This window comes from Pleurodeles waltl, chromosome 12 (assembly GCF_031143425.1).
Source record: "Pleurodeles waltl isolate 20211129_DDA chromosome 12, aPleWal1.hap1.20221129, whole genome shotgun sequence".
In the NCBI taxonomy this organism is placed as follows: domain Eukaryota; kingdom Metazoa; phylum Chordata; class Amphibia; order Caudata; family Salamandridae; genus Pleurodeles; species Pleurodeles waltl.
The window spans coordinates 544,026,412-544,560,600 of NC_090451.1; the positions used below are offsets into that span (position 1 = coordinate 544,026,412).

At 46.2% G+C, this 534,189-nt stretch overlaps 1 protein-coding gene across 1 annotated transcript; it reads right to left on the minus strand.

Annotated features, from left to right (window-relative positions):
• Positions 1-63,965: 63,965 nt before the first annotated feature.
• Positions 63,966-487,296, minus strand: NRN1L (neuritin 1 like). The gene is made up of 3 exons (XM_069217584.1): positions 486,674-487,296; positions 146,462-146,636; positions 63,966-65,250 (listed from the first exon to the last, which is right to left on the minus strand). The coding sequence occupies exons 1-3, from the start codon at positions 486,735-486,737 to the stop codon at positions 64,968-64,970; spliced, it is 522 nt and encodes a 173-aa protein (XP_069073685.1). The 5' UTR covers positions 486,738-487,296; the 3' UTR covers positions 63,966-64,967.
• Positions 487,297-534,189: the final 46,893 nt, after the last annotated feature.

The window sequence follows — 534,189 nt, forward strand, 5'->3', positions numbered from 1 at the left end:
ATGTGTATGAGTTTCCATACAAATAAGTAACCGTGCTGAACACTGTAACAAATGATATGTGTGAGTTATGTATACCATACTACATGAGAGCATACTACCACTCACCTTATAAGGATTTGCTTGGACATCAGGCTGCAGGCAGACTTAACACAGTGTCCCCAATACCAATTCTGTTAGCAAAGTATGTGACATTGAAAACATACATCACAAAATAACCACACTTTGGGATCCATAGTAACCGTGAGTGGTGGGTGCAATGGATGCCCGAATCTTAGCTAAGTAGCTTTGGTGTAGCTGCCAATGTAACAGCTCAGTTGGGATATGGTTGCAACATGGGACACAAAAGCTGATACAAAAGAGGCACTGTACACTCGTGGGAAGGCCCTTATCTACAAGCATTTGACACATACTGTAACGGGTTACCTAGATATTTATTAAACAGTAAAAACAGAAGCTAAAACCAGGGGAAACACCTTACCTAACCTAATCTACTCTAACTACACATTACCCACAACTGTCCCTAACTAACCTAAGCTAAACTTACTTATCACATTTAACGAAACGATCTAAGCATCAACCCCCCACCCCTTTTATAAGACGGGACACATGGAGGACAACAGGTACTAACCTAAACACATACTATCTTATACTAAACAAATATATATTTTTTTGTATTTTTTATTCTTTTTTTTAAAACCCCAAAACCCCAACATTGTCAACACACATAAGAAAAAATAGTTGAAAAAAGTATGAAACCCCCACCTCCCACCCACTACTACTAACTAAACTAACAGCCGATACTAACCTAACACTAAGCCCTCTAAACCCACTAAGTTAAAGAACCAGGAAAGAAGAGGGAGGGGAGGGAATCAAGGCTGAGTATAAGCCTACAAGTTGGCCCTCCTCAGGGTCTTTTTGATGGCACGCACCCTCCAGTTTACTTGTGCCACCTCCTGCGGCAGTCTGGTCATTTTACGTAGGACACGGTCCAAGTTCCTTTGCATCTGGCCAAAAGCTCCAGGGTCTATGGCTGCAGCAGTGGTGGTCTGGGTGCCAGTGGATGAAGTATGGGCCCTTGTCGGTGCCATGTCTGTAGACTGAGGTGCAGGTGGTGCTGTGACAGGTCCTGGAGCTGTTGCTGTTGATGGTCCAGCAAAGGTCCCTGCTGCTGTTGGTGCCACCTGGGTGGTAGCGGTGGTGCTGGTGGTGGTGGCTGTGGTGGACACGCAAGGGCCCCCTTGGGCAAATGCCCTCCACACTCCGGAGGCTCTTTCATGGCGATATCGTCTTGCCATGTTGCGGTACCCAGACTCCACATCCAGAATGTGGTGGGAATGCATTGCCCTGCGCTGAAACTCTCGAATCTGGATGGGAGTCATATTGGCAGCTGTTAAGACAAATAGAAAAACAAACATTAGGTACTTCATTGTGTGAAATGGCTCAAGAAGTAAATCAGACAATACATCTAATGTACCTGTAACAGCCCAAACCATCATACAGATCACTGATTGTCCCTGAGGAAGTACATGGCAAGCCAGCCTACACATGTCCTATCATCAAACAGCACATTTAAACCCTACAAGATGGGTAACAACTGGAATGACTTTGGCATCATTGTTCTGCCACTTGTCAGGTAAAAATCATGCTGCAAATCCTCCACCACTGACAGGCCAACAAATTTCTATGTTCTTGATGGCAATCTAGGGCCACAAGATCTGCGAGTTGTAAATGGAATTGCCAGTATAGAATGCAGGTGCTAATCATGAGTGGGTATCCTAGGTTTGGACAAGTGATTTACAGATTTACATATCTGTGTACCAAACTTGGATCATCAGTCCTAGGTACACTATTCACAACCCTACGCCTGTGCCTGAGGGGGTGGGGGGTGGACAAGCAACTAATAAATTCTAACAACAAGGACACTCAGGAAGCTTTGGAAAGCTGTACATGGGTTTGGCCAGCACGCCACAGGTAAGGAGGAACTCCAAATAGGATACACCCAAACCTTGGACAATCCCATCAACACTTATCTTTGGAAATGCAGACCATTGTCAACATAATTTCCTACCAGTAACCCATTACTTACAACAAACTTAGAGAGATGCAAGCCCACCTCTGGCCATGAGCTGCATGAACACCTAGGCCGTTGTACTCAAGTGCCTCATACTCATAGCACAACATGTGGAGCTACAAGCTACTAGGAAGTTAAACATACAGTCAAACATGTTCATTAGTGAACAGGGAAGCTGAAGTCTGTGGGTAAGACTTTGGCATCCCTATTCTGGGAGAATCAGGGTCTGACTGGCTGACTAATTCACTAATATGGTCCACTGCTACATTTTCTGATTTAAAGTTTTATCCACATAACTCATCCCTATTCACATTGCCATGCCTACAGGACTGACCTAGAATCCCAAATTATGACAATACTATAAGGATTGGCCAACTCGAAGATGGGGAAAAAATGATACTCCACTCGAGGAACAAAACAGATCATTGACCAGTGCATCACACCTTGCTATGTGTCCAACACATAGGAGTCAATCACACATCATCAGCAAACACAACACAGAACAGAAATATCAACACTTATTGGAGATGTCTGGGTCCGCAAATCGAGCCACCTCTCCAATAGTATAGTGTGCAGGTCCACCTGTAAGGCATCGAAGGGAGAAATGTTATCAATGTCTGTGCACTGTACAGCACTTCTAAATACAAATACTATGTGTAATATTAACTCAGAAAGTAAAGCCTCTCAGACATGATGAAACAGCATCCTACATACCACTGCAAACATGTACAGACCCGGGGACTCCAGTGAGTGATATACACATATCTGCACACATGCAGTGGCCCTAACTATCATGTGGTGGCAAACATGCTCCATCATTAGTGAGCAGACAAGATCATGGAGTGTATCCCTCTCATCATGTGTATCCATGAGAGACATGCAAGGCCACTTTCCGTGAGGACTGCAATACCAGTCACGCAGACATTGTGACTAAGACCAATTTTAGACACACAGGTACAATGTCAAGAGGGCCAGGGACAGTTGCTAGCCCTCAATTTGTATCATTTACTTCATTTGATGTGCCACAGCTATGGTGAGTTGCACCAACCATAGAGATATGAACCCGTGTGCATACCTTTTGCCAGCCATCCCTAATTGAAATGTGGAGCTACAAACTGAAAATATCAGTCTAAGATGTTACCTGAGGTAAGCTATAACTTGTTACGTATGTGTCAGAATCCAGTTCAGACATGTATCCGAAGACAATTGAGGGACACAATATTTCTGGAAAATTTCTGGAAGTCCAAGATATGTTTCCTGATACACTCACTGACCACACATGAAACATATGTTTGAGCCACATTGCCATCATCAATTGACGTGAAGCCAGCACTAATTTTCAGACTCCTGTTGTGTTTAGAAAGTTAGTCTAGCTGTTGCGTCGTCAAATGATGGTAATGTGTAGGAAATTTGTATACCTGCAGGCAACTGTGGCCCATATCTATACATATTTTACACCGCATTTGTGTTGCTGTTTGACACAAAGGCGGCACAAACTTACAAAATACAATTGTATATTGTAAGGTTGCGGCACTCTTGCTTCAAAACAGGTCGCAATTGCGGTGCTAACAAAGTAGAAATATGGCCCTTTTTGTTTCACTAGAATTTCACATGTTCAAAAACATTGCCGGCAGAATATGAACAAATCAGCTACTGTCACTATAGATCATTTAAACGTGCACATTACTCTGATTTGTACTGACCAACAGGGCCACCAATCACAATCCCCAGGTGGTCCAGCAGGTCTTGCTCCCTGGCAACAAGGACAGCCTAGCGGTTCTTCAGCTGGTGGTCATTTTGCAGTGTGTTGTATATTCTCTGCAGATGGTACAACACCTTTGCCCACCGGAGCCTCCTTGCCTCTGTGTGATAGCATTGGATCACACAACCACCTGCCTCTATCATTAAGGGTAGGAAGTGACACACCAGCCAAATAAACCCACCCAGCTCCTCCTCTCCCATCCTGCCAAGACGAGGCTTACCCAACATCATTGAACCAAAAATAACGAAGGGATAAAGGGGTACAAAGGAAAATAGAGGGAAAGTAGGACAGGAACATGCAAAATAACTAAGAACACAGCCCAACTATACCCATACTACCACTACCCACAACAGACTCCCAACACAACAAAGACAAATGTTGACAACACAAATGACCAAAACAAACACTCAGACAGGATACCACAGACAGCTATTATACACAAAAAGACAATTTAAAGACCACACTGGAGACAAAATCACAAAATGCACAAAGAGACAAGTCTAAACACAGCCACACAGTCAGGAAATATCACAGACGAAAGTGAAAGTACATCCACTGTACCAAATCTGTAAACAGGATATCCTATTACATCACTTCCTGCCTCAAATGCGGTGCGTTTTTCTTGTTATGCGTCAAAATATTATGACGCTTACAGTCTGTGCGTCATTTTATTTTGACGCACATGATTAGAGATAACCCTGCATCCATAAAGTTAAATATGTTTCATACTTAACCAATTTCCGGGGGTACAGTGTGGGAATTACTGCTCAGGGCCAATGGATGTTTCATGGCATTGTGCGTCATATTTCAACGCATATGCGTCATTTTTAGACGCATGTGCGTCTTTTTTTTACGCATATGCGTCAACATTTCTGTCATTAACTGGGTTTGGGTCATTTCTCATTTGTAATGGGACATGACAGTTGTGGCAATACAGAGATAGGATGATTGCTCCCACATTGGGCATTACGGTGTATGGGCACATGTGACAGATCATACTACTGAGGACCATGATCCTCTACTTGGTGTACCAGATTTTCACTCTTCACTGACGTAATAGATGGCCAACGGTGTGGGATACAATTATGTATTACCCAGTTTGGCCATGTTTTGCGTCAAGAGAGGATAGCAAGGCGACGCAACTCACTACAATAACTCAATGCCTATGGGTCAATGTGTGTGATTTAGCTACTACTATTGTTGTTGACCCACTGTGTGAGCATCACAAGATGCATTTTTGCTAATCTGCTTGTATGCATGTGGAGTCAATGTGTTCAACCCCCAGATCAAGTCAGTGTGGAAATGAGAGAGGACATGTGTTAGTCATACGCATAGCAACAACTGCTGTGTGCACTTCCTAGGTTTTTTTGGAACATAAACACCACCAATGACAAAGCATGCACTCGATAGATAGCAGACGGTTGTTCATGTCAATGTTCCAAAACTTAGCCATCGCATGTCCTGGAATGTTGGATACTACTTCCTAGGCACTTGTTTGTTAACCCACCATGAGTCAGGCATGGGATCATACTATGTGGGTACCGTGTTTGTGACACGGAATCCCAAATATAATACACAATTGTAATGTTACGCCACAGTTGGAGTCATATAACTGAGCCATGTCTCTCCTGTGGCAGTGGAGGACCAGCAGAGCAAGCAGCACATGTTCACATATTTCCAGTGGTAAAATGCACAGAGGAGTCTGGTTCATGTGTGTGGGCCAATGTTTAGACTGCATATTTATTGGGGTCTATGTTGTCACAGTTACGTGCAGGTCTAGTCATGAGTCTGTGGAGCCATTTCCTGTATCTACAAAGTATCCTTTGCAGATAAATAGAAGGAAAGCCAATGAGGATTTGAGAACACACATGGGGATGGTTCAACCCTGTCACTGCAGATGTGTTATGAGGCTGTCAACAGGGTAACCTTGCTGTGCTGACAAAGTTAATGTCTCAGGATTCTTATACCGGCAGGTGTCCTCACAACATTTGTACACAGGTTGGCCTCTAAAATTCCCACTGCATCTGGGAACATCAGTGCCTCTGTGCTGATTAATCTCACAGCTATTCACCACAAAAGCCCCATCAATTTGTTGGGAGCAATGTGAATCAGCGTGTGGACTGTCTGGGTCCTAACGTACATTATCTGATGTTGTTTGTTGTGCTGGAGGCACCATACCCAATCCATGCATACAGCCATGGTACATTGTCACAATTTGTCACTCATGCATACATGAAACCCAGACAAGGGATAGGCCATGATTCGGCTATTTGGAGACAAGTTCACCCCCCGGTACAATAAATAAACTGATTATGCTATACAATGTTTTTGAGTATGCATTGTAGACCCACCTGACACAATACCCCAGGAGGAATATGAGGGTTGGGAAAGCAACTATGATACAAATGTAGGCCCAAGGAACCTTTAGGGTAACACAAAGACAGGAGCCAGTCAGGCTAACAGGATGCAGGGTCAATCAGGATCCAAACATTTCACAAGGTAAATACACAGTGGTCAGACTGAGACAGGTCAAAGGTGGAACAAGACTGTGGAAACGGAAAACTGTGTTTGTCCTGTGTGTTGGAACGTAACAGATTAACCCAAGGGCTGTGTTACACAGCTGATTTATACAGCAATGCATAACAGTGTTATAGATAAAATGGCTGCTTCTATGCTGTTCCAAGCAGCTGCAACGACAGTACATGTTCAAATGGCTGGTCCCCATGGAGGTGCTCACAGGTGTGTGCAGCATGAGTCTCTCACAAGTCCTGTAGGTGAGATTCAAGTTCAAAGGGCCAACAGTACCTTTCACATGTGAAGCAATGTACAGGTAATTACAGGTCCTACAGACTACAAGCCAGTGCATTATTTAACCTGACGTCCATGCAGACAGAAGTACAATGACTATGGCATACCATACTAAAGAGGGAAGCACACTGGATTTACATTGTGAGTCTGGAGTGTGTAGAGGAGGCAATATCTGGGGACACATATTCCCATCCCAGGGACCTCTGAAGAAGGGTGGGGTGAGACAGTGAACATGGATGTGTCTGTAGGAAATGGGCTGCCATGTGCAGGGGATGTCCTGTGAGCAATGCTAGTCCTACCTGGGGCACTTGTGCTATGAATTTGCTGCTTATATGGAAATCTAGTCACACATAGTCCTTGCAAAGATAGGTGATGTAAGACTTACTGCTGTCAAGGGTCTGGTCATACATTCCTGTTACCAATGCAATAGCACATCCACTGCCTCATGTATGAGCCATTTTTTTACCTTATTGACTGATGGTGTCTTAGTTGAGTGCCATATGCTGCGATGAACCATGTTGCCAACATGTATGTGTGAAATAGGTGTGGTCCTCTGCTATTGCCCTTCAAATGTGAAATGTACAGGATATATGTCATTTACAGTGTGAGTGAATGTGGCTGTACATTCATACGCATCAAACTAGTTTAGGAATGTTCTGTGTCCTAATCGGTATTTCAGCGATGCTCCACGAGGCTACACTCTGATTCTGATAGTTAGAGATAATGTTATGCAAAAATGATTATCCAGATCATGATATAGTGACTAGTATAGGTGTTTATTTACATATGGTAAGACAGTGGTGATGGGTGAGTAGAGTTAAAAGAAACTTTGGACAATATGTTGTCTCCGACGCAATCCTGCAGCTGTGTCTGGATGGTACTCCTCATGTTGATGGACAGCATCCTCCTCTTCCTCCTCTTCAGGCATTTGTGGCTCGGGTTCATATAGGGAAATGTTCTTTCTTACACATATGTTGTGCAAGATGGCACAGGTCAAAAATATTTTGCACACCATTTCTGGTGAGTATAGGAGGCTGCCTCCGGTGATGTCAGGATGCCAAAGGTCCTCTCAACTATGGTGCGTGTCCTCCTATGTGCCTCATTATAGGCACACTATGCTGCAGTGCTTGGGTTTGCAAATGGGGTCATGATCCATGGCTGGATCCCATACCCCTGATCAGCTAAAAGAGAAAATGAGTGAGGAGATGTTGATGTACCTTGCACCATAAATATCACTTTGCATGGCAGTTGTTCTCTTGTGTTGTCTGTGACTCATTGGTGTTTGTGTTATTGTGCGGAACCCTAGGCTTCTAGGATGTACCATCAGCATTGGGTTGTTTCCTTATCTGAACGGGTGTTTGGCTGTTGACCGGATGTCAGCAGTATTTTTGTAGAGCTGCGGTACAGTGTGTACCCTTGCATTGTGACTTCTGAAATAGGTGTCCCTGTGTCTTAACTGGGGGTGAGATGATACTTCCATACACAGAATCAATTTGACAGTGGTGGTAACATGGTTACATCTATTTACCCTGGACATCCCATACAATTTCACATATGCAATAGAATTATTTAACCATCAGTGAGACCCTTATATTTTGCAAGGTGACAACGTGCAAGACATCTCCGTACATTGTGAGCACTGACGTGTTAACAATTGACTATGCACTAATTTCACATGTGTGACAAGTTCACTGCAGACCTATTTCTCTGCCCTTGCCAAGTCGACTCAGATTGTAACGTGTACCTATACTACTGAACATGTTCTAGTTCAGATGGCTAACTTGGTTGTGAGGTTGTCTTTTAGAGTTTCAGAAGGTCCGTATGCCAGTACATCTGTTGTGTGTGTGTTAATTTGTCTCAATGCGTATGTGTAGGAATGTGCACTTTCAATATTGTCCCATCAATATGTGTTCTTCGCACAGTCCACTTGCTTATTGGTAGTGGGCAATGTGAGAGCAGGAGTGATGTGAGTTATTGGTACAGCCTCAATGATTGCACGTCACCTTCATTGGAGTCATCATCATGCTATGTGTGTCATGGTGTTTGACCTGCAGCAAAAAACATTACACACCCCTTACACAGTATGTATTGGTTTGAAGGGTGTTGGATTGAGTGTTATTGATGTGATATTAAAGGATTGATCCTCCCAAATGTACTGCCAGTTGGGGCCATGTTTTTGTCATTGTGTTGTTTTAAATTTTTCCCTTGTATCTGTGGAATGGCATCTGTTGTTAGTTGGAACTGTCATTTGTCCCTAGGTGTGGCTCCCATTGGGTGAGGATATCAAACATGCCTAGCGGTGTCACAACCTCAGTGTATTCCTGTCCACGTGTCGATGTCGTGGTGTATGTGTTGTGTGTCCTAGAGGGTTGCTGTGCAGGTTTCTGTACTTACCAACAAGTAGGCCATTTCCATATCGTCCATCCTGGAAGTGTTGATTGATAGTGCAGTGACAGAAGATGAATGAATCATGTACACTCCCAGCATACTTTGCCACGATTTTGGTGATCAAACCCCGGTGATCGACAATGGCCTGCACATTAATGGAGTGTGTGTGCTTCCTGTTGCGGTATAGATGTTCGGTTGCAGCAGGTGGCACAATGCGTACATGTGTGCAGTCAATGGCACCAAGGACGTGTGGGAAGCCATTAATATGGTAAAACCCCTATTTTTTCTCCTGCTGCTTCTGCTGTGTGTTGGGGAAGCTGATGTGGCGGGTTGTGAGGGAGATGATGGCATCCAGTACCTTGGGTAGGAAGGCGGAGAATGATGGCTGTGAGATCCCAGCAACCAGGGTGCCAGTGGTTTGAAAGGAGCCACTTGCCAACACGTGTAGTACAGCTAGCAGCTTGGTTTCTGGTGAAATGGTGCGGGGTGTCTGCAAGCTGGGTGCCAACTGTGGCTCAATGTTGTGAAGCAGCTGCTGAACGGCTTGCCAGTTAAGCCTGAACCTCTGCGTGATGTCTTGTTGTTGGAGTCCCAGAAGGGTTGTCCTGGTGCGGAATATCCTCTCCTGGCTTCTGCGTTGCCTTTGTGGTCCCTGCTGGTGTTGTGGAATCTGCTGTTGTTGGTCCTGTGCTCTGCGTATGCGTGCATGCTGGATGTCTTCCTTTTGTAGCTCTGCTGTTGCTTCTGTGTGTTTTCATTAAGTACAGGTGTGTTTGCCCCATTGTAACGCCTGCCTTGACCCAGGCATTATTTTTTTACGCAAATCGGGCTGTGCGTCATTTTACGACTCCGCCTCCCAGCCGAGCATCATTATTGCGCAGTAGCATAAATAATGCGCACGGGCATTTAAGTCATTTTTTGGGGGATGCCTACCTTGCATGTCATTAACGCAAGGCGGTTTCCCGCATCCATAAAATGACGCACACAGTGGAAATTTGGCATTTGCGGGCTCGGGCGTCAAAGTTTAAATATGGTGCACGGTTTGTGCCGAATGTGCGTCCAAATTTTGGACGCACCTTCGGCACAAACAGAGTATAAATATGCCCCTAATAGTCCTATGATGTAATTTTCTGTGATCTCACTTCTTGTGCCATCACATGCAAATTAGACCGACCTCAGATCTTCCCTTTCCCCTGGGGCCACAAAAGTCCTAGGACTGGGCATGCTTAGGTGGAATACAGCCATCAAGTCTCTCATTGAGTTATACTGTAGTATTTGTAAAGCACTTTTCTACTCATAATGCATTCTCAAAACACTTTCTGGGTGATCAAATTAGAAGCTACTCAGTTGTGCAGGTTTGCAAATTCTCTGTTTCACAGTGTTTGTGTGTTTCTGTGTGGGCAGTATTTTGATGCTGTGTGTGAGGCTCTGAGGTGTACTCCAATCATGTTGTGGTGGACGTGTAGCTGCGCTTGTGCATAGCATGAAACGGAAAGTTATGGGAGAAACAGAGTCACTTTTGGTTATGCTTACCATATTTATCTTCCCATATTTATCATAATAATTTGTATTTACTCTGTGGGAGATTATGGCCCTCATTCCAACCCTGGCGGTTTGAAACCGCCAGGGCGGAGGGCAGCGGAAGCACCGCCAACAGGCTGGCAGTGCTTCCTGGGCTATTCTGACCGCGGCGGTAAAGACGCGGTCAGAAAAGGGGAACCGGCAGTTTCCCGCCGGTTTTCCCCTGGCCCAGGGAATCCTCCATGGCGGCGCTGCTTGCAGCGCCGCCATGGGGATTCCGACCCCCTTCCCGCCAGCCTGTTTCTGGCGGGATGGAAGGAACGGGTGTCGTGGGGCCCCTGGGGGCCCCTGCACTGCCCATGCCACTGGCATGGGCAGTGCAGGGGTCCCCTAACAGGGCCCCACAAAGATTTTCACTGTCTGGTTAGCAGACAGTGAAAATCGCGACGGGTGCCACTGCACCCGTCGCACCCCTGCAACTCCGCCGGCTCCATTCGGGACCGGCTTCATGGTTGCAGGGGCTTTCCCGCTGGGCCGGCGGCGCTCTTTTGGAGGGCGCCCGCCGGCCCAGCGGGAAAGTTGGAATGGCCGCCGCGGTCTTTTGACCGCGGTGCGGTCATTCGGCAGTGACCGCATGGCGGGCGACGCGGTCAGAATGACCGCCTATATCTGCTAATGTATGTGATGGACAGATTACAAATTGTAGCTTAGTCTAAGGAAGGCAGGCAGTGCCCAACGTAACTGTCAAACACCATTCAACATGGGCCCAAGGGGTCTGTCCAGAAAGGGATATGATCTGACTTTGGCAAGCAGCAGACACCACTTGTAATAAGAGTCTACTGAGATTACCCAGGGGCGGGCTTTAGGGCCCTGGGAAAGAGGACTTCATTCATAAATGAGTCAAATAGGTTCCACTCGAGAACAGAGGTACAATGGCCCAGGAATAATGAATAGATACAATTCATATGTGGGGCTGCGGGGGCCACCAAGCAATGGAAATACTAAGGCCCAGGCAAGTCAATAGACACAATTCATACAGAGGTATGTGGGTCTATAGAGTTTATTGAGGAGTAGTGATGTATTGCCCCAGAAAAATCTATAGCCAATATTCATATATGGGTCTTTGTATTTACTCAAGAGAAAAGATGTTATAATTCCCGCTGATATACTTCTGTAAAAAAATTGTTGTCCAGAAATTTTCATTTTCGGTTTGTGTTTTTGGATCATTAGAGAAGTAATTTAGCTTGGGTAGACATTACTGATCCGGGTTGAATTTTTCAGGATGACATTTTTAAAAAAGGTGGATGTGTTGCAGTGATGATGTAATATTTCAGGAACCATGAGACCTATACACTTCTTTTTGGTGTCAAAACATAGGTTTTGGGGGTCAAGCAGTCTTATGGAGACAGAAAATAAGTCTTCAGAGAAACCGTTCCACCATTTTCCAAAATGGCGGCTATAATAGAGGAAGAAGAGACATATATAGAAATGAAACAAAAAATAGTGGTTTCTTATCCTTTTATGTATACCTCAAACAATGTTTATGTTCTGAATATGAAAAAAGAATTTTTATTACTCCTGTTTTAGACACATTTTCATAGTTCACTTTATTTACTTGTTTCAGCAATCGCATGTGGTACATTTGCAGAATGTTGAACATTTGAAGAAACCGTGCTGCCTGGCCTGGAGGTCCTCCCTCCAGGCAGGTCTTGGTTATTCAACAAATCATCATGGATGCACTGCACCTCCACATCCCCAGAAACATTCTCCTCCTCTGTGAGCCCATTAGCCTCCTTTGCTGCCAGCCAGGCCCTCAGTGCCTTTTGCAGCTCCACCTTCTGAGTGAGTTTTTTTTAATAGAGCACTTGAATTCCCTGCAGAACTTTTTGAGCTAAGGCACTATATAGGTCTTCAGCCTCTCCTGCTCAAACACTACTTCTGCAGCTCCAACTGATGGTTCGCCAGACTGAAACAAGATTGTGAGTAAGGCTTAACAAAGGTGCGGAGTTTGAGAAGGCAAGGGAAATCCAAAAGGAAAAAATCCAAGAGAAAAAACAGTATGTGGTTATGTAATGGTCTGCAATAAAACAGCAGTGTACACTAATCATTGTATGTCAAGTCCAAATACAAGTTCTATTCTCACAGCTGATCACTAAATGTTAGAAATGGGGTCTCTAGTTGGCAGCCAGCTTACACCCTGTCCAAGTAGGGACCCTCAATCTAGTCAGATAATGGAGGTACACAGCTCAGATAACCCCTGCTCATTCCCTTGGTAGCCTGGCACAAGCAGTCAGGCTTATTTATCTGAGAGGTAATGTGTAAATCATTTGTACCAACACACACAGTAACATAGTGAAAACACCACAAAACACTCCACACCAGTATACAAAACTAGCCAATATTTATCTAAAGCCTACATACACAAGTAAAGATATTAATTTTTAAAGTAAACGGAGTCTTAATCCATAGAAATCAATGGATGCGTTGTTTTAGCACAAAGTACCTGGTATGCATCAAAAATAACATTGCATGGGCGAGTGTGCATCGAAAAAACAAGCATTGCGTAGATTCCTTACTCGCAAGTGAGGCCGTGCATTGATTCTTTCCTAGCAGGGAAGAGATGCATTGGTTTCTGGACCAGCAGCCTCTAGTCGGTGCTGTGATATTGCAGGTTTTGACGCCCAGGAATGATGCGTTGAAAGTCTGGACGCACAGCAGCAATGAATCTGCACTGAGCTGGCGATGTGTTGATTTTACAGTTGATACGTTGATTTTTCAGACGCGGGGCAGGCGCTGGTTTGATTTTTCGGCTGCTCAGCTCCGGTGCAGTGTGTGGATTTTCACCTTGGGTTCACCAGCTTCCCCTTTCAAGGGTCCAAGGACTGGATGTGGCACCACTTGGCAGGGTAGGGGTCTCAGCAAGAGAGCCCAGGTGATGGGAGATGACGTCTTTGATGTCCCTGAGACTTCAGAACAGGGGACAAGCTCAGTGCAAGCCCTTGGAGAACCTTCACAAGCAGGTTTTCAGAAAGCAAAGTCCAGTTATTTCCCTCTTCAGGCAGAAGCAGCAGCAGCAGGCCAGCACAGCCAAGCACCAGGCAGAGTGGCAGGTCCTCCTCAAACATCAAGCTCTTCTCCTTGGCAGAGGTTCCTCTTGATCCCGAAGTAATCTAAAAATCTGGGGGTTTGGGTCTACTACTTATGCTCATTTCTGCTTTTGAAGTAGGCAAACTTCGAAGGAAAGTCTCTGTTGTTCAGAAGATCCTGCCTTGCCCAGACCTGGCCCCAGGCACACACCATGGGGTTGGAGACTGTATTGTGTGAGGACAGGCACAGCCCTTTCAGGTGTAATTCAGGTGTAATTGTCAGCTCCTCCCTCCCCATTCTAGTCCGGGAGACTCATCAGGATATGAAGGACATTTCCTCAGCTCCCTTTGTATCTCTGTCTAGAGGGGATTGACAACCAGCTCAACTGTCAGTTTGACACAGACGTGGATTTCACAGGAAGGCAGATGAACAGAATGGTTAAGCAAGAAAATGCCCACTTTATAAGAGTGGCATTTTCAAACAGACAATCTAAAAACCAATTCTACCAAAGGATGTATTTTCAAATTTTGAGTTCAGAGACCCCAAACTCTGGATCTCCATCTGCTCTTAATGGGAAACTGCACTTAAAAAATATTTAAAGGCAGTCCCCATGTTAACCTATGGGATAGATAGGCCTTGCAATAGTGAAAAATGAATTTAGCAGTATTTCACTATTAGGACATATAACACACCAGTATATGCCCTATCTTTAAAATACACTGCAACCTGCACATGGGCCTACATATGGCCTACCTCAGGGGTGGCTTACATGTAGTGCAAGGGAAGGTTTGGCCCTCGAAAGTGGGTACACTTGCCAGGTCAAATTGGCAGTGCAATGCTGCACACATAGACATTGCAGTGGCAGGTCCGAGGCATGTTTATAGGGCTACGCAGGTGGGTGGCACAATCAGTGCTGCAAGCCGAACAAGGGCATTTGGGGCCGTATTTATACTCTGGTTGCGCCGAATTTGCGTCGTTTTTTTCGACGCAAATTTGACGCTAAACTAACGCCAACTAACGCCATATTTATACTATGGCGTTAGACGGTTCGGGCGCCAAAGTGCCCGGAGTGGGCGTCATTTTTTAGCGTGACCCCCTTCCTTGCGTTAATGATATGCAAGGGAGGCGTTCCCGTCTTAAAAAATGACTCCCAGGCCTTTACGTGGTATTTATACTCCCGGGCAAAAGAGACGCCCGGGAGTGGGCGTGGCTAAAAACGGCGCATTTGCGCCGCTTTTTAACGCCTGGGTCAGGCATGGCGTTAAGGGACAAGTGGGCTCAAAATGAGCCCAGAGTGCCCTCCCCTGCCCCCAGGGACCCCCCCTGCCACCCTTGCCCACCCCAGGAGGACACCCAAGGCTGGAGGGACCCACCCCAGGGACATTCAGGTAAGTTCAGGTAAGTATTTTTTTTTATTTTTTTTATTATTTTTTTGGGCATAGGGGGGCCTGATTTGTGCCCCCCTACATGCCACTATGCCCAATGACCATGCCCAGGGGACAGAAGTCCCCTGGGCATGGCCATTGGGCAAGGGGGCATGACTCCTATCTTTACAATGATAGGAGTCATGTTGATGGGGGATGGGCGTCGAAAAAAAATGGCGCAAGTCGGGTTAAGACGATTTTTTAGCGTCAACCGGACTTGCGCCATTTTAAGACGCCCTAACGTCATTTTTTCCCAACGCTGGAGTTGCCTGGTCTACGTGGTTTTTTTCCACGCACACCAGGCAGCGCCGGTCTGATTGCGCCGTCTAATGCCATTCCATAAATACGGCGCCCGCATGGCGCTTCAGAATGGCGTTAGACGGCGCAAAATTTTTTGACGCTAAACTGCGTTAGCGCAGTTTAGCGTCAAAAAGTATAAATATGGGCCTTGATTTACAGACTCTGGGCACACACAGTGCGCTTTACTAGGGATTTACCAATAAATGAAATGTGCCAATTAGGGAAATCCAATTGCCAATACCTTTTAGACAGAGAGCACTTGCACTTTAGCACTGGTTAGCAGTGGTAAAGTGCCCAGAGTACCAAAATCAGCAAAAACGAATTACAACACAGGATCCAAAAACAGGGGGTCAGAAGCAAAAAAAGTACAGGAACTGCACGCCAAGAGCTGCCAGGTCTCATAGCATGGATGAAATCTTCACCATTCGCAATTGTGACATGTAGTACACAACAACAGCAGTTTTCAATGAGGACACCTTTTCAAATTGAAATTCATCAGATGAAAGTTCTTGCATGAGTTTGTGTTTCACTGGTTTGGTTGCAGCATCTCCATCAAATAGTATGTTTGTTGGAAGAAGATCATGCACAGAATGTCCTTGATAAATTCACCCCTTTCGATTGCTACATTCATCTCTCTACATGCTTGTGAAAGTTGTCTTTTTTGTAGCATGTTTTGTAGATGGCTGGTTGGACGAAACTCCTACTATGGCAATTAAAGCGTAGAATTGTAGCTTTCGTTTTGATGTCAAACAGCTTTTTCTCTTTCAATACAAACCTCTACTGCTCCAGTTCTGCATATAGTTTTGATCCATGTTCTAGGATATCTAGTAGATGTGTCTTTTTATCATTATCCGCATATTGTTTGGTCATGAAGTTGTGTAGTTGCATAGGCTCAGTAATTTCAAAGGGGTTTCCTTGTTGCTGCATGAAATGAAAAATGCTGTCAACATGTTTATTAAAACATTCCCCTCTCTTTCCCAAAAGTTTGTGTTGAGGAACAGTTTCACAATGGTCCATTAAGGACGTCATGGTAAACTAGCTGCCATTTAGCAACATACTTACTTTTACGTGTCTGACCAACAATTTCTTTGGAGCAGCATTGAACCTTCTCTCTCTGTCCTTCACCACAAAATGTCTTTGGATGAAATTTCTTTAGAAGTATGGTTTTCCCACCTCTAGCTTCTTCGCTCTTTCCAAATACCAGGATCCATATCTCCGGTAGTTTATGTAAACAAATTCACAAGACACAGTAATCAGTGACTCTGCAAACTTAACATGCAGCTCCCAATGACCTTCCATATCAGCATGTACCAAGTTTTTTTCTGAGCTATCATGTGTAAAACATTTCCCCAGCACTTGCAGAGTTCTGATTTTTCTTCACATTCTTTGGCAAACTCTGCAAACTCAGTTTTCAGGTTTTCTGAATTTGAACTGAGTGTATTGAACATTGCCTGGCCTTGCATTATGTCTTTTGAATAAAGTTAACCCTGTGCCTTGTTCACTTCTGAGATAAGATAAGCAAAAGATAGTTTGTCATTCTTGTTCCAGAAAGCATTCCAACACAATGTTTCTATAGCCTCAGATATGATGAGCATAACTTGTAATGAACAAAGCTGTGCATACTGTTGCATAGTTTGTGACTGGAGTTAGTAATAGTAGCAAATACCCAACCTTCTTCAGTGGGATAGTTTTCTGGGATGTCAGAGCACGAATTCCAGCCCACGGCGGGACTGGCTTTTCTTCATTCTTCAGTCCACACCGAATAGGCAATATGATAAATTCCGTTAAGTCAGCTTTACCACAGCATCAGGTAGAAGAAGTTTCATGTCCTCAGCTCCTTTGAAACTTTCCGGTAGACAGGGACGTGTTGATGGCCTGTAGTGATTTTGCACACTTTGGCAAGGCAGTTGGGTTATAAGTTTGCAGCTTCATTTATTTATGCCTACAGCTGACGCAGTTTGTTTTCTAGCAGCTACTTCACTGGTACAGTCTTGAAAAAGCACCATGGCAGTATCATGTGTGCTGGATGTTCCAGACAAAGAAAAGCTGTCTTCAAAATCAAAATTAGAGCAGCAATTGTAAATCCTTTACTGGTAAAGTGACTTGGAAGTGGTGTGCTGTCGGATTCTCAAGATGTTACAGCATGAATTGCTAACATGGTCTTGCTCCATAATATGTCATTATAACCTGTCTATACACCAACCCTATTCACTGAAGTAATTAGCTTTCTACTTTTGTACTTGTCACTGACAGCGTGAGCAGTCATGAAGTGTAGCAGAGTTGTCTTTTTGCCGTGAAGTAATTAATAAAACATGATTTGGAAAAGACAATACATTTGCACAGCATAAGCCTATCGGTTCATGGGACTGTCTTCCACTCCTTCGATTATATCTTCAAAGCCATCATGAATGTTGTTGGCTTCTGTTCCAAACTCAAGAACTTTAATGTGTAACAGTTTTGCTTTGCTGATATTAAACAATTATGTAAAAAATGTTAAGACAACACCAGGCATTTTTCCTGACTCTCATGATTTGTGGAGCTCTGGGGCATCACAAAATTTGTCATTTGGTCCAAAATCTAAATCTTGCAGGAAGTATCTTAAAATGGTTCCTTCTGATTGTACTGCATCTTGTGATCTTATTTTGGCAGTAAGAACTTCAGGAGTCAAATCAGCTGAGAACACCATAAGTGGATCATTCTTTTTTGTTAGACTGGCAAAAACGAGTTCTGTCATCGCACATTCTCAACAGAAATATTTTAATTTCATTATTATGAATCAATCATCAGTACTGACCATTATTTCTCTGATCTCTCTGAGTATGAACCCATAGCCAGCACTCAAAAGTGGCTTTAAAACTTAATTTGCTTTTTCAAAGAATCCAAACTTAACTGAAGGCTACGTTGCTGCTGGGAGATCATTGTACATTCTTTTTTTCCTATGTATGCACGTATACACTTCATTTGGGCATACAAATCCATTGCAAATACATTCACGTCGCTGTTTAGATCAGCTACTCGGCTGAACACTTCATCTTGGAAGAAACTAGCTACAGATAAAAACATGTTTACCCTTTAAGACTTACATGCTCTGTACTTTATTCTTTCATCAATCTCTTTGGCCCTTGTTCTGGCTAAACCACAGAAAACACATTGAAGATCCTCTGCTTTCTGATCAGTTGTTGGAGGTGGACGAGAGATAGCCATCGATCTTCTAAGTAGATGGGCATTGGGTTTGGTTGTCGTTGCTTTCTCAGAAGACTTGGATTTGTGTGGTGATTCATTGGTTTCTGCTGTTTTTTTACTATTGTTTTTCCAGGTTTTTTTCCCATTGTATACAACTTGTAGCACTTGTTACAATGATAAAATATTTGATCCTCTTCACTCATCAGTTTCACTCTTTTGTGAACTTTGTCTTGCTGTATACCTGCAGCATCTCAAACTCTCTTATATCCAGCCACAGTTGATGTTAGCTTTTCTTTCAGATTAGTTTGGCATATGACACATTTTTCTATGTTGAAGGAGTCCTCAGATTTTGTAGCTAGCAACACTCTGTCAGGAGGTAAAGATCCTCTGCTACCACCTCATGTTTACGAATTTGAATCAACAAAAAACACAAAAACAATGGCAATTACCAATATGATGGCTAAAACACACCATTATTGAACCGCCATTTTGGGAAATGGTGAAAGGGTTGCTATGAGGAGTTATTTTCTGTCTTTATAAGATTTCTTGACCCCCAAAGCCTATGTTTTGACACCAAAATGAAGTATATAGGTGGTCATTACAAACCTGGCGGACGGTGTTAAAGTGGCGGTAAGACAGCCAACAGGCCGGTGGTAAAAAAATTGGAATTACGACCGACAACAAAGACAGCCACTTTAACACTCCGACTGCCACGGCGGTACAAACAAACAGCATGGCGGTCACTGGCAAAAGACAGGCAGAGGACAAAGTACCGCCCTCAGTATCACAACCTACCAATCCGCCACCTTTTCTGTGGCGGATTCACCGTGGACAAAAACACGGCGGAAACAGGACCTCAAAGGGAAAACGCTCACCTCTACACACCCCACGAGGAAGCAGGTCACCATGGAACCAGAGCTGCAGATCCTGCCAGCCCTTATCTTCTTGCTCCTCTACCAGGAGCACGAACGCCAGCGGGGAAGACCACGGTGAGTACTGCACCTACAACACAGGGGAGGGGAGAGGGAAAAAACAGGGACACACACACGCAACACCCCCACCCTCACCCACTACAACACACACATTAATACATCATGATACATTATAGTTACACCCCCCAACCCCCCCGGAAGAATGCAAAGACCAAAGAAAATGAGTGTAACCATTGTAATATATTAAAATCCAGTACGCAAAAAATATATATACACCATAAACAAATATATACACAAAGAATAGTAGTCCAGGTAGTGCTCCATTGAAGTCTGTGGAACACTGGGCCCACATGGTATGGGCGAGGCCCACACAAGATCCCCGACCATGACAGAGAGAACACTGCAGGGGCATCAGATAGCAATAAAACAGTCACCTCAGGGGGAGGGAAAGGGGGGCACCTCAGCCGGTTGAGTGCACGACGCCAAGTCCACAAGGGGGCCACATGCCCACTGTTCAATCCTGGGGAGTGCAAAGCCACAGTCTCTCAAGTCTCTACAGTGGGTGGGTTGCCCACTGTTCAATCCTGGGGAGTGCAAAGCCACAGTCTCTCAAGTCTCTACAGTGGGTGGGTTGCCCACTGTTCAATCCTGGGGAGTGCAAAGCCACAGTCTCTCAAGTCTCTACAGTGGGTGGGTTGCCCACTCTTCATTCCTGGGGAGTGCAAAGCCACAGTCTCTCAAGTCTCTACAGTGGGTGGGTTGTCCACTGCTGCATCCTGGGGAGTGCAAAGCCACAGTCTCTCAAGTGGATGACAGTCTCCACTGGTTCTGGAGGGGGCCTTGTGCCCAGAGTGCTTCATCCTGCCAAGGACTGAGGTAGTGGATGGATCTCTCCACTGGTTCTGGAGGGGGCTTAGTGCCCAGAGTGCCTCATCCTGCTCGTGATGGACTCAGTAGTGTCAGTGCCCTTGGCGCTCATGGGCCAGCGGTGTTTGTGGCGGCGGTGCCCTGTTCAGCGGTGCATGTGGCGGCGGTGCCCTGTTCAGCGGTGCTTGTGGCGGCGGTGTCCTTTGCAGTGACTCAGTTGCTGGTGGTCCTTCATGGCCCAGCTGGGCTGGTGCTGGCGGTCCTCTCTGGCCCAGCGGGGCTGGTGCTAGCGGTCCTCTCTGGCTCATCGCGGCTGGTGCTGGCGGTTCTCTCTGGCCCAGCAGGGCTGGTGCTGGCGGTCCTCTCTGACCCAGCGGGGCTGGTGCTGGTGGTCCTCTCTGGCTCAGCGGGGCTGGTGCTGGCGGTCCTTTCTGGCCCAGCGGGGCTGGTGGTGGCGGTCCTCTCTGGCCCAGCGCGGCTGGTGCTGGCGGTACTCTCTGGGCCAGCGGGGCTGGTGCTGGTGGTGGCCACTTGGGCAGCAGGGCAGGTGCTGGCGGTGGCCTCTTGGTCAGCAGGACAGGTGCTGGCGGTGGCCTCTTGGGCAGCAGGGCAGGTACTGGCAGTGGCCTCTTGGGAAGCAGGGCAGGTGCTGGCGGTGGCCTCTTGGGCAGCAGGGCAGGTACTGACGGTGGCCTCGTGGGCAGCGGGGATGATGGCGGTGGGCTCCTGGGCAGCGGGGATGATGGAGGTCTTCTCCGCCGTGCTGCTCTTCCCAGACCTTCTGACTTTCTTGTGGCCCTTCCCCACCTTGGAAGGTGTCGCAGCTGACTCCACATTCCCACCTGTACCCCTGGGAGCGGCTTTGGTGGCTGGAGTCTTCCCCCTCTCCCGCCGGGCACTGGCCAACTTTTGATGCTTCACAGGTGGGGGACTGTCTGTGCTGTGGCTCCGTGCCACACTGGCTGCCCACCGTGGCCGGTGCACTCCAGATTCCGGTGACTACAGGCACCACTGGTCCCGGAGTTGTTGTGGCTGAGGTGCTAGGTTGGGACCTGGAGAGTCGGGCCTTAGGAGACGGACGGGGTGGGGGAGGTGTGGAAAAGAGGTCAAGGTTGGACAGGAAAGGTTTTTTGGAAACACTGGGAGGGGTACCTGGAGGGGGTTTGGGAGTGGAGGAAGAGGTTGTGGTTGTAGGAGGTATTCGTTTGGTGACTTTGGGTGAATGTTCATGCGCTGGAGGCTGTCGTGAGGTGGATGGCTGTTGGGTGGGTGTGTGCCTGCGTTTGTGTATCTTGGGAGGTGGCGTCACAGACACACTGGGAGAGGACACAGGGGACGTGTGAATGGCAGTGGGGGAGGTGACTGCACGTGAGCTGGGTGTGGTGGTGTGTGTGCTGGTGATGGCAGTAGTGGCTGTAGATGTAGTGCATGCAGGTGTGAGTGTAGACGAGACTGGGAGGGAGGAGGGGGACACAGTGGAGGCAGTGGATGTTGGTGTGTCTGCATGTGTGTGATGCTTGCGTGAGTGCCTGTGGGATGTGTGGTGCTTATGTTTGCCTGAGCTTCCCTTGTGAGTTGACATGTGTGCATGCTGGTCTGAAGGTGTGCTTGGGATAGGCTGAGGTAGAGGGGATTGGGTCTGGGTGGAGGAAGTTGGAGGGGGGAGGCTAGACACAGGGACAATGGCTGCCATCAGTGCTGAGGCCAGAGTCTGAAAAACTCGCTGAAGGGCCGCCTGACCAGAATGAATGCCCACCAGGAATGCATTTGTTTGTTGCAACTGCCTTTCTACACCCTTGATGGCATTCAAAATGGTAGACTTCCCAACAGTGAGGGACCTGAGGAGGTCAATGGCCTCCTCACTGAGGGCCGCAGGGGTGACTCGGGCAGGGGCTGAGGTGCCTGGGGCGAAGGTGATGCCCACCCTCCTGGGTGAGTGGGCACGGGGCAAAGGCTGAGGGGCTGCTGGGAGGGCGGTGCTGGTAGTGGGGGTGGTGGCTGTACCTGAGGATGCGGGGGCACAGATGTTGCCGCCACCACAAGGGACCTCCCATCAGAGGACGAGTCCGTGTCACTGGTGTCAGCTCCTGTCCCCGCCATGGAGCTCTCCTCACCCTCCGTCCCACTGGTGAACTCCGAGTCCGTTGTCTCGCCCTCCAGGGCCATGTGGGATGCAGCTCCCTCCTGCTCCATTGCCACTGGTCCTCCGCCTGATGATGCTATTGTACACAAGAACAGGGAGACCACAAAAAGGGGGGGATGACAGAAAAAAGACATGTTGAGTGCATGCCTTCCCGCTACCGTTGGCGGACACGACAGACACAGAAGCCCCCTGCACTACGCCGCACACTTGGCCTCCACTGTTCAATCCCTGGGACATGGCCTACAAGGCTATGGACGACATCTGCGCACATGGATGACACAGGAGCCTGACTAGGTGAACTTGGCACTGTACACAGGTGGGGGTGGGGTGCTACAGGCTCTGCCAGAACAAGGGGACCTTGCCTCCTAAACTCACCCTGGCCTAGGGAAACCCACAGCCCACCTCCCCCACCCAGACACCTCCACTGTGCGCAAAATCAGCAGAATGAGAGTGTACTCACCCCCTTGTGGCTGCTGTGATGCCCCCAAGCGCCCATCCAACTCTGGGTACACCTCCACCAGGATCCTGAATATCAGGGGGGTCATGGTGCAACGGGCACCCCTCCCACGTTGGGAGGCCATCCCCAGCTGGGCCTCCGTCGTCTTCTTGCTCCAGCGGCGAATGTCCTCCCATCTTTTCCGGCAGTGGGTGCTCCGTCTGTGGTAGATCCCCAGGGTCCGGACTTCCTTGGCGATGGCACGCCAAATATCTTTTTTCTGGTGGGCACTGACCTACATGAATTTTACAGGGGGAAAAGAAAAGTTATTACCAAATGCACCGTCACAGTCATTGGCCCCCATCCCTACCCTTGCCATGATGCACATGCACTCACCGTCGTTTCATGCACGCCTCAATCTCCCCCCCCCATCTTTCATCCACCCCACTCCACACAGGCATAGCCCATACAGCATCCTCTAAGTGTATTTATCTGTTTGCCTGGAGGACCGTAGAGTAGCTTGTACTGGGCGAGGACCCCATCCACGAGTTTCTCCAACTCCTCTGATGTGAAGGAAGGGGCCCTTTCCCCAGTCGCACGAGCCATTGTCTCTTCCAGACCGAGGTCACAGCAGCACTTGCAGTGTAGGTCCTCTCCTGTCGAAGATCAGGTATCGAGTGATTGAACAGATAGAAAATGGCAGTCACGTCCGCTGTGGTGCATACCGTCACAGCCGGCGTACATCGTCATCGGCTCCTGGGACCCATAGGGTCCAATGTTAACCAATGCAGCATTGCGCTGCGGTCTTCGACCGCCTACCGCGACGGTGTACAACGCCAGCGCAGTTACCTCACATCCCATTGTCCCACTTTACAGGTCAGGCAGCCGCCGTTTCAGGGGCCCACATGGCTTAAATTTTAACTGCGTCACACATACCTAGGCCTAGCCTCAACACACATACAGGCCAAATTTCGGATTATGATTTCTGTTGTGCAAGCTGTGGGTACGTACCTCTGAGTTGTTTGACTCTGTGCTCGCTGTTGTCCTTCATAGGCATAGTCCGCTGGGACATGTGAGGAGATGGCGGCATCCTCCGGTGTACAGACAGCTGGTGGACCTGTCGACAATGGAGGAAAGACGTGATCATCACCTACAGGCTTGACCATGCCACAATCCAGGAACTGTGTGCCCAGCTGGAGCCAGCCCTGATGTCAGCAATCCGCCATCCCACAGGAATCCCCCCTCAAGTGCAGGTTCTGTCAGTACTCCATTTCCTTGCAAATGGGTCTTTTCAAACAACAGTGGCCCTAGCATCAGGGATGTCCCAGCCTATGTTTTCCAACGTATTGTCCAGAGTGTTGTCTGTCCTGCTGAAACACATGCGGAGCTACATCGTTTTCCCTCAGGTGGAGGATTTTCCAACAGTGAAAGGAGACTTCTATGCCCTGGGACATATCCCTAACATCATAGGTGCCATTGATGGGACCCATGTGGCTTTGGTACCCCCCGCAGGAGTGAACAGGTGTACAGAAACCGGAAGAGTTATCATTCCATGAATGTGCAGATGGTGTGTTTGGCAGACCAGTACATCTCCCATGTGAATGCCAAGTTCCCTGGCTCAGTGCATGATGCCTACATCCTGCGGAATAGTTGCATCCCTTATGTGATGGGTCAACTCCAGAGGCACCGTGTGTGGCTAATAGGTGAGCACCTGGAAGCAAGTCAGTGGGAATGGTTTTCTGGGTCTGGGGATATCCCTCCAGGTTAGTGTGTGTCTAACAGTTGTCCCTCAGCATTTGCAGGTTACCCCAACCTGTCATGGCTACTTACCCCAGTGAGGAATCCCAGGACAAGGGCAGAGGAATACACAATGAGGCCCATGGGCCAACGCGGCGGATAATAGAGCGGACCTTCGGCCTCGTGAAGGCCAGGTTCAGGTGCCTCCATATGACAGGTGGATCCCTATTCTACCCACCAAAGAAGGTGTGCCAGATCATTGTGGCCTGCTGTACGCTTCGCAACTTAGCTTTGCGACGACAGGTGCCTTTTCTACAGGAGGATGGTCCAGATGGCAGTGTTGTTGCAGCTGTGGAGCCTGTGGACAGTTAAGACGAAGAAGCAGAAGAAGAGGACATGGACAACAGGAACTTGGTGATCCTGCAATATTTCCAGTGAGACACAGGTAAGAATACAAAACCTGCCTACTACATGTACTTTAACACTACTACCTCTCTACTGTCTGTCGTTTTCGCCCAGTGTATGGTCACTGAGTTGTCACTTTACCTTACGATTTCACAGATGTGTGTCCCACAGTGTGACATCTGCTTTGTTTCCTCATGGACTAGAGCTGTGAGACATAGGTATGTTGACATTACAATTGAAAGAGCATTTTGCCACAGTAATTGCTAATACACTATTCCGAAATCACAGACTGACTCCAGATTGTTTTGTGCTTCAAGGGTGTTTATTTAAGTGCTCAATATTGGAGGGGGTTGTAAAATGGTGTAAAAGGGTGATGGTGGAGGAATGTCCATTGCAGAGTCCAGTCTATTAGTCTCACAGGTGCATTACCCAAATGGGCATAGGAAGTGGAGCTAGGGTAGTTTGAGGATGGACAGGGTGACAAAGTTGGACAGAAGGATGACATTCAGGGTGGTCTCATTTCTTGGCGGTGGTCTTGGCATCGTTCTCTGTCTTTGTCCTGGATCTCAGGGACCGTTTGCGGGGTGGTTCTCCTTCTGCAGGGGGTGGGGTGCTGGTGTGGTGGTCCTGTGGCGGTGCCTCCTGTCCACTAGCGCCGGCGGAGGTGGTGGGCAGTTCATCGTCCATGCTAGTGTCAGGGGCTCCTTGTTGTGCCACAGTGTCCCTCCTGGTGTTGAGTACTTCCTTCAGCACCCCACGATGGTGCCCAAGGTGGAATTGATGGCTTTGAGTTCCTCCGTGAAACCCAATACTGTTCCTCCTGCAGGCGCTGGGTCTCCTGAAACTTGGCCAGTACCGTTGCCATCGTCTCCTGGGAGTGGTGGTAGGCTCCCATGATGGAGGAGAGGGCCTCATGGAGAGTGGGTTCCCTTGGCCTGTCCTCCCCCTGTCGCACAGCAGCCCTCCCAGGTCCTCTGTGTTCCTGGGCCTCCGTCCCCTGGACCGTGTGCCCACTACCTCTGCCCCCAGGTCCCTGTTGTTGTTGGGGTGGTGGGTTAACCTTGGTTCCCTGTAGTGGTGGACACACTGCTGATTGACATGTGCTGGGGACAGAGGTATGGGCCCGCTGGGTGGGTGTTGTGCTGGTGTTTCCAGAGGGGGGAAGGTCTGTAGTGGCCTGTAGTGGCCTGTGACTGTGTCATCTAGATCCAGTTGGACAGAGCTGCTGTCATCACTGTGGGTCTCTTCTGTTGGTGGTGTGGACATGTGTGGACCCTCCTGTCCGGTGACGTTGGGTAGGGGTCCTGCAGGGGTATAAAAGGATGATTATAACATCTGTGTGTGCCATGGTGTGCAATGGGTGGGTGTCCGTGTACCCCAGTGCTTGCATTCCTGTGTAGGACCTTGTGTGATGATGGTTTAGGGGGGTGTATGGGTATGTGCAGTGGGCATGCTTTGGTGATGGGTGTCCATGCTTTGTTGTTGCATGCAGGGCTTGGTGTTGGGATGGGAGGGTTGTGATAGAGGGACATTTGTGAGGAGTAGGAGTGATGGTGGTGAGGGTGGGGGTATGTGATGGCATGCAGGTAGGGTGGGGGATGTAATAGTTACGATTTGACTAACCAGAGTCCATTCCTCCATCTACTCCTGCGAGGCCCTCAGGATGCAGAATCGCCAAGACCTGCTCCTCCCATGTTGTTAGTTGTGGAGGAGGAGGTGGGGGTCCGCCGCCAGTCCACTGAACCACAAGGTGGTGTCTTGAGACCACGGAACGCACCTTCCCCCGTAGGTCGTTCCACCTCTTCCTGATGTCATCCCAATTTCTTGGGTGCTGTCCCACTGCGTTTACCCTGTCCACTATTCTGCGCCATAGTTCCATCTTCCTAGCTATGGAGGTGTGCTGCACCTGTGATCCGAATAGCTGTGGCTCTACCCGGACGATTTCCTCCACCATGACCCTGAGCTCCTCCTCAGAGAACCTGGGGTGTCTTTGCCGTGCCGTAGGGTGGTGTGGGTGATGTGTGGGGTGGTGTGTGTAGTGGTAAGTGGGGTGATATTTAGTGGTGTGTTGTGTGAGGTGCGTGGAAATTCTGTGGATGATGGTATTGTGTGCCTGTGGATGCTTGGTAGTTGTTTGTGGTGTCTCTCTCTGGCCTTTGTTCGGGATTTTGGTTGTAGGGGTTTGTGGGTGATGTGGGTGTGTGTTTTATATTGTATTGGGTGTATGGGTGTGGTGTGTGTATGTGTATCAGGTGTGTGTGTTTCAAATTGTCCAATGTGGCTGTGTTTTGTAAATGTGTGTGTATTTTGAGCACGGCGGTGTGTACCGCCAATGGAATACCGCGGTTGAAAGACCGCCGCGTGGATTCGTGTGTCGTGATAGTGTGGGCGTATTTCTGTTGGCGTGACGGTGGAGGTTTTGTATTTGCCAGTTTATCACTGACCTTTGGTGTGGCGGACCTGTGTGGGTGTCTGAATTTTGGCGGATTCCATGCTGTGGGTCATAATAGCTGTGGCGGAATTCCGTGGCCGCAGTGGTGTGTTGGCGGTCTTCTGCACGGCGGTAAGCAGCTTTTACTGCCAATGATGTAATGACCCCCATAGTTCTCATGGCTCCTGAAATATTACATCATCACTGCAACACATCTGACATTTTTAGAAATGTTGTCCAGAAAAATCGGCCCAGATTAGCAATGTCTACCCAAGCTAAATTACATCTCTAATGATACAAAAACATAAAAAATTAAAATCTCTCGACAACAATTTTTAATGGAGGTATATCAAGGGACCAGGACTATTATAACCCTTTCAAACATGGGCATATGGTTTCCTCCCAGAAGCACAGATGTAATTACTCCTAATTATAGAGGACTATAGACATCAATCAAACATGAATCTAAGAGGTTCATCCAGGAGCAAAAATGCCATGACCCAGGAAAAGAGAATACCACCCGTTCAGGGGCTTATGGGGTCGACCCAAAAGCAGAGATATCATTACTCAGGAAGGCCAATAGACACTATTAAACCATGGATCTATGAGGTTTATACAGGAGCTGGGATTAGTTAGCATAGAGGCTCAGGGACAAAGCTAGAGAAACACAGATTGTAAAACGGTCCCCAGGATCTATCCAGTAGGAGCAATGTTATGACCCAGTTAAAGTCAGGGACCTTTTTTGTGATGTTGCTGCATCCCGGGAGATATACAGGTGCACAGAAAGGTCAATGTGTCTAACCTTGTGAGGTGCAAAGGGGTGAGTGAAACTGGATTGAGTTTTGGGAAAGATGTTCAGGCTAGAAGAGTCACAAGGCGTAATGGCCAGGGAAGGTCTTGCCATTTGGTACCTTGGACAATAACAGGCCTGAACAGGAAAGATGTAACCAGATGTTCTTATTGTCACTACCATGTATGAGAAATTCTGAGCTGGATGCCCTAGGTAAGATGTTAATTATGACAGTGAGGAATGGTCCCATTTGACCAGTGTGAGGAAGGCAAAGGAAACCTCAAATAAATTGGCAAGGCAGCGCAAACTGGCACTACAGTGCTCTCAACAGTGCCTGCTGGGTACACACATTTTTCGGAACATTTTGGGCACATTGCACTTGAAGCTAGGGCTACCAGGGAAGGCCAATGGGAGCCCAAAATTTCTCTTCTCTGAACAATCTCTCTACCTGAAGATAGTGAGGAGAAAGCGGTGCAGAAAGAAGTATTAGGAAGAGAAAAAGACTAGCATAACATGACTGGTGAGACCTGTTTGGTCTATCAAGCTCCATAGCCTGAGTAAAATACATTTTTATTTGAACATACTGAGATTTGGGAACTCTTTTAACAGGCTCATAGCAACTGGTCAACAAATGATTACTCATAAAACAATGCATGATGTGTGGGTTGGATAGTGGGAAAGCAGATATGCAGCTGCAACAAGATCATGTAATACAGAGTTAAGTCTAAAATAGGTAAGCTAAAAATGTTATATTTACAAATGCTCAAGGGTAGAGGTTGTGACATTAGTCAAAGGGGAATGAAAGCAGAGTTTTGGTATTGATAGAGCAAGCTTTTCAGTTCCAAAAAGTGAGCTTTCAGTGATGTTGGTCCTGGCCCTTTTTGCAGGGATATTCCCAGACTTTTTGCTTTCTTCCTCCCATTTTGTCTTACCTGTTTTGCTGGTTTTAGGACTCATGGCACTTTATCACTGCTGACCAGTGCTAAAATGCAAATGCTCCCTGTCTAAATTGTACTGATGCCTGGTTTATCTATGATTGGCATATTTGATTTACCAGTAAGTCCCTAGTCAAGTGCACCAGGTATGCCCAGAGCCTGTAAATCAAATGCTACTAGTGGGACTGTAGCACCGATTCTACCACCCACATGGGTAGACATTGCAGTGTCTGTGTTTGCAGTTTTAAACTGCCATGGTATGTGCATCCATTGCCAGGCCCAAACCTTCCCTTTTATTACCTGTAAGTCACTCCTAAGGCAGGCCCAAGGCAGCCTCCTGGGCAGAGTGCAGTGTGTTTAAAAGGTGGGACATGTACTGGTGTGTTTTACATGTCCTAATAGTAAAATACTACTAATTTTGGTTTTCACTATTGCAAGACCTATCTCTCCCATAGGGTAACATGGGGATTGCCTTGAGATATCATTTAAGTGTAATTTCCTATTTGGAGCAGATGGAGATATGGAGTTTGGGATCTCTGAACTCACAATTTAAAAATAAATCTTTTGGTGAAGTTGTTTTTTAAATTGTAAGTTTGAAAATGCCACATTTACAAACTGGGCATTTTTTTGCTTATCCATTCTGTGCCTCTGCCTGTCTGATGAATACAAGTCTGGGTTAGGATTACAGTTGGGCTGTTTTTCATTCACTCTAGACAGTCATACAAAGGGAGCTGAGCTATGTTCTGTATAGCCTGATGGCACATCACCAGGAGGATAGGTCTTCCTGAGTTAGAGTAGAGGGAGGAGCTGACACATGCACCTGCATAGGGCTGTGCCTGTCCTCACACAAAGCAGTCTGCAAACCCCTGGAGTATGTCTGGGGCCAGAGCAGGGAAACGGAGGGTCTTATGCACTACAAAGACTTCTTTTTGAAGCTTGTCTACTTCAAAGACAGACATGAGTATACGTACTGGACCTGTGACACGATATAGTTAGAACACTTCTGGACTGAGGATATTCTGCTGGGAAGAAGTGCTGGATGCTGTAGGATGGACCACCACTCTGCCTGTTGCTTTGTTGTGCTGACCTGCTGCTTGCTGCTTCTGGCCTGGCAGTGAAAGGACTGGACTTTGTTTTGTACATCCTGCTTCTCCAGGTTCTCCAAGGGATTGAACTGAGCTTGCCTCTTGTTAAAAAGTCCCAGTGCCATCAAAGACTTCCCTTGCCAGCACCTGGGCTCTCTTGCTGAGAGTCCTTACTTGCCAAGTGGTGCCAAACTCAGTCACTGAGCCCTTGGAAGTTAGTTCTGGTGACCTTAAGGAGAAAATCCATGCATTGACTCCCAGTGCAGCTATGAATCGACACATTGCTGGAAGGAGCTGACGCAGGACCTGCACCACTGCTGTAGAATCAATGCAGACCAACACAGAACATCTTGGTTTTTGACGCATCGTTCCTGGGTGCCAATTTCTTCATTGACACTGCAGTGAGGAACTGAGGCTGCATGTCCGGGAACCAATGCATCACTTCCCCTGACAGTAAGGAACCGATGTATCACCTCCTTGAGAGAGTAAGGAACCAACGCATCACCTCTCCTGGCAGTAAGGAACAGATGCATAGCTTGCTTTTCCAGCACCTAACCTCCCCTGCGCCTGTTCTTGTCTTTGATTTTTGATGCATCTATGGGTACCCTAAAACAAATGCATCTATTGATTTCTATGTAATAAACTTGCGCAAACTTTTAAAAGTGATATCTTGACTTGCGTATGTTCGATTTTTGTCGTTTTGGTCTTGTTTTACTCAGATTAATATTGGCTATTTTTCTAAACTGATGTGGAGTCCTTTCGTAGTGTTTTCACTGTGTTACTGTGTGTGTGTGTATGTGTACATATACTTTACACATTACCTCTGAGATGCTCGTGCTAGGCTACCAAGGGGGTGAGCAGGGGTTATCTTAGCTGTGTGACTCCCTTACCCTGACTAGAGTGAGGGTCCCTACTTGGACAAGGTGCAAACCACTGCCAACTAGAGACCCCATGTCTAACAGGTGAATAGCTGAATGCAGGATGGGAGTGGGACTCTCTTACCTGGATGAAGTGAGGTCATTCTAGAATAGTGGTTGAAGCATCTGAAAAAATCTAAGAGGTGTAAGAGGACCAGGGAGCTGGGTGCAGCAAGTAGATGGCAGTTGGCAGACTGTAACAGTCAACGAGGATTGTGCTTTGTAATTAGAGCAGCCACAATTTCATGAGCATACCTATGCATAATTATTTTATGCAAGCACAATCTTGCAAAAATCACACTTATTGGGATACACTCATCGAGCACAATGCCGTGTTTTTCCCTTACTAAGTTTGCAGATCTTGTAACTGAAGACTTGGTGTGAGTAGAAAAACTCTTGTGGGAACTGTAAAAGAGGATGTGGGCTGCATGTGCCACACTAGCAACGTTTATTGTCTGACTTACAAAAGTGGGTTAAGTATAAGTTGTTTTTTTTGCAACTATTATTTAGTGAAAATCATTTTCAAGTGGATTGATAGCCACTCAGGTACAGGAAAATTCATCATAGTTTCCTATGTTTTAGCCACTCAAGTTCAGGGAATTGTATCACACAATTTTTCTCAATGGAAGAGCCCTAAAGATGCACCTCATGCGCTGGCAACTTCCCCTTTTTGTCCTCCGAATTCTACTCCGGTGTTTCTTGACTCCTAACTCATTATGGATTCTGATAATGAGGGAAGCCATTGTACCTTCTTTTCTGCATCATCCCTTGCTTTATTTCAGAAAGATTATTCTGTCACGAATGTGATGGAGTACATTGTCCGCCAAACTCTCGGTCCTCCCATGCCATTTAGAGATGGATATGCTGTAAACTTTCCACTCTCCTAATTCATCCCACATTTACTACTAAGTAGTTAAATAACATGTGCAGAGATCTCCCCATAGAAAATACATGACAGGTTGAGTTGCAAATTCCCACCTGAAGGTTTGTGAATTGTGTTTGTACTAAGTAGTACTACTGTAGTATTATATTATGTATCACAAAATGCAGTTTGTGAATCAAGCCCTTTATATCCATGTATTAGGGTGATGGACAGGAAGACACATGTAATAAGTTGATTAATTCTATTTAACGTATGGTGTCTGAAGCAAGAAGGGAACTGATGTAGTTATGCAAAGATTACTGCTTCTTCAAAGTTGCTCCATGGTAACGTGTTTAGAAATTTCATGGTTTGCTTATATATCCAGATGTCCGTAAGAAACAACGTAGATCTTTGTGGGTGGAGTGTGCGTTACATTGTACAGGCACTTTTGTATTCCATAGGTGGAGAAATAATTTCTAGCTTCCACAAAGTAGCCATGTTGGGAATGTGTAGGACACCGTTTCGTCAGTTGACAGAAAGTTTATTGGAAGAAAGGAATATGGGCCAGATTTATAGAGCTTTTTTCTGTGCACAAACAGCCTGAATCTCAGAATCAGGCCGTTTGCACACAGAAAAAAGCATTTTGGTATGTACAAATGCTGTTTTGCGATTCAGTAATCTATTTACTGAATCGCAAAATAGGTTTGCGAGTTACAATTAGGAAGGGGTGTGCCAAGTGCGTCCCTTGCTAATTGCGAGACACAGTGGTATGTATGATTGTTTTGTAACTGTGAATGCGGTTGCAAAATAATCACACTTAACACCAATTTCAAACTGGTGTTAACCCATTCGCAAATGGAAAGGGGTCTGAAAGAGACCCTTTCCCCTTTGTGAATCAGAGTGCAAACACTTTTTCCCATGGACCACTGCCTACTCTGAAAAAATGAAACTGAAAGGTTTCTTTTTTATTTTTGAAATGCATCCTGTTTTCCTTTAAGGAAAACGGACTGCATTTTAAAAAAAAAATGCTTTATTTAAAAAGGAGTCACAGACATGGTGGTTGCATGAATAATAATGAGGCAGGTCCCTTACGACCCATTTGTGAATCGCAAACAGTGCAGTTAATACTGTTGCACATTTTGTTTTGCAACTCGCAATTTGCGATCCACAAACAAATCACAATTTGCGAGTCACAAAACAAAAGGAGGTACATCTGGCGCTAAGTACTCTTTCATTTGACAGACATGCATCCAATGGTAGAAAACGTTCTGGTGAAATACTGAGTGTAAGTGTTCAGAAGTAGGTTTGTGAGGTTCCCTCTGTTGCAGTCCTTGGCAATGTTAACAGAGAAAGATGTAAGAGTGTGTACACGTTTTTCCGTATAAATGCTTAGAAATATTTAAGGAGAAAGGAAGCAGGTGGAGGTTTGGATGCAATAATAGGGACATAATGTTCCTTGTAGAAATGATTATGGTAAACATGCATACCTCAATTACCGGTCAAACATTTATTTTCGTACCCTAGAGTTATAGGATCACAAAATGTGTTACAGTGACCTCCTTTGCAGGAGTAAACCTCACGCACATGGGTCACTAGCATGGTTTTCTTTTAGTCTAGGTACGTATTCAGGGCAAATAGATTCTTGGTATGTGCAGGGGGTGCATGTTTTGTGCGCTGGACTCTCTTAGGCGGATGTTGTGTATAAATGTCCTGAATATGGGGTGTAAGTCTAAATTTTGTGTTATATATACCGCTGTGAAAGTGACATACGAACAACACAGACTGGATGGAATATGACCAACAGGTGTAATGAAGTGGAATAACAAAAACCCTCAAGAATATAAAAAAACTATAAATGTAATTTTCATATATCAAAAAAGTAACATAACAGGGCGAATATGCATGTAACATCTAGCTACATTAAGACAAGTACAGCATTTCTCAATTACATTACAACAATATTTTGAGGGTCTGGGGGACTGGGGGAGCGACACACTGAGTCAGAGAGAAGTGTGAGTAGCTGCAGCCTGCAATGGAGCTGAAACCCAGTTCCCCTAATCAGCCTTTATAGATGTGACTTCCACTGTAGTTTTTTTACTTAAAAAACCTATGCGGATCCTCTCACTTATACATGCGTAAGAGGTCTCACGCAAGATTCAGGTATATCATCCCCTTTAATTAAATCAGTACCCCTGTAGTACTCTTTTACGTACTCTTACATGCCCTTATTAATTGGCCCCATAACATTGAAAAATTATTTAAAAAATGGAAATATTCATATACAATTAGTACAAACAGAAAGGACTCTGCCTACTCATGTAGTACTACTTCACATATAAATGATTTGGTGAATTGGCCTCTATATTTCTCGGACAGTGACTTTTGCTTTTAAGTATCCCTTTTCTGTAATAGAGCATATAGACTGCTGTTTTGAAAGCAGTTTTTAACCCTCCGACGCGCTAGATGCTACGAGGGGAACTACATATCCCAGACTGCTCCTTGGCCCAAGGAGGCGGCCACTTTCTGCCACAGCTGCTCCTACTTGCCACACCAACAAGAGCTATAAAGCTCTAGGGAGCACACCGCAGCAAGGGCAGGGCTAGACACTACGAGGGAGACTACATATCCCAGACTGCTCTTTGGCCCCAGGAGGCAGCAATTTTTTGCCACAGCTGCTCCTACTTGCCACACCAAGCGCTATTAATCGCTAGGGAGCACACCGCAGCGTGGGACATGCTAGATGCTACGAGGCAGACTACATATCCCAGATTGCTCTTTGGCCCCAGAAGGTGGTCATTTTCGGCCCCAGCTGCTCCTACTTGCCACACCAACGAGCGCTAGGGAGCACACCACGGGACGTGCTAGATGCAACGAGGGGGACTACGTATCCCAGACTGCTTTTTGGCCCCAGGAGGCAGCCATTTTCTGCCATAGCCGCTCCTACTTGCCACACCAACGAGCACTATAAAGCGCTAGGGAGCACACCGGAGTGCGGGATGCACTTGGGATGTGCCCTGGCCTCGCCCGCGCAAAACCCGGGCCAAGGACGGGGCATTACCGTCTGAAATAGAGTGTGGGCTGGACATCTGTCAAAAGCAGGGTGAGTGCTAACTTCAAATATCCGGCTGAATGGGTGCCTGGTTATCGCCCAAATGGGGGTTTAGTCACCCTGGTTAGTATCTCCAAGATTGCTAGAGCATATCAGATTAATTTTAGTCATCGGGGTCTCCTCATCATTTGGGTGGTACTCCCAAATAAGTATAACAACCTTTTGGTAAACTTCTACAGTGCAGTATGGGATTCTGGTTGCCAAATCAGGACCCTTTTCTCAGCATTGCAGATATTGAAGGGAAGGTTGGAGGCCTGTGGTATGGAATTTCATGCAATTGTATCTAAAGACTTTAATGCAAAGGCAAGGGGCTATTATACTGCTGAAAACCCTTTTTAGCAGGATCATACCCTGCCTGCACTTGAGGGTGTATAGGATGCGAGGGGAAGGTCCCTTATTAAGGGGCTACAGAGCCTGGGTTTGCTGAATATTTTCAACCTGGAATCTGCTTGTGAAAATTTGGTACCAACGTTTGTGGGGAGAGGGGCTGTGTCGATAATTGATTATATTTTTGTGTCCCCTTCAGTGAGAAATTTGGTCCAACATGGAGAGGTGCAAAGGCAGTACTTTAGTGATCACAATCCCCTTAGGAGCCTTAAATTGGCGGAACAGTGTAAATTCTTTTTAATTATTAATTATTTTTATCTTTCGAATTTTGACTGTAAATGAAATTAGAAGCTTTTACAATTTTAAATTTGTGAGTTTTTATTCTTTTTTAAATGTTTTGTATATTATGTGTTATGTATTTATGGTTAATATTATATAACCGAATAAAGAATTTGATGATGATGATGACCCTGGCATCTCAAAAGCTTTTAATGGAACTGAACAAAGCTGATCTTGTAGACATGGGGACATTTTGGATTTCACTTAGAATGAACTATCTCTTGTTTTGTATTTCCTTCATATGGCTCACGTTAAGCTTGCATGACTGAGAGGAATTCCCCTAACATCTGTGGATAGCAAACAGTCCTGAAAGAAGACATTAACGGATAACACCCAACCGTCTCAGGCTAAACCAATAGGGAAATACACTCTCCCCTCGATGTGGACCCAAGCTGCACAAAAGGACCAATAATGTGCAAACAAGTCTTTCACAAATACTATAACCTGATGCAGTCCATTAATGCTAATCATGAGGGTGTTAGAGAGTAAGATATGCATAGCATTAACTTTTTGCACCCAGCCCTACCACACATGTGCTGCAGTAAATGCACAAAATCATTAACAGACATGCTCTCCGTGGTAAACTCATTGTTTATTAGAGTAAAGACCTTGGAATCAACCATTATAGACAGTCACTCATTACAAGCAAAAGGGAATGTACCACAAGATGAATCTTAAAGCCTAGTGAAACATCCTCGATGGTAATAACCAAAATCTAGATCTGTGTTCCGAGACATATAGGGCCACCCTGGATCCAATACTGTCAGTAATTAAAGCCTGTTCCACTTCTAAGCCCTCTGCACCAGGGTGAAAAATGGGAGTAATAAAGCAACTTCACTGTGAAAGAGGAACATTTCCGTTGGTGGTCCATGTTTTATTCATGCACAGCAGAGCTGAACTTTCTTATTAAACCTAGAAGCTCCTGCGCTAGCAATGCTCAATGCCCTTCCACCTTCTTGGTGGGAAATACTTAAAGTAAAATATAAAATGAAGGCAAGAAATCACACAAAGTGTGAATTCATAGCTAAACAAGACATTGTAGCATGGATATTTAAGTTGTACCACTGATGCCATTTCGAATCCCAACGGTCGTCTATCAGGTTTGCTAACAATCTGAATAAAAAACACTTACACTGTCAAGTTCTGAATAGCCCAGTTATTGAGATTTTAATGTAAACAAGGTGAAAGGTAGATTTAATTAACATATTTGATAGAGGTCTTAAATAGAACATTGTCTTATCAACTTGGTTGACAACCTACTGTGCATTCTCTATTGAGATGGGTCCTATATTGTAGGAAAGTACCATATTTTGTGTAGTTCCCCCCAATGGCTGCCTTTTTTTCTGGATTTAGAACTTTGTGCATTTCATCACTGCTAAACAGGAGTAAAGTTCTTGTGCTCACTCTTTAAACATGGTTAAATTGGCTTACCTCTTAAGACAGAAAATGTACCTAAGGCTTGTAAGTTAAATACTGCCTGTCGGCTGTGGCACCAATTGTTCTATCCTCAGAGTGGGCCTGGAAACCATTGCTGTAGGTCTACACTGTTTAGCCTGACTGCAGCAGCATTAACCCTGCTGTGCAGGCCTGTGAAAGTAATCCTCTTCAAGGCAGGAAACCCTGCTTTTAATTATTAATAAATCACCTACAAAGTAGGGTGCCTGATATTTAAAAGTGAAACCCGCTAAATTAACACAGGCATGTTTCTCCAGTGACTAGGGTCCAAAAGCTGTTTTCACTTGCAAGGCTGTTGCTGAACCCTAGAACATGTCAAAGTACAGATTAAAAACTTTACTCTGGAACGTTTAACAAGAAATAGCTACAAAAGGTGTTGAAATAAACGTTTAATCATTAGTAAAAAACAAATTAAAGAAAAGTCAGATGTGTGATAAATATTTAAGAAAAGTAACTTTTAAAAAGTTACCTTTTACTTGCCTGAAACTCTAGTCGGCTAATTACTGAGTGGTGGGCTGCCAGTTCTTGGCCCAAATGCAGTGTGAAACTGCTCCTACAGCAGGAACAATGGCCTTGATGTGGGGGGGGCGTTTTTTTCTTCCCCATGCATGAAGACCAGTTAGGGTGGTCCAATGAACTTCATTAACTTGTAAATGGTCTTTACCTTTCACAAGTAAATCTAAGGTGAGACTCGAGAAGGCTACCCTTTGCCCCACCAGCCAGGCTGGCATCAAACCCAATGGGACTGGGGCTATACTTAAGACCAGTTGTGAGTGACTACAGAGAAAGGGATTGCTCATTTTCCTTTCCACACCCCTGGTTAATCACACAGGCTCTGCACAAGAAAGGAAGGATTTCTCTATCTAGTGTTTAATTTTAGGAGTAAGGTTGCAAAGGTGGGTTGGGTTGCCATTGGGTCCTTTTATCCCATTGGTTAGGGAGGAGCCAGGTGACATCCCAACCCACTAGTTAGTGCCAACCATAAAAGTGGCACTTCAATGCATCCTCCTCAGAACACTTTTTGGACCCCTAGAAGATCAGAAGAGGACGAGAATCTGCTTGATGTAATGTGAGAGGACCCCTGAAGGACTGGACCAGCCCCTTTTCTATCTAGGACAAAAGAAGTGGACACCAAGGGTCAGATGGGTACAGTCACAAAACAAGCTGCAAAAGACATTTTTCCTGAAGTGACAAATTGCAGTGGAAACTGGACTTGGACTGGACCTTGCTTGTGGTCTCTGCTAGTCATGGCCCATAAGGGCTGTCCTTGAGGTCTTGGGTCCATGAGGTCCTGGGAGTCTTAGAAGTGACTAAGAGGAGCTGCTCCAGAAAATGGGACTTAGAATTTTTTGGGACTTCCAAGACCTCAGGAGCTGTCAGGGGGACCTTGCAGCAAAGGTGTTGGATTCAAATGCACCTTCCTTGTATATAGATTCAGGCTTGTCCTGCTGGAGGATTTTCACATCATAAAAAAGACTAAGGGCCTGATTTAATTTTTGGCAGACGGAGTAGTCCCAATCGGCCTGGCAGAGAACTTTACGTCTGCCAGGTCATGACTATTTGGCCTGTCAAATTTATAAATGACCACCTAGCAGGTGGTCATCATAAAGGCATTTACAGGAAGCACTGTTAAGTTTGTTCCTGTCAAAGCATTTTACTGTTTGTTGCAGGGCTGCATCAGAAGGACGGTAACCATTTTGCCTTTTCAAAAAGAAGATCATGAAACAGGACTTTGCTTTTGTAAAGAAAACAGTAATGCTCCCCTTGTCATAGGAGGCTTCTTTCACGGTGGAGAAGCATATTAAAATGTTTTTACTGTTCCTTATTACCAGGTTTTACCTGGCAATAAGAAACAGTAAAAAATTGCTACATGTCTGCCTAGCAAAATTGGGTGGGCAGCCATGTATAGATTTGTCTGACAGCCCTTGCTACCCAGGGCCGTTGGAGGGGGTTAATCATGAGGGATAAAAACTAGACTAACCATGATTAACCTGAAGGTCCATCTGTATCGAAATACAGCAGGTGGACCGCATTCTTGAAGGTGAGGATACTCCCAAGAATTAAATCTGTCCCTAAGCCAGAAGGTAATATCTTTGACCAGGACAAAGCCTCTTGGTGTATCTGACTCATGCTCCAGCGTGGTTGCCATGAAATCCACCCCTAGGTCCCGGACTATAATTTCTATCATTGTCACATATTGCTTTTTGGCACTATTGTTATGTATAACTGTAAATATTAATATCTCTGGTTCTCCCTATCAGATTTTAATTGTTTTGGTGTTGTTTTGTTGATTAAAGTTTACTCTATGTTCTAGTGTGGTTGATGGTTTTTTAGTATTTTGACTTTATTACCAATTAGGTTATGCATAAATACTTTAAACATTGCCCTAAGTTTAGCCTGCCTGCTTTGTGCCATAGCTACCAGTTGGTTGGGCGTAGGTCAATTTAGTGACTTTGGGCTGTACCCTAACAGGTTACTATCATTATTCATTAAGGTGGCCAAATTCCCAACCAATTAATACCACCTTTTCTTACGTAGACATAGCGTGATCTACTCTAACTGTATTTTTGAATCAAACAAATCAGGGATGAAGAAGATTAGTCTAGGGGATCACACAACTAACATTTCCTTGAAATGAAAAAGATATTGTTTGAGTTTAAAAACTGTCAAAAGTAGCTGACTATCTGACCAGTCTGAGACGGATGGTGTACCCACAGTGGCAAATGTTCTGATACATTACTTTGATATCATGACCAAATTCACATAAATGTTTTGTTTATTAAATCATGTAGATTGACATTTGGTATTAGAAATGGAAGTGCTAAATTGACCAGAGAATAACCCTGAGTCCTTAATTCTTTCAGGAGAATTGAAAGCCTCTGTCACTAGAATAGATTCCTGTACTGCTCACATTGTTGTGCTTGAATTAAGGGTAGCAAATAACAGATGACCTTATTGGGCTACAATTGTTTGTAGTAATATAATTCCAGCGATTTATAACCATGCTCTTCATGTATAAAAGCACTTTTTCACACCTCGTAGCGTCTCTCTAAATAGTGTATCATTGTATGAGGCTCTAGTGGAAAGATTAGTACCATTAATACCAAATCTACTTGTAGTAGGTGTATCAAATGTTTGATCTCACACCAGTGGTATGACAGCATATGAAGAGCTTTTCAGGAAAAAACTTCTTGGTTCAATCACAAAGGAATGGAAAGATATTGTGCTATGGTACCTAAGGAATACTGATAACTTCTAGAAGATAAAACACAGTTGTGAATGGAAATGCAGAGGGGGTGATGCTATAAGTAGCAAAGAGCAGAGACTCCTAAAAAAGTCTGGCAAGTAATTACCTATAGCTATTCAGACATTACAGACTATCATGAGGTCCCTATGACTGAGGATATTTGGGCACTCATTTGTCTGCACTATGTTACAGTAGAAATTGCTACCAGCAAGTTACTAATAGAGAATCCTCTAACACCCCATGTGCAACTAAGATTTCTGCATTGATCCATCCACCTTATGCAAATCTATTCAGCTTAGAGAAGCTCTAAGTGCTGTTCAAAATCAGGGAAGCTCGGAAGACCTGGTAAAATCCAAGTGCATTTATATACATTGTTACTTTCAATCCAGGGAATTTAGATTTTGGGTCTTCCTAAGGCCATTTTGCAAGGAGCCAAAAAAAATGGTTCGTGACTATGTTTTGAAATCATTCCAATGTTTAAAAATGGCTTTCGGAACAATCCAAAAAACTACCACTCTGTTGACCTCATTGATGGCACCTAAAAGAACTTTGTCAAACTAGTTCTTACCAGATTGAAAATCTAGAACTCAGAAACGAATGCGCTGTCACACCTTGTAGCAGCATTCACCAAAAAGTTTGCATAATAGATCAATTTAGGTTCCTTAAGTTGGTGGACATATACATAACCTTCAAGAAAGAAGCCCCGTTTTGTCCATCTCCAAAACCATGTTCAACAGTCCAGATAAAATCCATGAACATATCTTCAGTGACTTTTTGAACCTCTTTGGGTTTGTAAAACTGGATAATAAGGTTTAACATTTTTGCAGATTAAATGGGGCAAAATTGCAAGACAACTATACCATTCTAAGCACCAGGAACGGCTGTGTGTTGGGCTGACCTGCTTCGCTTTTCAGACAATCAGTATTGGGGTAAACTTGGAAAATTGTAACAATTACACTTCTTCTCTGTGTGGTCACACTTAGGGGGTCATTCTGACCTCGGCGGTAAAAGGCGCTTACCGCCGGTCAGAAGACCGCCATAACACCGCTGCGGTCGCGGTAAACCGCCACGGTCATTCTGACCCGCAACTGGCAAACCGCCAAAAACCCGACACCAACAAAAGTCCGCCACACCAAAGGTCAGCGGGAAACTGGCGATGACCAAACCTCCACCGTCACGCCAACAGAAATACGCCCATACCATTCCGACCCACAAATCCCTGCAGCGGTCTTTCAACCGCGGTATTCCATTGGCGGTACACACTGCCGCGGTCAAAATACACACACCTTTACAAAACACAGCCACATTGGACAAATCAAAATATACACACCTGAGACACATACACACACCACTCCCACACACCCATTACAATATAAAACACACACCCACATCACCCACAAACCCTTACGAACACTATTGCGACTGAAGGACAGAGAGAGACAGCACAGCATAGAGTAGACCATCACACAGAGGCAAATTACAACATCACCCACACAATTTCCACGCACAAAACACCATACACCACCACACTCACCACACTCTACAACACATACACCACCCCTCACCTCATCCACACCACCCCATGGCACCCCAGGTTCTCTGACGCAGAACTCAGGGTCATGGTGGAGGAAATAGTTTGTGTAGAGCCCCAGCTCTTCGGGGCACAGGTGCAGCACACCACCATTGCCAGGAAGATGGAGCTATGGTAAAGAATAGTGGACAGGGTCAACGCTGTGGGACAGCATCCACGCAATCGGGACGACATCAGGAAGCGGTGGAACAACCTACGGGGGAAGGTGCGTTCCATGGTATCAAGGCACAACATCGCGGTGCAGAAGACTGGCGGCGGACCCCCACCTACTCCCCCAGAATTCACAGCATGGGAGGAGGAAGTCTTGCACATCCTGCATCCTGAGGGCCTCGCAGGAGTAGGCGGAGGAATGGACTCTGGTAAGGCAAATCTCCACTACTTCATTCCCGCCACCCCACCTGCATGGCAAATCATACCCCCACCCTCACCCCCACCCCATCACACCAACTCCTTGCAAATGGCTCACCATCACAACCCACCCATCCCAAAACCTAGCCCTGCATGCGTCCCCAAAGCATGGACACCCATCACCAAAGCATGCCCACTGCACACACCCATCACCCCCACAAGCCACGTCACAAAAGCCCCCACAAGGGAATGCCAGCACTGGGGTACACGGCCACCCACCCATTACACGAAATGCCACACACAGAAGCAATAACCATACTCTTATACCCCTGCAGGACCCGAACGCCACCACACCGCCACGGAGGGTCCAGAGATGTCCATCCCACCCCCAGAAGAGGCCCCCAGTGATGACAGCAGCTCTGTCTCCCTGGACCCAGATGACCAGCCCGGCCCATCGGGGACCTCGGGACAGTCGGTTCCCCACAGACAGCCACAGGCTACACCAGACCTAACCCCCTCTGGGAACACCAGCACGGCTCCCACCCAGCGGGCCCATGCCTCTGTCTCCAGGACACGTCAATCAGCGGTGTGTCCACCACTACAGGGCACCCAGGTTGACCCACCACCCCAACAACAACAGGGACCTGGGGGCAGTGGTAGTGGGCACACCGTCCAGGGGACAGAGGCCCAGGGAAACAGGGGAACTGGGAGGGCTGCTGTGCGACAGGGGGGGGACAGGCCCGGGAACCGACTCTCCAAGAGGCCCTCTCCTCCATCATGGGAGCATACCACCACTCCCAGGAGACGATGGCTACGGTACTGGCCAGGTTCCAGGAGATCCAGGTACTGCAGGAGGAACAGTTTATGGGGTTCAGAGAGGAACTGAGGAACATTAGTTCCGCAATGGGGACCATCGTCGTGGCCCTTAACCAGATAGTCACCACATTGTGGGACCATGTGGCACCACAAAGGGCCCCTGTCACTAGCCTGGACCAGGAACAGCCTACCACCTCCGCCGGCGCTAGTGGACAGGAGGCCCCCACACAACGACAGGCCACCAGAACCCCACCTCCTGCAGAAGAAGAACCACCCCGCAAGCGGAACCTGAGATCTCACAAGAAGACAGAGTAGGATGCCAAGACCCCCGCCAGCAAACGATACCCCCTGATGTCATCCCACTGTCCCACATTGTCACCCTGTCCAACCTTGAACTGCCCCTGCTCCATCCTTCCACAGGCATATGGACAATGCACCTGTGAGACTGAGAACTGGACTCTGCCATGGACATTACTCCACCATCACCCATCACCGTTTTACAATCATGTTCCTAAATTTAGCACTTTAATAAAATCACTTATTGCACTTAAAAATTCTGGAGTCTGCTTGTATTTTTAACAAATGTATTAGACATAACGGTGCAAAAATGTTCTGTTACATTGTGATGTCAACATACCACTGTCACACAGCTGTAGTCCATGGGCAAACAAAGCAGAGGTCACGCAGTGGGGCCCACAGCTCTGAAAACGGAAGGGAAAGTAACAACTCAGTTAACAGGAACTGGGGGGGAACTCAGACAGTAGAGAGGCAGGAGACTTTAAGTAAATGTAAAATGGCGTGGTTGATTCGTACCTGTGTGCTACTGAAAATACTGTTGTATCACTGTGTCCCTGTTGTCTGTGTCGTCCCCGTCGTCTTCCTCCTCTTCACTCTCCACAGGCTCCACAGCTGCTACAACACCACCATCTGGACCATCCTCCTGCAGGAAAGGCACCTGGCGTCGCAAAGCCAGGTTGTGAAGCATACAGCAGGCCACGATGACATGGCACACCTTCTTTGGTGAGTACATTAGGGATCCACCTGTCATATGCAGGCACCTAAACCTGGCCTTCAGGAGGCCGAAGGTTCTTTCTATAATCCTCCTAGTTCGCCCATGGGCCTCATTGTAGCGTTCCTCTGCCCTTGTCCTGTGATTCCTCACTGGGGTAAGTAGCCACGACAGGTTGGGGTAACCAGAGTCACCTATTAGCCACACACGGTGTCTCTGTAGCTGTTCCATCACATAAGGGATGCTGCTATTTCGCATGATGTAGAACCACTGCACTGACCCAGGGAACTTGGCATTTACATGGGAGATGTACTAGTCAGCCAAACAGACCACCTGGACATTCATCGAATGATAACTTTTTCTGTTCCTGTACACCTGCTCACTTCCACTGGGGGGGAACCAAAGCCACATGGGTCCCATCAATGGCACCAATGATGTTGGGGATATGTCCAAGGGCATAGAAATCACCCTTCACTGTAGCCAAATCGCCCACCTCAGGGAAAACAATGTAGCTCCGCATGTATTTCATCAGGGCAGACAACACTCTGGACAAAACCTTAGAAAACATAGGCTGAGACATCCCTGATGATATGGCCACTGTTGTTTGGAATGAACCACTTGCCAAAAAATGGAGTACTGACAGAACCTGCACCAGAGGGGGAATCCCTGTGGGTTGGCGAATGGGGGACATCAGGTCTGGCTCCAGCTGGGCACACAGTTCCTGTATAGTGGCTCGGTCAAGTCTGTATGTAAGTATGATATGTCTTTCTTCCATTGTCGACAGGTCCACCAGCGGTCTGTACACGGGAGGATTCCTCCATCTCCTCGCAAGTCCCAGCGGACGGTGCCTAGGAAGGACAACATGGAGCACAGAGTCAAGCAACCCACAGGTACGTAACCACAGCTTGCACAGAACACGATTCGCTATGCATTGAATGGCTTGTATGAGTGGCAATGCAAGGCCTAGGCCTGTGTGACGCAGTAGAAATTAGGCCATGTGGGCCCTTGAAATGGCGGCTGCCTGACCTGTGAAGTGTGACAATGGGATGTGAGGTCAATGCGCTGGCGTGGCACACCGTGGCGGTAGGCGGTGAAAGACCGCGGCGCAAAGCAGCATTGGTTAACATTGAACCCTATGGGTCTCAGGAGCCAATGACGATGTGCGCCGGCGGTTGCGGTACGCACCGCCACGGTACGCACTGCCGCGGGCGTGACCGCCATTTTCTAACTGCTTAAACAGATGAGAGCATGTGCCACATGGCAAGGTAGGGGAGGGGGGCCACTCACATCGACCATGCAGTAAAGTGATGATATTTCTTGTTCCACCCTGTACATGTCACATAGGTAAGCGCCCATCAGAAGATCGACATTTGGCGTGCCATCGCCAAGGACGTCCGGGTCCTGGGGGTCCACAACAGACGGGGCACCCACTGCCGCAAGAGGTGGGAGGACATCAGCCGCGGGAGCAGAAAGACCGCTGAGGCTCTGCTGGGGATGGCCTCCCAACCTAGGAGGGGTGCCACACGGCAATTGACCCCCCTGATGTCCCGGATCCTGGCGGTGGCCTACCCCGATTTGGATGGGCGCGTGAGGACATCACAGCAGACACAAGGGGGTGAGTATCAGCACATTCTGCTATATTAGTGCACAGTGGATGTGTCTGGGTGGGGGAGGAGGGCTGTGGCTATCTCTAGGCCAGGGCGGTTTCTGTAGGCTATGCCCCTCCGTTAGGCATGGCCCTGTGCCCCCGCCCCCCACCTCTGTAGGGTGCTAAGTACAGCTATCCATGGTCCGGGCTGACCTATGTGTGCATTTGTCGTCCATAGACTTGTAGGCCAAGTCACAACAATTGAGTAGTGTACCCCGAGTGCGCGGCGTAGTGCAGGGGGCTTCTGTGTCTGTCCTCTCCGCCAACGGTGCCGCCAATGCATGCACTCAACATGTCTTTCTTTCTTCCCCCCCCCCTTTTTTTTGGTTTTCCTGTTCATGTGTGCATTAGCATCATCAGGCGGAGGAAAAGTGGCATCGGCGCACGAGGGAGCTGCATCTCACATGGCCCCGGAGGGCCATGCAACCGACTCCGAGTACACCAGTGATACGGAGGGCGAGGGGAGCTCCACAACGGGGACCCGTGGAGACGTCAGCGACACTGACACGTCCTCGGAAGGGAGCTCCCTTGTGGTGGCGGCAACATCCGTGCCCACCGCAACAACAGGTACAGCCGCCACCCAGCGCACCAGCTCCGCCCTCCCAGCAGCCCCTCAGCGTTCGCCCCGTGCCCGCTCAGCCAGGAAGCCGGGCATCTCCTTCGCCCCTGGCACCTCAGGTCCTGCCCCAGTTACCCCTGCTGCCCTCAGTGCGGAGATCATTGACCTCCTGAGGATGCTCATTGTTGGGCAGTCTACCCTTTTGAATGCCATCCAGGGGGTAGAAAGGGAGGTGCATCGGAGCAATGCATACCTGGAGGGCATTCATTCGGGTCAGGCTGCCCATCAGCGATTGTTCAACGCTCTGGCCTCAGCACTGACGGCAGCAATTGTCCCTGTGTCTAGCCTCCCCCCTCCAACTTCCTCAACCCAGTCCCACTCCCCTGTTCCTCTGCCTATCCCAGACACACCTACAGACCAGCCTGCACACACCTCAACACCAAAGGGCAGCTCATCCAGACATAAGCACCACAGATCACACAAGCATTACCCAAGCAACATCCACATGCAGACATGCCAACAGCCACTGCCTCCTCTGTGTCCCCTTCCTCCTCGTCTCCCTCCTCCCTCCCTGTGACATCTCCACTCACACCTGCATGCACACCACCATCAGCCAGTACGTCCATCACCACCACACCCACAAGAACAGTCCGCACACGTGCAGTCACCACCCCCACTGCCATATACACGTCCCCTGTGTCCTCTCCCAGTGTGTCTGTCACCCCCTCTTCCAACCCACTCAAACGCAGGCAGTCACCCACCCAACAGCTATCCACCTCACGACAGCCTCCAGCACAAGCACCTGCACCCAAAGACACCAGACTTGACTCTCCTACAACCACATCCTCTTCCTCCACTCCCATACCCACTACAACTACCCGTCCCTGTCTGTCTAAATTGATTTTCCTTTCCAACCTTGACCTCTTTCCAACAACTGACCCACCCCCTCCATCTCATAAGACTCCAATCTGCACCTCAGCCACCACAAGCCCTGCACCTACTAGGACCATCGTTCAGGGCTATTGGAGTCCACCAGCTCCTAGGGCAGGAACATCGGCCAGCAGCAAGGGGACAGCCAGCCCACCCCCTGGGAAAAGAACCAAAAAAGGGAAGGGCCGGCGCGACAGGCCTGAGACGGCTGCCCCCAAGGACACCACCCTTGCACCGTCACCTGGCCCATCCACAAAGGGAGGCAAGGGCCCCAGAGTTTCTGCCAAGGAGGGCAAGGGCAGCAGGGCGGACAAGTCTGGCAGCAGGCAAGCTGCCCAGGAGGGACCCACCAGCCCCATTTGGGGTGTGACGGAGGACACCCACGGGCCCAGGACTCCAGCACAGGAGGGCCCCGCAAGCGAAAGGTCGGATGGCGACTGAGCGGGAGTTATTGGCCAGATCTGATTCCCTAGGAACACAAGAAAAGCACCGCTGAACAGGGCCCCGCCGTGACAAGCACTGCTGAACAGGGCCCCGCCAAGACAAGCACCGCTGAACAGGGCCCCGCCAAGACAAGCACCGCTGAACAGGGCCCCGCCGTGAGAAGCACTGCTCCGCTGGGCCCTTCCTGTCAAGCACCGCTCCGCTGGGCCCTTCCTGTCAAGCACCGTTCCGTTGGGCACCGCCGTCTCTGCACCGCTCCGCTGGGCCCTACATCTCAAGCACCGCTCCGCTGGGCACCGCCGTCCCTGCATCGCTCCGCTGGGCCCTTCCTGTCAAGCACCGCTCCGCTGGACACTGCCGTCTCTGCACCGCTCCGCTGGGCCCTTCATCTCAAGCACCGTTCCGCTGGGCACCGCCGTCTCTGAACTGCTCCGCTGGGCCCTTCATCTCAAGCACCGCTGGCCCATTGGCAGGGCCGGATCTGTGTCGGGCAGGGCTTCACGAAGCACTCTGGCCAACATGCCTCCTCCATAACCAGTGGAGTTTGTAATCCACCTGATGGACTCTGGCTTTGCACTCCCCCGGATGGTACAGTGGGCAATCCACCCACTGTAGAGACTTGGAAAACTGTGGCTTTGCACTCCCCAGGATGGTACAATGGGCAATCCACCCACTGTAGAGACTTGAGAGACTGTGGCTTTGCACTCCCCAGGATGGTACAGTGGGCAATCCACCCACTGTAGAGACTTGAGAGACTGTGGCTTTGCACTCCCCAGGATGGTACAGTGGGCATGGAGGCCCCTCGTGGATCTGGCGTTGTGGACTCATGTGGCTGAGGTGCCCCCCCTTCCCTTCCCCCTGAGGTGCCTGTGGTTTTATCATCTGAGGCCCCAGCAGTGTTCTCTCCAATGGAAACGGGTCTCGTGTGTGGGCTTTGCCCATGTGTTTATGCACATTGGCCCACGAACAATGGAATGTAGGCAATATGTGCCGGACTTTTGGACTATGGATATATTGTTCATGTTGTAATATATTTATTTGATAAATTTCATTTTTCACTTAAGTTCAAATATGCTTTAATATACTTCAATTTTAATGAACATTTTATTTTGTCTTGGCATTATTCCGGGGGGTTTGGGGGGTGTCACTCTGACTTGTTGCTCTGCATTGGTGTGTAGGGATTGGGGGGGGGGGGGAGGGGGGTGTTGCGTATGTGTGTGCCCGTAACCTTTTCTCCTCCCCCCTCCCCTGTGTCGTAGGTGCAGTACTCACCGTTGTCTTCTGCGCCGGCGTTCGTGCTCCTGGTAGAGGAGCAGGAAGACAATGGCTGGTAGGTGTCACGACTCACGTGCTGCTTGCGCCTGGAATTTGCAGATCTGGTGGCGTGAATCTTCAATGTTCGGCTTTGGCCCAAAAAGGGGCGACTCTTTCTGGTAGCCACGGTGCTGTAGGCAATGGAGACACCAAGAACAGACCGTGCCCTTCAGAAAGTAGCGCCAGAGGGAAAAACCCCTTCCAAAGGGGAAAAACCTCCAAACAGGAAAAGTCCTGGAGAAAAACAAGAACAAACAAACAGGAATCCAAAAGGAGCAAAAATCAGAAAACACAGAATGCTGAGTCCAAAACCAAAAGGCAAGGAAATCAGGAGCGAAGACACCAACTGAGCAGAAAGTGTTGCAGCGCAAAGAAAGAGGAAAAACACAGCCCTTATATACCAAAAAACAGGAAGTGACCCACAGGAAGTAAAAGGACACCATCTTAGATAGGGAAACAATATATAGAACAGAATAGTAGAGGAACCATAGAGAATAGGGAACAAGGAATGCTGGGAAAGCACAGGAATCTGGGAAGGAGGAAAAGACATAAAGAAAGGCACACAACAGACTGCAAAAAGAAGAAAGGACAAAGAAACGAAGAAAAACAGGTAAGAGGGTTCAGAGACCCCTGGGACAGTGAAAGGCAGAAGGAAGAACGAGGCCCCAAGCAAATCTGGGGCCTCGAAACGCGCAGGAGAGGCTGGGGGCGCGCCGCGTCTTAATAACGCGGTGTGCGGCCCGAGCCGAACGCCCGGCAGAAGTCGAGCTCTCGGCTCGCGCCGCACCGCGCGGCGCGACAGTAGGTCCCCCTCCCGAAGGCCCAGGTTTAAGAGGGAATAAACAGTGAAAGCGTTGAGTCAGGAGAGGAGCGTGAACGGAAGAGGCATCTTCCCATGAACATTCACTGAGAGGATAACCCTTCCAATGAATCAGATACTGAAGTCGTTTATGAAAAAGACGAGAGTCACAGATTTCCTGCACTTCATATTCAGGAGCATCATTCACAAGGACAGGAGGTGGACAAGGAAACTGACGTGAGTAAGGATCAGGCACATAAGGTTTAAGCTGAGAAACATGAAAAACCGGATGGATCTTCCATGTATGGGGTAAGTGAAGACGGACAGTGACAGGATTGACCAACTGGAGAATACGGAAAGGCCCATAGTAACGAGGTGTGAACTTGTTTTGAGAGAGACGTGAGGGCAAGAATTTGGAGGAGAGCCAGACTTTATCTTGCAGATGATAATTTGGATTGGTTGTACGTCTCTTGTCTGCAGCCTTCTTCATATACCTCTTGGTATGTAACAAATTAGATCGAATTAGTTTATGGAGTTGGAGAAGGCGTTTGGAGAAATAGTTAATAGCAGGTAGAGGAGAGTTGGATTGTGGAGAAGTAGGGAAAGAGGTAGGATGAAAACCATAGGAACAGAAAAAGGGAGTGACCTTGGAGGCACTATGGACTGAGTTATTGTAGGAAAATTCAGCTAAAGAGAGGTAAGTGCTCCAGTTACTTTGGGTAGAATTGCAAAAGCATCGAAGATATTGCTCTAGTCCTTGGTTCAGACGCTCAGTCTGTCCGTTGGTCTGAGGATGGAACCCTGAAGACAGGGCTCTATTCATATTCAGTGTTTTACAAAAATGCTTCCAAAATCGGGAGATGTACTGAGGTCCTCTATCAGAGATTATGGTATGTGGAAGTCCATGGAGACGGAAGACATGATCTATGAATATTTGACCTAGTTCTTGGGAAGTAGGCAGCTTTTTTAGGCCAGTGAAATGAGCCATCTTTGTGAAAGAATCCACTGTGACCATGATAACCCGGTTTCCTGCTGATGGTGGGAGCGAACACATAAAATCAGTAGAGATAGTATGCCATGGGGCCGATGGAACAGGCAAAGGTTGTAGTAATCCTGCCGGTCTGGTGTGAGGTATTTTGACTTGGGCACATATGGGACAGGCCTGAACGTATCTTTCCACATCCAGTTTCCAGGTAGGCCACCAAAAAAATCGTGAAAGTAGTTCTTGTGTGGCTTTGATGCCTCTGTGACCAGCTACAGGGGAATCATGGCACATTTGTAATGCTTTCTTTTGCACCTTGTTTGTAGGGAGGAATATCAGGTCTTGGTAATAAAAATATCCTTGTTTCTTGTACAATAATGGTCTTAGTTCTTCTATGTCATGGTCCGATAGGTTGGCGTATTCTTGTTGTACTTCTTCCAGGAAAGACTGAGCCACTCCAATGATCTTACTGGGTTCTAGAAGATACTGGGATGAGGAAGGAGAACACTCTGGATATCGGCGAGACAGAGCATCAGCCAGAATGTTTTGAGATCCTGGAATATATGTAATATAAAAATCGTACTGACTGAAGAAAAAGGCCCAGCGGGCCTGACGACTATTCTGGCATACAAAATTTCTTAAACATTGTAAATTACGGTGGTCTGTCCTCACCTCAAATGGTTCCTTGGAACCCATCAGAAACTGCCTCCACTCAAGGCAGGCTGTTTTCAGAGCCAATAATTCCCTTTCAAGTACGGAATAATGTTGTTCAGCTGTGGAAAGGATATGAGACAAATAGAAAACAGGATGTTCAAGGCCATCATCCTCTTGTCGTTGGAGTAAGACAGCTCCGATGGCTCTCTCAGAAGCATCAGTTACTACTATAAATTGCTTGGTGGTATCTGGATGTCTTAAGATGGGGGCTTGGGTGAAGGCTCTCTTTAAGCTTTGAAAGGCTGCTTCAGCAGCCTCAGTCCAGACAAACCCCTTCTTTAAATTGTCCTTCTTTAAGGTGTGAGTTATGTGGCTAGTCTGACTGGCAAAGTCTAGAATGAATTGTCGATAGAAGTTTGCTAAACCTAGGAAACATTGTGTTTCTTTTATGGTAGAAGGAGAAGGCCACTCTAGGATAGCTTGTACCTTTTCTTGATCCATAGCTATTCCGGTGGGACTTAAATGATAGCCCAGATATTTGACTTCCGTTATGTCGAACTCACATTTCTCTGGTTTGCAAAATAGTTGATGATCACGAAGTCTTTGAAGAACTTGTTTCACATGGGAAGTATGGAGTTCAGGATTTCTAGAATAAATAAGAATGTCATCTAGGTAGATCACGACTGTCTGATTAAGTAGGTCTGAAAACACTGAGTCCATAAATCTCTGGAAGATTGCCGGGGCGTTAGTAAGACCAAACGGCATAACCCTATATTCAAAATGGCCAAATGGGGTCCTGAATGCTGTCTTCCATTCGTCGCCTTCTCTTATGCGTAAAAGGTGGTAGGCTCCTCGTAAATCCAATTTAGTAAAACGTTGGGCCCCTCTGATTGCTTCCAGTATGTCCCTGATGAGAGGCAAAGGATAACGATCTTTAATGGTGATTTTATTCAGACCTCGAAAATCCAGGCACGGACGAAGATCCTTAGTCTTCTTGGGCACAAAAAAGAGAGGGGCCCCAGCCGGAGACGACGATGGAACAATAAGACCACTCTGTATATTTTCGTCCAGATACTCCTTTAGAACTTCCCTTTCGGGTTCCGTGAGGGAGTACATCCTCCCAAAAGGAACAATTGTGCCGGGTTCTAATGGAATTGCACAATCATATTCTCGATGTGGAGGTAGCACAGGTTTTGACGGTTTTTGGAAAATATCCTGAAACTCTAAATAGTGGTCTGGGACCCCTTGGACCGTATTAATGGACATACCAGTGGCACCTTCAGTAGCTAAGGATCTTTTCGGAGACCAATACTTGTCGGAAGTAAAACAGTTCTCGTGACAAAATTGCGAAGACAAAGAGACTGTCCGGGTAACCCAATTTATATATGGGTTATGTCTAATGAGCCACGGAATTCCAAGAATGATGGTATGGTTAGGGGACGTAATAAGATCGAAGGAGATGTGTTCTTGATGGTTTCCCACCTGTAGACTTAACATCAGGGTAGTGGTGTCTACAGGACCAGAGGATATCAAAGATCCATCCACAGTGTGTACCTGTTCGGGTACTTCTTTTGCTTGAGTAGGAACTAGGTTAGCAGCAGCCCATGTCTTGTCCATGTATATACCACTAGCACCACAGTCTAGTAATGCCATAGTCTTTTCTTGACGACCGTCAGGAAGATGTAACAGGACAGGAAAGATGAACAAGGCAGTTGTATTGTCATTAAAGGAGCTGATGGAAGGTATAGCTGTAGATCCCGTCCCCTCCCTTCTTACAGAGGACGGGAGGTGGCGTTTCCCGAAGGTCTGGACGGACGTACTGGACAGGTACGGAGTATGTGACCAGCAGAACCACAATACAGGCACAACCCTCTCTTGCGTCTGTCTTCTCGTTCACTAGCAGAGAGCGGACCTCGGGTAGTATCCACCTGCATGGGTTCCCCTTCGATGTCTCTAGCAGGAGTGCGAGGTTCCTCGGAAAGCTGCAGGTATGCACGTGAGCTACTTGGCTGGGTAAACCCTCTACTCCTTTTCTTTTCCGATCTCCGTTCCTGAAGACGATATTCGATGGACAGTGCTTGATCCATCAGGCCACGAAGATCTTCCGCTCTGGTAGAATGCACTAGTTCATCCTTTATTTCTTCTTTGAGTCCTCTACGAAATAATGTTACCAGAGTACGTTCCACCCAAGTGGTCTCTGCCGCCAGCTGATGAAAACGGGTTATATATTGCAGGACGTCTTGGGAGCCTTGTTGGATGTCGCACAAGGCTTCTTCAGCGGAGGCTTCCAATCCAGGACGGCTAAACATTTGTTTGAAGCGACTCACAAAGGCGGAATAGTCTGACAATACAGGGTCGTCGGAGGACACCATCGGGGTTGCCCAGGCCAAGGCTGGACCGGATAAGGCACTGATAAGATAACCCACCTTGGTCCTGTCGTGGGAGAATTGAGTAGGTCGGAAGGCGAAATACACCGTTAAAGCATCCAAGAACTCGCGAAGCTTGGTTGGTTCACCAGAGAAACAAGGGGTAGAAGCGGAGATTGTCGGAACATCACTGGTGCGGAGGGCCAAAGCCTGTCGTAACGCAGCATTTTCATTACGTAGTTGTTGCAACTCCTGGGCTTGTTGCTGAATCGTGGTTAACAGAGATTGCTCCGGATCTGCAGCAGCCGCCACTGTATTATCCATGGCGTTTGAGGACGTCGGAATGGTTAGGCGCTGCAATCTGTCACGACTCACGTGCTGCTTGCGCCTGGAATTTGCAGATCTGGTGGCGTGAATCTTCAATGTTCGGCTTTGGCCCAAAAAGGGGCGACTCTTTCTGGTAGCCACGGTGCTGTAGGCAATGGAGACACCAAGAACAGACCGTGCCCTTCAGAAAGTAGCGCCAGAGGGAAAAACCCCTTCCAAAGGGGAAAAACCTCCAAACAGGAAAAGTCCTGGAGAAAAACAAGAACAAACAAACAGGAATCCAAAAGGAGCAAAAATCAGAAAACACAGAATGCTGAGTCCAAAACCAAAAGGCAAGGAAATCAGGAGCGAAGACACCAACTGAGCAGAAAGTGTTGCAGCGCAAAGAAAGAGGAAAAACACAGCCCTTATATACCAAAAAACAGGAAGTGACCCACAGGAAGTAAAAGGACCCCATCTTAGATAGGGAAACAATATATAGAACAGAATAGTAGAGGAACCATAGAGAATAGGGAACAAGGAATGCTGGGAAAGCACAGGAATCTGGGAAGGAGGAAAAGACATAAAGAAAGGCACACAACAGACTGCAAAAAGAAGAAAGGACAAAGAAACGAAGAAAAACAGGTAAGAGGGTTCAGAGACCCCTGGGACAGTGAAAGGCAGAAGGAAGAACGAGGCCCCAAGCAAATCTGGGGCCTCGAAACGCGCAGGAGAGGCTGGGGGCGCGCCGCGTCTTAATAACGCGGTGTGCGGCCCGAGCCGAACGCCCGGCAGAAGTCGAGCTCTCGGCTCGCGCCGCACCGCGCGGCGCGACAGGTAGGATGTTTAATTCGGGTTCCATGCTGTCCAGATTCCTCGTGGAGTGTGTATAGGTGAGCGTTTTCCCGTTCGTAGTCTGTTTCCGCAGTGTTTTTATCGGCGGGGCTCCCGCCCCGGAGAAGGTGGCAGATTGGTGGGTCGTGATAGTGTGGGCGGTACATTGTCTGCCGCCTGTCTGTTGGCGGTGACCGCCGTGCTGTTTGTTTGTCCCGCCGTGGCGGTCGGAGTGTTAAAGTGGCGGGCTGTGTTGGCGGTTCCAGCCAGGGTCAGAATTCCATTTTTTTGACCGCCTGCCTGTTGGCGGGTTGGCCGCCGCTTTATCACCGACCGCCAGGGTTGGAATGACCCCCTTAGTGTCACATTGTTTGCTAATGTCAATTTATTGGTTTCCTGCATTCATATGGGCACCCAAAACTTGCTAAACTCTTTTACAGAATTTTGTCTTATCTGGATTGGTGAAGAATATGTTGAAAATCAAGTTCATGCCTTTTAGTCCACATAGAAGGTTCAGAAACAAACTGTATCTTAATAATTGCTTGCTTGAACGTGTCCTAAAAATGTATTATTTATGTGTCACTCTTATTTTGGACGCTACTCTGCAAAGCAACCATTGTTCATTCAGCGAGTTGGAGCTACAGCCAGGTTTGTTAGAAAATTCATGGTAAGAACTGTTCTCCTGCCCTAGACGTACTTAAGGCCCATGACCAGTTGGCAGCCTCTTGTGGTTCTTGAGCCATGGGGCCTTTCAAATATTTCCATTGTGAAGAAAACTGAACCCGATTTTTTTAAATATTTACTACTATTACTCTTGGAAACCACTAATATTCTTCCTCTGTTATTGGAAACCAGCAATAGAGATATTGAATCCATTATGGATCTAAAGCCTCTTCTCCATTGAGTAAGATCCTAGGGTGCTGATGAACTGGGCCCTTGCTGAGCAGCTTAGCAAGACCTTTTAGTTATGAAGGTAGCTGGTAAACTGTGATGGTTTAAATATGTTCACAATCTCCTATATGAAATAGAATTATGCTAGGTCTGCTTTTCACTCCATTTGTTTTACACTTAAACGACAAAGAATTTAAATATTACTTTTAATAATTAGGTTGACACAAAGCAATGAATCATCTTATTATTTAGATGTGTATCTCTTGGTTAATCCTTGTTAGATCTGATTGAACCCCAATGTGCTAAGACTGCACATATAAAAATATAGAGATGGAACTCTTATGTTAGCAACTTTTACCCAGTCGTAGAGAATAGTTTCTTCCCATTCTGGTTACTGTCAGAATTGAAAGGATGTTGATAAATTAGCCTTTGAAAGGAGCTAGGGTGAACTAGACTATGCTGATTAAGCTACAAGGAGTAAAATATTTATTTTTCATTAACTACGGTATCTTAACGAATTTTATATTTGCATGACTGCATTAACAGATTCAATATACAAAATTTGATCTGGGTAGATAACTGTGAATGTCCACATCTGCAGACCGTGTCTGAATATGGACATAAGATTACTTGTTTATTAACAACCATACCATACCTTGGGTATCAGCGTTTCTAGAGACACCTTGTATTTGGGGCAGTGCAGGTCCTGGCTTCCACCCACCCCCACCTTTGTGGGTCGTAATATACTCTTTGGAAGTATTTAAATGTTATCCGACATAGGTGGAATGACGATCCCACCCCAGATGCGAGGCCATTGTCAACCTCAGTAAACTCCACCTCATCTAATGGAGCCAAATCTCACTCTCATTTATTTCCTAGGATCAGGGGTATTAGTTACCAAGGACTTCTCTACCCAAGAAACCTTCTATCTCTAAAGGTGTTCAATACTCCCTTTTGCCTCCAGTACATTAAAGTCGGCAGTGTGTTGCGGTCAGCCTTGTGTGTCTGCACTGCATGTCATAAATGAAGATAACGATGATAATGGGAGTTAAGGAAGGCAAACTCCTTGTTTAACTCCTAAATGACGATGTTGTTTCATGAACATATACCTCTAAGTTTAGTCATTTTTTTGGTGAAAAACCTCTTTCTCCCATACCGCCACCCCCACCTGGCTAACGTCATTTTATTTTACACTAGCCCACTCTTTGCACTGACTTGCACCATTACATAAATATAGCGCCCAGCTGGCGCTCAGATATGGCACAATCCGGTGCTAAACTTTTTGATGCAAAACTGCGTTAATGAAGTTTTGCATCAAGGAGTATAAGTATGCCTCTTAGCTTTTTAAAGAAGCCCCAATGGCGCTCATATGGTCATTTTGCCTTTTATATAAGTTTGATGGAACCCAATATCCAAAATAAGCACATTCGAACTAACAGACAGTAGGGCTATGCTGTTATTAGAACATTTCACCCATTGAGGGTAGCATGTTCTAAATTACACCAGGAGAAATAAAGACAGATACTGGAATACTGAAGCAGAAGGCTTATACCTATCATTACTGGCCATGTGATACCCCAGTTTCATCAGTAGAGCTCTCTATTCTGCAATATTCTAATATATAGTTTACTGATCAATAGCCTTAACACATACGCATACGTTCATCCCAGACATAAGAGAGAAAAATAACAGGAGCAACACAATCAAACTGTAAAAGATTTTCTTTATTATAAATATATACATTTTTTGCACTGAAAGTAAAGCAAGAAATGAACTACCTCCAGAGAAGGGATCAGACCCGACAAACACATATTTCTATTTAACATACAGAGGTATGCCACATAATATTTTGTGTCAAATAAAAAAATTCACATCTGGGATAGTGAGAGACTTTTAGGCTGTATATACACATAATCTGCTTGCTCTGAACCTGTGTGTGTGGGTGTGTGTATGTGTGTGTGTGTATATATATATATATATATATATATATATATATATATATATGTATAATGTATATATTCTGTACTTTCTACTCTCTGTTGGGAGAAAATCAGTATTGTGCCTCTCGGGAGGGTGAGAGAAAACTCTGAGTCTGTCCAAACATTACTATTTTTTTTAATTACAGTTCTGTAATTCATTCAGGGAAACTTAATGTGTCCCAGCTTCATAATAAGAGAGACTTGGGCACCGGTCTTGCTCATGTATGTCATGCCCAAGTGAAAATGTGAGGATCTACTCTGCGTATCTGCTATAGGTCTAGGGGGCAGCGTTTGATTAAAAGAATAACAATCCATGGTGAAAATCCTCGAAAAACAACATAAACGTCTTAACTACATTCTTTCAATCAAGTTATAGTTTCAAAGATCAGAGGGTGTTCTGCGTAGTTGTATTTGAACACTCATTTACAATTTACATTGGCTACCAATTGCTATTAGGGTAAAATATAAGATGGTTGCTGTTGCTCAACAGGCAATGTACAGTGGGGCCCAAAATATCTAATGAAGAGAGTCCCGCTGGATGGCCTAATGGAAGTCCCAGATCTGCTAGTCAAGCCTTCCTCTACCCAGGAGGAAGAGGGCTACTGATGTGGTCATAGTTTGGGTGGCCATGACCATAGGATATGGAATCTTCATGAGGAGCCAATGAACATCTTAGGAGCACTTTGAGCTTTATAAGCGCCCTGAAGACCCACATATCCAGGGAGTCACAGCTGCCTAGAAGAAAGGTTGACATCTCATTGAGTCTCGGAGCCAGTGGCCCTGAAGCACGAACCAGCACTTGTGTGTAAAGGAAGTTAAAATAATATAACATTTGAGCACCTTTCATGCCCTGCATGCGAGATAGAGAGATGTGTTTTAGATGTCAGCTACCGAGAAAAATGTAAATCAGTGAGGTTTTATGACCATTCGAAAGAATACGCTGATTGTGACACAGGCTATCTGGTTCATATGTGTTGCACAGCTCTTTGTACTCCTCCCACACCTTGGTTCTGGTGACAATGGCACTGGGGTGTTGTCCAACTCACTGGGCCTGACTCGAAAAAAACTGATGTGGTCATTGTTAGGTCCACCCTGCATTCACCTTGCATTATAACCAATTGGCCTTTCTGGAAGGCCAACTTGGATGTTTTCGAATAGTTCTGTTTATGCAACTATCTTACACTTTTCCAAATAACTGTTGCAACGCTATTGAGAATGATGGAGCGTGAGGCAGATGCTGTTTTTTTAAATTTTTTAAATGAGGCCCATATGCTTCATATCACTCTACAAAATTAGTCCTCTCCTAACTCTCAGCTGAATCAAACTAAAGCCATCTAGCACTCCCTGCATCACACATATTTTTTAGTTTTGTGTTTTGTAGACAAGTTGGAGACAAGCTCGTGTATTCTTTGTAGATGTGTAACATCGTTTGTCTAATGACGTTTTCCACTAGTGATCCCATAATTTAATTTCAAGTCTTGCAGCATCTGAGGCCCAAGAATGACAATTTTGTTACTTGCCTACTAATAGAAAAGATATAGGAATAAATCTGTACTGTACATAAGTGGTGCCACTCACAGTTCAATGTGTTTCGTCATACCTGCTCTAATGTTAGCGTCTATAAAATGGCTGCTGCTCCTTCATGCAAACATCTGCAGACCTCTTTCCTGCATCGTGGATGGACCACAGTGCTCATCTGGCATTGATCTCTTGATGGATTCACAAATTCTAACGGTGGCTCATTCTGCTCTGTCCCTTCAGTTGTACGTCAGTTGCACGTCAGAATATCGTTGTCAGAGATATCATCTGAAATAAACATTATGACCTCAATGTTATTTACAAAAATATCGCCTATTTGGTATAGTTTTTCTATTAGAAGCTCCAATGGGACTATATGTTTACAAATAATGTTTACCAGACAATATTCATGTCAGACTATCGGCCTGATTTAGTTTGGCTGGCAGGGTGCTCATCGCAAACGTACTATATTACCCAGGTACCCAAACTCTCGGTCCACCGACTTAAATAGGGCAATTGGAACGGGGCATCAGCAGACGGGCATCAGACTGCCTGACATATTTAGAGTGGATAGTCGTATGTCCCTTTTTCCTGTCCATTGTTGCCTTGATTTTGGTGTTTGAGACATTAGTATTTGTCTTTTCAGACACAAATTCCGGCTTCAAGAGTTTATTCCTGAAAAACAAAAGTTTGATGTTCGGCACGTCAGGAACACTGCAGAAGTGCACCTTGGTCCCTTCACAGGAGTCACTAATGTGGTGGCTTCTGTGGAGGCCCAGCTGTCAAGCAGGGCTAACAGTGATCCCTAGATATTGCAGACAGGAGTTCTGCCAGGGTGATAGAGGTAGTGATCACTGCCAACCCGACCGGCACTGCCTGCCCACTATACCTTAAATCAGGCTCATATTCTCACAATAACATTCTAGTACCATATCATCCCCACAGCAAGAGATTGAGTTTCCTGCAATTATCCGCCACTTTCTATATTGCTTTTCATGGTCTATATTCCTTCAGATCATCTAGGTTTTGGATTTCTTTTACAACTCCACATAAATTATACTAACCCTTTCTTCTGAGACCATTATGAAAATGCTGAATGCCTTTTATTTAGCTACCAGCAGCCATGCTTGGTGAAGAGAGCCACCCTAAATCACGTGACTGGAAGATTCGTTGGTCACAGAACCACACTGAAATCCCTGTTCCACTGCGTTTTAATGCATACAGTTACCACATCCTATTAGCAGGCGGTGGAAAAATATGTGGGGGGCTGACGAAGGAGCTGGGGGGAGGTGGAAGGTGTTTTTCTGGCGGTGGGCAGCACACAATACTTCCCCAATAAAAACAAAGACTAAGGATTGGCTTTTACTGCAGTAAAACCTTCATAACATTTTTCCAGCCGGAATTACCGGCTTTCAAAATCGAGAATGTTTTCTCCGACACACAGAGAAAATGGGTTTGGAAAACCTATCCATTCCAAATTAGATGCACTGCAATTCCATGCTGCAATTTCGCCAGAAAGGGACCGTGGTTCAGGGAGCAGACTTCAAACTCTTGCAAACTGAAACATGGATTCTCTTTTCTCTCGACTGAAAACCAAAATATTGCGCCTGGATCTCCTTGCACACTAGCTGCTGTGAATGCAAGCGTAGATACCTCCACACTCACTTTTGTAAGAAAGCAAGCAGATTTTAACACCTCAGGTTTAATTTACAAGTGATTAAATTATCATACCCACTTTTTTCTGGAAGAGAAGATCAAACCATTTGTGCTAGCATTCACACTCCATTAAACGCATTAGACTTGCTTATAGTTCAATTGTCTTTTTTGCACCCTTAGTGGTGGAGCAAACTTCCACTATGGCGTCAAAGAATGTTCTACTGGGCCCTTCACTAGGCAATGCCATGCCTCCTAAGTTGTGCATATGCACAAAAGAAAACATACAAGTTTGTTTTCAAAGATAACTTTCACTACTTAATCCAAGTGTTGCAACCGCCTGGAAATTGTATTAACAAATACATCGAGTAGCAAGTGCAAGAAATACATGTGGCTGGATGTGTGCACTGCTTCTGAATAAATAATCAATTCGTAGAATGTTGGTACCCAAATGTACATCAGGTTTCCAAAAACGGTTTTAAACATTGTAGTATATGTTGGAAGGTGTTAGCGCGTCCCATTGAAGTAAGGCCACTTAAGGGGTAAGTCCTACTGGGTGAATTTAAGGTTAAAAAAAAAGGGTAATAGTTTCTGTCTGCTGAGAGGATATCCCAGTGCCATGCAGAAGCTTCAGTCCCATTAGGAAACATGAGTGTTGACACTAGCAGGAACCCCTGTCCATCAGAGGGTGTGCGGGCCTGAATTTCATATGGGAATCCTGATCCAATTAGGTTCTACCTCTTCAGGAATACCACTATTACAAAGTAGGGGTGGGAAGGGCATACACTGATAAACCTGTTCTTGCTGTTGTACCTGTAGATGGTGTATGTAGTGGGTACGGGTGGTCTCCACAATTACTGCTGGCCTTTGATGTAGTCCCAAGACACATCAAGCCCCCTTGTGATGCAGAGACAGAGCTCCTTGCCCCACCGGGAATTGTTACTGTCCACCCCTTCCATCTGGGCATAATAACTTGGCAGGAAAGTGGTTTGCTTGGCTCTTTTCCCTGAAAACTGGCCAAAAAGGGATTGCTTTGCATAGACTGTTTCCAGCAGGCCGAAGCCGCTCAGTAGAAGTAATACACTATCCAAACGGGCACACAACTGGGCTGGCTGTTTCGGTACATCGAAGACTGGGTTGCTTCTTACATAGGACGCTCGTCTAAGTCTCACAATTATTCTTTATTTTATATCTATCTTCTTTCCTGGTTTTATTCTCTGGTATTGAATGACATCCCTCCTGCTGCTTTTCTTCGGCCAAAGGTCTAGTGTTTTTTCGAGTATTTCCATATCTATCTAAGAGTGTCCAAGGGGCAGATTTGATGTTAAAACCTTTAAATGTGTAAAGTACACGATGTTTTCATGCTATGCGAGTCTGTGATCCACACTCCAGTGCTTCTACACATTGACGTTAGCAGAGCACATTTGAGTGGTCACCTAAATTTTCCTGGAATACGCTTAAGGGAACCTTCCATCATGTACCCATTTGATTAGGGGCACAATTACTTTTGATCCCCATCCCACACATTCTTACAAATGGTCCTTTGAGTGTGCAAAGTCAGGGCAGACGTGTTGTCCAATAAATGTAATAACTAAACACTCGCTAGTGTAATAGTAGTCACGTTTACTTTGGAAATACCATTGACAAAACACCTCTTTTAACTTGTTCAGCCTTTAATAAACAGTCTCTTTTCTGATCTGAGTGGAACATTACTTACTGGTGCTTGCAAGTGGCATAGACACTTAATTATAAAGTACTTCAATGGTTACTTTGAGTGTACCTTTTTCTTATTATTACACAATTTTTTGTTCTGTATTATATTCTCGGATGCGTTCAGAGGTTGATGTGGTTCCTTACTATGTCAGGTCTATTGTCACGGGCCCCGTTAGGTAGTCCACCGTAACATCCAGAATATCCTGCTACCAGAATATCGCTGACACAATACTGAAGGCCAAAACATCAACAAGGTACGTGTGTATAGACATGTATAGGTTTACTTTACTTAACTTCACAAATATATCTTTGCAACAGATATAGTCAAGGTAGTAGATGAGTTAAGAATAGTAAATCTATACTTACCTGTATGCACTTACCTTGTCAACATTTCAGCCACAATGTTTTGGTACAGCGATGTGTCTGAAGTGAATACCTCAACACACATCCCTCAATTCACCAAGTGTAGACTTGTGCTGTAATAAGTTTTAAATCAAAATAAATAAAATTATAATTGAAGAAGGATCAATGGGGAGAGCCTAGTATACTAATGCCGTGGGAGACCCTCCTTTTGTAGACTAACTTGACTGCAGGGGTGAATAACTGCAGGGGAGTATGTGGTGGCCTTGTCACTGAAACGCTGTTTACTTCAAGGGTAGTGGGAATGTAGGCTAAATACGGTACCAGGGAGACTACCAAGACTGTGGGGCTCATTATGAACACAGCGGGAAACCCCGCTGTGTTCATGCTGGTGGTCCTTTCATAGACCGCCAGCCCCCATGAGACCCCGCCGGCCGCATAATGGACATTTTGCTGGGCTGGCAGGCAGAAACAGTGTTTCTGCCCGCCAGCCCAGCAGAATGCACGGCCGGGACATTGCTGACGGCTCCACATGGAGCCGTCAATGCCGCTGTGCGGCGGGTGCAGCGGCACCCGTCACGCAGATCAATGCCCGTAATTCAGGCAGTGACCTGGGCAACGGGGCACTGCATAGGGGCCCCTGCACTGCCCATGCACTTGCCAAGTGCATGGGCAGTGCAGGGGCCCGGAGCACCCCTTCTGCCAGCCTTTCGGAAAGCCTGGAGGAAAAAGTAATCATTATCCAGAGGGCAGCGCTGCTTGCAGCACTGCCCTGTCGGATAATGATATCCGCCATTGTTCGGCTGCTTGGCGGTGGTAGCCTGCGGGTGGCAGAGGGCTGCCTGTGGTGGCCCTCCCATGTTCATTATATTGCAGTTCAGACCGCCATGCCGGTGGCGGTATTTTCTGCTGCCGCCGGCATGGTGGTCTGAACTGCCGTGTTCATAATGAGCCCCTGTGTCTGCAGTCTCTGGGATTGCCTCAGAATCCTCTGGAATTGGGCTAGGGAGGTTGACTTTCAGCTACGTGGTGAAGAGAGAATTGCATGGGCCTATGTAACAGAGGTCACAAGTGGGAAAGTAAAGAGAGAGATGATCACAACACAAGACTGAGTATTGACTGTGAGGAATGAACATTCATTTCTAAGAATGCTATTTTGTCAGTCCGGACAGGGTCTATGGAGACAGTGAAAGCATGTGCAGGCGAGGAATAGCTGCAATATTTTAATATGCTGGGGAACGTTTCTGTTTTCTGAAAAACGCAATTATTTTCTATGCACAGTTCCCTTATAGGTAGTAAAGTATAGATTCCCTATGGTACAAATGAGCCTCTTTTAGTAGTAGAGCTCCACAGTGAGAAAATCCACATAGTTTGTGGAGGATTCATAGAAGTGCCCAGACCTAAAATCACTCTAGCAAACACCCACAGAGGTGTTTGCAGAAGGGCTCCCATGCAACAGTGTAACCATGGCCAAAGGGACAAGATAGGAAAACAGACCTATCAGATGAAAAGTGTAGTCTATGCCCTAAATGTGGCAGCTAAATTGAAATGTCTGATGTAATGCTACAAGAACTCTCCTTCAGCAAAGTCTTGTTTCCCTGCGACATAGGCCTGCCTTGTAGTAGTGAATGGCCTGTGGAGATATAACGGATGTCAACAGATTCTAGTGACTCTTTCCTTTTAGTGGACGGGCTATATAGATGACATCAGGAGCACAGCCACAGACAGCATGGTCAGGAAGCCCTCGTACTGCAGAAAGGAAGCAGAGCCCCGTAGGGTTTCCTTGTTCGTCTCAGCGCTGTCTGCCCCTCTCATGCTGTTGGATGGCCGGTTTCTGGCGCTGCACAAGTCATGCAGGTTCCCTTGGTACTGGATTTTCCGTGATTCCTGCCGGAGCGACTCCCAGATATTGGCAGCTTCTTCAGGGCAGTTGGCGAGCACCGCTGTGGCACATGTATGGAAGTCATCCCAAGACCTATAGAGGTAAACAAGGCAGAAAAGGAAAGGGTATCAATTCAGAATTTCACAACATTCCTTCCTTATTTGAAACACAAACTTCAGGTCCCAGCCCTCGTCAGGTCAGTCAGTCCACCCCATTCTTCAGCACCATCAGCATTGTACGGATTGACTCACCTTCCCTGGTGGGCTGCTACCAGCATTTTACACTGTTTGATTTTAATCTACCCATACCAACAACAGTTGCATACATTGATCACAGACCTGAATCATTCACATAGTCTGTGATTATTATGACAATTTGGTCCATATTTGATCCTCACGGATCAGTGGTGACACCCTTGCTCAAGGGGCCTGAAACATGTCTGCCCAAGTCAATTGAGCGCCCACATGCTCCAAGTGATATGGGGTTTCCAGGGCCAGTCCAACGTGAGACACACTGTGTAAGAATGACCATCTTTTACGTAGCTTACCCCCAGATCTTTGTCTTGACTTGTAGCTTGACTTTGGCAACCTAAACACTGCAATTTAACCTGTCCAAATGAACCCATTTGACAAGTCAAAACCTTCCTTTTAAATATTTATAAGTCACTCTTATGTAGGCCTTGTAGTCTGCAGGGGAGGGTGCATGATACTTATAAGTCAGACTTATAGAAATGTAATGTTAACATGTCCTTATAGTCACTAGCACCTAAACATTATTTCTCACTTTTGCAGGCCCAGAATCCTATTTAGAAAACAAGTATGGAGTAAAATCATAATGCTGTATCTCTGGGATGGGACTAGCTAGAAATAAAATTAAACAACTATTTCAATTATTAAAAATCCAATGTAATGGTGGGGTTTAATAAATATTAAGGAAAAGTAACTTTTAGAAAGTTACCTTAGGCCTATCTGAAGTTCCTGAAGGCCAAATCTGGTTTTGCTCTCCTACTTCTGCTAGCCAGTAATTAGCATTTGAACAGATGTGAAAAAAGTGCAAATTGCTTCCCAAAAGCAAACACTAGGCTGGTCGGAATGGGCAGATATGACTCCTCTGAACAAAACCGAATATGCAGGGAGCAGTTGTGAGCATTCTTTTTGATATTACAATGTCAAATCCAACCTGAATGTCAAATCCTGCTTGGCAGGTCTGATGGGTTTACATATAATACTAGGGGCACACTTGAAAGGAAGAGAAACAGAATGCCAAAGCAATTCTTGTGTTGCCACTGTCTGGTTGTGAAAGGACCTACTTCGTTCTACCTGAAGTCTGTCTCTGGGTTTATTGAGGGGACAGTGACTGTCAAGAAACTGGATTTTAGTGTTAGAGGTGGGAGGACACTAGGATTACCATGTTACACTCCCCAATCACAACCTCAGCTGCCAGAGCCCACATTTAGTTAGGTCGAAGACTTATGCCGTCTTGAAAAATACCCAAAGTAGGTAGGGTTGGTCCTGAGAATTTTATATCATGTATTAAGGTATCCCCAGGAGTCATTCCCACCCAGTAGCCCATGCGGGACATAAATGTGGCATCTCCAGACAAACATTTCAGAACACTCAATGGGGAAGATTAGAAGAGATATGAACCTGCTGTCTGTGACCTGGAAGGAGCTCTGATGGACTGGGTCTCTCTTTCTTGTACCCAAGATAAAGAATAGGATGCCAAAGGTCATAAGGCTGATATCCTGTTGAAGGTACAGGGACACAACAAGCTACGATAGGCTTTTTCCTGCAGCTGCCCATCTAACCAGTGACAACTGGACCTAGACTGAACGCTTTTGTTTTGGCCCCCTGCCTTACACTCTGTGAGTCTTCAATTACCATACTTAAGCCCTGGGTGGCTTTAGAAGTGTACTGTTATGGAGGATTCAGACTTAAAGGACTAAAGTCAGAACATAAAATCTTTGACCTGGACAAACCTGGTTGGTATATCCGATTTACGGTACATCAGGGTCAGCGTCAAATTGTGCATTGATCCTGACTACCGTGACCAGTGATTAGCATTGCCACTTTATGGTTCTTAGCACTATCCTTACATAAAACTTAAAAAATGTATATCTCTGTTTCCCTTAATTGTTTTTTTGGTCATTTTTTGTAATTTTGTTTATTAAATTGGAATCTTTATTTTTCTAGTGGGGTTTGGGATTTTTATTCTGTTGCATTTCAAGTTTCTTACTGCTTTGATACTGCAAGAATACTTTACACATTGCCCTAAGTTAAGTCTGCCTGACCTGTTCTGTAGCTACCAGGGGGTTGAGCTCAGGATAATTTAGTGGATTTAACAGTGCACCCCAACAAGGGTTTTGAATATTCCTTCAGGTGGGTAGTCATCCACCTAAAAAAATAGTCAGATTTCTTACACATCACAACGCTTACATCTCAGTAGGGAAGAGGTTAATAAAATCACATAGCCCTCGCCACACTCCAGAAAAGCAAGGAATCAACTCCCCTTAAGCTACACTACTACAGCAGGTCAATTTAGTCTATGTTTGTGTGCAGATCCTTTAATAAATCATTAAATAAAAGGAAGCTTTCAGATTATTGAATTGCTATGGCTTGGGAATACAAGGGGCATAAATGCATTCAGAATTCCAAATGTCACAAGCAGATTAATTTTGCATGAACTGGCTCCTTCAACACCCACCCCCAAGCATTTTCTCCCTGACCTAATAAAATACAGTAGTCACCATTATACAAAACGAGCCCTCGAAGAAAGGGTGCAAACCCAAGTTCTGCAACATAAAAGGTCAGATTCACAAAGCCACTGTCCCTCTTCAGTGATGTAGACTTTGCCCTTCGCAGATGTGCAACAGGGATCCAACAACCTGCAGGTTGCATCTTCATAAAAAGGCGACTCACAGCCAAGTCCTTAAAGAGTAGGAAAGCAATAGTGCATGTGCCACATACTTCCTTATTGCAGTAGCAGCCTGAAGAAGCAACTCAAATATGCATTGGTTTGTTATGACTAAAGTCTCAGTTTTGCCAAAAGAACATTGTTTGACTTGCTGAGACTATATCCCCCTTTAACCTACAGACTGAAAGGAGCTGGCTACTGCCTACATATAAGGTGCGGTAGAAGATACACAGCGAAGTCTAGTCTAGTCCTCAAAGCAATCCACACAATAAACTCCATTCAACATCACGGAATGGCCTCACTTTGCATCATTGACTGTGTCAGCCAACCAGAACTCCACATCACACAAAGGACACCGGGAGCTGCCTCATGGGTCTGTTCTACCTCAATAATAAGACTTCTCATGTAGAAGGCTCTCCAAATCAACATTAATTCATACAAATTCTAAATACCCGTCTCTAAGATCTACTGAGGCCCAATCCCGGTCTTCCACTTTCTTTCCACTCCCTCTGTAGAGACCTGTGAATTCTGCTATCAGTCACAGCATATCAAATGGAATGAAAATGAAAGTATTACTCTACCTGTGTGTGTGTGTGTGTGTGTGTGTGTGTATTTGTGTATAAATGTCTCACTAATTATGCTTCAGTCATTGACAACTCTTGTATATGTGGTTCATCCATTGTTAACCAATGGTTGACAACAGCTGTGTACCACACATCTTTTAGCATGTCCACCCCTCCATAAACAAATACACACCAGTACAAAGGCACTGGCTACCACAATCCATTTGAGTGGAGGACAGGGGCATGCTGACATCATTAGGTTTCAGTACCACCACTCATGGGGTTAAGTAAGCACATTTGTTTGAAAAACCCTTAAAGGGCCCATCCGCGGAAATGACAGAGATTTCAATGTATCCATCATAAAAAGACAAAAATGATTTCATGTACTTCAACACATACCGTACATGGACAAAGGTGTGGATACAACACTGCAGTGCCCATAACGGTCCAGTAGGGAGGAGGCAACAAGGGATTTCCTACCTTTATGAGTGATAACTGAAAACTGAAATGAAATTGAAAAAAAAAAAGAAACACTTAACCCTAACCTTGCGTGCCGCTCCGCTCCTCTATCTCCCTTGCTGCAGGCACAGGCTCCCAGCCTGCCCTGCTACCAATCCTGACGCTGCTCAGAGCAGCGTCAGGATTGGCTGAGAGTGCCCTGGGTGCTCCCAGGCAGACTGAGAGCCTGTGCAGGCTCTCTCTAGCCCGGCAACTGTGTTGCTGGGCTGGAGAGAATCTACTGCGCATGGGTGTTTGGCTGGCCCGACACGGCCAGCGAAACACACGTGCGCTTTGAGGGGGAGTACTGAACACTCCCCCTCACTGCTCATTACCCCCGTTGCCCTGTCCCTTTAAAAGAAAACGATAATAAACAAAGTTTATTATTGTTTTCTTTTAAAGATTTTGCAGCTGCCGCTACTGGCAGGAGGGAGACGCTCCTCCCTAATGGAGGAGCCGCCCATGGACTTGTATACAGTCTTTTGAAACCATTTCTGGATCACCATTTGGTGAGGGGAAAAGAAGTCTCTGTCTCCTATTTGCAATTTGGAAATGGACATGTCAGTGGCGTGTCAACGTAATCGTAGTCAGAAACCATTATTTAGTTACACCTCCCTCCTGAGTTTGGGTTGGTAACTGAATAGAAGAGTAGAGACAGTCCCTGGCACAGCAACCACATTATTAAGAGTAGTGTTGGCAGTCTCGAGGGGAGGCAGCAGTCTAGAGGACCACCTTCCCCGATGTCTTCCTAAATCAGAAATAACAAAAAAGTGATAGCTGGGATGCCTGAATTAATTTCAGGCACTGGTAATTACTATGGCCACAATTGAGTTAATCCTATGCCAACTCAGATTAGATCCAGACATGCTACTCAGCCTCGATCCTGCTCCAATTCGAACACTCCAGCTTAAACTGCTAAATCAGGTCCTCTCTGAACCAGAACACAAGGAACCAAAGACCAGTTTTGCTCTATATGGGGCTCTTCAGTCAGGTGCAGCTTGGTTTGGACTGTTGCAGAGTAGAGTATAGAGGCGTACAGAACAGAGTAGTTGGTGTAGAGTGCAGTGGCATAGAGTGCATTGGTTTTGAGTAAAGTGGTGTTGAGTGCATTAGCGTAGAGTGCAGTGGTTTAGAGTAGAGTGGCGTAGATGGCAGTGGTTTAGAGTACATTGACGTGGGGGGGCAGAGTGCAGTGGCGTAGGACGGAGTGGCACATATTAGAGTAGAGTGCAGTAGGTTGTTTCAGAGTAGACTGAGTGCAGTGTTGCAGAGTGCAGTGTTGCAGAATCGACGGTCATAGAGTGCAGTGGTATGTAGAAAAGTGGTTTAGAGTGCATTGGTGTGGAATGCAGTGGGATAGAGTTGTGCATAGTACAGGTTGTGGAGAGCAGTGTCGTAGAATACAACAGTGCAGAGCAGAATTGAGAGGTTTAGAGTGCAGTGATGTAGAGTACAATGGAGTAGAGTGCAGTGGTATAAAGCGTAGCAAAGTAAAGTATGGTGGCGTAGAGTGCAGTTGTGCAGAGTAGATTGGTAAAGAGTGCAGAGGCATTGGTTTTGAGTACAGTGGTGTAGAGTGTATTGGCGGTGAGTGGAGTGGCGCAGTGTAGGATGAGTGACATAGAGTAGAGTGGCAGGAATCAAATGGAGTGGCACTGAGTGCAGTGGCCTAGTGTAGATCGTGTCAGAGTAGAGTGGAGTGGTTCATGGGAGAGTACAGTGGTGAAGATAGAGTTGCATAGAATGTAGAGTAGATTAGAGTGGCGTAGAGGGGATTGGCATAGAGTGCACTGGCATAGAGTGTAGTGGTACACAATAGAGAGCATTGGTGTAGAGTGCAGTGGCGCAGAGTGCAGTGCGGCAGAGTAGAGTGGCTTAGAGTGGAGTTGTGCAGAGTGGAGTGGTGCAGAGTGCAATGGTGATGAGTGCAATGTTGCATAGTAATTTAGTGTGGGGTCCAATACACTGGCATATGGTAAATTAGAGTAGAGAGGCATAGAGTGAAGCAGTGTGGTGTGGTGCAGGGTAGAGTGCAGTGGCGCAGAGTGGAGTAATGCAGGGTGTATTGGTGTAGAGTGTAGTGATGTAGAATGCAGAGGTGTAGAGTGCAGACGAGTAGAGTGCAGTTTCAGAGAGATCAGTGGCAGAGAGTGCAGTGTTGCAGAGAGAGCAGTGGTGCATTGCAGACTGCTGTAGAGTGCAGTGGTGTACAGTAGAGTGGCGTAGCGTGCACTGGTGTGGCGTGCCGTGGTGCAGAGTAGAGTGCATAGAGAGCAGTACTGTAGAGCACAGTTGTGAACAGTAAAATAGAGAGGCTTAGATTGCAGTGACGTAGAATGCACTGGTGCAGAGTGTTGTGCTGTAAAGTGTTGCAGAGTAGACAATAGAGATGTAGTTTGTAGTGGTACAAAGTAGACTGGTGTAGAGTGCAGTGGGACAGAGTACAATGGTTTTGAGTAAAGTGATGTAGAGTAGGTTGGCATAGAGTGGAGTGGTGCAGAGCGGAAAGGAGTGGCGCACAGTGGAGTGACACAGAGTAGAGTGCAGTGGTGCAGAGTGAAGTGGCACTGAGTGCAGTGGCATAGAGTAGATTGTTTCAGAGTAGAGTCGAGTAGTGCATCATAGACCGTAGTGGCATAAAGAAGGGTGGCGTACAGTGCAGAGTAGATTAGAGTGGTGTAGAGTGTGCTGGCATAGAGAGGAGTGGTACAGAGTAGAGTGCCTTGGTGTAGAGTTTAGTGGCATAAGTGCAGTGTTGCAGAGTAGAGTGGAGTGGGGCAGACTGGAGTGGTGTAGACTGGAGTGGTGTAGAGTGCAGTGGTGAAGAGTGCAGTGTTGCATAGCAGAGTCGTGTGGGGGTGGAGTGCATTGTCATACAGTAGAGTGGTGTAGAGTAGAAAGGTGTACAGTGAAGTAGCACAGAGTGAAGTGGCGCAGAGCAGACTGCATCAACTTGGAGTGGCATAGTGCAGAGTGGTGCAAATGGAGTGGAGTGGGGTAAAGTGGAGTATGGATGTTGTGGCAGCACACACTGCCATTACAGACAACAAATCTTCAATTGAAATGATCATTACATTTTCACAGACGTAAAGATTTACTCATTAAAGTATACAGCACACAAATGATAATGTGTGGAAATGTCATCAATGACTGTATTGATTTGTTTTGACCGTATTAAAATATTTGTTTCCACCACACTTCAGAGTTACCAAAAGATGTGCTTCATTTGTGCTTTTTAAATCTGATATATTCTGAAATATTTGCAAAGTTCTTTTACAGATGTTTAAATTATGTTGTGTGCTAGAAACAAAATAACAGCGTACGGCCTTCCTCAAGTACAACCCCAGTAGCTAGAATGATTGTTACATAAATCCTCTCACTTTGAAGTCAGAGAAAGAAAAGTAAACACCAAGCTCCCTGGAAGACAGAGCTTGACATTTGACATCGGCCTTTGAATGCACAGCAAATGTGACAAGATAAGAACAAGATTTAAATGACTGTTTACAAAAATTCAGTACTGGTGGACTAATGCATTAAATAGGGTTTGGGAAACGGAAGGGACAAACTCAAGTTAGAAAGCCTAAAATAAATAAAGTCAGCAAACAGAAAGCAAGCAAATGTGAGCTGCAAACCACAAAGCCAATGGTAAGCAATGGGTGGGATGTATTCCCAGGAAAGTTTTCTGAAAGTCCCCAAGGTGTGCATAGCAGACCAGCTTCGCTGTCTTGTAGGCTTTGACCTAAACAGTGATGAGTGAGATGCTTGAATTATTCTCAGCTGCTGGTAATTATTCAGGCCACACCTCAGTACATTGTTTCTTTGCCCACAATGCCACCTCAATTAGACCCAGCATCATGCAAATCAACCTTGATCCTGCTCCAGTAGGAACAGCCCAGCCTGAACTACAAAGACAGGTCTTCTCTGAACTGAAACAAAAGCAACCCAAACAGGTTTCGCCCTATCTGGGGCTCTTCAGCCAGGCGCAGCATGGCTCCAGGGGCAAAGTGAAGACGGGACCCAGGTCTTGAGTTGCGTATGTTCCTGATCAAGGTGGACCTGGCCTGGCATTTTGAGCTGGACTGTTCCTATAGAGAAGGGTCAACACTGATTTGCATATTTCTGTGATATGTCCTGAGTAATTACCACTGGCTGAGATTATTTTGAGTATTTCACCCATCACTTTCTATACTTCAGTACCATGCCCTAATTATGACAGGTATGTCCAGGCATGGGTCCCATGCTCATTTTGCCAATGGAACCAAGATACACTCAAATGAAAAGTTACAATCAGGGCAAAACCGGTCTTGGGTTGCTTGTGTTCCAGTTCAGAAATGGTGCCCACTAGTAGTTCGGGCTGGACTGTTCCTATTTTAGGGGAGTCAAGACTGATTTCCATATTGGTGGGACCAAACTGAGGTAGCATGGTGTGCAAAATAACACTGGACTGGGATGCAGCCAAGAGCAATAGCCAGTGGCTGAGATTAATTCAAGCACTGCATCTATCACTTGTTTGTATATGTCAATGCAATTCTCAGATCAGAAGCATTTTTGGAAGGATTTTTTGCCCATTTAATCAATACGGGCTGCTTTAAAAAATGTTTCCTGTTTAGCAAAACAAATGCAGGGATATAGGTCTGGAAGCCCCTTGCAGGCCTCCGTACCTATATTTTCGGCCAATCACAGCATGTTGAAAAATGTAATATACTTAATTAATGTTTATTATGGAGGTTTTTTTGTGACGCCCCGTGAATGAACATTTTGACATGTGACGTCATAATCCATTGATTGCCTCACAAATTGCATTCCCAACTAGTTGATGTGCAAATTTCACGTCCCTGGTTTGCTAAGATAAATAGTACATCTGCCCCAAATTCCTAGTTGTTCAAGGTGGCAAACTTCTACGAATTTCAGAGTGTACTCACACTTATAGTCACTCTAACAAGATTGAATATTTTACCTGTCTTTAGAAAGCTGGTAAGGTTCACATTCCACATTTTCCTTCGCCACATGTCAGTTAGCCTTTCTCGACTGTATTTACTTCTTTCACCCCAAAAGGGGTAGAGCATAAAAACTCACCAGTGAGGTGAGTTCTTTGCACTTAAAAACTCTCAGTGTACAAAATCTGTTTAAACTCCCTAGCCACAGTTAATTCTGGTTAAGAACTGAAGTTTAAATGCTTCTCACGCCATAGAACCCATCAGACTGCTATCGCTTGCTACTGCAGGGGAATGCCTATTTTGAGCCAATGGGAATCACCATCACTCATTTGTGGGGACCAGCACTTATTTTTCCTTGTCAGATATTTACCGAAAGCAAGAGAGAAAAAAACACACAAAGAGGAAAGAAAGAGAAAGACAAAACCCCTCATCAAGGGATAGAGCAGGGACAAAGCAGGAACCTGCAAGAGTGAGATAAAGGGGCAGGGAATGTATGTTTGTGGATTAAAGAGGCATGAGGTGGACTCCAGACTATGCAGCTTTGGTACTAAGCGTGCTGGCATTTAATAGCACTAGTTGCATTCTTCTGAGCAGAGATTTGGGCACTGGCAATTATTATTTTACAAATTAAGCACTGATGCAGGGCATCTGATAATATGTATTTCTTCTTAAACCAATGACATTTACCTATTGTAGGGTTCGAGTGAGTAATACTTAAGCTAACCCTACTCTTATTAAGATACTGAGGGCCACATGTACGAAATTTCGGATTTGCGACCCACAAATTGCAAGTCAGAGCGATTCGCAATTTGTGAGTTGCAAAACCGAATGTAGGATGGTGTCCCTGACACCATCTGCGATTCGCAAAGGGGTCGCAAATGCCCACCTCATGAATAATCATGAGGTGGGTCGCAATTTGCGACCCCCTTGAGAATGGCGGCCCTCACAGGGATGGTGGCCTGCTGCGGACAGCAGACCACCATGTCAGTGACTGCTTTTCAATAAAGCAGTTTTTGTTTTTGTAATGCAGCCTGTTTTCCTTAAAGGAAAATGAGATGCATTACAAAAAAAAAAAAAGAAACGTTTTCGTTTCATTTTTTCAGAGCCGGCAGTGGTCTATAGGACCACTGCCGGCTCTGAAAAAATGTTTACAGTGACATTCACAACGAGTAAGGGGTCCCATGGGGACCCCTTCCCTTTTGCGAATGAGTTAGCACCCATTTGAAATGGGTGCAAACTGTGATTGGTTTGCGACCGCGTTCGCGGTCACAAAACAATCCTACATTGCACTGCGAGTCGCAATTAGGAAGGGAACAACCCTTCCTAATTGCGAGTCGCAAACCCATTTTGCGATTAGGTAACCAGGTTACCAAATCGCAAAACTGGGTTTGTGCATCGCGAAGTTCTTTTTCCACATCGCAAACAGTGAAATTTGCTGTTTGCGACGTGCAAAAAGCTACCTACATGTGGCCCTCAGAGTACAGTACCTATTATCCTATATCGAGTCTTCATTATCCATCTCCCATTAGTCCTCCATGGTCATATTGTCAGCATTAAGGAATTTTCTTTTTTTTTTTTTTTTTTTTAATATCCAAATTGTATTATTTGTTGTTGAAACTTACACACAGCATGTTCCAACATTAGCAACAATGAGTCCGCATTAAGGGATTTTAAGAAGAATGTCTCCTTCCAAATGACTGTCACCTGAGCCGTCAGCAGTAGTGATTGCTCCCACTACAGATATTGCTACCTGTTGTAGGGGGTGATTTTTGTACAGAAGAAACTGTTTTCTAGTTCTTCATTACGTCCTTATTTCAAAAAGACCTTGCTTCACAAGGTTTTGCTAGAGATTTTCCAACTTTTGCCAGCTTTTCCTTTCACTTTTCTGATACGTTGTGGCCTGCGTGACTAGCACAGGTTTAAGAAAAAGACAAATAGTTTTATTCCTGCCAGACATTATTTTCCACAGTCTGACACACTGAATGTTTTAATGGATCTGGCACACAAAAAAGGTTCAGGAGACATTTGCTGCTGAGTGCACGCTGGCGCCAAGAACCTCCATAGACGCCTTGTGTTCAGGAAGATGCCTTCATTCACACTATTTATTCATAGTGTATAACGCCAACACCTAGTGCCTAGCACATTATAAGGGAACAAATGTTACTGGGTATGTGTCCAAATTCATTATAGTACAGGCACTGGGATTGTCTTGGGCCCTCACACAGGTTTAAGTTAATGAGCATAATAAAGAGAGGAGGTGGTGTCTGTGGGCAACCAAGTTGAAAGGACGATCTGGTGATGCATGAGAGCGCAGAGACAAAAGAAAAAAGTTTCGGAGCTCACAAGGGTGGTGAAAAAGAAGGAAGTCATTTAAGGGTCACAAGGATCAAAGCTGCTGCTTTTGGCTTCTCCATTGATATCCCTGGCACAGTCCTTGATATTTCTGATCTCATGGGTCATTAAGATTGTAGAACGAACTGAAAATATACAGGGCCCGTTTCCACGTCTCCTTCCACAGAACGTCAGCATCAATTGGCAATCTGTTGAGGGGCTAAATGTAGGTCAAGGCTGTTAGGATGTCCTTGAATACCACATAACAGTCATGGACGCGTCATGGGTCCCGAAGACCCTCCTGGCCCTCAGAACTAGCAAATCTTGATAGGACCTGGAAATCCTGTTACAAAACATGGAAAAAGTATTCAGTATTTTGATTCATGGGAGCAGCACAGTACACAAAAGGAATCTAGTATGGATGATTGGTGACCTCAACTGAAGCACTGGTATAGATTGACAAAAAGAGAGCATGCATTTGGACCAAAAAAGACAAAAAAAAAAAAAAAAAGTATATGCTGGTGTTAGGCATATTGCTTTGTCTTTTCGAAATAATACTACATTTTGAAATGCATCGACCTTCCGATTACAATTTTGATTTTTGCACGTTCATGTTTGTGAATTATTTCGTATTTGTTTTGCGTACAATTGTTCCTATATTTTTGACTGCCTGGTATGATTCAACTCAATTGTACTTATTCTGTCAACAATGAAAGAATGAAGGGTTAAGACATCCCCACCAAGAATAGAATCTGCGGCTAACATACACAAACACCTTGACTTCATCCTTGAATCATTCATTAGAAGATGCACTATTATAACTTACACTTATCTAGAACATGAATATTGAGGACAAAAATATGGTGTGGCCAAAATATCGAGGTCTCAATACTGAGAACCACACTAACGAGGAGGGAAGTGCACATACATAAGAAGAGAATGTGTATATAAGCTCCTCTTTATGCTGCTTTAATATGCACCACAAGCTATTTAGATATGATAGTACAACAGATGTAATGAGTGAGCCATATATGTCCTTGCTTGTGTCAAAAAGCATGTGACATCACTTCCTGATCTGAAATCACTTCATGTGATGTTTTCAACGGCCTCGTGACTGATAAAAGAATTGCTTACCACTTCAAAAGGTCAGTCACCCATGCTCTAGAAACTTCCTAAGTTAGGCATAAATGCGTACAGAGAGATATACCATGTCATGGGTGTTACAGCTCTGAACTGGATATTTTCCTTAAGTTCTGTCAGGGTGCTAGGTGTAAGTAACTCCAGTCATTCATTACCCATGCCTGAAACGAGCTGTGGCATATATGTGGCATATATCTTCAACAGGCCTTCGATATATTGGGTAATCACAGCATGGCTAACTCAGCAGTTCTCGGCTGGCCCTGCACACAGGCTGCTCTTGCCTGTGAGCTAAGGAGGGAGTTGCAATGACGTGCCTTTCCCACTTCATTCAGATGTGACAGTACTGGAAAAAATGTGTTGTGGTGGAAAAGGCACGCAACTGTAAGATGGCCCGTAACATGGCCTCTCATTGGATGACTGCGCATCTTCTCATTCTCTAGCCATCAGTGATGGTCATGGGAGGGTCTCCCCCCAGCAGCAGACCCAGAACCACACTCTTCCACCCACAACTGACTTGCCAATAGGGGTGTGCTGATTGCACTCCTCAAAGCCAATTGTTTGTGTTGGGGTACAATAATACCTGCTCACACAACTGCATACTCTGTCAGTGCCGTGCCCTGGAACCTCCTGGACCGTGAGTGACTGCTCTTTCATTAATCATCACATCGTCTGGGCGAAAACGAATAGATCCCCAAACACCGGGGCTAACATTGTTGAACACCTTATTATGGTATGATCCCAGTGCTGCATAGGCGCAGACCTACACATATGATTATTGTGCCTGGGTTTATGATTATTGTGCCTGGGTATATAATTGCTGGACTCTGAATCTGAGGCTGCTACTGGGTATTTGAGCATGCTACAGAGAGACATTGCTGGGGTGAGCACGCAAAGCTTTATGGATGTGCAGCCTTATTTAATCTGTGCTCTCAGATCTTCCTCAGAATACCTCAATGTGAAAGCTCTGAACAGTTCTCGCAAGAATGCATGGAATGTGTTTATCGATAATTTCCCACGTATCCATAGTTTGGTTAAACAGCTGGATCACCAAACCGTGACAGTCTGCATTGACGGTTGTTTCAAGTGAGAATGCAAGGCATAATACTCATCATCGTCCCCTGTGATTGTCAGTGTGAGGAAATATCTACGGACACTGACATGAGGTTGGCAAAATACTGGAGCAGATAGTATTTTATGGTACCTTAGTAATTGGAAAGTCTCGATATCCACAGTTACCAGCAGAGGCATTGGTAGCGGAAGCTGTGTGTAGTAGGAACGGTAGGAGTCCCTTATGAGATTCAGGGACATATTTATGAGCTGTGCATCATGGTTGCACCACGCAGTGTGGTACATGTGTGACACAAACCTTTAAGTTATATTTTTTAAGCCACGCATAGCCACTTTGCATTGCTTTGAGTGGCACCAAAAATATGGAGTAAGGCAAAACAAAACAAATTGTTGTGTTGCCTTACTCTGCTCTGGAAAGGTGTTCCATGGGTGATGCATGAGTGTTGCCAGACAACTCCCTGGATTTTGACGCATTCCCAGATTTACAAGAACTTGTAAACCTGGGAATGCGACAAAACCTCACACCTTCCCAGGGGAGGCAAAACAAGGAGAAATATCTTTATTTCTCACATGGATGTCATTTGAGGGTCTCCGGGGGTCGCAACAATGGCGCAAGGGTGCCTGCGAAGGTGCTAGGCAGCCCATTGTGCACCAGCGCACGGAGAAAGGACAGAAATGTGCCAGAGGCCTTAAATTCAACACACTTCTATTGTTTTCCAGTGACACTGGGGCACAGCAAGGTGACATGCTGTACTGCACTGCGCCACTTTGCCATAAATATGGTCCTCAGCGTCAGAGCTGGGAGGGACAGCCACTTCTTCAACCACAGACGTGCAGCAGTGCCACTGACCTTCAGGAAGTACACCTTTGTTCCCATCGTTGCACCTATCTCCTTGACCCTTAAAGTCTAGGCCCAAACACAAATCTGGGGCAGTGCAAGAAAAGGAATCAAACATAACATTCAGGATCAGAATGCAAGATCAAGTGTGCGCAAGTGTGCGTACATTCATGCACTGAGTCAGCGTTATCAAAGCTAGAGTCGGTGGTATGAGGCATGCCAGTTAGGATGTCTCTTCTTAAATGGTGAAAAAGTATATGTCCCTCTGGATACAGCACTCAAGGAGAACAAATACACAAGTGTGTGTTGTAACGACATGAAACGGGAAGGGTGCAAATTAAGACCATTTAATAAACAAATTAGAACAAGCATTGGCAAAGCCAACAAGTCTTGCCTATGAGAGATCTAGTGGCTTTGTCAATTTTTTTAGCCAGATTGCACAGCAGCGCTGGCTTCAGTGCAGCATGACTGAAAGTTTAAAACAAAGTGCTATGATGCGGTCAATGCTGGCTGTGTCATACAGCTTTATTTTCTTTACTTCCAACCATGTTGCAACATGGCTAAGATACACTACAAGGCCAAAAGATTTCACATAGACATGACCTATTGGCTTTGCCTATGCTTGTTCTTCAACAGCATTTGGCCTGCAGGGACTTTTAAACCTACATATATAATTTTAAAAAATAGTCTATCTGCGTTTTGAACAAAATAATCGTCTTTAGCATCAATTTCAATTAATTGATTCTCATGCAATAAATAGTTGTAATGTGATGTGCAAGATAATAAACTGTTTTTTAGGCGATGCCTTGCTTCAACTTGAATGATTTCATTGATGAAATTACTTAATTTCTACCTGCATGAACTGAAAGAAAATAGATGATCTTGTGAGGAGAATGTGATGAAGAAGCAATACTCCAGTCTCAAAGCATGATGCTGACAGCTCAATCAACACACCGGAAATTAACCCTAGGTCATACTGGATGATGCTTTGTACACCGTCCAAAAATATGAGCAAACTGAGGCTGTCTCATTTACACAACTTAAAGAATGGAGCAAACAAACAGTTCCGAAAACACGGTTTCAACATTTGTTTTTCCTTTCCATATACATTCAGCATCATCCATCTGCTAGTTGTGAACAAACTACTAATCTATTCATGGAAACACAAAGTCTGTGGCAGCAGCGGAGTTATGATAAAGAAATGCGAGGTAAACTGTATGGTAAAGGCTTAGGTATGTTTCTGTATGGGTACCATTGAAAACATTTAAAATGTACAACATCTGTTACTTTTCAGGTGCACAAACATAATGCGGTGGACTCTTCTTTGCCTCTGCTTGTTAACACAGATGTACACAGCACCGCTAAGTAAATGTGTCTTTCCAAACAGCAACAGACCATATCACTGCTAGTGCTTCTGCCAGTATCACAATAAGACTAGCCACATAAACATTTGACTTTTTTATATTCTCATGGATAGTCATTTATCCATTCAGTAAAGTGAAATGGAAATATTCACTTATGTATCAAAACAACATCTTTTTTCTCATCATGAGCATGTGGTGATTGCTTTATCATTGGTTAGAAATATAAACAAGCAGCAATGAGGGGGTGGGGGACAGGTCAAGCAGAGAAGTGGGGGAGGGGTTGGGGGAATGGGCAAGCAACACAGATACATTAATTTTAAAAAAATCCTCTCACTTTTAAGTCAGAGAAAGAAAAGTAAACAGGCACCCTCGGAAAACAGCGTCTGACATTTTACCTTGGTCTTTAAATACACAGCAAATGTGATGAGATGAGGACAAGATTTACAGGTTTGTTTACAGAAATGCAGCTCTGAGCAAGTGAAAGCATGAGCGCTTGTGTGAAGTGCTCAAAATCAAAAAAAGTAGTTCCTGAAAAAGTTCCTAAAATGGGAGTAGTGGATGCGTAATAGTAATTGATCCATACTCTCAGGGAGGGATATACACAGGAAGAGGCATGACGCATGCATGCCATGGACAAATGGGGAGAAAGAATATGAGAGCAACGATGGAGCCAGCAATGGGAAGTCTATGAGCGGGCTGAAACCCATATATTGGATACAGCAGTCTCTTCAAGACAGCACATGTGCTGTCTACCTCAGACCTAAAAAAGCAACAGTGGATGGAGAAGAAAGGGGAATTGACAGTAAAGCTGGGGACTAGGGATTTTATTCTTAGTGTGGAAGATGGGATACTCCATCAATACATGGTGATTTGAGGATTCATGCTTCCTATCATACCCTACAGGTATGTGTTTATATGTCTTGGAAATACATGTTTCAGTCAGTAACCTACTTGTTAGGGGGTTATTTTGACACCAACAGTTCAAGATTGTCAGCAGGGTGGCACGGGTTCCATGAACATTAAGCAAGTGTTGGTGTTAGCAGCCTGAGAGTGAAAGCCCATTGACCACCTCATTACAGAGTAATTATGTTTTTCTACACCAGCCTGCGGGCCTTGGCTTGTTTTGAAGCAGTCAGAGACAGCTGCGCTGCTCCTAATTTGTAGATGCCATTGGATTTAGGTTTTAATCTCACTGGTGGTATGATACATAATCAGTAGACTCTATTTCCTTGCGGATAAAAGCAGTACGTTGATTCACAGTCGAATCATTTGTTTCTCTAAGAAATACTTCATGATTAATTGTTCTCTGCAGCAGCATGCTATGAGCCTTTAAGAAACTCGTACAAGGAAGCAAAACTCTGGATGCTCCACAAGCAAATATTTAAGTCACAGGAGAAGCAGGACATACCATGGTTAAAAAACTATGGGCCTGATTACAACTTTGGAAGAGGGTGTTAATCCGTCCCAAATGTGACGGATATCCTGCCCACCGTATTACGAGTTCCATATTGCCAGCGTAAAGACAATACAGACTTCACGAAAAAATAACGCTTCATGTACACTACTCCGCTGTACTTCTGTAGGCTCTGTACTTTGTGTGAGGGACTTATGTTTGGTTTCTGTCTATGTGCGGAACCAGATGTGTGCATCAAGGTAGCATTAAGCACTGCTGTTCATGCTGCACCTGGTCTAGGTGTGACTGAGATTTGCACTTGATGCTTCCAGTTCTTTGTGAGGGATGCCTGAACTCATTGTGCAGCTACTTTACGTCAATGACAAATTCATTGTTGTTGCCCACAATGGTCTTTTATGAGTGCGAAGGGACCTTGTAAACGTCACCATTTCTATGCTTGGCATTTTCTGTATTTGAGTTAAGCTTGAATTGGTGATGCTTTATTTTGAGAGTAGCATTACATTACTCTTGCCTGAAATGTGCAAGAGATGTTTGCTCCACTGTTGTCTGCACTGTGGCCACTCTGCTTTTAAGAAAAGCTTGCAAAGCTGCAAACCTAAAGTGTCTTTTTCATAAAAAGATTGTGTCCAGTATTCCAACAATGCTATAATGTCTCAGTGCCAGTTGCATAAACCCCCAATAAAAGCAACTTGAAACACAGCACCCACCAATGTTATTTCCATTTGAGGTATTTATGAATGTTATGGATATGACCCATTATATTGCAAAAGGGTTTTGCAGACTTTAAAAGCTTTACATCCACAACAGTGTGCCATAATCCAGTCTTCAGCGACAGTAAGTTGTATACAAGTTAAATAATTTATCTCCCATCTGGTTAGATATTTTACATATTAGTATTAGTGTCGGAAATCACACCCGACATATTTGTGTAAAGCATTCCTGCAAGATTCCTCTCCTCTAAGATATGTATAAACATAAGTACAGGTGTCCTGTCTAATGCATGAGCATGTGATATAAGCATAGGATATTGCCTCTGTCTTACTTTGAGACTGTAGCCTGTAAAACATTCACACCTTGAGGTATATATTTGATGTATGAATCCTCTGCATGAGATGTCAATGTAACATGATGTATTTTTTTACATAACCGAAAAGATAGGTTAGCTTGATAGCCCAATGTCTGATCATGTAAGATTTATTTAACTGGAGGTGTGAGCCTATAATATCTGGGTAACCAGAGGGATGTTTTTGCTTTCAGATATTTTAGCATGTGAGGTTGATGTAACTCAAGAGAAGCTTTGCTGTTAGAAGAGTTAGAACCAAATTTCGAGTTTAACAGATGGGATACTCCCTCACAAATGTGGCATATACTCAATCTGCCATATTACCAGTGCCATAAGCTACTAAGACCATGTACTAGGTCAGAAGAGATATTCAGCACGTTTGTCATGGAGTATTCCATCTACCAAAATTTAAATATGGACCTAAGTCTGTGATGTATATGTAATTTGAACTATTGTGTTGCTTTCATATATATAATGGCAGAACTGCTGTCTGTGGTTTGAGTCAGTGAGATCTGTGTAGAGTGTGGAACAGATCGTCTGTTAACAGTCTAGGCTCATACAATTTGTGTCATTTGAGAATCATGTTAGAGGCCCTATTTCAAAAGATGTCTCCAACCCCCAGGAGTTGATACCTGAGTCTTCACACTTTGCACAGGTAACCTTAGTATAGCTTTCCTGTGTGAAGCCTGTGGTAAGATGTGTGTAAAATGAGACCTAGATGAGTAGTCAAAAGCTTAAATGCATGTGATTAAATTTCTATGAACAAAGTTCATTTTTCTAAAGCCTACGACTTCTGTTCTCATCCCTTCTAACTCTAACTCAAAATGTTGTAACATGTTTGGATGTTCAAAAAATATATGCTGATAGCACAAATGATCCTGAAAAGGCTGCAGTACATCCCACAAGTTTCCTAAACGAGTGGCACTGTATTTTGAAAATATCCCTAAAATCTTTCTTTATTTTGAGTTCCGTGGTGTTCAAATCTGTCTTCTATATTTTACAGAGTAGGGCTGCGGTTCCTGTGAGCAAATTGCCTCTTGTAAATGTAGTCTGTCTTACTTACCTAGGAATCCATATGGCGAATTTAATTTTGAAGATGTGTGATCTGTATGACTGATTAAGTATAAATGGGAGTTCCAAATACATGTTGTGCCCAGGGCAACAATAGCTCTTCAGATGAAGCTGCCTCTCAACTGGCCAAAGAGTGTGTGAATGAGCTGAAAGGGTTAATAAATTAAAAGATTTTCTGAACAAGGGCCCTCAAAATATGTTTGGGCCAGGGCCCTCAAAATCCTTAACATGTTCCTGCAAGACTGCCTAGTCTTGGTTCTTCCTTTTGTTTTCTTCTTGCCACATAGGCCAGTTCCTATCGCTTTATCTCTCTGGCAGGAACGTTTCATTCCTGCTTTCTCCCTTTGTCACTGTTTTTTTCCTTTCCCTCCATTTTCTCAATTTTTTTCTTTCACTAGGCATGAGTCACAGTCTGCTGATGAAAAATAAGTCCAAGTCCCATAAATGATTGCTAGGGCCCATCACCTGCACCAATTCCACAGACTACGCACTGGATAATAAATTGCGTTTGTTGTTATTTTAGAGCAAATATCAGGAAGTTAATGTTCATTCTCCTGAGAGTGGACGGATTCAGGTCCTGCAAGGAATAGAATAACTAACGTCCAGTACAAAATTGTCAAACAACTGACAATGTAATCATTGGGATCATTAAGATCGTGGTGGGTGGTCTGTCAGCCATTTAGCTCAGCAGAAGCCATGGCTAGCCCTAGCACAAAACTACCACCGAATTTAGAGATCATTGCCAGGAAGGCAGAGATCTCTGTGCCTTCAGTGAGTCACTGCTATGGCAAAGATTTCGTTTTCTGTCAACAAATTTCTATGTAGAATTTTCTCCCTGCCCGTGGAGGTTATTGTGCAGTTCCCTTATCTGGGACTGCTATGCCTCACTTGGCAGGCCCGTACAGTTAGAATGAGTCATGGTCACTCACCCAAAATAGTGCAGGGAGAACCTCACTATTACGCAGTAGCCAAGTGATGGAAAGACCACCAGGTAAGAGGTTTACACCTGCACAGCCAGTTGAGGCATCACCAGAGTAATCTAAGCACTTTTCTCAAACTCTAAATAGAGGAGGAAAACTGGAAGTTTAGAGGGTGGGAGCACCACTGAAGTACAATTGTGCTCCATCCCCACATTACTCTAAATGATCCACCCTTTATATAGTTCCTACAAGTTTAGAAGGACTGCGTATTGGGTCGACAAGAACTTAACGATATAGAGACTTAGGCCCTCATTATGACATTGGCGGTAAATCCCACTTACCGCCACACTGACTGCCGCCAACTTACCACCGCTGTGGTGGATATCCGTTCACCAAATTATGACACACACACACCAATCTGACAGTATTCAGCCACAGACACAAATCCGCCACACCAAAGGTCAGTGATAAATTGGCGGTATCAAAACCCACACAGTTACGCCAACAGAACAACGCCCACCACATTATGACCCACAAATCACCACGGCAGACATTCAACAGCGGTAAACCATTGGCGGTACATACTGCTGCCCTCAAAATGGACACACACAAACAAAACAACACCACATTGGACAATTCAAACAACATACACCAGACACCCATACATACACCACACCCACACCACTATAAAGCACAAACCCACATTACTCACAACCCTTTACAATTACAAACAATTGCCAGCAGAGAGACATCAAGACCACAGACACAACCAGAGCCACACACTATTCATCCTTATACACCACTCACGCACCCCACATCACACCCCTCAACACTTTACCCAACACACCCCCACCTACACACCTCACACAACAACCATGGCACCACAAAGACACCCCGCTTCACAGATAAGGGTCATGGTGGAGGAAATTATCAGGGTAGAGCCACAGTTATTTGGAGCACAGGTGCAGCAGATATCAATAGCTAGGAAGATGGAGCTATGGCAGAGAATCATGGACAGGGTCAACGCCGTGGGACAGCACCCAAGAACTAGGGAGGACATCAGGAAGAGGTGGAATGACCTACGGGGGAAGGTACGTTCCATTTGCAGAAAGACACCAGCTCGCGATCCAAAGGACTGGCGGTGGACCCCCCACCTCCTCCCCCACAACTCACAGCATGGGAGGAGCAAGTCTTGGCAATCCTGCATCCTGAGGGCCTGGCCGGAGTCGGAGGAGGACTGGACTTTGGTAAGTCAACTCTCTACTACTACTACCCCCCTACCTGCATGCCATCACATACCCCCACCCATTCTCCAATCACTCCACTGTCGCGTAGGCTCTCATTATCCTAATGAGACTACTGGATTTTGAGCAGCAAGATCGTTCACAGTGTGGGGGACTAAGTCTGACCCACAGTGAAGGACCCTTGTCACTCTAAATCCAGGTTTTGCTCCGGCTAACTAGCAGTGCCTCATCTCTCCCAAAGGGAAGAGACAATTGGGCAGCCGAGCGCATGACATCTTAGCACTTCCCAGGGAAGTCGTGGTCACTCAGGTCACAACCGGTTCTCTCATACACAGCACGGTCTCACATAGAAATGAAAAAGGCAGTTTAAGTTTTAAAGATTGGTTTAATAAAACAACTGCATTTTAGATAGCAAAGCGTGAGCTGCAATAGCCAGAACTACACAACACAGTAGGATTAAAATAGTAACGATGAGAGTGAAGCACAAGAATAAAGCTATCATAGTGCCGCTAGATTATGTTGTCTCTAAGATATATTTCGAGCACAGCATGTGAAGCTCTAAGCCTGCCTTTCAGGTTCCCCCGGGAGGACATCAACCCTCATACCTGATCAAAGGCCTGTAATCTGCATCAGCATCTGCAACAGGGCAGTCAGCATCTAGTTGTAGGTTCCAGGCCGGAATCTCCCTCCGACCTGTACTAGGACTAGAAAGTGTTTTTATAACTAACACGCAGATGTTTTAAGAAAATGTCCCTACGTAAGGATGTGTAATTCCTACGAATACTGGAGACTAAACTTCTACCACGTTTACCGGCAATGTACCAGACTGTAGCCTTGACTGAAGCACAGGGAGATCAAGAATGCATTATTTGAGAACACAGTGCTGAACTAAGCTAAACAGTGTGATAGAAGGAAATTAAAACAAGACCGTAAAACTGGTTATTTGTAAAATAACAGTGCAAAGCTGAATAAATTGTATCTAGGACAAAGTGCACAGCGGCCTAGTATGTTAAACTAACGTGCATGAAACTATATTAAAAATGGCTACACTACACCCTCCCCTTGTCGGTAGAAATTGGTTTAAGCCGAAGCTAAAATGCCCTAAGCTCAAATATATTTAAAACCCTATTCAAATTTTAACAAGTTAAGAGGACACACAAGCATACTAATTTGCAAATTTCAAAATGAGCATGCGGCCCAATGCCGAATTCAAAGGAAAATGTCAATTTATGATAGTTCCAAATCAAGCATCAGTCATGGAGAGCAGGAGATTCTTCACCTCGGCAGATGACAAAACCAGTAACTCCACGCCAAAAACTACCAAGGAGCAGGTGTGTTCCAGAGCCCCAGTGTTAACCAAGGCGGCACCACATGCAGTGCCTACGAACAAGTTAATATTAACTTCCTCCAGGAAGGGTAGCTCGTAATCATCCTCTCTAAGCAAACGCAGCCACAGCGCGCATGTCTGGTAATGAACCCTCATCGAGAACATCAACAGATCAGCATCAATCACTGGGGGCGTTGCTGTGAGAGACAAACGTCCAGTGCATGTTCAAAAGAGCACCAACCGCACCGAAACACGGGCTGCACACAATCCAAAACCGGTCTGAACTACAGAGACCAGTCACACTCCAAATATTCCAGGAGTGTTGCTCCAAAGTGCTGCATCATACGTTCACGACACAGCTGTGCTGATGGGAGCGCCCACATTCGTCCTTGTTGCGGCGGGACAGCCACTGCGGAAAAACAACAGCAACAGCAAAATGGCGGTTAGTAAAGCCAAAGTTATCCGAAATCCCGCAAAAATGCTTCCGAAAATTGAATGAATAGCCGAAGGTATTAAACCAAATATAGAGGAAAATGTGTGAACGAAACCAATACCAACAGCTTTGAAAAAATTTGCTAATCCAGCCGTGCTGGACGCATTAAATTTACGTCCCACGAGTTCACCAAAGTGTCTCGGAAAGTTTGTATTTAACAGGGACTGTATTTCCGCCGATGACCTTGCCACCTGAAGTGCGTAGGTCTTGCGTGCAGATGTAAAGGCCACATGCTTCTGAAACAATAAAGCTTTCAGTCTACTTAACCTGTTAAAATTCACCTTGGAAGTAACAATGTGAGGCCAAATATCCGCTACCTCCCTAATTTTAGTGGGGGGAAACAACACGTTCCCGCAGCATGTAACGACCTTAGTGACCGAAACAACGTAAACTATTCTGGCCCGCATGCCACAACAGTCTTCACTATTGAGGAGGACGTAGCTGCCGTTTGAAAGCACCTGGAACATGCGTTTAATCAAGGGAACTGGAACTCCCTTCAGATAGCAAGCCAAGCTCGCAACCGAGGTATTACACGCCCCATGCAAGGACAGCTGTTTACAAATCATCGAATGGCTGACTGAAGTCTCACATTCACTGCCGCTAAGAAAGACCTCTTTCATGCCATTGAGTCATTTGTACGAGAAGGGAAGCTCCCACACCTCATAGATGTAACTATCTCCCAACTTTTCATATCTGCCTACCGGAACATGTTTCAAACAAGAAGTGAATTGTAATGTAGAAATAGGCAGATTAATAACCCTGTGTATCAACCACTCTGCTGAGGGAATCTTGGCCACGGTAAAAGGCAATCTTTCTAACTTTTCAATGTTGAGCATGACATAAGTCGCCTCCTTCTTAGCCATTAGTTGTTGTTGTCGCGTTAAATTAAAGGAAAAAAATATTTCCCTGGCACTGATGTGCTGCCACGGAACGCGACCTGCCTTCAATATCTGAAGCGTCCAACCCAACTGCATAATGGACCTGGTCTGACTCTGTCCATGATATAAAGAAGACATATCAGATTGTATAATGTCTATAGCAGAAGAAACAATGTTGTTAATTGTATATATCCGGTTGGACAAGGTGTGAATTCCATTATCCACAACAGCTAATGCTTTTTTCTGATTTTCCCGATCTATCTGCCTTAACCGGGCCGCAGCCTCTTGTCGGGAAAGTTTCCATATTTCATTGTATACCTCATACAAGAAATGCTTCCTATGTGGCATCTTTGGGCCTGACAAAAAATCTTGTAAGTCAGTGTTATTAGACAGGAGAGTGAGATGTGTCTTAACTGCATCTTGCGAGGATGATTTTAGCTATTGCTGGCACAATTTTCCCACACTATATGTTGTAATTATTTCAGCATGTTCTGGTGATATATAGCGAGGGTCTGACCTACTCGCTCGGAAACCCCCAGAGGAGGTGACAAAACATTGATGACACCCATTGGTATCTATTGGCCACAATAACCACCCGCCTGGACGTGTCAGTGAAGTGTTAAATGTACCATTCTGGACCCATTCATTAAGCTCTCTAAAAGTTGCATTTGTTTACTTTTGCCAGTTATTAAATTTTGCAGGGGCAGGTATGCTGGGCATGTTTAATTCTCAGATTGTAGCTAAGCCTAAGCAACTGGTCTGTTGTACTGTTTCATTTAAAAAAATCATTTGAACGGGGATGAGACATGCTCTAAAGAATGTTTCTCTACCCTTGGTTTGCCAATTTTTTGTTCCCCAAACACTTTTCAAATCAACATTTTTTTACCAATATTCATAACCTTCAATTGATAACCGGGAAACAAAGGAGTCCGAATATATAAATTTCGTGTTGGTCAACAACATTTGTTTATCCCTAGTTGGAGTTATCTTAAAATAATATGACTCAGCATTTTTTTGATGATGCCTAGAAAAATACGTACATTTTTTAAAATAAGTTTTTGAACTCCCTTGCGGGGGAGTTGGGCAATGTTCCCATTGCGTATTATCAAATATCGTTTTTGGACTGCTCGCTTTATGTATGAAGTGGTGCCCATAATAATTATAGCAAAACATGTCACCATAATTGTCTTTAAACTGGTAAACATCCTCATTTTCATAGACAGTATAATATTGCAATTCTGTCATCATTGAGTCAACTGTTTTCACATCCTAATCATCAGATACAATGCCTGGTATGACTATATCATTCATGGATAACTTTAGCACATACGGTATTTGAATTATTTCAGTGGGGCCGTATATAGCAAACAGTACTTTATCCTACACAGTCCCATCTGGAATTGGCACTGCAGAAATGTTCACAAAGGACAAGTCTCTTCGAACCTTATGTGTTGAAAAATGTGGTTTCAATACCTCCTCCACCTGTTCAACCGCTGATCTCTCGGGAAGAAAATGCCCATGTATTAACAGAAAAAAGGTAATAAACCCAATCCAAAGAAAAAATGCTAGGACAGTCAATACAAGCCACAGATAGTTCCATGGAAAAATAAAATATGTATCTTTAAGCCAATGTATCAGCTTACGTGGACCTGACAGGTCAGCAGTCGAAGAGGCAAATGAGTCCGATAGACCATCGTTGTTGTCGGCCAAGTAACGAGAGGCAGTTCGTGCAAAAGGCGTTGCGGTAGTCAATGGAGGAGTCGTGTCTCCCGTGGTGGTACACTGTAGACAGCACCATCCGTCACGTTTGTAGTCATGGTGACTTGATCAAATGTTTCTAAGTTGATCGTTGTTAGTGGAACTAATGCAAGATCATCATCCACCCTCCCCAAGCTCGGAGAGGTAACGATGTTGGTATAGACAACTTGAAGCGGAACTTCTTCTCCAGTAGTGAGAGGGATTCGGGAACTACTGGACTTCCTCTTGGTCGGCTATGTAGAATCGTCCACATGTTGTAATTTGACGTTGTCAATAGAAACAAAGCGATTTTCTTTGGCACCTGGCAACGGGGGTAGAATAACAGTTCTGGTTCCGTGTATCCCCAACACAGGGACTGGTGCACGATAAGAAGGGCCAAATTATTTTTTCACTGTGACCTTTTTACGCACAAGATCCCCAACCCTGGAAATCCAGCCGGTAGGTGTTACTGGCACATCCTTAATTCCTGTGGAGGCAGCACTTTTAGAAGAGCTATCTTCACGGAACTGCTGTAATTCCTGTAAAACAGTGACACGATCATTTATGTCAAAAAGTGTTTATGCCGCCTCCATACCAGGACCATCAAGATCCGGAACAAACATTTGTGTTCCGAACAGGCACTCATATGAAATACGACCCCCCAGGGACCTTCTAGGCAGGTTATTTAGGGCTCTCTGAACTTCATACAGGTGGGTTAGCCAACTACGACCCGTACCTATGACTCTGGCTGTTAAGGATTGCTTTAAATCGTGGTTTAATCGCACCACAACAGAATTTCCCTTGGGATGAAATGGAGACGAGTACTGGAGCTGGACCCCCAACGAAGCCATGGTGTCCCTGAATGCCCTTGAGGCAAAGGCAGGGCCCTGGTCCGAATGGAATGCCGCAAATGCATTTGTACCGACAAGGACTCGCAAATCTTTAATAACAGTCCGAGTGTCAGCCGAGCGTTGTGGCCACACCCACACAAATCTGGAGCAAGAATCAACAGCGACTAGTATATTTTTGTATGCATTATCCGGTGTTAATGGACCGCAATGATCCAGGTACACACATTGTAATGGTCTGTGTGAGATTAAGAGGGGTGTCTGTGGCGGGCGCTTAGCTGTGGAAACTTTAATTTGTTGACAGATGTCACAACAAAGGACATATTGCTTAGTCTCTTTATAGAGACCAGGCCACCAATAACGGGCCTGTAAGAGTGAAATTGTAGCAGCCACGCCAGCATGTGCAGATGCCACCCCCTCATGTGCTGCTTTAATCAATTGTGGTCTTACATCTTTATTGGGGATGTCGCGTACGCCTGGAATTTTAACTTCAGCATTCAGCATACTTCCCATCAAGTATTGATATTTATTAGGAAATCTTTTAGGATAAGGCGAACCATCAACTGTAGCTTTTATGGCAGCCATAATGTCTGTGTCTGGTTTGGAACTCGAACGAGTCACTGCAGCTACAGTGGCAACTGCCACTGCCGACTTTGCGGCTTCATCAGCCAAAGTGTTACCAGCAACGTGTATTCCAACGCGCTGGTGTCCAAGTGTATGCACAACATGGACTTTGGGTAGCGTCTCTTTCAGGTCTGCTACCTTCCCCCACAGTAGTCTGTTTTTTATGGTGTTGCCTTTCGAATCTCTGAACCCATTCAAGCGCCAGTAATGCAGGCATTCATTATTAGACTGGACACAATAATAAGAATCACAAATAATCAGTGTGAACTTTGTCGGATCTGTATGTTCTAGTGCCATTAGTAGAGCTCTTAGCTCAGCCAATTGTGCTGTACGATCCCCTAAGGTCTGTGTATAGGTATGTTGGGGACAGAATTTCTCCCCTCCATATAGCCGCTCACAACCGCACATGCAGCAGAATATTGATGTTTTGTTCCAATTGCTGGTTGCGCAGAGCCATCGGTGTTCATGACTACTTGATATCGCTCAATAGGCAATGTGTCAGCGGGAACTGGATATTCAACTTCATATTGTAAAAATTCCTGAGTTTGTAACTTTGGGTCAAAAATGTAGTCTACATCAGTGACTGTTAAAGATGTAGCCCATTGTATCCATCATGGGTGAAGTGCTTTTGCGTTCGGGACGCTAGCTTTTGTAACAGCCTCAAGGGCCGGAATAGCAGAAACGACAATAATGCGTTTTCCGTGGGCAAGAGGTCTTTCTTTAATAACAGCCATCTGTACAGCAGTGAGGATTTTCTCTGTGGGTGCAAAGCGTTGTTCAGCAGCGGAATACAAGTGTGACTTGTATGCAATCGAGACTGTCTCACCTTCATTAAATGTGACATAAGTAAACCCAATGGCCCCAGCTATCACCCTGATGACCAAATGCGTCTTGTTGTCCCGTGTGTGTAAATGTTTTGCTGCTAGCATATCTGCCTGTAACTCTCGAAGAGTATGTGTATGTTCAATTGTCCAGAATTTGCTTGAAAAATCTGGACGTATTAATTCATATAAAGGTTTTATGCGTGTAGCATAATCAGGAATGTATGTTCTGCCAAAATTTAGAAAGCCCAACAATGATTGTAGTTTTTTAATCGTATTTGGTGGTTGCAATTGTGCACATTTTTCTAAAAATTGTGGCGCTAGGCTCTTCCCTTCATTCGACAGCTCATATCCCAGGAACAGGACGCTGAGGAAGGCAATTTTTTATTTTTTTAAGTTACATTTGTAGCAGAGTTCAGCAAACCCTACAACGATGCGGACTACCCATCTTAAATGTTGTAGTAACTCGTCATCCGTGAGATAGATATCATCCACATATGACAATGCTTCAGGGTCTATCTTGTGTAAGATAGCAGTCACACAAGCTGAAAATAGTCCTGGGCTGTTCTTATACCCTTAAGGCAAATGACAGAATTTTTTCTGGGAGCCTAGTGCGCTAAAGCTTGTTAAATCTCGTTAAATTTCAGGTGCTATATTCTGGCAGAAGAATCCATTCGAGATATCCAAAGTCGTTTTATATTTTTTCCGCACAATGTTGCTCATTAGTGCAGTGCTATGCGAATTTTGTATAGCATATGTACGTGTATGTCCGTTTAAATGTCTGTAGTCTAAAACTATTCTATATGAATGGTCCGGTTTAGCTACAGGGAATAAGGGATTATTCATCGGCGAGACACAGGGTTCAATCACTCCCTGGTATTCTAAGTGTGTAAGTATTTCTCTCACCGGTGCCCTTGCTTCATGTTTTATGAGATACTGCGGTTGTGGCTGCGGTTCACCCTTAATGGGAATTACATGGTATGGAGAATCCCTGTCCCACCCTCCGTGATTTCTATATAACGCAGGTGCCTGTGCAAGAGCCCATTCAATAGAATAGGACTCAGCGAGTTCCTCAGGAACAAGGGGCAAAAAGGAAGTTTTAATAACCTCCTCCCCAGCAGGGCAGGTGCGGACAAAATCAGGCGGCCAATCTTGTTCGGTCAGAAAAATGTCATATATCTTAACTACACGATCCCAGAAGATTGCGTGTATGGTGCGTTCAATGTCACCTTCCAATTGTAGAGTTACTCTATACACCCTATCGGGTTCGGAGACACGCATATCTGCTGTTTCTTCTTGTATGAAGTCATCAGTTGCTTTCACCTCCAGATGCTCTAGAAGATTCCGGCGAACTATTGTGACCTCTGCCGTGCTGTCTAGCAGTGCTAGAGCCCAGTTCTTGTTCTTCAAGAGAACCCTCTTCCTGAGTGGCATGTCTAACTGAGACTGCTGCCACTTTTTTCTTTTTAAACTGTTGTTTTTGTTGTACTGGTTTCTCTTCCTTCTTAACAGAAACCTCAGAAGAGCGTTGTGATTCCTGTCTCGGTTTCACGTACTCTTTTCTCCGCTCTGATCGCCCACCTCTCTCGCTTCTCTTTTCCGATGAGTCCTGAAAGGAACGAGATTGGCGTGTATCAGTATATTGATATCTATCAGGCGTTTTTATATTCTCTCTATTTCTGAGATTATACCTATTCTGTGTGGTCTCCGTGCGTGGAGATTCTCCCCTTTCTTTTTTAGGTGTTTGTTGTTTTTTCTCCCAGCGCTTCTTATTACCCTCAGGTTGTTGCTTAGTATTCTCTTTATTAATTTTACCATGAAATTGAGGTTTTTGTGGTCTAGCCCCAAGGCTATCTCGACCGATACTGGAAAATGTTTCCACTATTATTTTAGGCAGTTCCCACTCCGGATCTTGTTGCAGAACGTCACGAAGACGCATGCGCACTGCAAGTGCAACTGCTCCCCCTTTAAGATTACTTAGGATAATTGAAGAAACCGTGGCAAAGTTGCTCATCAGTTGCATTCCTAAATCTAAGGCCAGGGCAGCCCCGTATTCATCTTGAATTTGTTTAAGAACTTCCGGTAGGTTGGCTAGTGTTGGTGTACCGTGTGCCGTTGTATAGAGCGCGGCAAATACCGTGCCCCATGTATTACAGTGTTCAACTGTAGGAGCCATCCCAAAGGGCAAGCACGTAGTTAATATTCTATGTTTATCCTGAGGTCCCGCATGGGGAAATACCACCTCCAGCGTATTCATTTTTTGTGCCAGCCAAAACGGAGTCTCCTCTCGTTTTGCTGGGACCTTACTCATAAAAGAGCGTACAGTCACCGGATTTTTTTACCTGGTGTTACTGCATGTGGTTGTGCTGGAGCTTGTATTTAGTGTCTGCATCACAAATTGTACTAATCGTCTATATATTGCTATTAATTCAGTATATAAGCGTCGAACCTCAGCCACCGCCATGTTCGCAACCGTAGGATGAGGTGTATATGTGGCCAATAAAGGCCAGGTAGGACCTTCATTACTTAGTGGACCTACCCTGGGGATTAGCCATTATAAAAGCACTAAAGGTTCAGAGAAGGCACACCAAGACAGGGTCTTTTTTCCGTTTAAGGTTCAAGCTTGAACAACCACCCGCTGTAAAATAGGGTTACCTATACGGTGGTGGTGGAAATCCTCAGTACCACGGACGTCTCCATATACGGAACTGAGGGGTCATTATATTATGTGAGACCGAGATATACCGGTGGTCCCGAAAATTAGAGCCTGACCAAACGTTGGCGACGCCATGTCGCGTAGGCTCTCATTATCCTAATGAGACTACTGGATTTTGAGCGGCAAGATCGTTCACAGTGTGGGGGACTAAGTCGGACCCACAGTGAAGGAAACTTGTCACTCTAAATCCGGGTTTTGCTCCGGCTAACTAGCAGTGCCTCATCCCTCCCAAAGGTGAAGAGACAATTGGGCAGCCGAGCGCATGACATCTTAGCACTTCCCAGGGAAGTCGTGGTCACTCAGGTCACAACCGGTTCTCTCATACACAGTACGGTCTCACATAGAAATGACAAAGGCAGTTTAAGTTTTAAAGATTGGTTTAATAAAACAATTGCATTTTAGATAGCAAAGCATGAGCTGCAATAACCAGAACTACACAACACAGTAGGATTAAAATAGTAACGATGAGAGTGAAGCACAAGAATAAAGCTATCATAGTGCCGCTAGATTATGTTCTCTCTAAGTTATATTTCGAGCACAGCATGTGAAGCTCTAAGCCTGCCTTTCAGGTTCCCCCGGGAGGACATCAACCCTCATACCTGAGCAAAGGCCTGTAATCTGCATCAGCATCTGCAACGGGCAGTCAGCATCTAGTTGTAGGTTCCTGGCCGGAATCTCCCTCCGACCTGTACTAGGACTAGAAAGTGTTTTTATAACTAACATGCAGATGTTCTAAGAAAATGTCCCTAAGTAAGGATGTGTATTTTCTACAAATACTGGAGACTAAACTTCTACCACATTTACCGGCTATGTACCAGACTGTAGCCTTGACTGAAGCACAGGGCGATCAAGAATGCATTATTTGAGAACACAGTGCTGAACTAAGCTAAACAGTGTGATAGAAGGAAATTAAAACAAGACCGTAAAACTGGTTATTTGTAAAATAAAAGTGCAAAGCTGAATAAAATGTATCTAGGGCAAAGTGCACAGCGGCCTAATATGTTAAACTAACATGCATGAAGCTATATTGAAAATGGCTACACTACACCACCACCTCCCACACACCCCACCATCACATCTCACCTATCCCAATGCCAAGTCCTGCATGCTCTACCAATGCATGGATACCACTCACAGCCCTGCTGGACACTTATCACTAAAGCATGCACACTACAGAGAACTAACTATCCCACCATACACCAACGTACACAAGTGAAAGATGCCAGGGCAAATACAACCAAAGAGTGCAAGCCACGGATGCACAATATGTCAGACACAGAAACCATAACACATCATTTACATCCCCACAGGTATACCAGCCAATGTCAGCGGTGAACAGGTGCCGGCAATATCCAGTCCCCCAACTGAAGAGGCCCACAGTGATGACAGCAACTCTTGTCTTCAGGATTTGGATGACCAACCTGGCCCATCAGGGACCTCTGGACAGCCGGGTACCCAGGCCCAGTCATACACCACCACAGAGCCTCCCCATGAGGAAAAACCACCACAGCACCCATCCATCGTACCCACACCTCTGTCCCCAGGACACGTCAATCAGCAGTGTGTCTACCTCTGCAGGGACCCCAGGCCACACCTCATACTCAAGACAATCAGGGACCTGGGGTCAGTGGCAGTAGGCGCATGGTTCAGGGGACAGAGGCACATGCCAACAGGGAAACTGGGAGGACTGCTGAGCGCCAGGGGGAGGACAGTCCTAGGGAACCGACTCTCCAGGAGGCACTTGCAGAGATCCTGGGAGCCTATCAACATTCCCAGGACGCAATGGGCCAGATCCTGGACAACGTGCAGAAGAACAGGCGGCTGCAGGAGGGACAGTACCAGGGGATCAGGGAGGACTTGCAGGCCATCAACAACATCCTTATCTCCATAGCAGGGGTGCTGGCAGACATGGCCAACATTATGAGGGAGACAGCCACACAAAAGCGGGCCCCTGCTACTAGCCAGACAGCTGAACAGCCTTCCACCTCCACCTCCGCTGCCGCTAGTGGCCAGGAGGCCCCGCCAGAGGACTCTCAGGCCACCAGCAACCCTCCCCCTGCAGACGGAGAACCACCCCACAAACGTTCCCTGCGATCCGGACAAAAGCCAGAGACACTTGCCATGACCCCCGCCAGGAAATGAGACTCTCCTGATTATCACCCTTGTGTCCCACTCTGTCACCCTGTCCACACTGAACTGCCACTGCTCCCCTTCCTATGTCCCCTTGGACAATGCACCTGTGCTACAAACAGACTGGAACAATACCCTGGACTTTCCTCCATCATCACCCCATCCCATTGCACTTGCCCCTCAATTTTTTATGACTTCAATAAACACCCTTGAAAAAGAAGAAGTCTGGAGTATGTCATCTTTTTCAATTATGTATTAATTGAAACAAGTACAAACGTTGCAATTCAACTGTACTGAAAATGAGCATAGATTAATGACCTGTAGCTGGCTGCAGTGATCACACCAGGAGTATTTGTGAGGTCACCAACATCTGCAAAATGGATTGCCAGAGGGAACAGTAAGTAGGCACAGAAGTGGGAAATAACAGCATGCCAGTGCCACACAAATTCAAACAAATGTCATTGAAATGTGAAGTAACACTCTCCTACCTGTATGTCATTGGAAGTATTGTCTGATCACTGATGTTCTTTTGTCCTCATCATCATCCTCTGCCTCCTCATCCTCACTGTCCACAGGGTCCACTGCTGGCACATGCACCTCTCCAGCCTCCTCCTCCTGCAGAAAAGGCACATGGCGTCTCAGAGCCAGGTTGTGCAACATGCAGCATGCCACTACTATCTGGCAGATCTTCTTGGGTGAGTAGCACAGGGATCCACCTGTTAGATGGAGGCACTGGAACCTGGTCTTCAGGAGGCCAAAGGTTCTTTCAATTGTCCTGGTTCGCCCATGTGCCTCATTATAACGTTCTTCTGCCCTTGTCCTGGCATTCCTCACAGGGGTCAGAAGCCATGATAGGTTTGGGTAACCAGAGCCACCTGCAAATATTGAGGGACAACATTTAGCCACACTATCCTATTTGACCCACACCATACACCAACATATACTGGGTGGGAACCAGGGCTCACCTATTAGCCACACCCTGTGCCTCTGTAGTTGGGCCCTCACATTTGGGATGCTGCTATTCCTTAGGACAAAGGCATCATGCACTGACCCAGGATACTTAGCATTTACGTGGGAGATGTACTGGTCCGCAAGGCACACAATCTGTACGTTCATAGAGTGGAAACTCTTCAGATTTATGAACACCTGTTCATCCTGACAAATGCAATATGTGTTCCATCCTTCACCCCAATTATGTTGGGGATATGTCCCACTGCATAGAAGCTGGCCTTTACTGTGGCCAAATCTTCAATCTAGGGAAACACAATGTAGCTGCACATGTGTTTAATCAAGGCAGACAACACTCTTGTCAGCACTGTAGAGAACACTGGCTGTGACATTCCTGCTGCCAAGCCCATTGTCACTTGGAAAGAACCAGTTGCCAGGAAATGGAGAACTGATAGCACTTGCACAAGAGGGGGTATCCCACTGGGGTGACGGATAGCAGATATCAGGTCAGACTCCAACTGGGCACACAGCTCTATGATTGTGGCCCTGTCCAGTCTATAGATGAGGATAATGCGCCTGTCCTCCAGTGTTGCCAAGTCCACCAGGGGTCTGTACAGGGGGTATGTCTCCATCTCCTATTCATCCGCAGCGGTAGCAATCTATGGGACAAAAGAGTGAGGACCCGGTCTCAAACTGAACAATGGAGCTACAACAGAACTTTTCATGCTGTTAACTTGTAATAGGTAAGTGTGATTTGTCCATTATGTCCTAATTTCACCAGTGACGCAGCAATTTTTGAGGGCCTGCCCCCCCCCCCCTGAAATGGCGTCCGCCTGTCCTGTGTGGAGGGACAGGTGGAAGTGAGATAATTCTGCTGACGTTATGCGCCGTTGCGAGAGGCGGTCGGGAACCGCTGTGCAATTCCTCATAGGTTGACATTGGGCCCTATGGGGTACAGTGGCCAATGGTGATGTACGCCGGGGGTGACAGTATGCACCGCCACAGACGTGACCGCCATTGTCTAACTGATCCCTCACTTGCTACCTGATCATCCACAGGAGAGGACATACACTGCATGTGCTGCTGTGACCTCTACCTGGAACCTACCTGAGCATGCAAAATGGCCATCCCTCCTGACCTCAGAGTCCAAACAGTAATGTTTGACAAAAGTATGGAGGGACGCCCAAGTTGCCGCCTTGCAGATGTCAACCACAGGAACACCCCTAGCCAAGGCCGATGAAGCAGCCTTTGCTCTGGTGGAATGAGCTCGAAGCCCCACAAGTGGTTCTTTCTTTGCTAAGGAATAACAAAGTTTGATACAGAGAATGACCCACCTGGACAGTGTTCTCTTGTGGACTGCTCTGCCTCACCTCTTCCCCACGTGTCCAATGAAGAGCTGCTCGTCTTGCCTGAACTCCCTCGTCCTGTTGACAAAGAAGCTCAATGCTCTTCGTGGATCCAACTGGTGAAGCCTCTCTTCCTCTTTGAATGGATGAGGCGGAGGGTAAAAGGAAGAGAGAGTAATAGACTGCCCCAAGTGAAAGGGTGTAACAACCTTTGGGAAGAAAGCCACCTTGGTCCTTAACACCACTTTGTCTCTAAAAAAGGAAAGATAAGGGGACAGTAAGAGCCTGGAGCTAACTCACTCTTCTGGCCAATGTTATGGCCACTAATCTTTAAAACTAGGAAACGTAAAGAACAAGAGTGCATTGGCTCAAATGGCAACCCCATTAGAAATGTCAATACTAAATTAAGATCCCACTGTGGCATAACAAACGGAGTGGGCAGAAACTTATTAGTGAGACCCTTAACGAACCTCAATACCAAAGGTGATTTAAACAGAGAGCGCTGGTCTGGGAGGCACAGAAAAGCCGACAGCGCTGATAAACAGCCCTTAACTGTGGCAACTGCACAACCCTTCTGTGCCAAAGAAAGAGCAAATAACAATACGTCAGACAAGTGAGCCTTCAAGGGATTAATTTGGTTCTCTCCACACCAACTGACAAATCTGGCCCACCTGCTTGCCTAGATCGATTTGGTGGAGTGTCGCCTGGCCGATAAAATAACATCCACCACCTCCGGCGATTGCCCCGTTCAATCTCCAGGCATGAAGGTGCAGGCTCTGGAGGTGTAGAACCTGCCCCTGCGACTGCGAGAGGAGGTCTGCCCTGTAAGGGAGATGGAGCGGAGGGCACAGAGAGAGTTGGAGAAGGTCTGAATACCACACCCTTCTTGGCCAATCCGGGGCTATTAAGATGACTTGGGCCCGGTCTTGACGGATCTTCCTCAGAACCTGAGGAATCAAGGGTATGGGGGGAAACACATAAAGCAACTGACCCTTCCAGGACATCTGAAACGCGCCCCCCCAAAGCTCCTTACACCGGATACTGGAGGCTACAATACAACGGGCAGTGCGTGTTCTCCCGAGTGCCAAACAGATCTATCTGCGGGTATCCCCACATCTGGAAGATGTAAAGAACCAGATCCGGATGAAGACGCCACTCATGATCGATCGAGATGAGTCGGCTGAGAACGTCCGCACACACGTTCAGAACTCCGGCCAAATGATTTGCTACCAAGCCAGGACCAGAGTCGAAGAGGTTCTCTGCAGAGAAGATACGACCCCACCCCTCCCTGCTTGTTTACATACCACATCGCGGTAGTGTTGGACCTGAACCGACTGACCGCGAAGGGAAGGGAGGAAGGCCTTGAGAGCCAGACGTATCGCCGGCAATTCCAACAGATTTATGTGAAACCTCTGTTCCACTGGAGGCCAAAGGCCTTTGATCGCCAGGTCCCCCAGATGAGCTCCCCACCTTAGAGTGGAAGCATCCGTTACAACTGTGGCCACTGGCGGAGGCAGTGAGAACGGCCTTCCTTGCGACAGGTTGCCGACCGCACCCCACAATCGAAGATCCGCTGCAGTGTCTCTGGAGATCGTGATCGAATCCTTGAGATCTCCTTTGTGTTGAAACTACTGCCTGCAGACGCACCACTGAAGAGCCCTCATGTGCCAGCGTGCATGAGTGACCAGCAGAATGCAAGAAGCTAACAGACCGAACAGACGAAGGACCTTGAGGACTGGAACTACCGCTCCATTTCAAAACATTGGAATCAACGCCTGAATGTCCTGAACCCGCTGGGGCGGAGGAAAGGCCCGATTCAATGTTGTGTCCAGTACTGCCCCTATAAACAGGAGGCGTTGAGAGGGCTCCAGGTGAGATTTGGGCACATTCACTGAAAATCCCAGGTTGAACAACAACTGAGTTGCCGACTGCAGGTGATGCCGCAAGAGCTCTGGAGACTTGGCTTTGATCAACCAATCGTCCAGATAAGGAAATACCGCTATCCCCCTTCTTCTGATCTCTGCTGCAACCACCGCCATCACCTTCGTGAAGACTCGAGGTGCCGAAGTAAGACCAAATGGAAGGACCACAAACTGATAGTGCTGCGACCCCACCACAAACCGGAGATACTTCCTGTGTGACTTGAGGATTGGAATGTGGAAGTACGCATCCTGCAAATCGACAGACACCATCCAATCTCCTTCGTTCAACGCCAAAAGAACCTGTGATAGGGTCAGCATCTTTAACTTTTCCTGCTTGAGGAACCAATTCAAAATCCTCAGGTCCAGGATTGGTCTCAACGACCATCCTTTTTGGGGATCAGGAAGTACCTTGAATAGCAGCCCTGACCCCTCTCCTGCTCTGGAACCAACTCCACTGCGCCTTTCGACAAAAGGGACATTACCTCCTGTTGCAATAACAGAAGATGGTTGCCCGAACAGAAGGAGGGACGGGGAGGGAAGGGAGGAGGAAATTCCCGAAAGGGAAGAGCATACCCCTTCTTCACGATGCCGATGACCCAGGAGTCTGATGTTATAGACTCCCACATGGGAAGAAAGTGGGCAAGTTTCCCCCATCCCGGAGACATGTGAGCAGGGAGTGGTGGAGGACTAAGGCTGCTTTCCCTGCTGCACCCCTCCTGAGGAAGAGGAAGAGGCAGAGTGCTGCTGGGTGGCTCCTCTAGTTCGTACTCTACCCCTGCCCCTGAAGGATCTGTAAGGTAGGGTTCCTGCAGGTTGTTGTCGTGCCGCATGGAGCCTGCCACGAAAGGAGGTGTCACAAGCAAAAACCTCTAAATTTCCTAAAAGATCTAAAAGTAGAGGAAGTGGCTGCCTGAAGTCCCAACGACCTCGCCGTGGCTCTACTCACTTTGAAGCGTTCAAGAGCAGAATCGGCTTTTGCCCTAAAAAGTTTATCTCCGTCAAATGGCAGGTCCAGGAGAGTAGTCTGTACATCCGGGGAGAAGCCTGATGAACGCAGCCAAGCCTGCCGCCTCTTCGCTATGGATGTGCCCATAACTCTTGCCACTGAATCCAAGGTGTCCAGCCCAGATTGAATCACCTGGGTCGCCGCCGCCTGAGCGTTCGACAATAGGTGCAATACCTCCTGTGGCAAACCAGAGTGACCCTTAGCCTCCTCCATAAGGGAATATAACGTCCCAAAATGCAAGTCGCATTGGTAGACTTTAATGCCATGCTGCAAGAAGAAAAGGCCTTTTTTGCTGCCTGGTCCATTTTCTTAGACTCCCTGTCCGCAGGGGCCCCGGGGAACGAACCAGGAGCTGAACGGGAGGAGCACGACGCCTGAACAACCAAACTCTCCAGAGCTGGATGCTTGGTGAGAAAGTCCGGATCACCTGGGGCCACACGATAGCGTCTAGCTACCGCCCTGATGATGGCTGCTGAAGTCACTGGCTTCTTCCAGATGTCCTTAATGGGGTCCAAAAGAGCCTCATTGAAGGGCAAGAGAGGCTCCGCCACCGCCGACGCTGGATGCAACACTTCGGTCAGAAGGTGTGTCTTCACCTCCGCAGCCGGAAGAGGAAGGTCTAAAAAGTCTGCAGCCTTCCTCACTACAGCATGAAATGAAGCAGCCTCCTCCGTATACTCCCCTCGAGAGGCCAGATCCCATTCAGGGGAAGTGTCCAGGCCACTTGCTGTATCTAAGCCTAAAAATGCAGCTGGATCCGTAACCAGCGCCGAGAAAGTCTGAGGAACCGGCGCCGGAGGAGAAGCTGATGATGGACCAGGCATCTTCTGCTCCGGAGAAGCCGTCGGCTCCTGATGAGGCTCGACTTTAAACACCGACGTCGGAGAAGCCGGAGTCGTCGGAGGTGGAGGCGTGATTCGTGACGACGCCGAGAGTCCCCATGGCGTCGATGAGTCTTCGAAGATCGCAAAGAAGACTCTCTCCGATGACGCCTCTCCTTCCTCTTCTTCGAACGGGCAAGAAACAATTTTGCCTCTCGTTCCTTAAGGGCCTTAGGATTCATGCGTTTGCATGAGCCGCAAGACTCGACCTCATGGTCAGAACTAAGGCACCATAAACAATTTTCATGGGGGTCCGTGACCGACATTCGACCTCCACACTGGTTACAAGGTTTAAAAACAGATTTTCTCAGCTGAGACATAGTTACACCGAAGTGAAACTGTAGCTAACTGGTAGCCTCGAAGAAAAATCGTTACTCGAAGGCACGGAAAAAAGGGAACTGACGTCTGCACATCGACAAGGGCTTCTTATTGCCTGGATGACGTCATATGGCGTCGCGTGGAGTCGGGTGATTGTGACGTCATCGTCGACGTGCATAGCTAGAAGAAAAATTTCCGACGAAGCTGGCGTGTGGGGGAAAATTCTTTAGGTGAGGAATCCACAGGTAGGTGTATCCATCAGAAGTATTGCTTTTCATTTACAAGAAGTAGTTGAAAAAGAATATGAATTGTTACATAAGCATAACATTATGGAATGTTTCACTGATCCTACACCATGGGTTTCTCCCATGCAGGTAGTGCCTAAAATGGACAGTGAAGGACGCATGTTGCATTGACATGCATCAGGCAAACAAGACAACTTAATGAGAACGGCATCCAGGTCTACACATTGCTGACATGATAATGCAATTAAATGGTGCAAAGGTCTTCTTTCGCCTTGATTTAAATAAGGGTTAACATCAGTTGGCACTCAAAGAGAATTGCAGGTACGTTACAAACTTTTCTACACATGTTGGTCTGTTTCAATACAAAAGACTTAGGCCCTCATTACAAACTCGTCGGTCTTTCAAAAAGACTGCCGAGGCTGCGGGAGACAGAGTACTGCCAGTGCTGGCGGTATTTCTGGCTCACTATTATGACTTTTCCACTGGGCCGGCAGATGGTAACACTGTTATCGTCTGCTGGCCCAGTGGAAAAGTCACATCAACATTGCTGCTGGCTCTTAATAGAGCCGGCGGCAATGCTGATGTGCAGCGGGTACAGTAGCACCCGTCGCAAATTTCACTGCCCGAAATTCGGGCAGTGAAATGCGCTACGGGTCTATGCCTGGCGGCCCCTGCACTGCCCATGCCAGGTGCATGGGCAATGCAGGGGCCCCCAGGGGCAACCCAAGTCCCCCTTACGGCCAGCCTTTCCATGGCGGTGTTTACTCACGTGGCCAGGCTAGCGGTCAGGGACTCATAATACCCAGGGTAGCGATGCTTGCACCGCTTCCCTTTCGCCTGGTGGTATACTGGAGGGGCCGGCGGTATGGCCATGGCTATTGCACAATGGACATAATAGCTGGAGTAACACCACCAGCCTGTTGGCGGTGTTACTGCCAGCTTACCGCCGGCCGCCAGGGTCGAAAAGAGGCCCTTAGTTTTGGTGTGTCATCAGCTGCAGAACTTTTCCAAGATGTCATTCAATGTATCAAACAGCTTGCTGTAAATGCATTCAATTAAAGCGATGACATATTTGTTTTCGGAGCTACACAGAAGAAGCACGATAGAGCTCACACAAGTATGCCATTTACTCAGTGATGCACATTTGACTTTTAATGCAGACACGTGCGAGTTCAACAAGACAAAACTAAAATTCTTTGGCCATATTTTTCTGCATATATATATCCTGCAAAAGTACAAGCTCTATCAAATGCTGATCCCCCACAAGATGTTTAAATGGGACGTTCATTTCTTTGCATGCCCAGTTACGGTTCAAGATACATAAAAGACTCTGACACTCTTAGTGCTCCATGAGGAGAACTGACAAAGAAAATTTTTTCCTTTTAATTGTCACCAGAATGTGAGAAATGTTTCAAGAGAATCAAATATGCCATTGAAAATTCTACTGAAATGGCATACTTCAATTCAAAACTTCATCTAGAGGTTGTCGTTGACACTAGCCCAATCAGGATAGGCGCTTTCCCTGCACAGCACAGTAGACGCCCAAATGTTAGAAGGCATATTGTGGCCTATGCTAGTAGAAGTTTTTCTCAAACAGAGCCTGCTTTCTCTTAACCTGAGAAAGAAAGTTTAGCCGTGGTGGGCTTGTGAACATGTCCATGTATTCTTGTGCGGAAAACCTTTTATGCTGGTAAATGATTATCAATCTATAATGAACATCTATGGAAAATCCAAAAGCCAAGGTGCATCCTCGCATTGAATGATGGGGACTGTGATTGGAAGAGTATGATTATAAAACTGTACATGGTCCAGAAAAGGATCAGAATCCTGCTGACTACTTTTCCAGAGTGCCTATACAAGGTCATGGTACTCCATCCAAGACAGCTGAAGTCTACATTAATTTCAAATCAAATACACCAGCTGCTGTCTCGTTAGTCCAGATTATTACTGCCACAAGCCATGATAGTGACTTGCTGAAGTTAAAAGGCATAGTTACACATCAGTCATGGAACCAACACACTCAAACTCTCACCATTGATGATGAATATCAAAAATACAGAAATGTCAAAGAGGAATTGTCAATAATTCAGGAAGGAGTTATACTGGAACGGTCGAGAATCCGGATTACAGAGTCTGCAACAAGGAGTAATAGCAGTGGCTCATGAGGAATACTGTGGTATTGCTGTCACAAAAAGAGCTCTCAGGGACAGAGGCCCTCATTTTGACTTCAGTGGCCGAAGCCAAACCAGCCAGCTGCCCAATGACGGTCTGCAGACCTTCATATCACGAGTGCTGGCAGCCATCCGCCATGTTACTGGTGGAAAGTTGCCAGCACTCAGCGGGGCAGATGCAGGTGCATTGCCAGCACCGCCACGCCAGCAGGACTCCGTCTGCCATATTACAAGCTGAAATATGGCTTAGCGGAGTCCTGCTGGCGTGGTGTTGCTGGAGGTGCAAGACCGCCAGGACCCATCCCCTCCCAGACATCCTCCTTGACGGAGAAGGAAAGTGGGCGTCCGAAGGGGGGGGAGGCTTCCTGTGTGTGTGGTTGTGTGTGCGCAGAGTGAGAAGTGTGCGTGTGTGAAGGGGTAGGGGTGTGAATGATTGCGGATGAGTGGGGTGTCTCTATGTGAGTGCGAGTATGAGGAGGGGGTACTGTGAGTGCGTGAATGCGGAGGGAGGGAGGTACTGTGAGTGCGTGAATGCGGAGGGGGCTGGTGAATGCATGCATTTATGTATTTGAATGTGAATGTTTGTGTGCATGTATGTGGGCATGAATGGGGGTGTTTCTGCATGCAGGAAAGTGGGGGTGTCTGGGTGGATGATTGTGAGTGAGTGAGTGGGGGTGTCTGAGTGCATGTATGCGTCTGCTGAATGGGTGTGTATGTGAAATCATGCATGTGTGAAAGGGTGTGGGGGTGTGGGGGTGAGTGTGTGCACGATTGGGGGGATGTGTGCATCTGTGGAGACATGTGTGTATGTGTGTGCTGGAGACAGGAATGAAGATTCCTGTCGCCAGGTCCGTGACCGCCAGGGTTTTTGTGGCGGGGTGACTGCCACAGAAAGCTAGGAGGTTTGCAGCCTCATAATCCGGACGGCAGGCTGAGGCCTGTCGCCGGGCTGGAGGTGCTCATCACCGGCCGCACAGGTCGACCGCACCGGCAGGCCAGGCGGAGTTGTGGAGGCTTGGCCTCACAACTCGTAATGTGGCAGTTTTTACCGCCTGCTCTGCAGCAGTAGGACTGCCACAGTGAGGCTGGCGGTCTCATAATGAGGGCCAAGTTTGATTTCCATACTTAAGTGTGTGGGTGTGTGTGTGTGTATACAGAGTTTTGTAAAAATTTTAATTTTTCATTTAACTGAGGGGGAGATGTAGTGTCTTGCAAGTTTTATGACGGAACCCTTTTGGCTCCGAACAGACTCTGTAGACATGTGACATACTTGCTAGAGTGGAATGTAATGAAATCTTGGTTTAGAATGCTGGAGTTCACTGATGCACGTAGAAGAATTAAGACATGTAATTTATAGGTCCATGTGTGGCGTAGTCATTGGCGGGTACCTAGGTTGGGTAGGACACTAAAATATCTAACCCTTTAATTTGTTACTTTTGCATACACAAAGTATAAGCAAGAAGGATACAAAAATGTATTTTCTAAATATTTATTGAAATTATTGTATTCTTGTGAAGAAAATGTGAGCTGTGATGATTAAGCAGATGAGACACATTGTTGTAATAAGTAGTATCAGAATGGTGGAAAATATAAACAATTCAACACTGTTTATTGTTACTAATGTTACCTCACTCCTATCTTCTACTCATGCTATACTAAAGAGATCATAGCAGGAGTACTATGTGCCAAATCTAGTGGGATAGTCTAAACCCCATACCTTGGTCTTCTGTATCAGGAAGCTGGTCTAGCTGTTCAGGCTATCTTCCTACGCAGGATGAAGGTCAGAGTCAGCAGAGCTGCATCTCAGTTGCAGTTCCCAGTGGTTCCTTGACAATCTCAGCATGAAGCGGTACTCTCACCGAGCCTATCATGGATGCTGTTTATATAATACAACACTGTCCTTATTGCACTATCGCAGACGTGCAGAACAGCTTCTGTGGTTAATATAGCATAAAGAGGTTGCCTCCTGACGAGCACAAGAAAACAAGGGCATTGCGGTCTGATTGTGCGACCCTGGGCTAAATGTGCAAACTACAAGGTGACAATATCTACCAAGAATAAATGTGTATGTACCACATTGTCCTGTTAGTGGAAGATATGTCAAAAGTCACCATTAGTAAAAGATGTGAAACTAAAACTGAATTCTAAAATGGAATCTAAGCGCAGGCCCTACAACACCATTGGACCTCTCTTTTTATTTGGATCCTTAATTCAGCATGCACCCATTCCAGTGTTTACTATAGTATCACCATTGGTCTGCCTAAAGGAGGTGGAAAGGAACAGCATTTCAGAAGCTATGCATGGAACTGGACAATGATTGTGTTTATTTTATATCAATAAATGTTCAGCCTGAGGACACAATTCCATAGTCTTAGCACAGTGTTGTCCCACCTTGTGGTTTCACCTTTACCTTGCATGTTCCCTTGTTTAATTTTACTCTCTGTAGTCTACCTCACATTGTCTTAACACTTGTAGCTTAAAGACTTGTTTTGCAGATATCTGATGTTGTGTTGGTTTAAAAACCTTCCTTTTCCCAACCCATATTTACTAGTTGGCCTGGAAAACAGCCTACAAAATGTTTCCTTTCTGACATGGCTAGTCACCAGCAACTTTAACAAAGTTCACATCTGATTGGGAGCTGTACCCTTGGTCATCTACCCTTAGGTGGATAAGAGCTGGATCTGACAGGTGTCTTTATGGAGAGCAAGCTAGGTTCTGTCCCTTCCTGTTCAACTGGATCCACATGGATCATGACCCAAAACGTCAGCCCAAGGGACTTGCCCTCTGTGGCAGGAGGACCTCACCCCCTGGTTCAGCCTGCCAATCCTACTGAGATTATAGAGCTGTCCAAAGATAAAATTCAGACCAACAGGTCATGATGAAGATATAACCAGACTGACCAACGTGACTACAAGTGCAGTAGAGCAGGACTGAGTAGTGGCCATGCCTGGTAGACATACTCATCTTGATCCACCAATCCAGTGTTCTCTTTTTCCATAGCACACAACTCTTCTTGTGTGGTATGGAACAGAGCCTTTGGCCACTTTTACTTGTGTGTCGGGAATATGCTGAGAAATACTTGCTTTTGCCCCCTACTTGACCTCTATGCTCAGATTTGAGGTCTGCTATCAGCGGCCCTTGTCCTGAATCCAGATATTAGCATATAACAGATTTCTCATACTATGACTACTGCGGAATAGCAATTTTTAAGCTTTACACTATTTTTTAGGCATAGTATCCCTAAATTTACTTGTGACGTGTCATGAGGCACACTCTGGGCTCCCGGATAAGTCTACTGTATCCAGTAAGAATCGAGACATTGAACAAGTTTTGTTTACAGAGTCCTCATATTGGACCATGGGAACTGGCTGGGTGCCAAGTATGCTTAAAAACTGGGAGGCATGGCTATGGTGAGGACTCATAAAGATGGGTCCTCGCCAAGCTCTGATCTTTGGGAGGGCCCAAAGAGATGGGTCCTCGCCAAGCTCTGATCGTTAAAGCTCTGATCTTTGGGAGGGCCCAAAGAGATGGGTCCTCGCCAAGCTCTGATCGTTAGGAGAATTTTCTCGGATTACTACAGAGCAAAGTGTGAGTATAAACATTAGAAACACGTGACACTGAACCAAAGCAGCACTTTGTAAAACAATTAAGAGTCCAGTCTCTGCCAAAGAAACCAAAACTGAGACCTACACAGTCAGCCTGAAACCCGCACACACAAAAACAAGATGGCAACATCCTCAAGGATAATCGAGAACACCCAGTCGCAGAACCAGAGCCTCTGGTGTGAAGGCACTGGAAAGGAGTGCAGGACCTCAATAATCAAGATGAGGAGAGAAGAGGCAAGTGGGTAGAAGTGGCAGTGGATATACCAGGAAGCTGTGGGTAACCAGCTTAAGCAATGATGCAGAGAGGAAGACGCCACATTAGGCAGCCAGTGACGCTGATTCCTTGAGAACTACGGGAAGGGCCTCCAGCCCTTCACATCTCCAGACTGATTCTGAAATTGGCGTATCCTGATGCAGAAAAACTCAAAAATATCCAGACCCACTTCAGCAGGCTTTTCGTAGAGATCAACAAATGAGTTAAGAAGGTGGATGCCGTCCCCTAATGCAGCCCATACTTACACCATCCCCTCAGAGGAAGAATACTTTAACTTTTTCCCTATATCCCAGGATCTTTGGTCATACCCAAAAAACCCATAATGTGGAAGAAATAATTCAGTAAGATACTTGAACTCTAAGCTATGTAAGATTTTTTTTACACCCAGTGACAGACTCAAGCCCTCCTGTGAGTAGACTCCCATCAGCTGTTAGTCATTCATGAGACCGGATATAAACAGCTTTACATGAGCAGGGGCCTGTTGGTGCTACGTTTGTGGGTTTAGGTATTTCAGAATGTGGATGCTGATACCTTTTATAATTGAAAAGGGGTTTTCCTGGTTACAGTGGATGATATCCAAAGATTTATTTGGTTTACGAAAAAATTGGATTGCCAATGTTGTTAGAAGAAGATCAGCAATTCAACAACTTGTTCAACATGGCGTTGGGCCTGATTTAAATATTGGTGAGCAACCATTTCTCAGTAAGGGGGACAGAGTAAATTACCACATCGCCTGACAGAGGAGCTGCTTGCCAAATTAAGAAAAGGCCCTTGACCCAGCAGACATTTCTAGCACTGGCAGGCAGCTCAGTCACGGGGGTTCTTGTCAATGCATTTTAAGTTTGACTGATGGCCTCAATAACATGATGGACCCTTATGGCAAACTTACAAAGTTTTTTTTATTTTCAAGAAGAAAATCTCAAAGCCAGCCTTTCTTTTTTAAATAAAAAATGCACCCCTCGTCATGCGAGCTTCTCAAATAACAGGAGGAGCATTGAACACTTTCAATGCCTTTTAACGCCAAGATTTTCTGGCAGTAGCAGACACCGAAAATCTGCTGTATGTCCGCTTATCTAAATTAGAAGGGAAGATATATAGCCAAACCTCTGAAAGCCCTTACTCCATCGGGCTGTCAAAGGGGTTTGACAACAGTGGAGACAGAGTAGTCTCCATCCTTGTCAAACCTATTGTCTGTCTGATTCTAAATCGGCTGGCAAACCATAATGTTGGCAAGAGCAAACCCCATCGCTGTTGTGACGAAGTTACCTCTCTGCCAATATTTACATCAGGCCCATAATAATGAGAATCCCTGACGAGCATGGCATCACATAAAACATAAAATAGATGAGCACAACAGAATAGTCCCTAAAGAACACATGTCATAGAATGGATAATGCCACAGCCTTTGGGTAAACTTATGTTTGTTCTGATTTTTAATGTTCAAGGCTTAAACCTCCTGAATAAATGAAAGGCACTACCGAATTAGTTACACAACCAGAGGACTAAAGTCTTATTCCTACAGGAGATTCACCTTCCCTGTGAAGAAGTCAAACTATAAAAATAAAGATATTTTTGGGTTCAGTTCTGCTCAAGTGCACTGAACAACACTAGGGGAGTGGCAATGCTGATAAGGGCACAAACTCCCTTTCATTTGGAATCCACTTGCAAAGATAAAGAGGGGAGACTACTTCAGGTGCGTGGACTAGTGTTTGTTAGACCATAGACTTTAATCTCAGTGTATGGCTCAAACAACAACAGAGAGACCTTTTATTCTTCGCTCCTTTCCTATGTCTCACAAGGTATGACTGAGGAACTGATTATGGGGGTGAGACTTCAATTTAACACCCAAGTCAGCTTTAGAGCGATTAGCTCAGACATGGCACCAGGTGGCACCTCCTCAATCATTTACAAATTTTGTCATGTTATGTATAATTGTATAATGCACAACTCAGGGTATCCTGGCGCTGAAGCACAAGCTGTATGCACCAAGCCAGGGTCAGGTGGAGAGTCAGGTCTTCAGTTTCTTGTGGAATTCAAGAACTGAGGAGGAGGCTCTTGCGTGTAGGGGCAAGTCGTTCCAGGCTTGAGGAGCAATGTAACAGAAGGCATGAATGTCTGATATGGTTCTGCGTAGGCGAGGTGCGAGAATGAGTTCAGCTGAGTAGTGGTGTCTGGAAGTTTATACAGTTGTTGAGGTTCATGGGGTCAAAGTTGTGTAAAACTTTGTATATGTGAATGGAGTTTAAAGAACGCTCATTTTTGGACTAGAAGCCTGTGGAGCTCTTTGAGGTGTGAGGTGATACGAGTGCAGGGTGGGAGGTTGAGATTGAGCCTGACCGCAGAGGTTGGTAAGGTCTGGAGTCTTCTAGTCAGGTTAGCATTGATTTGTGATGCCGTAGTCCAGCTTGCTGGTGATGAAAGCTTTTATGACGGTTCTGCAAGTGTTGGTTGGGAGCCAATTGAAGGTCTTCTTCAGCCTTTAGGCGTGTCGAAGCAGTAGACAGAGAATGCATTCACTTGGGCATGGTGAGTTGGTTGTCAATTACTATTCTGAGGATCTTCGCATGGGTTGCTGGGAGGAGTGTGTGTCAGTAGTCGGCAGGCCACCAGCTGGAGTCCCACAGCAACGTGTCTTTGCCAAAGATTACTACTTTTGTCTTGTCTGTGTTGAACTTGAGTCATTTGTTTTTCAACCAACTAGCGACTTTGGTCATATAGGTGGAGAAATTGGTTTGGGTGTTTGGAGACTTGTCGGAGAAAGAGAGTATGAGTTGGGTGTCATCAGCATAGGATGTGATGTTGATTCAATGGGCAAGAATGATGCTGGCGAGTTGGGGGGTAATGTAGGCGTTGACATAGTGTCAAAGACTTAGCTCTCACAGACATTTAGCAATCTCAGCACACAGGAGAGGGAGATTACGCCCTTTTTTTCAAATGCAGATAGTTCACACTCAAGGAATTATTACTTCCTGATTTTATCGAGACTGGTTCCACTGCTGAATTCTTCAGACATAGGTACTCAGGTGCTATCTGATCATGTTCCTGTCTGTACAGATTTAGACACCTCTCTCTTAGTACCATATGCCATTACAACGGGGGGATAAATGAAATAACATTTTGTGACCCCACTGTCAGAGAAACCATTTAATAAACAGATGCGCAGTACTTTGAAGAAAAAGGAAAAGGCAGGTGGGACGTGACAAACGCTGTAATAAGAGGCAAATTTATTAATTGTACAGCTACCTTTGTCAGACTAGCTAAGGCTTAAAAACAAGACCTAGAAGCATAAATAACTCGCCTAGAATTAGAACATAAAACATCAGACTCAAGAAGGAATTATAAAGAACTACAGAGAGCGAGGAGTGAGTTAGAATTAGTACTGATTAAAGAAGCTGACTATAAATTACTAGACTCAAAACAACTCCACTATGAGAGAGGTGACAAAGCAGATACGTATTTGATCTATAAAATTCACCAACACCGGGCTAGAAATTGCCTTCTCTCGGTGAAAGATAGACAGGGCCGGGAAACTCACAAACAAATGGATATAAAGCATGCTTAAATCGTACTTTGTTTATGCTTTGAAAATTTAGAAGCGCTGCATGTTGATACCTGGCCAGCAGGTCCCAGCAACAAAACCGTCCACACCATGCCTGCTCACCAAAATACCGGGTAGCCATTCCGGGCCCTCCCAGGCACTATCCAGAGAATGTTAAGTGCCTTTGCACATTTCTATTGTAATCTCTATTGAGCAGAACCATATAATTCACAAATATATTAGTCGTACCTAGAGGGAGTACAGTACTATAATATCACCTTGAAACAGAGAGAAGAGCTGGAACACCCGATATTCGAAGAAAAGGTAAGACAAGTCATTAAAAAGTCATTAAATCACTTCCTTCTATTATAGCTCCAAGCTCAAATAGCTTTCCCAATGTATTTAACAAGGCATTTGTAAACCTTCTGTCTTTCTTAATGGATAAACTATTCTGTTCTTACAACAACATGACACAGGTCACACCAACTAGGAATGAGGCCATCCTCATCCTGATACTAAAACCAGGAAAAAAACTAGAAGCATGCATGTCATATAGACCAGTCGCCCTCCTGAAGACAGCTGCCAAGATCTTCACTAAGATCTTGGCCAGGCGGATGAGGAATCTCTGGCTTGTCCTTTTCTCTCAGTTTCCGGTAGGCTTCATAAATAATAGACATACTGGATATAATAACAAAATAGCATTAAATATTAAAGACAAAGCTACTAAAGAGAAAGTTCAGTTACACCTTCTCTAGCTTGATGCAGAGAAGGTGTTGAGAGAGTTATCTGGGATTTCCTAAAAACTACATTAGCTAAAACCGTGATGGGTCCCAGAATTCAGTCATTAAAATTGGCCAATTCCAACAGTCCTAGAACAAGGCTGAAGGTATGATCCAAACTTTCAGGTTCAATAATAATGGAAAGAAGTAAAAGACAAGGACACCCGCTTGTACTATTAATTTTTTACCTGTCCATAGAATCCTTTTTTTTCAAATAGAGCCGGCTAGTCAAGAAATAAGAGGCACAAATACAACAAGGTCAGATAAAATTAGCCATGTTTACACATGATTTACTATACTTTCTGATATACCCGGACTCCTCTGTTCCAGAGCTTTTGCAAGAGACAGAAACATTTCAAGAGGTAGCGGAGTTTAATGTTAACTACCAAAAATCAAGTGTCAGGGGCATCAGAACTACACTATACAACACAAGCAACATAACATAACAACAAGGATTTGACTTAACAATGAGAAGTATTGGTTATCTTCGACTGCTCCCAACTTCTAACAATCTCTTTAAGTGCAATATTCCCCCCTTACTACAACCTTTATATAAAGACTTGTATAAATGGTGAAGGCTAGAAATATCCTTCACAGGTAGGAGAAACTGCACTAAAATTAATTTTATGCCTAGATTTCTTGGACACTGCACAACATTGCTTATAATTTTCCCACCTGGCCATCTTAAAACTATACAACGGAAGGCAGGCTTGGCTATCAGGCAAGAAAGCCGCTGCAACTTTTTGAGCTCCGCCGCAGGCCCTTATACCATTCGTCGTTATCCTGCACTGTGCCACCACAGTTTTGGGTTGAGACAAAGGTGGCGATCTGCAGTGTCCCCCGCACCAGGAGGATCTGTTCATGTTGCTCCCGCTACAGTGAAGAGCACCGGCAGCTGGGCCGGCCTATGGAGCAGCAAGAGGGGCAGCGCGACATGGCAGATTGATTCCCTGGGACTTGCTGGAGGAGGCGTGGGAGGCCTGGTGTTGAGCCCCTCCACCCCAGATGCTGGAGTCAGTGCTTCTGAGGACTGAAGGAGCGCAGGCAGCTTTCTTCTTCCCACTGAAGGGGCCCCACTTGGTAGCAGAGCTCTCCACACACTGTGTGTGCCTGAGACATGTAGACCATCTAACGAGGAGTGCGGGGATGGCTCTAGTTAACTGGCAACCCTCTGGGAGAGAGTTGAAAACTCAAGGCTGTAGCCCGCTCAGCTGATGCCACACACGTCTGAGGCTAGAGTCCCCACAGCACCCCCCTCAGCACCAGGCACTGAACTGGATGGCTCCTAGAGGCCTTGCCTGAGAGGGGTGCTACAAGCAGGAGCACTAACTTTGTGTTGACTTTTGGTGGCGTTACCAAGCTGATGAAGATCTGTCCTTTTCTTACACCGCCGCCCCTCGGCCCTGGCCCCTCCACCATCCTTGGGTTAGAGCAGCACGGGGCACTCGACATTGTGACCAGCTGGGGGCTTTTCAGTGATCATAAGGTCTGACTGGACTTGAGTGGCTAGGAGGCCTAATTGGCTGTTTGCCTTGGAAGGGAATGGAGGCACCAAGTGAGAGACGTTACATATTTAAGCTCCCGGGACAAGCTGGACTACTTGTTACTGGGCCAGTAGGAGTTACTAAACACTATGGACAAGGACAGGGTGGTGGCCCCAACCCATGGAAAGTTTGATAAATTCACCAAGCCCACAGTGGATAAGTGGGAAGGTCATGAAGAAGGGCCTCAAACTACGGCACTCCTTGGACTGTACCACTTCCATCCTTCAGGCCAAACAAGACTCTAGAATGCCCCTGGAGGGCAACATATGAGAACTGAGTCCTGACCTGTTCCTGCTCCGCCAGGATCTCCGTAACACCATCAAGAGGGTGACGGAAGGCTAAGGGCTGCCTTGTTGACAATGAGGGCACGAGTACAGCTTTGCAGTCCATGTCGACAGCCCTTCAGTGAAGAGTGGGGCAGTTGGAGGCCAGAGAAGAGGATGCTGAGGGCAGGTCTAGAAGGAATAATATCTGCACACTATCGATGACCTGATTGGTGTTGAATGGCCCGACCTAGTGGCTTCATTGCAACTGACTTAAATCATGGCTCCCGGAGTCGAGGAGAGGTTGGTATCTACATGTTTTGTTTTTTAACATGCCCACAGGTGCCTGGCTGCAAACCACCTTCCCCGTCACTGCCCCCGCCCACCCACCAGGGTCCCCTCGAAGACAATTATTGCAAGGATACTCAATTCTGTGGACAGACATGCAATTCTAAGGGAGGCCTGCCAACTGGGCCAGCTGCTCTGTGGAAAGGCCCTGTTCAAGCTTTTCCCGGATTATACATTGAAAGTTCAGCAGCAATGCCACACTTTTCAAGCGGTCAAGGAGAAGCTCAAAGCCAGGCAGGTCAAGCACATATTGCTATACCTCATCTACAAGGACCAAACGTTGTTTTTCGACACACCAGCGAGGACCTGGGCCTGAGTGAAGAAACACCCAGACTTTGAGCGCAGGGCTGCATCACCGCAGACCACCCCATACAGAGTCAGACACATCCTCTTTGTGGCAGTTGCCTCAGCGGACACGGAGAAACAGGCAGCAGCATAGGTCTCAGGAGGCGCCACTTTACTGTCCGAAGCAGCCACGATCGTTATTGCTGAAGGTCCCAGTGGGGAGGAGGGATGGGCAGATGAGGAGGCATGATCCTCCTCACCTGCCTTGACCCCCAGTCCTCCGATGACTGTGGACACAACACACTGAACCAGTGGCATTGAAGGTGGTCAGCGGGAAGCCCACTCCCTCAAATAGTTCTTAACTGTTGTTGGTATAATATTGAGCTTTTGGTTTTCCTTATGGGTGACAAATGCTTCATGGGGGGGAGTGTAGGGTGGGGAGTTTAGCAGATGTCGGTTAAGGGGCTCTTTAGGATGTTCTGTTTGGTTTCTTAGATAGTACACATTATGCTTGTAGTGCCCGGTGTAGCTCTTGTCCCTCTCCAAATGCGCATCCCGCAGCACCAGCTACAATGGACGCTTGACTTAGCCTTGGGACCCCCCCCAGAGCGCACAATATAGTCACATGGAATGTAAATGGGCTAAATGACAAGATCAATTGGGGGCGGTTCTCTCATACACAGAGGCACCATTCAGCGGTGCTCCTGCTCCAGGAGATACACTTACTTGGCAGAGAAAGGTTCCTTTTTGTAGGGGAGGGGGAGCGACACGGATACTCAAGGGTTTATCATTTGGGTTACACCAGGGGCTCTAGAAGGGTTGCTATTCTACTAAAAAACACCTTTCATTTGACGGTGCACAAAGTGCACACACTCCATCAGGGCACTTTGTAATGCTATTCGGAACCCTTGAGGGGCAAGAGTGGTCACTCTGTAGCTTCTACACCTCCCCCCATCTCCTAGATTCTACACTGGGGGAGATATCACAACTACTAACCTCTACCACACACAGATTCACAATAATAGGGGGAAATTTCAGTACCGTGATGGACCCAATACATGACATAGACTCCATCGCCTGGGCAACCAGATCAATCGGACATGGGCTAATTCGCTGGGCCTGCAGGATGCCTGGCGGGTGCACCACTGAAAAGAAAGGCGGTACACATATTATTCCCCTCTGATGGCACTTCGTCCTGCTTAGATTATTTTCTCGTCCCCTCTTCGGACCTCAGACATGTCACTCATACATGCATCCTCCCAAGGGAACTCCAGGCCACTTCCTAGTCCTGAAAACAGTAGAGGGTGGGCAGGTGGAGGAGCGGCGACTGGGGGGCTAAATGAATGGTGGTTCCTAGATTGCAAATTTGAAGAACAGCTCTGAACCACAATCTATGACTACTTGAAAGTTAATATGGAAAAAGCCTTCTCACCAACCATTTTTTGGGAGGCATTCAAACATTCTTTAGAGGGAAGCCTTTTTTGTACATCTGTAGGAAGAGTGAGTTGCTCCACCTCTAGAATGAGATTTCAAAACTTGAAAGTGTGATGCAGGCCTCCCTTGCATCTGACACACAGTGCAGACTTGACCAGCCCAATTTGCTCTTTGGCAGAACATTCTTGATAGAGTCCAACTCAGCGGGCTCGACTCCCAGGGTAGGATGTATGAGTTGGGAGACAACGGGTAAATTGCTCCACTGCCTCACAACCTCTAGCTGAGTTAGTGACTGAGTTGAGAACCCTGACTTCAACATCAGTTTGGGGGCGGGCCTCCTGGCAAGGGAAGGGAGTTTGCCTTACACTTTACAACAGTTTACCCTAGGTGGGAAACCCCTTCTGCTAAGCGAGACAACCCTATTATCAGGGACCTGCCCCGGAAATCCCTACTGGTTGCAGACAGCAGAGATCTGGCCCATCCCAACACGGCACAAGAAAACCAGCTAGCAATCTCCTCCTTTTAGGCAGTGAGTGTCCCTTTTAAACACAAATCTCTGGGACTAGGTCCATGTGAATGGAGTCCTGCTGCCAGCCTTACCCAGCGAGAGAGGTACCCAACAGGGTTGTCCACTCTCTTCCCTGATATTTGTGCTCGTGTTGGGGACCCTCATGGAGCTCATCGGAACAGATGCTTGTCTCAGTGGCTTTAGGTGAGCAGGGAGATTCGAGGATCGCATCTCCCTTTGTGCAGACAACATACTTCTTTCTCTTCATGTAACGCCCACAAGTTTCGGTCCCACGCCTTATGGAAATCCTGATGATATATGGGGACACAAAGGCACTCAAAGTTTTTTGGGGAGGAATCGACTCTAGTGCTAATATGAAGAGCTCTGGATTCATTGGTGATTGACCCTAGGCTGCATGTAGTGGGAGACAGGTTCCGCTACCTGGGCATCACTCTGGCCCTTACGTATCAGAGGTACGGGGAGCAAAATATCACTCCAGCATTGGCAACGGCTAGAAGAGATATGACCAAAAGGTCTCCACTCTCCCTTTCTATGGCGGGCAGGATTGCGCTGTTCAAGATGGTATCCCTTCTGCATTTCCTTTACGTCCTGCAGCATTACCCATATCCCTTACACAGAGCTCCAGGCACAGATCACTAGCTTTTTTTGGGCAGGGAAGATTCCCAGAGTCTCCTTTGCAAAATTCAGTTTTTCCCCATATGAGGTGCAGTTTGGCTGTCCAGAAGTGTGGCTGAATTATTGGGCACCCCAATGAGTCAATATCCATGTTTTGGTCACAGCAGAGAGAGGAGATCCTGTTCATAGGCTGGAATTAGATTTGCTTTACTCTTATGGTGTTCTCACATTGTTGTATAGTAAATCTCCTCTTTGCTCCCTCCATCCTGTTACGAGCATCCCTTTCACCTGTTGGTATGCAGCCCTCAGTCATATGACCACACTATGGCAGGGGACATGGTTGTCCGAGACAGCTGGCTTAGAAGCGACGGCCTATTGGAATCTCTGCACCGGCAGATGTTTGGGGGATGGACATATGAAATCCTTCCAGGAGTTAGGGTCTGAGTTCCGGCTCCATTCCTCCTAGTTCTGTCTCTGTCTCCAGGTTCGGCATGCCCTGGAAGGTTATAAGAAGCAGCTACATGCATACTCCGAGTACAGTCCGTTAGAGTGCAAATTAATTACAGATGCCTTGAAGGCATTTCGCAACTTTATAAATCTCTGGTCACCAATACCCCTGACAAGCGTAAGAGTGAAGTGGGCGGCAGTCGTGGGCACCCTTGATGATGAGGAGTAGATGAAGGCTAAGATGGCGCCCAGATACTACTCTCCTGCTCAGCTACTCACAAGGAGAGGGCCCGGGACTCCAGGTGCCTCCAGTGAGGCCTTGTCCTGGGCTCCTTCTTTCATGTGATCTGGGAATGCCCTGAGGCTCAGACATGCTAGGAACAAATTAACATACATATTGGGAAGGTGCTTAGGAGACAACTAGTCCTGGACTCCAAGATAACACTGCTAGGTATTATGGATGGCCTGTGGGCGGGGAGGGGGCGGAGGGGTCTTGAGCCTCTCCTGTTTTTCTAGCCTTCCTGGTGCCCAAAAGAGATCTGGCCAGGCATTTGAGGGGGGGGGGGTGCCCCTCCCCCGATGTGTGAGTGGATCAGGAGTATGGCATCAAGTGCCAAATCACATGATCTCAGTCTCCCTAGTTAAAGCAGTTGTTAAATATCCAAGATTTTATGTTGGCAAGATGGGCAGGTTAGCGTATCACGTTGATTAGGGTCTCCATTAACAGACACCATAAGATGGGACTAATATGCATATAATTGCCATAGTATCTGATCCGTGCCCTCATCATATCTTGAATCTGGCCAGTGCCACCATAGCACCTGAGCTCTGCAGTACTATCAACCAATCCTTCAAGACCGCCACCTTCCCATCAGACTGGAAGCACGCCGAGATCAACCCGATTCTCAACAAACCCACGACTGGCCCAAAGGAGCTGAAAAACTACAGACCCATCTCTCTACTCCCTTTCCCAGCCAAAGTAACAGAAAAGGCCATCAACCAGCAACTCACCAAATTCCTCAAGATACACCAAATCCTAGATCCATCCCAATCTGGATTCAGAAGCAACCACAGCACCAAAACAGCACTCCTTGCAGCCACTGATGACATACTCTTCATACGAGATCACGGAGGCACGGCCACACTCATCCTCCTTGACCTCTCCACTGCGTTTGACACGGTCTCCCACTCCACCCTCTGGAACAGACTACATGACGCCAGCATCTGAGATTAAGCACTGGATTAGATCAGGTACTTCCTCATCGGAAGACCAAAGAGTGTCAGATTGCCGCCGTTCATGTCTGAACCCAAAGACACAGGCTGTAGAGTGCCCCAAGGATCATCACTTAGCCCGACACTTTTTAACATCGACATGGCCCCACTAGCCAAGATCATCAAACAACACGGGCTAACATAGTCTCCTACGTCGACGATACCCAGCTGATCTTCTCCCTGTCTGATGACTCTGAAAAGGACAAGAGAAATTTCCACAACGGGATGAGAGCAATCGCCACCTGGATGGAAGCCAGCTGGCTCAAACTCAACTCAGGCAATACAGAGATCCTTGTAATCGACTCCAACCCTTTAGCCTGGAACGACTCTTGGTGGCCCAATGCCCTGGGAAACGCCCCCAATCCCATGGACCACACACGCAATCTGGGCAGCATCCTGGACTCCTCTCTATCCATGACCTGCCAAAACAACACCGTCTCATTGTCAAGCTTCCACACCATCCAACTCCTGCGAAAGGTTTTCAAGTGGATTCCCTCCAAGAGGAAGACAGTCACCCATACACTTGTCACTAGCAAACTGGACCATGGCAGCACACTCTATGCCAGCATCACCAGGAAACTACAATCAAGACGACAAAGAATCTAGAATGCAGCAGCCAGACTCATCCTGGACATCCCCCGACACAGCCAGATCTCCTCTCACCTCAGAAACCTACAATGGCTCCCAGACAACAAGCGCATCCCATACAAACTCCTGATCCACACCTACACGGCAATACACAACATAGGACCGGCATACCTCAACCATAGCTTCACCTTCTGTGTACCCAACAGACATCTCCATTGTTCCCAGCTTGCCCTTGCAGCCATTCCCAAGATCTGGAAAAGCACAGCAGGAGGAAAATCCTTCTCCTAACTCGCAGCCTGGACATAGAACCAGCTACCTTTCAAGCTCAGGCAGACGGCATCACTAAAGCAGTTCACGAAAGACCTCAAGACCTGGCTCTTCGATTGAGCAGCATGCCAACAAACAGCACTTTCAGACCCTACGGGTGATTAGCCGAGCTTTAAAAATCACTGATTGATTGATTGATAGTAGTTCCCTGTCCTGTATTAAGGTTAGCAGTGAGTGGATGTAAAGACTGCTCAGGAGACGTGAAAGTGGAATCCTTGAGGTACCCCACATGTGAGAGTGAAGATTGGGGAGAAAAAGGATACCAACTTCAACAATTGTGATAGGTCTGTTAGAAAGGACTTGAACCTGCTCAGTGGGTACAGTTTGTTGTTCAAGTGCAATGAAACAGCTATGATCAATAAATAACCATGTTCAATCAATTAAGAGTGCCGATAAATTGAATTTCACCCATAGAGACTAATGACGTCAACATCTTTCTTATTCAGTGTATTCATATAGTTTCAGGAGAGTTGGCACTTTATGCTGTGAGGTCTGAATAAGTCGACACAGAGCATCTTATCCCTCGAAACCTCTTTTTTCATTTGTTCAGGGGGTGATCCACCACCATCCATAGCACTACAGCCTTGTCAACAGTATCAAACTCTGCAGAAAGGTCAGTCAGTACTCACCAGGGGATGTGTCCATCAACTGATCAGCAAATGTTTGCCCATTCTGTCCACTAGTGTTGCTTCTCTGCTCTGCATGGATCTTAAGCCTGATTTATGGGGGTATAAGGAGCTGAAAAATATCAATGGGATCCTTCAGTTTGTGCCTAATCACTGCCTGGAGGTTCTTGCTTAGATTATGGAGTCCAGTTACAGGATAATAACTTCTCAGGTTTTTAGGGTGGGTACAGTATTTATTGCAGCCAGTTAGTAATGATTTCTTTAAGGAAACTGACACAAACCCATCGTGAAAAAGCAGTATTAACCAATGACATCATAATCTTTGAACAAAGATCCAGGTTTAGATCTAGAATCATTCAAAGTATTGCACCACAACAGTGATCAACAGGCTTGATCTTCGTTAAGATGGTCTCAATATCAAGTTGTGCGACTGGGAACTTAAGGGGGCCCACATGGCACCTAGGAAATGAATAGTTGATTTTCCAATTGAGGTGATGTTCAAACTAATGGTAGCCATCTTGTCGGATATGTATGGTATTATGAATTTTTCCTTCCACATATGATGCCATGTCCTTTTTTTATGACAAAGTAGTGTGCTCGCTGGTGGGGCTTAGAATTAGTTTCATCTGTCTTGATAGAGTGTTGCTTCCATTTCACAAGCAAATGACATGGTTTTCATTTTACATTTTTTAGGTGTGGCATGAACCAGGGTATCAAATTTGTTTGTACTTTCTTCTTTGTACTTGGGAAACTTTCAGTGGTAAGTATGCTCAAATAGCACAATCTGTTTTTGGATCAAAACCCTCTCTAAGATGTGGATCAATGATTCACCGAGGGATCTAACAAGGGCATGGGTATGTCTTCCCTTGTAAAATCCTGGCATTTATTCATCACAGCATTTACCCTTGCAAAGACAGACAGGAATGGAGAATATATCATTATAATATGAACACCTAGTCGAGATAAAAAAAATTCTGCGGGCATATATGTTCGTCAAATAATAGGTTTAGGGTGTGCATGCATTTATGCGTTAAGGCTGCAATATAGTGTTCACAACCCACTGTCTTTAAGATGGTTAATTAATGCACAATAAGAAGAGTGTTGACCCTACTAGTGGAATCAAGACTCTTCCTGGAGTTTAATGACAAAGTCTGCTTCGGGGCCTGGGGGTGTAGAGTAGTCCCAACCTAATAACACTTTTTGGCTGACGTTTGCAAGATGGGGAACAATGTGTATAATGGAGCAATCTCACCAAATATTGTAGATTAATGGAGGTTGTAGAAAGCTTTATTAATGGTTGTTGCTCCCCTCCCCTTATAACCAGGCTAGCTTGCCTAAAAATATATTTAATACCAGATTAAGGACATAATAATATAGTCAGCCTCCAGATGTAGCCAGGATTCCCATATTCCAAGTCATGGTTTATGAGAAAATCATGTATCTGGGAAGCATGCTGTACCACTGAATGGCCACAAATTAGTGTGGAGCGTTAGACCCGGTCACTGCTTTTAATGTTCAAAGGTGTATCTGATTGTACCCTGTGAATTTTCCCATTCTGCTCTGTTTTCTGCATGCTCTAATGGTTCAGTCAGTGCAATTGTGCGCTAGCCATTGCAGCATCAAAGTTATCAAGTCTATGAGTGTTAACTACTTTAGGCACAGATGTAGTCCTTGTGGTGGTAAGGGCTGCTGAGGAAAAATAATGCTCAACGTAAACTAACTCCTCTTTAGGTAATAAGCTGCCTTCACAATAATGACGTTTTTGAGCCTCTGTTTTGACTAGCCTGGTGGACTAACAGACTGCTGGAGGCCCCACCTACACCAGCCCCACCTACACTAGTCCCGTAGCAGTCATTATGTCAGACTTGGACAGGGGTGCAAGGCCCGAAATTTGAATCCTACGCGTTTAATGGTGTATATGTCAGTACTATTCCTGTGCTGCTTCCTTGTATTCCAACCCTCACCCAGAAGATAAAAAGCAATCTCCATACAGACCATCTTAGCCTAATGTCAGACTATCTTATACAGAAAAAATGTCTGACATAAGTATTGTGCCCTAAATACTGTTGATAAAAATGTAACTCTAGTGGGTTGATATTTCAGTAGATAGCATTTAGGACTTTATACTTAAGTCAGATGATATTCTGACAATGATATTCTACCACCGCACCCCGTAGCAACCCATAGTTAGAGATTCCTGCCATAAAGATTGTCTTTTTGTCCAAAGACTTCTGCCAACAGAACAAAGTCACCTTTGACAATACTGGTCAATGCCAGCCAGTTGGCCATGTAATGGAGACATCAGGGACCACCCAGCTTTTTTTCCAGTTTTCAAAGGGAAACCTGCGAAAAAGGAATTTGCTTTTGAAAAATATAAACTCGGTGATCCTGGGGTACTGCGTTTTTCCTCCTACCGGTGAGAGACTCCGATCATTTATTCGAGCTGAAGTAGCCAGAACAGTGCTTCTGACGGTGTTTCCGGTTCAGGCTCCTCTGTCTAAGGACAGTTCATCCACCTGTCTATGAGGTGCGGGAAGCAGGAGGCGGGTGGATACAGCATCTTCTAATTTTTAGCCAGATGCCCTGAAACACCCCCAGCTCTAAATGAAGCACTTTGTATCACTGCCTTCTAACATTAGAAGAAGCATTAATATCTATGAATACCTCGAGCTGTGGCATCAATGAAGTCCACCCTATTCTATCTTTGTCCAAGCCATCTAGGAGGTGTTAGTTGCCATCTTTGTTGTGGTACGCAATCAAACTGTTTCAGGAGATAACTTGTGAACCTTATTAGCTAGAAACCTAATTTTAACTGTTTTAAAAATATTTGCTTATAATGTATTATTTTTACAGGAATGCTTCCGACTGTTTATTGACCTTTACTGACTGTAAACACTTTGTATAACTCTCTGGTACTAACCTTTATACTATCCCTTGAGTGTTCGCCCACAGTCAGCATAGTATTGAATCCCTAGAGATATTTCTAACCATGTCAAACCTACTACCTAGAATCCTGAGCCAAGCAGATGAACATGTAGCCTAACCAATGGGTCTGGCATGCACTCTCAACAACCAACAAGAACTGAAGAAAAGCCTGATTAAGATGGTCTTTATGGAGATTGCTTTTTATCTTCTGGGTGAGGGTTGGAATACAAGGAAGTAGCACAGGAATAGTACTGACATATACACCATTAAACGCTTAGGATTCAAATTTCAAGTCTTGCACCCCTTCCCTCTTAGCTGACAGGCTGTGTTTGCTCTATTCACAGTACAGAGCTGGTGCAAGTCATATAAGTAGATTGCACACTTTTTGCACCATTGCATGTAACTAAAATACAATACACCAATATGCCCAGTGAGACTATTAGGCATCTCATGTGACTCCGGTCCTGAGCACAAGTTGCATACCAAGATCCATGCAATGCCACAACAGCCTAATGTGCACAGCAGAAGGTACTAATATCAATCATTAAGTAACATTGCTTTACCTCCAGCTGAGGTTTTTAGGAGTTTCATACAGATCTCAGCAATTACTGTTTCATCGACTACTCTAATTTTTCTACACCTGCCTCAAAAGGTCTCTTGCATAGATACATCTTCTGCAGCCTTGAGCTCCAAATCATAAGGTCTGATTAGAGCTGTGAAAGTCCGTACGTCCATTAGAAATGCCTGAAAGAACTCTTCTTCTGGTAGCCATCCAGCCAAAAGGTCCCACATAAGGGCTTAAGCTGTATTTTCTGCAGCACCTAGAGTGAGTTAGTTATGAGCTTTTAAGCCGCTTAGAAAAAGGAACATTTCTGTGATTCAAAGTATCCCTACTGTCATCAAATTCACCTCTCTCATCCTACCCTCAGTAAGTGAAGGATATAGAGTCTTTATGCTATAGAAACTTTACTTACTGATGGACGTGGAGCAGGATCTCAACTTTGAGTCAATTTCAAGGGCAGACAACCTAAAGAAGACTTACTTTGAATGTGGTTAAGCAGTAAAATTAAATAAGAAAGGATATTAAAGGCCGAGATGTTCACCATGGTACAATTATAGAAATGCTGATACACGAACACATTTTGTATACTTGTGTACTTGAGTACTTCAATAATGAGGGTGGGGCAAAGGGCAATGATGGCAATATTCCAGTGGCCAGCATAAGGAGGACAACTACTCTCATTCATTCACTATGCAGCTGTTCTGATAGATCAGTAAGTTGAGCTTGAGTATGAGTTTTGAGTTTTATAGAGTGTGCATATACCCTTCGGCACCCTGGCACTGATAAAAGACTGAAGAGAGCAAAAAACATCTGGGCAGAGTTTGTTATCTAGAATGCTATGACTAAAAGCTGGACCGTGCGATAACAGTTAGAGAGCACCACTAAGGCAGAAGCAAGACCATCATAGGAAACTCTTCAGCTCTAGGTTATAAAGCTTGGCTCTCTTTTTCTTGTATGACATTACATGGAAAGAGAGGGTGAAGATTTACAGTACAGGCTCCAACACCATGGCTCATCCTCCCCATCTTGCAGAGATAACAAGAGAAAAAAATCAGGAATCTCATCTTCATCTTAACATCTGATCCCTTGCAGATATTTGTCCTGCAGATAATCTTCCTCTAAATCCTACCCTTTTCATCCCATAAACCACTATTCTTCCCTTTTCACTGCACTTTGCCTCTTAGCTACCCTCCCTTACAGCGCCACCACTGCCCAGATCTGCACTCTGAAGCTGCATTCTTATGACATGAAGGTCCAGAATTTGCATACGCTGAAGAACAATGCACATTACTGTTGGAAATGGCCCATTTTGCACAGTTATCCCCAAACATTTGGCCTCTGGTCTCCTGTTTTTGACTGTTGATTAATTTCGTTTTCTGCTGGCTTTAGGACTTTGAGAACTTTACCACTGCTGACCAGTGCTTAAGTGCAAGTGTTCCCTGTATAAATAGTATTGGTGATTGATTTATCCATGATTTGCATATTTTTTTTAATAGTAGGTCCCCAGTAAAGTGCACTATGTGCGACCAGGGCCTGTAAATCAAATGCTACTGGAGAGCATCTTTTTGTGAAGTTGTTTTTTACAGTGTAAGTTTGAAATTACCACTTTTAGAAAGTGCCAATTTTCTTACTTAACCATTCTGTACCACTGCCTGGCTGTGGAATACACCTCACAATAAATCACAATACAGACTGACAGTTGGGCTGTTTGTGAATTCACTGTAGACAGTCACACAAAGGGAGTGGAGGTGTGTCCTGCATATCCTGATGGGTCTTCCTGGGCTAGAATGGAGGGAGAAGCTGACACTTACACCTGAATAGGGTTGTGCCAGTCCTCACATAAAGTAGTTTCCAACCCCCCCAGAAGAACTTCGGAACCGGCGCAGCTGCCTGCACAGAATCCCCCACTGAGTGCAATGACTGCGACCAATGTTGCAGGCCCGATGCTGCCGCAGCACCTCTAAAGTCCTACCACAGCTTGGGTCCAGAGTGCCATGTCACTGACGTCTGTGCAATTCAGCTCCACAGCAGCACCTGTGGCCCTGTGGTGTAATTGCAGCACCGCAAAGTCGACGCCTTGCATCTTGACCTGCTGGATTCATCGACCCCAACTTGTCATAAAGAACTGATGCCTCGTCGCCAATGCCACTACATCACCTCCCCTGGAACTGTAGGAACATCCCCTGCCTACCAGTAAGGAACCAATGTCTCACCTCCCCGGTGTCAGTAAGGAACCGATTCCGCATCAACTCCAGCAATGCCTCACCTCCCTCTCTCCGTGCAATGCCTTTGTTCCTCGTCATTTTCCAGGGTACTCTGCCCGGGGTCCGTGCGACTCCGTGAACAGCCCACACTCCCTCACAAGTGGTTTAAGACTGGTGGAAATGACTCCATGAAGATATTGTGATAGCCCAGTTGGAGTTATTGTGTTTCTAAGCACTGTACTAAGATTTAATCTATGAAAATTTGTATATTTGCTTCTGTATGTTGGATTTTTGTTGTTTTGTTCTTGGTTTACTCAGATACATAATAGAATTTTTTTCTAAACTGGTGTGGAGTTTGTTTGTGGTGTTTCACTGTGTTACTGTGTGCGGGTACAAATACTTTACAAATTGTCTCTGAGATAAGCTTGACGGCTTGAGCCAAGCTACCAAGAGGGTGAGCAGGGGTTATCTTAGCTGTGTGACTTCCTTACCCTGACTAGAGTGAGGGTCCCTACTTGGACAGGGTGCAAACCATTGCCAACTAGAGACCCCATGTCTAACATTTACTATTCAATCTGCTCTTCGATGAAGAAAATCTGCACTTAGTGTGCAAAATAAAGTTTTGGGGCTCTTGAAAATTCTACAGGTTGAGCCGCAGACACAAACTCATTCACTTCAGTATCTTTGGATGATGATAGTCAAGTTTACCAATGATACATAGACATCCCCCACTGGGCACCACTTGGGGGCTCTGTATAAGTATTGATTGGATCAGCAACTTTCCACTATCTTCAAACCATAACTGCAATTAGAACAGATTTGATCCGTTCTTCAAAATCTCAGTCAAGAGCTAGTGTGGAGCTCCATGCTTTAAAGATGGGGAGTGGAGTCTCCATGGAAGGTCAGCAGTGCTAAAGACAGCATCATATCTCCACATGTCGGGCATCCTGGGTGTTACATGACGTAGTAGCTATGCGGTGGTCACTTGACAGGCAGGGTAAGCATTGCAGTAAGAAGATACTTCTGATGGGAGAACTGAGCTGTTTCTAGTGCAGAATGTTTTCCGCATCACTTTGAGAATGGGAGGTTTTATTGAGCACAGACTTAATTTGTTTAAAAAATATTTTAAAAAGTCTGTTTTCACTGTAGACCATTCACTTAGCACATAGGAAGCAAATATAAGTAAGAAGATCGCAGAATGACACTCACTCCATCGTCTCTTATGAGCCTTTACATGATGATAAAACGACCCTTTGGCAATTGCTGTTTTGCAAAGCTACTATAAGGTGTTTAGTAGGTGATTCGGAAACGTGTAGGTCTTAAGCAGTTTCCTAAAGGCTAAGGTCTTGAACTGGTGCAGGTTAACACAATGATGCATTTTATAGTGCAATAGTGTGTACATAAATAATAAATAAATAAATTACTAGCAAAAACGGCCACTCGGTGTACGGAGGTCGAATGTACAAATTCGTATGAATGTAGAGGAGGTCGACGAGGCCATCTTTGAATAATGTGGGTTTGGGGGACTCAACAGTTATTTTAATGCAACACACGTGGTGGAAGAAGGACAGGGTTTTGAAATTGGGGATGCAAACGATTTATACACAGGTTTTGAATCAGATGTGTGTGTATAGTATTTTTTTTCTTTAATCCCTTTCCTGTGTGTTTTTCTCAACATGCAACACTTTAAAGTTAGTGTGGTGCAGTAGGAAAATAGCAAACCCTGACATATCACAAGCCAATCCCTATTACGTCAGCGACAGCAGATGGGGTTCTTCTGATGGTCTTGCAGCGGCCGATGGCATAGGGTGGTATGGATCTGACATTGTTTATGATGCATATGACAGCTAGGATGACTATCTGTGGTTACTTTATGGTTTTTTGGTTGTGTGGTGAAGTTGCAGTGAAGAAGGACAGACTAAAATAGTAACGTTGGGTGTTCCAAATCTGCCTGTGCTCATGATGCGTATAGTTCTAACGGAGGAGGCTTTTGTGAGAGGTGCTGTTAGAAATGGGGTCTTTGGTTGACAGTCAGGTTACCTCCTGTTCAAGCAAGGACCCTCACTCTAGTCAGGGTAAAAGAGAATCACCCTTGGTTAACCCCTGCTTATTCCCTTGGTAGCTTGGCAGAGCAGTAGGCTTAACTTCAGAGTGCTAGGTGTAAAGTATTTGTACCAACACACACAGTAACTTAATGAAAACACTAAAAAATGACACAACACAAGTTTAGGAAAATAGGAAATATTTATCTAAACAAAACAAGACCAAAACGACAAAAAGCTGACATACACAATTCAAGTTATTAATTTTTAAAGATTAAACTAAAAAAAAGCGCTTAGAAACACAAAATGCTTCGATGAGGTATTAACACGGCGTCCTCACGGAGTCGTTCCCAACAATCCGACACCAGCGCGCCGGACATGGAGTCGCATAGACCCCCAAGTGTAGTACCTTTGGTGAAGAGTGAAAACCAGTCGATGCGTGAAGTCGGGGCTCGCGGTGTCTGTGCGAAACGTTGAATCCGTGCACTTCAAGTGGCGTCGGTCACGACGTGGTGCGCGACTTCCTCGGAGTCGCAGACTTCAGCGGGGCTGCAGTGGCGTTGGGACTGCGAAGGTCATCGCGGTCCAGTGAAGATCACGGAGTCGGTTGCAGGCGGCATCACCAGATTTAGCAGTGGCATCGGTCCGAAGTCGTCCGAAGTCGATTTCCTTGGATTTCCACCAGCTTTCCTCTCAAGGGCCCAAGGACTGGATAGGGCACCACTTGTCAGAGCAGGAGTCTCTCCAGAGACTCCAGGTGCTGGCAGAGAGAAGTCTTTGCTGTCCCTGAGACTTCAAACAACAGGAGGCAAGCTCTAAATCAAGCCCTTGGAGATTTCTTCACAGGATGGAAGGCACACAAAGTCCAGTCTTTGCCCTCTTACTCTGGCAGAAGCAGCAACTGCAGAATAGCTCCACAAAGCACAATCACAGGCAGGGCAGCACTTCTCCTCAGCTCTTCAGCTCTTCTCCAGACAGAGGTTCCTCTTGATGTCCAGAAGTGATCTAAAGTCTATGGTTTTGGGTGCACTTCTTATACCCAATTTCTCCTTTGAAGAAGGCGCCTATTTCAAAGTAAAGTGTCTTTTGAATGTGAAATCCTGCCTTGCCCAGGCCAGTCCTCAGACACTCACCAGGTGTTCGGAGACTGCATTGTGTGAGGACAGGCACAGCTCTTTCAGGTGTAAGTGACCACTCCTCCCCTCCCTCCTAGCACAGATGGCTCATCAGGAAATGCAATCTACACCCCAGCTCCTTTTGTGACACTGTCTAGTGTGAGATGCAACCAGCCCAACTGTCCAACTGACCCAGACAGTGAATCCACAAACAGGCAAAGTCAAAGAAATGGTATAAGCAAGAAAATGCTCACTTTCTAAAAGTGGCATTTTCAAACACACAACCTTAAAATCAACTTTACTAAAAGATGTATTTTTAAATTGTGAGCTCAGAGACCCCAAACTCCACATGTCCATCCACACCCAAAGGGAATCTACACTTTAATCAGATTTAAAGGTAGCCCCCCTGTTAACCTATGAGCGGGACGGGCCTTGCAACAGTGAAAAACGAATTTTGCAGTATTTCACTGTCAGAACATATAAAACACATTACTATGGGGGTCATTCTGACCCCGGCGGTCTTAGACCGCCGGGGCCAGGGTCGGCGGGAGCACCGCCGACAGGCCGGCGGTGCCCCGCAGGGCATTCTGACCGCGGCGGTAAAGCCGCGGTCAGACCGGCAACACTGGCGGTCTCCCGCCAGTGTACCGCCGCCCTTTTGAATCCTCCAAGGCGGCGCAGCTAGCTGCGCCGCCGAGGGGATTCCGACCCCCCCTACCGCCATCCAGTTCCCGGCGGTCCGCCCGCCGGGAACCGGATGGCGGTAGGGGGGGTCACGGGGCCCCTGGGGGCCCCTGCAGTGCCCATGCCACTGGCATGGGCACTGCAGGGGCCCCCGTAAGAGGGCCCCTACGAGTATTTCACTGTCTGCTTGGCAGACAGTGAAATACGCGACGGGTGCAACAGCACCCGTCGCACCTTCTAACTCCGCCGGCTCGATTACGAGCCGGCATCCTCGTGGGAAGGGAGTTTTTCCCTGGGCTGGCGGGCGGTCTTTTGGCGACCGCCCACCAGCCCAGGGAAAAACTTAGAATACCCTCCGCGGTCTTTCGACCGCGGAGCGGTATTTCGGAGGGGGGAACTCTGGCGGGCGGCCTCCGCCGCCCGCCAGAGTTAGAATGACCCCCTATATGTCCTACCTTAACCATACACTGCACCCTGCCCTTGGGGCTACCTAGGGCCTACCTTAGGGGTGTTTGACATGTAAGAAACGGGAAAGTTTAGTGGGTACACTTGCCAAGTCGAATTTACAGTTAAAACTGCACACACAGACACTGCAATGGCAGGTCTGAGACATGATTATAGAGCTACTTAGGTTGGTGGCACAATCAGTGCGGCAGGCCCACTAGCAGCATTTGATTTACAGGTCCTGGGCACCTCTAGTGCACTGTACTAGACACTTACTAATAAATCAAATATTCCAATCATGGATAAGCCAATTACATACACATTTGGTAAAGGAGCACTTGCTCTTTAGCACTGGTTAGCAGTGGTAAAGTGCCCAGAGTAACAAAAACAGTAAAATCAGAGTCCAGCACACATCAACCACCTGGGGAACAGAGGCAAAAAGTTAAGGGAGACCACGCCAAGGATGAAAAGTCTAACAGGTGCCATATGTTGAGTTTGATTATGGACGCCTAGAGATGTTCAGATGGTTTGTGAGTCAGAAGATATTAAACGCTCTAACTGTTCTTTTGGGTAAAGAACAAAATAACTTTTGAGCCAAGGCTGCCCTTTAATTTAGTGTGTTAAACAAAGGGGTTCAGAGACAACAATAAGCCATTCATCAATTTTTTGCTGCCTTCTTTGTTTTTTGAGTTCCAGGCGGGCACTATTTAATTACTCTTGTAATAGCTTGTGAAAATACAACATACCATTAGTGCCCAATATCACCTATGTGCCTAGGGTCTAAAGTAGGTCTGAAGCATGGTTTGGGTTTGGTAGTGGGTTATCTATGGATATTAGATAGGAAAGGGGTTGGTATATGTGGGAATATTTTTTTTAAGTGTATCGAGCTGACTTGCTGATGGATTTGGGAATCGCAGCATTGTGCTGTGCGCTTGTTTGCTGCTGTGGCACTCTACTCACTAGGGGGCAGCTTGGTACAAATGCACTCCATTATTGTGATGCTGCTGTTGTGTTCTCAACGACTGGGGTTGGTGAACTTCTCGTGACTGCAGCCATGGAAAGTGACTGATATAACAAATGTGTATCTGAAGCGCTATATGGCTCAGGGGTCATTGGAGTGGGAGGATAAGAGGCGGGGTTCAATCACTCCAAGGCAATCCCCCTTGCTGAGGGACATCAAATGTGTCCACAAAAAAAATTGCCCATTCTAATGCATTTATTTAGAAGCTGTAATCTATAAGGTGTTGCCAATACGTGAGTATTTTGAGTCATTGTAGCAAAGCTTTATTGAGTGCTGCTGACTTAAATGGAAAGCATCTGCTGAGCGGTAGAAACCAGCTGCACGGAACCGCTGCTTCCCCTATACACTTCTGCGGGGCCTGGCTCCAAAGGCCTATTGAAGCATCCACTATACCAGCTTAAGCGGGGTTACCTGGAAGAGGTTACATTTTTTATGGCCCTTCATAACGAATAGAAGAACCAGAAGAATGATGGGAATGAGAATGAAATGTGGAAAATAGCGAAGCAAGTTAAACCGTAATACAAAGAAAGATTCAAAGTTAGAAAGAAGAACAAATAAAACCAAAAAAGGGGAAAAAGAATGGGCAGAAGAAAATAATGATAGAAAGCAGGAATGAAAAGAGAATGGAAATTAGAAAAGAAAGCAAAATAGATATACTAAAGAAAAATGGAGAGAAAAGGGAAACTATGAAAGAGTCAATACTGACAAATGTGCCATTTTGGTCAAATTCATTTAAAAGTAAGCTGTAAAATGCATCATTTAGAAGAATTTCTGCAAAATGTCCCTAGGGATACAACTTCCACAGGCCTTTATATGAAAGCTCTGGGTAGCTCACTTTGCTTGGACATTTCGTGTGGCTCAAAGTGTGGGGTCTTTTATTTTTCTGGCTACTCCCGTGGCTGACTCTGCCCTCCAACCCCTTCGCTGAGGTACAGATGGCTCAATGAACCTGGGCCTTAGTGAGTGAAACTTCACGACAATCACTGCAGTGTACCCAAGTGAAAAAGATTCTGCGTCAAAGGGGGAGATATAGGGGCATTAGGCTAGTAGAAAGGTTGGTTGGTTATTAAGGGATCGAACTGAACGAGGGCAATATTCTAACACGTGAGCAACGTTCTTGGCATCATTAATGTACACAAACGTAAGGGAAAAGTTAAGTAAACACAGGACTCAGTAAGATTTAGTATTGCTCTCTAAAGAGCCTCTAGTTATCACCAGTTAATACCCCTCGCCTGAATTATGGGTTTCAGTTGCAGTCAAACTGCATATGGAGGGTAGAGGGCAATATCTAATGTTAATTGACCGATGTCAATTTCAGCAATGCGCTTAGCACAATAATGTAGTAGCTTAGTCACCACCCTTGTTCTCCTGTCCCTCAAGTCACTAACCTGTTTTGAAAGTTGCAGTTGAGGAGCTACTGTGCTTCTATTTAGTAGTTTTGGGGAATCTGATTGGCTGCCATACTCAACATGACAATGGATATCAATGACACGCGCCCCTTGTAAAATAAAACAGCACTGAGGACTGTATTTTAATGCTTTACTGTTAAATGGAATGATATTGGAATGAACAGGTTACACATTTCCATGCGTTGACGCTACTGACCATTATCACTTTAGCGCTCCTTAGTTTCATCTTGCACCATTCAAGGATAAGACACTGTTGAGGCATTTTAAGACCTCTCTAAATGCACATCGGTTCTGACCTAAAATCTGTACAGATATCCCACAGCTGAGATGCCCAGAGACCTCTCAGAGTGAACCTTTATGTAGTGTTTTTTTTTTTTTATGGCTATGATTTGCATAAATCACTGTATTGTAATTGTACAAATGCTGTCAGATACTCAATTTCCGCACTTCTAAATTCCACTTAAATCATCACTTTACTCTGATTTTCTTCATGTACTGATACTCCAGTACTAAATTTCCATGCAAAAAAAACTGTACTCCGATTTTCTTCATGCACTGATATTCCAATATTGAGACATGTTTAGGGTCTAGTAGTGCACCTCAACCATGACATGCACCATGCACAGAAATTCAGCAATCGAGCTATATACAGGGCTCATATGTTGCTCCTGCTGAACTGCACCAGGAAGCACTTTGTCACTACTGAGAAGACCAGGGAGCTCTCACAGTACTCCGCTTTCTTGTACTGCAGAATGTATTGCTATCAGTGCTTAATTTGTAAATAAAAACGTGCCGGTGCTCAAAGCCCTCAACTTAAAAACGCTGCTGATGCAAAGAAATGTGCGAACACGGAATACTGAGGCAGCGTAATCCTGAAGCCGTCTGGGGCATCTTTAATCTATATAAATCCACTCCCTGCCCCTTCAGCTTACTCTTGCAGCTTCCTGCTTTCTCCCATTGTGGCGCTTTTTCGTTTTTCTCCTCCTCCGTCTTTCCCATGTGTCTCTTTTGCTCGCAGCAAATGCTTGAGGCAGAAGAAAAAGGAGCCCTCAAAAATACGTGCCGGTGCTCCGCACCGGAAACAACAAGCACAAAATAAGCACTGATTGCTACCAAGTACTTTGACATCCACAGAGCTCCCTCAGAGTATCTCTGTTCTGACTTCCAGCATGCGCCTGAGTTACCACACTCAACTGTCCCTTCATTAAGCTCAATGTGCGTCAGTAATCAGGAGTCCCCTTTTCTTAAAACGAGTAAATATGGCTGTCTCAGGCATCCACATAAATTCCAGGACCACAACTTCAGACCCGCGAAGGGTTTCAACTTTTCAACCTTTTGTGGTCTGTAAAATGAGTGTTATCGATTTCGTGTGCACAACTCAAGCCCTTTTGAAAATCACTGATGAGCGTAATTGCTAAACATTCTTGAAATCTATGCGAACATTGTGGGATTTGTATGTTTTATGAAAAGAGAAGAGCAAGCCATAGGTCGTTGAGAAGAGCACCTTGCACAGAAGCTACAAATTTCAGGTACCAGCGCCAATCCCACTTAATTTGAGACGATGGGCCCCACCGGCACTCACTTTTGGCGCCTGGCACTTATTTTTCCTCACCAACGTTGACCTGGAGGAAGAGAGCGAAAAAGAGGAAGGAAGAGGAGAGGCAGAAAACCATGACAAAAGGAGAAAGCAGGAACCTGTAGGAATGAGATAAAGAGGCAGGGAGCGTCTAGTGGTGGATCAAAGAGACACGAGATGGAACCAAGGCTATGATTTCTGGCACCCCTACCATGGAATTCAGCGCCGACAGGGGACTATTGAGGAAACTCTGGGCCCCTGCAGTTTGCCTTTTACAAATTAAGCACTGAACCCAGGGATCTCTGTGTAACCTTCAACTCAGACAGTGAGTGCTTGTGGATACCAACATGTAGTTGTGACATGGATAGAATGCACACTGTGCCATCGGAATTTATACTACACATTTCATATTATAAATGTTTACAATTTGAAGCTGCAACTATTTGCCCACAAGTACCATTTTTGGTCAAGTGCCGAAAATGATTTTAGAACCCTGGTCTGCAGGGTCAAAGGTCACAATGAGTACATTTGTAATATGTTAATAACAAAAACTGCTTCTAGAATGGGAAGGGGGCGGGGACTGGGAAATTAACATGCTACCATCCTGCCGCATAGAAAAAGGTATCTAACAACGGCCTGTAGAATGGATTTCCAAGCAGAAAAATAAGTTAAATATCTATAGTTTTAATATTCATCTGAATTCAAGAAGTGGTATGTTCAAAAAGGACGTATGGGCAGTGTGAACAGAAACATGTAACGTTCTTCGGACATTCCCTCCTTCTGCATGAAAACCAATAAAAAGAGGACAGTCATATTTTTTCCTGGCCTTAGAATCCACCTTTGCTTCCATCTAAAAACAAGCACTGGCAAAGCCAATAGGTCTTCTGTTGGCTACCAATCTTTTTGCTTCGCTAATGCTTGTTTTGCTTTGTCATGGCATTGATAAAACATTATTGCTGGGTGAGCTACTGGGCCCCCAGCGACATAAAAAAAGAAAAAATCGCTAAAAGTAAAAACGTTCATCGTCACAATAGTCCCTGGCACTACTTTATGGGTGATGCGCTCCTTGTGAAAGAACAGAATGTCATCATTCACAGTGACATTAAGAAAAGGCTATAGTGGATTAAACAAGCGCACAATGCATTTAGTAAGTGGAAGAAAAACCTGAATGACACAACAAAGGACCAATGAAAGAAAAAGCCTAGATGGAAGCCTGTATAAGCAAAGGCGTAGGTACGAGGGTGGGAGGAGAAGGGTGTGTTTGGTGTGGGACCCGGGTGGTACCCCCCACCCCCAAACAAATAAATTCTTGGCTTGGCAGTTGGGTCTTGGGGCTCTGAGTAAGGTTTGTTATGTCATTTTTTCTTGTCTTTCTGATTTCACTAAGTGGTAATAACTTGTTCATTTCTTGGGTCAGGAAATTAGATATATTTAGGCCGAGGTTTACAAAGATTCTGTGCCACTTTGTCAATGCTGCCCTGACTCAAAATCCTTGATTGAAGCCATGCAAATGTTGATTTGCATGGCTTTGTAAGAAAAAGTAGCACAATGCAGCACATTGTGCTGCTTTGCATTACTTTGTATCAGGTAGGCATTCCATTGATGGTTCGTGGGTGGTCCGGTGCATCCACTCATGGATTTTGCCACTAGCCCGTATTCACAACGAGTTGTAGAAATGGGTTTGTGCTAAAATGGTGTGCATACCTGAGGCTTTCGTTAAAAGGAGAAATTTCTTTAGTTTTCCTCATTATTTTCTCGTTATATTCGTGCCACACTTTCTAAGGGCAGATATGTGCAGGAAGCTACCCTTTCCTCAATGTAAACTATCTTGAAAATATTGCAGGCGCAGTATGGTGCAAAGATGCCTGTGCTAGCACTGGGGTGGGAGGAACTCGCAGAGTCTCCCTCTGTGGAATTCCGTGGAGTTACGTAAAAACTCTGCTAAATTCATTGAGCAGATGGAAATCTGTACATCACGCTGCCCACACTGATTTTTAGCCCCAGGAGCTTATTCTTTGCTGAGAAATCAGTGCAAACTGCACCACGCGACACACCAGAGGGTGCTGCTCCTCAAGTTGGTTTTGTTGTCGCTCAAGGAGATTTCCCCCCTTGAGGAGCAGCTTTTCCAACGTGAGCGTTGACGATCGTCCATGACTGTCGTGTTGGGAAAATCTCATCGGGTGCCCTCCGAGCACCCTAAAATCATGCATGGGGATGCCAATTCTCACCCATGCTCACCAACTTACCATTGGCGAGCCGCACGCAACAAAAAACTCTTCCAAGTGGTGGAGTGTGGAATTTGGGCAGAACTTCGAATTACATGCATAACGTAGAGTGGCCAAAACCCAGCAAACTCTGCCGGCGGAGAGGAAATTATTGCCCACTCCTAGTTGGCACTAGGCATCCCAAAGCGAACCAGATGACGGAGAGAGCAGAACTGCATCATTTCATTGAAGATATGGCACAGTTCCACACTTTTCCGGTGACACAATGCAGGACAGCAGCTTTCCTTACTTCGCTGCATTGCACCACTTCTTTGTAAATATGCCCCTTCGTGTTCGGTTTAACAAAAGCATATCAAATCTTCACCAATAGAATACTTCTTGTATGGATGCATATGTACTACTTTTTAGAATTCACAAATATTGGCAGTAGTAGGTTTGGAAAGCCAAGCCATTCTTAGGTTTCCAGGTATACTACTGGCAATCAAACACCCAAAAGGTGGTGGGACGGATGTTGGCAAATAGTCCAACCACTGGCAATGGCAATCCCTCAGGCATTCAAATCCATTTTTTGCCCACTGTGCTACTCGAGAAGGGGCCTGGTTCAGCATTTAGCAGCCACAGTAAATGCAGAACAGGTGTTGGCGGACATTAGTGCCTTTTCTCCACCAGCCAAATTTAGAGATGGTTGCCACCTAGAGAGACAAATCTTTACAATAGCAGGAACAGCTGTCATGTCGATTCCTGTCAGTGTAGGAAAAGAATAACGGGCAGCTCTGTTAAACATGACAGCTAGCCATCAAACTTTTCCAAAGTTTTTTTTTTTCAAAAACAAAGTGGGAGATAGCACAGTGGTCATTTTTATTTTTTACTCTCCTTAATCACGATGATATACCTGGAGGTGGCAGACAATAAAAAAGCCCTCTGGTGATCCATGTGATGGCTTACTTCCAACAGCACCTACTCCATCAAATGGTTAAAAGAAGTTTTATGCTGCCAGAGTAAATTGTACTCCATTGGCATAAAACTTGTGGTCCATCTGACTCAAAATCAGGTGGGTTGACCTTGCGTTTGGTGGACACAGTACTCCATCACTGCTGTAGTAAAGTACCTGTCCACCAAACTCTAAATTAGCCCCCAAAGGCCATCCTAACTCAATTCAAATCAAATCAAATCATTAACATTTATAAAGCGCGCTACTCACCCGTGCGGGTCTCAAGGCGCTAGGGGAAAAAGGGGGGGGTTATCGCTGTTCGAACAGCCAGGTCTTTAGGAGTCTCCGGAAAGCGGAGTGGTCCTGGGTGGTCCTGAGGCTGGTGGGGAGGGAGTTCCAGGTCTTGGCCGCCAGGAAGGAGAAAGATCTCCCACCCGCCATGGAGCGGCGGATGCGAGGGACAGCAGCGAGTGCGAGGCCAGAGGAGCGGAGGAGGCGGGTGGGGACGTAGAAGCTGAGGCGTCTGTTGAGGTATTCCGGTCCCTTGTCGTAGAGGGCTTTGTGTGCGTGGGTGAGAAGTCGGAAGGTGATCCTTTTGCTGACAGGGAGCCAATGCAGGTGCCTCAGGTGTGCGGAGATGTGGCTGCTGCGGGGTATGTCGAGGATGAGGCGGGCCGAGGCGTTTTGAATGCGTTGCAGGCGATTTTGGAGTTTGGCTGTGGTCCCGGCGTAGAGGGTGTTGCCGTAGTCCAGGCGGCTCGTGACGAGGGCGTGGGTCACGGTTTTTCTGGTGTCGGCGGGGATCCAGCGGAAGATCTTGCGGAGCATGCGGAGGGTGAGGAAGCAGGCGGAGGACACAGCGTTGACTTGCTTGGTCATGGTGAGAAGAGGGTCCAAGATGAAGCCGAGGTTGCGGGCGTGGTCTGTGGGGGTTGGTGCGGTGCCGAGGGCCGTGGGCCACCAGGAGTCGTCCCAGGCGGACGGGGTGTTGCCGAGGATGAGGACTTCCGTTTTTTCAGAGTTCAGCTTTAGGCGGCTGAGCCTCATCCAATCTGCGACGTCCTTCATACCCTCTTGTAGGTTGGTCTTGGCGCTGACGGGGTCCTTGGTGAGGGAGAGTATAAGTTGGGTGTCGTCGGCGTAGGAGGTGATGATGATGTCGTGCTTGCGTACGATGTTGGCGAGGGGGCTCATGTAGACATTGAAGAGTGTCGGGCTGAGTGATGAGCCTTGGGGTACGCCGCAGATGATCTCGGAAGGAGGCGATCCAGTCCAGGGCCTGGCATTGGATCCCGGTGGAGCGGAGGCGGGTGATTAGGGTGCGGTGACAGACGGTGTCAAAGGCAGCCGAGAGGTCGAGAAGAATGAGGGCAACTGTTTCACCGTTGTCCATCAGGGTTCTGATGTCGTCAGTGACTGAGATGAGGGCGGTTTCAGTGCTGTGGTTGGTTCGGAATCCGGTTTGTGAGGGGTCGAGCAGGCTGTTGTCTTCCAGGAAGGTGGTCAGCTGTTTGTTGACGGTCTTCTCTATTACTTTGGCTGGGAAAGGCAGAAGAGAGATGGGGCGGAAGTTTTTTAGGTCGCTCGGGTCAGCCGTAGGTTTCTTTAGTAGGGCGTTGACTTCGGCGTGTTTCCAGCATTCGGGGAAGGTAGCAGAAGAAAAAGAAGAGTTGATGACGGTCTGGAGGTGCGGGGCGATGATGTTGTCGGCTTTGTTAAAGATGAAGTGCGGGCAGGGGTCCGAAGGGGCGCCGGAGTGGATAGAGTTCATGATGGATTTGGTTTCTTCCGTGTTGATGTGGGACCAGTTGTTGAGGGTGATGGCCGTGGATGCCGGTTCGGTGGTGTATGGTTGGGTCTGGTGTCCGAAGCTGTCGTGGAGGTCGCTAATCTTGCGATGGAAGAAAGTGGCGAGGGATTCGCACAGATCCTGTGAGGGCGTGACGGCGTTGGCGTAGGCGCTGGGGTTGGAGAACTCCTTGACGATGCTGAAGAGTTCTCTGCTGTTGTGTCTGTTTTTGTCCAGTCTGTCGGTGAAAAAGTTCCTTTTGGCAGCGCGGATCAGGTGGTGGTGTTCGCGGGTAGCGTTCTTGAGGGCGGTCATGTTGTCAGCGGTGCGGTCCTTGCGCCAGGCTTTCTCAAGGGCGCGACAAGTTTTCTTTGATTCTTTGAGGGTGTCAGAGAACCAGAGAGGTTTTTTGGTGTTGGTCTGTCGATGCGTGCGTTTGAGGGAGCAAGGATGTCTGCGCAGTTGGAGATCCAGTTTGTGAGGTTGAGGGCTGCGTCGTTGGGGTCGGTGGTGAGGGTGGGTTGGTTGGCGGCGAGTGCGGAGAAGAGTTGCTCTTCGGGGATCTTGTTCCACTGTCGACGAGGGATGGGTTGGGTGCGGAGGTGGCGGGTCTCGTGTCGGAATGTGAAGTGGACGCAGCTGTGGTCGGTCCAGTGTAGGGCGGAGGCGTGGCTGAAGAAGACGTGTTTGCTGGCGGAGAAGATGGGGTCAAGCGTGTGTCCGGCGATGTGGGTGGCGGTGTTCACCAGTTGTTTGAGGCCGAGGTTGGCGAGGTTGTCGAGCAGGGTGGTGGTGTTGGGGTCGTTGTTTTGTTCCAGATGGAAGTTGAGGTCACCTAGGAGGATGTAGTCCGGCGAGGCGAGGGCGTGCGGGGAGATGAAGTCGGCGATGGCGTCGCTGAAAGGGGCGCGTGGGCCGGGAGGACGGTAGACGAGGGATCCTCTGAGGGTGGTCCTCGGATCGGTGCGAATCTGAAAATGCAGGTGTTCAGCGGCGAGAGGGGTGTCTTCGGTGGAGGTGGTGACGCTGATGGAGTCTTTGAAGACGATGGCGATACCTCCTCCTACCTGGTTGGTGCGGTCTTTTCTGGAGATCTTGTAGCCTTCGGGGATGGCAGTGGCGATGTCAGGGGCCGAGGAGGCGTTCATCCAGGTCTCCGTGATGAAGGCGACGTCCGGTGCTATGGAGTCCAGGAGGTCCCAGAGTTCAATGGCGTGTTTGTGGACGGAGCGAGCGTTGACTAGGATGCACTTGAGGTGGTTGATGGCGCGTGGGCTTGTGGTCGTGGTTGTTGCAGGCTAAGGGTCCATGGGTGCGTTTGGGGTGAGCTTGGAAGCAGGTGTTGGAGCGTCCTGGGTTGAGGGCGTGGAGGGTGGTGGGGTCGTAGCGGGTCAGCGGGGCTTGGGAGAGCTGGAGACCAGGGGTCGTGGCGCTGGGCGCGGGCCAGGCGCGGACGGTCGCAGACGGGCTTGCCTCTGGTGCGCCTCTGGCGCGCCAGTGGCGCACTCGCGCAGCGGCCGCCATATGAGGTAGGAGGGGGGGGAGGGGTCAGGTGGGGGCGAATGGGAGCTGGGGGGCAGGGGCGTGCAGGAGGTCGCGGCGGGAAAGCGCGAGGGAGGGGGGACAGGTAGAGTGAGAAGAGCTGGGGGAGGGGGGTTTAAGGGTGGAGGGGGGTGAGTGTTAGGAGGTTTAGGAGATAAGGGAGAAAGATAGGAGTAGGGTTGAGAAGATAGGGGAGGGGGGGTTGTAGAGGTGGGTGAGGGTGAGAGGTAGAGTGAGAGGATAGGAAGATAGGTAATAGAGGGGGTGAGGGAGGGGGGGAGAGATAGAGAAATAGATAGAGAAAATAGATGGGGAAATCGATAGATAGGGAAATAGATAGAGAGATAGGAAGATAGGAGGAGGTGGAGAGTGAGGGAGTTAGATAGTGGGATAGAGAGATAGAGAGATAGGTAGATAGGAGGAGTGAGGGAGGTAGATAGTGAACGGGTTAGATAGGAGAGATAGAGAGGGGGATGCGAGTGGGGGAGGGGGATGAGGCAGGAGCAGGAGGGCAGGCGCGGGGAGAAGAGGACGGAGGAGGCAGAAGAGCCGAAGACAAGAAGAACAGAAGACAAGAAGAACAGAAGAACAGAAGGAGAGAAGAAAGGAAGATCAGAAGACCGGAAGGAGAGAAGAAAGGAAGACCGGAAGAACACAGAAGAACATAGAAGAACACAGAAGAACACAGAAGAACACAGAAGAACACAGAAGAAGATACAGAAAAACGAAGAACAGAGGGCAGAAGACCACAGAAGAAGATGAGGAAGAAGAGAAGAAGAGTGAAGACGGGGGAAAGAAGAGTACAGAAGAAGATTACAGACGAGGAGCGAGGAGAAAGAACAGAAGAACAGAGAAGAAGAAAAGAAGAAAAGAAGCAGGAGCAGGAGAGAGGGTGAGTAGCGCGGGGCAGAGCGAGGGGCTGGGAGGGGGGGGTACTTACTGTGAGGTGGGTCTCAGGAACTCAGGAACCTGGAGGAGCTGCAGCGGCAGGGGGAGCGACCTACCCTTGGGTCAAGGGTCGCTACCACTGTCGCGCAGCGGCCGCCATATGAGGTAGGAGGGGGGGGGTCAGGTGGGGGCGAATGGGAGCTGGGGGGCGGGGGCGTGCAGGAGGTCGCGTCGGGAAAGCGCGAGGGAGGGGGGGACAGGTAGAGTGAGAAGAGCTGGGGGAGGGGGGTTTAAGGGTGGAGGGGGGTGAGTGTTAGGAGGTTTAGGAGATAAGGGAGAAAGATAGGAGTAGGGTTGAGAAGATAGGGGAGGGGGGGTTGTAGAGGTGGGTGAGGGTGAGAGGTAGAGTGAGAGGATAGGAAGATAGGTAATAGAGGGGGTGAGGGAGGGGGGATAGATAGAGAAATAGATAGAGAAAATAGATAGGGAAATCGATAGATAGGGAAATAGATAGAGAGATAGGAAGATAGGAGGAGGTGGAGAGTGAGGGAGTTAGATAGTGGTATAGAGAGATAGAGAGATAGGTAGATAGGAGGAGTGAGGGAGGTAGATAGTGAACGGGTTAGATAGGAGAGATAGAGAGGGGGATGCGAGTGGGGGAGGGGGATGAGGCAGGAGCAGGAGGGCAGGCGCGGGGAGAAGAGGACGGAGGAGGCAGAAGAGCCGAAGACAAGAAGAACAGAAGACAAGAAGAACAGAAGAACAGAAGAACAGAAGAACAGAAGAACAGAAGACCGGACGGAAAGAAGAAAGGAAGATCAGAAGACCGGAAGGAGAGAAGAAAGGAAGACCGGAAGAACACAGAAGAACATAGAAGAACACAGAAGAACACAGAAGAACACAGAAGAAGATACAGAAAAACGAAGAACAGAGGGCAGAAGACCACAGAAGAAGATGAGGAAGAAGAGAAGAAGAGTGAAGACGGGGGAAAGAAGAGTACAGAAGAAGATTACAGACGAGGAGCGAGGAGGAAGAACAGAAGAACAGAGAAGAAGAAAAGAAGAAAAGAAGCAGGAGCAGGAGAGAGGGTGAGTAGCGCGGGGCAGAGCGAGGGGCTGGGAGGGGGGGGGGGTACTTACTGTGAGGTGGGTCTCAGGAACTCAGGAACCTGGAGGAGCTGCAGCGGCAGGGGGAGCGACCTACCCTTGGGTATTCAGTACTGACCATGGTGCTCTCGGCAACAGTCCATCCCAAACCTGGTTTACACATTCACCCTGCTTTCTTTTAGTTTTGCACCCTCCAAAGCAACGCCCCTGCCTAAATTACGTTTAATATGTATATAATGTTAGCAAAATCAGAAGGTCTTGACTAATGTCAGACAGAGCTAATGAATAGCGGAGCTTTAATATTTCTCCTGACCTTGGGTTATCCATGACAGCACAAATTATTTTACACTGTGGTCAGTGAACCTCCAAATACATGACTGAAAAATAAACAAGTGAGAATGTTTCCCCTGGAAGCGTATAAAGCAAGAAACCTGTTTTTACAAAATGAGTATCTTCCCAGCAGTAACCTGTTCTGAAGTATGACTAGACACATATCTACTGAAGATTTTTCACCGTCAATATCCCCATTTAGCAGCGTCACGAGTCAAGCATTCCCAGCCACCAGTCCTCCCCTTAGAGCTCCCAAACTCACTTGCATATAGTGTCCAGCTCCTGGGCCTCCTCCTTTATTGTCTTCTCGTCTGCGTCCTTCAGCGTCTGCATATTCTGGGCTATGCTGTCCCCCAGACTGATCAGGCACTCCGCAAAGCCCTTATAGATGGTGTCACACTTCCGGCTGGCAGCGCCCACTGGGCTGTACACTAGCACTGCAAGAGACAAAAGACAGGGGCCTTCAGCCTATAGGAAAGACTTTGTACATTTCTAGGCATGTCAGCCTCACAGATGCTACTGCTCTTTTCACCTTTATAGACTTGTAAGATGGCGGCCTTTCTAACCGGTAAAGGGGGTTTAGGGCAGGAATGACCAAGACCCATAACAACCAGCGATGCATTCTTGCAGGTTCATGAAGGCCTGACACTGACCAATCAAAACTCCAATTTCAAAGCTTTCTCTTGGGGAGTTGATATATGATTAAATATTGATGAACATGGCTGATCACTATGGAAGGAAATGCTTGACCTCATTAGTCAAAAGGTAAGCCGAAACACCAAGACCATTATCGAATAAAAGCTTCCAATTCCCTGGGTCACCAGAGCTGAACGGTATTGAAACATACTACTTAAAGGTGGTGTTCAATGTAGTTCCAAAGACCGGATCAATACCAGATTTTCAAGATATTGTTATACAATAAATTAATGTGCAATAAATCTAAATTTAAGTCATTTCCAGACTTAATGGTTATGTTGTCAAACAGACAAGTATTGGTAAAGCCAATAAGCCTGGCCTAAGCACGTTTGCGATGTTTGCATTTATTTATTTTTTCAATTATTTGTAAAATACAAAACACTTGTCATATATATAATAAATATAAAAAAGGAGTGGTCCTGCAGCACAGGCACACTAACTCTGGCACTGAAGTCCAATACTTTATTAGGCAGCAGAGTGCATGTAATCAGACAACACGCCTTTACTCACAGAATGCAAAGACCCATCGATGAAGTCAGTTGATTCTTGGCCCCAAGCAGTGAGCTGTAGAGGGCACAAATGTGAATGACACTTGAACAGACCAATGTATGAAAAGGGGTAGCCACAGGCTACTGTATGTATGTATAAATGTGTTTGTTTCTATTATGATGTTTTTGAAAAACATAATGCCGACAAGAAAGCTAAGGCTGTCTCTAGGCCATACTCAAAACTAAACAGAACTTTCCAGAGTGCAAGAGTAGAACCTTTTCCACATTGTCTGCCGGGCAGACAAAATGGAGTTCTAATGTATAATGCGTAAAGGGAAACTGGAACATTTCACTGTGTGGCCAATGTACTCTGTCCCTGTCCAACTAACCTGTCACGGGCACTTCCTGTTTGCCACTACAGCAGCACACTTCTGAATGAAATTGCTTTGCAATTGGGGATGGGGTAGAAGCCTCTGGATTGATAGCTCCCTTTGAAGTATCTCACGGAGCCACAGCATCTAAATCACCTTGCTGCAGCCACCAGTCAGATAATATACAGCACACACTCCCAAAAGAATTGCATCTCATAACTCTGGCTACTCTTATAACAGCATCTGCACCAGGAAGCCCCCTCAAGGAACTAGGGATGGTCCCTCAAGGGTTAAGGAATAATCCTACAAGGTACAAGGAGTGGGCCTTTAAAGTGGAAGGAATTATTCCAATGAGACTGCAGGACTGGCCTACTGGAATTTTTCTGGTGCACTCCAGGCTAGGGGATGCTTTCAAAGCAGGTTGGATTGACATGACCAAACCAAGGAAGCAGCTAGGGACCCCCTTAAGTTCTGGCCGCCCCCTGAACCGTGGCCTTCTGCACTGGGCGGCTGAATTAAACATTTTTGTCAAGGCTGATTTTGACTTCCAGTTTGGCACTGAATGTTTGAGGAATAATGTTACAAAGAATGAGGGCTGAACCTGTAAGGTATGAGGGTTGATGTTTCGAGACTAGAGGGATTCTTCCAGGAGTATAGAAATGACTCCTCAAGGTCTGCCTGACAGAAATATACAGGACCAACCCTTTTTGCCCACTTAACTTGACATTTGATTACCAGGGCACAGAGGTATTGTGGCAGACTGCCATCCTAGAGAAACCCATATGAATCAATGAATGGGTCGAAAGGTCGAAACTAAGCAAGGGATTACTCATGACAGATTTCTCTCTCACACATGGAACCAAGAATGTTTCTTGACTTTGTAAAATCTGAATAAGGGGCATCCCTTTCTTTTTCAGTACTTATATGTGTATGATAGCTTCACATGTTTGACGTTACACCAATGAGCACTGTGCCATCTACACCAATATATAGCACAATACCATTCAAAGGTATGCATGTTCATAATGTCTGAAGCTGAAAGGCTGTGCTTACTTGTTTTATGTAGATTATATCTACAGAAATTATTTGTGGATTTGCTAACACATATACTAGTATTTGAAAAAATATCCACAGAACCTTTCTTCTTGTTGCAACACAAAGTCTGAGGCATGGCCCTGGAGGCAATGAGGGAGGATCCTACAAGATATGAAAAATGCATCCTCGTGGTAAGAGAGTAACCTGAAATATCAAAGGAACGATCCAGTGAAGACGCATGGCCGTGCAAGGTTCAAAAAGGAAAAAAACTCTTAGATCCAGACTAGCCCCTCCTTTGATGATTTTCTACGTTTGGAAAAACTCACAGTGCTGAAGTGCTTCACAAAACATGCAGCCAAACTCTGGAATTGTCTCGGTGCACAATAAAGCAACCTGCACAAAGCTTGGACTTTCTGAAGCAGTAAAGACACCTGAAAATCAACACAGTCAGGACTCCTCTAAATGCAAGGCCTTGCAACCTGAGACAACACAATTCACTTATGGAAACCAGAGAATTTTGGAATGTATGGTATAGCGCTGCACCTTCTATAGCACATAATTCTACATTATAGACATGTAAAGAACAACATCAATTCCACAATGGCATGATGGAAGGTACTCAATCCCTCATGTACGCAACTCAAGCTTCTCATATAGGGTAGGCCTTGCAAACAACCTCTGCCAACCATGTATAACTTACTGCTTGGTGTCCTACATCACTCCCAAGAGAGTACTTCAGGGTTATACCAGAGCAAGGGAGTAGCCAGAAAATTATAATATCCCCCACTTACAACCAAAGCTCTTATGGCACCAAGCAAGCAAAGCAAGTTATTTCAACCCTCCACAGAAGAGCTCTCGTCTCTTCCATCCAAGCGTTTATCCATTCATCCTTTCAATCCTTCCATCCGCCCGCTGATATTTGCTATTTCACCTTTACAGTCTGTCATTTATTCATTCTTTCACAATCATTCATTCTTTCACCATTCCGTCCATCCACCCATCCATATCCAAACCCATTCCTCCACCTCCAAATCTGTCCATCAAACCTATTCATCCATCAATTTACCCTTTTATTTGTCAATCCCTCCATCTACCCTTTCACTCGTCCATCTATCCTTTCAGTCATTCACCCATCCTTCCTTTCACTCATGCATCCATTCTTTTACTCACCCATCCACACTTTCACTCTGTCCGTTCACTGTTTTTTCATTCCATCCATCCACCTTCACTTTCCCTCATCCATTCAGTCTTTCACTCATCCATCCTTACACCCATCCTTTCACTCATGCATACATCCATCCATCCTTTCACTCACTCATTTTCATTATGAACCTTTGTCTGCAGAGTTTGCAGACAGAACAGGCCCTTATGGAACTCTACGCCCGCTGTAGCTGCTTAAGTGGGAGGTTCATGACACCCCTGTTCCACACCTATTCATCCATCCATTTACCCTTTTATTTGTCAATCCCTCCATCTACCCTTTCACTCGTCCATCTATCCTTTCAGTCATTCACCCATCCTTCCTTTCACTCAGTCATCCGTTCTTTCACTCATCCATCCACCTTTCCACCCATCCATCCATTCAATCCTGAATTTACCCTTTTGCTTAGCCATCCTTTCACGCATCCATGAGCCTTTGTCGGTGGACTTGCAGACAGAAGAGGCCCATCAAGAACTCCACCCACGCTGTAGCTGCTAAAGCAGAGGTGGAGGGAAGGGGGTCACGAAGAGCTATGAAGTGTTTACAAAGGAATCAGTGCAGTTCAATACAGTAAAGCTTATAAGAGATGATTCGGAAAGGTATAAGAGATGGTCTTACAAGGTGGAAGCAGAGGGAAGAGACAGAATGCCAAATGTAGTGCCACATAAGCTGTGCCTGGGAACATCTCCCCGCCCGGTCCGTAGTGTTGCATGAAACCCCTGCAGAGCTTTATCTGTTTTAGTTTTTGTGCTAATGAAATCAAGCAGTAAAGGTCTGACCGAGCAGCTCCTAATCTACGGCTAATGAGGATAAACCCTCAGACGCGCGTCTGCAAAACATTCATTTCTCTGATTCCTGCCTCGGCAAGCACACACGCCTTACCGAGATTTATCACACTTATCACCTCTAATGGGTGCCACCTCTGGTGAGATGTGTGGCTGGTTCCATGGGGGTCATTAACCCAAGGAGGAACGGAGGGCGGGCAGGGGCCTGCCACTCTTTGGTCAGACGTTGATGTTGAGCTGTCTGCACACTCGCGTACAGAAGCCACACGTAGTGTAGAGAAGCCAACGGACTTCATGCTACATAGTGCAGAGGAGGCTGGCGCGTGAATGCTGTCTCCTAGAGGCGGAAGAGTTGTGGTTGGCACAGAGCATGTGCGGCTTCTGCCACCATGCGGGAAAGGGGATACACACAGCCGTGTAATACAAAATAAGTGCTTAATATTGTATAGGGGTCGTGCTCAGGCATAATAAAGCTTTTAAAAGTAACACAAACTTGACACAAAGTATATGATGGGATTTACTATCCAACTAAATCACTGTAGGAAAGTACCTTCTTTATTTTCATGGTTACCCCCATTTTCTGCCTGATGTCAGTGTGTTTGACTGTGTCCACTGGGATCCTGCTAACCAGGACCGTAGTGGTTATGCTCTCTCTCCTCTAAATTGTCTGTTTATGGTTGTACACTCCACGATTGGCACACTGGTACCCCCATGTAAGCCCCTAGTATACGGTCCCCAGGGCATTGGGGCACCAGGGATCTCCCATGGGCTGCAGCATGTATTATGCCACCAATGGGAGCCCAAGCAAAACCTCTCTGCAGGCCTGCCACTGCAGCCTGTGTGAAAGGGTGCATGCACCCTTTTCACTACAGGTCACTACACCAGCTCACTATAAGTCACTCCTATGGCAGGCCCTCCTAGCCCAGAGGGAAGGAAGCAAGTACCTGTGTGTGAGAGCACCCCTTTACTAGCAGAGGTGCCCCCACGAACTCCAGTCCCATCTCCGTGAGTGCGGGGACGCCATTTTATGCGTGTACTAGACATAGGTCACTACCTACTTCCAGCTACATAATGGTAACACCGAACCTAGGCATGTTTGGTATCAAACATTTCAGAATCATACCCCAATACTGTTGTCAGTATTGGAAGTATGATTTCATGCACTCTGGGGGCTCCTTAGAGGATCCCCAGCACTGCTTCTACTAGTCTTCCGGGGTTTTCCCCGACCCCTCAGACTGGTTTCTGCCCTCCTGCTGCTTGAACAGCTCAAGCCCAGGAAGGCAGAACAAAGGATTTCCTTTGGAAATAGGTGTTACATGGCTTGGGATGGTTAGCCTCCTCAAGCCACTGGTATGCTTTAAAGGGCACATTTGGTACCGTCCATGCATAAACCAGTCTACACCAGTTCAGGGACCTCCAGTCCCAGCTCTAGTGCAAAACTGGACAACAGAAAGGGGAGTGACCACTCCAGTGCTTAATTTGTGCTTGTTGTTTCCGGTGCTGAGCACTGGCACTTACTTTTGAGGGCCGAGGCTTATTCTTCTGCCTCAAGCATTTGCTGCGAGCAAAAGACACATATGGAAAAGAAGGAGGAAGGGAAAAACAAAAAAGCGTCACAAAGGGAGAAATTAGAAAGCTGCAAGAATGAGCTGAAGGGGAAGGGAGTGGCTTTATATGGACTAGGATGCCCGAGATGGCTTCAGGATTACGCCGCCTCAGTTTTCTGTGTTCACACATTTAATTGCAGCAGCCATGTATTTAAGAGGAAGGCTTTGGACACGGGCACCTTTTTACTAACAAATTAAGCACTGGACCACTCTCCTGTCCATCACCACCCCCCACAGGACACCCACTGGACGAGGAACCAGGAGTCACAGAGGAGCCCACGCAGCACAATTGGTGAGGGGTCCCACTTGCTAAGGGTCCCCCTTGGAAATTGTAGTTTGAAGATTCTACAAAAATATTTTATAAAGATTTGCACAATACCTTCTGTGAAATCATGGTTTGTGACAGTTAGTTGTTATGTTGTTTGAAGTGAATAAACATGCCCTATGTGTAAACAACACATCAATGACTCCTGTCAGTGTGGCTTGGTTTGAGTCGGAACGGGGCAGGACAGACTGGCTACTCCTTGGTTTATTGGTGTAGAAGAGGTTTCCACAAACTGCTGTCTGAGAAGTATGAGGAGGAGAAAGCTTGTTACTTGTCCCCTGCTGTGCCACTAAGGGATCTCTCTCTTTGAATGGACCAATGCCATTATCAGTGACCAGGCAAGCACCTATTTGCTATGATTATCTGATCACCTAATTCTAGTGAGCATTCAGTCTGAGGAGAAGTAACTGAGTGAGCCATTAATGACAGGCCAGGTTACATTATTCAGATGAGTAAACCTGGCATGTTTAATAATGACTGGCAATCCACCTCTACTAATATTATTTCTCTGTATGAGTTTGCCATATCCAGCGGTCATCCCCATTCAAACTACTTGGTTTCATTTTTATATTGGGTGACACCTGATTACTAAGAGTAAAAGCACACACAGAGAAATCAACCATTACTGTTAACAATCTGGGCAATGACAAGAAAGCGCTATGAATAGATGGAGGCCGCAAAAAACAGGAACTAATCTGACGGCTGCTCCCTCAGAAGCCGTGTAGTTTGATGTTCTTCTTGAGGCGACTCAGACCTCTCACTTCCTCACGCTCGAAAAGGGCATTAGCTTACCTATCCACAGTTATTACTGTCTTGTATTACTTTTGTACTACACTCCTGCTAGATGTGATGTTCCGCTCACATACATTGAGCAAACGTTTCTATGAGAATGAATGAGAGACCTTACAGCTGAAACCCAGTGTCCTGTGTTTATATCTTTAGGGCATCTGAACACACCACTAATAGTCCAGCAATGTAACATGAACTTAGGGAAACACTAATGTCACCACTACCCTGCGGGAGCATTTTAACCCATTTCAATGTCACATCACTAACATTGTTGCTATACTGTTGATGTAACGTAACAGCTGCATTTGTTAGCTCAGCTCAAGGGCTACTTTAGCCCTGGCAGTATTGAGGGGTACAGCGGTACTCCTTTTATTAATCTCAGAAAGATGAACGGTTCAGTGAGGCTTCACGGGCTCCAACTCGTGACCAATACTACCAGCACGACCCTGCCCAGGCTTAGCCACTAGGTACTTGCACCCATCTCCCTTTTTTAGCACTTAGATGGGCCAAACATATGTAGATATTGCAAGCCTTTAGATAATAGAGTATGAGGGTACAGGAAAGCTGTCGCCAATGACCCCTTTTTCTGTTGATATTTATTTCTTTGGTGAATTTTATATAAGTCATATGTCGCCTGTTGGCCACTTCACTGCACTAATGGAAGGAAGGTTACATAAATGGAAGATGATCACATTAACAGGTAGGATGTGAGGGATTAAGCAAAAGATCAGACTATACCTGGTGTCAAAAAATAGAAATATGAATTGATTGGGGATTAAGATGAGATAACACCGAAGATTATGGATGCAATTAAAGGACAACCTGAAAACAAAGGTCAAAATCTCTTTCTTGATTTGTAAGTAGTCCTTTTGGAATGTTGCCAGCCAGGAGTGTTTCAGAAGCATAGACCCAAAAACGTTAATGATCTTACTCCATGTCTCCGTCTTTTTGGTTTGTATGGGAGAGTTGTGATTTACTGGATGACCTTAAGGTCTTCTTTGGTCGGTGATCAGATTGTTTTTGAAGATACATCCAGGCTTTCATTTGAGGTGCTTTGGCTAAGATACATTATAATTGGAGTACAGTGTCAAAGGAAAAGACAAGAAGACAGAAGCAGAACAAATACAGTGAAAGAGGCAGAGGAGGAGAAGTAAACAAGAGGGGGTAAATGCAGGGAAAAAGGGAGTAGAGGAGGATTCAAGAACAAGTGTAATGTCAACACTGAACTGGTATGTGAAATGTGAATAAGAGAGATTCTTGTAATCAAAGGACTTAACCCCTTCAATGCGGGCGTCGGCCACTGGCCGATGCCCGCACTACCTCCCTGGTGCGGGCCACGACCAGTGGCCGACACCAGGGAGGGGGTTAATCAATCCTCGGGTGCATCGCACCCAAGGATTATTATTATTATTTTTTTTATCCCGGGGAGACACGGAAGCTTCCGTGTCTCCCCCCACCCCCCACCCACCCCTTTGTGACGTCAGCACACCACGAGGCGCGCTGATGTAACAAAGTTGATTTTCCCATCGGAGCAGGAAGCAGCCTTGCGGCCGCTTCCTGCTCCGATGGGGAAAACAGCCTTCCCCACGTTCGGGAAGGCCTCGTAAGAAAGGGGAGAGTCTCCCCTTTCTTATGAGGCCTTCCTGAAAGTGTTTCCTGGCCCCCGGTCGCAGCTGTGCCTCGATCGGGGGCCAGGAAACACTTTCAGATTTCCTGGCCACCCGATCACAGCACAGGATGCGCTGTAGTTTGAGCTTGAGTTTTAGAGTGGTGCCGGCGTAGGTGGCGTTTCCGTAATCAAGTCTGCTGCTGATGAGTGCGTGAGTGACAGTTTTTCTGGTCTCTGTGGGGATCCATTTGAATGTTTTTTTCAGTATACGGAGTGTGTTGAAGCATGAGGAGGTGAGAGCGTTGATTTGTTGGGTCATCGAGAGGAAGGAGTCTAGGATGATGCTGAGGTTGCGTGCGTGGTTGGCGGGGGTGGGTGCAGGGCCTAGCGTGGTGGGCCACCATGAGGGGTCCCAGGTGTTTTTGTGTGGGCCAAAGAGGATTATTTCGGTTTTGCTTGAGTTGAGTTTCAGGTGCTTGGCTGTCATCCATGTGGCGGTGTCGAGGAGTGCGTTGTGTAGGTTGGATTTGGCAGTGTTGGGGTTGCGGGTGAGGGAGAGGATGAGTTGAATGTCATCGGCGTATGAGAGGATGGTGATTCCGTGGGTTTTGATGATGTTGGCTAGTGGGGTCATGCATATGTTAAATAGTGTGGGGCTGAGGGAGGAGCCTTGGGGGACTCCGCACGTGATTTTGGTGGCGGGCGATTGGAAGGGGGGAGTCCGACTTTTTGGGTTCTGTTGGTGAGGAAGGAGGTGAGCCAGTCCAGGGCTTTGTGTCTTATCCCTGTGTCGTGAAGGCGTGTGCTGAGTGTGTGGTGGCAGACAGTGTCAAAGGCTGCAGAGAGATCCAGGAGTATGAGTGCTACGGTTTCGCCCATGTCGACTCTGGATCTGATTTCGTCGGTGCATGCTAAGAGGGCGGTTTCTGTGCTGTGGTTCTTGCAGAACCCAGATTGGGAAGGGTCGAGTGTGTTGTTTGTCTCGAGGAAGAGGGATAGGCGGGAGTTGACTATTTTGTCCGTAACCTTGGCTGGGAAAGGGAGTAGGGAGATGGGGCGGTAGTTGGAGAGGTCGTCTGGGTTGGCTTTGGGTTTTTTAGGAGCGCGGTGACTTCTGCGTGTTTCCAAAGGTCTGGGAAGGTGGCGGCTTCGAAGGAGCTGTTGATTGTGGCTCGGAGTATGGGGGTGATGGCGGGCTGGCTCTGTTGTATATACGGTGGGGGCATGGGTCGGAGGGGGAGCCAGAGTGAATGGAGTTCATAGTGGTTTCAGTTTCTTCGTCGGTGGTGGGGGCCGAGGTGGTGAGTAGGTTGTGTGGTGTGTGTGTGGTGGGTTTGTGTGTGGGGGGTGAGTGGTGTGAGAGGGGGACGTGTGTGGTGCGAAGCTGTTATGTATGTCTAGTATTTTGTGGTGGAAGTGATCTGTGAGGGAGTCGCAGAGGGTTTGTGTGTGCGTGGGGTCTAGGTTGCTGCCCTTGGGTTTGGAGAGCTCTTTGATGATGGTAAAGAGTTCCTTGCTGCTATGTGAGTTGTTGTCAATGCGTTCCTTGTAGTGTGCTCTTTTGGCAGTGCGTATGAGTTGGTGGTGGATGCGTGTGGTGATTTTGAGGGTGGTGAAGTTAGTGGTGGTGGGTTCTTGTCTCCAGATTTTCTCTGCTTTGCGGCATTTGCGTTTGGATTCGTGGAGTTCAGTGGTGAACCATGGTGCGTTCTTGATGTTGCGGGTAGTGATGTTTTTTCTGAGGGGGGCGAGGTTGTCGGCACAGGAGGTGATCCATTCGTTGAGGTTGTGAGCGGCGGTGTTGGGGTTGGTTATGTTGGGGGGGGTTTGCGTCAGTTGGTAGATTAGGTGTTCCGTGGGGATCTTGTCCCACATGCGGTAGGGGGTGGTGTGATGGTGGTGGTGTTTGGGAGGTTTGTTGTAGGAGAAGTGGACGCATTGGTGATCTGTCCATTGGAGTTTGGTGGTGTGGGTGTAGGTGACGTGTTGGCTTGATGTGAAAATTGCGTCGAGTGTGTGTCCAGCTGAGTGGGTTGGGACTGTGACCAGTTGTTTGAGTCCTAGGTTTGAAAGGTTGTCTAGGAGGGAAGAGGAGTTGTGATCGTGAGGGTTTTCTAGGTGGAAGTTGAAGTCGCTGAGGAGTATGTAGTCTATGTTCGCCTATTCCACATAATATATTGAAAGTCAAAGCAGGTGTTCAGCAATCCTCAGCTTTACTTTATTACAGATGTATTGTACTGCACTTCATGAACCATACTCAAACTCAGTCGAGGATATCAAGCCCAGGTCACGGAATCCTAGAGTTGATACCCAGATACTCCATGGCAACCATGAACACGTGGATAGCTGCAAAGGCTTTGTTTGCACTGCCCCCTGGCTTGCTTTTCAGTCACTGAGGTTTCCGGTATGTTGGTTCCTGTTGCTCGACGCCTGTACAGTGTGTTTTTTTAATGATAATTTTGTTGCATGTGAGGTCCTAATTAGAAGACAGACAAGTGATCCAAGGAAAGTAGAAATTTGTGTTAGAAGTTAAGCTTAAACAAATATTCTTAAATGCTTCTGCGTATAGCATCAGAGAGGTGCAAAGTATGCTAAAAGGTATTTTTTCATTGCAATTTATGTTCCCGGGGCTCTCAGATCAAAGCCCAAAGGTCAAAAATTACATAAGGCCACAGACTAACTACATTTTATTTTAGTGGATTATGTATTGGAGTATTTATAAAACAGACATATATGTTAAGTTGCCTGCGAATGTGGAAGGCCGACGCCGCAAAACCTTGCCCCCAGCTACCTCCAAAACCTTTTTATGTGGCCTGACCAATGGTGAGAAGGTTAGTGGGAGGCTGACACTATGTCCATCCATTTTCCTAAAATCTTTTAACAAAGTCTTGATTGAGGCCACTGATGATATTGCACCCCTGAAAACCCTTGCTAATGTCCCCAGTGAATGCCTAGTAAATGGTTTACACATGAATTGGCCAATGTTAAAATGAAACATCAATAATTAGGCCACGGTCTTGGGAATAGAATATGTTCCATTGTATGAATATTTTCTGCCAGTGATTTTGCATCGCCAAAAAGATTTTACTTAATGCAAAGAAACCCTCTTTCACAGAATGCTGCTTTGCTGACTGAAGATCTCTTTTAAAATATTGTGGAATCTATTTCTGCATCCTTATTTAGAACGTCAGACACTCTCTCTGAAGTGGTGTTTGAAGAACTGTTAGATTTGTTTTGCAGAAAGTCGAAGAAAAATTGCAGTCACATCAGGAAAGAAGATTGTTGAGGACACACCATCAACACAGGATGGCCCTTCTAGACCTTCTTCTTAAGAATAGCAGCTATTGTCAGACTCTGAGTTCCATGTCCTTTTAGGGACCTATCTTCCATCATAGTGCCAGAGTATGGAAATCAAGCAGAATACGAGTACCAAATTTAAAGTTTAGTTATCAATATTTTTTATTTTTTTTATTTAATTATTTATAAAGCACATCTATCACCCAAAGTCATCTTGGCACTAGGACAGTAGCAGAGAGTAAATGAAAAAGATAGCGAGACAAAGAGTGCCAGCTAAGCCTCTTAACAGAAAAGACAGATTTTCTTAGTTTACAACCACCTAGTAAACCCAGTGATCAAAAAACACGTTTCTCGACTTAACTGATCTTTCCGGACAAGTTCATCACAGCACCCCTTTAGGAGTACATTGAGATATCCATCTTAGTCCCAGGTTTCCGGCTTTAATGTGGTACTTACTCTGTAGTATTTCTGGTTGCTGACAACATGAGAATGGATGACTATAGGAACAGTGTAGGGGTGATGATCATGTTAGAATTGTCTCCACTTTTAACGTCATTAGCTCTCGACTCTGGCTTCTATGACTGGCACAGTCCTGACAGGTCTTTCCTCACCATTCAGGGATTCTTGACCTGCCTCTTTTAAAGTCTACTGCTATAGGAGTAAACTTGAAGATGTCAGTATGAATGGTAAGGGTGAATTTTGTGAGTGGTATTATTCGCGTGTGAGGGTAAGATGGTTCTCTTGTTCGAAGCATTTGGATAAGTTATTATCTCTTAAAACATGGACTGTGAACATAAATGTGAAAATAAAGAAGTTTGATTCGTTCTCCAGAAAAAAAGATTTCATATCGTTATCCTGCATATTTGACTCTTTATTTAGAGAATTGTATTGGAGGTGGATTGTTTTCTTCCTTTTGTAGTAATTTCCCTTTTCTCAAGGGAAACCTTTGCTATATTTACTCAATGTACCTGCTGGGTTGATCCATCTTTCAGTAGATTGACACTATACTTATTATAATACTTTGAGATGGTGCACGCCCTTGAGTTCAACTTAGCACAGTTAAACTTCCATATGAAGAAGGGGATCTGTCTCTCCTGGACTTTGAGCATTATTATATGGAATCTCTGCTGCCGCAAATTCCACTGTGGTTTACAGTTACTGGTAAAAGGGAGAAGTCAGTTTTGGTGAAATGCTATCCCTTGAGGGACCTCAGGGCCTGATTACGAACTTGGCAGATGGGATACTCCGTCAGAAACGTGACAGATATCCCGCCCGCCGTTTTACAAGTTCCATAGGATATAATGGAACTTGTAATACGTTTGTGACGGAGTATAGCATCTGCCAAGGTCGTAATGATGCCCTGAGTGTGGTGCACCTAACTCAGAGGTGTGAACTGGTGGCTGTGCCGAAAAGTGTGGCACCGATGTTTCAGCCATGGCCAGTTAAAAATTTGGTTACTAGTTGACCGGGTGTGAGTCCCATTCAAACAGCAACCACAATCATGGACAGGGTAAGGCACAAGCAAACCCCAAACTAACCTGTGCTCAACTCCCTGGTAGCTTGACACAGAGCAATCAGGATTACCTTTGAGGTAATGTATGAAGTATTTGTGAAACACTTAAAACACTAAAACAGTAATAACACCACACAGAGATCCTACACTATGTTGGAAATTTAAATCTGAATTTAATACATAAAACAAGAACAAAACAACAAAAATCCAATCAGTAGAACTGAAGTTCTGATTTTTTAAACCATAAAGTGAAAAACAGTGCCTAACAGCACAATTCACCAACAGGAGCTAACTGGTCATGCTGGACCGGGTCAAAGTCAAAAGTTCACACTGACCCATGGAGCTATGGACCCATCCATGCTTTTGAGATCTTAAACCAATGACTCTGACGATGGCCTGGCTTGAGGGAGAATGCCAGGTCATGGGGGGTTTCAGTACCAAGGGGAGGAGTTTCCATGTTTGACAAGGTCAGACTTACGTTTCCAACGAGGCCGGGCAAATTTTAAACTTTTGCCAAGTTGACTGCTGCAGCACACCGGTATTGGACTGGTTTTCCTTGGCAACCTCGAAATTATACTTTTAATTTATTGTGGGACTTCAGGATGGAGGCAGCTGTGTCTTCTTGATGTACCGGGTGATGCTACAGGATAGGATACATTCCCCTCTACCAGTAGGTGCTAAATGGGTATCGGATATTGGGGGTCAACTCACTGACTCGGAGTGGAAGCAGGGGTTGGTGTTTCCATAAAGGAGTGTCCTGTAACAACCAGATTCCACTGGTGGTAATGTAACCTTCTAAATCAAGCTATTTAACCCAATTCATCTCCAGCAAAATTTGCCTGACGCAAACGAGGGCGGCCCAGATGTATCACGTGATACGGTCATATATGGCAATTAGGGACTAGGGGAGGGTAGTAACTGAGGCCTTGTCTGTGATCCCATCACTTAACGGTCACTGCTCCTTAAAGCATTGTATATTGGGCCTACATCCTAAACCCAAAAAAAATAAACATGCATTTTTAATTTGCATCGCTGATGCTGCAGTTTGCAAAATGCAGAATAATGATTAATTGAATCCACCCTAGAGGTCCTGAGATAAAGTTGTGGTACAAAGATGCCTGGGAATAGCTGCTAGCCAAAGAAATACAGCTCAAAATGGTCTGCACAGATGAAAGCGCCCCTGAGGACATTAAGGATTGGAGAATAATGGTAGATGCACTATCAGAGAAGGAATCTAACTCACCTCTGGTGCTCTCTTCGAGTGATATATACCTTTCAGGCGCTCCTCTGACTGAGCTGCTTATATGTGGGGTGTGAGTTTATGTTGCCTGCTTTATATGTTAATGTGGATAAAGTGGGCACGGTGAGGATTGCTGGTTTGATAATCTGTATATACTTTTAATCGTTTCTAGCACTATGCACTTCAACTTTAACTTTTTAGCACTAGACAGTGTTTGAGTCGCCTCCTGTAGGTGCGATCATTCACCGGACGGCATGACACACCAATCTGGAGCAAGTCTTAGGCTTCCCCTTGAGGTTTTTTGCTTTACCGGCTTCTTGTTTGAGTATACAGACATTTTATTGAAGGTGCTCTATCTGATCCGCCAGTCATTTTGTGCTATAGGATTTATTTACAATTCATATCAGATCAACCAACTTCTCACATTACAATAAGTACAGGATCTATTATGCCCAATAAAATTGTATTTATTTTTATCTGTGTGCTTTTATGGTTCTTCAAAACAAAAAAAGTTGATAATGATAATCTATATTTGATCCCTCTGGCTTGAGCGTTGTCATGTTCAAACAAAAAAAGTGTGCCCTCACTTGTTGGACAGTGAACTACTGCCACTGTCATGAGTTTGGCATGTAAATCAGGAGTGGGAGCGTACTATGTTGTGTGAATCAGTAATTATAGCCAGTCCTTTTTAGCTGTGTCACAGGAGTGAAGGCCCACTATCCCACTCATGTAAAATTATTCTTTTATTCCCTGTCACAATTCCTAATGCTAACATTCCAGTGCATGGTATGTGGGTGCATATGTATGTAGTCGGTGGGGTGCATACATTGTGTGTATGAGTGTATCAGAGTAATGGAAACTTGTGGGTCCCAGTTTGGAAGCCCCTATCATGTCCGTGTCCACAAGATGGAGATAGGGTTTTTTTTTTTTTTAGAGTGGAAGTATTTTACTGACATTCCTGATGCTGAAGAGAGGAGACTTAGAGACTGATGTGGGGAAACAGGAGACATGGATCACTTTAGACATTCCTTTAGGTCATTTTGCTGTGGGGGGCTGCTGATAAGCCCTGCTGAGCACTGCCATTTGGTAGATGGCGAGGTCAATAGTGGGACTGCAGTCACTATTGTTCAAAGTGTGAAGGGTCCTTTAGGAGAGGCCAGTCTTTGTCTCTTTCATAATCACAGTTCCGGTTGGCTGTTGACAACAGTTAGCTTAGATCTCTTTGTGCCTCTCTTGTGGATGCTCCAAACTAGAGCCGACCCTACTCTGAGGAGCATCTGCCTACACAACCGCTGTCTGAGGGAAAACACATGGAAGAAGAACCAACCTAAACAGGTACAGAAAGTGCGGAAAGAGATCTTTTAAAATGAATGTTTGGTGCGTGCGTGCATGTTTGAATTATATGAGTGTTGTTAATGGATGTGCGTGCGTGTGTGAAAGAATGAGTGTGTGTGATCTTTTGAAATTAATGTTTGGTGCGTGCGTGCATGTTTGAATGTTATGAGTGTTGTTAATGGATGTGCGTGCGTGCGTGTGTGTGTGAAAGAATGAGTGTGTGTGTGTGATCTTTTCAAATGTTTGGTGTGTGCGTGCATGTTTGAACGTTATGAGTGTTGTTTATGGATGTACAGGGGTGCGTGTGTGTGTGAAAGAATGAATGTGTGTGTGCTTCCCGCCTGCCTCACTCCCTCCTAAAGCTGCCGGCCACCACTGCTGCTCACCTTTACCAGATGTCCAGAAGCAATGGCGTCTCCACTCTGAAAAGGAAGAGAAAGCCTGATGCAAGTTGTGGGTCCCTATCACAATCAGAGCGTCCATGGAGACTTGATGTGGTGAGATAAAAAGAGCATTTGGGACTGGGATATGTAAATGAGAACACAACAGGGGTAGCACTGCACCTACACCTGCCCATGCCATATTTAAAACCATGAATGGGTGGAAGGAGGGATTACTGATTCTGGAGTACAGTGGACCTGCGCCAGTGAGAAAACAGTATCTGCATAGTATAGAGTGCATTACAGTACATTGTTTTCAGAAAACCAAACACTGGGTTGGACAATCAATTACTGCTGCTGGATGATTGTTCTCAGTTTGAAGCACCCCCTCCCTGAGAAGCCTATAACCGCTGGCCATTGCTACCACTCAGAATCAAATGCTGAACTGAGTTGCCCTTGGCCCAGATTGCTGAGCCACAGTGAGACAAACCCAAGGACACCAGATGCAGATGACTAGCCACTGCTTCTTCCGTGTCCCAACTAACGAGGGTTGACCATAACTAAAATTAGTCTATTTACCAAAATGAAAAGCTAACACTGTCAAATAAAAAAAGTACGTTTTCAAAAAAAGGCAGGTGGATGTTTGGGACAAAGTCATTTTATTTACTAAAAAAGAAGAACTGATTTTTGGGAACAAAATGTGTGAGCTTTCTGATAATGAAGGAGGTATCTGGGGACAAAGGGGTATGCTCAACATAAGGCAAACCGATCTCTGCATTGAACAAGGTGCGGCCACGAACATTCCAAGCTACTATTGGATCTATATTAATACTCCTTTAATTATCGCTGATATCACAGCACATTTTCTAGTGCTAGTCGTCACGTCTTTGCTGCAAGGGTGCTTCTGGAATATAGGTCTGTTTGATGTGTAACCTTACTCTGCCTGGTAACAATTAGAGATCAGAAGAGGCATCAGCCAGGCTGGAAGATGCTGATTGGTGGGATTATTTAAAGAGGTGAGCGCTTTTCAGCGAACGTAATGGAGAGATATCTTTGACATAAACTGGCTTGATGTTCTAGTCTCCAAGTTCAATTAACTTTTGTATTAAATAATTAAGTTCTATTATTTTATCAGAAGCTTTCATTATGTCACAAACGCCCAGATGATGAGTGGGTCAGAATTTTCCGACCCCTGTGCAAACCCCTGCTTGTGCAGGGTTTGGGATTTTATTACAAGACCGGAGGCTCCTATTATGCTTCCTTTTCTTTCTTTAATATCAATAGCAGCCAAGAAAAAACAACAACAAAAAATACATATCCCATGAACCATTGAAAGAAGTGTCATATATGAAGTCATAAAGGAACAACAAATAGAAAGATCGTAAACCTAATAACTGTCTTAACTGCGAGCAACAAGTCCTCTTTTCTTGCTGCTCAAGATAAGTTATATATTTTTTCATACGTTTATTTCTAGTTTAATTATGTGGTTTGTGTGTGTTAACGTTTGCTTTTTAGCTTAGTGAACACTTCTGTATAACGTGCTGTCTGTTGGAAGCACGAGCGTTTCCTTCTTTCATCATTTCGAGAGGCGAGTGTTCTTCCAGAACATTTGTCTCTCTCATTTCTGTCACAATCTGAGGTACGCACCTCATTCGGCCGCTTACCGCCTGATGCCTTTGTTGACGACGCGGATCAGCAGCGTGTCTTTATGCTGATTTCTCTGCGTCCTCACTCTGGAGCCTTTGTTTCACAATGCGGTTCTGCAGTGCGTCCTTCACCAGTTTCCCCGTGTTTTCGGTTTCCTCCTTCGGGCGGAGTCAGCCTGGTGTGTCCCGCCCTGTGCAGCCTCTTTTGGTGTTTGGGAGTGTCTATGGGATTAGTACACTCCTGTTGCCCACGCCCCCTTCCCAGATTGTATTTTTAACCCCTTCTTGACTACTCTGGTTTCAGTGTAGTCTTTCTGTTCATTTTTTTCCCTATATGTTTATTCACTATTCTTAAGCTGATTTGGATTTTTTCTATTTGTGAGCTTTCTGACCCTTTTTGATTATTTTAAATATTTAGAAGGATGTCTAAGGACAACTCTGAGGCAATTAATGATGATGATATACAGGATTTTCGCCCCAATTTGAACACTTTCATTCAAGATTCTGTTCAGCAAGCTGTTTCAGCTTCCATGCTACAGATGTAAAAAAATTGGAAATTTCTTTAAAAAAATTGGCTTCCCAAAATCCTAATGTTTCTGATTTAAATAAAGGGAAGAAGCGTACCCTTTCTAAGGCTCAAACTATTTCTGCCCCTGAAGGTGCTTCCCAATTTTCTGATCCTTCCCCCGTAAGGAAGTTAATACGGTGGAATAGGGTTAACATTATCCAGTTGAGAGACACGGATGATGATATGGAGTTTGATGATGTGGATGACGATGATGCCCAGGATTTTGACAATCTCTGGCAAGGGCCTCTAGATAAAAGGCATAAAGGGGTGATTCTGACTGCGGCGGACGGCGGTCGCCGCCCGCCAAGCGGTTCCCGCCGAAAGACCGCTCCGCGGTCAAAAGACCGCAGCGGTCATTCTGGCTTTCCCACTGGGCCGGCGGGCGACCGCCGAAAGTCCGCCCGCCAGCCCAGCGGGAAACACCCTTCCCACGAGGACGCCGGCTCAGAATGGAGCCGGTGGAGTGGGAAGGTGCGACGGGTGCACTTGCACCCGTCGCGAATTTCAGTGTCTGCAAAGCAGACACTGAAATTCTCCGTGGGGCCCTCTTACGGGGGCCCCTGCAGTGCCCATGCCATTGGCATGGGCACTGCAGGGGCCCCCAGGGGCCCCGCGGCACCCCCTACCGCCATCCTGTTCCTGGCGGGAGAACTGCCAGGAACCGGATGGCGGTAGGGGGTGTCAGAATCCCCATGGCGGCGGAGCGCGCTCCGCCGCCATGGAGGATTCTCAAGGGCAGCGGGAAGTCGGCGGAAGTCGGCGGTACACCGCCGACTTTCCGTTTCTGGCCGCGGCTGAACCGCCGCGGTCAGAATGCCCAGCGGTGCACCGCCAGCCTGTTGGCGGTGCTACCGCCGACCTCCGCCATGGCGGTAATTACCGCCAGGGTCAGAATGACCCCCAAAATGTCTCTATCTGAATCAGATCATTCAGCCAATAACGACAATTTTACTGTTCTTGACGGATTGGGGGAACCGATGTTTGACCCCACTTTAATACACCACCCGAATTCAACAGAATGGTTCCCTTCTGAACATGTGGCGGATTATGTTTCCCTCCATTTAAGACATTCGTTGGATAAATCCACTAGGAACAAAATTTGTTCTGAATGCCCCCATCCCTCCCTTACTCATAATGTCACTTCTACTCCCGCCATTGACCCTAATATGGAGTTATTTTTCTCTAAGTATGGCAAAGACCCTAAAAAAGGGGTCGATAGGACCTGGTCCTTTTGTCAGGACAGGCTTTTGGATTTGGTGGGTCCTCTGATTAGAATCCTTGATTTAGCAGAGGAAGCTAGGCTGGAAGGCTCACAAATTTACCCAGCAATCCTGTCTAACTGGGCCCAAAGAGCAATATATATTTTGGGCAATGCGAACACCGCTATTTCTCAAGAGAGGCGTAAAAGTCCTTTGTTAAAGATGGACCCTAAGTTGGGCAGTTTGGCTACCAGGGAGGAAGGTCAGGAAGCCAATGGTCTTCTTTTTGGGGACTCTTTTATGACAGAGCTGAGCAAATACGTATCTACTTTTGCTACTCTGGATAAGGCTCAGTTCTCCTTAAAGAAGATTTTCAACTCCAGAGTTTTTGGCAGGGCCGGTAGAGGGAGGAGACGCTTTACCGGACGCTTTGCCTCCCGTGGTGGCAGCTCCTTCAGAGGCTCCTCTTCCTACTCCCTTGAATACAAACCTCAGTTCTACCCTCAAAGAGGGAGAGGGTTCAGGAGAAGAGGTTACCGTCAAAGAGGAGGACAGGTCTCAGGTAAGAAGTTTCGATTTTGTCCCTCTTCCTGTGGGACGGCGGTTGGCACATTTTCTTCCAAATTGGTATCAAATTACTGCAGATCCATGGGTTCTTCAAACCATTCAGGGTAGTGCATAGACCTTTATCAAATTCCTCACCAAACTCGTCCTCCTCCCCCTTTGAGGTTTTCCCAGGAACAAACCTGCTTAATCAACCTGGAGATTGATTCTTTGATTTCAAAGAATGTGATTGAGAAAACATGTTTTCATCCCTCGGGTTTTCTCAGTACCATCTTTCTGGTCCAAAAGAAAAACAAAAAGTTTCATCCAGTGATGAATCTGAAATTGTTCAACAATTATGAAGTTTAGAATTATTTCAAAATGGAGACCATTCTCCATCTCACAGACATTCTGCTGGAAGGCGATTGGTTCGTTCACTTAGATCTCCAGGACGCTTATTTCGCTATTCCTGTCCATCCTTTTTACAGAAGATTCCTACAATTTCATTGGGAAGGTTCAATCTTTCAATTCACAGCTCTTCCTTTCGGGCTCGCTTCCGAACCTTGGTGTTTCAAGAAGGTAATGAAACCGGTAGTAGCTCATCTAAAAGCTCTAGGAATAAGACTGATTATTTATCTAGACGATTTTCTCATTGTGGCCCAGAACAAGGATACCCTATTGGGTCATTTGCACATTTGTCTTCATCTTTGGCATTCCCTAGGTTTTCTTGTCAATATGGGAAAGTCTTCGCTTGTTCCCTCAACTCAAATAGAATTCCTGGGGTTTCTTATAGATTCCAAAAAGACATCTCTGTCTCTCCCTCAACAAAAAGTGAGTCGTATAAAACACAAACATCGGCAAGTCCTCAATCTTTCCGTTATTTCCCATCGGTCCCTTGCAAGAATCGTGGGACTCCTGGCCTCTTCTATCCAGGCCATATTTCCAGGTCCGTTACACTACAGAGCCCTCCAGAGGTTGAAGATTCAACATCTTCGCAAAGGTCTTCGTTATTCATATATAATCCAGCTAGACCAGGAGTCTCGGGCAGAGCTACAGTGGTGGCTCGATCATTTGGAAGCGTGGAACGGAAGAGCAATTTTCTCTTCGGACCCAGATCTAGTATTAGAATCTGATGCAAGTCGGACAGGCTGGGGCGCAAGATGTGGCAACGTCTCGACTGAGGGCATATGGTCAGGGAAGGAGTCTGCACTGCACATCAATTGTTTAGAGATGCTTGCAGGCTTCTTTGCACTGCAGACTTTCACAAGGGACAAGGTAAGTTGTTCTATTCTTCTAAAAATTGACAATATTTCCGCAGTAAAATACATCAATCATCTTGGAGGAATGAAATCAAAACCTCTTGTGGATTTAGCCAAAAGATTTGGAGAGTTTTGCCTTCTTCGAAAACTGTTGGTCAGAGCACAATATCTTCCAGGCAAACTAAACACCATAGCGGATTGTTGCTCCCGACAGCTAAAGGACTCCAGTGACTGGCGTCTTCACCCTTCAGTATTCAACAAACTTTCTTTGAAATTCAGTGTCATGACAGTGGACCTATTCGCTTCTCAATTGAATTCTCACCTTCCCGAGTTTTACAGTTGGAGACCGGATCCTCAAGCTCTTGCTACAGGCGCTTTTCTCCAAGATTGGTCTCTTCATCTCAACTAAGCTTTTCCTCCTTTCATGATGATAGCCAGGGTTTTAGCCCAGGTTCGTCGTTGTTAGACCTGAAAGCCTTAGGGTGGTCACCCCTAACTTTTTGCCTGCCTCCCTCCACTTTTTGGACACTGTTTTTGCTGGCTTTTAGACTCTGCGCACTTTATCACTGCTAACCAGTGCTAAAGTGCATATGCTCTCTCCCTTTAAACATGGTAACCTTAGATCATACCTGATTGGACTATTTAATTTACTTATAAGTCCCTAGTAATGTGCACTATACATGCCTAGGGCCTGTAGATTAAATGCTACTAGTGGGCCTGCAGCACTGGTTGTGCCACCCACTCAAGTAGCCCCTTTACCTTGTCTCAGGCCTGCCATTGCAAGGCCTGTGTGTGCAGTTTCACTGTCACCTCGACCTGGCATTTAAAAGTACTTGCCAAGCCTAAACCTCCCCTTTCTCCACATATAAGTCACCCCTAATGTGTGCCCTAGGTAACCCCTAGAGCAGGGTGCTGTGTGGGTGAAAGGCAGGACATGTACCTGTGTAGTTTACATGTCCTGGTAGTGTAAAACTCCTAAATTAGTTTTGCACTACTGTGAGGCCTGCTCCCTTCATAGGCTAACATTGGGGCTGCCCTCATACAGTATTGAAGTGGTAGCTGCTGATCTGAAAGGAGTAGGAAGGTCATATTTAGTATGGCCGGAATGGTAATACCAAATCCTGCTGACTGGTGAAGTTGGATTTAATATTACTATTCTAGAAATGCAACTTTTAGAAAGTGAGCATTTCTTTGCACTTAAATCTTTCTGTGCCTTACAATCCACGTCTGGCTGGGCTTAGTTGACAGCTCCTTGTGCATTCACTCAGACACACCCCAAACACCGGGTACTCAGCCTCACTTGCATACATCTGCATTTTGAATGGGTCTTCCTGGGCTGGGAGGGTGGAGGGCCTGCTCTCACACAAAGGACTGCCACACCCCCTACTGGGACCCTGGCAGACAGGATTGAACTGAAAGGGGACCTGGTGCACTTCTTAGCCACTCTTTGAAGTCTCCCCCACTTCAAAGGCACATTTGGGTATAAAACAGGGCCTCTGCCCTACCTCATCAGACACTTGCTGGAGAAGAAACCTGAACCAGAACCTTCATCCTGCCAAGAAGAACTGCCTGGCTGCCTAAAGGACTCACCTGACTGCTTTCTACAAAGGACTGCTGCCTTGCTGTTGCCCTGCTGCCTTGATGAACTCTTGTCTGGCTGTAAAAGTGCTCTCCAAGGGCTTGGATAGAGCTTGCCTCCTGTTCCCTGAAGTCTCAAGACCAAAAAGACTTGTCTTTTTCATTTGGACTCTTCGTGCGGCGAAAATTTCGACGCACAGCTTGCTCCGCGGCGAGAAAAACGCCGCACACCGACGCTGATCGATGCGACGCCTTAGGGACGACCGGAACTTCGACGCACTGCCTTGCAAGGACAACACCGCACAGACCGCGGCACACACCATTTTTCCACGTATCTCTTCTTCTGCGGCCCCTTTGCGGAGATTTTCCACTTTAAACTAGGTACTTTGTGCTTGAAAGAGACTTTGTTTGCTTTTTAAAGACTTAAGACGCTTTATATCACTTTTCAGTGATATCTCTACAATTTCACATTGCATCTTTATTCGTTTTGACCTACAGTTATCCTGATAAATATTATATATTTTTCTAAACACTGGGTGGTGTATTTTTGTGCTGCTATATTGTGTTATTGTATGATTTATTGCACAAATACTTTACACATTGCCTTCTAAGTTAAGCCTGACTGCTCGTGCCAAGCTACCAGAGGGTGGGCACAGGATCATTTTGGATTTTGTGTGAGTTACCCTGACTAGAGTGAGGGTTCTTGCTTGGACAGAGAGTAACCTGCCTGCCAACCAAGAACCCCATTTCTAACATTGGTGATCAGCGGTGAGGATAGGACTTGTATTTGTGCAGTGACATACAGTAGCTAAGTATTTCACTACCTACCCACAGTTGAAGGTCAACTTGATTTTTATCTCTTGTTTTGCAAATTTGTTTTCCTGACAATTTTCAAAAACTAAATCCTCACTCAACATGTCTCTGACTGGGTCTCAAGTAGGAGACTTTGACCTAGCCCTGTTGGATACATATACGGTCAAACAGTTAAGAGGGTTCTCCAGGGTGATGAGAGTACCCACCCAAGGGGCCTCCAAAAAGGAGTGCTAAGGGCCTGGGCAGAAGCCCATTTAGAGGAGGATGATGATGAGGAAGAGGAGCCAGAAAATGACCCCTCAGAGGATTTGTTGCTATCAGTGGATGATGTTACCACTGCAATTGTGCCCCCTTCCAGACCAGGGAGCAGAGTCTCTGTGCAAAGCCTGACCGCAGAGGAAGGGAGAGAAGAAAGGGAGTTCCAATTGCAAATGGCAAAACTGAAAATTGAGGCCCAACAGGAAGACAAGAGGGCAGACAGAGAAGCCAAACAAGCTGAGGCTGAGAGAGAAGCCAAACAAGCTGAGGCTGAAAGAGCAGCCAAACAGAAACTATTGTTGGCTCATGAACTGAGTCTCAAGGAGCTGGAGATCAAGGCGAGACAGTCTGAATCCAGCAATAATGGTGGCAGCATACAGACAGGACCTGCTGGAGAAAAGAAGGTTCATATACCCAAAAATGTGGTGCCCAGTTTTGTGGTGGGAGATGACATAGATAAATGGTTAGCTGCTTATGAAGTTGCACTAAGGGCTCATGAGGTTCCTGAAGGGCAATGGGGGGTAGCTATGTGGGGTTATGTGCCGCCACTGGGGAGGGAAACACTTCTAACATTGGATCAAGCTGATCAAAACACATACCCACTTCAGAAAGCCACTTTACTTGCCAAGTTTGGGCTGACCCCTGAGGGATACCGTCAAAGGTTCAGGGACAGCACCAAACAAACCACACAAACATGGGTAGATTTCTTTGACTTTTCTAGTAAGGCACTGAATGGATGGGTGCGGGGCAACAAAGTAGGTAATTATGAAGGGCTATATGACTTGATTCTGAGAGAGCATATGCTCAATACTACTTATACAGAGTTGCACCAGCACTTGGTATATAGTAAGCTGACTGATCCCAGGAAGCTTGCTGAGGAGGCGGACCTCTGGGTTAGCACCAGAGTGTCCAAAAAGGTACCTGGGGGGGAAATCCACAAAGGTGGTCAGGGTTCCCAACAGAAGAAAGAGGGGGGAGATAAACTTACAGATAAGGAACTCTCCAAAGGCCCCCAAAAGAATTCCCAGGGAGGGGTGGCAACCATTCCTTTTCCAGATTTGGGAAAAAGCCAGGGACTTATGATAAATCAGGGAGATCCAACCCCAAATGCTTAGAGTGCTACCAATATGGTCACTATAAAGGCGACCCCCAGTGCTCCAAGAGGGCACCGTCCACTAATGGACAGACACCTGGGTTGACTAGTGTAGCGCTCGGGGGGAGATGGACCCAGATAGCTTTGGGGAGCAGGTAGAGATTTCCCTAGTGTCCCTGGGAGAAGGAGAAATGGTGCCCAAAGCCCACATGCCCCAAAATACTTCCAAGTACAGGCAGTGGGTTACCATTGATGGGAAAAAGGTGGAGGCTCTGCATGACACAGGAGCCAGTATGACTACTATCAAGAGTCAGCTGGTGTCAACAGAGCAGATAGTCCCTAATACATTCCACCACGTCATAGTCGCTGACAATCGTGAGAGTCACCTACCAGTGGCTCTGGTTACCTTTGAGTGGGGGGGGGGGGTCTCTGGTACTCTGAAAGTAGCTGTGAGTCCTGCCATGCCTGTAGATTGTCTGTTAGGCAATGATCTTGAGCATACTGCTTGGAAAGAAGTAGAGCTCAGATCTCACCTGGAGATGTTAGGATTACCTGAGTGGGTCTGCATGACCACACAGTCCATGGCTGACCGAGAGGGAAGTCAAGGGCGTCTGGAGCCTGGAACAATGGCCCAGAGAACTGCCAAGAGGAGGGGCAAGGGGCGCGGGAAACCGGTCCCAGAAGTTCCCGTAGTGGTTGACGGGGCTCCTGAGTAGCAGGCTCCCGAACCAATTGGGGAAGACATTGCCACCCTAGGTGATCTACCTGAGCTTGCTGGCTGGCAAGTTGAGGGTGGACCCACCAGGGAGGAATTCTGCAAGGCGCAGAAAGAATGTCCCACTCTAGAGGGTCTGAGGAAGCAAGTCTCAACCCTGGCAGCAGGTGAAGCCTCTGGCGATCACCACATATATTGGGAGAATGATCTCCTCTACAGTGAGCCTAAGGTTCCGGCTATTGGGGCAGCGCATGTGCTGGTGGTCCCCCAGTGTTACTGAACCTTCCTACTGGATCTGGCTCATGACATTCCCCTGGCAGGACATTTGGGGCAAGACAAGACCGTTGCCAGGCTTGTCACCCACTTGTATTGACCCAGAATAAGGACAAACTCAGATACGTTCTGTAGATCTTGTCCTACCTGCCAGGCCAGTGGTAAAACAGGAAAAAGGGTTAAGACCCCCCTGATTCCACTTCCTGTCATTGGCACCCCCTTTGAAAGGGTGGGCATCGACGTTGTTGGTCCATTGGACCCCAAAACTGCCCTAGGCAACAGGTTCATCCTGGTTTTGGTGGACCTGCCACCCATTACCCAGAGGCAATCCCTCTGAGGACCGTAACTGCACCAGTGGTGACCAGAACTCTGATGGGGATATTTACCCGTGTGGGATTCCCAAAGGAGATAGTGTCTGACAGAGGCACTAACTTCATGTCTGAATACATGAAGGCTATGTGGGATGTGTGTGGGGTAACCTACAAGTTCACCACACCCTATCACCCCCAATCTAATGGAGCGATTCAACAAGACCTTGAAAGGCATGATTGGTGGCCTCCCTGAAGCCCTGAGGAGTAAGTGGGACGTCCTCTTACCATGCCTTCTCTTTGCTTACAGAAAGGTACCCCAGAAGGGGGTAGGGTTCAGTCCCTTTGAGCTTCTCTATGGGTATCCTGTCAGGGGACCCTTAAGCATTGTCAAGGAGGGGTTGGAGAAAGCTCCAAAGGCACCCCCTCAGGATGTGGTCAGCTACATGTTGGCCCTCCGCAACCAGATGACCCGCTTCTGGAAAGAGGCCAAAAGTAACCTTGAGGCCAGTCAAGAGGTAATGAAACGCTGGTATGACCAGAAGGCCACCCTGGTAGAGTTTCAACCTGGAGACAAAGTGTGGGTAATGGAGCCAGTAAAGCCTAGAGCTCTCCAGGACCGCTGGACTGGCCCATTTGAAGTAAAGGAGTGGAAAGGGGAGGCTACTTACCTAGTCGACCTCCGAACCCCTAGGAACCCCCTAAGGGTGCTCCATGACAACCGACTGAAGCCTCATTTTGAGAGGTCTGAAATCAACATACTTCTGGTCACAGATGAAGAAATGGAAGAGGAGAGTTAACCTCTCCCCGATCTCCTCTCTGCCCAAGAAGGTGATGGGTCAGTGAAAGGTGTCATTCTCTCTGACTCCCTGAATTTAAACCAGAGAGGAGACTGCTATGAGCTGTTGGAGCAGTTCTCCCCACTGTTCTCCCTGACTCCTGGACTGACCCACCTCTGTGTTCATGACATTGACAGAGGTGACAGTCTCCCTGTGAAGAACAAAATTTACAGGTTATCGGATAAGGTGAAGGCCAGCATCAAGGAGGAGGTCACCAAGATGTTAGTTTTAAGGTTTATCGAGAAATCCAGTAGTCCCTGGGCCAGCCCGGTGGTGTTGGTCCCTAAGGCTACTGCCCCAGGTGCGAAGCCAGAGCTCCGGTTCTGTGTGGACTACCAGGGTCTCAACTCAGTCACACGGACTGATGCTCACCCCATCCCCCGAGCTGATGAGCTCGTTGACAGACTGGGCGCTGCCAAGTTCCTGAGTACGTTTGATCTTACTTCAGGGTACTGGCAGATCGCCCTGACAGAGGGGGCTAAAGAGAGATCCGCATTTGGCCATTACCAGTTACGGGTGATGCCATTTGGGTTGAAAAATGCCCCCGCTACCTTCCAACGGTTGGTTAACGGGGTCCTAGCTGGCAAGGATGCCTTCTGTGCAGCCTACCTGGACGACATAGCTGTCTACAGTTCCAGCTGGGAGGAACACCTGCTCCACCTCAAGGAGGTTCTTCAGGCCCTGCAACAGGCAGGCCTGACCATCAAGGCTAATAAGTGCCAGATTGGGCAGGGTTCCGTGGTGTACTTGGGACACCTAGTGGGTGGTGGCAAGGTGCAGCCACTCCAGGCCAAGATTGAAACTATCAAGGCCTGGCAACCACCTAGAACACAGACTGAGGTGAGGGCCTTTTTAGGCCTCACAGGATACTACCGCAGATTTGTCAAGGGCTATGGTGCCATTGTGTCACCCTTGACAGAACTCACTTCCAAGAAACAACCTAGTTTGGTGAATTGGACAGAGGCTTGTCAGAAAGCCTTTGACACTCTAAAGGAAGCCATGTGCACGGCCCCCGTGCTCAAGGGCCCGGACTTCTCCCAGGAATTTATTGTGCAGACAGACGCTTCAGAGCATGGCATAGGGGCGGTCCTAGCACAGCTAAATGAGGAGGGTCTAGACCAACCAGTAGTCTTTATTAGCAGAAGGCTATTACCACGGGAACAGAGGTGGAGTGCTATTGAGAGAGAAGCTTTTGCTGTGGTCTGGGCACTGAAGAAGCTGAGGCCATACCTGTTTGGGACTCACTTCCGGGTTCAGACATACCACAGGCCCCTCAGATGGCTCATGCAGATGAGGGGTGAAAATTCTAAACTCTTGAGCTGGTCCATTTCCCTACAGGGGATGGACTTTACGGTGGAGCATCGATCAGGGGTTGACCACGCCAATGCCGATGGTCTACCCAGATACTTCCGCCTTAGCGATGAGAGCTCCCAGGAGGTCGGGTAGCTCTCCCCACTTTCAGCTGGGTGGGACACATGTTAGACCTGACAGCCTTAGGGTGGTTACCCCTAACTTTTTGCCTACCTCCCTCCACTTTTTGGACATTGTTTTTGCTGGCTTTTAGACTCTGCGCACTTTATCACTGCCAACCAGTGCTAAAGTGCATATGCTCTCTCAATTTAAACATGGTAACCTTGGATCATACCTGATTGGACTATTTAATTTACTTATAAGTCCCTAGTAATGTGCACTATACGTGCCTAGGGCCTGTAGATTAAATGCTACTAGTGGGCCTGCAGCACTGGTTGTGCCACCCACTCAAGTAGCCCCTTTACCTTGTCTCAGGCCTGCCATTGCAAGGCCTGTGTGTGCAGTTTCACTGTCACCTCGACTTGGCATTTAAAAGTACTTGCCAAGCCTAAACCTCCCCTTTCTCCACATATAAGTCACCCCTAATGTGTGCCCTAGGTAACCCCTAGAGCAGGGTGCTGTGTGGGTGAAAGGCAGGACATGTACCTGTGTAGTTTACATGTCCTGGTAGTGTAAAACTCCTAAATTAATTTTGCACTACTGTGAGGCCTGCTCCCTTCATAGGCTAACATTGGGGCTGCCCTCATACAAGTATTGAAGTGGTAGCTGCTAATCTGAAAGGAGTAGGTGGTCATATTTAGTACGGCTAGAATGGTAATACCAAATCCTGCTGACTGGTGAAGTTGGATTTAATATTACTATTCTAGAAATGCCACTTTTAGAAAGTGAGCATTTATTTGCACTTAAATCTTTCTGTGCCTTACAATCCACGTCTGGCTGGGCTTAGTTGACAGCTCCTTGTGCATTCACTCAGACACACCCCAAACACAGGGTACTCAGCCTCACTTGCATACATCTGCATTTTGAATGGGTCTTCCTGGGCTGGGAGGGTGGAGGGCCTGCTCTCACACAAAGGACTGCCACACCCCCTACTGGGACCCTGGCAGACAGGATTGAACTGAAAGGGGACCTGGTGCACTTCTTAGCCCCTCTTTGAAGTCTCCCCCACTTCAAAGGCACATTTGGGTATAAAACAGGGCCTCTGCCCTACCTCTTCAGACACTTGCTGGAGAAGAAACCTGAACCAAGAACCCCATTTCTAACAGTCGTCAATGAGCTTCCCTGGTTCTGGTAACTCCCTTTTGGCAAACTCAGCCTTGGTTCCCTTCGGTTCTAGAGTTGTCAATCGATTTTCCAGTTTTAATTCCAACCTTTCCCGAACTTCTTCTCAATCCGGAGGGTCATCCTCACGACATGATTCTCAGTCATACATTAACTTTGGTAGCATGGATGATTTCGGGACAGCCTGGGGAACCCCTGGAATTTCAGAAGAAGCTGCCCAGTACATCCGCCACTCTTGGGCTCCGGGAACACCTAAAGCTTATAAGTCCGCCTGGTTGGTCTGGTGTAGCTGGTGTTTGGACAGGAATTCAAATCCCTTTTCAGCCGATGTGACTTTAGTCATTAATTTTTTTGCCTCTCTAGCTTCCCAAGGTAACGCATACAGAACAGTGAATACTTATAGATCTGCTATTTCTGCTGAGCACATTCAAGTGAATGGAAAACCTGTTGGTGAATATCCTTTGGTATGTCGTCTTTTGAAAGGACTAAGATTTTCCAATCCTCCTGCTTCTAAATTAATCATTTATGGGATGTCGATTTGGTTTTGAAATTGTTTAATTCTTGGCAAGATAACAAATTTCTTACTCTGAAATGCCTTTCGGCAAAGTTTATATTGTTGCTATGTTTAGTTTCATTGAAAAGTGTTTCCGATGTTAAGGCTTTAGATGTATCCTCTGTCCAGTTCTCTCCCACTGGTGTGTCTTTTAGAATTCATAGAAGAACGAAAACAAATCTTTCCATGGTTCACTATCCGTACTTTCCTTCACATCCTAAACTCTGTGTTGGAAACTGGTTGAAAGTTTACATGGCAAAAACTGCACATTTAAGAACGTCCTCCTCTCCCCAGTTGTTGATTTCCTTTTTAAAATCTTTTAAACCAGTCTCTTCTCCTGCCCTTGCCCGTTGGGTTAAGTGGGTTATGGCCCCTCGCGGGTATTGACACCAGTTCGTTTGGGGCACATTCCACCAGGGGTGCTATGGCTTCTAAGGCCCTTTGGGCAGGTGCTCGTTTGGAGGACATTCTTAGATCGGTAGACTGGTTTAATGTTTCCACTTTTAGAACTTTTTATTGTAAACCAATTTTAACTGTTGCTGATTCTGTTATTAATATGCTTTAAACAAGTATAATAGGAGCCTCCGGTCTTGTAATCAAATTCAGATTTTCCTAGCTTTAGTGAAGGAAAGTCTAGATGACACTGAGGTGAGTATTATCCCACCGCTTCTTCATAACCCTCCCTTTTTTCTATTTCACTGCCGGTTTCCCCTGCACCACTTAATTCATCATGAGGACATCCATTCCACCACCAAGCTCTTTCTTCAAGACGCCTCTGCATCTATTCCTCTACATGGATGCCGTCCTTTGCCATCCTGTCGTCATATGGAACAGCCGAATTGGGTTTCCCCTTCAGCTCTGGACTTTGCGAAATACTTTTTTAGGCTATTGCTGGTGGTTTCTATTGTATTGGTTATTATTCCATTGTTCCGTTTCCCTTGACGTGCTCTCGCAAGAAAAGAGGGCTTGTTGCTCGCAGTTAAGACAGTTATTAGGTTTACGATCTTTCTATTGGTTGTTCCTTTATGGCTTCATATATGACACTTCTTTCAGTGGTTCATGGGATATGTAGTTCTTGTTGTTGTTTTTTTCTTGGCTGCTATTGATATTAAAGCAAGAAAAGGAAGCATAATACTAGCCTCCGTGTCTTTAATAAAATCTAGACTTTCCTTCACTAAAGCTAGGAAAATCTGAATTTTTTATTATGTGGTATTTACAGCACCCAGTAATTACCAGGTGTAATAAAGACCGCATCATTCATTAAACTTTGGTAGGTCAAACTTGATGGAATTTAAAAGGGGAACAGTGCACAGTAGTTATGGTAACATGCAGATTTTGTTATGACTTTGCATGGTATTTGACAAAAACTAAAATATGCGATAATTATCACATCCAATAAATTCTAAATTTTTCAGTGCCACTCATAGTCAGACCCTATATCTATTATTTGTATCCCTTTTATTTTCTCTAAGCCAATAACAGCCTAAATTTACAATCATTAGAAGGGTAGTAATTTGATCACAGAACTGGATTCTATGTGGATGGATCAATGGGATACTGTGCTTTTGTTACTTGTAGTTGATAAGTTACAATCTTAAGATAACAAAGTGACCTCTGAACTGTCATCAAAGAGCTGCAGGCCAACTGCAAGGCATAGGGTTGGAATCTTATGTTTTTGCCCAATCTTTCATTATCCTAATGTTGATAAAAAAGAGTTAGTTTGGTTAGAAATACATTCTTATTAGAAATGCCAACCACCGTGGTACATTTAAATCCAGAGTTTGTGCTTCTCCAAACCAAACAGTCTTAAAATATACTGCCTACTATTTTGGATTTGTGATTTCTACACACAATAATCCTCATTGCCTTATGGCCTATAGACTGGCTTACACACGTATGATTCATAGTCTCTGTATTATGCGTGTGATGTAAATTACTTTGACACCCTACACTGGTATGAGTAGCACTATACAACAAATGAAATGCATGTGAGAGAGGGGCTATGGAAAGATGAGGGAATATATTTTGGACAGTGTTAGAGAGGGAACCTGTGAAGAAGGAGCTTCTGCGGGAGAGGGAGAGCACCAAAAAGATCATCGCACTGGCCACCACCAGCGCTAACGCCGGCCATGCCTCCTTCACTGTACACTACTTATACAGCAAGATGCATCTTTTTGTTTTTATGAAAATCTGACCTCCCATTTTAGGCTCCCAGCTAAACTGAAAGACTCACCTCAGAACCGGATGTCTTGATTAAAATGGCTATTTCATGATAGGAGCTTTCTTCAGAGTAATATCCAAGAAGCTACATGTACGAAGCCTGTAAAACCACCCAACCAGTTACGTTCTCAGCACTATTTCACCATTCACACTAAATTTCAGACCAATGAAACAAATTCATAAAACCTATAGTTATAAAACTACACATACCTTTGGTCACTCAGGAGGAGGCGCAGGAGGAAGAGGTACTTTACTTGTGAGACATAAGATACACTATAATGATGACAATATCGACATTGGTGCCGCAAGCTATAAATCAACACACTCACACTGCCGTTTATAAGCCTATGTTTAATGTACACAAAAGATCCTAGACCAAATGTGTCATCCTGCTCTGGCACACAAGACTCAGGGGGTCATTACAACATTGGCGGTAAAAGCTGCTTACCGCCGTGCAGAAGACCGCCAATACACCGCCGCAGCCGCGGAATTCCGCCACAGCTATTATGACCCACATCACGGAATCCGGCGAAACTCAGACACCCACACAAGTCCGCCACACCAAAGGTCAGTGATAAACTGGCGAAAACAAATTCTCCACCGTCACGCCAACAGAAACACGCCCATGCTATCACGACACACGAATCCACGCGGCGGTCTTTCAACCACGGTATTCCATTGGCAGTATACTCCCCTGGGCTCAAAATACACACACATCTACAAAACACCGCCACATTGGACAATTCCAAATACACACACCTGATACACATACAAACACCACTCCCACACACCAAACACAATATAAAACACACACCCACATCACCCACAAACCCCTACAACCAAAAATTAGAGACAAAGGCGACAGAGAGGTAGCACAGCAATAGGCAACCCCACCACACAGAGGCACACAACACCATCACCCACACAACATCCACGTACAAAATACCACACACCACTACACATCACCACACTCATCACCACATACACCCCACACACATCACCTACACCACCCCATGGCAAGCCAAAGACACCCCAGGTTTTCGGAGGAGGAGCTCAGGGTTATGGTGGAGGAAATCGTACGGGTAGAGCCACAGCTATTTGGATCACAGGTGCAGCACACCTCTATAGCTAGGAAGATGGAGCTATGGCGGAGAATCGTCGACAGGGTCAACGTAGTGGGACAGCACCCAAGAAATCAGGAGGACATCAGGAAGAGGTGGAACGACCTACGGGGGAAGGTGCGTTCAGTGGTCTCCAGGCACAACATCGCGATTCAGCGGACTGGCGGCGGACCCCCACCTCCTCCCCCACAACTAACAACATGGGAGGAACAGGACTTGACCATTATGCATCCAGAGGGCCTCGGAGGAGTCGGTGGAGGAATGGACACTGGTAAGTCTAATCTTAACTATCATATCCCCCACCCTACCTGCATGCTATCACCCCCCCCACCCTCACCCCCTCCCCTATCACTCCAACTCCTCACTAATGTACTAATAACACAAACCACCCATCCCAACACCAAGCCCTGCATGACACAACAAAGCATGGACATCCCTCAATAAAGCATGCCCACTGCACATACCCATAACACCCCCCCAACCATCATCACACAAACCCCCACAAAGGAATGCTAGCACTGGGGTACACGCTCACCCACCTATTGCACAGCATGACACACACAGATGCAATAATCATGCTTTTACACCTGTGCAGGACCACTACCTAACATCACCAGACAGGAGGGTCCAGACATCTCCACCCCACCCACAGAAGAGGCTCACAGTGATGACAGCAGCTCTGGCCAACTGGATCCAGATGACCAGCCCGGACCATCCTGGGCCTCGGGACAGTCGGTTCCCCTCGCACAGGCTCAGCCCACCACAGACCTTCCACCCTCTGGTAACACCAGCACAGCACCCACCCAGCGGGCCCATACCTCCGTACCCAGGACACGTCAATCAGCTGTGTGTCCACCACTACAGGGAACCCAGGATAACCCACCACCCCAACAACAACAGGGACCTGGGGGCAGTGGCAGTGGGCACACGGTCCAGGGGACGGAGGCACAGGAACACAGGGGAACTGGGAGGGCTGCTGTGCGAAAGGGGGCGGACAGGCCTAGGAAACCGACTCTCCACGAGGCACTCTCCTCCATCATGGGAGCCTACCACCACTCCCAGGAGACGATGGCTACGGTCCTGGCCAAGTTTCAGGAGACCCAGCGCCTGCAGGACGAACACTATTTGGGGTTCAGGGAGGAGCTCAGAACCATCAGCTCCGCCCTGGGCACCATCGTAGGGGTGCTGAAGGACATACAGAAGACCATGAGGGACACCGTGGCACTCCAAGGGGCCCCAGACACTAGCCTGGACGATGAACTGCCCACCACTTCCGCCGGCGCTAGTGGACAAGATGCCCCACCACAGGACCACCACACCAGCACCCCACCCCCTGCAGAGAGTGAACCACCCCTGCAAGCGGTCCCTGAGATCCAGGAACAGGACAGAACAAGATGGCAAGACCCCCGCCAGAAAATGAGACCACCCTGATTGTCATCCCATTGTCCCACTTTGTTACCCTGTCCAGATTGGAACTGCCCCAGCTCCGCTTCCTATGCCCATATGGGCAGTGCACCTGTGAGACTAATAGACTGGACTCTGCCACGGACATTCCTCCACCATCACCCATCACCATTTTGCCACCCCCTCCAATAATTAGCACTTCAATAAACACCCTTGAACCACAAAACAATCTGGAGTCAGTCTGTGATTTTGTAAATGTGTATTATCTATGACAATGACAAAATCCGTTCGAAAATACTGTATAATGTCAACATACCTATGTAACAAATCACAAGCCCATGAAGGATGCAAGCAGATGACACACGTTGGTAACCACACCTGTGAAACCGTAATGGGGTAACCAGAGTCCCCAAATAGCCACACCGGGTGCCTCTGGAGTTGACCCATCACATAAGGGATGCTGCTATTCCGCAGGATGTAGGCGTCATGCACTGAGCCAGGGAACATAGCATTTACCTGCGAGATGTACTGGTCTGCCAAACATACCATCTGTACATTCATCGAATGATAACTCTTCCGGTTCCTGTACACCTGTTCACTCCTGTGGGGGGGGAGGGCCAAAGCAACATGGGTCCCTTCAATGGCACCTATGATGTTAGGGATATGGCCCAGGGCATAGAAGTCACCTTTCACTGTAGCCAAATCCTCCACCTGAGGGAAAACGATGTAGCTCCTCACGTGTTTCAGCAGGGCAGACAACACTCTGGACAATACGTTAGAAAACATAGGCTGGGACATCCCTGATGCCATGGCCACTGTTGTCTGAAATGACCCACTTGCTAGGAAATGGAGTACTGACAGCACCTGCACTTGAGGGGGGATTCCTGTGGGATGGCGGATTGGTGACATCAGACTGGGTACACAGTTCCTGGATTGTGGCACGGTCAAACCTGTAGGTGATGATTAAATATCGCTCCTCTATTGTCAACAGGTCCACCAGTGGTCGGTACACCGGAGGATTCCACCATCTCCTCACATGTCCCAGCTGACGGTGCCTAGGAAGGACAACAGCGACCAGAGAGTCAACCAATTCTGAGGTATGTACCCACAGCTACACAGAACACGACACAAAATACAAAAATCTTCCTGTATGTGTGTTGAGTCCAGGCCTAGGTATGTGTGACGCATTTGTAAATGAAGCCATGTGGGCCCCTGAAATGGTGGATGCCTGACCTCTAAAGTGGGACAATGGGATGTGAGGTAACTGCGCTGGCGTTGTAGACCGTCGCGGTAGGCGGTCGAAGATCGTGGCGCACGGCTGCATTGGTTAACATTGGACCCTATGGGTCCCAGGAGCCAATGACGAAGTGCGCCGGCAGTGATGATACGCACTGCCGCGGAGGTCACCGCCATTGACGTGACCGCCATTTTCTATTTGTTCAATCACTCGATACCTGATCTTCGAAAGGAGAGGACCTACACTGCAAGTGCTGCTGTGACCTCGGTCTGGAAGAGACAATGGCACGTGCGTCTGGGGAAAGGGCCCCTGCCTTCACTGCACAGGAGTTGGAGAAGCTCGTGGACGGGGTCCTCCCCCAGTACACGCTACTCTACCATCCTCCAGACCAACAGGTGAGTACATTGGGTGCAAGTTGTATGGGCTATGCCTGGGTGGAGAGGGCTGGATGTAAGTAGGAAGGGGGCAGAATTATGCGAGCATGAAGGACTGTGAATGCATGTGCCACATGGCAAGGGTAGGGATGTTGGCCACTCACTTTGATGGTGCAGTTGGTAATGACTTCTCTTCTTCCCCTGTACATGTCCCCTGTACATGTCATGTAGGTCAGCGCCCACCAGAAGGATATTTGGTGTGCCATCGCCAAGGACGTCCGGACCCTGGGGGTCCACCAGAGACGGAGCACCCACTGCCCTAAAATATGGGAGGACATTCGCCGCTGGAGCAAGAAGACGGCGGAGGCTCAGCTGGGGATGGCCTCCCAACGTGGGAGGGGTGCCCGTCGCACCATGACCCCCCTGATGTTCCGGATCCTGGCGGTGGCCTACCCGGAGTTGGATGGGCGCATGAGGGCATCACAGCAGACACAAGGGGGTGAGTACACTCACATTCTCATGACTTTGCGCGCAGTGGAGGGGTCTGGGTGGGGGAGGAGGGCTGTGGGTTTCCCTAGGCCAGGGCGAGTTCCATAGGCTAGGCCCGTCCATAATGCAGGCAATGTGCCACTCCACCCCACCTCTGTAGAGTGCCAAACACAGGTATACATGCCCCTGTGTCATCTATGTGGGCAGATGACACTCATAGGCAAGTAGGCCTTATCCCAGGAACTGCATCTGTAGAGGCCAAGAGCACGGCGTAGTGCAGGGGGCAGCTGTGTCTGTATTGTCCGCCAACGGCAGCGGTAAGCCATGCACTCAACCTGTCTTTCTTCTGTTTCCCCACCCCTTTTTGTGCTCTCCCTGTTCTTTTGTGCATCAGCATCATCAGGCGGAGGTACAGGGGCACCGGAGCACGAGGGGGCTGCATCCCACATGGCCATGGAGGGCCACACCACGGACTCCGAATACACCAGTGGGACGGAGGGCGAGGGGAGCTTCACGGCGGTCAGCGGATCAGCAAACAGCGACACGGACTCGTCCTCCGATGGGAGCTCCCTTGTGGTGGCGGCACCATCAGTGCCCCCCACTTCTACAGGTACAGCCGCCACCCCCCCTACCAGCACCGCCCTCCCAGCAGCCCCTCAGCCTTCGCCCGTGCCCGCTCATCCAGGAGGGTGGGCATTACCTTCGCCCCAGGCACCTCAGGCCCTGCCCCTGTCACCCCTGCTGCCCTCAGTGAGGAGGCCATTGACTTCCTCAGGTCACTCACTGTTGGGCAGTCTACCATTGTGAATGCCATCCAGGATGTAGAGAGGGAGTTGCAACACACCAATGCATTCCTGGAGGGCATTCATTCTGGTCAGGCTGCCCATCATCGAACCCTGCAATCTCTGGCCTCAGCACTGATGGCAGCCATTGTCCCTGTGTCTACCCTCCTCCCTCCAACTTCCTCCACCCAGACCCAATCCCCTGTACCTCAACCTATCCCAAGCACACCATCAGACCAGCCTGCACACACGTCAACACACAAGGGCAGCTCAGGCAAACATAGGCACCACACATCCCATAGGCACTCACACAAGCATCACCCACATACAGACACAGCAACATCCACTGCCTCCACTGTGTCCCCCTCCTCGTCGTCTCCCTCCTCCCTCCCAGTGTCGTCTACACTCTCACCTGCATGCACTACCACAACAGCCACTAGGACTCGCACCAGAACACTCAGCACCACACCCCGCTCACCTGCACTCACCACCCCCACTACCATTTACACGTCCCCTGTGTCCTCTCCCAGTGTGTCTGTGACGCCCCCTCCCAAAGTACACAAACGCGGGCACACACACACCCAACATCCATCCACCTCACGACAGCCTCCAGAACATGCACCTGCACCCAAATGACCAAAAGTTACACCTCCTACAACCACCTCCTCTTCCTCCACTCTAAGACCCCTCCAGCTACCCGTCCCAGTGTTCGTCAGAAACTTTTCCTGAGCAACCTTGACCTCTGTCCCATCACCCCCCCCCTCCAATTCATAGGTCCCGTAGTAGCACCTCAGCCAAAAAGATTCCGGTACCAGTGGTGTCTGTTCGAGGTATGTGGAGTGCACCGGGCACCAGGGCAGCCAGTGTGACACGGAGCCAAAGCACTGCCAGTCCACCCCCTGTGAAGCACCAGAAGTTGGACACTGCCAGACAGGAGAGGGGGAAGACACTTGCCGGCAAAGCCACCCACAAGGGTCCCGGGGGGAGTGTCGAGTCAGCTGTGACTCCTCCCAAGGTGGTGAAGGGGCAGAAGAAGTCTCCAAAGTCTGGGAAGAGCAGCAAGGCAGAGAAGGCCGCCATCCTCCCCGCTGCCCAAGACGCCACCGCCAGCCCCATCGTCACTGGTCAGGAGACCACCGCCAGAGTCAGTGCCCAGGAGGGCAGCACTATCGTCACTGGTCAGGAGACCACCGCCTGAGTCAGTGCCCAGGAGGGCAGCAATATCGTCACTGGTCAGGGGACCACCGCCTGAGTCAGTGCCCAGGAGGGCAGCAATATCGTCACTGGTCAGGAGACCACCGCCGGAGTCAGTGCCCAGGAGGGCAGCACTATCGTCACTGGTCAGGAGACCACCGCCGGAGTCAGTGCCCAGGAGGGCAGCACTATCGTCACTGGTCAGGAGACCACCGCCAGAGTCAGTGCCCAGGAGGGCAGCAATATCGTCACTGGTCAGGAGACCACCGCCGGAGTCAGTGCCCAGGAGGGCCCGGCAGCCACAGCCCCGCTGGGCAATGAGGGACCGTCATGGCACACACCGCTGCACAGGTCAGAGACAGCAAAGTCAAGCACCGCTGAACAGGGCAAGCACCGCTGAACAGGGCAAAGACCGCCATGGCAAGCACCGCTGAACAGGGCAAAGACCGCTGAACAGGGCAAAGACCGCCATGGCAAGCACCGCCAACTCAAGCACCGCTAGCCCATGAGTGGCAGGGGCAGTGATGCAACAGGGACTGTCACGGGGTGAGTGATGCACTCTGGGCACCAGTCCCCCTCCAGAACCAGTGGAGACATGCATCCACTCCATCTATCCTGCACAGGATGAAGCACTCTGGTCACCAGTCCCCCTCCAGAACCAGTGGAGACATGCATCCACTGCATCTATCCTTCACAGGATGAAGCACTCTGGGCACCAGTCCCCCTCCAGAACCAGTGGAGAACAGCAGCCACTACCTCAGTCCTTAACAGGATGAAGCACTCTGGGCACCAGTCCCCCTCCAGAACCAGTAGAGACTTTTATCCACTTGAGAGACTGAGGCTGTGCACTCCCCAGGATGGTACAGTGGGCAACCCACCCACTGTAGAGACTTGAGAGACTGTGGCTTTGCACTCCCCAGGATTGAAAAGTGGGCAACCCATCCACTGTAGGGACTTGAGAGACTGTGGCTTTGCACTCCCCAGGATGGTACAGTGGGCAACCCACCCACTGCAGAGACTTGGGAGACTGTGGCTTTGCACTCCCCAGGATGGTACAGTGGGCAACCCACCCACTGTAGGGACTTGAGAGACTGTGGCTTTGCACTCCCCAGGATGATACAGTGGGCAACCCACCCACTGCAGAGACTTGAGAGACTGTGGCTTTGCACTCCCCAGGATGGTACAGTGGGCAACCCACCCACTGTAGAGACTTGAGAGACTGTGGCTTTGCACTCCCCAGGATACATCAATGGGCACGGAGCCCCATCGTGGATCTGGCGTGGTGCTGTCATCTGGCTGAGGTGCCCCCCCTTCCCTTACCCCTGAGGTGCCTGTTGTATTTCTATCTGATGCCCCTGCAGTGTTCTCTCCGTTCCAGGACAGGTATCTAGTGTGGGTCTCGCCCATGCATTTTGGGCCCAGTGGTCCACGGACATTGAAATGTGCATACCTGTACTATTAATCGTGATGTATATATTTGGAATGTGTATATATTGAGGTATATATGTGCTTACTGATTTTTGATACATTACAATGGTTGAACTCATTTCCTTTTGTCTTAGCATTCTACCGGAGGGGTTGGGGGTTGTTACTGTGATGTTCGGAAATGCATTGGTGTGTGTGTTGTAGTGGGTGAGGGTCGGGTTGGGGGTGGGGGTGTTGCATGTGTGTGTCCGTGACTTTTGCCTCCCCCCTCCCCCGTAGGTGCAGTACTCACCGTTGTCTTCGGCGCCCCCGTTGCTGATGTTCGTAGAGGAGCAGGAAGACAAGCGCAGGGAGTATTTGGAGTTCCAGCTCCATGGTGCCCTCCTTCCTCGTGGAGTTTGTTCAGGTGAGCGTTTTCCCATTGAAATGGCTGTTTCCGCCGTGTTTTTATCCACAGTGAATCCGCCCCGGAAAAGGTGGCGGATTGGCCTGTTGTAATACTGTGGGCGGTACTTTGTCTTCCGCCTGTCTGTTGGCGGTGACCGCCGTGCTGCTTGCCTGTACCGCTGTGGCTGTCGGAGTGTTAAAGTGGCTGTCTTTGTTGGCGGTTTCCGCCACGGTCATAATTCCCTTTTTTTTTTCGCCGCCCTGTTTGCGGTATTACCGCCGCTTTAACACCGTCCGCCAGGGTTGTAATGACCCCCTCAGTCAGTAACTAAAGCCCTCTAGTCTTGTAAGCTGTAACTTTTCCACAGAAGACTGTACCATCCATCTTATCTCAAACATATTGGGAGGGACTAATTGCAACACTTGAAATCAGCTTGCATCTTTTGTGTTATTTTTTGGTTTGCAGACTTTGGGTGAATCCTTTTAATAACTTATATTTACACATCACACTGAAGATTCTGCTGACACAACGCCATCACCAGGGTACGAGATAGCCGTGGTCACCTAATTGCAGCTTGTACGTTGCAGGTATTTCAGTCTGGGTGCTTCCTACTGTTCTCTGAGCCCGTCCGACCACATAGCATCTATAGAGTTACTGAACGCGTGTGATTGATATCTTGATCTGTAGTTCTTAGCCTTTTTAAAGGGGTCTCAGTGCACATCCATTGCAGTGACGCATCTGATGCTTTGGCCTTGTGTTCACCTTTGTTGCTACACCTATTTTGCTTGTTTCTTCTTTACATTAGTTTGAAGTTTACATAAATTACCCATTTGTGACTGCGGATAATTGTGAAGACGAGTCATTAAGGCTTCCAGTACGTTTTGGTATTCTTATATATCCTTAAGTGTTTTGATAACTTTGTATAGCATTCTCTGCTGTTAATAGACTTTTCATGTGTATTGGCAGCACCCGGGGCGAAGCTTCGGGGGGTTTCTACACCCATTGGCGGTTCATCCATAAGGGTGGAGGAGCATCGCTCCACCCACGCCAGCAGCTACCGCTGCAAATCCTTTCAAAAGGAAGGGATAATAAACTGTGTTTATTATCCCTTCCTTGTGAAAGGGGTGGGGCATTGAGGGTGATGAGCAGAGGGGAGTGCACTGTGCACTCCCCTCAGAGCGCATGTGTGTTTGGCCGGCCATCTCAGGTCGGCCAAACACACATGCACACAGGGCTCAGCCTGCAAAGGCTCCCAGTCAGCCTGCTTTGATCAGCATCAGGATTGGCCGCAGGGGTGGGAGCCTATGCCTGCGTGCAGTGACGGCGCGGGAGAAAGGAGCGGCGCGGCAACGGAGGAGGTAGTTTAAAAAAAAAAAAATGGTATTAAATGTTACTGATCCCCTGACATGCCACCTCACCCCCAGGAATCCCCTGGCAACACCCCCTTATAACTGAACTTTGTAATAAATAGTTAGGTGCAGATACTTTCATTCGGGTATGGTGAAATATCTGCAAGATTTCACCAGGAATGTGTACATACATTCAGACAAAAATGCACACACACTCTCTATCTCTCAGTTTTTAAAGTTGTCAAAACTATTGGTAATTTTAAAAAATATTGTGTTTTCCCTCGCTGAGTACCCCCACCAACCAGCAATCCTCTTGCTTTCCACTGCCCCTTAGGACCCTCCCATTCACCCTGCTTGTCATATAATGTATTTAAACAGGATATGCCAGCCTGATTGTCGGAAAATCTGAAGCTCACCTCCACCCCCCACTCCCTCTCCCCAAATCTTATTGACCAATCTACACCACTGGCTTCACCAGCACTTACATTCAAGGGACCAGCCTCTTGGATTCCTTCTGCACTTTCTCAGCTTCTACCAGAGCAGAAAAACAGCAGATTAGTCCTTTCTTTGTTTCCAACGTGCATAGCAATTGAAGAAGGACAGCCAAAGCAGTGATCCTTCATGCTTTCAGTGTATTTGCAGCCATTCTTCTGTTTTCATGAGGCACAACAAAACCTATTGGACTATTGCTGTCTTTTTCAGTTTGTATGCACGCAGCTCACACAGTGGAGGCTGCGAGCGGCAGAAGTGCTGTGGTTAAGAAGTGCTTCCTAATTATTTGGGACTCATTTTTGTACTTAAACACTGCACTATTCCTATCATACGTAACCTACTGTGTGTAAATAAATTCCATATTATGCTTACAAGCCCGCCTCTTGTACTTACCCTACCATATCTACCAACCTACCCACTATATCTGACTTACCATTACCATAACTACCTACCACTTCTACTAAGTATACCAAATTTTCACAGCACATCTACCCACTTACCATTAATTCCTATTTCCACCATAAACTAAACAACGCATAACTGATATATTTATATTTTTTAAATGAAGCTTCATTTGCTTTCAATTCTTTTAAAAAGTCTTGGAATTCCATGTTAGAATATTAGAAGAGAAACACTAAGTGTATATAAAAGCATTCATTACAATTCAAATGTCGTGAGTTGCATCAGTCTTACTGTTTCTAGGGTTTGATGATAATAGAAATGGTGGCTCCTGGTAAGTTGTAAAGCAACTCCCATTGCTCTAGGGGTTTTGTGTACATATTTAGCAATGGTGTGGTGAGACGCGAGGGCGTGTACATATTTAGAAATGGTGTGGTGATCTGCGAAGCCTACCACTTGAAGAACTATAGAGGATAACCACTGGAGCTACATATTTTCTCTGTAGGGAGTGATTGGATGGCTGCCAGTATTTCGGCTGCTGTAAGTGGTTCCTTGAAGCTCTGTCTGCCTGTTTCATTCAGGTGTGATATGATGAGGTCCTCTGAGTATAGGGTGTGTTTGATCATGTGCCAGTGTGTGTCCCTCTGAATATAGGTGTGCGTAGATTTTCTGGTCCATGATGATATGGTGCGTGTGTAGAATGATATTAGGAACTAATCGTAGGACTTTGTTTCCTATTAGCCAGCCAGTGCAGTAGTTTTCCTGCCTTGTCACCAACTTCGTATATTTTGTATTAAGTCGCTGTATGGGCTCTCATGGCTGTGTCTAACAATTTATGTTGGAGTATCACTCTCATCATTTCTAGTCATGTCTGCCTTGGTCTTCTGATGCTCCCTATAGCTTCCCTTCTGCCTCCGTTATGCCATTTTTTGTGCTGCTACTTCATTATGGCCCTCATTACAACCCTAGCGGTAAAGGCCGCTGACCGCCATGCTGACGGCTGCCAGCATTATGTGCACGCGGCAGCAATCTGCTACTGGTATTATGAACTACACTTAGAAATCCTCCACAATACAGACACCCACACAAGTCTGCCACACCAAAGGTCAGTGATAAACTGGCGATAGCAAAACCCACACCGTTACGCCAACAGGAATACACCAACAGTATCACGACCCACGAATCAACGCAGCGGTCATTCATCTGCGGTAATCCATTGGCGGTACACACCGCCGCGCTCAAAATACACACACACTTACAAAACACAACCACATTGGACAATTCAAAATATACACAACTGACACACATACACACACCACCACACCCACACACTCACACCACTATAAAACACATACCCACATTACTCACAACCCCTTACAACAACATTTTTGGAAGAAGCAGAGAGACAGAAAAGCTACGACAACACCAGCATCCAGAGGCACACCACACCATCACTCATACACCATCCACGCACATCAAAGAACACACCCCAACACATCACATCAACCATCACCTCACACATCACCCACACCACATCATGACACCTCAAAGACACCCCAGGTTTTCTGAGGAGGAGCTCAGGGTCATGGTGGAGGAAATCATCTGAGAAGAGCCACAGCTATTCGGATCACAGGTGCAGCAGACGTCCATTGCTAGGAAGATGGAGCTATGGTGGAGAATTGTCGACGGGGTCAACACAGTGGGACAGCATCCAAGAACACGGGATGACATCAGGAAGAGGTGGAACGACCTACGGGGGAAGGTACATTCCATGGTATCCAGCCACCAGGTAGCCGTACAGAGGACTGGCGGTGGACCCCCACCTCCTCCCCCACAACTAACAACATGGGAGGAGCAAGTCTTGGCGATCATGCATCCTGAGGGCCTCGCAGGAGTAGCAGGAGGACTGGACTCTGGTAAGTCAACTCTTCACTATTATATCCACCCTACCCTACCTGCATGCCATCAGAAACTTCTACCCCTACCGTCACACCCATCACCCCAACACCTCAAAGATACCCCACTATCACAACCCACACATCCCAATACCAAGCCTTGCATGTGACAACAATGCATGGACACCCATCACAGACCTACATGGAACCCTATCACCAAAGCATGGCCAAGAGAGAGACTCAGCCAGGCGGCCCAAGAGAGAGCATTTCAGGCTCTGACCTCAGCACTGATGGCAGCCATTGTCCCTGTGTCCAGCCTCACCCCTCCCCCCTCCAATCACCACTCACATAAGGGCCAAGGCGATAATGCAAGCACAGGAGTAGAGGGAAACTCACCCATTGCACAAGATGGCACACACAGATTCAATAACTATGCATTTACACCCCAATAGGACATCTACCCAACGTCACTGGACAGGAGGTGCCAGCCATATCCAGTCACCCCCAAAGAAGAGGCCCATAGTGACAACAGCAGCTCTGCACGCCTGGATCAAGATGACCAGCCCAGCCCATCAGGGACCTCTGGACAGTCGGTTCCCCTGCCACAGTCCCAAACCACCACTGAACCTTCCCCCTCAGGAAACACCACCCCATCAACCACCCAGCGGGCCCATGCGACTGTCCCCAGGACACATCAATCAGCAGTGTGTCCACCACTACAGGGACCCCAGGCAAACCCACTAACCCAGGACGATCAGGGACCTGGGGTCAGTGGCAGTGGGCACAGGGATCAGGGGACAGAGGCACAGGACAACAGGGAAGCTGGGAGGACTGCTGTGCGACAGGGGGAGAAAAGGCCCAGGGAACGCACTCTCCACAAGGCACTCTCCAACATCATGGGAGCATACCACCATTCCCAGGAGACCATGGGGACAGTACTGGCCAAGTTTCAGGAGAGCCAGCGGCTGCAGGAGGAATAGTACCTGGAGATCAGGGAGGACTTGAAGTCCATTAACACCACCCTGGTCACCATTGCAAGGGTGCTGGTAGACATGGCCAAAACCATGAGGGAGACAGTGGCATACCACCGGGCCACTGACACCAGCCCAAACGATGAAAAGCCCTCCACGTCCACCGGGACTAGTGGACAGGAGGTCCCGCCACAGGACCAACAGGCCACGAGCACCCCACCCCCTGCAGACAGCAAACCACCCCGCAAACGGTCCTTGCGATGCAGGCACAAGGCAGAGAACATTGCCAAGACCCCGCCAGGAAATAAGACTCTCCTGATTGTCACCCTTCTGTCCCACTATGTCACCCTGACCACCTTGAACTGCCATTGCTCCACTTCCTATGCCCCATTGGAAAATACATCTGTGATCCAAAGAGACTGGACTCTACCATGGATATTCCTCCACCATCACCCCAGCCCATTGCTCATCCTCCTCCACTTATTAGCACTGAAATAAACACCCTTGAATCACAAAACAATCTGGAGTCAGTCTGTACTTTCACAAATGTGTTATTACAACCTCTTTGACAAATAACATAGTAAATGTTCATTTGCACATACCAAAGTATGACAGTTGTTGGGCAGCAGTGAATATAGCAGAAGGCAGAATATGGTACCCAGATCTGTGAAAAGGAAAGCCAAAGTGAACTGTCAGGGTCCATGCACATAAGTAATAAGGCAGACTTATACAATGTCTTACAGTAGTCTGATATGAGATGGGCAGTGCCAGTCTCTTACCTGTGTGTCACTGGAAGTACTGCATGATGATGTTGTTTCTGTTGTCAATATCTTCTTCTTCTGCCTCCTCTTCCTCACTGTTCACAGGCTCCACAGAGGCCACAAGACCAACATCAGGCCCATCCCCCTGCAGAAAAGGCACCTGGCGTCGCAAAGCCAGGTTGTGCAACATACAGCATGCCACGAAGATCTGGCACACCTTCTTCGGTGAGTAGTATAGGGAGCCACCTGTGAGATGGAGGCACCAGAATCTGGCCTTCAGGAGGCTGAAAGTACGCTATATAATCCTCCTAGTTCACCCATGTGCCTCACTGTAGCATTCCTCTGCCCTTGTCCTGGCATTCCTCACTGGGGTCAGTAGCCATGACAGGTTGGGGTAACTAGAGTCACCTGGAAATGGCGAGGGATATCTGTTAGACATACACCAACCCTTAGGGACTACCCCATACCCAGACACCTATTCATACTGTGTGGGGACCTTGGGCTCACCTATTAGCCACACGGTGCCTCTTGAGTTGCCCCATCACATAAGGGATGCTGCTATTCCTCAAAATGTAAGCGTCATGCACAGAGCCAGAATACTTGGCATTCACATGAGAGATGTACTGGTCAGCCAAACACACCATCTGCGCATTCATTGAATGGTAGCTTTTACGATTTCTGTACACCTGTTCATTCCTGCGGGGGGGGACAAATGCCACATATGTACCAATAATGGCACCAATGATGTTGGGGATATGTCCCAGGGCATAGAAGTCAGCTTTCACTGTGGGCAAATCCTCCACCTGGGAGAAAACGATGTTGCTGCGCATGTGTTTCAGCAGGGAAGTTAACACTCTGGACAACACGTTAGAGAACATTGGCTGTGACATCCCTGATGCCATGGCCACTGTTGTTTAAAAGAAACCACTGGCCAGGAAATGGTGCACTGACAGGACCTGCACTAGAAGGGGGATACCTGTGGGATGGCGGATAGCTGACATCAGGTCTGGCTCCAATTGGGCACACAGTTCTTGGATTGTGGCACGATCAAGTCTGTAGGTGATTATGATGTGTCTGTCTTCCATTGTCGACAGGTCCATCAGGGGTCTGTATACCGGAGGATGATGCCATCTCATCACCTGCCCCAGCGGATGTGCCCTATGGAGGAGAATGGTGAGCAGAGGGTCATGTACCACATAGGTTGCACAAGGGTGTTTTGCACTAATGTGATTTAATCGGTGTGTGGCGCGGTCTGTCCTTATTCCTGCCCAAATGTGCTGTGACGTAGTTAGGTGCCCTGTCATGTGCCCCGTGAAATGGCGGCTGCCTGACCTGTAAGGGGGAACAAGGGGATATGAGGTAACTGCGCTGGTGTTGTGCAGCGCTCCGGTAGGCGGTCGAAGACCGCCGCGCAATTCAGCATTGGTTATCATTGGGCCCTATGGGTTCCAGGAGCCAACGACGATGTACGCCGGCGGTGACGGTACGCACCGCCGCGGACTTGACCGCCATTTTCTAGCTGTTCACTCACTTGATACCTGACCTTCAACAGGAGAGGACCTACACTGCAAGTGCTGCTGTGACCTCAGTCTGGAATCGACACTGGCTCGAGTGTCTGGGATAAGGGCCCCTGCCTTCACTTCAGAGGAGTTGGAGAGACTAGTGGATGGGGTCCTCCCCCAGTACACGCTACTCTATGGTCCTCCAGACAGGTGTGTAAACTGTGAGCATGATGCATGGGACATGAATGTATGGTGTGGTCTGGATGAAAGATACATGTTGTGGGGGGAGGGCTGAGGCCTGCATGTGAGGATGGTCAGTGTATATGTTTCAGGGCATGGGTAGGAACTGGTGGCCAATGACTATGAAGAACCGGACGGGGGAGTAAGTTCCATTCTTACTTTACCTTTCCTCTAGGTCAGCGCCCACCAGAAGAAGGGGGTTGTACGACGGAATGCCGACTGACAAAACAACGGGTGCCTAAACAACGAGGTCGGAACACCGACCTCGTTGTTACTACTAATGCCTTTACCACGAATGCCTTAACAACGATATTTCGTTGTAAAGGCATTCCTGGTAAAGTCATTAGTAACAGGCACCCATTGATCCTGCATGCCTCACCCCACCCCCCCAACCCCACCCCAAAACCTAAAACCCCTGACCCCCACCCCCTCCCCAAAACCTAAAACGCCCCACCCCCCCAACCCCACCCCAAAACCTAAAACCCCCGACCCCCCACCCCCTCCCCAAAACCAAAAACGCCCCACCCCCCCAACCCCACCCCAAAACCCCCGACCCCCCACCCCCTCCCCAAAACCAAAAACGCCCCACCCCCCCAACCCCACCCCAAAACCTAAAACCCCCGACCCCCCACCCCTCCCCAAAACCAAAAACGCCCCACCCCCCCAACCCCACCCCAAAACCTAAAACCCCCGACCCCCCACCCCCTCCCCAAAACCAAAAACACCCCACCCCAAAACCTAAAACCCCCAAACCCCCACCCCCTCCCCAAAACCAAAAATGCCCCACCCCCCCAACCCCACCCCAAAACCTAAAACCCCCAACCCCCCACCCCCTCCCCAAAACCAAAAACGCCCCACCCCCCCAACCCCACCCCAAAACCTAAAACCCCGACCCCCCACCCCCTCCCCAAAACCAAAAACGCCCCACCCCCCAACCCCACCCCAAAACCTATAACCCCGACCCCCAACCCCCTCCCCAAAACCTAAAACACCCCACCCCCCAACCCCACCCCAAAACCTAAAACCCCCGACCCCCCACCCCCTCCCCAAAACCAAAAACGCCCCACCCCCCCAACCCCACCCCAAAACCTAAAACCCCGACCCCCCACCCCCTCCCCAAAACCTAAAAACCCCACATACCTGAGTCGTCACCTCGTCATCTGCGTCGTCCTCCTCAGCCGACTCCCTTGTTTGTACCTTAACCATGCATTTTCGTTGTTCAGGACATGCGTGGTTAAGGCACAAAATAACGAAGTCGTGGTTAAAGAAAGCGTTGTTCCGCTTTCGTTAACCAGGACTGCGTTATAAAAAAGTCGGCATAAAGGATGTTTCCCGAAGAAGGGTATTTGGCATGGCATCGCCAAGGAAGTGCGGACCCTGGGGGTCTATCATAGACGGAGCACCCACTGCCGCAAGAGAAGGGAGGACCTGCGCCGCTGGAGCAAGAAGACGGCAGAGGCCCAGCTGGGGATGGCCTCTCAACGTGGAAGGGGTGCCCGTCACACCATGACCCCCATGATGTTCTGGATCCTGGCGGTGGCATATCCGGAGTTGGATGGGCACTTGAGGGCATCACAGCAGCCACAAGGGGGTGAGTACAGTCTCATGCAGCTGGCTCTGCATGCTTTATGAGGTGTCTGGGTGGGGGATGTGGGCTGTGGATGCCCCTAGGCCAGGGGCGAACTTGGTAGGGTAGGTCCCTTGTTAGTCAGGCTCTGTGGCACTCCAACCCCAATAGTGGTAGTGGCCATCTACAACTAGTCAGCATCCTGTGGGTTCCAGGTGTGCAGCAAATGGGGTTCGGCATAGTCCCCCATAGGCAGGTGATTTTCCTAAGAACTGTTAGTGCATGGGCTAATGCATAGGGCTGCTCCCTGTGGGTTGTGTCCGCCAACGGTAGTGGTGTTGCTGGCATTGACCATGTGTCTCCTCTGTCTTTCCCCACCTTTTTGCTTTGTCACCCTGTCCTTGTGTGCATTAGCATCATCCTGCGGAGGAGCAGTGGCAGGAGGGAGCTGCAACCCACATGGCCCAGGAGGGTGAATGTATGGAGTCTGAAGGCACCAGTGGGACGGTGGGCAAGGGGAGCTCCACAACAGGGACAGGAGGGGACACCAGCGACAACGACTCCTCCCCTGATGGGAGCTCCCATGCGGTGGCGGGCACCTCAGTGCCCACCGCAACAACAGGTACAGCCACCACCCCCCCTACCAGCACCACCCTCCTAGCTGCCCCTCAGCATGTTTCCCGTACCCGCTCATTCAGGAGCGTGGGCATCTCCTTCACCCCAGGCACCTCAGGCCCTGCCCCAGTCAGCCCTGCTGCCTTCAGTGAGGAGGCTATTGATCTCCTGAGATCCCTCACTGTTGGGCAGTCAACCATTCTGAATGCCATCCAGGGTGTCGAGAGGTTGCAACAAACAAATGCATACCTGGAGGGCAGCCATTCTGGCGTGGCGGCCCAACAGAGAGCATTTCAGGCTCTGGCCTCAGCACTGATGGCAGCCATTGTCCCTGTGTCTAGCTTCCCCCGCCCCTCTCCAACCTCCACTACCCCTACCCAATCCCCTCAACCTCAGCCTATCCCAAGCACACCATCAGACCAGCATGCACACACATCAACACACAAAAATGTCTCAGGCAAACATAACCACCACACATCCCACAGGCACTCACACAAGCACCATACCCATGCAGACACACCAGCATCCACTGCCTCCACTGTGTCCCCCTCCTCCACGTCTTCTACCTCCCTCCCAGTCTCGTCTCCACTCACACCTGCATGCACTACATCCTCAGCCACTACCTCCATCACCAGCACGCCCATCACCACACACCGCTGACGTGCAATCACCACCCCCACTACCATTTACACGTCTCCTGTGTCCTCTCCCAGTGTGTCTGTAAGCCCTCCTCCCAAAGTATACAAACACCGGCACACACCCACTCAACAGCCATCCACCTCACAACAGCTTCCAAACCATGCACCTTCACCCAAACTCAGCAGACGTACACCTCCTACAACCACTACCTCTTCCTCCACTCCCAAACCCCTCCATCTTCCCATCCCAGTGTGTCTAAGAAACTTTTCCTGGCTACCATTGACCTCTTCCATACACCTTCCCCTAGGGCCAGGTTGTCTAGAGCCCTCACCAGCACCTCAGCCACCAAATCCTTGTCCAGTGTGGTCCCTGCAAGTCCGGAAACATCGAAGGGGGCACCCATCAGGGCTGCCAGTGTGCCACCTAGTGAAGTCAAGGACCATCCTATTCGGCCACCTGCCAAGGTAAAGAAGGGGCCAGTATGCATAAGAGAAAAGCCGCACCACCAACCCAGCAAGGCCTCATCCAGAACCAAAGAGGAAATTGCCAAGGTCCCAGCAGCGACTTCCAAGGTGGGGAAGGGACACAAGAGCAAAGGGAAGTCACCTCAGGGCACGGAGCCTCCAGGTGAGGGACTGGTGTCCCCCCTTTCGCAAGACAGCCCAGCAACCTGTACCGCGGTGAGCACCGCCGCAACGACCGCCACCAGCACCGCCATCTGCACCACCACCTGCACGGCAGCTGCCTCAACTACAGTCACCAGCATCATCCCCAGGTCACAGCCTTCCAAGGCTGCAGGAAACGGCCTTGTGTCTCCCTCCACAAGTGCAGACACCTGCACCACCGGCAGCATCTCTGCCACAGACACCGGCGCACACACCGCCACCTGCCCCACGACGTGCCCAGCCAGTGCCATTTCAGCGGACATCAGCATCATCCCCAGTGGGCAGCCGTCCGAGGCTGCAGGAGACGGCCTGGTGTCTCCCTCCACAAGTGCAGACACCTGCACCACCGGCAGCATCTCCGCCGCAGACACCGCCGCAGTCACCGCCCCCAGTCCCGCGACGTGCCCAACCAGTGCCACTACACCGGACATCAGCATCATCCACAGTGGGCAGCCGTCCGAGGCTGCAGGAGACGTCCTGGACCCTGCACACACTACATGAGGCACCACACTGGCTCTACCAGCAGTTTGCAGCCTCAGTCGTCGCAAGGAGAAGTGTGGCTCTGCCTCCATGGAGTATCATGCTACCTGTTACCGGTATATCTCGTGGCTCAGACACCCATGTGAGGGAATGGGAACTGCCACACCCCTGGTGCAGCATCACTGGGGACCAAGCCCCCTCCAGAACCAGTTGAGAACAGCATCCACCAAAACAGTCCTTGGCAGGATGAAGCACTCTGGGCACCAGGCCCCCTCCAGAAACAGTGGAGAATAGCTTCCGCTCACACAGTCCTAGACAGGATGAAGCACTCTGGGCACCAGGCCCCCACCAGAACCCAGGCCCCCTCCAGAACCAGTGGAGAACAGCATCCACTAACACAGTCCTTAGCAGGATGAAGCACTCTGGGCACCAGGCCCCATCCAGAACCAGTGGAGAACAGCATTCACTTGTGAGACTGTGGCTTTGCACTCCCCAGGACCAAGCAGTGGGCAACCCACCCACTTGAGAGACTGTGGCTTTGCACTCCCCAGGACCAAGCAGTGGGCAGTGAACCCACTTGATTAACTTGAGACACTGTGGCTTTGCACTCCCCAGGACCGAGCAGTGGGCAGTGAACCCACTTGAGTGACTTGAGAGACTGTGGCTTTGCACTCCCCAGGACCAGGCAGTGGGCATGGAGCCCCCTCGAGGAGCAGTGGCGTCGTCCCATCATCCGGCTGAGGTGCCCCCCTCCCCTTCCCCCTGAGGTGCCTGTTTTTTTTTTACCTGATGCCCCTGCAGCGTTCTCTCCGTTTTGAGACAGGTGTCATGTGTGGGCTTCGCCCATGCTTTTTGGGACCACTGGGCCACGGACATTTAATGGGACAGTGTACGGACTTTTGTACTTGCTGTAAATATTTGTATATACTGATGGTTTAAAGTTATCTTGGGCTATCTGATTGTTCGATTATTACACTTGTTAAACTCATTTAATTTGGTCCCTGCATTCTTTCAGGTGGTGACTGGGTGTATCTGTGATGTTATTGGATGTGTGTGTGTGTATGTTGTTGTGGGTTGGGGGTGTTGCGTGTGTGTGTGTCACTCTCTTTTTCCTCCCCTCCTCCCCTGTGTACTAGGTGCAGTACTCACCATCGTCATCGCCGCCATCTTTGATGTTCCTGGTAGATGAGGAGGTAAACCAACATGGGCAGGACCTGTAACTCGGGCTCCATGGAATCCTTGTTCCTCGTTGGGTGTCGAAAGGTGAGTGATTTCCCTTCTGTGTACTGTTTCCACCGTGCTTTTGATGGTGTTGGTACCGCCCCGGAAAAGCTGGCGGATTGGGGCCTTGTAATAGTGTAGGCAGTACATTGTCTTCCGCCTGTCTGTTGGCGGTTACTGCCACAGTGTTTGTTTCTACTGCTGTGGCGGTCGGAGTGTTAAAGTGGGTGTCTGTGTTGGCGGTTTCCGCCATGGTCGTGATTCCATTTTTTTTACCACCGGCCTGTTGGTGGTATTACCACCGCTTTATCACCAACAGCCAGGGTTGTAAGAGGGCCTATATCTCTTATGCTTAGCTTCCTTCTAGTAAGATATATAAGCTATAGCTTGTCCTCTCAAGACTGTCTCTAGTGCGTCCAAGAGGGTGGCTGAGCTTGTGAGTCTTTGTTACTGTCCAGGTAACCCTCAATGTGGTACCCAAGAAAATCAGGAAACAGGACATCCTGCAGCCATCAGGTGCTTAGCCTCCAATGACCGAACCACCCTGGAGTTGTTTGTTTGAATGTTATTATTATAGGAGCATGATCAGAAAGAGCGATGGGGAGTATGTTTGCAAAGGCTAGAGTGGGGGTTTAGGCAGAGATCACTAATAGATAGTCTATTCTGGTGAAGGATCTGTGGGGGTGGGAGTAAAACATATATTCAGCTGTTGGGGATGTAGTAGGGGCCAGGTATCAATGAGTTCTATCGAGTTGGGCCATGTAGATAGTATTGTGGATTTGTGGGTGGAGTTGGTGGCAACATCTGGCGCTGTTACAGCTTTGAAGTCACCTTCCACTACCATGCGTATGTAGGTGAATTGTAATAGGATGTTCCTATGTGTGCAGTGGGTGCTTTCTATTAATGTTGGGGTATAAATTGAGGCAAAGCTCCACCATGCATCTCCCATGTGTCCTTCAGCCATGGTAAAGCTGCCAAGTTTATCATGGTATGTGTTTGTCACAAGATATAGGGATTGTTTATGCAGTAGGATAGCAGTTCCTCTGGATGTGTTAGTGTAACCAGTGTAGTATACACTAGTGTATACACCTCAGGAGAGGACGGGGCATTTGTTGCCTAATAGGTGTATTTCTAGGAGTAATACCACCAGTGGCCGGTGCCTCTTGAGGGTTTGAAAGAAGGCGCCTCTCTTAATCTTATTATTTAAGCCACTGAGGTTCCAGGATAAAAACTTGCTAAGTGTCACACATTTTTGTCATGGTGGGTCTGTAGTATGGCATGTTGTATTGGGGATGCTCATTTGCCTGCCTGCTTGTTTTGAATCTGAACTTAACAAAAAGTACTCGGTAAATTAAATGTGTCCCAGCTCCCTCACTACACTTCTCACTGTGAAGTATCCATTGCCCTTTTCCAAGCACAGGACAATTGTCATGGGGCTATGTGGTCTCACGTTCAGCAATCAACCATATGGAACATGGAATGTATCTGTGCAGCCAACTCAGCCTATGTATCATGGTGGACCTGTGTGGCCCGTTCACTCCCCCTTTCAGCTACCCCACCGCTCAGAACAAAGGGACTTAAATTAGTAATTTGAAAAAGGATATGTAGAGTTCAGTTGGTTGTGTTCTGCATGGGAATCTCGGGGAGGAGGGGGGGTCATTGCATACTCTCTGGAGCTGCTATCTTTGTCCATGTTGAGGGGTCTGATGCAGTGGGCGGCTCATCCCTCTTTCTGGATTGCTGCTGTTGGCGTTGCTGGCTTCCCGATTTGCCCTGCACTCTGTTGCAGGAGGACAACTGCTGCAGGTGGCGCTCTATGGTGGTAGATCCCTGGGTGGGGATTCTCCATATATCCACCCAATCCTATACAGCCTGCAGCGACTGGCTGCAAACATCACCATAGATATCAGCTGCCTATCCCTCAACTCTTGTTTCACGTGCACAAAGGACTTCTGTCATTTCTGAACCTGCAGTGTATAATTCAGATATATGCTGAGCTTTATTGAAGTCTGAAGACTGGCCTGTCTGAAAATGGTTTCCTGGTCAGCACAGTTTGAAAATCTAGCAATCATCAGCCGTGTGCGGGCTCCCAGTGGTGGCTGCACTGCCAGGAATCTGTGCCCTCTTCATAACAAAGCATGGTGAAAATGCATCCCTGTCTTCAGCCAAGCAGTGAGGAACACCTCAGAGAGAGTTCCCTCCGTGCCCTCTGGTATGCCAACAAGGCATGGTTGTTGCATTGTGAGCATCCTCCACCCTGCGTTTGAGGTAGCTCACTATGTGTTAGACTTGGCATCCTTGGCGTGGTCTCCCCTAACTTTTTGCCTCGGTTTCCCAGGTTGTTGATGTGTGCTGGACTCTGGTTTTGTTACTATGGGCACTTTACCACTGCTACCCTATGCTAAAGTGCAAGTGCTCCTATATAAAATGTCTGTGTAATTGGCTTTCCATGATTGGCATATTTTATTTACTGGTAAGTCCCTAGTACATTGCACTAGAGGTGCCCAGGGCCTGTAAATCAAATGCTACCAGTGGGCCTGCAGCACTGGTTGTACCACCCACATTAGTAGCCCTGTAAACATGGCTCAGACCTGCCACTGCAGTGTCTGCGTGTGCAGATTTTAACTGCCACTTTAACTTGGCAAGTGTACCCACTTGCCAGGCCTAAACCTTCCCTTTTCTTACATGTAAGACCCCCCTAAGGTATGCCCTAGGTCGCCAAATGGGCAGAGTGCAGTGTATGTTTAAGGTAGGACATATACTAATGTGATTTATATGTCCTGACAGTGAAATACTGACAAATTCAGTTTTTCACTGTTGCAAGGCCTATCTCTCTCATAGGTTAACATGGGGGCTACATTTAAATATGATTAAAGATTAGATTCCCTTTGGGAGCAGATAGGCATATGGAGTTTGGGGTCTCTGAGCTCACAATTTAAAAATACATCTTTCAGTAATGTTGGTTTTAAGATTGTGTGTTTGAAAATGCCACTTTTAGAAAGAGGGTATTTTCTTGCTTAAACCATTCTGTGACTCTGCCTGTTTGTGGATTCCCTGTCTGGGTCAGTTTGACAGTTGGGCTGTTTGCACCTCTCTCTAGACAGTGACACAAAGGGAGCTGGGGTGTAGCCTGCATACGCTGATGAGCCATCTGTGCTAGGGGGGGTGGGGGGGTGGGGAGTGGTCACTTACACCTGAAAGGGCTGTGCCTGCCCTCACACAATGAGGTCTCCAACTCCCTGGTGTGTGTCTGGGACCTGGCCTGGACAAGGCAGGATTTCACAAACAAGAGAGACTTTCTTTGGAAGTAGGCCTACTTCAAAGGCCAAAATGGGTATAAGAAGGGCACCCAAAACCACAGACTTTAGATCACTTCTGGACATCAAGAGGAACCTCTTCCTGGAGAAGAGCTGAAGAGCTGAGGAGAAAACAAACTGGTTTTGTAAGGAAGGCACCTGTGTTTTTGGTCCTGGGTTCGGCGGCTATATAGGGAAACATACTAAACCCAAACATTTCTGGAAACTAGACATCCGGGGGAGTCCACAGAGGTGTGACTTGTGTAGATTCCCCAAAGTTTTCTTACCCAGAATACCCTGCAAATCTGAAATGTTGAATAAAAACTCTATTTTTCTTGCATTTCTGTCACACAAACTACAGGAATATGCTGCGATCCACAAAATTCCTACCACCCAGTGATTCCTCACCTGTCCTGATAAAAACACTACCCCACTTGAGTGCCTATACCTAGTGCCTGCGTAAGGAATGGATCACCCCAGGGTCAACAGTTGCCTCATGTAAGTACCAACATTGACCGCTGTGTGATCTATTCCTGTCGCAGGCCAAAGGCCTACCCACACAAGTGAGGTACAATTTTTATCAGGAGACTTGGGGGAATGCTGGGTGGAAGGACATTTGTGGCTCCTCTCAGATTCCAGAGCTTTCTGCCACCGAAGTGTGAGGAAAAAGTGTTTTTTGGCCACATTTTGAGGTTTGCAAAAGATTCTGGGTAACAGAACCTGATCAGAGCCCTACAAGTCACCCCATCTTGGATTCCCCTAGGTGTCTAGTTTTCAAAACTGTGCAGCTTTTGTAGGTTTCCCTAGGTGCCAGCTGAGCTAGAGGCCAAAATCTACAGCTAGGCACTTTGCAAAAAACAACTCTGTTTTCTTTGTCAAAATGTGATGTGTCTATGTTGTGTTTTGGGGCATTTCCTGTCGCGGGCACTAGGCCTATCCCCACAAGTGAGGTATCATTTTTATCGGGAGACTTGGGGGAACGCTGGGTGGAAGGAAATTTGTGGCTCCTCTCAGATTCCAGGACTTTCTGTCACCGAAATGTGAGGAAAAGGTGTGTTTTTAGGCAACATTTTGAGGTTTGCAAAGGATTCTGGGTAACAGAACCTGATCAGAGCCCCACAAGTCAGCCCATCCTAGATTCCCATAGGTGTCTAGTTTTCAAAAATGTGCAGCTTTTGTAGGTTTCCCTAGGTGCCAGCTGAGCTAGAGGCCAAAATCTACAGCTAGGCACTTTGCAAAAAACACGTCAGATTTCAATGTAAAAATGTGATGTGTCCATGTTGCCTTTCCTGTCGCGTGCATTAGGCCTACCCACGCAAGTGAGGTACCATTTTTATGGGGAGACTTGGGGGAACACCGAATAGCACAACAAGTGTTATTGCCCCTTGTCTTTCTCTAAATGTTTTCCTTCCAAATGTAAGACACTGTGTAAAAAAGTCGTCTATTTGAGAAATGGCCTGTAATTCACATGCTAATATGGGCACCCAGGAATTCAGAGATGGGCAAATAACCACTTCTGCTCAATACTTTATCTCTTTCCCATTTTGGAAATACAAAGGTTTTCTTGATACCTATTTTTCACTCTTTATATTTCAGCAAATGAATTGCTGTATATCCGGTATAGAATGAAAACCCATTGCAAGGTGCAGCTCATTTATTGGCTCTGGGTACCTAGGGATCTTGATGAACCTACAAGCCATATATATCCCTGCAACCAGAAGAGTCCAGCACACTTAACGGTATATTGCTTTAAAAAATCTGACATTGCAGGAAAAAGTTACAGAGTAAAACACTGAGAAAAATGGCTGTTTTTTCAGCTCAATTTCAATATTTTCTTTTTTCAGCTGTTATTTTCTGTAGGAAAACCTTGTAGGATCTACACAAATGACCCCTTGCTGAATTCAAAATTGTGTCTACTTTTCGGAAATGCTTAGCTGTCCGGGATCCAGTATTGGTTTCACACCCATTCATGTCACTAACTGGAAGGAGGCTGAAAGCACCAAAAATAGTAAAAATGGGGTATGTCCCAGTAAAATGCCAAAATTGTGTTGAAAAATGTGGTTTTCTGATTCAAGTCTGCCTGTTCCTGAAAGCTGGGAAGATGGTGATTTTAGCACCAAACAAAATTTTAGGTGTATTTTGGCTAATTTCTTGGTCTCCTCCAAGGGAACCCAGAAACTCTGGGTACCTTTAGAATCCCTAGGATGTTGGAAAAAAGGACGCAAATTTGGCGTGGATAGCTTATGTGGACAAAAAGTTATGAAGGCCTAAGCGCGAACTACCCCAAATAGCCAAAAAAGGGCTCAGCATGGGGGGGGGGGAGGGGAAGGCCCAGCAGCTAAGAGGTTAGATAAATATTTCCTTTTTTTCTAAACCTGTGTTGTGTCATTATGTAGTGTTTTCACTGAGTTACTGTGTGTGTTGGTACAAATACTTTACACCCAGAGTCTGAAGTTAAGCCTGCCTGCTTGTACCAAGCTACCAAGGGGGTGAGCTGTGGTTAGCTAACTGAGGGTGATTCTCCTTTACCCTGAATAGAGTGAGGTCCTTGCTTGGACAGGGGGTAACCTGACTGCCAACCAAAAACCCCATTTCTAACACTGTGTCTTTCAGGAGGGTGACATTTGTTGTGGAGATTCATTGTTTGGTTTCTGTAACACTATTATTGGCTTTACGTAGGTCCTGGCACAGCAATCCCAGTTCCAGTCTAAACGCTGCTATCTGTATTTCCATGGTAGAGTGAATCTCACAGATAGCTTGTAAGATTTGCTCAGGGGTGACTTTTAAGGATGTGGCATCTAATGGGGGGTTTGTTTTCTCTGGTGCCTTCGGTATAGAGGTGGTGTATTTATCTATTTTGGACTATTGGGTGGTTGGTGCTGTCTGTGGTTTCCTCATCTCTGTAGGGGACAGTAGCCTGGCCCCTAGTTAGAGTTGAGGGGGCAGTCTGTTGCCAGCCCCGGTTTCACCTCTGTCCCTTTATTCTTCTCTGTCGCATGGGCACTCAACCAAATGAGGTCACTGATTCAATGGTGCCCTACCTCTCCCGGCGCTGGATTTGTCGACTTCTGGCAAAGGAGCAGGTGCACTGCCAATTATGGCTATAACCTGCAGCAGCATGAGTCTGTCTGTGCTGGACTGGGATAGCCTCCAGGCACCTAATTTCTGTGTTGTGTCCGGAATGCGGGGTGTGGGCACTGATAAAGTGAGGGCCTCCCAAGCCGCCCTGTCCAAGTGTGTATCAAGAGGCATTAGGCAGGCTCCATTCCACAGTTTTATCGCATACTTTCGTGTCCCTGCATGCCCCACAGCTCACTATCGCCACTGTTGGTCTTTCACAATGATCTCCAGGCACCCTTTGTTTGTTATTAGTAGGGATGGTGGCCTCTATTAGTTCCCTCAGTGTCAAACAGCACTGCTGGGCAAAAGGGGTCAGCGGGACTTGTCCTGTATGGCGCTCGGTTTCCTATCTCTGGGCAGCCTTCACCTGTATTTTCAGGGTGTGGTGAGGTCCTAAGTGACACTCCGGCAGTGAGGTGAGTTTTGGTTCCTGTGCCTGACATGGCGTTTACAGCGGTTGGGTGGGGACTGGGCTACGGCCCTGCTTTGCTCCTTTTCCAGGGCACGGACACAAGCCTCCGGCTTCATTTATTGGCCTTTGGAACAGGCCACAGGGCGTCCCAGGGGCCTATCAGGTTGAGTCGCTCCCCCAGCCAGGAGGCCTCAGCTGGATCGGCCGCACTGCCACAGATATTCAGTTACCTGATGGAGCATGTCTACAATGCAGCCGCCATAATGTGCAGTTGGTCACACCTCTCCTTCAACTCTCTCTTAACTCCTCTCTCTTTACCTCACCTCACTTCTTCACTTACTTTCTCTATACCCCACATCTCTTACCCCCACTACCTCAACACTTCATACCTCACCACTCTCTACCTTATTTCTTTCTACCTCACATCTCTCACTAACCCACCTCTCCACCGTCCTTCTCTCTTTCTACTTGTTATCTCTACCTCTTCTCTATACCTGACTTCTGTCTGCCTTTCTCTGCCTTCACCTCTTTGTGCATCTCCTCTCGCTCATCTCTCACACGTACCCCTTCTCTTTTTAACTCACCCTTCCTGCCTCACGTCTCTCTCTGACTTCATACACCTCTTTAGCTCAACTGTGGCGTACCCTATCTCACACTACCTCGCAACTCTCTCTCCTTCACCCCCTCTCACAAACTCTATCAATCTCACCTCTCTTTCTCGACATCGCCTCTTTTCCCTCTCTACCCATTCTCTCGTTGAACTGTACATGCCTCTCCCGCTCCCAGTCTCTCTGCCTCACTAGTCTCTTACCTGGTCTGACTTTCTCTACCTCACTTCACATTTGTCTGCCATCTACACGACCAGCCTCTATAACTTGCATTCCATATACTTCTCTCACTACCCCACCTCTCTACCAAACTCTTTTACTCCACCTCTAACTCACCAATTTCGCTTTCTCACCCCTTGATGGACTCCATCACTCTCTCGACATTTCCTTATCTCTACCTCCTTCTACCTCACTCTAAATTGTTATCTATTTCTCTAGCATTCTTTCTCTACCTATCGCCTCCTCTTTCTATCTTGGTATCTTTTTATCTTGTTACCTAACCTTTCTTGCTTTACCTTATGTCTCTCCCTACCTCACCCATCTTTCTACCTCATCTGTTTCTCTACTTCCCTTCTCCCTCTACTTAACCGTTCTCACTATACTGTTCTCTTTGCATCTCTCTTTCCTTTTCCCTGCTCTCTCCCATTTCTCTTGTACAGCATTACAAATAGAGGAGAGTACGGACAGGGGAAGGAAATAATGTTATTATCGTATTGCACCAGTTGGGATGGTGAAAACCCTAGGAACATTGTTTTTTGTTGCAGGAGAAAAGCCAGGCATCAGTAATTTAAGCCACAATGTGGATTGCTGGGTACATTACATATGTCTTTTTTGAGAATTATGTACTAGTCCAGTAAATATCCACTAGTCACACTTTCCCTTATGGCTAGACAATGAATTTCAAGTAAAACATTTTTGCAAAACAAATACAATTCTAGTTCAAAAGCACAAAAATATAACTTTAGCAATGCTTGTTTGAGCTTTCTCTTGGTACTATTTGATTGACAGATGCCTCACAACTGGAGCTTTCTGTTGTTTTGTATGTCCTAATTTCTGAAAGATTAATGTATAACTCAATATTGCTAGGCATTATGAAGTATCGAATTTACTTAAAATTGGAGGATCATTTTAATGTTTTTCTGCCCAGGGCCTTCAAAATATGGTATGCCACAGGCCCTAAAAGTCAATAGGTTTGCACTGACGCTTAATCCCTCCTGGAGAGCAGGGTTGCTCTGCAGCAGTTATCTTAAGAGCTATACAATAAAACACATCAAAATACTAACTATCCTCCACTAAAAGCCACAAGGAACACATGCATGCAAACGCAACTGCAGAAATCCATTAAAAAAATCAATACTCTACATAAAAGCAAGAAGCACAAAGAATGTAATGTAAGCGATTAACAAAATCATGTAAGCTTTGGCAAGGGGTGGCATGAGTGGGTTTGTCAATTAAGCAAACTGTGAAAAGTAGAACCATAAATGTGCACAACTTACAAATGAATTTGCTACAAATCCACAGATCTCACACATTTCTAAAGTGACACTCGTAAAATAATCCACTATTTTCAAGTAATGCCACACAAGTCTCTTGTGTGTGTGTTGTGTGTGTGTTTAACAAACACTCAGGGTACCAAACTGTTCCTTGTAGTGTTGGTAAATCCTGACTAAAAAACAGTCGCAGCTCGCAGTGATTCCTTGGGGACCGGGCTGCATGCGCGGGCGGTGGGGGGAATTAATAACATTTAAAATATAATAATAAAAAAACAACTTACCTTCACTGCTGTGCCACGCCGCTCCTCTTTCCCTCGTCGTGTCTGCAGCAGCTAGGCACAGGCTCCCAGCCTGCCCTGCTGCCAATCCTGACGCTGCTCAAAGCAGCATTAGGATTGGCTAGGAGCGCCCAGCCAGGGCGCTCCCAGAAAAACTTGGAGCCTGTTCAGGCTCTCTCCAACCCAGCAACTGTGTTGCTCGGCTGGAGAGAGCCCTGTGCGCATGTGTGTTTGGCCGGCCCGAGACGGCCGCCCAAACACATATGCGCTCTGAGGGGAGTGCACAGTGCACTCCTCTATGCTCGTCACCCCCAATGCCCCACCCCTTTCACAAGCAAGGGACAATAAACACAGTTTATTGTCCCTTCCTTGTGAAAGGATTTGCAGTGGTTGTTCCTGGCGGGGGCGACGCTCATCCGTCCTTATGGAGGAGCCGCCCCTGCTAAAAAATAAAACATCCCTGCGAGGACCATTGGGCTCTGGGAACAAGTCCATTAATTAATTTAGACACATAAATAAGGGTACATAAAAAAACATCAAATGAGCAGCCATAATTTCTTTGGTCTGCTGTATAGCCTGCCTCAGTATCAAATATACACTCTGTTACGGTCAATGGCCGGTCCTCTCATATACATATATATGTATATATATATATATATAAAAAACATAGAGGAGGGTGTGTGTGTGTGTGTGTGTGACTGCCACATCTATATTTTCACAATAGTTAACCAAAACCTTTTTTCGTTTCCCTCAAAACAACAACCAAAACAACCACATGGTCAAGTTTAAAACATTTGTTATCCAAATGACACATTTATGTCCCTGTCTTCCTCCAACTGGTTGATTACAGATTTTTCATACATGCATTACATAATAACACTGGACTAACCACTAACCTTGGGTTCTGGAGCAGCTTGCGGCCTCGCATAAAGCGATTTGACAGCTCATCAGGGGTAGATAGTGTTATATAAATGTAATTACATTACAACACAGTACATACAACATAGCAAAACCATGGGCGGCCATACACTGCTTATGTTTCAAACACACAACATTCAGAGTAGAAAAGCCTACTGATCTAGACAGAGAAATTAATATCTTAAGTTAGTCATGAGGTTTCGACTCAGACAACCCCTAGACAATGCTAGTTCAGACCGAAGGTCAACAGACAGTGGTCTCCAAGAGGACAATTAATAGACAGGTAACCTGTTATCACAGACTCATTCATCATTAGTTGCTTGTGAACAGAATATCGTTTATCATTAATGGAGATCCACTTTAGGAGGATCTGCAATATAAGACTGAATCAATGTCAATGGCTACAACTCAGGAATTTAACAAGCATATGCCTAAAATAAAATACCACGCAACATAGGATTTTATCTCAATAATCGTCCATGAATGAGACTATGTTTCAAAGGGGCATGCTGACGTTGAGGATGGTGCAGGGAAACTTCACTATCACTGAATGACCACACACATCAGCCCTGCATAAACTAACCAATACATGCACTACACAGAAAAAAAGTCATTTGCCATAAAGATTAAATTGAAAGGCATGACACAGTGTAGTACTGGACTCACAGATGTTCACTTATCTGGGTACTCACTTGAATAATCATCTTGGCAACCATCACAAACCAGACGTACAAATGAACATCTGCTAAATCAGGTGTATGCAAATGATGTGTCAGGTATCACAACTTTCCAAAGTGGGTAATTTTCAAAGCATAGATGTGCTTATGGCGTACAGTAAGGCCTTTCTATTGAGGCAGTGGCCTCTAATAGGTAATTATAAGGAATGGAAGCTCGCATGATTAAACATTTCCCTATTACAATTAGATTAACAACCTGTACATTGGAAAAAAATAGTAGTTTTGAAAGATTTTCACTATCATTGGTCACCAGTGATTTTTGTCCATGAAAGTAGAGTATCATCATGCTAATTAGCTTTTCAACAACCAACAGAAGGCATAAGATATGGTTTTCAGAAACCAGGCAGATTTGGTTGCATGCTACTGCCTCTGAGCAAGTAACGATGAAGGCACACCTCAAGTGGTCTCACTGACGAAGTCTAAGAATGCCCTGGACAAAGCCACAATGCATTCCCTTACACGAACAGGAACCACTCAACAGATCCTTTGGTGCGTGCACACAGCAAAGAGGTAATCCTCCAAGTGTTTTAAGTTTTAAGAGATCCACTCTAGCATTTCCAGTAAAACAAAATATTTTTCTGTTGAAGGACTTTCCTTGAGGGAAACAACCACTCCCCAAACTCAATACACAGGGAGTGCTCAAGGCTGGAGATGGGTTTTGATTCCACTAGCACTTAAGAGTCTAAAGTTAATGGTCCTGGTGAAAAATCTAATCAATGCAGAGGCATGATCTCATACCTCTGCTGTTGAAGGATGCTGGGCTGGAGTAAATCGTTAATAAAACCAAAACAAATGTTGCCCTATCTCAACTGATCGATGTGACTAATACCCAGCAATCATCATGCTTTGGATTTAACTATCTTCTGAAAGTATCACCGACACCCCTTAGTATTGGTAATGACCGTGTTTGTTTGTTGGCTGATCCCTCTTGTGCATCTTGTATTAGTGCCCCCTACAGTGACCATTTCTTGGCTTGGTTTATTGCCATTGGTGACTGTCACCTGGCTTTGGAAAGCAAGACAAACATTTTTGAGGGACTTTAACATGTAAATAGTAGGAATCTTGAGGACGTGCGGCTGCAATTGTTTTAAGTGTGATAACAAAAAATGCCCCTTTTTTCTTTTGTAAATTACTATTCCTTGTGAATTTGTTGACATTTATTGACCAATCACGTGTATATATACCTGTATTCTAGTCGTCTATTGTGATGTTTGTAACATTTTATGAGTTGTACTTGCAAACCCATTAAAATGTATTTTTAAAATGTATTATTGTTACTATTAAAATTATCAGGTATGTATAATTTTAGCTGTTGCAGAGACACTGGCCTGTTTCTAACGCTGCAGGTCAGGGGCTAAAACCACCAGCATTGTCACCCCTCATCCCTTGCAGCAGTCCACGAGGACCGGACAATGCTTAAAGCTCCCAGCAGGTACAAGCATGCCATGGACACCTGAACGCTTATCTCCCATGCCCACTGGCACTCCATGACACTTTCCATCTGCTCAGAGCCTACAGACAATGTCAACTTTTTTTGCTGAAATGTTGAAAAGCTGCCCTCTGAAGCCCCTACTAACTCTGGGCCCGAGCATTTATACTACGCTTGCTTCTGGTCCAGGGAGGACCTGGCTTGTTCCTATGGGGAACAGGGTCAAGACTGATTTGCAGATGGCTGGGGCCAAACTGGGGTGGCATGGTGAGCAAAAGAACTGATGGATTAAACCCAGATCTTTGACTGGGGGGGTGAATGTTTGATTGGTTCTGCATTACATCCATCACTTGTGTTTGTTTGCTTCTGTCACCCTAAGCGTGTCGGGTATGCCCAGACATAGGTCAAGGGCTCACTATGCCACTGAATTCAAGCTAGGCTGGCTGATGAAGGGCGATACCCTGAAAACGGTCCCAGGATGCTTGTTTCAGGTCCAGGGAGGACCTGGCCTGGCAGTTTGGGCTGGACAGTTCCTAGGGGGAACAGGGTCAAGACTGATTTGCATATGGCTGGGTCCAAACTGGCATAGAGTGGTGAGCAAAATAATTGATGGATTAAACCCAGATCTGTGACTGGGGGTAAATGTTTGATTGGTTCCACTTTCCGTCCATCATTTGTGTTTGTCACCTTGTAAAGAGGGCCTATGCAGATCTGCTTTCTTAATAACTTCACTCCAACATGGCCTTTAATGCAGCTTCTCAGTCATATATCAGAATTTACTTGGACCGTACATGGAGGGAAAAGGCAATGTTACATTGATATCATGATCTCAGTCGGTAAAGGTTAGATGTCACAGGCTCAGAGACCGGAACTGCTGCTCGGATTACAGAGACATTATAAGTGTAGAGAGCAGACATATCCTTTAGGTTATCTCAATTACAAGCTTAAGCAGCAGTAGTGATAAAAATGTCACACAAGCCTTTATCAATATAGATAATGAAAACCTCTGAATGAGTGATGAAATGGCAGCAGCCCTGCTCTCTCGCATCAAACGGTAATATCAGCAATAAGCAACCCAAACTCAACATGAATTATCACTCAAATATCAGCTTTAAATGTATTATGAAAATTCAGTAATTCTGTCACCAATAAGCTTGATATTTTCTGAAAATACGCGCATTCTCAAATATCAGTTTTCTGTTTGAGTAAGTGAACTTATTTCCCCCAAACAAAAGCTTACATTTATTTCAACATAATCTTTTTGTCCTCCTCAAATATCAACAACATTGGTAACATTTTTCAACAAATTAGAAGTTGGGGGTAAAAGAGGAGTATTTATAGTGTTTTACTTTCTGATTAAAACATGTTGGTTGATAATATTTGCCTCTGGCTTGTTTAATCTGTAACTCATGCTGATTTCTTTAACTTTCAAAACAAAGCCTCATGAACAAATCTTGCAAGTTACGCCATAGTTTGTCATTGTGAGTGCGAGGTTCCATGATTCTCGTAGGTTTTCAGTGTTTTAGGAGGCACTGTAGGTGGTCTCAATCTTTTACAAAAATGTGTGTGCTAACCAGCCACCATACAAGAGCCTTAACCAGGTACTAACCCGTAATGAAAGCGAATGAAACTTGATTATCACACTCAACAATGATATGTTGTACTTGGATAAGCCAGAGCATCTGCAATGAAGGTACTTTTTTTTTTTAAGTTCTATCTGGCCAGTTTGAAGATATCAGGAATAAATCTCTGAAAATAGTCAAATAAAGTGAGAAGACCAATCCAAAACTGTCATCAACTTCAAGATTCCTTTTGGGTTCATTGCCTGATTTGTTAAGTATTTAATCTAAATGGTACCAATGGTGAGAATCTATCCATCGGGGATAACCCCACCATCTCATACTTTCAGAAAGGGGTGTTTTATTTGAAATTGTGTAAGATGGGGTGTAGCTGGGATTGTCTGGGGAAGCAATAGCTGTATTTAGTTCAGACTCAGGATTTGGGAGGGACTTTTTTATTCAGTTCAGGGTCTATAATTTATTAGAGGGTGGAAGTGGATGAAAATGCGAGAAAGTGTTTTCTTTTTGCTTTCCTTATTTCCTGAAACAATAACGATAATATTAACTTGTTTTGTGTAGCCTTCTCATTGAATTGTTGTTAAATTACAGTACTGCAGATAACTGTTGTTACTGTTATCAAGTGTATTGTACAATAATGGTACAAATATTGCAGCAGGGTGCTTTTCAACCTAGGTAGATGTCTCCTAGCGTGTACGTCCCATGGAGTCTGCGTCCTCTCTGGATTGTATTTCTATTTCAGCATCATGATTTACCTAAGGGTGGCAAATGGAAAGGCTCATGCTTCTCTTATCTACCTTCCATACAAGGGTGCAGATATACTAATATTTCACATGATCGTCTTAAATTCCTTCTAAACAAGGGTGCATATTTACTAATATTTCATGTGCTCCTCACATCCCTTCTAAATAAACAAGGGTTCATATTTACTAATATTTCAGGTGCTCCTCATAGCCCTTCTAAACAAGGGCGCAGTTAAACTAATATTTCACATGACGCAACGCATCAATGAAAGTTGCTGGGCTGCGTCGCATGAGCGAGAGAGAGTAGGACAGCACCATGTGTACTAAGATACGGTGCTGCTTCCTTCTTCATAACCGCTGGACCACCGTCAGGCTGCATAGCACCAGGAACAAACCTTGAATCATTGTCCAGAGGTGTGTACCTGATGTCTGTGATCGAATATATACTGGAAGGGCAAGCTTTGAGTACAAATAATATCCACAGACATACATCAAAACTTTTCTCACTCTGTATGTGTGCTGTGCAGATCAGCACACATCAAAAGTGTGGAGGAAAAATATTTTCTCCTACTTTGCTTCTGCTCAATGTGGCATATTTTTTGGTGCTATGCACTCTCTACAAGCGCTAGTAGGTAGCGCTTTGCATCAAAAACTAGTGATGCTACCCTTGACACAATTCGCTATTTTGTGTTACATAACTTTCCAGTGCAAAAAATGTTTTGCTCTGGAAATAAATACTTCATCAAGACTTTGCACAGATTTGCATCATTTTCTGTGACTTTGCACTGCACAGCCTTTATAATTCTGTCCCTGAGTCTCTTCCATTACCTTCACAGTAAAGAGGGTGCTTTTGGGATTGGGATACTGCAAAGGAATAGGATTCCTTCATGACGCCCTTAGTTTTGTCTGCGGGTGTGAAAATGGTGTGGGTGGATTTGTTTTGTCTTGTTTGATTTTGTGCTGCTCCAGCATTATTGATTGAGCCACTACTTGAGTTTCTTTATCAGTCCTTTTTTCTTAGTCATTGCTACAGCTCATTTATTGATAGAGTTGGATTTCTTCTTTCTTCAATTTGGCCACTTCGGCTTCTTGTTTGTGTGACTCAGAACGCAGAGGTTCTGTCGTTGGCGAATCTTCTGCAACACGAGCCTTGGTATATTTCAAAGAGTATGTACTGTGATGAGGGGGTTGAGTTTGTAATTTCTCAATTACTTCAGGTACTTAAAGGCAATCTGCACTACTCGAAGTCCAACTCTTCCTTGTCTTAGTTTTTACTTTATGTACCTCTCTTCTGTAATTGTAGTCATCTCATCCGTTGTAAAGTTCTGCTTTGGCCCCTGACATAAGTAGTCTGAGATCTTTGGGGAGTCCTCTTTAAAGAGCCTACTGCAAGGACTTTCTACGTTCTTGTCCTGCACAGGAGTGTGCGGATGCAAGAGGGAAAGGATCCAAAATTCCAGGTTGCAGATGCACCTCATTTAGTAAGGTCATCACAAGAAGAGATGGAGCCAGAGTACTGGAAACAAGTGGTAAGTCATCCAGTAATCAACAGGCTCTCTGTAGTATAACCCAGCACTCCCATGAACCTCTCACTAGTTTATTCTCCAACTTTCACAAAGCTGCCAATTTAATCCAAGCATGAGCGAGCAGAACACGGGTAGTGGACGAGCGTATTGGAACAGTATGGATAATGGAGACGCCGACTGGGATAAAGGTGCTGGCGAAGACTCAAGAAAGAATAGTTGGTGAACAGCATTTCCGGCGGCTATTGCCTGAGGGCGCAGCTGAAGGCAAACAAGCCTAGGAATCCTGCAGTGGTGTGCTTTTGGGCAGGACCCGTCTATAGCATGTGTAAGCTGGGCGCATCTCAGGGCATCCAGGGCGCATCTCAGCAGAGGAGCGCCGGAGCAACCTGCAGCAGTCGGCTTGCGACTTGGCTCCAATAAGAGCATTTAAGTACTGTTTCTGGAGGCTGCTGGTGTCCATGTTACATTATGACTGCTTTATTCGCAGGCTGCCTTTCACTGACACCACCGCTCACATCCCAACTATCCCTCACATTCTTTCAACACAGTTAAAAGGGGTGACTGGGAGGGAGGTCAAAGGCCAGATCTGGTTGTGGGTTGGAAGAAAAGCTGTGGTGAGATAGGAAGGAGGCAGCACTGTGAGTGGCGGGTTAGGAGGTAAGGTAGGGACTGGTGGACTCAGTGGCAGCACTGTGACTGATGATCTGAGAGGGAGCGTGGTGAATGATGGGTTAGAAGACAACACTGAGAAGGAATGTGAAGGCAGCGCTACAAGCACTAGGTTGATGGAATCACTGTGCTTCTAGGAGGCGCTGCTAGTAGCGGCTATTTCCACGGAGAGCTGTGAGTAGTGAGGACAGTCCCACCCTGGTTATGACTTAGGTTTGAAGGCCACAGAGGATAAGAGTGTGGTTTTTTCGAGGCACCTCTGAAGTCGGTGGGTTTAGGGTTAAAGGCAAAATGGCGTAATTGGGCTTTTTTTTAAAATAGCTTTGTAGTTGCTGGGGCTTTGATCATAACATCTCAGACTTCATTATTCCACGCGGGATTTATTTTTTATTACAGGACATTCCCCCGAGTGGATACGATGCCGTAATTCACCCTGGGGTTCACGGCTGGCCTGGGAACGTGACGTGCACGGAGCCCCTGGTGCCAGTGACAGCACTGCCTCGCCGCCTGGGGATATCTCCCTGCTGGCACGTGATGAGAGCCGGGCCTTAGACTTTCCGACAGTGGATGTGAGTGGCATGAAAACACCCCGTCCTTCTCCCTCGACCTGCCTACAGGTACCATTCTTTCTCCTCTGGCAGGACTCTCTCTGTGGCGGTGCCTTCTGACGCGAATGTGATCCACGTATTACGTGGCTAGAGAATAAGCAAAGCCTTTATTTTGTGACTGGCGTTCGTGCCTCCGGCCATGGTGCTGAAAGTTGAGATTGCCAATGAAATGAACGCGGTGCCACGATGCAAACACAGGGACACGACGCAATTCAATACAAAACATATCTCAAGTGTACAACGTGTTGATATGCTTCACAGACACACATAACGGCAGTGATCGCCCTGCTCTCAGTGCGAAAGTTGCAGGACCCAAAGAGGATTGGTTATTGAGTCTGTAACAAATTGTTCATAGATTCTGGTTTCTGAGGTTACGCGCCATTTTACTGCGGGAGCTCCTGCAGCTTCAGGTACGCAACGTCCTACAGCAAACTTTGGCTACCGCCAAGCTCCACCAATGAATGCTGCCACAGCTCGCCCACGAGGGCCACTGGAACATGGGCCAGACTTAGAAAAGCTTTAACACGTCACAAACAGCGAAACTCGCTGTTTGCGAGGCGCAAAACCCACATCGCGATGCCCATTCCCATTTTGCGAGTCGGTAACCTGGTTACCGACTCGCAAAATGGGACTGCGCGTCGCAAATAGGAAGCGGTGTTCCCCTTCCTATTTGCGAGTCGCAGCGCGATGTAGGATTGCTTTGTGACCGCGAACGCGGTCGCAAATCAATAGCAGTTACCACCAGTGTCACACTGGTGGTAACCCATTCGCAAAAGGGAAGGGGTCCCCATGGGCCCCCATCCCCTTTGTGAATGGCCTTGAAAACATTTTTTCAGAGCAGGCAGTGGTCCTATGAACCACTGCCTGCTCTGAAAAAATGAAACTGACACGTTTAATTTTTTCATTTTGTAATGCATCTCGTTTTCCTTTAAGGAAAACGGGCTGCATTACAAAAAAAAACCTGCTTTATTTAAAAGCAGTCACAGACATGGAGGTCTGCTGTCTCCAGCAGGCCACCATCCCCGTGAGTGCTGCCACTCGCAAGGGGGTCGCAAATTGCGACCCATCTCATTATTATTAATGAGGTGGGCCTTTGCGACCCCCTTTCGACTCGCAGATGGTGTCACGGGCACCATCCTGCATCCGGCATTGCGACTCGCAATTTGCGAGTTGCAATGCCGGATTTTCCTACATCTGGCCCCATGTTACTTTACGATACCCAACAGATGTACCATTGAGCTTTGACGATTTAACACACGTAGGGTGTCAACACTGTGACCCTTGATCCCCCTATACAGTTGATTAATTAACCACCATGATCAAGGCCATAATGGCTGAAATGTGCTGATGTTACTGCTGACAATAAATACATATTAAATCGCACTGGAGTGCACAGCGTCATTTCCCCTGAGGAATGCTGAGGAAGAGCGACTGGGAGTTTTCGAACCATCAATCATCCGTGCACCGACAAAGTTATGACAAGTTGTTTTGGGTAGATTGATAAAGTCTGTGTAAGATACTGCAGAATTGATCCGTAGTGTGCATGGAAATATCACTGAATAAATATGCAATTTTTTGAAGTGTGTACTCCAGGCCCTGGAAGCCGACCACATCTGTATGGTGCTGGTCGATGTACATCTTTATCCTGTTATTTGCTACCCGTATCAACTCTACTATTTACACCCACATTCTGAGGGGTTGTATGTATTTTACAGTTCTTGAGGATGCAATTAGAATCTGGACCCTACCTGTATGCTGCCCCACATTCACTAAAGTACACAAAAAAGTGACGAATGCTTATTCTGGCAGCATCACAGTCCATTGTTATTTAGCACACCATGCCACCTTGGTTTGGATCTGGCCATATCCAAATCAGCTTGACTCTGTCCCATCAGCAACAGTCCAGCTAGAACTGCCATGCCAGGATCTCCCTGAAACAGAACACGAGCTACCCAAGATCATTTTCGTCCTAGTTGGGGCTCTTCAGTCGAGTGTAGCTTGGTTCCAGTAGCACAGTAAGGAAAAGGCCTATGTCTGGGCATACCCTTCGCACTTAAGGTGTCGCACTAGAGTATACCAAAAAAGAGATGGGTGGAATGTTTGAATTCTTCTCAGCCAATGGTAATTACTCAAGGCTGCATTCCTGTCTATTGTTATTTTACACCTTGCCCTATAAGTTTGGACCCAGTCACACCCAAATAAGTTTCGATTCTGCTCCAATGTGAAGAGTCCAGCCCAAACTGCCAAGCCAGGACCTCCCTGAACAGGAATACAAGCAATTCAAGATGACCTTGTCCCTGAAGGCTATGCTCAGATGAGGGACCCTTACTCATAGTGTCTCTGGGACCAATTTGCACCTGACTGAAGAGCCCCAACTAGGGCAAAACTGTCTTTAGGTTGCTTGTATTCAGAGGACCTTGCTTGGCAGTTTAGGCTGTGCTGTTCATACTAGAGAAGGACAAAGACTGATTTGCACTTGGATGTGTCTAATCTGAGGTGGCATAGTGGGCAAAAATGATGGACTAGCATGCGGCCTGAGTAATTGCCAGTGGCTGAAATTAATGCACGCATTGGGGGGATATGGCCTGACCAATATGTAGATGGTTGCAGATCTTCGCGCTCCTATCTAGCTGGCCGATATCAGGATTAATCCAGGCATGCTCCTGCCCTAAACCCAGGTGATACAGTTAGCCCAGAGTACAGAAATACTGGGACTGCACCCCTCAGGACTCCAGTCTGCAAGCTTCAGGAGAGAGACTGGGCCGGTGCAGAACCAAAATGGCTCGTGGCAAGGACAAGGTGGCAGCTGCAAAGAAACAGAAGGTGCATAGTGGTTGGGTAATGTGAGACCCATGCAGCCGTCCCTTCTTGTTGGAACCCTGGAAGATCCTTCTAGTAGCAGAGCAAGAGCATGTTGCTGCCCTTCCCATATTCCCTGACAATACTAGTGGAGGAAAGGAGTGGTGTATCCGATAGGGGAGGAGGAAGCTTGGCTGCAGCTCCCTGAGTAAAGCCTAGATTGGCCACACAGAGAGAAGGTGAGGTGAGGGTTCTGAACAAACACTAGAGGAAGCCAGCAACAGAACTGGAGAAGCTCTTAAAGAGGCCACAGATGCATGCTTCGGCGCGATGCTTGCTGAGGAACGTGCTCACCTGAAAGCAGCATATGCGCTGCCCAACTTTGTCTGGGCCTGCCACATCACATGCAGTGGGTCCTGAGAGATTACGAAGAGCCTAGCAAAGATTCACAACCTCCTTGCCAGGGTAATCTAGATGGGTGGAAAAGAAGTTGGGGAGAGACTAACATGATTAGATGGATCCCTGTGACAGGTTTAGACCTATCCCTCCTCACCCACCTGGACAAACTGGCCTGTATTGGGGAGCTAAGAAATGACCCCTGCCTTAGACTGAGACTCAGAACTGCAGCTACCTACATGTCACCTGCATAATGAGTGCCAGAACCATTGAACGTTGCTTGGGTATATGCCAGCAATGATGCATCCCTGGCCAAACCCCAACTATGCAAGAGACAATGGGGAGATCCGAAAGAACAGAAACACGATGGCCACAAGTCAAGCATGGAGTTGACCAAACTTGTTAAAATTTAGGAAGCCACAGCAAAAAATCACAGTAAGCCATGGAGGCGAATATAGATACTGTTGTGGTGATTTTTGGGCCTCCTAAATAGGACTAAAAGAACTAGACTGAAAAAAACGCATTTGAAACTATTGAACTTGACTGACCTTCATCCTCAAGTTGAAGGGCTTGAAATGCTAATGACATCTAACCAGCAAACTGCTCACCGTGGAAAACAGAACAGAGGATGTGAAAAAATAGGACTGCAGGAATTACATCTGAGGAATAGGATAACCTAAAGGTGAGGAGGGGGAGGACATGGTGTCCTACTTAGAGGAATGGCTCACTAAAGTGGTGGCCCCACAGGCACTCATCAAGGTTTTGCTTTAGATAGGGCGTACCGGGTCCCCTTGAGAAGGTCTTTGCCGGGGCTTCCCAGTGACCGGTGGAGGCCTGACTGCTACACCACAAAGATTGTAACATCATGCTTCAGAAGGCAAGGTTAGCTGGCAATTACACAATTGTGGATCATAAGTTGGCCATCTTTAGCCATGCAGAGACAGAGGGCATCTTTCACAGGAGTGAAAGGATCTCTTAGGGAACGTAGCATTCAATATATGGTCCTGTACCCAGCTAGGCTGAAATTGATCTTGAAGGTAAAACAGCTTTCTTACAGAGCCCACGGAGGTCTGAGACTGCTTGGGAACATACAAAGCTGAGCCGGAGAGTGCACAGCTGCACAAGCACTTGGTGCCTAAGAGGAAACACGCCCCAAGGAGCAACCAAAGAGCTGCCAAAAACCCATTAAAGCATAGGAGGCCGATAGCAAAGAGGCCACACTGGCTGTGACGATGGCCCTGGGAGACAGAGATAGAAATATGGTGGGTGAAGCTACGACCTCTGAGGCCTTGGGGGATTACTCTGAGCTGGATCGAGCATTGCATGAGGAGCTCATCCAGTTCTCATCCTAAGAACTGCAGATGACCTGTAAGCAATGAAGGCTGGGATACATTCTAATGATATGTTTTGGGGCACATGAACATCAAACGTAAAGAGCAGGAGATTGGGTAGCTTGGGGGAGTGATGGGCTGCGTGGACATTAGTTATGAATTGGAGACAAGTCAGAGAGCACCAGGGCTGCTGAAAAGAGGGACAGTTATTGATGTAGCCTGGTCAGTCATGGGGCGGAGACATCACACTCCCCACCTCTTCCCTGAGATAAAAGAGAAGAGAAGTGAGTTGGAAAGTGTTTTAGACAATTGTTATTATGGACAGGGAGAGTTCTGCCTTTGGTCCTGGTGACCTAAATATTGGGGACATTACTGTTTACACTGTTCAGGCTACTGGTCTCAATCGATCACATTCTAAGAGGATTCATGGGAGGAGTGGACCTGTCCCTCTGGAAAGGGCAGAGTTGATGTCTACCACACTACAGAGGGGACAGGGAGGACAGAATACACTTGCTAAAATGCAGACCTCTACCAGACATGCTCTTATCGATTGGAATGTCAAAGGCCTGGGCTCAGCTGTTAAAGTACATGCATATCTGCAGAGGAGGGTGGTGCAAATGGCATTCCTTCAAGAAACACACTTAATAGCACAAGAAGTTGTGAAGTTTCAGAGGAGATGGGAAAGACAGGTTTACACTACAGGATATAATTCTTATGCCAGAGGAGTGCTGTTGTGGATCCACCCAGAGTTTAAATTTGTAATCTCAGCAGTAGTTAGAGACCCAGAAGATAGGTATATCCTGGTATCGGGCTAAATGGATGGCCAAGACAGAACAGTGAGTTGCCTCTACGCACTGAATGTAGGTCAGTGGGGCTTCTTTAACTCTTTCTTGGTAACACTGGCAGCAAGGATGACTGTCCCTCTTATATTGAGGGAGACACTAACTGTGTGCTAGACGTTGTATTAGACAGCTCTTATCTCCATGGCCAAGTACATCAGTGGGTAAAGTGTCGCAGTCTTTTGGAAAATGACTGCCACATTGGGAACTAGATGACACATAGCATAATGACCATCTTAGGATTAGTGAATACTCCTTTTATTTGGTGCCACACAACTTCTAGGTCCATCTTGGTACATTTGACCTCGCAAGCAGTTTTTTTTTATGACAACACACAGTATTTGGGGTGAGCTATATAGATCAGATTCCCTTACTAATGCAAGTACAGGGGAAGCGGCCGCCACCCTGTACCTACTTGGAGATTGCAGGGTATGATGCAGCAAGATGGGGCTGGCCTTCACCAAGTAATAAGTGAATATTTCAGTGACAGTCAAGGTACAGCCTTGTTGCCATTAGTGGAATGAGAAGCTTTGAAGACGGTGGCTGCAAGGCTTATGGAGATGGTAGGTGCTGGCAGGACCTTCGAGAGGAAGCTTGATCTTTTGGATACCTCGCTGAGAGACCTTGAGAAAACAGTGGTCACAGACGCCAGCCTTGTGGTCAAAATGGAAAAATATGCCATCCTTCTAAAATGGCTGAGCTGAATGAACTAAAAGCAGTATCTTGGACGGCAGCATGACAACAGGGACAGGGCAGGAAGACTCCTATCTTGACTCACAAAATCAGACATAAGGGGGTAACTATAGATCAAGTCAAAGGCAGAGATGACTCCGACCAGTGCTCATAGGTAGAGATAAATGTAAAAAGGACAGCTGATGGACAGAATGCAGAACAAATCAAACATTCACCCCCAGTCACAGATCTGGGTTTAATCCATCAGATTCTTTGCTCACCATGCCATTCCAGTTTGGACACAGCCATATGCAAATCAGTCTTGACCCTGTTCCCTATGGGAACAATCCAGCCCGATCTGCCAGACCAGGTCCTCCCTGGACCAGAAACAAGCATCCTGGAACCGGTTTTGGAGTATCACCCCTCTTTAGCCAGGCTAGCTTGAATCTGGTGGCATAGTAAGCACGGGACCCACGTCTGGGCATACCCTTCCCACTTGGGGCGACAAATACAAAAAGAAAAGTCGATGGACGGAATGCAGAACAAATCAAACATTCAACCCCAGTCTCAGATCTGGGTTTAATCCATCATTTTTTTTGCTCACCATGCCATTCCTGTTTGAACCCAGCCATATGCAAATCAGTCTTTACCCCGTTACCCATGGGAACAGTCCAGCCCGAACTGCCAGACCAGGTCCTCCCTGGACCAGAGACAAGCATTTTCACAATTACAATTTATATAGGGAACACTTACACTTTAGCATTGTTCAGCAGTGGTAAAGTGTCCAGAGCAAACAAAACAGCAAAAACCGAGTCCAACACACAGAAACAACCTGGGAAGTAGAGGCAAAAAATCAGGGGAGACCGTGCCAATGATGCCAAGTCTAACACATGCTGAAAGTGAGGAGCAACTACCCAACCTCATGAGAGTTCTCATCACTAAGGTGGAAGAATCTGGAGAGACCATCAGCACTGACGTGGTCGGTTCCAGGGCAGTGTTCCACCGTAAAGTTAATTCCCTCTAGGGAGATGGACCACCTCAACAATTTGAGATTCTCACCCCTCATTTGCATTAACCATTTGAGGGGCCTGTGGTCTGTCTGAACCCGCAAGTGAATCCCAAAGAAGCAGGGTCTTAGCTTCTTCAGTGCCCAGACCACAGCAAAAGCTTAACCCTCAATTGCACTCCACCTACATTCCCTGAGAAGAAACCTCCTGCTAGTGAAGGCTACAGGTTGATCTAGGCCCTCTTTGTTAAGCTGTGAGAGTACTGCTCCAATACCATGCTCTGATGTGTCTGTTTGCACAACAAATTCCTTGAAATAGTCAGGTGCCTTCAGCACTGGTGCTGTGCACATGGCAGTCTTCAAGGCATCAAAAGCTGTCTGGCAAGACTCAGTCCAGATCACATTTCTGGGCTGCTTTTTGGAAGTTAACTCAGTCAAGGGAGCAACAATTGTGCCATACTCCCTGACAAACCTCCTATAGTATCATGTGAGTCCAAAAAAGGCTCTCACCTCAGTCTGGGTCTTGGGGGGCTCCCAAGCAAGAATGGTTTCAATCTTAGGCTGTAGGGGTGCCACCTGGCCACCCCTCACCTGGTGTCCCAAATACACCATAGGACCCTGCCCTATTTGCACTTGCTTGCCTTAATAGTGAGGCCTGCCTTCTGCAGGGCCTCCAACACTTTACAGAGGTGCTGCAAGTGTTCCTCCCATGTGGAAACAAAGAAAGCAATGTCATCCAGGTAGGCAGCACTGAAATCATCCAGTCCAGCCAACACCTGGTTGACCAACCTCTGAAAAGTGGCAGGGGCATTCTCCATTGCAAAGGGCATCACCCTAAACTGGTAGTGCCCATCCGGTGTGGAGAATGCAGACCTCTCCTTAGCCCCCTCAGTCAGGGCGATCTGCCAGTACCCAGGGTTAAGATCAAACATACTTAGGTACTTAGCAGATCCCAACCGGTCAACGAGCTCATCAGCTCGGGGGGTGGGGTGCGCATCAGTCTAGGTGACTGCATTGAGCCCCCGGTAAGACACACAAAACCGGAGTTCTGAAGTGGCACCAGGAGCAGCAGGCTTTGGGACTAACACCACTGGGCTGGCCCAAGGGCTGCTGATAAACTCAATAACCCCCAACGCTAACATTTTAGAGACTTCCTCTTTAAAGTTAGGCCTTACTGTGTCAGTCACTCTGTAAACTTTGTGTTTAACAGGAGGACTGTCCCCAGTGACCACATCATGTGTACATAAGTGTGTGACTCCTGGGATCGGGGAGAACAGTGAGGCAAACTGACGTAACACCTGGCGACAGTCCCTCTGCTGCTCTGGGGTCAGGGAGGGGGGAGAGGATCACTCCCTCCACAGACCCATCTTTTTCTCCAGCAGACAGGAGGTCAGGAAGAGGTTCACTATCTTCCTCTACCCCATCATCTGTTGCTAGGAGCATTGACAATTCAGTCCGCTCAAAGTGTGGCTTGAGCCGGTTCACATGCAGGACCCTTAAAGGGTTCCTGGGAGTCTGCAAGTCCACCAGGTGGGTGACCTCACTCTTGCGCTCCACCACCTCAAATGGCCCAGTCCACTTGTCCTGGAGAGCCCTAGCCTCCACTGGCACCATCACCCACACGTTCTGACCAGGCTGAAACTCAACCAGAGTGGCATTCTGGTCATACCAGCGTTTCATGTCTTCCTGGCTTGCTTCCAGGTTCTCTTGTGCGAGAGCTCTGAAGCAGGCAGTCTGGTTTCTCAGAGCCAACATGTAACTGAATACATCCTGGAGGGTTTACTAGGGGCTTTCCCCAAAGCCTCCTTAACGAGACTCAAAGCTCCCTTAACCATATAACAGCTCAAAAGGACTAAAGCCAAGCCCTTTTTGAGGCACCTCCCTGTAAGTGAACAGAAGGCATGGTAAGAGGACGTCCCACTTCCACCTAAAGGGCTCCGACAGGCCCATTATCATGCCCTTCAAGGTGCGGTTAAATCTCTCAACCAGACCATTGCTTTGGGGGTGGTAAGGTGTGGTGAACTTGTATGTTACCCCACACACCTTCCATAGAGACTTCATACATGTTGATATGAAGTTGGTACCCCTATCGGACGCCACCTCCTTGCGGGTAAAAACAAAAAACATCAATGTACGGGCCACCACAGGGACAGTGATCGATCTCAAAGGAATGGCTTCCGGGTACCGGGTGGCATAGTCCACCAAGACCAGGATAAACCTGTTGCCCATGGCTGTCTTGGGATCCAGAGGCCCGACAATGTCAATACCAGCCCTCTCAAAGGGGATACTAACCACAAGGAAAGGTTGAAAGGGAGCTTTACATTTCCCCCCACTCTTGCCACTTGCCTCACAAGTTGGGCAAGACCTACAATGAGCATCGGAGTGCCTGCGCATTTGGGGCCAATAGAAGTGGGTGACAAGCCGTTCAAAGGTCTTGTCGTGCCCCAAATGACCAGTTAAAGGTACGTCATGAGCCAGACCCAGCAGGAAGGCTCTGAAGCACTGGGGTCCACCCCCCGCACATGGGCTAACTCAGGCTCAGGAACCTTAGGCTCCCTACATAGGAGGCCATCCTCCCAGTAAATCAAATGTCATCTAGGCTCCTGGTCTGCAGTCTGCTGCCGCAAACCCTCCAGAGTAGGGCATGACGTCTGTGCCTCACAGAATGCTTCCCTGGTGGGCCCTTCCTTCCTGCTGCCACTGTGACAACTCAGGGACCCCACTCAATTCAGCCACCTGTTCACCTGTAGGCTCCAGGGCCTCTCCCTCAGGTTTAGCCTCTTCCTGGACCATGGGAACTTCTGGGGACGTTTTCCTGTGCCCCTTGCCCTTCCTCCTTCTGGTAGACACCTGGGCCACTCTTTCAGGCTCCAGGGTCTCCTGATCACCCTGGCGGGCCGCCATAGACCAGGCAGACACACCGGCCCATGCAGGCAAACCCAACATTTCCAAGTGTGACCTGGTTTCCACCTCCTGCTAAGGGGAATCCTCTAGGTCATTGCCAAGCAAACAATCTACTGGCATGGTTGGACTAACAGATACCTTCAAAGAACCTGAGACCGCCCCACTCCATTCAAAGGGAACCTGCGCCACTCTGCACAGGCGCTCTGAGTTGTCCACTGCAACTACTTGGTGAAGTACACGGGGATCTATCTGCTCTTCAGACACCAGGTGACTTCTTACTGTAGTCACACTGGCTCCTGTGTTTCTCAGAGCCTCCACCCTCTGTCCATTGATGGTCACCCACTGCCTGTACTTCATAGTGTTATCAGGCATGAGGTTCCTCTGGACCATCTCACTGTCCCCTAGTGAGACAAGGGTCATCTCAGCTGGCTCCCACCCACCTGGAACCAACTCCTCCCCAAGCGCTACACTGGTCAAACCCTGTGACTGAGCACCAGTGGGTGCCGGTGTCCACTTGGGGCCCCCCTATCATGTAACCCTCCTGACCACATGCAAAGCACTTGCGGGAACCCTTCTCTGCAGGTTTCCCTGTAAAGATCCATGGTTTCCTTTCTACTGGGGGCTGGGATTATTTACTCTGGGAACTAGGTTGGGGCCCTTTTGAGAACACCCCCTGTTTACTCTTACCCCCCACTTCTTCTGATGAGGACCCTGCCCACCCTTGGCTTGGTCTCCCCATACCTCTTTTGGACCCTGATGCTCTCCCAACGGTCTGCTTCCTGTGCAAGCTTCCTGGGGTCTGTCAGCTTGCAGTCAATTAGGTGCTGGCGTAGCTCTGGAAAACATACAAGTGCTCCCAAGCAATCAAATTATAAAACCCTCATACGTTGTTACCTTACTGCCCTTCAACCAACGATCCAGTGACCTGCAAAAAGAATCAACACATTCCGACCAGGATTGGAATTCTTCTTATAGGACCTAAACTTGTCCTTACACTGATCAGGGGTGAGACCATACCTAGTGATCAGGGCGTCCTTCATGATAGGGTAAGTGAGCCCCTGGGGATCCCCTAAGGATGTCAGAGTATCCCTTCCCTCTACCTCGAAGTGCTTCCACAGACCCGCCCCCCAATGAGCTTCAGGGACCAGATTCATATGGAGAGCAGACTCATACCCCTTAAATCACAACAGTATGTCATCCTCCCTCTTGTAATCCTTCACAAGGTCCTTAGGAATGTGCACCCTCCTCTCCGGTTGCACTGTTATTGCTGCCACCATCCCTATTAGATTGGCTCCTCTGATCCAGCTCCCACAAGCTGAGCTCATGAGCCAACAATAACTTTTTCTCTTCTATGCCCATCCTCATTTTCTCCAACTCTAACTGGGAAGCTCCCTCCGCCTGTCTGTCCTGCAACTTTTCAGGAGTCAGACCCTTGGATGACACACTGCTATCTGCGCTGGAGACCCTCTAACTGGATATAACAGGCCCACCCACTATACCATTGTGAATATTCTGCATCTCCTCCTCACCCTCATCCTCATCTTCTGTGTGGCCCTCAGCTTCCTTGGCTGTCACCCAGGCCCTAAGTGCCTTCTGCAGCTACACCTTCCAGGTGGAGCTCTTAATGGGACAGGCAAGATCCTTTCAGAACTGTTTCAGTCGGGAAACTATGTAACTCTCCAGTTTACCTAGATCGAAAGCACCTCCAACTGATGCATCTCCAGACTGAGACATGATGAAGAGTTAAAAGTGCAAAGTTCCAAAGGCAGAAAAACAAGTTCCCAAATGGAGTTCAAAAGTCAATCAAGGATTACCACAAAAATGGAAGTAGGGAAAAATCCAAAAAAGAGAAAAAAGTAAAAATCACAAAGACAAGTAGTATGTGGTCACGTATTGGTTTGCACTGTGTACACTTAATCACTGTATCTCAAGAACAAATACAAGTCCAATCCCAACCGCTGATCACCAATGTTAGAAATGGGGTCTTTGGTTGGCAGTCAGGTTACCCCCTGTCCAAGCAAGGACCCTCACTCTGTTCAGGGTAAAGGAGAATCACCCTCAGTTAACCCCTGCTCACCCCCTTGGTAGCTTGGCACAAGCAGACAGGCTTAACTTCAGTAGCAAGGTGTAAATTATTTGTACTAACACACACAGTAACTCAGTGAAAACACTACAAAATTACAACACAGGTTTAGAAAAATAGATAATATTTATCTAAACAAAACAAGACCAAAACAACAAAAATCCAACATACACAAGTCAGGTTATGAATTTAGAATGCAAAAGAGTCTTAAATCCTTTAGAAAACAGTGAGAACGTTGTTAGCGTACAAAAGTACCTGGGTGGTGTCAAAATAAAGCCGCACAGGTGAGCGTATGTCGAAAAAGGCCAGCACTGCGTCGATTTCTCACTCACAAGCGAGGGCGTGCGTCGTTCCTCCTCCGGTCGGGTCGCCGTGCATCATTTCTTCTCACCTGCAAGAGAGCAATGGGTCGATCCGGAGGGGCACCTCGGGTCCGGGCAGGCTTTGCGTTGATTTTCCACGCCCAGCGATGTCGCGCCAAAATCCGGTCGCACAGAGTCAATAAACCACACTGCGTGGGGGCTTGCGTCATTAATAGCAGCCGCTGCCGGTGTTGCACTTCATTTCTCCAGCCACGTTGAATCGATCTCCCAGCCGCGATGCAGGTGGAGCATCGATTTTAGATGTGAGGCCGGCAGCGTGTCGCGTTTCAGCCTTGAAGCGGGTGGTGCGTCGAAAGTTTCCACGCACAGCGGTCTTTGCGTGGATTTCTGTCCTTTTACACCAGCTACACCTTCCAAGGGCCCAGAGACAGGTTAGGGAACCACTTGGCAGACAGGACTCTCAGCAGAAAGCCCAAGTGCTGGCAGATAGAAGTCTTTGCTGTCCCTAAGACTTCAACAACAGGAGGCAAGCTCAGTTTCAAGCCCTTGGAAATTCTTCACCAGTGGGAAGTCACACAAAAGTCAGTCTTTGTGCTCTCTCAGGTAGAAGCAGCTACTGAAGGCCAACCCTAGCAAAGCACGGTCACAGGCAAAGGGGCAGTACTCCTCCTACAGCTTCTCCAGCTCTTCTCTTTGGCAGAGCTTCCTCTTGGTTTCAGAAGTAATCTGATTTTCAGGGGGTTTGGGTGCTCCTCTTATACCCCCTTTCTGCCTTTGAAGTAGGACTACTTCAAAGGAGTCTCTGTTGTTTTCAAGATCCTGCCTTGCCCAGGCCAGGCCCCAGACACACACCAGGGAGTTGGAGACTGCATTGTGTGAGGGCAGGCACAGCCCTCTCAGGTGTAAGTGACCACTCCTCCCCTCTGCCCAAATGACCCATCAGGATATGCAGGATACACCCCAGCTCCCTTTGTGCCACTGTCTAGAGGAGAGTTGCAAACAGCCCAGCTGTCCCAGACAGGGAATCCACAAAAAAGCAGAGTCACAGAATGGCTTTAGCAAGAAAATGCCTACTTTCTAAAAGTGGCATTTTCAAACACACAATCTAAAAACCAACTTCACTAAAACATGTATTTTTAAATTCTGAGTTCAGAGACCCCAAACTCCAAATGTCTATTTGCTCCCAAAGGGAAACAGCATTTTAATAATATTTAAAGGAAGCCCCCATGTTAACCTATGAGAGAGAGGCCTTGCAACAGTGAAAAACAGATTGGCAGTATTCCACTGTCAGGACATGTAAAACACATTAGTACATGTCCCACCTTTAACGTATACTGCACCCTGCCTATGAGGCTACCTAGGGCCTACCTTAGGGGTGCCTTGCATGTATAAAAAGGGAAAGTTGTGTTTGGCACAATCAGTGCTGCAGGCCCACTAGTAGCATTTGATTTACAAGCCCTGGGCACCTCTAGTGCACTTTACTAGGTTCTTACTGGTAAATAAAATATGCCAATCATGGATAGCCAATGTACACGTTCAATTTATATGGGGAACACTTACACTTTAGCACTGGTCAGCAGTGGTAAAGTGTCCAGAGCAAACAAAACAGCAAAAAACGAGTCCAGCACATAGAAACAACCTGGGAAGTAGAGGCCAAATGTTAGGGGAGACCAGGCCAATGATGCCAAGTCTAACACCATCTCAGTTTCTTACTTATTATAAACTTAAAGGAAATGTGAAAGAACCCTATCACAATTCAGTTGATCAAACTCAAACCCACAAAGCCTTACCACTCCTATTTACTAAAAGAAGAGGCAGTAGACTAGTCTCTTGAATTTAAGTCCCTGACACATATATTCGAAGGAGATATACCACCCACAAGGGCAAAGTGGGAGGGCCGTAGAAAAAGGGTACTCATGTCACAGAATGGGCAAGGGCTACAGAATACACTTAGAAAGTTTCTCGCAATGGCGGGCTTAAAAATACACAGTTAAATTATCTTCACGCAACATATCTAATGCGACTTATCTAACACCCAAGAGACTGACTTTTATGCTCAGAATTGACACATAAAATGTCCATATTGCAAATGAAATTATGCTAATTTCATGCGCATGGTACGGGATTGTGTGGTTATCACTGAGTTCTGCAGAAAAACTATAAAGGCACTAAACAAGGCACTTCAGAGGGAGATCTGCTGCACCCCTGCGGTATGCTTGATGCGGATCACACCCAGATCTAAAACAAAGAGGGCAAGCGATTGGTTTATAGACTAAGCACTTACATTGGCCTAAAAGTGCATTGGCATGCATTGGAAGGCAGACCATGCACCAGTGCTGGGCCATTGGAAAGGGGATGTTTCTAAATAGGCTCATGGTGAACACTAAGGGCCAGATGTAGCAAACGTTTGCGACTCGCAAACGGGCCGATTCGCAATTTGCGACAGTGCAAAATCGGAAATGGGATTCAAAAAGCCCATTTCCGACTCACAAAAAGCGATGGGACCCATTTGCGAGTTGCATCCGTTGCGACCCCATTTTGCGACCCGCAAATTGCAAGTCGCAATTTGCGAGTCGCAAACCTTATGCAATTGCAACTCGCAAATTGCGACTAGTCGCAAAAAGCCCAGTTTGCATGTCCCATTTACCACTAACTCAGAGCAGGTGGTAACCATTACCAAAGTATAAAAGGGGACCCAGAAGGCATCTGGGTTACTCAAGATGGCGGAGATATACCTGATAGCAGTGAGGAGGAGAGTCTACGCAGCCCAGCAGAGGAGGAGGAGGGGCCACAGACAGAAGAAGATATATAGAACCAGGCAGACTCTTTTTCAGCAAACTGAAGAGGAGATCTATGACAAATACCGCCTTAGCAGCGCAGCCATTCTAGAATTAATAGATTTACTGAAACCACAGCTAGAACACAAGACTCTGCGTGGCTGCGCCATCCCTACGCATGTGCAAGTGCTATGCGCACTGCACCTCTTGGCCTCAGGGAGCTATCAGGGGGTCATTGCCGTGGCAGGTGGGGTATCCCAAAGTGCAGTGTCAAGGTTCCTGAGGGCATTCCTAGATGCCTTAGTCACGCACATGTCTCACTTCATATACTTACCAAGGAATGAGGCAGAAATTAACAGCACCAAGCTGGACTTTTACCGCATTGTCCACTTTCCTCATGTCATAGGGTGTGTAGATGGGACACACATTCAAATATGCCCCCCTGCTAATCTGGAACACATTTTCCGCAACAGGAAGTGTACCCACTCACTCAACATACAGGTTGTTTGTGATGCCCATTATGTCATCACGGACATCGTAGCTAGGTTTCCTGGCAGTACCCATAACTCATAAATTTTTAGGCATAGTGGGATACATCAACGCCTGGAACGTGGGGAATTTGGAGACGGTTACCTCCTAGGTAGAGCCACAGACACTTGCAGACATACACACAGGTCACTGTGCACGACAATCTGGACTTCCTGACCGTGTACTTTTGTGCCCAACAGGTGACAGTGCATATGCTCTCAGGCCTTGGATCATGACTCTGTTTTTAACACCCAGAACTGAATCGGAGAGGCAATACAACAGTGCGCATAAGAGGACCAGGAACCTGATCGAGCGCACCTTCGGACTGCTGAAGGCAAGATTCAGATGCCTCCACCGCAGTGGAGGCGCCCTCCAATACACCCCCATTACCGCTTTCAAAATTGTGGTCGCATGCGCCATCCTCCACAACATAGCCACCCGACGTGGGCTACCTCTCACCCCTGCAGACCCAGATCCTGATGATGAAGAGCAAGAACAACCACATCGCCATCATGGGGATAGGAGTCTAGCTAATCAAGGCAGACTGAGACGGGACCACATTGCAACGCAATATTTTGGACGGTACGTGTCAACTCCCACCATACTCACCTATTAACCATTTGTTAAGTGGAACAAAAATAACTGTTTTATTAATGTCATGAAGAAACTATATACAAGTTGAAATTGTCCATGGGCAGGAAAATGCCAACCAGTCATGTGGCACATTAACGCCATGTGCCACATGAATCTGTCCTGGCTGTTATCTATGATCTCCTGTCCCTCCTGCCAGCCTGGCTGGTCCCTGCTGCGTCCATGGTGCTGTGCCTACCACTCCTCAGCACCCTACTGTGAGTGGCAGAGACACTGCTCACTGTTGAGCCCTCCTCCCAGGTGTATTTGTTAACTTCCTGGCTGTGATGCCATCATCATGTGCCAGGAAGTGTTTCCAGAGTGTTCTGGTATGCTTTCTGGAGTGTTCTGCTGCATCTGCAAGCAATTTTGAAGGTATTCGCAATTTGCGACACCCACTCGCTAATTGCGAGTTCGTTTTTGCACACTCGCAAACAGCGACCTCGCAAACTGCGGACTCGCACACAGCGTTGCGAGTCCGGCTGCGAGTCGCAAAATCGGATTGCTTTTTTTTCTGGCATTCCAATTTGCGACTCGCATTTTGCGAGTCGCATCAACTCGCAAAATGCGAGTCGCAATTTTTATTTTTGCTACATCTGGCCCTTAGTTCTGAAGCAAGAGGAAAAGAGGGGCTGCAGCAAATAACCATTCGCTAACGTTTGGGGGGAGATATTAACTACTTTTAAGCACCCAGATTCACTGCTTGCACCAGACCTATCCCAATAATTGAAGCCTTTAATCTGATCCCACGGACTACAGAATGAGGCCACAGACCAACATATATCTGACTGTAAGAGACTGTAAGAGACCCAATATCAGTGACTGCTATGTTTTGTGTTATTTCACTGTTAGTTTGGTTTGCAAAGTTTAGAACGGCAGTGTGAACTTGAACTGTTTTTACAATATCAATAGCAGTTCAGAAAGAGTATTGAATTGCATGACAAACACACAGCAATGTGATGGAGAATGCCTTTTACAAAGAGCACAGGCAAAGGTCACTTTGATGGTAAAGGATAAGGTTGTTATTATATCTAATTTGTATTGAGACATATACATGTCTATATTGTGTAACATGTACGAAATGACTGAACTAGAAAAGTAATAAACAGAGGTTTAAAAAAGAGATTAATTACATTGTTTCGCCCATCACTTTTTTGTTTACTTCAGTGTGACACCCTAAGTGTGATTGGTATGTAGATTTCATGGCCAGCATACAGGTCAAATTATGTAAGATTATGATGCCTTGGCTATGGGTGGATTATAATGTGTGTAGGGGGGTCACACTACTTGTGCATGAGCCATATTGCATGTATGTAAGTATCATATATTGTGTGTGTGTGTATGTGTGAGCTACAGTATGTGTAGGTTACACAATTTGTTCTTCTCTAAACTCTGGAGTTCCTGATGGCGTTAGGTCTTCACCCAGCATGAGTGATGAAGTAAGGGAATGTGCACAGGTTTAGATTTATACCATGGGGAATGGATTTTGGATGGATGTTGTTGCAATTTTTTTATTTAATTTTAGCGCTAAAATACTCTTTTTCAATATATTAGTATCAACATTTGGATCACTATAGACGACTCTGTAAATGGAACATTTAATTAATCATAAAGTTGCACAACACACCTTATCACAATGTGTGGATCTTCTTCATCTAACATTTACTGTATTCTTGGGCTGAGGATGCAACTCATTTACAATATATACCTCTAAACCCCGGGCAAGTTGTTGAATGATCAGTGCAAAATTTACTTTGGATAGATTCACCTCTAATCAGCTTTGAAAAAAAATTCTAATACAGTTGGAATAAGTCACAGAAACACTTTAGGATACAATGTAATTTCACTGTGCCTCCAACTGTCATTTTTTTTTTTAATTTTAGAACATTTTAACTTTTATGTATTGTACTTTTGCCCTTCACAGATACCATATGCTGTTAGCGATATATGAATACAGGACCTAGATGTGCTGAGTGGAATTGTTGGCTTTGTACATTCAGCTTGTGCAGCCACAAATCATGATGTAGCATCTCTTTTTTTTATTTGTTACTCTTTTAGAAAATAATTCTGTCTGTGCAGGAATTATTTGAGGCAGACATTTGCTGCAAAAGCCTACGTTTGTTTTATTATCACGGTACTCACTGCCTCGCAGTAAACTGTTTCCCTTCTGACCCATTACAAATATTAATTAGGTGGGTGCTACTGTGCATCTGTAGTCAGATGTAAATACCAGCTTGTGGAAAAGCTTGATATCCCAGTAGAGTAAAAGAACTGAAAAAAATAAATGGATGTGGAATTCTTAAAGAATATCTACTTGTCAGTGGCACAAAATGATGAAAAGTTGCTGTCCTTGTTAGACCTGCCAGCTTTTTGGCGTGACTCCCCTGTCTTTTTGCCTTCTGACCTCCTGTTTTTATAGTTTACTGGACTCTGCTTTTGCTAGTTTATTGTCTCTGTGCACTTTACCACTGCTGATCAGTGCTAAAGTGCAAGTGCTACCTAGGTAAATTGTACTCTTGATTGGTTAATCCATAATTGGCATATTTGATTTACTGGTAAGTCCCTAGTAGAGTGAACCCGAAGTGCCCAGGGCCTGTAAATTAAATGCTACTAGTGTGCCTGCAGCACTGATTGTACCGCCCAAATAAGTAGCCCTGTAAACATGGCTCAGACCTGCCACTGCAGTGTCTGTGAGTGCACTGCCAATTCGACCTGGCAAGCGTACCCACTTGCCAGGCCTAAACCTTCCCTTTTCGTAGAAGGTAGGCCCTAGGTAGCCCCATGGGCAGGGTGCAGTGTATTTAAAAGGTAGGACATGTACTGGTGTGTTTTACATGTCTTAATAGTGAAATACTGCCAAACTTGAGTTTCACTGTTGCAAGGCCTATTTCTCTCAAAGGTTAACATGGGGGCTGCCTTTAAATCACGTTAAAGCACAGATTTCCTTTGAGAGCAGATAGAAATATGGAGTTTAGGGTCTCTGAACTCACAATTTAAAAAAACATCTTTTAGTGAAGTTGGTTTTTGGTTTGTGAGTTTGAATATGCCACTTTTAGAAAGTACAAAAACAACAGATGATGGACGGAATGCAGAGCAAATCAAGCATTCACCCCCAGTCACAGATCTGGGTTTCATCCATCAGGTTTTTTTTGCTTACCATGCCATTCCAGTTTGGATCCAACCATATGCAAATCAGTCTTGACCCTGTTCCCCATGGGAACAGTCCAGCCCGAACTGCCATGCCAGGCCCTCTCTGGAGAAAAAAGGGCTGGGACCGGTTTCAGGGTATCATCCTTCATCAGCCAGGCTAGCTTGAATCTGATGGCATAGCAAGCACAGGACCCACGTGTGGGCATACCCTTCCCACTTGGGGCGACAAATGCAAAAACAACAGATGATGGACAGAATTTGGGAAAATCAAGCATTCACCCCCAGTCACAGATCTGGGTTTAATCCATCAGTTTTTTTTGCCTGCCATGAAAGCAGACATTTTCTTGCTTAAACCATTCTGTAACTCTGCCTGTTTGTGGATTCCCCATCTGGTTCAGTATGACAGTTGGGCTGTTTACACCTCTCCTCTAGACAGCGACACAAAGGGAGCTGGGGTGTAGCCTGCATATCCTGATGAGCCATCTGAGCTAGAGTGGAGAGAGGAGTGGTTGCTTGCACCTCAAAGGACTGTGCCTGCCCTCACACAATGCAGTCTCCAACCCCCTGATGTGTGTCTGGGGCCTGGCCTGGACAAGGAAGGATCTTGCAAACACTTGAGACTTTGCTTTGAAGTTTCCCAACTACAAAGGCAGAAAGGGGTATAAGAAGAAGACCCAAAAACCCAACTTTTAGAATCTTTCTGGAATCAAGAGGAACCTCTGCCCAGGAGAAGAGCTGAAGAGCTGGAGGAGGAGCACTGTCCCTTTGCGGTGTTGCTTTGTTGGACTGGCCCGCAGTTGCTGATTCTGCCTGAAAAGAGTGCAAGGGAGAACTTTGCTGTGTGTCCTGCTTCCAAGAGTTCTCCAAGGGCTTGGAATAGAGCTTGCCTCCTGTTGGAAGTCTCAGGGACACCAAAGAGTTCAGTTTCCTCGACCTGCAGCACTGGGAACTGTGTGTTGTGTGCTGTTCAAGAGAAGAAACCACAATGCCGCCGTCAACGAAGCCACTGGCCTGCACCGTGACCTGCAGACGCCGCACGGAGCTGCTCTGCCCCGCTCCACACCGCTACCCTGGTCTCACTGACGCCATCATTGGACGACTTCACCAAGCCACTGCTCGCACCGCGACCAGTGGGCCCTGCACTCCGGCATCACCTGCTCACACTGCAGCCTGGGCATCCCAGACGACGACGCTCCTGCTGACACCAGCGTCGATGCCTGCACTGTGGCCTGTGGACAATGCGCGTGAGGTACACGAAGCACCTTCCCGTCCCGCACTGCAGCCCAGGTCCACCTATGCCAGCATCATCAACTCCAGTATTCTCCCCAGGCATCCTTGCCTGCACCGTGGCCTGAGGACACCACTCGTGAGGGTCACGAAGCACTGTCCCGTCCCGCAGCGCTAGCTTGGGCCTACCGACGACAGCGCTTGAGCAACGACGACGATGCTGCCTGCACTGTGACCTGGTGACACTGCACGTCACACCACCCCGCTTCACACCACAGCCCTGGTCTCACTGACACCGCTGGATGCCGTCACCGTGACCTGTGGACACCGCACGTTGCATCGTCCCTCTTTGCACCGCAGACCTGACGCCATTCTCGCCATCGCTCCTGACTTCATCAGTCCGGAGCTCGATCTGCACCGTGTGTGATTTTAAGGGCTCAACGATTCCCGAACCGACTCCGGAATGGACACCGCAACGCCACTCTCCAGAGCTCACCACAAGGATCACAATACCCTGCAATTCCAAAGGTACTGTTTGCGGCTCTTCCCGACACCGTAGCTGGCCGCGACACTGAAGCCGGCCAGAACTGTAGGTTTTGACGATCATGATGCCGTGATAGACCCAGGTGGAGCTATCGACTTCAAGGAACTGTATTTTTTAGTACATCTTGTAGAATTCATATTTTTATTACTGTATTATGTATTTTTATCATATTTGGTCCTGTTTTATTTAGCTAAATATTGGCTATTTTTCTAAAACAGGTGTGGTGTCCTTTTGTAGTGTTTTCACTGTGCTACTGTGTGTTATGTGCAAATGCTCTACACATTGCTTCTGAGATAAGCCTGACTGCTCGTGCCAAGTTACCAAGGGGCTGAGCCGGGGTTATCTGAGTGAGTACCTCCCTTATCCTGACTAGAGTGGGGATCCCTACTTGGACAGGGTGCAAACCGACTGCCAACTAGAAACCCCATTTCTAAAATTCCTCTAAAGAAATGCACCTGTTCCTTAAATAAAGTAACTGTGCCTGCACATTACTGTGGGTTCTCTTTGTTTTATCTGTACTACTTAAAAAGAAGGATTCGCAACAATGCTAAACTAAAACATATCTGTATTTTTGCAAAAATATGCTACGGAACTTGAAGTTTTCTTGGGTGTCATGTGGATGTCTTCCCTGTGCGTTTTAGGAAAATGTAGACATTGATTTTTAATCCCAGTACTCTGCTGGTGGAGCGATTAAACTGTTACTGGGCTACTGGGAAGGAAATAAATTATTAGGACTGTGTCATGCAAAAGGCAGGTTGCAAACGAATTATTGTAGAAGGTACACTTATTTAGCACTTTGGTAACTGGGACCAATACATTATAAACAAAATCTGCTCTCAGGGCAGTAACCCACTGATTTTAGATATGCTAATCTGAACATACACTGATCTCTGCCGTCAGTATACTTACCATCTGTTTTCTGACTGGATTAGAACCTGCTTGATTTGCAGTTGGTTATTAACCCAATGAACTATCCCACGGGGATTCGAAGCAGCGAACTGGGCAGCAGACACCGAGCTCTGCAATAGGCACATTCCATATAGAATCTAACATTTTAACCTACAAGTTGTTTTATTTTTAAGGCACCCTCTGAATATCTTCATTATTTCATTTTCTTTCCTCTGCCCTTCTAGTCACACTTTGGTTCAATGGCCCCGAGTATCTTCTTCCATTTCTTTTCCCGTCTTTATTTTACACTGATATATTTTTCCATTATTTTCTTCTCCCATTTAGTTTCTTTTACTCATAATTCCCTTCTTGGTTTGCCCCGTTTCACCTATCTTCTTCCATCTTTTCCTGGTCACGTATGAGTGGAGCAAAATGAACACAGACTGATTTTGCAGTTCGTAAAAATCTTAGGCCAGTAATGGTAGGGGAGAGCTCCACCCACTCCTGTAGATAGATACACCCTGTTGAGAAACTGTCACAGGCACTCCCTCTGCAATGACACATTCTGTCCGGAAAAGACACACCTCATCCCCTCCAAAAACATATACACCCACTCTGCACACACCTTGCACGACCCCAGTTCCTCTGCACAGACACACCACCTACAGACAGTGACACATACCAGCTGATCAGACAAACACTGCCTTGCAGTGAAGAGCATGGATTGATGGATGAGGAGTAACTGCTGTGGAGTGACAGATGAGAATGAGGAATAAGGAGTAAGAGATTAAGCATGAGGAACGTGGATGTCTGGAAATTTCCACAGGAGCTAGATTAAAATGAGACAGGAGTGATGTGCTTGTGCAGTACTGCCCACTGAGTAACGCTGTAGGACTTTGGCCCTGCCATGCCTGGTATGAATGGCAGGGAGCTGGGAATAGTTGCCATTCATAAGGCACTCCGATAGTCACAGGGCTTCTTTCTGGGTGATGGATTAGACCCTTGGGGCCCAAGGACTAGACAGTCTGCCATTAGTCCAGGTCCGAGCCACCAGGGTAAAACTTCCCAAGGTCATCAACACTGACGTCAATTATCAACAGATGTGTGCGGAGGATGACAAAGAGTCACCACAACCTGGACCTTCTAATTCCTGTGTAGGCAGTAAGCAAGCACCTCACTACAAGTCAACACTTTAGGACTAGCAACCCAGGGAGTAGGCTCAGGCACTAGATGGGATTCTACTACAGCGCCCAATGCAACTTCAGTCACTGACACATTCATCATGCCTTCCAAAATGATGTTAAAGACATAGGAGATATCCAGATGGACCTAAAGGGACGTGAATTGACTTACCTACTTGCTGTTCACTTGTACTTGTGCTGCACCACTATTTACTGTACTACCACCCTGAGCAGTGAGGGGCACGTCTGAGTTATTGCCACCAGAAAGGGAGGATATAGTCCTGCCCAGAGCAAAAAAAGATTCAGGAACGTTACTTCACATGTGTACGTGTCACCCAAAGAGGCTTAAGAGTGAGGCATTCAGTTATTGTGTGTGTTTACTCAGGGAATGTGTAGTTGACCCAGCTTTTTGAAGAGCTTTAGCCTGTAAACAGTTATGCATTTGCCTTACCATGACACAAGTGCATAAAATTAACCTCCATCAGTATGACACCCAGTTTACTGTGATTGTGATATAATTCTGCCAATACGTGACTCACTCTGAGGGGTACCTCGACTCTATTACCCAAGAAGAAGATACTAAGAATGTTTATGACAATGGTTTAGGTCACTGAGCACTGGACAAGGATTTGAACACACAATTGCAGCGGATAGTATCAAAGTCATGTAGATACTGTTCTTTAGGTGGGTAGTTGTGGCATTTGTTAAGAAACAGAGCAGGAGGTTACATTCAAGTTAATGAAGACGAATGAAAACTCCTAGAATGCACATATTAGTTAAGGCAGCCCAAATTTGGAATCCTGCTCTCCCTTGTGATACTAACCCAATCTGGGTACCCTAACACAGTGCTACGCCAGACATGATGATACCACCCTGCAGGGTACTCAAGTGGAACACCTTCAAACCTGGCTACACGCACTATGTATGAGGACTGCTCTAGTCTCTGAAGAGCGCCTCTTAAGAACACACTGAGCCTGATTTAGAGCTTGGCATATGTGGGACATCTGCCAAGAAGCAGCAGATGTTAAGTCTGCATTCTTTAGAGTGTAAAGAGTTGACTGCATCTCTATAAATATGAAGGATGGAAGATCTCCCAAATTTTGGCTAATTTTCAGCATCCCTACAACTCCACATCCATCCTAACGTGATCCCACCAGCTACATTGAAGGAAATCTCAGCTAAAGCTAAAATGCCCCTACTTATGAATTTCAAAGTGTTCCTTGCCTGAGGTACCTTCCGGATGCCATCAAGACAGGAGATAATATTCTCCCCTCTGATGAAGCCACATCTGAAGGCCAGTGATCTTGCAAATTACAGCTGAATCACCCATCCTGGGAAATAAGATTGCAGGGATACTATTACCAAGCAAAAAAGATCAAAAGCAACACACTCTACCAAGTCTGGGTTCAGACCCCAGAGCAGTAAAGAGACAGCAGACACTCAAATGGTCTATACCCTGCAGATCCTCAGTATTGGCTTATGCCTCCTCATCCTGCTTGACTTCTTTACAGCTTTCCACAGTGTTGACCACAGAACCCTACTTGACACCCTTGTATCCCTAATGGGCTTCAGTGCATCATCCTACAATGGTAGAAGTTGTATCTGGAAAGCAAAGAAGCGGTGCCAATTAATTCAACCAGACCTAAGCCCATCCCATTTCCTTTGGCATGCTGCAAGGATCCATAATCCGGTGACTGTCAACTTACATATGGAACATCTGGAAGTACAGCTTTTCAAGAGGGAGGTCAAAATCCACCAATGCACAGACGGCATGAAATTGTATCTGAAAGTATCATCTGGTTACAACATTGAACATGTGAAGGATTGCCTTGCTGGGATGTAAACCTAGATGTCCTCGAACTACTTCAAATTGAACCCCACCAAGGTGCAATTTGTGTACGTTGCCACTGGCTACAAACAATATCCAGTGCAAGGCTGGCAATTTGGCCTTACAAGTGAACACCAGCAGAGCCGGAATCCCTATGCTTTTTCATTGATATCTACATCAGCCTCTGTGGTCTCATTGTTCATGTACCAAAGACTTCCATCTATCAACTGAACCTGCTCCACAGATGGAAGCCTTTCCTATTGGCATCAGGTTTCAAAACCATCATCTAGGCCCTGGCTCTTTACAATCACGACAGAATAAAAGCTCTACTGAGCAACATCTCTCAGCTGCACCTCACTCCACCAAAAAGCATTTTCCATGTAGCACCACACCTCATCTAAAGACTTCACAAGTATGACTGGATTACACCCTCCCTGAAATAGGAATAAGCCTTCCCCACCCATCTGCATGACATTCATAAACATCCTTCACCTTCTTCATGGCAGTAAATGCTGGCACTCCGCCTTATTCGGAAAACTAAAGTAAGACCTTTGGGGGAAAATGTAAGACACTCAAAAGCACCACCAGAATTGGAAATTAGGAAATGCAGTAAAGTGTGGCGAGACATAAGATATTCTCCTACTACGGTCCTGGATCTGGAATAGTAACTCAATTCAGCTCTGCCAGGCTCCATCCCTTCAACACATCTGCAAAAACACATCTGCTTAAGCAACACCTTGTCATGAGGTAACCAACCAGATGATGGACCCTATCTGAAGAGTTCCCCCATTTTTCAAGCCCACCTCCTTTCTCACCAATAGCTCTCCACTATTTCAGCTGCCCACGTTCGCCTGTAAGTCTTTTCTCACCAAACGTTTCCCCTAAACTGTAAACCACTGCCTGCCATGCAACATCCCAGCTCTTCTTCTACTGCACCATCCAAGTGCTTAATGTTTACTAGTGGTTGGAGGTGATGGGTACCCGCATAAGGATGAGGGACCAGTTCTTAATTATCACCATCAGAATTTGGTCCAAAACAAGAAGAGCAAAAGGCAAAAATGGGAAAAGGGAGGAAGGGAAGACAGAAAAACCATGACATGGAGAACATAGAGAGGAAAATGAACCTGCAAAGGGTGCAGGGAGTGCAAGGAAAACGTATGAGATGTAATTACGGGGAGTAACACCGGGAGCAGGCTCCTAAGAAAAGGTTTGGCCCCTGCACTTTTATGTTTTACATTTTAGGCAGACCTTCAGATATGGTGAACCCAAAGAGCTAAGCAGTCTTTGCTAACAAAGCAGCAACTGTAGGTGTGTGATTTATATAATCCAAACCATGCTAAAGCAAAATATTATTTTGCTTTCTGGGATTTTTTGGGAGCGGGACTGGTCACTTTTCCCAATGAGTGGCACACTTGGCTGCTACTTTTGGGGCAGTATGGGCTACCATGACCCAAATGTAACTCTATCTCAACAATCTAGCGACATCATCCTGTAGTGGTGGGCTAGTATGAACACTTTTGCTAGGGCTGATTAAGGTTTCCAGTTAATAGTTCACCTGTAAGTCCCAGAATGCAACTTGCTCTCGGTAAATAGCCAGGACTGACTGAAGAGGTCACAAATGATACGGCCCGACTGCAGAGTACCCTAAGAAAGGCCAACCTGCCATAAGTGCTTCATGATATGTTCCTTGTCTGCCTACGCCACACGTACAGCAATATCCTACAGCACAAGACTAGTAACTAGTAGACTAAAACAGAAAGCCCCCTGAGTATTCATATTTGCACCCAGGGCCAGAGGTGGGTCTTTGTGTCTCACTTCCTGAGGGGCTCCTGTCCTCCCCCTTCAAAGCTCTGACCTTCAATTACAGACCTCCCAAAGAAGTCTGGTCAAATCAGTGGACCGGACGCCGCAAAACTTGCAAAGAAAGGACTGCAGGTTGGAAGAAAGACCACTTGCAGAAAGCTTTGTGCGCCGACTGGAGAGGCTTTTATGCGCCACCTTTCGCGCTCTTTTCGTCGTCTGTTCTTAAGGAGAAAAGCACAAAGCTTTCGGACTAATGAGACGGTCTTTCCATTGAGCGGCACGCGCCGCGGGCCTCCAGGTGCGACTTCAGACGGCTCGAGCGGTCAGATGCTGCTAATTAGGAGCTGGCACGTTGCGTGAGACCAGCAAGTTTCCCTCTATTCCTCAGTTGCTCCGAGTAACCTCCGGAGGGGCAGCGCAGTAATTAGCCAGCGCGTCCTCCCCGCTGCCTCCTCCCAGCCTTAGAGCAACGCACCACACACACGGGCTGTTCCACTAACAGGACGTGCTGGGTAAAGCCCTACCGTAAAGCTAGAAACAACCATTCGCGCAGGGGCGTGACTTCCTTTGTTTTGGTTCAGTGGCATTGGGCCCAGAGGCCTGAGAGAGCCACTGAACTCTAATTAATGCCGTATTTTATCGTTCAAACAGCAGCGTGAGGCCCCATTTTCTTCCTCAAACTAGACCCCATGACACACTGACTACACTATTATTGTATTATCAGTGACACCGGCAGGCTCAACCACGAACCTGTGTTAAATTCCTGTTGGATGAGGAGAGCTGCAGTTATGTCCGACACCCCAAGACAGCCCTGTGTTTTTGTTAATTTGTTTTATACATAATGAACTTATAATTTTAGCAGAAAAAATACAAATTCCTCAATGGAAGGACCGCTTGTCTAAAAAGCCAAGAGTAATTGAAGACGCATGACATAACATGGGGGCTCTTGGCACCTATGGTATTAGGCAGTGTGATAGATTAATGGTAAATTGTAGAGTGTACCCTAAAGTGTCTGAATCAAAAGTCCAAGTGCAGTACATAGAGGTTCATCCACTGACAGAGGATCTGAGCGATTCAAGTCCAAAGGCCATCATAATACCCACAGTCCCTCATCCGCTGACATGAGCTGATGCTCAACTCGAGATGACCACAAATCCTACACTGATACCTCAGTGGAATGAAGAAAGATACTTAGAGTAACCTAAGCAAGGACTAATGCACTTTGACACACGATCATCCAATGACAATGAGAGGCCTGAAATCTAGCCCAAACACAGACACTGACATAGGCTTTGACTAAGATCGACCACATACACAAGTATATATATCGTCATCTTGTGACACAAACAGGTTTCAGTGGACCACATTGCAGATCAACTCACTAAACTGAAGGTCATCCATGAAGAGAAATAGGCACTACTCCCAACTGATACATGAGGACCAAAATGGTTTTATATCTGCACCTAATACATCTCTGAATCTTAGACATTTATATTCGCTTTTGCAGGTCCCCAGTGACGAGCAACACCCTAATGCTATGCTCCTCTCCATTGACTTGGAGAAAGCATTCAACTCACTGCGATGGGACTACCTGAAGGCGGTCATGATCAGGATGGCAATGGGCGACAGATGGGTGCAGTGGGTGGAGCTACTATACAGTTCCCCAGTGGCGAGAGTGAGGACAGGCAAGACAATATCGGAAGCTTACAGAATATTCTGAGGCACCAGCCAGGGTTTCCCTCTCTCTCCACTGCTCTTTGCCATAGCTATTGAACATCTCGGGGCTCAATTTCGCGCACAGGGTCATGACTGGGGAGTACTGTGAGGAACTACTAACCATATAATCTTGTTGTATGCAGATGACCTCCTAGTTTACCTGTGGGATGGTCAACTGGAATCTCTTGGGCCTTAAATATACTTGAGGAATTTGGGGGTCCCTAAGATCTAGAAGTCAACAGGAAGTAAACATGTATATTCTCACTACTTGCGGGCGCAGAACGACTCATCACAAGTCCCGGGGATGTCCCTTGGTCTCACCGTATATTTAAATACCTGGGGATACAAATATTCCATGACCCATGAGATCTCCAAGAAGGAACCCTGGGTAAAGCCCTCAGGTCCCTACATTATTGTGTAACATTCTGGCGCTCCCTTTGACTCTCCCTGATGGCACGGGTCTCCTTGTCCAAATTTATTATGCTGCCTTGTTTGCTATATTTTTTCATTAACTTACTAGTGAACGTTCACCACGTTGGTTTAAAGACCTAGACACTCTCCTTGGGGAACTCCTTTGGGATGGTGGCCGACAACGGACATCCCTTTCTATTCTCCGCGGAACCACCGATGGTGGAGGCCTGGGGATGCCAGACTTTGAACTATATTATTTAGCTGGTCACCTGCAGTGGATCGCAACGTGGCTAGCGTGTAGGAACCAACTGGACCTGACCACGCCCCAGGGAAGGGTCAGCACTGACCTCTTGCTGACTAAGATGCTGAACTGCAGGGTTCCCCTCCTGACCCAGAGTACATTGCTAAAGGTAGCCCTGACTTGTTGGCGAAGGAGCCTGAAGCCAGACCTGCGTGAAGGTCCCATATGCCCCTGAGTTGCACTTAAAGGGCATACCTTATGGAGCCCCACTCCACCCCTTAACAGTAGGTCAAATGCGGGCCTGGACGGACGCAGGGATGATGACGCTGGGGGACTGTTTCAGGAAGGGTATCCTACTGCCATTCGAGGATCTTGCTGCGAAGACTGGAGTACCACTGGGGCAACTTCTCACCTATCTAACATTGGTGTCTGCTGTGCGGGAACTGTGGAGTATGGTGAACGCAGAGCCAGAGGTGCATAAAATACTTCAGCTCTTACTGACAACGGGGGAGGGTACTCACTTAGTCTCCCAGCTTTACGGGGCTCTTAACGAGTTGACTCTGAAGTCTCTGCAATCACTGAGAACCAAATGGGAGATGACACTGAGAAGGAAGGTGACAGATGCAGAGTGGCGGCGGGTGCTGGCCCAGCCACACAAGCTGTCTCGCAACTCAAGCTTTAAGTACACTCAGTATAATTATGTCCATAGAACATACTTAACCCCCGACAGACTTAAGACAATTTACAGCGGGGAGCCCAGGGTATGTCCCAAGTGCAATGCAGCTGACCCAGACTATGACCACATGACATGGGAGTGCCCTGGTGTGCAGCAGTTCTGGTGTCGGGCTCTGGGAATGTTGGGGGAGGGCCTGAGCCGGCCCCTAGCACCGGACCCTTTTCTCTGTCTACTAGGGTTATACCCCAGACCCACCTCCAGGAAAGTTGGTAATAGGTTTTTGGATCTAGCATTGGTATTGGCTAGGTGCAGGATAGCAATGGCCTGGAAGTCCCCCACACGCCCAACACTGGTGGACTGGAAACAGGATGTCACGAAATGGGCACAGGAGGAGATGCGCACATTGAAAAGGGAGGAGGCATGAGGAGTACGTGGGCGGCCCATTGCACCTCTATGGTCCGAGGTGCTGGAGATGTGGGAGATGCAGGAGCGGGAGGACAGCCAGGAAGCGGATGACAGGATGCGTACAACCTGATCAAACCCCAACCCACTCCCTGAGTGGATGAGAGCCCGCAAAGTGGACACACTCCATTCCGACACTGAAGACACAACCATATACGAACACTGACCAGGGCTGATGGGTGGAAATTGCTGGGGATACATCACTGCGCAGTCCCCCAATCAGACGCACCGATTGTGGACCTCACCCAATTGGCGTAGACTGTAAAATATAGAGACAATGACTCCCCCTACTAGGGGCACCCGCCATACCTCAAGTACCCCTGCATTCCCCAGCAAATAAATATTCCTCAGGCGCTATGTTAAACGTTATACGTTTTGTTCGAAAGTTTGATTGGTGACACCAAGATTGTGTTAAATAATGGATCTCAGACGTGACACCCCTAATGTAATGATACATGGGTATATGGGTATATTTCCCTGGGCCAGAGCTCTTTCCCTAATTCTTTTGTGATGCTGGGCACAATGTGATACTCTCTTAAACATCATTGTAAGTCCCTAGTGGGTGGGTAGACCTGTACCCAGAGCATGGATTATTAGGGGTAGGCCCCTGAGGACAGCAGCACTGATTGTGCCACCCTCTAGGGCCCTGCATCCAGATGCACCCAGCACTGCCATTGCTGGCTGAGTGTTCTGGGGCAAACCTAAAAAGACAAATTCAACATGGCACACTCTGTGTGCCCTGTTCACCCTACACTGCATATGTTATGGGTAACTCACCCCTCTAGCAGGCCTTTCAGCCTTAAGACAGGATGCACCATACTATAAGTGAGGGCATAGCTGCCTGAGCAGTATGCCCCCTCTGTGTCCTTACCAAACCTAGGACATAGTGAGTGAACAGAGCAGCCATTTTGCATGCGTGTGCTGGACACTGGTCAAACACGAGTTCCCCAGCTGGATGTTGGACACTCTGCACCCTGGGGTGTTTGGTATCAAACAACTCAGGATGATAAATCCAAACTGGTACCAGTATTGGATTTGTCCCTAAATGTACCAAGGGGCCACCTTAGAGATGCCCCCTGCAAAAGCTAACCTAGCTGGCATGGTCGCTGACTGGCTCCATCCAGCATGCCACCACCAGACAGCCAATATACAAACCTTGGGGGAGAGCCCTGTCTCTCTGGTTTGTAAGACAATGCCCTTCCTGGGAGGAGGAGCTAACACCCTCTCCCTCAGGAACGTGCATTCCCCTGGTGGTGAGCTTCAAAGGGCTCCTACCCTTGAAACATGAGCCGCCAGGCCTGCTGCTAACAACAGATGGCTTCCCCCTTTGCCAACCCCCACTTTTGGCGGGAGCAAAGGTCGGTAACCACACAAAGGGTAGGGGGAAGGATCTCACTGAGCATGTACCCCCCCCCCCCCCAGTGCCCTGCAGGCGAAGTGGACCCTCCATTTCATTTTCCTCCATGTTGGATGGAAGGAAAATAGCCAGTGAGGTTTAGGGCAGTGACCCTTCCCACAGGAAGTGGTCACTGTAGTGGGTGTAGTCACCCAAGGGTAAGTGTCCCATTGAATACTACCAGGTTCCCCCTAAAATGCCCACTAGATCCAGTATTTAGTGGGCTCCCCTAGACCATGGAATCAGATTCACCAGGAAGAAAAAGAGACAGCATCAAAGGACTCTACAGCACGAGAACAGAGGATCTGCTGCACCAGGAGAGGCTCCAAGACCCCTGCTTGCTGCACCAGAGTCCAGACAATCGCACTGCAGAGAAGCTGATCACTGGACCGACCTCAAAAGACCCAGAGGACCTCCAGGCTTCGCAAATAGCCCGAGATCTCCCTCCTGAGTGGAGGCACCACTCAAGAACAAAAAGAAACCAGAAAGAACCAGCAAACCAGTGAGGGTCACTTCACCGACTGGCCAATACCTCCGCAACCAGAAGTCGCAGCTAGACCAGACGACACACCGACAGCTCGGAAGAGACCTAAAAGTATGCCAACTTTGGTGGTACTGCGCCCTCCCGTGGCCGAGTTGTGCCAATATCCCAGGTACTGTCAGTGCACGTAGGACTACAGCAAAAACAGCTCTCCCAGAGCTGCGACTGGAATAGGAGGAATTCCCAGTCAAGAGACTTCAGGAACACCCCGAACCTCCTGCCAGAGCACCCTTGTCGTCCTGCAAGGTCCCCGGAAGAAGGCTTACCTCCAGCTCCAAAGGGCTCCAGTGTGCACAATCACCAAGACCTCCAACTCACCCTGCAATGGCCACCCTGTGCCCTGCATTGCGGAACCAGCTGTGCCACAGGTCCCTGACCCCTTGTGACCTCGACAGCCCAAGGGACCCTAAGGCACCACCTTTAAATCTGAAAACCACCTCCTTTTCCACGTGGCCCCTCCAAGTGGTCCTGTGCCTGTGCCAAGAGACTTTCCAGCTCTGCTCCTGCCGGAACTGGGAGCCGCCTGAGGCTCTCCGGCTGGCACAGTGTGCCCACAACCCTCATTTTTACAGGTGGCCTTCTATTGATTCCTATGGTGCGTAATTAAGCACAGAAAGACTAACTTTATTAAACATTTGGAAAATCAGAACTGAAAAAGTACTTAACGTATCTTAACCATTTTGGTCTTAAAAATTATATAAAAATTTGAAGTATTTTTATAAATTGGTCGAGTTATTCCTTTGAGTGTGTGTCGCATGATAGATACTGTGAGTACAGCAAATGTTTTCACTCCTCTGCGATTGGCCTGGCTGTTCGACCGGGCTGCCTCACAAATTAGAGCGTTGGGTGATCTAGTTTTTGCCTCTGGAAACCAATGTGTGATTGCCTGGACCCCCTAAACAGTGTGCAGGAAGCTGGCTCTGTATATACTATATCAAAGTTAGATATACTGTGCAGAGTCCAGGGTTTCCCCAGAGGCTTAAGAGAGGGTAAAGTAGATAATACTAGTGCTCTCTTTTGTGGTGGTGTGTTCGAGCGGTTGGGCTTGTCAGGGGGTGGTGCAGGGCGTTTGTTGTACACACACAGACAATAGAAGAAACACGCACTCAATGACAACTCCAGACCAATGGTTTTTATATTGCAAAAATCTTTTCTTCATTTATTTTCAGAACCACAAGGTTCAAGTTGCAGGTAGGTACTTTAAAAGAATTGTATTTCACACATGTATCATCAGCACTTTGTTTGAAATTGATAAGCTACACAGTTATTGAAATATCAGCAACAATCTGTTTTTAAAAATGGGCACTGTGCAATTTTCAGGAACAGTTCCTGGGGGGAAGAAATGTTAGATCGTTTTACATGTAAGTACAACACTTACAGTTTCAGTCTCCGGGTTTTAGTAAGTCCACCGGTTGGGGTTCAAGTTAACCCCAAACACCCACCCCCAGCAACACGGGGCCGGCTGGGTGCATAGGTCAAAGATGAGGAAATTTAACATGGGCTCCTATGGAGACAGGGGGTACTCCAAATCTGGTCTGCCTGCAGGTAAGTACCTGTGACTCGGAGGGCAGACCAGGGGGGGATTAGAGGAGCACTGGAGGGGCCACAAGTAGGCACCAAACACACGCTCAACAGCATAGGGGCGGCTGGGCGTAGGGTGCAAACAGGACATCGGGTTTCCAATGCTGGTCTATGAGGAGACTCTGGGGGTCACTCGTAGGCTGCAGGTGAGGTCCAGGGGAGTGTTTCGGGCACACCACTGGTCGGTCAGGGAGTAGGGCTGCCTGCTTAACATATCTACACCGGGGTGTCTGTTTCTCCAAGGTCTGGGGGCTGTGGGTGCAGTGTGTCTATAGGTGTCGGATATCTTTGTCCAGAGCTTCGCGATCGGGGGGTCCCCAGGATTCCCTCTGCAGGGGTCGTTGTGGAGAGGTCAACCCAGGGTGGGCACTTGCTCGCCATCTCCTAGGGACCTTCTCTTGCTGGGTGGACCAGCTGGACACGGTCCGTGGGCGACTGGTACATAGTGGTTAGGACTCGTGCAGTCGGAGTGAAGTGGGAGTCCTTGGTTGTAGGTTTCTCGTTGGACAGAGCCGCTGTCCATGGGAGTTCTAGGTCCTTTTGGGTGCAGGGCAATCCTCTGGAACTTGGCAGAGGTCGCTGGTCCCGCTGGATGAATCGCTGTTCTTTTGCAGATTCTTTGAAGCAGTAGACCGTCCGGTAGGGCTGGGGCTAAAGCAGTTGTCTTTCTTCTTCTCTGCTGGGGTTTCAGCTGAGCAATCCTCCTTCTTGTTAGGTCGCCAGGAATCTGGTGAGCTGGGTTCAGGGAGGCCCTTAAATCCTAGATTTAGGGGCGTATTAGGGGTCAGAGGGCAGTAGCCAATGTCTACTGTCCCTGAGGGTGGCTAACACCCTCCTTGTGTCCACTCCCTTTGAGGAGGGGGGCACATTCCTCTCTGTATTGGTCCCTGTCCTCCAAAGGGTGGTCCCAGCTGAAGTGGTCACTCCTTGTTTTTCTTAAGTTTCCCGCTGAACTGGCTGCCCAATGTGGGGGCTTTGTCTGGGGGGAAGGCATCTCCACTAGCTGGAGGGCCCTGGGGCACTGTAACATGAAGCCTGAGCCTTTGAGGATCACTGCCAGGTGTTACAGTTCCTGCAGGGAGGAGGTGTGAAGCACCTCCACCCAGAGCAGGCTTTGTTTCTGGCCTCAGAGGGCACAAAGGCCCTTACCCTATGGGGTCAGAAACTTGTCTGCTAGTGGCAGGCTGGTACAGACCAGTCAGTACTACACTACAGGATTGGGTAAAATACAGCGGGCATCTCTAAGATGCCCTCTGCATGCATTTTTCAATAAATCTCACACTGGCATCATTGTGGGTTTATTGTGCTGAGAAGTTTGATACCAAACTTCCCAGTATTCAGTGAAGCCATTATGGAGCTGTGGAGTTCATAATGAGACACTCCCAGACCATATACTCATTATGGCTACACTGAAGTTACACTGTCTAAGAATGGACTTAGGCACTGTAGGGGCATAGTGCTCATGCAGCTTTGCCCTCATCTGTGGTATAGTGCACCCTGCCTTAGGGCTGTAAGGCCTGCTAGAGGGGTGACTTACCTATTCCACAGGCAGTGGTTTGTGGACATGGCACCCTGAGAGACTTAGGCCCTCATTACAACCCTGGCAGTCGGTGTTAAAGCGGCGGTAATACCGCCAACAGGCCAGCGGTAAAAAAAATGGGATCACGACCACAGCAGAAACTGCCAAAACATACAGCCACTTTAACACTCCGACCGCCACGGCGGTAGCAACAAACACCACGGCGGTAACCGCCAACAGACAGGCGGAAGTCAACGTACCGCCCACCCCATCACAACCCGCCCATCTGCCAGCTTTTCCGGGGCGGTACCAACTCCATCAAAAGCACGGCGGAAACAGTACTTGGAAGGGAAACCACTCACCTCTCGACACTCAACGAAGAACCAGGACGCCATGGAGCCCGAGCTGCAGGTCCTCCCCATGCGGGTCTACCTCCTCATCTACCAGAAGTACCAACGGCGGCGGCGGCGATGACCACGGTGAGTACTGCACCTAGTACACAGGGGAGGGGGGAGGAAAAAGAGTGACACACACACGCAACACGCCACCCCCCGAACTCCACCCTCACCCACAACACCATATAGACAAACACATACATAAAAATTACATTTACACCCTGTAACCCCCTGGAAGAACGCAAGGACAAAAGGAAAAGAGTCAAATCAGTGATATTTTAGAAATAGTCAGATATACGTAAGATTTTTAAAAACAGTATTTACAAAAATATACAATATGTACATAAGGCGGTACATTGTCCACACAAAATGTCCGTGGGCCACTGGGCCAAAACTCATAGGCCAAGCCCACACTTGACTCCTGCCTCAATACGGAGAGAACACTGCAGGGGCATCAGGTCGAAAACACACAGGCACCTCAGGGGGAGGGTGAAGGGGGGTGCACCTCAGCCGGAAGATGGTAAAACGCCACTGCTCCTGGAGGTGGCTCCATGCCCACATCGATGTCCTGGGGAGTGCAAGGCCACAGTCTCTCAAGTGGGTGGGTTGCCCACAGCGATGTCATGGGGAGTGCAAAGCCACAGTCTTTCAAGTAGGTGGGTTGCCCACTACTTGGTCCTGGGGAGTGCAAAGGCACAGTCTCTCAAGTGGGTGGGTTGCCCACTGCTTCGTCCTGGGGAGTGCAAAGCCACAGTCTCTCAAGTGGGTGGGTTGCCCACAGCGATGTCCTGGGGAGTGCAAAGCCACAGTCTCTCTAGTGGGTGGTTTGCCCACTGCTTGGTCCTGGGGAGTGCAAAGGCACAGTCTCTCAAGTGGGTGGGTTGCCCACTGCTTGGTTCTGGGAGTGCAAAGCCACAATCTCTCAAGTGGGTGGGTTGCCCACAGCGATGTCCTGGGGAGTGCAAAGCCACAGTCTCTCAAGTGGGTGGTTTGCCCACTGCTTGGTCCTGGGGAATGCAAGGCCATAGTCTCTTGAGTGGATGCCTTCTTCCACTGGTTCTGGAGGGGGCTTTCTGCTCAGTGTGCTTCACCCTGCCAAGGATAGGGTGAGTGGATGCGTATCTCCACTGGTTCTGGAGGGGGCTTTGTGCCCAGTGTGCTTCATCCTGCCAAGGAATGGGTGAGTGGATGCATATCTCCACTGGTTATGAAGGGGGCTTTCTTCCCAGTGTGCTTGATCCTGCCAAGGATTGGGTGAGTAGATGCCTTCTTCCACTGGTTCTGGAGGGAGCTTTGTGCCCAGTGTGCTTCATCCTGTCAAGGATTGGGTGAGTGGATGCATATCTCCACTGGTTCTGGAGGGGGATTTCTGCCTAGTGTGCTTTATCCTGCCAAGGATTGGGTGAGTAGATGCCTTCTTTCACTGGTTCTGGAGGGGGCTTTGTGCCCAGTGATGCAACACTTGGGGTGTGGCAGTTCACAGACCCTCACCTGGGTGTCTGAGGCACGAGATTTGCAGGGACCAGGTTGCATGATAGTCCATGGAGGCAGGGCTAGACTCCATCTGACAACAGCTACAGCTGCAAGCTGGTGGTAGTGCCGGGGCTGGTGGGGGTGCTGCCAGTGGTGGAGGGAGGCTCCAGCCCTTCTCCTGCAGCCTCGGACGGCCGCCTACTGGGCTGCTGCTGCTGGTAGTGGTGCTACTGTCAGCTGTGAGGATGGCGGGCCTGCGGCGGTGCTGTCGGTGGTGCAGGTGGCGGTGCTGGCCGTGGTGCAGGTGCCGGTGCTGCCAGTGGTGGAGGGAGGCTCCAGCCCTTCTCCTGCAGCCTCAGACGGCTGCCCACTGGGGCTGCTGCTGCTGACAGTAGTGGTGCTTGCGGCGGTGCAGGTGGTGGGGCTTGCGGCGGTGCTAGCGGCGGGGCTGCTGGCGGTGCTGGCAGCGGTGCAGGTGGCGGTGCTGGCACCCACCAGGCATTCACCTGCAGCCTCGGACGGCTAAAGTGCCTTGGCTGGTGTTTTCTGCCCCTTCCTCACCTTGGCAGATGGTGGTGTGACCTTGGGTCTGGCAGCTGGAGCCTTTGAGGTAGCCTTGCTGGGTGGTTGTGGCTCCTTTCCCTTGATGGATCCTATCACCCTCTATGCCTTGGCAGGGGTTGGTGGCACACTGGCTGGGCTGACGGATGCCCCCTTTGAGCCGTTTTATAGCTGCAGGAACCACAGCGGACGACGATTTGGTGGCTGAGGTGCTGGGATGGGTTTTGGCCACGAGGGGAAGGAGGGGGGGAGGGGGAGGGAAGAGGTCAAAGTTGGCCAGGAAAAGCTTCTTAGGGACACTGGGGCGGGAAGAGGGAGAGGTTTTGGGAGTGGAGGAAGAGGGAGTGGTTGTAGGAGGTGTCTGTCTGCTGAGTTTGGGTGCAGGTGCATGGGCAGGATGCTGTTGTGAGGTGGATGGCTGTTGGGTGGGTGGGTGCTTGGGTTTGTGTACTTTGGGAGGAGAGGGTCACAGACACACTGGGAGAGGACACAGGGGACGTGTGCATGGATGTGGGGGTGGTGACTGCCAGTGAGGGGTGTGTTGTGATGGGCGGGCTGGTGATGGAGGTCGTGGATGAGGATGTAGTGCATGCAGGTGTGAGTGGAGACGCTACTGGGAGGGAGGTGGACGATGAGGAGGAGGGGCACACAGTGGAGGCAGTGGATGCTGGTGTGTTTGCATGGGATGTTGCTTGTGTGAGTGCCTGTGAGATGAAGTGTGGTACTTGTGTTTGCTTGAGCCACTTTTGTGTGGTGATTTGGGTGAATGCTGGTCTGAAGGTGTGCTTGGGATAGGTTGAGGTTGAGGGAATTGGGACTGGGTAGAGGAAGTTGGAGGAGGGAGGCTAGAGACAGGGACAACGGCTGCCATCAGTGCTAAGGCCAGAGCCTGAAATGCTCTCTGTTGGGCCGCCACGCCAGAGTGAACGCCCTCCAGGTATGCATTTGTTTGTTGCAAATGCCTCTCGACACCCTCGATGGAATTCAGTATGGTTGACTGCCCAACAGTGAGGGATCTCAGGAGGTCAATAGCCTCCTCACTGAGGGCAGCAGGGCTGACTGGGGCAGGGCCTGAGGTGCCTGGGGCAAAGGAGATGCCCACCCTCCTGGGTAAGCGGGCACAAGAAACATGCTGAGGGCTGCTGGGAGGGCGGTGCTGGTAGGGGGGGTGGTGGCTGTACCTATTGTTGGGGTGGGCACAGAGGTGTCTGCCACCACCATGGAGCTGCCATCGAAGGAGGAATCGCTTTCTGTGGTGTCCCCTCCTGTCCCCGTCGTAGTGCTCCCCTCGCCCTCCGTCCCACTGGTGCCCTCACCGTCAGTGGATTCGGCCTCCAGGACCATGGGGGATGCAGCTCCCTCCATCGCCGGTGCCTCTGCTCCTCCTCCAGATGATGCTAATGCACACAAGGACAGGGTGACAAAACAAAAAGGTGAGGGAGAGACAGGATACACTTGGTCAATGCCAGCAACAACACTACTGTTGGCGTAGACAACTTACAGGGAGCAGCCCTATGCACTAGGCCTTGCACTACCAGTTACTAAGATAGTAACCAGCCCATGGGGTACTATGCCTAACGTCATTAGCTGCACACCTGAAACCCACAGGACCTTGCCCAGTTATAGATGCCCACTAACACTATTGGGGGTGGAGTGCTTCAGGGCCTACCCAACAAGGGACCTATCCTGCCATGTTCGCCCTGGCCTAGGGACACCCACAGCCCACATCCCCCACCCAGGTAAATCTTAACGCATGCACAGTCATGAATCTGAATCTGTACTCACCCCCTTGTGGCTGCTGTGATGCCTTCAAGCGCCCATCCAACTCCGGATAGGCCACTGCCAGGATGCTGAACATCAGGGAATTCAGGGTTCGACAGGCACCCCTTCCTTGTTGGGAGGCCAGCCCCAGCTGTCTGTAGTGTCCCCTCCTGTCCCCGTTGTGGTGCTCCCCTCGCCCTCCGTCCCACTGGTGCCCTCACCGTCAGTGGATTCGGCCTCAAGGCCCATGGGGGATGCAGCTCCCTCCGTCGCCGGTGCCTCTGCTCCTCCTCCAGATGATACTAATGCACACAAGGACAGGGTGACAAAACAAAAAGGTGGGGGAGAGACAGAGGATACACTTGGTCAATATTGGGGTTGGAGTGCGTCATGAATCTGAATCTGTACTCACCCCCTTGTGGCTGCTGTGATGCCTCCAAGCGCCCATCCAACTCCGGATAGGCCACCGCCAGGATGCTGAACATCAGGGGAGTCAGGGTACGACGGGCACCCCTTCCTCGTTGGGAGGCCAGCCCCAGCTGGGCCTCCGCTGTCTTACTTGCCCAGCGGCGCAGATCCTCCCACCGTTTGCGGCAGTGGGTGCTCTGCCTGTCAAAGACCCCCAGGGTCCGCACCTCCTTGCGATGGCACGCCAAATACCCTTTTTCTGATGGGCGCTGACCTGCATGGAAAAGACAGCAGAAAAGGGAATTAGTTAACCGTCTAGACCGTCACACTCATGGCCCACCAGATCCCTCCCATCCCCTGATGCACATACATTGACCACCATTCATGCAGCACCCTGGCCAGGACGCCTAAGCCCCCCCTACATGTGGCTTACACACACAGCAATCCATACCTTCATGGCCCACGCATCATGCTCACAGTGTACTCACCTGTTTGTCTAGAGGACCGTAGAGTACCGTTTACTGGGGTAGGACTCCATCCACCAGTTTCTCCAACTCCTCCGCAGTGAAGGCAGGGGCCCTTTCCCCAGACACATGAGCCATTGTCGCTTCCGTTGGTGTGCCACTGCCTCCCTCATGGTCTTGCCCATGTCTGCCAGCACCCCTGCAATGGTGACCAGGATGGTGTAGATGTTTTTGAGGTCCTCCCTGATCCCCAGGTACTGTCCCTCGTGCAGCCGCTGGGTCTCCTGCAACTTGTACAGTATCTGGCCCATAGTCTCCTGGGAATGGTGGTATACTCCCAGGGTGTTGGAGAGTGCCTCCTAGAGAGTCGGTTCCCTGGGCCTGTCCTCCCCCTGTCGGACAGCATTCCTCCCAGTTTCCCTGTTGTCCTGTGCCTCTGTCCCCTGAACCATGTGCCCACTACCACTGACCCCAGGTCCCTGGTCGTCCTGTGATTGTGGGCTTGCCTGGGGTCCCTATAGTGGTGGACACACTGCTGATTGACGTGTCCTGGGGACAATGGCATGGGCCCGCTGGGTGGGTGCTGTGCTGGTGTTTCCTGAGGGGGGAGGCTCTGTGGTGGGTTGGGACTGTCGCAGGATAACCGACTGTCCAGAGGTCCCTGATGGGCCAGGTTGGTCATCGTGATCCAGACGTGCAGAGTTGCTGTCATCACTGTGGGCCTCCTCTGGGGGGGACTGGATGTTGGTGGCAACTCCTCTCCGGTGATGTTGAGTAGGAATCCTGTGGGGATGAAAATGCAGTGCATTGTATCTGGGTGTGCCATCTTATGCATGTGCGTAGGTCGTTCCACCTCTTCCTGATGGCATCCCTTGTTCTTGGATGCTGTCCCACGGCGCTGACCCTGTCCACGATCCTCCGCCATAGCTCCATCTTCCTTGCAATGGACGTCTGCTGCACCTGTGATACGAATAGCTGTGGCTCTACCCAGATGATTTCCTCCACTATGACCCTTAGCTCCTCCTCTAAAAACCTGGGGTGTCTTTGGGGTGCCATTGATGTGGTGTGAGTGATATGTGTGAGGATGTGTGGGGTGATGTGTGGGGTGTTGTGTTCTGGTGTGTGCTGTGAGGTGTGTGGATGGTGTATGGATGATGGTGTTCTGTGGCTCAGATTGAGTGGGTGCTCCTGTCTTGTGTCTCTTTCTGTTGGAAATCTTTTTTTCATTGAAAGGGTTGTGGGTAATGTGGGTGTGTGTTTTATAGTGGTCTGAGTGTGTGGGTGTGGTGTGTGTATGTGTGTCAGGTTTGTGTAGTTTGAATTGTCCAATGTGGTGTAGTTTTGTAAGTGTGTGTGTATTTTGAGTGCAGCGGTGTGTACCGCCAATGGTTTACTGCGGTTGAAAGACCGCCGTGGTGATTCGTGGGTCCTGATACTGTGGGCGTATTTCAGTTGGCGTAACAGTGTGGGTTTTGGTACTGCCAATTTATCACTGACCTTTGGTCTGGTGGGCTTGTGTGGATGTCTGTATTGTGGCGGATTTCTCAGTGTGGGACATAATACCCGTAGCGGAATACTGCCGCGGTCACGGTATGTTGGCGGCCGTCAGCACGGCGTTAGGCGGCATTTACCGCCAGGGTTGTAAAGAGGGCCTTAGTCTTTTTCTCCCCACCAGTACACACAGGCTACAAGGCAGTGTACATGTGCTGGGTAAGGGATCCCCTAGAGTGGCATAATACATGCTGCAGCCCTTAGAGACCTTCCCTGGCCAGAGGGCCCTTGGTACCACGGGTACCTTTTACAAGGGACTTAACTGTGTGCCAGGGTTGTGCCAATTGTGGAAACAAAGGTACAGTTTTTGGGAAAAAACACTGGCAGGATCCTAGCATGCTTTCAAAGTTGGCATCAACACTAGGCAAAAAGTGTGTTGGGGGGGTAACCATGCCAACAGTGGCACTCACTTTCCTACACAGTGTACCTAGGTTTGTGCACTACATAGAGGGCCAGCCTCCTACATACCTACAACTCCCATCAAGGGCAATGAAAATCCTGAGGGAAGCAAGGAAGCCAAGCACACAGAAATGCTACACACAAGTGGAAGAGATAAATCCACTGGTGTGCACACACAACAATAATATGGACTCGAGGACACATCAGAACACAGTACTACTATACCTCATCCACTTGCTAGACAGTGGCCTCACCTATGCTTCAATATGGGTACATCTGGCAGCAATAGGGGCATACTCGACGTGTGTTAAGGCAATAGATGGTAGAACCATTTGAACCTATGCACAAATCAGATCTAAAGTAATTCTCCCTAAAGACAGCCTTCCTAATAGCAATCACATTGCTACGCACAGTCAACGAACTGCAAGCTTTAACGGTACAGGAAACTTACTAACAGATACTTAAGGACAAGGTGGTCCTCAAAACTAACCCTCAGTTCTTCCAGGAGCCAAAAACACAAGCAGAAAAAGCCCTACACACTTTGAACGTTTGAAGGGCCTAATGTACTATTTACAGGAGCTAAAAGCATTTTGCAAGGGAAACCAGCTTTTTGTGTCATTTGCCAAAGCAAACAAGCGATCACCAGTATCCAAAGCAACTACCACCAGATGGATTGTTGTAACCATCCAAATCTGATAACGCAAAAGTGGGGGAACAGCTAACTACCCAAAGCACACACAACCAGAAAGAATGGCGCCACACTGATGTACCTGGCAAATGTACCTATTGAGGAGACCTCAAACTGGGCATCGCCACACACCGTTGCAAAACACTACTGTATGGACATTTAAAAGAATAAGGAAGCACAAAAAGAACAGAAGGTACTACGCCACCTATTTGCTAACACATCCACATTTCACCACAGCCAGCCCAGAGGAGGGGATACCGCTGTATAATCTAATGCACAGCATGTGAATCCAGAAAAGGATTAATGCTGCAAAACAAAATGTTTTCTTACCTATAGAAGTAGTTTTACAGCTTGAAGAGTTTTCTTGATTCACATGCGATCCACCCCCTCCCTGAAATGGGATAAGAAGAAAAAAGGTGGAGAGAGAAGAAAAAGGGAACTGGAAGAACAAAAGGAGGAAAAAGGGGGGGTAATCTGAAGATGGAAGCCACGCACATGAATGTCCAGGGACCCGTCTGACGTCACACAGAGAACAGACTAAGCACCAAATGGTGGTCAACGCCGCAAAAAAAAAGGAAAAGACTAGAACACAATTTTCCAGAACCAACCTCTAAACAGCAGAATAATACACAGCCTGTGAATCCAGAAAACTTTTCAAGTTGCAAAACTACTACTACAGGTAAGAAAACATTTTGACATTCTCAAAAAAAGCCAGCAGACCCACTACGTTGGCCTGTTGCACTACTGTGTGCAAAATGTTTGTGCACTACTGCATTACAAAATACCTGCATCCTCTCAAACCTGCAGTCCAGGATGCCCGTTACCTCCTTCACCTGCTGAAGTCCAGTCTGGCTTACACTTCCATACAACTTCATTTAGCCACCATTGCAGCCAACATGCAGAACAGGGAACACTCTTCATTATTTAGAATTCTTTTTGTCAAGGCCACCATATTCAAACAGCTATGGACTGCATATGCCTATGTTGATAAATATTTTTATCTGATCTGATTATGTGTATATTCTAGTTATTATATATAGTTATTTAGAAAATATGTATCACTACTATGTCATAACAATAAACTACACACATACTCTTTAAACCTGTTTAACTCATGTATATTTACTCATGGTTTAAATATGTATATGTATGTACATATATGTGTGTGTATTCAAGTGTGTATGTGGTCAAAAAGTTGCTGGGCGGCGCACTCCACTGCCGGTGCACAGTGACGGAGAAGACCAATCTCGGAAATATACTGTAAACGAAGAATTTCACTGCACTCCACGAGGTATAATTAAACATGCATTTTTTTGCATTCAACAACCACCAGGTGGTCGTTGACTGCAATAAAATACACGTTTAATTATACCTCGTGGAGTGCAGTGAAATTCTTTGTTTACAATATATATATATGTGTGTGTGTGTGTGTGTGTGTGTTATTCTATGCTTAACATGTTCATAGGTCATTGAATAGCTCCTAGATAAGTTGTTATATTAGATACCTATGAATTCCTGCTCTCATTTTATATCACACTTTGTCTACCCATCACCATATGTCATGTCTCTATCAATCTATCCTCCATTCCCACTCTGACTCATCCCAAATCCATTCTACTACTTTCACCTCCTAAATAACCCTGCTTAAGCTCTTCCCTCCTCTTCCACATCTAACTCACCCAAACCTCACTTTACTACCATGATCTCCCAAACAACCCTACTAAATTCTCCCTCATTTATCTCACCTTTAACTCATCCAAACCCCCTCTTGCTACTATGATCTCCCTAACCCTTTCCACAGACTCTTCTCTCCCCCAACCCCCCTTTACTCATCCCAAGCCTAAATCCTATTTCCATAAACTCCCAATTAACACTTCTGGATTCTTCCCTCCTCCACCCCTCGATTACTCCAGTCAATCCAACTAACAAACTCACATATCCGCGGCTCATATTAACTCATAATACTAAAACTGTACTCATATTTCCCTATACTAGTCCACCACTTATTCCTTTTGGTTTTTTTTGGTGTTCCGGAGTAGTGTGCTACTCGCCGAAAAGTGCTTCAACGCCTCGTCAGGGGTAGTAAACGCTATATAAATACTATTACAATACAATACTATTACAATATGCATGCTGAATGTTTCAAATGACCTTAATGTGTGGTTCTGAAACAGATGTGGATACATTGCGAGAAATACCAGAAGGCAATAATACTACTGAATTCTGGATACGCCATAAATTACATGCTATGCCTGTACTGTTTATGAGAAGTAAAGTTTTGAAAATACCAATAAACAAAGTTTTAAAAAAATGAAGAGAAATAGGCACTAATCATTAAAGCACAATCTACACATTCTCTTTTCTTAACAAAGGCAGGCTCTGAGCAATGCCAAAGCACATACCAAAGTGTAATATGCACAGAGTCATGAATTACGACAGCCTCCAAGCAAGAGCCAATAGCAGACTAATATGTAATCCACAATCTTGTGAACTGATGCAGGCAAGTTCTAACTAGGGGTCAACAACAGACCAACACATAATTGATGTACTTTCTACAACTAACACAGGCAGAGAGTGACTTAGGCTAAAAGTCCAAGTGAGAATGTCATTGATCACACGAAAATCAAGACACTTTACTTGGTGGTGTGCAAATGCTAAATATTTGCTGAACCCCGATTACCACACCTTATTTGTGTGCTATAGGTTTTGTGAGAAAAGATGCATGTCAATTTTAATTTGAGACCATTTCAAGCAAAAATGTGCTGTCTGTAAATGATTGCATGCTACCACACCATGCTTTTGTAATATATGTGTGACAATGAGCTCCTAAATGTCACACCAGCTACCTATTACACCCTTACCACTATCATCTGAATGGGTGCAGCTCATTTGCTATACCTTTTTTGTGTTATTCCTGGGTTTTTCACAATCCCTGTTAGTTCAGTGTGTGATATTGATGGCAGTACCCCTCCACTGAAAATGTTTCCAGCACCACTGCCATGCACTGCATTTACCATAATGCATCTGAGCGAACTCAGTGCTGAGATATAAGGCAGTGTGCTCCCTTCCTCTTAGTTTGATAAGGCCTCTAAGTCCAAGAATTTTGCAATGGCGCCTGAAGTTTACTGTGAAGGCAGACCCCCTAGCTGACCTAGATGTTTCTATAAAATCAGGCCTATAGTATGCCACCTCGTTACATCGAGCCATGCCCAAAGTATCTGCTGTTTAAAATCCAGGCAGGGTCGGACTGGGACAGAAAACAGGCTTGGACACCAAAATAAAAGTGGCCCCCATTAGTAAATTAGATAGCTAAAAAACTGTCCAATGTTTGCAAATTAAACTTGAAAAGACAGATTATATTGGTGTTTTCCAAGGTATGGGGGACTGCATGGATTTGTTCTTGATATTGGAGAACTCAACTGTAAAAATTGGTTCAGCAGACCAAAATAAGACCCTAAAACCCCCCAAAAAATGGTCTCCAAATGACCAGTCAGACCAGGCAATAGGGCACTGCCTGATTGCTCTACATGTCAGTCCAACCAGGGCCGACTGTAGGGAGGTGTGATCAGAGCAGCCATACCTGGCACTGACCTCAGGGACCACTGTGTTTAGAGAAAACTTCTGGGTTATATATAACCCTGATTTTGTTGTGTGTTGGACGGCTTTCAGGCAATAACAATGTCAAGATAACTCTGGTGATTAATGTTCCTGCTGGAGCAAAACAAGGGGGCTGATTCTAACCCCGGCGGTCTTCGACCGCCGGGGCGAGGGTCGGCGGGAGCACCGCCGACAGGCCGGCGGTGCAGTGCATTCTGACCGCGGCGCTTTGGCCGCGGTCAGAAAGGGTAAACCGGCGGTCTCCCGCCGGTTTACCGCTGCCCTCAGAATCCCCCATGGCGGCGCAGCTTGCTGCGCCGCCATGGGGGATTCTGACCCCCCCTACCGCCATCCTGTTCATGGCGGGAAAGCCGCCATGAACAGGATGGCGGTAGGGGGGGTCGCGGGGCCCCTGGGGGCCCCTGCCGTGCCCATGCCAATGGCATGGGCACGGCAGGGGCCCCCGTAAGAGGGCCCCGCAAGGTATTTCAGTGTCTGCCTTGGAGACACTGAAATACGCGACGGGTGCTACTGCACCCGTCGCACCTTCCCACTCCGCCGGCTCGATTACGAGCCGGCATGCTCGTGGGAAGGGAGTTTTTCCCTGGGCTGGCGGGCGGTCTTTTGGAGACCGCCCGCCAGCCCAGGGAAAAACTCATAATACCCTCCGCGGTCTTCTGACCGCGGAGCGGTATTATGGGGGCGGAATTCTGGCGGGCGACCTCCGCCGCCCGCCAGAATTAGAATCACCCCCAAGGTTTGTCTAGTGGCAGTTCTGACCTATCATAAAGTAGCATCGAGCAGTGGCTCCCAACCTGTGGTCTGGGGACCCCGGGGGGTCCACAAAGCCTCCTTAGGGGGTCCGCGACTGCTTAGAAAACTAAATAACGTAAACAGATTAGGTCCCCAGCTTTCAGTAATGACTCAGTGTGGGGGTCACCGGATTCCAATAATAAGTCAGTAAGGGTCCCTGGGTTCCAGTAATGATAAAGTGGGTGTCCACGGAAGTCAAAAGGTTGGGAACCACTGGAATGGTGCATTAATATGCCTGCTTCAAAGAACATGTACTATGCAGATCAAAGAACTATATTTTATGTGAGTAGCTCAGTGGGTTACTACTGCTTTTGTCACAGAGATCCTTTTGTTACTTGCAGTTCATGAGTTACAAACTTAATACAGCGCAGTGACCTACAAACTGTCATCAAAGAGCTGCATGAACACTGCAAGGAACAGGGTTGAGGCCTTAAGATTTTCCTCAGTCTTTCATTATACTTATGTTGCTAAAAAGGGTTAGTGTGAATAGAAATATTATTAGTAAACTATATTATTATATTGTTAATATTAAACATTATTAGTAAAGCCAACCCCAATGACTGTGATACGTTTTAAATCCAGAGTTTGTGCCTCTGCAGACGAACACTCTTAAAATATACTGCCTACTAATATGGATGATGTGTGATTCTTATTCCTTTTAATCCTCATTGCCTCATGTAATATTTCCTGTAGACTGATTTATACACACAGATCTGTATAATGTGTGTGTTATGTAAAGTGCTCCAACACCCTGTGCTGGTATCAGAGAAACATTATGAAACAAGTAGGTTGACTATGATGCTAGAACCCACAGGGAATCTGCTGCTATTAGAGATCCAGAAGTCTCTCTGGCCCTCCGTGAAAGACATGGACCAAAACCGCAATAGACTAAACCTGAAATGTGGACGGCACACACAATTGGCACCAATTTCTTCAGTAAGGCTTCTGAAATGCACAGATTACAGTCTAAAGTACAATTTAATCTACTTGTCCTCAATTTATTTAACAAATGACACTTAGGATACACAAATATTGATAAAATACAAGACAGTCAACATATTTTTGTTGCTACTTCATGCTATACTCTAGTAAATAGGTTGTAGAGCGAGTAGGATAAAGTTGAAAGGTAGAGGTGAAAAATTTAACTTTTCAACATAGTTTATTGGTAGGGGCTGTTCCCCACACTTAATAAAGGTCAACGAAGTAGTAACAAGATGATAAAGATTTGTCACATTGAACTGATATTGGATTGTAATACATTTCTTCTGCAAAGGAAGTTTGGAAAAGTTGTCAAACTTCATAATCTCAGTGGAGCCCGAAATGTTCCAGCTTCACAAACCTTGTGACCTAAATTCACATTAAGCTCACCTGTTCCCCATAAACAACAGTGTCCAGCATATTGGAGAGTTCCAAGTGTAAGCAGGGGAGAGAAGGTTGGCTGGCTGTGCTTCACAAACTGAAGCCCTCTGGGAGGTTTGGATCTTCTTTCAGGCCTGGAAAGGCTTGGGCGATTCCTCAAATTAACTATCCCGGAACTCACCCAGATACAGCAACAGACAATATTTTCTTTTAGGTACATACATGATCTGTTGCTGCAGGGAAACAGCGCATCTGAAATCTGTGTCATGCCCAGAATTAATGCAATATTTCATAAGTTTATTTATTTTTCTCATTTGCCAGTACAACTTACAGTTTATAACAAGTATATTTAGGTATTGGTTTCGTTTGGTGTGACAATCCTATATGCCCTGATGGAGACGGTAGAACTCGACTCAACCAGTTGCAGCTTGTGTCTTTTCAAAGTGGTAAGGTGTAAAAGTTGGTGAGTTTGACTTAGCAAGCAAAGTGAGTGAGCTTGACTGATATAAAGTGGGTTCCTGGGGTAATGCCCCCAGAAATTTGTTAAAAGAAAGAGAAGCAAAAGCTCCTCCAGGCTTCAGATCCTGTCTGCTGTATACACCATGGGTCAGACCACTTTATAGCGTTCCTTGTGATATAGTCCATATAATGGCAATTAAAGGCCTGCTCCTGCGTTAAAAGCTCGAGCCTTTAACAAGAGAGAGGGACTTTGATGGTGGTATAATTCAACTATGGAGGGTTATAAGGCTATTAGAACATTCCGCCACTAGAGTGCAGAATATTCTAATAATTAAAACAAAGGTCTCACATAGCTCAAGGGGATTGAAATTACTTCGGGCTCTGTGAGACCTTTGTTCACAGAAACAGTTATGAACTACAACAATGGAATGTTGGAGCTCCGGCCTTCTACCAGCCATTAGAAGCCTGGAGCACTACATTGTTTTCAGTGGAGCTCCCAACATTCCAATGTTGTAATATAGCCTTAGAACCCGCGGTAGCGGGCTTTACCGGCTATTAAAGGGCTGCTGCCGCGTTAAAGTCCCGAGCCGAAGGCTCAAGGGAGAGGGCCTTTAATAGCCGGTAGAGCCCGCTACGGCAGGTTCTAAGGCTATTAGAACATTCTGCCATCAGAGGGCAGAATATTCTCCTAAATAAAACAAAGGCTTCACGGAACCGGAAGGGAGTAAAATCCCCTCAAGCTCCATGAGGCTTTGTTCACAGCTGCTGCTGTGAACAAAGAAGATTGGAATGTTGACGCTGCGGGCTTTTACCGGCCAGTAAAAGCCCGAGCACTCCACTGTTTTCAATGGAGCTGCCAACATTCCAATGTTCTAATATGGGATATACCATGAACACATTTAAAGGTGCACTTTTCTGTATAATACCAATATCTCTATATACAGATTAATGGGTCTGACTAGTGTCTTGAGCAGTGGCGGTCTGTCCTTTAGGGCAGAGGGACCACACACACCCACCTTTTGCCCCTCATGAAGAGTGTCTGTCAGGCTGAACAAAGGTCAGCCTGACAGACACTCTCCATGTTCAGCTCAGGCAGCCAGGAGCAGACATGCGCGATTTGCGCACACTCCTGGCTGCCTGAGCTGAACTTTGCTGGGCGGAGGAGGTCACAGCTTCTATGGGCGTGACCTCCTCGGCTCAGCAAAGGTGCCTCGAGGCCCTCCCCTGGGTGACGAGGAAAGCGTCACCAATTGACACTCTCCCTGGGCGCTTCAGGTTTAAGCCCTGAAGTGCCCAGGGCGAGTGTCAATCAGTGACACTTCGTCACAGAGTGGGGTGGGGTCAGCAGTCTCACTGACCCCATCCCACTCTGTGACGAGGCTGGGACTGCTGCCTTCCATCATTGGCTGACCTAAGGTCATGACCGGATGCTTCATCAATAAAACCTCTATTTGCCATTTACTCTTTCATAACTTCTTAAAGATAGCAATGAATAGTGTATTGCCCAAAAAAGCACATCATTATCACATACATAATTATTGTAGCAGAAATAGAGCAGAGTGCTCATCTGTGCAAGTTATTTCAAACATGACACCCGTTTCAAGTTGTGACATATGGGGTTCTTATTTTCAATAATTCGGACAGGTGGAGCACAAACAGAAACATTGCACGGCCAGTACTGCCTCTGACATGATTAGGGCCTCCAACAACGAGCTGCCTGAGACATGACTGAGTTGAGTGAGATCGAGGGTCAGATTGATGCATCTTCTCAGTTACCGCTCCCTCACATACAGTGCTATCACTGATGCTGTGCATGAAGGCATGAAGAAAAGGTGTCAGTGTTGCCAGATTTTGAGACCCATCCTAAGCCCAAAGCTGTCCAAGTATAAGCCCAAATTCAGCCTAACGCAGGGCAAATCAGCCCAAAAAACACCCATAAGATGAATTTGCAAATGTATGCATTCTGAAAACATTTTAAAGTAAATTCTAAAGTCTGTTTAATATACACATAGTTGAAGGGGGTACACTGGGCACACCAATGGGTTTCTGCAATCATGCCTAAAAACATTTTGACAACCAGTCCCCACTTTGACCTTCTAATCTGCACTTCTGTCACCACAACTACAAACTTGAGCCTGGTACTAATGAAGTAACTCAACATGAGCAGATTATAATCAGCCTTAATGAAATGTAAGAACTAGAACACTACAGCTATTTCAGCAGGGTGGCTCCAAACAAGAAAACTGAATGGATCTTGCAGAGGTAGCACCACACAATGATACGTGTATTAAGAAACAGCCCTTTTGTTAAAGCAATGCCGGTATGACTTGTCTGGCAAGATTTGCATTCTATGTATTTGCCTAAAGATAATCAAACCAAAAAAAACACTCTTTTACAAGGCATTCATGACAGCATGGGACAACAATAAAAATAAACGTTGTGACAGAAAATTAACAAGTGTGCTAAAATATGAAGCAACAGTGGGAATCCTTAAAAGATTAAACAGCTGCAACAGTCACTGCAGTAAAATGAGAGGCCACAAAAGGGACATTCAATTACTCTCACTAATTCCATTTCCTGCCCTCCACTCCAACGTACTTCGCCATGACCACATAATCTGGCACTAAGTGTAATGCACTAGCTGTGCTGTTGTCTTCGTGTTGCAGCACAAACTAGACTAAAGCTCCTCATCTTGGCATGAAGCAGATGTGTTTGTTTGAGGTCTAAAACACCCCTTTTCCCAGAACCTTCGGCAGCACCTGTCCCTTAACGTCCTAACACTGATCCTCTCTCAGCTCTGCTGACACTATCATTACTCCTCTTGTTCTATCCCAATCCACTCCCCTTGACAATCTCATGAGCCTGTGCAGCTGCTTTACGTGGATCGCCCACAATGATCTTTACATAGGGTGGGTCCTCGAATTGACTGTGAAATGGCTACCTATATTCAAGCACTTGACTTTAAGGGCAAAAGCACGTATTGTTTTCTCAACAATGACTGTAAAAACTGCAAGGTAATCCATATCTGCAAAGCAGTCTCTGTTTACGTTTCACATGCATTACTTCATCCCCAAGAATTCTTGCATTTTCCAGATGTTGGCTTACTGTAGTTTTATTTTCATGCAACATATGGCTATAGCATAGTACATACTATGAATGGAGTTGCCTGGGGTGGCTGGTTGAGTTCAGATTGTGGATGGGTATTCAGGATGGGCACGATTGAAAGCCCTGACACTGAAAGCAGTACGAATTTCTTGCAGTACCTGCCACTGGATCATTAAGGATGTCAGATTAAATGCACATGCAATGCTAGGCCTCTGTGCTGAGCACACAGATCAACGGTCACATATATGTCAATTACAAATGAAAGCAGCACTACACGTGTAAAGCAGGATGCTGGGTCAGGACCAGTTTTGCATGCCCATCTGGGCGAGGTGAGGCCAGGGCTGTAGGGCCCGTTTTATCCCCAAATTTTTCTGACATTCTGCGTTTACACACCTCACATCATCTCATTCATCTTCAACACCAGTTTCCACTTTCTCCTTCTGTACACATTTCCATTAATCAGGGCAGGACTTGAGGGTGACCTGGAGGCTATTATTGATCTAGATCTCTGCTCGGGGGCAGCACCTGTGAAATACATTGAAATTTGTGCCAGTGTAATCTGCTGACACCAGAACTCTTTCAGCAGGAGCCGCACAGTGTCTGCTTTACTTTCAGAAGAGCAACCTATAGGGGGTTTCTTGATGTCACTTCCATTTGGGTGCAAAACAAAGACTTCAGTTAAAGGGCTATCTGTCCTCTTTTTGTTAGAGTCCAATCCTGACTGAGTGCTATCTGGAGCCTAACACATTATTATATCTATCTATCTATCTATCTATCTATCTATCTATCTATCTATCTATCTATCTATCTATCTCTATCGTTATACATATATATATATATATATATATATATATATATATATATATATATGTATATATATATATATATATATATATAGCCTCTAGGGAGTTATAGTTAGGAACTAGTTTCATTACAAAAATAGTTTTTTATTTCCCTATATCTTTGGGGCCGCTTGACAAATCTTCATGAAAATTTCCTGTCACATCAGCTGCTGTCTGGATAGTTTTGGGGTGATCCGTCCGAGGGGGCAGAGAAAAAGGAAGGGTCGGGGCAGAGAAAAAGGAGGGGTCCCAAAACACGTTTTCCCCATTCATTTTTCCATAGGAATTTTGAACAGCGATAACGCTGCAACTATTGGACGGAATTACACCAAATTTGGCAAAAACGTGGGTCCTGGTCCAGAAAGCGACCTTTTCTGTTTTGGTGCAAATTTGTTCAGTAGTCTTTTGAGAAATTAAGGGGAAAACAAATTTGCATATACAGGGATGCAAAGGATTGGCGGCCCCTCCTAATCTCGTGCTGAGATCTGATTGGTTGACAACACAAGGAAGCCCCCGAAGTGTTGTCAGCCAAGTCTCAGTAAAAAGGTAAAAAAATAAAGAAAAAGGGCCAGGGTACGAACACACTGACCCCTTTGCTCTGGTGCTGGGGTCCCAAAGGGACCACTCAGGGCTAAAAAGCATTTTTTTTTTTATGTTGCCATGGAGTCGTGGCATAAAAACAAATAAAAAAACAAAGCACGGCCTCCCACGCTTCATCATTTTAAAGCCCCTAGGTTTTGTCCCGGGGGTATTTGCAGAATAATGCAGGGGGGACCTTCTGGCCGCCCCACCTGCTGCCCCGGGGAACACTACCTTCCGGGGGCTATAAATAATATGCAGAGGGGCGGGACAAGTGGCCCCAGCTGCCGCGGGAATCACCACCTCCCTGGGGCTCTTAATACTTATGCGGGGTGGTGCCCCGTGGACCACTACGTCTCCGGGACAATTAATAAATAGGATGTGGGGTGGAGCCGCTCGCCCCGCTGCTGCCCGGAGGACCACCACCTCCCCAGGGCTATCAATAGATATAATACAGGGGGGGGGGTGCTTGCACCCCCGCTGCTCCGGGATCACCACCTCCCTGGGTAAAAAGTTAAAAAATAAAGGGGGTCCCTTGGGACTCCCAAGAACTAGGGATCACCTCCTCCCCGGGGCGTCTAACACGTTGGAGAGGGGCAGCGCAGCCACTTTTGAGGAGCCACAGGTGGCCCTGGGGACAGCGGCCCCCCAGGGCTGGCTCCTGCTATGTCCCGGAAGTCCCACCCCCGGGACATAGATATTTGCTGTGGGTTGGCTGCCGCTTTGCAGCCAAGCCAAGCAACAGCAAACACTTCAGTTTTTGACAGTGGGAGCTGTCAAACAGGTCCTGCTGTCAAAAAATGAAGCATTCATCTCTGTCCCCTGCATGCATGTGGGGAACAGAGATGAAATGCTTCAGCAGGCAGGGGGCTGCTGTTAAAAGCAGCTCCTTGCTTGCTGAAGCCTTGAGGCTTACTCTGGGGTGCCAGATACCCCGTAAAAGGCATTTTGAAAAATGAAAAAATATATATACATAAATAAATATGTAGAGACCGTGGAGGAGCCCTTGTGGGCTCCCTTGCTTTCCCAGATAACCCATAAAGGGCTGAAAATAAATAAATAAATTTTAAAAAGCAAGGAATAGCTCAGTGTGAAGTTCGCAGACCTTCACACTGAGCACTCAGAGTTCGAGTCCAGCCAGACTTGCTTCCCTCTTTTTTTTTTTTTGCACAGATTTTAATTTTAAAAAAATTCAGATACATTTTTTATTTTAAATTGTACAGAAATATCTTATTCTATAAATATCATAAATCGAAGCCTAAAAAACTCTCTATCTCTCTCACTCTTTCTTTCTCTCTCTCTCTCTCTCTGCCTCTTTCAATTAATTTCTTCCACTCACACACCCACTCAGACACTTAGGCACCCACTCACAGACCCACTCAGAAACTCACGCACCCACTCACAGACCCATTCAGACTCTCACACACCCACTCACAGACATACTGGCAGCCTCATGCACCCACTCACAGACCCACGCACACACTGGTGCACCCACTAAAACACTGATGTACGCACTTTCACACCCAGACACACACTCTCACCCCAAGATACAACCTCTCACACCTATCCTGACAACCAGAGAGGCTGCGACCAGCTTTTGCCACGCACAGCCAAAGGGCTGTGCACAGCATGGGGTTGGGTGGTTAGGGGAGTTGGCACCAGGGTCTGGCTGCAGGCCAGATCTTGCGGGCAACCTCCAGTGCGCACGGGCGAATGCCATGCATGGTGGAAGATTAGGTGCTTATTGGGCCGTTGGATGAACGTATAGTAATGAAAATTGCTATACATTAAAAAAAAAGAAATTCACTGAAAAAAACAAAGGTTACACGGACGTTATAGTTAGGAAATATAATTTTTTTTAAACATAGAAATGTACTTTAAAAACCAAAAGTTACCGGGACATTATAACTGGCTCACATTATAAATTTAGGAAACCACAGAAATCCACCAGTTATAGTTAGAGTTACTACAAGTAACTATAACTAGTGCCCTAAGGTAACTATAACTCACGCCCTCGCCATGAACTGTTAATTACCGCACAAATTACGGCACTTATATATATATATATATATATATATATATATAGATAGACAGATAGATAGATAGATTGGAACTCAGCTTGTTATCACTTTGCAAGTGCTTAAACGAGACTATGATTTGGAGGCACAGTTTTGACTTTGTTCATCACCTGTACGTAGGAGATATGCATGAACTTTAAGAATGTCAGATATATGTCAGTATGAGTAATTAGACTAATGAAGCAAATTCCACTAACTAATTGTAGGAAAGTACCATCTTGCCTGGCATATTACCCCCATATTTCACTGTATGTATGTTGTTTTAGTCCATGTGTCACTGGGACCCTGCCAGGCAGGGCCCCAGTGCTCATAAGTATGTGCCCTGTATGTGTTCCCTGTGTGATGCCTAACTGTCTCACTGAGGCTCTGCTAACCAGAACCTCAGTGCAGTGGTTATGCTCTTTCTGCTTTCCAAATTTGTCACTAACAGGCTAGTGACTAAATTTACCAATTCACATTGGCATACTGGTACACCCATATAATTCCCTTGTATATGGTACGGAGGTACCCAGGGTATTGGGGTTCCAGGAGATTCCTATGGGCTGCAGCATTTCTTTTGCCACCCATAGGGAGCTCTGACAATTCTTACACAGGCCTGCCACTGCAGCCTGCGTGAAATAACGTCCACGTTATTTCACAGCCATTTACCACTGCACATAAGTAACTTATAAGTCACCTATATGTCTAACCTTCACCTGGTGAAGATTGGGTGCAAAGTCACTTAGTGTGTAGGCACCCTGGCACTAGCCAAGGTGCCCCCACATTGTTCAGGGCAAATTCCCCGGACTTTGTGAGTGCGGGGACACCATTACACGCCTGCACTATACATAGGTCACTACCTATGTATAGCGTCACAATGGTAACTCCGAACATGGCCATGTAACATGTCTAAGATCATGGAATTGTCACCCCAATACCATTCTGGTATTGGGGGGACAATTCCATGATCCCCCGGGTCTCTAGCACAGAACCTGGGTACTGCCAAACTGCCTTTCCGGGGTCTCCACTGCTGCTGCCAACCCCTCAGACAGGTTTCTGCCCTCCTGGGGTCCAGGCAGCCCTGGCCCAGGAAGGCAGAACAAAGGATTTCCTCTGAGAGAGGGTGTTACACCCTCTCCTTTTGGAAATAGGTGTGAAGGGCTGGGGGGGAGTAGCCTCCCCCAGCCTCTGGAAATGCTTTGATGGGCACAGATGGTGCCCATCTCTGCATAAGCCAGTCTACACCGGTTCAGGGATCCCCCAGCCCTGCTCTGGCGCGAAACGGGACAAAGGAAAGGGGAGTGACCACTCCCCTGACCAGTACCTCCCAGGGGAGGTGCCCAGAGCTCCTCCAGTGTGTCCCAGACCTCTGCCATCTTGGAAACAGAGGTGTATGGGGCACACTGGACTGCTCTGAGTGGCCAGTGCTAGCAGGTGACGTCAGAGGCTCCTTCTGATAGGCTCTTACCTCTCTTGGTAGCCAATCCTCCTTCCTTAGTAGCCAAACCTCCTTTTCTGGCTACTTAGGGTCTCTGCTTTGGGGAATTCTTCAGATAACTAATGCAAGAGCTCACCAGAGTTCCCCTGCATCTCCCACTTCACCTTCTACCAAGGATCGACCGCTGACTGTTCCAGGACGCCTGCAAAACCACAACAAAGTAGCAAGACGACTACCAGCAACATTGTAGCGCCTAATCCTGCCGGCTTTCTCGGCTGTTTCCAGGTGGTGCATGCTCTGGGGGTAGCCTGCCTTCACCCTGCACCAGAAGCTCCAAAGAAATCTCCTGTGGGTCGACGGAATCTTCCCCCTACTAATGCAGGCACCAAAAGACTGCATCACTGGTCCACTGGGTCTCCTCTCATCCTGACGAGCGTGGTCCCTGGAACACAGCAACTCTGTCCAAGTGACTCCCACAGTCCAGTGACTCTTCAGTCTAAGTTTGGTGGAGGTAAGTCCTTGCCTCCCCACGCTAGACTGCAAAGCTGTGTACCGCATGATTTAAAGCTGCTCCGGCTCCTGTGCACTCTTCCAGAATTTCCTTTGTGCACAGCCAAGCCTGGGTCCCCAGCACTCCGTCCTGCAGTGCACAACCTTCTGAGTTGTCCTCCGACGTCGTGGTATCCTTCTTTGTAACTTCGCGTGGACTCCGGTTCACTCTTCTTCTACGTGCCTGTTGGGGTACTTCTGCAGGTGCTGCCTGCTTCTGTGAGGGCTCTCTGAGTTGCTGAGCACCCCCTCTGTCTCCTCCTCCAAAAGGGACATCCTGGTCCTTACTGGTCCTCAGCAGCACCCAAAAACCTCTACAGCGACCCTTGCAGCTAGCAAGGCTTGTTTGCGGTCTTTCTGCGTGGGAACACCTCTGCAAGCTTCATCGCGACGTGGGACATCCGTCTTCCAAAGGAGAAGTCCCTAGTCCTCTTCTTTCTTGCAGAACTCCAAGCTTCTTCCATCCGGAGGCAGCTTCCTTGGACCTTCATCCGGGGTTTCCTGGGCTCCTGCCCCCCCGGACACTGTCGCGACTTGGTCCCCTTGCCTTGCAGGTCCTCAGGTCCAGAAATCCGTTGTCAGTGCACTGCTGGTGTTTGTTCTTCCTGCAGAATCCCCCTATCACGACTATTGTGCTCTCTGGGGGTAGTAGGTGCACTTTACACCTACTTTTCAGGGTCTTGGGGTGGGGTATTTTTCTAACCCTCACTGTTTTCTTACAGTCCCAGCGACCCTCTACAAGCTCACATAGGTCTGGGGTCCATTCGTGGTTTGCATTCCACTTTTGGAGTATATGGTTTGTGTTGCCCCTATACCTATGTGCTCCTATTGCAACCTATTGTAATTCTACACTGTTTGCATTACTTTTCTTGCTCTTACTTACCTAATTTTGGTTTGTGTACATATAACTTGTGTATATGACTTACCTTCTTATTGAGGGTACTCACTGAGATATTTTTGGCATATTGTCATAAAAATAAAGTACCTTTATTTTTAGTAACTCTGTGTATTGTGTTTTCTTATGATATTGTGCATATAAGTGGTACAGTAGGAGCTTTGCATGTCTCCTAGTTCAGCCTAAGCTGCTTTGCCATAGCTACCTTCTATCAGTCTAAGCTGCTAGAAACACCTCCTCTACACTAATAAGGGATAACTAGACCTGGCACAAGGTTTAAGTACCTCTGGTACCCACTACAAGCCAGGCCAGCCTCCTACACTAATGTATTTGTATTCAATTTCTTTTATAGTGCTATTCATCCTAATGTATGGCGTTACGAGTGCTTTACAACACAAACATATTGTATAGAAACAATGACACATACAAGTGTGTAAATGTATGTACATGGGGGATTTACATTAGGCAATGAGTGTTACAAGGTGGACGAGTCACATATCATCTATACTGGTAGGCATGATATGTTAAGAGTACTTGGTCTGAAGAAACACAAAGTCGATATTTAAAACATAATGCAGTGGTTGCCTTACCTGATGCGATTCTATTATTACCCAAATTAACCCTTTTTAACAATGTTGGAATATCGAAAGCTTGAGGGGAAAAGGTCTAAAGATATACCTTTCAATTTGTATACAGCTCCTTGATTCCTGTCCATTGTTCACTGTGCTATGTTAGAGGGATTTTAAGTTAACTGCTAGTAACTAAAGGATCTCTGTGACAAAAGCAGTAACACACTGAGCAATCTATATGCAATACAAATCCAGGATCTGCATGTTACAAGTAGGGTTGCCACCTGGTTGGATTAGTACCGGCATGAACAGTATTTTAAGTTCCCAGTCAGTAGAAAAATTAGCAAAAATCACCAAAAGTTGGTATTTTTCCCCAATCACTACAAACGTTAAACAGTAACTATAACAAGAAAGCAGTTTAAAATTTGTTCTAGAGCTGCTTTAACGATACGTGATACTTAGAATAAACAAGGACAAAAAAGCCATGTTGAAAATGAATGCAGGGGATTTTATTTAAAGGTATATTTAAGTATCATGCCCAGGCCTTTACAGAATCTTCACACATGAACATATGTCAAATTTTCTCCCTAGGAAAGGTGGCAAGTGGCGCTTTGCAGTAGCCACATTGACCGTCTGCGCAATTTTATAATGAGGCAAGACTGTGACTAGACAAAACAAAGCTCTCTCCGGACAGATTCTTAACATTCAGTTATCTTACTGTAGCTTTCGTCCCTTGAAAATGACGGACACCACGGGCTCTCAGCATAGCAGGAAGCTAGTGGGCGGGCTGACCAGTAACCAGTCGAGCTTGGCTATCTGCAACATGTGGCAGGTTTAAAGCTTTTTAAAACACTGCTTTGCCTTTTGTTCTCAATCCTCCTAGGTGAGGGAACTGTACATAGACTTGGAGCACAAAATCACTTTTAATGGCACCAACACCATTTATGGTGAGACCCTCTCACCTCATACTTGTTATTAATGTATATTTTCCACACCTACCACTCTGCGGTTCTGCCCAAACTACGGGGCAATCCATAAAAACATAACAGTCCTGCCCCTGGTGACCACATTGGTCCAGACCCCCTAGAGGCAGACCAGCAGCATGAAGCAGAGCCGTCATAGGTAGCGCTTTCGCGATGTGAATGATTGACAGGCCTGATCTGCTAAGCTTGGGAGCTATGCAACATTTTGATTGGCAATACTGTCACATTCAGGAATTTTGCACACACCGAGCATAATAAAGTCCACATTTGTGCCCCCTCTCTAGAGAGGTATTTCCCGCACAAATGGGAAAATTGTCACCTGTTTGTGCCGAAAATAGCCCAATTTGGCAGCCCAGGGCATCACATCAAAGGGCAAAGAGACAAAAACAGGCCTAATCGCTGTGCGGCCTTGACATCAAGCCACACAGTGATTGGCCAAGTCTGTGTAATTCTCCAGCCCCTGCGCTTGATCATGGCATCTTGGCCTGAAGTACTACATGCCATGAGGCCAGCCTTCTGAACCAATTCTGATGCTGCTCTTATGCTGTTTACATACTAAACAACATGAGAGCAGCACCGGGATTGGTTAGTGCAGGCGAGCCCAGCACTTCACATGAGACTCGGGGGGCTCTGTCTGTGTTTCCCCTAGTTCCCTATTACTGCCGCAAAGTTTGGAAAGTTAGCAAGTGCGTATGTCGGGGTGGGCGTAGCATGACACCTGTCCAGCCAGACATGCGCACATCACTTGCTACCACCACCAGTCAAATTATCTGCTCATCCTACTGTCAATCAATAGGGCTGGCATCACCTAGCCCTGTTCACAGTAAATACACCCGTACCAGCGCAACATAAAGAGCACTGAAATTGGAACTAAAGCATTTTACAAGCTAGTAAGATGTTTTAGTCATTACTTGTATGTCATGTGGTAGCCTTACAGTGGGTGTTGCAATGCTATCGTGCCCCAAAGGAGGAGCTGCTGCTGACCGTAACTCTCTCTCTCCTCTGCAATATGAGGCTGGTTTAATGCTTTTTAAACCACTGCTTTGCTTTTTGTTCCCAGACCCCTAGGAGAGGAAACTGTGGATTTGTGGAACAGAATCACGTTTAATGTCATCAACACCATTTAAGGTGAGACCCCTCACCTCATACCTGTTATTAATGTATATTTTTAAAAGCTCACGCCTGCCACACTATTGGTTGCCCGTCGGGCCAAGTTCATCATAGCATTGGGTAGAGATAATCCTTCTACAAAGTGCGGAACTAACCAAATATTCAAATAACTCAATTCACATACTTCAGATTAACCTGATCCAATACGCTTAAGCATTATTCAGTGGAGCTATTTCTCAAGTTACAAAATTACTGGAACACAGGCTGGTTCTTTACACTTCAGAGCTATCCTTTTGGGTACAGCGATGGTATAAGTTCCTGCCTTAGACAACAGAGCTCATGTTCAGAGAATGTACAGCCCCACGTCTCACAAAGCAGAGCTACCGCTCATGTTACATCCAGGCCCAGTTCCAAAGGGGGGCAGGTGGGCCAGGTCCTCCCAAGGTAGCCCTCCCAAGACCTGTTTATAAGTAGGAAAACACTTTTTTCTTTTTTTTAAGGATTCATGTGGACCGACAGCCGCTGTTTCTTACTCTAATTGTTTCGTGAAAAACAGCAGCGCTTTACACTACTTTAAGTGCCTGGGACAGGTCTGACGTCAGTGAGGATGGCTGTTATGAGCATGTGAAAAGCAGGGGTACCTGTGAACTTCCACCTTATCAAAAGAGACCCACAAGCTCCCATCACATAGTACTTCAAAGATGACATGTGGCAGAAATAATCTGATAGGCTCCCACCCCAAGGAAAGTAATTGAAAATATGCAATTGGCATTCATATCGTTGTAGTGGCTTATTTATGTTCTTCCTGCTTTGACACAATTCCTAATTCTCAGCTGTACGATATGCCACGTTTAGACTTTTCTGAAGTGAAGACCTTTGCCACGTTTCAGTAACATGACACTGACACTCCATGGGCAGAAGCAAATCAAGATCACATTATACAAAGAACAGTACTGGTGGCTTGTCTGTGGTCTCGCTGGTAACGGCTGCCACAGGGTTACCTACTCGTTATCTCCAGAGGTACTTGCTGGAGGCTGAGGCTGCTAATATAATCAAAAGGAACGTAAGCCATAGGCACCAGCTCTGGGGCGGTGGTGATGGTGCATGTATTTTGCCACAACAAATTCTCTTTTTTATTTCACATGAGTTGATTGAAATGGATTATAGTGCTGCTGTAGGTCCTCGGGTTCTAGACAGATTAAAAAAAAACAGTGGGTGAATGCACTTTCTGCCAAGATATTTCTATAATTTGTGCCTAGTTAATTCAAATATTGCTGCTCAAACTTTCATTTTTGAGACGAGCGGGATAGCAAGCACTCGAAAAAAACATCTACGTCCTGCCATGATTATAACAATTCTGAGCTGCTCGGGTCCATGATCAGGCTTACTTGAGTTTCAGATAAATGTGATATTTTGGGACATTTCGAAAGGTGGACCGCATATCTCACTAATGTTATTAGCCATCGATTAACTCACAGCTGTGGACATAGTGTTTCCTTTCTCCAGAAGTCCGGAAAAACCTAGGTCCACTGTTTTTTCAACTGTAGCTGTGTAGGGCAGAAAACATGTTCAACAAATCAAAGAATTTTGACAAGAGAAAATGGTGATGGGAAGAACAGATGAGAAATGCAGGAGGGTGGTTAGGGGCGCGCATGAGGATAGAAAAGGTGAAAGCAAAGAAAAAGAAGGATACGAGAAAAGAGTGTTAAAGATAGAGGTGGATGAAATAGGCATAACACAGTGAGTAGAAGGCGAGAGGAGAAATATGACAGAGATCGTTGATTGGAGAAGAGAAGCAGGGTGATGCTAGTCATAAACTAGAGAAGGTGAAGAAGATGATGCTAGAGGTAAACGAAGGAGGATGAAAGACGGATCTGGGACCAGCAAGGGGGAGCAGCTGAATGATGAACAAATTGGGAGATGGGAATAGGATGATTCAGAGGCATGTGCTGATGAGGGGACAATGAGAGGGGAGAGGAGTAGGAAATGGCGAAGGTGGAAAATGAGGCCGGTGAAGGATGAGGAGGATGAGAAATTAGGTGATCAGAGAGGAGGCTGATGAGCAAATGATACCTTGTGGGTGGAGGGGAGTTTTAAGAGGAGAGTAGAAGAACAGGATGGGCAGGAGGGTGATCGGTGGGGAGGTAGATGGGAACAGGAGACACTACTGGTAGAAAGGAAGAGCACAGGAAGGAAGAGAGAACATGCTAGTAACAATTTAGAAGAGACATTCAGTTTTGAAGCATTCACATGAGAAACTAGCCACTATATTAAAAGTCCTGCCATCAACTTCAGAAGCTGTACTCTTGGTACAGTGGAAAGCTAAGGGTTGAAATAGGACCACATTTGATCTTTGGGTGGTTCTGCTTAGGTTGCCAGTTTTGATTTCTCCTTTAAATATACACCACTAAGCACTATCCACAAATTTAAAACGTCCTATCTCTTTTAAATATGTAAGGCCGTTTAGTCTTTGGAGAACTTCTACATGCTAATGAGCACACTCTGTATATAATCCATGCCTTGGTGCAGCCCTTGTTCAAAATGTTGATTGCCATCAGTGAACAATAGGTACAGGGCAACGTGATTGCAAGGTCCGATAATGCACATCCATGCACCCGCACGATCGCTTGAACAGAAGCATCTCAACCTCCCTTTCCTTATACAAAATGGTGAAGGTAAGGCTGACAGAAGAGGGTGAGTTGAAAAATGTCAAGGATGGGGTAGAACGAGGGGATGTTGATGCAGACATTGGAGATGCTGTAGGTAGAAGACTGAAAGGAAGAGTGAGGAGGGTGAGGCGAAGCGATGGAGGATAATGAGGAAGAGAGAGATGGAGAAGTAATGCAAGCTCCTGCAGCACAGGGGGAGCCCAACCCTTCAGGGGGCCCACAAACCTATCAGGGGCCCACAGGGTTGCTTCATAAATCTACTTGTCCTGTAAAAAAAAAAAAAATTGTCCCTTTGGTGCCACATACTAAGGCAACAAATTATGGCAGTAACCATATTGTATAAGAGCTCAGATATTATCCTCTCTGATTATGCCAGGGCTCATACTATAGAAGGGTTTAAATACTAGCATTTTCATTATTTTGCCACCTTTCTGCAGATCAATATACTGAGAATGGAGGTAGTGGTAAGCAATAGTTTCAGGGTTGAAATGTCCTTTTTAGGTGTGCAAACCTACTAACTTGCATGTTTTAGGGGTTTTTACCAGCTCTTGACTAAACTTTACCCATACTGAGAAAGACTGTTAAATTTACTCCTGACAAGCAGAAAAGTAAAACTTCTTCCAGGTTGGGAAAAAAGTTGTTGGAGGAAAAGTGAACTTGTAAACGCTCAACAGATTTTCACATGAGTAAATCTACCCACAATATTTGCTTGTGCTAAAATGCAGTTCACAAATATTTTCTAGGACTACAATTTCCTTGCCTACTTCTATAATTTATTTCTGAATTCATGAAAGCTGTAAATCTGCCCTAATGCAAGGACATATACCATGGGTGCACTTTTGTGACTTTCGTTAAGAATTGGGCCCCTAATTAGGTTTGGCGTTAACCAAGACCTTTTGCTTTTATTAAAATGGTTTCTTTCTCTCTATTTATCTATTGGCTGGCTTTACTGTGAGTGACAGCATTCCTTTGTTTCACAAGGAGCATATCGGCACACAAAGTAGTTTTGTTCAGTGCCAGAAACTACTGTGACAATGTGTGCTTTTTGAGACCAAAAATATGTTTTCCTTTTGTTAATGTCTGTTATAATAGTGAATACCCCACAGGTCCCACAACAATAACGTTTTACAAAAAAATGGTAAATGCATTGACAAAACCAAAAGGCTGACCACCAATGTCAGACCGATTAGCTTTGCCAGTGCTTATTTATTTTCATGTTTCCCTTAATCTCGTTAAAGCTGGTTACACTGATTTTCCATTATGAATATTTTAAAACTACTCTAAACACACAAAGAGAGTCAGGGAGAGAAAAAGAAGCAATCCATACCATCTCCCTATAACCAAAAACACAAGGAGTATGGGGTTCACTCATATGATGGAGCCGCTAGCGAGGGATTTCGCCTAGGGTTCCTCAATCTCACGTTATGAATTTACGAGTCGGATGTTGTGGAAGATTATGTGGTGAGGGGAGTTTCCTTTACGGAATAGGTGGTCTCACACACTCTATAGTGTCATGCTTCATCATATGACCACCTAGCCCCACCCAGGTAGGACAGTGCCACCTGGGTGGACTCAACCTCACTGTTAAAAGAACAGGAGGGAGTGCGTAAATTAGATTTTTCTGGAAAAGTATGGGATCCAGCTATACTAGGGAAGAAATAAAAACACCTAGTCAGTCACCTGTGTGATAGTACACCTTTATTAGTGGTGTCTGCTGGTGTGAATAAAAACAAAGGACGGGACACCTATGTGAGGACAAAGACTCACCTATCTAAAAATTACTGGCCAACATGTTTCTGCCTGCTACTAAGAGCCAAAGAAGGTCAGGGGCATTCTTCAGGGCCTAGGATCCCTAATAATCATGCATAGCAAGCAATCGAATACTCAGCTAAAAAGGAGTGCAAATAGTATGAAGATAAAGAGCCTACCTGTGGGAGGGATACCCTCTGGAGGCCCTAAATCTGAAAGGCTACTGGCCCCAGGTCAAAAGGAGGGGGAGTGTCCCCTTATAGTCACACAAACTCCAAAGGAGGCGCTCGCTCAGCACCTACTCCGTTCGCCTCTCTAGACCGCTTGATTTTCCATTATGAATATTTTAAAACTACTAGCATGCATCAACACATTTTACTAAATGATGCTTCAAAGAAATGATACCTAAAACTTCACAGTCATTTAGCAAAACTTTTTTATCTAATTGCATTTTTTGTGACCATTTAATTTTGGAAGCACAGAATCATTAATCGTGCTGCAGGGGATTGGGCCTATCCATGACCCCAAACAATATGCCCTGGGCATCAGACTATAAAATACCCCACCCTTGGGCCCAATTCTGACCAAGGCAAAGGAATAGCTGTGAGACAGGGAAGGCCCAGGGGCCCTTCTTCATGTTCAGCAGTGGGCCCCTTCATTTTATGTTACGCCCACGGACAGGGAGGGTGAAAGCTGGTGAGAAGGAGAATGGGAGGAAGGCAGAGAAAGAGAGAGCTGGGGGGAACTGAGGGAGAAGCATGAGACAGAGGTGGAGGCACAGTGAGAGCATAGTGAGGCAAAAAGAGAGGTGAGTGAGGTGGGAGAATTTTGAAGGTAATGCAGATAGATAGGAAGTCAAGGCAGGGAGAGAGGAGGATGAGGTGGAGAAAGAGGTGGGTGAGGCAGAGAAAGAGTAAGGTGAAGTAAAGAGACAATTGGGTGAGGTGGGAGGATGAAGAATGTGAGGTAGGCAGCAGAGCAGGATGAAGTTGAAAGAAAGGAGGTTTTGTAGAGCAAGCGGAGGGTGAAGCAGGGTCATATAGTGTGACAGAGAGAGCAGAAGAGATAAAGCATAGAGGCACCCCCAAAAACACAGAATTAAAACTAGTATGTATTACTCTGTAAATAGATGAAGCAAGTAGCTCACCCCCCTACAAAAGCACTCCAATGTACCGAGATCCATCTGGCAGACACCTGGGAGATGCTAGACCTGGATTCTCCAACTAGCAGCTTGTGAGCTACTGGTAGCTCTCTAACTGCAAGTAGAACTTCTGCGTGCAGCCTACTAAATTAGAAGCTTCTGATTGGTTGAAATAACATACCTATACCAAAATTAAGAATGTACATTTAAGACAAAAATGTGTTTTTCAGAACTCATAAGCTGATATTTAGAGGAAAATGGCTGAATTAAAAAACATATTTAAAGCTGATATTTGAGTAGTTGCATGAGGGAGACTTTTTATAAACTGTATTACCTTGGTGCCAGAGGCATTCCAGCTGTGGCTGTTATGTATTACCCTTGTAGAGGTATTCCAAACTGACAAAGCCTTTTTGGTTTACTGAAGGAAACCTGATGCACTGAGGTGATCACTAGTAGTAATCTTGCGTATGGTGGCCACTAATGTAAAATTGTTGGATGTGACCAGTATTACAAAACTAATAATAATAGTAGTTCTCAATGAGTTTAATTGAAAAATAAGCAGCTGCTATTACAGAAAAGGTTGAAGACCCCTATGCTAGGCAAATCCATTCATCTTCATTGCCCACCAGATTCCGTATCCTGGACCTGGGCCTGCAAAGTTTGTACAGCCTTTCATCTCACACGGAAGAGCTATCAGGTGGCAAAGCTATTAGAGACTCACAGGCAACAGAGCTATACCTTTGGTTACAACGCTGGTATAGACTCCTGCCTCAGACAGCAGAGATGTGCCTCGTGTTCCAGGGAACATACAGCTTGAGATCGCATTCAGCAGAGCATGGATGCCAATTCACCAAAACGCCAGGGGCGGCGGAAAGTGACATCACACGCACTTTGACCTCCCCTTTCACTCACAAACACACATGCTTACACATACATACACTGACATTCACATATACACACAATGTCTCTCACATAAACACTCTCACCGGCAAGCATGCACACAACATACATTTAAAAGCAATTTTTAGGTACCTCAGCTATTAGGGATGGCCATATTCCAGCTAATTGTCCTTTATCTTTGATTACACTAATAGAGAATAATTAATATAATTCATTATTGGTGTCATAAAATAAATTGCTGGAAAAGAAGGAGTGGTGTACCAGCCAAGATGCCCCTGTGCTCCTGGCACTGTTGTTGCCACATCTGAGGCCAGGGGTCGCAAAGGCAGTGCCAGGGGTCGCAAAGGGTACAGTGCTTAATTTGTAAATAAAACTGTGCCGTGCCCAAAGCCGTCCTCTGAAACTCGCGGCTGCTGCAATTAAATGTGCAAGCACAGAATACTGAGGCGGAGTAATCTTAAAGCCATCTTGGGCCCCTTTAATTCATTTACAGCCACTCCTGCCCCTTCAGGTCACTCTTGCAGCTTTCTGCTTTCTTCCATTGTGACGCTGTTTCTTTTTTCTCTTCCTCTGTCTTTCCCATATGTGTCTTTTGCTCACAGTAAATGCTTGAGATAGAAGAATAAGTGCCGGCCCTCAAAAATAGGTGCTGCAGCTCTGCACCGGAAACCACCGGCTCAAATTAAGCACTGCTCACCCACCTCTGGCGCGGGCCCTCTGTACAAATGCACCCAGATGTTCCTAGTGTGGTATTAGATAGGGTGGCAAAATCCCTACCGCAAGGAAAATATTTCCTCCTAGCTTCAGGACATTAATAATAAAAATAAAGCATGAGCATAATTTCATATTCTACCCCACAAATGTAGACCGTGTACCCCTGACACGATGTTGATGAGTTTGGATTATAATTTATAACAACATATAACGCACAACTTTTTAAAACGAGATTTTCGTTCATAGATTTGTGTTTCATCAATACTTGACAGATTTTCCCGTTTGCTTGGAATGGCTGCCCAGACGTGTTGGTGTTGAGAGCTGTAAAGTATGCATGTATATGCGTAGCACGGACCCGGCTGGGGTATACCCTGCAAAATGTATACTTCTTTCGTCTTATTTACGGGTGGGGTGTATATGTTAAATAAATACATTGTTTTTTTGTGCAATTTGTGAGTGTGTGTAAATGCAGCGAGGTGGGTGTGAGGGGAGGTTGTCGTTATTGGACATTTTTGCCAGGGGCCACAAAACTCCACAGAAGGCCTGCTAGCAAATCACACCCCACGCCTTGTGTTCGGCAGCAGCAGGCAAGTGAAAGCAAGTGACGGTGAAGCAAACGTGAATGGTGGGTGAAAGGCATCTGCAGATTCTGCAGGCAGATCAGTGGGCACAGGAAAGGCAGAGATTAAGCTGGTTGGATACTTACCATTCGAAGGTTTGTGTGATGGAAAACGGGCGCCCATAGAGAGATCGGCACAGGGTGGTTGATGCAACAGACATCCCCAGGGAAGGCCTCGAGGATGCAAACAACGCGAAGCTCCTACACGGCAGGTGCGCAGGCACGAGCACAGGGGGCGGGGCCTCCGCCATCAAGGGCTGCACACTGCGGCCTAGGCTGCGCTGCGTCACTCCGGAGCTTCGCGGGATAAGGCGCATGCAGACAACTATTGCCATCACATGAGAGCAGGGAGCAGCGGGTAAACCCGGCTCTGAAGAGCGGGCCACTGCAGGGTGATGTGCGCCCTGGGACAACGGCTCTTAACGATTTCACTTCCGTGGACCCTCACTGAATCAGTTTAGGAATCGGGGAGCCCCTCCCCCAACTGTGTCATTATTGGATGCTGGGGACCCCAGGCCTGAGCAATGTCTGAGTTCTGAATCTCAAAACAGTGCACAAATATATAAAACAAGTATAAACTACATGCCCAAATTTTGAATGACTGTTTTTAATTCACAATCGAAAATAGGAAAACCTGTTAATAATGTGCGTGTTTGCATATAATTTATTGAGTTGAATGTGTTAATTTTAATATTATTGAATTTTGTAAAACAGTCGTGTGCCCATGGGAAAAACTCGCGGAGTCCCAGGGGTCCTCGGAGCACAGGTTGAGAATCACTGTCCTAGGGAAAGAGACTGCAACCTAAGTCTGATATGTACCCACTGTGATCCGAGAGCAGTGTGCGCACTCGGCCGAACAGAGGCTCTACCCTCTCTGTGTGCTATATGTTCAGAAATAAGGAGTAAGGCGGGTTCGGTACCCTCAGAATGATTGATATGTGTCAGACTTCAAGGAGTGGTCTGCGCCAGGGGTGTAGCACAACCCCCTTCAGCCCATGATGTGTGGGGGTTGGGGGTCACCAACCCTTTAGGAGCTTCTCAACCCCCAAGGTCAATGAATATCTGGTTGATATTGATGACTCATGGGCTCCCTCTTTACATTCTGCATGGAGGCCCCATCGTTGCTGTTACACCCCAGGTCTGTTCCCAGGCTTGGACTGGGACAGAAAATAGGCACAGGCACTAAAATAAAAGTGGCCCCTTTAGAGAATTAGATATCTAAAAAAGTGACCAATATTTGCAAATCGGGCAGTTCTGAACTTCTAAAGACACGCTGAATAGGCCTTTTGGAAGGGATGGAAGATATTGTTTTAATATCTGGGAAATCAACAGTAAAAAATCGTCCTAGCAGACCATAAAACAGGCTCACAAACAGTCATTACCTCCCGTCCCTCCCTCGCCTTCCTTTTAACCAATGAGGCCTCCCGCCTCCCCTCTAGACCCTCCCTTCCCCTTTCAAAACCCCCCCCCACCCTTATCCCCTCCTGTTCTTTTGTCTAGCCCACGCTAGACGGTTTTCTTTCCCTTTTCTTACCTGCACGGCGGGGCCTGGAGGTCGTCGATGGAGGCACTCCTCGGGACGCGGAGCTCCGCGAGGAGTGCTACGGCTGGGTCGCGTCTTGAACGAGCAGCATGGTTGCTCGAGAGGCGTGTCCTGGAGGCCGGCTGACGGGGTCAGCCGGCCCTCTGTGGCTGGGACGTTGATTTCCGGGTTTCAGCGCCGCGGAGCCGCGGGGAACCGAGGGACTTCAACTCTGAGATGCTCTCAGGTAGGACGGGCGTTCGGCCCGTGGTTTTTATGTATTTTGATGAAATAGGTGACCTCTTTAGGGATTGGTGGAGCCCTGATTGGGGGGAGGACCAGGTGCCTATATAGAGGGTAGTTTTTTGGGGTTCCAGTCAGTGATTATTTGTTTACCATGCCTAAAGTTCCAGCAAAGAGACGTAGGATTGTCTCTTCTTCCTCGGAGGAGGAGGGGGGTGAGGCTAGCATTACTACTCCGGAGAACTCACAGGTACCTGGCAGGGGTACTCCCCTCATGTCCAGAGAGGAGGTTCAGGATATGATTGAGGTGGCGGTGACCAGGGCACTACAAGCAGGCGTGGCCAGGACTGGTCAGTCTAAATGTGAGCATTCATCGGTAGCAACTAGGAAATCCTCATCGGAGAGTGAGGATGAGGCCCCATCGACGTCATCTGGGGGGAAATATGTTTCCAGAGAAGATATGTGGGAAGTGATGGCACATGTTCGGGACAATTTGGGTTTCCCAGTGTTTCAACCTGCAGACTCGGATTCTCATTTATTTCCTCAATATAAGACACCTTCAAAGTTTGCCATGCCTTTTCAGGGACCTGTGAGGGATATGGTGTTTCGTGAGTGGAAGGATGTGGATAAGGCTCAGGTTCCACGATTCCTTCAGAAACTTTACTTACTTGAGGGTGAGGAGGTTTTGCCTCCTTCAGTACGCCTGGACTCTATTTTGGCTACTCTGATTGGCAAAACGGCAGTCAATCCGGAGGATTGTGTGCCTACGGATGCCACTGACCGTAAAGTGGATTCGGGTCTTAAGAGGGCTTTTGCTGCGGAAAATCTGGCGCTGAGGGCAGGGATTTATTCTGCATATGCGTCACAGTCATTGGTTCAAGACTTTGATAAACTGGCGGTGGCTGTACAGGAAGGGGCGGAATGTTCGGAGCTCCTGGCTGGTATGGAGCAGCAGGCCAGATTGTTGGCTGATGTGTCTTCGGATGTGGTCCGTACTTCGGCTCTGGCATCTGGGTCTTTGATTGGGGCTCGTAGGTCCCTCTGGTTGCGTTCCTGGAAGGCTGATCCGGGGGAAAAGGCGGCCTTGTTGAGACTGCCGTTTGAAGGTCGTACCTTGTTTGGAGAACAATTGCCATCCATGCTTTCCAAGGCTTTTAAGGAACGGAAGCATGCCTTACCTTATAAAGGGGGTTCTTCTTCGAGTAAAGGGTGGAAGAAACATTCCAGATCTTCTCCTACTAGGGATGCTAAATCCTTTTCATTTAGGAAACGGCGTTTTCAGCCGCGTTTTTCACCTAAGAAGTCTGCTCCTGCGACCCGGGGTGGTTTCAAGAAGGGGTCCTGACAATCACTGTGGGCCTGGCAGAGGGCCGGTTGGGGGAAGACTGAGTCACTTTCTTTCGGCTTGGAAGGACAGTGTAAACGATCATTGGGTACTAGACATTGTGGCCAATGGTTATGTCATAGATTTTGTGGTGGTTCCTCCAGATTCAGGGGTACGTCCCACACCTCTGCCTTTAGAGGGGTCACGGAGAAGAGCATTATTGGACGGAGTGCGGGACTTACTGGTCAAGGGGGCCATTTCCCACGTTCCGCTAGACGAGCGGGGTCAGGGCACTTATTCGGTCTTGTTTCTTGTGCAGAAAGTTTCAGGGGGATTTCGGCCGGTGCTCAATCTAAAGGAGGTGAATACCTGGATCAGGACAGTGCATTTCCGCATGCTGTCCATTCAGACTATTTTTCCATTGGTCAGACACGGGGACTTTCTGGTGTCACTGGATCTGCAGGATGCTTACCTACACGTACCGGTGGCAAGATCCTCTCAAAAGTTCCTGAGGTTTGCTGTGGGTCAGGACCATTATCAGTTTTGCGTTCTGCCTTTCGGTCTAAAATCTTCTCCTCGAATTTTCACAAAGGTGCTGGCTCCTCTAGTGGCTTTGCTTCATTCAGAAGGGGTATTTCTGCATCCTTATCTAGACGACATTTTGATTCATGCCCAATCACGAGACCTTTTGCAGAAGCAGGTGGTCCATGTTCTGGGGGTCCTGCAAAACCACGGGTTTTTAATCAATTGGGAGAAGTCAGACTTAGTGCCGTCCCAGGATCTGGTTTTTCTGGGAGCTCGGTTTCAGACTCTTCTTGGGTTGGTGACTGTGTCAGAAAAACGGTTGGGTGTCCTACAGGCTTTGGTAAAGAAGGTATTGTTGCAGTCTGCTCCCCGAGCTCTTCTATGGTTGCGTCTGCAGGGTCATTTGGCGTCGGTGATATTTCTGGTTCCTTGGGCACGTTTCCATCTCCTGTGCTTGATGACATGGTTCTTGAGAAGGTGGACACCAGGGTCCGGTTCTCTGAAGGACAGGGTTCCAGGGTCCAGATTGATTCACAGAGAGTTGCAATGGTGGTTGGATGCAGACCACCTGAGGATAGGGGTTTCTTTATCGCCTCTGAGACCCGTGGTGGTGACGACGGATGCCAGCCTCTCCGGTTGGGGGGCATGGATGGGGTCGGCTCAGATTCAGGGGTTTTGGTCCCCTCGGGAGGCGAGTCGGTCGTCGAATTGGCGCGAATTGCGGGCAGTATTCCTGGCTCTGGTCCATTTTCAGGATTCCCTGAGGGGTTCGGCGGTTCTGGTTCGCACAGACAACTTAGTGGCCAAGGCTTATGTCAATCGGCAAGGAGGGACCAGGTCAAGGGCTCTGTTCAATCTAGTCAGGGAGATTTTTGTGTGGGCTCAGGAGTGGGTTCCTTCTCTCAGGGCTACGTACATTCGGGGGGTGGTGAATGTTCGGGCGGATCGGCTGAGCAGAGTGATTCCTTCCTCTCAACTTTTCTCTCTCCGGAAGTCTCTGTTTCAGCATCTGGTTCGGCTTTGGGGTCTTCCAGTGCTGGATGTGTTTGCGTCAGTAGGGAATGCGAAAGTGGATCGCTTCTGCTCCCGGTTTCGATGTCCCCAAGCATGGGAGGTGGACGGGATGTCATGTCCTTGGCCGCAGGGCCTTTTGTATGCGTTCCCTCCTTTTCAACTACTCAGGGCGTTTCTGTTACGTGTGAGGGATCTGGGGTCCAGGGTTGTCCTAATTGCGCCACTTTGGCCGAGGGCGAATTGGTTCCCCTTGTTGAGGCTGATGGCGGACGGGAGGATGTGGCCTCTGCCTCTTTGTCCGTCTCCCCTGGAGTTTCCCTGCCTCCCATTGGGGTCATTGAGAAGGTTACACTTGACGGCCTGGAAGTTGAACGACGGGGATTGACAGGTCTGGGGGTGCCGGTAGCTTTGAGTTCTACATTGCTGGCTTCGAGGAGACGTTCCACTTTACTTTCTTATGGTAGACAGTGGAAGGTGTTTTCGTCATGGTGCTTAAGTCGTGAGTTAGATCCTACCTGCGCTTCTATCTTTGAGGTGATGCAGTTCCTGCAGGACGGTGCTCATTTAGGGTTGTCAGTGGCATCTCTTCGGGTGCAGTGGGCGGCTATTCAGGCATTCAGAGGACCATGGCGTAATCTTCAGGATGAAGGGCGCTTGATGCCGAGATTTTTTCAAGGGCTTGTTAATTTATTTCCTCGCCCGGTACGTTCTTTTCCTTCATGGGATCTGTCCTTGGTTTTGGATGTGTTGACGGAGCCCCCTTTTGAACCTTTGGGGGACTGTGATTTGCGCCATCTATCTTTGAAGACATTCTTTTTGGTAGCCATTACTTCGGCTCGTCGGTTGGGGGAATTGGGGGCATTGGCTTGTTCCTTTCCTTTTTGTAAGATTTTTCACGATCGGGTGGTTCTGGTTCCGGTACCTTCCTTTATTCCTAAAGTCAATTCTTCGTTCCATTCCCGGCAGGAGGTCATCCTTCCTTCATTTTGTCCGAATCCCTCCTCAAGGGAGGAGGTCCGTTTGCATTCGTTGGATGTGCGCAGGGTTTTGTTGGAGTATCTGCGGGTGGTGGCTCCTTTTCGTAAAGGGGATTCACTGTTTGTTAATTTTGGTCCGGCTCGCAAAGGTGAGAAACCTTCCACGGCTTCCTTGAGTCGGTGGGTTCGATCTTTAATTCTGTTGGCCTATTCCTTGAAAGAGGTGGTTCCTCCTCAAGGGATTCAGGGGAGATCTACCAGAGGCATGGCGGCTACGGTGGCGGAGCTTCAGGGGACTTCCGTGGTGGAAATTTGCAGGGCCGCCACTTGGGCTTCTCCTTCGACGTTTGTGCGTCATTATAGGCTGTCGGACTTGGGTAGTTTGGAGTCGGTGTTAGGTCACCGGGTCTTATCCTCTATGAGATAATGTTTGGGATGTTCTTGGTGCAGGATATTAAATAAAGGTCTTGCAACTCGATGTCCGTCTCCTGTGTGTTTTCTTGCTATGTCTCATTGGTTAAAAGGAAGGCGAGGGAGGGACGGGAGGTAATGCTTCCATTTTCTTACGATAATGGCATTACTCCTAGTCCTACTCCCTCGCCTTCCTTTTCCGTTCCCTCCCACCCTCCCGGTACGGACTGTCCGAGTTGCAGCTTGGGCTTGGTTTTTGTACAGGAGGGGATAAGGGTGGGGGGGGTTTTTGAAAGGGGAAGGGAGGGTCTAGAGGGGAGGCGGGAGGCCTCATTGGTTAAAAGGAAGGCGAGGGAGTAGGACTAGGAGTAATGCCATTATCGTAAGAAAATGGAAGCAATAAAACGGCCCACACACTGAACTGTCAGAACAGCCCCAGTGGTGTAACGAAACTGGAAGGGTTCCTCCCCCCCTTGCAGGTAACATGGAGGGACCCCCCTCCGGACTCACACAGACAGGTGCTGTGCTGATGGGGCCCATCCCCACACCATGGGGGCTGCAGAAGCCTTTGTTATGCCCTTGACCACTCCCTGATTGCCCTATAGGCCAGGCCAACCCTGTCTGTGCCCCAGAGATGAAGTGTTCCACATTTAAATGGAAGTGGTCTGCGCCCTAGGGGTAATAGGAGCCCTTTAAAAAAATTAAATAAAAAAATAAATAGTGCAAGGGCGAAAGTTTTACTTAGCAATCTCCCCTCCGTACTGCCAAATGTCAGGGTTACCAAATACCTAATATTCCACCTCGTGCCTCCATGTTCCGCAGCCTACACTTCCTGACTCTGTATCACACTCTTGCAAGTCCTTTTTCACCCCTGTCATTATTTTTCTAACTTTCTCTTTTTCCTTTCCTTCCTTTCTCTCTCTTGCAGGAAATCTGATGATAAAAATAATAATCCTGGTCCTGCAGAGATTAAGCAGGGGTCCTCCCCGGCTTAAGCAAGGGGTCTGTTCTCAGTGCTCTTTTTGTATTAAGTGCTTGTAGTATGTGTGTTTTGAGTGGTCCTTTGTCTATGTCAGTGCATCTCTGTCCCAGCTTTCCGAGTGTGTGATGTAGGCAGTGTTTTGTGCTGCATGCTCTCTCTGTAAATCGTGTGTGGGGTCCTTCTGGTCCAGGGACTCAGTTTACCATAATCATAGCTCCTGGTGTAGAAAGTCTACCAGATGCTACTGTTTTATGTATCATGTTCACTATGTAAACACCTGGATAGACTACCACTCATTTCTGAACTTTGACATAAACTGTGTTGGAGTTACCATCAAGCCTACTGCTGTTATTGCAGCATGCAGTATTTAGTAATAGTGTGCAGAGCTCTAGTGACAGGAGGGATCTGTACTAATAGGGTGATGTCCATTCCACATGAAGAGGGCATTACCCAAGAGGTTTGTGTGTATCCCAGGTGAATAGGGCTCTATATAGAAGGGCTATATTGTATTGTACCGTAATTGCATTTATGAAGTGCTCACTTCACTGGCTGAAATGTTAAATAGGCCTGGGTGTAATATAAGCTACGGTGGCCTAATTTGCATAATTCTGAGTATTTTACATTAAACTTTTTACATGAAATCCAAGAAATTATGCTAATGTGCTATGCCAGGTAATTACACACCATTGGTAGCATACTTTTACCACAAGATGGAGGAATAATGTTAATGACCATAACACGATCAGCTGTTGCTCACATCACTCATGTTACCTGTTCTATTTATTTAACATGAAATGCTCCCTTGTGTCAAAAGCTGACCAAGGACACATTTTGAGCTAAAATAGAGCACTAAGAGATGGATTTACATTTCATGTAATTACACATAATTTTGCATAATTTCCCCAAAATTTCCCATAATCACTCAAAAGGAAATTATCTGAACTTTGCACAACCTTAGTGTTGAAGAATTTGTGACGAGTAGCATGCTACTCCAGAACCCAATTTAAAGGTTAATCCAGTAGTTATTGGTTATTGGCGTTAGTCTAGTGTTCTAGAGGAAATCATTCACTGTATTTTCTCCAGTGTGTTTGTGGTAGATTAACTTACTACGAGATAGGTGGTATCATTAGTGGGGACAACATGAGTCCATGTAAATCTCGATGAGATGAAGAGATAGATAGAGGGTGATGTGCATTCCACACAATGGTGCTCTGTGGTTCCCCCATGAAGGAGGCAGAGCATTATGGGGGTAATGTGTACCACAGGTAGAGTCCTGCATCCTTGGAGTGATGTGTGTTTATCTCTGAAGAAGTTGACACGGACCTCTGCGGGTGATGTGCATCCGGGAAGAAGTGGGCAATGTATTAAGGAATTCTATGTCCTGGGAGGGATATGTGTCTGTTCTAGATGAAGCAGGTTCTGGGGATGATGTGCATTCCATATGAACAGCGTGTGATGTGTGTTCCAGACAGAAGGGTGCCTGACGGTAATGCATGCACCAGTGAGGTAATTTTCCAAACACTACTAAGGCAGTGCGTGCCCCAAGTGATATGTGCTCAGTACCCCAAGGATGATAAGTATTCAGGAGATGACCGTTCATCTTCTGAACAAGAGCGATCTTTTGGACCTTTTTCCCAGTAAATGAGAGTAGATCGTCTTGGCTGTCTTCCAGAAAGGGGGACCAGGGCAGTAAACGGGGCCAAAGTCTGTGGCTTGGCATCCGTTCTAGTCTCAGCTATAGTACTTGTCACCATCTGCAAGACTCACAGAGATTTCCCACTTAAATGCCTCTGTCACTCACAAAGGGAAGGAAGATGCAGTCTAGTAGCGAAGCTGATGACCTTGCACCAGGGGCTTGAGCTTGAATCTGGTATTCGCACTTCTCCGAAAACAGGAGCTGGGCAAATCATTTAATAATCTCCCTGTGCATAAATACGTAAAATTAAATTATAAATGTGGGAAATTATTGAGGATGCATATGATTCCCACTCGATGTATACAATTGTGTGTCTTCATCCATATAAAGTACTCTTCCGCCCAAGCGACGTTCACATCTTATAAAATACTTATTTCCCCACTTAAGACCTTAGCCGCTGACAGGGATGTTTCAGTCTCTGCGCCCCACACTAGGACATGGCAGACTCGGTTAGGAGATTACTCTGTGTGCCGAATGGTAGAGGCAGAGAACGCAGCTCTCTCTTATCAGTTCTCAAGAGCATCTGAGCCATCATTCGTCCTTACAGGAGGCTTGTAGGTGGCTTGCGTGTAAGTGTAGCCGCACAGACGGGGTGCAGAATGTTTAACTGGTACATTTCAGTGCTGGTGGTGGTAAAGCTTTTCATCGTACAAAATGTGATTGCACAGTTAGATCGTGCTTTCATGAAAAATTACCAAGCAGTTCGAGGAAATGAAATATTTTGCTATCTCCATGAGACTCTAAGGGATTAGCGTGCTATTCCCTGGCAGGGCAGGTTAACAAAAGAACCAATGGGCTAATATGAAAGCAAACTCCAGTGGGACAAAAGAGAAATGGGGTCTTTAGGCTCGAAGGTGGAGTTGGGGCAGTGATGTCCATGAAGATTCTGTAATGGGGTAGTTGCTAGAAGTACAACAACGTTTAGGTTATCTCTGCATTTGTTGCAAAGTTAGGCTAGTTTATTTGTACGATGATAGGGACAGAATGTAGTTTATTTGTACGCTGATAGGGACAGGCGGTTGTAGGCTGGAAGCTGTACATCATGAAATAAGCCTTTGCCTCATCCTTGGTGGTGTTTCACACACAATCCAAAAACCAAGGACAGGATTAACTTTCCTTTCCTTTCACAGGGTGTGACTTTCCTTGGAGACTTCTCTCAGCAGCTTGGATAGGTGCCTGTTACGAACATGTCATTTACAATAACCATTTGCAAACGGTGGCGTGGTTGCTCAGATTGTTCCTGTCTTGCTGGCTGTATGCATGGCACACCTGGTCCAGGTCATGGGGCGGGCATAGTTACCTGCCTTTAGTCCATTTTCAATATCAGGGGAAAAGCACGCAAAACACCTCTTGGAAAGCCATCTGCACCTCACTTACAACAAGCTCCGCTCACCTATGCTTTACAGGCCCTTCAGTCTGGGCCTGGCACATGGGTGGAATGGTCTTCTTGTTTGTACCGAACCCTAAAGAAAAATAAGCACTGCCAATACCAATAGGTCTCGGCAATCCGAGAGCTACAGGCTTTGGCAGTGTTTATAAATTTGTGTATGGCTCTGAGACTTGTTTTAATAATATACACAATGCATTAACATTGTCAACACCTATAGTTCTTAGATCCTAAATCCAGTGGTCCGTCCACGGGCAAGAATACGGGACTCTAAACTTTCTCCGAACTTCCCAACAAACGAGCCTGGCCAACGTTAAATCCACCTGTCATTGTTTTTCCCTCTTGGAATGCAAATAAAAAGCTCCAGATGGCAGAAATCCAGCAACATGGTCTCCGGGAACCATTGCAGCCAGCAGCAGTACAAGGGGTGTGATGTGAGGCATGGCACATGCCCAGAGGAGCAGAGGCTCTGTTGGGGCAACTAGACCCACCTCCTGCCGAAAGAAGTCCCAAACAAGCCCAGCCTGCAGTGCGCGGCTGCCAGAGTAGACAAGGGAGTGTCTACACCAGTTGTCGTCAAACTTTTTAATGCTGCGCCCCCCATTTGAAAAATAAAAATCCATGGGGCCCCCTTCCGAATTTTTCACAATTCTTTTATAAAGATGGCAATGTGGTTACCTTTTTAAAAATGCAATAACATGCTTCTGCTTAAAACAAAGGCCTGTTTTCTGAATAATGCTTTTTTTAGTCAGAGTCTGGCGCCCCCCCCTGAGATCACTTGAGGCCCCCTAGGGCCCCCCCCCCCAGTTTGAAGACCTCTGGTCTACACCATGATTTTGGAAGGCAGCCCACCTTGTTCATGCGCCGCCTGCGCCTGAAGACTAACTATAAATCCTTCAAATGTGACACAAGGTGTATGAGTCCGACGCTTCGGATTTGAAAATTGTCTGGTTAAGGGGCATAGGCTCAAGTTCCCCGCAGTGTTTGGTTTGGTTTCATCAAGTGGCGCATGGGCGCTTGTGTTTTCGGCTGCTCCGACGTGTTTTGTTTTTTTTCAGCGCTTAATGCAAACGCTTGTGTTTTCGGCTGAAGACGGGAAAACTGGCACTTGTGTTGAGCACTCATGTTGAGAGCTAAGACGAAACAAAGTGGTGCGCGTGACTGGGAGCACAGGCGCTTGTGTTGAGTGCTGAAAACAAACTAAAAAAAGTAGTCCCTAAACACTAATCTAAGATGGGAGGAATGGATGAATGGTAGTACTTGGTTCCTGCGCCTGGGGGAGGGCTAATGACAGGAAGAGGCATGACGAATGCATGCCGTAACATATCAGGAGTATGATTAGGAAAGCAACAATGGAGAAAGCAAATCAGAAGGTTAAGAGCGGGCTGAAGTCCATGAAGTAGATAGAGCATGTCTTGGTTCAAGGAAGCACATGTGCGCCGTCTAGAGCCGAAACCTAATTACCCTCTCTGTCTCATGGCTAAGCCACTGTGATTAACAGATTTACAAACATGTCATGGAACACAGCATAGCGGCCAAAGGTGCTGCTCTGTGTTGTGTAAGAGGGAGAGAGCAGGAAAGCACCATATCTACTAGGATATAACACTGCTCCGCTCTCTCCCTAGGGCCGGCACACAATCAGGCTGCCTAGCGCCACACACACTTTTGCAACATAGTGCAAGGGTGTGCACATGATCTCTTGCATAGGTTTTGTACTGGAAGGGTACCCTTTCGATGTAAAATACTAAGCCCAGCCACACTTCAAAATGTTTCCCAACTTTGGTAGTCCCTTTACATTGCACCACACATGCAAAGTCAGAAATGTTTGGAGAAATAATAGCATTTCTCTTTTTTACTCCTGCCTCAAAGACGTGTTATGTTTTGGTGTAGAATCCTGTCTACTGTTGTTAGTAGATAGGATTTGGCATCAAAACCCAAGGGTGGTTGATGGGGGTGCACATGTACCACTGAAGAAACACTCCCTTGTCCCAAATAGTGCAACGTTCCAGTGCCAAACACGTTTGCTCTTGAAAGTAAATGCAAAATAAAGGTGTTGTGTGGTCTGCGTCACAAAACGCCGCAAAATGCTTGTAAATCTGCCCCTACATGTCTCAATTCAAGATTCTGTGCCGGTCATTTGAAGGGAGCACCTGTCACTGCAAGACTGCACCTGTTGTTTCACAAGCATGTCAGTCATTTCCAAGTCGGAACAAGTAGTTTTCAACATGCATGTGTCCTCGTAGCTTTGCATCTCTCATTTCAAGTGTTAAAATATTTGACAGGCACTTTTCATCTCAACATTGTACCGGTCATTTCAAGTTTCATCCTGTCCCCCACGTGCTCCTACCCTCGCCACATTGTGGCTGTCGTTTCAAGATTGAAAATGTTGTTTGAAACATGCACCTGTCATTTCAGGCTTGAACACGTTTGTAATGTAATGTAGCTAAGACACTCAATTTGCTGCAATGCAATGTGCAAGGGGAAACTCCAGCGCAGTTCCTCCGAAACTTCCTCCGCAGTTCCTCCGAAACTCCTGCGAAGATTGGCCTGCTGCTGTCTCCTGAGCTGGGCCTCTGTTGAAGCCGCCTTGTGCAATGCACAGCATCTGATGGAGAGGCGAGCCCGCAGTCCAGCACAGGATTTGTACTAGACACATACCCTTCCATTACCAATTTCAATGCCTAAACAAACTCATAAGGATCCCAGGGATTGAATGTGTGTTGTGCACAACATATGCATTTTTTTTTTTTTTTTTAGAAATTAACGCCTTTCTCTTTTGTAACACCCCTTCGAGGAGGCATTATTTGTGACAGAAAGTCTAGCCTGGTTATCATAGTAGATCGGGCTCTGCAACGAAACCTGTGGGTGTTTTCACTGATCACCTCAAGCCCCCTTGATGCAAAGCAAAACAAAGCAACACAAATTGATTTCTTGCTCTCGGAAAATGGCATCTTTACAGCACAGAATAACGTTTGTGTTTGAAAGTAAATGCCCATGCATGACTTCTCTTCGTGTCACTTTGCTTGACCGGTCTGAATAGAATGCACACCTTCCATTAAACACTGTTTGCTAATTTCAAGCGTCTGCTTGTTTACGTTGTGCAGTTGCCATATCACCATAGCACCTGCGCTTTCAAGCTTCAACATGTTGTTCCCAACACGCACCTGTCACTTCACCATTGCGTTTGTCATAACAAGCTCCAACATGTTTACAACATGGATCTTTCATCTCAACATTGGTCTGTCGTTTCTGGGCCTACTTGTGTAAGCGCCCTGCATTGGTCTTGAGTTCTTAAATCGTAAATTAATTCGTACTTCAACAAAAATCTTGCTCAATGCTCGCTGCTGACATCTGCGGGAATCAGGTCACAAGGGATACTCGGTTTCACATTTTTCAGAGGTGAGGAATTGTAGACAGTTGCAGTGCCTAACAGCAATGTCTGCTGTTTCTAGCACTAGAAGAGGCAGATGGCTGATATGAAGCAGGGGCCTGGCAAGGATGCCAGGGGCTGTTGTGCAGGCCAGGAAACGGGCCCGTTGGACCGCTGTTGCTGTGGTAAAATTCAGCACTTACCAGGGTTCAAGGGACCCCTCCGCGTTCTGGGCCCCGGTCCCAATGCACCTGCAGCACCAATGCGAGCTTCGCCCCGAGTGAAGCACTCATTTAAATATATGTTAGCTTTTTTAACTACTTAGAGCTCCAGTATCAAGGCTGTTGGCGTGGTCTCGGCCCCTTTTGCACTAGCTTTCTCCCCAACGTGAATTATTCTACTGGGTCTGTTTAGCGGCGTTTATTTGGGATTTGTGTGCATTTTGGAAACAGCATCAGTCAATTAGTCCTTCTTTGTTCCTGTGAGGATTTCAAATCAATGCACAGCAAGTGGGCACCACATAAATGCCGAAGGTTTGCTAAATATTGATCAAAGTAAATAATTTGCCATCAAAACAACATTCTACCTTTTTATCCTGGCTCTTATTGTGTAGTTCAGCCAGGTGCACATTCTGTTTCATAATACATAAGCTCTATTTTCTTCCCTCATATGGCAATATTGCGGGTTTTTTTGCGATTGACATTTCCCTGGACATTCTTTTTTTCCTTGCTATATCCATGCGGATATGATGGCTGCAGAGTTGTCTTTCAGTCGTTCTGTGGCGAGAGCCCGTCCTGCTTTGTTCGACTGCGAGGAGCACCGACCACAACAGGCTGAAGGAGACCATGCACACGCCTGCTGTATCCCAGCATGTGAAGGAGACAGGACACCCTCAACCACGCTAACACCCAGTCACCAAAAGTAGATGTGGGCAGTGCAGAGAGCCTGGGGTTAGGAGCCTAAACATGAACCCAGCCAGCAAAATGAAATGTCAAGTAAATGTTTTTTCACTTTGTCTCATTCTTCCTCCATCTTGCTATCTGGCCCACATTCTCATATTCGCTTTTCCCGCCTTTCTCTCCCTCTCTTTATCTGTGTTTTCTCCGTCCGTCTCACACTTTGTCCTCTGTTTCTTTCCGGCTCTTCTTTCTCTTTGCACCCTCACCATGTCCCTCCTCACTGCCTCCCTTTATCTCTTTCCCTTCTGCCATCGCTCATTTTCTTCCGCTCTCTCTCCATATGCCGCTGCGTCTCTGTCCTCTGACTTTATCGCCCCTTTCTCTTTCTTTTCCGTTTCCTTCTGTCTTCCTTGGTCTCCCCACCCCTTCACACTTGGGTATCGGCCTCCTTGCAAGGAGTTCTTCTTCTCTGCCCCCCTCCCTCCCTCTGCGCAGTATCAGGTCATTCTTCAAGCCCTCTTGGGTGCAACAGAGGAGGGACTGGCCAGGGTCATAAGCTTTTTGCATTATGAATTAGCCACCACACCAACCAATCCCTCTTCTGCTGCACCCTGGGGGTTTGGGAAAGATGAGATTGTGCGCAGAGGGGCGCACTGGAGGCCGAAGCTAAGGTTTCTTGGCTCAGCTCGCTTTTGGTCAAGGTACTCGGAGGACGTCGAGCCGAGCCAGAGGCATATATCTGTCTCGAGTCAGGCTCGAGCTCTAAGTGGCTCTACCACCTCTTAAAAAGGCGCTCAGGCCACATTTCTTTCTCTGGTCGAGCCCTTAGTAAATAGTAAGAACCTGTACAGATGAGAATAGGCAGAGCGCTCAACCGCGAACTGTCATTCGCCCTCTACACACATAACCTCATAGAGGACACTGCACTTTTCCCTAAGACTGTGTCTTGTGCCAGCGTCACGCGGGTGACTGAAAACCAGTCCTATTTATTTAACCAACAGCTTCACACACACCCAACATGCCTGGACATGAAACCTTATGGCGATTAAGGGAACTATAGACTTCATTTCCCAGAATGCTTAGTGTTTTTGGTTGTAAAACCAAAAACTGCTAGCAGGATGGATTGGTGAGCTGCACATCTGCCAATTATCTGGAGGCTCACAAGTTTGAGTTCCAGTAATACCAACCAGGGCCGGCTTTTGGTAGGGTCAGGCTGGGCCCAGGCCCAGGGCGCCAGTCTTCAGAGGGGCGCACACAGCTGTGTGCATTAAGGGTATGCAAACAGCAGCACCTCTGATCTTGCTCCAGCCGTGCCCATGTTCCTGCGCGCTGTGTCTCTGTCAGGTTTGCCAGTTAAAAGTGGTTCTTAAATATCATACTATAGGTGATGTTTTTTAACACCTCAGTAGCCCCCTTCCTTACTCCTCTCACTCCTAAAAAAGTTATTAGCAAAGGTCACCATCATGAGATCTGTTGCTATCTATGCTTGCATTCTTTGCATCCAAACACAGCATCGGCTTCTCCGCTATGGTGGAGGTGCATCACGCCTGTCAGCAGCAGCAGCTGCAAAACTTTAAAAATACGACGATAATAAACTATCTTTATAATTTTTTATTTTTAAAGGAACAGGGCAATTGGCATGCGCATGCATGTTTGAACGGCCGTCTTGGGCAGGCCAAGCACACATGTGCACTAAGCTCTCTCCAACCCAGCACTGTGTTGGAGACCGCAGACAGAGATTCCTAGTCTACCACGGAGCGCCAAACCAGGATGCTCCGGCCAATCCTAGCGATGCTTTCATGCAGCATGAAAGCAGCGCTAGGGTTGGCCGCAGGACAGGCTGGGAGCCTGTGCCTGCTATGATGAGGAGCAGCACGGTAGCGGCGGCGCGTAAGGTAAGTTTTGTTGAAAAAAATATTTTTTGTGTTTGTCCCCTCCGCCCCCAACACCACTCACCGCCCCACCCCTTTTCCGCTCCGTGAGCTGTGACTGTCCAAACACTCTATGCCCTCAAATAAATCTGTCTCGTCATAAAACTGTCCTTTCCTTTACTGCCCATGTTTTTGTCTATGCAATAGCAGTGTACCTTCTTTCCGGTAACCTTACATTCTACCCATCTTTCTGCTATCATGTCCACATTGTGGATCTCCTTTGCCCCTTATTTCTCCCTTGCCTTTTCCTTTCACCAGCGTCCTCACACTTTCACATTAGCTTCCACATGCTTTTGTTGCTCGAATGCGGATTTACCTTAAAGAAATGAAAGACAAGAGGCATTTGGCAAAACAGAAACAGTTGGTTTAATTAAACGCAGCAGCAGGGAGAGAGCAGTACAGAGTCGGGGTCTGATGACTGCCTCTCAAAGTTACAGAGTTCTGAGCACCCTAACATAACTCTTTAAGGGTTATAAAACAATATTATATATATTTTGCAGAAAGGAATCTGGGCCTAGTCACAGAGTCGTACATCTGACCATCTGATAAAGTGCTCAGGTGGGTCTCAACCTTGTGTGGACTAAATGCAGGCTAGTAGGTAACATGTCCAGATGTTCGGCATAAGGAGCACGTGATCACTGTGTGTTGTGTGTGTGTGTTGTGCACTGATTGGCTGAGTGTTCCTAACCTCATGTGGCATCTCCCTTTTATGGTGTTTTGGGAACAGGCACCCCCTCCGGCCAAATGTGTTTTATTGGGGGCCAATCTCCTATGACTACTGGAGTGTCACTGCCTATCTGAGGGATCAATCTGGGTTTTCCTGTTTGAGCGTTTGTCTATGGGCTACATGTCATCCCACCTGTGATCTGTCAATCAGTAGCTTCAGGCCTAGGTCACAGAGCATGCCTGACCACATGTTTCTGACTCAGGGTTGATGGGATGGTCATGTCAGGTGGATCTGACAACAGTGATGCACGTTCATTACTAAGCTAGCACATATCATGGCATATACTGACATTGTATTTAGGCATATTAACACCTCCACAGTACAACATAAGCATCTTTGAACCTTGTAAACTGGTGTTACCATTACCCAACTTAGTGATACTCAATTTATCAGCCTTAGAAGGACGAAATGCTGAGAAGTCACCTGGCAATTTTCAAACGCATGAGCAGGAGGTCACACAAATGTCAGTATCAAACGATTGACTCACTGAGGTGTTCTACTGGCTTTGAAGCCCTTTATTCATTCATGAATATATTCAGTTATCTCTTGCAGCTGTACTGCTCTTTGTGGGGTGTAACAAAAATCTAGAGGGGAGAGCATTGAACGAAAAGGGTTGATGGGAAGTGCAAAATTCCCCCCACTGTGGCAGTCTAGCTAGCCGGTTTGGTGAGTGAGGAAGGAAACTTAAAGAGAGGAAAAGAGAGTTAGGAGAAACTTAAAAAGTTCAGCCCCTTGGCTCTCTACAGTCTATTGTTAGCCAGGGTATCGCTCCTGAAAACCTGGGGGGACACCCTTGAAGGAGGCGACAAAGCCAAGAGATGCCTGTTAGCGATATAAGGCCCCAGTCTGACCTCTAACACCACAGATCATGACATCATGATTTGATGAATCTGTACTTGAGGGAGCTTTCTACCTCCTTTGGTGTTTCATTTTCATCTCGCCTCATAAAATGATCTCAACAGTTCATAGCGGCCCTCTCTTTGTATGGGTCCTGTCAGCTACCATGAGGAGTTCCCCCCGAAGAAGTGTCAGCCATGACCTTCAATATTTATATCCATCCCTTCCTAGGGACTCAGGACAACCTCCTCTTCCACTTCTAATCCTGCAACTTACCAAGTCCTAAAACCCTGTCTGTAATTGCATCATGATGGCAAAGATTCCTTAAACTTAAAGGATATAAAAATGAGCTGCAGTCATTCAGCAGTGAACCTCCGCTCATCCATGCAAACCCCACCACTCATCAGGTCAGCCAGTCACCTAAGAAACAAGTCCGGAATTATCAAGAGTGCCCTATTCATTATTCTTACCAACACTCTTTACTACAATCTTCCCTTTCTCCTGTGTATTTCCTCCCCTGCGAGTCACTCAGCAATAGTGAACACTATCATCAACTTCCAACACTGTGTTAGTCTACCAAAATACAAATACACTTATCCTCAAATGGTCCAAAACACAAGGCCATTAACTGACAGAAGCATTGGTACTCCATCCGTCCAATTAACAATCACTGAACGTGTGTTAGAAAGCAAACATTATTATTAGAAATGTGTCACTAAAAGATAATGTGAAATAGTATGTATTAAAAGCCCTAACTGGAAAATTGTGTTAGAAAAATAAAAGTGTTCTCTGAAAAGTGATTGCCCTGGTGTCAGCCACAATTAAGGTCGACATGAAGTAAATAAGTACTAATGTAAATGTATTTTGTTTAATCATAATTAAATGTACTGACAAAAGATGATTATTAATATGTACTATAAGGTTAATGGTTTAAAAATGAAATGTTTTATTCGTCACATTTAGTATTAGTTAAAAGGCCTCACGTTTTAGTAATTTTCCAGAAAGACGATGTTTAAATGTTGCGCTAACTTTGCAAAATAATGCTTCTTCAGACATTCTGTGTGACTTGCACAGTGGAAAGTTCTGTCCTGCTTCTACTGCTTGTGTTGTATATTTACTCAAGATAAAAATTGTTAGTTTTAAACAATGAGCCTGAGTGCTCAATGTCGTGTTTCATGTTGCATTTTAAAATGTATTTAATCAAGGAAGCTGCTGACCGGAGACGAGAAAGGAGTGACAGGGTAAACCAATCCTGGGTGCAGAGAAGAAGAAAAGATACATCTGAAGCACCTCATAGTCTTGTCCAATAGAAACTTAGTTAGTAACTTTTTGGGACTTTAATATAACAACGTTTTTTTGGTGATGAAAGTTAGTTCTGTTCCAGTTTTGGTCTGAATTAGATGTGTTTGTGCCTTTGCTATGATTCTAGCAGTTCAGTTATATTAGGCCCAACTTTACTGAACTGTTTCCCTTTTATGTCCTGAAGCGGACTAATGAAGACCCGATGTTCCTGCGCTCTGCTGATGAAGATTCTACTGATTGCTGATCCATTTAGGAGAGGTAAAACAAATGAGCATTTTTCTTTCTTGCAGGTTTTTCTTCCTTAGAAAATCCAACCACTTATTTTGGTTAGCGCCATAGTTAGATGTTTTTCAAATTCATTTTTGTCTTATTTTTCTTTTGGCATAAAGTCCACACATGCTTTCTAAATTAGAGTAATAGTTAGGAATGCCTGACCCAATGTCTAAATTCAACTGTTTATTAAATGATTGTAATTAATTCAACTGCACAAACTAAATGTATAATGTTTCTGTTTTTCATTTAATTCTGTTGTTATTCTGCATTGGTTTCTTGGCCTGTCTAGTGATAAATTATTTGTTTAGACTGAGATTTGTTAGACGATTTGGACAACCTGTGTTGTTTTTGTACTTCTATCATTTGGTCTTGCATATGATTTACATGATTTTGACATGGTAAACTAAGGGGCAATAAATGTTTAAACTTTACCAACTTGGTGCGGTGATTCATGGCCACATAGGCCATGGTGTGTTTATATTACTGACTCTAAATTGAATATTTTGATTATTGGATGATATAGTTGATGTTTACTACACTTTATAACTTGATTGGATGTTCTCTCACACCCGTCTGAGTCCAAAGATCTGAGTCGACCTCTGAGAGTAATAGATGTTTTACCCTTTATGTGTCACCTTATCGTAATAAGATAAAATAAAATAAGGTTTGACATGCCCACACTTGCCAACGTCACTTCCTGAATTCCAAAAGAAGACCCTTAGTTTTACATTCAAATGCAACCATAGGAATACAGTAGCAGCACAAATTCTACACCACTTTGATAGATGCCTCCGGCATTTCCCCAAGAAATATCTTTGCCTAGTTTCCAAAACTCTCCACAGACCAAAAGGAATTGGAAGCTTCACAGTACAATTTTTTTTTGCTATGGAGCACAATCCCTATGGCCATCAGCGGTAAAGGCAACCATCTCACTTTACGGACGACACATTAAAAAAGTAGTGTTTTTAATCAAGTGTACCCCCACTCCTTCTAGCCACAAAGCATATGGAGGTGATTCATTTGCAAAATCTTGATTTATGATTAATTAATTCATACATTTATTTATTCCTTCAAAGTAGAAAAAGTGATATTATACAGAATGTGTTAGAAATAGACAGAACAAGGAGAGTGCTACAATATTGATAAAAACACATGGTGGGCACTCAGTGGGAGACTGACATAAGAAAGTAGGTAGGACAATGGATGCACAGAATGGTGAAATTGTCAACAACCATTGGCAAAGCCAATAGGTCTTGCCTTATGGCATATTGGCTTTGCAAAATATTTGTGTCATGCTGTGCATCATTGTGGCTGCTGTGTAGCATGGCTATAAAAAAATGTGATGTGTCTTTGCAAATTATTTTTTGCCATGCTGTGGATCATCATGGCTGCTGTGTAGCCTGGCTATAAAAAATGCGATGTGAATGGTGTATCATTTTCTAGATGCACATATGCATTCAACGTGCAGGCACGCACCTACAATAGGAACATTTTTTTATTTACTAACCTAAATGGATCCGTGAAAAAAGTATGTAGAAAGTGCTGTTTTAAAACATAAAACAAAAGTGCTTTTTGAAAAAAAATAATGGGCGAGCGGGTTGCGGAAGCACATCTGGGAGGGACAGAACTGAAGCAACACAGGGGTGAAGTAACACAAGGTGGTGGGGGAAGCAACATAGCAGGTGGGCGGGGAAGAAGAAACAAGAGGGAAGATAACCTAGGCAAAAGAGAGCAGTGTACCATGACGAGTGAGAGGGCAGGTTAGGGTGGGCTAAAGTACACAGGCAAGAGAGAGGAACACAAGTGTGGATGGGAGGAGAGAAGCACATGGGCAAGAGTGAGTGAGGGGAGAAACTCACTTGAGGGGGACAGCTGGAAAACACAGGCACTCTCATGAAGTGCTTAAGTAAAAAGTAGTTCTCTAAAGACGAGCAGAGGAAGCACAGAAGCCACTCAGTCAAACAGATGGTAGGAAGACTATGTTCCATAGCAGGGATAAACACAAGATGGACAAGCTGAAATAAGGAAAGCCATTCAATAGACGGCAAGCAAGTAAGAGTGACACAAAAGCCAACCAATGGTAAGCATATCAGCAAGCTTCAAGCCACTGGATGTTCTTCGTATGCCCACAATATGTCTTACGGAAAAAGACAACTTTTCCAGTCTAGCAAGATTGACCTAAAAATGGGCGAAAGTGGTGAGTAGGTGATTATAAATGAGAGAAAAATGATACAAATATATCAACTGAATATTCAAAATGAAAGCTGCACATCACAAACAGTATAGAAAGATGTACACTGTGGAGAAAGAGAACAGATTGCATACATGCCAACAGACCATAACCAGGAGGAAGACTCACAATTTTTGCTGCCAAAAATTGCATTATTTTAGCTATCTGCTCCCTGAAATGGCCTCTGCTTCATGAGAAGTCAAATACATTACCCTGATTTTTTTTTTAAATCCCCCACTTTTCTGCTCCAAAATGTTGGCATTTATGAGATTGTAAAGAGGGTATGATAGGATGAAGGTACAGAAAAAGTAAGAGAGCTGGAGACCTTGGTTATGTTCAAGAAAAAAGTAATGGAAAAGAGGGGCACTTCCTTCTGTATGTTTTCCCCTGTAAAAAATGTGAAAGAATAAACTTGTTTTTATTTCCCCAGCTGTGATGGTGCTTTCATTTTAATTGAAGGCCCGCACGTTCCTTCCTGCATGAATGATGGTGGAAGGGGTAGGGCTTAATTGACAGCAGACTTGGTCTTGGACTCAACTGAGTGACTCACTCGAGTAAAGTGTGCATGTGGGGCTGGACAGGTGTCTTTCTCTGGCCAACCTGACATGCGCACTTGAGGCCTCTTCTACCCACGCAATGTAGTGAGCCATGGGATCACAGCAGCAGCCCTCTGGTCTCTTGAGGAGCGCTGCGTTTGCCTGAACCAACCAATGCTAGCACTGCTCTCATGCTTTTTAACATAAACAGCAAGGGAGCAGCTGTTGGATTGGCTCAAAAGACGCAGACAGGCTTCTCTACTAGTCAAGCACAAGAAGCATGAAGGTGGAATAGGTTCCTGTTCAGAAGTAAACAGGTCAGATTATAAAAGTAAAGAGTTAACAACTTATCCACAAAATGTATGCATGCTGCAAAGAGAAGATAAAAATAATAATGTCACAATTGTTCTCTTGTTGCAAGCGACTTATCACATCCTTCTGGTATACTCCATTGGTGGCTACGCATCCAAAGTATTATAAAATCACTGCCCTTACTATACAACAGCTGCTGGGTGGCCTTTTCCTTTGGACAGGTAAAAACAAGGTTATCTTACAATTCCCACTGTATAAATCAAGGATCCAAGTTATTTGGATTGTTGATTTCCATAGTGAGAATTGTAAGATGACTTTTTTTCGCTTACTCCTGTCATTATCGACTCATTTCCATAGTTTAAGGGTGAACTTTCAAGTCCTAGAGCATTCACAAACTTCTTCACTTCATCATCCAAAAAGTAAATAAAGAGCTGCGGCGTGGAGCTTTTATAATTTGCTTTTCCTTTTTGGATCATGAAGCAAGGAAGTTGGTGAATATGCCAGGACTGGAAAGCTCATCTGTAAACAGCAGAGAACTGGGCTCCTGCCGTGAGCAGAGCGTGCGCGGCTGCACTGACAGGGCCCTGTGTTCTGCCTGCACGGTGTTATGCTTAGTGCAGACATGCATTGTGCTTGTGTTCTGTAAATCTGTAATGGAGCCTGGCAGCCTCTCCCAATCTGTCATTCACATTATGCCGCTAGGGAGTCAGCAGACGACCTAACTACCGGCGACGGCGCTGCGGCACTGCAATACACAGTTTTGTAATGTGATGTCACTTTTTGATTTTTTTGTGCGCACGTCACACAGCATGGCCCAACAGCACACAGCAGGAACCACCAGGTGTGACCGTGGCAACGTGACAAGTGGCTTGTAGCCTGGAAAAATCCGTAGTTTGCAGAAGGCTGGTACTTCTGGGCGCTGCTTTGATTACAGCTTTTTTCACCTCTTTCAAAATGCTTGTTACAATTCAAACCATTTGTCAGGACAAACAGAGCCCGGTAACCCGTAGCTGCACATGATGGGGTGAGTCCTGGTAATGATGTCATAACATACCTGCTTGGGCTGTAAACTTTGGAGATCCTAGTCTTCTCTTTGCGCTTGCTGCTGTTGTGACCACCAGGTTAGCAGATGTGCAGCTTCCATTCTGGCTTGTTGAACATATTTAATGGAGTAAGATATGGGGCAGTTTTAATGTGTTGGAAAATTTAGAGATTGCATGTTCACAATAGCTTCAAAAACCATCTTGCTTTTTCCAATTTTCTTTAAAATAAAACATTTACCCACTCTTTTTTAGGGTCGAGCCTGATTGCATGCGCTCGCGCATGCGTATCGCAGCGAGACACTTTAGTTACTAGAAAAGGGCTTGGAGCCCTGTCGACGTCATGTCAGTGTCCTTCATTGGTTCATGGGCTTGCCTAGTAAAATCTGCTTGCTTTCATTAGTCGAAGGCATGCACACGTCATGCCTTTTCCGGTGGCTAGCCCTCCTTGAGCGCAGCAACCAAGTACAGAAAACATGCGAGGCTCGCTGTTTTCTGTCTGATCGTGGACTACTTTTTTCTCTATTTTCCACGCGAATTCGCTTGGCAGAAGTTGAGAGCTTTACACATTTAATTTCACTTTTTTGGGTTACCTACATAAGGGCACTTTTGCCGATAGATGAAAAGTCGGGTTAGGAGTTCACAACGCGATCAGCTCTAACATGACCAAACGCGAGACCCGTTGCATTGCAAATGCTTGTTTTAAAATGGTCCTGGTAGGGAAAACCCCCAAACCACTCTTATCTAAGTCAGGTTCTCTAGCTTGTGACGTAACACAGATCCCCAACTTTTATGCCCCACCACTTTGAAATGTCTCCAGCCACCACTGATGGAACAGCTTGGGAGAGGAGGAAAGGCAAATAGGGAGATCGAAAACGGCATGGCACTGAAAGTGTACTCCACCTTCTCAAAACATGGACATTCCTAAGGAACTCTGCTTAAAATGGCAGACCTAAAAATTTCTTTTACATTCCGGGCTAAACCATGGTGAAGCTATTTGTGCTGCTTTTTTGCAGTTTTATATAGCCAAAAGTTGGCCCAAGGGCATACGTAAACTATACATAAGCACCAGATTAATTACACAAGATCTGATTATTGTTTTTTGAGGCACAAAGAGATTACCTGATTTGCCCAGAATCACAGGATGTTCAGCTGGTGCCAGGACTCAAACCTATTTCCACAGTTCTAAAATCAATGGCTCTGACATGAGGCCACATCCCCATTTTCAGACTGATAGGCAAGAGCACAGGTCTGCAACACTGTACTGATAAGGAAGCATGGACATAGCTAAACAAAAGCACAATGCTTTCTGTGTTGACTTACCATCTTGAGGTAATAGCTATTTTAACAGGTAGTCATATGGTGCAGAAGATGTTCATGGGAGTTGTGGTCCTTAATAATTTTTGAGAATATCAGTTTTGTTTGCTGCTGATGTTGGCCAATTAAAAGTGTCACGCAACATTAATTTGCGTCTCTTTTCTACTTTGTGTTTTTTAGTGATAAGGCTAATTCTTTTTGTGACTGAAAGTGAAGTCTGTCCAGTTGGCATCTTGGAAGTCAACACACTTGGCCTGTGTGCCTAATGAAAGTGGAATGCCAAAATAGACTGAAATTAAAGAGAGGAGCTTAAACTCAAGGGAGTGATATCAGTCGTGAGGGAAATGAGCAAGAATGAGGGAATACCAAATGTAAAAGGAATGCCAAACTAAAAGGGTCTACCAAATGTGAGAGGAATGCCAAACTAAAAGGGTATATTAAATGTCAGTGAAATGTCGGACTAAATGGGTATACCGAATGTGAGGGGAATACCAAACTAAAAGATAAAACCAAATGTTAGGGGAATGTTAAAAGGGTATATGGAAAACAGCATTAGCAACAACAGGGTGAATAATGTGTGTAGGAGTCAGAAAAAGAGAAAGCTAGAGAAAGGGAGTATGGGAAAGACAGAAGGGCAGAGGGAATTTAAATGTGGGCACTGTGTAGAAAAGTGGGCTACTTGCCAGATTAATGACAACCACCCATTTCCAATGAAAGTCACTTGGCGGTCTGTGCATTTTTCTGCGCACTTACCTTTTGGATGTCTCTGTATCATCCGGTGACTTTTTGTTATTAAGTCTGGCCTAGAAAACAATTGTAACCTTATGTTTTCCAAAAAAATGCATCAGATATATACGTTGGTATATTCAAGTGCCATTCATATTTTGTAGTGCAGGGTTCAGTTTCACACACCTCTGCTAATAACTCTTTTCACATTGGGGGATTCAATTTTGGTCTTCTACACATACATGTCCACCTAAAAATGAGTCCACTTGAATGCTAGAGCTGGTAAGCTAATTTCTGACTTATTTTCATTTTTCTAATGTATTCTTGCAATGGTTACTTTTCGCTTACCTTTTCACAAAATGCAGGCCACTTTTAGTTGAAGATACGTGCCTGCTTTACTACACTTTTAATGTACATTACATATGTTCGAAAAAAATATTTAAAAATAAATTAGAGGCTTGCCAAGGCCGGACCTTTGTGATTTTCAGTGCTTGGCACGGTTGGTATTAGCACTTTTTCCGTTTATAAAGCAACACGTAGGAGTGCCCCTCCCGTTTGCTCATTACAGTGAAGATATCTTTTTTATGGCAATTGAACTTTTTTTTAAATAACATATTCATTGGAAATATAGTAAAAAGAAAATAAAACGATTCCTGCTGACCGCTCTGTATTTCCGAATGTGCCGGATTTATAAGTATTTACATTTTGTTGTGTCACAAAAAACTGACATCGTACAGCCTTTCCTTTCACGCTTCGTGTACCCCAGCAAGACGGTTACATAATTCACTTTACTTTCCCCGACTGCAAACTGAGAGGAGCTTGTAAACACCAGTCCCATGTGTAAAACAAGCATTTACAATGCAACGGGTCTCGCGTTTGCTCATGTTAGAGCTGATCGCGTTGTAAACTCCTAACCCGACTTTTCACCTATCGGGCAAAAGTGCATTTATGAACACAACCCGAAAAAGTGAAATTAACTATGTAAAGCACTCGACTACTGCCAAGCGAGATCGCGCTCGTAAATTAGAGAAAAAGAAGTCCACGAGCCCGATGGAAAACAGCGAGCCTCGCATGTTTTCTGTACTTGGTCGCTGCGCTCGAGGAGGGCTAGCCACCGGAAAAGGCATGACATATGCTTGCCTCCGACTAATGAAAACAAGCAGATTTTATTTAGCAAGCCCACGAACCAATAAAAAACACTGACGTGAAGTTGACAGGGCTCAGAGCCCTTTTCTAAATACAAAAGCGTCTCGCTGCGATACGCATGGGCGAGCGCATGCAACGCAGGCTCGACCCTACAAAATAGGCGGCAGAAAACAAAGCCTGACTTTTGACCTCTGTCTCCGAAACACAGCAAATGTGACAAGTTAAATACAGACTTGGAAGGCATCTTTATTTATTGCTTGGACGTTTGTGGCCCACCAAATGTTGCATTGTGACCTACCAGTGGGTCGCGACCACAGTTTGGGGAACACTGCTCTAGAACCAGCTGTTGCAGGGGCACAGACAGTTGGTCATTATGGCATCCTAGCTGGAAGTAAGTGACCTCACATCCTGTGACGTGAAGGCGTAGGATTCTGAACGGGACCATTACACAGAGACAGAGAAGATCGGGGATGTCATTCTATGTATTTAATAAACTGGACTTGGATACTATAAGTTCATATAGTATGGTCATCATCCACAGCCAACCAGAGCAGTCTTGCGCTCAGAGAAAAGTGTGCAGTTGAATTAAGGGGACACACCAAAGATGGCAAGGTATGCATATCGGGGTTAATTCAGATGCGTTGCCAGGTGGAACATTTTAATGCTGTGACGGTTGTGAACATGACATGAGGTTGAGTTTGATGAAAAGTGGCTGAGAAGGAAACCTGCAGGCACTCTCACCCAGCAGCCTAACACACCTTTGTGCTGCCTCGTGGCACCTACCTGTATACCTATTGATAGGGTACACATTAAATCAAGGAATGTCATTCTGAAATTCCTTCGATTCCAGACACAGGGCAGCAGGACAGTACAGCACACACCTGCAAACAATGTAGAAATTGCTTCCAGCTGAGGACAGGGACAATATTTATAGGCAGATAAAATGAACGAGTTGCCTCGTATCTTGTTAGCTTGACACATTCTGTCAATGAGAGATATTAACGCCCTTTGGACACTCCTTTTGTATGCCTAGAGTGCATGGTGACTATCGTGGTTTTGGCATCTTGTGTAGTGAGGGTATCACAGCCCTTAGTGTGTTATTCCCTAATGGTATGTGCAGGTGGTATGCCATCACTTTCAGGCACATGGTACCCCGATTCCTTAGGGACCTACAGCGCCCGGTGTACTATCTCACAGCAAAGTATCATGAGCCCGCCCTCAACCTGTGATTGCAACTGTGTTAATAACACTTGATTATAGTTCCTGACGCGTGTAGGACCAGACCTACTGGTTCAGGGGGGCAAATGTCATTTTTAGCCTCAATATTGACTATGAAGTTATCCCAGAGACCCAGTTCTTTAATCAATACCCCCCGTTATTGAGAGAATGAAGTGTGTGTGCTTCTGCCCTCGCCCACCTTAGCAAGTCACCCAACTAGCGGCGCCTGTCTGGTAACCCTGGTGCTTTCCATTGCATTGCTATGAGGCGTTTGAATAACACAAATGCCAGATCTACACACCTGTGTACTTGTCTATCTTTTATGACCTGGTGCGTCTGCCTAGAAGGCAGGATTCCTGTGTAAGAAGTAATGTGTGACCGACCATTTCCCCTGTTACGGAGGTAATGTCATGCCAGGTCCGTTGTATAGGTGGGCAAGCTCATATCATGTGATAGAAAGTGGCTCATGGTTCCTCGCAGCGCGGGCAAAAGTAGTTAGTTTGAGGGAGCATGCGATGAAGTCGGTGGGCTGAAAGGTAGGTTTGGTGTAAATAATTTAAATGGATGTAACAGAATCTAGGGTTATGTGATACCTCCTTTATCATTCGGATCGCTGTGGCCCATGCAGATAGCGTTAGCAATTCATGGAGGACCCCATCCCATCTCGCCCGTGCCCTCGCTTGATCTGTGTCGAAGTTCTCCAGGAGAGAGCTATACAACAGAGCTATAATGTGGGTAGGCCCTATGCCGGACAATATAATATGTAATGTAGGTGAAATAAGGTGTTCTGAGTCTCTGCCTCGCCAGATGTTTTGTATGAGTTGTTTCAACGCGCAGTAGGTTAGAAACCGCCCTGAACCTATGCCATAAGTATCATCTAATTCCATGTATGTCATGTTAAAACCTTCCTTAAATAGGTCATCTATAGTGTTTATTCCCATCTCTAACTAATGGATCTAAGGAATGATGTTCCTTCCACGTATGTAACAGCTCCAGCACATACGAGCCACTTCTATCAGGTTGTTTCCTAGCATGGGAGAGGTTGTGTGGTCCTATAACCATGCAAGCACGCTTATCCTTCCCAGACTTTCACATACTGGCAATGACTTCACAATGGGGGAGTTCTGTAACCATTGAAGCAGTCACGGCCTTTATGCTCCTGCATAGTACAGCTCATAATCTGGCATGCCCAGGCCCCCCTTCGTAAGCGGGTGATGTGTTACTGTAAGTGTGACTCGCTGCCAACCAGTTCCCCATATTAATTTCAGCATCAGGCCATTCAGGGTCCTGAAAAAGGATCGAGGCACTACTAACGGAAGTGCAGTAAAGAAATACAGCAGTCTGGGAAGTATGATCATCTTTGCAACAGCCACTCGTCCCAAAGGCGACAGTGGAAATGACCCGCAAAATTGTAAAGATCCCTTAATCGCGCGCATCTGAAGTCCTAAATTACCCTCCAGGAAGTCTTCTTTAGTATAATAGATTTGGATGCCAAGATACTTAAAAGTAGAGTGGCATCATAAACTACAACATTCATAACCATCAGTGTCCAACTTAGATAAAGTTTGCACGGCTGCAGTGACATTTTCAATAAAGAGCACAAATAAAGTACATGCACAGAAAAAAATCGGTGCCAAAATAACAGGGCAGCAAAAATTTAACTTTTCGTCTGGTCGGTCATTACGAATGTTGTTTTGAGACTTGACAGCCCGTGCAAATGTTGTTTCAGAGTTACACAGCATCGGTGTAATGTTTTCGTGGAGATTGTGATATGGCATTATTTTAAACTGCGATTATATCAATAAAGACCTGAGAAGGGAACATGAACACCAGGTGCTCTCAAATACTCAAGACACTAGAAAAAAAAAAACTTTCCTACCCAGTGTTGTACGCTACACACCACCCTTTTTCTCCTGACACTGCTGCTAGGGTGTCTGAGACCAGCCTACATATGTCTCGCTCTCAGACGATGCTAGAGATCTCAACCCACAAAGCGGGGATTGCTCTAGAAACGTAGGAGACACCTCACAGAAGTACCCAGACTTGAGCTGCAGGATGTTGATTCTAGTGTCAAGGGACTTCTCATCACCGGGGAACTCATGTTATGCAGGGATGGGAGGCCGTGCAAAAGGTGCTGCGGCATGCCACTAGACTTAACCCTAGTCTGTTCCTAGTATAGTCCCTGAGATGGTGTGTTGTATCGGGCACTCTGTGATAGTGCACACCCAGTTGGTCTCATGACAGAAAGTAGTTAAACATGAACCCAAGGGGCTTGCACAACTTTATTTCTATAAAACCTATGAAAATGGTGAAAACAAACTAATGCATGCTCCAGTCTGTAAGGTACCACGGCACAACCAACTTGTTCTAGTGCCGTATAATTTTCTGCCAAATTCATCCGGGCAGAGGACCATAACATCACTTATAGCGCTCCGCAAACCAGCTGTCGCCAGTGAGCGCTACCAGCTTACAAGGTATTCAGCGATCTCACGTTGGCTTTCCCCCTCCCCAGTTTATGCCCCCAACCCAACACACGCTTTCTAGAGTGAACATGTGACATGCTTTCAGGACCATTAATACAATTCGGTGCGATTTGATGTGAATTTACACAACATGCCAATCCGTCCAGTGAACATAGCGTTCTTTGTTAAAAACAGTGTTAAAATGCCAAGACCTGGCCAACATTGTATGGAAATGGCACGATAAGAGCATGCTTTATGTACGGGTTTTAGACGATGGCGGAAATGATCGACAAGGCCCTCACTGCTAGTGTCAGTGGGTCTGGACTTGGTGGGGTGGCCAGTGATGAAAGGACGCCTCGTGTGTACCCAACGCACTTCCATCTCCAGGCTTCATCTCCTCACACAGGCCCCCGTGAGAGCTGCCGGCCTCATTGATTTCACCCCCACCTGCCACCTGCTGCAGCATTCAGCACAGAGATGAAAGGCCCCCTCAAAGCCATCTCCTAACCAGGCTCGTCTGAGGTAATGGAAGACCGCGAAGGGAGGCTCTCAATTCATGCCCCCACCTGGGAAAATAAAAAATGTTTTCCATTTTAAGGCTGTTCGTTTAACATGCTGATGTTGGATGGGCGTGGGGGTGGCTCAATGAATCCACGGACTACGGTAGGTTCTTTATTGTGGATTATCAAGATCGAAGCTACGGAGTAAGAGCCACAAATTTGCCCCAGTCACAAACAGTGGCTTGGAATCCATTGTACAGGGTTCTATAGTGCCTTTATGGAGTAGTGACCTTTCCCCAAGACCCTGCCATTCCATGTTTCTCTCTTCTTAACCTGGGGAGAAGTTTCCTTCAACAATATTTCCTTTCAAGGGAACTTGAGAGCGCTAGAAAGCCCGGTTTAGGATTACAGGGACCATAGGTACATTTATGCGGCACTAGGGCGACATTTGGCACTGTTCATGGCCCCTTTGAGCTTCTGTCCCGGTGGTTCTCCCACACCTCTCTTGGATTAATGACATGAGGTCTGAAGGCGCTCACAGGGTGTTTGGCCTTGCTTTCACACCCTGCTTTGATAAATTGGAGAAGTCCACGTGCATAACATCCTACAGCACTAAAAAAACCCTAATCACAATCCTGCTCCGGGGGTTTACCTGTAAGCAAACAGCACATGTGGAATGTACTGGTCACCCTGCATCCTCATGGGAACGTTTTCTGGAGTCCCAGGGCAGAGACGGAAGTTACCGGGTTAATACGTTGACAAACCGAGCCTTTTACCCCGGGTGTCCTGGCATTTTACTTTACTATTAAGCCTAAAACTGTGCACCAAGTTCAGCATTTGTTCCTCTGGGCAGGGACATCCAGCAGTCAAAGGCTTTCTTAGGGATGTGGTGATGGTTAAGACTCAGAACTGAGTAAAAAACATTTAACAATGATTAATAAATAATTATCCAGCCAGTGCTTTTACATAAGAAAAAAAGTACTTTACTTCTGTGACGTACCGCACACAATGCAATACTGTACGCAAAAAGTCAGAGTACCATGTTATGATATACAGTCGGCAAGACAACCTCTTTTCATTGGTTGGAGGAGTGGATGTAGCTTAAACTGCTCTCATGAGTGCAAATCCCACCACATGCCCTTTCAGAAACAACAGTGATAGGCTCTGTATGGTTTCCCCGCCCACCCGCTCCTGAAAGGATGATAGTTGCCTTGAGCATAAAGTGGCCCAAAATACTTGAAGTCAGTGCCTAATTTAAGCCTCGTTTTTGGGGTTCTGCCCATTATTTTTCCTCGTCAGACTTTGACCCAGAGTGAACCAGAGCAAGATTGTGAAAAACACAAAAGGGAAGGGGGACAAGGAGTAAGAGAAAGACATGGAAAATACAGTGACAAAGACAGCAAGGATGAAAAATAACCTGAAACAGTGAGGCAGTGGGGCAGGGCGTGTAGGCTGGTGGACAAAAGAGGTATGAGATGGAATGAAGACTAGACAGCCTTGGTATTCAACAGCCCAGATGTTTGATAGCGCCTACCACAGGCTTCTGAGCAAACCTTTGGACACCTGCACTTATTCTTTTACAAATTCAGCACTGCCTGTGGTGTCCCGACTTTGCTCTGTACCTCACATGAGTTGTATATAGTCTTCAGTTTGTGCAGCTCGAAGTGAGTGGTGGTGGGAGGGCAGTGGTGCCACGTGAGGTGGTGTGCCTTCTTCTGCATGACCCACGTAGCAGGACTGCGCTGACTTTGCCTCGGCCCAACTAACTTTGTGGCCTGTGGTATGTGTGCACACACCTTTTCTGAAAAAGGGTAGAGTGATGTGGATTCTGGAGCTGGGGGGGAATCTCACTGTACTCCAGTGAGTCTCCACCAGGGGAGTATTCCTCATGCAAAGGTAAAAAACTACCCACTAAAACAAAGAGAAGAGCCCATCCAGACTGTCGAGTGGATCCACTGAAGGCTGAAGTAATCATTTGTAAAAGTGCATTATCTATGGTGCTCCAATCTCTCAAAGCCCTTATCTTCTTTCTGGGATGACCACCAACTGTGGTCTTATTTCCAGCGCCATATCATCTTAGGTGCTACATCTATTTCGCCAGTAGATGCAACTTGCGAGAGAAGACAAGCAAGACCAAGGCACTCGAAAGTCAATAAGAAGTCAATGTAAGTCAAGTTGCAGGGCCAAAAAGACTTCGGGCCTGATTACAACTTTGGAGGAGGTGTTAATCCGTCCCAAAAGTGATGGTAAAGTGACGGATATACCACCAGCCGTATTACGAGTCCATTATATCCTATGGAACTCGTAATACGGCTGGTGGTATATCCGTCACCTTTGGGATGGATTAACACCTCCTCCAAAGTTGTAATCAGGCTCTTCATCTCTTCATGAAAATCCTTGTGCGGTGCAAATCGACGCACAGCCTGCCGGAAACGACACACTGCATGCCTTGAGACCGAGAAATTGCAGCACAGCTGAACCGGAACAACGCATTCTGACTTCCCAACTGGGAATTTGACGCAGCGCCTGCTTTGCAGCAGAAAATTCAATGCACCGCCTTACCACATCGACGCACAGCTGAATCGGAATGACACAGCTGATTCCCCAAGTGGAAAATCGACGCAGTGCCTGCAGTATGACAGAAAAGTCAACACATCACCCTACCGGATCATCGCAATGCCTGTGACTTCTTCCAGTGCGCCCAGGATTTCCCCGCATCGTCCCTGGGTGTCAGAAAGATCTCCACATCGCAAAGAGGAACCAAGACTGAGCACTGAAAAACGACGCAAGCCCCTTGCAGCGTGGAAAGAAGCGACACAATGGGGGATATTACAACTTTGGAGGAGGTGTTAATCCGTCCCAAAAGTGACGGTAAAGTGACGGATATACCACCAGCCGTATTACGAGTCCATTATATCCTATGGAACTCGTAATACGGCTGGTGGTATATCCGTCACTTTACCGTCACTTTTGGGACGGATTTACACCTCCTCCAAAGTTGTAATAACCTTATTTTTCAACGCATCTCCTCTTCTGCAGCCTCTGTGCGTGTTATTTTTTGGGCAAACCAGGTACTTTGTGCAATCAAGAGACAACTATTGATTTCTAAGATTTAAGACTCTTTTTAAACCTGTAAAAGTGATATTTCAACTTGTGCTTATTGAATCTTTATTGTTTTGACCTTATTTATTCAGATAAATATAAACAATTTTTTTAAACCTGGGTGGTGTATTTTTGTGGTGTTTACACTGTGTTTATGTATGATTTATTGCACAAATACTTTACACATTGCCTTCTACGTTAGGCCTGACTGCTCAGTGCCAAGCTACCGGAAGGCGGGCACAGGATAATTTGGATTGTATATGGCTTACTCTGACTAGGATTGTGGTCCCTACTTGGACAGTGGTGTATACCTCTGCCAACTAGAGACCCCATTTCTAACAACTTGCCTTTGTCTTATTCCTCCCAGACTGACCAGGTCATAATCTTTGCGTCAGGTGTTAGAATGAAGGTGGGTGGAGTAGGGAATCTCCTGTCAGGTGATACCCAAGCCAATGGCATAAAGGAGGAAAATGCTGTCCCCCTTAACTAACTCTTAAGCCCTGGAGAGTATCACTTCCAAGATACAACCACTCACATTTTCAGCACTGGTAAAGACTCTATATATCTGCTTTTTGGTATTTTTGCTTTAGAATATGATATTGATTGCATACATAAATAATAGTGTTTCAAATCTAAAAAATGTGTATACTGTGTGCTGCATGATTTAAGTCTGTATGTATAAATCATAATTGCATGCTTCGAAATTTTGTCTCATTTTTTTTCATCTGATACAATTGATTTGGTCATGTTGTACATTTAATACTCTCAAACTAGGGCAGAGGAAGCGCTTTCTATTTCATTTACTGTTCCTGAGGTCTATACTCTTCTTTGCTTCATAAGGACCCACCACAATTTTCAGAAAGACTTCCAGGACACCACACAAAAAGAAAGGACAAGGTTTTCCACCACTTTTAAAGGAAGGCCCTCTGTCTTTCACATAGAATACATGGAATTTCACATAGAATACAGCTTACAGGGGAGTGGCTTGGTCATTACGAATGGGGGGTGTGAGCTTCAGATTTCCCAACAACCACGCTGGGACATCTTGTCAAAACACATTATTTGAGGACAGGAGGGGGGCTTCAGGGGAAAGAGAGAGGAGTGTGGTAGGGGTTATCTTAAAACACAATGTCTTTCAAACTAATAAACATTTTTTAAAGCCTTCATAACATAGAGAGGGATTGTGTGTGTTTTTGTCAGCGTGGGCATGTAAAAATCACTGGAGAAATCCAACAGAAACTTCATGTTACCCAAAGTACTTGCACCCACCTATATGCTACAGAATACATTTATGAGGGGACCCCCCCCAATAGCTACGCCCCTGACGGTGTACTACAAAAGACTCAGGAATGCACTGGGAGAGCCCTGCCTTCTACATCTGCCAGGGAGACTTTCTTTAATCCTCCAACATATGTACCACCTGCATACTAGAAATTAAAATGGATTCAACAGTTAACAACTATGCATGCATTTTATGATCCTTCTATTACACACAAATCCTCCACGCACTCATGAAGCTTCTGCAAGCCTCATAAATGAAGTGAAGGTCCCTGCTGAAGGAGACTAGCAGATCACATTGAAAAAGAAAAGCGAGTAGGAACTCCCCCTGCAAATGGCACAGGTAAAAAGGTCTGTTACACCAATATAATCATTCTTCAGGCACCACAGGCAGTCCAGAAAGCTGAGAGTAGCCACAGTTTTAAAGAAGGGTGCACACTGTGTGCCCTTACAGACCACAGACTTCTAATCTGGTTGGCATTCCATACCACAAGGGAACCCAGGGCACCACTGTCACATGTGCTGAGGCAAAAATCAAAAACCAATAGAAAATCGCTGTGGGGAAGTCATGGGCATTCTCCCTCCAGAGACATGCATAAGACATTTAACATCCCAACAAACTCAGTGCCTGAGAATAAACAAACGTAAACTGCTCTTCAGTGTGCTGCCTGAGTTCTCAGAGATAGCGTTTGTTAGACCTGGCATTCTTGGAATGGTTTCCCCCTTTCTTTTTGCCTTTGCATCCTGTATTTTTGACTGTGTGCTGAATTTTGTTTTTGCTGGTTTTGGTATTCGGGGCTCTTTATCACTGCTGAGCAGTGCTAAAGTGCAAGTGCTCCCTGTGTAAATTGTGATTATGATTGGTTTTCCATGATTGGCATAGGTGATTTATTAGTAAAGTCCCTAGTATAGTCCACCATGTGTGCCCAAGGCCTGTAAATCAAATGCTACAAGTGGGCCTGCAGCACTGATTGTGCCATCCACATGAGTAGCCCTGTAAACATCCTCTCAGACCTGCCATTGCAGTGTCTGTGTGTGCAGTTCTCAGCTGCCATGTCGACCTGGCAAGTGTACCCATTTGCCACACCCAAACCTTCCCTTTTAATACATGTAAGACACACTTAAGGTAGGCCCAAGTAGCCCCATGGGCAGGGGGCAGTGTATTTAAAAAGTAGGATATGTACTGGTGTGCTTTACATGTACTGATAGTGAAATATTCACTATTGCACAGCCTATCTCTCCCATAGGTTAACATGAGGATTGCCTTGAAATATCTCTTAAGCACAATTTTCCACTGGGAGCAGAAAGAAATGTAGAGTTTGGGATTTCTGAACTCACAATTTAAAAATACATCTTTAAGTGAAGGTGGTTTGTAACTCGTGTGTTTTACAATGCCACTTTTAGAAAGTGGGCATTTTCTTGCTTAACTATTGTGCCTTTGCATGGCTGTGGAATACAAGTCTGGGTCAGGATGACAGTTGGGCTGGTTGTGAATTTACTCTAGTCAGTGACACAAAGAGAGCTGAGGTGTGTCCTGCATATCCTGATGGGTCTTCCTGGGCTAGAGTGGTGGGAGGAGCTGACATTTGCACCTGAATAGGGCTGTGCCTGTCCTTACACAATACAGTCTCCAACCCCCTAGAGTGTGCCTGGACCAGGGCAGCAAAGGAAGGGTCTTGTGCACTACAAAGACTTTCCTTTGAATTTTGCCTACTTCAAAGGCAGGAATGAGTATAAGTATTGGACCCCAAACCGCAGACTTTCAGAACACTTCTGGATCAAGAAGAGACTCTGCCAAGGAGAAGAGCTGTGAGGAGGAGTACTGCCCCTTTGCTGTGTGTGCTTTGCTGGGTTGGCCTGCAGTTGCTGCTTCTGCTTTGGAGAGGACAAAGACTGGGTAGGTAAGAAGCCTCAGGGACATCAAAGACTTAATCTGCCAGCCCCTGGGTTCTCTTGCTGAGGACCCTGACTTGCCAAGAGGTACCCACTCCAGTTGCTGGGCCGTTAGGAGTGAAGTCTGGCATAAAACAAGAAGAACCAGGCACACTGACTCCGGATGACTGCAGAACCGGCGCCACTGCCTGACTCAGTGCCACTGCCTGCACCCGAGGCCGTTGTCCCCGTTAAAGTGCGATGACCATGACTGACACTGTAGGTTAGACACAGACGCACGCAGTGCCTCTGAAGTTCTACAATATTGTGAGTCCAGAGTGCTGTGTCACCAAAGTCCATGACACCCGACTCCGCTGTGGTGCCTGTGGCACCGTGGTGTGACCGCAACACTGTGAAATCACCGCATTACGTCTTGACCCGCTGGACTCATCGTCCCCGCTGGATCATAAGGAACTGACACCTCGTCACCAACGACACCTCACCTCTGCTGCCTCGGTAAGGGACGATGCCTCACCTCCCCTGCGTAGCAGTCGGGAACCAACACCTCACCTCCTGCGCAGCAGTACAGAACTGACGCCACAACAGCTCCAACAACGCCTCACCCCCCCAACTCTGTGCCACGTCTTTGACTCTGCTGCATTTCTGAGGGACTGTACCTAGGATCCGTGTGACTACATGACTAGCGCCACACTCCCTCGCTAGTGACATCGGACTGTTGGGAACAACTCTGTCACAACGCTGTGATAGCACCAGTTGGAGCTAGTGGGTTTCTAAGTGCTTGTACTGGGATTTAATATTGAAAAATTCATATGATTGCTAGTTTATGTTGTATTTTTATCATTTCGGTCTTGTTTTACATAGATAAATATTGGCTATTTTTCTAAACTGGTGTGGTATCCATTTGTAGTTAATTCACTGTGTTACTGTGTGCAGGTACAAATACTTAACACATTGCCTCTGACATAAGCCTGACTGCTTGTGCCAAGCTACCAAGGGGGTGAGCAGGGGTTATTCTAGGAGTGTGACTCTCTTGCCCTGACTAGAGTGAGGGTCCCTACTTGGACAGGGTGTAAGCTGACTGTCAAATAGAGACCCCATTTAGAACAGCGTTTATATTTGGCTAACAGCTGGTGATAACTAACTCTTCATCTTTTCCCTAAGACATGCCCAGTACTTGTATTGCTAGCTCTGATCGGAAAGAAAACTCAGTGGGAAATATTCCAGATACAATATCTGTAACAAAGCATCTGCAACGGTCTAAGTACTGATCCACTTTAAAGCCACACAGTGACAATACACTTGGTAGTGCAGTCCATGAACATCAAGTTGGGCATCATGCAACTGCTCTGGTAGGCTTCTGCTGTCTCACAAAATTGATCCGTACTTATTAGAACTTTCCTTATCAACAAGTGAAAAGAGGTGCATTTGACTGGCCTTCTGACTTTTCTGTCAGACAGTGAGCATAGCATGTTCTACAAACTGCTTACAGGCCATAGGCTACTTTAGTCCAATAGAAACTATACAGATCCTGATTTTTTATTTTCATCTATCCCAAGTGCCCTTTAATGATCTTTGCAGCAGATGCACACCAGTAACCTAAATCCTGATTCAGTGCACAGCTTCCCTTTCTTAAATTCACTTAAAAAAGCATGAGTTGCTCTCGGAGTAAGGAGCACCATCTTCACCCAAGGGCAGGTATAAAGATGAATCACTGTTGGGGCATGGCTGTCCCCTTCATGGTAAATTGACGAAGGCCCCATGCCCTGAGTCACATGATTGCAAGTGAATCTTGAATCCTGCCATCTTTTGGGCTCAGCAGACCAGAAATTCTGCATGTGCGCTGAGGTCTAGGCCCGTAATATTGACCATGAGACTCAGAGGGGGCACCAAAAGCATGCTTTCTAGTTGTTACAAGACTACCATAGGCATCTCTACAAAATGTACATTGAGCAATGGTGGCAGCATGCCATTTTTTAATCCGTAGTACTTGGGCTGACCTTTTTATCTCTTCCAAGAACTAGATGCCTACAGGCTCTTCTATGGTTCTGCTTGTGTGTCATGTCAACACCCTCTGCTGTGATCCTGCATGTATGTTGCATGTCTGTTGTGTGTATGGTGCCTCATAGCAGGACTCCATGTTGTTTGTGAGTGTGTGTATGCTATTGACAGTAGGATCCATTTTTGATTGCCCCTGGTTTTGACATGCACAAGACAGCTGTTGTGATACAGCCTCCACAAGACAGTGGGAGTGTATTGCCTACATTTCTGAGCTGGAGGGTGTAGCTATAGGTCCTGAAGTGTGGCGGGATATAGCCAGGACTGCTTTCAGAAAGTCTATGTGACCTATTAAGCAGGGGATTGTGATTAGTCCTTCGTGAATACTGCCATTTGGTTGCAGATGGGGAAAGTGAGCAGATTCAGTTGCTGGAGAAACGATTCTATACCAGGTTAGGGCCTTTATCCTTTTCTTGAGTTGACAGTCGTGGAAGTCTGAAGATAACCAGGTGCAAGGCTTCATATTTATCGAGCTCATGTTATAGATGCCCCTTCATAGAGTCAGCTTCATCACTATCTATTATAAGAGCCATCACAATAGACAGGATTTATGTGCAGTACAGAAATTAGATAAAGAAATGAAAAGAAACCACCCCAAACCAGTTCCTGAGCAGTAGACAGTGGATCCACATTACTTGTCTGGAAGCTATGTATAAAAGTGGGACCCCATCTTTGCCATTTGGTTCCACTTCCAAGCTACTTCACTGACAAAGTATGGGAGCACTCCGCAGAGTACTCAGAGAACAGTTATCCAAGGTTGGTATCACTGATAGCCAGGCTCCCAGAGGTTAGAAGGCTACACTTGAAGTCTGCGCATCCTGCAGATGTGGGCCTACCTTCCTGCTAAGCGGGGCGAAGGGAGCATCTTGCCCCGTAGGACGTGCCTGCCGTAGGAGAAGAAGCCCAGCCACTGAGTCCAGAGAGAGGACTGGCCCAGAAGAAGCAGATTCCCAAGGGAGTGTCTGGAGCTGGCCTACGTGAACCTGAGGGACTGCCGGCATCCCTGCCCAACCAAGCACCACATTTGCGTGTGAAAAGATCCAATAGAGTACCCATTTCAATGAAAGCCAAAGAGGAAGAGAGAGGATCCTTGCTGACTTTGCCTTGGCTACACTCCAACGACCTCGCTCCAGCGCCAAGGACTGGAGGAGAGGATCCTCCCACTGCAATCGCTGCAACCAACTTTCCTGAGTGCCTTTGTAAATGTAAAATGTAAATTAGCACTTGTATAGCGCACTACTCACCCGTTAGGGTCTCAAGGCGCTGTACTCATACCGCTATGGAACCCCTCCTGGCTTTTCCCTGTGAGGCGCCCACTCCTGAGCACCCCCAGGGTGAAGCCAGGCTTCCAAGCAGGGCCGTTGTGGAGATTAAGCAAGCTATTGCCCAGAGTTGGACCCATGAATTAGATTAGGCACCGAGGCGAGAATTATCTGGTCAAGGGGAATTGAGCCCAAGACCTGCCGAAGCGGGACTTGAACCCTGGTCTTGAGCCAGATCTCTGCCTCAGGGTCTGTCGCTCTAACCATTGAGCCACACTTCTCCACTTTGCAGAGCTGCAGCAGTCATCACCATTCCAACACAAGAAGGCGGTAAGTTAACTAAAACAAGCCTGGGTGATCGTGAGTGTGACCTCTTCCCCCCGTGCGGCCAAAAGCTTCACCTCCATGATCAGGTAAACACCTAAGAGGCATTAATTTTTAGGTTATCTAACCAGATTTTGGTAGGATTTTTAAAGATAACTGCAATCTGCATATAAAAATGTATAGTAAAAAATTACAGACTGACCTACGGCTCACAGGGAGGCTCCTCCACTTCATCACTGTGAGCCTGCGTACTGTATTATGTGTTGGTATGATTAAAGTACTTCACATTAACCAGAGCCAGAGTTAAAACATATGTTAAAAACGGAAGTGTACCACCCTATGCTGGGAGGCTTAGCAGGATTGTGTCTCGTTTCCCCATCTTACTTCACTAGCCAATACCACCGTCAGACAGGACATTTTTAAATTTCGAGTTGGTAGAAATCCTGTGTTTTGAGGTGGCCAGGGCGCTAAAAGAATATATATGGCCTTTCTAGCTGTGGATTAGAAACGAAATGCACAAGTGTGCGCATTTTAATGGATTGTTATTTTTTTTTTAGATCGGACCTCTGTGATATTTTAAAACCAATTCTAGCGAAATATGGTGTGGTGGAGTGTCAAAAGGCTCGGACACTTTTATCCAGAGTGGAATTTTTTGATGTCACCTGTTCAGTAGGAGTGTTCCTAAAGGAGATTAAGGAAAGTCTGAAAAATGTTGAAAGTGTATAGTTTTTTTGGGAGGGTTACGTTTTAAATAATTTATTGCGGTGTAGTAGTATTTGAGAGAAGTAGAGGTTATTATGCACTCGATGCCATGATTATAAAACTCTTTTCTTATGAAATATTGTTCTGTTTTATGGACTACAGTCTGAATAAACTTATATTTTAACTGAACTGAAAGTGCATATAAAAATGTATAGTCTAAAATGACAGCCTGACCTACGGGTCGCAAGAAAGCTGCTCCACTTCATCATAGTCAGACCTCACCAGCACTTTATTCTGAGTTTCTGTTCCTCTCTGTCGCAAATCAGTCTTGACCCTGTGTTCCCAAACAGGGTCAAGACTGATTTGCATATGGCTGGGTCCAAACTGGGGTGGCATGGTGAGCAAAAGAACAATGGAATAAACCCAGATCTGTGACTGGGGGTGAGTGTTTTCATTATTCAGCACTCTGTCCATCATCCTTTTGTGTTGCTAAAGCTGCCCTAAGTGGGAAGGGCATGGCCAGACGTGGGTCCCTTGCTCACTGTGCCATTGGATTCAAGCTAGCCTGGCTGATGAAGGGTGAAACCCTGAAGCCGGTCCCAGGATGCTTGTTTCCCGTCCAGGGAGGACCTGGCCTGGCAGTTCGGGCTGGACTGTTCCCATGAGGAACAGGGTCAAGACTGATTTGCATACCGCTGGGTCCAAACTGGGGTGGCATGGTGAGCAAAAGAACAATGGATTAAACCCAGATCTATGACTGGGGGTGAGTGTTTGCATTGTTCAGCACTCAAGCAGCGGGTGGACAGTCTTCTTATGGGGCCTATTGTTTGATTGCTTGAGATCTGAGTTGTTACCCACATATTTCCTCACTTAAACTGCTGTATTTTGCTAGACAGAGATGAGTGCAGTGGGGATGTACCTGCTACTTTTGCAGACATGTGGTAGGACAGACCCCAGGACAGCAGCCGTAAAAGGACTTAGGGGGTCATTCTGAGTTTGGCGGGCGGCAGAGGCCGCCCGCCAAAATCCCGCCGGCAGAATACCGCTGCGCGGTCAAAAGACCGCCGCGGTAATTCTGAGTTTCCCGCTGGGCTGCCGGGCGACCGCCAGAAGGCCGCCCGCCAGCCCAGCGGGAAACCCCCTTCCATGAGGATGCCGGCTCCGAATGGAGCCGGCGGAGTGGAAGGGGTGCGACGGGTGCAGTTGCACCCGTCGCGATTTTCAGTGTCTGCGTGGCAGACACTGAAAATCTTGGTGGGGCCCTGTTAGGGGGCCCCACGACACCCGTTACCGCCAGCCAGGTTCTGGCGGTCAAAACCGCCAGAACAAGGCTGGCGGTAAGGGGGTCGGAATCCCCATGGCGGCGCTGCTTGCAGCGCCGCCATGGAGGATTCCCTTGGGCAGCGGGAAACCGGCGGTACACCGCCGGTTTCCCGTATATGACCGCGGTTGTACCGCCGCGGTCAGAATGCCATGGGAGCACCGCCAGCCTGTTGGCGGTGCTCCCACGGTTGTTGGCCCTGGCGGTCCATGACCGCCAGGGTCAGAATGACCCCCTTAGTCACCACGGTTGATGAGCCGTAACCCTTTCTTGTTCTGTGGACCGTGAATAAGTTCTGACAATTACCAAGGACTGTGCTCCTGAAGTCTGCTTGAATGAGGAGAGCCAAGACTTCTGTTGTCCTCAAGGCCTGAGATTCCTTCCCGGGTGCCTTCCTGGAGGCAAGAGGTATTCCGTTGCTGGACACTGATTTCTAACCATACTTGAACTTCTACAGTAATCCTTGTGGCAGGGGACCTGGATTTAATTAATGATCGCTGAACCATTTCACGAGTTGGGTCTGCTGCCATGTTGCTCAGTACCTCCATACCCAGATTAGCAGGAGGTGTGAGGCTTGTGGAGCATACTTTGTCTCTGAGTCACTTGCTTCTACCTTCCTTCAAGAGGTGGCCAGTACTAATTTAGCTTCAGAATTATTTCTTTCCCTTCCTTTTCCTCCTACAGAAAGCGAAGCAATGTGAAAGGAATGGCTCCAATCTTCAGTTAGCAAAGATCATATCATCATTTCCCTCATTCGTCTGAGTCAGGGAGACTAGATTCGCCTGATTTACTGCTCCCAGTATCCATCCAAGCTTTGACTTCATGTCAGATTTTCAGAAGTTCATTACTGATACAAATACAATGCAGGCAGTGACCCTAAGAAAACATGTGTTTTAGAGCCACTGATGGATACTTTGTAGGAAATTCGTCTTTTTGCCTGTTTGATTTTTGTTTTTGATTTTGTAATGACCATAAATCTATAGTATTTTGACTCTGTATTGTGGGGGCTGCTAAAACAGCCAACTGTGTGTGCCCTTCCCTTAACATGGAAAATATTTTTTTAATTAAGTTGGCATAGTCAAGCTTTTTGTAACTTAGCTGTAATGTGCACACACATTGTGCAGGGTGTACAAAGATGAAATTCCAGATGAAAAAATATAGAGGAAGTTTACTCCTCTTACATTTGGAGTACCAACAGCAGCACTAGGTTTAAACAACCCAGTGGCAGCCCAGGCAGGCCAGAACGTTCCAAAGTAAAGCAGTTTTGCAGTTCACATTTAATATTTACCACATTTGCAAGTCTTTTGTATGCATGACCCCTGGGCTAGAGAAGCGCTAACCTCTTTCCGACCCCTAATGGCAAGGCGTTTCCATGTCTTGACTAGGAATGCTTGATATCTGAGCTACTTTTCTCCTGATGCTGGGAAAGAGTGGAATACCAAGAAGACAGACAGCTGCATCTACCTGAATCAGAAATCCAGTGGCAAATAGACATTTGGCTGTCTGACTAGCTGGAGGTTTGTGAAAGATCTTTTCACAACTGGAACCCATGGTCTCTTGTCCAAGAAGGCTTCTTTGAAGATTTGGGAATTTTTGTAGTACCAGGGAGAAGGATTCACAATGTTTCTGAAGCTGTAGGGTGTCCCTGCGACTGGACATTCAGGATTCGTTTTTAGAAGAAGCCCTGTTTAAAAATGTCATTAGGCCGTGCAAAATTTTGGGTTGTGCAAAATTTCACACAAATTTGTTCTGAGAGAGACCCGTAAAAGAAAAAATCTTTGAGGGAGACATTTTCTCCTTGAACCAGTCTTCTTTGTATGTATTGCATGTTATTTTTAAGCACGACGTGGCCCTTGCTTTCAATTTTTGCACGAACTGCCGCAAAATTTAGTTTTACAAAATTGTGTATAGCTTTTAATAAACTTTGAAACTGTTTTGTGTTTGACTGAAATGTTTATCTCTCAGCATAATGAACAGTAATACGGTCTTGTTTGCCCCACTCTAAGCCAATTTACATCTGAGCATTTGAAAACTCATCATTGCATGGGGTCTTGAGAGTATGGTCCCAACGCTCTAGTAAAAAGGTCTCTGGCTACAAGAAGTTTGCCTTGGCCGGGTGAGAGGTACAACCATACCACGAATGCAGAGAGTGTTAAGAGCCTAACTGAAATTACAGGCATGCACGGAGGGCACACTTTGCACATCTGGGCAGTGTGGCTGAACTCCATGCTCACCATGTACTTCAGTGCTCCCGCCCCACAAACCACACTGTTGTTTCCATACTGGCGGTAACCTGGAAAGGTGTTCTGCGAGTAATGAATGACAGACAGGAAAGGTGAAACACAGCAATGGAGTACAATACAGAACAAGGGATGTAAAGATTGTGTTTTTTCTTTGGATGCCTAACTGGCGCTCTGAGTTTCAGGAAGGAGGTGTTGGTCAGTCTTATTAGCAGTCCTTTCCTAAACGGTGATGTATACAGGGAAACGCATCCAAGATTCTAAATCCAAGCAGGAAAATCTGTTCTTCCTGTGATGTCAGTTCCTGTTAAGTTGCATATAAGGAGAAGAGATATATGATCCCCTCTCAGACTCCATTTAAGCCTAAAGGAGAAGGAGACTGTAGAGAGAGCGCCCAATGAAGATGTATGAATGTACCAATACCAGCAGAGATTCCGGGTTTCTTTCTAAACAGATGGGGTTGTACAACTGGCGAAAAAGGAGGATTCAAGGGCACACCTACAACTCCCAAAGTTTTCTCAATAAAGGATAAGGATTATTCATTTTTCAAATCTAAAACTTGGGGAAGTTGGGTGGAATTTCTCCAGGTGTAGCACAAGTTAACAAGAGACACTTCAAATGGCAGAAGGACTCTATAGAGAATTCTACAGATTGCCAAGATAACACGGTGACCACTACATTTGTTTTTTTTTTATGAGAAGATCAAGAGATCATGGAACGTGAAGCCAAAAAAGCTATTGTTTGTATCCACCTCCATTCCAGGAGATTTCTCAGCAATCTGTTTATGGTGCAAAATAAAAATAAAAACCTATATCTGATGATCAGCTGCAGAGACGTCAACTGGGATATCAACAATTCGAGATGGAGGGAAGCCAAATCGTGAGAGACGTTCTCTTGAGGAACTGGTGGTCAGTCTAGATCTGAAGGACACCTATTTTACTGTGCCCATTTTGGGCCCTAACCATTGTTTCCACCAATTCCTATGGTGCTCCCAGTTTTCTAAGTTCAAGATTCAGCCTTTCGCTCGCTTGTTGGCTCCGTGGCGCTTTACCAAGACTCTTGCTCCAGTATCTCAGAGGTCAGAGTTTGATTGTCTATCTTGATGATCTCTCCGTATGGACAAATATCCATATCGGCTGAGAATGTGAGCTTGATTGACCTCCTTTAGGAGCTCAAGTTTGTGATCAACGAGAAGAATTCAGGACTGGGAGCAGCCAAGCCTATGACCTTCCTGGTTTTGTGATGGAGGTTTCGCCTCTCTTTGACAGAAGATGGCAAATATCAAGTGGGACCTAAAGAAGGCTGTTCTCAGGGAAAATATTCCACTTTGCCTGCTTGTCAGGACTGCGGAGCGTCTTTCTCCTAAGATCCAGACAATCTTTCCTATACCCCTCTACTATCAGGCTCTGCAGAGGCTAAAAGCAGCACACCTCCCAAATGGTCCCAGCTTCTTAGAGGAAGTCTCACTGCCAGCCAGTCATACTAAAATACTAAAGTGGCCCATTTAGAAAACCATACAATGAGGTAAAATGTGCAGAAATATGATTTTTGCAGTTTTCCTTTTACCTACAATGTAACTTTAGCAATAAAATCACGTGTGTGCCACTTTTCTAACACTTCTCTCAAGTGGTAAAACATCATCTGTAGCTTTCCATTATTAAAATCAAAAGGATATTTGAAAATGTGGGGGTAGAATGGCAAAACAGCGTGGTAGCAGTAATTGCACATTTTGAAAAAGGTTTACCTGCATAAAGGTGCATTAGAGGTAAAATTCACAGTTGATAACTTAGACTGGAGAGCCTTCAATGGGAAAGTGACTATTAGAGACAAACTGACAGTGGGCCTGATTAGTGCTAATGAAAAATCCTCTAATTTCTGGAGAAGGTGTTAAAACCAGAGTAGACAGCACTGGTGGAAATTACACCAAATTAGAGACAGTATGTTGGGGTAAATTCCAGGGATGAATTCAGATGTAGCATTTCTGCCAGAAATCAGAGGAATTTACATTACCACCCAATTCTAAATCTGGTCCAATATGTGCAAGTGACACACACAGAAAAGAGTTCAGGAGATCTGCATGAGCTCGACATGTACAGCCGGGGGTCGTAACCACATAGAAGCATATAATTTATCACAACATACATCTGCCTCACCAACAGAGCATAAAAGGTATGTTTTTGCATCACTGCTAAGAAGAAATAAACTTCATTCCTGAGTCAGTACATGCCACAATAATATTTTGCATTGAATTCTGCCACAAGGAAACATGGAGAGCTAATCATTAGGCTAATGTTTACAGACTATTGTCTGCACCTCTCCCATTGTTCACTGTAAATCCTCAAAATACCGTCTGACAATGGACCAAGGCCTACCTGGCGCTGTCAGTATAATTCTTACAGGAGGCAGTATAACAGAATAATAGTAGCAGTCTCAGAAAAAAACTGTATTTCGCATCAGATCAATTTATTAGGAGTGGGTGGAAATTCCTTCACTAGGTCATTCAAAACTTTGAATACCCGTCATTTCAACCCCATGCCTTGTTCAACTGTCCTAGCCCTTTCCTCACACAGAAACGCACCTAAGACTAGCTTTCTCCTGGTTGCTGTCACACCTTGCTGCTGGTGGGAAACCCTGCCACTCTTATGAAGGCGGGACTAAAGACCAACGATAAGATACCAGTCTGAGCAACATGCGCGTGAAATAAAATGGTGTGAAGGACTACAAAAGTAGGTAGACGAGGGGCCCTTAAATTCACCTAGAGAACCCACCTCAAAGATATTTATAGGTCTCGGGTGAGCGGGGATCTCATTATGTACGGAGGTCCCCCTGCTCGCTGTAGCTGCAGGAGCCTATGTTACCCCAATGTCAACATCCCAGAAGGCTGAGATTGGTTGTGATGAAGTGTCCAATCACAATTGTGTCTTTATAGATTGATTTTACAGAACAACGTAACATACAGTCAAGACAGCTTAGCACTAAGAATCAAGAAAGGGGGCATCAAATTGAGCCAAATCATGCTAACGAAATAGCCAGGCCTTCCAAGATCTCAGATTTAGATAGTAGTCAGATATACAGGGCAGTTTCAGAGGAAAAGCGTTCACAGTAATAGGACCAAGTACGAGGAAGCCTATCTCCACATAAAATTCCCTTAAAATGCAGAATCATCTGTAAAAAGAGTCAGAAGATGTCCGCCCTGCTAAGGAGGGGCCTACATGAGCAACGCATCCCTGATACTGAGCAGCTTGAGAGCTCAGCCTTTGGTCATTTTGGACCTTGCTGTTCCATGTTTTCCTTTATGAATGCAGGGTACAAATACCAGCTGCCTGAAATGATCACTCTGATCATGGAAGTACAGGAGAATTCGGGCCAGAGGCAGCAGCCAACCGTGCACGCTGATGAGAGGCGCTGCAGACTGTCAGTGTCCACAGACCAGGCTGACCTCTGCCTGCTGCCCTGCCATGGTCCCAAGAGAAACTGATGATCTGTGCATGGGTACTGCGCATGGGCAATGCTACTGAGGATGGGGTGAGGAAGGTTAGGCAGAACTCTCAAACTCTCCAATGTCGAGCACAAGTAACTTATCCAGTCCTGGATTTACACTTTGCATTCTGGTGCTTGTAGTGTTTTTCCAGTCTAAAATCAGGTTTACAAATACGAGGATGCAAAGAAAATAAACACAGCTGAATAAGCTAGCCTGCCTGATATGAATCAAATAGGGAGTAGAAGTTGGGGAAGGAGGGAGGGTTAATATGTGGAATTTGGCTAGTGTGTCCTCATTATGGCACCATTCCAGGGAGGTTCAGATCAGGAGAATGGCATGCTCGTGTGCTGCACTGCAAGCAGTGGTTCATTGTTCATGTAGTGCCAGGGAGGTTGTATGACAAAATATCGAAGAGACAAATATCAAGTGTCAAAAATATTGTTGGAAAAATATCGAGGACCAAAATATTGAGAATGTAAGTGGAAATAGGTAAATATTGAGATTTACTAATCTTAACTCCACATACCTTGAAGGAATATATATATACACACACACACATATAGTCCTAGTACATATATGTAGTGTTAGGTATAGTAAAACTTTGCTTACCTATAGAAACTTACCTTCATAATATTTTTGTTTGCGGGTATTTCTGCAATGATACTTCTGTTACATTATATTTTCCCTTCAGTATTCTGATCAAACTCGTCAGGGAAACATTGCCGGCAGCTGGAATTGACAGGGTTATATCTCTGCACTAGAACAGCAGGGCCACAAATTAGAGATGAAAGGACGCCATCAGAAGGAGGAGTCACAAGGTTCAGGTAAGGAGCAGAATCTGGCAGTATGCATTTATTTTTAAACTCTGCCCCAAAGAAATTGGCAACAAGAACAACTACGATAGTAAATCTGTCTTGACCTGGCCTACTTAATTGCTGCAATCAGGTTGCATTTAAAAAAACATATAAGGTTAAGGCACCAGCTGCAGAAATGGTTGTGCTACCACCAGAACGTTCTGTCATACATGAACTGTTAGATAAATCCAGCAGTTAATGCATTTGCTGGAGAGATCTGTACACAGTCCCATCACATTTCTGACTCATCATAAAAAGCATAGCAGGTTAGCAGGTCAACTGCAAAGCACAGGATGCAACATGCAGGCCACCATTTTGCAATTTATGGAGCTAGCACAGTGGGTTACTGCTTCTGCCGCAGAAATCCTAATACGAGCTGTATGTCACAAACCACAATCCAGGTAATATAGCTTCGTGATTTGTGATCTGCCATCAAGGATCTGCATTCAAACTGAAGAGCGCATGTATAGGACCTTGTTATTTTTTTTCAATCTTTCGTCATTGTAACGCTGCTAAAAAGGTTCCTTTTGTCAGCAATAAAGAATTATTAGTAAGTGCTATGTAATTGGTTATTGGTGTAGTAACTTGTATAGACAGGTGTATCGGACATTCTCTCGTCCACAGGACGCTTAAAAACTCAGAAACCTGCCCCAAATTGTAGCTTACTTGTTGTGAACTTGTGAAGAGACAAGATAAATCTATTTGATACCACCATTGGCCTCAAGGTGTTCAGCCCCAGCAGCATGCTCCCAGGGTAAAGTAGACTGCAGAACAAGGAGTGTTAATAGCCCTTTAAGTAGGTATTGTGTGGGGACCAGCTGAACTGAAAATAAGACTTCTTCCTAATGCATTGCAGGCTGATGTACTGAATAAAATGTACGCAAAGTGTGCTGAACGTATCCCGACAAAGTCAGCACATTTCACTTGGACTTGCCAGGTTCTAGTTCAGCAATCACTGCCAGGTGCAGGATCTGATGGATTCCCTTCATTTCCAGCAGAGACACACCATAAACCGGGTCCATCTCATGATCACCCGTGGGTAGTGTGGCCAGATCGATCCAGGTCACCTGAACACCTATCATCTAAGCCTCAAGCTTTCCTTTCACATATGACTGCTATCAGACGGGAGGGCCCCAGCTCCCGGGATGCAATGAAGCAATGAATGAAAGCAAATAATTGATAGAGTAGTGTTGTAGTTGAGGCATCTGACAACCTGACTAGCACCACTGACCCTGATCCCTCACTCCATGTTAGTACAGTATATTCAGATTGTTTGAGCACATTTCCATAGTCAGACCTTGAAAATGTTGTGGGTGCCATTTCACATGTACTTTCACTCCCCCCCCCCCCACACATTCACACCACAAATAGAGGACACCAGTGCAAGCCCACCTCCCTCACCAAGAGGTGTTGAACTAGCTTGGCAGTTACACCCCTGTGAAAAAAAAAGATGCAGGCACGGCACAAGCTCTAAAAAAGAAATGTGATGAATAACCAAATTAGGCAGTACTCAAGTGACATCACAGTGTGTGACATCACTGTATGTGACATCGCACGTTGTGAGAAAGTAGCCTCTTTCTAGCCTTGTTACCCCCACTTTTGGCCTGTTTGTGAGTGTATGTCAGGGTGTTTTCACTGTCTCACTGGGATCCTGCTAGCCAGGACCCAGTGCTCATAGTGAAAACCCTATGTTTTCAGTATGTTTGTTATGTGTCACTGGGACCCTGCTAGCCAGGACCCCAGTGCTCATAAGTTTGTGACCTATATGTATGTGTTCCCTGTGTGATACCTAACTGTCTCACTGAGGCTCTGCAAACCAGAACCTCAGTGGGTATGCTCTATCTGTACAAATTCTCACTAACAGGTTAGTGACCAATTTTACCAATTTACATTGGCATACTGGAACACCCTTATAATTCCCTAGTATATGGTACTGAGGTACCCAGGGTATTGGGGTTCCAGGAGATCCCTATGGGCTGCAGCATTTCTTGTGCCACCCATAGGGAGATCTGACAATTCTTACACAGGCCTGCCACTGCAGCCTGAGTGAAATAACGTCCACGTTATTTCACAGCCATTTACCACTGCACTTAAGTAACTTATAAGTCACCTATATGTCTAACCTTTACCTGGTAAAGGTTGGGTGCTAAGTTACTTAGGGTGTGGGCACCCTGGCACTAGCCAAGGTGCTCCCACATTGTTCAGGGCAAATTCCCCGGATTTTGTGAGTGCGGGGAAACCATTGCACGCGTGCACTATACATATGTCACAACATATGTATAGCGTCACAATGGTAACTCCGAACATGGCAGTGTAACATGTCTAAGATCATGGAATTGTCACCGAGACAATTCCATGATCCCCCGAGTCTCTAGCTCAGACCCGGGTACTGCCAAACTACCTTTCCCGGGGTTTCACTGCAGCTGCTGCTGCTGCCAACCCCTTAGACAGGTTTCTGCCCTCCTGGGGTCCAGCCAGGCTTGGCCCAGGAAGGCAGAACAAAGGACTTCCTCAGAGAGAGGGTGTGACACCCTCTCCCTTTGGAAAAAGGTGTCAGGGCTGGGGAGGAGTAGCCTCCCCCAGCCTCTGGAAATGCTTTGATGGGCACAGATGGTGCCCATCTCTGTATAAGCCAGTCTACACCGGTTCAGGGATCCCTCAGCCCTGCTCTGGTGCGAAACTAGACAAAGGAAAGGGGAGTGACCACTCCCCTGACCTGCACCTCCCCTGGGAGGTGCCCAGGGCTCCTCCAGTGTGCTCCAGACCTCTGCTATCTTGGAAACAGAGGTGCTGCTGGCACACTGGACTGCTCTGAGTGGCCAGGGCCAGCAGGTGACGTCAGAGACTCCTTCTGATAGGCTCCTTCAGGTGTTGCCAGCCTATCCTCTCTCCTAAGTAGCCAAACCTCCTTTTCTGGCTATTTAGGGTCTCTGCTTTGGGGAATTCCTTAGATAACGAATGCAAGAGCTCATCAGAGTTCCTCTGCATCTCTCTCTTCACCTTCTGCCAAGGAATCGACTGCTGACCGCGCTGGAAGCCTGCAAAACTGCAACAAAGTAGCAACGACGACTACTGCGACACTGTAACGCTGATCCAGCCGCCTTCTCGACTGTTTTCCTGGTGGTGCATGCTGTGGGGGTAGTCTGCCTCCTCTCTGCACTAGATGCTCCGAAGAAATCTCCCGTGGGTCGACGGAATCTTCCCCCTGCAACCGCAGGCACCAAAGAACTGCATCACCGGTCCTCTGGGTCTCCTCTCAGCACGACGAGCGAGGTCCCTTGAACCCAGCAACTCTGTCCAAGTGACTCCCACAGTCCAGTGACTCTTCAGTCCAAGTTTGGTGGAGGTAAGTCCTTGCCTCCCCACGCCAGACTGCATTGCTGGGAACCACGTGTTTTGCAGCTACCCCGGCTCCTGTGCACTCCATGAAGATTTCCTTTGTGCACAGCCAAGCCTGGGTCCACGGCACTCTAACCTGCATTGCACGACCTCCTGAGTTGTCCTCCGGCGGCGTGGGACTCTCTTGTGCAACTTCGGGTGAGCACCATTTCACTCCACTTCGTAGTGCCTGTTCCGGCACTTCTGCGGGTGCTGCCTGCTTCTGAGAGGGCTCCTTGTCTTGCTGGGTGCCCCCTCTGTCCCCTGACGCAATTGGCGACATTCTGGTCCCTCCTGGGCCACAGCAGCATCCAAAAACCCTAACCTCGAGCTTTGCAGCTAGCAAGGCTTGGTTGCGGTCTTTCTGCAGGAAAACACTTCTGCACGACTCTTCACGACGTGGGACATCCATCCTCCAAAGGGGAAGTTTCTAGCCCTTGTCGTTCGTGCAGAATCCTCAGCTTCTACCATCCAGTGGCAGCTTCTTTGCATCCACAGCTGGCATTTCCTGGGCATCTGCCCACTTCCGACTTGATCGTGACTTTTGGACTTGGTCCCCTTGTTCCACAGGTACTCTCGTCTGGAAATCCATTGTTGTTGCATTGCTGGTGTTGGTCTTTCCTGCAGAATTCCCCTATCACGACTTCTGTGCTCTTTGGGGAACTTAGGTGCACTTGGCACCCACTTTTCAGGGTCTTGGGGTGGGCTATTTTTCTAACCCTCACTGTTTTCTTACAGTCCCAGCGACCCTCTACAAGGTCACATAGGTTTGGGGTCCATTTGTGGTTCGCATTCCACTGCTAGAGTATATGGTTTGGGTTGCCCCTATCCCTATGTGCCCCCATTGCATTCTATTGTGACTATACATTGTTTGCACTGTTTTCTATTGCTATTACTGCATATTTTGGTATTGTGTACATATATCTTGTGTATATTTGCTATCCTCATACTGAGGGTACTCACTGAGATACTTTTGCCATATTGTCATAAAAATAAAGTACCCTTATTTTTAGTATATCTGTGTATTGTGTTTTCTTATGATATTGTGCATATGACACTAGTGGTACTGTAGGAGCTTCACTCGTCTCCTAGTTCAGCCTATGCTGCTCTGCTAAGCCACCTTTTCTATCAGCCTAAGCTGCTAGACACCCTATACACTAATAAGGGATACCTGGGCCTGGTGCAAGGTGTAAGTACCCCTTGGTACTCACTACAAGCCAGTCCAGCCTCCTACACGCGTGGCATCACAGGAAGTGGCTCACAACCGATGACCTCAAAGGAGTTATATCACAAGAAGTAACATCAGATCTTAAGACCTCACACATATGTTTAGCAGGTCTATCATGAGTACAATTGGGTGTATTAGAAAATTTAACAGATTACATTTTGGATCATAGTTGTGCCAAAAAAGTGATGCTACCCGACGCAAAATCTGGGCCTCATACCTTATACAACTGTTTTTTAAAACCCTACCACACAGAAGTTAACAACAAGGAGAAATGTGGCAGTAAATCTGTTCTGCTTAATTGATTGCAAAATCTGCATTTTATAATATCTTATGGGATTAAGGCATCTGCTGCAGACAGCTTTGTGTGCTCAGTAAATCTCAGGGAGCAATAATAATGGTAAAATAACTCTGGAGGTTAACATCTTTGCTGGAGAGATCTGTGCTTTTTCTAGTCCCAGTTTTTAATCAAAGTATCATGGAGGGTTAATTTTCTTACGTTATGTAAATGGGTTTCTGCTTTCAGCACAGTAATACTTTTGTTACTCGCAATTCATAAAAAGTAATCCTTCTAATATAGCACAGTGAGCTTTGAAGGACATGTGACTCCTACGCCTTGTAAGCCTCACTGTCTTATGTAACACATCTTGTACATCGATTTACACACACATCATTTTTTGTCAATGTATAATGTGTACGTGTGATGCAAAGTGCCCGACACCCTGCAATGGGATGAATAGCACTATAGCACTGAGAAAGAAATGAAACACAATAGGTATTTAAATTATTTGTATAAATGGGTAGATGTCAACATTGTACCCTCTCTGAAAAGAGTATGTAGACGCTGGCAATCTTCCGGCTTGTAGATTCGCCTTGTGCCCTGGATGCAAGGATTACCCCGAGAGGGATCCTCCGCTACCTCTGAGAAATCAAGGCCTCCTCCCTGTCAGGCCAGGGGCGCCATGAGGGGGCACGCAGCTCGAATTACTGGAGACTGTTTGACATTCACAATGAAGCGCACCCTGGGTAATACTGTTCATTAGCCTAATAGCATTTCTTTTTATTAAAGCGACTGAATGTAATCCATTGTATTTATTAAAGTGTTTAATTAAATTAATTAATAATGCATAGGATGAATGAAATTAGCAACATTCTGCAGAGGCTTGCGCTTCTGAAGGTTGCAGTTATCAAAGTGACTTTGAGGACACCTTCACGTAAATACCCCTTGTAGGGAACACCTGCGTTTCCCACAAAAACACCGGCAAGAAATGCATCCCCAGGCCGGAGAATGATACTATCGTTTTTATAATAAAGCGCTTCCCTCGACGGTGCACTAAGTAACAGCAGTGCTTAAAATGGGCCGGTACTGTCAGGTACAGAGATGCTGCATTTTTTTCATTTTGCGAAGGAGAGTGCCTGCACTTCTCAGCAGAGTTGCAATCATTTTAGTTTGGGTACTTTGGTATAAGGTACTTGCACTTTTATTTTTCAGCTCCAAACACTGAGTAGCAGCTGTTACCCATATAAGTGGATCATATTTGGTTGACATCAAACAAATGAGTAATGCCAAACAGAAGCTACACATATTAGTTGCAGGAATCATAAATATCGCTGCCATCGGTGGGTTAACACACTGGACTAACTTACGACTTAATGTATTTAAATGCCATTGCCTTATAAAGGGGTCTCAACATAGCTGACCAGCTTCGGTGTGGATGACTACCTACAAATACGTTTTTAATACCTGAAACTAGAAGCCGTCCTTAGAAACACATTACATATCAAGCTCCATAGTAAAGGCTTGTGATGCAGCACCCTGTGCACCAGGTGATGTGTGAAAAGGACGGAGTTCAGATTGACAAGATTTTATGATGTGATGAATTCAAGGAGGCGGTAACAAGTATGGTCCTCTGATCTCAGCTGCAAGCAACAAGCCTTTATCAAGAAAAAACAACAACATCTGCAAATCCATGCCAGACCAGGACCGATTCTAACCTGCAAGCTCTGGTCAATGGTGCGCTGACACCACGATTCTAGTCCTAAGCTTTGGAGTTACAAATCATTGTTACCAGGTGAAGAAGACCAGTTGGTCCAACATGTGACTACAACTCCCAGAGTTCAATAGGTTGTTAAATGAAAGGAATGGACTGGAAGCCTGGTGCCCGACAACATGCAGTGACAGGTGGTGATCGAACTGGCCTGGACGTTTAATACCTGCAGCTTAACACCCCTACACAGTCCACAGTAAACTACAATGCCGTGAGGAAATGCCTCTTTTTGCATGATCACACCAAAGTTTTGGACTTATGCTGCTGTTGTTTTGAGTCTGAGAGTGCAACAGAGTCCTGCTAACCAGACCTAAGTGTCAGTGCTCTGACTCTCAAAAGTGTATGTTTGATTGGTTTATTACCAATTTTCAAAAGTTAACTTACTTATAAATCTCTAGTTTAATGTACTAGGGGTACCCAGGGCCTGTAAGTTGAAATGTCCCTTATGGGATGAAGCACTTATTGTGCAATGTTGAGTGTGACAAAGTAAAACATGTCTCCAATAACAAAGTCCAGACCTTCTTTTTAAATATATACAAGTCATCCCTTAGGTAGGCCAACCGATCCTAAAGCAAAGTGCTATTTATGAAAAAGTAGGATAGGTATTTATATATGTCCTAACAGTAAAAACCCCACATTGTCATTCTTACGTTGGAAAGGCTATAGCCCCATGGCGAGTGCAGGGTTTCACATGGACAACTCAGCTGTGCTAACTCCTGTATGGGACTACCAAAGTTATCACTTCAAGGTATCAAACAAATTGTTACATTAAACCTGGCTTGATGCCTCAAGAAGCTCATTGAGGATAAATCTGCCCTTGAATATCTCTCCAAACGTGACATATTATGCCTGCAGGAAACATGGACCTCTGCAATTACGCCATTTGCAGAGTATTACGAATTTCATCCCACCACTATAAATCATAACATATTTGGTTGTCCTTCTGGTGGACTTTCGATTTTCATCAAGCACACTCAAAAAATTGAGGCCACTGAAATATCGACCAACTCACAAGCTTTCAAAGCCCTGCTCATCAAGCACAGCTCCCAAGCCCTTTGAATGTTGCTAATCAATTGCTATCTTAATCCGGTACAGGCACAGAAGTAAGAGGGGTTGGGCCATCATGTAGACATGATTGACAAGCTGCTGAATAGTATGTCTCTCATCAGCCAATTACAGTTGGGGACTTTGCGCATTAGGGACCAGTGCTTGCTTTCCAATTCTCCCAGTTTGTCAGTCGGCATCTCATCCTTAAGAGATCTTCTTCATAATCATAAGATAACATTAGCTCAATTTTTAAAAGAATCTCGTAATCCTTGTTAGCATGCCGATCCTACTTTTAGGAACATATCCACTATTGATTACATGTTTTGTCAGTGAAGTGCTGGTGCCCAAACTTCAGGCCAGAAGAGCAAGGCTAAGACTGGAGCTGGGCCTTAGGAGACTGGACCTGGGGCATGAGGGGGATTTAATAAAATATAACATAAGGATCCTGCTGGCCCCTGAGAACTCTCAGTCCATCTAAGGACCGTTTTTGAGAGGGTGGGCACCACATGGCAAACCCAACTAGCCAAGACAATTGGCTGTCTCCATATCGTGATCACTAACATGTGTGTCCAAGAAATTCCGTTCGCGGCCCGGAAAACAGTTGTGAACCGACAGGTAATGCAAACCTCTTCTGACCACGATATAGTTTTGACCACGATATAGGAGGGCTACAGTCCATTTTCAGCACTGAGACACTGGATACTTCCTGTATCCTGGGCAAGGCGCAGCCCTACTTTCAAAACACTCTCTCAGCCCAAGCATGCGGGAAAATCCTATATATGCAACTTTAAGTCTGCCTGGACGCGACCGGCTGAGGATAACACATGCAGGCTATGCAATAATCGAAAGGAATCATGGTTCCACCTGCTGCTGCCCTAAACTTGCAGACGATCGTCGCCGACTAGTGCCTCCTTTGTTCCGGGCCAATGGCAGTAGACAATGCAGAGTGGTATCAGATCTGTGTTCCTTGGATGATACACCAAGGTCCTTAGGCAGTTTGGGAAAATTTAAGGACACCATTCATACCACCCTCCTCAAAGCCCCCAAAGGCTGATGCTGGCCTTGTTGATCTGCACCACCGGCTTTCCTCACTTCTCTAGGGGCTGGCACCAGTCCCCACCTGCTAACCAAAAAGGCCGCAAGAAAAGGGCCCTTTGCTATGACAGACTGATTTGACATTAATAAATGTCCTGCATTATTTATCTTTCTTTCCTCCATCTTCTACCTTTCCCGTTGCGTCCCTGGCACAAAATGGCTAAAACCTTTATAGTATTGTGTTGATTTTGATCATTTATTAATAATTTTACACATGACTATAGGGCGCTGAGCTCTTTTCTGGAAATCTTATTCAACTTATTTTATAGCTTTTTATACGTTTTTCTTTTTTATTATAACTGACAGTCATGGCTCTCTTGCAAATTTATGTTCCCTGGCTGGTTGCACGTAATGATTTTAATTAATCGAACACAAAATAAATAAATGACTGACTGAACTCCTGTATGGGACTTCAAAAATTTGCACTTGAAGGTATTAAAAGAATCATTACAATAAACCCGACTTAATGCCCAAATTGAATTTCATGTAACTTTTCAGTAAAAGTAACTGTTAAAAAGTTGCTACTCTGTTGCCCACGTTTATTCAGTGGCGATTTACAGATATTGGCAACAAGACAGCCTTCTGCCCTGTTGAGGAGAAGTTGAATGACTCCCAGGAAAGGGAACAATAGAGGCTTGCCATTGGAAGAGGTGTTACCTCTCTCTGGCAGGAAGCTGCCCAGAGCATGAACCCAAAAGACAAACTTCAAAAGGGAAGCTTCCTTTGAGGGCAAATGGTGGACACTATTAACCCCTTCGCTGCCAGGCCTTTTCCCCCTCCTGTGCCGGGCCTTTTTTTGCCTATTTGGGGCAGTTCGCGCTTAGGCCCTCATAACTTTTTGTCCACATAAGCTAACCAAGCCAAATTTGCGTCCTTTTTTTCCAACATCCTAGGGATTCTAGAGGTACCCAGACTTTGTGGGTTCCCTTGAAGGAGGCCAAGAAATTGGCCAAAATACAGTGAAAATTTCGTTTTTTTCAAAAAAATTGGAAAAAGTGGCTGCAGAAGAAGGCTTGTGGTTTTTCCCCTGAAAATGGCATCAACAAAGGGTTTGCGGTGCTAAACTCAGCAGCTTCCCAGCTTTCAGGAACAGGCAGACTTGAATCAGAAAACCCAATTTTTCAACACAATTTTGGCATTTTACTGGGGCATACCCCATTTGTGCAATTTTTTGTGCTTTCAGCCTCCTTCCAGTCAGTGACAGGAATGGTCATGAAACCAATGCTGGATCCCAGAAACCTAAACATTTCTGAAAAGTAGACAAAATTCTGAATTCAGCAAGGGGTCATTTGTGTAGATCCTACAAGGGTTTCCTACAGAAAATAACAGCTGAAAAAGAAAAATATTGAAATTGAGGTGAAAAAACCATCAATTTTTCTCTACGTTTTACTCTGTAACTTTTCCCTGCAATGTCAGATTATCGAAAGCAATATACCGTTACGTCTGCTGGACTCCTCTGGTTGCGGGGATATATAGGGTTTGTAGGTTCATCAAGAACCCGAGGAACCCAGAGCCAATAAATGAGCTGCACCCTGCAGTGCGTTTTCATTCTATACCGGGTATACAGCAATTCATTTGCTGAAATATAAGGAGTAAAAAATTGCTATCAAGAAAACCTTTGCATTTCCAAAAAGGGCACAAGATAAGGTGTTGAGGAGCAGTGGTTATTTGCACATCTCTGAATTCCGGGGTGACCATAGTAGCACGTGAATTACAGGGAATTTCTCAAATAGATGTCTTTTTTACACACACTCCTATATTTGGAAGGAAAAAATGTAGAGAAAGACAAGGGGCAATAGTACTTGTTTTGCTAATCTATGTTCCCCCAAGTCTCCCGATAAAAATGGTACCTCACTTGTGTGGGTAGGCCTAGCACCCGCGACAGGATATGCCCCAAAACACAACGTGGACACATCACAGAAAACAGAGCTGTTTTAAGCAAAGTGACTACCTGTAGATTTTGGCCTCTAGCTCAGCCGCCACCTAGGGAAACCTACCAAACCTGTGCATTTCTGAAAACTAGAGACCTAGGGGAATCCAAGGAGGGGTGACTTGCGGGGCTCGGACCTGGTTCTGTTACCCAGAATCCTTTGCAAATCTCAAAATTTGGCTAAAAAAACACATGTTCCTCACATTTCTGTGGCAGAAAGTTCTGGAATCTGAGAGGAGCCACAAATTTCCTTCCACCCAGCGTTCCCCCACGTCTCCCGATAAAAATGATACCTCACTTGTGTGGGTAGGCCTAGCGCCCGCGACAGGATATGCCCCAAAACACAACGTGGACATATCACAGAAAACAGAGCTGTTTTTAGCAAAGTGACTACCTGTAGATTTTGGCCTCTAGCTCAGCCGCCACCTAGGGAAACCTACCAAACCTGTGCATTTCTGAAAACTAGAGACCTAGGGGAATCCAAGGAGGGGTGACTTGCGGGGCTCGGACCAGGTTCTGTTACCCAGAATCCTTTGCAAATCTCAAAATTTGGCTAAAAAAACACATGTTCCTCACATTTCTGTGGCAGAAAGTTCTGGAATCTGAGAGGAGCCACAAATTTCCTTCCACCCAGCGTTCCCCCACGTCTCCCGATAAAAATGATACCTCACTTGTGTGGGTAGGCCTAGCGCCCGCGACAGGATATGCCCCAAAACACAACGTGGACATATCACAGAAAACAGAGCTGTTTTTAGCAAAGTGACTACCTGTAGATTTTGGCCTCTAGCTCAGCCGGCACCTAGGGAAACCTACCAGACCTGTGCATTTCTGAAAACTAGAGACCTAGGGGAATCCAAGGAGGGGTGACTTGTGTGGCTCGGACCAGGTTCTGTTACCCAGAATCCTTTGCAAACCTCAAAATTTGGCTAAAAAAACACATGTTCCTCACATTTCTGTGGCAGAAAGTTCTGGAATCTGAGAGGAGCCACAAATTTCCTTCCACCCAGCGTTCCCCCACGTCTCCCGATCAAAATGATACCTCACTTGTGTGGGTAGGCCTAGCGCCCGCGACAGGATATGCCCCAAAACACAACGTGGACATATCACAGAAAACAGAGCTGTTTTTAGCAAAGTGACTACCTGTAGATTTTGGCCTCTAGCTCAGCCGCCACCTAGGGAAACCTACCAAACCTGTGCATTTCTGAAAACTAGAGACCTAGGGGAATCCAAGGAGGGGTGACTTGCGGGGCTCGGACCAGGTTCTGTTACCCAGAATCCTTTGCAAATCTCAAAATTTGGCTAAAAAAACACATGTTCCTCACATTTCTGTGGCAGAAAGTTCTGGAATCTGAGAGGAGCCACAAATTTCCTTCCACCCAGCGTTCCCCCACGTCTCCCAATAAAAATGATACCTCACTTGTGTGGGTAGGCCTAGTGCCCGCGACAGGATATGCCCCAAAACACAACGTGGACATATCACAGAAAACAGAGCTGTTTTTAGCAAAGTGACTACCTGTAGATTTTGGCCTCTAGCTCAGCCGCCACCTAGGGAAACCTACCAAACCTGTGCATTTCTGAAAACTAGAGACCTAGGGGAATCCAAGGAGGGGTGACTTGCGGGGCTCGGACCAGGTTCTGTTACCCAGAATCCTTTGCAAACCTCAAAATTTGGCTAAAAAAACACATGTTCCTCACATTTCTGTGGCAGAAAGTTCTGGAATCTGAGAGGAGCCACAAATTTCCTTCCACCCAGCGTTCCCCCACGTCTCCCGATAAAAATGATACCTCACTTGTGTGGGTAGGCCTAGCGCCTGCGACAGGATATGCCCCAAAACACAACGTGGACATATCACAGAAAACAGAGCTGTTTTTAGCAAAGTGACTACCTGTAGATTTTGGCCTCTAGCTCAGCCGCCACCTAGGGAAACCTACCAAACCTGTGCATTTCTGAAAACTAGAGACCTAGGGGAATCCAAGGAGGGGTGACTTGCGGGGCTCGGACCAGGTTCTGTTACCCAGAATCCTTTGCAAATCTCAAAATTTGGCTAAAAAAACACATGTTCCTCACATTTCTGTGGCAGAAAGTTCTGGAATCTGAGAGGAGCCACAAATTTCCTTCCACCCAGCGTTCCCCCACGTCTCCCGATAAAAATGATACCTCACTTGTGTGGGTAGGCCTAGCGCCCGCGACAGGATATGCCCCAAAACACAACGTGGACATATCACAGAAAACAGAGCTGTTTTTAGCAAAGTGACTACCTGTAGATTTTGGCCTCTAGCTCAGCCGGCACCTAGGGAAACCTACCAAACCTGTGCATTTCTGAAAACTAGAGACCTAGGGGAATCCAAGGAGGGGTGACTTGTGTGGCTCGGACCAGGTTCTGTTACCCAGAATCCTTTGCAAACCTCAAAATTTGGCTAAAAAAACACATGTTCCTCACATTTCTGTGGCAGAAAGTTCTGGAATCTGAGAGGAGCCACAAATTTCCTTCCACCCAGCGTTCCCCCACGTCTCCCGATCAAAATGATACCTCACTTGTGTGGGTAGGCCTAGCGCCCGCGACAGGATATGCCCCAAAACACAACGTGGACACATCACAGAAAACAGAGCTGTTTTTAGCAAAGTGACTACCTGGAGATTTTGGCCTCTAGCTCAGCCGCCACCTAGGGAAACCTACCAAACCTGTACATTTCTGAAAACTAGAGACCTAGGGGAATCCAAGGAGGGGTGACTTGTGTGGCTCGGACCAGGTTCTGTTACCCAGAATCCTTTGCAAACCTCAAAATTTGGCTAAAAAAACACATGTTCCTCACATTTCTGTGGCAGAAAGTTCTGGAATCTGAGAGGAGCCACAAATGTCCTTCCACCCAGCGTTCCCCCACGTCTACCGATAAAAATGATACCTCACTTGTGTGGGTAGGCCTAGCGCCCGCGACAGGATATGCCCAAAAACACAACGTGGACACATCACAGAAAACAGAGCTGTTTTTAGCAAAGTGACTACCTGGAGATTTTGGCCTCTAGCTCAGCCGCCACATAGGGAAACCTACCAAACCTGTACATTTCTGAAAACTAGAGACCTAGGGGAATCCAAGGAGGGGTAACTTGTGTGGCTCGGACCAGGTTCTGTTACCCAGAATCCTTTGCAAACCTCAAAATTTGGCTAAAAAAACACATGTCCCTCACATTTCTGTGGCAGAAAGTTCTGGAATCTGAGAGGAGCTACAAATTTCCTTCCACCCAGCGTTCCCCCAAGTCTCCCGATAAAAATGATACCTCACTTGCGTGGGTAGGCCTAGCGCCAGCGACAGGAAACACCCCAAAGCGCAACGTGGACACATCCTAAATTTTGGAAAAAAACAGAGGTGTTTTTTGCGAAGTGCCTACCTGTAGATTTTGGCCTCTAGCTCAGCCGGCACCTAGGGAAACCTACCAAACCTGTGCATTTCTGAAAACTAGAGACCTAGGGGAATCCAAGGAGGGGTGACTTGCGGGGCTCGGACCAGGTTCTGTTACCCAGAATCCTTTGCAAACCTCAAAATTTGGCTAAAAAAACACATGTCCCTCACATTTCTGTGGCAGAAAGTTCTGGAATCTGAGAGGAGCTACAAATTTCCTTCCACCCAGCGTTCCCCCAAGTCTCCCGATAAAAATGATACCTCACTTGCGTGGGTAGGCCTAGCGCCGGCGACAGGAAACACCCCAAAGCGCAACGTGGACACATCCTAAATTTTGGAAAAAAACAGAGGTGTTTTTTGCGAAGTGCCTACCTGTAGATTTTGGCCTCTAGCTCAGCCGGCATCTTGGGAAACCTACCAAACCTGTGCATTTCTGAAAACTAGAGACCTAGGGGAATCCAAGGAGGGGTGACTTGCGGGGCTCGGACCAGGTTCTGTTACCCAGAATCCTTTGCAAACCTCAAAATTTGGCTAAAAATACACATGTTACTCACATTTCTGTGGCAGAAAGTTCTGGAATCTGAGAGGAGCCACAAATTTCCTTCTACCCAGCGTTCCCCCAAGTCTCCCGATAAAAATGATACCTCACTTGTGTGGGTAGGACTAGCGCCCACGAAAGGAAAGGGCCCAAAACACAACGTGGACACATCACATTTTTTTATAAAAAGCAGTGCCTACCTGTGGATTTTGGCCTATAGCTCAGCCGACACCTGAGGAAACCTAGCAAACCAGTGCATTTTTGAAAACTAGAAACCCAGGGGAATCCAAGATGGGGTGACTTGCGGGGCTCTGACCAGGTTATGTTACCCAGAATCCTTTGCAAACATCAAAATTTGGCCCAAAAAACACTTTTTCCTCTCATTTCGGTGACAGAAAGTTCTGGAATCTGAGAGGAGCCACAAATTTCCTTCCACCCAGCGTTCCCCTAAGTCTCTCGATAAAAATGGTACATCACTTCTGTGGGTAGGCCTAGCGCCCACAAAAGGAAATGGCCCAAAACACAACGTGGACACAACATATTTTTTCACAGAAAACAGAGGTGTTTTTTGCAAGGTGCCTACCTGTGGTGTTTGGCCTGTAGCTCAGCCGGCCCCGGGGGGGGGGGGGGGGGGGGGGGGGCAGAAATGCCCTAAAATAAATTTGCCCCCCCCAACCCCCACCCTCCCCCGCCGGGAGCGACCCTTGCCTACGGGGTCGCTCCCCCTGCGTGACATTGGCACCAAAAAACAAATCCCCGGTGCCTAGTGGTTTCTGCCCCCTTGGGGGCAGGTTGACCTAAACTCAGCCAATCTGCCCCCAAGGGGGGCAGAAATGGCCTAAATACAATTTGTCCCCCAGGGGACCGACTTTTGCCTGATGGGTCGCTCCCCATCTCTAAAAAAAAAAAACAAAGAAAAAACAAAAAGAAAAAAAAGAAAAATTCCCCTGGCGCCTAGAGGTTTCTGCCCCCCCCCCCCGGGGGCAGATCGGCCTAATAATAGGCCGATCTGCCCCCTGGGGGGGCAGAAATGGCCTAAAATAAATTTGCCCCCCCAACACCCACCCCCCCCGGGAGCGACCCTTGCCTACGGGGTCGCTCCCCCTGCGTGACATTGGCGCCAAAAAACAAATCCCCGGTGCCTAGTGGTTTCTGCCCCCTTGGGGGCAGGTTGACCTAAACTCAGCCAATCTGCCCCCAAGGGGGGCAGAAATGGCCTAAATACAATTTGTCCCCCAGGGGAGCGACTTTTGCCTGATGGGTCGCTCCCCATCTCTAAAAAAAAAAAAAAAAAAAAAAAAAAAGAAAAATTCCCCTGGCGCCTAGAGGTTTCTGCCCCCCAGGGGGGCAGAAATGGCCTAAAATAAATTTGCCCCCCCAACACCCACCCCCCCCTGGGAGCGACCCTTGCCTACGGGGTCGCTCCCCCTGCGTGACATTGGCGCCAAAAAACAAATCCCCGGTGCCTAGTGGTTTCTGCCCCCTTGGGGGCAGATTGACCTAAAATTGGCCAATCTGCCCCCAGGGGGGCAGAAATGGTCTAAATACAATTTGCCCCCCCAGGGGAGCGACCCGTGCCTGATGGGTCGCTCCCCATCTCTAAAAAAAGAAACAACAAAAAAAAAAAAACACAAAAAAAAAATTGCCCTGGCGCCTAGAGTGTTCTGCCCCCCCCCCGGGGGCAGTTCGGCCTAATAATAGGCCGATCTGTCCCCTGGGGGGGCAGAAATGGCCTAAAATTAATTTGCCCCCCCAACCCCCCCCCCCCCCCGGGAGCGACCCTTGCCTACGGGGTCGCTCCCCCTGCGTGACATTGGCGCCAAAAAACAAATCCCCGGTGCCTAGTGGTTTCTGCCCCCTTGGGGGCAGATTGACCTAAAATTGGCCAATCTGCCCCCAGGGGGGCAGAAATGGTCTAAATACAATTTGCCCCCCCAGGGGAGCGACCCTTGCCTGATGGGTCGCTCCCCATCTCTAAAAAAAGAAACAACAAAAAAAAAAAACACAAAAAAAAAATTGCCCTGGCGCCTAGAGTGTTCTGCCCCCCCCCCCCCCGGGGGCAGTTCGGCCTAATAATAGGCCGATCTGTCCCCCGGGGGGGCAGAAATGGCCTAAAATAAATTTGCCCCCCCAACCCCCACCCCCCCCCGGGAGCGACCCTTGTCTACGGGGTCGCTCCCCCTGCGTGACATTGGCGCCAAAAAACAAATCCCCGGTGCCTAGTGGTTTCTGCCCCCTTGGGGGCAGATTGACCTAAAATTGGCCAATCTGCCCCCAGGGGGGCAGAAATGGTCTAAATACAATTTGCCCCCCCAGGGGAGCGACCCTTGCCTGATGGGTCGCTCCCCATCTCTAAAAAAAGAAACAACAAAAAAAAAAAAAAACAAAAAAAAAATTGCCCTGGCGCCTAGAGTGTTCTGCCCCCCCCCCCCCCCCCGGGGGCAGTTCGGCCTAATAATAGGCCGATCTGTCCCCCGGGGGGGCAGAAATGGCCTAAAATAAATTTGCCCCCCCAGCCCCCACCCCCCCCGGGAGCGACCCTTGCCTACGGGGTCGCTCCCCCTGCGTGACATTGGCGCCAAAAAACAAATCCCCGGTGCCTAGTGGTTTCTGCCCCCTTGGGGGCAGATTGACCTAAAATTGGCCAATCTGCCCCCAGGGGGGCAGAAATGGTCTAAATACAATTTGCCCCCCCAGGGGAGCGACCCTTGCCTGATGGGTCGCTCCCCATCTCTAAAAAAAGAAACAACAAAAAAAAAAAACACAAAAACAAAATTGCCCTGGCGCCTAGAGTGTTCTGCCCCCCCCCGGGGGCAGTTCGGCCTAATAATAGGCCGATCTGTCCCCCGGGGGGGCAGAAATGGCCTAAAATAAATTTGCCCCCCCAACCCCCACCCCCCCCCGGGAGCGACCCTTGCCTACGGGGTCGCTCCCCCTGCGTGACATTGGCGCCAAAAAACAAATCCCCGGTGCCTAGTGGTTTCTGCCCCCTTGGGGGCAGATTGACCTAAAATTGGCCAATCTGCCCCCAGGGGGGCAGAAATGGTCTAAATACAATTTGCCCCCCCAGGGGAGCGACCCTTGCCTGATGGGTCGCTCCCCATCTCTAAAAAAAGAAACAACAAAAAAAAAAAACACAAAAAAAAAATTGCCCTGGCGCCTAGAGTGTTCTGGCCCCCCCCCCGGGGGCAGTTCGGCCTAATAATAGGCCGATCTGTCCCCCGGGGGGGCAGAAATGGCCTAAAATAAATTTGCCCCCCCAACCCCCACCCCCCCCCGGGAGCGACCCTTGTCTACGGGGTCGCTCCCCCTGCGTGACATTGGCGCCAAAAAACAAATCCCCGGTGCCTAGTGGTTTCTGCCCCCTTGGGGGCAGATTGACCTAAAATTGGCCAATCTGCCCCCAGGGGGGCAGAAATGGTCTAAATACAATTTGCCCCCCCAGGGGAGCGACCCTTGCCTGATGGGTCGCTCCCCATCTCTAAAAAAAGAAACAACAAAAAAAAAAAGCACAAAAAAAAAATTGCCCTGGCGCCTTGAGTGTTCTGCCCCCCCCCCGGGGGCAGTTTGGCCTAATAATAGGCCGATCTGTCCCCCGGGGGGGGCAGAAATGGCCTAAAATAAATTTGCCCCCCCAACCCCCCCCCCCCCCCCCGGGAGCGACCCTTGCCTACGGGGTCGCTCCCCCTGCGTGACATTGGCGCCAAAAAACAAATCCCCGGTGCCTAGTGGTTTCTGCCCCCTTGGGGGCAGATTGACCTAAAATTGGCCAATCTGCCCCCAGGGGGGCAGAAATGGTCTAAATACAATTTGCCCCCCCAGGGGAGCGACCCTTGCCTGATGGGTCGCTCCCCATCTCTAAAAAAAGAAACAACAAAAAAAAAAAACACAAAAAAAAATTGCCCTGGCGCCTAGAGTGTTCTGCCCCCCCCCGGGGGCAGTTCGGCCTAATAATAGGCCGATCTGTCCCCCGGGGGGGCAGAAATGGCCTAAAATAAATTTGCCCCCCCAACCCCCACCCCCCCCCCCGGGAGCGACCCTTGCCTACGGGGTCGCTCCCCCTGCGTGACATTGGCGCCAAAAAACAAATCCCCGGTGCCTAGTGGTTTCTGCCCCCTTGGGGGCAGATTGACCTAAAATTGGCCAATCTGCCCCCAGGGGGGCAGAAATGGTCTAAATACAATTTGCCCCCCCAGGGGAGCGACCCTTGCCTGATGGGTCGCTCCCCATCTCTAAAAAAAGAAACAACAAAAAAAAAAAAACACAAAAAAAAAATTGCCCTGGCGCCTAGAGTGTTCTGCCCCCCCCCCCCGGAGGCAGTTCGGCCTAATAATAGGCCGATCTGTCCCCCGGGGGGGCAGAAATGGCCTAAAATAAATTTGCCCCCCCAACCCCCACCCCCCCCCCCCCGGGAGCGACCCTTGCCTACGGGGTCGCTCCCCCTGCGTGACATTGGCGCGCAAAAACAAACTCCCTGGTGTCTAATGGTTTCTGCCCCCCTTGGGGGCAGATTGGCCTTATCAAAATAGGCCAATCTGCCCCCAAGGGGGGCAGAAATGGCCTAAATATATATTGCCCCGTAGGGGAGCGACCCTTGCCTAAGGGATCGCTCCCCACCTAAAAAAAAAGAATTCATCACAAAAAAAAAAAAAAAAAAAAAAAGGGTCCCTGGTGCCTAGAGGTTTCTGCCCCCCCTGGGGGCAGATCGGCCTAATAATAGGCCAATCTGCCCCCAGGGGGGGCAGAAAAGGCCTTCCTAAAAAAATGCCCCCCTGGGAGCGACCCTGGCCCAAGGGGTCGCTCCCTTTTGCCAATTTCAAGAAGAAAAAAAAAAAATCCCTGGTGTCTAGTGGGGTTTCAAAAGCCGGATTGCAAGCAATCCGGCTTTTGAAACCTGTGAGAGACTTCAAAGGGAAGGAAATACATTTCCTTCCCTTTGAAGCCTCTCGGGGCCTCCCCCATGGGATTGAAAAAGAAATGCAAAAGCATTTCTTTTTCAATCGCGCTGGAAGCTCTGCTTCCAGCGCGATGGGGGAGACCCTGTGACTAATCAGCGCGCGCTCGCGCGCTGACGTCACAGGGGGGGTTGGGGGGGGTCGGGGGTGGGAGGGGAAGGGCTTCCCCTTCCATCCCTGACTTGGGGGGGTGGGGGGGAACCCCACAGAGGGAGCGAGAGCGCTCCCTCTGGGCTCTGTGCACAGGACGTAATGGTTACGTCCTGGGCACAGCAGCACTGTGCCTCAGGACGTAACCATTACGTCCTGGGCACAGAAGGGGTTAAGAGGGGCTGCTCTTTTTTTCAGGTAGACAGGTTGGGGATGGGGACAGAGAAGGGAAGCTAGTTGCCAAACCAGTTTTCTCGTGGGCGTGTAGCTCTCTAGTAGCCACAACTGGACAGCCAGGCGATTGGAATTATACAGCAGAGGAGGACCAAATTATGCAGCATGCTCGACTAAATTATGCCTGAAGAAAAGGCAAGTTCTGCGGCACAATGTATCACATTCTGTGATAGTAATACTTCATTATTTTGTCATTTTTATACCTGGGAACAGTATCTGGGGGTTCATTTTATTAAAACCACATTAACACCCTTAAACAACAATAAGCAACTGAAATGACCAGGCAACCTTTGCAAAAAGCCTACCGGTGCGCAGGAAGCTGAGTCACCATCTTTTTTGTAACTTTTGATCTAGTTGCGCTAGACATCATTTTTTTCTGTTAAAATCTGCAGGTTACACAGCTGATGATGGATTATGTGGCAAGTGCAGCAGATCTATAATTATGCAAAAAATGCTGTTAAATTGCATAATTCCAGTGACCCTTAGGGGTGTGGAATTTAATAAAATATCTGCTTTTCCATAGGACAGGTTGCTTCATAAATCTACTTGTCCTGTCAAAAATATTTACTTGTCCGTTTGGTGCCATATAATGCAGCAACAAATTATAGCAGCAATCTCATTATATAAGACCGCTGTTACAAGTTTATCTGATTATGCCAGGACTAATACTATAGTAGGGCTTGAATACTAGCAATTTCTTTATTTTGCCACCTTTCCGCAGATCTACATATTGGGGCTGGAGCAAGCAGTAAGCAATAGTTCCACGGTTGGAACGCCTTTGAGTCTGTGCAAACATACTAACTTGCATGTTTTAAGGATTTTCACCACCTCTTCTCTAATCTTTTCCCATACTGAGAAAGGTTGGAAATTTACTTCGAACACAGGGAGAAGTGGAAGTTCTTCCAGGGTTGAGAAAAAGTGGTTGGAAGGAAAGTGAACTTGTAAATGCTCAATAGATTTTCACATGACCAAATTTTACACATGCATAATTGCTAAAATACAATTCACAAATATCTTCTAGGGGTATGGTTTTCTGGTCTACTTCTGTAAAGTCTTGTAATTCATGAGCAATAATTCTGCACTAACGCAAAGACATATACCATGGGTCCACTTTTGTGACTTTCTTTAAGAATTGGGCCCCTAATTAGGTCTGGCGTTAACCAAGACCTTTTGTTTGTATTAAAACTGTATTTCTCTCTCTATCCATCTATCAGGTGGCTTTACTGTGAGTGATACCATTCTACTCTCCCACAAGGAGCATATTGGCACACAAAGTCGTTTTCTTCAGTGTCAGGAACTACTGTGGCAATGTGAGCTTTGAGACCCAAATTGTATTTTGCCAACGTGTGTTATAATAGTGAAGCCGGCAGCTCCCACAACAATTAAGTTTTACAAAAGCCATGTCAAAGAGACAAACTGACAAAACCTAAAGCCTGACCTCCAATGTCAGATCAGTTGGCTTTGCCAATGCTTGTCTATTTTCACCTTTTCCATAAGTTTGTTGAAACTGGTTACACTAATTTTCCATTATGAATATTTTTGGGAAATACTAGCATGCATCAACATATTTTACTAAATGATGCTTCAAAGAAATAATACCTAAAATTTCACAGTAATTTAGCAACACCTTTGTTTCCTACTTGAATTTATTTCTGAATATTTTATTTTGAAAGCAAAGAATCATCAGTCTTATTTACCAGCTTCTGCAAACATTTGCATCTAACCAGAGAGCATTCTGGGAGCATTATACACAGCCTCATGTTGTTAAACTTTACAAAAATGTGTGTACACATTTATTTACTGGAACCACTGTCAGTAGTGCAGTGTGAGCTTAGAACATTTATTTAGAGCGCTCACGCTAATAATACAGAATTTGCATTAATGAACCATAAATACAAGTTCAAACAGCATTGACATATGGACACAAATATTACCTTAACTACAAAATGTTCCTTTCTCTGTGAACTGGCAGTTTGTGCTGCAGGGTGGTCTTATGACTCCAAACAATATGTCCTGGGTGTCAGGCTACAGGAATCCCACACCCCCTGGACCTTGCTCTAGGGTGTGATGCCAAGCTCCACATACTGAGAGAATGGTTCTGCCATCTTAAGAGTGGGCAGAATAGTGCAGTCTGGGATAGCTAGTTACAGAAGGTCCTCAACAGTTGAGGAGGGACCTAGGAGCCCATTAACTAGTAACTGCTTATAGGACGTTGGCTCTGTATAAACTATCTCAAAGTGAGATTTAGTGTGCACAGAGTACAAGGGTTCCCCTTAGAGGTTGACAGTGGCAAAATAAGATAATTCTAATGCTCTGTTTTGTGGTAGTGTGGTCGAGCAGTAGGCTTATCAGAGGGTAGTGTTAAGCATTTGTTGTACACACACAGACAATAAATGAGGAACACACACAAAAACTTAACTCCAGGCCAATAGGCTTTTATATAGAAAAATATATTTACTTAATTTATTTTTAAAACCACAAGATTCAAATTTGAGGTAAGTACATAAAATGCAAAGTACTTCACACAGGTAAGTATAGAACTTTGATTTAAAACAGCAGTACACACAGTTTGGTTAAAATGGCAATAAGCTATTTTAAAAGTGGACACTGCAAAAATCAACAGTTCCTGGGGGAGGTAAGTTTGGTTAGGTTTGTCAGGTAAGTAAAGCACTTACACAGTCAGTCCCCTGGGCCTAGGCAGCCCACTGTTGGGGGTTCAAGGCAATCCCAAAGCCACAGCACCAGTAACACAGGGCCAGTCAGGTGCAGAGGTCAAAGGAGGGCCCAAAACACACAGGCGCCTATGAAGAACAGGGGTGCTCCGGTTCCAGTCTGCTAGCAGGTAAGTACCTGCGTCCTCGGGGTGCAGACCAGGGGGTTTTGTAGAGCACTGGGGGGGGGGGGGACACACACAAGCACACAAAACACACCCTCAGCGGCATAGGGGCGGATGGGTGCAGTGTGCAAAGTAGGTATTGGGTTTGCTATTGAAAGCAATGGAGGGACCCGGGGGTCCCTCTGGCGATTCAGGCAGGGCATAGGGGGGCTTCTCGGGCCAGCCACCGACTGGGCTAGTATGAGGGCTGCCTACTGGTCACTCCTGCACTGATGGGTGGTTCCTCTCAGTCCTGGGGGCTGCGGGTGCAGTGCTTGGTCCAGGTGTCCGGCTCCTTTGCTACCAGGCAGTCGCGGTCAGGGAGAGCCTCTGGGTCCTCTCTGCAGGCATCGCTGTGGGGGTTCTTGGGGGTCGACTCAGGGTGTCCACATCGTTGGAGTCGCCTGGGAGTCCTCTCTGCGGTGTTTGTTGTCCTGGACTAGAGCTGGGGCGTCGGGTGAAGAGTGTGAAGACTCACGCGTCTGGCAGGAAGTGAGAGTCTGAAGACAGACCGGTAGGGCTGGGTCCAAGTCAGTTGTCGTCTCCGTCATCTCTGCGGGGCTTTCAGGTCAGCAGTCCTTCTTGTTGTTGTAGGTTGCAGGAATCTGATTTCCTGGGCTCAGGGTTGCCCCTAAATACTGAATTTAGGGGTGTGTTTAGGTCAGGGGGGGGCAGTAGCCAATGGTTACTGTCCTTTAGGGTGGCTACACCCTCTTTGTATTTCCTCCCTGAGGGGAGGGGGGCACATCACTATTCCTATTGGGGGAATCCTCCAAAACCAAGATGGAGAATTTCTAAAGGCAGAGGTCACCTCAGCTCAGAGCACCTTAGGGGCTGTCCTGACTGGTAGGTGAATCCTCCTTGTTTTGCTCATTATCTCCTCCGGACTTGCTGCAAAAAGTGGGGGCTGTGTCCGCTAGCTCCACTAGCTGGGATGCCCTGGGGCCCTGTAACAACAGGCAGAAGCACCTCCACCCAGTGCAGGCTTTGTTCCTGGCCACAGAGTGACAAAGGCACTCACCCCACGTGGCCAGAAACTCATCTGGTTGTGCCAGGCTGGCAGGAACTGGTCAGCCTAAAACTAGGAGTTGGACTGGTATGTAGGGGGGATCTCTAAGATGCCCTCTGTGTGCATTTTGCAATAAATCCCACACTGGCATCAGTGTGCATTTATTGTGCTGAGAAGTTTGATACCAAACTTCCCAGATTTCAGTGTAGCCATTATGGAACTGTGGAGTTCGTATCTGACAGACTCCCAGATCATATACTCTTTATGGCTACCTTGCACTTACAATGTCTAAGGTTTTGCTTAAACACTGTAGGGGCATAGTGCTCATGCAACTATGCCCTCACATGTGGTATAGTGCAGCCTGCCTTAGGGCTGTAAGGCCTGCTAGAGGGGTGACTTACCTATGCCACAGGCAGTGGGTTGAGTGGATGGCACTCTGAGGGGAGTGCCATGTCGACTTAGTCATTTTCTCCCCACCAGCACACACAAGCTGTGAGGCAGTGTGCATGTACTGAGTGAGGGGTCTCCAGGGTGGCATAATACATGCTGCAGCCCTTAGAGACCTTCCCTGGCCACAAGGCCCTTGGTACCAGGGGTACCAGTTACAAGGGACTTATCTATGTGCCAGGGCTGTGCCAACTGTGCGAACAAAGGTACAGTTTAGTGAAAGAACACTGGTGCTGGGGGCTGGTTAGCAGGGTCCCAGCACACTTTAATTCTTAAATGGCATCAACAAAAGGCAAAAAGTTAGGGGGTAACCATGCCAAGGGAAGCATTTCCCTACACTGCTGTATCCCCAAGGGCACTTTCTGGCCAGCACCCATTCCTCAAATCACATTGGGACTGGTGAGAGAACCAAATAAAGACTGTCCTGATGTTCCCTGGTCCTGGTAAGAGAGGCTGCACCACAGGCTGGACTCAACCTGTTGATCCTTGAGTTAGCAAAGAGAGGACTGTGCCTGTGGTGCTTGGCTTGTCAAAAAAATTGCTTCTGCGCCTTAGATAGAAGAGGTGATTCCAAGAGTCAATCGGCTGACTTCCTGCTCCCAGCTTCAGGGCCACAACAAGCTGAAGAAGCTGATCTTCATAGTTAGTAGCCACAATCCCTTGATCACCACTGACCCACAATGTGCAGCCTGGGAGACTGAGTCCCAATGCCCAATCATTTCACCAGAATCTGCTGGACCACTGAAGTGCTGTTGGGTCACCCAAGAAGGACACAAGCATCCCCCAAAGGCAACTGCTGAGTTAGTTGTGCCCGGGAACCAGAAGTACAGTGGCAACTACATTTTTGCTGGACCCACCAGGACATTAAGGGACATCAAACCCTGCGGCAGAAGTCGCCCCACAATGACCGTGGAGTAGCCCCAGGAAGACCACTGTCAACCCCACAGCATCTTCAGCATCCTGGATTCTTGCATCAGGTCCACTTCATTGATGTCTATGGCTATCTATGTCTATGGAGAATTACCCATAGAGCTTGGAATCAGACTTGAGGCTGCATTGCTGACAAGGTACCTGCATAACAATTCCTCACTGGCCCCTTTGACTTCCTCCCAGCCAGAGTTGACTGCCCAAAGTGGGCCAGAGTACCTAACACAACTTTACAAATTTTTGGCTAACCACAGTTATTACCAATGCTTGTTGATAATCTATGTGAAAAGCAGCAATTTCCCTTTTATCTGCAAATATATATCTCTAGAACTCTCCAATAGTTTTGTTCACTTTGGTGTTTAAAGATTAATAAAAATAAGGTATATGTTTATGAATTAAAATGCTCTGTAAACTGGAAGGAATTTCAAATAGAAAACTAACATTCAAGTTGGTATCAGCTTGATTTGTGAGAGCAGTGCAAATATAGCCAAGATAATTTTCCATGGCCAATTGGTGAGCCCAACTGAAGCACCTGTATGCTACAACAAAAATAGTAGGGTGATATGCTACAGTCTGGTATGTTGCTTAATCACATCGTCTTTTAGAAATATAACCACATTCAGAAAAGTTCCAACATTTCCAGTAAAATTAAAATGTTTATATTTTTAGTTTTTTTAATTAAATAGAATATTTCATAATTTGTACGTTTGTTCAATATACATATGTTCCGGTATTTTTTCTTAATGTTTTGAAATTAAAATGGTGGAAATTAATTTAGCTAGAATTCCTAGATTTCAATAGTGATTCAATAGGGGTCTGCAAAAGTCAAAAGATTGAGAACCACTCTCCTAGACAGTCTTAGGCCCAAAGCTGGCATACCACACATGGGCACTGCACATGGCGATTGAGATACTAGAGAAGCAGCAACACATGATTCGGGTTCAGGGCTAAAAAGGTGGTAAGCACATTAGATAAACTGCAAAATGGACACAATAAATACACTTTCACACTGTTATTGTTCCAAAATATCAGAATATCATTCTCATGAAGGACATTTCTAAAAAATCATTTACTCTATGAATTTCAGTACTTGGTCCATTGTTGTCAAGTTGATCTAAATCATTCATAAATGTGTACTCTAAGTTCAGGTGGATTTGATCAGGCGACCCCACCTTGTAGAACCAATTATTACTTTTAGGTAGTAATATGGGTGCTAATGACATAACCTCTTGGAATGACAAAGCATGATTCCTGTAGAGGTTTTGACCAAGGAAATGCCGAACACACATATTTGATCTGTGAGATCACTTATGCTCAATATGACTTTTGTGTCCCAGAGAACTGCAATAGTTAGGGATCACTCCTTCATTCATTGAACAGAATGCTGATTAAAGAGACTTTATCAAAATTTTAAAGGTTACTTATTGTCTCTATCAAAGCCTCACCCTTCTCGCCTTCATTTTTTGCACACTTTCAAAGACCCTTTTATCTCCTTTCTCCCACGGTTGGCCCTTCTGCGCAACCTTCAGCCCCCAATTTTGACACACACTGGATTTTCTTAAATATCTAAGAAGTTCATTTCGGAAATTGGAAGGTTTGTTTCAGAAGCCCCTTGACTCATCTATAGATATAGCAAATCTGATGGAAACCTGACTTTTTAACATAAATCAAAAAAGTAAAAAAGTATTACTAATTGTGGGCATTTACAGTGTTACTCTCTGTAAATAAAAGTATTGCTTGCTTCTTTCACAGACTCAGGCCTGATTTAGAGCCTGGTGGAATGAATTACTCCGTCACAAATGTGACAGATATCATGTTCGCCGTATTACGATTCCATTATAGCCTATGAGGATCTAATACAGCAGTCGGAATATCCGTCACATTTCTGACAGAATAACCCCTCTGCCAAGATCTAAATCAGGCCCTCTGTTTCAAATTATTTCCAGTCTATAGTAATAATGGGCCTAATTTAGGAGTAACAACACTTGCTATCCCTGGCATGCTCTGTGCTACCCAAGGAGCTGCCTTTGCTATCCCTGCTCTCAGGTATAGTGCAGTTCCCGCTCCACTCACTGCCCTTTCCCTACCCCTCATAAGGAAATAGGAGGCTATTATTGGGCTAAATGTGGTAAAAGGGATCAATCCCAGTAGAGAGACACCCATACAAGACTCCCATAAATGCCCAAATAGGACTAATGGATTCAACATCAATTTCTGGATCACCACTTCCTAACTTCTTGTGTGAAAGTTCCTGTGTTGGTCTCCAGTTTTAAGGAGACTGTTGTTTAGGCAGTGAGATGTTAACATGTCCAAGTTCTAAGTTATGATAAAGGTAGAGCTTTATTCAACTGAGGTGAAAACACGCCCAGAAAATGTGTAAATAATTTCTCTGCATGTCCACAGCAAATTGCATTTGATAAATTTAGAGCTTTATTGAAAGAACATTTTAACACCGCCACCATACAAAACAATGCATATTGTGCATCTCAAGATGATGAAATCAGAAAAAGAGTGGCACAATCTGAACCTGACCGCAGGTCAAGCAGTGCGGTATCCCTTTGTGCACCAACACCAGGCCCGATTTTACCAGCTAGAAACCCCAGCAGGTAAAATTGAATGTGGGCCAGGAAGGGACTGCTTCTAACAGGATGGGGGAGCATTCAATGTTCCCTGTAATCGGCCCACAGCCTTCCCTGCCACAAGCTACCATCGCCACCCACCTGAACCCCAGCCCACATAGCCCCCCTGCTTCCAGTTACAACCGCTAAGAGCAGCTTGTAAATGGGAATGAAATTTTCCCTGGAATAGGGGATGATCATGTGAATTTTAGTTGAGTAATTCCGGGTCAGCAATGGTTAAACATCCTTTCACAGATAGAAAAAAAACTAAAAATAGGGAGTTTTAGGTACAGAGATACCAGCCGGGATCAGTAATTTCGGCCATGGTATCTTGGCATATCAAATCACTTAGCTCTCAAGTTTCCCAGTTCCAAGCGTGGGCAGCTCATGCAGTCCAAGTTTTTTTTCGCAGCATGTGGGGATCTCTAGTCCTGCTGAGCCTACTCTAAAATGTGGACTACAAATCGTAGAATTCAAAACAAAACCCTGGAATTGATGACCTACTCACACATAAAGTAGTGAAACTTGAGAGTTCTGCTCATAGTTTATGGGATAAAGAATCAATGTATCCTACTCAGGGAACTTCCAGAGAAAGTGCTCACTTGGGACCTATTGTCATTCCCGGGTACTGGAAGCAGCCAATAAGAATACTCAATATTTAAATCACCATTAGAACTCCATGTCTAAAGGTGGGCTCGTTTGAGATGGCCAGGCCATGGAACAGGAAAAGCACAGACAGAGCACATTCGGCTCAGAAACACCGCTCAAAGTTATATCTAAGGAGCGTTTGTAGCAGAAAAAGACACTCGACAGGGTGTGTCGTCACTAATTAAGTTTCTCCCAAGGCTTATAGAAGAGACAGTGACAAAAACACACAATATCATGAAGGAGGAGTTGGAAAGGCAGGTGGACTGTCTACATACTACAAACGCAGTGAGGAAGCATAATAATAAAGAATGTCTGCAAACGTTTACGAACGCGTCACCTGTAGATCCCAAAGTGATGTTACCTAGCTAGGAAGTGACAGAACTTAAGCTTGAGTCAAATACTAGCTGAGGGGTGATGCTAAGGGGTTATATGGTTTTCAGGACATAGGAGTGAGAGTTCTAAGCCAACATGCCAACATGCCCACTTGCTTGACTATAAGTTTCCCAAAAGCAGTGACTGCTAGTGTAATTCTAACTGCTGTGGAAAAGTGTGGCAGAAGGGTAAGAAATTGCAATATCGCCGGAGTATCCATTTCTTGCATCTTTGCAACCCACCCTTTTTTCCTAATAATGTCAAGATCTCAAAAAAAGAAATCATCTTGAAGATGGCATCAGTGCTTGTATTCGAGCAAGATGGTTTCTGAGCACTACTGATTGAAACAAAGTATCAGCCTGGAGTAGGCATCTGTTGAGTACTGCTTTCGGAATGCATGTACAGGAGCCATGTAGATGCCTTGCCGATCACGAAAAGGGCACATATCTCAATGAAATGCAAAAGCTGCCATTGGTAAAAGAGGTTAAGGATGCTTTCTCCGAATGTGGATGGAATAAGCTTTAGATATGGGTCATGTTCTAAAGCAAGCAATGGCGTGCTCGGAAGATTGTCACCAAAGGGAAAAAATCTTGGGAGCCTATTTGAAGACTTTATGACATTTATGCACTAATTTGCCCCAGACAATAGTTTTCTATTCATTGAGTTGTGAACCACCTTCAATGTGAACGATCAACTCTTGTTAAAGGTGTATTTTTTTTTTTTACAAAACGTTTTCCAAAATATCCATCTAGATACCAACCAGATATGTTTGCAGTGGTTTCCAAAACTCCTTTCCCCATTTTTGCAGAGGAGGAGTTTTTACAATTCATACTGGAGCAAATAGGTTTACTCCAAGCCTTATTAAGCAAAAAGCATATATAGTACAAATGAGCATTCACTCCAGTATTGCACAAGGAGAAAGTATATCTACTATGGCGCAGACTCTTTCCAGCAGGCCGCACAATAAGTAAAATGGGAGCCGCCAGCCTCAATGTATCCTGCAGCCTCTGGTGTCCAATGAACAGAGGCATAGTTCAATAGTGGTCCTTTGCATTAGGGCCCGCACTACACTAGCTACACACTAGGCTGGAGATATTAAGACACTAATGGGGCTTAATAAACGCTTGGAGCCATATTTAGGACCCTGATTGCATTGTTCTTGCACCATGTAACGTGGTGCAAGAGCGATGCAACACCTAAGGCAGATTTATGAAGACACACAAGGCCACCTTAAGGTGCCTTTGCGTGGCTTCATAAATCTGGAGTAACACAACACTGCAAAAATTACTGTGTTGCATTACTCTGCCCTGGGAAGGCATTCATTGGGCACTGCGTGGGTGTTCCCACGCAACTCCCACAGATTTTGATGCATTCCCAGATTTACAAGAAGTTGTAAACCTGGGAATGCGCCAACATGCTATTCCTTCCGAAGTGGATGCGTAAGGAGGAGAAATATCTATATTTTTCCTTGTTACTTCCTCTTTCTAATTGTCCTCCATTCTGCAGCACATATAGAAATAGGAATACACCTGTCTGGATTGTTTTTGTGTAGGAAGGTGGTCCTTCCTGCGAACAAAAAATCCTGCATGCAATACAGGCACCTTTGCTCCATTGAGCAAAGCAGCCAGCATTGGCGCTAGGCTGCAAAAGGGCGCCACCGCAGGGGAAAAGGCAGGAATGTGCCTTATTCTTTTAAATACCGCGCATTACTGCCCTTTCCCTGTGACGCAGTGCAGCTCAGCAAGGTGACTTGGAGAGAAAAATGTATGATCAGGTCTGTAATGTCCAAAACGTTGTGAAGTTTGACATACACCAGCGCCCCATGCCACAGCTTTAGCTTGCTTCTCTCGACTGATTACCAGTTACCTAGAACTAGCAGTGTTGCATGCATAGACCTCAGGAGATTGCATGCACTTTCACTGCCTGTGCTGGATTATAACATTCATCACACAGTTCACCCTGATTACCCTTCCTGTGTGTGGGGTCAAAGGTTACAGCTAAGCATGTTTAATCCGTCTTAGAAACTCATTTGCACTGATGTTCCTCTATCCCCTCATGTCACCACTGGCCTTGCGCACAGTCTGTTGCAGCGGATGCAACCCCTGATACCCCATGCACTCAGGCTGTTCTATACATATAAACAGAGGCACTTCAGCCTGTCCTTTCATTCCTATGACATGAGCTATTACAGCCTGAAGTTTCCATTAAAGGTGAGTTGGATTAGGTGACTATGTTTGGGTGGGGTGTGAAGTACTGTTGCTCTTTTAGGTCTCAGCAACAGACAGCGTCTGATCTCAGGCCTATTGTTTCCATCCAGAACACGTACTTAGAATGGACTTTGGGTCAGTGCCTTAATGTCGACTGGATGCATTTGCTGTCTGTCTCAGGTTTCTGCTCTTGATTCAATGGCTTTCCTTCCTATTCTTGTGTTTGTTACAACTTGGAGCATTTCGATCTCACTGTGTTCTGATAGGATGAGCTGCATACTTTCACTGCTAACTTCAAAAGACTCTCTTTTTCTTTCGCCATTAGCACGACATTTGAGTAGATATGTTTCCTTCCGCGCTCTCATAGTTGTTTCTGGCCTTGCTCACCTGTGTGCTCTTTTTTTACCCCTCAATGCTAACCATCTCAGCCCCAGCTTAAAATTTTTATTTGATTTTTCACTAGGGCCCATAAGCTGGAAAGTGGTACCTGGCAGCTCATCTCCATTTTTTGCACTGGTAGGCACTCTGGCTTTCACGTCTTTAACTTTCAACTTAACCATTATGTCATTGCCAGCCATATAGTGTAAACAGCAAATAAAAAATAGAAAAATCACTTCTGTGCACCAAGATGTATATTCGTGCATGCATCTCACCCAACACATGTGGATACATCATGACACACACATGTATGCATCAAGAAGCATGCCTACTTATGGCAACCATCTTGGGAAAGGTTTTCTTTAATAGACTACCTATTGCATGATTGCCAGCCATGCGTGCACATGCATCATGATGAATGCATTTGCTTGAGAACAGCAATGAAAAAGTAATTGCCAAAGCCAATAGCTAGGCCTATTACAGCTGCGACGTATGAAATTTGCCAATGCTTGTTTGAATTACAGATGAGATCCTGATGATGTCACTTAAGAACTATATATTAATTGTGGGCTGTTCCACATCACAATTAAGGATGAGTATTTCAGGTTGTTAACATTTATCTCTGTAAACTTTAAAACGTTCAAAAGTTTGTAAATGTTGCATAGCATGACATTTAAATAGCAAAAAAAAAATAGTTTTAGGAAAATAATGTCAGCAAAAACTTACTTTTAGAGTCTCAGAAAAATGTTTTGTCTGCAAAATTATTTGACCAAAACGTTGTTATAGATTTTTCAATTGCTGATGAAGGTTTTCAATGGCTACTAAATAGTGTATCCTTTAGGAAGTGCAGGATTTGTAAACCTTTTTAAGCACATGTACAGGTCCAGAAACCATTGCAAAGAGTAGCTGATCGCTACACCTCAGGCTTCTTTATTCTAATACCAGGCTCTCTCTCTGCCCCTTTATCTCGCTCTTGAAGGTTTCTGCTTTCTCCCTTTGTGATTGTTTTCCGTCTTTCTCTTCCTCCATAGTTCCATTGTGTGTGCTTTTCCCTCTCATCCCCTCCTAAATATCTACTGCAGAAAAATAAGTACCGTGGACCCAACTAAAAATCACTGGCTGAAATTAAGCACTGCCTTTACCATTGCCTTCCAACAGATGGACTACATACTGCTGTACTTCAGTTGTCTTCACCACTTCTTAGGTAAACAATCATTGGCAAAGTCAATTGGCTTAGAGTTCATAATCGATGCTGACAAAAGTCACAAAAATGCTTACCACAGGTCAAAAAAGTCAAAAGAAAATATAGGTTTGTGTAAACAGTGCAGGGTTGAGATAAAGAAATAAAAGTGTGATTACAGAGAATACTTTTATATGTAAAATTGTCCCTTACGAGTTCCAGTGGAGTTGGAAGGAGGCACTTGAACAACTAATAGAAAAAAATTGAGACTAAAATACACCTGTGGGATGAGCCTAGATGTGATAGACAAGGGTGAAGCTTGGTCAGTAAGATTTGGAGGGTTATGAGCTTCAGATTTTGTAACATTCATGCTTGCATATAATGTTAAAATACATTATACAAGAAGCAGGGTGCTTGAGATGGGCCTGGTGTGCACTGGAAAGAGAGGAATGTGGCCGGTAGGAGTATTAAGTGGAAGAAAAGCCAATATGTTGAAAAATAACATTTTCAAAGACTTTCAAAACAGAGAGGATGAGAGGATGTGTGCGTTTGTATCTATGTGTTTATCAAAATTGCGGAGAAAATTCCACAGACACTTCTTCATAACCGACTACAACCTGTATCTAACTACCAGAAAATACATTGGGGATGGGTGCACCACCCCAAGCCACCACCCCCTCCACCCCTTCCCCCCAAACCCTGGGCGATAGACAATGTCTCAAACTAGTGGGTAAAGGTTCCCGACTGCAGGTAGCTGAACAAAAGCTGTTAGTGTATGTACAGAATAGAAAATGTTCATAAGGGGTGCAAGGGTCATTATAGTTCAAATCTCAAAAATGAGTCTCAATGTTTAAAAAATAGATTTTGCATGAGCACTTGAGTAGAACAAGGCAGTGTGATACTGCACTGCTTGCATATTATAGCACAGCAAACCAAAGAGACAAGAGACTATGCTTTGGGGAACAGACCTGGAAAAGGCTCCTCCCATAGGGCTTCCTGTTTCCTGCTTGCGGTGATGTTGCTCCGAGGGAATCATAGAGTGTGAAGGGGGCTATAGCAGTGGGCTGTTTGGTTGTGAAGGAGTGTAGCCTGGCTGCACCATTATGCTTCTTAAAACGTGAGAAGAAAGGATGATTTTTTTTCTTTGTGTAATGTGTAGAACGAATTGCTAAATGTAGTGCACTGAAATACATTAGTAAAAGTGCACAATTAAGTTAATATTTCATGTAACCTACATATAATACTCACTTGCAAGAATGTTAATGTTATAATACTTTAGAAATGTTATTTCTTATAATCACCTTATATTCGACAAGTTTGACATTTAAAGCATTTTGAACTAAAAGTATATTTGTGTTAATTTTAGTTTGGTCTGAGTAAAGACCACATTCTGTGTGTATGTTCTAATCTTCAACGTGAAAGCTTGTTTTTTCAAAGCTGCAGGTGCTGAAACTAACAAGGGGCTTTTGTGCACAAGAGATAAGAGAGTCTAAGAGAGGCGCTACCAAAGGAGTATCCTGGCATTGGCAACTATAGCTTTTAAGATTCCTGAATGTGAGGGTGTGTCAAGGTCAAGTGCTGAAGGCTTCAGAACACTGAAGTGTCAGGTATAATTGATTTGCAGTTTTGTTTTTCAAATGAGAGATTTGGTTATGATGTCATCACACCTGGAAAAAAACAAGTTTAATTGTAGTTTAGTTGGCAAAAGATTCAGATTCTGTTTGTCCCTTGCTCAGGGCAGACCTTTTTGAGGTACAGACCCCTTGCTTTCTATGTGGTTTTATGCCACCACACCTCTCTTGAACAGAATCTGCTACTGGAATTCTGTTTGCTAATGTTTCTCAGATATTCCTTTGTATTAGATTAGTTTAGGAGCTAGATTAAATGGTTAGGCAAGAGAACTTAATTTTAGAATCCAGATATTATATACTTTTCCTGATTTTCGGCACTGTGGCTACTAAAGTCTTGCTCTTTGATATGTTGCTTTGATTTAATATTGTGTGCTGCCTTCATTCTCCATTGGTGATTTTATATATCTATACTATGGGTTTCAGACTCACCTATGTAACTTTGGCTTCAAGTCTGTAATAAAGCCCGTTGAAACTTTAATTTGAACTCTGAGATTTAATGTGTAACTATTGAGTTGCACTGTAATTGATTTATATAATCCGGTAAAAGTATCTCTTCACCTCTCGGAATAGAGAAGAAAGCTTCATCTGGCCCCAGATAAAGAGATAGGCCCTGTGCTGGATCAGTTTCTACTTCCCGCCCGTTCTTGGCTCTGACACAACTAACATAGACTGGTGGTGGCGTTTGTGGCTGGGCTGGTTGGTTATGCTTCCCACAAGTGCCCTTTTAACCAAGAGACCTCATTACATCACACAGGGAGGAGGGCATAGCTGTTCTGGCCTTTAACAACAGTGTCAAGTATCTAGGCTCCCATTCATGTTCATTGTTTCCCCACTATCTGCTAAATTTGATCTCGGTGCTGAAGTGTGGTGGAGCACTTATAACATGCATCGGCTAGCATCACCGGAACTGGAGTGGAAACGGCACTCTCAGAGTACTAGTGACTGTTTCATCTTGCACATTTATCATCCGGCACTTCTCTTTAGCCTCTACCCTAGTTGTGGATGAAATACCTCTCCCTTTTAACATGTATAAACATTGTGTTGCAGTCATTTAACTACCACGGCCTTCCTTGTGTTGGGTGGGTGTGACTTTGCCTTTGAGGAACAGGGGATGTGGCAAATCCTTTGATGCTGGTATTCCTTTCATTCTCTCCGCCCAACCTGTTTAGGGTCAGTCCTGAGACTGTATTATATTTTAAGTACATCCGTTTTAGTATTAGGATTGTGATTAGTTTATTGCTTTTCTCACTTGTCACGGTGGTTATCTTTCTCTTCTTACTCTCTCACCTTCTTGTGTTTCTGTTCTGTGCTATCATTACTTTGGATATTTGGGTCCGTTCTATTAATGTTTTTGAAGCGCTTTGGGTAAAAGCCCCATAGACTATAACAAATCAAATCATTTATAACAATAAAGTGACTAAAGATCGCTGCATGAGTCCAAGTACAAATCACTGTCTTGTGAATGATGGCGCTGAAAAACCACGTGTCTAAACTGTTGAGAAGCTGGTCAAAACTCAGTGTTTGAGATCCAGATCACTCTGTCTAGGCGCTAGCCAATCGGCTTCAATCTACCTAGTTACAATCAAAGAAGACGCGGGGTGAAGAAGTAGGAACACTTCAAAGAAGGCCATGCTTTCTCATTTGTACCTTTGGCAAGACTGCACCCACTAATACCACATTCCGAATACATATGGACGCCGGTGTGAAACTCTAAGTACATAACCACTAGCAAGCAGCATAATAGTGGGAAGAGATTGCGCACAAGTCACACAAATATTCTCCTTTTTTTAAATCAACAAAAAAGAATCTTCGAATGAGTACGTGCCCTTGATTTACGCACAACGTTTGTTACAATTACTAGCAGTAGACAGACTGATAGATAGATAGATAGATAGATAGATAGATAGATAGATAGATTTAGAACAAATATATTGTTTTCTAAGTAAACTCCTTATAGAACCTTCATTAAGGCCCCATGCGATCACTGGATGAGAATGGTAGCCTCCATTCTCTATACACTGCTCTGCCCTGGCGCGTGGAATGAAAAAGTGGAATTAGAGTTCTCAGTGACCTTGTGAAGGTCATGTCAGCCAATCCGCTTGGGCGCTCATCAGATGAAAGGGTGTCAAGGGATTTCAGTCTGTGTAGAAGGGAGGTGGCGGGATACAATGGATAAGCTTTAAGAGCACAGTGAGGGAGCTGCCAGTCTGTCACGAATGAGCAGAGGATATTCTCGTTCGGCCTTAAAGAGGACATTTTCACTATTACACATAGACAGTAAGGGTCTTAGAGTGGACACCAATTGCGGTAGGCTTATACATTTGGGACAGCTCTGTTATAGTTTGGTCTCAGTGCCAGTAAGTTTTGGAGGCGGTCAGTGATCGGGGGGCTCTTGTAAACTGGTTTTGAGGTGGCAGAAGAGGCCGGTGTTTCTTTAGAGGAAATCTCGTTCAATAAGTAACAAATAATGCTGCTAATACTTATCCCATTCCAAGATGCAGCAATTCTGGCCCTTTCCCAAAACACTAGACGAAATGACACTCTACCATTGGAATTCTGGAGTCTTGGTGCCCCAGTTTGCAGCACGCATTGCAGCATCGGTGGACCTCAAGAGCAGCCTAGCTGATGAGCGTGCTTTGGGTTTCTACGCTGTATGTGTTGGAAGGAAAGCACCAAAGATGTGTATTCCCTAGAGTCATGGATACTGTACCGGGTGCATGAGGGAGGCAGGGTGCTCAGTTGATTATGGATTTAGGCAGTCTGCAGCAATTGCATTTTTTGCCAAACTGTACTGGGAGCTTAGTCACTACGGTGATTTTATAGTGAAGAAGCTTGAGTTAGATGGGCTGCATGGGTGGCGCTGTAAAAGACAAGAAGAGACCTACTGATTTTCTGAAATGAACCATATTAATTGATCATTTGCCTGCAATATGCCTGACTGAGGTGTCACTGGTCAAGTCAGCCTTTGCTCTGTCCTTTTAGCGAGGCATGTCACATTGGGGAAATTGTGGCAATGGCAAAATGTGACTTGCAAAGGAGGGTTGCATAGGGAGGATATATTTTTGGGACCAGATGGGGTGAAGGCATGGACGTCATTTAGGGGTCACCAGGGGTCACTGCTGTGGCCCCAGCTTGCCCTTTGTTACCTCTGGCGCTGCCTCTGCGACCCTTGGTCTCAGAGGTGGCAAAATCGGTGTCAGGAACACAGGGGCAGCTCTTCCTTAGAGAAGTTGCTTGTGGCTTCACTCCCTTGTTTTCAATCATTTATTTTATTGTACTAATAGTGAATAATATACATTTGCTATTAGTGTAATAAAAACGGAGTACAGCTTGCTGGAATATGACCCTCCTTGGTAGCAGAGGTAAGCAAAAAACACTTTGAAGTGTATGTTGTGTGCTTGCAGATGAGTGTGTGTTTATGAGAGAGAGTGTGTGTGTATGAGTGAATGTGTGTATGTAAGCATGTGTGTGAATGAAAGTTAAGATGAAAGGGCATGTAATGTCACTTCCGCTACCCCTGTTATTTTGGTGAACTGACGTCCATGGGTGAAGGTCCAACATAGACGGTCAAAACCTGATCAGATATTGTAGGCACAGTGGGTCATGTTAGGGGTGGTCACTTATCACCTTTCTTGCCCTGCTGAAGTCTTGCACAGTTAGTTGGAGACACACCTTACAGTGGAAATTCTTCCACTTTTTACTCATGAAGACACCAGGCCTCTGTTGCATTTTCAATTTTGAATGGTTTGTTCGTTGGCATTGGAGGAGGCAGAGATCAACATCAGTTTACCCCACATTCCCTTGGGTAGGAGCTGCAACCGCAGCTGCATGGCTGGGATTGGATCATAAAAAAGCAAAAAAAGAAAAGGGTCGCCTTGTATTTCCATGGAACTAGGGTAGTGAAGGCTTACTCTGCTGGGGAGACACCATGATCATGAAAGTGATCCCTGCAATGCCCTCAAGCGCAGGATTCCCAACTGCATAATCAACTTTTCAGTCGTATCCACATTCGCTGCCGCACTCTGAGAAACCTATATAATTTATTTTTATGGGCCTTGATGAGGTAATTGCTGTTCAGATGATTAAGACAGTTTATGTGACTTTACTCGCTATGTTTGTTATTTGCACGTTGTTCACTGATTTGCACTCTCCATGCGCTGTCACTTGTAGCACATTTCCATACATTGGGATTGTCCATTTACTCATGATGGTACTAAACAATTACATTTAACAATCTACTTGAACATTGATTGCGATAGTAGGGTCATTGCATAATTTCTCCAAATGTACAAAATACTTTTGGGTGTTTCCCTCTGGACATTGTAGTACATATGGGTGGGATTGGACCCATGAGAAGTTTGAATTTGTAGAGGTTAGTCGGGTTGTTACAAACTGTACATCCATCATAATGTGCTCTTATTTCCTTGTTTTTCAGCAGTTGACTATTGGTTGTCATCTTCTCTGCCTAGTATTATTTTGAGATGCTGATGGGTAGGCTATTTAGCCATTGGTTTGAATGGCAGTAGGGTGAGTGGATGAGAGGGTGCTCACCTGGCAAAGAGTTTAGTGTGGGTTTCTCAGGATCGACCCCAGAATAAGGGTTTTGAAAGTCTGTATAGCCACTCAAGCACAATAACAAGGTTGTCATCTTAGTATAGCATTTGTAAAGGTCATGCACCACGTCTGAACCGTCAGACCTTTAGGCTTGTCCATACAAATAACTGTGCTAAGAGTTATGGGTAGGATTAATGCAGTCTTCAAATTTTCCTACCAGATGCAAATACACTCCTTATGAAAATAGAGTAAGTCATGTTTTTCAAGCTCTATGGCAATCTTAGTCTCCTTTGTCAGGATAACATTTTAAAAGGCACAATGTGATTGTGAAAATGAACCACTACGCTCATTTTCAAAAGATGATTATTTGGGTTGTGTCTATGCTTCAGTGGAGAGTCATAGGTCCATTTTTTGCCGCTCCACATCCTACAGCAGCACAGCTCCTTTAAACCCCCAAAAAACAGGGGATGGAGCAACTAGGTGGGTTAGGGGAGTGGGGTTCTGCTCCCAGAAGTGAAACAGTGAGAGTTTTGTGGCTAGACACCCATCTCCCTCTGCTCTTGCCATGTGAGGGTTTATGCCTGGGGTATCTTACTGGAACAGGGGAAGCTGAAAATGTGTAATCAGGTATGCAACAGTGGTGGTCTGAGGTTCATCCAAAGGCCTATAAAATCCTGGAGGTTTTGTGGGCTTTCCCTCTTTACCTTCCCCTCTAAGGTAACTTGTTGTGCTTCCCTGCACCACCATTCCAGTAAATATGCCCCTTAGTGTATTGTCTCTTTGTGATAATTACCTCTTTGGTCATAGGAGGATGACTAGGTGTTCCTCCACTTGTTTTTAAATGCTTGAGGGGAACTTTACACCTCAAAGTTCGACATGTGAACATGCTGCATAAACAATTTTTGCCCTCATCACTGGCACTAAGGGACTTAGCAGTTTTTTGCAACACAGGACAGAGGGCATTCTTCTGACATCTAAGTCCTGAACCGAGGAGACTCATGACACGATAAGGGGAGGTTTGTGTGTGGGACCCGCTTCTAGTGATGGATGCCCAGGATCAATTCCACAGAATGGAGGTTCGAGGACAATATGGGCACTCGATCACAATAACATGGTTGTCATCTGAGCCTATCATTTTTAAGGAACACTGCAAGTGGGTAACACCTGACTAGGATTTAGTCTTAGCCATAAAATAACTGGAAGATGGGTTAAGCTGGAGTAATACTGTTCTCAGATTTCTCTGACTTGTGTAAATGAATTTCTTATGGAAATAATTCAAGTCAATTTTTCAATTTCTGCAGCAATCGTAGACTCCATTGACAAGATCATATTTTAACAGGTATAACGTGACTGTGAATGTTAACCAATATTTTTGTAAATAAATACGACCCATACTTTCCAAAAATGATTTTTAGGCTTGCACGTATGATTGGGGGGAGATTATGTCTTACTGGTCCACAGACCACAGTTTTATATTTTACATCAATTCATGTTTTCAGACTGCCACTTACTAAAAAAAAAAAAAAATATATACATTTGCTCAACAAATTCCTGTACGCGATCATTTTGCACAGAGGAAGAGTATTATAGGCCAGTTACACAGATGAAGGGAGCATTGTCAGTGTGCGACAGAGGAAAATGACATTTTCAGTACGAGGATGTTATCAATCTGTGTCACAGAGAAACTGTCATTGTAAGTGAACAACAAAAAAGGGGGGACCATTCTCGAAGAGTTACACAAAGGAACCATTCCTTCTCATTGTCTTACACAAGACACTGGGATTTGGAACATTCTAAGTTTATTACACAGCACTTTAGCATTAGAACATTCTCAGTGTGCCTCATGCAGCTACAAGATGGAGACAGTCTCAGACTCTTAAACATGGAAAGGGACCTTTCCTGCTTTTTTTACATCTGAATTGAACATTCGCAAGTATTACAAAGTAATCTGGTACATTCTAGTCTTTTGAGCAGAAGAAAAAAACATTCCCAGTGTTAATCATGAGAGCATCTTCAGTTTGTAAAAAGGTGATATTTTATCTTCTCTTTGCCTTCCAACTTAAGGTCCATTGAAGATTTCCTATCAAAGGACGTTGCCATCATGGTACTAAGATAAATGTGGTTGACTTTACAATGTTCGCTTTCCAGCTCTAAATCTGAAGAAGTACTGGACTGTCCACTATGCTGGGTTCCATATAACAGTAGCTATACATACAAAGAAACCTAACCTTTAAGCATGGGATGGGGGAGCTGACTGCCTGATGGAGGTGGGGGTTTGGTTGGACCCATCAATATGGCAGGAGTACTAGCTTAAAAGATCCATGGAAGTGGATAAACTGTGCAGGACATTGCAAGATTTTCTTCATCGTGAAGAGATAGGGAACCAGGAAAATGCCTGGATGAAGGAGAAAAACTCAGCTATTCAATGAATCTTTCAGCACCCTGGGAACTCCAGAACTATTCATGGTGGTAAACTTAAATATCAAAATATGGGCCAATTATTTCCCCTGGGTGTGCGTCTCAAATTGAATTGTGGAAGAGCCTGCAATCATGTGAACAGGTGATAACCCTAAAACTAATTTCTGCAATGTCTTTTGAATGGTTAGGGTTAGAGGCATGAGATAATCATTTGGTTTCTAAAGTTTAACTTTCTTAAGTAAATTATAGCGTTTTAGTAAAGTTGTATTTATTTCTATTAAATCTCATTTGATACTCATATGTATTATCTGTGTAATAATTGTATTGAATGTGACTCAACCATCAGTTGCATAACAAAGGTCACTGCTGAGCAGGGGCTCCTCAGCACAGTACCCTGACCTGAGAGCTCCTAAGTGACTCTAGAGGTGGGCTCCATGTACTGTGCAGAGGGGCTCAAGTTTCGTTACATCACTGTCAACTATCTCAATCCCCTAAGAGCCTGGAGTTGACAGCTCAATGTAGGAACCAAGAAAGGTATGTGAGGCTTCTGAGGGATGTCTTTCCATCTCAGACCAAGTATGCATCCTTCTCGTCAGGAGGGAAAACATGTTGCCTTAACTTGGAGAGTGCTAGGTGGTACCAAAAAACCCAGGATCTGCAGTCATTAAACCACAAGTTAGTACAACAGCTCACTGCTGAGATGTATGTACGGCTGTGCCTTCTAACTTCGTTTTGGGCAGATCTGTGCATTGTCAGGCATTAGGCGATGCGTGCCATATACACTTTAGATGAATCGTTAGTCTGGAAGTGGCGGCCGTCAGCTGGTCACGTGACCTCAGAACAATATTTGCGCTCATGTGAACACCTGGGCCACCATAATAAGTCCTTACTGGTTGGAAGCCCCTAGAGTGCACGTCTCTGGGGAATGTTCTGGCTTCGAGGCTACAGAAAGGTCACTGCACTTCCTTGGATCCATCAGAAACGCGGCCGACGGGCCCAAGACAGAAAAACAATTGGTTTCCAGGGGGCGGGACTTCCCGAAAGACGGTTGTGACCGGCTGGGAAGGATCTGAGACAGAACAGTTCCTCCCAAGAGGTTTCTACCTGGCCGAAGGCTTCATCTAGGAGCGCAGAGACTGGTGGCCGTACAGCAATAACAGGTGCTTGTTCGCGGTTTATTGAATAATTGGCTCTCGGTGATAAAGGCCACCCGACTCTGGCTTGGATGTAATTCTTCTACAACTCACGTGGGGAGAGTCGACGGACCATAAACCGCTTTAACAAAGAACAATTTACAGGCCTGAGTAGAACAGAATGACTTTAATATGTTGTTTACGTTTTAGCAGTATAACAGAATTGTAATTATTTTCAAACACACGCGTACCATAAGCATTGACGTCTAATAATTGTTCTATAGATATGTTTCCAAGTTTTGGTAACTGCAAACGCAAGAACGACAAAGGACCCCGATCAAGAGGAAAGGGTAGTGCTATGGTCTGAGGAGAACGTGTTTCTTTCTAAAAGGGGATTCGGAGAGCGCAAAGATTAGTATCTGTTTATACTGAGCCTGCTTATTGCATTAAAAAACAGAGCCACGGCCCCGGCCTCATAACTCGCTAAGGAGACGAGGCCATTAAAATGGCGGCAGTGTTGTGTGCCTGGTGATAGGACAGGAATGGGCGCCTGAAACTGTGATGGGAGGCGAGCGGTAGGATCCAGGGATGGAACAAAGGCGTTGTTAGCCAATAAATAGGAAGCCATGGATCTGAGTTCACTGATACTAGGGTGACAAAAAGCCAGTGATGGGAAGCCATGATGCGAATTACTGACAGGAGGTCAATGTATGGAGGTCTGGGATTGAAGGTCAGTGAAAGAAGGTTAGGGGTGAGGCGTCAGTGATAGTTAACCAATGAAAGGAAGCCATGATGTGAGCCAAGTGATGAGAAGTCAGGAATGTCTGATGAGGCCTGTGGTGTGAAGCAAGGAATGTGTGGCTGCTAATGTAAGGCCATTGATGGAAGGCTAATGACGGTGTGGTGTCTATGTGGGCACTAGCACTCACAGACGACCAGGGACACAAGATTGCGTGCTACCACCAACTTTATTATTACCACTTCGTTCTAACACTACACCTCTCCCGACTTAACAATGTACCATCATCTCTGACATAAACAATTACATTTCTTCAATCAGTCGTCGAGGTGGACACAAATGCCTTTCAGATCTTGTGGTGACTACTTGATGAGGTGTGACTACGCTCTGCTTCTCTGTGTGCAGCCAGTATCAGGAGGCAACAGTTGTTGGGAGGGGAGGGGGGTTCTCTTCTGTCCAAGCCTGCCGGCTCCGAAGAACAAAGTATTCATTTCACATGAGACATGTCTTGGGTAATGGATTTTACAGGCGTGGATGATGTTATCATGTGTCCTTTTCTCTCTATTACTTGTAGAGGATCTTTAGCAAATGGGGTGTCAGTTTTTCATCTTTGTCAAACAGGTACCCAGTGTCCCCTCCCAATGGCCATCTCTCGAACATGTCACCATTCGCCAGCGTAGATCTTTATCTTCTCCTTTCAGTGCCCATCAGTGGTTTGGAGTTTTCATTCAGTCCACTGAGGAATTTTGGTCTAAATCACTCAGCCGAACATGAGGATGGCCAGACTCTCAACGGCCATGACGTGAGGGGTTACGCAATAGGCTCTCGCAATAGGACTTGGCACAGTGCCTGCTTCAAATCCATGCCTTCTGCTGAGTCTCTCTGAACTGTTGTCTTGAGGGTGCTCATGAATCTTTCAATGACACCACGGTCTCGAGTCATAGCGGTGTGATTCATTGGTGTTCTACATTCGTCTTAGTCAGGAATTTCAGGATCTTTACTTGTGAATAGAGCGGTGAACAGAGGGCCATTGCTGGACTTTAGTATTTGAGGGATGCCCTACGCTGCAAAAATGTCATTCAAATTTTTGGGATTTTTTCATGTCCTCTGGACAAGATGCTTTTAAATATGTTCTGTGGACAAGATGCTTTTAACTAGTGGAAAACGAGAATATTCATCCATGGAGACCATCCGATGTTGTCCATCTGCCAGCGGTCCGAAAAAATAAAAACCCACTCTCTCCCAGACTTGAGCAGGGAGGTCTGACATTGTTATTGGATGGTGTGTGGTTTTCAGTGGTAAACACTGACATGTGCCACTTTTTTAGCTCCTCCTCAACTCTTTCATCGAGCTATGAAAACCACACTCTCTCTCAAGGCTCTTTTGATGACTACCATGCCACGATGGTCTTTGTGAGCAAGTTCGATAGCAATGTGTCTTAGACAATTCTTGAACCTCTGAAAATAATTCCTTCTTGATTTACCGCCACTTTATGAAACTTTTGAGCTTTCTGATGTCCCTCCTTTCTTGTTCTCCACTTTCCATGTTTGACTGGAAATCAGTTGTTTGACCAGGAATATGGGGTCATCAGCCATAGTGGCAGCTGCAACACGATCCATTGACAACACTGAAGGAGTGATGGATTTCAAAATGAAATGGAGGTATTATTCTGCTGCTGAGGAACGTGAGGTAGTCATGTGCAGAGGAGTCAGCAAGAAGTAGTCTGCGGGATTCAGTACCTTTTCTGGCTTGTGAATAATGGTTAAGTCATATTCTTGAAACATCAGTTCCCAGCGTTCAATTCCTGGTGGTATTCTGGCCTTGGGATTTCCACAGTCAGTGATGATTATGAAATACTTGCCATATAGGAAAACCTGGACGTGTTCAAAGGCCCATACAACTTCCAAGTTCTCGTTCTCTGATGGAGAATTTGCTTGTTAGATTTCAGACTACGGCTGACAGATGCAAAAATATGTCTTAGGGCATTTGTCAACCCATTGTGTTGTGCTAGGTTGGCTCCGAGCCCCACTGGGCTTGTATCAACTGTGACTTCAGTGTGGAGCATGGGGACAAAACTGGCCATGATGTAACTTTTTCAATGACCTTTTGAGGTCTCTAAAACATTTTTTACAATCCGGTGACCACTGAAACTTAATGTCCTACTTCATTAATTCACACAATGGGGCACTGTCTTAATCAAGTATGTACCAAGTGCAGTAGCTGGCCATGCCAAGGAAGGAGTGTAACATGTTCATGTCTTGAAGGGGCTTGGTTTCCGAGAGAGCTTTTACTTTCTCTGGGTCAGGAGCCATGCCATTTTCTGAGAATATGTGTCAGAAAAACATGAATTGTATTTTATGAAATTCACACTTGTGGAGGTTCAAAGTGAGGCTGGCATCATTGAACAGTTGACATATCTTTATGAGAGCTTTATTATGTTCCTTCCAGATGTTGCTGATAAACAGCATCTCATTGCTGTAACTTGATGTGTTTGATACTAGCTGGATGCTGTGACTAGCATCTTGAAAGATTTCAGGTGGGAAAGAAACACCAAAGCTAAGTCGTTTATGTCTAAACAGACCCACATGTGTTAAAAAAAAGTGATGATATCTGCCGTTTCCTTCCAATTCTAGTTGGTGGTATCCCTTGTTTATATTAAGTTTGGAAAATGCTTTGGGACCTTTGAGTTGAGTTATCAGAACTGCTATATGGGGTCCTGGATGCCTTTCACATTGTATTGCACTATTCGTTGATGCATGTCAATGCAGATGTGTACCTCTTCCTTGATTTCTATTTTAGGCACTACAACCACGAATTAAGGGTCCGGTGGAGCATTCTTTGATGTCAAGCTTTAGAAGTGTTATTTCCTTTTCTACAGCCTTTTGTAGATGAAATGCAACTCAACGATGTCTTTGGGCTGCTGGGCGAATATCTTCATTAACGTGTAAAGCACTTTGACATCTTTCAGTTTTCCTAGTCCTGATGAGAAGTTGTGAGCTATGTCAGGCTCTGTACCTAAAAGGATAATTAATGGATATCAGCCCCTTGTCAACTGCCGTTGTGACACTGAGAAGGCATGCACTTGTATTGTCGCTTGAGCTGATTTTTCTTTATGTCTCAGAGTCGCTGTAAAAGATCCTTAGCTTTGCAGTGGCTAAGAGGCAGCACATGTGTATGCTTTGACATATGATGGAGTAAGAATCAGTGTCTGGGCCACTTCTTTGAATTTATCTTTGGGCATAATGTTGATGAACGCTCCACTATCAGTAATAAAAGGTATGGAATGACTGGGGATATAAATGAGCCAAACAAGGGGTGTTTCAAGCCCCTCAGACCCCCATGACTACACCACTGCAACGAGGAGACTGCAAGCCCCATAGTCTACTGCGCCTGGAGGTGCCAACATTTGACTGCATGGAAAAGGGCAGGGCCACCTTCCAGATCACGGTTAAAGCGCTGCTGGCAATCCCGCTGCCCCACAGACTGCCCAGACTACACCACTGCAATGCGGGGGCTGCAAGCCCGATAGTCCACCATGCATGGAGGCGCCAACATCTGATTGCACGGAAGGGAGTGGCCCACTTTCCCGATCGCACTATCACATTGCTGCTGGCAATCCCACTGTGCTGGACATTCTTGAGCCAAACAAGGGGGGTTCCAGGCCTCACAGACGCCCTGACTACACCAATGCACAGAGGGGACTGCAAGCCCGATAGTCTTCCGAGCCTGAAGGTGCCAATTGCACAGAAGGGCAGGGGCCACCCTCCTGATCACGCTCAAAGCGCTGCCAGCATTCCAGCTGTGCAGGGCATTCTTGAGCCAAACAAGGGGATTCCAACTCCTACAGATCACCCTGACCACACCACTACAACAAGGGGGCTGTAAGCCCCATAGTCTGCCGCACCTGTAGGTGCCAACGTTTGACAGCATGGAAGAGAGCAGGGCCACCTTCCAGATCACACTCAAAACACTGCTGGCAATCCTGCTGTGTGGGATGCACATGGGCAAAGCCATGCTCAAGGGAGGACCCATCCTGCACACACCAGCACCATGAAGAGGCTTGGCAGGGCTACCCCCTTGGCCTTGCACCCGGGGGGGCTGCTTGGTTTTCCTAACAAGAACATATTAAATCACTGTTGGAAAATAGCCCTCTCTGAAGGGTCACCCCAAACATTTTGCCGTCCTCCTCCTCTTTTTCTGAGCTCATTTGTGTTGGCTTTAGGACTCTGTGCACTTTAACGCTGTAAACAAGTGCTAAAGTGCTTGTGCTCTCTCCTTAAAACATGCTAACACTGGTGTATCCACAATTGGCATTTTGATTTACTTATAAGTCCCTTATAAAGTGGTATACCATATACCCAGGGCCTGTAAATTAAATGCTACCAGTGGGCCTGCATCACTAATTGTGCCATCCACACAAGTAGCCTTTCAAACCTGTCTCAGGCCTGCCACAGCAGAGACTGTGCGTGCAGTTTGACTGACACTTATACCTAGCATTTAGAACCCCTTGCCAAGACTTAAACTCCCCTTTTACTACATATAAGTCACCTCTAAGGTAGGCCCTAGGTAGTCCATAGGGCAGGGTGCTGTGTAGGTAGGACATGTACGTTTAAGTTTTACATGCCCTGGTAGTTGCAAACAGCCAAATTTGTTTTTCACTACTGTGGGGCCTTCTCCTCTCACAGGCTATCTTTGGGAATTCCTTAATCCACTTTTGTGTAGCTTCATCATGTTTCATATCTTTGGAAATGGTAATGATAAATCCTCTTTAGCGTTAAAGTTGGATTTAACATCACTACTTTAGAAATACCACTTTTAGAAGGTGGGCATTTCTCTGCTCATTCTACTCTGTGTGCCTTGCAGCCTGTCTCCAATACATATCTCCGGTGGATGACAGCTACACTTTCTGCATTCCCTCTAGACAGCCACAAACACAGGAAGGCTGGGTGTGACAGAAAACTCATCTGCATTCTCACAGCTCTTCCTGGGCAAGAGCTGACACGCCTGTATAGAGAGTGCCTGTCCCCACACGAAGGACTGAATAACCCCTACTAATAGTATGGAGCCAGGACCTCTGTGCAATTCAAGGACTCTTCTTTTATGTCGCCCCAACCTCAAAGGCACATTTGTATGTAAGTACTGAGTCTCTGACCCCACCAAATCAGACACTTCTGGACTTACAATTGGACTCTGTCAGAAGAACTACTGTGCTGCATCAAGGACTATCACTCTGCAGGACTGCTGACCAGGAAGGACTTCTTTTCTGTGTCGCTGTCCTGCTGTTCCCTGACCTTGCTGAGGAAAAGCTGGACTCTGCCTTGCACCCCAGGTGATCTATTAGGGCTTGTTGGCTTGCCTCCTGTTGCTAGAGACTGAGGGATATCAAAGTCTGTATCCTTGCTCCTTTTCCTGGTTCACTGGCAGTGGACCCAGATACTTGCACCAGTGAAATTGACGCATCTCCTGATTACTGGAAGCAGCAACCGACACATCAACCCTGTTGCGTTAGCAAGACTGGCGCATTGCACTCAGAACCAGCACATAACCATTGCATCATCGCTACATCGGAACTATTGCATCGCTGCCACTGTTAAAGGAATCAGAGCATCCCTTTACTGCATGGAGAAACCCGGCGCATCGCCTTCAGAACCGACATATGACCAACACAGCATGAGTTTACGACCAGGATAAAGGTACTATGTTCCCCGGGCTTGCGTGGCTCCTGTACCCAGCCCACGCTCCATCACGTTTAGCTTGAACTGCTGACTTTGCCCTGGTCCAGCATGACCTCAAGTAACCCCTGAAGCGATATTTGCTTCTAAGCACTAGAACTTCCTTCTTCTAAAAATCATATCTCAACTTCTACTTATTGGATTTTTGTTGTTTTGGTCTTGATTTATTTATAAAATTATCTTCTATATTTCTAAACCAGTGTGGAGTCTTTTTGTGGGATTTTGATTGAGTTACTGTGTGTGTGTGAATTGCACCAATAATTTACATATTGCTTCTTTAGATAAGCCTGACAGTTCTGTGCCAAGCTACCAGAGGGTGAGCACAGGTTATCTTTTAGTGTGTATCTGACTTACCCTAACTAGAGTCGTGGCCCCTACTTCGTCTGGGTGCATACCCCTGCAAACTAGAGACCAAAATTTTAACAATCACCCAGGTAATGTAGCCATCTATTTGTGGGGCGGTTGACAACCCTATGTCCATCTGTACTGAGCTCCTGTGTGCATGCTTAGGTGCTTTTAAGACTTTCCCTTTCTTGTTTCGATTCCCTTGCCTGTTTGCCAAGTAGCTGGGGTGGGGCCTCATCCCCCAGCACTGACCACTTCCGTACTTGCACATTGCTCACCTGCTGCTACAGATATTGATCTTGCTTCTTGCCTGCACTGATATTATTGCATGTTCGCCAATTAGCCCGGGTGGGACTTCATTCCTCAGCACTGACCTCCTGCTGTATTTGCACACTGCATATGAGTTGCAATGGATATTGAGTCTGCTCTCCCAACGTACTGACTTTTATTTTGCATGTTTGTCTGTTGGTTAGCGCAGGACTGTGTCTTCCTGGTATTCTTTCTCAGTGTACTTTTCCCAAGTCATTTTTCACCTGCATTACACTCCTTGTGTATGTTTTCTTAAGAGTCGAGGAGGGCTTTCATTTTCCAGCACTCACCTCTTGTACGCTTGCTTATTAGTTGTTACTAAGCTTGCCCCTTGCCTGCTAGGACTCTCAGGAAGTTTCTACAATCTAGAAACTTTGAAGGCTCTGTCAAGCTGTGATGGGGAAATGTAAACCCCCTCCACATACAAAGTCCAGCTCCTTCTCTTCCTCTTTGGATGGTTACTTCAGACATGCTACTGGGGCTCTAAATAAGGAAATAGAGCACATGGAGCACTGTTTCTCTGGCACTTTGGTGGAGGAAGTCGGGTTTGGGCCCATTCCCAAGGGAGAACCTGGAACAGATGGCCTATGGATTACAGTACAGGGCCCAGGCAAAAGGCCGGTTTCAGTGCCATTTTCTACCAGCAACACCTCCTCTGTGGACCCTGGACCGATTCCTGGTACAGACATTACCTCAACACATAATATCGGCCCCCCTGCCAAGCAGAAAAAGCATCAGGGGTTAAGGACGCCTGATCCACAATTAGTCTCTCAATCTAATCAAGTAATTGACCCTACTTTGTTCAGCTCTGCGGTGCTGGATTCCTTTCAGAACACTTTTTTGGATAATGAGAGAGGTGTGATAGAAAGTTTGCTACCACCTATATGCTCCAGGCTGGAGTCTATTGAAGAACATTAAACAAGTGTTAAGCCTAGGTGTGATACCCCTATTGCCACCATACCTAATGGGGTTTCAAGGCCCAGGGGGAAGAGTGATCCTAACAGCTTGGGGGAAGGTTCACGTGTGGCTTGGCCCTCTAACCCTGCGAGGGGAGTGCAACATCCTCCACCAGAGGCAGATTTCAACACAGCTGGCCCACATAATAACCATCTCTCTGAGGCAGCCCCAACCGAAAATGTACGACGGGGCAGGGAGGATAGAGGGCTGCATAGTGGACGGGCTGGAAGCCCCAACAGGGATGTGGTTGATTTACCCCCACTTGCTGTCCAAATGTAGTAATAATGGCCAATATGCCACCTTTGACCCGGGGATCAGTTGAGTCGCCATTGAAGTTAAGGAACTAAGTTTTCCACTGGCTGCAGTCTAAGTATATATTTCCAATTTCTGGTGCAGATCAAATTTTGATGACATTAAGGGTGGGCTGGATTGGACCGTCTAGGAAATCTTTTCACGGGGACTGTGTTATGATCAATTTCAGGATTCCTGGTCTGCTCAGGAGATTTTACACAATGCTTCCTTTGACCTCCCTAGGGAGGGTACCGTTATGCCTCTCCTCTTAGGTTGTTCTCAATAAACACCTATCGCAGGTGCCTGGCGGTTCCGGTTTTCGATGTGCTGTCCCCCCAGCACACTCAAACAGATACTATGTTTTGAATGATTTGCAGATGGTAGATTGAATTTTAGATCTAGCGGTTACTCCCTATACTTCTGGCCCGAACGCTCTCCCTGTCATACTAATGTATCTCTAGCAGTTCCTGATGCTCCTACCTCAAGTATGCCCCCATTGCATGGCACTGGGGCACAGATAATAAGCCCTAACCAGTCTGGCCCAGCCGTCCCATTAGTTACATCCGGCTGTAATGCGTTAAGTGGTTTTGTCTCATGGAACATTGCTGGGCTTCAGAACAAGTTAACTGCCTCAGACTAGCTTGAAATCATCTCCACTGCTCACATAATCTGCATCCTGGAAACTTGGCGGGTGGATACTTTGCATGTTGAATGTTTTTCTTGCTTATTTACAGCAACCCAAGTACTTGCTAACCCTGAAGGCAAATGAGTTTGATCTTCGTCTAGCTCTGGGTGTGGATGACGAAGACCTGGTCTCTGCATTCAAGTCGATTGCCAGGGCTCTTAATTCTGTTTTGCTGTGCCCTGCTAGGACAGGGTCAAGTGACAGATATATTTGGGTTAATCACACTTGTCCACAGGCCTCTAAGCAGCTGAGGGCTGCCCTCCACTGTGTCCCAAGAGATTACACGGTCATTAAGCCTCTAAGGGAACAATATAATGAGCTTTTAGCTACCAGGAAAAAGTAGCTACGGGATAGGACCTGGTTAAATCTGGTCCAAGCAGCAGAGACCAATGACAATATGCTGTTCTGGAACACTGTAAATGCCCCATTTTAGAAAAGTGATTATATCCCCAAACTACCATTACATGTGCCTTTACAAGCTTGGATAGACCACTTCCAAAGGATCTTCAATCCCAGGTCGATAACGAGTCAAGGCTCACCCTGTTGACTCCTGCAGAATCAGACATGAGCCCCATTCTTAAGAGTTGCTTGCCCTTTGATTTCAGTCTGGACAAGGTCCTTGATGCCTTTTGAGGCTGTGCCAAGGGCAATGCCCCAGGACCCAACGCGGTCCAAGCAGATGCTTTTATTGGTATGGCTGAGGTTTGGAGTACCATTTTGGCTATAGATTTTAACACGGCAGCGAAGGATTTGGTCCCCTCTACATGGGCTAATTCCATCATTGTTCCCATTTTTAAGGAAGAGGATAGGTCCAATCCCAAATGCTACCACCCCATTTCCCTCCTGGATTAATCTGCAAAACTCCTATGTAGGGCTGTTTTGCAAAGACTGGAGGAATGAGCATCTGATCCATTCTGTCGGCCATCTAGTATAGATTCGGGAAGAGACTGGGGAAGGTGAAACAATGTGTAAGCTTCAAACTTGTTATACGGAAATACACAAAGGCGAAGCCAGGATCCCTTTACCCGTGTTTTGCCAATCTTAGCAGCGCCTTCAATTTAGTGGACCATTCAGTTCAGTCAAACCCTTCTGTCATATGGGGCACCTAAAAATATCTGTTGTCTTCTCTCTCGGGTGTATGAGAATCTTACAGCCAAGGTACAGTATGGCCCCGTCGGAGAATGTTCTCCATCTTTTAGAATGAGGTAGGGTGTGAGAGAGGGGTGCCTGCTGGCCCCATTTTAATTTTCACTTTTTAGAAATGCTGTGGCTAATTCTCCTCAGTCCTTGCATGCCGATGCACCAACTGTTGCTGGTCGCCCGTTTCCCGTCCTCTTGTATGCAGACGTCGCACTCCTATTGTCTACGACTGCTATTGGGCTGCAGAAACTAATGGACACCTTTGAAGGGTTCATAAAATCCAAGAAATTAAAGATCAATAAATCCAAGAGGTCCTATTTTCTAGAGGGCACTCCCATTTCAAAGGCGAATTATGTTTGTTATCTGGGCATTCTCTTTTTTAGTAACGGTTCCTGGGCTTAACACATACAGAAAGCCCAAGATGAACAGTGTGTGCGGGGGCGTGTTCAGGTGTTTTCTGTAAATTTGGCTGCCGCCCTGTTAGGGATATATTTACTCTCTATACTGCAAGAGCACCAGGCGACCCTGCTTATGGTAGGGACTTACACGTCTAGGGGCCCTCTGAAAGCCGAAGAAAACAGCTTTGTAAGGTGCATTTTGTGTACTCCCCCTTCATCGTCGACCTCCTTTATTCACAAGGAAGTGGGCTAACTCGTTTAAGGGCCATGTCACTTCGACCTATTGTGGCGTTCAATATGGGCCAAACCCGAGACTGAATTTACAAAAGCTGTCATACGGGACTGCTTACCTTTAGATTCTGCCTTTTGATTCCGTGGCTGTCTTACATTAACAATACCCTTAAGAAGGTGTTTGGTTTCCCGCGGCTTCAGGTGCCGCCTAGAATTATTATGTTAAGTCAGCGGTGAAGGCTGTTAATGATGTGCTGCCTTGAAAAAGAGGCCTAGATGACGCTATGAAACCAACGGTGGCCACATATTTATCATACACCCGCCTGAGGGTTTCTAATCTTAAATCCTCGTGGCTGATAAACACGCAACACTGTTTCGTTTAGAGTAGAGTGCGGCTAGGCATTGTACACCAACTTTTTACTTTCCCTGTTACTAACCAATGGCAAAGAGCATCTGTTCGGGTCCCGTGTGACGGAATCTTTATAGAGAGCACTCAGCCCTTTATGCTTTTTTGTATATTTTATTTGGATTTAAGGAAGCACTTTTCAAAAACAATTTTTAAAGCATCATGGGCCAGATGTAGCAACCCTTTTGCGAATCGCAAACGGCGAAAATCGCCGTTTGCGACTCGCAAACGTGGGTTTGCAATGCACAAATGCATATTGCGAGTCGTTACCGACTCGCAATATGCATGTGCGACTCGCAAATAGGAAGGGGTGTTCCCTTCCTATTTGCGACTCGCAATGGTATGCAATACCATTTGCGACCGCATATGCGGTCGCAAATGGCATCGCAGTTACCATCCACTTCAAGTGGATGGTAACACAATCGCAAATTGGAAGGGGTCCCCATGGGACCCCTTCCAGTTTGTGATTGCACCCAAAAATAGTTTTTCAGGGCAGGGAGTGGTCCAAGGGACCACTCCCTGCCCTGAAAAAAACGAAACAAAAGGTTTCGGATTTTTTTAAAATGCAGCTCGTTTTCCCTTAGGGAAAACGGGCTACATTAAAAAAAAAAAAAACCTGCTTTATTGAGCAGCAGGTCGCTAACATGGAGGCCTGCTGACGTCAGCAGGCCTCCATGTTAGCGAGTGCCCATAGTCGCTATGGGGCCGCAATTTGCGACCCACCTCATTAATATTAATGAGGTGGGTCTTTGCGACCCCATAGCGACTTGCAGAAGGTGTCTGAGACACCTTTCTGCATCCCAAATTGCGACTTGCAAATTGCAAATCGCAATTTGGTTTTTTCGTACATCTGGCCCCTAATATCAGGATCACAGTGTTGCAATGCGTTTTCTATGCACTATGGAGTCTCCTGCAGTATGCTTCAGTGTCGCTTCTTACATCTGGAGAGCAGTACGTGTTAGGAAAAGCATTTCTGTCTAATTTAAACATTGTTTTGTTTCTGTGATATGACTCGTGGATGTATTTTAATGTGTAAGCTTATTTTACGATGTATTGTATTTTAACAATCGTTCTTTTATGGCCTTTGTTGATAAGCGCTGAAATAAAGATTTTGCAATGAAAACGAATGAAACGATTGTTGATTTTTAGTTGGATGACAGGGCACTTAGGCTTAGTTTCTCTTAATCTAATTGTCTTGCATCCTCCTGCTCATGATTGACAGTAGCTGCTTTGCTGAGTCAGCCTCGCACACTGGGGTTGCATCCATCGTCATCATTAACAAGGATCTGCTGTATGAGGGTGTGGAGGATCCTTTACTGATAATGGATTCTATTCGCCATACGTGGTGTTTTCGCTTTCCTTTCATAGTAAGCATTTGTCTTTTTTTTGTCAACTTGTGGTCTTTCACCGGACCGGCTCGACACATGGCATTGAAGCGATTCCCTGTGCCACATGTTTGTCCTAAAGCCGGGCATGACCCTTATGTGGAAACGAAAACCCACGCCAGTGGCCTAGTTTTGCCGACTTGCTGTGAATTGGCTGATGTTTATTAGAGCTGGTCTTGGAGAGGCTTCTCATGGCAAGTACTGTTTTGTGAGGTGAGGATCCTGCCTCCATGGCAGCTTTTGACGCTCCACTCTCTCTTCTGCCTGCACAACTAGCAAAATTTTGTCCAGACAGAGTGTCACTGAGCATGCGTCATCGTAGTGAATCAAACAGACACCCATCTATGATTCTGAGGGCTTCAAGTCCTTCCACAAACTCATCCATTGTTTTGCCCTCTTGCTGACTGCTCTGTGGAAGATGGAGCTCTGATGATCAACATTTGGTGTGGGATCAATTTTTTTTGCCATCGCTTTCTTCAAGAGGTGGCGCCTTCACCTGCTAACTGATTGATGACATCTTTGACCCCTCTCCCACCAGGATTTGAAATACCTTCTTATCTTTCCATCTTCCTCTTCTTACAAGGCGTCAATGAAGTCACTGAATGTGTCCATCCAAGCAGCCCATCTGGTGCCAATATTTTGTTTCTGTGCAGTGTCGAATGAGGGGAGGTGGCTTCAGACGATAGCCGCATGTTATTGACCCGTCCATCCTGTGCCATTGTGGGGCGGGTGACATGGCTTTCGCAAAGAGGATGAATCAGAGAGATGCAGACTGATGAGCTCCATTTGGCACCTGTTGCACTGGGGACGGCACACAAAGGGGACAGCAGACAAGAAGAGGGAAAATCACCTTTGGAAGAATATGGCATGCTCCATCCACCCAGTGAGAATAAGGGCAGAGGTGAGAGGATAATCGATATATGTGTCTGCAAGTGTTCATCGGCCATTGTGCCAGGGATATGAAATACCTGTCTCTGTATATATGAATGTGCCTTGTATACAGGAAGTACTCACAGGAGGCAGAGTTGATGCTTCTTCAGTCCCCACAAAAATCCCTCATGCCCGCTGCAGCAACAGGTAGGGCAGTTGAGAGAGCACCAGCGGAGTGCAGTGTGTGAAAAGAAAACCATCACTCACTCTGAGTCTCACAAAGCCGCTGGGGAGGCAGTGTGGTGGTGTCTAGAGCTGCTGGGTGAGAGCAGAGCCTGCGTTTTTGCATGTTCCCTTTGCACACATGCTCCCACCCAGCCGCTTGAAAAGCCAATGTGGCAGCCAACAGAGCTGTGTGGCGGATACTGGAGGCAGGAAGAGCAACAGCGGGGCCACCAGGGAGTGACGGGTTCCCAAGGCACGAGAAAGGGCACCGTTGCAGGTGTGGTTGATCCTCACCACCAGTTGTCATGTATGTGTGGCTGCTAGCACTCACAGACGACCTGGGGCATCTCTATACTGCAAGAGCACCAGGCGACCCTGCTTATGGTAGGGACTTACACGTCTAGGGGCCCTCTGAAAGCCGAAGAAAACAGCTTTGTAAGGTGCATTTTGTGTACTCCCCCTTCATCGTCGACCTCCTTTATTCACAAGGAAGTGGGCTAACTCGTTTAAGGGCCATGTTGTCACTTCGACCTATTGTGGCGTTCAATATGGGCCAAACCCGAGACTGAATTTACAAAAGCTGTCATACGGGACTGCTTACCTTTAGATTCTGCCTTTTGATTCCGTGGCTGTCTTACATTAACAATACCCTTAAGAAGGTGTTTGGTTTCCCGCGGCTTCAGGTGCCGCCTAGAATTATTATGTTAAGTCAGCGGTGAAGGCTGTTAATGATGTGCTGCCTTGAAAAAGAGGCCTAGATGACCACCATATTTATTATTCCCACTTGTACACCATTTCCCTTTCCCCTCTAGGTGGCCACATCAAGCTCATTTCTATTCCTTACACCTTGGACCACTCAAACAGGGTCCTAGGACCCAAACACTACAGATGGGAGGCCATCGATAGAACACTGGAATGTAAGGCCAGAGAGAGAAGTTAAAGAATGTGAAACCTGTGATCTGAGTTCACTGATGCCTGGCTAGTGATAGCAGTCCAGTGCTAAGAAGCAATACTCGTCTACCAGTTCACTGATAGATGGCCAGTGGTGATAGGGAAGGGATTGGAGGCCAGTGATGGGTGGCTAACATTAGGAAGCTATTATGTGTGGTGTGATGTTGGGTCAGGAATGCCTGGCTGCTGATGTGAAGTCATTGATAAGAGGCACATGTTGTGAAGACAGTGACAGAAGAAGGGATAGGATGCCAGCAATGGGAAGATAGTGATAAAAGACGGGATGGGAGAGCAGCATTTAGAAGTCAGTGACAGAAGACAGGATGGGAGGTGAGTGATGTGAAGTCAGTTACAAAAAATGGAACGCGAGGTCAGCAATAGTTAGATCGAAAGGAAGGAATATTAGTTGAATTTACCAGCACATTCTCTTAATCGAAATGTGACCATAGAGAGTGCCCCCACTTCACAATCATGAAACACATCAAAACCCAAGATAGAGTAGCATCCATTACTACTTTCTACCAATGGAGGTATGAGAGTGTTGTTCCAGATTGAATGAATAATGCACAAGTTTGAATGCTCTCTAGGTAGGGATCTATCCAGCCCTGATGAAGGTCATTGACCTGGCACTAAACCTATCCGAAACATGTTGGCACTAGATAACTGATAGATGAGCCATTGACCTCAAAGCCATCCTGTATTATTCCCCTTTTTTAACCTTGCCCAGGGTACCCACCTATTAAAGAGATTTCTTTGGGTATACTCTAAGGTAATTTAGTAACCTCGGTTCCCTGAATCTATCCAGTCAATTCTTATTAATACTCCCTAAAACCAAGATTGAGTCTATCCTGGTGATATTCAGCTTCCAGGGCATTAGGACTGTTATGTTATATCAGGTCATGTTATGCTATGCTATGTGTTAGAAATGGGGTCTCTAGTTTGCAGCGGTTTGTACCTTGTCCAAGTAGAGACCCTCACTCTAGTCAGGGTAAGTCTAGTCCACCAAGATAACCCCTACTCACTTCATTGGGAGCTTGGCACGAGCAGTCAGGCTTATCTCAGAGGCAATGTGTAAAGTATTTGTACACACACACACACACACACGCACACACAGTAACACAGTGAAAAAAACATAAAAGTACTCCATGCCATTTTAGAATGATAGCCAATATGTATCTGAGTTAAACAAGCCCGAAATGACAAAAATCCAACATACACAAGCAAAGATACAAATTTTGAAATATTACACTCCATGTGAAGATATTAACAGAAGGGATAGGAGGCCAGCGATGGGGTGACAGTGGCAGAAGATGGTAGGGAACGCCTGGAATGTGAAAACAGTGACAGAAGAAAGGATGGGAGGCCAGCCTTGGAAGTTACAGAATAGGAAGGCCTTGATGTAAGCCTTAGCTAGGTAATAAAGCCGTGATGTCAGACCTGCGATGGGAAGCCAATCAGGAGCACCGTCTATGTCGGTCCATTGATGGGAGGTCAATAATGAGAGGCCCATGATGATGATGTGAGAGCAGTAATGCATGTTTTATTATTCTGCATTGAATGCCATGTTGCCTAATGAAACAGGTTGCACTTCAATTCCTGCTGGTATGGAAACTCCCTTCCAACTTACACCTTTGAAGAGCCTGAAGGTGTCGGAATTTAGGGTGAAGGGAACCTGCAGTGCTACCTTTGGAATCTCACACAACAAAGCGTATCCTTCTGCTATCCCTTCTATTTGTCCTTGCCTCTCCATCCTCACCACTGACCTCAAGTGAAGTCAAGTACAGTTGCAGCAATGATGGCAGGCACCCCCCCCCAGCGATGCTCAAGCCCTCAGTTTAATGGTGACAAATGATCCTTCAAAGTGGTGTAAGGAAATTGTTGCTTGCAACTAAATAAACCATGCATGCAAACAAAGGGAGTGAGTCCCTTCAGGGCTCATCTCCTCAAGCATAAAGGTTTACGAAATTGTATCAAATGGTGCATTTTACAGCTCAAGTCCTAACAAACTGAATTAAAAGCAGGGCTTTAAGTGGGGTGGGTCTTGCCAGGTCTCAGAGCCAGGGTTAATCAAAAACCTATTTTGACCCGAAGCATTTCCTTAACTTTTCATTCAAAACACTGATTAATTGATTAATTTCTCAACAATAACTGTAAAAAACATAGAATAATCTGTCAGCGACGCAGCCCTTGTTTACATTTCATATGTTTTATTTCACCGTGCATCTCCTAACAGTACTTCATTATTGCAAATGTTGTGTTTAGTGTTTTATTAAACGTATGACTCTTTTGTATAGTGCATACTGTAAAAGGAGTCCAGGGTGTGAATAGGTGTTTTGTGAAGTGGCACGATGCTGAGGACGTTTTAGGCAGGCACTTATGAAATATATATATATATATGTTTTTTTTTTTTTACTTGTTGTAATCTTATTTAGCACTAATTTAGCCCGATGGCATTGAAGTGCTTTACATGATCACCAGTTTCCGATACACAAGGTCAGATGTTTGTGTTTCTTAAGACACAGAGAGATCAAGTAGTTTGCCCAGAGTCTCAGGATGTTGAGCTAACACGGCAGAGCTTAATTTGTAAATAAAAACGTGCCGGTGCTCAAAGCCCTCCTCCTAAACACGCCGCTGCTGCAATTAAATCTGCGAGCACGGAATACTGAGGCGGCGTAATCCTAAAGCCACCTCTGCCCTCTTCAATCCATATAAAGCCACTTACTGCCCATACAGCTTTCTGCTTTCTCCCTTTGTGGCGCTTTTTCGTTTTTCCCTTTCTCCGTCTTTTCTACATGTGTCTTTTGCTCGCAGCAAATGCTGGAGGCAGAAGAATGAGCCCCAGCCCTCAAAAATAAGTGCCGGTGCTCAGCACCGGAAGCAACAAGCACAAATTAAGCACTGTAACACGGGGAATTGAACCTGGTTCAACAGCTTCAAGGCCAGCAGCTCTGGAATGAATACAACATCTTCGCCCTATTACACTACTTTCATCGGGGTGCCATGCCCGCGAGAGGTGTTTAAGGGCTTCCCCATCTCACAAAAGTTCCAAGGAAACAGAAGCAATTTCTCTAAAAATTGTCTGAAAGCCAAAGGTTTTTTTAGACAGTTTAAATAATCTGGGTATGTGATTTGACATAGGTCTCTATCCGTTTTCAAACTATACTTAACACCTGCCCTCTCTTCTATTGAGCTAATCGCCTTATTTTCATATCAGTGAATAGATCAGCTATAAGACTTTGTAATCTGCATACTGTAAATAAACAATATATAATCTTATCACAAGAATTAGAGGACTGCCTGCAGAAATTATTGCATCTTCATATCGTTAGTCTCCGTGGTAAAGTCCTCCCTAAACAAAGGGCCTGATTACAAGTTCGATGGAGTGAATCAACAGATGTTTCTTTGCGTTATTTTTGCTCCGCCCAATTATGAGTAGCTAAGGTTTTCCACTCCTTTTAAAGTGTACAGTAGAACTTGACCTGATTTTTCCCAGTCAGTAATTCCATCCGAAAAAATCACATGAGACTTTTGCTGCAGCCTCATCCTGATTTTGTTTCTAATTGTGGGGAACATTTTATGCTCGCCCATCAGGTCTAGTACTGGAAACGCTATAAAAACAGAAAGGCATGAAAATTCTTCTCTGTTCTGGGTTTAGTGAAGTTCTGCAGTAGGCAGGAACTACATTAGGTGACATAACTTTAGAAAGCAGGTTAAGTCTGAATTTTCTACATTTGATTTTTTTACATAGATTCAGCTTGGCTTCTAACTACAGCAACACTTTCAAAAGGAGGAGAGGGAAAGAGCGAAACAAAACATACTTCTATACTAAAACCAGGAAAGGAAAAAAATCAGTGGCGGCTCCTCTGTTAAGGCAGAGAAGCGTTGCCCCTCTGGATTGTGGGGAGAGGAAAAATAAAATGATAACACTATGTTATCATAATTTTATTTTTCCTGGGAGAAGGGGTGGAGTTGGGCTGGAGGGAGGGGCCAGAGGATGGGTATGTGCACTATAAAGTGTGCATGTCTGTTTGGCCTGCCGTCTTGGGCCGGTCAAACAGACATGCGTACTCTGCATGTTCTCTACCTGGCTGTATTGCGCAGCCAAGTGGAGAACATGCCCATGCTCCCACTTCCAGTCTGAGTGGTGAGGCAGGCCACTCAGACCAATCATGACGCTGTTGCTGGTGACATCAACATCATGATTGGCTGGGAGCCTGGGAACATTAAAGGACGAGGGGAGACAAACACGTCTCTCCCACAGGTAAGCTTTTTTTTTCTTTTCACCCCGTTATCCCCCTCCCCCTGAACCCCCTCCTACCCCACCACCCACGTTAAGTGGCAACCGCCACTGAAAAAAAATAGAAGAAGCAAACAAAAGTATTGGTAGCGGTTAGAACTGTTTTAGTTTGCAGGTGGGGGTATGACTGTTCCGCTTTGTGTGAAACGTTTTGTGGGGAACTATGATACAGCAGCAGATGTCATTCTGTAGTGTCATCACCTTCTATTGGTAACCATCTCTAGCTGTGCATATCAACACGATAGTGGGCAGGCACTGGCAAATCCAATGTGTCTGTCCTTGAGAATGCTGCTATTTTGTATTGCAAACATATGCATAGACATTAAGGCTCCGATTATAAGTTGCATGGTACTGGGGATAATTTACTGTGTGGTAAAATCACACCAGTACTGTTCAATTACAAGTTCAGCCCCATAGAACAGATAATTGTATGGGAGTGATTTCTCTGGTCATAAAACCATACAGAATTTGCCATTCTATTAGCTTTTTCAGAATACGTTTACCACCTGCTCTGAGCTGGTGCTAAATGTATGCAGGGGCAGGTGCATGGAGTACGGGAAATTAACTGGTTGGAAAAAACCCTAAGAAGTAGTAATCAAGCAGAACAAAATTAATGCATAAAAGCATGTGCTACTTACATCCTGCCAGTCTTGTATTCAGACCCTCAGAATGTAACAGTATCAAAGATAATCATGCTGCTAAAAAAGTAAGAATAAAAAATGATTAACTGCAAAATAAATAAACAAATACATGAAATGAAAAGAGAAATCAAAGATTGGCCTACCAGCCCTGATAATGAAGTAGGCTACTTTCAAAGGAGAAGTGTACATGTTCAATAGCAAAATGTCATCACCCACATTGAAGAAAACCGGAGGCGGAAGTCGGCTGACCCATGCTGTAATCTGTGGTAGATCAAAGCAAAATGCGAATGACACCTGAATAGACCAGTGGTTGAGAAGAGATAACCGAAAATCCATCTTTGTGTCTGTGTGTGTGTGTGTGTGTGTATAGATAGATAGATAGATAGATCTATTTGTATTGTGTTTTAGTTGGAAAACATGAGGCTGGTGGGACAGCTAAAGGTGTTTGAACTTCAGAGACAAAGGAGGGGTCTCTTCAAAGGCAAGCTGCCACAGACATAGCTATGGTCAGGCCCACCAAAAAACAACTGCTGCCTTTTTCAGCTTCAGAGGAAACAGAGAGAGAGAGACATGGAGAACAGATCATATCACTCAACTCAGTCACATCTGTTTTACTTTTTACTTGGCTATCTCTATATGTGAAACACTTAACAAGACTGAAGACCTGATTTAGAGTTTGGTGGATGGGTAATGATGGATATCCTCACCATATTCCAAGCATATTATATTCTAATGCTCTTGTAATCCATCACGCTCGTAGAAAAGTACCAGTCTGCTAACTCAGGCCCTAAGATTTTTTAAATGTGGATCTAATAATCTCCTGCTGCATTTGTCCTTATCCCACTCCATGAACTCTCATCCTTTATGAAATCAGCAGCACCATATATTTCTATGTAAAAGAAGAGACGAAGCCGAGTGGGAATGATTATGTGATGGCTTCAATCTGCCAGTTGAATCTTATTTTAGATTATTATTAATGTTTCAGTTTATAGCCTTAACATGTAAACTCACAATTACAACCGGACATAAAAAGTACAAGTATTGACAGCATGCAGATGAGAAATTCGGAAATAGCAACTAAATACATCTACGTTAAAATGACACTAAAATCAATCAAACCACAGAAGAAATTCATTATTTCCTTCATGCACAAATTACTTTATGTATCAGTTATATAAATAAAAATAAAATCAGCCTACCAAACAAGTACTGTGTAGCAACCCTCAGTTTGTTCTTTGCTCAAGATAAGGCAGGCAGATCACAGATAGGAAGTAACAGTACGAAGTATATCAGCGCCATCCGTCCTATAGCACAGTGATAAGGCATCATAATAATACCTTATTACAACCTGATTAAACAAGAGACCAGGTCAGTGCTGGCTTGGGCCAGCAGTTTTTGATCAGAAAAACAAACAAAAAAATATTGTATCTTTGCCCCCTAAACTGCATGTGCAGTCTTGGGTCAGGTGTGCCACCCATTCGGAATAGTACACTCTAGTTGTAAGTGTTTCTATGAACTGTATATCTAATGTGCATTTCTGTTCTGGGTGGTTGGACTGTGGGTGCAAGGCTGGAAACAGTTAGCGGGTGTGTATTGTTACCAGAAGCAGTAGATTTCGAGCGCCAGTCTGCCTCCTGGACACCCACAGTGCTCTCCAGCCACAGCCCGTCCTTTAGGGTGGAGGGCCATGCCCCCCCCACCTTTTGTCCCTCATGAAGAGTGCCTATCAGGCTGAGCAAAGGTCAGCCTGACAGACACTCTTTATTTTCAGATCAGGCAGCCAGAAGCAGACATGTGCGATTTGTGCAGACTCCTGGCTGCCTGGGCTGAGCTTTGCTGTGCTGAAGAGGTCATAGCTCCTATGGGCATGACCTCCTCGGCTCAGCAAAGGTGCTTCGAAGCCCTCCCATTCGGTGACGAGGGGAAGCGTCACCCAATGACTCCGACCTGGGCACTTCAGGTTGAAGCTCTGAAGCGCCCAGGGTGAGTGTCAATCAGTGACACCTCGTCACAGAGCGGGGTGGGGTCAGAAGTCTCACTGACCTCATCCCACTCTGTGACGAAGTTGGGACTGCTGCCTTCCCTCATTGGCTGACCTAAGCTCAGCCAGTGAGGGAAGGCAGAGGTCCCAACCCTCCTGGGATCTCTGAGCTGAAGGTAAGTGTTTTTTTTTTTTTTTAATGAATGTTTGTTGCGTGCATGTATGTTTGAATGTTGATGAGTGTTGTGAATGGATGTGCATGCATGTGTGAATGAATGAGTGTGAGTTTGCTTCTCACCCGCCCGCCCCCCCATCCTAAAATTACCGGCCGCCACAGGAGCTCTCACTTTTTATTCGACTGGGGTCCCACTAGACACAGACCAGGCCTAACTTGCTAAGTGCTTTGCTCACATCTTCCCCCAGTGGTGCACTTCTGTACCGTTTCTAGCTCCGAGTTACACGGCAGATCGCACTTTCACACGTGCCAGGTGGTTTCCGTTTAAACAAATCCACTTAAATCTGCTCCTCAAGTGCTACACTGCGGGCACTAAATAAGCTTCTAATTGTGATTTTCTGTCAGCCCAAGTGATTTAACACATTTACAGCAGTGCTTAATTTGAGCCGTTGGTTGCCGATGGGGGACAGCGGCACTCATTTTTGGGGACCGTCACTTATTATCCCTCATCAGATGTTTTCTGGGAGCAAGAGAGGGAAAAGCAAACACACAGGAAAGAAAGAGGAAAAAAACATCACAAATGGAGGAAACAGGAACCTGCAAGCGTGAGATAAAGGGGCAGGCTGTGGATTAAAGCGGTCTGATGTGGGTTCAAGACTGCGCGTTCTTGACAGTTGGTGCGCGACATATAATAGTGACAGATGTAGGCACTGGCACTCATCAATTTACATACTAAGTACTCATTTGGAGCGCATATAATATTTTATTTAGCTATCACCGGTCCATGTTTTCAGGGCCTGAATCTCATGTGAGCTTTTCTGCTTGCCAAAAATATAGACCAGATAAAATGCTTCAAAATAGTTATCTTGACCCAGCGCAGCAACATGTTGTCAGATGAAAGTCTATAATGGTTTCAGTAAAGTTCGAGCAACTATTGGCTCCCAAGATAATGTTCTTAATGGGCAGACCTAGGATGGACATGGTCGGAGATTATGGAAAGGTCTAGAAATACTCAGGACACCAGTGTTGACCACTACAGGGTATAAAGGCAAATTCGTACTATAGAAGGTTACGTTTGTAAATCACGATGTATAGAGCTTGGGGATTATAGTAAATGTATCAGTTGAGGCAAAAAATGCCCCCTTGACCAGTGGATTTAGAACAATGGTCTTTTTTAGGCTTTTTATGCAGAATTTCTCAAACCTTTGACAACATTTAGGAAAATGAAAGGCTTCATGAAACAAGCACTGGCAAACCCAGTGTTTAAGCCACACTGCCCAGCATTCACACAACAGAAGCGACGGGGGAAGCATCATGGGAACTGGAGGGAGGAGGTGGCCGTAATAACACACGGAAGGTGGGAGGCGGTTGGGAAAGTTTAAGCAACACGGGGGAGGTAGGGAGGGCTCGGAAAGCCTAAGCAACATGCAGAAGGGAGGGAGAAAATGAGGGAAAGAAGGACGGACTGGAAAGCCTAAGCAACATGAGGAGGAGGGAAGGAATGGGAAACCAACACAGAGGGTGCAAGAGGGCAACAGGGAGAGGCACTAAGGCAACAAGAGTTCGAAAACAGATGTACTCTCATGGAGCGCTGCTTCACAGAAAAGAAAAAAGTAGTGTTGAAAAGCAAGCACTTGGACCACTGATAACAGCCAGTCAAAGCAACGTTAAAGAGACAATGGTCTATGGGTGGAAAAAATCCAAGATTGACAAGCTGGGACACTAATAAGAAGCATGCAAATCAGAGTGACAAGGAAATCCAACCAATGGTAAGCAATGGGCGGGCTCCAAGCCCCTCTATGTACTTAGTGAGCCACAATATGCTCCGCAATGGACAGCACATGCACTGTCCAGGGGCTTGACCTAAAATGGGTGGCCGATCTGAGTGGTCACAAAAGTGTGAGGATACCCTGAAGGGTTAAATTAAGATTACAGATGACTATGTGGGGAAGGTTTGAAGTTGGCCAGCAAGCAAACGGTCATCACCTCTTATGATCAAATGGTATAGGTAAGGGGGCTAGTTCAGGCATAAAGGGGCTTCAGCACACCTACAGCTTCTGTCTGTAGAGCACACTCTAAGCGGGGCTTATTTTTCAGGGATGTGACAAGTGACTTTGGCCTGTTAATGGTAAAAGGAAAGTGGAAGGTGTGTATATGGGGGTTGGAAACCATTTCACAAATGAATAACTGCAAAGTGGAGCTTCTTTTGCAAACTGCTACAGCCTATTTCCTGTCCAGAGTGCATATGCAAAGGAAAGAGGTAATCACTTCTTTGTCTTTTACCATTAACAATATTTCCAGTTACAGTTCTAAGTTCGGCCGAAGCTTTAGAAGTGAATGCACACAAACATGTGGTGTGTAAACAATGTAAAGTATGAAAGAGCAACAGAACAGCAGTACTGTAACCAACAGAAAGTTACAGCCAAAATGAAAGCTCATGTTTTCATCTTCCTACAAAACACTGTAAGGACACACTTGAGGGCCGGGCCTGCCCATGGGCAAGCCGAGTGACTGCTGGGACACCAGTCAGCTAAGGATGCCATGGTGGAACTGCAGACACAACACACCCTCACACAAGTTACCAGAAAGCACTTCTTATGACTTGGCATCTATGACTGACCTAATGCCTTTTAAATCCTCTTCCTTTCCCTTAACTTTTCCCACCGCCCTCCATCGCCTCGGTTATGCCAGGGCTGTGGCAGGGTGAGTGCCAGGCTCCTTAAGCACCTACATCTTTATCGTGTAATTGGTGAACCATTTATGGAGGTCTGATTCACAGCGGACAGTCCCTCAAGTTAACATTGGTATCACTAAAACATAGATGCATACAATCTGAATTTCAAAGGCAGCATCCCATGGATAGGGCGACCACCTCACTCCAGGTCATTGTGGACACTTTGTACAGCCCTGAACGTTTCACCCACAAACAACTGTTTTCATCTGTGTTCATCTAATTAGTTCAATGCAAACAAAGCAAGACTACACTACCCAGAATGCGACAGATCAACACACAAAAGTCCAGACCTGGAAACATTGTCCTTAATGACCCAGATGGGAGAGCGAAATGTTACCACTAGAATGTCCAAGAAACGCTGCTATTCTTTTGGTTGGGAATTACCCTCACCCCTTAGCAATGCTGCCATCTTTTGACTGTGACAGTTGAAGCATTTTCCAAAGGACTAGTATACATGTAATGGGACATAACCTGAATTTCCCGACATGGCTGCTATGTTCTTAAACTGACTTTGCGAGAGCCTCTCCGCAGAGTAGTTCAGTATTTCTCGAAAGGACTACTATTTTTTTTATTTGCCAGTACAAGAAGTTCTCGATAGGGTTTCTATATTTTCAATACTGCAATACAGATGGCTGTTTGCAGTCTCAACAAATGGACCAATATTTGCATCGGCATAAAGGGTCTGATGAACTATGGTACTCCGCACTCACAATCTCTATGATGCGCAAAATCACAGGGGTTGTGATCACAAAATACCTTTTTACTATACACAAAAGCTCTTTCATGAGCCAGAAAGGTGTAAAATGCTTTTACAACCCTGTCCTAACTGCGAAAAGAAGGGGGAAAGAAAGAGGAATCCCCCTCGTATCTGCGATTAGGGGCCATATGTACCAACAAATTTTCCCATAGACACAGAATGGGTAAAACCCTTTGCTACATCTGGCCCTAAAAGAGGAATGTATCAATTGTTTGCGACCACAACTGCGGGAGTAAAACATTGATCAAATGCTGACACCTCAAAAGCGGTGGTGTCTGGTTCACAGAGGGGAAGCAGGGGACATCTTCCCCATTGGGAACCGTGATGGTGGTCTCAGGGGAAAGGGGCAGTGCTTCCTGGAACCACTACATGCCCTCTCTGATGTCTTCCCAAATTTAAAACCTTTTTTTAAAGCAGCACAGGCCCTTTTAATGGACATGGGATGCTTTTAAAAGATGTTTGAAAATGCAGGGACGGAGATCTGCTGTGCCCTTCTGGCCCCGTCCCTGCATTTGCAGCCAATGACTGGGGGTCACAAACTGCGACCTTTCTAATTAGTATTCATAAGGTGTGTTGTTCCGCGAGCCCCTGTGAATGTACAATTTGTGATATGACCTATTGGTAATGAGGTTGCATTGCAAATTGCAGTCCCATTCAGAAGCCAGTCAGTGGGTGAAAATTGCACATCCCAGCGTCGGCGATGGAAATAGTACAGATAGTTTATTGACTTTTAGGTTGAAATAACTGACGACCATTCCGTTTTTTACTGCCTTTGAAACCCGTCGACAGGTCATGTAAAATAGGATGCCCTAAGCATTAGAACGTAGGCTGACCTCTTGGGTTTCAGTGCTATTATTAATGGTTAGTGCAGGGATAAACACCGACATGTGCTCTGGACAAAGGGCCATCGTGGTGGAAGCCATAGATGACTGCTGTTCGCAGGGAGCTAGTCCCACCATCTGACTTAACGTAGTTATAAAGGACTGGTATCCACAGACGCTGCTACAGCAATCTAGGCAATTGCCTATCGCATCACAAACCGAAGGAGATCAAAATGGCTCAACATGCATCAAACGTAGTCCCATTGCCAGGGAAGATGAAGAAAAATTTAATTTTGCAAATGGCACCAACAATACTTGCACCAGACTGGGTGGTGTGATACGTAGGCTTCCTTTGAAGGCATCTGAGACTGGCATCGGGCAGCCTAGTAAGGCACAAGAGAAGCTTGGAAGTGTGTGGGCTTGAATCAAACCAATACCACACTGTCCTTTCTATCACCAAATCCACTGGTCAAGGCAGTCTCTGACCAGTGAGGAGAAAGCCTTGTAGCCGAGGTGGATTGGATGGCAGGGAAATTGGTGGATTTCCTGAAATATCAATGCAGCTAATAAGATGCTGCTTGGGCTATTAGTGAGTAATCCTGTTATTCATAGCAAATTAACTGCAGAAAAATCGTGTAAATACAAATGAATTCCTGCAAATTCATCTGTAAACAAAATCCTCTAAATATTTTTAGTTTTTAGGGGTGGGGTGTGGGGACGGGTATTTTTACTTTTTAGAGCCAGGGGTGGTGGGTCGGGGTAGTTTAAGTTTTAGGGGGGTAGGGGTCACGGTTGTTTTAGGGGCAGGGTAGAGGGTTGGGGTATTTTTAGTTTGTAGGGGCGGGGTAGGTTAGGTTTTGGGGGGGTGAGGGGTCACTGTAGTTTAAGGGGCGGGCATGGGGGGGTCGGAGTAGTTTATGGTTTTGGGGGGGTCCTGGTAGTTTTAGGGGCGGGGTGGGGGGCCTGGGTATTTTTAGTTTTTAGGGGTGGGGTGGGGGGTCAGGGTAGTTTAGGTTTTAGGGGGGTCGCAGTCGTTTTATAGGTGGGGTGGGGGGATAGTTTAGGCTTATATCGCAGTAGTTTTAGGGGCGGTGTGAGGGGTTTGGGGTAGTTTATGTTTTGGGGGGGTCGCTGTAGTTTTATGGGCGGGTCAGAGTATTTTAAGTTTTTAGGGGTGGGTGGGGTACTTTAGGTTTTGGGGGTGGGGGTTTGCGGTAGTTTTAGAGGCAGGGGTGGGTGGGTCGAGGTAGTTTAGGATTTAGTGGGGTGGGAGGGTTTAGTTTTAAGGGGTAGTTTTAAGGGCGGGGGCTCGGGTAGTTTAGGGATTAGGGGAATGGGAGGGTTGCAGTAGTTTTAGGGGCGGGTGGGTGGTTTGGGGTATTTTTAGTTTTTAGGAGCAGGGGTGGGGGGTTGGGGTAGTTTACGTTTTAGGGGGTGGGGGCCACGGTAGTTTTAGGGGCAGGGGTGGTGGGTCAGGGTATTTTTAGTTTTTAGGGGCAGGTGGGGGGTCGGTAGTTTAGGTTTTGGGGGTGGGGGGTAGTGGTAATTTTAGGGGCTGGGGTATTTTTTGTTTTTAGGGGGGTGGAGGGTCGCAGTCGTTTTAGGGGTGGGGTAGTTTAAGTTTTAGGGGTGGGGGTCAGGGTAGTGGGGTAGAACTGTTTCTAGGGGTGAGGGGTTGGGGTACGGTTATTTTAGGGGTGTGGGGGTCGCATGCTGAAACCATGCAAGCCGTTCCATGCATGCCTTTACCAGGAATACCTTCACAATAAAAAATCGTTGTTAAGGCATTAGTGGTAAAGGCATTCCTGGTAACAACGCGGTCGTTGTTCCGACCGCGTTGTTTAGGCATGCGTGGTTCCAGCATTCGTGGTTCTGACATATATTCCAGTGGCAGGAGCAGCACTGTCAGGTAAGGATTTAACCCCTTGGGTACCCTGGACGTAACAGTTACCTCCTGGGCAGCGCTGATCGGGTGCCCAGGACGTAACTGTTACTTCCAGCTAGCGCTCCCTCCGTGGGCCTGGCACCCCCCTCCCCTGAGCAGGGATGGAAGGGGAATCGCTTCCCCTTCCACCCCCCTGATCCCTGTGGCGTCTGATGATGTCAGCACGCGATCGCAGGCTGACCTCATCGGAGGCCTGCCCCTCAGCTTCCAGCGCGGATCGGAGGAGAAATGCAAAAGCATTTCTCTTCCGATCACGTGGAGGGGGAGAGAGAGGCATGAAAGGAGAGGAAAGGCCTTTCTTCTTCTTTCATGTCTCTTTCTGCATTTCTGCTGTCCAATCGCAATGCGATTGGGCAGCAGAAATGCCCACTAGACGCCAGGGATTTTTTTTTTTTCTGCAAGGGACACTCCCCATGGGGGCTCATTACTGTTGGCCATATCTGCCCCCCTTGGTGGTAGATCGACCTATTTTTGTAAGGCCCATCTGCCCCCAAGGGCAGAGACCAGGGAACCTGTCACAGGCACTTGACCCACCTACAGAAGTGAGGTATGATTTTTACCGGGAGTCTGAGGGGAACGTTAGGTGGTAAGAAATTTGCCTCGGTGCGATGATCCCACACAGAAATGTGGGAAAAATTTGTTTTTTTAGCTACATTTGAGGTTTGCTGAGGATTCTGGGTAAGAAAAAATTGGGGGATCCACACAAGTCACACCTCCCTGGACTCGCTCAGGTGTCTAGTTTTAAGAAATGTCTGGGTTTGGTAGGTTTTCCTAGATGGCTGCTGAGCCCAGGACCAAAAACGCAGGTGGCCCTCCACCCCCAGCAAAACAGGTAGTTTTGTATTTGATTATTTTGATGTGTCCAGATAGTGTTTTGGGGCATTTCCTTTCGTGGGCACTAGGCCTACCCACACAAGTGAGGTACCATTTTTATCGGGAGACTTGGGGGAACACTGGGTGGAAGGAAATCTGTGGCTTCTCTCAGATTCCAGAACTTTCTGTCACCGAAATGTGAGGAAAAAGTGTTTTTTGGCCAGATTTTGAGGTTTACAGAGGTGTCTAGTTTTCAAAAATGCACAGGTTTGGTAGGCTTCCCTAGGTGCCAGCTGAGCTAGAACCCAAAATCCACAGCTAGGCACTTTGCAAAAAACACGTCAGATTTCAATGTAAAAATGTGATATGTCCATGTTGCGTTTCCTGTTGCGAGCATTAGGCCTACCCACGCAAGTGAGGTACCATGTTTATCAGGAGACTTGGGGGAACACAGAATAGCAAAACAAGTGTTATTGCCCTAAGTCTTTCTCTAAATTTTTTCCTTCCAAATGTAAGACAGTATGTAAAAAAGACATCTATTTGCGAAATGCCCTGTAATTCACATGCTAGTATGGGCACCCCAGAATTCAGAGATGTGGAAATAACCACTGCTTCTCAACACCTTATCTTGTGCCCATTTTGGAAATACAAAGGTTTTCTTGATACCTATTTTTTCTCTCTTTATATTTCAGAAAATTAATTGCTGTTTACCCGGTACAGAATGAAAACCTATTGCAAGGTGCAGCTCATTTATTGGCTCTGTGAACCTACAAGCCCTATATATCCCCGCAACCAGAAGAGTCCAGCAGACATAACGGTATATTGCTTTCAAAAATCTGACATTGCAGGAAAAAGTTACAGAGTAAAACATTGAGAAAAATTGCTGTTTTTTTCACCTCTATTTCAATATGTTTTTATTTCAGCTGTTATTTTCGGTAGGAAAACCTTGTAGGATCAACACAAATTACCCCTTGCTGAATTCAGAATTGTTATCTACTTTTCAGAAATGTTTAGCTTTCTGGGATCCAGCATTGGTTTCACACCCATTTCTGTCACTAACTGGAAGGAGGCTGAAAGCACAAAAAATAGTAAAAATGGAGTATGTCCCAGTAAAATACCAAAATTGTGTTGAAAAATTGGTTTTTCTTTTTCAAGTCTGCTTGTTCCTAAAAGCTGGGAAGCTGGTGATTGTAGCACTGCAAATCCATTGTTGATACCATTTTCAGGGGAAAAAAAGACAAGCCTTCTTCTGCAGCCCTTTTTCCCATTTAAAAAAAAAAACTAAATTTTTGCTGTATTTTGGCTAATTTCTTGGTCTCCTTCAGGGGAACCCACAAAGTCTGAGTACCTCTAGAATCCCTAGGATGTTGTAAAAAAGGATACAAATTTGGCGTGGGTAGCTTATGTGGACAAAAAGTTATGAGGGCCTAAGCGCGAACTGCCCCAAATAGCCGCAAAAAGGCCTGGCACCTGAGGGGAAAATGCCTGGCAGCGAAGGGGTTAATATGTCCACATCCGATTAATTGAGAAATTATTACATGCCTTGGAAGTACATAAATTCAGTACTTTTATTTAAATGAAGACTAAACTGTTTTTGCAAAGATTGAGTTGTACATTTTAAAATTAATGTTGGGTCATATGTAGCACTCTTGATGCCAATGAATTAGATTGAACCATATCTGAATTTGACTGGGTAAAATGTACTGCTCTTTTAGATGAAATAACATGCGATGAAACGGGTGTTTTGGCCTAGTCTCAGGGATGAGGCGTCCGCAGGTGCTGTACCGCAGCCAACACTGGCCACTGCCCCTGCGGAAGTACAGGGGTCAGAGATGCGCCCGCAGCAGGCAGTCATGTGGCCACAGACAGGGGGGTGGCGGACAGACCAGCGCCCCTGCCCCATCTATCTGGGTGGAGAGAGCTGGGCTTCCGGGACTGCTAATCCTCCGCTTCTTATTCTTCCTGTGTAATGGTTATGGATACCATACAAGGCCTTCATTTCACATCATTTTTAAGCATTAGGAATGAGAGCGTTTCTGAAAATAAAATAAACAAAAACCCGGGTTTTTTAATCTGTAAGACTAAAAGCTTTGATTACTGCTGCTCCAGAGCCCCTGCCATATGGCTGGAGAGCAGGAGATGCGTAAGCTGCCCCGTCATTATCCCTCACTTTATAATCAACTAACCCAGGGAAAAGCAGCGGCGCCATCGAGCCCCCGAGCTGTGCTGGGCAAGGACTCGGCCTGCCCTCTCTGCTGCGCCCTCGCCTGCCCTGCTCACAGCGTTTGTGGGAAACGGAAGCGGTGTACATAGAATAATGGGAGAAGGCTCGGGGCGTGACAGGGGCCCGGCTGGATTGGAGAACAAAAGAAAAACAAGCATTGGTAAAGGCTTTAGGTTACGCCTTTGTGACTAATAATAATCGATTTTTTGTTGTAAGTTGTGGCTTGGTAAGTAGGTGTGCAATATATTTTACTGAAACTCTGTTAAAGTGTTTTGACATATATTGACAAAATGCAGTATTTTTTGCTGAAACACGTTACCACGGCTGATTTCACCCGGAAAACAGCCACAGATGATACCACATACACAACTGGCTGGATACATTCCCACTTTAACAAAGATTACGTCTTAAAATCCTATCAGCTGTGTGGGCAAGATGCACTGCTCGGGCATGTCATTTATACTTGCAAGTCCATAAACTCAGTGAAACATTAATTTAGAAAAAAAAATTATTCACACTCTCTTGTATGCAACCAAAGGAATCTCAAAGAGGCAGCTTAACCAGAATTGTACAGCTAGGCAACCCGCAAGCGCAATGCCTTCAGAGAGACAGCTCGTTGCTTCTCTATAACTGGGCCACGCGGAAACACAGCGCCACAAAGAAAAAGATCACTTAACCAGAAGTGCACAACTAGACCAAAAATGCAAACACAATGGATGACAAGGCAGCTTAACTACAGCTACACAACTAAACAACCTGCAAGCACACTGGCCTTAGAGTGCCAACTCAGCCATTACTGCACAATTAAGTGAAATGCAAACACACTGATCCGTAAGTGAAGTTGAAAAGCAACTGGACCACATGCCAGCATACCATAGCTCCACCACCGCTGACTGTATACATACGCACTGCACCTTAAAGAGACAGTTTACCACCAAAACAAGCTGGACATATGCAAACACAATAAATGTGAAAGAGGCAGCTTAACCAGAACAGCACAAGAAGGCAACCAGCAAGTCCACTGGCATTAGAGAGACAGCCGAACTTCTAGTGCACAAGTTGCCCAGCCTGCACCCAGCACCTCAGATAGAGGACTTAACCACAGCTGCATCACCCGATCAAATGCAAGCACAATGCTTGCCAAAGAGACAGCTCAGCAACAGCTGCACAACTAGGCAACCCAGAAACACACTAAGTTCAGAGAGATGCTTCTCCCACTTTTTCACAACTGGGTTTTGGGTTATATGCCAACAATAACCTCTGAGAGGGTAGTTATTGCACACCTGGTCCACATAAAGTCTGAAAGTTTGAATTCAAGAAAGACAACCTAACCCAACTATGACACACACAGACACAGACAGATGAACAAACACACACTATAAACTTCAGAGGAGCATCCTAACCCAAGAATGTGTGCATGTACACAAAGAAACCCAATAACAGCGATACAACCCACAACTACACAATGGTACAATGAGGAACGTGGATGCTGGATATGTGACTAACACTCCATGTGATTGAAAAAAAGACAGAAGCCTTAATTTGGTACCAACGGGTCTCGTCTCTTGAGCCTTCTGATCTATTTATCAAGAATGGTATTGTCTCCCTTAAATACAGATGGAGCAGGTTGATGGGAGTCTGTGTGCCTTTAATAAGGTTCATTGCAAAACAAGTTTGCTGTTCTGAAGATCAATCACAGGAAGGGTGGTGTGCCCGGGACTGCAGTACAAAACATGGAATACTTGCCAACACAAAGCAGAGAAGTGAGCACCTTTATGCCAGTACCCTGTGACCCCAAGGTGCCCAAAACTCAACTGAATTCTTAGCAATTACAGAAAATTATAACTTTTTTCCCTGATTATCATGGCCAGAGTACCGTCTTTGTTTGTGAGGCTGTGGTTGAGTCAGCTAGTGTGAGCATTTGGTGCTGGCATGCAGAACTGTGTGAAAGGCACGCACACAGATGTCATATGACCATTACATGTCACAAGAAAACAATTGAAAAAGTGACAGCAAGCGGACTTTAACTCCTTGTGGCACCCCAAGGGTACAGACAGGGCTTGGTGCCACAGGATACCAATATTATGCGTCGGGGTACTGTCCGAAAGTAAAAGTTATTTACTGGATCGGCCTAAACCACACTTGAGATGCCACGCCTTTCCTGAACACTACAGAAGTGAGCCATCCTGGCAGTGCCTTCCATCACAGCCGATGAAGCCCACGGCCTCACGCCAAGAAGCACCTAAGAGGCACTTTTACCCCCAGCCCCAAACCCACTCCTCAAGAAAAAAAAAACAAGCTTGCTGAGGATGCTGCTGATGTCTTGGGGTGTTTTCACCCCAATTAATGGACATCACCAGTTAAAAGCCTCCGAAAACGAGCTGAAAAACACTATTTACAGAGGTTTTCAGCTCGTATTCCCTGCCACAGTGTGAATTTGGCTCCTCACCAGGAGACTGTGTGAGGGGAGCCATTATCGCAGCTCACACAGTGGCATTGTGTGAATTGGCATGTCTGGGATAAGAGAGGGCAATTTCAAGCTTGGGGAGAAACACACAGGCGAAATACCCTCCAAGGGTATCTGAAGGACACATCATACTAACCAATAGAGGCCATTAGACTTCCATTCTCAAAATGGGGCATGGTCGAGAAACTTCACTCATTTTGAATGTGGACAAAGATTTTTGCAAAGAAAAGGGGTAACCAAAAACCAGGCCCAGGATATCCCACACACAAAATGTAAGTGAAGTTGCGAGTCATCCACCCTAGCAACTGCGCATACCTAATGATTAGCACCGGTTAGTGTCCGTCACTCTCCTGGACTTCAGCATCCAACAAAAACAAGTCTCATGTAAGCAGAGCCAAGAGTCTACCCTAGAACTGAATGTTGCACGCAGCTAATACAGCGGAACATTATCATCTCCGTTAACATCACTATTAACAGAGACATGTGGTACTGGCATGTATAGAAAGAAAGGGATCATATCTGAAGAAACTGGTGAAAGATAATATTTTAATGAAATCACAGGCTCATATAGTAAAGGCAGAGCCGGAGACTTGACAACGATAACATACACATATTAAGTGATGGTGAACAAATGACCCTAAATCATACAATGTCTCCATCTCTATAACATCTGCAGCCCATACTGAACCTCCAAGTCCTTGATTTAAATACAGACCCTAGACAATCTCCAACTTCATCATTATACTCACCAGAGGTCCCATTAAATTACAGATTTGCCCTAAATCTAACTGTACATCCTACTGAATCTGTACACCCCTTTGAATCTGTAAGATTACGCCAAATTTACTCAGAGATCCTGTGCATTCTCAATTTTAATCCTTAATGTAACTACAAACTCAGCGAGTGGTGTATCCAATGTTTTCATTCAGTTACCTACAAACCTTATTCAATCTACATTCAATTTTTGATGTAACTCTGGACTCGACTCTATCCCCAGTTCCATCATTAACCCATCTGCGGTCTCAGCTCCATTTTAATCCTTTGGCCACATTTAGAGTATGGCGGCTGGTCCGTAAGTCCACCAGTGCAGCGGAGGGATGGCTCCACTGGCTAGCACAAGACCAACAAGGGAGCTCTCTCTGTCTTCCCCAGGGTCTCTGTGTGGCGGTGCTGCTGAAGGCACAGACACTTCCCTGGTAGGGCACAATATTTAATGCTCCCACTCTTAACCCTATTGTGCACTTTCTTGCTCTCTTTGCAAAACCCTTCTCATTACTTATGTGTAGCTTGACTTTCGCTATCCCTGTCCTTTCATTAGTCCCATCCAAGCATGTTGAGATGCTGCTTCTACCCCCAGGGTTATTTTGTGCATTTACCGCAGTGAGAGACTACAATAGGTTGCGTGTTGCACTTCCCTCCTCAGAGAGGCCTTGTATACAAAAACTGCGCCTGTGTCATGGCGCTCCGGCAGGTCTCATTTCCCCTCTGAGCTCTTGGTGTGCCCCCGTGTACCTGATAGCTTCGCGGAAGTATCTTTTGTCTCCTCACAGTGCGCTGGTTGTGTTTCCTGTCGCACCACCAATCTCTCGCCCTAAAGAGTTCTTCCTTTTCACTCGTCACATCATGCCGGACGTTTCCCCTCTCGGCTCAGAGCTCATGGTATGTTCCTCCCGCGGGCTGTCGTGGGTCCCCTCTCGCTTGCTCTGTTCCTAGGGCTATATTTGTATTTTCTCCTTCCTCTCCCTCCCCGGTGAGTTCTCGGAGAGTATTTCTTTAGTTGAGAATGTGTCTTGAGTTTCCTGAGTCACAGCATCAAACATAAATATTTCATGAGCGATGCTTTGAATATCAGACAGCTCAATCTTTCTTCAAAAGAAAATCGGAGCACCTTCTGTTCCAATGGAGCTAGGGTAATGACGGGCGTGTGTACACAAAATGTTCTAAAAAGAATCACTCAAAAAAGATTCCGTTCCTGCAGGGGCAATCCTATTCACTGGCCCATGTACTGCACAGCTGTAATATTATTCATGTAATCGTTTTGTACATAGGACAACTGAAATTACAATTTCCATACGTGACTGTAGGTGTCCCTTTGGAATACCTTTTGTAAATACAGGAGCATCAGATTTTTGCCGGGGAGAGTGGTCAAATGTGCCACGGGTTCTTGGCATGGCACCGCACCTTCCCTTGGAGCAGGGTGCCAAAATGGTGGCGCCTATCATTATCTCAGTTGGGGGTCCAAGCCCCTCTTCTCCTATTCCAGGCCCTGTGACATGTTTCTCTGTAACGCTCAGTTTAAATAATCACTGGCGAAGCTAGGAGGTCTGGTTTGCATTTTGAGTCATCAGTAAACATTTTAAAAAGCCTGCATCAATAAAAAAAGAAAACAAATAACAGTTGCTTTCTGAAAACAGGTCATCTACGCCATGGGTCTCCAATCTTTTCTCTACAAGAGCTACTTATGTTTAATGAAAATCATCCCAAGCTATTAATATTAGTGATATAACAGTCACCACCTCATCCAAGATTCCCAGCAGTGATAGCATCAGTGCATTAGGCGGGTTTCCAGCTGCAATATAAAAAAGGTATTGAAATTTGAATTGAAATATTACATGGGTAATGCACAAGAGCCATAACTGCAATCCCCCTGGCACCGAGGTAAAAATAAGTAAGAAATCTTTACAACTCAAATAATAGCTTTAAATGCATTTTTGAAATTCAACCATTGTCCTCCAAACATAAGGTGATGAGTTCTGAAAATACACACATTTTCTTCTTGAGTACATGCTTTTTAATTTTGCTTTACTTAATAATTCAACCAAGCAAAATCTTCTATAGTAATAGGCTGGGCTACACACAGGAGAGATACTCACAGGTAGCTGGAGAGTTACTGGTAGCTCACAAGCTACTCCTGTGAGACACCGCATGTATGTGGTAAAGGTTTTAATGTCAGATTATGCAGTGTATTTTCAGATGTAAAATAGTCCCTCATGCATAGCAATGCAAGCTCCCCATACCAGGTGAAATAATACAAATACAACGGATTACATCTGGTGAGAAACTAATACTCCTCTGGGAGATGCCTAGCCCTACTCTGTGCATATTTTAAAGAACTAGTAACCACTGATCACGCATAGAGCTCAGCCATCAACTCAGATCTAAAATCATATAACTACAGCACATTACTTGGCGATACCATCTGGATCTGTTACGACGTCACGTGTGGGCTTAAAAGCTAATGCACAGCTCCACAGTGTGTTCCTTTGTTGGGCCAATAAAAAGCATCACAACCTAGAGTCCACAGCTGCCCGGTGACATACTGCTGCCCATGCTGGGGGCTGTAAAGCTGCTACGTGCAGCTCAGTGAGGCGGCAGATTTTAATGGGCAGAGAACATTAAACATCTCCCTCCGCAGCCGGTTACCTTCAGCTGAGGTAGTAACATCACAGACTTCTGGCAGACAGGTCGGAAATATATGCCTGAAGTTATTAGTAGCAGAAGGAGGACTAACCCCGCGCCCAAGAGAGCGATACACGGAGAGTCAAGGTCACAATGTCTGAAGGATGTGAATGTCTTGGAATGTTCCTAATTCCACGCATGGATAAGAAAGGGAAGACACAGGAGGTCACTAGTCACTCCATGCACTGATAGAGATGGGACCGAAATATACTTTATTCAATACAGTGGTGGCTGGAATGAGTCTCTTGGGGAGGTAGCCTGCTGTGTCCTGGCCCGCACAGTGTTTTTTTCTACCCTGTGGCCATAACGCGTGACCGGCAGAAGGTGCTTCACATTATTTTTTGTTGCTCTACTTGTAAACTAGGAGACTCAGCTAGAATGAGGGGATGCTCAAGTGTACCCTCTTCCACAGCAGTGGTGTGGTTCACCTGTTTCATCCTATGATAGCATGGAAGGGCTTAGGGCCGGAACCCCGCCTCTGCAGTATCAATTCACACCACAGCAGTCAAGAGGGCAAGAGCCACCAGCTTCAAGTCCTGAAAGAGACAATCCTCATTTACTACCATAAGCAGCCGGGTAATTTACAAGCTTCTGAACAATAAGCGTACCTGTCATACATCTGTTTATTGACCAATATTTCCTCCGCCTCTCTTTGGCAGACACAATGTTAGTGCTCCTGTCTGCCTAGAATCAGTGCACGCTCCGTGATGCTTGGGTGTCTCTCTGTAGATTGGCACTTGGTCCAGCTCCCTGTGATGAGGGCATGATTTGGGCAACTCCTTGGTTGCTTCTGGGACGACCCTCGCAAGCAAAGCTTGAAACCTGCTTGCAAGTGCCAGCTTGTGTGGATGGAGTTTACAGGCTGGGCACTACGCTGTAGCCTCAACTACCCTGTTGCTCCTACTCCTGTCACTTCCCCTTCTTACTACCTCACTTTCTCTTCATTTAACCTCACACATTACTCCTACAGACTCTACTAGACGTCACTTCAGCCAAATACTGCACCTACCTAATTCAGTACTTGGGTTTAACCAGAGATTATAAAACTTGGTGTCTGTGTCTCCTTCAGCTAAACCTGCTGACATCGCCTGGTTACTTAGCGCTGCCTCACGGGATAGGATTCGCTTGTTTCAGGGTGGACTCTATAGTCTGTTTCCAGGCAGCTTGACATTGTGGCAAGGGGCTAATATTCTGTGTCTCCTGGGTGGACCTCCCGTGGCTTAGTACTACCGGCACGAGCTTGGATTCTGGCGCTTCTATGATGACTGCATACATAATGTCATTGGTACCACAAGTGCAAAATGGTAGCTTACTGCTTGCATGACCATTAAGAACCCCATGTGCAATCACCTGAATGACTGTCGACGTGACAGTCTGCATAGACTCTTTAGGACATACTGGTGACAGACTGCAATTTGTGGCAGCGTTATGCAGTCTGTCTTGTACTGTCAACATGACCGACTGCATAACCTCTTAAGGACACACAGTATGCCAGATTGCATGACAGGTTGTGGCAGCTTTATATAACACGTTGCATGACAAATCGCATAGCAAACTATTTACACAGTGTGTGATGAAGAGCATAACGGCCTAGAACTCAGTTCCATGACAAATGCCTCTCATGTTGTAAGTAAACCAAGGACTAGAGTGCTACCTGTCCGCAAAGTGTATCAGCACTTCATCAGGCATAGAAAGTGCTAAATAAATGCTAATACAAGATAATATAATTGCAAAATTCATAATAGTGTGAGGCAGCCAATATAACTCAACAAATTCAACTTTAACCTCCAAATATAAGGAATTGCACAATATTTTCGCATGACATGGATATTGCAAAATAAATAATACAGCATGACAACCTGTAAACCTTAAGCATGACTAAATCACCAACATGGGGCTTCCATAAAGCATATGCTATCCATCTGCAAGGCACTTCGCTTCCTTGTCAGGTGTAGTAAGCACTATAGGCCATACCATACCCCTGGCAGAAGGGCCTATTGGTCCTCTGTATGTAAACGCTATACTGTTTTCAATAACCTAGATCCTTCAATTTCCATTAAGTGCATGGGTTTGTGTCTGGTGTGAAATATGTCCTGCGTGAGGGCACATTGCATGGCACGCATGATGGAGGTTTTCTCACACAGGCCAACATGATCCTTGCTCTCTTCTACCTTGAAGCACGCCCTAGTCCCTGAACCATTGAAAGCATTTAGCAGTCTAGTCTTTTTCTGGTTGTGGATTCAATTTACATTCAATGCAGAGAACGGCCTTGATAAGCTGACCTAAAACAGGGTAGTTGTTTGGGCAGTTGTGTCTCTATATCCGTACAGTGATAGTTTACCCCAGCTCAGTACATCAGGTCTTTACCTGCTTTCATACACACCTCTATGGTAATCTGCACCCCCATCTTTTTGCAGTGTTAGAGAGGAATAATAATCATCATCAACAACATCATCAGGAAAAAAAAAATAATGAAAGAAAGATAAGTCTGGTGTTTGATGCACGTGCCGGGTGCAGCTGTGTTCATTCTGATTCATCACAAAATACCGCCAAGGGTTAATGCGGCCGCTGAAAAGAACAACATCTAACATGCCTGAAACAGATTTGTATTTCATGTAGACAGCTCAGTGGGATAGCGTCTTTGCTGAAAAGATGTTTCTGCTATCTCCAGGTCACAAGTTATAAACCCTGTAGTGTAGCTCAGTAGGTTATGAACCATCATCAAGGCGCTGCATACAAACTGCAATTCATAAGCATAGAACCTTAATGTTTCTTTCCAATGTTTAATTATTCTCAGGTTACTAAAAAAAAAAGTTTTACTTTGGGTAATTATTCCTCTGTAAAGGTACATGTGATGTTCTTAAAGTGCAAGAATACCTCTAACAAACAAAGTTTGGAAAACTCAAAAACCTGACTCCTGAGCATAGTTTAACTACGATGAACAGATTCCTATCATAAGGTTTGTTAGACCTGACATCCTTGGCGTAGTCTCCCCTAACTTTTTGCCTCTGCTTCCCAAGCTGTTGACTGTGTGCTGGACTCTGTTTTTGCTGTTTTTGATACTCTGGGCACTTTACCACTGCTGACCAATGCTAAAGTGCAAGTACTCCCTATATGAAATTGTATGTGTAATTGGCTTTTCCCTGATTGGCATATCTGATTTACTAGTAGGTCCCTAGCAAAGTGCACTACAGGTGCCTAGGGCCTATAAATCAAATGCTACTAGTGGGCCTGCAGCACTGATTGTGCCTCCCACATGAGTAGCCCTGTAAACATGGCTCAGCCCTGCCACTGCAGTGACTCTGTGCACAGTTTTAAACTGCTGATTCGACCTGGCAAGTGTATCCGCTTGTCAGGCTTAAACCTTCCCTTTTCATATATGTAAGGCTCCGCTAAGGTAGGCCGTAGGTAGCCCCATGGGCAGGGTGCAGTGTATGTCAAAGGTGGGATATGTATTGGTGTGCTTAACATGTCTTAACAGTGAAATACTACCAAATTTGTTTTTCACTGTTGCAAGGCATCTCTCTTTCATGGGGACTGCCTTTAAATATCCTTAAAGTGCAGTGTCCCTTTGACAGCAGATAGAAATATGGAGTTTGGGGTCTCTGAACTCACAATTTAAAAATAAATATTTTGGTGAAGTTGGTTTTTAGATTGTTCATTTGAAAATGTCACTTTTAGAAAGTAGGTATTTTCTTGCTTAAACCATTCTGTGACTCTGCCTGTTTGTTGATTCCCTGTCTGGGTCAGGCTGACAGTTGGGCTGTTTGTGAATCTCCTCTAGACAGTGACACAGAGGGAGCTGGGGTGTAGCCTGCATATCCTGATGAGCCATCTGGGCTAGAGTGGTGGTAGAAGTGGTCACTTACACCTGAATGGGCTGTGCCTGCCCTTACACAATGCAGCCTCCAAATCCCTGGTGTGCGTCTGGAGCCAGGCCTAGGCAAGGCAGGATCATGTAAACAACAGAGACATTTCTTTGAAGTTGGGCAACTTCAAAGGCAGAAAGGGGTATAAGTAGTGGACCCAAAACCTCAGACTTTAGATTTCTTCAAGATCACTTCTGGATTCAACAAGAACCTCTACCAAGGAGAAGAGCTGAGGAGATGTGGGCCCCCTGCCTGTGACTGTGCTTTGTTGGGCTATCCTGCAGTTGCTGCTTCTGCCTGTGAAAGGAGACAAAGACTGGACTTTGTGGTATATTCCTGCTTGAGAAGAATCTCCAAGGGCTTGGACTGAGATAGCTCCCTGTTCTGAAGTCTAAGGGCCATCAAAGACTTCCTCTGCCAGCACCTGGACTCTCTGCTGAGACTCCTGCTCTGCCAAGTGGCACCTAACCCAGTCCCTGGGCCCTTGAAAGGAGAAGCTGGTGGAAAAGCAAGAAGATCCAAGGAAACCAACTTCGGACAACTCTGGACCGACGCCACTGCCGACTCCCATGACGCTGCCTGCATCCGAAGCTGTTGTCCTCGCTGGAGTGCGACGACCCTTCAGGCCCGGCACCGCTGCAGCCTCACGGAGGTCCGCGACTCCGTGGAAGTCGCCGCACCATATTGTGACCACCAAACATCGACTCCGCCGGAAATGTGCGGATCCAGCGTTTAGCACCGACGTCGCCTCACTTCCACTGCTCCGCAGCAAGGACCCAATGCCTCTTCGTGACGCCTCTGCTCCTTCGCACCAGAACCAATACCGCCTCGCATCCACTGACGCTACGATCCTTGACTCCATGCACCAGCTTGTTTCCTCATTTTCATAAGGTACTGTACCTGAGGGGTCCATGTGACTCTGTGACCGGCACCATTTGCATCAGATTGTTGGGAACGACTGTCACAACGCCATGATATCACCTAATTGAAGCATTTGTGTTTCTAAGTGCAATTTTTGTGTTAAACTTTTAAAAAAACATAACTTGACTTGTGTATGTTGGATTTTTGTCGTTTTGGTCTTGTTTTGCTCACATAAATATTGGCTATTTTCCTAACCTGGTATTGAGTCATTTTGTAGTGTTTTTACTGCATTACTGTGCGTGTTGGTACAAGTACTTTACACATTGTCTCTGGGTTAAGCCATTCTGCTCGTGCCAAGCTATCAAGTGGGTAAGCAGGGGTTAACCGGGTGTGTTTCTCCTTTGCCCCGACTATAGTGAGGGTCCTTGTTGGACAGGGGGCAACCTGACTGCCAACCAAATACCCCATTTCTAACAAGGTTTTTAGAATCACGGTGGTGTCTGAGCTACTTGACACTGGATACTCAGGAAGGGTTTGATACAGAGAGCCCTTGCTCGCCATGATGCTATTATAATTAACAATAGTCAGTGACTCCCCACTTGGGGTGGTCTTGGACAGAGTACCCATATGCTTCTTTTGATTTTACTTCAGTGGTGATATATGTTATGTAACAGGATGTGGGTTTCCTACATACCCTTTGGTCATGTTTGTGCTTTATAAAACTCTCTCAATAAAATAAATGAATAACTCAAGTCCTTGTAAAGTGAAAAGCTGAATAGCTTTGTTGCCTTGATTGCGGTGCCATCAAGGTATTATGCTCCAGCTAGCCCCAGTAAGGATGTGATTGGAACAAAAGTACAGCTGATGGCCTTTTAAGTGAGGCATCTGTGTTGGGCCCAGTGGAACTGAAAATAAGAGACCTGATTCGTCCCCTGCAGGTTGTTGTACTTAACACAAAGTAAGTAAATGTGGTGCAGGTCCAAGGAATGCAAATCGCACTTCGACACATTCAGCAGTTTTACTGAGGCCAGCCCGAATACCAGATATTCCCTTAATAGCTGTCAGATCCATGATCCGGATGGACCCACATAATATCCAGAAATGCTGGATGTCGCTAAGGCTAATGCTTGGGATGTGGTAGCTTTATTGCTGAGTAGGTTAAGTTCACATGAAACATTGTTGCTTCATGGCACCATGAATGTCTGTCAGCCATATCAGATGCTCTTGATTCTGAAAAGGCCCTTTACAACAAATTGTATGTTGTAGGTAATGATAACTTGTATTTCTAGGAAAAAAGGGGTAAATATGTAATAGTTCATTGTCAAAGCATTGCATCCAAGGTGGGCAGCTCTACACCACAAACGTGGTCTGTCTGTGTGCACTGCTCTATTAGTGATGTGCACTCTTTGTAAAAACTTGACGTTAAGCACCTTCAGTGTACATTGATTCTTCGCCTCTGCTGTGTGTGCGTGCATTTGGCGTTTTAAAACCCACCTGGTCACTGCAGAATAGTGTGACCAACTCCTTCCAGGTCATTATGGTTACGGTTCTCGGCTCTTAACTTTCATGTGATCACCTAATACATTCTGGATATTGTAGCCTTGATTAGCATCCACTGTACCAATTAACACACCTGAAACCAATGATTGGTAGGTGAACAGTTCAGGACCAGAGAATGTTCCCATGATGACTTGGTTTGAGGTTGTCATTCAACTGCGCAACTTAATTAAATACTTTTTTTACCACTTTGCCTCCCTTACGTAGTTCTAAAATGCAATTTCACCTTTGCACAAACCAGTGAGCAAGAGCTCAGCTGTCGTTGGTGCAGCACACTGGGGTCCAGATCCACGAGGGACCCACTGAGCCCTGATAATTGCTGTATTTTTCCATCTCCACCCAGCAGCCAAAGGGACCATCTTCCTTGCTTGAACCTTGGCATCCTTGCTACGCTGCTGCCACAGAGCTCTCTCGCGCAGGCACCTTTGGCCATGTTCTTCGTTCCGCCCCAGCATACCTGGACTAAGCCATAAAATGTTTTCCACTTCCATTCCATTCCCCTCACACAAACACGCCTACTTCCCGAGTTATAATCCTTGAATATCATAAAATATTCCTATCTTGCCATCGTGCTGCGCGCCACAATCTACTCATGCTGCCAGCTGAATCTTGATTCAAACATGCTTGTGCATGGGGCGATCAAAGCTCCGGGGTCGCACTCTCTACCCAGGGCACCAGGCCTCGGGCTTCTGGACACCTCAGGTTTGAAGCTGTGTCCAACCCAGATCAGATCAAACGCACGAGTCTTTGGCGGCTGCGTGGCGCCACATGGCCATCTCACAGACAGGTGGCCCTCCGCCAGGAAGTCCGTGCAGCAGTACCTTCCGTGCTGTGCGGCTCGAGAAAGAGATCAATGGGCCTTCTCGGACTCACTTGGAAGAGAAGTCGGGCCTTGGTGGTACTCTATGGGTGGATCCTGTCACAGGGAACAGGCCCGGCTAGAAATACAAGAACAGGCACGCTTTGACTTTTTTCGAGTTCTTAAAGAAAAGTGAAGTAAGGTTAGATAATGCAATGTGTTGTGGATCACACCATGCATGAAAAAGCGAAGCCAGGTCCCACCTGCCATACTGAGGTCATGGGGTAGCACACAGGTTTTCTGCATTCACTTGGTGTAAGTCAGCCACTGTTTCACATCAAATGTTAATGTTTTGCCATTAATGCCTGGTGCATGAGGTTAGAGTGTGGCAGGCAGAAGCCACATGAAAGTTAAGCGCTGAGTGCATCTTAAAGGTGGCCTAGAATCTAATTATATACGATGCATCATTATAGCATATTAAATCAAACACTGTGAGAGATGTGCCTAAGATCACACATTTTGGTCAAGCTGGGAATCCAGGATTGATCCCAGGTTTTCTGCTTCCATATTGTTCACTTCAGATGGACATCTCTTTATTGCTCCTATTGCTCCCGTTTTACCTCAAAGGTTAATGCTTTGTCTTTAACTCTTGGTACATTAGGTTGGAGCATTGTTGGCAGGCAGATGCCACAACTGTGCATTTTTCACTTCAAATAAGGATTGCCTTGCAGAATTCTTCTTGCTCGCCAATGACCCAACTATTTCAGTTTTGTGCAGAAGTATCTACATCTGTCACACCAACAAAAAAATTATTTGTAAACCTTTGAAATGGTGTGCTTTATTTACCAGATCCAATCACTAAATTATGTTTTCCTTGAATTTAAGACAAGTTGCTTTTTTTAGCTCTGGAAATTCGAGTACACTGGATTTGGACATGAATTAAATTTTGCCAGGGTATGGGTGGCCTTGTTTTTTGCCTTTCTCACACCTACCTACTGCAGTGAAGCTACAAAGTTTTCGATTTGCTGTATTATGAGAGAATAACGCAGGGTAACTGTATTGTAATGATGATCCGAGGTCTGGGAGGCTGATGTAATTCTGAGGTATGTATGGCACACTATATATGACAGCTTGGGAAGGTGGGGGAATTAGTTGTTTGCAAGGTAGAATATGTTTTGCCACGTACTTGCTTGCTAGTCATTTTTAACCTACTTATTATATGTACTTGCTTGCTTTTCTTTTTAACCTATTTATATGTACTTGCTTACTGGTCATTTGTAACCTATTTATGATATGCACTTCCTTGTCATTTTTAACCAATTTATTTTATGTATGTGCTTGCTTGTCATTTTAACCTATTTATTATATGTATGTGTTTGCTTGTCATTTTAACTCATTATATTTACTTGCTTGCTTGTCATTTTTCAATCTGTTTACTATGTACTGTCATAGTGCATTATTTGTGTAATGTAGTGCATTATTCATTATGTGTTATATTTCCTGGCAGCTATTGCTTTACGTTTTTAATTGAAAACAATAACATTTTGTTTAAACCATGTATGCAATGAAATATCATGTGCACTTACTTAGGGCTGGACCCTCCAGTTGGAGTGAATAGACGAGCCCACAGGTCAGTGTTACTGTAAAGAAGTGGGTCAAGTACGCTGTCTCTGGTGCACCATTTTGGAAGTGCACGTCTAGGATATGCAAAGTTCTAATTAGTGAGCATTCTTTAGTACAGATACTGACTACTGACCATAGTTTGTGGTGTCTCTCGCTGTTTCTACATCTCACCACTTGGGTAGTTTTTCTATGCAAACTAGCAACATGTTCTTGTAAATGCTAGTTGGGACTAGAACTGTATGTGCCTTTTTCTTGTGAGTTATCCTTGTCACCATTTCCTTCTCATCCTTGGATACTGAGCGACTTACGCTTATTTTACTGTGGAGCGGATACCTCTTTTTTTTTTTAATTTATGGTCCATTTTTGAGTGGGTGTGGTGCATGTACTGATTTCAGGGTGAGCTGACAGGATGCGCTGGTGAATGTGAGGGTAGTTTAGATATAGTTATTCCAACAATAAGAACATGAGAGATGTCAACAGATAAATGCGTAAGAGTCTTTTTTTGGGGGGGCAGGTTTTTATTTGTAAAAACAAATGCAGAGCCCCAAACATTTTCTTGGGGTTCTATAGTGGAATACTATGGTGGCCATCACCTTTTTCTTTCACTACTTTACACTTTCTTATCCTTGCAAGTTAATTTTTCACCACCTTTTCTGCCTTCATCCCTATCTCTCTTTCATTCTCCCGTTTCTGTCTTTCTATCTCTCTTTGGGTCATAGTCTGTTGGTGAAAAATTAGCCCCAGTCTCCTAAAATGAGTGCAGGTGCCCACCACAGACATACAGTGTTGGGTAGGGCTGAGTAAGCATACTTCACATGGGAGAGTGGTCTCACCTCTGGAGAGCGCAGGCAGAGGAAGCAATCACAACTACATGGAAATGTGCTGCATATGGAATAAAATGCCTTGTAGAGTAGGCTGGTGGCAGAGTTAGTTTGTTCAATCCTTGTGTAAAGGAAGCTTTAGGCAGACGAAACGCAACATTGTTTTATGTGTAGCTTACAAAAGCGTGTCTTCTGCCTAAATCAGGCGTTTGTATATATACTCGTACTGCGCTCAAATACTGCTGCCCCATCGAACTCCTCATCCCACTAAAGTGCACGTTCGAGTCTGATCTGAGTATCCAACCGTAAGCAGGGCTACTGGAATCATGCAGCAGGGGAGCACCAAATTATGCAGCAGCGGAGCACCACATTATGCAGCAGGAAAAGGCAAATTATGTGGCTTAAAGCGGCATATATTTTTATAGTTTTACTTCATTATTTTGACATTTTTACACATGGTAATGCTGTCCGGACCTCATTAGTAACAGTTTAACGGCCAAATACAGAAATAAGCAACTGAAAGATGACCAGTTAACCTTTGCCAGAAGCCTTTCACTATGAGTGAACATTTCACATTTTTAGAAACTTTTGATATGTTTGAGCTACAAACCATGTTTTTGTTCAAATCTGCAGGTTATGCAGCACATGCTGGATTATGTGGCAAATGCAGCAAAACCATAATTATGTAAAAAAAAGCAGCTGCTGAATTGCATATTTGCAGATTAAGTGGTACAGTCCCTCTGGGCTGATGGGGCCTGGATTCTGTGCCACGGACAAGAGTACTCACACACTGGCTTGTGTTCCCTTGCTTTACTTAAGGAACAGTACGGGCATGAATTCTTCAACATATCAAGGTAGAAAAACAAAATACTAGAAGAGCTACACATTGTGTCCCTGATGAAGGCAGTGCTCTGCATGGTGATGCTAGCACAAGAAACACTGACAAAGGCAGGCGGCTTGCCATTTGTATTGCATGGGGAGCAGGCGTGCACACCCCGTATGAATGCCAAATCTAAAACTCAGACAAAAGCATCTGAAATATTGACACCACAGAAAACAAACATTGACAACGGCAATATAACTTGCTTTTAAGTAAGGCATGCAAACACTGGCATGTACAAATGCAACTGTGGTGGTTCAGTGGTGGAGCTATTAATATGATCGCGGTAACGGCTCACAGACGAGTCCCAACCAGAATATTTTTTTTTAAAAAGCATTTTCCAGAAAAAATATATTAAACTGATTGCTGTCTGTACAAAATGCATTTAAGAGAAAAAGAACTGAATGTGTGATGACGGAGTGTACTTTCAGACAGAAAATAGTCTATCATGCTTTGCAAAGCAATCACTTCATTCCATATTTGTCAACAGACCTGATATAGAGGGAAGGCTCCCAAGTTTTTAAGCCAAAAAATGGCTTTAATTTAACTGTCTCCTGCATGAAATTGCCTAAGGTTCAATAGACGTCAATCGGGAAAATATATTCCCCCTATTTATTTTTTCAAAATCTCCCACTTTCCTTGTCTAAAATGTTAGCATGTGTCTCCCTGATGTGGAATGGTACACTAATCAGCTAATAGCATGATCCGGGAGAGTAATACTCCACTGAGGGGAGCCAAAGCACACTCCAAGTATACTTAAGAAAAAATGTAACAATATGACGCTGCGCTGTTAGGTGAGACCAAAAAAGAGTGTCTTTCTTTTCTGTAACATCCATTTTCAAATCATATTTCAACACTGTCTTTCCAGGGCTTCTGGGCAGTCCCTAATTTGAGAAGTGAAATATTTGCTTCTACATTCAAGTGGAGATGGACATGACATCGCAGTCTAGCGGAAGGAATGACTGGAAGGTAGCCGAGAGGAATTAAATATCTGAGGTTGTGAGCTGAGTAGGCCGGTCTCTGTGCGACTCCGGGGTGCAGGAGGTGCCCCTCATGGTGACTCACGAGGCAGCCGGGCGAGTCAGCACTGACCTGCCACCACCTCGACCATCAGATGCGTGATCATTAATGTGCAGCTCGCGATACATGGCTGTCCCACAATACTGCGCGCTGACTGGGTGCAAGCCACATAGAGAAGGCGACATGGGAGTGCTCAAGAACACAGCGCCTCGCTTCAACCGAAAGGCAGAATGAAGCGTGAATGAAATGCGACGAATGCCATCCTCGCTAGGGCAGAGGAGTGGGTGAGGATGGTCGGACTGCCATCCGCAGTGCTGGTCGAGAGCCAGCGCCCCAGGCACTCTGAAGAGGGAACCACAACAAATAAACTCCACACCCCTGGGTACGTCTGGGGGTCGGAAAGCTTAGAGAGGCTGCAGGCAGCACCATGGACAGCAGCTGCAGGGCGCCGCGATTTCAGATATCCCCAATAGCCAAACACACTTCAGCACCCCGGACAGGACGCGAGGTTCTGCAGTGGCGCAACACAGGCCCCCGCAGCGCGGGGGAGGGGGCGAGGTGATTCCGGGTGCCCCTCCAGCCAGGGGCGTAGGAGACACAAAATTTCTGGGGGGGACAGGGACAACCTTGAGGTGGGCCCCCTGCACAAAGTTTTCACCCAGAAGGGTTGCCGTGGTGGGGGGAGATGGGGAAGGCGGTCGCTTCCAGTCGAGTCCTGTGTGGCCTGCAATTCCCTGTCTGCTGGGCCCTTTGCTGCCTGTTAGGCAGCAACAGACTCTGTGATGCTGTTTGCCTGTGTGAAGTCCTAAGAGGCCTGTACTGCCTGCTGGGGCAGTTCTACCCGTTGATTCCTGTGCTGCCTGCCAGGCACTGTGCTGCCTGTTGGGAGCTTTCTTTCTAGTCAGGCTGTGTCAGTCTCTGGCCCCCCCGCCTGCCTATGAAGGTCAGTAAGGCCTATGATTGCTGCTAGGTCCTTGTCTGACTGTCAAGTGGCAGTCTCTGTGCTGCCCCCTTCCTGTGAACTGCTGTACTGTCTGACAGGGCCGGCCTTAGTGCTGGTGGCGCCCTGTGCAACATTGTTTGTTGGCGCCCCCTAGTGACCACCTCCGCCATGGATTCCTTCACTACTATCCGTCACCACTCTCTCCCAGATGCATGTCATTAGTTTTATAGCACCACTCATACCGGGAAATATCCCTTACAACGCAATTAATGCAATGCATTGACCACGCTGCCATTACCACAAATATGGGTCTAGCACGCATGCCTTTACCACACATATCTTTACCACGCATAAGCGTGGTTACAGCATAGAAAGCGGTCTAGCTGTCCGGGTGGAACAGGAAGAAGCAGAGGAGAGAAAGGTAAGTAGGGCTGTGGCCGGGCTTAGGGTGGGAGGTTGGGAGGTTGGGGTCATTTTAGGACAGGGTAGGGTCGGGGTAGTTTTTAGGACAGGGTGGGGTAGGTTTTAGGGTTCAGGAGGAGGGCGTGGAGTTCAAGTAGCTTTTAGGACAGAGTGGGGTAGGTTTTAGGGTTCAGGGTGGTGGCAGGGGCGCCAAGGTAGTTTTTAGAGCAGTTCAGGGTAGGTTTTAGGGTTCAGAGTGGGGGTCAGGGTAGTTTTTAGGACAGGGCAGGCGGGTTTAGGGCTTAGGGCAGGGGCAGTTTTAAGTGCTTGGAGGGGTGGAGTACGGTATCAGGTGTAAGGGGGCAGGGTAGGGAGAATTGACCACGCATGTTCCTTCACCAAACATGCTTTTATAATGAAATTCGTTGTAAAGCAGGCATAGTAGTAAAGACACGGTCTTTGTTGAGACCGCGATGTTAAGGCATGCATGATATACGCATGTGTTGTTCCATCATTCATCCCTCATGCCAGTCTAGGGTGTCAAAGCACTTTACATCACACAGATATTACGCAGAGACATTCATCATATATGTGTAAATCAGTGCATATGAAATGTTACATAAGACAGAGGACTACAAGGTGTAGGTGTCACAGGTCATCCATACTGGTAGCAGGTATAGTTTAAGAGTGCTTCATCTGGAGAAGCGCAAACTCAGAATTTAAAAAATAACACCATGGTTGGGGGCTCTCTTTAATAATAAGAACTGATTTGCGCTCAAATTAACTTGTTTTGCAACATTAAGTTAATCAAAAAGTGGGGGGAAATCATAATGCTCTAATCTATACCTTGATGTTTGCATGCAGCTATTTGAGGAGTTCATTGTTCACTGTTCTATATTCAGTTTTAATTTATAAATTGCAGGGGACAAAAAAGGAGCTCTCTGATGTAGGAAGCTGGCCTGGTATGTGGTGAGTACCTATGGTATTATCAACTTATACCAGGTCCAGGTATCCCCTTATTAGTGAAGTGTAGGCAGTGACTAGAAGCCAGGTTCTTTAGAGGTAGCTGTGGATGAGCAGCCAAGACTTATCTAGGACACATGCAAAGATCATGCAATACCACTGTAGTCCCACAGCACTTACACACCTGAAAGAAACATGTGTCACGAAAATAAAGGTTCCTTATCACAGTAACACAAACACTAAAACACTAGATAGGCAATACTCCAATAGGATGTAAGTAACACACTATTATATGTACAGCAGCAATCAGAAATTGGCATAAAAAGCTATAGGAAACAGTGAAAAGCAATAGGCAATACTGAAGGCCTAGAGGGGACCAACCATATACTAAAAAAGTGAAATGCAAAAGCCGGGTCCACACCCAAGGAAGTGGAATCGGTAGAGGGGATCTGGAGGAACTAGGAAACCCCAAAGGTAAGTACCAGAGTGCCCCCCAGCGACCAGGAGAAAAGAGGTAAGTTACTGTTTTTTCCCCAACCCACCAAAAGGGAAAAATCCTTTTTTACAACTTTCTTTTTACGAAAGTCGTGGTTAACGAAAGCGCAACAACGCTTTTTTTAACCACGACTCCGTTATTTTGTGCCTTAACTACATATGTTCTGAACAACGAACATGCGTGGTTAAGGTACAAAGAAGGGAGTTGGCGAAGGAGGACGACGCAGGTGAGAAGGGGTCGACTAAGGTAAGTGGTGGGTTTAGGTTTTGGGGAGGGGGTGGGGGGACGGAGGGTTTTAGGTTTTGGGGTGGGGTTGGGGGGGGTGGGGCGTTTTTTCGTTTTGGGGTGGGGGGTCAGGGGGTTTTAGGTTTTGGGGTGGGGTTAGGGGGTTTTAGGTTTTGTGGTGGGGTTGGGGGGGGTGGGGTGAGGGATGTAGGGTGAATGGTGCCTATTACTAATGCTTTTATCAGGAATGCCTTTACAACGAAATATCGTTGTTAAGGCATTCGTGGTAAAATCATTAGTAGTAAGAACTAGGTCGGTGTTTCGAACTCGTTGTTAAGGCAGTAGTTGTTTTTAAAGTCGGTGTTCCGTCGTACAATCCCACCAAAAGGACCTCAGAGAAGGATATTGCAAAACGCAGACAGGATTGCAAGAGACTAGAGGTGGATCCTGGAGGAGGAACACCTGGAAAAGAAGGGGACCAAGTCCAGTTTACGTAGGAGTGTCTGGTCGTGGCAGGAGCCACTACCCACCCATCTGTGGATGCAGGAGTTGGTTGACAGGGAGACGAAGATGGTCAGCAATGCAACAATGGAGCAGATGAAGAGTTCCTAGGTGATGCAGTTGATGTCCCACACCGGATGAAGAATTACAGTCAGTCTGGGGTGTGGAAAACCCACCAAAATGCCTTGGCAAAAGCAAATGTCGCAGTAGGAGAAAAGTGGAGCTTCCAGGGACCAGCAAGGTCCAGGGGGACTCAACCCATGGAGGGGAGTCCCAGGTGACCATCAGCAAGGCAGAGAGTCTGGAGAATGAGAGGCAGCCCCCACGGAAGACCTATAGGCAAGGAGCCCAGGAGCTGCAGAGAGGCCTACGCAGCACACCCGAAGAGAGGTCCCACATTGCAGGCGAAGCACGTTGAGGGCTGTGCTTCACAGAGAAGAGTGCTGGGGGCTGAGGCTACATGGAGCCTGAAGATCCCTTGGAGGAGATAACAACAAGCCTTGGTAGCTGCAAGAGATGCAGTGCATGGGGGTACTGTCCTGCATGTGACGGCAGGACCTACCTACTCCACAGTTGGACAGATGGAAGAGAGGACCAAGGGGACCACTTCAGACTACCACCTCTGATGCACGATCCACGCAGCTCAGGAGGAGAGGAGATCCACGCAGCCGGTTGTTGTTGCAGTTGGTGCCTACGGATGCAGGTAAGTGACTCCTTCACTCCAAGGAATTTTCCTTCTTTCTTCTCATGCAGACTGAAGACTTGCTGCCCTCCGAGGAAGTATAGCTGGGCAAATGTTGCAGTTGCTGGAAGGAGTCAGAGAAACAATGTCGAAGTTGTTGCTGGAGCTGCAGATTGTAGTTTCCTGTGAAGTCCAGTTGCGGTTCCAGTGGCCAGAAGTCAAAGTAAACGTTGCAGAGGAGTCCTGCTGGAATCTTGCATGTTGAATCTGAGGACCCACCCAGGAGGGAAACCCTAAATAGCCCAGTAAGGGGGAATTGGTCACCTAGCAGCAGTGGCGTAGCGTGGGTTGTCAGCACCCGGGGCAAGGCAAGTAATTTGCGCCCCCTAACCCGTGGATTTTAGCACTCGCGAGCGCGCCCCCCCCCAGATGTTGCGCCCGGTGCGGCCGGCCCCCCCTGCACCCCCCACGCTACGCCAATGCCTAGCAGAGTGACCACCTAGGAGGGGCCTGACACTTCACCTCCCTAACCTGGCCACTCGGATGCTCACAGCGGCCTCTGCCAACCTTGGATTCAAGATGGCAGAATCAAGTGCCCACCTGGAGGATCTCCGGGCACCACCCCCGGTGTGGTGATGGACAGGGGAGTGGTTACGCCCTTTCCATTGTCCAGTTTTGTGTCAGAGTAGGGGCTGAGGTCCCTGAACTGGTACAGACTGGTTTATGCAAGGAGGCCACCAATGTGCCCTTCAGAGCATACTAGAAGCTTGGCAAGGCTACCCCTCCCAAGCCATGTAACACCTATTTCCAAAGGGAGAGGGTGTTGCCTCCTTCTTCCAAATGAAATCCTTTGTTCTGCCTTCCTGGGCATGAGCTGCTCAAGCAGCAGAAGGAGGGCAGAAATCTGTCTGAGGGATGGCAGCAACGTGGGCTGCCCGGAAAACCCCAGAAAGCTGGTAGGAGCAATGCTGGGGATCCTCTAAGGAGCCCCCAAAGTGCATGGAATCATACAATCAATACTGACAATAGTATTCGGGTATGATTCTGACATGTTTGTTACCAAACATGCCCAGGTTCGGAGTTACCATTATGTACCTGGACAGAGGTAGTGACCTATGTCTAGTACAAGCGTAAAAGGGCGTCGCGCACACACACAAGAGGTCCAGGAAAATGGAGCTGGAGTTTGTGGGGGCACCTCTGCAGAGGTGCCCTCACACACAGACACTTGCACCCTGCCATTGGGGCTAGCAGGGCCTACCATAGGATTGACTTACAGTGACCTGGTGCAGTGACCTGAAGTGAAAAGGTGCAAGCACCTTTTCACGCACGCAGGCTGCAATGGCAGGCCTGCAAACACAGCTTACATGGGCTCCTATAGGTGGCATAATACATAATAAATGCTGCAGCCCATGGGGAACCCCTGATCCCCCAATGCCCTGGGTATCTGGGTACCATATACTAGGGACTTATAAGGGGCACCAGTATGCCAAGTGTGGGGTGTGTGGTCCAAGCAACCACATTTAATGGGAGAGAGCACTGGGGTACTGGTGAGCAGGATCCCAGTGAACACAGTCAAAACATACTGACAACAGGCAAAAAGTGGGGTAGCCATGCCAAAAAGAGGGTACTTTCCTGCATCTGACAAAAGCAGTAACCCACTGACCTATTCACATTATATACACTCTGTAATCTGCATGTAGACATCCTTTGTAGCAGGCATAGTAACCCTGTACGTTATGATGAGTCAAAACTTCTACTAGACAAAACTTCAATCTCTCTCCAGAAAGACCATTAATCACCTGAATTAACTTGAGATTTTTATTGTTGCCTGAAAACTGTTGGTGGCAAGGAACATCCAGCAGGTGCATTTAAAGTCACAATATACTTGCAAACATAGCACCCCCATCCTAAGTCAGCACCAAGTGCAGCAGCAGCGGTTGCATCGCCCTAGGTGCCTTACCTAGCCCTGTCCATCTCTCTGGCCATCTGGTTCTTCCTGGGACCCATGCTTTGTGCTGGTCTCTCCGCTGTCTATCCAGCAGTGTCAGGCTCTGTTCCTCCACAGCCTGTGAAGTCCTTGTAAAGCCTGTGAGCTGCCACAGTGCGGCTTTGCATCCACAGGCCATTGGCAGGAAATTAGATTTACAGACGGCCCTTAGCCTTCAGAGCAGGCTTTCACAAATACCAGGAAGGCTGAGGGAGAGACAGGGGACCGAAATGTTGGGGGGGCAGGATGTCAACTTAGGGGACAATAATTAGCACTGGGACAGGCAAGCTGGAGAGAGAGGAGCGAAGAGTGAGAGAGAGGCGACAGAAAGGGGGCCCTAACAAACATTGGCGCACAGGGTGCCACTAGTGCGCTAAAGCCTGCCCTGCTCATATCTAACAGTAACTCAACAATACTGTTTTTAGAAAGAGAGATACTCTGCAACACAGCACTGTATTTAAAAAGAAAGGGAGTTACTTAGAAATAGTTTATTTCATTACCCAAACCTCCTTATCTTCTTCAAATCTTGCTGCTGTCTTCAGGGTTGGATCTTCAAGGGACACGAAGGGTTGGCTCAGGAGGGACGGGATGCAGACAGCAATCAACAAAGGGCCTCTCGTCTCCATTTGTTCTCAGAAGTGCAGACTGCATGCAGCTGATGGCAAGGTGAGAAGGAATCCCTTGTGTGCTGCAGCACAACAAAAGGGAGGAGGGCGAGTGTCCTGGAGCCAGGTCACAGGTCAAGTGCAGGGCCAGTATAGGTAGCGCTTTAATGCGCTAATGGCCCTGCGAATTAAAGGAGAAGGGAAAATTCTTCTGTCCCCTCGTCCCCCCCACCCTTGTCCCCCGTGTCCCCCCCACTCCAAAATCTGGGGGGGGACATATCCCCCGCGTCCCCCACACTTCCTACGCCCATGCCTCCAGCAGCACAGTAATGTAGCCTGAGAACTCCTGAGTGGGTCCGGAGGAAGGCCTCTGCCCCCTCCATGTAGTTAGCAAGGGAGCCCCGTTATGTTTGGTTATGCCACTGGGTTCTGTTTGCGGCAAAGATAGACTTACACCTATGCTTCCTTAAGATAATATTGCTCTCAATTTTACATTATCTCTGGAGTTTCTCGCGTTCACTCTTAAACTATTCAGCATCAGGCCTTGTGAACAGTAAGTAAAAGAAAGTTCCGGTTTTAACCCGAAGTATTATTTTCTGCTGCGTAAATTAGGAATACACTATTAAAATGATGTTATTTATTTTCAAGTTATTTCATCGGTTGTCTCTTGCACACTTTCTCTCAAGCCACCATAAGCGTATATGGCGTAGCGTGGTCTCGTCGTTCAGCCGCTGCTACCACAGGTCTGCCCAGGACGTAGAGGAGTTCTGTTTCCTCGAGTCATTTCTGTCTCCAATCTGGGCGGGGGTAGCTCACCTCTGGAGTCACCTCCCTCTCGCCTGAAGCGACAAGCCCGTGAGGCAGTGCTTTAAATGGAAAAATAGAAGTGCAGGTACCGGCCCATTTAAAGCACTGCCGTGAGGGACTGACAGGGGCTGCAACCAATTCGCACGCTCAATAAAACCCGCTCCACTGGGAGGTCTTTCTAAGACCCTCCTCTACTCTGATACTCGCCACACACCCACCGAGTCATTCATTGGCTGCCGCCATTTAAGCTGCTGAAAACAAAACCCCGCCTCAAATAGCATGTGACACCGTCCAAGAATGGACACGAAACTTGACCTGGGGTAACACGCCACCTTTTTGATGCACACGCGACTCCCATCAGAGAAGCTAAAACCAGTTCAAACAAACCCACGTGGGCTCCCTAAAGGAGTTGCAAATAGCAAGGCATCTTTTCAATAGATAGATAAGCAGTTGTTGACCTTTTGACTTGTGTCACTGAATCATTACTGGAATCCGGGACACTCGCGGAGTCATTATTGGAATGGGGATCCCCAGCAGGGGTGTAGTAGACAATACATTTCTTGGGGAGGGGAGGGGGAGAACAGGGACAGTCTTGAAATGGGTATCCCCAGCAGGGGTGTAGGAGACAATACGTTTCTGGGGGAGGGGAGGGGGAGAACAGGGACAGCCTTGGGGACTTTTCAATCGACCCTATACAAATTGCTCGGTGTTTGCGAAAATGTATGCAATCATATATATTGGAAGTGAAATAGGGAGAAATAAAGGCATGCTGTCACAGTATAAAAGTATCTTTTATTGTTATATACATTCACAAGGGAATTAACTGAAATGTGAAAATAACATGTTTATTGACCTTGCATCTTCGTGAACCAAGCAAATAAAGGTAGGAGGGTAAAAAAGAAAGAACATACCCTTTGCGCCCCACACCCATCATGCCCTTCGCCTCATGCCAATTGAAACTGCACTGGAGATATTAAAACTGAGTAAGTACAACAGTTGTAAACTGTGCTCAGAAACCATAGTTCTAATAACACTACTACTTGTGTGTTTGATCTTGGGAAGCTCAGCTCCACATCAGTTATAACTGGAAGCATTTCAACTGTAGAAGCTCTTGGAGTTACAGGCTATATAAACATGGGATTTTTTAATCCCTGTATAAACTGCAATCACTAATCTCTTTGGAAATGGCTATTTGTGAGGCACCAAGTCTCTGAGTATAAAGAAAAGACATTCACTGATTATAATGAAAATACATCAGAAAATGAATATTATAAGGTTATTACAGTCGAGTTCTGCCTTCACAGTGCCTTCTGCCAGAGCTAGCAACCAAGGTGAAAGGCAGATCAGGTCAAAGAGCATAATTAATGTAGCAGTTTAAAGCAACAAATTGAATGTATCTTTTCTTTCTGCTGCTCTTTTTAATAGCTTGCAATGACAGAAGCTATGCACTAAGGTTTTAAGTGGTTTGTGGGAAAGTTGATGGTGTGACCATGTATTATATGGGGTAAAATTCCCCCTGTGTACATAAGGATATTTAAAGTCACCTTGAAGTTCATACCTTATAAACAAGCATTGGCAAAGCCAACAGGTCTCGCCTATGCAAGATCTATTGCGTTAGCCAATGTGTTTTAGCCATGCTGTACACTAGTAAGACTACTATTCAGCATGGCTAAAAGTTAATGGTGTAAAGGAGAATGATGTGTAATTGACTGGTGTGGCATAGTGTCATGGAGTACGCAGAGTGACCTAGAATGAAATAGTAAACTAACTCTAAAGGACTGTGTCCCTTAAGTAAAATGCAACACCACTCCAATAAACAAATGATATTAAAGTAGTATCCAAATGGAAGGTTTCGTGCATTTATTCAATCAAAATATAAAATATAAAATGTATTGGGAAAACATTAACAGGGGAAATTTAGAAAGACTTTAGTATTCGGGCATTACACAAGTTATCTAGTGACCCAATGTCACCAATTACAAGAAAAATGTGAAAAGTAACCTGTACAGCACAGTGGTTAGCATCCACATTAATGATTTACAAGCTTTCATACACCAGCTTTTACATGAATGACTCAGTGAATCAAGAAATCATTAGCACATATTACCTATGCTTATGCCAAGGTATAGACAATATCACAAATTCAAGTCAAGGTACTTTGGCTGACGACGTTTCGATCCCCTAGACATATATCAGGATCATCCTCAGCGTTAGTTAAGCTTGAGATAAAAGGGTTACAGAGTGCTTGTAACCCAAAAGACCAAGATAAATCTGACTCACGTCTCACATGAGTGAGAAGGCAATCAATGGAGATCTGAATCTCTAATCACGCGCCAATGCCTTATAGTAGTAGTAGAATGGAGTAGTGTCAGAGTGTAGTAGAGTGGAAAGGCATAAAGAAGAGTGAATTGGCATAGAGTGAGTTGGGTAGAGTGTTGATGAGCATAGTACACTGTTGTACATTGGAGTGGCATAGAGGGTTGTGGAGTGAAGTAGAGTATCGTAGATTGAAGTGGCGTAGAGTGGCATAGAGTGGAGTAAAGTGGAATAGAGTGGCGTATAGGGAGTTGTGTAGGGAGTTAGAGAGTGGAGAAAGTGTTAGATTTTAATGGAATAGTGTGTGAGTGTCTAGTATCAGGGAGTGTAATCTCAGAGTGAAGTGTCAGAGTGGAGTTGAGTGGTCTAGAGTAAAGTGGCACAGAGTACAGTGGTGCAGAGTGCATTGGTGTAGAGTGCACTGGTTTAGAGTAGAGTGTAGTAGAGTGGTGAAGAGTAGAGGGGCACAGAGAGGAGTGGCACAGCATAGATTGCAGTGGTGCAGAGTGCCATGATACAGAGAGCTGTGTCATAGAATGATGCAGTGCATGGTAGAGTGGAGTGGTGAGGAGTACAGTGATAGAGTGCAGTGATGCAAAGTAGAGTGGCATAGAGTGTAGTGACAGAGTGCATTGGTGTAGAGTGAAGTAGAGTGGCATAAAGTTGAGCTGTGCAGAGTAGAGAGGAGTATAGTTCAGTGCAGTGTTGCGGAGTAGAGTGTCATAAAGGGCAGTGGTGTCGAGTAGAGTGGCATAGAATGCATTGGTGTAGAATACAGTGATGTAGAGTGATGCAGAGTAGTGAAGAGTGGCGTAGAGTACAGTGGTGCAGAGTAGAATGGAGTGGCATATATGGCAGTGGCATAGAGTAGGTTGCTGTAGAGTATAGTGGTGAAGAGTAGAGTGTTGTAAAGTAGAGCATAGTGATGTGGAGTGCAGTAGCATAGAGTAGCGCAGGGTACATTGGACTGGCATAGCACAGAGTTGCATAGATTGCAGTGGCATAGAATAGATGGTTTCAAAGTAGAGTAAAGTACCCTAGAGTGGAGTGATGTAGAGTAGATTAAAGTGCAGTGGGGCAGAGTACAGTGGCATTGAGCGCAGTGGTGCAGAGTAGAATGGCATGGAGTTCAGTGTCGGAGAGTGCAATGTTGCTTATTAGAGGGTCGTAGAGTACAGTGGCGTATTGTAGAGTGGTGTAGGGTGCAGTGGCATAGAGTGCTGTGGTGCAGAGTACAGTGGCATAGAAAGCAATGGCATAGTGTGCTGTGGTGCAGTGTAGATTGGCATAGAGTGCAGTTGCATAGAGTGCATTGGTTTTGAGTAAAGTGGTTAAGAGTGCACTGGCGTAGAGTACAGGGATGTGGTGTACATTGATTAGAGTAGAATAGCGTAGATTGCAGAGGCGTAGTGTGGTGTGCTGCAGAGTAGAGTTGTGTAGAGTGGAGTGGTACAGCATAGATTGCAGTGGCATAGAGTAGCACAGAGTGGAGAAAAGTGGTGTAGGGTGCAGTGGCATAGGGTAGATTGTTTCAGAGTAGAGTGAAGAAAAGATAGAGAAAAGATAATATACTTCAATATGCTTAAGAATGTAATGATAACAACAACATAAATAATAGCGCTAGGCATAACTGCCCAAAATGAAATATGGCTTCTCCCTGTTAGCCATGCTGTAATCAAACACTTCATTACCTAGATAAAAAAATGAAGCATAAATGTTAGAAAAAGATACCCTTCTAATAGCTAAATTGGGTAGTGTGAAAAGGTAAAATCTGGGCTCAATCTCGACTTCCCTGTTTCACCAACTGGTGTGATCTTAGGCAAATACAAATATTGTGTTTCACAGAGTCTCCATTCTAGTCTGCAGGCGTCAGGCTGAGTGGGACTTCCTCTTTAGATCTTCCTCACTGTCCTGCAGCTCCTCTTCAAGGCGTCCTGCAGGGCTCCTCTTCGAGGCGGGAGGTGATGCAGACAGCAATCCTCAAATACTCTTTTCTCCTCCTCGCTCCCTTTGTTCTCATGGGCCCTTAATGCCCACAGCTGTAAACAGGACAAACAAAAGGGCAGGGGGCATAGAGGACCTCCTGACTCACCTTCATTGTGTGACCATCAGATCGGAGGCAGGTCAGTGCAGGGCTGTTATAAGTAGGGCTTTTGCGCTCTAATGGCCCTGTGAATAATTGAATTGAGAGGGAAAATTATTTTGTCCCCTTGCCCCCCCCCCCCCCACCCTTGTCCCATGTGTCCCCCATCCTCCAAAATCTGGGGGGATACATCCCCGGCAATCCCCACACTTCCTACGCCCATGATCCCCAGCATAAGCAGTTTCTGTGTTTTGAACCTCAAAACCGAAGAATAAATATAAAAAAGAAGTATATACAACACAAATGCTTAAAAATTGAAATATTTAGTTTAATCCCCAATTAAATATAGAAAACATGTTCAATTTTGCTTCTTTATTTGCATATACTTTATTCATATTAATTTCTTCATTTTAATATTATTTAATTTTGTAAACCACTCACAGACCACCTGGGCCGCTGGGACTGTTGTGTCCTACCCAGCCAAAGGCCTTTCACTGAATTAGTTCTTTATTTACATAAGTCTGAGGTGATGTGTGTTGCAGAAGAAAATGAGGCTTTAAAATTAGACCAATTCACTTTAGACTGGATATTAACAGGGACACTTGGAAAAAAACAGGCGGACCAATGGGCCCAGCCTCTTAGATTAAGCAATAAAAGTTTATAATGTGTTAATGATGATAAAATAGGCAGAGACATGTTTTTTGCATGCACAATGTATGTCTGAAAGGAGTAAGAATCTTTAGGTAAAAATGAAAGTTTGCTTGACTGAAAATAAAATCTAATTATTCTGGTTTTCGCTCAACTCATCAGTGAGTAAATTCACACGGAAACCCAATGGTGAATTCCCTGCACTTCACTATTCTAAAAAATCAACAGCAGTTCTGAATGTAACCAACAGGATCAGACTGGCATATAGGGCAATCCGGCAGTGCTCGATGGATTGGTCTGACAGATCAGTGTGTGGGCTGTTTTTTTAACAGTTTATGGGCTATTTTATGGATAGGTGGGCCAGGTGTTGCTATTCATTTCCTTGCTACCACCGCAGAAAGAACAAATGCATGCAGTCTTCCATACCTTGCAAAATACTCATGCAGCATGTCCTTACAAGCACAAAACTGTCCTGATTTGCTAATGTGGGCCACTTCCTTACCTCTCTGGTTCGCTAACAGGGTCCACTTTCATTTTGGTGACCGGACCTATTTTTTGTCCCAATCTGACCCTGATCATCAATGGCACTATATGCGGAGTATCATTTTGTTCCGCGTAACACATCTATGATGTATGTTTTTTAAGGATTGGGTGCTTTTTAGGTTGTTTCACTGGAGTGTTGAAGAACCAACAAATTAGCATAATATACATGTGGTAATATATACATATGGTAATAAATAAGACAGTAGAAAACACACTAATATCCAATTCGAGTCAAATGCTCCTTCTCCCATTAATCACCCATTAAAGACTAGGGGCCTCATTTACAAGAAACTTGTGCATCAGAATCGATGCACCCATTTTCTTGCATCACCCCTGGACCCCTGACAATGCCATGGTAGCACTGTATTTATGATACAGCACTCCATGGCACATGTTTCCACAGATGCATAAGAAATTCTGACACAAATGTGACGCTAAATTGACGCATTGCTGGACTAGCTACAAAAGTAAGGGATTGATTATCCTGACGAAGGCCCAGTGACTTTTAGGGGCTAAGACAGAGGGCTGAAACATGCTGAGTGGGGGACAGGGAGCTAGTGACTCATAGTCCATCCTGTATCTTGACTAAATCCTGCCAAGGGGGACTAAGAATAAGGTTGAGGGGGACCCTCTTAGACAGTTTTAACACTAGCTGCAACGGTGGATTCCTTTAGGACATAGGGTACCAACTCTAACATATACACACCTTGCTCCACTCTAGATGTTGATTTGCACCAGAGTGTTGTAGCACGCTCGATGATGAAGCATGCCACTACATAGTGGGTGATGGCACTTTTAACAAACTCACTTAGATTCTTAGTAGATACAAGACAGGGATTACCATGTTTGACTTTTTTCCTTCCCTTTCGTCTGTGAGGTAGATGGACATTTACCCCCGATCCACGGAGATCAGAGTGAATTCATGTCGAGCCAAGTGAGACAAGCTAACCGCAGACAACTGCATTACCAGCTGGATAACTTCAGGGGCATGCAGGCGCCCCTCACACATGCGGCCTAAGATACCGCAAAGGTGTTCAACTCAATAAACTGGAGGTACCTGGTATAGGTCCTACAGCGATTCAGCTTTGGCTCAGTTTCCTACCAGTGGGTGGTGTTGCTCTACAAATGTCTGACCGCAGAGGTGACGGAGAATAGGGTATTATTGAAGACCTTCCCACTCGGGTGGGGGGCTAGGCAAGGGTGCCTGTTGTCCCTCCTGTTTGCGTTTTGCAGGTAGCAGCTGGTGTGTTGGTCGCGGATCAAGGGTGATGTTCTTGACGTCCCCTAGGTCATGGCTGAAGTGTCTCAATAGGCTAACAATGTCTTACTATACCTCTCAGACACACAGATTTCTGCGCCATCTTTTTTTTGTATAGTTTTGAGCGCTATGCAGGATATGAGATCAATGGGATAAGTGGATACTCTACAAAATTGGAAGATGTGATAGTTCTATCCCAATTCCTCCCCCCCCCACAATACTCCTGGCATCATATGTGGAAGGTTACGATACCTGGCCATTGAAATCATACATCATCGGTCTGTGTTGCTGGAGAGGAATGTAAGGTAGTTTATAATGAGTTCTGGGAAGACAAACAGATGGCAGAGGATTCCGATATAGATCATAGTTAGAGGGACCCTTTTTAAAATGATCACATTGCCCAGATTCCTAAACATCCTTCAAAACAACCCCTAGACAATTCCTGACCACTTCTTTGAAAAGGTAGCTTGAGCACTATGCACACTGACATGGGATGGTGGCACTCCTAGAACAGCACTGCAGACATTACAGAGCTTGGTTTACAATTGCAGTGATTATTTGCCAGACCTCCGGGCATACTACTAGGCCTCCCAGCTCCAGGTAATTAACAAATGGGATTAGCGCCCTAAAATGATCTGCCAGTGAGATTAGAGAGGTCCCAGGTGGACACAAAAACACATACACACTATGTGTATGAAAAGCCATTTCGGACCACACGTCTAGAGTCAACCAGGGTTGCCCTGCTTGCATGAGATAGAGCCACTAGATCTGTGGACTGGGGGGAGAAGCTCTCCCGTGCTACTTCCCGGAGAAACGAAATAGGCTGCCTGAGGTGAGGAAACCTACTCTAGGGAATGGGATGGTAAGGCATCTCCACATGACATGGTCGAAGGGGTTGACCGGATTACATTTCAGTACTGGTAGAGTGAATATGTTCTAGTCCCCTGCCAGGATTACAAATATCTACAGTTTAAACTTGCTCTAGGTGCGGAATCAACAGACTGGGCGGACCTATCAGAAAGTAACCCACTGGAAGAAAAGGTGCTGGCAGAAGAAATGACTAGCAAAGCTATCTCCCTCACATACTGCACAGTGAACAACAAAAGGCTTCCTACACAACTTATGGCTAGAATGGAGACGGAGTGTGTGACAGCGGGAAGATATAGATTGGGAGGCATTAATGCAAGCCTGAGACTTATCCAACTGAAAGTGCTTCGCAGGGTGTAATATGATAAAGGCAGGCTATTCAAGATGGGTAGAGTGCAGTCCACCATGTGCATGAGATGCGTGGTGGTCTCCTCCTTCCAAATGGGCTGGGCTTGTCCAGTAATGCAGAGATATTGGTGGGGGATACTAGCTGTACAGTTTGCAGTCATAGGGACCCCAGACTTGACAGCCCTTAGTTTGTATACAAGGCATTCCACGTGGCACAGATTTACCTAGGGCATGGCTGTTGTTTTGCACAATGGGATTTGTATTAGCAAAGCAAGACATTGACAAAGCCAACTGAAATCTGAGAAGGCATGGGGGAGTTGAACAGCACATTATAGTCTTGGTTGGTGGACCCTGGTAGCCCCCGCCCCCACTCATGGGACTCTCCTGGCAGCACGCAACTCACAAGCTGATGTGCTGGAACACTGGGGTGGACGCAGTTGGTGTTCGCAGCGGCGGACTGACCTATAGGGCAATGAAGCCACACCCGACGCGGGGGTCTGGCAGGTCAGTCCATGGGCCTGTTTTGTGGCAGTTTTCAGGTCTGTTTATGGTGTGGTGGGATGGTTTTTACTTTAGATTTCCCCGATATTACCACAAACATTGCTTGCAGCAAGCACAAACACATGCCATCTCCTATACCTTACCAAGCACCTAGAAAACATGCGTTCACAAGTTCAAACTGCACCGATTTGCAAACATGGCCACTTTTTTCAGCTATTTGCTTCGCTAATTTTAGCCACTTTTATATTGGTGCCTGGGCCTGTTTTCTGTCCCTCTCCGCCCCGGGCGCCCCCTGCTGACCGGACTGAGACAGAGGCCACATGGGCGTTACAGAGGCCGACCCAGGGTCAATATGCAACATTAGACTATTTCGTCCCGCAGCCTGGGATAAATTGTGATGTTTTCCACACAGTGTACCGTAGATTGTTCTGTGTTATTGTGAAAAACTATAAATAAAAAAGACTCCAGAAAGTAAGGTTGCCAGGTTTAGGCATGATGGGTCTCCCCATGCAATCCACTCCTTCATCTGCTGGTTATTGACCGCACTGAAGGATCCTGCGGTGGTCTTCGAGTGATCGATCTCTGCTAATGTACACATTTATTTCAATGCCAGACAAAGTACCTGACTAATGGTGATGGAGCTCGGCATGCTCTCAACGAAGGAGAGCAGTGGAGAGTGCATAGCAACAGAAATATTTGTTTAAATTTATAAAGTTTCTAAAATGGTTGCCATGCATTAATGAAACAGGACGAGTCTAAAAAGTTTAACCTCGGGCATTTATTTCCTGTCAATTTCAGCAGAATCAACGTGCATATGAATCCTGGTTTTTGTGTTTGTGGAGGAAGAAGCAAAAACAAGCCAAGTAATGCAGCAAAATCTTAGCTTTCATGGCATTCACACAGTTAACAATTAAACAAATAGAATTTTCCATCAATAAACATTATGTTTTCGATTACACTTGTATCTGTGCAGTGACTGTGACACAGCTACAAAAAAAATCAGGCAGTTCTCTTGTAAATTAGCATCACAGAGTTTTACATTAACAGGCCAACAGCTGTTTATTTCTCATCATACTGAGCCATGGGCTTCCTATCAGGCCTAGAATTGTAGAGAGGGCAATGCCCAACTGTTACCGCCCTCAGCAAAGGATAGTAACACTTAGCAACTTTATCTGACCCATCGTCACGTTTATCTGCATACCCTTAAAACACATTTATTTTACTCTATCAGGGCCCTGTATATGACTCCTGCCATGAACAACAGCCCGAACCTCTGCACTCAGCCCCTTTATTAAGGCCACAGATAGCGTGAAACGTATCAGCCTTATCTCTCACCTGATACTAACCAAAGAATTGCTATACAATTTATTAATGTTGTTGTATGTTTGAAAAGCAAGATTGATAAATAGTTCGCATTGCAAAATCCTCGAACTCTGCATTAGGAGAAAGAAAGTAAACGCCAGCCTCCACGTTAAAAGAATACGCAGTAATTAATAAGATGATAAAAACACAATTTAAAGTCCTCTATTTGCGCATTTACCTTTGGAACTCGAGCACGGTTGTTTTGGGGGTGCAGCAGCACCGCCGCACCCCGACTTCAGGAGCCTTTGCCAGGCTCGGGCTGGTTAGTCTAAAATGTGACAAACATGGCTCAAGCCCAAGTACCTAGGCGGGACCTGATAATTCTGCAGTGTTCATTAGAAACATCACTACTGTGGCATTATTCTCCGGATGAAACAGTTTGGAATACAAAACGCGCTTTTGGAGGCTCCACAGATGTTTCAGAAACTGTTCAAAATGTGGCCAGTGCCCGACCAGACCCGGACATACTGATAGTCTATCTCAATACAAGTTATGTGTTCTGCCCCGAGCAGTCAGACACCTCTTCTGCTAAAAAGAGTGGGAGAGCCCCACCCTTTAATACTGCTCTTGCGCACAATTTCTAAATATGGCTAGTCTTACAATAAGTGAAAATAATACACAATCAGCTAAATTCTCCAAAAAGTCAAGTTACTGTTACATCTGCAACTTTCATATTAGACACCTAAAAAATACAAAAGCACCTCCATGAATTCGAAAGTGTTGCCATGCTCAGAGCCATTGCAGACTATAAAGTAGATTGTGGCAAACCCAGTGCTTAACTTTTGCTTGTTGTTTCCGGTGCAGAGCACCGGCACTTATTTTTGAGGGCCGGTGCTTATTTTTCTGCCTCAAGCATTTACTGCGAACCAAAGACACATATGGGAGGAAGAGAAAAACGAAAAAGAGTCACAGTGGGGGAAAGCAGAAAGCTGCAAGAGTGAGCTGAAGGGGCAGGGAGTGGCTGTAAATAGATTGAGGAGGCCCGAGATGGCATCAGGATTACGTTGCCTCAGTATTCCGTGTTCGCAAATTTAATTGCAGCAGCCGAGTGTTTAAGAGGAAGATTTTTGGCACCGGCACGTTTTTATTTACAAATTAAGCACTGGGCAAACCTTACTTTGTCCTGACAACAACGACGCATAACTCCAGAAAAATCTGCACCCACACCTAAGCTCCTCTTTACTATCAGCCTATACAGGAAGACAACCTTGGGAGGAACAAAATGTGCCATGATGGACCCAGGGTACGTTCCGTACCCGCAATCACAATAAAGTGAAAGAAACCTACACTCATTCTGTGAACACTGGAACACATACTTCTTTGAGGATAATTACTTAACAACATCACTGACCAAACGAAGAAACGCAGACAAAGCGAACAACACCCCACATACTTAGCCAAAAACACCCCACATACTTAGCTGCATTAAATAGCCTGATGCCTTGATGTATGTAATCAATATAAATACAAACGTATTCGAATGCAATGCAAAAAAGTCCCATTAAAGAATATATCCAGTCTATACAGCGCACTTTCTTTTTACAGCTTTATCATTTCGATTACAACCTTTGTTGCGGTTTTATTGTTCAGCATGCAGTGACTTGAAAGGGAACCCTTCCGGGGTACAGGGAGTCCTGCTGTCCAGATTACAAAATGGAGCACAGCTGCACATGTGTACCCCTGCTTTAACCAGGTACAAGCCGCTTGTATACTCAAGCATGACCCTCACATTTTTAGCGCGTGAATAGATCACCTGGCAATTAGGGCGTGACAAATATTTGTAGTCTCACGGGTTATACAGAAAACGGTATCGAATAAACCACTCGAGGTTTCGCTTTTCACACCTTAAGGGTGATAAGGACTAGGTATTGAATAGATTACTAGGGGATAACTTCTCACATTTCAGAGGTGGTGCTATTTCTGGATACATGGCTCAAACAGCGAATCATTTTTGTAACTCGTAGTTTTTAAATGTTTCGGTCCGACCAGTTTAATACCCCGAAAAGTATCCGCCAGTATTGTCACCTATTTAAAGGCAGTCCTGATGAAGGCGCACTGATATTTTTTGCACACCTAGAAACGTGCGTCGACTGATAATGAAAGAACACCCTGGCCCGCAACACAACAACGGTCTACATTGGAGACCTCTTTTCCCGTTGCATTCTGGAGTGCATGTCATGAGGTGGCCGGGGTGGGAATGTAAGGTATAGCTGTGATGCTGTAGGCCCGAGTACAAATGCTGGCGACAGTGGGAGTGTTAGATTGGAAAGGGGGTGTTAAAAACATATAGATTTAATGTAATAATACATGTTTAGTTTTAAGAAAATAAGCAAAGGCTGGAATGAAATGGACAGAATTAATCATTGTATAAAAGGAACAAAATACTATGAAGGTAATTATGTTGATTTTATTAAAGTGAAAATGTGGTAAAAAATAAACAAATCATTATAAAAAGCAAATGTAGAAAAACTATTACTTTTGGACAGACCATTTTGAGTTTAAGCCACACGTGAAGAGATTCCGGTACAGTGACATTTTGTGTGTTGATTTATTCTTTATTTCCCCCTTATCCCAGACCTTAAAGTACATATATATATAGGGGGTACTTGCTTTTCAGGGAAATGGCCCTGATCTGAGTGCACGGGAGTGAATGAAAACTGTTCGTTATAGTAACTATATTGTAACCATATTGCTGCCTTATTGAGGCACCCAAGAGTGTGAGGGATCTCAACCACTGAGTGCCAACAAGAAGGCTGCTGGGGAGACAGGAGGCAGCTGGTCTCAAGGAGCGCAGGGAAAGGTTTGCTCGTGCAGTAAGTAATGACACTAATAATAAGAATATTTATAACCTTATAATAGACGCATATTATTATTTGTGATATTATTTTAAGTAGGTTACTACTACTACATTATTTGTAAAAGGACTACTAGACGGTGCTTCACTGACGGTGCAAGGTTTAACTATCCCCATTATCGCCGCATCACGGGTTTCTGTTACCCATCACTCCACTCGCACAATAGTGGGAGGACATTATTCCCACAGCAGAATATGCTGAAAGGTCAAGTTCCCGCGGCCCAGTATCCTGGTACAACGGTTCCCTGCACAATGATCTGTGACATTCTTTGTTCCTTGTACAATAATCGAACGTGCGTTATTGACATGTCATGATATTCTGGTAATGTCACGACCTAGTACAGTATTCTGGACGTTAGTGTCACTGGATCCTATACTAATTGTACGATAGATCCGTGACCTAGGACTCTATTCTGGAGCATTAATCTCCTTGCACCCTATGCTAAATGTATGATAGATCCATGGCCTAGCACAGCATTCTGGAGCATTAATCTCACTGCACCCTATGCTAATTGTATGATATATCCATGGCCTAGCATAATATTCTGGGACTTTAGTATGACTGCGCCCTGTACTAATTGTCTGATAGCTCCCCACCCTAGCACAGTATTCCAGGGCATTAATCTCACCGTGCCCTATACTAACTGTATGATACCTCCATGATCTAGCACAATATTCTGGGGCTTTAGTATCACTGCACCCTGTACTAATTCTATGATACCTACATGGCCTAGCACAACATCCTGGGGCATTAATCTGACTGCACCCTATACTGTCTGATAGCTCCCTGCCCTAGCACAGTATTCTAGGGCATTAATCTCACTGCACCCTGTACTAATTGTATGATAGACCCATGATCTAGCAGAGTATTTTGGGGCATTAGTGTCACTGCATCCTATACTATTTGTACGATAGATCCATGACCTAGCACATTATTCTGGGACATTAGTGTCACTGCATCCTATACTAACTCTAGGACAGTTCGATGATCGAAGAACAGTATTCTGGGACATTAGTGTCACTGCATCCTATATTAATTGTCTGATAGATCTATGTCCCAGCACAGTATTCTGGGGCATTAATCTCACTGCTCCCTATATTACTTGTATGATAGATCCAGGTCCTAGCACAGTATTTTGGGGCATTAATCTCACTGCACCCTATACTAATTGTATGATAGATACATGACCTAGCACAATATTCCAAGGCATTAATCTCACTGCACCCTATACTAATTGTCTGATACCTCCTTGACCTAGCACAATTTTCTGGGGCACTAGTCTTTCTGTGCTTTATATTAATTGTATAATGCCCCCACAACATATCACAATGTTCTGGGGCATTAATCACGCCTCACCCTATGCTAATTGTCTGATAGATCCACGGCCTAGCATTGTCTCATACCTCCACAACGTATCATCATTTTATCTGGCATTAATCTCACTGCGCCCTGCACTAATTGTATGATACCTGTATGACCTAGCACAGTATTCTGGGGTGTTAATCTCAATGCACCCTATACTAATTGTATGTTAGATCCATGATCTAGCCACTATTCTAGGGCATTAATCTCGCTCACCCTTTACTAATTGTATGATAGATCCATGATTCAACAATATTCTGGGGCGTTAATCTCACTGCACCCTGTACTAATTGTCTGATAGCTCCATGATGTAGCACACTATTCTGGGGCAATAGTCTCACTGCACCCTATACTAAATGCATGACAGAACCACGAAATATCACGATACTCTAGGGCACTGATCTCACTGCACCCTATACTAATTGTATGATAGCTCCATACCCTAGTACAATGTTCTGGGACATTAGTGTCACTGCATCCTAGACTAATTGTTGGACAGATCCATAACCTAGCACAATATTCTGGGACTTTAGTATCACTGCACCCTATACTGGCTGATAGCTCCCCGCCCTAGCACAGTATTCTGGGGGCATTAATCTCAATGGACTCTATGCTAATTGTTCGATAGATCCATGACCTAGCACAATATTCTGGAGCATTAATTTCACTTCACTCTATACTAAATGTATACCTCAACAACCTGTCACAATATTCTGGGGCATTAATCTCACTTCGCCCTATACTAACCTGTATGATACCTCCAAGACATACATCAATATTCTCGGGCATTAATCTCACTTTGCCCTATATTAATTGTATGATACATCCATAACATATCACAGTATTCTGGGGCATTAATATCACTTTGCCCTATATTAATTGTATGATACATCCATAACATATCACAGTATTCTGGGGCATTAATCCCACTTCGCTCTACACCAATTGTCTGTTAAATCCATGATCTGGCACAATATTCTAGGGCATTAGTTTTGCTTCACCCCATACTAATTGACATTATTTTCGTAGCACAGAATTCTGATTGGCCTATTTTATAGCACAGTGTCCGAGGGCGTTATTTTATTTGTAATGTATATATCAGATCATTCTTATTGGCAAACTAATATAAAAAAACTCCGTTTAATTCATGCCCTTGTGAGGGATTTAGTGCAAGGCATGGTATTCTTGGTTCAATATTCTCTAAGCGTTGTCCTAGAACAGTTTCTGGGTTCAGTCTAGTGATAATGTAATCGTCTACCTTATTATGAAATCAATTGTTAAAATGATGTTGCGTTACCATTTTAATATTTCCATGCCTCAGTATTATGATGGATTACCTTCGAAGACATTTGTCGGTGTATTATGGGGCCCGCTCATCTCATGAGTATATTTCAAAACAAATATTTGTTCCAGGGCCATATTAGAGAAGACGTAGCACTGAGGAGGGGCACGGAGGGGCAATATTTCTCTTCTCCCATTATTTCTACTCCTCTGCTTTTCCTGGCACATAGCATTTGTCTCCTGCTACGGTATTCCCAAAGGCACATATTTACTAGCAAGTATTTGCACGAAGTAGCGGTCCTCTCCACAAAATATTCTAAGCGGTGCTATATTTCTGGTCAACACAGCATTTCTGATTGGTGCTTTACTCCTGGTAGGCAAAGGATCTGGAGCGCTTGTATGTAAAAAATATTGAATGTAAAATATGGACCTGCCACAGTATAGATATCGTCACGGTGCGTATACGTAAGGGAGTGTATACTTGCTGTTCTAACTCCACATCTGGATACCATGATGCTATTGCACAAGTAGATACCTTGCAGTCAATATTGTCGCTGGTCAATATTTAAAATTCAGTATTGTGGTACAAGTCCTTCTGGCACACACCAGCATCCATTGTGACAAATAATCTACTTTGATACCATATTTCTGCAGGGCACCAATTCTGATGAGGAACAAAATGTATTCTGTGTCTCATTTTGTGTGATGGTGAAGGGCAAAAACCGTTTTGAATAATGAATATTGAGTGGTCTCCTTTCTCATTCTTTAAGTACTGCAAGAGGGAGGGATTGTGGAAGAAAGTTATAAGTCTGCCTGTCATAGCAAAACTGTAGCCTGCTATTGCCATCTTTCTTGCTCGTGCTAACTTAGCAATGCCACATGGGCCTTTCACCGAGCTTTGGTTGCATCGCATCCTGGTACCTGAGACACAAAAGTTTGAAACCAGCTTGCTCGGACAAAACAGTTTACATTTTTGTAACTCATGAAGGCCACCTACTAATTCTGAAGAGCTCAGCTAGGAACCTGTTAGTTCTGTTGGTGGGAACTTTTTGAAGTGATCAATCCTAATACCGTGTGTCTGGTAGGATATATATCTGGGCTCTGCTTTGTATCATGCCACCATGCTCCAAGGCTAATGTATGCAGCCGCAACCCCCTTGTTTTGGTGAGCTCCGTGATTCACAGACTGTAGGACCATCATAGGATGGAATGGAGCTTAATTCCAAGCTTCCAAGCAGAAGTAAGGTTGGGCCCTCCTCACTGGTAAGGTTGGGCCCTCCTCACTGGTAAGGTTGGGCCCTCCTCACTGGTAAGGTTGGGCCCTCCTCACTGGTAAGGTTGGGCCCTCCTCACTGGATCAGTCACTGAACAATGAGGCTGAGAAGTAGGAAATGTCTACTTACCATCCAGCTTTATCAGATAACATAAACAATCTGACAGACCCCTGCACTCACTTCTAACTAGGGACCTGCATGTTTTTTTTTTTTCGTTTGAATTTTGGAAATAATTGTTGTGAATTCTCTTTTTACTAATCTCCACTTGTACCTCAGCTTGTCGCCCCCACAATCAAATGCTCAGTGGGCACTATGAACATCACTAAATACCTCCAAAATATATTAAGCAAAAAATATAAATATGCCCCAAATATAATTGCAGAAATTTATGTTTTTGCAGAGGAATACATTTCTTATGTCATTCTCGCAAACTAGTGCTGCTAGGCTACGTTCTACAAGGGTACCTTGATAGTGCATTCAAGTTCCACCCACCTGAGTAACACCACCTCACATCACCAGCACAGAGCCGCCCTGTGCTTGAGCAGTTGGCAGGAGCATTGTGGGCTCATGTAGGGTGTTGCCTTATGGCGTCACCACAAATAGCCATAAGCAGGACCCAGTTTGCAATAACACTTCTGAAAATTACCTTATTGTTCCTAAGGAAAGTGAGCACTCAAACGACAAAATAGTGTTTTGCCTGTGACTCTGAAAACCTTTGCAACAGATCTGGTTCTGATGCATAGTGTGTGACAGGTCAATGCAAAATGAATGGACCAGTCACAATCTCTGTCTAAAGCAAATAACTGCATATTCATAATTACAATTTCCTTAGTGGAAAGGGTGTCTTACTTGTATTTCTGAAGATGTTCCATTCTGCAACCATTTTCTCCACATTGCTCCTCGCCAAACCCTAGGCCTACTAACAGCAAACGTTTGACACCCAGAGAAACATGACCATCTTGCAACAGTCATGACTTACCTCATTTAGAATAAAGGGGACAGTGCGCATGTCTGTCAGATTAGCGGCCAGGTGTACCCGCTGCACTGGCAGAAGACCGCCCACTATACTTGGAGCTCTCCATAGGGCAGGTGTCCCTTCCACTGAACTGTCACCGCAGCAGCTAAGGAACTAAAGCTTGCCCTCTCAGCAAAGGTTTTTTGATTGCCAACAACAAACTTTCAAAGCAGGAGTTTGTTACTGAAAACCAAAGATGAAATGTCCTTGATATGCTGGGACTTTTCTTTCAGTGAGTGGGGAGGGGATAATTTATTTGGTTTCCTTCCCTGTTTAGGGTAGCCAGCCATTCCAGGAGGTCCCACACAGGGAAAATGGGTGACATAAAATCAGAGTGGACATCCCTGTTATACATTGATCGATCGCCCAGTGGTGCACGGCAGTGACGGCCGGCAGCTTTGGGAGGGGGGCGGGCGCGGCGCACACACACAAACACACACACACACACACACACACACACAAACACACACACACAGACTCATTCTTTCACACACAGACACGCACGCATGCTCATCCATTAACAACACTCATTCCATTCAAACATGCACGCACCAAACATTCATTTTACAAGATCACACACATTCATTCTTTCACATACACACGCACACACGCACATCCATTAACAACACTCAAACGTGCACGCGCGCACCAAACATTCAATGTAAAACATAACACACATACATACACACACACACACACACACACACACTTACCTTTAGCCTCCAGGTACCAGGAGGGTTGGCACTGCTGCCTTCCCTCATTGGCTGACCTTAGGTCAGCCAACGAGGGAAGGCAGCAGTCCACTCGTCACAGAGTGGGATGGGGTCAGTGAGACTGCTGACCCCACCCCACTCTGTGACGAAGTGTCACTGATTGATACTCGCCCTGGGCACTTCAGGGCTTAAACTGAAGCGCCCAGGGAGAGTGTCAATGGGTGACGCTTTCCTTGTCACCCAGGGGAGGGCCTCGATGCACCTTTGCTGGGCCGAGGAGGTCACGCCCATAGGAGCTGTGACCTCCTCAGCCCAGCAAAGTTCAGCTCAGGCAGCCAGGAGTCTGTGCAAATCCCGCATGTCTCACTCCTGGCTGTCTGAGCTGAAATTAAAGAGTGTCTGTCAGGCTGACCTTTGTTCAGCCTGACAGACACTCTTCATGGGGTGGGGGGGGGGGTGGCCTCTCCGCCCTAAAGGACCGGCCGCCACTGGTGGATGGGCCAGTAGTCAGAGGTTCCCCCTCGGCGAAGCCTGCGGAGGCCCCATCATCACAACATGTCCCTTCTGCAACTCTACTTAGAGCGGGGGAACCACAAGTTTGCTGAATGAGACCTCCGTTGCTTTTTGCAGCCAGCACATTCCCCAGACTCTACACGAGGCCCTTGGTGTTGTCCCTCATACCAGTTTCACTTGGCTTTTCCCATTTTAGAGGTGTGTTTCCCGTATCCCATACTCATTTGGTGCCGGATGCCAACGTTCCCGCTTTCGGCTCATCAGGGATAACGATGCAGGTTTAGAGATCTCCGAAGCCCAGAGGTAAATGAACCCTCGCAGACCTGCGCCTCAGTCAGACAGATGTAAAATACACCGGTGAGATAGAAAACCTCGAGCAGCCCAGCTGGACCCCCCTCTGGAGCCCCGGCACATTGGGAATGAGTCTCATGAATAGGTGCCTATGAGAGACTGTGGTTTATCTAAAGGATAAATGAGAGCGCGGTGCTGCAGGACAGGAGGTGTGCTGGAGGTGTACTGCAGGGCAGGAGGTGTGCTGGAGGTGTGCTGCAGGGCAGGAGGTGCGCTGCAGGTGTGCTGCAGGACAGGAGGTGTGCTGGAGGTGTACTGCAGGGCAGGAGGTGTTGCTGGAGGTGTGCTGCAGGGCAGGAGGTGTGCTGGAGGTGTGCTGCAGGGCAGGAGGTGCGCTGCAGGTGTGCTGCAGGGCAGGAGGTGCGCTGCAGGTGTGCTGCAGGACAGGAGGTGCGCTGCAGGGCAGGAGGTGTGCTGCAGGGCAGGAGGTGTGCTGCAGGTGCGCTGCAGTGCAGGAGGTGCGCTGCAGGTGTGCTGCAGGACAGGAGGTGCGCTGCAGGTGTGCTGCAGGACAGGAGGTGCGCTGCTGGACAGGAGGTGCGCTGCAGGACAGAAGGTGCGGTGCAGGAGGTGCGCTGCAAGGCAGGCGGTGCGCTGCAGGAGAGGAGGTGTGCTGCAGGACCGGAGGTGTGCTGCAGGACAGGAGGTGTGCTGCAGGGAAGGAGGTGTGCTGGGCAGGAGGTGCGCTGCAGGACAGGAGATGCGCTGCAAGGCAGGCGGTGCGCTGCAGGAGAGGAGGTGTGCTGCAGGTGTGCTGCAGGGCAGGAGGTGCGCTGCAGGTGTGCTGCAGGACAGGAGGTGCGCTGCTGGACAGGAGGTGCGCTGCAGGACAGGAGGTGTGCTGCTGGACAGGAGGTGCGCTGCTGGACAGGAGGTGCGCTGCAGGGCAGGAGGTGTGCTGCAGGGCAGGAGGTGTGCTGGAGGTGTGCTGCAGGACACGAGGTGCGCTGCAGGGCAGGAGGTGCGCTGCTGGACACGAGGTGCGCTGCTGGACACGAGGTGTGCTGCAGGGCAGGAGGTGTGCTGGAGGTGTGCTGCAGGGCAGGAGGTGTGCTGGACAGGAGGTGCGCTGCTGGACAGGTGGTGCGCTGCAGGGCAGGAGGTGTGCTGGAGGTGTGCTGCAGGGCAGGAGGTGTGCTGCAGGTGTGCTGCAGGACAGGAGGTGTGCTGCAGGACAGGAGGTGTGCTGGACAGGAGGTGCACTGCTGGACAGGAGGTGCGCTGCAGGGCAGGAGGTGTGCTGCAGGGCAGGAGGTGTGCTGGAGGTGTGCTGCAGGGCAGGAGGTGTGCTAGAGGTGTGCTGCAGGGCAGGAGGTGTGCTGCAGGTGTGCTGCAGGACAGGAGGTGCGCTGCAGGGCAGGAGGTGTGCTGCAGGGCAGGAGGTGTGCTGCAGGTGCGCTGCAGTGCAGGAGGTGCGCTGCAGGTGTGCTGCAGGACAGGAGGTGCGCTGCTGGACAGGAGGTGCGCTGCAGGACAGAAGGTGCGGTGCAGGAGGTGCGCTGCAAGGCAGGCGGTGCGCTGCAGGAGAGGAGGTGTGCTGCAGGACCGGAGGTGTGCTGCAGGACAGGAGGTGTGCTGCAGGGAAGGAGGTGTGCTGGGCAGGAGGTGCGCTGCAGGACAGGAGATGCGCTGCAAGGCAGGCGGTGCGCTGCAGGAGAGGAGGTGTGCTGCAGGTGTGCTGCAGGGCAGGAGGTGCGCTGCAGGTGTGCTGCAGGACAGGAGGTGCGCTGCAGGGCAGGAGGTGTGCTGCAGGGCAGGAGGTGCGCTGCAGGACAGGAGGTGCGCTGCAGGGCAGGAGGTGCGCTGCAGGGCAGGAGGTGCGCTGCAGTTGTGCTGCAGGACAGGAGGTGTGCTGGACAGGAGGTGCGCTGCAGGACAGGAGGTGCGCTGCAGGGCAGGAGGTGCGCTGCAGGGCAGGCGTTGTGCTGCAGGTGTGCTGCAGGGCAGGAGGTGCGCTGCAGGACAGGAGGTGCGCTGCAGGTGTGCTGCAGGGCAGGCGTTGTGCTGCAGGTGTGCTGCAGGGCAGGAGGTGCGCTGCAGGACAGGAGGTGTGCTGCAGGACAGGAGGTGTGCTGCAGGACAGGAGGTGCGCTGCAGGACAGGAGGTGCGCTGCAGGACAGGAGGTGTGCTGGAGGTGTGCTGCAGGGCAGGAGGTGCGCTGCAGGACAGGAGGTGTGCTGCAGGTGTGCTGCAGGACAGGAGGTGTGCTGGACAGGAGGTGCGCTGCATGACAGGAGGTGCACTGCAGGACAGGAGGTGTGCTGCAGGTGTGCTGCAGGACAGGAGGTGCGCTGCACGACAGGAGGTGCGTTGCAGGGCAGGAGGTGTGCTGCAGGTGTGCTGCAGGACAGGAGGTGCGCTGCACGACAGGAGGTGCGTTGCAGGGCAGGAGGTGTGCTGGAGGACAGGAGGTGTGCTGCAGGGCAGGAGGTGCGCTGCAGGACAGGAGGTGTGCTGGACAGGAGGTGCGCTGCAGGACACGAGGTGTGCTGCAGGTGTGCTGCAGGGCAGGAGGTGCGCTGCAGGGCAGGAGGTGTGCTGCAGGACAGGAGGTGCGCTGCACGACAGGAGGTGCGTTGCAGGGCTGGAGGTGTGCTGGAGGACAGGAGGTGTGCTGCAGGGCAGGAGGTGCGCTGCAGGACAGGAGGTGTGCTGCAGGTGTGCTGCAGGACAGGAGGTGTGCCGGACAGGAGGTGCGCTGCAGGACAGGAGGTGCGCTGCAGGACAGGAGGTGCGCTGCAGGTGTGCCGCAGGACAGGAGGTGCGCTGCACGACAGGAGGTGCGTTGCAGGACAGGAGGTGCATTGCAGGACAGGAGGTGTGCTGCAGGACAGGAGGTGTGCTGCAGGACAGGAGGTGTGCTGCAGGACAGGAGGTGTGCTGCAGGACAGGAGGTGCGCTGCAGGACAGGAGGTGCGCTGCAGGTGTGCTGCAGGGCAGGCGTTGTGCTGCCGGTGTGCTGCAGGGCAGGCGTTGTGCTGCTGGTGTGCTGCAGGACAGGAGGTGCGCTGCAGGACAGGAGGTGTGCTGGACAGGAGGTGCGCTGCAGGACAGGAGGTGTGCTGCAGGTGTGCAGCAGGGCAGGCATTGTGCTGCAGGTGTGCTGCAGGACAGGAGGTGTGCTGGACAGGAGGTGTGCTGCAGGGCAGGAGGTGCGCTGCAGGACAGGAGGTGCGCTGCAGGGAAGGAGGTGTGCTGCAGGTGTGCTGCAGGACAGGCGGTGCGCTGCACGACAGGAGGTGCGTTGCAGGACAGGAGGTGTGCTGGGCAGGAGGTGCGCTGCAGGACAGGAGGTGCGCTGCAGGACAGGAGGTGTGCTGCAGGTGTGCTGCAGGACAGGAGGTGCGCTGCACGACAGGAGGTGCGTTGCAGGACAGGAGGTGTGCTGGACAGTTGGTGCGCTGCAGGACAGGAGGTGCGCTGCAGGACAGGAGGTGTGCTGCAGGACAGATGGTGCGCTGCACGACAGGAGGTGCGCTGCACGACAGGAGGTGTGCTGCACGACAGGAGGTGCGCTGCACGACAGGAGGTGCGCTGCAGGACAGGAGGTGCGCTGCAGGACAGGAGGTGTGCTGCAGGTGTGCTGCAGGACAGAAGGTGCGCTGCACGACAGGAGGTTCGCTGCACGACAGGAGGTGCGTTGCAGGGCAGGAGGTGTGCTGGAGGACAGGAGGTGTGCTGCAGGACAGGAGGTGCGCTGCAGGGAAGGAGGTGCACTGCAGGGAAGGAGGTGCACTGCAGGGAAGGAGGTGCACTGCAGGGAAGGAGGTGCGTTGCAGGACAGGAGGTGTGCTGGACAGGAGGTGCGCTGCACGACAGGAGGTGCGTTGCAGGGTAGGAGGTGCGTTGCAGGGCAGGAGGTGTGCTGCAGGACACGAGGTGCGCTGCAGGGCAGGAGGTGCGCTGCAGGACACGAGGTGCGCTGCAGGGCAGGAGGTGCGCTGCAGGGCAGGAGGTGCGCTGCGTGATGGAGCTCTTGCAATGCGTTCACCTTCAGATCCCCTTGCGCCGTGTTAGGGGGTTGGAGGTGCATTGGACCACCACCCAGGTGCCACGGCCCTGTGAGGGACCACCTATATGTGGGGCTACCCCGATGTGGGGAGCCCCGTGCATTTGCTGAGAAAGCACTTTTTGGCTTGAAATTTGAGAACAATGCACTGGTCTGCATCTCCCGCACCGAAACAGAGTGCGTTGAGTCACAAACAGGGCTGCATTCCGTTTCAGCCACCAGTCCTGTGGTCCTCGTTAGGCATGCATCTTTTCGTGCATAGGTGTGGCCACAGCTGCCCCTTCTCATCTGGCCTGCTACATCAGAGCCAGCCTTTGCTAAGATAGCGCCCTGGGTGTGGGAGCAGAGAACTCTGGCGCCCGTGCTGATGGTAGTGAATTAAATGAGGTAACAGGGGAGTCCCAATTGTGTTCACCGGTCAGTACTTGAAGGAGCAGTGACTGGCCCTTGAACACAAACATCCCCAGGCTTCCCTCAACTCACTTAAATCAGGATAGGTTAGCTGCCTCACGCAAATGAAAGTTCTGTTGAGGTGTGTCAGCAGGGGTCACAGGATTAAGGGAGGGGAAGAGAGGGGGGTGTTAAAGACATCACCCTCCGTATAATGGAACTGGCACATCAGAGAGAAACAAACAGACAGGCACACAGCTCCATGCTCCTCTCAGAAAATTGGTGCCCTGGGCCCAGCTCGCCCATGCTAAAGGGCGGCCCTGCAATACGTTTTAGACTTTTTGAGCACAACACATTGCTGCCACTGCGATCTTCCTTACGAGGAATCATTCCTATTTCATATCAGTAATCTAGGCCAGGCCTTCACCAGGCACAAGTAGGTAGTCTCCAGGAATCAGTTAATCAGTCATCGGCCTAGCAGTGGTGAAGCCAATGTGTCATGGGCCCTGGAGCAAAGAAAGAAACGGCTCCTGTGGCTGTCGGTTAAATTGTAAAATACTCCAAAAATCAGTGTTCAATTGGCCCTTCGGGACTCTGGGACTCAGTGCCACTGCACCTGCTGCACCAATGGAAGCTACGACCTTCAGTGCAGGAATGCGAAAGGAGGCCTGTTCTAGCCGCGCAGCACAGACACATCCTTGCGTACTTACGGACGTTCATAGCTGGACTACATCAGATAATTGTGCAAGAACCTCTCTGGTCACCTCCTTGGTACTGGATTCCACCCAGATACCACGTGGCAGACCAAACTTGGAATGGCCGCCCTCGCTTGTCTTAGTGGAAGTCCCTACTTGCTCGAGGTTCACCCTGAAGAACAGGCTCTCTGACTGCCCACCCGCACCACAAAACCTCCCTCAAAACAACACAAGCACCATTTGGTCCGTGTTTTGGAGGGCCCATGTTTGCCAAGTCATGGCAGTACCCTGAAGAGTGAACTGCAGACACCGGATCTTGGCATCCCAACAGTCAAACTTTATAAACAACCTGGAGAGAAGCCCTCACCAGCTACTGTTCTCCAGGAATGCCCCGAAGACCCTTCCTTTCATGTAACCCAGAGCAGCAGAGGCACCCGTGGCAGTGTAATTAGCAGTGTGCGTGCAAAATCTGAATAAATAGGTGAAAATAAAATAAAATCATTAATTAATTAATCCCATGCTGGCATTTATAATTTCAAGCGCAAGGCGGTGTAACAGAAAATAACCGGAGAGAGGAAAGGCGCCTGAGGACTGTCCGCTGGGCATTAGTGACAGTGAGATATGCTTAAATCATGCATACATTTAGCTGCTCTAGGTACTGTGATAACTTAGGCCCAGATGTACAAACATTTTGTGTCAGATTTTCTTTACTGTTTTAACGAAGAGCCAACGCAAAATCCTTTTTGGGATTTACAGACTAATGCAAATTGGGATTTGGGTTGGTTTGTAACTAAAACAAACCAGTGTAAAGCGGCGAGTTGCGTTTCTCTCTATCAAGGGCTATTCCACGGGTAGTACATGGACATTCCTGAGGAACCACCCATGGTTTTGGACACAACACCCTATCTACTAACAACAGTAGACGGGACATCGCGCCAAAAATAAAACCAATTGAAAGCAGGCATTGAAGAAGAAATACTTTTAGTGCTCCTTTCTTTTTATGGGCGAGCACAAAGCGCTCCGTCCATTCTGTAATCTCTTTGGGCTTCAAACCACGCCCATGCCACGTCAGTCACTTACATTGGTTCGTGGGCTTGCCTTTTAAAATCCGCTTGCTTTCATTTGTGAAAGGCATGCATATGTCATGCCTTTTCTGGTGTTTAGCCCACCTACACAGCACCGGTAAAGTACCAAAAACATACGAGGCTCACTGTTTTCAGCCTGGAGTCCAGACTACTTTATCTGTTTATTTTCCATGCAGCTCGATCGTGCTGCATTTTACATAGCGCGATCCCGCTGCGTTTCTTTTGCTTTACAAGGCAAATAGCTCTAACTCGAACAAATGCGAGACCCGTTGCATTGAAAATGCTTGTTTGACTTTGCATGTGAGGTGCACTGTACAGCACACATACAGAGTGGAAAACATTTTACTGCTCGCCTAGGCATAGTATTTTGCAGTGGAAGGGTACCAAACCTATGCTGGACTCACACAAACACCCTAGCGCCAGGGTGGAGAGGGATGTGCCTGTTGCTCGGCAGTCTGATAGCACGCCAGATCTAGGTGGCGGGGAGGAGAGCGCCATATCTCTTTAGATACGGCACTTTCTTGCTCTCTTCCTGTCACATAACGCAGCACAGCAACATTGAGTGCTGTGTTGTTTGAGAGGTGGTAAATCTGGCCCTTGGTGTACAAGTCTACAACAGCACCAAATGCCTTATTTGCTAAGAAAGAAAAAGTCCACTTTTAAGTGTATTAAGTTTTCACTCTACTACTACAACATTATTGTGAATGGTCCCCTTCAAATTAGGTAGGTGCTGAAATAAGGAAAGCTGAAGGTTAGAGCGTGTATTTTTTATTCTGTAGAGTGATCCAACGACTTGAAGATAAGGTGTACAGGCCTTGATGCAACCAAAGAAATGAAGCCCCCTGAAGGTCAGTTGGAGGGTAAAATACAGAAATAATCAGAGTTCAGTAGAGCCCTTACATTGCTGAGCCGTGGTGCCACCGCACAAGCTACATAACTGATAGCGTTGCCCCTCTGAGAACTGAAAGCACATTTCTTCTATACCACGGGATTCCTTTTCTCAAAAAACACTCTGTAGGTATAGATAGGTCCGAGGTTTCACTGAAAGAGCACTTCCATTGCACACCTCTTCAACTGGAAGAGTGCCATTAGAACAATCTTCACAAAACGTTCCCCAAAAATATTCATCCACCTCAGCTCTATCCTGGAAAGGTTTGCGGTGATCTGTCAAGTGGGAGACAAGAAAAAAAAGAGGGGGGGGGCAAAATATGTTTTTCCTCATGCGATTTCTCGTAGTAAATGCTAGACGCCGCTAAATGAAAAATAGCTGAACAGAATTACACTAACTTTGTCAGAAAACTTGATCCTTACTAAGAGCACGTGCTTTTGTGATTTGGTGCAATTTGTTTTGAGAAATTAAGGACAAAAAGATGTACGGACGGTTAGTCCCACAGGAGTCCAGCAGGACCTCAAATGAGAAAAACAGAGTGTTCAGGCTTGGCTGAGAGGGTTTTTTCCAATAGCCATCTCAGTACTGCTGGACCAACATGGTCCCACAGGCAGGGCGATCTGATTGGCTGGCTGAAAAAACTGAAAGGAAAGTTGTGGCAGCTATTACAGGATGCAGGGACTTGGTCCATTTGTCCTGAAAAGCATAAAAAAATAAGATATAAGGGGGCAAAGCAGGGTTACCTTGACCCCCCTGGCCGTAATGGGAGGTCACTTGTTTTTTTGGCCTGCTGGTCCCACAGTACCAAATGTGGGAGCCATCAGTGAGGTCAGGTTGTACTAGAAAAAAAATATAAAAAAAATAGCATTGCCCTGTGCCCAACTCCACGCTGTGCATGGGGTAGTGTGACGAGGGATCAAGCAACTCCTTGCTAGGCATTGCCTTCAGCGAGTGTTTGGTCGTCCGTGGGGAATTGGTTGTAGAGTCTGGTCTAGGATTAAAGTCATGTTACAGTTAAAAAAGATAATAAAATCTTACTTTATGTTACAAAAAAAACAGGAATTCACTGAAAGAAACTAAGGTTTGATGTTCTAGTTAATTCTGGTAAAAATATCTTACTTAACATTACGAAAACCTCAAACACTCAGTGAAAAAAACAAAGGTTAAAGTAACATTATACTTAGGTAAGGTACTAACAATTTAGATTACGTTAAAAAAAAACTAGAAATTGATAGAAAAAAACAAAGGTTAAAGAGACGTTATAGTCAGGGCCACTGAAATTACGTGATTCTGCGACTACTTAATTTTTTCCATATTTGTGGAATCGCCCATTTACCAAATAAACCATCATCGGCATAATCTGCAAATTTTAACAACAAAAAAAATGTCGTTTCTAGCTCAAACTGATCAAAAGTATTAAAAATGCCGCAAAATGTGTCTGAACGCAGTGGAAGGTCCTTTGCAAAGGTTAACTGGCAATGAAATAATGCTATAAAAAATCTGCATTATAACCACATAATTTGCATTTTCTTGCCACATAGTTTAGTCAACCTTGCTTCATACTTTGAAGTTCCCCTGCCACATGATTCCAGTGGCCCTGGTTATAGTTAGATCTTGTCATAATAAAAAAGTTGCATATTAAAACAAAAAAAAATAAAACACAGAATTTCACCAGTCAGAGTTTACTGAGTTAACTACAAGATGTGCCCTGCCATGCACTGCTTAGGGCCTCACAAATTATTTTATTCAAGAAATGTTCACTGACATCACTGATGACATATCAAATGACATCATTGATGACCTCACTGTGTGTAGCGGGGGCATGAGCTATAGGTACTTCCGTTTACTAGAACTGGTGAATTTCAGTGATATTTAGAGTTTACAATGCTATCTTTTAACTGACATTTTTTACCTATCTACAACCTCACATTAAGCTTTGGTGTTTTCAGTAAAATATATACATATATTACTTGGTAAGCCTTGCTGAATTCATTTGCACAATGTTTAGCTTTCCTAAACAAATAAAAAAGTTAAACTCAGCTTTTCTCTCTCTCTCTCTTTCTCTTTCTTGCTCTCCCCCTCCCCATCAGGAACACAACTGCGGGCACTCTCAGGGTTGTAGGACTTCACTGATTGCAGTGTAACAGTGTTGGAGAGTGCCCTTTTTTGGTTGGTCACCCCCCTTTTTGCTGCTTGATGCAGTTGTTTACCTGTTAATGTACTGAGGCCTGCTAACCAGACCTCAGTACCTATGCTCTTTCCTTGAAGCTGTATGTCGAATTGCATAAGTCTCTTGGCAAGGACTTTATCACCCCTGTAAGTCCCTAGAAATTGGTACCAGTGGTACCCAGGGCCAGGGTGGTAAAGGAGCACTGATTGTGCAATCCTGTGTGACCCGAGTAAAAGTGAGACTGTAGAGCTGCCATGTCAGCCTGCATGAGCAGCCTGCTCGAGTACAACTCTGCCCACACCATGTTCAGGCAGAGCCCCCTTTACTGCCATAGTCATGTCAGTCACCCCTAAAGCATGCCTCCTAGAGCCCAGGAGGCAGTGTGCACTGCTCTGTGAGTAAGGATATATGTGCATGAGAACATATGACCCTTTGCTGGCATTTAAAACGTAATACTGTTTTGAGTAACCGGTGGACCATGGGATAATATGTACTGGCACATGTGCACATCGCAGATGTCCATCTCCGTGATGGCACGGCCGATTCTCTCCATGTTTGGTATTAAAAATCTTGCTTTGTAACGCCGAGCATAATGCCCATGCTCAGGATTAACTTGCATGTGCCACAGGTGGCATCCTTAGAGGGTGCCCACCAAGTTACCATGCCCTCTGCTGGTTTGGGGGGCTCTCTCTAGCCCCTGCCACCACAGACAAGAGTCTTCGGACCCTGCTGGTTGTGCTAGCACTTCCCCAGGACAGAGACAAAGGGCCTGGGCAGGCAGGAGGTCACAACTCCTCCCTCCCAAGATGGCTAGTGTGAAAGTTAATCAAGGTGGTGAGCCTCAAAGGCTTCCCTTGCCCTTGAAATGTAAATACTTGTTCCCCAGTGGAGGACAAAGGCCTCCCCCCCCTGTCCAGCATGACAGATGGGAAAATGAGGTATGCAGGTGGTGTACACCTCCAAAAGGCTAGCCACTCCTTTGGGGTGGACTTAGAGGTCTGTACAGCCAAGAAAGGGTTCTGCCGTCTTGACAACCCTTAGGAATAGTGGGTTCTGGGTAGAAAGTGACATCATCCCACAGGACGTTGTCACTGCGGAGGGACTAGCCATGTGTACCAGTAGTCCGTTGATCACAGACCCTCACATCCTTATGACCCCCTAAAACTAGGATTTAAGGGGTTCCCCTGACACCAGAGCCTCAGACCTTACTTACAAAGAAGAGGCAAAAAGAAGACATCATCACCGACAACAGGACCTGGACTCCAGCCGCAGCACGGAGAGAGGACACAGAAGTGACCCACAGAGACCATTACTGTAGCTGAGTGACTGACGTGTGTCTGAGGTGAAAGCTTGTTTGTCCCAGCCAGAGGGACCCCAGTGGACACCACAAGGCCAAGAAAGACTCCCCTGACTGGTGGTACCAGTCCCCTGTAAACTGGAGGAGTAGACTCTGAGCTCAAGTCAAAGAACTGTGACCTGACAGACTCTGTGTGAGTGAGCCTACATAAACTCAGTGTCCAGCATACTAAGAGTGGGAGTGAGGCCCGTGGCAAGTTTCAAGCCTCTACTCCCTTCCAGATGACACCTAGCCAACAAAGTGCCAGTGGAACACCTTTGCAACTACCAAGGTTGTCTGTCACCAATCAGGAAACCGACGGTCACTCCGACATCACCGACTTCAGAGCAGAATCCCAGCATAGAGACAGACATCGGCATTGACCCCTCTCTTGTGGTTCTCCATTCTGAAGAGAGTGACCAAGAAAGGAGCAGCAAAGCATCTTTGGCATGATCAGCTCCTGTGATTGACAGCTAGAACCCACCTCTGCACATGGAGATACTGGACGTGGTGGTGAAGTTCCAACTGTCAGTTCCTGTTCCTGGCCCCCTCAAGACCTCCAGATCCAAAGGGTAGAGTGTGTGTCAACTTCCAAGTACCCATTTGTCAAGTGGTGCAGAATGCACCAACAGCCACGGACCTGTCAGCACCAAGGACAGCCAAAGCACCTCTGCACCCGGATTCCCTGGGCAAGGTAATAAACTGGCTGTTGATTCCTGGTCTAGGTCCCCACAGAAACTTAAGTCCAGGTGGGCTCCCTGGAATTCAGAAAGGAGTGATAAGCACTATAGAGACGCCACAGGACAGTAGAATACACAGAGAGGAATGCACGTGCTTTGAAGGGGGTGCAAGTCATTGACTCAGCATGTGTGCCAGCGTCTGCTCCCACGTCCACTTAATGCAAAGAGGTGACTGCTCGTGGTTTCTAGGGGATGCCAACTACTCACTGCGCATGTCTGATGGAGCACAGCGCCGCCGGCTTCTTCAATACACACATGGACTGAAAGGGTGTCTGCTAATGACAGCGCATGGGTTACATGCAAGCCCCAGCTCCTGGCATCACGTCAAAACAGAGGTGACATAGAGGTGCCACCCAAGCGCAGAGCTGCCCCAAACATTCCGAAATCCTTAGCTGACCTCCGCGGTTTGGGGGGGTATGATTCTACCATACATACATCATTCCTTGGGGCATGCGTTTGCCCAAAAGGCGGGCTGCAGTTCGTAGTTCAGGGGCCTCAGTTCCAAACGCCGTAAGGGGGCGGACATTGGAATCACCTCTTCTGAACTTTATTTACAGCGCGTCGCGTCAGGGCTCAGCCTGCGGTGATGGCGTCTACAGTTCTGGCTCAAACTTACAATCACTGATTTCCAAAGTAGGCGAGTACGTCATCTCCATATGTCGACCCTTACCATCAGCGAGACCCAGAGCTGCACTCAGAGAAAAGGCTGTACCGTTCTTCATCTGAAAGTAAAATTACGCTGCAATGGGGGTAGCTGGAGTCAGAAGTGTGGCATACTTTTGTTTGCGGATTTCATTTGCCTGTCTGTATGGCACGGATTTAATCCTGTAGTATGATGTCTAGTTCTGATGCCTCTGCTAGATTTTTGGGTTCAGTTACGGAGTCCTCAACTCTAACATGGCTTCAAGTTGAGGAGGACTCGGGTGGAGTACTACAATTTGGTAAGTCCTCACCTGTAGGACAGTAGTCGGAGGTCAGCACGGTGTCCAAAGTACTTTGGACTCCACGCAGACTTCAATGACCCATCGGTGGGGACTTACCAAGGTCTCTGCGCGGATTGATATTTACATTCTTTGGGACTGCACAACGGTCTAACCAGCGTCAGTACTACATCAACTCTCCTTGGGCGGGGACTAACCAAGGTCACCCTATCATGCACTATATTGAAAATGCATCCTTTAAAGACGGACATTAGAGATCGTTCACAGCAAATACTATTCCTGTTACTACATTCTACGAGGGCGTCACTATATTCTTCCAAGTCAGTACATTTTTCACACAGGTTTCAGGGCTACAGGCTATATCCGCATGTGGATTTTGATTACGTAGTGTATTATGCGATCTCATGGATAACGACCTTCAAACACCTTTCCCCTTGAAAAAGTCACAGATGGTGACAAAACACCTGCCAGATGTTGTGAAAACACATGTATCTTGGGGTACGGATTCTGCTACATTTCCAGAAAAATATTGTATTGGACCTATTCTCCACAAATCTTAACTTATTGTAGACTTTGTTTTGAGTGCTATGGTATTTTCAGTATATAAAGAGCACAGGGGGTACAGTGATCCACTTTTATCTATGCCTTGGGTATTAGGGCAAGTAATACCAGTCAGCACCATTCAGACAAACGTGTCTAATATGCTTCACCCACGTATACATTTTGCAATTGGAGGTGCAATAATTATATCACTACTACCTCTTGTTTATAATTAGCTTCCATTTCTGGAGGCCTCAGCTAGAGTATGGTGTTCAGTTTGGGCAGTCTCCATCACAATAGGTTGTCCACTTATGACATCTTCAGGCAGGGTATGGTTATCAGTTCTGGTGGTCTCAGAACTATCATAATGACCAGTTATGGCTCCTCAATTACATTTCTGCATCCAGTTACGGAGTCTTCTATTCTGGTATGTCTTCCAGTTCTGGAGAACTTAATTCAAATGTGGTGTCTAGAGTTGGGCGGCCTTCATCACAGTAGGTTGTTCATTTCTAGCATCTGTGGCTAAATGAAACTGTTCAGTTCTGTCAAGGACTTGACACTTGGACGGTCTATAGAGTCCCCATCTAGACTGCCCAAAGAAAGGGAGATTCCTTCAAGTAGCACTGGCGCCACTGTTCACTGAACAGAATACGTGAACTGGATCAAGTGTGTCCTTAAGAGTGTCCCAAATAGGAGGAAAAACATACAAAAGGAAACCCCCTTTGGAAATCATGTGACCCTTTATTTATGATGAAAATTCGCAGATGAATAGAAAATTATGTGACCAAACTCCACCAGAGGAACAGGAAGGAAAAAGTGCTGGCAAAATTCCAGAAGAAAAATCCAGCTGAAAGTTCCAGCTATAAGCAGCTAAAAATCAGGGACAGCAACAGAAGTAAGGGCACACAAAACTCAGAGAAAATGAAAGGGGTGAATGTGATGCAATCCATTGTTCACTTACAATGACCTCCTTATATCTGGTTGTAACAGGACCTGACATTGCAGGAAAAATTTCTTTCTTCGTTTTGGGTTGGATATTCAGATAACATAATATGGACATACTACCATCTTGGCAGGGGCATTTTATAAGGCTTGACTATGCCCTCATACTGGAAATCATGGCAATTGGTTGGCAAATGAGGAAGGCTGAGTTCCTTCACAACAAAACCCAGCAGGAGTGGAGTCTCCACCGGAAAAATATGGAAAAAAGAAAAATTTCCTTTAAAAACTCTCACCCTCCAGAGTTTCCCCTTGGTGGCATACTTCATCATTGGGTTCCTCCAGTTCCGCTGCGGAATGGGGCATACTACGACCTACGTAATACGCAGGAGACTTGTTTAGAATATCTAGTCAATGTGACTCAGGTGAAGGGAAAGATGGGGGGGGTCTTAAGGTGGTTAAAAATACCTGCCTCCTACCGTTTTAAATACTTTAAAGCATGCCCTAGTGGCGGTATGGTTAAAAAGAGGGGTATGTGGAAGTAGGGTATGTTATGTACCTGTCTTCCTGGTCTACATGTTGCAAAGCCTACCCCTAGGCTTATCATCAGAACCAAGGATGACTCCCTGGTTCCACTCCTTGCAGAGAAATTAAATATTTGACTTAATTTGAATGCTAAGGATAGAGAATACTACACCTATCTCACTTGGTGATATCAGAGTATTACATTGTAGTTTACATGCTCTGGTATCATGGATCTGCCAGAATGGGTGTGTGCTTATAGTCACACTTTTGTCAAAGCAACACTCCCACTTCTTTATCTACTTTTCACCTCCCCGGGATCAGAATCTTTAGGCCGAGTTTGACGTCTTACACCCAACACTTGTTTCCGTGATCCCACTGCCACTTTTCTTACCCTGTACTCCGTCCCTCTGCATGGCCACATGCAAGGAGGCACCAGGGCGGTCCCGGCAGCACAAGCACTAAGAAACAAGCATTGCATGATAAGGCAAACAAAGATTCTTCTTCTTGGGCCACACAGGTTCTTCAGTGAGCTCTCAACTCACTTCCTGGCACAATTATAACAAGTTCTAGAGGATGCAGCTTCAGCATGGTGTTCATTTCTACAAACCTCAGTTGTGAATATGGTGCCCAGCTTAGATAGACTATGATATCCAGTTCTGGTGGCTAGACTACGATGTTGAGTGAGCAGCCTTTCAATGGAAAGGTGTGGTGACCCGTTTTAGGGCCCTCAGCAACAGTATTTAGTCCAGGTGTGCAGAGCTCAGCACTAATATGGAATCGATTTCTCAATGCTTCAGCTGTAAACTTGTCAAGTACTGAAGGTTGCTCTGCTGGAGCATGGTGTCCACTTTTGGAGGTCTCAGATGGAGCCTTCTGGACGATCAGCAATAGTGGTTCTGCTTATCCTTTCAGCTTCGTTTGAAACGGTCTTGCATGCCACCATGTTAGATGGATCCAGTTTGGCAGGCATCCAAGATAGGGCTTTTGCATGGCTGATATCTTTTTTTGAGGAGAGATCGCATCGGGTCCATCTCCATCCTTCTTCGTCAACCCCTAAAGCTCTTTTATGCGGAGTTCTACACTGTATCTAGTGCTGCTGTATCAGCGGATTGAATCTTGGGGTGTGCAGGTGGTGTCTTATGCGGATGTCACCAAGCTCTTATTGTCCTTTGAGGAGAATTTGGATAATACCCTTACCAAGTTCGAGGAGTGACTTAAGGGAGTTGCTAGCTGGATGGATACCAACTTCCTTAAATAAATTCAGACAAAACAGAAGTCCTTTCTTCGGACCAAGCCTCTGGTGGTCTGAGAACCTCAACTCCTCCCTCCCCATTCCCACTTCCTCAGCTAGGGATCTGGGAATAGTATTTGATTCCAACCTTTCCTTTTCTCCACAAATTAAAAAAGTTTTGTCAGTTTGCTCTGCTAAGCTCAAATCTTTGAAGAAGATGGGGCATTTGGTCCCAGAGGATATGCGAAAAACGGTAAACCACACCATTGTAACTTCCCGCTTCAACTATGCTAATAGTCTGTATTTGGGCCTTCTTAATCCGAAGACTCCAGATAGTTCAAAACGCAGCAGCAAGACTGATCCTGAGGGTTCCTTATCAGCAATCTATTTTGCCTCATCTGAAGCATTTACATTGACTGCCAGTAGTCAATCACATCAAGAGTAAAGCCTTTACTTTACCTTTTAGGGCATTCACCAGTGAGGGCCATATTTATTTGAGAAAAAGACTCTGTCAGTACATGCAATGTAGATCACTCATGTCGAATAGCCGACTTCTGCAAGTCCCAAACTTTTCTAAGGCTAGACGGGAAGGCAGATCTTTTGCATTCCTGACGTCCAAACTGTGGAACGCACTTCCTGTTAGCCTCCGGAGGGATTTTTCTGTCTTTATAGTTTTAAAAAAAACTTTCTTTTTGACAAAGTATAGATGCCCCTGCAGTGCCACCACCTGATCAGCCTCTCTGGCTGTTAGTGCCAGTATACTTCTGATGAAGCAGCTGTGCGTTTTATAAATACCTTTGATTGATTGATTGACTGACTAAGCATGACACCAAGTTCTGGGGGCCTCAGCTAGCGGCATCAGGTGAAGTATTGTGTCTGGTTCTGGAGGCATACATTCTTAGGCCCTCATTACAGGACGACACAGAAAACGGGTCAGAATTTAACCACCCTTACATTTATCAATACTACACGTACAGATGAACTAACAGGGTGGAGAAAATCCAGCGCATTACAACTTGGACCTGGTGTGTTGACTGACAAATAAGGAATGGCCAGAGGAAATCTACAATTGCAGGTCTGTTCCCCAAGTCATTCCTCATTTTCCCTGGCCTTTCTCCCAAACATTTCAGCCGTCAAAATCGCCGGGTCACAGGTAATAGATCCATGCGCCTCCTGCAGAGCTCATAATTCAGTAGGGATTGGAAACCCGTTACGGACCGCCATGGAAGTGAGTGTCCACATGCAATGAGGGCCTTAGTTTGAAGTCCAGTTCTAGTGAGTCCAGCTGGCGTACGATGCTCAGTTCTGGAGACCTTAGTTGGAGAGCAGTGTCTAGTTCTGGAAAACATCTCCTCAGGGTACCCTCTGATCTCCTCTGGAGTATGTAGTAAAGAGTATCATCTTTCCTAACTTGAACTCGGGCCCTGAATTTTCCTCACACCACCAGCCCCCGCTAATTATTTTAACTTCTTCCCCTGCCCTATTCCCTCTGGTTTTCTTCTCCCACAACCCTTTCTGCTCTGATTTCCTTTGTCTCTTATTCCTCCTAGTCACATATTGCCAAGTTGTATGGGCCCCTACAGATCAAGCCCCAGCAAGAATATATAGTTAGCGTTTTGTTAACACAGAACAGGCCTAACAAAGTGGTGGGCACCTCTTAATTCTGTAATTAATATCTTTTAGAATTATCAACAGGGAGCCTCCTTTCTTTAAATTATTGAGGTGGTTAACAAAACTAAATGCTGCTACAGATATCTACATTTATGCAATTGAACATTATTTCTACTCTTTTCAGAAGGTTAACACCAAGCCATAGCACCTTTAAAAATACACTCAGAACATTGATTTATCTATTAAAACCAGCACTTTTATTTTTAAATGAACCGCCAATAGTATTGCCCTTTGTTTTAAAGTATTGTGATTTGTTACATTTTTAAGCTATCTCTTAATCGGCTACATGATATATTGGATTTACAATAGTAGGAGTTTTTTAAGTGTTCTTTTCGCATTTTGGTGTGTGAAAAAAGTTGTAATTTATTTTCAGTGCTCCGTCAGTCAGGAGGCTGCTTCAAAACACTAGTTAACAAAAACTGCCTAAGCTAGTAAATCTGGCATTGGTTGTAAACATTTCGTCTTTGCCAATGCTTATTTTGTTTGCGAATGGTTTTTGTATTGCGAGACACAAGCATCCCGGTAGCAAGGTTGAGGAAGTAGTCGGTCTCTCTTTCGAATAAAACAAGCACTGCAGAAAAGCCAAAATATCTCCCTTAAATAGACGAGCACACCTGGCACCGATGGGCACTGTTTATTCCGGGTGCGTACATTCTGCACGCACAGCGTGCCATCACTCCCAGTCACATCAGCCAATGGCTGAAGAGGGCTGACCCTGAGCCCCCTGCAGTATGCTGCGGTAGGCGAAGGCATAAACAGAATGACACTATACCAGAGCATTCTATGAGCTAACTGAAAGCCCCTGTGAGCGAGTGTTTATAATATCAATATTTGCAATAAAAACAAAAAGTCTCAGCTAACGAGAAACCTAAAATACCACAATCGAAAGCCTTCGAGATTACTAGATGAAAAGGTGCACTTTTCCCTTGGCACAGCTGTTTTTAACACAGCATAAATGAATTCCTTTGACTTCATACATCATCACCAATAGTATCATCATGTGCTCAATACCGTGGAAACGAGCATAGGAGTGAGCCGTTTCTTGAATGTATGCTCGTGTACCTCCTCAAACCTTGAATCATTCGTAGAGACAAGACAAACAGTACATACATTGTATGCATGTATCCGTTGCATTTATATCTAAAAGCACATAGTAAAGTGTGTACCCCAGCTTTGATTTCGGGGCACGGCAGGAGATGAAACATCCTCTTCGGTCACAACTTCCCATGATGAAATGACATCATTTTGGCATTGCTTATGCTAAATGTAGGTGATGTACGCAGTTAATACATAAGTGGTGTAAACAGGGTTTAGGAGGATGAGGGCATGTGATCATACCCACGTCCTTGGGGCATCTGGCACGTTGGTAAGTACCATGCTGACTGCTCTTGGCATCAGACACTTTGATAAGTACAGCGCTCAGGCACATTGGTAAGTACCACACTGCCTGCTCTTGGCATCAGATATATTGGTAAGTATAGCGCCGGTCGCTCTTGGCATCAGATACATTGGTAAGTACAGCGCCGGTCGCTGTAGGCATCAGGCACATTGGTAAGTACCACACTGCCTGCTCTTGACATCAGGAACATTGGTAAGTACCATGCCGGGCTGCGCTTGGCATCAAGCATGTTGGTTAGTATCAGGCCATCTTGACTCCATGGAGGTTCTCACCTGCCCTGGATACACATGGTATCAGGTCTCGATGGAGCTGTTGATATGGAGCTGAGCCGAGCATGACATCTGGATTAAGTGGAGATGCTCAATTGACCTGACTCCCACCAATAATCTGGCTCTCATGCCGGGAGGCCTACCACCAGCTACCCTTGATGCACTATCATTCCATCCAGTGAGGTGCTAGAGTTTTAAGTCCTAGGTTTCTCAATGTATCTATTGTCCCAACCTTTCACTTCCATGTGACCACTTTTGCCACCCCACCACTCTTGCCCCAGGACTTACGGGCCATCATTGGATGACGTGAATTGCCGCACAAATAATCAACATAACATCTCTCCAGAAGATTGAGTAGAGACAGTCCAGCATATACTTAGGGACTCGTCATGGACTTCTACAGTGAGCAGGTATAGTCATAAATCGTTTCATTATTCCAATATGGCTGTGAAGCAAAAGATTATTCAAAGAACAATAGCAGACAGGGCTGGTCACATAGTCCTTCGGAGCACCACGCAAAACTATGTATGGTTTAGACGCAAGCTCGCGTTTGAGCCCAATTCCGGAAACCAAGCCGGACACTAACCGCACACCTGCAGGGGTTTCTGCAGAACATTTATGCCGGGTAAAACCAGACACAAAAGGGCAGATTTACCAATCCTATGTGCCACTGCAAAGTCGCAAAACGTGATGCAAACCGGCACAGTGTGTTGGCAAATTTTTCCTTTCCAGAGCAGAACTTTATTGTGCTAGAAAGTAACTTGTAAAAGTACAAGTAATGCAAATAATGCTTTGCGCTGCTTTGTGGTGACAGGGTATCCCAAGGGAGGTACATGAGCATTCTCATATAAAACCCTATCTGATAACAATGGCATACAGAGCTTTACGCCCTAAAAAGATCACACCTCCGCAAAGCAGGCATCCATGTTGGAGAAATCTTTTAATCTCTATGCAGCACTCTTCCAATCTGTGAAACGTTTTAAAGTTTGTCTAGGCATAGTATTTGATGATGGAAGTGTACCCATCCAGTGCACAACCTATGTTACATATGACACATATACTGACACTGACACACACACACACACCTTGTATTGGAACAGTATCCTTCCAGTGCATAACCTGTGTTAGACATGACTCACACACTTTGTATTGGAAAGGTACCCTTCCAATGCATAACATATGTTACACATGGCACACACACTTTGTATTGGAAAGGTACTCTACTAGTGCATAACCTATGTTAGACATGACACACACAGTATGTATTGGAAAGGTACCCTAGTAGTGCATAACCCATGTTAGGCATGACACACACTGTGCATTGGAAAGGTACCCCTCCAGTGCATAACCTATGTTAGATATGACACACACACCTTGCATTGGAACAGTACTCTTTCGTGCATAACCTATGCTAGACATGACACTCAATGTTTTGCAAAGGTACCCTACTAGTGCATGACCCATGTTAGACATGACACACACGCTTTGTATTGGAATGGTACTCTTCCAGTGCATAACCTATGTCAGACATGACACACACACTTTGTACTGGAACAGTACTCTTTCACTGCATGATCTATGTTAAACATGACACACGCGCTTTATATTGGAACGGTACCCTTCCAGTGCCTTACCTATGTAGACATGACACACACCTTGTACTGGAACGGTACTCCTTCAGTGCATGACCTATGGTAGACATGGCACACACACTTTGTATTGGAACGGTACTCTTTCACTGCATGAACTATGTTAGACATGAGACACGCTCTTTGTATTGGAACGGTACCCTTCCAGTGCCTTACCTATGTAGACATGACACACACCTTGTACTGGAACGGTACTCTTTCAGTGCACGACCTGGCACACACACACTATTGGAAAGGAACCCTTTCAGTACAAAACCTTTGTTAGATATGCTTGTGAGGTTGATACGAGGGCCATTCAGTGGGTAGTGATACAAAGGGGGGATTTTCAGACAGGTGCTTGCATCTGCTAGTCTGTAGGGCTGGAGCAGTGGCAGCCACATTTCAGGCTTGTCTCCATCTGTCCGCTTCTAGGGAACCCCCCTACTTCCAGTGGGCCAGTCCGCCTGTGAATGCTAAATGCACTCACCGCGGCACCATGGACTACCTGACTGTGGGACGTTCAAGACAGTCTCTGAACAGGTGGCCCATCCAACCATCTCCCTCACCCTCAAAAGCTGCCACCCCTCGCATCCCCGTTCAATCCCTTGCAGCTGATTGACTTTTCCTGCTTTTTCTGCTGAATGCAGGGAAAAAACTCATTAACAGCCAGATCAAAAGAAAACTTAATGAATGAAGGAGAAAAAGCAAGACTTGAACAGATTGGGAATTCCCTTCCCTTCCTGGAGGAGGGAGCAGGGACGAGAGCGAGAGAAACGCTATAAAGTTAGAGGCGGCTGGTGTGAGGCACATCCAGGGAGGCTCAGGGGAGACAGCGAGGGGAGAGTGCGCAGAGGAGCGCGTGGGGGGGGGGGGGGGGGGTAGGCTATTGGTATTCTTTAAAACAAGCAATTCTGCAAAAACGCAGAACGGTAAGGGGATAAACGGACACAGGTAAACATCGTGGTAGGGAATATCGTGACCAGATAACGAGGGACAAAATACCGAGGGGGTAAGTGTAAACCTTGACAATGTGTGCATATTGTGGCTTCGATCTTCCCGACCCACGCCAGGTACACAGATAAAGAGCACAGTGTCCACACTGATGGTTGGTACGTGATGACCGTAACAAATCAGTATGTGAATATTGTATGGTGCGCTATATGTTATGGTTTATAGCTCTGGGGGGAGAGGGGCTTGATAGAAGAGACGGACAGGACGTTGTTTACTATGTTGTTACAAAGTTTTTTCCCATCCTGGTAATTCAGTTATAAATTCGTGATGTGAGGGCGATGAAGGAACAGCAGTCTTCATGAGGCACATCAGGATGTGGGAGGGATTGGGAGGTTTTGACTGACCGAGTATACTGCACAAGCGGGTTTTAAGAGATTACACGTCAGACGTTTATAAGAGGCACACGTCACAAACGTCAAGATGGCCCCACACTTCACAAGTACCTTTTTCAAAGTTAAACGAATGACCCAATCAGCGACATCATGTGGCGTCAACTAGGGGTTTTGGACATGTCCGCTTCACGAATAAAGAGGCCTCAAAATGATTCTGTAGCACAGCGCAGGACCCTGAAAAGCTATGCATTATGGGAAATAACGCACTCACTGCAACACCCCCACCCACCTTCTGATGGCCCAGGGGATGAGGATGATGGTTCGGGAGAGTTGGTGGTGCAGCCATAGAGATCAGTACATTCAAGGGTTAACCGCTAGGCAGCGCCTATTTGCGGGGGTCGACACCCCATCTGATAGCCATAAAAAGAGGGACAGGTGCGGCGGGGAGGTTCTAGAGGGTTCCCGTAGTGAAGCTGAGAAGATTGTTTAGAAGTCCGGAGCAGGATGAGGGAGGTCTCTAAACTACTGCATCATTCAAATACTTTATCTCCCCGTTCCTCAAAATCCACGAGCCTGACCATGTGTAATGTAATCTGGTGCTCACGTAAAGTGCTCCCATACCCTTGGGCCGCGCTTGGTCTACATAAAACTGTGAAAAAACAAAACGGAAGGAAATGTAGCCTAATAACCAAAAAGGCCGACGTTGGTTGAAACTGGGGAGTCTGGTTGGAGTCCTGGCCTCGGCTCAACTTCCGGCGATTCTGGGAAAATCACTTCATCTGCCCACACTTTAAAACGTGTAATGTAATCTGGTGCTTATGTCAAGTGCTCCAATGTCCTTGGGCCAGGCTGGCGCTACTAAACTGCAACTAAAATACAGTGTCCAAAGCAGAAGACCGGATAGCGGGGAAGTGGCTGAGAGGAGCAGAGGTCACGAAGTCACCACGTGGGACGGGAGTTTCCGCCACGCGGGAGCTTGACCGAAGATGTGGGGCAGAACAAGTGTAGAGAGAGGGGGGTGAGGTGGTTGAGCGCGCCCCAAGATGAGGAATAGGGTGACAGAGGTGTCCCGATGGAACAGACAGAACATGCACTGGCACCCGGTGTCAGGCCTTAGGCCATCAGTACGTTCGTGATAAGTTATTAGTTCAAGTGGCCAACGGGGATTTGGAAAAGGAGAGTCGGGGGGACCCGGCAGCCGAAGAGGGGGATGAAGCCGAGTCCTGGGGTTCGCTATGAGATGCTACCTGGAGTACTGAGGGAGGGAGTGAGAACGGGAGACGCAGAGAGGGGAGGAGCGAGAGAAGAGGGACAAGAGAACGGGAGAGCAGACAGAGGCAAGAAGGGACAAGAGGGGGAAGGGACGAGGGCCAAAGAAGGTGAGGGAGGGAGAGCGGAGAAAGTGAGGGGGGAGAGAATAGATATTGGAAGGATAGTGCAGAGGAAAGGTAAAGGGTATAAGGAGAGGGGAAGTGAAAGATAAAGTGAGAGGCAACATGATAGTAAAATGGGAGGTAGGTTGGTAGAACAAGCACGTGCGGGGGGCAGAACAAAGGAAAATTATGAAGCAAAAGAGAAAGCGAGAATAGAGTGACCGAAGAACTACAAAGAATGTGACAACAGGATGGGGATGTACTGTAAAAAGATTAAAAAATAATAAAAGAAAAGCGCTGGTTAGCTCCTGCTATCTCTAATCAATATTTCTTCTGATTACGTAGTCTTAAAACTCCATTATTGCCAATATGTATCCATTCAGATGATCCATAATAATCAACATTACAGACAGCACGAGAGGGTGAATCAATGAATTAGAGCTTCCAATGTCATGGTAATTAGAGCTGCAAATAAAGAAGATATATTATCCGTGTGATTGCACGTTTCTCCGAAAAGCAAATATCCGGTACAGTGAAACGATTTCCAATGCAACAAGTAATGCTGATGCATGTGCTACATGTTTCGGGTCACTAGAAGCACGCTTCTTCAGGGCTTACGCATATCTGGAAGTGGGCTCGGGTGTAAGTGTGGATTTAGCCAATGGGCGTGAGTATGATGGAAGGTAGAACGGGTGGGAGTGAGGTTAATGCATTTAATAGCGAGCACCGAGAGAGATGATAGAACTAGAGAGGTGTCTTGCTGCACAGGACAGAGAGATGATTATACAGTTAAAGGAGATGTGAGCACTAGAGAGGGAGAGAGATAACATTAGTGGAGAGGGAGAAGTGATAGCACTGGCGAGGGTGAAGGAGGTGGGAAAACTTGAGTGAGATATAGCAGCACTGGAGAGAGAGATGATAGCACTGGAGTAAGAAAGATGATAGCAGAGAAATCACGAGGTTATAGCACTGGAGGCAGATATGATTGCATGGAGGGAGAGATGATAATACAGAAGAGAGAGAGAGAGAGATGTGAGAACCAAAGAAAGAGATGACTGCGCTAGAGAGGGAGACAAAATTGATATCAATGGAGAGTGAGAGAAACTGAAGAGAGAGTTATAACAGCACCGGAGAGAGAGAGAGAAAATAGTACTCGCGAGGCAGACAGATGACAGCACGAGAGAGAGAGAGAGAGAGAGAGAGAGAGAGAGAGAGAGAGAGAGAGAGAGAGAGAGAGAGAGAGAGAGAGAGAGAGAGAGAGAGAGAGAGAGAGAGAGAGAGAGAGAGAGAGAGAGAGAGAGAGAGAGAGAGAGAGAGAGAGAGAGAGAGAGAGAATGAGAATGAGAATGAATAGTACTGGAGAGATATGCAAGGCTGGACCGGCCCCAGGGAGGTTAGAAGGGTGGGGGGGGCACTTTTGTTGCAGGGGTGAGGGTTTTGTAGCAGTGCAGCAGTTTTAAAAGCACTGCAGAGTTCCTTGTATATCCAACACTTTTCAGGCAATAAAAGTGCCATGATGACTGCTGGTTAATGTACCTGCTGGAGAGAGATCAGTTTTGTCTAGTGGCAGTTTTTACTCATCAAAAGTAGCGCATAGGGTTAATATGTCTGCTGCAAACAACTGTACTATGCAGATCACAGAACAGTATTGTACGTGCAATGCTCAGTGGGATGCTGCTTTTGTCACAGGGAACCTATTGTGACTGTGCAGTTCATAAGTTATAACCATAAGACAGCACAGTGAGCTATGATCTGCCATTAAATATAGCTGCATGCAAACTGCATGGTACAGGTTACAAAATTATGTTTTTCCCAGGCGTTGACTATCCTAATTTTGCTAAAGAGGGTTTGTTTGGGTTGAAATAAATTGTTATCAGTAAAATCAACCCTAACCACAATGTACGTTCCGAATCCTGAGTTTATGCTTCCTCAGACGAAGCACTCTTAAAAATGCCAACTAGTATGGATGACGTGAATCTTACACCTTGTAGCCCTTTTGGTTTTATGTAACGTTTTCTGTACACTGATTTACACGTATGATTCAGGAGTGGTGAGATGAAAAGTGCTCCAACACCCTATGCTCCTAAGATAGGCGCTATAAAACAAATGAAATACATGTGAAAGAGGGGCTATGCAGAGATGAGAGGCACTGTTAGGGTGTGATGGTGAGGGAATCACTGAAGAGTACCAATGAAGACTGGCATATTCTGGTACACAATAAGGTCATCATTTACTATGCTTTAAAAACTAATACAGTTGAATATGTAATGAAAAATGTGGTGTAGAATGCAGTTTTTGCTATTTTTCCCCACAATTTAATGGCAGGGAGAACGCCCCAAACCCCACTAAAGTTGTCAGGCTCGCTTGTTGTGCCCCCTCTGGGGCTGGTCTGATGAAATTTGCCAGGGCTGCTTTGGGTTGCAAGTACAGCCCTGTAGATGTGGTAGCACTGACAAGAGAACGAGCACAGGAGAGGGAGAGATAGAGAGAATGGTGCTGGTGAGACAGAGAGATGATAGCACTGGGGAGAGAGAGAGAGATATTAGTACTGGAGAAAGGTGACAGCACTAGAGGGTGAGATTATGGCAGTGAGAGATATAAGAATACTGGAAAGGGAGATGTTGGCAAAGGAGAGAGAAATGATAGTACTGGAGCAAAAGATGGTGGCAATGGAGAGAGATGATAGCAGGAGAGAGAGAGGTGATAACACTGTATAGAGAGGGATGATAGCAGTGGAGAGAGAAAACAGCCCCAGAGAGAGAGATGAGGGCACTGGATGGTGAAATGATACCACTGGAGGGAGAAAGATGACAAAGCTGGAGAGAGAAAAGTGATACAACTCAACAGAGAATAACAACTCTAGGGAGAGAAAGATCATAGTGCTTAAAAGAGAAGGAAATAATAGCATTAGGGAGAGAAGTAGCAGCATTCGAGATGGAGGGAGATGTGATAACACTGGAAAGGAAGACAAATGAAAGCACTGGAAAGGAGGAGAGAGATGATTGCAGTGGAGAAAGCTGCAAAGACAGATAACAAAGATAAGTGAGAGCACTGGAGGGGGGGGTGATGGCACTTGAGAGAGAGTTGGTTGCACTGGAGTGAGATGTTAGCAGTGGAGAGAGAGAGATTATATATATGTGAACCCAGCGATTGTATCACTGTCCAGAGAGATGACTGCACTGAAGCGAGAAGGAGGCGCTGTAGAGCAGCAGTCTTTAACCTGCAATCTGCACCCCCTTGGAGTCTACGCTGCCCGCTGAAGGGGTCCATGACTCCATGAAAATTAAATAATGTTACCAGAATTATAATGTACATATAAATAAAGAAGCAAAGTGTAAAACTGAAAAAAATAAAACATTTTGTATATGTGAAAGAATTTGAAATTGGAAGCTAAAATTAAGGGCCTGATTTAGATCTTGGCGGCTGAGTTACTCTGTCACAACGGGGACGGATTTCCCATCTGCCCAAACATAAATTCCATTATATCCTATTGGATTTATATTTTAGTGGACGTATATCGGTCACCGCTGTGATGGAGTAACTCGTCCGCCAAGATCTAAATCAGGTTCTAAGTTCTAACCCTCTCATTGATTAGCGGGAGCAGCGCAAGTGCATTGAGCAGAATTTAGTATAGATGATGAATAATCTCAGTTGAATTTAGAAGAATTCCAAGTTTCCTAGCAAAATAAAAATTGTGATTTTTTTTGTGTGAATTAAATAAAAATAATAATTTGTGTATTTGTTTGATGAATGCTTGTTTCTATATTTTTATGTATTGTTTGAGGTTCCAATGCACAAAATTGCTGTGGCCGGTGTCCCCTGCTTCCAGTAATGACTCATTGGGGGTCCTCGGATTCTAACATTGATTCAGTGAGAGTCCCTGAATTCCAATGATTCAGTGGGGGGCGACAAATGTCAAAAGGTAGTGTGGGGTCATACTACTGGAGAGAAAGAGGATAGTAGTGGAGAGAGAGATGATAGCACTGGAGCGAGATGGAAGCACTCCACAGGAAGAGAGGGTCCATACAACTCAAGAGAGAGAGGATAGCACTGAGTAAAATGAGAGAGCTGGAGAAAGTGAGATGAGAGAGTAGGAGAGAGCTGTATAGAGTGTGATGAGAGGGCTAGAGAGAAGGAGATTAGAGAGCAGGAGAGAGTGAAATAAGAGAGCTGGATGGAGCTGTCTACAGGGTGATGAGAGAGCTAGACAGAGAGCTGAGAGCTGGAGAAACTGATATGAGAGAGCTGAAGAGATTGAGATGAGACTGATGGAGAGAGCTGTGTAGAGAGATGAGAGAGCTGAAGAGAGAGAGCTGTATAGAGTGTCATGAGAGTGCTGGAGAAAGATAGATAAGAGAGCTGGAGAGAGTTGGATAGAGTGTGATGAGACAGCTAGAGAGAAAGATGAGAGAGCTGGAGAGAGTAGGATAGAGTGTGATGAGACAGCTAGAGAGAAAGATGAGAGAGCTGGAGAGGGTGAAATGAAATAGCTTGAGATTGTGTAATGAGAAAGCTGGTGGGAGAGATGGAGGGAGTGAGATGAAAGAGCTTGAGAGAGTGTAATGAGAGAGCTGGAGGGAGATGGGGGAGCTGGAGGGAGGGAGATGACAGTACCGTAGAAAGTGGGACAATGGCGCTGCGAAGACTGAGAATAAGAGCTAGGTGTGGTGTATGTTTGGCCGTGGGAGTGCGATGGGACTGCTGGAGAAAGTGAGATGACTGAGTTGGAAAGAGTTAGATGGTAAAACCTGTGATTGCTAGATGATAGAGCTAGTGACAGGGAGCTAGCAGAGCTGGTGAAAGTGAGAGGATAGAGCTAGAGAGGGTGAAATGATAGAGCTGGTTACAGTGAGATGATAGAGCTGGAGAGGGTGAAATGATAGAGCTGGTGACAGTGAGATGATAGAGCTAGAGAGGGTGAAATGATAGAGCTGGTGACAGTGAGATGATAGAGCTGGTGACAGTGAGATGATAGAGCTGGAGATGATGAAATGGTAGAGCTGGAGAGGGTGAAATGATAGAGCTGGAGAGGGTGAAATGATAGAGCTGGAGAGGGTGAAATGATAGAGCTGGTGAAAGTGAGAGGATAGAGCTAGAGAGGGTAAAATGATAGAGCTGGTGACAGTGAGATGATAGAGCTGGAGAGGGTGAAATGATAGAGCTGGAGAGGGTGAAATGATAGAGCTGGAGAGGGTGAAATGATAGAGCTGGAGAGGGTGAAATGATAGAGCTGGAGAGGGTGAAATGATAGAGCTGGAGAGGGTGAAATGATAGAGCTGGTGATAGTGAGATGATAGAGCTAGAGAAGGTGAAATGATAGAGATGGTGACAGTGAGATGATAGAGCTGGAGAGGGTGAAATGATAGAGCTGGTGACAGTGAGATTATAGAGCTAGAGAGCGTGAAATGATAGAGCTAGTGACAGTGAGCGGATAGAGCTAGAGAGGGTGAAATGATAGAGCTGGTGACAGTGAGATGATAGAGCTGGAGATGATGAAATTATAGAACTGGTGAAAGTGAGAGGATCGAGCTAGAGAGGGTGAAATTATAGAGTTGGTGACAATGAGATGATAGAGCTAGGAAGGTGAAATGATAGAGATGGTGACAGTGAGATGTTAGAGCTGGGAGGGTGAAATGATAGAGCTGGTGACAGTGAGGTGATAGAGCTGGAGAGGGTGAAATGATAGAGCTGGTGACAGAGCTGGAGAGGGTAAAATGATAGAGCTTTGAGAGTGTAATGAGAGAGCTGGAGGGAGATGGGGGAGCTGGAGGGAGGGAGATGACAGTACCGTAGAAAGTGGGACAATGGCGCTGCGAAGACTGAGAATAAGAGCTAGGTGTGGTGTATGTTTGGCCGTGGGAGTGCGATGGGACTGCTGGAGAAAGTGAGATGATTGAGTTGGAAAGAGTTAGATGGTAAAACCTGTGATTGCTAGATGATAGAGCTAGTGACAGGGAGCTAGCAGAGCTGGTGAAAGTGAGAGGATAGAGCTAGAGAGGGTGAAATGATTGATCTGGTGACAGTGAGATGATGGAGCTAGAGAGGGTGAAATGATAGAGCTGGTGACAGTGAAATGATGGAGCTGGAGAGGTTGAGATGATAGAGCTGGAAACAGTGAGATGATAGAGGCGGAGAGTGTCATATGGTAAAGAAGAGATGGCAAAGTTTAAGAGTGAGACGGCAGAGCTTCAGAGGGCGAGTTATTTCAGCAGCGCTTCTTTTTTCCCTGGCGCCAAGAACACCACCCCCGCCCCTGTGTATGAACTCCCTAAAAAAGGCTGTTAAAATAAATAGCAACTGAGCTGGGAGGTGAGAGATGGTAGAGTGTAGTGAGATTATACAGATAGAAGGAGATGGCAGAGATGGAGCAAGTGACATGGCAGCTCTAGGTGATCGAGCTGGTGGTGGAAAGGGGGTTGGTGTGGGTGACATGGTAGAGCTCTGAAGAATGAAACGGTAGTGCTGGAGAGGTGAGATAATAAAGACAGTGAAAGTGTGATCTGAGAGCTGGAGTGGGCGAGAACAGAACTGGGAGGGTGAGATAATACAGCTGTAAGGGGTAAATGGTAGATGGTAAAGCTGGGGAAAGTAAGGGGCAGAACTGGAAACGATCAAGTACCTGAGCTGTGGAAGCTACAATGCTAGAGCAGGAGAGAGTGAGATGATGGAGTAGGAGAGAGTGAGATGCTAGAACGGGAGAGAGTGAGATGCTAGAGCAGGAGAAAGTGAGATGCTAGAGCGGGACAGAGAGATGATAGAGCAGGAGAGGGTGAGATGCTAGAGCAGGAGAGGGTGAGATGCTAGAGCAGGAGACAATGAGATGATTGAGCAGGAGAGAGTGAGATGCTGGAGTAGAAGAGAGTGAGGTGATAGAGCAGGAGAGAATGAGCTGATAAAGCAGGAGAAACTGAGATGATAGAGTAGGAGAGAGTGAGATGCTTGAGCAGGAAAGAGTGAGATGATTGAGAAGGCTAAAGAGAGATGATAGGGCAGGAGAGAATGAGATGATGGAGCAGGAGAGGGTGAGTTGATGGAGCAGGAGAGGGTAAGATGATAGAGCAGGAGAGGGTGAGATGAGAGTAGGAGAGAGTGAGATGAGAGTAGGAGAGAGTGAGATGAGAGTAGGAGAGTGTGAGATACCAAAGCATGAGAGAGTGGAGGGAAAGTGTTACAGCAAGCAGAGTGAGATGTGTCTGGGTGCAGAGAGGGACACAAGGAACAGACAGGTGCGGGGCGAGTCTGTGTGTGAACAGAGAGAGGAAGTCTATGTGTGAAGAGAGACATAGAGAGTGTGTCTGTGTGTGAAAAGAGACAGAGGCCCTCATTGAGGATAGAGCATAGAGATAGGTGCCGGTCTGACTGCCACATTACGACCATGGCGGAGCCCCAACGGTCCGACCGCCGACACTGCCAGGTTGCCGCCAGTTAACAGCCTGGCAGACTCGGCAGTCGTAATCCACCAGGGCAGCTCTCCGGATTATGAGTCCCCTTTCTGCAATCCTTTGCATGGCAGTCAGACCGCCCTGCAGAGGCAGGCAGAAAGGGGGTGTTGGGGTCCATGCACTTGGCTGGGCAGTGCAGGGCCTCCCATGGACAGCCCGTCGTGCTTTTCACTGCCCGAAGTATGGGCATTGAAAAGTGCGATGGTTGCCCTTGCACCTGACGCACCGCAGCATTGCCGCCGGCTCAATTACGAGCCGGCGTCAATGTTGAGGTGAGTTTCCCGCTGGGCCGGCAGGTGGAAACGCTGTTTCCACCCGACGACCCAGCAGGAAACTCGTAATAGGGCCCACGGAGGGTCAGCCACATAGACAGCAAGCCCGATACGGGACTTTGGCAGGGAGCCTTCGCCACCCACCAAAGTCGTAATGAGCCCCAGAGTCTGAGTGTGAACAGAGAGAGTGTGTGTGAACAGAGGGACTGTGTGTGTCTCACATAGACAGAGATGGGCAGCTGGAGATACTGTGAGTTAACGGGACAAGGGGGAGGGGAGGGGGAAAGGGTTACAGCAAGCAGAGTGAGGGAATGTGTCCGTGCACAGAGAGGGAGCGAAGGACCAAACAGGTGCGGGGTGAATGAGAGCTACCAAATGGAGAGACAGAGGGATAATCTGTCAAGGAATAGATGAAACACAGCGTAGGAGGGGGCTACAGAATATATATATATATATATATATATATATATATATATATATATATATATATATAGAGAGAGAGAGAGAGAGAGAGAGAGAGAGAGAGAGAGAGAGAGACTGACTGTGTGTGAACAGAGACAGTCTGTGTGTGCTAGAGAGACAGAGATGGCCAGCTGGAGATACTGTGAGTTAACAGGACGGGAGGGAAAAAGAGAGAGGGTGGACGGCTACTGAGGAGTAAAGGATTAGGAGGGTGAGGGGGTGAAGGAGAGGGAGGGATGCAGTGAGAGGTGAGAGGGGCAGAGAGACAAGAGAAGGGAAGAGAGATACTAAGAGGGAGTGAAGGTAGAGGGCTGTGGAGGAGGGTAGACAGGATATGGACAGAGATACGGAAAGGAGAGATAGAGATGCAGAGACTGGCATCGATACTGAACAATACAGATGGCAGACATCCTGAGAGTGGAGGACAGAGACATTGTGAGTAAAAGAGAGAGAGGTGGATATACAGTGACATGCAGAGGGACACAGCCATATAGATGAGGGAGAGAGAGTGACTAAAAGTGAAAGAGAAATGCAGAGGGTCAGAGATACAAAGTCACACAGATGAGAGAGCTCAGGAAAGAGTGAAAGAGAGGTACTGAGGGTGATGGCGAGGTCAGAGGGAGATAATGAGAGGGTGGCATAAATGCAGAGAGGGTGCTAGGGAGAGACAGAGCTGCGAAAGAGAGAACAAGAGTGATAGAGTTATTCAGAGAGTGACATATAGCAGAATGAACACGAGAGAGCGTAAAATAAACACAGAGAGATCCAGATAGAAGAGAGATCCTGAAAGAGTGACAGAGGTGTCACGAGTGATTATGCTCGGAGAGATGCTGACAGGGCGAGTATGGCAGAAGGCTGGGTCCGGGCCGCACTGCTGCGGGACACACACGCTCCTCTCCCCGGGCACCGGAAGTGAGGTGGGGGTTACACCAAGAGCCTACAACACTCACCCAGGTGCAGGACCAGCGGCAGCAGCCACCAGAGACGGCGTCTCCAACAGAGCCCGGATCCCATCCTGGGGCAGGCTGGCAGGGTTCGCCTTGCCACAGCACTTCTCACCGCTGTCCCCGTGGGCTGGTGAGCGCCTCTTGTCCCTAGAGACCACCTCCTGTCCCCCGAAGCCCAGGGAGAGATTCTCCGTCCCTCAGAAGCGCCTCCCGTCCCTCGTAGCCCCGGGATCACCTCCTGTTCCTCAGAAGCGTCTCCGGCCCCTCGTAGCCCAGGGGGAGACTATCCGTCCCTCAAGAGCACCTCCTGTCCCTCTGGGTCCTGGAAGCGGCTCTCCTCGGGGTCCCAGATCAGCCCTGCTCTCCTGAGAGCTGCAAACTTTCCAGCGCCCTCCGTGGCCGCAGCGCCTCCTCCGCAGAGCCGGCCGTCCTGTGCGCTTCACCCGGGCCGCCCCAGTGCCTGCCTCCCCGGCTGCAGCCTCGCATGCAGTAGCTGATGGGAGCCCAGCGCAGCTCCTCGGCTAATATTCAGGCAGAAAAAACGCGCTCCCGAGCCTCCATGGAATAGCCTGACCCCTCCCCCTGAGCCTGCCTCCCTCCTGCAGCAGCGCCTCTTAAACCAGATTAAAAAGCTTTCATTTCCTACTCAGGCGGCTTTCACTGCTGCTCCCCTTGGCAGCACAGCGAAGAATAGAGAGGCCGGACCCGCGCGTAAAAGGGAAACAATACATTGTTTTCTATAACATGCGCCGTTTGCCAGAAGCTTAAATAACAGGTGGTTAATTGACCAACTCTGACGTGCTTGTACACACAGGACAGACCGATGAAAAGCGGAGCCCCGTTTCCAAACTATGACCGCAGGGTTCACACACTTGGACAGGTGCGTTAACCTGCTAATCCACTGCATCTACTCACAGCGGCTGAGTGTATTGTGGCGTGGGTGGTGGTGCGGGGCAGTGGATAGTGCCTGCTCTCTGACTGGATTTACTGCCATTTCCCGCTCCTGACTGACGCGCGCAGCTCATTCATTCGTGTGTTCCTCATTCAGAAGTGTGTCCCGGGAGGGGTACCAGGCTCGCAACTTGGCATCAAGGACTCACTTTGTTGTACTCCTACTAGGCCGCCATTTTTTAGCTGGTTTAAAATATTTCTAATGCCTAGTCACACTTTACTCACTGGTGTCCGAAGTGAGCAGGACCAGTGGTGCTGGAACGGTTTTCTGTGTAGGGTTCCCACTGAAGTCATAGAGCAGACAAAGGACAAGCATAGAGAACGAGCAAAGCTCTTTCAGCAAGAGAGTGGCAAGGGTGTAGAATGTAGCTGTTTGTGCATTTTGGATCACCCTTGAGGCAAATACATTTCCATCACACTTCAGAATTTGAAAATAATCTGCTTCACTTGTGTTTTCCTCTATTTTGAAATATTTGTACAGTTCATTTTGAGATACTGACAAATCTGTTAGGAAAAGCATTGACATCCTACAGCCTTTCCTTTCACACTTACTCTACCCCAGCAACACTGTCACTGAGGCTCAGATTTACAATGACTTTACATCTGGATTGCCTGACTTTTTTAATGCAGATCCAATGCAAAGTCTACTGGTGGGATATATAATCCAACACAAATAGTGATTTGCATTGGATTGTAACCAAAAGTAATACAATGCAGCCTTGCAAAATTTTGTGTCAAGGGGGCGTTCCATGTGGGTTGCATGAATGCTCCCATGCAATCACCCATGGGTTTTGAAGCAAATCCCTATTAAGGATATACAATAAAATCCAGTGTCTCCCCCAGGCAAGTTTAACAATGACAAATGTTTTCTTTTCTCCTCGTTTTTTTTCTCTCTGTATGTGTGCTACATTCTACAGCACACCTACAAAGCATAGTTTGTTTACAGGAAGGGACTCCCTAACTGCACAAAAAGTATGCTGATCACAACGCAGAGACCCTTGCACTATTTTGCAAGCGTACCTGCGTTGGTGCTTGCGTTGGTGCATAGCTGCCAAAGTGCTCCAGTGCAGGGAGAGAGCAGAGCTGCACCTCTTCTTAATAGAAATGTTGCAGTTCTGCTCTCTTTCGTTCACATAATGCAGTGCAGCAAAGTTACTTGCTGCATTACGTTGCTTGAACTCTTTGTAAATCTGGCCCTTAGTTCACTTTAAAAAAGTCTCTCAATTTGCAGAGAAAGAAAAGTAAAAAAGCAATCTATGTTAAAAATAAGCAGCACTTCAGTGTCGTGATGATACTGCGTGACATCAGCAGTGCCGCAGCAACGTCGGACTTGCATTGCAGGCTGCAGTCGTTGCATGCAGCGATGTCCATGGAGCGGGAGCAGGCTGCGGCATCGGTATTGGCGTCACTGAAGTCGTTCCTGGCATCTCTGAAGTCATAAAACTAGCTAAAAGCTAGTAGATGAAGTCTTTGTTGTCCTTGACACTTCAGAACAGGAGACAAGGTCAATCCAAGCCCTCAGAGAGCACATTTGGGGAAGGCAGAGTCATTCCAGCACAGTCAGAGGGCAGCAGGGCAACAGCAGGGCAGCAGTCTTTCTCAAGATGAGTCCTTTGGGCAGCCAGGCTGCTCCCCTGACAGAGTTCAGGTGTAGATCCAGAAGTGTCTGATTTGGTGGGGTCAGAGACCCAGTTTATATACCAAAAATGCCTTTGAAGTGGGGGAACTTCAAAGAGTGGTTTTGAAGTGCACAAGTTCCCTTTTCAATCTTGTCCTGTCTGCTGGGATCCCTGTAGGGGGTTATCAGTCCTTTGTGTGAGGGCAGGCCACTGGCATTTGAAATGTAAGAGAGAGCCTCTCTACCATTCCTGCCCAGGGAGACCCATTCAGTATGCAGATGAATGCAGATGTGACTGAGTGTCTTGTGTTTATGGCTGTCTGGGTGGAATGCACAAGGGAAGCTGTCAACCAGCAAAGACCAGATGTGGATTGGAGACAGGGCTGTAAGGCACAGATGGGAGTAAGTGCAGAGAAATGCCCACTTTCTAAAAGTGGCATTTCTAAAATAATAATATTAAATCCAACTTCACCAGTAAACAGGATTTTCTATTACCATTCTGGCAATACTAAACATGACAGGACTACTCCTTCCAGATCAGAATCTACCTCTTAAAAGTATATGAGTGTAGTTCTAATGCTAGTCTATGAGAGGGGCAGGCCTCACAGTAATGGAAAATTAATGTATGATTTTTTCACTACCAGGACATGTAAAATACATCAGTACATGTCCTGCCTTTTTTCTACATAGTAACCTGCCCTCTGGGCTACCGTGGGCCTACCTTAGAGTTGACTTGTGTGTAGAAAAAGGGGATTTTAAGGCTTAGCAATGGAAAGCCTGAGACATGGTTAAGGGGCTACGTATGTGGGTGGCACAAGCAGTGCTGCAGGCCCACAGCAGCATTTAATTTACAGGTCCTGGGCACACGTAGTGCGCTTTACTAGGGACCTACAGGTAAATTAAATATGCCAATTGGGTAAGAACCAATGATACCATGTTTAGGGGAGAGAGCGTATGCACTTTAGCTCTGGACAGCAGTGGTAAACTGCGCAGTCCTAAAACCAGCAAAAACAGGGCCAGAAAATTCAGGGAGGCAGGCAAAAAGTTGGGGGATGACCATCCTAAGGCTATCAGGTTTAACAGGTATCATGGAAAGTAATCTGTTAGATGAAAGTAAACCATAAAGAAGAATGAAAAGACAATAATGGTTTCTAAAAACTACATGTAATTTATTTTCTCTATCATGCAAAAGTGTATTTTTGTTTGTCAGAAATCAAAGTGTGAGCATTTGTAGCTTAAACCAATAACACACTCCACAAGGTAAGGTGAAAGAAGAACATGACTTTGAAGGTTTCTTCAACTATCTGCTTATCACTCTGTAAAGTCTATCAATATTTTAAAAGGTAGGACCCTCAAAAGCCTTATATCAAGGCGTTCTACATATTAAAATGAAAGTGTTGGGGGGGCAAACCTCTGTAGTAATGTTGAAACGAAGCAAGATAATTAGGGTTACTTTGTGTGATGCACATCAGGCCAAAACTACTTTCATATTGTATTTCTTTTTCACATGAAGTACCTTTTTCATTGTAAGTTGACATTAATGAACAAGCTACTTACCTTCAGTAACGCCTTATCTGGTAGAGACATATTCTAGTTGCAGATTCCTTACATTAGAATTTTCCCCAAGCGTCAGTCTGGATCTGGAGATTTTTCTTGAGCAGTACCCCTGCATGCCGCCAGGTGGCGTCGGTCGGTTCTGCGTCCGTTGTTGGCGTTGTGTGCCCCTGAATGACATTGTGGGACCTATATAGCGGCCACCCTGGCACACTGACTCAATTTCTTTTCACGACTTTCCACGCCAGATGCACAGAGCCATGAAGAACACTGACCACTGGTGCATCAAAACTAGGGCCCTGAAAGGGAAGTCCTTGTCCCTAGAAATCAGTTCGCAGAGCAGGGAAGATGGGTGGGTCGGTAGGGAATCTGCAACTAAAATATGTCTCTACCAGATAAGGTGTTACTGAAGATAAGTAACTTGTTCATCTGATAGAGAGTTCTAGTTGCAGAGTCCTGGTCTTAGAATAGATACCAAAGCAATACCATCCCCGGAGGAGTGTCTGCGAACCAAGGTCATACCACGAAGTCCGGCAGGACCGAACAGGCAGACTACCCGTACTGCTGGACCTGACTATCCAGGCAGTCGTGTTTGGTGAACATGTGCAAGGATGCCCATGTTGCTGCCTGACCGATGTCCAGGACTGGAACTCTGTGTGCTAGCTCTGTGTTGCAGCTGTTGCTTTGGTAGAGTGAGTGTGAAAAAACTCCAAGGGTTGCTTTTTAGCCAGTGCGTAGCACATTTTAATTCAGGGAATGACCCATCTAGAGATGGTCCTCTTCTGCACTGCCTGACCTTTCTTTGCACCCACATACCCAAAAAAGAGTTGATCATTCACCCGGAACTCTTTGGTATGATCAAGGTTGAACGCCAATGATCTTTCTGGGTTCCGGCGGTGGAGTCTGTCCTCTTCCTTAGAAGGATGAGGGGGTGCATAAAAAGTAGGCAGGGTGCTGGATCGGTTTACATGGAATGGCGTAACCACTTTCAGAAGAAAGGAGGCCCGTGTGCGGAGCACCACTTTGTCAGGATAGATCGAAAGGTAGAGTGGCTTAGATGACAAAGCCTGTAACTTGCTCACCCTACAGGCAGAAGTAATCACCACAAGGCAGGGTGTTTTGAGTGTTAAAAGCCTAAGAGGACAATTATGAAGTGGCTTGAGGGGAGCACCCATAAGGAATGTTAGAACCAAAGTCAAATCACATTGGGGCATGATAAATGGGAAAGGAGGAAACATGGGGAAGACCCTTAAGGAACCTACTAACTATTGGAGACTTAAACAAGAAGAATTAATCTGGTAGTCTCAGGAATGCAGATATAGGAGATCGCTAACCTTTGAGGGTGCCCAAAGCAGAACCCTGCTGGACCAAAGAAAGTATAAACAAGAGAACCTCTGAAAGAAGGACAGAGACGGGGCCTAAAGACTTGTCTGTGCACCATTCCACCATTTTTTCCCATCCCCATCAAAAGGCATATACCATTTTGGTGGAGGGCTGCCAAGATAACATTACAGACTTTGGGCGGAAGGTCAAAAGCTATCAACTGCCACCGCTCAATCTTCATGCAAGAAGGTGGAGGCCGGACAGGCTTGGTGGAGCACCCTCCCCTTCTGCTGCAACAGAATATTCACCTGAAGGAGCAGTCTGAAGAGGATTGATGGCCATGCTCAATATCTTGGGATACCAGACTCTTTGTGCCCAGTCCAGAGCCAAAAGGATCACTTGGACCTGGTCATTCTAGATCGTCTTGAGAACTCTTGGCAGAAGTTGGGCTGAAAGGCGTACAAGAGGCCTGAGCTCCACTCGAGATGAAAGGGGTCTGCAAGCGAGTGTCGCCTTTGGAAACTCCAACGTGCAAAACTGTTGACTTTGCATGTTCTCTGCGGAGGCAAACAGATCAAACCAAGACTCTCCCCACTGCTGAAAGAGACCTTGCGCCACCTCCAGATGGAGTTGCCATTTTGTGATCGGCTAAGCATTGTCAGCTGAGTTTGTCCACTCTGGCGTTCAGAGAGCCCGCCAGGTGTTGAACCACCAGGGAAATGCCCTGATGTTCCAGCCATCTCCAGAGGTGCATAGTCTCCTGACAAAGGGTCCATGACCCCTCCCCATCCTGCTTGTTGCAGTACCACATGGAGGTGGTGTGGCCCGTGAACACCTGAACCACTTTCCTTTTGAGAGAGGGAAGGAGTGCTTTTAATGGCAGTCTGATCGCCCTGAGCTCCAAAAGTTTGATATGGAGCCCGAATTCCACCGGAGACCAGACGCCTCTGATCTCCACCTCTTCCGCGTGGCCACCCCATCCCAGGAGTGATGCATCTGTCACTACTGTGAGGTCTGGTTGGGGAAGGGAGAGGGATCTGCCCCTGACCCAATTGCAGTTCAAAAGCCACCACTGCAGATCTTGTACAGTCCCTTCTGAGATCTAGACCATGTCAGAGAGATTCATCTGATGCTGCGCGCACTGGAACTTCAGGTCCCACTGCAGAGCACACATTTGCCATCTGGCATGATTTGCTAGCAGGATGCAGGAGGCCATGAGGCCCAGCAGCTTTAGAGTCCTTCTCACCGAAATCCAAGATAGAGGATGAAATATCAGTATCATATCCTGGACTCGCTGCTTAGGAGGAAAAGCTCAAAATTGCACTGAGTACAGAACAGCTCCGATGATGGGGAGTGGCTGAGAGGGAGTCAGGTGTGACTTCAACACATTTATAGTGAACCCCATTGAATGCAGGAGGTTAACCTTAGTCTGTAGGTGGGAGACAACAGCCTGGAGTGAGCCCACCTTCAACAGCTAGTCGTTGAGTTAGGGGAAGACTGAAACCCCTGACATGCGCAGATGAGGTGTGACCACCCCCATCACCTTAGTAAAAACCTGAGGGGCACTGGTAAGGCCAGAGGGAAGCATGGTGATCTGAAAGTGCTCATAGCCCATCGTGAACAGCAAGTAGGCCTATCGGTGGCAGGATCGGGATGTAAAAGTAAGCATCCTGAAAGTCCAACGCTACCATCCTGGCTCCTGGGTCTAAGGCAGATAGAACCTGAGCCAGGGTGAGTATTTTGAACTTCTTTCTGAGGAAGATATTGAGGGACCAAAGGTCTAGGATAGGACTTAGGCCCTTGTCTTTTTTGGATACCAGGAAGTAGCAGGAATAACAACCACAACCTTCTTCTGGCACAGGGATGCTCCCTACGGCTCCCTTGGCCAAGAGAACTGTATCCTCCTCACAGAGAATTGCCAAGTGATCCTCCGTCATGCGATCGTAGGAAGGTGGCATGGATGGAGGGGAAGTCTCGGAGGGGTGGAAGTAGCCCCTTTGGACTATTTGCAAAACCCACCTGTCCGACATGATGGACTGCCAGCGGGGCAGGTGATGGTGAATCCTGCCTCCGACTGGTCCCTGATGGAGAAGTGTCAGACTAGGAAGGCTTGGAGGCTGCAGAGGAGGGGGCAGTGGACTGGCTAGACTACTTGCTCCCTGATCCATGCGGACACTCGATCCCACATCCCCACGTGGCTGGATGGGAACGGATGTGGTCGGGCACCCCTTCCATAGTCACGAAAGGGGCAGCTACAAGCCCTAAGGACTGGGCTGTAGTTCGGGACTCCTTAACGCACTCGTGTGCCGAGTCTGCTTTGTCTCGGAAGAGATGGGTGCCATCAAAAGGCATGTCCATAAGGGTGGATTGGGCATCCCCTAAAAAGCCAGATGTCCTCAACCATGTGTGGCACCTCAAGACCACCTTCGATGCAACCGATCTGCCCACTGAGTCCATCGTATCGAGACCACATCTGATTGTGAACTTAGCTGTGTCTCTTCCATCAGCAACAGCTTTGGAGAATATAGCCCGGGCTTCCTCCGGGTCCTGTGGCAGCACTTGCACAATCGTGTCCCATAAAGTATGGGCGTAACGACCCAAAAGGCATGCAGTGTTCACAGACCGCAATGCCAGGCTGAAGGAAGAAAACATCTTCTTCCCAAGCTGATCCAGCCTCTTAGATTCTGTATCTGGGAGTGCAGAAGGGAATGTGCCCGGAGACATGGAGGCTTGGGATAACCAAGCTCTCATGGGTCGGATGTTGCGTTAGGAACACTGGGTCGTTTGGAGTGGGTCTATGGCGGCGGGCGATTGTCCTGTTCACAGGAGTCCCTGTGCTGAGTTTGGACCAGGTTCCCAGCAGGACACTAGTGAGGGCTTTATTTAAGGGAAAAAGGGGTTCGGAAGAGGAAACCCCAGGCAGAAGCATCTTTGACAGAAGGTTAGTCGTGACTGCCATGGAAGGCAGCTCGAGGACCTCAGCTGCTCTTTGCACCACCATTGAGTAAGATGCTCCCTCCTCCGTAGCCATGGTAGGGGGAGAAAGCATGCCAGTGTAAGGGGAAGTGTGATGCACCCAGGTCCATCCACCAATCCATGTGATCTTCTAGCTGGTGTTCTGAAGGGTCACACAACTCCTCCCATTCCTCACTGTACTCCAACCCAAGAGAATAAGGGCCTGATTACAACTTTGGAGGACGGTGTTAATCCGTCCCAAATGTGACGGATATACCACCTACCGTATTACGAGTTCCATAGGATATAATGGACTCGTAATACCGTAGGTGGTAGATCCGTCACATTTGGGACGGATTACCACCGTCCTCCAAAGTTGTAATCAGGCCCTAAGTGTCAGTATCCGGCACATGGGGCAAAGCTACTGTCGAATTGGTGTCGCACAATGCTGGTTCAGCTCCGTATCGGAATCGGCAATGAGGATGGGGTTCATGCCAACTGCGGGCAGGGGCGGCGTCTGGAGTGCCGATGTCAGAACTGTCATTGGGGAAGGCTGAGATGGCACAATGGATGTTGGTTCAGATCCAGGAACGGATCCATGGGTGCCCCTTAGAGCCGAGGCCGAAGGCACAGAACCTGAGGAGCCCCAGCCAACCCAGCGGGGCCCAAAGGTGCTCTGGCAAAGTCAGACTGCCCAAATAGGAGGTGCAAAGCCTTATAGAACTCACGTAGTTGAGAACGACAATGCACCTTTTCCCTCATCTCATCGGCCGTCGGATAGGGGGAAGTCAAAGAAAGCTTGCTCTTTTTTTACTTCTTCTTGTGCCTTGACTTACCCAACTGCCTGAGGACTTGAGTGGGACGATGAAGAATGGGGGCTCTGCGACTGTGCTCAGGAACTTCCTCTCGACCGATATCGGGAGTGAAGTGGAGCCGAGCGCTGGGCCACCATAAGCTTTAGGGACTGCACCCTCAAAGCTTTCAGTTCATGGCCTGGCACTCAGAGCATGACTTCGAGTAATGGTCACACTCCAGACACCACAAGCACATGAGGTGTGGATCCGTCAGATGACAGGAACCACAGGGCTTGAACTCTGTCTTTCGTGAGGACATCTTGACACACCAGGAGTGTCAACACTCAAAAATTCTTCAACAAAACATCAAAAAGAGACCAATCAAAAAGTGACTGAGGGGTAGCTCTCTTAGGATCGGTGCTGGCTGCATGGAAAGAAAAGGAACTGATGTCAGCACACCGAGGTGGTGCCTATATAGGTGCCGCAACATCATTCTGGTGCGCACAACAACGGAAGCAAAGCTGATCGCCACCACTTGACGGCACGCAGGGGTACTGCTCAAGAAAAATCGCCAGATCTAGACTAACACTTGGGGGAAATTATAAGATAAAGAATCTGCAACTAGAAGTCTCTCTCAGATACAGATTAACAAGCAGTGTATTGTATGTCTTAATAATTTGTTCCATCACTACAGGTTCAAATATAATAATAGTATACACTATGGTCCTCATTTCAAATTCCCTGAAAATATTGCAGGATAAAATGGACACTGGGAAAAACCATTGCCACAACTTGTGTTTTTTCCAGTTGCATACTTATCATCGCATTCTGAGTTTTGCGCTGTGAAACAAGGTATAACAAACTTTGGCAGGTATTCCTGGAAAGGGGGGAGGGGGAGGTGAGAGAGAGATGTGGGGGGGAGGAATCTCCATTGCATATTCGACTGGGTCTTGCAATGTTAAATCAGGCTCAAACAACCATCTGCCCATGATTTGACAGTTTCCTCAGGACTCTTAATGAGTCTTATGTACTAAGATGTGTAGGGCCAGAGTCACAAACATATTTTACATTCTTAAAGTTCACTTTGCTGGCTTTGCAAATACAAAGTAATTATTTGCAATTCCCAGACTTGCACTGCATTCCACAATTAACATTTGTCAGCCACAACATGGGTAAAGAGCCCCCGCCAAAGTGGCGGGGGCGCAGCCCGTTAGGAGCCGGGGGCTACGTGGCCCCTGCACTCCCCTCTGGTGCGCACCTAGGGTGCCCAGATCGCCGGGCGGACTTCCGCCAAAAGGAACGTTGGGTCCACGTTGGGCCCCGACCGGTTCCGGCCGCCGCAAACTGGTGGGGGGGCTATTTAACGGCCCCCCCAAGAAGGCAAGTCCTTCTTCTTTATTTCGCGGTGGCCGGACGGGAGCGGGGTCCCGCGATTGACCCACCCACCCTCTCCTTGTTGTTAGGCAGTAGGCATGCGGATATTGAGATGTGACTAGAAGCAACAGGGGGGGTCCCCAAGGTGGGGCCCCCGGGAGGACACCTGGGATAGGATCCTGAAGTTCTGAGCCAACCAACGGATGTACACACCAGATCAAGGGGTAAGGAAGCTCAGATCGCTGGGGGGAACATGGGGCTCCAGCCCTTGGCCGCCCCATTACACCCCGAGTCTGATTGGTGTTTGGAGGAGGGGGCGGAACCCGAAGCATGAGGACAAGGTTCAGTGTTGTAGGCAGGGTAACCGCCCCTCCTAGGGATACAGGTGATAGATGAGTCACCTGTGTGGTCCAATGGTGGTTCAGGACAGGAAGGGATCCTGTCAGAATTGATTTATGGTCACAAAAATGCTCATGACGTATAGATGAAGATGTGAAAAAATTGATATGCTTGAAAAGTTATGAGATGTTTGATGTTTGAATAAAACACTTCCAACGTTTAATAGTTGTCGATTTGTATATTTCTGGTGGGGAGTGGGGGTCACATGGAGGCCTCCGGGTCCTAACACTTTGAGTCTTGCTAGTCCTTCCTTTTTGTGACACAGATTGTAAAGCACAAATGCTTTATAAGCTGTCCTCCTTTTATAAAGCATGGTATGATTAGAGCCTACATTGAGAAGCAATAACCATACCAAGGGCCTGATTACGGGTTGATGTGGTATGTATAGCCCTCATAAATAATGATACCACGGGGCACGTTATTCATATGGTGCGATAAATAGCACCCACTATGAGTATATGGGGAATAATATGTAGATTTTGGTGTAAAATGCACCAAAATCTGCATGATGTGGTACATATTGTATGTATTCCCCTGTGAAATTTCAGCAGGTGTGACATGCTGAAATTTATCAAAGGTTAGGTTATTTCATGCATCTGATAATCAGAAGATACTTTAAATAAAACCAAACCCATAATTCCGTCCTGTATGTAAATGGGTTTACGCAGGACAGAATTTAATGAGCCACTCATAATTAGGTCCTAAGAGTGTAAGTGGTCAACTTCTGACAGCTTACATTCTCCTCCAGACCATAGATAGAAGGGACCAAGTTCTTGACCGCAGAATAATTATCCTTTAATCTGATGTCCATTTCTTAATCTAAAACATTTTGAGGCATCACATCCCCTGCTTCTTTTATTCACAGAGGCCACACAGCAAATTTGAATGTTGAGATCTTGCCCTGCAGTCTTGGCAGATCTTGTCCCAAGCATTCACTCCTGCCCACAGTTTTTCTCACACTCATTTCCCACCCCCTTTACCTAAATAAGATGGGCTGTGTATATTTCACTGGGTACAGTGAAAGATTAGAAAACTCATCACAGTGCAGAATGAGACTGCTTTTATCCCAGTTTAAGTAATAGCACTGCATCTTGATTGTGATGATTTTTCATAAGACTTTCAAATGATGAAAGTTCCCTTTGTTTGCAGCTTTGGGGTCTGTGCCGAAGGATCATGAACCCTTTGAAAAACCTTATCACTTAAGCTATTAATTGGAGCTAACCTGTTGGTTAGAACCCTTCTGGTCCCGCCTTTGACATTCAGAGAATGAGAGTGTTCTGTTAAGCACAAGTTGACGGGAACTGGGGGCCGATTTATTTAGAATTCATACAACGCAGTGCAGCAAGGCAAGTTGCCACACTGTTTTTTGTGAATGAGAGAGAGCTGGAGAGCGCCCCCTTCTACTAAGATATAGTGCTCTTGAGCTCTCTCCCTGCTTTGGCACACTTGAGACTGCCTAGTGCCAGCACAGACATCCTTGAACCATGATGCAAGGGTACCAGCTTTACAGGCAGGACTGTTTTTGTGCAGGAAGGGACAACTTCCTGCACAAAACCAATCCTTTAGAGGCATACTCCTCTTTCTGTGTGTGCTGCAAAATGCAGCATACATAGTAAGAGGAAGTAGCTAGGAGAAACATATTTTGCTTGTTACGCTACACTGGGGAAATTTAGCATTTTGACACATTCTTAGAATTACTAGCTTTAATAAATCTGTGAATGTACCAAAAACCAATGGGTCGATACACATGCTGCACCCATGGAACGCCTTCCAAACGCAAGGTAAGGCAAGGCGGCAATATGCACTGTGTTACTTTGAATTTAATAAACCTCGAAAAGCAATGCAAAATGGCTTTACAATGTTTAGTAAATACCAAAAATAATTTTGCATCGGGCTGCACCACAAATTCCATAAACCTGATGCAAAATCAGTAAATCTGCCCTAAAGATCAAATTAAAACAAATTGATGCTTCCAATATCAAACTGTGCTAGGGAAATTTAGACAAAATAGATTTCAAAGTTATTCTACTGAAAAGAAAGCCCAGCAACATAAGTATTTAGGGGGATATTTACAAATGTTTCACGCAACGCAGGGCAGAAAGCAAAGTTGCTGCACGGCATTGCTTAAAAGGGAGGTAGCAGAAATGCTCCATATGTACAAAGATATGGAACATTTCTGCTCTCTCCTTTTGCTGGCACACTGTGTGTAGCCTAGCGATAATGCAGGCACCCTTGGACAACTGTGCAACGGTGCCTGAGATAGGGGCATGATTGGTTTTGTGCAGCAAGGGACACCTTCCTGCACCAAAACACTCCTTAGATGCATTCTCCTCTTTTTGTGTGTGCCTCAGAATGAAGTTAATGTGGAAAGAGTAAATAACAAGGAGAAATAAAGATATTCCTCCAATGCAGGCACCCTTGGACAACTGTGCAAGGGGGCCTGAGTTAGGGGCATGAGTGGTTTTGTGAAGCAAGGGACACCTTCCTGCACCAAAACAATCTTTAGAGGCATTCTCCTCTTTCCGTGTGTGCTGCAGAATACAGTGCATATGTAAAGAGTAAATTGAAAGGAGAAATAAAGATATTTCTCCTCGTTACATCTCCCTGGGAAAGGCATAACATTATGACGCATTCCCAGGTTTACTAACTATACTAAACCTGGGAATACTCCAAAATCCATGGGTGGAAGCGTTGGAACCTCTATGCTGCAACCATGAAATGTCTCCCATGTTGAAGTGCAGTGTGATGCAGCACAAGAAGCTGTGTTGCATTACACTTCTTTACAAGGGCATGCAAATCAGGGCTTGTGGAGCTTTGTAAATACCAAATAGGACTTAGCATTGCCTTGCTTTGCCCTGAGTGACACATTGGCAGTGCAAAGGCTCGGTAAATCTAGCCCTAACAATTACATTCTAAAAGAAGTGACAACTAAAAAACAGTCATATTTTTCAAAGCTCTCATCACAAACAGTTGTGTGATCTGCAGATCATGAGTTTGGCAAGGCCAAATCAGCCTTCAATCCTTCAGAGCTCCCCTTCAGTTTCACCCTCACTACAGGTGGGGTGGGATTTCATTCCCCAGAATTCACCTTGCTCAAGGAGGAGGGGCGCAGACAGCACAACGCACTTTAAGCGCTACAGACTTCCCAGGGCCTGGTTACAGGTTACATACCACTTTCGCCTGCTTTTGCCCGCACTACAGCTGGGGTGGGACTTCATACCCCAGCATTCACCAGGCACAAGGAGGAGGGGCGCAGAATCCAAAATGTGCTATAAGCGCTACAAACTTCCCGCGCCACAGGTCCTGGTTACAGGTTACATACTGCTTTTGTCCGCATTTGCCCACACTACAGCTGGGGTGGGTTTTCATCCCCCAGCATTCACCAGGCACAACAAGGATCAACCCGTGTAGTTAAATCTGGCAGACTCACCAACAAAAAGGGGAAAAACAGGAATTTCCCTGTAGTGAATTTGGAGGATTCCTCTTGTGTTCTTACTGCAGTACATGCCTTTGAAGCCATAATTAAATCATCACTAGACTGTCTGGTAGAAAATACCACTGCCAGTTGTCTAGAGACTCTACAGTCCACAGGCAGCCCCTTCATGTACCAGAACTCAAACCCGACTAGCGCTAAACTGTCTGCTACCACACTTCCATCACCATTACTGTGGATCAATAATCTTCCAGAACGACCTCCCTCTGACATGTCAATTTCAGTCCAGTGGCCAATCACAGAGGAAACCCACCTTCCCACTCTAATGTACAATCTAAGAGCACCCATCCCTCATTTGGTCCCGCTCTAAAAGGGTATTCGCCCAGTGTTATCGAATTCCCCCTGAAGCAACCCCCTACTCCAAGACCTGGGGAATGTTAAACATTGAACCTATCCATCAGGTGAGCAGGAGAACTGGTTTGACCAAAGCTCTTTTGACGACATTAAGATGGTCAGAAGAGTAAGCTGGATCGGCAGAAGAACTAAGGGCCAGATGTATCAAAGGATTTTACCCATTCTGTGTCTATGGGAAAAAGCTTTAGTACATATGGCCCTAAATCCCTACCTGGCGATTACATTGTTATGTCTCTTAAATCGCCTAGTTTGGTAGAACTCATTTTGCATAGACCCAAATCCCATTCACATCATCATGTTATAACCCTCCCATTAGGTTACTTTTATTGACCTGTGAATTTTGATGGAGGGCCTAGCTTGATTATGAGTTGGATAATTTATGCAGTTTTTGAAGGGAAGGAGTCTTTCCCATTAATTTATGTATTTTTCCCTCTAAAAAGATCTGTGGCATGGTGGACATATTTGACAATGATCATTCTCACTTTCTTCACAGTGAATATAGTGTGAAACTGAACGAACTTATGCAAAATAGGACCTTGTTTTTGCAAACAAAGTATGTAGTCCCCTGTTCCTTTTAACCCTACATTCAATAGTCATGGGCATAACACTGCCATTGCTTATATCCTTCCCTCCCACATCTGGTAATCTTATTTCTGATTTCACTACCCAGCCCACCTCTATGAGCGACCATTATCCATAGAGTATAAATGTAACTCACAAATGTGCTCAGAAATGCCTTTCTATTGAACAATATATAGACAATGTGATGTTAGCCACTTGCAGCGATGTCTTTTTACGTTGGTTAACTCTGATAAAGTTTTGGAAAAACTGGTTACCATTCATAAGAATGCCTTTGACACCTGTTTGTACGACGTCTCTAATGATGCTGATTTCAAGGCAGCCTTCCTTAATATATCCCAGGGTGTTAAAGATGGCTTACTTAACTAGATCCCCATTTCAGCCTAGTTGTGATAGTCCCGGTTGGTTTGACCGCAATTGCTCCATCACACATAAGCCTTACATAACATCCTCCGCTGTCCCCTGAACATGGCATGGGATGGCCTGACCAAAGCCAACTCGGCTAGGTATTCCTCTGCCCTTTGGCGTGTAATCAGTGGCCCCCTGCTGAAGGATGACAGTGCCCCTAGACTTGAGTCTGCTATCAGCCAGTCTGAGTGAGCAGCCCATTTCTCAAAATATTTTGTATTCCTAGCACTTAGAGCTAGGGGGCTGACCCTATCACTGCAGAAGGTTAGGCCTTGACAACCAGTAATTTATGTTTTACTTTAGATGAAATTAATCTGGCACTTGAGGGCAGCAAGGGGGGTAAAGCTCCTGGACGGTATTCCGATTGATCTTTTTAAAGGCAATGTGCCTCAGTGGGGCCGTAGTCTGACCAGAGTGCTTGGGGCTTGTTGTCGTTATGGCATTCTGGAGACATGGTCGCAGTCCATGAGAGTGCCAATTTTTACACTTTAATGAAAAAAGGCCAGCTGTTTTTATCATTTGTCTATTTGTTGAGTGCTTTCAACTGTGTCCTCCGCAATAAATTGTGGGATACTCTATCTGACCTCAGGGTGTATCTACCGTTAATTTCTCTTCTCAGAGATATGTTTTCAGGGGCAGGGCCATGTGCGCTACGGTACTAGGGGGCAAATGCATGTGTACTTTTAACCTTGGACAGGATTGCGTCCTCACACCCTTCTTATTTACTCTGTATATCAATAGCCTGGGCTCTGTTCCACCCAAAACCTGTAAGGATCTCCCCCAGATTGGCCACAGTCTTATCCCTTGCTTACTCTATGCCGATGATGCTGTTCTTATGTCCGCATTCAGCTGGAACTGCAGTGATTACTTAACTGTGTTGTTAATCATAGGAAAGATTTAGGTCTGAATGTCAATATAGGTAAACACTTACATAATGAAATGCAGGAGCATAACTAAGAACTGTGGAGATTTTTAATTGGTAATGTAAAATTAAGTTTTACTCCGACTTCTCTTACCTGGGTATTTTGTGGGAGACACAAGGCTCTTGAAATCCGGTAGTTAAAATTAGGATTCTATTCTTTAATAATTCCACTTCTGCCCTGCAAACTTTTGCCATTAAACTAGGCAAGAAACCTATGAAGGAGATGCCTACTATGTATAATGCAAAGTGTGTGTTGACTGCGCTATATGGGGTGGGAATCTGGGGCTTCAGCAACATCAGTCAGCTCCAGACTGTGGAGAATGCTTTTCTTAGGAACTTTTTGTCAGTCCCTCGGAGCTGCTCCTCATTTGTATATCATACCGGACTTGGGGTTCCTTTTTTGACCGACTTGATTAGTGTTCAGCCAGTATTAATATGGCACAAAGTTTGGACTTGTGAAAATACTGTGTTAAATCAAAAATGTATTAATGATTGTCTTTAACTGTCCAGGGTACATTTATGTCCATGGTTTAAATTTGTTAAACAGTTTTGTTTAGACGTGGGCCATGATGAATATTCTGAGAACCCCACTGTACTCCATCAGAAGGAATGAGCTCAAGAAACAATGCTTGTGCTTGCTGAATGGCCGTAGATTATCTAAGGAACTTGTGATATCTATCGTCCTAAAAAAAGATGATCCTTCTTACTGATCATCTGCAGCTATATATTAATCTTGTGCAGAATTGCAACATCGGTTCGTGCTGACACGTTTTAGACGTGACACCTTTCATCACTCAGTTACTTTTCCCAGCAGCAATAATCGGTCCAACGCATTGATTAAATGCCCTTGAGATGATCTGAGATGATCTGTCGACCCAATGCACTTTGCACATTATGGCCCTCATTAAGACTTTGGCGGTAACTGCCGTCTACCGCCACGGCCGCCAACATACCGTCGCTGTGGCTACCAGCCGCCCACCCGCATTATGACCCCCGACGGTCATGGCGGCAGACGGTGGTAAGGTGGCGCTGCTGTCAGCAGCAGCACCACACCAGCAGAACACCACCTACTGTATCATGAGCAATGATACGGCCTGGCGGTGTTTTTCTGGCGGACGCTACTGCTGAAAGCAGCACCACATCCAGTCTCTAGCCGGAGGACCCCCTTCAAGCAGGTAAATCGGGTTCTCTGGCAGGAGAGGGGGTGGGGGGTTTTGTGTGCATGTGTGGGGGTGTTGTGTAGGGGGGGTGTCTGTTTATGAATGCGTGCATGCGGGTGTGAGTCGCGTTGAATGAGTGCGCGAATGGCTGAATATGAGTGTATGTGTATGTTGTGATGAGGTGTGTGCGACAATGTATGTTAGTGTGTGTTGCAGTGTGTGGGTATGAATGTGTGCATGCATGGGTGGATGTGTGTATGTGTGTGCGCGTGTGGGTGTGGATATGTGCGGGGGGGCACGAGAAGTGGGGGAAGGGTGGAGGAGGACTCTGGAGAGCGGGAGGGGGTGATGGAGACCCCTATCAGTGCCAGGGAAAGAATTCCCTGGCACTGATAGTGCCTACTGCCATGGGTTTCGTGGCAGTACGCTTACCACGAAAACCATGGCAGTAGGCAGGGTCATAATCCCAAGGGTGGGATTGTTACGGCCACCGGGCTGGGGAATGAAGTCTCCAGCCCAGCGGAGCGTGAGCCAAACCGCCAATGTCATAATTTGGGGAAATGTACCGCCAGCCTGTTGGCAGTACCTTTCCCCAAATGACCGCCGACCGCCAGGGTCGTAATGAGGGCCTATGTTCTTTTGCTCTTTTAACAAGGTCCCCCAGAAACAGTTTTTATAGCCCATTTTACCTGATTACAATTTTAAACAATGTTGCCCTGTACTTTTGTTTTTACAACTCACTTGTTGACCGGTTCGCTGTAAGACTCCAAGCCTTTTTTATGTTCTGTGATGTGTCTCAAGAAGATATCTAATCACGAGTCTTAACTGGTTGTTTTGAGAGCTTAACTTTTTCAATATTATTAATTTGAGTATTATTAAGACTGTGCTAATGATCTTTTTAATGTTTTTATTATTTCTCTTGCGAAAATCGAATACACCTTTGTTTGATTGATTGGGTATTATTGAATTATGTATTGTTGAATTGTGTAATCCTGACTACTGATCTCCATGGTGCTGAGAAACACTCAAAACATGCAAGCTAGCAATTAAAGTCAACCATTCAGAACCTACTGTCAACTGTCCAGAAAGGTATAAAATATTGCTTGGATGATCTCATCACAGCCAATATTCACCACTCTGGAATGACATCCCTGGCCGACCCTAGAATCAGTGATTACTTCCCCCGATCTCACAAAAGTACTCAAGACTGATATTTTTAAAGCAGCCTATAACTAGTATGATTTCCAACTCTCTAAGAATCTTCTGTATCACTACCTCAGTTATTTTCTGCTCACTCTATCGTCCCTCCTATGTGGCCACTTCAGGGAAAAAGCTGGCAAGAACCCACAATGACTTTTGCCAATAAAGGTTTACTATCCATCCGATCAGGTAGCCCAGTGGAAGTATGGGAAGATCACTACCTTTGACCCTGTTTGAGCTCAAATGGGCAACTGCTTCAGTCACTTAAACATTCTGTCCTTTAACCCAAAAAGCACTCCGATGCCTTGCAGAGTTTTACAAAAACACAAAATAATAGATGTAAGCAACGTGATGAGGAATTATCTGACGCATGAACCCAACTAAAGCCACAGTGAACCACCCTATGAACTTAAGGAGTCTTCTAGAGTAAAGTACAGGAATTGAATTTCTACTTGACAGGAGTCTAGACATTCTAGAAAACTGAGGCTGTCACAAGAAAGATGCCTACTTAAGTCTGATCATTATCAAGGGTATGCCCCTGTGTTACTTTAGGTATCACGAAGAACACAGCACTGTGAAGGGAATCTGTGGTAACATGATCAGAGTAGTGATCCGTATGACTAATAGGTATGGTCAGGGGTGACTCGGAATAGGTCTCCAAGATATGAAGAGTAGAGCTCTGAGTGAACTGGAGTATTGCTAGGATCGAAATTCTTAGTGATCCAGCTATTTTTAATATGACGGCTCCTACTGACCCTCTGCAGCACAACTACGAGTGAAGCTGTGTGTTTTCAGAGCTCTCACTATTTCTGGGTATCATCAAAAGCAGTGCTCTGTGCGAACCTGCAATATTGTCAAGAAGGGGGCCATCATGAGTGTATGTGAATAGAGATTGGGGTTACCGCATTATCAACATCAGAGCTCTGAGGGAATCAAGGTATTTTAAAGACTAAGGGCCAGAAGTACAGCCCAGTGTTTTGCGATTTGCAATTTGCGACTTGCAATTTGCGACTCATTTGCGAGTCGCAAATCCATATGTACTCCAGTGTACCTCACACTGTTTGCGATTAGTAATGGGTCGCAAATAACCTACCTCATTAATATTCATGAGGTAGGTCGCAATTTGCGATCCCATTGGAAATGGCTGCACTCACAGGGATGGTTGCCTGCTGGGGACAGCAGATCACCATGTCTGCGACTGCTTTTAAATAAAGCATTTTTTTAAAAAAATGCAGCCCGTTTTCCTTTAACGAAAGCGAGATGCATTTCAAAAACGAAAATGAAAAGTTTTCTTTTCATTTTTTTAGAGCAGGCAGTGGTCCATGGGAAAAATATTTTTGCTACCATTCACAAAGGGGAAGGGGTCCCATGGGGACCCCTTCCCATTTGCAAATGGGTTAGCACCAATTTGAAATTGATGCTAACTGTGATTGTTTTGTGACCTCATTCACGGTCACACAACAGTCATACATCGCACTGCAACTCACAATGAGGAGGGGAACGCTCCTTCCTAATTGCAACTCACAAGCCTATTTTGCGATTCAGTAGATTACCGAATTGCAAAATAGGGTTTGTACATAACAAAATTATTTTTTCTTGTCGCAAACGGCCCAATTTACAGAATCGGGCCATTTGTGACAAAAAAAAAAGCTACATATATCTGGCACTAAATGCATTGTGACTATTAAAAAAAGAACAATACATCTCTTTATGTTTATGGTGTAGAACAATGCAGTCTGCTCATTTTTTACTTATGCTGCATCAAAAACCACAAAAAAGCATTTTAAAAGGCTCTTTTTTTAAACTTTTCCGTCATTCTTCAACATTACTCCACATGCTCTTTGATCAACAGGATCTCTGGTGTAACTTATGATGCAAGTCCTCGGTATAACAGCCTTATTATAGCAAATAACGGATGATGGCTATTGAGAAATGTGTATCCTGCGGCCATATTATATAGCATAATATTCTTTGAGTATAGACTCTGTCTGATATTCTAAGGGCTGATGTAAGCTGCAGAGCTCTGAGTGACCATGTGGTTATAGAACAGTCTTGTGTGAGTCTGTGTATCATGATGAGTCACCTCCAGATTTATTAGTAAAAGTGGCCACAGTTTAAGATCTGATTATTCCCTCGCTAAGGCTGAGGTAGTTTTCCACTGGTTGCGTCTACTGATTTTACGGCATTAATAGGCAATTCAGATTGAGAATGTGCTTTATATAAGGGGGCATATCACACCTATTGTTCTAATGCTCTGAAGAAATGGAAATATGTTTTTAAAGTTGCATTGTGTCAAATTTTTCAAAAAGCTAAAAGTGAGGGAATAATGTTACCTCTCCTACTGAACCAGTGTGGGTTTTCCTATACTATACCCAACACCACTTTTGCCCATACTCTTGTTAATTTAGCAAAGTGGCACCACTAGTCAGCTCCCCCACTAGCTCACTGAGTTACTTAATCTGACTGCAACCTGAGACCTGTGCATTACATTTCTGCAACACAGCATTAACAACAACAGAAATGTGTGATCTGCACATTACAAGTAATTCTCTAGAGAACAACTGTAGGAATATGCACCTTTTTGCACGACCATTGCCACTTTATGCTGGATTTTGTTGCTGGTGTTTTCGACTCTGTGCACTGGGACTTTGCTAAGCAGGCCCCAGTGCTTGTGCTCTGATCCCTAAAACCATGTTGAAATTGGCCATACTACTGCCTGGCATATTTAACTTACCTATAGGTCCATAGTATACGATACGGTGCACCCAGGACCCGTAAGTTAAATGTCACTAGTGGACTACAGGACACATTGTGCCACCACTAGAGTGGCAGTGCAAATTATGACTCCAGGCCAACTACTATAGCCTGGCTATGCAATTTTAAACTGCAATTTCTACCTGTCAAAATAATCCCTATTGACATGTCTAAGACCCCACTTTAAAATATTAATATGCCACCCCTAAGTAGACAATGTCCAAAAAGGCAGGGTGAATGGTATTTAAAAGTAGGACATGTAAAACATGTCCTTACAGTCATAAGGCACCAAAAGCTATTTTAACTGTAGCAGGATTAGCTGTTCCATAGGAATGCCTTGGGATATAGTATTAACATTTTATAATATCTCTCCACATAGAAACCAGCTAAAAAGTAAATTCCTGAACTTTTTAAAATGATATATTACACACCCAATTCATTGAAAAAAACAGATGTGTACAAAATAGTTTACAAAAAGGTACTTTTAAAAAGTCCCTTTTGGCCTGCCTAAAGCCTCTAGAAGCTCATTCGCATTCACTTCCAACTGTCACCCTAGAGCTGAGTAGCTCCTTGATGAGGTGTGAACTTGCTGCCAGAGATGAGACAAAAACCTTCAGTGTGGGGATGTGTTTTGTTCCTCTTACAGGTTGACCATCTGATGAGTGCCCAGGAACTTAATTATCTTCAAAGAGGCCTACTCTGTCACAGGCAGATGTAGCTAATACCTTGGCCTGCCCCCCCTCCTTTGTCCTTCTGGCCAACCAGGCAATGAGGCCAGTGGGAAAAGAGCTGCTACCAAAACCAGTTTTGAGAGACCACAGCAGAGTTTGCTAATTTTTCTGGCACCACTTCTGGGGTGCGGAAAAGAGATATGTATTTAACAAGTCATGTTAAATTTAAGTATAAGAGGGCACTGTAGGATTGTTTGCAGTAGGGCACACACGAACCACTGTATACATGGATGGAGTTAACCCAGAAACATTTCTTATGCTTAGGGAGGGGCCAGGAGTCAATCCCACCCATTGGGCTATTGCCAAGTATAAAGGTAGAAGATCTAAGCACCCTCTTCAGATCACTACTGGCCCTGTGGAGGATGGAAGAATGACTGCACCTGCTGATAACACCTGTGAGGAGAACACTATGGGCTAGATCTGTTCCCACTTGTAACCAGGCCTAATAAGTGAACTCCAAGAGTCAATTGACTGACCTCCTGTTAAGCTACAGGGACATGAACACTGCAAGAAGCCAATTTTCCTGGAAGAGCCCAGCTGACCAGTTTCCAGCGAACCAACCCCGGACTTTGCTGGTAGCTTCCACTGGAGGGAATCTTGACCCGAAAAATAATGTTCCTGAGGTCTTGAAAACCTTAGCTGGTATCAGAGTGTACTTTCCCTGCCTAACCCTAAAAGCTGGGACTTCTAAACTTTTTGCTAAATTTCTGACTGGAGAACCATTGTAAGACCGGCACCAACCTGCAAGCCAGTCTAATGCAGGTGCATCACCAGAGGGCCTGGCTTCCCCACAACTCCTGCTATATTTTCTCCACAATAGCAAATCCAATTCATCAGCTCTGATGTCAACCGGCATCCAACAATGTCAAACCCTCTTCAGCTACAGCTTTCAGCCTTGCTGCGTGGGGAAATATGTATTCCAAAAACGTTTATAATTCGGAAGGCATAAATCTTCTCCAGGGCCGACGCCGAGCAGCGTTGGATTGACATGGATGTCTTCTGGAAGCAAACTCCAGATTTTTCCAGCTCGGAGATTTACCCTCCTTCTTTGCTGAGGACTGAACCTTCTTGAAAAGTGTCAATGTAGCTTTCCAACTGGGACAAATCAAGCCAGTGTGCCATCTCTTGCTCCATCGTGGGCAGCTTTAACCCTTCTCCTTGTCTCAGTCTAATGTGAAAAGTTGCCCACGGCTGGGGCTATTTTTATTTAAAAATGAAAAAAAACATATTTCCAGTTCCCCTTATTGGACTTGTGTTGTTTTGATGTCATTTGTATTTATTAAAATATTCTCTATGTTAATAGACTGGATTGTAATATTTATTGCATTGTGCGTTTGACCTTTTATCTGTTTTGGTACTTCTAAATGCTTTAGACATTTTCCTAAATTAAGCCTGTCTGCTCTGTGCCATAGCCACCTGGGGTTGGGTTCAGGTTTAAGTTCCTGAATCCTAACAACAACTCTTTAACTTCACAAGAATAGTGACACTATAACTTGTGGTGGACTACCACCCACCTCAATTAGTAGCCCCTTTTCTCACAGCAACACATTATAGTACATGACATTTCAAGCCTATCATCTGAGATTACACAGAGATATTGCTAGTACATGGTACACGGCAGTCTTTAAAAGAATCCCTGAAATGTAATGCTGTCAGTATATGTACCAGTCAGAAATCAGGAGCACCACATAACACCAAAGCTCAAAAAGGTCTTCACAACCCAAGTAAGCTGGAGGTTCTAAACTCCTCAACCCTACAACAGGCACCACCCACCTTCGGTACGGTGGGGCACTCGTGCCATCTCCAGCAATAAATGGCAGCTGCTGCTCAAATGAAGCATGCTGCCTTGGTGCTAGTGAAGTCTTCCTCCAGTATTAAGAACACACCTTCAAAATAACTGCTTTATTCTTGAAGGGAGAGAGGGAGCCCCTGGTAAAAAGGCCTCTACGTGTCCCTCAGTTACCAACTGTAAAGTAGATGCAAGAGAAGGGAAAGAAGATCAAATGAAGAGTAGGGGTTGCATCGGTTTAACAGACACCTTGACATCTATGCAGTCCCTGGAGTGCTGCTGTTCATTGGGGTCTCTTCCTTTCCCTCTCTCTCTCTTTTGTCTTTGGTGAAAATTAGCTTAGTTCCCCATTCCACTGTCATTTTTTCATGTCATGGTGAAGCTTGCTTTTTCTCAGAACTAATGCAATCTAAGCATTAGCCTTGTTAATGCTTACTTGTATTACTAATGAGTTGTGTACTACTAACATTCTAAGTAGTGGGGTTTATTTGTTACCACAAAGTAATTCATTAGAACGAGAAGTAATTCAGAAGTTTTAGCCAAGCTTCATTGCTCCTCATTGTTTGCAGGCTACGTACAGCGCACATGTTTTTCTTTCTGATGTTTGCAATCGGTTCTTTGGCTGCTATTTAGGTAGGTTTGGCTGCTATTTAACAAGAGAGTGGCTGTCTGCGTCAATGTCGATGACCAGGGAGATGTGCAGGAGCATCTTCAGTATAAAAGCATCCTGAGTTATGTTCCAGGTGTTGGAACAGTAGTGATATAACTATCGGTTGAGGTTAACACTGGGATTAAAGAGACATAGCATGTACGGTTCATATCCCCAAAGCGACCTGCATTATGTCATGCTGAAGTCCTTTTCAGTAGTAGGAGTTACTTGGCACATCTTGGCACTTCTATACCTGGGCACAATTCACCATGATATTATCTAAGATTGAATGCTCAGGTCTTAGGGTGAGATCATTGTAACTGAATAACAACCAGTTAGAATTCCTGTAGAGTGTCCATCCACAAGTATAGGGATACCCTAGATAAATCTTTCTGTAGAGGTTTAGGGTCAGAAGATTTGGAGCAAATAGGATGCTGCTGGAGTGAAGCCAGAGAAGCTCCTCGGATTCCTGCAGTCAGCCTGGGTTACCAACCTTGGACCACGAGTCTCAACTGAATGTCCCATAGAGCAATGCTAAATCTCTCATTGGAAATGGGAGAACTGGAATGAAAATCTCTGCACTGCAGAATACATTTGCCTTTTTTCTGCTATTGCTAACAAAGGTGCCAACAGGTGCTTATTGGTATCCTACCCTGGCATAGACATTTCTGAAGGGCTAGTGAAGATCTCTAAATATTGGGAGCCGTGGTCTGGTCAGGGTGGTAGAAGCAATGACCCCTGCCATCCTGACTGTCCACTGGCCTCCCGCAAAACTCTAAACGTGAGCTTTAATGTTATGGGACAAAAATAATAATTGAAAGTTTCCAGTCCATAGATGACAACATGATGCCCTCATTACTCTGATTTATATACTTTGCCCTACTGGTTATTATTTTATGTATTCATATTTTAATATTATGTTAATGTTTATTGTTATTCTAATTGGTCACATTTTTCTTCATTTGGTGCCTTATATTCCCATTAGACATTGAAAAATAACTTTTTATTATACCGTTCTCGGCGTGGGTGTGTACCTAATCCCAGAATATTAATGTCTGAGGTTCCTCCAAGAAACACCTGCATGCTCTGAAATGTAATAGAATGTCTAGTTCAAATGTACTTGCTTCTATATAAGTGGAAGTGGGACAAGACACATCTGTGAGTTTCCTTTTCTTGTCACTTGAGTTGTTGTTGTATGGCATTACCCCAGCCTCCAACTTTCATGGGCTAAGGAATCTCTCTCTGGGGTGGGAGCGTCGCCCCCTTTCCGCCCCTCCCCCCATGTGGTGTTATTTGGGTTTGGTTAAGAGCATTTTGATGGTGCCCATTACAAGGACCAATTCCGAAAGGGATATCAGAGATTCATAGGTGTTAGCGTGTTCTGGAATTGCACACCCACATACCTAATGTAGAGAGGTCTACAGAAATGATAGGTAACATCCTCCTCTGGGTTGGAAATGAGTCATCTTAGACTACTTAAGCTTAAAAGACACAAAGGAATTCCCACAAGAGGTTACCTGAATCTCCATAGCAATGGCCAACGATGAAATCGAAATACCAGAGAATGTATAGTCTACACTGAATGGTTTTCTAGTAGGAAGAGGTTTCCCTTTAACCGTAGGAAGGGTTACATTTGCTGTAGATGCTGATCATCCACTATATACCAGTGAAGTATTCTATTCTTGGATCGAGATAAATGCAGCTGTGGTTGATACAAGGTAATTCAGCAAGTCTAAACAGGTTATTTCACCTGCTGCATTTACTGCATATTTTCCACTCACCTCTGCTGAACATCAAGCATTTTTAGAGGTAGGCTTGCACATCCCACAATAGCAGTCCAAATGGGTCCATTATCTCTGGAGAGACCAACATGGCCCATCTTGGCTACATGTTCTCCCCATCATCGGTGACATAGGCAGAATGTGCACTCTACTAAAGCCATGCTGACTGAACTAAATAACATATATAGGCAGCTAAGATAATATAACAGGATAAAATGACTGTGGTATTGCCTGATGTAAATAGGTCCCCTAAAAGAGACATAAATCCGCAAATTATCAAACCTATTATAAGAGCATGCATGACTGTTAGGAAAGCAATTCCATTTTAGTTAGTGCACAAAACACACTAAATAGATGCAATAAAACCTAGTACGACTTCTCTGGATAAACATAAGATAATAACAATGTATTTACCTGCAGGTAGGGTACTAGAAGAAGGGCAGTGAGTAATATTGGGAATGATATGTGCAAACCATTACACTGCCACACACAGCTCTCCAGAATTTGCAGCAAATACTAACATTTGACAAAATACTGTAAGATTATGGCACTTCACCTGTCATAGATCTTTGGGAGAAACTCCCTTATGGATTCTCAGATTTCTCCAATGTTAAAACCCAATGGAAGTTTGAGATTTGTACAGCATTTAAGCAGTTTGAACCCACAATATAAAACACATGCTATGCAAAATGCTCACAGGACAGGTTTGATGAAAACTAATTAGGAAAAAGTATAAAAGCACAATTGATGTGAATAAAGATTTTTCATGATAGGTATAGCTCCTAACTCACAGCTTTTGCTATGGGAGGGATGCAGCAGTATAGATTCACCAGATTACTGCAAGGATATAAAACAGTACTGGTATATCCCCTGCAATAATTATTGACCTCCTACATAATATTTAGAGGTAGTGTCTTCTCTGGATGATTAATTATCTGACTAGTTAAAATATGTGCATGAGTAATTACCACTCTTGTAATAGAAGGTTATAAAAATAATGTTTGGAAACGTAGGCTTGATCTATTAAATGTGACCTTTCCTTCAAGTGAATTAAAGGTTTGGTGCCTGGATTACTTGAGAAATGTCTTTTAAAGATCCCCTACATACACTCAAAAAGCTTACCCCTTTAAGTGGGTTTGTAAACTTTAGACAAATATATCTGCCACACAGTGCTGAAATGATTAAATACTTGTATCAATTAACTACTCTCACCTTCACAGAGAAGAAATGGTCTGCAAAACACCCTAAGATCCTAAAAAAACTCCAGAAGGATGTGATAGCTTTAATCGTGTTATAAACAACATAATTCCTGTGCTTTGATAATTAGAGTGGTACCAAGTAAGACAGGTTTTACTTACATATGATATAATGAGGGTCAAACAATTCCAGTCACATACAAGTCTGACTTGTACACCACTGCTGAAGAAAGGTTCTTTCCTTGAATATCCCTACTGCAGTTCAGATAGCCATCATTAAAGAAAGACCTGTGGTTCAAGGGAAGAAGTTCATTATAGTGACTTCAGTCTCCACACAAGAGGCAGCCTCTAAGGCTAGCATATCAAACTTTAGGCTCTTCATATGAAATGGAAGCAACAATTGTGAATGTTAGCTTCTTCTGATATCCAGCATGAGTATGATCCCTCATTGTGGATTCACAAAGTTATGGAATACAGGTGGATGGTACCACATAATCAAAATGAGGAAACATGACATCACTGTAAGACAGTGTCATAAGTATGCAACAGAGGTACTCTTCTGCCTGTGCAGCAGTACAGAGTGCCTTTATAAATGGAGAGGTTGAATTCCTTCAGCTATACACTAGGCCCCTAGGTGACTGCACTCTTAAAATGGCTGAGGTAAATGCAGTGATAGTGGCCTTACAGAAATCAAACCTGAAAATCTCCACAAGTGTGTCATTTTCATATTTCTGCCTTCATGGTTACACCACTGTCTTAGACCATTGAATATCCAATGGATACAGAGATTGTAGAGGTAAGACCATAACGTCTAAAGAGTTCTGGAAATGTATAGCTACTCTGCGAAGCTGGCTTCTGCTACTTCATATACAACATACACCGGCATAACTCAGTGAAGGATTCACTTGAAAGGTAATTCAGCTGCAGAAGAAACTTTTAAGAACACAGTCCTAAAGTATGAGATTGACATAATTAGGTCTCATACTAAAGTAGACTGAGACACATAACACTGGCAATAGAAGTGTCAGCTTCTGAACAGAGCAAGGCATTTTATAAGGGATTCGCAGTACAAGTCAGAATTCTCTAGGGACTGAAGGAAACCCAATAATAACTATTACTGGGGTTGATGATCACTTTATTTCCATTGTAACTTGATATGCATATGCAGGTGCTTCAGTGACTCGTCATATGTCAAGAGATGGTGACTGCTGGCCACCTTTTCCTAAGATTGTTAAGAAGTATTAGCTCCAATGTAGAGTTTGTCAATTATTTAAAGACCATCCCTAGCCCTTTCAGAAAATGCAGCAAAATCATTGGATATTATGTATGCTGCTCATAGTTGTCCATCGCCACCTGTTAATCACCATAAATATATATTGGTAGCCCTACTCACTGTACTACTGCTTTCACTTTATGTAGCTTTATCCTGAGCGTAATGGAATGGCTCACGCTGTTCCAAAAGATTTGTTGTATCTAGTTGCCGCGGGAGGAGTTAGAACTTTTCATACAGATCAGAGTCTGACATCCACCTCAAAATTGTTAGCTAGTACCTTGTCAGAAGTGGGAATTCAACTTCAGTATAGCCACCCCTTCTCTCCTAGGGCCACCTGAGTGGTTGAAATGAGCAACAGTACGCTCATGCAGATCTTGACTTATAGGGCCTTAATCAATGGTGTCAACTGGGTTTAAAACCTTTACAGTGCACAAGTTAATAGTTAATTAACAAGGAGGATACTGTTAGATCATATGCTAAAGAAAATTCTATTTGGTGGTAATATGCTCATTTTAGATCTTCAAGCTGACATAGAAGTCTCTGAACCATTATGCTTTGATTGCCTGTAGACATACAAGAAGCTCATGAACAGAACACAGCCAGTTCTTCCCTGCTAGGCATAAGCAAGGTTGCTTTATGGCTGTCAATAGTCAGTGACCAAGTCTGTGAGGGAACTGTAGAAAAATGTGTTTGATCAATCTTAAGGAAAGCCAGAGCACTCATTAACAAAAGGGGTACAAAAACTGTATTATCATCTTCGGCAAGAAGAAACAATGGCTAGACTATATTGACAAACCCTGCTAGTGCTGCAAATCTACATCTGTCAACAGAACAGCTTTAGCAACTGCCATCGTTTCAGCAAACCAAGATGAGAGCTCAAGAACCGACTCCCAACATTGAGCAATCTACTCCCCAGGACATCAATTTGGATAGAGCATTGGATGTAAATAGTGACATACAGCCAGGTGAACGTTGTCAGCTTTTAACTGCATTAGTTCCAGGTCCTGAGCCTTGTACCAGAAGCACTGCAGATACTGAGCTAGCAATGCAAAACAATTCTGCCTCCTCTACTGAAGAAAGCAAAGAGAGGGATGAACAATACAGGACTGCTTTGGAACAGAGTGCATAAAACATAAAAGATACCTTTCCCTACACATAAGACCACCTTGGAGATAATATTCATAATATAGATTACACCAGTAGTTTTTATAATTCAACTGTGCACAGACAGTATCTTTGGAATTTGGATAAATTGCCATTAATCAGCCCTGAGCTGCAAATGTAATATTCTTTACATTGTTCATGGCACTGTGTTTTTCCATGTCTACTGTGAACGTGACAGTATTTCTGGCTCAAGGTGCAACTTACAGGGAAAGGTTTCTGCATCTGATCTTGAAATCTACAGTCTACTGAAATTCTAAATAGATTTAGGGTTAACCTAGACAACATGTTACCAGGTCCTCATGCAAGTGACTGGGATATTGAAATGACTAAGAGAATTTCTAAAGATCTTCAGTTATACACAACGTTTCCTGAAAATGATTAAAATATGAATGCTGACAACTACAGGATCCGCTTTTGCGACAACAGGTAATCAGAAATGTATTTGCATTGTTCAAGGACTCTTATAACTTTCCCAAACAGTGGTCAATGAGAACACTTGCCATTTCTGAACAGGAAAGTGAAATACATTTTAAAATAAAGTTTCCATATATTGGTGGTGTAAGTAGCTGTAAACCTAGAATGTTTTATTTCCACATTTGCGGTGATGAATTATTATTTTAATTGCCAAGCAAACATATTTTATTCCTCTGTGTTCCTAAATGAATATGTAGAATCTGATGGTGAATTATGGAATAGCACAACACTACATAGCAGTATTAAGAGGGAGAGTAGTGCTGCTTGTTTTTGTCCAATACATTTCCTTTTTCTTATTAAGACAATATTCCAAACTACTTGTAATGGGTTTATTCCAGGAGAGGATTTTTCTGGTACTGAAAATAACAAAGGGTAAATATGATCATTTCCCAGATTAGAAATGGGACAGATAGTTATCTGCAGTTCAAATAGTAAGTTTATACAACAATGGTACTTTAAAACTGGGTAGTATGATTCTAAGGGTATTCACAGAAGGAATACCCCTAGTACTTACTATTATGATTGCTCTGCTGAAGGCATTGCAGGCCCGCTTACTCATGGGATATGGGAGAATTGAAATGAAGACCTCTGCAGGGAATATTTCTCTTTGCGTCTGCTTTTGCTAACAGGTATGTGTGTGTGTATGTGCCTATAGAAATCCTGCCTTGGCTTAGCAGGCCTAGGGTACGGTCTAGTTAGACGAGAATTTAGTGTTCTGATACAAAACCAATCACTGAAAGGTTTTGAATCTACAGATGAGAGAATCCTCATTTTTATGTTTTATATATGGTTTCCCTAATGTTACCAACATTCTTTTGTTTATTTTTGTTCTAATTCATCAATAGGTTCCTAATGTGGTTACTCATATTAGATAGTAATAATGAGCATTTATTATACCATTATTGGTGGGAGTATCGACTCCAAAAGTCATCTTGTCTGAGGTTTCTCTCTTAAACCCTTAGAGTGTTTGACAGATAATAGAATGTCTTGTTCAAATGTACTTGCTTTCATAAAAGTAAGAGGGGGACAATATACACCTGTGAGTTTCCTTTCTTTTGCGTCATTAAAGTGGTTGGTGTTCATTATTGCTGCAGCCTCCTACTCATGGGCTAAGGAATCTAGCCACGGGGTGTTGTTTCCCCTAACAGGGCGTTTAGTAGGTGCGTTGCTTGGTCAGTGCGTTTTGGGGGATGGAATTGTGAATCTCATAATTTCCAGCTAAAAAAGTCATGGGCCACAGGGTGAATGGGTATGATGACAGGAGGAGCTGGGGCAGTACTGATCTCCATTAGAGGGTCCTCTGGGACTGATTCAGAGTTAGGCGGACCATACATTGTATGCCCATTGAGTAAAATTTAATTTGTTGGTGTAAAATGTTCCCTGATGGTATGATGAATTAGGTGCTGTCAGAGGTAAGCCATCCGACTGTCCGTCCTTTTTAGATTGTAAGGTTGAATGGCTCTTCGTTACTTTGCATCACCACCAGGTATATCCTGGTGTGGGGCCCATTAGTTTTTTTTATTTTTCAAAAACAAACTCCCATTTTGGGTGTTTGTTTTTGAAAAATAAACAACTTTGGAAACGTTTGACAGCCAGCCGTTACGTTATTTGCAAGCATTTGTCTCATTACCTTTTGGGTGTTTGATTGGCAATAGTAGACATGCACATTAGTAAATGACACTCAAGGAGTGGGAGGTGGGAGTTCCAAGGTGTGATATCAAATGCCCACAAACACATACTTCGGAGGGCTTTCCCAAGCTCCTTTCCAACATCCTCCCACCCTGGAAATGGTCAGATATTTACTCCAGCCACTGGGTGATGTGCGTCTGTGTTGATTTGCTTGTATATGTGTGTGTGCGCAATTGTAATTGTGGTACCTGTGTTACCTGACACTTTAACTCAGGTGAGACGTGTGCAACATGTGTGCTGCCTGGCACAATCATTATCCTTTTTGATTTTTTAAGAGTTTGCCATCAGTATAAAAAACAAATACAAACAATAAATAAAATAACAACAGTAAGCATAGGTTAATCTACAAGTTATCAGGTTAATATTTAAATCCAAAGTTAAGTCTAATAAGGAGTATATCGAAGTACATTGAAGCCTCCTCTAATATAGGGCAAGGTGACATCAGGTAAGAATGCCCTAATACGTATTTTATGAATTTGCAGCAAACTGGCAACTCTGAGATGCAACTTCTAAGATCTGTATTCCTACCCTTAAACAATAAAAAATGCAGTGAAGTAATGATCTCCTGACTACACGGAGATGACCCACAACTAACTAGTTGCTTTTTAATAATCATGATTTCAAAAAAGATAATCCTACTTGGTATTAGAAAGGATAATGGAATCTCACTTTTGTAATAACGGTTCTGTTTTATAATATAAAAATGTAATATCTGTACACAGTAATTGCAACAATTTTAAATAACTGAGCAATAAAAACTAATACTATTTAGCATAACCCATTACATTATCTGTAAGAATAAGAATACTCGATTTGGCAAGGCTGATCTCTCCTAAACATTAATCTCCTCCTACTCTTGATGAAAAAGGGGGTTTGTGTGATTACAAAGCAACAGTCAGATACCTGGCCAATTGACACGATGGTGAGGAGTTTTAATGCCTCAAATATCACCTCAGACAACAACCAGAGAAGATCATAAGCAGATTTTGGGTAGGTCATGAAACTCCAAACAATAAAGATGCCTTTAAATTCTGTATTTATCTTGTCACATTTGCCACACTTAAAAGTTAATCACTGCAGAGATTGCAAGGGTGCCGAGTGGTATGCACTGGTTTCTAAACTTTAGAAGCCACTGCATAATCTGATTCCATCAGTGGAATTTTAATTAATCAGTAAGCCTGGGCGGAGGTTTCAATTCTGCTGGTAGAATCTGAGGATTTTTGGTAATTCACTGATGAATTAACATAATGCCAGCTGAACCGCAGAATTAAATTATGCAGTGTTTTCTAAAGTTTAGAAATCACTGCATATCACTTGGCGCACTTACATAGTCTGCAGTGATTTAAAAGTTGTAACCACTGTAGAGTATGCAAAGGCACCGAGTGGTATTGACTGCAATATTCAGTAATTCTGCATTACAAGAGTAACACGTAATTACCAAACATCCTCCGATTCCACCAGTGGAATGGAACCTCCGCCAGGGCCTAATAAAAAATGACCCAAAACTTTGGAAACAAGCACTAGTACCCTTGTTTAAAGCAGTCATAATGGAGTCTAATATACGAGACACATGGCAAGGTAGTGTAAGGGTACCAATTTATATAAAATGGCCCTTGCGAGGATCAATGTAACAATTGCATGGTAACACTGCTGGATATTACTAGCAAAATTTACACCAAGCACCTGTGAAAGGTTTTGGAAGAATAGGTAGAAGAGGAAAAGATACTTCCGAAATTTGAGATAGGATTGAGGAAAGGTCATTCTGCTACTGGTGGATGCTTTTTGTTAAAACGTCTTGCAGAAACATTTGTTTTAATGAAGAACCAAATGCTGTATGTTATATATATATATATTGATCTATCAACTGTGTCTGATACCGTAAATAGGACACAGCTATGGAAGAAAATCAATAGATGTGGCACTGCACCCGGATTATTACAATGAATAATTAATCTACAGTAAGGCTCTTGGACACAGGTTGAACTGGGAAATAATGGCTCATTGTCAAGGAAAATACATAGACCAAATGAGCTGAGATGGATGCATATGGGCATGTCAGTTGTTCTCTATGTATATTGCTGATGCCTCAAAATATTTAGCAAAGGTCCGGTCATTACCACCAAAATCGGGAGAGGTCCCTGTGTCCCACATATTTTTAAAAAATGATACTATCTCCATTGGTCTCACTCAGTCGGTTTACAGAGACTATTTAAGGAATTTGAAACCTAGTGTGGCTCTAACGAATTAAAAATAAACGTAACAAAAGCAATTGTTTTTACTAAAAGAATGAGAAGTAAAGGGTCAAGATTGTTTGAAGGACAAGAAGTGGAAACCTGGGAACAATTTTTAGAAACAATCTTTCTGTTTGAGTCCCAGAAACAAAGAAGCACAACAGTGGCTCTAGCACGGCTAGACCTGGAACTTGCCCATAAACCTGTAGAGGTTTGAAGAGAGTCTTATAACATAAAGATAGTTAATCTTCTGCTCTATTGGTGTGGCATAATAGAAGAAAAGCAGATGAAATGTATTGAGCAAATAGAGATGAACATTTGGAAAGGATGGCTTGGTCACCCAAAGAGGTCAACAAATTGTGCGTTAAGGTTGTAGCTTGGATTGCTAAATATAAGACTCAGGTATTAGCAAAGAATTATGAATTATTGGTTTTGAATTTTGTCATTCACAGAAGATAAACTAAAAAATATCATTAAAAATTATCTAGTATTATCTACTATTCAAACAGTGTAGCCTTGGATGTTAAATTTAGAGAAAGTTGCAGAGTTTGCTCCATAGACCTAGCAGAGTGCTCACAGTTAGCACAGAATAAATTATTGAAAAAGTTGGTGGGAGAACTAAGCAATAAAACAGACCAAGAGAACTGTGAGCATAATATGAATTTAAATCACATGACCATAGTAGAGGTTACTAGTCAGATACAGTCATTTTTAAAAGATAGAATGGATAGAAATGTTAAATGGTGGATATTGAAGTTGCATTTAGATCAAGTGTATTCTTTTATATTTTCGAAATAACCAAAGAATTATATTGGATTGGACACAGGGAACAAACAGTTATATCCTTCTTTGTAAAGAAGGAACAGCCACACTAGCACATATTTTGAACTTTTGTATGCATTTGGATAGGAAGAGATTTTTAACGCAGGGTTTTAGACAAATGAATATACGAAACGTTGATGAACTATTGGTTTGTATAATGAATTCTAATAATATCCAATTTTGTTATGGATTTGGGAAATTCTTTGATATAGTTAGGATGAAGACAGATTTGCTTCATGTGTGATAGGTGTAAGATCCTGATCCTGGAATGTTTGGTTGAGAAATCCCCTGCTATGTTTGTTTTATATTTAGAAGTCTTATGTGTTTGGGTTGAACTGCTTCAAGGCCCTCCTGGATCCATTTTTACACTATGCCTTGCACTTTCTGCTCAATCTATGTTGACTATACCCACCAATATGTTTTAATAACTGATGTTATGTTGTTGCACTATGCTGAAGAAATCTATTTATTCATTTAAGATTATGCCTAAAGTATTATAGCTGTGTTTTTATATTTGTGTTGTTCTTATGAGGATATGTGATATACAATGTTTGTTGCCCTTTATTTGCATATTATCACAAATAAATAAACTTGAACACCACATAATGGCTCGGAAATCCCTAAGAATGGAAGAAGGCTCAGCCCAAACATCATGTAAGTAGCCCAGCATAGGGTGTCATTGTCATTTAGAGATAATGTTGTATAGTCACAGGCTTGGTCCTATGAACAGACAATTTATTTTGCACTCACTGTGGGAAATTGAGGCTTTGAGATTAATTACAACTAATGATATTGATATTGTGTGCACTAACTCATCTGCCACTCTCCCATGGGCACGGGTAACATTTTACTCAAGGATTGTGGTGTCACTGATCTTGCAGAATGCTGACTATTTTAGGAAGAGTTGGATTGGTGTTATCTGTGTTGAATTGTGCAAAGAGTTAAAGCAACGGTACTCAAAGTACGGCCCGCGGGCCGCCAGCGGCCCACGGACCTAGCTTGGCGGCCCGCGAGACGCACACCAAACGCCACATCATAATGGCAGCAGTATGTAAACATAGAAGAGGGCAGCGGGAGCATGCTCCCGCGGCCCTCCTCTATGTTTACATACGGCGGCCATTGTTTATGGTGTTGCCCTGACGATCCTGGAAGCCAAAGCCCCATAAAAGTCAGCGCTTGCAGCTAACTTTTATGGGGCTTTGGTCGTCTGCTTCCTGTCACCGGCTCCACGTCTGCTGCCCACCTGCCTGCGTGCTGTTCCACATTTGTGGCATCTTTACAGTGCTTTGAGTCAGGTAAGGCTCTTTAGTTATTCATTTATTTGTTTTTAATGTAGTGTGTGTTACTGGGGTAGGCGTGAGAGCAGATTGCGCTGTGTGTGTGCGCTGTGTGTGTGTGTGTTACTGGGGTAGGGGTGAGAGCAGATGGCGCTGTGTGTGTGCTATGTGTGTGTGTGTGTGTTACTGGGGTGGGGTGAGAGCAGATGGCGCTGTGTGTGTTACTGGGGTAGGGGTGGGAGCAGATGGCGCTGTATGCAGATGGCGCTGTGTGTGTTACTGGGGTAGGGGTGAGAGCAGATGGCGCTGTGTGTTACTGGGGTAGGGGTGAGAGCAGATGGCGCTGTGTGCAGATGGCGCTGTGTGTGTTACTGGGGTAGGGGTGGGAGCAGATGGCGCTGTGTGCAGATGGCGCAGTGTGTGTTACTGGGGTAGGGGTGAGAGCAGATGGCGCTGTGTGTGTTACTGGGGTAGGGGTGGGAGCAGATGGCGCTGTGTGTGTTACTGGGGTAGGGGTGAGAGCAGATGGCGCTGTATGTGTGCGCGCTGTGTGTGTTACTGGGGTAGGGGTGAGAGCAGATGGCGCTGTATGTGTGCGCGCTGTGTGTGTTACTGGGGTAGGGGCATTGTTTTGAAAAAGGGGGTGGGGTGGTTGTTCCCCCTCTAAGCCCCGCCCCCTTTAAGCCCTGCCCCCCGCTGTCACTTCAGTGCGGCCCTCGGCCGCAAACCATACAGCAATTTTGGCCCCCGAGAAAAAGTTTGTGAGTACCCATGAGTTAAAGCATAATCACTCCCTGTGCAGTTCTGTGAATGTTGTGCAGGAAGATGTTCAGTGGGATCTGTTGGTTTGAAAAATATAAACATCTCTTTAAGGAAGAACACAGGGACAAGAGTTATAAGTATTGTGAGAAAGGAGAATGAGAGTGGTTGCATGTGAAGGGGCTTTATTTACAGGATGGTGTTAAGCCACAAAAAGTGGCTTAACTCCACCTTGTAAATATGGTGCAGTGCATAGCCCCATACCACTATAGGTAATGCTCCGGTGGCTCTAGGGGCTCTTAAATATGCCACTTAATTTCCTGGAATATGGCAGGCTCAGGACGATCTAGTGTAAAGATGAATTAGTCAATGTGCCTTATGCCATCAATTATATGTCTGCAGGAAACCTGGGTTTTTACTGATTTTTCAGTCGAGAATTACTTTGTGTACTCCTGTGGAGCAACTGTTTTTGCTAAAGGAGTGATGAAATTGCCATTTTGCTTCAAAACTATTTTAATTGGACTCCAAAGGCATTTGTGCACACCTCTAATCTAAGACTTTGTTTAAAGTTGTCAGCCGTTATTGGGGGTGATGGGTTGTCATCCTTTTTGCTTGCAAATGTTTACATCCCCCCTGGTAAGGCAAAAGATTTGTTAGTCATTTCTATGCTTTCCTTTGTGCATGATATAAGCGATATGGAGGATTGCCCTTTGATAATAATCGTTGACGATTTTAATGCTAAGGTATCTAACTCAGAGTGTATGACTTTTAGCAACTCTCAAATGGATGAGGCTTGGTGTATTCCTGATGCAGTCTTGCCTGAAAAATCTGAGTTGATAGGAGGGGTATTTTTTTTTTTTAGAAAGTCTGAGATCTAATGTATTTGTGTACTTGAATGGTCGAGGTCACAATGATTTTCCAGACTCTTTCACGTTTTATTGTCCTCTAGGTCACTCTTGTATTGATTATATGGTGGAGTCCTATCAAATGTTTAATGCTGGTACTGAACTGCAAGTTTCTTGGACTGATTTGAGTGATCATGGTATCCTCACTGCATCTGTTGATGTAAATTTCAAGATTTTTGATGATTGGAATTTAGCGCAAATGTCTGGAGAATACTAATGGACGCATTTTTAGGTCTCACTTTAGTATGAAGCTCCTGGGCCAAAATCAGGAATCTGTATGTTTGCAGCCACCCGTCTTCCCTTCTTGTGATCCGATCTCCTGGTTTGAAGAACAGATGGCATTCTTTCAAACTTTGGGGGGTAAAGAATGGGTCAACCACCGTATGCCCAACCTAAGGCCTGCACAGGCTGTTAAAAAAGTTAATCAAAAAATAAATTGCCTTCTGAGGGAACAATTTAGGCTCGCTGAAACCTTGAACAAATGGAGATTAGAGTCTTTACCGTGTGAGAATGAGACTAATGGCAGCAGAGCGACGGAGGGAGGAAAACAAGAAATAGATCAGTTTGAGGGAAGCAGCTGTCTCACTTAATTCTCATAAATATTGGGCTTTTAGAGCGAGATACTGTGACTTTAGAGTTACAACAAAGGCCATCCCGATTTCGGAAGATGTCTGAGCATCGTATATCTCGGATCTATATGCAAGTAATTGAAATGAAAGTGACTATCCTGTTCTTAGTATTGATATGGAAATTTTTGAGCTCTTTGGCCCACCTACCCAAAAGGAAATTGAGGGTTACATTAGAAACACTAGCACTTCAGGAGGTATGGGCCGTGATGAGATCCCAGTTGCTCTTATAAAACAAGAGTAGGCTCTATGGGCTTTTTTCCTGTGTCCTTTATTTCAGCATGGCTATCTTTTGGGGAATATTTTATCGTCCTGGAAAGGTAGCATTATTGTACCCCTATATAAAAAGACTCAAAGTCCTCTCCAGCATGTTACAGACAAATTGCTCTGTTGGATGCGACTGGTAAATTATTTGCAAAATGTCTGCTTTCTCACCTCCTAGATTGGGCATTTGGGAATAACCTCATTCCAGCTGAACAGGTGGACTTTCGAAAGAATTATGAGACGCTTGATAATATTACTGCTATTCAGACGCTGATAGAAAAGCACCCCAAGAGTAGGGGTATGCCATTGTAGTCTGTTTTCATTGATTTCTCCACAGCATTCGATAGGGTAGACCAGGCAACACTGTGGAGAAAAATATCTGCCTTAGGGATCTCGGCTCACCTTCTGAGGTTAATCTTTGTTTTACACTCTTCCACTTGGACCCAGGTTCTGATGGGGGGAATCGGGGGTTATCCATGAGAGTGGTTACACAGAATGGTTTAAAGCAGGGGTGTTTGTTAGCGTTGCTGCTTTTTCCCTGTGCACTCACGACCTGCCTAGTGCAGTTGATTTCGTAAAAGGAGACCATCCTAAACTTGGGCCAACGCGAGTTGGTTGTCTCCTTTATGCAGATGATGTTATCTTGTTGCTTCTAACTCCACTAGGACTTCAAAGACAGCTAGGTGGTTTAGAAAAATATTCTAAGGAGCATTCTTTGAAGATAAATACCGCTGAGAGCAAAGTTATAATTTTTAAAACTGGAAGAGTGAGACTAAAGAAAATGTTCAGTTGGCCATTAGGAAATACTGGGATGGAAATAGAGCAGTTCTACCCTTACCTTGGTAGAATTTTTTCTAACAACTGTGGTAGTGTTGCCCATATAAATCATTGTAGAAGTAAAGCTCTGGCTCCGGTCTCCACCATTCATAGGTTGTATAAATGTGGCAGGGGCACTTTTCACATGTTCTGTCAGTGCACAAAGTAACAATTCCACCTACTTTGAGTTAAGCTTGTTAAGTGAGGGATGTTTGGTGATGGGATTTTTTTTTTAATTCGGAGGTGTGCACTTGGCGTCACATTTGTAATCTGAACTCCATGGCTTCTCCCTCAACTATTTGGTTGAAATTTGGGTTACCCTCAACTTTTGTGCTTACGTTGGTAGCTGCGCTGCAGTGGGGGAATAGTATATTGGGATGGGGAAACTGGTTCTATTCGTGCAGTGTTTACGCTTGAAAATTTCTAGACTGTGAGACGGAAATGTGCTTTTCATACCGCCTTCTTGACAGCTTTGGAAATGGTTCAACTTCTGCAGTTTGAGGTTTCCCCCTTTCCAAAGATGGGTTAAAAAACTTGTTAAAGAAGTCATTGTTCACAGTGAGCAGGAGTGGAGATATCTCACTTTGCAGTCGGCTTGCAAGAAATTGAATAATAGTTGGTAGCAGTGTTTATAAACAACCTCAATCGTACTTCTTATGGAATCTTCTGCATGGGCTGAATCTACTACCACAGTGCGATATTACTGGAGCCTGGGGTGGTATCCCAAGGGAGAACTACTGCGAGCTTTGCCTTAAGTGTGTCCGAAATTTGATTCATGTTTTTTTTTGTTTGCCCAAATTTGCACTTTGCCCCAGCATGGTTTTGTGAAACCTATTTGTCTTAAACATAATATAACTCCAGCCGCTGATGCCCCTCCCGCTGAAATGGCTTGTGCAAACATTTTAAATGTTTTTTGAATGTATTTTAAAAATCCTGGATGAAGTGATGAAATCTTTTAGTGCTTTTGTATATAAGATGTTTTTGTTTTGTCTGTTGTTCGATATTTTATAATTTTGCTCTTTACACTTTACATTGGATTATTGTATCCTGCAATTTGCACATTTGTGTTGTTTATTATGTTTTAATGTCTCTATGTATCTTATATTGAATTTCTACAATTTGCACACTTATGAAAAACACGCACTTTATGGTATTTAATCACTGTAACCACTCGATGTGTTTTATCGTTTTTGTTTAATTGTATTGTTTATATTGATTATTTGTATGTGCACCTCTGTTTAGTTCCAAAACATACATAAAAATTAAATTAAATTGAAATTGAATCGTGTAACATTTAGACAGTCTACTGGGTTTCACATCATTGGTATAATTCGCAGAAACAGAGGGATGAAGAACACAGACACAAATACCTTTGGAGGGACCCTTATGTAGTTTGAGACAATGAGGAGTTTCCATAAATGTCGCAGCTTCAACAGCTTCATGGAGATTGCGTCACTTTTTCGTGTGCTGGCTGATGACGTCATTGTAGAATGTTTTGGTAATGAGTAGCAGCCACGATAGGAAGCTCCTAGCAGTTTACGAAGGTGCAGGCCTATGGCCACATATACACCGTGGGGCTGGGGAGGATGCCATTCTGCAGGTGACGGCCAGATAGGCCAAGCAACGACTTGCAAGGCAGGGGCTCACCAAACTGTACATTTCCTTCAGACTCCTGCTAATCTCTAATGATGTGGGTTGGAATGAGTCAAGGGTTCTAAATCACAAATTAATGCCGCGTAATCCACTAGCAACACCAATTACACAGGTGCAGCACATGTTGCACCTGGCACCAGTATTTGAAATGGAAAAATTAAAATGCAGGTACTCTGTGCCAGAGTACCTGCTTGTTTCCGAGAAGTGCCGGTACTCTCCAATTAAAAGTATTACGTTTTTCCTGAGATGTGCCGGTACTCATCCTCTCAAAATAAAAAAGTGCCGGTGCTCAGTACCGGACAGTACCGGCCTATTTAAAGCACTGCCTGGCACGGAGCGAGAGCTGCTTGCACCAGTCGTAATATTTAACCACCCTTCACTCAGTTTACAAAAAATAAGTGCGTGGCCTCGTTATAGTCACAAACAATGAGCCCGTGGAGTTCTGGTCAGGGGCGTAACGCGGGCCCCTGCAGCGCAGGAGGGGGGTGAGGTGTCAGCTTTTCAGGGTCCCCCTAACTCACCAGGGGCCTCGATTTAGCCAAAGGCTAATGAATATCTGCGACATATGGGGGACTCGGGGGGACTCGGGGCTGCATTTTGCGTTGCGCCAGTAGGTTTGGCCACAAAGTACGTCACCCTTAAGGGTTTAATAGCCCAGGCCAGAAGGGACAGTGTGAGAGTCATTCACCTTGTTAATCCTGATCTCGCCTGCCTCAAAATGATGAGTTAAAATACTAAAGGGCTGTGTTCCTTAGCTTCGAGACAAGCAGCTCAGCTCCTACGTGTGAAGTGACAATTTTGTGCATCGTTCGCACCCGATGATGCACGAGCGGCCCCCTCAGCATTCAATGTCAATGATTCATACAACAATTTATTACAATAATTTGACTGTTTTTTTTCTCAAGATTCTTCTTTTGTAAGTAATGGCAGCTACTTTGGTGATGAAGAAGTTATCTACCGAGATTGCTGTACAAAACAAGCAACAGACTGCAGCTAATATTCGCGGATACACTTTGGCAAGTCATGAGCAAGTAAAGAACCCCAAGAAGGCTCAAATCTAACAAACAAACTAAATGTTCACCTATGAAAGAAGCAGGGGGAGAATATACAGCTGAAATCTATTCCAATGTCAGAATACACTGAAGCTTGCAAGTGCCACATTAAACAAATCATTATTTTAACTATGGGAAGAAAATTCTTTGTTGAAATATTGTAATCTGAGATTCTGAAATTACTGTATTATGGTATTTTATACAATTCGAATATCAGCAGGACTAAAACCATATCGGATCCAGCTGAAGGCTTTGCGCTATTTTTAGTGATTTTCTGGCGATTATGCAATCTAGTGGCTGTGTTGCAGACTTCAGAACTAAAACCCTGGGTGTGAATCCCAACTTCAGAATTTGGAAATATCAAATAACTCTAAACAGATTACCTCTTCTCCCTGTTCCAAAGTTCACTTTCCAGTGTAAACTGGGCAAGAAAACTGCATTTGGGTTTTCTCTGCATTTTCAGATAACAGACTGCAGTCAAGATCAGACCCAGTGTGCGTTTTTCCACCTTTCAATGAAGTCATACATTCACAAATCATCAAGTGTATATCATGAGATTTGCATTAACATGGAGGTCCGTTGGCAGCTCACTAAATTCGCTTCACTGAAAGTCCCAGCATCCACCTGTTTAACTCCAGTTCTAATGAAGACCGGAAGTTTCAGTGAAGGAAACGACTGCATGTTTTTGGTCTCTTGGTCCCAAACAGTGTCTTCTCAAGGAATTTTCGGGCAATGGGCAGAACATATTTTGGGGACCCTTTTTGGCAACAACTTTGAATTTTCTTACCCAGTTTCCACCAATTTAAGCCTGCGTTATGCCAAGAAATGTTTCTGAAACGGGGTCAATCAAAACAGAAATGTAGCCCGTGCTGTATCAGGATAAAAATGTTTGCTAAAAACAAAAAAAAGTGTCCAGAAAAAAAGAAAATTGCCTTGCATGGGTCCCCAAAAAGCCTTAAAATGCCCCTGCGCAAACATAGACAGAGTTAGAGGTAGAGTTAGACAGAGACAAAAAGAAAGGTTTAAATGTAGAAGTAGACAGAAGTCAAACAGAGAAAGTTGACTTTCCCAGGAGGACCCTTGGAAGGTGTGGGCCCAGGGCAATGGCTCACTTCGCCCTTGCCTTAAAACGTCTCTGGTCCCGAATGCTTGATATGTCCCAAGCTGAATATTGAGGTAGATTCATAAATATAACATGGAAGCATAGTCATGAGTGGGGAATCGTGGGTGTAGCTTCAGGGTGTGTGTGTGGGGTGTGACACCCCCTGAGGTACATGCATTCTTGGCTTGGTAGTTGCATCTGGGCGCAATAGTTGGGTCTGCTACATCTGTGTTGGTTTTTCTCATCATCTTGAGGTCACTAACAGGTTTTAACTTGTTCATTTTTTGGATCAGACACTTAAATATATGTAGGGACTGGTTGACAAAAAAACTAGCAAATCTGCACCCACAGAAGCACTCCTTGAATGGATGCAAAATTACTGCTTTTTAGAATTCTCTAACATTGTCCATGCTTTAAAATGTTTCTGCTACTGCTTCCAAAGTGTGCTCTGGCCCAGGGCCCCAGCATTTCAGAACACCTCCCCCAGATAAAGCCAGCCCTGTTTTGCAGAGCGCTTTGCCCTGGTTGATTTGAATAATTCTTCAACAAATTATTTTAAATATGTTTTTTTTCATTTATTTTTAATGCTGGTGGGGTGTGGGAGTCTACAACAGAAATTTTGCAGCAAAATGTTGTGTTTATGTTTCATGCAAAATCCATAGAAAACGTTTCTTTTAGAGCAAAACAGGACCTCACATTGGAGAAATTGGTGGGGGCACAGACATTATCTGCAATAATATTAATAAGCTCCTGCTGTGTTACAATACTGAAAACTCCTGTTGGTATCCTTGAATATCAGAAGTAAGCACATTTAGAATTTGGATCAATGTGCCTGTGCACTGTCAGTGACCTGTCCAAAGAGGACATAAAATAGCTGATATTAGATCATACATTCAAATTTGTTCTGAACAGGGGTCCCAAAAATATGCTTGGCCCAGGCCCCAAAAATCCTTAAGATTTCACTGAGTAGTAGGCTTGGTAAGCTGTGCCATTCTCAGGTTTCCAAGCATACTATGGTAATCAAGCAATCAAACACCCAAAAGGTGATGAGACAAATGCTTGCAACAACCAGTGGCAATCGCCCGAGTTAGCATTGCAAACCACCATTTTTCACCCACTGTCTCGCTCTAGATAGAGAGTCTGATTTATGGTTTGCCAGACAGAGAATAGGGAGACAGGGTAGCGGAGGACTTCATGTCCGTTACCATGCCTTTACTTTGCCTGCCAAATTCAGAGAAGTTTGCCAGCCCCGCGAACATCTCTATACTTTGGCATGAACTGTTGTCATGGCAGTTCTTATCACCATAGGAAACGTTTAAAGGACGGTTCCATCAAACATAAAAGGCTGGCTGTCAAATGTTTCCAAGCTTTTTTATTTTTCAAAAACAAACTCCCAAAGTAGGAGTTTGTTTTTGAAAAATAACAAAAAACTAATAGCCCCCACACCAGGATATACCTGGAGGTGATGGACTGTAAAAAAAAACAAAAAACAATCCAACTGTCTCTGTAAATAAGGTGGGTAGTCGGATTGCTTAACTTTGTCAGTGCCCTACTCCGTGGGCCCATCACAGAAAGTTTTACACCAACAGAGTAAATTTTACTTTATGGGTGTAAAATGTGTGGTCCACCCAACTGAGAATCGGATGGACAGACCTTGATTTTGGTGGACAGGAAACTCCATCTTCATTCTAATGGAGTGCCTGTCCATCAAACTCTAAATCAGCCCCAAAGGCCCACCTAATGCAGGTCAGTATAGACCCTACTTCTCATGGGAACAGTCCATCCTAAAACATGGTCATCTCACCCACTCACCCTGCAGCTCAATGTGTTTTTTAGTTGGCAAATCTTTCATTTCCACCTTCGAATGTCACTGGATAAGCTGTGGCCATGGTTGTTTACTGAGCTGTTTCGGAGCAAGTAACGACTGCTACCAAGGCAACGGAAGCAGAATTCTCCAATGGAGTGGAAGGAGCTTGAAACATACCTGCAAATGAGGCCAAGAAATGATTTGCCACTTTTAAATTGAGAGACCGGGTAGCCGGACGATGTAAAAGTGATGCTTACTTTCAGTTTTTCCAGCAGTCAGGGGAAACTGAGATAGGGAGATGTGTCGGCACATGTTTTAAGTGCAATATTTTGATGAGTTGGCTGTGGTCTGATTTAAATTGAGGGACCGTGCAACCGGACAATGTAAAAGTGATAGTTACTTTCAGTTTTTGCAGCAGTCAGGGGAAACTGAGATAGGGAGAAGTGTCGGCACATGTTTTAAGTGCAATATTTTGCTGAGTTGGTTGTGGTCTGATCAGGGGTGGCTCTTCTGCAATGGCGGAGGAGCATCACACCCCTGGCTAAAAGCCAGCAAATAAAAAATAAAACAATAGTTTACTATCATTTTATTTTTTATTTGCAGGCCCAGCCAGCAGTGCAGGGAGGGCTGGGCCATGGGAGCAGGGGAGTGAACTAAGTGCACGTGTGTGTTTGGCTAGCTATCTTAGCCTGGATAAACACACATGCACTTAGGTTTCTCCAACCCAGCTGTAACTGCACAGACCCCAGAGCACTGTCTGAGCAGCAGTCCAAGCCACTCAGACCAACCCTGACGCTGATGCTTTCATGCTGAGTTTAGCATGAGGGCAGAGCCAGGATTGCTGGGAAGCCTGTGCCGGTGTCCCATTAAATGCTGGGACACCATCAGGATCAGAGGAGCAAAGCAGCAAGAGGTGGCAGGAAAAATAATTTTTTTTTTTTGTTATTGTTTCCCCTTTCCTTGTCGTCCCCATTGCCTCCCCATTGACATTTGCGGAGGCCGCCACTAGGTCTGATAGCAGCAGAACTTCGCTAACTGAAATAGTACCCTTGGAAGGTACCAGTACGTAGAAATCACTACATCCACCAGATATATAGCAAAATAACGAACTACATCGACATTTCCACTAAAACAGCAACAGACTGTGTATAGTACATTAAACCTAACTCCAATACTACCACTTGATGTGACCCTGACTGTAGGAGGCTGGCCTGGTTTGTAGTGGGTACCAAGGGGTACTTACACTCTGCACCAGGTCCAGTTATCCCTTATTAGTGTAGAAGAGGTGTTTCGAGCAGCTTAGGCTGATAGAAGGTAGCTTAGCAGAGCAGCTTAGGCTGAACTAGGAGACATGCAAAGCTCCTACTATACCACTGGTGTCATATGCACAATATCATAAGAAAACACAATACACAGATATACTAAACATAAAGGTACTTTATTTTTATGACAATATGCCAAAAGTATCTCAGTGAGTATCCTCAGTATGAGGATGCCAAATATACACAAGACTTATGTACACAATACCAAAAATATGCAGTAATAGCAAAAGAAAGTAATGCAAGCAATGTATAGTCACAATAGATTGCAATGAGAGCACATAGGTATAGGGGCAACACAA

Coding starts and splice junctions, on each gene's coding strand:
- NRN1L (XM_069217584.1), bottom strand. CDS start 486,737: ATGGGATCCGGGCTCTGTTGGAGACGCCGTCTCTGGTGGCTGCTGCCG. Junction 146,637..486,673: donor GCCGCTGGTCCTGCACCTGG/GTGAGTGTTGTA, acceptor TGTCTCTTGCAG/TGCTAGTGTACAGCCCAGTG. Junction 65,251..146,461: donor GAGCTGGACACTATATGCAA/GTGAGTTTGGGA, acceptor TTACCTCTATAG/GTCTTGGGATGACTTCCATA.